Consider the following 576,716-nt stretch of genomic DNA (forward strand, 5'->3'; position numbering starts at 1 on the left):
GGCACCTGGGGAGGCTTCCTGAGTACTTTGTAGTTGGAGGGACAGGGACCGGGACCAGGGAGGTGAAGGCAGTACGAGGAGCGAGACGGGCACTGAAAGGAGCAGTTGTGGCACCAGGGGAAAGGAGGGAGGTGGTGCAAGTCTGTGTTTTGGCTCATCCTGGGTGACTGTTGGAATAAGGAGCCCAAGAGAAAGTAGCCAGCTGCCAGTGACCTGGAGGCACACTGGAAAGAGCATCCAGTCCAGCCAGTGGTAGGACCAGGAAAAGAGATAGGTGAGCAGGGGAGCGCAGGGGGCAGGCTGTTTTACAGAGGTGGGGGGACAGTGCCTTACTCATGCAAGGAGTTTAAAATGCCACATTCCCATTTGGCTTCAAGTCTTCTTCTCATCTATCCCGCTCCCGGGAATTTCCAAAAATTGCTTCTTTGGAAACTTCATGTCTTGTATGCAGTACGTTTTCATTTTCTCAGGATACATTTAAATCCTCTCTGTCCTGTGCTAGTGTAAGGGGTTAATATCACTCAAGCCCTTATGAAGCTTAGTCCCTGTTCCTACTGCAATTAATTAAATTTAATTAAAGAAGTTTAATTAATCAAGAAGTCATTGGACCTGCAGTCCGCCCCTTGATAGGCATTTTATATTGAGATTCAAGCCATCAGAAGTACCTCCAGCACCCAGTTTTTAAAACCTGATAAACCTTTTCCTGACTGGAGCAGTCCACAGAAGGGGGGTGACTCCCAGAAGAGGGGTGCATGGCTCTGCTGAGCAGTGGGTGCTGCCCCAAACAGTGCAGCAAGCCTGATCACAGCTGCTGCCTCTTAGCAAGGAGATAAAAAGGGGGAAAAGTGTTTCTGAGCTTTCTGCAACTCAGAAAGATGGAAACATGGATTTCTCCGGCAGCCTGTGAGATACAGGAAATTGTTCTGCCACTTGGGGCTTCCAGAGCACCACGAAGAAAAGGCTACATCAGGCTGAGGAGTCCCCTGGCACGGTCTTTTTTGGAAACACAAGAAATCAAAGCCAGATCCCAGATAGGCAGGAGCCAGAAAGTCTTCCTGCGCCTTAAGTCCAGTTCCAGAGCTTCAGCCAGCAGTGTCCGCCACAACTATGGCCAAGCCATGGAGGAAGATCTTTCTGGAAACACCAGTGAATGAGGCACAGATACACATTAACTCATGGAAAGCATTGGGCTGATGACATTGAAGGTCAAAGGGAGGAAGAAGATGGTTACAGTAAATGAAAAATGATTTATCAATGTGTTTCATTTCAGTTTCCTTTAGTTCCAAATTTTTCCCATGTGCAGTTCAAGTCTGTGTGTGTGTGTGTGTGGAAATGGATATGGATATAATTTCTATCCAAGGTGAAACTATATACTCAGAAAGGTACAATCATGCATTTCATGGGTAGGTTTAGTTCTGTTATGCAAAGAGACAGTTCTCTGTCTCCTCACAAGAAAAGAGCATCCCTATGCTTCAGAAACAATGGCAGCTGGGTTTCGATAAAAAAAAATTCACAGCACTTTACCTTCTGCTTTCATAGAAAAGTTCCATTCACACTGCTGATGGCATACCCCTTATCTTCAGAGGTAATCAGTCATGTCTTGTGTCTGATATAAAGAAAACCATATGTTGTTTCCAGCAGGGCATTCTCTATGTTTTACAGTAACAGATACACTCATTTAAAAAAACAAACAAACAAACAAAACCCACAACCAAAAAATGGTATTAAATTCAATTCATTTCCCATCAAAGACTCCAAAAATCCTGTAGAATAACTCCTCACTCCTCAGCAGCTCTGTGTGAAGGGTGAAAGAGCCACGGTATGGATGGAGTTGGCTACCTGTCAGTCTGTCGGCTACAGCAGCCTGAAGGAAGAAGCATTTTGTTTCCAGTTCCTAAGAATTTAAATCTACAAGTAGTCATGCAGACAGATGCCAAGGTTATACGCTGGAACAGACTGGGGGTTTTCTGTTGTCGATTTTGGCCTTACTTGTAGACCGAAGGATTTCTTGGTCACCATCTGAAAACATTTTAGTGGAGAGAAATCAGGACTGCCCTTCAGAATGGCTATCTTCTGCAGACTGCAGGGGCGCAGCTCCCCCTTCAAGGTAATCATCCTGCCCCGGCTCTTCCAAAGCCATTTAGAAATTCTGGTTTTACCCACTCCAGACAAAGATCTTACCTAATACTGATACTTAGGTACATTCACAAAATGGGAGGAATATCCTTTAAAAATTCAAACCCATACTGTAGGATGCTTGCTAGATTTCATGGATTAAAAAATTCTGAGTTTATGAAACACAGAATCCACTTTTACGCACATTGATCCTGGGTGATTCATGCCATCCCTTTATCCATGCCACACTAATCTCATGGCCATAAAAATCTTCAAGGTTGATAAATATATTTGGCTTTTACTTTCTGGACACTTTTTCCAGCTTTATGGTCACTGGATAATTGTAATTAGGAATATGCATTTCTGCTTCCATTCAGAACTCTAAAAATGTAACTTTTTGATTCTAGGTTTTGTTTAGTTTTGGTTTTAAGTGGTTATAAAACATTCCTACATCAAAGGGCAGTTCAACACACACTTTTGTCTGGACTTGCGATTTTTGTCCACACACAAGTGGCATTTATCCCTGAAAGTTTTATATGAATATTTGACCCTGATAACAATGGCAAAATGAGGTAAGCCTCTAGGCACTTTTTGGAACAGCAGTATCACCTACAATTTCATAGACAGCTAATGTCACAGTTGAGCAAAGCCAGCATTTGAAGGGACAACTTCAAATATACCATCGACTATGCTTCAAAATAATTTCTTTCTCCAAATGATCTTTTCATTTCAGAACTCTGCAATAATGACGATGTCGCAGAATGAAACAGGTCTGGGGATGTTTAGGAGTGTCACACATTTTCAAACGTTTCCAGGATCCTGAAGCATCGAACAAAGGCACCCAAACTCTTACCCATAAATACTGTTCCATCCCTGTTGCCTCAGGGAGGAATGTTTTTTCTTAGCCAAGCCACTCCAGTTTCTTGCACATCTCTCTTCCTTTCTGTGCCTGTGGTTGCCAGCAGACAAGAGGGACAGGTGACAGGCTACAATATGTTCTTGCAGGTACATCTTATCTGCGCAGTTCAGACCTACCAAATACCTCCTCTTTATACAGAGAGGCATATTACAGGGTACAGTATTTACTGTTTTGCACCTACCATTTCCTCTCATACTTCCTAGTGAGTAAAACTGTGGTCCTTCACCATTTGTTCTATACGTGCAGCAGGTAGATACTGCTAAGACTCACTACCACAATTTAAAGTAGGCAACAAGGGCCTCTCTCAGGAAAGGATCTAAAGCTCTTACGTTCAAGTAATTTAATTTCAGTGCCCCCATTAGCATTTCTCTTTACGTTTGTCTACAAACATTTCTTAGCCTTTCTCACTTTCACAACCAACCCCCCATATTTTACCTTTGTGCCCTTCCCCTGCTAAGTCCCTCACACACCCTTCCTAGAGTATTTTGTTCCCTTGCCCCATTTTCCCCACAGCCATGACTGCCAGTGCGCCACGCTGTCCAGCCCACTTCTCCTCTGGACAGTGATGGTAAATACAGACAGGCACTTCTTAAAGCGAGCATTTTTTCCCTTAGAACCGCAGCCAATTTTTTCTCTCATAAACCCTTGCAGTATCACAATATTCCCAGTGAAGCCATCTTTTATTGAGACCCATAGCCAGCAGCTCTGTTTTCCAGATGTTCTCTTTTTTCAAAACCATATGAAATCTCAGTGTCTTTTAAAAGCAGTTATAAAACAGTGCTGGTTACAAGTATCCTGCTTCTCAACAGTTCATACATCTGCAGGCCTAAGTCCCATTTGCTGCCACTGAAGGTTGGGAGCAATAATTCTCATGTATCATCACCTATTCCTCCAGGGCACAGAATGGTAGACCAAAAAAGATCTAGAGACATTCACGTAAGGAAACTGTTGCTGTTGTCATTGGCATTGCCTTTCAGCTAAGTGTTTGCAGTGCAAAGACCTGTAGAGATTTTTGAAGACTCTCTCCTGATATTTTGTCTTTGCAGTGTAAAGGTCTCTGATCCTGCTTCATGGCCCTCTGGTGCTCTGCAGGCTTCATGCTATGAGATGCTGATTATTTTTATATATATATTCATATATTTTTATAAGTAGGATGACCCCATCTGCATAAGTAAAGAGACAGAACAAAATTCAGTACCGAACAAATACAGGGGTTTTCACAAGAAAAAGTTGCTGACTCTTTATTTAAAGGTATTCCTACTTCTCCTAGCTATCAAGGTTTTGTCAGCTTACAAAACAAAGACTTCCCAGCAAGCAATAAACCTTAAAATGTATTTACCAGACAGTTTTACAGTCTTCAAAGAAGGAGAAATTTTCTTCTCTGAGGCCCTTTTCTTCTTTGTAAGTTTATTAATACTAGAGGTGTCTCTGATTTCACCAGAAGTGTACAGAACATCTTATTACAAAATAGTCCAAAACATACACCAAATTCAGTATTGGCATGTTTCTTTGCTTCCTAAAAGATAAGATTTACAGCTCAAAAGCTATTTTTTACCCATATCTAAATAAAATAATTTTACAAAACAAGCATGGCATGCTTAACATGGGTATTTACATCCAAAGCCTACTATTGCAAACAACTCTAGAGGCTCCCAGGAATTTTATTTTTCCCATAGGCCAGAGAAAGGGTTTTGTGGGGATTTTTTCCTCGTTTTCCACGACAGCTGTTTAAACCTGTTGTTAATGAAAATTTATGCTATCAAAAAAACCCCCAACAATACAAGTTAGGCAATTACATCAGTCTTAAGTGTAGCACTAAAAGCATTACTCATTACAAAATGCTATTCTGAAAGCCTTTACCTGCTCTGAGTGAATCACAGAAAGCTTCTGCTGTTCAGCAATTAGAAAAATAAGCCTCTAAGCAGTGCATGAACCCCAAGGACTGGGGCAGCATATTAAACCAGAAATATTTATACACATAAAGGTAGTTATAAAAAATAGGTAGCCTTATTTCAGGGTCTGTAGAAGCAGCCATCTTTCTGTCAGGAGGTTGTATTTTAAGATGCAGAGAAATCAATCCACTTAAAGCTGCAGTTTTTACAGTTTGTAACAGGATACGGAGGTCTGAGTCCTACCTGTGTCTCAAGAAACAATATTACATTCTTGCAAGTAAGATGAGCCAAACCTTTTGTGTCCCTAGGGCACAGAGGAGATCACTGTTCCAGCAGTGGTATATTTATCCCACGTAGCAAGAAAAACATTTTTCTTTGTACAAGTAAAACCATCAATTTTGCCTGCTAATAGCAAATGAATGACTAAAACCCCATGATCTTCAAGGCTCTCCTCCGAGTCCTGTGAGGCTATACTGAGTGCAGGCTGGTCTGCTACCATGAGGAATAAAACCTTTATGCTTCATAATGGGAAATTAAAATGGGATCCCAAGCAAGAGGGAAAAAAAAGGTCAGAAATAGTGACAAATGACACTCTGCAGAAATTTATCTCAGTCATGTCTGGAGATTCTCCATGTGTTCCACAGCAATAGACAATGTAATACTTATTTCCTCTTCCTGGTATTAATGTGAATTTAAATCTTTGATGATTTTCCCTTCCAGTTGCTGCTTTTTAAACTCAACATATCTAGGCACTGGTGAAGCAACATCTGCTCTACTTGCCACAGATAAAAATGCCCTGGACTCCTGACTTTGAGAAAATACACATAGAAAAAAGATCTGAAATCCAGCATTTACTGTACATATTACTGTTTAAAGGACACTTGGTTTTTGAAATACAGGTTTTGGTCCTCTACTGAAAGAAATCTGTACTTACTGTTAGCCAAAGACACACGTAACTAACATTACATTATGGCAGTTTAAGTATAAAGGAGGTACATGCCATATATTGGTGAAAAATAGGCAATTTCTAGATAATAACTGTCTGCTTTTGTTATTGCTGTATGTTTATTTTTAAAATAAATTTTATAAAACATTTTATCCTTTACATTATAATTGGCTTTCATTTTACATTTTAAAGAGTTTTGCTTCATTGTGATGGAGAACATGATAATGTGAGGGCTAGCTCATCCTGTTTCTCATAGACCTTGTCTAAAGTATATAGACATTTGAAGAATGCACTCTACTCTTTCTCAGAAATTGTATACTTGTTACCTTGACACAACATTCACTTTTCCTGCAGTAATAGGTTAATATAGTGCTTCTGCATAGAGAGAAGGTGGTTAATCTGGCTGCATCTACATCAAGAAAGAAAACGGGTATTCTTACACTAAAGCATCAAGGTGTTTCTTTACCTTGCCAGAAACCTGTGTGGATAAAGTCAAATCAATACCACCAGTTGTTTTAACTGAACGTAATTCTTGTTAGGAGCACATTGCTATGGAATCTTTTTTTTTTTTTGTCTTTGCTACCATTTTTAAACCTCAGAGGCTGTGAAGAATTGAAAAAACAATGCCACTGTCTTGCCTTTGTTAATGACAGAAAAATAGGGAAATGTGACTAGATTACATCAATGTACACAAAAAAGTTAGCAGTAACCAAAGTGCAATTAGCAATACCATAGATTTCTTCCAAATTATATATTTTTACGGAAAGCAAGCTTCTTAACTTTATAAAGCAGGTTTATTTCTTCAGCATCGCCTAACTGCACTTTTACAGGCAGATTGTTTTAAAGAGGACTTTGTAATTGCTGTTATATAGCATTCATCCCACCTAAGGTAACAATAAACAGTAGACTTAGGGTTGGGGGTTGACATTGCTTACCGTTGTCAATATTTTACAAACAGGTCTCTACTTAAAGTGTTTTATACTCTTTGTTAGTAATCATTTAGTTTACCTACTGTATCAAGTGTACATTCGTCTTTTTGGTCACAATTGTTTAAAAAGTCATGTTGGTATTTAAATTCTTACATTGCCCTTTACAAGGACAATTCCTCCATCAAATGCTGTAGCATAAGCACAAAGAGAATGTCACATGGTTTAGTACTACAATAATGTTATTGTTACTATCAATGTTTCTAACAATAATGTCAATGTCAATATCAATTTATTCTTTATATCGGCATCATTCCAAATCAACCAGCCATGGCCATGCCTGGACCATCTACACTAAAATTCCCAGTTTCAGAAAGCTGCTCTTTCAGACAATGATTAAGAGTGCTAAAAAGTGAAGCTCTTATTGTAGCTCTCAGCAACTTTTTCCATTTAACCTTCTCACTAAGGACCTCAGTTTCAATATCTACCAATCATTTAAAGAATGCTACACCTTCTTATCAACCTTTTAACATCTTCCTCGCTTGTCACTTCTGCACAAAAAATATGTGGGCCCCTTTTCTGAGTGTCTGGGAACAACAGGCCCCAGAGTCACCTAGAGACTCTGTAAACACTTCATCCAAAGATGAAGAGATTGCAAACAAAAGAATTAGCATCTATCGCTGATTGCCACCAACTTCACCTGCCTGAAACTATCTTCCTGTTGGCGCCCATTTACCTGTGCTTCACTCGGTCCCCACGGACACTTCACGTATATCGATATACACACTTACAGATATTTGCATATATACATATACATACATATATATATGTGCGTGTTTATGTATTTGAGAGGCCACATGTTCCTTCATATTAGCTGCAGAATGCCCTAACTAGTTACATCCCACCCATGAAAGGGTTTGGTGGGTACATAGTTCATGTAGCAGCAAGCTAAGGCCAGAGGGAAACGAGACACATCTGAATCCAAATGTAATTTGGGGAATCTCAGAATTCCCATATATCACATCTACCAAGGAACACACCAGAGGTGTTATTAGGTTTAATCGAGAGCTTGCTTTGCTAGACTTATCTTTTTAAATTGGTTTAATTAATTGCAATGGGGGATGCAGCCTTTGATAAGGGTCTGAGTGATGCTATATGCCATTTCCATACACATCCTTTGTATTTTTACTTCATCCAGTTTGAGAAGAGTCACCTGGACATCTCCACTCTCTGCTGTACCCCCTGGCAGTCCCGTTCCCAGGGTGAGCACGCAGCAGACATTAAGCACGGAGGAGATCTGAGGTGTTCCTGAGAAGCCAAGAAAGAGAGAAAGGCTATTCAACAAACACATGCTGGGCATATAAAACTTCACCAGATAATAGGATTGTTGTGTGGAAACACCCCACTCCTATCTCTCAGGCTCACAGTAGCTGCAAAAATGACAATAGCAAGTACAACATTGGAGTTGCAGCCAGACTGAAAGAATAACAAATAAACGTGGTGTTAAACTTAAATCTGGCTCCCAGCTGGAGTTCTGCTGTAGCCTGCCAAGCACAACAGGGAAGAAGGCAACAAGGAGACTAGTCTGGAGATCAGAGCAGAGGTGTCTGTAAAGAACAAAGGATATCCAAATAGTATTGTTGTCTGCAGACACTGCACTGATGAGTCAGGCAGCATTTGGAAAGAGGAAACTCACAGGAGGAGGAGGGAGAGAAAGAAAATGAAGGCGGCAGAGGAATAGAAGAGAACAAAATGGGACAAAACAAAGGTAATGAGAAAAAGGCAGAGCTGTAGTGTCCTTCAGCATTTAATGATGAGAAATCTTTGACTGAGATTATAACTATTGATCAACAGGCAAAAAGAATTACATGAAAGAGGAGAGACAGTGCTGCTGAGAGGGGCCAGATATCCCAAGACAGGGTACTAAGGGAACTGAGACCTACTTTAGTTTTGCAGACCCTTTGGAAAAATACAGCTGTAATGAAATGCTACAATCTCTGCAGCATGCAACCCCCCCACTGTGTCCAGCTAAGTGGTCATGGACCACTTTATGAACTGGGTCAGAGAGCTGGTGGGAAAAGCAGGAACAGAGGGGGAAATGTCTTCACTCGCGGTATTTCTTATCGAGAAGTATAAGGGGATGTTGCCTCTTGCACCATCTCATCTTGACCTGGACTGACTTGCCGAGGGGAGAGGAAGACATGTTCTGAATTAAAAAAAATGACAAGAATAGTAATCAGTGAGGATGTAACTGAGGACAGGGACACTAAGCCCCACAGCACCGTGAGAAGTAAAAAATATAGTTTATATAGAAAAGTTGGCATAGAGAAAGGAGGTTGTAGCCTTAAAGCCATAGATTTTTCCCCAGAATAGTTTTCTTGGACTATTAGGCTATGTAGCTGAACTTCCACTGGGAAAGCCCTCACGTTTCTTCACAAGACCTTCACAATTACTTGTCATTCTCTGCTCTTGCTTCCCTTCAAGACTTTTAACACTTAATCAGATTTAATTTATTAGCGAAGTGAGTTTCAATTGCTTCAAAGTAATGGGCAAAGATAGATACACCCTCTGTCTTTATTTAGCTCATTCCTAGCTAAATCACTGCTGCAGACACCAGCTACTAAACGATGCAGAGAACATCTGTGTGTCATGTCCTTTCGTGCACCTTATCCGGTTCAGTTCAGTAGGGCAGATTTCATGCTCTATACCCACTGGAGAATACTTTTACCATTTGGATAGGATGCTACCAGGAGAGAACCTGTTGGGACAAAACAGACTTCTTGCTGTCTCTCTGGGGAGTGGTAAGCAAAGCTAAATCTTTGTGCAGAATATGGTCAACACACAGACTTGTTGAAATCCTCAGAAGGGTTTTTCTAGTCCAGGATGAAAGTTCCCAACAATCCTTTCAAAGACAGCAGCCTCGGGAGCAGCCAGTCACCCACATCTTAAGTGATTGCTGTGGACATCACAGGTCAGTGTGTTTTCAGCCTAATTTAGATGGGGCTGGCACATCCTAAATACGGAGCCAAACCACTGGACTGTTGGCTCTCTTAGAGCTTTCCCTAAGCCTTTCCCTACAACGAAGCACTCCAAAGAGTGTCTTGCTCTGATGCAGAAGGACACAGGGTTTCAGAAGTTCAATCAAACTGGAATTCTCTGTGGTCTTGGCCTATAGTAAAAGCTCCCCAGTGAGGTACTGAATAAGTTTATTTTTCTAAACACTCTGGGTAGTGCTCCTTAGTCCTGATTCATGAATTATTGGTGCCTCCCTAGTTTTTCTGAAGACTCCTTCAGTGGAGGCTTCAGATCTGTGGTATCGAGTAACTCACAGCTGTCAGTCCCTGACTTGTACAGACATAAAAACTTCCCTGTTTACTCTTCAAAAGCACCATGCAAACCAAAGGCATTGAGGAGAGGTTTGGTTTTCTTTTACACTTCCCAAAAATATCAGTGAGGTATTTCTTTTATAGTCTCTGATCATAACAGAAAAAAGAGAAGCATGCAAGTTGAAATTGAAAGCATGCAATCTGCCTGTTGTTTAAGTTCTCTTCTTTCTGGAAATAACTGGATACATATAGATCCATAACTACTACACCGCGAAAAGGTGTGTTAAACAAAAATATTGCAGCTGCTCGCTATAATTTAAAAAGAAAATTAAATCTGCTCTGTCAGCTGGGTCCACTTCATATGAGATAGTCTCATTTTCTTTTTAGTCACTGACTTCAGGACTGGCTATCATAGATGCTCCATTTTCGTGTTCTGTGAAGTCCTCTTCATCCATTTTAGTCTCTGGGGAAGGATGTTCAAAACAGAAATGCAGTACGTACAGCAAGTAGCTTTCAGCATCATTTGATGGGAATGAAACCATTGTGAAGATTCATTAGTTCAGTAAATTGCCACTGCAGCATCTGTTCTTTCTAGTCACAATAAAAAACTGATGCTTTTAATGTAAGCCAGGCCAATAAACCGTATGAATTACGCTATGCTGTTTTGTATCTAGACCTAGAACTGCTCTATGCCACCATCAGGCAGACAGAATAGATGAAGTCACCACAGAAGACAAGCTCAGAAACTAGAATATAATTAGGCTAGTTGGTAAATCCGAGCATCTGCCAATTCATGAACAGCTTGGCCCTGGCTTTTGCAACCTCTGTTTCCAAGAGAATACTGACAACCAACCAAATCCTGTCTTTTGAGATGAAATATTCTACCTTGTGTTGTTTTGTTGTGTGCTGCAACATTAATAACTCAGCATGTTATGTGACATGTCAGATGATACGCCACCGAGACAAACCCACATTGGTTGGTTGTTCTGTCACTGGTTTATCCCTGGTTGTGACCACTGGCAGAATAAGGCCTACATTTGTGAGGGACTTTGTTAGGAGAAACACAGATGCTATAGTTGTTTGGAGAATGATGGCTTCCCTTTCCTGTTTGAAACGTTCAGCTGGAAAATGCTCGGTCACTCTCCCTGTGTAGATTAGATCTTCTACAAGAGTGGCATGGGAAAATGCTATAATTTTATCTGCTTGCATCCCAGCACTTTCATCAGCACATCTCATTCTGAAGGATGTCAATCTCCCAACTTTATCATGAGTCTTGCAATATCTGACACTAGAGCCAGCCTGTTACATCAGGATACAGCTTTTATTTAGAATAAAATCAAGCTCTTTGGGTTACTGAGAAACTCAAAAACTATTAACTGTGTTCCTCAACGGTTTCAGATGATAAAAAAGTCAAGAAGTACAGCTAAGATATCATTATCTGCAAGCCAGTCTCATAGGCTTGGGTAATTTATTCAGGATTTTTAATCTTGGGAGATGACAATCCTATAGCTATGCTAATAAAAATCACAATGTACACTTGAAAAATACTAGGATCATATCTATTTCCTTTAGTCATGCCCAAGCAGTTGCAAGTTTAATTAAAGATATCACTCTAAATTTGCCACTAATCCCATATAAACATGTAATCATTTCTTTCCCTCTCGTCACTAGAAAACATATAGCAAATCTTTTTCTATTTATTCCAGACTTTATTTCTAGACCAACCCACTAAAGTATTACAATCTGCTGTTCTTTAGAGCATTTTATTCTTGGTTCTTTGGTACTTCCTCAAAGGAGTCATGTTTGCTAGTTATTAGAGGGTATTAGCTTTCCTTTCGCCATTCCTGCACTGCAGCTGTTGTGCATTTATTCTCTAGTGTAGTCCAAAAGGACCTAGGCACCATAATCAGCACACCAGATACATTTGGTCTGCAAGTACCTGTGACAAGCAGCACCAGCCAAGTGGCCCAGGCAGGGCAGATGATACAATTCTTAAGGAGCACTATCAAAACCACATAAAGCAGGGAACCACCAATCAACTGACTTGATTGACTGTGATGGTGGCTTTGGCATTCTACCTTGAAGAAAGTAGCCTGGCTGTCATCTTTCTCTGAAAAATAGCTAAACTCTACTTTTGTCTTTCTGAACACATGACTAGATCTCTCTAATTCAAACGTATATTACCAGTGTAATATGTAACAAACATTAACTTTCAGACATGTAGTTCATCCTGCAAAACTGCAAATGATCAAAAGTCACGAGTGCAGGGTATGTCTTGTATTGTCTTACTGCAGTGTTTAGTTAGATCATGTTTCCCACCGTTTTACAGGTTGTACTATGAATACTAATTGAGAGACAAAGGAAGACATCATTTTGAAGAACTTTCTGCCTCAGTCAAACAACAGAAGGGGCTTTAATCACATTGTATACAGCATCTACCACACTGTGCTGTGAAATCACTAGTCCATCAAAAGCCAGATTCAGTTAAAGATTTAAGCTCCTAACTACCCGTTGCAAAACTTGATTAAGAAGCTAGGAGCTTGCACGTCTTATCAAAGGTACAGGATGAACAAAAAAGTTGCAGTGCAAATGAAAACTGAGTGTACCAGGATTCCATCCTCTTAGTGATGCAGTCTCCCAATTTAAGGGGATTATAATAAAAAATAGAGGTATTTGAAATGTTTGCAAATACTCTTCTGTCTAAGCATACTTGTTCTCTAACTGTAGTTGTGAATTTTTTCATACCCTTGTCCTAAGATTTTCTAAGCACAAAATCTCAGAGAAACCAAAGGTTCTTTGCTGTATATAGGTGTGCAAGCCCCACTTACCGTGATGACCAATGGTATTTTATCCGTTCCTTGTGACACCCTGGTAGTCCATTTGTCTAGTGCCTCTTCTTTTTTACTTGGGTTGTAAGCTCTTTTGGTCAAGGATCACTTTTTATGCCTGTCTCTAAAGCACCAAGCACAATGGCATCTTGGTCCATGACTTAGTTTCTGATGCAAATAACAATCTGGCTTTTAGATTTTAGATTAAAGAGGTTTTGAATCCTTTTAAAGAATGAATGAAATATTGTTATTTCTGTAAGCACAGAAGCAGACCAAAATGGGGGGAAAAAAGGAGGCAAACAATGCTTTCTGCAGAAGCCTAGAAATATTAAAGGAGAAATAACTGCCTCATATTACCATTAATTATGTATCTGACTACCAGGAGGTCTTTTGTCATAACAGAAATCAAAGTGGACTCAGGAGAAATGACCAAACTGATCTTTTGTGAAGATGGGGTCATGAAAGCTGTCACAGGCAACTGGAAATGGGCGTATTACCTAAAGTTAGCAACGAAGCTGAAGAAAGACTTTCAAAAGAATCAAAGCAACATTAAGGTGGGCAGATTTTGTACACAGAATGATGATATTATTTTTGAGCCATCTGTCAAATCAAACTCAGACTTCCAAACCCATGTTGCAGGGGGTGGAAATACCATCAGATGATTTATATTGGCTTTGACTCAAGGCTAACTGGGTTAGTTCATTGTCTCCAAGAGTCATTGGCTCTGTTATCTTACAAATCTAAAAGATGGAAGCAGTAAAAATTTACAGTAAGAGTAAAGCAGTGAGAAAAGCAGTAAATATTCTGTTCTCTGGTAATACCAACATGCTCTTTGATTTTACTTTGGACAGTAAAATGACTCTAAGTCTCCAAAGTACCCCGGTAAGTTATTTCTGTCGATCCACAAAACATAATCACAAAGTTTTCTGTTGCACATATTCTGTGTTCCTCTGAATCTTGGCATTATTTACATTATTCTAAGAGCAAAATAAATTGTTCAACACCTGAGCATCAAACTACAGTCAAACTCTTGCTGATAGGAAAAAAAAAAAAAAACCACAAAACACCCACACCTTACAAAGGTGGCAGATCTTGCCAGAGTCAATGATAACTCCCTTTGCCCTGGTGCTCTCAGCTTCAGACAAAGGCAAACTGGCAGCCGCTGGCATAGAAATGAGTTGTTGAAGGTAAGGCATATCCGGCTGATGCTCTGGGAGGTGTTAGGGGCTAGAGAAGTTGGCCTTTTCGTGCAACAGGAGAAGCAGAAAGCCCTGGTTTCCTAGCCTCTTCCTCCAGGATCTCTGACTGGTCCCATCCTTTCCCTCCCCAGGAGACCAAGATGCACAGGTGGGTAAGCAGTGTGGGATGCCTGCATGGGGACTGGAGACAGAGCCAGTCACCACATGAGGCGGGGGGATACTCCGCTGTCTGACAGGTCGCAGGGGGAAGTGGAAGTCCCATATCCCAGGGGGAAATAGGAGAAGGAGGAAAGAAACCTCAGGCTCCTGCCCCCACCTCTGGTCTCCAAAACTCCAACTCTTTCTGCAAGCCTCCAAAAACCTCCACTGCTCTCTCCCAGCCTAAGTCATCCCTACATCTGTTTCATGTACTCAGTTATCTAAAACCGCCATATTCCCTCTTTCCTCTTCTCTTCCCATTACCCACCTGGAGCCCTCTTTGCAAATACTGAGCTTTCCCCACAGAGCTGAATGTTTTGAGCCAACTCTGGCTGTAACCACAACTTGGATGAGGGCTGTACAATCACTTTGTCATTTTCCCATCATGTGGTGGAGAGTACCTCTGCTAATGGAGATATCAGACCATCCCTCTGTTCACACTTCACTCCACCTTGATCCCTTGGCTAGTCATTTTAATGAAACCTGTGGGAGTGGAAGGGGAGAAATGGCCACTGTCCCACTGATTCTATAAAATACATTGCATTTAACCCCTTCCATGGCCCCAAGGCCGTTAGGTCAAGACTCAACACTTGTCATTGCTCATGTTCCCTGTAATAACCGTGCTCACACTGGCTGTGTCTGAGCTGCAAATATGCCACCCCAGCTAGGAGTCAGGAGGGGCTGGGGCAGGTACCCACACCTAGGAGCTCAGGAGCAAAAGCCACATGGCCACTGGGAGCTCAGTCCTGATCTTATACACAGTGTGAGAATGGAGGTTAGAGACCTTACCATTAAAACAGTGCTTGAAAAAACATTTTTTAGACCTTGACCACCACGGGACAACATTTGCCTACCCATGGACACAGCATGTCCACTGGGGTGGATTAGCTTTGATGGGATTGAATTGGATTGGACTGGACAGGGAGCAACAGACATAGTGCCCCGCTATGCAGCGCCAGCAAAATCTAATTATCTGTTTTTCTGCTTTTAATCTATCAGTCTAACTTTCCTTGTCTTTTAATCACTTACAATAAACCTCAGTGATACTTTTCTTTAGTCTTTTCATTATGTTTTTCTTATAAGATAAATGGATGTCATGGATTTATATCTGCTACCAGACAGGGCTATGCTCTGATTTATAAGGGAAGACAAAATTATGCAATAACAGGCATTTTAGATAAGATATAAAAAGTTTCCCTTTCCCATTGCTTAAAGATTGAAATAAATTTTTTTTGTGAATGGTGATTTTCACTGAGCCCAAATGAAGTGAATTAGTTGCAGGAAAACTATGAAGGGTGTAGAGAACTTGGGACCAATCCTTTGTTAAATTATAAAATCATTCACTCTGTTTTCATTTGTGAGAATAAGTGAGTATATTATACAGATTTCTAAAGGCTTTAAATCAGCAAAATCCCTCAGACTATCTTAACACTGGGAATTTACCCTGTGATTTGACTTCATTGGTTTCTGTTGAGGATGACTCCTTCCTAATCCTCTGCTCTGCCTTCTGTCTCTGTTTCCTTTCTCTCTCTTCCCCTTTGTCAATAGAGGCATAACTTTTTTCCACAGCATGACTCAAAATTTGAAGCAAGCTCTTGGTTTGGGTTTTTTTTTCCCCCCAAGCACTCCATTCTACAACTGGCTGCTTGTTCAAATACATCTTAAACTCTGCCTTGTCTCATTACATATTTTTCACTCTCCAGTGCACTATCAAGGAGACTCACATCTTTCTTTGCTTTCCTCTTGTAAGCTGCATGGAACCTGGTTCTCAAGCTCAACATTGCTGCCAGAAGTCCTCATCTTTCCCTTCCTGTGGCCCTCCACCACTGCCATTGCCAAGAGCAGAAGCACTACAAGATGAGATCCAAGTCCACAGGGCTGAGAGTAGTTTCTGAAGGTTTCAAACATCAGTCTTATAATGAAAGTAAGATATATGATGTCATAGAAAATAACTAAAGATCTAAAGCTAAAATTAGACATCCAGTTCCATCCTTGCAATGGAATAATTCTTCCTGGCAAAACCAAAAGGCTGTTGAAAACCCTTCCTGCTACCTGCTGGTGAACTCAAAGAGCAAGAGTGTGGGTTTAAGAGCCTTTCCCTTCTCAACTGAAATCAGGGAAAATTGAGGCAAATAGCAAAGTGGCCTTTTCCATCCCAGGATCGTTATTCAGACTCATGTTTCTTCTGTGGGAATGTAGCAAACCGGAACTGAGCTCATGCTTGTCATTTAATATTTCATCGGGGGTTTTGATACGAAGCGTTTCCTCTGGGTCAGGGCAGAAGAAGAGGCTTAGATAGGAATACCTAGGGCATGCTCTGCTGTGGCTTGAGAAGATCCAGTCTCTCCCATTGTTGAATGTTTTCTGAATGTAAGCCTGAAATAAGGATGGAATTCCTGTCAAAATGTTTACAGCCTCAAAATGCATGCTTCTGTGACTCCAGCTGGGAGGAAGGATACAAGCAGAGCTGTTTGCTCTTACTTCATAGTCTCTGGATCGGAATACAGGAAGATATTAAGTTTGTCCAAGAAACAGCGGGTGTTTTTGTCTTCAGTTTCCACAGATAATATTACACTTGAAACAGTAACCAAGAAAGCAAAGCTTCAACATTTGGGTTGATTCCACAGAGAATAAATTAAATTTACTGTTTATAAAAAATGTCTGTGTTGCAAAGAAATATTTAATCCATTGGAAAAAGAAATTATCAGAGAAAAAAAGAGCAGGAAAAATCCAAGAAAAACTTAGAGCTGTGACTATTTGTAAGGACATGAAGATGTCTGTCGGAATATCAAGATCATAAGATGTTTTTCATCTTTAAAGGAAAGTAAGTTATCAAATGTTATGTCTGTATGCATATATATATAAAGTGGGTGTATGGATACATAATGTGTTTGGAACAGGCTTTTCAGGGAGCTATTATTTATGGATTTTTCTACCAAGCTGGAAGAAAATGCTTAAACTCTTTTTGCAGCTTTAGCACTTCCTTTTCCATCATTGAAGAGGTCCCCTAAAAGGCTAAGAGCAAAATCTAATACCTCTATGTGACTCTTAGAAACAGCATAATAATATGAGTGGCTGGAGAAAAAAACTGTATTCAAAAAAGGGAAGAGGCCAGATATTTCAGGAACAAACAGAAATGAGAAAAAAAAAAACCACACACTTGTTTGTATGAGATGGATTTCTTTTTCAGAACTGGATTTTTAAGCTCATGCTGCTCTGATGGCACGAAGGAGGTTTGGACCCAAAAGCTATGCCTACACTGCTGAATGAAGTATGCCTGAAGCTGCTCCCTGACACTAAGGCCAAGTGATATGGAACAGCCTGTATCCATGCTATTAAACTCTCTTGCCCTGTAAAATAGGGTGGCTGCAGCCATACTGCATACTGCACTCGGGAGCAGTCCATGGCCCAAGCTAACTTCTGAACTGTGCCTGAGAATCGTTTGGGAGAGCACTACTTGGCCAAAAGCAAGCCACGGGGCATTTCAATAATTTAACAAGATAAATAATCAAGTCCAGTGATGTGCCCTGGCACTGTTTAATTTATTAGAGCAGACACAGCTGACATGGCCAGCTGCTGATCCCTTAATAGTACAGAGAAAGCACAGATGGCTTTGGACTGCTCTCCTCTTCAAGCAGGAGTGCCGGGAGCATGCTGAAGCATATGCAGTGTTTCACCAGGGGCCAGAGGAAACCCATTCGATGCAGAGTGACCCAGGGCTCATGCTCGTAGCAAAGCTGCTGCTTTCCAGCACTGCTGCCTCCCTCCCCCACGGGGCTGTGCAGGAAAACAAGCCACCTTTTGCTTGGTCCCAAGTCCATGGAGGGCTGGAAGATGCTGCCGTAGCCTGCTGGGACACTTGGAGGAGGGACCAGGGTTGGCGGTGGTCCTCTACGTACAGCAGCCATGGTCCATGCCCAGGGGTCAGAGGCAAAGCTGTCCGTGCATGGAGACAGAGCCTCCCCTGCCCTGCTGTGTTGCTGGGTCTTACTCACTCCAGCATAAATATTGAAGAGGGCTTCTTTGGTATCTGGCTTTTGGTTTATAAAAAGGTATAAATCCTTCACTGCCGAGAAGCACAGTTCAGGCTGGGCTTGGGAGGTGTGCCTCTCGCCAGGGCACAGCGTGCACCCACGGGGAGGGAACAACCCCCTCGGGCAGGCAGTGTGATCCAGGGGAGCAGGAGGGACCCCGGGAACCACAGCGCCCACTTTTCCAGGTGGCAGAGGCTTGCCGAGGAGTGGGGACGGAGCCATTGAGACCTGTGTGTACCGCAGCAAAAAACACAAGCAGGCTTACTGGAGGGGCTGCACTATGTACTGCAAATTACATTTCTTAGTGCAGTTCTCAAAACAGGTGGCTTGTTTTGTTCCCGAGTAGTACTGTAAGTGTCTCTGGTGTGCATTTTTAAAAAATTATCTCCTTTTTAATAGAATAGTTTCACTACTGGACTACTCTGATCATTAATTTTTAAACAGAATGTCTGGAAAGGCAGCAATTACTTTTTGTAGGTCACTGGATAAAAACTACTTTTTCTTTAAGAGTCTCGTTTTAAGATTTGTAATGAACTAAAACACAAACATTTAAATGACATAAAAAATTAAAAGAAACCCATGCAAGGCAGCCATGCATAGACTAGTTCCCAATGCGAGATTCAAAACGCAACTATTTTGTGTCTGTCCCTCTGTTTATGTCTGGAAGGAAAATAGGCAGCCCTGAGGAATTCAACAGTCATTCCTTATTTGCCTCACAGCACTCTGCTGTGAAGCCTCCATGGATGAGACACATGCCATGGGCCTCAAATCTTTTTCAACCATCCAGTTAAGACTGTCATTCCAGGCCCCGGTCACCACTGAGGGCTGACCTTCATCACTAGGATCCAGTCTCACGTCCATCACAGTCTGGATAGTTTGACTCAATCCTCCAGCAGTGTCCGTTGCCAGCCACCGGCTGAGACAGGCAGCATGGATGCCACGTTAGGTACGTACATATCTTCAGAAGGTTGTCTCAGAGATAGTCTTCGTCTTCCTCCAATGGATGGTGGGAGAAGGACTTTTGTATGGGCTTTTTCCTCATTCTCATTCATTTGTATTCACACATTATGGCTGTTTAGGTTATAGCTTACCCTTCAGGGTTTGCCGTACTTCCACAGAAGGATTAAGAGGTTTGAATGGGGAGGGGCTGGTACAGGTCTGATATCACAGGAGTGGGATGGGGCCTGAGGATCCACCTGGAGCCAGGATATGGGAAGTGCTTCTCATTTCAGTAATACAGGCATGACCTTAGACAGTCTGTCTGCAAAGTGTGGGGCTGATCTCAGGCAACTGACATCTGTGGATGAGTTGGCTTGTCTCAGCTGAATTAACTAGAAAATGAAACAACGGCAATGATACATAATGAATGGGTAAATATGGCACTAGGTGTTGGATCTAGACTGCGTTCAAGCCTATAGAAGCTATAAAAGCATTGTAAACACAGGTGTCTGTGCCCCGAGCATTCCAAGCAGTGCCTCCACAGCCGATCCTCTGCAAAAATGAGTGCGATTGTTTCATCTCCCTTATGCCCTGGCCACTGGAACAGCATCACCGCTAGATGTGCAGCGCTAGGGATCGCTCAGGTTCTGCCATCTGTTCTCTTTTCCCTTCCTGGCTTCACAAATACGGAATAGTTCATCGTCACACAAACGCCTTATTGCACGTTACTATTCAAATATCAACAAATCGGTCCTTCTGTCCATGCACTACCGTTTCTTCAGCCCTTTTTCGGGCTCTACCCTTTCCTGTGACCCCACTGCTGCACTGGAGCAGCTTAAAGGCCAGGCTGTAGGCCAAATCACCTAGCCACAGCGCACACTGCTGTAGTTCTCTTTCAGCGTAAGAGTGTAGATGACCAGACTGACAGCCCACCTAACCCAGCATCCTGTCTCTAAGGGTGGCCACCACCAGGGGCCTAGGGAAGAGCAGAAGAACATAGCAAGCATATAGTGACACTTCCTCCTTATATTCTCCAGTACTCCAGTAATTTGCAGTTCAAGACTTCCAGAGCCAAAGGTTTACTTATACCCAACAGGACTCAACGGCTTTTTTCTTCCATCCAGTTCCTTTTGAACTTATGTTAACCCTTCTCACCCACAACATCCTGTGGCAGAGAGGTCCCCAGCCACGCTAGTAACCACACATGGTATGAAGAACTATCAGAATCTGATCATTTTAAGATTTCTGTTCATTAGTGTTATTTCACAATCAAGGGCAATCAAGAGAGACTTCAGGGCCTTGGGATGACTGGTTAAGGGATCAGGAGCACAAATAGTGTTGTCCTCTATCCTTCCAGTTGCAGGGAATGAGGAGGGAAGAAACAGGAAGAGCCAGCAGATCAATACCTGGCTCTAAGCCTGGTGTCACCAGCAGGATTTGGGGGTTTTTGATCATGGGTCAGTCCACATGACACCAGGCCTGCTGGTGACAGACAGAGTACACCTGTCTCAAAGAGGGAAAAGGATCTTTGCACAGGAGTTAGCAGGGCTCATTGAAAGAGCTTTAAACTAGATTTGAAGGGGGAAAGGGGTAAAACCAGGCTCACTAGAGATAAGCCTGGGGGCGGCACGCCAATGTTTTGAGGGACAGCGTGCTAGCAAGGTCCTTCGGTCTGCCCTCAGTGGAGGTAGGGGACAGAGATCCATGCAGCAGCAAAGACACAAGGGTTATGGATGTATTAGAAACCACGGAAGTGCCTCAGAATGGTTGCATAGAAATTAGGGTTTCTCCCCCCAAAAAGGTGGCAGGATCAATAGCCCAACTGAAGTCCATCTACACCAATGCATGCAGCATGGACAACAAAGAGGAGGAGCTGGAAGCCATTGTGCAGCAGGAAAACTAGGATATAGTTACAATCACGGAAACATGGTGGGATGACTTGCACAACTGGAGTGCTGCGATGGATGGCTATAAACTCTTCAGAAGGGACAGGCAAGGAAGGAGAGGCGGTGGGGTAGCCCTGTATGTTAGGGAGTGTTTCGATTTTATAGAGCTCAATGATGGTGATGATAGGGTTGTTTATGGGTAAGAATCAGGGGGAAGACCAACAAGGCAGATATCCTTCTGGGAGTCTGTTACAGACCACCCAACCACGATGAAGAGGCAGATGAAATATTCTATAAGCAGCTGGGAGAAGTCTTATGATCGCTAGCCCTTGTTCTCATGGGGGACTTGAACTTACCAAATGTCTGCTGGGAATACAATGCAGCGGAGAGGAAACAGTCCAGGAGGTTCGTGGAGTGTGTGGCAGATGATAACTTCCTGACACAGCTGGAGAGGGAGACAACTGGGGAAGGCGCCCCACTGGACCTGTTGTTTGTGAACAGAGAGGGACTTGTGGGTGATGTGACGGAGTCTGTCTTGGGCATAGCGATCATGAAATGATAGTGTTTTCAATTCTTGGAGAAGTAAGGAGGGGGGTCAGCAGAACTGCTACCTTGGACTTCCAGAGGGCAGACTTTGGCCTGTTTAGGAGCCTGGTTGACAGAGTCCCTTGGGAGATGGTCCTGAAGGGCAAAGGAGTCCAGGAAGGCTGGACGTTCTTCAAGAAGGAAATCTTAAAGGCACAGGAACAGGCTGTCCCCATGTGCCGAAAGATGAGCCAGTGGGGAAGAAGACCAGCCTGGCTGAACAGAGCACTTTGCCTGGAAGTCAGGAGAAAAAGGAGAGTTTATGACCTTTGGAAGAAGTGACAGGCAACTCAGGAGGACTACAAGGACATCGTGAGACTATGCAGGGAGAAAATTAGAAGGGCCAAAGCCCAACTAGAACTTAATCTGGCTACTGCTGTAAAAGACAATAAAAGATGTTTCTGTAGCAACAAAAGGAGGGCTAAGGAGAATCTCCATCCTTTATTGGATGTGGGGGAAAACATAGTGACAAAGGATGAGGAAAAGGCTGAGGTACTTAGTGCCTTCTTTGCCTCAGTCTTTAATAGTAAGACCAGTTGTTCTCCAGGTACCCAGCCCCCTGAGCTGGAAGACAGGGATGGGGAGCAGAATGAAGCCCCCATAATCCAAGGGGAAATGGTTAGCGACCTGCTCCACCACTTAGACACACACAAGTCTATGGGGCCGAATGGGATCCACCCAAGGATACTGAGGGAGCCAGTGGAAGTGCTCATCAAGCCACTTTCAGTCCTTAATTGGCAGTCCTGGCTAACCGGGGAGGCCCCAGTTGACTGGAAGCTAGCAAACGGGATGCCCACCTACAAGAAGGGCCGGAAGGGGAGCTACAGGCCTGTCAGTCTGACCTCGGTGCTGGGGAAGGTTATGGAGCAGATCATCTTGAATGACATCACACGGCACGTCCAGGACAACCAGGTGATCAGGCCCAGTCAGCATCGGCTTATGAAAGGCAGCTCCTGCTTGACCAACCTGATCTCTTTCTATGACCAGGGGACCCGCTTAGTGGATGAGGGAAAGGCTGTGGATGTTGTCTACCTAGACTTTAGTAAAGCCTTTGACACCATTTCCCACAGAGTTCTCCTGGAGAAATTGGCTGCTCATGGCTTGGACAGGCGTACTCTTCCCTGGGTAAAAAACTGGCTGGACGGCCGGGCCCAGAGAGTTGTGGTGAATGGAGTTCAATCCAGTTGGCGGCCGGTCACGAGCGGTGTTCCCCAGGGCTCAGTTTTGGGGCCGGTCTTGTTCAATCTCTTTATCAATGATCTGGATGAGGGAATCGAGTGCACCCTCAGTAAGTTTGCAGGCGACACCAAGTTGGGCGGGAGTGTTGATCTGCTCGAGGGTAGGAAGGCTCTGCAGAGGGACCTGGACAGGCTGGATCGGTGGGCCAAGGCCAACAGTATGAGGTTCAACAAGGCCAAGTGCTGGGTCCTGCACTTGGGCCACAACAACCCCACGCAGCGCTACAGGCTGGGGGAAGAGTGGCTGGAAAGCTGCCTGGCGGAAAAGGACCTGGGGGTGCTGGTTGACAGCCGGCTGAACATGAGCCGGCAGCGTGCCCAGGCGGCCAAGAAGGCCAATGGCATCCTGGCCTGTATCAGAAACAGTGTGGCCAGCAGGAGTAGGGAAGTGATCGTGCCCCTGTACTCGGCACTGGTGAGGCCGCACCTCGAATACTGTGTTCAGTTTTGGGCCCCTCACTACAAGAAGGACGTTGAGGTGCTGGAGCGTGCCCAGAGAAGGGCAACGAGGCTGGTGAGGGGTCTGGAGAACAAGTCTTATGAGGAGCGGCTGAGGGAACTGGGACTGTTTAGCCTGGAGAAAAGGAGGCTGAGGGGAGACCTCATTGCTCTCTACAACTACCTGAAAGGAGGTTGTAGCGAGGTGGGTGTCGGTCTCTTCTCCCAAGTAACAGGTGATAGGACAAGAGGAAATGGCCTCAAGTTGCACCAGGGGAGGTTTAGATTGGATATTAGGAAAAATTTCTTCACCGAAAGGGTTGTCAAGCATTGGAACAGGCTGCCCAGGGAAGTGGTTGAGTCACCATCCCTGGAAGTATTTAAAAGACGTGTAGATGTGGTGCTTAGGGACATGGTTTAGTGGTGGACTTGGCAGTGCTAGGTTAACAGTTGGACTTGGTGATCTTAAATGTCTTTTCCAACCTAAATGATTGTATGATTCTATGATTCATATTCTCTCAGTCCTTGTGCTGGAACATAGCAAACAGTCAATTAACCACCATTCACCTTCTCCATGACACTCAGATTTCTGTCCTCTCTCTCTCCACACCACAGTTGTCTTTTCCACGCTAAACATCCTCCTCTATCTAGTCATGCAGAAGAGGTTTCATACCTCTAGTATGAAATTAGTAACTCTAGTTAACTTCCTCCGTACCCTTGTGAGTGGGCCATCCAGCTGATATTCCTTGAAAAGAGACCCTGAATATGCCCTGTGCTTTTAGGTGGCACTGCACTTCTCTGCTAAACGAGCAGACCATGGCACACCGTACAGCTTCCTTCTGCCTTTTGAGAGGCATCACATGGCCAATGTCATATCAGGAGTCCAGGAGTCCTCCCTAAAAAGGCCCAAAAATCACCTGACTCAGGACAGATTAAACCTGCAGGCAGCCTGACTTTATAGTGCATTGTGGATGCCAGGTGCCAGGTCTCAACAGTATTCTGGGTTTCCAGGATTAGACCCCTTGCCAGAATTAAAGTGGCTTTAAACTAGAGATGCTGGGGGAGGGGAACCTCAATCCATCCCACTCCTACCAGTTTGATGCCAGGGCCAGCAATAGATGCCCAGAGCCTGGAGAAGGAACACAGGTCAGCAGGAGAGCGCCTGAAGAGCAGCACAAAGGAACTCCAGCCAGTAAGACAGCTTCATCGGGGGCCCAACTTAAATGCCTCTATGCAAACGCACGTAGCATGGGGACTAAACAAGAAGGGTTAGAGACATGCGCACGCCTGCAGGGCTATGACCTTATTGGCATCACGGAGACGTGGTGGGATGGCTCCTACGATTGGAGTGTTGGGATGGAGGGATACAGGCTCTTTAGGAAGGACAGGCAGGGGAGACAAGGAGGGGGTGTCGCCTTCTATGTCAATGACCAGCTGGAGTGCATGGAGCTCTGCCTGGGGATGGATGAGGAGCTGACCGAGGGCTTGTGGGTCAGGATTAAAGGGAAGGCAGGGACAGGTGACATTACGGTGGGGGTCTGCTACAGGCCACTTGACCAGGAAGACCGAGTGGATGAGGCCCTCTATAGACAGATAGGAGCAGCCTCACGCTCACAAGCCCTGGTCCTCACGGGGGACTGCAACCACCCCGACATCTGTTGGAGGGACAACACGGCAGGGCATAAGCAATCCAAGAGCAATCCTGGAATGTGTCGAGGATAACTTCCTTCTCCAAGTGGTAGAGGAGCCAACGAGGAGAGGTGCTACGCTGGACCTTGTTCTCACCAACAAGGAGGGGCTGGTGGGGAATGTGAAGCTCAAGGGCAGCCTGGGCTGCAGTGACCACGAAATGGTGGAGTTCAAGATCCTGAGGGCACCGAGGAGGGAGCACAGCAAGCTCACTACCCTGGACTTCAGGAGAGCAGACTTTGGCCTCTTCAGGGATCTGCTTGGTAGAGTGCCACGGGACAAAGCCCTGGAGGGAAGAGGAGCCCAAGAAAGCTGGGTAATATTCAAGGATCACCTCCTTCAAGCTCAGGAGCGATGCATCCCAACAAAGACGGTCAGGCAAAAACGCCAGGAGGCCTGCATGGATGAACAGGGAGCTCCTGGACAAACTCAACCACAAAGAGGAAGCCTACAGAGGGTGGAAGCAAGGACAGGTAGCCTGGGAGGAATACTGAGAAATTGTCTGAGCAGCCAGGGATCAGGTTAGGAAAGCTAAAGCCCTGATAGAATTAAATCTGGCCAGGGACGTCAAGGGCAACAAGCAAGAAAAGCTTCTATAGGTACGTTTGGGATAGAAGGAAGACGAGGGAAAATGTGGGCCTTCTCAGGAACGAAACGGGAGACCTGGTTACCTGGAACATGGAGAAGGCGGAGGTACTCAATGACTTTTTTGCCTCGGTCTTCACCAACAAGTGCCCGAGCCTCACCACCCAAGCCGCAGAAGGCAAAGGCGGGGACTGGGAGAATGAAGAGCTGCCCACTGTGGGAGAACATTGGGTTTGAGATCATCTAAGGCACCTGAAGGTGCACAAGTCCATGGGACCTGATGAGATCCATCCGCGGGTCCTGAAGGAACTGGCGGATGAAGTTGCTAAGCCACTATCCATCGTATTTGAGAAGTCATGGCAGTCCGGTGAAGTTCCCACTGACTGGAAAAGGGGAAACATAACCCCCATGTTTAAAAAGGGAAAAAAGGAAGACCCGGGGAACTACAGGCCAGTCAGTCTCACCTCTGTGCCTGGGAAGATCATGGCACAGATCCTCCTGGAAGCTATGCTAAGGCACATGGAGGACAGGGAGGTGATTGGAGACAGCCAGCATGGCTTCACCAAGGGCAAGTCCTGCCTGACTAACCTAGTGGCCTTCTAGGATGGAGTGACTGCATCAGTGGACATGGGAAGGGCTACGGATGTCATCTCTCTGGACCTCTCTAAGGCCTTTGACAGGGTCCCCCACAACATCCTTCTCTCTAAACTGGAGAGGTATGGGTTTGATGGGTGGACTGTCCGGTGGGTGAGGAATTGGTTAGATGGTCACATCCAGAGGGTAGTGGTCAACGGCTCAATGTCCAGATGGAGACTGGTGACAACTGGCGTCCCGCAGGGGTCCGTATTGGGACCGGTACTGTTTAATATCTTCATCAATGACATAGACAGTGGGATCGAGTGCACCCTCAGCAGGTTTGCAGACGACACCAAGCTGAGTGGTGCGGTCGACACGCCAGAGGGATGGGATGCCATCCAGAGGGACCTGGACAAGCTGGAGAAGTGGGCCTGTGTGAACCTCATGAGGTTTAACAAGGCCAAGTGCAAGGTCCTGCACCTGGGTTGGGGCAACCCCCGGAATCAATACAGGCTGGGGGATGAAGGGATTGAGAGCAGCCCTGCCGAGAAGGACTCGGGGGTACTGGTGGATGAAAAGCTGGGCATGAGCCAGCAATGTGCACTCACAGCCCAGAAGGCCAATTGTATCCTGGGCTGCATCAAAAGAAGCATGGCCAGCAGGTCGAGGGAGGTGATTCTGCCCCTCTCCTCTGCTCTGGTGAGACCCCACCTGGAGTACTGCGTCCAGCTCTGGAGCCCTCAGCATGAGACAGACACGGACCTGTTGGAGCGGGTCCAGAGAAGGGCCACAAAAATGATCAGGGGGATGGAACACCTCTCCTATGAAGAAAGGCTGAGAGAATTGAGGTTATTCAGCCTGGAGAGGAGAAGGCTTCGGGGAGACCTTTTTGCAGCCTTTCAGTACTGAAATGGGGCTTATAAGAAAGATGGGGACAAACTTTTTTTTTAGCAGTGCCTGTTGCGACAGGACAAGGGGGAATGGCTTTAAACTGAAATGAGGTAGATTTAGACTAGATATGAGGAAGAAATTTTTTACACGAGGGTGGTGAAACACTGGCACATGTTGCCCAGAGGTGGTGGCTGCCCCATCCCTGGAAACATTCAAGGTGAGGTTGGACGGGGCTCTGAGCAACCTGATCTAGTTGAAGATGTCCCTGCCCACGGCAGGGGGTTTGGACTGGATGACCTTTAGAGGTCCCTTCCAACCCAAACTATTTTCTGATTCTATGTTTCTACGTATAATGTAGATATAGATACAAAGTCACAGAATTGCAGAAGTGTTGACTCAAAGGCATCTGGATGTCATCCTGTGCACCTCCTACTTGAAGAAGGATTTTCATCAATATTCAATCAGGTCATTTGTGGCTTTGTCCAGCCCAGTCTTCAAAATCTCTGAGGATGTATATCACAAAACCTCTCTGGGCACCTGTTCCAGTGCTGCCCTGCCCTCCTGCTGGAACAGATTTTTCTAATGTTCAACCTGAATGTCCACAACCACACTTTGTGGCTCTTGCCACTTGTTATATTATTGTACACCACCAAAAAGAATTTGGGTCCATCATCTTTGTAACTGCCCTTCAAGTAGCTGCAGGCTGCTATTAGGTTCCCCCTCAGACTCCCCTCGTGCAGTATGCGGTCCAGCTCCCAGCCATCTTGGTGGCACTTCACTGGACCTTCTTCAGTTTGCCCACATCCATCTTGAACCAGAGAGGCCTAAAACTAGATACACTGTCCTAGTTGCAGCCTCGCCAGTGCCAAGGAGAGGGGTATAATGTCTTCCCTTGATCTGTTGGCCACATTCCTCCTAAAGTGGCTCAGCATATAGTTTGCCGCCTTTGCAATTTTGGCTTGTATTCACCCCAGAGTAAGTAATACATCATAAAGCCCCCATCCTTTTCAGCTGCAGTCAGCATGATTCTGGTCAAATAATTGGTTTTAGTAAAAAATTTAGTAAAATATATCACATCGTTATTTTTTCAGGCTTGATAATAGGTTTGTAATCTCATTACAATCTAAACAGCACGTTGCACAGATCACTACGGTCTTTTGCTTTAGGAACTGTTTGTTTTCCTAACAGGAGCACAGCAACCATCACATACATAGTGAAACAAGGCAGTCCCTGCTTCAAAAGAAGAAATTAGGTAACAGCAGGTATTGCATGGGTACCAAAAGCAGATAGGCAAACATGAGTTGACAGTGAGATACTGATGTTTTGGTATAAAAAGCAGCAGTTTCAACGTCAGCTGCCTAGCTGACCATATTTTATATTTTATTGGTGTCTTCTGTGTTTGATCAAAGTAACTGTGGCTATAAAGGTGTCATGAAGAAACTCCTTTGCGTTGCCAACCTCACATATGATGTCATTTTTCACTGAGGCTAATAGAAAACAGCATGGCTTCCGAACAGGAAAATAAATACCACAACAGAAAGTCCTACCAAGGTAAGTCAATTGGAAAGAAGGAAAAGCCCAAACATCCAGGTGCTCAAGCCATTCTCTGGAGTTCCAGGATGATTTCCTAGAGCAGCTCCTGGGGATTTGCTAGCCGGGACACCTGCACTCACGTGAGGCAAGAGGGCTGCTCTCACCTAAGCAGTCAGCTCTCAGTTTGGGACTGCGTTTGTGAGAGTGCACCTGGAAGCATCCGCCAGTTACATGGGATGACACTATTGTTTTAACCAAGCTCACTGATCATCCCAGCAGAAACATGTTACTGCAATTCCTGAAAATCTCATACAATTAAATCTCCTGTTGACATGACCTCTAGCAGTAAGGATGACTGGGGGTGAGAAGATAAAAAGCTGTAACAATTTTTATGTGAAATATCCATGACAATTTATTGTGAAAATTTGGATCTGTATGCATAATGCCACTGAAAAATCAAAAGTAGTGAATTTTGGCACAGCTAATTTTACAGTATTTACAGTATAAAGAGGAGGCAATTATTCAGAGGATTAGTCCAATCCCTCTAAGTGGCACCAAAGCACAATTTTCCTTAAAAAAGGCTATATTCCTAGGAATCTGAATAAATTCAGGCCCATAAACATGTTACTACATTCGCTGAAAAAGGAACAGAAGAAGCAGTCTAATCTGATCATATTTCCAACACAGTGTCTCATAAACTGTGAAATGGGAAAAGGTAAACTCTATGAATTTCATCTCTGCTCATGCAGTTTGCTTTTAGCAATGGCAGAAAATAAAATTATCAAAGAATAAGATTTTTTTTTGAGACTGGTAACATAAACAGTCTCTTGCTCCAAATGAATCTGAAAAGCGCAGCCACTGCATTTTCATCTCTATGGATAGAAATCGTTCTGCTCCTGCTCTAGCCACAATTAAAATCCCAGTAGCCCTAGCAGCTGGACCCCTGAATGTCCAAGGCAGGCCATATTAAGGTCTGAGAAACATCCCAAAAGACCAGAACAAACAGTTTAAAAGGGAAGCATTCTTCACTCCTTGACTACCATCTTCTTGTTGCTGAGAAAAGAGGCAAGTCTCCTAACTCCCAATACGATATCTCTGTACGTTAACTAGTTAGAATAAAGGCTAAATTCAAAACTAAATCACTCGAGTAGAAACTCAGTACCTAATTTACTGTAATATTAGGCCCCTGGCTCCTATTCTCTTCAGTTCATAAATGCAGATTGGCTAGAGGGACTGCAAAACACAAAGCAATAACATAAAATAAACTATTAAAGCAAAGGACACCATGTTCCTTTGATTCTCACACACACCCACACATGTACGCCCACACATACGCAAAAGCTCCTTGGGAGTAAGAATTCTGAAATGCGGAAAGTCCAGTATACAACAAGGCTGTAAAATAGACTTATTACTTTTTTATGTACATGTCCTGTGTCATCAAGCAGCTTTCCCAGAAAAAAGGCCATGACACCTACATGCCTTTTTTTGCTGCTGGAGAGGTAATTGCTTTTTCAATAGAAGTCATTTCAAGCTACTTGCTATACGTTGAGTGACACATCAGGCAAGTAATTTTATGTTCCCACAACAGCAAATTAGAAAAGCAGCAGAGCGATAGAGTAACCACAAGACAATCCTTCTCCCCCCTTCAAATTATTGCATAGAAAGCACTAAAACCAATGCAATGTCCAGCTATTGATTTCACGGTGGACCATATTCCACCCCAAACTCTTTTGAAACAGTTCACTGTTTTTAAAAGGATTGAAAATGTCTAGAAACTTAAGCAAGAAAGTTGTTAAGGTTTGATTTTACAGCGATCCCTTTAAAAAATTAGACTGTTCTTCCATTTGGAAAGAATTTCTTGATTATGTCAGAGGCCTGATTTGCCCTTCAGAGTTTTCCTGCCTTGCACTAGCCCTCCGTTCAGGCATCCAAATTCAGTTGTGAGTCTCACTTACCAAACCCTCAGCTCAAGCTGGTAAAGTTATTCCTGGATAGCACTTATCAGCTACATCATTTGCACAAGAATAAATAAAGTCAGGAAGCACAACAAAGCTTGTGGGACCTGGAAAGCTTGAAGAGTTCTGACAAGAGAAAGTACTGCCGTGCTCCTACTGAAAGGCAGGGGGAAAAAGGGTAAGAAAGACTAGAGCTGTCACCTCCATACTGGATGCTGCCGCGCAGAACTGGATTCACTATTGAGCTCAGACGGCACCATTCCCCACATTTCATAGTAGATGCTTTACAGCACTGAGAGAAAGAGAGCTGAGGAAGGCCAGCTAACACCAGTTTATTCAAAAGCATGCGGCCTCTCCCAAGGATTCTCCGATGTCTGGCTAAAACTGATTCAGCCGGCTGAGGAAGGGAAAAGGAGTTAAAGTAGGTTTATTATTGTGTGCTCCAGTTTACTTTCCCCCCTCATCCATGTCCTCTTTCCCAAAAAAAGTCAAGCACGTGTGGACAGAAAAAGGACAGATCCTTTTGAAGAAGCCAGTTTATTTTCACAATGTGCATTGACAGTCATAAGCACACAAAACAGAAAACAAAAAGTTAATACCGAAAGCATGCAAAAACCACTTTCAAATGCACGATTTTACAGGACAGGCAAACAGAACTTCTTACAGAATAAATCAAAGCAATGAAAACAGAAAAAGGAACATGCTGAAACCCATACTTTCGTACTTAGATAAAATACATATAAAATTTAAAGCAAGCTTTGCAAGCAATTCACTAACTGGTTGTTCAGATTCCATGACTTTTCATAAATAAAATTACAAATATGTAAGGTAAACATCCAGATGCAGTACGTCACTTTTCCCATCTGCAAATCCAAGTCCAAAATAAATTACTTGCCTTCTGTGCTTGGACTCAAAATTAAAAATAAGTAGAGCCAGTTCACTTTTGGCTCAAGGGATTGGCTTTGAATTGGCTTGCTGAGCTAGACAGCAGCAATAAGCTTTCTGTTTGTAGAATATAATCTTAAATTTGGCACTTGTCCTCCCTGCAGTCCTCTGGCACAATGGCATCTGTTCAGACCGCCTACTTTAGTTGCCTAACACAAGTGCTGAACATCTCAAAACCGGATGCCTGGCCACAGCAGGCATCAATAATAAAATCATTCCCAGTACCCAGCTTAGGGCTACTTAGCCTGTGGAAAGAGCCAGGCCTGAAAGAAGGCCCCTAAAGAATGATTCAAAGCACCAAAGAAGATGCCAACTTCCCCCTGCTGCCTGAAGCCCCTTAAAAACGGAGAAATAATCCTGAAAGTTTCCTTGGGAGTGCTAGCACATTGCTGAATAGACAATTGTCCAAAGGAGAGGAGAAGGTGGACTCCCAGCAGGTGGTTCTCTGAAAGTGTTGCATTAAATGTTTGTGTATGCATGAGTTCAGAACGACGAGCCCTCTCCTGTGGGCACCACATTGCCGAGGTGCCCCCTTCTCGTGCTGCCCCAGCAAGCAGAGCCCTGACTCGGGATGAGCAAGACCTGCTGCCTTCCAGCCCCAAACCCGGGGTCAGCGGGGAGCTGAGCCCCTGGCCCTCTTTTCCCAGGGACGTGCTATTTGCTGCCTTCTTAGAGGCCATCTAGCATAGCTCATCTTTGCTCAATCTCACATACCAAGGCAGCAGGGCAGACACAGTTCCCTGAGCAATTCGTTAGTTAAGTGAAGTAGCCTATATTCCAGCCTCCAGGTGCAAACTAAGAGCTGATGCACTGCTGGCAACACAGTAAAACTTTGTTTTCATATATCCTACAAGATATATATGTGTATATATATACATACACCATAAAATATGAATATACATCTGCTATATGTTCATATAATCTATAATATATAGATTAAACATTACATCATACACGTAACAAACAACTGCATTTATTATAAATATTTATATATTCTATATGAGTAATATATATAAACTGAGATCTTATTCAGAAAAATTATAATTCAAAGGTTTTTTCAGTCTTTCTAGGCTGCATTATTTAAAGCACCTGCCACCGCAAGAAAACATTTAATCCCAGAATGGGATGAAAAAATTTAATAAAGGGGTTCAACAAAATACAGTGTTGCAGTGAAAATCTCATCAAGAGCTGGAATGATGTAAGTCAATCAGCTAAACTAAACCTCTACTTCCTCTGCTTCCATTTTCAAGCGTGAATAAATGTAGCATGAATGTAGAACAAACATAAAGCTTGCAGCACCTCCAATCCTGTCTCCCTAGTTTCTAATTGAATTGTTGCATTTCATGACTTGGTTTTCCCAATATCACTAGTCTGAACCAGTGCAACATACAGGCATTGTACATTAAAAAAATTGTAAAATGTACAAATAAATTCCATTCATAGTTACAGCAAGTCACATTAAAGCTAAGCTGGTCTGCCAAACAATAGCCTGTAAAAATACCAGGGTGAATTTTACTCTGTATAGGCAAATATAGAACAATTTAACTGGAATCAGTGGATACTCCGAGCTTATATCATCACAAGCAAGTACAAAATGTGGATTACCACCTAATACTATCAAGAAAGCTTTAGCAGTATTTTGCCCATTTGATGACGTCACAAACATTCTTCAGGTTGTCATCGGTGTGCCAGGAGAAGACTATGAGACCCACAGCCCTTTTCTTCAAGAGCAACAGTATGCAAAATGTGACCTTACATCCTCTGACCTGTGTCAGTCCTTATATTCACCCCAGGAGTCTTTCTACTGCGTCTTTTCTAGAACTTGTCTTCTTTGTGTTTCTCTTTTCCCACGAAACAGCACTTTCTTCCCTTGTGAAGTTGTTGTTTTACAGCAAAAATCTCACAACATCTGGGGCAGTATCAGAAAGCGTTTTGTGGGATTTTATGGTTTTTGACCACAAGTTATCTTCTCTCCCAGGATGCTACCTGCTTGGCCCCAGCCTTATCAGCAAGTAAAAAACCCCAAATGCCCAGATGTCATAAATGTCTGGTTGTCAAGTACAGACATCCCGCAGATCTGGCCGTAATCATTTGTGGACTCAATGTCTTCTAGGCACCATAAATAACACTCGTTGTATCAAGGACAGTAACCAGAGGTCATGAAGCAAACTTTGGATGATACAAAATATGGCTGCGCACCTCCTTAGCTGCACAAGTTGCTTTACCCTCAAAAACTAGCAAGTGTACTGTAGAGAGAAGGCTACAACTTGTAGTTATAAAATCACGCAATTCAAATTACGGAGCTTGTAAAAAGAGAAAATTACATTCGAACATTAAGTCACAAATGTAAGATGATTGGCATTTACTATTTATTCCTGCGTCATTTGCATGGTACCACTGGTGTCCAAAGCAGTATACAATAGCTGAGCCGAGGTAGGATGAAGAACTGGTCATTACGCAGAGTCAGTTGAAATGCACGGCTCATACTCCAAGATATAAAATACAGGGGGCCGTATTCTGGCTGTAGATTTTGATCGTGCGTATTTGCCTCTTCAGCCACGCTCAGCTGAGGCATGCATCACCGTTGCTGGGGATCACCTCCTCATTGACACGTATTTTGTGCCAAGATACATATACCTCAGTGTCAGTATCCTGTGCCTATGATCTCTGCTTGCTCACAAGTCACCACCAAGTCCTCCAATTCCTCCACCTCATGGCTGCCTTTCCTCATCAAAGCTTTTAATGGGTTTATCATACAAAAACATTGCCCAGACTAAAAATAATCTTCAGTACCACAGAGGCCTGAAATTTGATTGTTGTGGGAATTCCTCCAGCTTTGCGGCATTTAAATTCTCAGCCACAATCCCGTGTTAATGTAGAAGTTATTGTGTCTTGAATAGGTTTGTGCCTTCCCAGAACAATGTTAGATTAGAGCTTAACACTTCTGTATTGCCCAGCTTCTTGTCGCACGCTTTTTTTTTGCAAAATTAAATCCAGCTTTACCTAGTACATACTAATGAGTCCAAGCTTCTTCTGCTTACATGTTGGGAGTTTCCTAAGGCTTATGTTACAGGTTGGAAAGTCTACTGTGTATTCTGTTTAAAAGAAAGAATGAAAAAAGCAGAGTTGAAAATTAAGTCCTTAAGTAAAAAGACAAAAATAAGAAAATTCCCCAGCCCTCCAATTAAGAGCTTGCTCATTCAGGCCTCGTACATTGCCAGCAGACTACACACTGATAAAACCAATTTGGGATTATTTAGACTTGAGCAAAAACTCTGTGAGTTTAGGGAGCCAGCATGAAAATCACTGGCATAATGACAGGCTCCAGCAATAAGAAAATTCAATTAAATCATTACACAGAAACATAAGCACTGATAGAATTTCCACAGCTTTAATGAGACCAGTATGAAGTTCACGACCCTCTATGAAAAGTGTGTTTAACGATGATGGGCTGGGCCATTGAGTGCCATTATTTATTTAAAGTCCTAAAAGGGAGCTTGTCTTGCACTCTGGATGAGTCTAATCAGCAATAAAAAATGATAGCCTAAATAAAAGACGTGCCTCTGCCTCTTGCAGCCTCCCCTTTACTAGCACCAGAGAAGAAAAGGAAAATATGACTTCTGCAGCATTCTCATAAACTGAGAACTAGGCAACTGTTGGCGAATGAAGGGCAGAGTTCAGCTCCATCCACAGGTCACAGCAACGCTTTAAGGGATGTAGAAGAAGGATTATTTTCTTACTTCAACAATCGCTAAGTTATCAAAGTAGAAAGAGAACAGGTGAACTGGAGTTAGGGTGTACAAGAAAAAGAGCCATGTATATAGGAAAAGAAACAGGGCAGGAAGCTCCTGAGTTTAGAAGTAAAGCATGACCAAATAAATTCAACATATAACTGATGATGCATTTAATGGTGGATAGCTGGAAATCAGAAAGGCTATGCCTATTTGACTTGTAAGTCAAACAGCACAAAGGCACATTTCGGACTCAACACTGCCGGGCTCCATTCTTTACACCATTAAATTGTTAGTGATCCCTGGTATAGTTCAGGACCATTTCAACTAACACCACACAAAAACTTCGAGTTACGGTTCAAAAGTTAGCATGGATAGGCAGCTGGCACGCAGCAGCTTGTATTAGAGAGGAGGATGGTTTAGCAGTGTGGATGCAGGGTGTCCCACATCATTCAGTAACAGCACCAGGCAGCACTCCCAGGCAGTTTCAATTAATTGATGTAGATACAGCTAGAAGGTCTGTCTCTGTTGCTCCAGTCATAGGAGCTGTACCTGGCCTCATTTCTGCTCCTGAAGGGCGAGAGCAGGAGGGGATGAATTTCTGCCCCAAGTCACTGCTTGAGAGTGCAGGATACTGGCATTCGTTGCAGTGCCCAAATTGCTGAGTCCTGGGAGTATGGTCAGAGCTTTTACAAGGAATTAAATCAAAACCAGAAAAAATCTCAGCTGAATGTGTCATGAGATTATTTGCATGGTCATCTTTATTTCATTTGGTTTACTTGGATTTCAGATCAGCTCTTGAGAACACAAAGTAATTTGGACTCCATATGAAGTCCTCAAGTCAAAATGTTATTAAGATAAATCTGAACTCCCTCTTTAGGGAGTAGACAAAATCAAATCCAACACCAAGAAGGAGAATCGCTTACTTCAGTACTCATGGGAGAAGTGAAACGCTATTAAAATAAATGCACGGCGGGTAAACACAGCTCCTCACATTCTCTCTCAAATTGCATTTTTAGAGAACTATTTTACTAGGGTTAATGCTACTCTTAAAGTTGTTGTGGAGAGCTGGGGAGAAAGTAATCCTGGGCTTTCAAAAAATTGTGCTTTGCAGCCTTCAGAGGATCTTTTTTATTTTTGAACTTTTAGTGTCTCCACCTACCCCTCCTCCACATGCAGCCAGGACCTTTGGTTGAGTGTTTATTGAACAGGTATACGTTACCCTGCCACATAAATACTGTTCTATTGACATTTCCCATACTAAATAGCCATTCTTTGGCTGTTTAAAATTCACCATGTAATAGTCGGTGATTGTAGAAAGGTGCTAAATAAAGAGAAGGAGAAAAAAGAAAGGGAGAAAAATGCTTCAGGCAAAGTTTCCCATCATCTTCTTCTTACTGTAATCACCACAAAGCACAGCAAAAAATGACCCAGAGCAAAATGATTTGTCTAACATGGTAAAGTAATAAAGGTCTGATTCTGATTTTCTGACATTCATCAGTATTAGTAAGAGGAAAGTCAGCTCCTCAGTATTTTACACCCTTCTCATAGTGTAAATGACAACACAACATTCAAAAGAGTGGGGACTGACGCATTTGGGGACATTAACGTTATTCCTTCCCAGACCCTGATCTTGCCTGTTTCCAAGTAAGCACTCAGCTGTCCTGTTTTCATCAGCATCTCTGTTCTCAAGTGCCTCCATGCTGCAGGGGACAGTTTGCAGGCAAGACAGTTTGCTCAGGAGGATGCTGTGTATTGTGCTGACCATGGCCTCTCCTCCCTCTTTGAAGAGCAGTGAGAAACATCTGTGGAATAAGCCTGATTTTCTGAGGAGCTAGAAGTTATTACTAAGAGAAGCAAGGCAAGAACAGAGAAGAAAGTAGGATAGGTCCAGGAGGGGACATAGGAGAAAAACAAGCCCTGAGTTGTTGCGCTTTTTATAGATATAGAGGGATTGCCATTTAAATGTTGATGTTTGCCAAAGTAAATCAAATATTTATTAAGGAAATTGCCTGCTTGGGTGGAAAACTGGAGCTCTTCAGAACCGATGATGTGCTTACCTGGAGCAAATGGAGATTTTTTTTTTTAAATAATCACCCATTATAAACAAAAGTAAAAAACAGACCTTGACACAGCATAGTCAGAGCAATTACTCTGCACTGCAACATTTCGAAATAACCCAGGTTTTCCAACATTTGATATCTAATGTAGCCTAGCTTCCCGCTTGCACTTCTAAATCAGCCACAGCCACTGCTATAGGTAATGCCAGTAAAACAGGTTGTGTTGCACAATATTCTGATGGGAGTGATTTCTGCTTTGTCTTACTGCTCTAGAGCAGATTATCTTGCAAGTGTTTGCTGCAGTGCCTGATTATACCTGCCTGAAACACAAAAAAAAACGGTATGTCCTTGCCAGCAACCATAATAATCTAAAAAATTCTAATTGCTATGGTTTTTTTATCCACAAAAAGGATTCATGCCATTTTAGCTTGAATGCCTTTACTGGGGGGGGGGGGGGGGGAACTTCTGTGAGAGAAATTCCCAGTGTCTGCTTGCTTTGAAACAGCTAGACTTTATCAATTCTGCCCCAGTAATATCTCTGCCACAGACAAACTCTTTAGAAACCAGAAGGCAGGATACAGAGAAAATCAAACAATAATTGCATAAATGTCTTTTTCCCGTTACCCAGACTGGAAGCTGTTCTCACAGATATTTTGTGAAACTTTTCCCCCAGCTAGTTAGGTGCAGAAGCACCTTGGGTTTTTTGTCTATTTGTGAGAGTCCCTGAATTTGACATAGGAACACACACTGATGCACTTCTTAGAAAAGGCTCAGGTCAAGGGTATTTAAACATTAGCTATATATCACACGGTTTTCAAGCACTTGAACAGCAGGTTAAATGTAATAAGGCTTTGGAAAAGAAAGAATTTTCTACAGCTGTTCTTCTCTGATGTCGTTATTTCTTGCAGTTTCCAGTTCAGCTTATCTGTTATGTTACAGAGCATGATCATGAAAGCTCTGTTGTTCATGGTCAAGGAAACAGCTGTGAACAGCTGACATATTTTATTACCATTCTTATTGCAAGGTCACGCAATAATTTGTGTGAATTACCATCAGAGCTGAAAATTTTCTTTTGTCAATGTGAGTTGACAGATGTTTTGTCTTTGACCTATAATAGCCTACAGAAGGACTGAACGTTTTTGTCACATTTTGAAAAGTACAAAGAGATAGTGGCGAGATGACCAGTTTAAAGAAATTAAACCACTGCAGAAGTTCAGTTGTTGTCAAAATGTGTAACAAGAAAAGATTTGATGAAAACTAGAATGCTGTTATTTCTAGAGCTATAGCAATAGCATTAAGTAGCTGACAACTATATTTCCAGTTATCTAAAATTTATATAAGGGTCCCATTCCTCTTTTTTTGCATTAGCTTGTCCACCCTCCTGCTTCCACCTCCTTTATAAATATGGTTACCTTTACTCAGACCTACACTCCGGCCCCTCCAAATTGCAGGCTCTCTCCCAGCCCTCCTAAATGTAGCAACTATTACCTCTTTTTTTCCAAACAAATCCTTGCAGCCCAAGCCATGCCAGCCCTGTCCATCCCAGCTCTCTGCATCCCAGTCAGGACTGCAACCTCCCGGAGGAGTTCCTGGCACTTTGCCTCGCCCAGACCTCAATATCTTCTCACTTGTTAGCCAGCTCCCTCCACATCTACCCAGGTCACCCCAAAAATCACTCTTTTCCAGGTATCACTGGGGCTTATCCCTTCCTGCGTCCATTTCTGGTGCCCCACCAGCTACACTGCCATCCCCCAACAGAATGTGTCTGTTGCCCCTGCCGCCACCACCCTGCACCTGCACGGCCCCTCACCACCCCTGCCTTGCCCTTGCACTGCTGGGGTTGTCCACTCTTGCCTGACTTGAACGTTTTAAATAAAAGTGGTATTCACAATGATTTAAAAATGCTTTATGACTTAATATACTTTATATTATTATCTTCCAAGCTCTGTCATCAAAATTCCTGAAGCTGTAGAGAGAGAAAATATTAAGAGAAAAACTTCTGGCTGTGCACCAGCACAGCACAGCTAGTATTGTGCTCCTATTTTTCTTGTTTAATGAAGGTTGATGGAATGTGGCCTGGTTGTATACACATGAAAACTGTATCTCATTAGTTGATAACCCTTATAAATGTGTCAAAGACTATAACTTGCATTAATGTGGTAAGGAAAGACTTCTATAATCGTTACAAGATAATGAAGACATTGTGATCTCAGTTAAATCTACTCTAGGAAGATAAAATGAGCCAACATTAATCTAAACTAAAAAAATTGGAAGGCTATGTGTCTTGAGAGTTTGAAAAATGTAATGTCCTACAAGCAATGTCCAGACAATCTAACACAATGAATTTTGAATAGTATTTAGATGCCAAGAAAAGGCAGAGCACTCTACTTCAAAATGAAAAATACCAAATTACAGATTTCTGTAAATTCTAGAGCAATGAGAATAGTAATGAGATAAATGAGAGGAAAGGAATGAAAGGGGAAGAAATTAATTTCTTAGATCCTTATGATACAAAGGATGCAGTTTTTCTGGTTTTACCAGCATTTTTCTGGGACTTGCATACTTGTTATTTTTTCTTTTGGCTCCTCCACCACAACTGTTTTGAATTTTTACTTTCTCTGAATTCCTGAATGATATTGCCTGAGATTTAAGGAATTCTGTGAAGACGTTAGCGTATGCTGTACAGCACTTTTTCACCTAGAAAGGCATGCCACAATAAAGACTCTGGGAAGAATGGGAAGAACGTGCCTACAGGGAAGTCAGAGCGGCACCGTAGCAGTCTTCTGCCTTTGAAACTCACCTTTGGGGACGTCAGCTCCTGACCACATGAGATCCTCTAGCAGAAGCACTGTCTCACTTGGAACAACCTCACACAACAAGACATGAGTTTCCCTTGGCCACTTTCACATCCCACTGTTTCCAGAAACAATGGTGAGGGTCCCTTTGAAAGCAGCAAAAAGTGCTTTGAAAGCAGTAAAGACTGCCCACCTCCAGGCTGGACTGACGACCAGGGAGAGGTAGTAGCCCTACGCATTATCACTGCTCAGCATAGCGCATGTTGTACAACCATTACTACCCCATCTTCACTGCAGCTGCACCCATCCTTGGTAATAGCATGAAAGCGCGTCAAAATGGCAGTCTTTCTTCTAGCCAACACAGTGATCAGAGGTACCCTTAGGCTACACAACCCCTGAAACTCTTGGATACAAAGTTAATGAAGGTATGTAGTGCAGATGGTATTCTGTTAACAACCCACAGGGCTGGCATTAGATTGATTCATCAAAAATTATTTATGCCCAAGCAAGCAACTACGTGTGGTAGAACAAACTGTTCTGAGGATCACCCCGTACTCAGATAACTCAGACCTTGGTGCACAGCGTAGATCTCGGCGCCACATGCACCAATAGTTGCCATCTCCTACTGCTGCCCTACAAATACGCTGTCGTACTGCTGCCTTTTCCTCCTCTAATGTTCATGCTTGCAAGTAAACATGCCTCTCTTCTTGCTGTCTCCTGCCTAATCCTCAGTGCTGGCTCACCATACACCTTCTGAAGCCAGTGAGAGTGTTTCCGCTGAGGTAAATGGGATAAGCTCAGAGTAACTGTGGCTGCAAAGGTGGCTACCTTACCTGAAGACTAACTCAGTACTGCAAAGACGCTATGGAAACGATCGTAATCTTAGCAGAGGACAGCTTGGCCTCCTTATTGTTCACAGTAATGACAGGTCATAGCCGCTCTGAAAAAGGATAAAACCCAGAAAGATCATTGCATTAGTTCATGAAAATGTCTTCTGAAAACCTAACACCATTAAACCAGTGTCCTGGTTTCAGCAGGGATAGAGTTAATTTCCTTCCTAGTAGCTGGTACAGTGCTGTGTTTTGGATTTAGGGTGAGAACAATGTTGATAACACACCGATGTTTTAGTTGTTGCTAGGTAGTGTTTACACTAGTCAAGGACTTTTCAGCTTCCCATGCTCTACTGACTGAACAGGCTGGAGGTGCACAAGAAGCTGGGAGGGGGCACAGCCAGGACAGCTGACCGAAATTGGCCAAAGGGATATTCCATACCATGTGACGTCATGCTCAGTATATAAAGCTGGGGGAAGAAGAAGGAAGGGGGGGACGTTTGGAGTGATGGCGTTTGTCTTCCCAAGTAACCGTTACGCGTGATGGAGCCCTGCTTTCCTGGAGATGGCTGAACACCTGCCTGCCCATGGGAAGTAGTGAATGAATTCCTTGTTTTGCTTTGCTTGCGTGTGTGGCTTTTGCTTTACCTATTAAACTGTCTTTATCTCAACCCATGAGTTTTCTCACTTTTACCCTTCCGATTCTCTCCCCCATCCCACCGGGGGGGAGTGAGCGAGCGGCTGCGTGGTGCTTAGTTGCCGGCTGAGGTTAAACCACGACAGTCCTTTTTTGGCGCCCAACGTGGGGCACGAAGGGTTCGAGATAATGACAGGTTTGATTGGAATGTGCTAGATCGAATTTATACCTGTTATAGCTGTTTAGCTATTAATTGGCAGGCTCCTGTGCTTGCCATGGGGCTTGCTTGCCTTACTGTATATTAGAGTCCAATGCTCGTTAGTGGCTGTTTTTTGCTTTCACTGCTTGCTGTACTGCTGTACTGCTTAGCATCGTATTCTGCTGTGCCTGGGAACATTTTGATAACAGCAATGGCGATGTGCCTGGGCTGGCAGATGGCCAGGGCATCCCTGCTGTTTCTGTGCTGCTGTACTGGACAGGCTGGAACTCCAGTGTGAACTCGAGTCGAAGGGACTGTGACCTGTGGATGAGTCCATGCGGGAGCAGGACACCCCAAAGCGTCTGTGGCCGTGGATAAGCCCATGCCAGAGCAGGTACATCTCGAAGCGTCTGTGGCCGCGGTTACGTTTGTGCTACAGCAGGTTTACTTCTGAAGGGACTGTGGCTGCGAGTAAGGCCACGCTGGAGCAGGTATATCTCTGAAGACATTGTGGCCCATGGAGAAGGCTGTGCTGGAACAGGTGCATCTCAAAGTGACTGTGGATAAGTCTATGCCGCAGCAGGCGTACCCCTGGAGAGACTGTGGCTCATAGATAAGGCTCCACTTGGAGCAGGTACTACCCTAAGGGACTGCAGTCTGTGGATAAGTCCAAGCCAGAGCAGGGGCAAGGGGAGGAGTTTATTGCAATGTTAAACCCTATGGTTTGATCTGAAGGGACCAGGGGTGGAGATTGTAATGGAAACACCTTTAAATTGTTGTAACCCATGATTTGAGTTGCATGTTATAGGAATTACTATAGCAGAAACCCCTTGTTGCTAGCCAGGCTAGGAGCAAGGGGAGGAGTTCATTGCAATGTTAAACCCTATAACCTGGCCCAAAGGGACCAGGGGTGGAGATTGTAATGGAAATACCTTTAAATTGTTGTAACCCATGATTTGAGTTGCGTGTTATAGGAATTACTATAGCAGGAACCACGCGAACAAGTGGAGGACAAGCCTTACAAGAAGCAGTGCAAGTGCAGCAGTGACCTGACCTGAGCTGGCTTTGGTACCCAGTAACTCCACGCAACACACCACCTCTCCTGTCCTGAGTGACCACCATCACAGATGGAGCCCAAAGTCACGGACTAAATGAACTCAATGGATATTTCATGGACATTTTACAGACATTCCACAAGGGTGGTCCATAGACTAAGGGAATGATATCTGTGTGTTATATCAAAGGATGGAAAGCGGGGTGGGTGGTTAATGAGGTTGCACTGGAAAATATGGGACTTGAGCATGACGTAGATGGTATAGAATAAGGGGTGGATACTGTCCTGGTTTCAGCAGGGATAGAGTTAATTTCCTTCCTAGTAGCTGGTACAGTGCTGTGTTTTGGATTTAGGGTGAGAACAATGTTGATAACACACCGATGTTTTAGTTGTTGCTAGGTAGTGTTTACACTAGTCAAGGACTTTTCAGCTTCCCATGCTCTACTGACTGAACAGGCTGGAGGTGCACAAGAAGCTGGGAGGGGGCACAGCCAGGACAGCTGACCGAAATTGGCCAAAGGGATATTCCATACCATGTGACGTCATGCTCAGCATATAAAGCTGGGGGAAGAAGAAGGAAGGGGGGGACGTTTGGAGTGATGGCGTTTGTCTTCCCAAGTAACCGTTACGCGTGATGGAGCCCTGCTTTCCTGGAGATGGCTGAACACCTGCCTGCCCATGGGAAACAGTGAATGAATTCCTTGTTTTGCTTTGCTTGCGTGTGTGGCTTTTGCTTTACCTATTAAACTGTCTTTATCTCAACCCATGAGTTTTCTCACTTTTACCCTTCCGATTCTCTCCCCCATCCCACCGGGGGGGAGTGAGCGAGCGGCTGCGTGGTGCTTAGTTGCCGGCTGAGGTTAAACCACGACAACCAGTAAGTAATATAATAAGCCTTGGTAATTCTGTACAAGCTAAGCCAGCCAGAAGGATTCTGAGAAGGATTTTCAGTGTTTGTATTCTCATAAATTAATTGTTACTTCCTAGGAATAGGATTCTAAATATAACAAAAAAACTCAACTAAAGAGTTTTACAGTGCCCTCATAAACCTATAAAATAACAATGCAAATGCACAAGCATTTTTATATTTTTGGTTAAGAGTATCACAGAATGCTGATGTGTAAGAGCGGAATTATGTTCTCAGGAATAAATCTCTGGAACCACCTCTGGATCTATCCACTAAAGTCATATAGTATCCATTACAGCAGCATTTGAACGCTTTCCAACTACTTAGAATACAAATAACAATCTCCGTCTCCTTTCCCACAATAGGATTGCATTCATATTCATTTCTATGCTAGCAGATTAGTTGGTTTGCATATCTGGTGTCTGTATAGTGTATATCACAGTTTGTCCAGTGTCTCTGGGTACAACATACAGTAAGTATAGTAAGAAATAACAGAAGTGAAGTAACAGCTGGTTTGCCTGGTAATACTGTGTGTATACACAAGCCTAGGAAATACAACAATATTGCATTCGCTTTTGAAAGCGAGTGTTATTTATCACACCAGCATTTCTCTCATTTTGTAGAGGCAGATTATCATCTCTACTCCTGAAGATATCTTCTCACACTGGTTCAACCCCATATGCATCTCCTTGTAAGATAAACCCTCCATGAAATACTGGTAGTGTGATTTTGATTTTCACAGTCATTTAATAAAAAGTACCTCATTGTTCATTCTATAGGAGTCTCTCTGGAAACAGCAAGCTCTCTTTTAACAAGGAGATGCTTCAGTTGTAAATCATAGGATACCAAACTGGGAAGATAAAACTCGCAAAGAACATTTAAATTAACAGAGAATGAATCAACAATTCATAATTAATTACTTGGGAATGAATGTCACCTCAATTTATCATCAAATATTTGCAAAGCCAGTACATGCACTTGTATGCCTTTTTTCTGTCTTTATAGGGTCATTATGGAACGCTGGCGCAATCCATTCCAGTATGACTGATATAGTCAGGTCATTAGTCCTTTGTTGACTTCTCTGCTAAAATTGTATGACGGATGATGTCAGTAATAAAATAAATGCTCGTCTTCTTCAGGGGTAAAAGAAGCAGGACTTTCAAAGCTTGTGCCTATGACTTCAGTGTGACTGGCTGTAAATGGTTATGCAATGATCTGTGGAATCTCTGTATGTAAAATTTAAAAACAGCTTGATATTATGAATTCCCTGTGTTTAATTTGTGAAGACTGCAATATCACTTCATACATAGAATTTGTCTTCCCTCTCTATTGGTTGTTTTACCTCCTCATTTTTATGTTGTACTGAAATTCCCAAAGATGGTGATTCAGGGCTAACAGCTGAGCAGTGATGCCATCTTTCTGCCAGCATGTGTCACATAACCTGTTAAGGACACATTCAGCAGCTATTCACCGCTAAATCACACATGCAGCATCTTAGCAGCATAACAAGATCCTTCCTCTACCATGGTCACTATGTGCACCATCACACACATCACTTCTGGCCATGTGGTGCAGCTGTGCACATGTATCAGGTCTCCTAAGTGACCACACGCACCTCTCAGACCGCAGAAAGAAGGTCCTGAGCGTGTCAGCTGCAATAAATACACTTCATCCCCAGTCTCATGATGGAAAAGGCCACCGAGTCTTCAGGAGGGAGAACGGCAGGGAGGAGGCTGTGAGCTCCCAGATTCATCCAGCCCACTTCAGGCTGTCTCCCCATCTTCAGGCTACCCCCAGGAAAGGAGTCAGGATGCAGTTCAGCAGTCCACAGACAGGCTGAACGCTTCTAGTCATCATCCTCTGTTCACATGGAAATTCCATGGGACAAAATGTTCATTATCACACTGGCCAGCTGCTTTCCTAAACGTAAATTTCAAGAGAGAAATAAACAAGCAGGGGATTATCTAGTGGGGATCTGGATCATCTGAGAAGGCCGATAAAAGGTTTAATTGACACAGAGTACTTTGGTCTAAGTAGAAAAGCAGAAGTTGAGTCCAGGAGGCAGAAAGCTAGCTACATGCCAGAGCAGAAACCCTGTAAGGAGAGGAGATATTATTGCTGCAGGAGGAGGATTCTGGGCACCCCAAGCCCAAGGACAGTTCCAGAGCAAGGAGGAAACTGGAGGACGGGTATATGTGAAGACACTCTGGTTCTGATTTCTTGTGCAAGGTAACGTAAAGAATTATCATTTTCTGGAACGCTTACCAAAACTGCATCCTCACACAGTCAGAGCTCTGAGAAGGAGTGAGCAATTGCGTGCGAGGGACACCAAGGGATCACCATTGTTCCTGGCTACTTCAGGCTTCTAGACATTAGAGCTCTGTTTCTGAGAAAGATGCCCAGCCTCCGCATAAGAAGTTTATCAAAGAGACCAAGGAAACAATACCAGAATTATTCAAGTGGCAGAAAGCTTAAAAGCACACAGAATCAACAGGAACCAACCCAGCAGCATGACATGTACCCAGCTTCTTTAAACAGCTTGGTCCAAAGTTCACATCTTTGCATCCTTCAGGATTCTCAGAATTTAGCTGGGACTTCAAGCCAGAATGTCTCAGTCAAATGCAACCCAGATAATGAGACCCAGAAGCAGCAATTATTGAATTCTCAAAGGAAAATATGTTTGCTTTCAACGTTACAAAACTAGTTTCTGTACAAAGACATTTTATTTAGATTTACCAAAAATATTTTGAGCGTTTCCAACACTATCCTGTATCAAAGTTTGCCGTACGCTGAGGTTTTCATTCAACTTTTATTCAGTTTGAACCCAGGACTGAGGACAGAAAATGAAGTGAAGCCTTCAGGATTTGATGCTCAGTGGGCATTTGTGTCTCCCAAACCAGCAGTATCTACACGTTGCGTGTAGGCCATTCCTTTGAGCTTGCATGCAACTAGGCTGTCCTGGACAAGCCCTTTTTTCTGATTTGGGAATTTTCAGTGGAGGAAATCTGAGGGATATATCCATTTGTCTGGAGTTTCTGGACTGCTGTATGTGAGAAGGCTCCTGAGGTTTTGTTGCCTATGCATAACCCAACTCAACAGCACCTGCTCAGCCAACTGTAGAACTAGATAGGGCTGCTGGACAAGTAGCATATTTGCTGTAGAACAAATCTCATATGCCCAAGTTGCCTTGGTTTTCCTACACACAAGCAAATCAGTGGTACCCCCATAAACAGCGGATCTGATCTTTCTCAATAGCAGAGGCCTTGCTGTGCATTTACCATACAATGTATAACCACATGCTTCTGTCTGACATTTCTCAGACTCGGATTTCACCTCTCCTGCCCAGAAGCAGAAATCTGCTTCCCATAGATCACCAATAGTCGGATCCCATGAGCGAGAGCTGAGAATATACTGAAGGCAAGGATGACATGACTAACCTTCCTCAGTCTTCACGCAAACTTTCTTGAGGAAAGTTGTTTCCCTTCTTAAGTGCTCATTCCTAGGGAGACCCCACTGTGGTGGGTTCCCAGGTACTTCTGCACAAGAACAAACTACACTGAGAGCAATAGCACGTGTTTCTATGAAAACTTCAACACAGGAGCGCATTCTCACTGAAAAAACATAATGGAGGTAATTATACAGAGACAATGGGTCCAATTAATGATTAAATAAAATAAACTGTCGAACTATTCAAAATTTATGAACCTAGTATTTTTTTCATGATTACTCATTCCTACTGCAACAAACATGCTATTTATTCCCCTAAATTTCAAGTCACTTTGCCTGTCTGTTTTTTTTCTCTAAGTTGGCCAAAATATTTGTGTCTGGAGCATTGCAATATCTCTGGCAAAGCCTGCAGAATGGCCTGCCAAATAATGTCTGTGGACACATACAAAAGCTGGAATGAAAAACAAAATGTTGATTGTGGCCTATAAACAGGAGTAAGCCTTTCAAGGTCAGTGAGAGGCAAGTGGTTTGTTTGTTCTCAAGAACAACAACAGCTTCTTCAAGAAGAAGCTGCTGAGACTGCTGGTTTGCAATCCACCTGTGCACCTAGCTCAAGAGCCATTGCCATCTCCTGTCCTTGTGTCCAGAACTTTCTGCAGCTCTTGGAGCGGTGTAAGAGGCATGTTGTCCTTCTCAGTCCTACAGAGACTGAGCAATGCATTTGCAGGCTCAGGCAGCCTCCCCTTTTTTGGGGTAGGTCAACACGAGTACACACCTAATCCATATCCTGCACTGCTTCACAGTGCGCTTCTACTCTCAGTTCAAAGTATCTGTGACTAAAGCCTTTTATAGCAGAGGATGTAGATAACATAGAGAGAGCCTTTCGCCTCCTCAAAGCCCTCTTGTAGCAGGAAGATGGGTCAGAGTGCTGTGGTCTGTCTCAGGATCTAGGTGCAGCTATGTGTATAATTATTATCACCTACTGTACTGAGCACAGCCATTTACAATTGTGGAAATTCAAAAGGTCACGGAAACACCATCAGTGGGGCAGTTTGCAATACCAATTCAAAGTGAGAGCAAGCTGTGGCTACCAAACAAGCAGCCAGCATTAATAGCTGTGGACACAACAGGTAGGTAGGAAGAAAAGAAGAAAGATGATGGAGGGCAATGCTAATACATCAAACAGCTACAAGGCCTGACAAGTACATAGCTGGGTGATTTTAATTGAATTCAAAGTGTTATTCAGCACTTCTGTGACTAACCTCTGGCCAATTGAAGGCTGATTTTTAAGGTTATGTGGAAGTTAACATGTGCGCAATAACAAACAAACCTGATCCCAAGCCACAGGATTTGCACAGTTTCCACACATAGATGCCTATTAATTTTGGTGGAATCTATGTACCCATACCTCTTAGGCAGCTCATGCTATTTCAAAGACCAATGAAGAAATTCAGTGTACAAATAAAAACAACAAAACCCTAAAAATTCTTTTAGGAAGCCAGCTGCATCCTCAATATTCCATGTTTGTCAAAGCAGGAAAAAAAAAAACAACACCAACCCTGTATTAAAATGCTGAATGTTATTTAGTCATTACTGGTTATAAATCAAAGTCTTACAACACTAACATACAACTGAGTGGATTAAGTATTAGTTTGCAGCATTAACTTGGATATCATGAGTTTTGTGGACTAAATTCTAATAATTAGGGGGGCTATTTCAGTATACCTATGTGTGCGTTCCCATATGCATTTGGGAATCTTTTGGGGCTTAGTAATGTTACGAAAAATAGAAGTGGACAGGAAATAATGAAGCCAGGCACCCTGCCGGTTTAACCCACATGCAGTTTGATTCAACACACTTTCTTGGGGCCACATTCAGGTGTGAGGAACTTCTATCAAAGACACTTACGTTGTACACAGTAGCACTTAAGCCAGGAGAATTGCTGATGGGCTGGAAGCTATTCAGCCTAGACAGAACAAGCACAGGATTTACCAGGAGACCCGGCCCCCTCCCGCGCTGCTGTGGTCACAGCCGTTCGGGTACACAACTCTTCCCTGATCCGATCAAAGCACCGAGCCTCTTCTTGGGCAAAGGAATCAAAACTTGGCCCACATCTTCTGATGTCTTTACAGTCTTCATTCCTACTGTGGCCTCTTCACACGTTACCTGCTGATTGCACGCACTTAAAAGCACTTCTGACATTATTAATGAGTTTTCTGAATTAAAAATAACTGATGACAAATGTGAAACAATTCCATTTTCTTCTGTACAAGAGAAACAGCAAAATGTCATCTGTATTTCCTAATTATAAACTTTAAATGCTGTTGCTGTATAATAATGCCAAAATTAACAAAGATACATAAAATAAATCCAATGGCTAAAGACCAACAGAATAAAATTCAAAGACAAGATGAAAATGTATCATTATAATGTTTTATTGTGTGTGTATACTGCATAAAATTACCACATAAAATTCCAATCTAAATCATCGCAAGATGCTATGCCAAATGTTCCAGTATTAAGCCTCCAGAAATGGAAATTTCAGAATTAGCTGAGTGCTGTCCTTTTTTGCTTTTCAGACTCTGGAAATCTGGATGGCACAAGGTCCCTTTGTTAGCTTTCATGAAAAAGGGAGACTTTGTGCCATCCAAAAGCGAAGAGAAGACAGCCTATTTTAGCAAGCTGGAGGTACACGAGTCAGGGCTATTTGGCAGGCCTTCTACTCCTCCGGAGCAACCAGTTTAGGCCCCCCAGCACCGCTGTTTCAGGCAGAGGGTTGTGCCTTACCATTTACAATGCTGCCATCTATTGGCTGAGGGGGGCTTTTGTCTTTTATAACCAGCGTTGCCACATTTTCCTTCATCAACTTTTTGCACTTTCATGTTTTTTCTCGATGGGATTTATCTGGCTAAACATACACACCTGCAATAAGAGCACCTCGTGAGAATTGCCTCAGGCTTCCTTGAAAGTCAGTGGAAGAAACAAGCTCTTCTGGGGTGTGATTCATTTCACCCCAAAGTAGATAACCAACATACATCAGACGAACAGCACCCAAAAAGCATTACTGTGCCTTGCCCGTGGCTATACTGGGATCTGAAGAGTGATTAGCTCAGGCGTAGGGATGACTGTCACACTGTAAGTAAGCATAGAAAGCCAGCAAAAGGAATACTACCCCCTTATCCAGCGGGGAAAGCCTTCAGAGGTGCTGCTAATTTTTAATTCATTAACTTGTATCCACGCACAATGAGGCCACAGGTACTACAGAAGAGAGGTATTAACTACATCTAACTTTGGATAAGAGTGATGACATTTGGTCCAGGAGGCCAGCTGCACTTCATATTTTCTTTGGCAGTAAAGTTGTCTTTAAGATGTTTCTACCTCTCCACCCACTCTGCCTCCAGTAGCCTGTCCCTTTCCCTTCTCAGAAAGCTAGAGTTAAGTAAGGGAAGTCTCACATGTAGTTTCCTGCACACAAACACACGCACAACCCAGAAAGGGATATCAATCTTTTCCTATGGACTTTATGAATTGTAGACTCAGATTATACAAGAGCTAGACCATCTGAGCTGATGCCCAGAATGCTCTTTTCAGTTTATATAAGTAGTAAAGCATGTCACAGACTTAAAACTTTCTACATTTTTTTACAGACCTCCAGTCATTGCACTCTTTGCTCCTTAAAGCGTAAGTTAATTAAAGTAATTGGCTAATTAATGAATCTGAGTAGCTGACAAATGCTCTCTAAGATGTCTAGACTTGACAACTGCAACTGCTGTTTCTTATGAGGAAATTTCCCTACTCTTAATAGCTGTTCTAGTCTAACATTTCATTCTCTTGCCAGGAAACATCATACTTATTTTCAGCCTGGTTCGAGACTAACGTTCAACCATTGGGGCAACACTGAAAGCTGCAAGGAACACAGCCGTGGGAGAAAGTAGTTCAAGAGGGTACTGCTGCATTATGGGACACCATTGATAAAACTGGTCAATAAGACCAAACCTCCCCTGTGATGTTTCTGGCCCCGAACCTGGCAGGGAAGATCTCATGTTGGAATCAATAGGAGCCACCCTTTCCTCACCAGCGTTAGCGTTGGGAAAGAAATGGCAGGGGTATTCACTTCATTCTAGACCCAGTTTGCATTTTTCGTGTTTGCAAAATGATAACGATTTGCAAAATGGTAACGATTTAGCTTGCCGAGTACTTGTCTCTCCCGTACGTGAGACTGGAGGAGGTACCGAGAGGGCAGACAGGACGGTAGCAGTTCAGACCACCCTCTCTATGAGGGGCAGGTAGCTACATGGGGCCGCCCCCTCCCCGAAGGAGACGGTTGCGGTGTCGGGGGCCCATGGCGGCCCCCAGGGAGCCGGACCCCCGCCGGCGCCGCCCCGCAGCCCCACAAGATGGCGCCGCGGGACCTGGGAGGGGCCGGGCGGAAGCGAGCTCCGTTCGCCGCGCCACGGTGCGCTCGTCCTCGCCGGAAGGGAGGGAGGAAGGCACCGGAGGCAGCTCCGCTCGGCTCCCCTTGCCCACAGGAGCCGCAGGCTGCCCGGGTGGGTGCGGGGACGGTGGTACCCCGGCGCAGGCTGCGGCCCAGGCCTCCCGTCTCGCTGGGCCGCGGCGGGACGGCTGAGGGAGGGGCAGCCGGGGCGAGCGGTGGCGTGAGCGGGAAAGCGAACAGCTCGGGAGGGAGTTTTGCTTTCGGAGCCCGGGCGCCTGGCGGGGGCGGAGAGGTGGCGTTTATGGCACGCAAATCGGCTGTACGGGCTCGGGGCTTTTCCTTTCGTTTCCTCTGCAAAATGTCGGTCTCCGGCCTGAGGCGGGGGTGCGGGAGCTTCAGGCGAGTCGGGTCCTCCGTGTGCTGGGAGTTGGGGCCGGGGTGAGCCTGGGCGTACGGGCTTGCTTGCCTGCCAGGCCTTAGATTTAATTGTTTGCCCTATTTGGCAGAGGCAAGAGCTGCTCATCGGTTTTGTGATCCTCAAAGTCACTGGCCAGAGTCTGGGCACGGCATCTGTGAGACCAGGAAATGAATTTTGCCTTTGAAAGCAATAGTGTAGAAGTTTCATCCCCTTCCTCGTTTATGACTAAACTGACAAGCCATATATGAAAAGTAAGCTAATTGGGGCTACTAATAATAGTACGGCTTTTAGGACTTCACTTTTGACCTCTGATTTTTGGCCCAAATAGCTTTTGGGTTTGTGTCCTAGATCTCGGAGAATGAAGACCCTCTTTTTGGGAGCAGCAGAGGATTACGCTGTCTCAGGCTCTGCTCAGGTCAAAAGAGCCATAATACATACACTAAAATTGATCTGCAGGCTTTGTTTGCAGGTCTAGTAGTCAAATGTGGATTGTCCCTGCAATTAACATAATTTTGTCTTATGTGTAATTTATTTCCCTTCCATTCGCAGGAATTACTACTTTTGGTGTAAGGACATTGCTGTGAAGACATCATAGTGATAGGTAGGTCTTCATAGCTCAGCTGACTCCTGTTGGGATCATGAGTAGCCATAACTGTATCCTAAGTGCCGGACAGGTCTTGTATTTACAGCCGTTCACAAACACAAATGCAGTGTATAGTGTTGGGAATTTTTATCCTTTCTTCTTTTTAAGGGAAACAACTTGTCCTGCCAACTGTCTCAGCAGTCACAGGCTTATATTTCTGCGTGACTATAACTAGGGCACTTCAATATTAAAGTTAATGTCATACACCAGCAATGCACAGTATTAATCTGAAGCACAGAGTGTCAAAACAGTTTTCAGACATTTCCCACTTCTGGTGGTAATTCTGCACCAAAAGTAAGCATTAGAAGTATAAATTGAAGTAGGTGTTTGTGGGAGGATGCACATGATGTTGTTAAATGGCATGCCTTTCTTACTGAACTCTTCAAATATTTTTTAAGAGTATGTAGTAGGGTGAGTTCAAAATACATAGCACAAATTGATGTTTAACACCTTAAATTGTGAAACTTACTGCCGTGGGATGTTGTGGAAACACTTAGTATTCGTGGGTTCAGAGAAATGACATGTTCTGGTTTAAATGCCAAAAACAGTTTGGAGCTGAAAAAAGTATCTGAACTGCCACTTGCTGAAATGAGGAGAAATGTACCCTGAAAAGTAGTTCCTGTATGCATACTCTAGTGTTATATTTTACTGTGCATCTCTTACTACCCATTGCCAGAAACTGGATACTGACTTCGGGACGTCTCTGGCCTGACTGAAGAAGGCACTTCTCACAGGTTAAAGGAGCAGGGACAAAAGCAGCAGTGGGCAAAGGATGTGGTCAGCTGTCTGTTGTTTTGGGCATTTCTGATTTAAACATAGTTTGCTTTTTCAGGAAAGCTTTATATAAATGTTTTTTGTTGAAATCTGCTGAATTTCTTGAAATTTCACCTTCCTCTAATAACATCTTATATTTTTACCTTAATACTGTGCAACAGGTTAATTAATCTTGTGCTCATCGGTGTTCTGAATAAAGTCAAACCCTCCTTGATCCCACATTGCTAGGTATTTCTGAGCTGTACCTGTCACCTCCAATATGGCAGCCATGTGGCAGCACTATATCCAACACACCACTAGAGGGCTTTGCTCCCAGAGCATGAATTGCATTATCGAGTTACAAAAAACAGTATTTCATGGTTGTGTCTCTCAATACGCCAGGCATTGTCTCAACTTCTTCTGACTCCAATGGAATTAAATGCTGTCATTGCTTTGGTCAGATTTATTTATTTTCACTAATGCTTACTTGCCTCAAGTTGGTAAGGAGACAGGCATGTTTTGATGAAAGGGAGTACATCCATATTTAATTATCAGTGAGGAAATACTTTAAAACTGAGAAAAGGAAGTAATAACATTTATCAAAAAATAACTTTTCCATCATTAATGGTCAGCATAGGCAAATAAATCTCTTCCTCAATTTATATTCAACATTTGCTGGTGAGTTTCATATGTTCAGTTGCTTCCATATTTTATTTTTTGAAGTATAAATTATAGAAGTAGCGTTATCACATTTGTTTTCTGCTTCTTGTCATGTTTCATATTTTATGTAGTTTGTTTTGGAAGAGTTATTCGGCTGAAAATAAAACAAAGTCATTCTTTAATTTAGTGCTGTGGCTTGCAGCATTGTTATGCTCTGCTTTATATTTGTAGTCTAATGTTTCATAAATAATTTATGAAAATAATTAAAGCTGCTGTGTCAAAACAGGTTTTTCATATTTGGTAAACTAATATAGTTGCATAGTTTTGCCAGGGTTTTTCCCCTCCTTCCCCTTCAGAGAGCATATGTACATGTTGCGTATTAAAAATAAAATCTCAGACTTCACCACTTACTGCTTTAAAAAGCGTATTTACGTTAAGCTCTGAACCTGATTTCTATTTATGCTGAAGCTGGTTCAAAGAATCTTTTGTCACGTAGCAATTAAAGTGAACGTGAAAATGGAATACACATCCCTCTTCTGAAGTGGAAAATGGAAGAATCGGCTACCATGGACTGAGGTTTTTAAGTATGAGAAAAAGACATTATGGCAACCTTGACAGTATCCAGATGTATATGGAAAAGGGACAAAAAGTACATGTGTACGTCATGAGAGCGGAGATAAAAGTTTTGAAGAGGGCTAGCATGGGAAATGAGGTGTTTGAAATGAACAAAGAGGGATAGCCCAGGAGTCTTTTATGTATGTGTGTGTTTCAAATGTTACAAGTCACTGCAGTGTTTCACAGTTGCCTCGGTGCTGGGTTTTCTTCTTCCTCCAAGCAGGCAGGAGAGAATACAATGAGCTTACACAGTTTGGTTGCCTAATGCCTGATCCTGCAATCCTTTGCTTGCCTGAGTCATTCCACTGATTGCAATGGGACTGCTCATGTATGTAGGGCTTCTTGTAGATGGGTTGGTGTGACCAAGGGTTTATGGGTTTGAGCTTGGTGTGGGCTTTGCAAAGGGCAATAATTTGCCTTTGTGGTAGCTGCATGATTTGCATTTTCTTTGAACATGGCCCATCCCCATTCTCTTTTAATGCAATATGGCTTAAGAGGCAAAAAGTTGCTGTTTAATCAGTATTGTTAAATATGAGGCGGAACACAACTGGTGTATGTACTGTATTCATATGCATATTGAAAAATCCTAGTTTTATGCTGGTATAAATCTACAACAGTTGTAAGTGCTGTCTTGGCCATATTCCAGTGTTGCTGGGAATAGCATTTGACCATGTCTTAGGGGTAGCAAATGTTACCTTTCACTGGCACTCACCTAACATAAAGTTCAAGTTGAGGCTGAGAGCATCAGGAGAGATATGTGGATGAAGCAGCTAATGTCTTAAGGTAATAAAATAATTGTCAGGTAGGGAGGGGATTCAGAATTTTTCTCAGCGATTCATGCTGGTAAATCACACTGAAAATGATGGTAAGTATAAATCCTGCCTGGTGGTTATGGATGTCTCGTTCTCCCTTTCTCCCCCCCTTTTGCCTTTCCCTCACATTTAAAAAATGTGATTGCAACCTGAATTTGCTTGTGTTTACTTTATGGGAGGCAGGATCAGATATCTGAAAAAAAGAAATAAAGTGAAAGAAGGAATTGTATGTGGTTATAAGTGCACCATAGGTTTAAACAGAAACCTTACTACTTGAATGGAGTCAAGATGGGTTTAAGTATTTTATGGAAATTGCGTCTTTTATAGATGACCCTGTGCAGACACCACTAAAAAGCAAGAACAGTGTGTTTCATTTAAGTTTATGATTTTTGTTTGGCATTAATTTGGAAACTAAAGGTTGTAGAAGCATAAAGCGTGGGAGAAAATAGAAAATAAAAGGGTAATGGGGAAAAAAGTGTTCAGTCCCAGCATTTTAGGCTGCATTGTGTAGAAGTCTCCCTTTTAACCTTCTTACTGTAGCGGGGAATTTTAAGGAATGAGATTTTTACTGATGCTAATCAAAAACTCTAAGACTCTTCGACTAGCCACAACAGAGAGAGGATATTTGATAGCTGTCGGCCATAGTACTCAAGTTTAACAAAAATATATTCAATGCTTGTGACCATTTCAATACACATATTTTTATGAATTAAAAAGCTACTGCTTTCTTTTCTAGTTCACCTTGATCACCAGAACAAACTCCTCCACAAGAGATGGTAAGCGGTCTTCATGGGTTTCTGTGTGATAACTTAGCCACATTTTATATACGAAATGCACATAAACACATTTATTGAACTGTCATTGCAGACATGTAAAAATTAGATGTGAAAGTAGCTAAATTGCTTTGAAAATAGAATTCATATTACAACAGTGAGTGATTTGTCTACTCTTGGGAAGACTCCAGAGACATAACAGGAAAATAACAGAGGACTCTGATCATTTGCCTTAGATTTATAGCTTTTGTTTCCTTGAGGAAATCTCTTATTTCCATTTATTCCACAGCTGAAAAAGCACAGACATAGAACTAAGTTCGACTTTAAAGTGTTCCTTTCCCTTTTCCACCCCAATGTAAAACATTTCTGTAATTTCTTTTTTAACAGATGTATTTTTAAAATTCAAATGTAAAAGGGGTTTTCAAGGGTCGCTTTCAACAAAAAAGCCTCAAAAAGTAGTTGGACAGGCACCAGCATCACAGTTCTGTCTACATGAACTGGCTTTTTGTCTTCCTTTCCCCTAAATTAACAACTGGAGCTAGTCAGCTAGACAAATCAGCCAGCTGGATTCCAGAGCTTTTAGTAAAGTCATCAAGGCCCTTTTTAGAAACATTTTAGAAGAACTGGAGATAATTTTTGAGCTTTAAAAGAATATGTTGTCTTCTTTGGAAATACATAGAATGTAGGAGATACCTGCTTTTGTCAAGCTTCATGATATTTCAAAACTGGATTTTTAAGTAGTGGGAAAAATAGACAAAATGTTCTAAAAGTAACCTGTGAATGTACCAGATTTGACAACAGGACATTCTCATCTGGCTGCTGAAGGATGAGGAGTCAGTGTGACATTCTTAAGCAAAGCCAGAACAGTAAATAAAACATTGTTCATCCTAGCTTTTAGGTGGTTGGATGATTAAGAATGAAGAAATTCCATATGGAAGGCAGATGCTTTTCTTGCACCCACTCATCTTAGGAATAAAGCTTCTGAAATGCATGGTCTTGTAGCAGCGCAATGTTAGACCAAGAGGAGAATCAGAATGAAGTTTCATCTCCATGAGTTGTTACTCTTCAGGAAAGATAATTTGTCTGGACTTTCAAATCACGTAGCTGAACCCCACCACCCTTCACAAATAGGGTGCAATTTTTGATCAGAAATTCTTAAGGAATACAAGTTTGTTGTACTGGCTTTTCTTCATGGACTTTATTAGCCAGAGGTATGTTGTTTCTGCGAGCACTTTAATGACCTTAAAAAGAGATAGCATTTATAGATCTCTTATGGGATAATGGGCTCAATTTTGCAGAAAGAAGGGAAACATGAGAGTTACAATTATTATTCCAAACTCTCTAGCATTTGCAATATTGCCTGAAAAGCAGAAAGTGAAAACAAATGTAAGTAAAGGAAATTAACCTCTCTTGATGTTGTTAGCATTAAATGGAAAGTATTTCTTAGGTTTGTTTTTTCTGTTTTGTTTGGGGATTTTTTTTCCAGAGAATCACTTTTTTAAGGCTATGGAATGGTGCCAGTGCAGATCAAGAAGACATGCTTAAAGAAAGATTTTTTTTTTTCTTGTATGCCCTTTTAAAAAAAAAAACACAACCTAATAAAGGACTGTAAATGTCACATTCATCTGTGAAAACCTCAGCTAATCTTGCCATAGTTTTGAGTGTTTGCCAAAACATGGCTTTATTAAAATTCTTCCAATTTAAAGTACAGGCATTCTGGTTTGGCCCAGATAAAAGATTTTCTATGAAAATTAAGGTGTGGGGGGAAAGAAAAAAAAATTTGCTATTTATTTTACTTGTTCTAGGCTCTAGTTTACTTTATGGCCTTCTTTTAAGATCCTCTATTATCCCTTCTTTTTGAGAGTAGGATGAGGAGGGAGATGAAATGGCCTGTAGGAAGGAGGCTTAAGGCTAGAGGGACTGTGGGGCTTTGTAGTTGCTGGTGAAATCTGAACAGCGTGGAACTTTTTTCAGGAAAACTAAGATTAGCTGGAAGACGGGAGAAGGTGTGTTGCAGTATGTTTCGTTCTACAGGACTATTCTTCCGTGTACTTTATCAGTGGTACTTTATTACCCCTTTTCATATATTGGTTGCTGATGAGTACAAAAGGGAGGTTTACTGGCAGCTTGCACTTGGCTAAATACAGTCTTGTTTTTGATCAAGGCCATGATGGATATATGAACTTGGCTGAATTGCCATTTGACCTTTTCTGAGAAACTTATTTTGGCAGGCAGATGGAGGAAATATGTTACTGGATAAAATGAATGCCTTTGTTTAATATGGAGGAATTTTAATCTCTTGTGTTTTCTGTCTGCGGATTTGGAAATCAGGTGTAGGTTGTAATACATACACCTTGGAATGATTCAGTTCTTATGACTCACATGAGCGGCTAACGAATTGTGGAATATATCTACACAGCATAGCCCCTAAAAAGAACTGATTCCCACTATAGTAGCACGAACACTTGGAAAATACCTTCTGGACGCTACAACTTCTCTATTGCTCGTTCTTCACTGGTAGTTGTGTTGATGCAGAAACAATCTCTTGTAAGAGTAATGAAGTGTAGTGCACTTGCACTGTGTTAATACTTGTCCTCTTTCAGATCTATATGGTTTATCATAGGAAAAGGATGACTAATGATTAAAAGGCAAACTTTGCGCTTGCATTTACAGTGTTTCTCCCCTCAATTACTGTTTGTTTTCTCTCTTTTTTTTTTCTTTTTTTTTTTTTTTTTTTTGGTGTTCTTTCCCTCTCCCCCATGTTTTGGCCACAGGAAGACACTGAGCCATGGTATTCTCAGCAAGTGTACACAAGATACTGGAAGCACTATGACTTAGCCATGCGCTGGATGCGTAGACACCAGAAAGCCTACAGGAAAGCCATGGAGTCCTTTTATCACCTACCGTGGCATTCTTCTGCAGCCTCTCCAAGTAGCCGCTACTCAGATTGGGATGGGAATGATCTCCCACATACACAAAACTATTCTTCCAGCTATAGCCCACATGGCAGAGCTCCATACCATGGGGGAGCTCAGCAGTACACAGATGCCCACCAAGGGAGGGAGGATGGTGACAGGGACTCCGAAATGGAGGAGGTCTCCGAGTCTGAAGGGGAGATAGAATATGACTTGAGTAACATGGAGATCACAGAGGAGCTTCGCCAGTTTTTTGCACAGACAGAGAGGCACCGGGAAGAACTGCGTAAGTCCATGCTTGTTCTATGTTTTCTGATACCTGGTGGCCATAACATTGAGTGATGGATGGCTTCAACGTTTACAGGTTTTGTAAGAATTCACAGAAATAGGCACTGCACGTGAGCGAGCCAAACAGAAAGAAGCAGGCAAAACTGGTGGGTGCACTTAAGTGCCATTCATTAGAAATAAGTCTCAGAAAATGCTTGAAGGTTTTTCGCTGAGAGAGAGAAAATTATGACTGCAAAGAGGAAAATAACACATTTGTCCAGAAGACAATATTAATCTTCAGTGCTGAAGGAAAAACTCCAGAATTTTTATGGTTAAATTTAGTTAACATGCTGTATGTCTGAGAGGGGAACCCAGAGGAAGTGCTTTACTACATCACTGAACCCTAGAGTAAGCGTCAATGTATTTTATAACATGGAGCAGCCATTTTGTTTGTTATTCTTTGGCTAACCCAACAGTAAAATTCCATGACCTTTTTCTTCTCCCCCTGCATCCCTAAGGTACTCTTCATTCTGTACTACACCACAAGTTTCTCTGTTTTGCATCTTGATCTGGACCCAAGTCCTTAAGCAGGGAATATAAGTCAAAGACTTAAGATTTTTCTCAGATCTTGATTCTCAGATGTATTGGTCATCTTTGTTTCTGTGAAATCCTTAAAAGAAATAAAAGATTATACTGTACTTTATTGACACTTTACTGCATATACAAATGTTGCAGGCAAATTTATTATCTGTTTTAAGAAAGCAGTGTGATGAAAATAACTTTTCCCACATGACTCCAATAGGAAATACCCAGAATGAACGTTTAATAGACCTTTCTCTGCTTTCTCCGAAAGAGGGAAATGTTCTAAAAATGCATGATGAAGGCAATGATTGGGAGGGAGAGATAAAAATTGTGTTATTTCAAGTTTGTTGATCAGAGGATATCCGGTGAGCTGAAACACCTCAGCTTAACTTCACAGTTCCCATCAGTATGATGCACAGTTGCTCTAGTTAGCAGAGGAATGTGAGTTAAGGAGCTCAGTGGTAGTGCCTGACATGCATCCCTTTCTCATCATGCTTTTGCAGAAGAATCAGCTTGGTGTTCTCTGTTGAAACGTTCCTTTGATGAGGTATAGGATGCTTTAAGATGCTTGGCTACTTCTGGAAATGCAGTACATTTCTTTGGATTTACTTTGTCTTTACGGTTAGTGGTGTGCGAGTGATTAAAGTGGTATCGTGGAAATTGGGAAATTTGGGCTTAGAGACATTCTCTGTCACAAATACCCTATATGACCTTGGTATAGCTATGTAGTCTCTTCCTGACCCCTCACTGGCTGCTCTTGCTAAAAATATTATTTGATTCTTTATGATGAACAAGTGAATTGGGAAGAGGTTTGTGACTCAGAATACAGATTTTACTTTTGTTCCCTCCACCACAGCAGTATTTGGAGCCTTTTGGAATAATTAGGTCTCTGCTGTGTGCCATGTACTAACCTAGTTCTGGGTAAGTGTAACTCCATTCACTTCAGCACTATTCCAGATCTTGGTGCAAATTTAAGCAGAATTCAGCTACTGCATGCCTCAGTTTCTTTAATAGTTTCCCTGGTAAAGTGAAGATAATAATAATAATCGTCTGTAATTCCTCAAAGCATGAAAAAGTAAACAAGTACTTGATTTAATTGAAATTTAAAAGTGCCACAGAACTCCTGGGTGAATGTTGCTATCTAAATGCTAATTTTGTGAGTAATTAAAAATACAGTATGATCTTGTTCAGAAATAATTTTTTCTTGTGTGGTGGGGGAAAGGAAAATAGAATAAATTTTTAATTCTGTTGAAGTTTCTCAAAAGAAGAAACATAAGCAGCAGGAGGAAGGGAAAATCATTGTTTCCCTGATGGTGTGGAAATGAGCTGGTATGGAGACCGTGTTGAAGGCAGTACCACTCTACTTTAGGAGATAGTGTTATTAATTTTCCTGGATGCTGTTTCTGAACAAAATGAAATTTAGGGGTTCATTAAGCTGTGATCCATAATGACACTATCATGTTATATCTTTCATACTGTGCTGAAGAATGATTGTCATTTTGTATTGATGCTCAAGAAGATGCAGATAATGCATCCACAAAAGAAACCCACAATTACCTAAGTATTTCCTCTCTGATGCCTTTTCCTTTTAATCCCAAACTGTATGTCCTGGGCTGCCCCCCCCCTCCCGGAGCAGATTTGTAGAGAACTTGGGTACTATAAAGCTCAGTAATGCCTGAAATTTAGGCATCCATCTCTGGAAGAGACATTTGTAATGTTGAGGTAAGTTTTAAATTTTCTCTAAACTGAATGAGAATCTTTGGGCATGTCAAAGGGGAATACCAATAGTGACCTTGATGATCAGTTGAAGTATAAGCCAGCTGTTAGGGAATGTTAAGGGGAAGGCTGTGTCTCATGTTTTCTTTCTCTGGCTCCAGGTGGAGTTCACAGCCTTTGACCCCTGTGCCTTGATATGCACTTGGGAGCAGACACCTGGCTTGCTCTTCTTTGAAAACGAATGCTATGCAAGAGTTTGATATATGTTTATTGGCAACTTGCTGAACTGTGAGACACATGGGAAAAGAAGAGCAGTGGGGCAAATAGAAAGGAGAATTTGGCACATAAGGAAGGGGATACTAGTACAGAGGGTAGAAGTCTGATTTATCTTTGTCGAGGATGACTTCCGTTAGTCTGGTGTTTTTCAAGCCCTGCAAAATTAGGAAATACTATGCAGCCTTAATGCAGCTATTTTGGACATGCATAATGAGAGTCTTGATTTACCAAGTAAGATGTAGCTGGTTCCCACACACAATCCATGTCTCATCAACATGTAGAAGGATAATCAAATGGACTAAACCAAATCCTAGCTGATGACAGACTCTTCACTTCTAATGCCTGCTCTAGAGTCTGCTGGAGGTAAACGTGATCACAGACATCAGAGGATAAGATCTTGCAAACTTTAACTGTGGAAGACTTAAATAGGCCTGAGATGTAGGTGGGAAAGGCATTTGTGTCTGGATGGTGAAATGCAAGTATGAACGCTAATTGCAAAGAGAAAAGTTTCAAAGATAAGAAAGCCATCACGTCAGACTAGCCAGAGAAGAAAAATTCAGGTTTATTTCATTTTTTGGTAACTACCACAGACTTGAAGAACAAGCAGATTCTTAACTTCTGTAGTGTTTTTTTTGTTTTGCTTTGTTTTCACAGCGGACATTTGCAGCGATTGGCTGACTTGCACAGTAAAGCCTTTGAAACTGACAAACTCTGAGCCTTGCTGCATGATTTAGCACTTCAGCAGTGATACAGTTGTTCACAAACAACCTCTTTTAAAACAACCTCTTTTTTTGTCTTTGAATTCATGTCAAATTCTTACTAGTTTTTATATTCGTGTCATGTGTTGCAGTCAAGTTATGTGTTCCTGGAATGCCCTGAAGTAATTGTGAGCAGAGTTTTGCTGAGGCTGTAAGAACTCAGGCGTACTAATGCACTACAAACTTATCTCGTATTCTAGATATACTGTGCACTTGGTTAAAATCCCTTACAGACATTTTTAATTTCTTTCCTCTTCAGTTATTTCTTCATATGCAATCATAATTATCTGGTGATTCTATTTTTTTAGGGGGTTTTGTTGTCAGGCTAATCTGTTGTTTTGGTTCTTCATGTAACTGGTGAACCTAATATACTGTGCTTCTTGGGGATGTTTTTAGTTGCATTTAAAAACTGTTGGCTGTTGAAAAGCATGAAGTTATTTTTCTGGTTATACCTGTCAGACCTAGGTAGCGTACTGAATTCTCCAAGCATCCTAGATGTAAAGGACAGAATACAGTAAGTTGCCTTTTTATATTTGAAAGAATTAAAAGGACAAAAACTAAGAAAGGAAGATTTTCACAAACCTAACAATTCAGTAAATTGGCTAATTGCACATATTTATTACACTTTTAAATTTAGCCTTTGAAACATGTAGTTTGTCCTCATGCAGTCTTTCTTTGTTCCCTTTTTACATATAAGAGAAAATGACTACTGTAATTGAGTGAATACAGCATTGCGAGTACATTGAGGACCATTCTGTAGTAGTCAACAGGCAATCAGACAGTGTCCTTTATTTAAAAACAAAGAAAAGCAAAGGAAAGTACCATCATGTCAGTTCATTACTGAAGGATAATAGTCTGTCAATTGTTAATGCTATGACTAGTTTTTTCCATTGAAGCCTGTCTATTTCCTACACATACCCTCCAGCTTTTCCCAAAATAATGTTGTCTCAACTTAAAATTTTCATGCCAGATGGAAAACCTTTAAAAAAATTGAAAGGAAATGTTGAATGAAGATGTTTGTTTCAAATCTGCAATTTGTAGGGTTTTTTCCCTTGGGTTTCTTTTTCTCTGAAAGATGATGGTTGCCACCACCTCTTCCGTGAAGAGGGAGTAATGGAATTTTCCATGTTTTGAAACTTGTTTGAATAGTACCAGATCCATGAAGCTTTTGGTTTTTAGGCCTATGTGCTTCTATGGAAAATAGACTTTGATGCAGGTTTTTTGCCACCATGTTTTCCTTCTTTCCTTCGCTTTTGGTAAATGCTTCTCCCTGTTCTTTGTCTGTCTTTTTCTCCATCAGACTGTAGTTCAAATTCTTACTCTTGGTCACCAGCATCTTTTTTTGTTTCTTCTTCCCTACCCTAAACTGTCAAAGCAGTGTGGATGGTGACCTTATAAATATCTGCTCAACTTCCTTGGCTTTGTCAGCCTTGTTGTCACATGAACTTTTACCACCATCTTTAGAAGTTGAATTGCTGAAGCTTCTGAGAAAAGCTTGTGAAATAAGTGTGCTCTCTGCAATACGTATGGGTGCTTGAGAGACATTTTGAAGCACGTTTTTTTTGTGAATTGAAGGAGAAATGTGAAAGGCTGTCCTTTTGTACCATATCTCTCCTCTTGATGATTGAACCTTTTAGCCTGTAGCAGCAGAATCTTGACAAGTGCACACACTGTGTCCAATGTAGAGTCTGTGTTATTTTGTACTGGAAGCCAACAGCTGAGAAAATGCCTCCTTGCTAGCTAAGTAAGGAAAAGTGCCACGATTTTCACCACCTTAACATTGAAAACGAATCTGTATTTGCAAAACTAGAGGGTCTGAATTGCATTTAGAGAGCAACAGTTGGGCATAGTTTTATATCCTTTTCATAAGAGACAAGGTTACCTTTGTACTAAGAGTATCAATTTGGGAACACAGCCATTCCTAGGGTATGTGATAGTCAAGAAAATGTCTGTGGATCTCATACTAGAGACAGAATTTGAGCTTAGAAGAATGTATAGCTTTGCTATGTGGACCTATGTCTTTCTTATCAGTCCAACACATTTTGCAACGAATGGACATTATGCTGTACAGGTGTATTTGCTGCTACAGGAATTAATGGAAGAGACACTAGAAAGCTTGATGTGCTGCTGAGGAAACAGTGCACTTTCTGTATCATTGGACCAGATACAGTCAGAAATGGATATCCTCTACTGCATGCTCAGGAGAGTTGTGTGAGGGTTAATATATAGAACTGGAAATTATATGTGAAGTCTTTCTTATTTGTTAGGTGCCTCAGGCTGAGACTCTTTGACAGTGTCGGCAACCCCTGAAAGTATGCAAGTGCAAGCCCAGGCTTGTTGTTTTGCTGCTAAGGGATGCCCCAGGTTTCAGCTCCTAGGTGGCATCTGAGGATGCTGTGGACCACGCTCCCATGCGTGCAGCATGGAACAGTTTGGTGGAGCTGGGGCCTGGAATGCTGCTGCCCTGTGTGCCAGTGGCTATACTGGGCTCAGTTCTTCCTAAGCATGCTGTGGAGTACTGGTATTTGAGTTACAGCAGGTTTATAGCTAGGAGCATGGGAAAAGAAGCTCATGTGGTTCAGTGTAACTGCAGTGTAGACATTGCTTTAAGACGAATGCCAAGATATCAGACCTCTATTTCCTCTTATGTTTGATGGAAATGAAGAATGCTGTCTTAATATGAAAATACGTATTAAACTTTGGAAGCCTGTGTTTGAAATTGCCACCCTTTATTTGTCTGTCTAATGTGTTCCTGTTATTATAGTAGAGATAGTACATACCTCAGGTGGCTTGTTGAGAGGTTCAATTTATTTATATTTATAAGGGATTTTAAGTACCTTACTTTTGAGGAAGTAAGCAAAAGCCTTAAGTGGTAGAAGAATGAACCATATGATCGGAGAAGAATTGTTCATTCCAGACCTTTTGCTTAACTGTTAAGTTAATGTCATCCCTGTGACCAAAAGGCATCCTGTCGACATCATCTTTGCTGAACAAATACGGGATTTGAGCTACCCTTTCTCTCAGAGAGCTGTTATCCCTAAGTTATTCATGAGTCAATAAGAGAAGCCTGGTAACCTTGTATTGTTGCTGCTCTTAGTAAATCAGTGCTGTGGTAAAATTCCTTCTGACTGGACTTGTCTGAGGATATGAGAATAGGATGTGCAGGACAGAGACAGATCATTGTTCCTCTCAGCTGCCCTGTCCCTCACCATCCATGTGCTAGATCTGCTTTTGATAGCTGTTCTTGATAGTTGCTGGTCTCAGAAGGATCCTGCGGAAACAGGTCAGTAGCTTGCTGTGATGGATTAGTTATTGGAACTTTCTCTTTACAAAGAAAATATATGCGGTAATTCAGTTTTAGGTCAGGCAAACAGAGTGTCAGCGCCTGTTTTGTATCCGTGCGGTTTCCAAGGCTTGAGGGCATTGCTGTGACGTACCTGGGCTCTACAAAACTTTGGCAAAGAACCACCAGGCAGGCCCCAGGGCTGAGAGGCCACATGTGGAACAAGGAAGCTCTCCCCGGTCTTCTTGTAAGAGCAAAAAGAGCTTTCAGAAGGCTGTTACAGAAGATTAGTTCATATGGGAACAGTTTGGTGTGTGAAGATACAGACACCACTTACACTCAGACTGGTGCTGGTGATTTTTTGAAGGCAGGTCTGCCTGCTTGCTTATGCCATTAGCATCTGCAGCTGCTCTGAGTGGCTCCTCTAGTCTTCTCTTCATTCTTTGTCCCTGCAGGGGAGCCTGTGAAAGCAGCTGCAGCTGCTGTGGAAAAGAGCAGGTGAGACCATGCTGACAGACACAGCTCTAGGGAAAAGTGGCATAAAAGCTGCTCTGTGCTAATCACTCGTCTCGGGCAGTCTGTCTTCACAGTTTATGCAGTTTTCTATTTCCCCTAAAATTCCTCAATTACTGGTTCCATCTAGGTGCCACATGCAGCATTTCTGGATCTCTAAATGACTTCACTTAGGAGAGAGCTCTGACTCAGCTCTGTGCTGATAAATCTGAATTTATCCGCCTTTAGTGTGATACTCTCAACCTTGTAAGTGGATGGTGACAGTGTGGGCTATGAATTAAGCGTTTCCTAACACAACATTTTTTGTATCTACCTGGGGGAACTGTTGCTGTAGCAAGAATGTTTAAAGTTTCAGGGTGTACAGCACTGGAGTGATTGTGAAAAGCATTGCCAAGGACCAAGGCAGAAATGGATGTGTACTGGCTGGACGGCCGGGCCCAGAGAGTTGTGGTGAATGGAGTTACATCCAGTTGGCGGCCGGTCACGAGCGGTGTTCCCCAGGGCTCAGTACTGGGGCCGGTCTTGTTCAATGTCTTTATCAATGATCTGGATGAGGGGATCGAGTGCTCCCTCAGTAAGTTTGCAGGCGACACCAAGTTGGGCGGGAGTGTTGATCTGCTCGAGGGTAGGAAGGCTCTGCAGAGGGACCTGGACAGGCTGGATCGATGGGCCCAGACCAATTGTATGAGGTTCAACAAGGCCAAGTGCCGGGTCCTGCACTTCGGCCACAACAACCCCATGCAGCGCTATAGGCTTGGGGAAGAGTGGCTGGAAAGCTGCCCGGCAGAAAAGGACCTGGGGGTGCTGGTTGACAGCCGGCTGAACATGAGCCGGCAGTGTGCCCAGGCGGCCAAGAAGGCCAATGGCATCCTGGCCTGTATCAGAAATAGTGTGGCCAGCAGGAGTAGGGAAGGGATCGTGCCCCTGTACTCGGCACTGGTGAGGCCGCACCTCGAATACTGTGTTCAGTTTTGGACCCCTCACTACAAGAAGGACGTTGAGGTGCTGGAGTGTGCCCAGAGAAGGGCAACGAGGCTGGTGAGGGGTCTGGAGAACAAGTCCTATGAGGAGCGGCTGAGGGAACTGGGGTTGTTTAGCCTGGAGAAAAGGAGGCTGAGGGGAGACCTCATCGCTCTCTACAACTACCTGGAAGGAGGTTGTAGCGAGGTGGGTGTCGGTCTCTTCTCCCAAGTAACAGGCGATAGGACGAGAGGAAATGGCCTCAAGTTGCGGCAGGGGAGGTTTAGATTGGACGTGAGGAAAAATTTCTTTACTGAAAGAGTGGTGAAACATTGGAACAGGCTGCCCAGGGAAGTGGTGGAGTCCCCATCCCTGGAGATATTTAAAAGACGAGTACATGAGGCACTTAGGGACATGGTTTAGTGGGCATGGTGGTGTTGGGTTGACGGTTGGACTCGATGATCTTAGAGGTCTTTTCCAACCTTAATGATTCTATGATTCTATGATGATGTTGTGTGCTTTCCATGCTCTTTATCTACAAAATCTGCTCAGAATCTACAACAGAGCATGGCAGCAAAATACCTCAAGCGTTACATATCTTTGGTCTTTCTCTTATAAAGCAAACCTCTTGTACAGATTTGCTTGGAGACACATAATTTACCTCCGCTAATTTTAATGGAGTGTTGTTAATGCCAAGACTTCAGAGGCACCATTTGCTTTTCAGCATCTTGCAGAGGTGATCAGCTCCGGTGCAGGTGCGTCCCTCAGTGGAGCGGGGGATCGAGGCATACAGGGGGGGTTTCCTGAGCCGGGGAAACCCCAGAGGAGCCGGCAGCTCTCACGAGGACGGCTGACAAGGCGTGGGCAGGGCCACGAGTAACAGTGGCCACCCCCCACTCCCACAAAAGGCAGCCCTGGGGAGCGGCAGTGACCAGGGCGTGGCGCAGCAGTTTCTGCAGCAGTTCACACAGGAGGGCGCCTCTTCAAAGGAGGAACATTCCACGGGCCAAGTGGGAGACTTGGAGTGCATATAACCCAGCAACCAGGCACTGTTCTGTGACCATCGGCAAAGGTCAAGGGCACTCATCCTACCTGACCCATTCAAGGCAGAATGGCGGGCACTCATCTGAGGGTAAAGGCTGCGGCTCTGGCTGGGGGGTCTGCACCATCTATCCCAGCGGTGGCCAGTGCCTCCACCCAGACGGAGCTGCTGAAGGGAGAGGCTGCAGTGCAGACCTCAGACTGCAGGAAGTGCCTAGACCTTTCTCCTGGGGCAGGGACAGGCAGCAGACCTGCCTGCAAAAGGTGTGCCCAGGTGGAGGACTCCTGCAGCAGGTGGCTGAGCTGCAGGAGGCGGTGAGAAGACTGCATAACATCAGGGAGGCAGAGAAGGAGCTAGATAGCTGGTTCCAAGTGCAGTCTGCAGCGGACCCGCAGCCCATGGCCAAACAACCAGTAACTCCCCCACCAGCACACGCAGAAGGGAGGGGGGCCAAGAATGCAGAAGAATGGATAGTTGCAATGGCAAGGACCAGCAGGACAAAAAGACTTTCCCCAAAGCCTGAGGTGCCCTTGCAGAACTGCTTCACTGCTCTGCAGACTGAAGAGGAAAGACCAGTCACATCAGCAGAGACACGAGCTGAGTAAGGCAGCCCGATCGGCCCCCGTATAACAACAGCGCAACTAAGAAAAGGCGACGGGTAATAGTGGGCGACTCTCTTCTGAGAGGTACGGAGGGACCCATTTGCCAACCTGACACACTCTAGAGAGGTGCGCTGCTTACCGGGGGCTCATATCAGGGATGTCACCAAGAGGCTGCCAAGCTTCGTACAATCCACTGACTGTTATCTACTGCTGTTGCTTCACGTGGGCACCAGTGATAGAGCCAGGAGCAGTCTGAGGACTATCAAGAAGGACTACAGAGCCCTGGGAGCAGCGGTAAGGGACTCTGGAGCACAGGTAGTTTTTTCATCAATCCTGCCAGTCAAAGGGCAATAGGGGTTTGAAAGGGCCAGTCGAATCTGGTGAATCAACACATGGTTACGGGACTGGTGCCACAGCCAGGAGTTCAGCTACTTAGACCATGGGACTCGCTTTGAGAAACCTGGTCTACTGGGCGCTGATGGGGTCCATCTGCCAGAGAAGGGGAAGAGCATCTTCGGTCATAGGCTTGCCAAGCTGGTGAAGAGGGCTTTAGACTAGAGATGCTGGGGGAGGGGAACCTCAATCCATCCCACTCCTACCAGTTTGATGCCAGGGCCAGCAATAGATGCCCAGAGCCCGGAGAAGGATCACAGGTCAGCAGGAGAGCACCTGAAGAGCAGCACAAAGGAACTCCAGCCAGTAAGACAGCTTCATCGGGGGCCCAACTTTAATGCCTCAATGCTAACACACGTAGCATGGGGAATAAACAAGAGGAGTTACAGATGTGTGCACGCCTGCAGGGCTACGACCTTATTGGCATCACGGAGACGTGGTGGGATGGCTCCTACGATTGGAGTGTTGAGATGGAGGGATACAGGCTCTTTAGGAAGGACAGGCAGGGGAGACAAGGAGGGGGTGTCGCCCTCTATGTCAATGACCAGCTGGAGTGCATGGAGCTCTGCCTGGGGATGGATGAGGAGCTGGCCGAGAGCTTATGGGTCAGGATTAAAGGGAGGGCAGGGACAGGTGACATTACGGTGGGGGTCTGCTACAGGCCACTTGACCAGGAAGACCGAGCGGATGAGGCCCTCTATAGACAGATAGGAGCAGCCTCATGCTCATAAGCCCTGGTCCTCATGGGGGACTGCAACCACCCCGACATCTGTTGGAGGGACAACACGGCAGGGCATTAGCAATCCAAGAGCAATCCTGGAATGTGTTGATGATAACTTCCTTCTCCAAGTGGTAGAGGAGCCAACGAGGAGAGGTGCTACGCTGGACCTTGTTCTCACCAACAAGGAGGGGCTGGTGGGGAATGTGAAGCTCAAGGGCAGCCTGGGCTGCAGTGAACACGAAATGGTGGAGTTCAAGATCCTGAGGGCACCGAGGAGGGCGCACAGCAAGCTCACTACCCTGGACTTCAGGAGAGCAGACTTTGGCCTCTTCAGGGATCTGCTTGGTAGAGTGCCACGGAACAAAGCCCTGGAGGGAAGAGGGGCCCAAGAAAGCTGGGTAATATTCAAGGATCACCTCCTTCAAGCTCAGGAGCGATGCATCCCAACAAAGAGGAAGTCAGGCAAAAAGGCCAGGAGGCCTGCATGGATGAACAAGGAGCTCCTGGACAAACTCAACCACAAAGAGGAAGCCTACAGAGGGTGGAAGCAAGGACAGGTAGCCTGGGAGGAATACAGAGAAATTGTCTGAGCAGCCAGGGATCAGGTTAGGAAAGCTAAAGCCCTGATAGAATTAAATCTGGCCAGGGACGTCAAGGGCAACAAGAAAAGATTCTATAGCTACATTGGGAATAAAAGGAAGACAAGGGAAAATGTGGGCCCTCTCTGCAATGAAATGGGAGACCTGGTTACCCGGGACACGGAGAAGGCGGAGGTACTCAATGACGTTTTTGCCTCGGTCTTCACTGGCAAGTGCTTGAGCCTCACCGCCCAAGCCGCAGAAGGCAAAGGCGGGGACTGGGAGAATGAAGAGCTGCCCACTGTGGGACAACATCAGGTTCAAGACCATCTAAGGCACCTGAAGGTGCACAAGTCCATGGGACCCGATGAGATCCGTTCGCGGGTCCTGAAGGAACTGGCGGATGAAGTTGCTAAGCCACTATCCATCGTATTTGAGAAGTCGTGGCGGTCCAGTGAAGTTCCCACTGACTGGAAAAGGGGAAACATAACCCCCATTTTTAGAAAGGGAAAAAAGGAAGACCCGGGGAACTACAGGCCCATCAGTCTCACCTCTGTGCCTGGGAAGATCATGGCACAGATCCTCCTGGAAGCTATGCTAAGGCACATGGAGGACAGGGAGGTGATTCGAGACAGCCAGCGTGGCTTCACCGAGGGCAAGTCCTGCCTGACTAACCTAGTGGCCTTCTATGATGGAGTGACTACATCAGTGGACATGGGAAGAGCCACGGATGTTGACTATCTGGACCTCTGTAAGGCCTTTGACACGGTCCCCCACAGCATCCTTCTCTCTAAACTGGGGAGGTATGGATTTGATGGGTGGGCTGTCTGGTGGGTGAGGAATTGGTTAGATGGTCGCATCCAGAGGGTAGTGGTCAACGGCTCAATGTCCAGATGGAGATTGGTGACAAGTGGCATCCCGCAGGGGTCCATACTGGGACCGGTACTGTTTCATATCTTCATCAATGACATAGACAGTGGGAACGAGTGCACCCTCAGCAAGTCTGCAGATGACACCAAGCTGAGTGGTGCAGTCAACACGCCAGAGGGATGGGATGCCATCCAGAGGGACCTGGACAAGCTGGAGAAGTGGGCCCGTGTGAACCTCATGAGGTTTAGCAAGGCCAAGTGCAAGGTCCTGCACCTGGGTCGGTGCAACCCCCTGTATCAATAGAGGCTGGGGGATGAAGGGATTGAGAGCAGCCCTGCCGAGAAGGACTGGGGGGTACTGGTGGATGAAAAGCTGGACATGAGCCAGCAATGTGCGCTCGCAGCCCAGAAGGCCAATCGTATCCTGGGCTGCATGAAAAGAAGTGTGGCCAGCAGGTCGAGGGAGGTGATTCTGCCCCTCTCCTCTGCTCTGGTGAGACCCCACCTGGAGTACTGCGTCCAGCTCTGGAGCCCTCAGCATAAGAAAGACACGGACCTGTTGGAGCGGGTCCAGAGGAGGGCCACAAAAATGACCAGGGGGATGGAACACCTCTCCTATGAAGAAAGGCTGAGAGAGTTGGGGTTATTCAGCCTGGAGAGGAGAAGGCTTTAGGGAGACCTTTTTGCAGCCTTTCAGTACTGAAATGGGGCTTATAAGAAAGATGGGGACAAACTTTTTTTTTAGCAGTGCCTGTTGCGACAGGACAAGGGGGAATGGCTTTTAAACCGAAAGAGGGTAGATTTAGACTAGATATAAGGAAGACATTTTTTACTGTGAGGGTGGTGAAGCACTGGAACATTCAAGGTCAGGTTGGAGGGGGCTCTGAGCAACCTGATCTAGTTGAAGATGTCCCTGCCCATGGCAGGGGGGTTGGACTAGATGACCTTTAAAGGTCCCTTCCAACCCAAACTATTCCATGATTCTGTGATCTCTCACTGTGCCTCAGTTTTATCAGAAGCATCCAGATGGAATTCACGTCCATCGTCATTAGGGAAATGTGGGTGCTGTGAAGGCAGAAAGTGAGAGTTCAGAGACTTCCATCTGCCTCGGTCCTTTTGAAACTCGTTTCCTCGCATGCTCAAAATCAAGCGAGACAGACAGAGGCTGTTAGGCTACCTATCTCAGACTTGGGTGGCCTTTACAGAATTCCATCATGACTTTGGACATGCCATTTGGGACTAGATCCATAAAAGCTTTCAACGTAGGCGGAACTTAGAAACAGATTTCCAAAATAATAATCTTTCTCTTCCAACCATGCCTTCAAGGAAGAAAGGAGCTAGTCATTCATAGCCAAAGGATGATGCATCTCTAAACCCCAAGGTGCAAGGCAACATTGTCACTCTTATCTTTTCCAGCGGCTGGATTGAGCACCTTTGCCACCTTGTGATGTGATCTGCTGTGTAGCCCATTCCAAGGAATCTAAAGAACCTCCTGCTCTAGGAATTTGTGTCCATTTTTTTTTATTTGGACTTGTAATACAGGGGTGATAGCACTTCCCTGTCTCTCAGAAAAATACGGAAGGTTGATATGACAGCACACCGAGCAACATTTGTGCTGCAGCCGTATGAAGTACTCAATACAGATTGATTCAGCTGTTCATCAGTGCTATTGTTACTGGCCTCCAAAGTATCCAAACCTGTTTATCCAGATATTAGAGCTTCCCCCTGATATTTTCAAGGACATATGTCTAAGTTGTCAAAACACTGCTCTGCAGTACATTGAGATCATGGAGGCAATGTAAAATGAAGAATAAATCTTAAATGGATATTTGTACTGAAATTGGGTTTGTACTGAAGTAAATAACATGGGTGTTAAACTATTGATTATTGTTGTTCACATTTAGCTGGATAAGAATCTCCTGGGTTTAATTTCATTTGTAGTTGCTGAAGTGGTGGTTGTTGCTCTAAAAGTCAGCTCTGTATTCACAGAATTGGAGAAACTTTGCCAAGGAATGTAGGTCTCCAAAGAGCGTGCTGGGCCTCAATTTTAATATGGTTGTTCAAATACTAACAAGCCAATGCTGCTCTTCTCTCACTCTGCACAAGCCTTGCAGAGCACCTTCAGTTCTAGGAGGTCTGCAATTTCTGATGTGGTTGCTGAGCAGAAAGAAGGGTTGGAAGACTCACTTTAAAATTCATCAGTTGTCATTGCTTTGGGGTTTTTGGCCACTGGTATGGTGGGAAGGAGGCTGAAAAATTGTAGAAGAGTCCAGACTGTGGAGACTGTATCATGTGTGACACGTTAGTGGAGGAGGTGTTGAGGTGGTAGATAGCAGAGCATCTGGCTGGCTTTGGAGGAGTGCAGGAAGAAGTATCTGCCTTTTTCTGATCTCTCCATTTCTCAGTAGGTGAAGCTGGTGATGTGTAGTTATTTGCATTCCCTGCTTTTGTGTTCATCCCTTGGCATTAGTTACCGACCTTTGTCGTGAACAGGCTGTCAGGCTAGATGGGCTTTTAGTCTGATGGTTCTCCTCATGTTAAAGTCTTCTCTTCATCAAGTCACTTAAACACTTCCTTCACATGTGAATTGCCCCATTGAAGTGACAGAGGGGAGACATGGAGCTCCCACTTGCTAAGAAGTACAACTTAACTTTCTGAAGGGCAGGATGTCAGCTGCCTTTCTGAAAGGAGACAGTGCTCAGACTTCTGCTCCGGCAACCGACTCTGGAATTATTTCTAGTGTCAAACGTTTCCCTTTTGCCGAAGGTACAATAGGCGCACATCTGCAGGTTTTCTCTGGCATATTTTCCCTAATGTTTTTTGTTGTGTTTTTAGTACCGGGCATAGCAATTATCCTCATGTATTTAAGTATATTTCATTTAATTTACTAGAATACTGAAATGAGCAATGAGAAACTCAGAAGGTCAGAGGTAGGCTAAGTTTCCAAAGCTACCCCTCAGCCCTTTCTTTCACAAGTTGTGATATATTTTGCTGATTCCTTTAGTTTGACCCTCTTTCCAGATGGCTCTTTCAAAATGATTGGTCAGGCAGCACACTGTAGTTTACTAACAGCATGGAAAAATGCATATTTACTTGCTGAAATTAATTTTATCTGGATCAGAGATTGTTATTTAATTCCGCATGTCTGCGGTAATACTAACTTATGGACCTGCCAGTTAACTGAAAGGTCAGTTCATAGCCTGAGTATGCTTCCTTTTGGAAAATCAATGACATGGTTACAGGTTGCTCTCAAAAAAATTTTTCAAATATTTTTTATAAAGTTGCAGATTTCCCTGCATATATTGCTGAGTTGCTTTCTCATGTCATACAATAAAACAAAGTTGAATTCAGCAGTGTAATCTGTGGCTGGAGTCAAGAAAGAAATTTCACTGTAAAGTTCGAATGTGCAAGCTTAATTTAGAAGACTGGTACAGGCTACTTCCTTTTTTTTTTTTTTTGCCTGAAAGCACCAAACTTTCAGTATTATTTAGCTGTCTAGTGCTCTGTACATCATGGAACACTTTCATAGAATCATAGAATCATTGAGGTTGGAAAAGACCTCTAAGATCATCGAGTCCAACCATCGACCCAACACCACCACCCACTAAACCATGTCCCTAAGTGCCTCATCTACTCGTCTTTTAAATACCTCCAGGGATGGGGACTCGACCACTTCCCTGGGCAGCCTGTTCCAGTGTTTAACCACTCTTTCAGTGAAGAAATTTTACCTCACATCCAATCTAAACCTCCCCTGGCGCAACTTCAGGCCATAACTTTCTTCCAAGTGCACATCCTTAATTTCTATCCATGGCACATGTGAAAAAATGATTGTAGAAACTCATGTTTCTTCAGTGTGCTGGTTTGCTTTTAGAGAAGCACTTTTAAATTTGAGTATTTCTTTGTTCAGTCTCCTCTGTGCCATATATGTATGTGTATATATGGATACAGTTATGTATAGATTTAAGTAATCCTTCTGTTTACTCTAGCACTGGTGTCTTTGGCGTCAGCATTGTTGCCATCAGTGACAGATTGGAGTTGGTTTGGGGGATGGGAGTGCAGAGTCAGCTGGTCTGTATTTAATCTCATTGCTGTAGACTTGATCCTTACTAGAGGCAGCTGCCAGTGCCTGATCCTGTACTAATTTCTAAGCACTGGTCAATCGGCAACTTCCTGGCTGTTTAATTCTGTCAGATGGCACAAGCGTACAGTCTGGACACCTTGGTGTCTCTGGTGTGATACAGACCCCTGGTTACACTGGGCTCGCCTGTGTGTTTTCTCTCCTAGATGCACATATGCCTGATTATGAATTACATGTAGAGCATTCAAATTTCTAGAGCAGGCTTTCACTTGAGGTTCCACTGGGCTAGCTGGTTGCTTCATGTTTATGGGGTTTGATTGTTTTGGTTCATTTTCTGGTTGGGATAAGAATATCCCTTCTTAAGGGTTTCATTGTGGAAAGTTATAGAAGAAAATAAAAGACAGGTGATTTGTTGTTTAGCTGGGCAGTAACCAGTGTAGCCTACTGCTAGTGTAAACATGGACATGAAGGCTTGTATTGTTTCCATCTAGGATCTTTGGCAGTCTGTTTTGGAGACCACAAGACAACCCTTCTTGGGTTTTAATCCTATTTCTATAACAGAAATCGGCTTCTTTATTCTCCAGTTAACTGTGTAACTTTCTGCCAACTACTTAACCCACAGATTTCAAAATAATGTGAGATAATTAATTCTTTAAAACTCTCTGTCAGGTAGGAAAGTATTAGATTAATTTTACAGATTCATTACAGTGAGGCATGTGGTTAATTAACTCGAGTGATACATACCACCCAGTAGCAAACCTGGAAGTGGAACACCTTGGTTCTAACCTTACTTCCTGGCTTTCTATTCATTTTGATTTCAAAGGTAGTTTCTCTCCACTTGCTGTCTCGGTAAGTAATTTTGCCCTGTTTCTACAGAGCTGTCCTCTTTAAAATGTGTAGAATATCTGTATTATAGTGAAAGAGAAGGTATCAAACTGAGTACTTCAGATTTGCAAAATCTGTTTGCTGTCTGCTTAGACAGCCTGTTGCAACTGCATCTTCCTTAGGGAGCACACTCTCTCGCCTTAGACTATTTCCTGCTTTTACCAATAGGTTTTCAGTCAGGCTGTGCTTCAATGAACACGTCTCAGTGCCAAAGCCAGGTTAAGCAATTTTTCTTCCTAGCCATTCACTCCTGCTCCAGCACTGCCCCTTTAGTTCAGCATGTGTGGTGCCAAGACACTGAACTGTACCAGCGTTGGGTTGTTGGGGTTTTTTTGTAGGATTCATTGTGTGGCCCCTTAGACAATTGTAGCAGCATCCTTGAGGGGCCTGGGAGCTGGAGCACGCAGTTAAGGGAGAAGGAGGGGAGCAGAAACTGCATAAGCTGGTTTTGTAGCTGAGGAAAGAAAAATGTCCATGGAACCATGGTTTCAGACTGCCACAAGCCTGCCAAGGAATCACATCTGCTCTTACTTCAAAGCCTGTAACAGAACATTTTCTTTTTTCTTGAGAATATTACATTGCTTGTAGATATAGGTGCTGAAATATTCAATTTCTTTTAACTCATTCCCTCCTCAACTAGCAGATGGAAAACTTGTCAGTGTAGATACTTGGGGTTTTAATACCTTCAGCATTTTTGGTAGTTCTCTTTCATGGTGGTTGTGACTCTGGTGACTGAGAGCTTATCATTGCAGGCAATTACTCCCCCAAAAGTCACTTCTATTCCAAATTAGTGTTTTCAAGCCAGCTACAGCATTTGATTTTTCTGCACAGGTTAGACCGCGGGCATAGTAAGATACAGCCTAGCAGTCTTCACTTCTCTTAAGATCAGACTTCTCCTGTTAAAAATGGGAAGGGGGAAGTTACGTTGTCATCTGTAATCCTTTTGTTACATTTTTTGCAAGCACAAGGTTTTAAATTTAAGGAGAAGTTTAAACATGTCTATTTTCCCCAAGCCAACTTACAGCTAGAATGAGGCTGTTCATTCCACTATGAAATCGTCACTCTCTTCTTTCAGTACATTTCCACAATTTCTGTAAGTTGCTTAGTGTTCCAAAGTAACCCTCCAGCAAGCGAGATTGTGCTGTTTTCGGCAACCTGGAATATTTTATCTTTACAGATGTGGGGGTAAGTCACAGTTGTTTGTCTCTCACAGGCTCCCACTGATGGAAACTCTTGTCCTGCAAAGCTTTGCACTTGATAAAGAGTAATGCTTGAGATGTCAGCCCTCTGGAAATCCAGAGCTCTGTAGAAATTAAACTCCTTGAATATCCTGTTTACAAATTCTGAGATTTAAATCCTTATTTTGTTGGAATTCCTTTAGGCAAAGATTTTGGTTTTCCCCATGGTGTGCCTGGTTCATGCAAGTACAGGCATAATAAAATGGTTTGATGCTATCACTTCAGCAAAACTCATGTAAGTTTATGGTAAAGGTACTTAGCTTTTCTAGGGAGATGAAGAAGCTGGCATTTTGCATTGAGAAGCCTGTGTGGGCAGAATATTTAACACAGCAGATAGGCTTGTGGGAAGTGGCATTTAAAGAGAGAACTAGGAGTTTTTAATCAGTAGAAATGGGTAGTGGTTTTAACTCTGTTAGTGTGGGCTGCTCAAGATCAGCTCAGGTAGCATTTAAGACAAGATGAGAAAGCTCAGGAAGTGCACATGCAGCAGTAACAGAAAATCATTCATCATTTGAAATAAGCAGGCAAATATGTGAACAGGGGTATAGGTCAGTCTGAAATCATGGAAAAGAAAAAACAGGTCAAGGCTGGGGAAAGTGCAGTATTTCCTTGAAGAATAACGTGCTAAGCAAGAAACTGAAAGTCAGTACAGGCCATTTGACACTTATGGGGAGCAAGCCCTTGGTCTCTTCCCATAACTACCATTGTGTGGGGCAGAGCCCGGGAACGTGGCAGACTGCAGAGTGTGTGCACCTAGAGAGCTGTGGAGAAGGCTGCCTGTATAAGAAACGTCGTCAGATTGCGTATGATCACTGGCTACAGTGAGTTAAGGGTTGGATGTATAAATATTAAGAGCTAAAAATGGCACAAGAAAACACACAATGCTGGGTAGGAATCTTTCAGAGCTTTCATTAAAAATCTAACATAGATAATTACCCTCCCTACTTCTATCTCCTTTTAATGGTGAAAAGTCTCTCCCTGGAGACTTCTCTCCAAATAAGGGAATTTAGTTGGGGTTTGGTTTTGAGGTTGGTTTTTTCCTTCTTTTTTTGTTTTGTTTTTTTTTTATTATTATTAATAAGAAAAGGATGAATTCCAGACAGGAATTTTTTTTTTTTATTACTACTTAAGCTTCTCAAAGGATATTACAAAGAAAGAAGAGCAAAGTGGATCAAACTTACAGAAAGTATATAATGGTTTCCTTTTTATAAAATAAGAGAAACAACATCTGAGTTTCTAAGGGCCTATGGGGAAAATAGCTTATGTCTTGAAGGGCTTAGGTCATAGTTTTGCTGAAAGTATGTAAGAGGGCGTTTGTGTGCATGTGAAGCCCCAAATGCAGTGAATAGCTAAGATACTAGTTACTGTTTATCCTGCTTTTGGCAGTCCCTGAGGATGGAGGTAGTTGTCTATATTTGTTCACTTTTCTTTTCAGCTACTATACCCCAGATTAAAAGTCATCCATAAAAGGTGGGAAAAGTGTGTGTGTGGCAGGGGGGAAACAACAACCCAAAACCTTCTTTCAAAAGGCCTGGAATCGCTGATGGTGTCCCAGGATGCAGTATGAGTTAGGTGGACATCTCCATATTCCTTAAATATGAAGAAAAAAGGCTATTTAGTGTGTTTGGAAAAAGATGTCTCAACTGTTTTTGGCCAGGTAATGATGACTTCCCAGCAGAACTGTACTTGGTAAGAGTAAGTTAATTCTGAAAAGAGCTTCAAGAGAGGAAGATCATCTTCGGGAAGATGGAACTGACCAATTAGGAAAATGTCAGCAATGCTTTTCATTTGTGCAGGAACCAACCACCACTGCAGCTGCTTGCCTGGCTTGTGAACATTTGCAAAATACTGTTCCATGATTGGGGGAGGCTTGCCGGTAGTTGAAGCTGAATGCTGTAAGAGAAAGCGTATTTATTTTAGTCTGTGTGAAGTGGAAGGAGGAACTACTTAAACTGTGTAAAAATTATTTGTTTCACATTTATAACTTGGTAGCACAAAGACTTATGAATCTGAAGTGTGAAACTCTGATTTGAGAATGAGCTGGGGACTTCATTGCTGCAGGCTGACAATTCGTGTTTTGATAAACCTTGCTACCTAATTCATAGATGAATATTTGGTGCTTGCTTCAGAGAAATTCTGGTTGCCTCTGCAGGTTTAGGGCTGTAGACAGTTTATAATTTTGTTTGTTTGTTTTTTGCATTGTCAGATGCTTGTTGTCATCTTTTTGATGAAGAGGTGGTTGCACATTTAGCTCAAGTTGCATTGCTTTGTACTGTTTTTAAAGTAAATTTTGAGGTAATGGAAAGAACCCAGACTGCTGGAAATAAGAGCAGTTCTACTTCCCAGCCCCTGCCCCACCAAAGAAAGTTTAGTGTGCATCTCAACAGGACAAAACTTTCTTTGCTGTCATCTATTTCTTATCTCTATGTTTGGCAGGAAATACTGCTTTTGGAAAAGCAGTAGTTTACATACTCATTTACCTATACCCTATGCCTATACCCTATGTTAAGGAGAACCTTGAATGTATAGAATTCAACTATGGTGATTGTGGAAGCCCTATTGAATGCCTCTGGGTCAAGATCAGAGGGGTCGTCTCCAAGGGGGATCTTACAGTATGCATCTGCTACCGACCTCCAAACGAAGACAGTAAGGCCAACGAAGCAGTATTTGTGTCACTTAAGCAAGTTTTGGGTCAACAGAGCCTGGTTCTTATGGGTGACTTCAACTACCCAGGCATTTGTTGGAAGAACAGTAAGCAGCTCACATGTCATCCATCAAGTTCCTGGAATGTGTAGAGGACTGCTTCCTCATACCAATGTTAGATGTGCCAACCAGGAATGAGGTGCTGCTGGACTTGCTACTTGCAAACCAAGAAAACCTGCTTTGTAATATCGCAGTTAGTGATAGCCTTGGCTGCAGTGATCACAATATTGTGGAGTTTGGGATCCTGCTGAGCACGCTGAAGGTTAGTGCTAAGACAAAAGTTTTAGATTTTAGAAGAGCAAATTTCAGCTTGCTCAGAGCTCAGTTGGGAAGAATTCCGTGGGAAGCTTCCATGGAGGATAAAGGAGCTAGCGAGTGCTGGGAGTTTTTCAAGAATGCTCTCCTGGAAGCACAAAAACAGTTCATCCCCCTTGAAAGGTGAGGAAAGTAGGCAGAGAAAGAGACCCCCTTGGCTAAACTGCGAGCTTCTGAGTCTGCTCAAAATCAAAAGAGAAGTGTACCAGAGATGGAAAAGTGAACGAATATCCATTGAGAACTACAAAGGCATGACCAGGATGTGCAGAGATGCAGTTAGAAAAGCAAAAGCTAAGCTCAAATTGAAATTGGCCGGAGATGTCAAAAACTACAAGAAAGGGTTCTTCAGGTATGTAAACAACAAGCAGAAACAGAAGGAAAATATTGGCCCCCTGTTAAACAGGAGAGGCAAATTAGTCACCAACAACGCTGAAAAGGCAGAGGTTCTCAACACTTTCTTCACCTCTGTCTTTACCAGCACTGTTGGGCTCCAGGTCTTGGGAACAAAATCCAGGTTCGTGCAAACACAGACCCACCGTCAGTGAAGGAAGAGTTGGTATGTGAACTGTTACAGGAGCTTGACCCCTACAAATCGATGGGCCCTGATGTTATCCACCCGAGGGTGTTAAGAGAGCTGGCTGACATCATTGCGAGGCCGCTCTTCATAATCTTTGAGAAGTTGTGGAGATCGGGGGATGTCCCAGAAGACTGGAAGAAGGTTAACATCACCCCCATCTACAAGAAGGGCTTAGAGGAGGATCCAGGAAATTATAGGCCCATCAGTCTTAACTTCAGTCCCTGGGAAAGTTATGGAACGAATCCTCCTGGGGGCTATCACAAGTCAAAAGAAGCATGTGATTAGGAAAAGCCAGCATGGATTCAACAAGGGCAAACCTGATCTCCTTGTACAACAAAGTAACCTGCTTAGTTGATGTGGGGCGAGCAGTGGACATTGTCTACCTGGATTTCTCCAAGGCTTTCAATACGGTTTTCCACAGCCGCCTCCTAGAAAAACTGATGCGTTACGGCCTAGACAAGTGGTCTGTGTGGTGGGTGGAGAACTGGCTGACAGGCTGCACCCAGAGGGTGGTGGTAAATAGCTCCTTTTCAAACTGGCAACCTGTCACAAGTGGGGTTCCACAGGTATCAATATTGGGCCCAATGCTGTTTAATATCCTCAAAAGTGATCTGGATGATGGGATCAAGCGTACCCTGATGAAGTTTGCTGACGGTAGCAAACTGAGTGGGGAAGTGGGCACTTCAGAAGGGAGAGCCACGCTGCAGGAAGACCTGGATAGGCTGCAAGAGTGGGCTAACAAGAACTTTATGAAGTTCAACAAGAACAAGTATAAGGTCTTGCACCCGGGAAAACGTAATCCAGGAGTGCAGCACAGGCTGGGATCTATCCGGCTGGGGAGCAGCTCTGTGAAAAGGGGCCTGGGGGGCCTGGTGGACAACAAGTTCAATATGAGTGAACAGTGTGCTGCTGCGGCAAACAGGATGCTGGGTTGCTGCATCAACAAGGGCATCACCAGCAGAGATAAAGAAGTCATTATCCCACTCTACTCAGCGCTTGTCAGGCCACACCTGGAATACTGTGTTCAGTTTTGGTCCCGCTGTACAAAAAAAGATGTGGACAGGCTGGAGAGGGTGCAGAGAGGGGCCACAAAGATGATCAAAGGACTGGGAAGCCTGCCATATGAGGAAAGGCTGAGAGAACTGGGTTTGTTGAGCCTTGAGAAAAGAAGGCTTAGGGGAGATCTTACCACCATGTTCCAGTATTTAAAGGGTGGCTACAAAGAAGATGGAGACTCCCTTTTTCAAGGAGTCACATGGAAAAGACGAGGGGTAATGGGTATAAGTTACTCCTGAGGAGGTTGCAATTGGACACAAGAGGAAAATGTTTCACAATGAGAACAATCAGCCATTGGAATAATCTCCCCAGAGAAGTGGTGGATTCCCCAACGTTTGGACGCTTTTAAGATTCAGCTGGTCAGGATGCTGGGCCATCTAGTCTAGACCGTGCTTTTGCCAAGAAAGGTTGGACCAGATGATCCTTTTGGTCCCTTCCAACCTGGTATTCTATGATTTAGTTCTATGGCTTCTCTTTTCCTTGATTGTCCATGACAGCAAGTAGTGCCGTCACTGTGTTCCACACAGCTACAGTGGTATTACCAGCAACAGCTGCCATGTTCTATGCTCAAATTCAGCCTTTGGTACAAAAAATTGTGGGTCCCTGTAGCAGACTTCTGTCCCCAGCCTCTGCCTGGACTGTCTGAGACTCTGTAATAGAGTCACTCCAGGAATTGTTTAACCAGTAGCTATGGAATAGTAAAAGTCAGGTTAGAAAGTTAAGGGCAGTACATCTGATTAGTGTAAAGTAAAATATATACTCCAGTCGTTTGTTAGGTAATTTTGAGAATGGAATTTAAATTGGTATTACTGTTTTGATTGTTAACATTAGGATCTGCGGGTTTATGACCTACTCTGTGCTACAAAATGGAGACTGATGCACACTAAACTGTAATCCGACGACACATTCATCCATCATAAAGCTTCTGCTAGAGACCCATTTAATTTCCAAATAGAAGAATTTGTTATCTATCTCCAGAGAAATTAATTTTTCTTAAGTGTTATTGTGTGCAGTGAGCTATCAAAGAGCATTCTATGGCAAGCAAGTGAGGAAGCAGCTGTCTCTAGCAGGCAGCTATGGCACTAATGAATAAAAATTTTCCATGGGCAATACAGAAGTAGAAGAAATTATCTTTGTGGCACAAGAGAGTCAAGAAATATGGGTTCGATTCATTGTCCTGCCAGAGTTTTGCTGTGTAACCTACAGTGGGAGACATTGGTTTTCCAGCATAGATTTTTGTTTTCTGTCTAAACCAAAATTAACAGTGTAATTTGCATCAAGTTCATGCTTAAAAGCATGTTACCTAGTTGTGGGCAGTCTGGTGTCCCAGTGAGTTTGTGTCAATGGGATGCAAGTGACCTGCGTAGTCACAGCCTTAGTGCTGTAGCCTGTCCTCCATAGTGCTTGGCCCTCAGTAGGCAGCGTTAGTTCTTTTAATTCAGACCTTCTGGTTAAAATGGCCTGACACCAAATAAATCTGACTCTTCCAAAAACACATATGGACTCTAATGTATGTTTCCTCATGAATTCTGGCGGTGCAGCACATTTTGGGGGTGTGCCCTTAAAGCAAAATCACAGAAAGTGAAATGTCTCTCTGGAATAGATTTCAAATAACCCTTCAAGCACTCCGGCCCTTCAACTACCAACACAAAACTGTGGATGGTGTTTGAAATGACAGGACAAAAGCTTTCTGTGTCCCTGTCATACAAACAGATGGCAGAATTGAAGTTTCTGATTATACTGTTTAAAATATCTGTTTTCTGTGAATGAGGTACAGGGGATAATTCATTTAGTAAGGCTGACAGACAGTCAGTTGGCTGCTCTGTACAGTACTTTCCAGTGTAAAAATAAACTGCAGATGTTTGACACAGATATGTCAGGATACTTAACTTTGGGTTAGGGTTTGCAGATGTCATGTGTTTTGTGTTATCTCTCTCTTAGGGGAAGGAGGGAAGAGGTACACAGCACCAAACACTGAGAAGCGTCCTGTATGTGACTAATGCATCCTGACCTGTGGACACTCTGTCCCTTTTGATGTTTGGGGGGGGGAAAAAAAGTGCTCTTATTAGTAGTGAACTGTTTCCGTGATGCACTTTTGAGAACCATCAGTTGTTATTGGTAGGTGAAGGAGTTCAACAACTGCCAGATGATTTTCTTCATCTTGTAGAAATGTCCCCATAAGAGGGGAGCCTTGTATAGCACTTTACTGTTTTCACTGCATAGAACGTTGTTATCCATCAGAGCAGCACCCAGGAAGTAGAGGTACGTTTGGGCATGCAAAATCAAGTTCTTGCTTCCTGATTGGGCTTATCAAAAAGGATTTTTGATGGCAAATTGGTCCAAACATTTCACCTCTCTGAACTGTTTTAAATCCTCTTTAAAAGATGTGATGCAGGGATTTATGTTGGGTGCTGTTTTGTGTTGTCTTTAAAGCAATAGCAGTAAGGCTGTCAGTTTTGAACTTTGCTTGTCTTGAGAAATGGATGTGGTTGGCTAGTTTATCTAAACAGTGCTTACAGCTGTGTTTCATTGGATGCACTTGATGGCAGACACTTACATGACAGACCGATTTGTTAATTTTCATAGAGTAGTAACTGATTACATTTTCTTTTGGCTATGGTTCAGCTAAAGTTGCATTGTTTCCTTATCTCAGCTGCTAAGTCATTACTTTGGAAACTAGCTTTCTCGGGTTGGGTTTGGTTTGGTTGTTTTGGGTTTTTTTTCGGGTTGGGTTTGGTTTGTTTTTTTCTTTTCAGGACATGTGTATGTTGGGGAGAAATGAAGCAATGCTGATTCTTACTTGTTACTACTAATACAGAGGTTTTCTGCAGTTCTAGGATTCAATTCCAGGATGTTCTTCCCTTCTCCCCACTTTTTCCAGCCTGGCTTTATCATTCTGCTTAGTAGGAATCTGTCATTATGTATAATGAGCACAGCAGGGTAAGTAATATGCAATTTGTTTTGTAAGTTGCAGAAGTTGGCTGTACCTTGGAATGTGTGGATCTCGGACCTCTAGACCCAGCACAAATTTGAATATGTAATATTTTAAAAGTTAAAATAAAATGTGATTGGTTGATAGCTGAATAATTTACACCTCTTGTGGTTTATTTGTCTAGGGAGACAGCAGCAGCTGGAAGCTGAGCACCAGTACGTGGAGGCTGATCAAGACCTTCACAAAAGGATGGGGCGTTCTGTGCAGCCACCTGCAGAAAGACCTGGGGAGAGGCGAATGGCAGAAATGAAGAAACTGTATGGTGCTGAAGCTGCCAAAATCCAGGCGATGGAGGCTGCCATGCAGCTTATCTTTGATAGAAACTGTGACAAAAAGCAGCCCAAATACTGGCCCATTATTCCCCTTAAGCTGTGAGTACCTGGACTGTGCTCTGACTTGGCACAGAGCTGTAGGGATGGGTGCCTCAGTCAGGTTGTGCTGCTGAAAGAACTGCAAATTTTGGTTTTGGTTGGGCTTTGGGGCAGAGGCTGGCAACGGCAGCATGTTTCTTTGCCCTGTGTTCCTTTTACACTGTCAGCGATGCTCACAGCCCATTCTACTTACATACAGTTGTCAAGTAGTAATAGGAGGGACAGTAATATCAAACCTGTCTAAAGCCATAGTTTCACTCATTTGATACCCACTTTCCTTGACCATGCTTGCAAGAAACATGTCTGTATGTTTCTTGCAGACAGAAACACTGTCTATACTCAGTGACCTGGGAAAACTTAAAGCGATGCAAAAAAGAAAAAGACTATACGAATTGTCTGCTCTTACCATTTAGGAAATTGAGTAGTCCCATTTTTCAGTCTTATTTAACATAGTAGCATTTGGATCCTGTTTAACACAGCACAGCTTGAAGCGTTTGTCTGCTAATCTTAGATTTTTTTTTTTTTTTTTTTTGAGAGCTGGGAGCCCACTGGCCAAGATACAACATATCAAATTACTGTAGTTCAGCCATTTGAATTCTTTTTCAAAGATTTATAATAAAGCAGGAAGTTTTTCTTCCAGACTGATACTTGTCTGGCAGGAGTTCGACTCTAAAGCAAAATTACATAGAAAAATGCTTCAATGAAGGGGGTGGGGGGAGTGGGGGAGAAGCCTGATGTGGTCCTGTCTGTTAGAGATCTGTTTAGCAGAAGAGAAACTTAAGAGGACAAAGCACTCTTGGGGCCAATGCCTACAGTGATTTTTGCCATTCTAATAAAAAGCATCTAATTGGTTTGAAGCTTTAAAGAAGATGTATTAGTTTGATAGTCTAAGGGTACATCTGTATGCTGTATGTGGAGGTGTGGAAGCCATGTAGCCCTGAGGGCTATGTTTATTTTAGGTGCAGCTTTCCAATGCCCACCTGCATATTGCATGCATAAAGCTTAAACGTAGGCAAGTTAGATGTGCCTCTGCATGTACTCATCCATCTGCACAGGCTGTTTGGCTCCACTTCTGTCACTCTTTACTTTTGGTCAGTTGTGCTTGCCCCACTAAGAGCTGACCAGGTGGAGTGAGGCACACAAGTGGTCTGTGTAAGAGAGGCAGAATTGGCCCCTCAATACTGGTGACTCCTTAGAAAATGATACCCTGAACACTTCCAGGGATTTTCTGTGAAGCACTGCTGGTATGTATCGTTGTGTGCTGAATGGCCATAGTTTGTATTAAGCAGCATTTCCATGCCAGGGCAAAGGAACCTTATGCTGTTTTAATTGTGACAAACACTCATGTGCCTTTCTGGCAACAGAGGAAGGTCACAACTAAAATTCTAACTTCAGTTCATGCCCACTATGTTTGGTGTATCTCTGTAGTATGTGTAGTTTGTAATACACACCAGCAGTTGCTGTGCCCTCTGCAGCAGCCAGCTGCACCAAAGCAAGTCTGTGGTGCAGTTTGGAGTATCTTTGGTTTTACTAGTAGTTACTATGTTTTTTCAAAGCAGCATTTTCATTTCAATTCCACCTCCTTCACTTTAGATGTGATGAAATGGAGTTAAATTGAACACTGACATTAAAAGCCCCCAGTCTCCAAGACTTATTACTGGTGTGATTAATCTGAAAAACTTGTGTGAGACAGGAGAGGGAAAACTATTTGTCTTCACTCTTGGTTTTGGCGGGTTTTGTCAGAAACTCTGTTTTGTTTGGGTTTCCTTTTGTTGACCAAATAAATTCTCTTCATAACACCTCGTAAGTTTTTTTTTTTTTATAAATTTTCTTTTAGCTGCTGCATTGTTTAAGGAAGGTTGAACTTAAAGCAAGGACAGTTTTAACATATTGAGAAGCACAAAGAGTGTTGACAGGACTTTCACAGGAATGCCAGTCAATACCACACACACATGGTATGGTACAAAATGAATGGGAGGGCTGTTGCATCTGCTGGGGGAAAACCCTGTCCCAGATAAATGTGCGTTGATCTCTCTTCCTATTTGAAATGTTTCCAGTGTGGTGATGGTGTCTCCGCTGTGCAGTTCTGTACAGAAGAAAGAAAGGATGGGTAGGACTGGGCTGTTCTTTTCAACCCAATTCCCGGTTCTTGCTGTGGTTGTTTCTGCATCCAACTGGTTCTGCTAGCAGAAGCAGAAATTCTGGTCTCCAGAAGTATTTGTAGAGACCTCATACAAGACAAACATTGAATTCCGTTCCGACTTCAGATAAAACATAGAAGAAATTTCCTTGCCCTTGGTTCTTTTAACTATTTCTAAGAGGGTTTAATATGCTTCATGAGGTTGGAAGTAGAAAGAACCGGATGAAATGATCCCTAGGAACTATGTATTAAGGCCTGAAAGGGAGGAGTACACTACTACAGACTTAGAGTTTCTGCCAAATAGTCTCTTTACTGCTCCTGAATTTCAGGGGATGGGCTGTTGCTGGTAGTTGGCCAGATGTCCCATTTTGCTGGTAGTTCAGTGGACCTTAGAGATTTTGTGTTGCAGTTCTTTTACTCCATCTCCCGTGTCATTTTACATTTCTAATATCTCACATAAAAACATGTGATCATGGAAGCAATGCAACTGCAACTCAAAAATGCCTGTTCAGTCAGAATGTCTGTAACATTCACCTTTCATGCACATATGTATTATGCTGCAATCCTCAATCATGGGACCACGTACACTTTTTCTTCCCCCAAATACAATGTTATGCCTGTGATGCTGCAGACTTAATTCTTCCTTGTCCAGAATGTCGTACCATCGCTTTCAGTTACGCCAACCGCTTGTACAGTCCTGCCCAAAGGGAATTCTTCACTTGCTGGTGGTGCTGTTTCTCATGAGCTTTCACCAGCTCCAGTAGAAGGAATTACACCCTGAAGTTGCAAGTACAAGTTATTATACAAACAGTTAGTCTTAGTTTCAGAAACTGGTTTCCTCATTTGCTACATGGAAATATGCAAACCAGCCTCATCTTCAGAAGAAGAGTTGAAGGTTGAAGACACTTTGAAGATTGGAGAAAAGTGATAGGTCTCTTCTATTGAAAGCATTCTTAAAAGAAGTTGAAGAAACCTTTCTGGCACGGTATAAATTTAACATACAAATGAAGCAATGACCTCTGTTTCCTACTGAAAGAAAAAGTGTTTACACTTACGCATTGATGACATTGTCAAGAATACTCGTCCCTTTAGAATTATTTCCCCATAAAGCAGCTGACAGTTTAGTATGCCTATGTATACAGGCAAACTGCGAAGAGATTAAACAATTTTGATGAGCATAACTTTTCTTTTAATCAACCTTATTGGTAAGTATTCCATCATTTTTGATGGCTGTCTTGTATAATGGCTAGCTGCAAACATCTCATACTTAGAAGAAGCTTTAATAAAAAGCAACCTAAATTTCCATAACAGCCTTTGTGAAGGATAAACACATATATAATCCATATGGATTTGTTCACTCGTGTCTTTTCTTTGCAAAAGCTTCTCTCTCAGTCATTACATGAAATATATTTCAAATATTGACATCTTCATCTATTGTTGCATTAATAGGGGTCCAACTCTTTGAATAGAAATTGAGAAAAGCAAGACACTGTGATTCAGCTGCTTAAATTTGGATTTTTAAGTATGATTTTTGGCATGATGGTCTGAATATTTTGGCTGAAAGAATTACAGAGGGGCCAAGACTATTGCCCAAAATGTGAAATACAGTCTGTCAAAAGGAAACATCCAGAACCCTGTTTTCCTTCTGGTTTCTTAAAAGAGTAAGTTACTAGGAAGTATACTATTTGATAAATAATACGTTCATGCTGCAGCAAAATTCTGTCTTCATGTTTGTGTGCTAATTCATCAACTGTCTACCCTGTCTAACTTGCTGTGTTGTCTCCTGTGGTCCTGCCTAGATAGTCCAAAGGAAAGAAATTCTCATAGGCTTTCTCCTAGGTAGCAACCTGTGAGGGAGTCTTAGCCGCTCCTGAAGGGCGGTTATAGCTAGAGTGTGAAGTTCAAGGCCTCACATCCCTTCGTATATTCTTACATAGCTGGAATTGCTGAGCTGGCACGCAGAGGCATGTGCAGTGGAGCTCTGGGTAGATGATAGACCATGACATTGCTATTTGGGTATTCTCTTGGAGACCTGGCTGTTGTAGCAGAAGAACTGCTTGGACTCAGTCCATTCTTTGAAGTAGGTGGGCGCACATGCATCAGCCTCAACTATTAATTTCGGCAGGGCAGGAGCAGCGCAGAAGTCTTGCTTGACCAAAAGTGGAGAAAGACTTGCTCGTCTTGAGCTTTGAGTGTGTAATCGAGATTGTCTGTGGATGGATTCTATCACTGACACAGTCACAGAAGCATTTTTTCCCCTTGAATCATGAATCATTTTCTTCTAAGAAAGCGAGCAAACAGAGTAAGTGAGAACATACATAGTTTTTGAAAAGAAAATACTTTTCAGCCTGATGATGCCAATACCACTGCTGGTTTCCTAAACTACACTGAGATCTTTTGCCTACAAAGCCTTTTGAAAAGCCAAAATACACAAAACTGCTATCCCACTGACTGTTGTTTACAGCCATCCCAAAGAAATACCTTTGTGGGGAGGAAGGGGTAAGAAAAGTGGAAAGGATTGGTAGGGATTTTTCCCAAATAGAGTTCAGAGTGGTCCTCCTTAATTTTTAGACTTTGTTTTAAATAAAAGCAACAGTTTACCAAAATCTGGGTTCAATAAAGATGGGAGGCAAAAGTCTATCGGGGCTGTTAAAGATTTGGGATGTCCCTAAGCTGCACCTTTCTGGAAGCTGGGAGGGGATGACAAAATACTGATTTATTCATGGACTTTTCTTATACTGTCCTCTAGACAACTGCCACTGGGTGATGGCATAGGAAGCCAGCTAGACCTCTGATCTGTTTGTAGCGATTTTTAGAATCTTTCCACATGCTTATACTGAAGATCAAAATTGAAATATCAGTCCTGCGGTTCAGCTTTCGTCTATCCTGTGCATCCTTTTTCTAGGTGCAGAAATCACCCCCGTGGCTCAACTCCACCAAAGTTTACTGCTATTGAGGTCTGCCAGCAGCTCTTAATTGTGTGATCACTCCCTAGCAGCAAGTCAAAAAGAGGTCAAGTTGGAAGAGCCCTACTGCTAAGCTGTTAAACGTAACCCAGTTTATTTGTAGTGAAAAGGATTAAGGGAACCGCTCACTTGTGCAATTGGATGAGCAGATCAATCTATGGAGGTGGCAGACTCCACAGGCATGAGCATTCATAAGGCAATGTTGCCACTGCTGGAAGAGAACGTGTGAGCACATTTTTGTCGTGCTCAGAGCCTTCAAGGATTTTTCCTGCTTTAGTATAAAAACAATCCCTTTGCATTTCTTTCATCAGGCATGTTAGCCAGCTTTCACTATTCTGAAACATTTTAAAAAGCATGTGCTTATTTTCCTTGCTGAACATATAAGATAATGTTCTTTTTGAGCAAACCCATGGAAGTGTTTAGCCCCAGATTTCTAATTATTTTCTTCATTGCTATTTTCTGTGTAAAAGTTAGTGTCCAAGTTTGCAGTTTTGCAGACACTATGCCAAGGAGCATACTTGCAAAATTGAGGTTCATACCCTTTGCTTTGGTGTGAGCTGTAACAGGAATCAGAGGCCCAAGATTCAGTCAGCCCTTTTGGTCTAGACATGTACAAGCATCCAGCAAGAAACAGTCCATGCCTTGTATGTCATTAACTTTGGTTCTTACACAGCTAAGTCTTATTCCCATCCTTTGCACTGGACAGGAAAAGATCTCCTGGTTCATCATGTCTAGTTTTTGCTACCTCTGGCAAACACATCGTCTAATCCATTTTAGAAGCTAATTAGGCTCCACTTTAAAGCAAATTCCATTTCCTGTCACCCCCACTTCTGCTAGTTAAGACTGCGTGGCTCGCTTCTTACTTGCAAAGCATAATAAAATACGAAGACTGCCACAAGTTTAAGTTGTCCTTTGTCAGAGAGCTCCAAAAATCTAAATGCAGGTACAGATTATGTATCTTGCCGGGCAGGGGGGGTATTAATTATGGTACTGTCATATCCTCCCCCGGCGCAGAAGGAAAGTAGTTACTGTTGTGACAGAAGTAAATGCTTGAAGTATGTTTTTACTTAAGAAATAATTCATCAAAGGCCACACTTCTGGTCTGTAACATATTCCATGAAGTGGTTGAGTAATAACCAAAGGCTGCCATCCCACTATCCTCCCTTCATGCAAAGTGGTGAAGCTGAGCTAAAACTTCAGCCGGTTATGCTGCAATGCACTCGAAACACAAAAGTTTGGTGAGTTGCTCCAAACAGAATAATCCTTACATGACTGCAGAATATAAATCTGAAATGGACTGTAAACCAAAACCAATGAAAGAAATAAGAGGCATTACATAATTACTACATCTGGGAAGGTAGTAATATTCATGACTTTTTAAGAATTTTCTATATATCCATTGATGAATTTAGGATTTCCAGTAATGCCAGATCACCCTGCGCTAGAGACGAGAAAGTATTTGTTATACTGAGTCTTCCTGAGCGTAACACGATGTTTTCATTTGTACTGCTCTGCCACAGAGCTGTGTCTCGGCAGTGCCACGGCTGGTTTGTGGTCCTGTTTTGGTGTTACCGCCCTCGATGTTGCAGAGGCACACATGAATTCCTTCCTTGGCACCTCCTCTGAGAAGCCCTGCAGCTGAGCAGCACTCACGGTGGCTGTTTTTATCATTATATATCGGTTCTCTGGTCTTCATTACGGTATCTTTTTTTGCTGGCCATTGAACTCAGAACCTGCAAGCTGTTCTGCCCATTTTGAGGCTTGCTCTGGAAAGCCATGATGCTGAGTGAGCGATGTGTGTGACATGACTGGGTGCCATGGCAACAGGCCATGATATCATAAATGCCAGATGATGAATTCATTTCAGGAACACACCAGAAAGAACAGCTGCATTGTGCTAGAGAAAGTCCTTACTCCAGAACTGCTCTCCTCTACCAGCAAAGAAAATAGAGATTACTGACAAAATAAATGCCCAGTGCTACCTCCTTTGCTTGTTCTATTGATCAGATCCCTCTTCAGGTCATCTACAGCTCCAGTGTGAGAGCATAAGCATGTATCTCTGGAGTGCAAAAGTGCTTCTGTAGAGTACTTTTAGAGAGATGAGTTATTTGCCCTTCACAAGTGTGTTTTACTATGCAGACCTGCTCGAGGAAGATGTCCTATACTTTCCCTGTCAACAGCAGTTAAATCTTGTTTGGAAGGGGAAAAAGAGCTGCTTTACTGTAGTCTCTTCCCTTCAATAGCTCTTTTAGTCTAGCAGTGTTTCTTGCATTACTCGAGTCTCACAAAATGAAATCTGTTTCTACAGCACGGCTATGGCTAAAGCTTTTTTGTGGTAAATACATTGATAATAATTAACTGCACTAGTGGCTTGTGTTACATTGTGGAATCTGTCATTCCAGGCACAGCCTGCAGTGTGATAGTCCCCATCAGTGTAACAGAGTTGTTCAGTCCAAGAAGATACTACATCCGACTGGAATAAAACATACCAACAGTTTATATTGTTGAAACTTTAAAATACCATATTAAAACCCAGTAATTGAACAATTTTGTGTAGCTGGTTTAACTTCCTTCATGCCAGGCTTTTGAAGCATGAAATGATGTAAAACCACTATAATGTTAGAGAACATACAACAGAAGCTCAGGTATAATGCAGATTATTTTTTTCTAATAGGGTGCCCAAAATTATAATTATGGCAAAAAAGTGTCAAAAAAAATTGTGTTGGGTTTGTTGATTTTCCAATATTATTTTCATTCCTGGTTTCCAGCAACCTTTAAAGTCTTGAACGGCTTAGCAGTCGCACTTTGCAGGGCTTGAAATAACATCTGAATGCATACTGAATGTAGGAAAAACACCTACACTGCCTCTCCCACTGCTGCCATCCCCACGAAGCTACCTGGAATTAAAGGGATATGCACTGTGATGCATTTTTATGGCAACGTCCGTCATACTTCAAATCTCCAAGGATCCAGCTGAGCAGTTTCCAGAGTTTTTCCCACCTCAGTCGTTTTCAGTCCACCTATGCTCTCTTCTTGCTCCCTCATCTTCTTCTTCAGAAAGGCTCCTACCTACCTTGTATCCCTCCACCCCAACACACGCTCTTCCACAGCCTGATTCGTTCTCACATCTCTCAGCTCCTACATTCCTGTCTGCCTCCCACAGGTAGGGCACAAAATGCTGCCCGGACGCTCAGTAGCCAGCAGAGCAAATAAGGAGAGTCTAGATAATCGGAAAAAGGTCAGTGCCTCTGGCACCATAAATGCTGAAAGCAGAAAGTGCCGAGACCCTTCCCACAGCGTTGTCCCTGACCTGTCGGTGGCTGAGAGAAGATCACTCTCTCCTCTTTTCCTAATTAAACCACAAAACTTCCTCCCTGCTGTGCAACGGAAGGGTGTCGCTGCTGGTTCATCTCTCCCCACTCCGGGTAGACTCCAGTCAATCACCCAGAGTAAATATCCCCACTTGTCTTAACTACTGACCAAAGCCTTTCTAAAGTCACAGGACAGTGAAACCACCACTATCCTGTTGAGCACCAGGGGAAGCTTTTGTAAGACTTTCCCCTAGTGGGAGGAACAATTACTGGATACAGAGCCCGGACTTCACAATGCATCTGTTTAATTTATAGTGTGTCTCAACAGTACATCTCTGTCAACTCCATCTCTCCAACGGCAAGGCGTAACTGTAATTTAGGAGCTCGGCCAATTGAAAGAGCAACCGGGCAACCATGATCTATTCCCACCCAGCAGATGAGGACATTGCTAAGACGTTTCTCAATTTAAGAATTATTTTATCTCTTTTTTCTCTCTTCTCAGCCCTCTTTGCCAGCTGGCATCCCATTTTCTACTTTTCCAGCGGGCATTGCTTCAGCTCAGCATGATCCTTCGGAGGGGGAGCAGTAGCCTATTTAGAGCTTAAAACATACAGAGATTTACTGGCTGGAACCCCAGAGAACAACCTAGCAAGAAGCTGATGAGGGCACTTGGCCAGATCATTTCCAAAACACTACTGTTAAAAGAACCTGATACGCATGTTAAGTAAACATCAAATACGCAAAACCCAGCACATGTAACATGCAGATAATAGCATAAGGTAATGGGCCCTAACTCCAAATAAATAATAGCACACTCATAACCACAGGCAGTTCCAGTATTTTCTGTTCACTTTCAGTGTCCTCTGAATGGTTCATATCTATAATACAATAAGACTCCCACAGGCTCCGGCAGAACTAGGATTTAGTGATAAACCCTAGCTAAAATGAGGAGAAGAAATTTCTCTTGCACACCAACAGGCAAAAACTCTAGAATACATGTGATCCAGGAAGCGATTATATAAAGGCGTTGATAATTTCATTTGCATATAAAATAATAACAACAACAGAAGCTAAATTATCCCATATATACAGAAGCCCTGGGTGTTCAGGATTGGCTACTCATTATTCTCCTGTCATATAAAGCAATTCAGTCTGCAGCTGCATTTCTCTCTTACAAATCCAATTCAATCAAGAGAACCGAAACATCATTAGCAAACCCACTGATTTATCCACCAGTAAAGTGCTGATACAGGCTTCTGTTCCTGCTGCTAATAAATTCTCTACATAGCAGTGTTTGCTCTCTCTAGGGATCTCCCATTATTCTAATGGCTACAGGTTTCTAACTTTACCACTGGAATTTTTAAGCCTGAAAATCTGTAATAGTAGGGTCCAAAGCCTGGGGGAGTCATAGGAAAAAAAGGAGGACACAAGCCCAGAACACGTACCCAGTTGCTACAGAGATGCGGCTACATGGAACTGCAGGTGAAGCAGCAGCTGATGCCTTAAAAACTGCTGTAATAAGACCTTTTTTTTCCTTTCTGAAGTTTGACCATTGTCTCCTGTTTGGCTCATCACTTCCTCTCCCTATTTCCCTCAGCGGGCTTACCTCCAGAGCCTTGCCTCCCTCTCTGTACCTTTCCCTGGCTCCTGCTTGGTTTGTTGCCTTAATTGCCAGCCTGCCGGGCTCAGGAGCTCTGCTCCAGCCCCTCTTCTGCAGAAATGCAGCAGCTCTGAAAACCCCTGCTAGGTGTTGTCTCCTGTTCCTCCTGCACATCACCTACCACCAGGGTTCTGGGCGGTCACCTCCGAGCTCGTGACAGCATCATCCCGTTGCTGCTTTCATATGCATGAGCCTTACACACTATTTCAAGGCCTGGACACCCACTTCTGGGTCTTTTTCAAGGTAGGCTCCAAACAGGGAAGGCCCAAGGGCTGCTAGAAGTGCCGTTGCCCCTTGGGAATAATTTCCCAAGCTGCAGTTTACGTAACTTCTTTAACAGTCCTGGGTCATTTTGTCTGCCAGGTTCATGTGATGTTTGATTTGCCTGTGGCCCTTTCATCTTTTAAACACAAAGAAGTTATTTCCTTGGAATATGGGAGGCCAGAATTAACGTTCTGGGCTCTCTGGCAGCTAAGAAACACTCGAGTTTGGCCCGAACTTAATTTACAAAAAAAAAAGTACAAAAAGTAGAATCCAAATACACCTATGTCAGTAGCCCATGTTTAATATAGCTTTAATAAAAAAGTTTTATTACATTCCTTTTTTGGAATGGTATTATTTTTCTACTTGCTGAACATGATATCCAAGATAACAAGAATCAGGTAACAAGAGTCTTAAAGATATCTTTATTTTAAAAATACAGGCTCTCCAATCTATCTTATGTATGCTATAAATGAAAGATAAAATGATTACTAATGTAAGATACTTGACACTTTCATTTTTTCACTTTTTCATCTCTTCTAATTGGAGAATGGATCTATATGGGTGACTAGTGTGTTCTGCTTTTTTATTTTGAATCATATGCTCATGCATTTGCAAAAATTCAGTGTCTGGACTGAAAAGAGGAGGAAAATGCCTATGTTTTGAATAGCTGCTTGGAATTTTTTTTTTTTAATGTTTATTAGTCTAGGGAATGAGATGTCAAACTGATTATCCAAAACCATGATTTAATATCAAACTTCATCTCATTGTTATTTTTCAAGTTCCTCAGTTGCATTCTCATCCTGGTTGGACTTTTCTGGAGGGCTGTCACTCATCTGACCAGAGTGGCTTGTGCTTTTTTATTTCTGAATGTCACATTTCTGGCAGGTCTAATGTGTTCGGCTTTCTGTGGAGTCAGAAGGAGGCGAAGCATGTTTCCATGATGCCAGCAGACCTGAAGCCATACCCTCCTTCCAAAACCACACCTCACAGAGCTGATGGAGGACGTTGTGTCTTAGTCCCATTTCTATTACCTACCAATGAAGAACCTGCAGTGTCGCACCAGCCGCCATAGCTCAAACAGCGCAGGACGCCCATCCTCTGCAGCCTGTTTGCACTATGCTGCTGCACCCGTTGGGCACGCCGAGCAAATGACACTGCTGCTGAGTTAGTGAGTCGTTGCCATCTTTTCTCCAACACATTACATTTTTTGCTACAAACCGCAATTCTGAGTATAGCCATTTGCTAGAACTGGACTGTGCAAAGCATGAAAAGCAGTACAGAAGCAATAAAGCATAGTGTGTGCAGGGGGGAAAAACCCCAACACAGAACCCAAACCAGCATTTTGAAATGTGTATTGGTGGAAGACTAAAGCTGGGTAGCCCATTATGAGAGAATTTAACTCAGCTTTATGATACAGTTTAAGTCTTAGGCACCATTCATGTTTACAGAGCAGAATTAAAACCCTCTGTAGTAAGTTACGAGCTTGTGTCTATTGAGAGAGGCAAAAAAATTAGAACTAAAATGAAATCAGCTGGCTGTTACTCAGCCTCTACTGCCCAACTGGATCAGGAAAAGTGTTAAAACGAATCCTGCAATTTTCCTTTCCAGCTCTTTGAGTTTGATTTTCAGTTTGCAAAAAAAGGCACCTGAGAATGTTCTTAAACGCTGTCTGTGCCTCCCATCAAAGGAGATTTCTACTTTGGAAAAAGACAGCGAGCCTTGTCTCAAAACGTACTTTTGCCAGGAATTCTGTCCTGATTAGGCTGCCCTGGAGCACTTTCTTGGGTGGGTGCCATACTGAAGTTATTGGATGGCAGCCATGTGTTCAACACTCTTAAAATAAAATCTATTCCCTTAATTTGCAACTCAACATAAAACTTAGGTTAAGTCTATTGATACCACTGGAGGGTGGGGCTAACATACATATGTATGCCATTATTTTCAGGATATTGCAATGAGTACATATATGCTCCCACAGAAGTTGCTCTGAGGTTGAATACTAACGTTCCTTCGGTATGCATTTTGCCCCTGTCTGGTTTCTTCATCTGCAAATTATTCCACATTCAAATCTCCCCACTGGCACTAATGAAAATATTGGATAAGCCATATATTTGAGTCAGCTCCTCCTAAAGACACTAGGCTGGCCTCTCCAGCCCACACGATCCTACCCCACAACAGGAACTTAGCAAAGCACTTCAGTAAATGTTTATATCCGAGCCTGCTAGACTGGACCCATCATCTCTGACCAAACTCAAGTGCATTTTTGAGCCTAAATGTTTTAGAATGAGGCATGTTGAAGAACGCCTTCACCAGGATCACTTTATCGTGACTCGCACAGCAGGAGGTAAGACTTTTCTCCCCCTCACTTGGAGAAAGGGTTGTCAGCATTTCCCATCCACATTTCACAGATCCATCGAGGAGGATGAAACGAGGTGGGCTGCACATGGAAGGAAAGGTCATACCGACTTGTATTTTTCCTGTATAACGGGCATCCATTTTCAGAGATACTTTCAGATTTTCAGTTTACTCTCTCACTCACAAGCTTTCCGCTCTGTATAATGCTTTACTGAAAGCATCCATGCTCTTTCAGACCTCATATTATCTCCTACATGGTTCCCTACCAGGTGTGGGTTACCTACGTGGCATGCAGAGAGAAAAAGGCACAGAAGGAAGTGCGTGTATCCAGAATAAAAACAGCTAATACCATTCTCTTCCCTCTGGTCTCCCCCCAGACCCGGATCTCTCATGGACACTCACAGAATATCCACGCGCATAAGTACAAAGTACTGTGCTTAGGGTAAGGTCTCCCATGTAGAGCTAAGTGAAAGATGGTTCTTTCGTTGCCAGAGGTCCTAATCTAAACATCAATCCTTCATTTTCAGTGATATCTTCTAATTATTTTGTTTGTACCTTTAAAATCACAAGGTGACATTGGTTATTCCACAAGTGACTTGGCGTATATGAAACAGTGAGTTTCATATACATATGAGTCTATCTTTTAACTCTGAAGATGTATTTAGTACTCCGTAATTAACACCAAAATGGTAATCACTAATTTTCAGATAAAATTAACTATGGTTCATTGGGAAAAATTATGCGTTCTGTTGAATATATAATCGTATCTATTCTAAAGCAATCACTGCTCATATTTACATATTGAGAAACGGTTGCTGGAAATATGACCTACTTGGTAATACGAAACAGTTTTGATTTTGAAGAATATTTATTCCTTACACTGTCGTACCTGAATGTTAAATTCCAGGAGGAATATCTACATGCTGGCTAAACCGTATGAAATTACTTCTCATTTTTTATCTTTTCCTTTCTCTCTTTTCACCCAGACTACACAGCACCAATGACCTGAACAATTTTGTTCAGCATTTTGCTGGACAAACTTTGCAAACGGGTCTTTGCAGTGAGCATTAAGAAGGGGTTTTAGTAGCAGCAGTTGGAGTCTAAAGCAGATCAGCTTCACATGAAAGGTACAAACAACATAGGAGAGCATGAGTCATTCCCCTTAATCTACACCAAGAAGCTGAGTTCAAAACACGAAAAGGTCACCTCTTCTTTGCAGGCAGATGACAGTATAAAGTGATCCAATTGTCATCTTACTTCTCTTTAACATCCATGGCCTCTGTAACACCACTTTGAACAGAAGATCACATGGGAGAGAAAAACCCCAGCATGCCTCGACTGTACGTGGAATCACAGAAGCTCAAGAGAGAGGATGGATGAATCCCCTTGAGAAAGGCCACGGAGAATACTCGCTACAACTAAAATCAGATTTTACCACTTCTGATTCCCTTAAATCTAAAATACACTCGTGTTAACATTCAAAAGGAGGCTGTTTTATGAATCCCTGATTTTATAAGGTTTTGGAGATTTGCAGGATTTTTGCAAAATTGAGCGTAGGAGTGGCACCCTAAACGCTCACTCTAATCCTCTGGAAACTGGCAATGATTGCTACCCACTGGCACTGCCTGTGTAGTAGTCAGGAGAAGTAATATTTACGATTAACCATTAGCTTCACAATTAGCAGGGGGAGCCATGGGAGGGCGGCTTACACACAGCTAACAGTAGAACATGGTGTGAGCTGAGAACCTACCGAAGCAGGCGTCCCACTAGAACATCTTTTTATTAAACTGCTGTCTTTAATGTGACTAAATGTTTAGTCAAAGCTAAAACATTAAGTGGAAACATACTGCCTTTGATTCTGTTTTTAATTGAGAAGTTTTCCATATCTAGGGCAATCTGTCTAGTTAGAATCAAAGAATCATAGAATAGTTTGGGTTGGAAGGGACCTCTAAAGGTCATCTTGTCCAACCCCCCTGCAATGAGCAGGGGCATCTTCAACTCGATCAGGTTGCTCAGAGCCCCGTCCAACCTGACCTTGAATGTTTCCAGGGATGGGACATCCACCACCTCCCTGGGCAACCTCTTCCAGTGCTTCACCACCCTCACAGTAAAAAATGTCTTCCTCCTATCTAGTCTAAATCTACCCCCCTTTAGTTTAAAGCCATTCCCCCTTGTCCTGTCGCAACAGGCCCTGATAAAAAGTTTGTCCCCATCTTTCGTATAAGCCCCCTTCAAGTACTGATAGGCTGCAATAAGGTCTCCCTGAAGCCGCCTCTTCTCTAGGCTGAACAACCCCAACTCTCTCAGCCTTTCTTCAGAGTAGAGGTGTTCCATCCCCCGATCATTTTCGTGGCCCTCCTCTGGACCCGCTCCAACAGGTCCGTGTCTTTCTTATGCTGAGGGCTCCAGAGCTGGACACAGTCCTCCAGGTGGGGTCTCACCACAGCAGAGTAGAGGGGCAGAATCACCTCCCTCGACCTGCTGGCCACGCTTCTTTTCATGCAGCCCAGGGTACGATCGGCCTTCTGGACTGTGAACGCACATTGCTGGCTCATGTCCAGCTTTTCATCCACCAGTACCCCCAAGTCCTTCTCGGCAGGGCTGCTCTCAATCCCTTCATCCCCCAGCCTGTATTGATACAGGGGGTTGCACCGACCCAGGTGCAGGACCTTGCACTTGGCCTTGTTAAACCTCATGAGGTTCACACGGGCCCACTTCTCCAGCTTGTCCAGGTCTCTCTGGATGGCATCCCGTCCCTCTGGCATCTCGACCGCACCACTCAGCTTGGTGTCGTCTGCAAACTTGCTGAGGGTGCACTCGATCCCACTGTCTATGTCACTGATGAAGATATTAAACAATACCGGTCCCAGTATGGACCCCTGCAGGATGCCACTCGTCACCAATCTCCATCTGGACATTGAGCCGTTGACCACTACCCTCTGGATGCGACCATCTAACCAATTCCTCACCCACCAGACAGCCCACCCATCAAATCCATACCTCCCCAGTTTAGAGAGAAGGATGCTGTGGGGGACCGTGTCAAAGGCCTTACAGAGGTCCAGATAGTCAACATCCGTGGCTCTTCCCATGTCCACTGATGCAGTCACTCCATCCTAGAAGGCCACTAGGTTGGTCAGGCAGGACTTGCCCTCGGTGAAGCCACGCTGGCTGTCTCCAATCACCTCCCTGTCCTCCATGTGCCTTAGCATAGCTTCCAGGAGGATCTGTGCCATGATCTTCCCAGGCACAGAGGTGAGACTGACTGGCCTGTAGTTCCCCGGGTCTTCCTTTTTTCCCTTTTTAAAAATGGGGGTTATGTTTCCCCTTTTCCAGTCAGTGGGAACTTCACCGGACTGCCAGGACTTCTCAAATACGATGGATAGTGGCTTAGCAACTTCATCCGCCAGTTCCCTCAGGACCTGTGGACGGATCTCATCGGGTCCCATGGACTTGTGCACCTTCAGGTGCCTTAGATGGTCTTGAACCTGATGTTGTCCCACAGTGGGCGGCTCTTCATTCTCCCAGTCCCCGCCTTTGCCTTTTGTGGCTTGGGTGGTGAGGCTCGAGCCTGAGGAAAGATGGTAGGAGTGGAAAACAGAGACAAGCAACATTTACAGCCTGGTAAATGAAAACAAAAAAAAAATTACATGCAACCAGCCTTCACTTGCTCTCAAAATCTGTCTCACCACTGATTGCTGGAAATGGTAAAATACGGTAAAATACAGCATTTCAGACTGATACCGTGCCCTCAGTTACAACTGATGGGACCCTCCCTTTCCATCTTACCTCTCCTTGACTGATCTTGAGATTGAAATTAGATTTTCTTCTGCAAATCAGATGGCCTCTTAAAAACATCTCCAGAGAAGAACACACTGCTCCAGACTAGGTTAGGAGATACACCAAGCATATTGCTACAGGGAGTGAAGGTGTTTCTTGAAATACCTGGTATCATCACACTAGTATTAGGGTAACACTACAAATAGAAACATGTTTGCAGGTTGTTACCCAAGCTACAGAAAAGGTTTTGAGCAGCCAGCGTAGACAATGAATGGCATTAATCAATGCAGAATTCTAACTTTCACCTTCTCTTTTACAGAGCAAATCTGCAATGGCACCAGGTCGTTTTATAATCCCTTGATGCCGAGATTGTCTGGATCAGTCTGGCTTCCAGCGTAATTTACAGCAGGCCTTTACAGCCCTACCTTACGGCTACCCGCTATAGCAGCCAAGCAGCCATTCAGCTACTGACACTCGCTTAAATGCTGCATGCTCCAGCCTTTCTCCTTTCCGTTAGGTACTAGATAAAAGAGTAAGAGCATGGACCAGAATCCAGTCGTAAGCCTTTCCCAACTCGGGAAGTACCTGTTTCTACAGACATCTTAGTTCTGAAATGAAATCCGTTAGTTTCTATTCCTGGTAGAAATTCCAGCTAAGTATTCCTGCCTTCTTGACCTCATTTGAGTATTGTAATGTAGTTTTGATTAAAGAACGAAAACTTCTGACATCAGCCCTGTCAACTTCTCTCTTCACTTCTCAGAGACTCGGTATCTCTGTGAGTGGAAATCCCCATTGACTGCTGAGCCATAACCAATATTTGGACAGCTGTTCTTTGCTTTACTCTTTGGAGGGGGAAATGACCAACATTTCTGAGGATGGCAGAAAGCTAATAAGGGACAGCGACTCTCTCCTCTCACTGCATACGTGTTAATACGGACAACTCCTTCTGCATTACCATAGGAATGTCTACCCCATACTTCGGTGCAAGTATGTCAACCCAATCGGGACAGCACTGACCGCGTTGACCAACTTCCCTTGAGCAACTAGCCCCGCAGATTTCAACGATGCAAAGTTACCCGTAAGTGCAACCGCAGTCAGAATCAGGGACGTATTTTTCAGCTGATCCTAATATTAATCAAGCAGTATGCTGCAAGAGCTTCACACAACATAAATTTAACTAAATAATTTATTTTAAAAGATAAAATTAATTTGTACCCTCACCAGCACATAGTGCTGCACACAGTGGGGTGCTCTTACCATTTGCCTTCAGCTCCCGCCATATTTCAGTGCTGTTTAGTGCCACTCTAGTTAAGGGTCATGTGCTATTTCCATAATTAATCTCATTTTTCAAAGGTGCATAGCTCATCTACTTTAATTCCCGGTGGGGACTGGAAGCAGCTTGCTAGTGATCATCTTCGGTATGAATTTTTTTTCCTATCTTTTCGAAATGAATTGATCCACCTCTTACCTCTTAGAGAAGAGGCATTTACTCCCCGATCCCGCAGTGCTTGCATGGTGCTGGGCCCGCAGTCCTTACTGGAAAAACGTTTATGTTCCTTAATCAATGTGAAAGCCTCAGATGATTTTGGCCCGAGAGACTGGGATTTTTCTTTTAATGGAAAACAAACCACAGCTTTAATATTGCAACTTTATATGTGAGCGCAGACACACTACTTCGGGAGCAGGGGCCTGAAATTGCAAAGTATGAACTAATTTCCCTGATAATTAGTGTTCACACGTTTGTCACTCCTTTGCCTTCGTGTTTTATTAATATGTTCTTAAGCAATCGATCTCATTTAGAGGGGAATAATATGGTTACAGAATTTAATAGATCAATTTGTTAATCATCATGGGAGGAGATGAAATATGTCCTTATACTTCACGTAAATAACAGAAGATTAGGATACTATTATCGTGACAAAAGCAAAGGAAATGCATGCCAAGTACCCAATTAATGCAAATCAGCACAATCCAATTGATATTAGTCACTGTAGATGCATTTATTCTGACTAAAGAGCTGGCCTTTGCATCTGAAGCAATCAAATCGCTCTGATGGTAAAAGTCCAACTTGGAAAAGCAACTAAACTGAAAAAGCCAAGTTTGCCACTCTCTTCCATGCCCATCACCTGCGTTTGTGAAGGCTTTCTCCTGTGCGACACAATTATTTTTGCCTCCAACATGTCTAGGTATGGAGGGGTTTTACTGGTAAGCTCCTAGCGGAGAAGCCACCCGTATGCCCCCAAACCACCCTGCCTGTTACTTAGGGGTCCCCTTCACTGATTTTCCCAGATGCTAAGATACATTTCTCACAGTGTTTCAAGAAATTAAAGTCACTGCAAGCACAGTCATGCAAGGTTGTGTGGCTGGAACATTATTCAAGTGGCAGCTACCGCAGTGCTATGTAATGCTGTAAAGCTGCGTTCGTAAGTTCAGAAGAGGCTGTGAAGGTAAGAATCCCATTGTTAAACACGAATATAGATATTAACGAAATAATGTTACGTTTGGGCACACAGTGCCCTTGCCATTGCCACAGAGAAACATTAAGAAGCAGATGCCTCTGAAGGTCAAGGGTGCCCTTAGCCCCGTTTCCCAGGCAAGCACCTGAATAGGAGAGGGGCAGGGGTCCTGCCTGGCCCCGGGGTGCTCGTTCCTGGAAGCCTTCTGAAGGCGAATGGCAATCGCTGAAGGAAAACGGGGGCCAAGGTAAGAAAGCAAGCCCTAGTTTCAGGGACACCCCGGCACCAGGGCCCGGGCGGGAGGCAGCAGCCCCGGCCCCGCGGAGGCGGGCGAGGGCGGCGCGGCTGCCCGCCGCCGGGGGTGCCCCCGCCAGGCCGCGGGGCGGCGCTCCGCCACCCCTGCCCCGCGGCGGGCCGGGCCGGGCCGGGCCGGGCGGGCCGGGCCGGGGGCCCCCCGGGCGGCGCAGGCAGGCGGGGCCGTCCCCGCCCCCTCTCGCCGCGCCGCAGCCGCCGGAGGCGAGCGGAGCCCGCCAGTGTGCGAGCTGCCGCCGCTGCCCTCCGCCGCGACTCCCGCCCAGCCCGGAGCAGCCCAGCCCAGCGAGGCACGGCAGAGCGAGCCCCTGCCCTGCTCCCCCCGCATCTCCCGGGCGACGAGAGCCAGCCATGGGTAAGCGAGCCGGGCTGCGGGGGAGCCCCCGCTCCGGGGCCGCAGGGGCAGCCGCAGCTGCGGGGAGGGTGGGAGCGGGGGCAGGTGCGGGGCACCCCGGGGGTCGCGGCGGCGGCCCCGGCCCGGCCTCTTCCCGCGGGGCGGGGGGCAGCAGCCTGTTGAGCGCCCGGCGGAGCGGGCCGGGGGCGGCCGCCCCTCAGCCCCCTTCGCAGCGCTGGGGCCGGGCCGCTGCCACAGAAACTCGGCGGGAGCGGGCGCGGGGGGCTCCTGGCAGGCGGGGCGAGCCGGCGGGGCAACGGTACCTCGCCAGCTGCAGGGCGCTTCTTTCCTTAAAAAATAAATTAACAATAATAATAATAATAATAATACAAAATCCTGGAGCTATAGTTTCTTGGAGGCGGTTGTACGCAGCCAGCCCGGAGTGTGTCTTCTGCCCCGGTCCCGCTGAAGCTGAGGAAGCGGTGTGGTCGGGGGGCTGCGCCGCACGCCGGAGGCAGGGGCGGCCGTTGGGGCCGGGCCGGGTCGGAGCGCCGCAGGGCGCGGGGAGCGCGGCGGCCGCGGGCGGCCCCGGTCTCCCCGCGGGGCTTGGCGGTGCCGCCGTCCGGCGCTGGGGAGTGACTCGGTCTGGCCCCGGCATACCCCGAGGGGTAAGCCGAGACGGGGGGGTCCCGCTCAGCCCCTCTGCGCCTAACGCGGGTCCGCTGGGGTGCCGTTCGGGTTTTGCCAGGGGGTGAAGCGTGGTTCGGGAGAGGGTGACTAAACTCGGGGGACGGGGAGGAGAGCGGACGTGCCTCGTCAAGGTGGGAAGCGTTGAGTGCGCCTGTGTGCCAGGCGTAATGCGTTTCGGCGTGAGCGTTAGGGAATCCTGTGGGCCATCGGGATAACGTGGTGTGCTTTTCCCTCTTGTAGCTTGGGGTCTGCGCGGTGGAGGGAATTGGGCGTCGATGGAAAGTGGCGGCTTCTGTTCCCAAACTCATGGGGAGGGGAGCACTTGTGCGAGTGCCTTAACATGAGCAGAAGTGAGGCCCCGGCGAGGGAAGGATTCGTCGCGCACATGGGTCACTCAGTAGTCAACACACACGTTCAGCATTCGCATCCTTTTAGCATGGGCTGCTTCCTGCGAGCTTTCCTTTCAACCAACAATAGATCCAAATTAATTAAGCAGTAATGAAAGTTATGAGGTTTGGAAAAAAGAAAAAAAAAAAAGAGAAAAATACAGCTGTATCTTTGGTCTGGTTTGCCAGTGGCATATTATTGCTTAGAGGTTGCAGCTGCTGAAGCAGAGCTATCAGTGCGTGCCCGTGTGTTAATATGCACATACTGATGCTGGCACTGTCTCTGGTTTTAATTAAGAAGGGGGGGGAAAAAAAGAATTAATTACTAAGCCAAAGCCAAAGGAAGCTGACAGAATTCCTATGGTTGCTACTTTGTTAAATTAATTCGCATCACTTAATTCCTTAATTTCTAAATGCTTATTAACTGGTTTGCTCCCTAGCTTAGTGAAGATCAGACTCCTGTAGTATTATGGTCTTTTTACTAAGCTTTTTTGAAGTTTCCAACACCCCTTTCAATGCATGTTGAAGTACTGATTCCTGCTGCCTCTGCAGCTCTGAAGGCTGAAACAAACAAACAAACCAGCTATGTTACGGGCACCAAAAAGCTTATTTTTTGCGTGCATATTCTGATACTTTTTAGACTATGCTTTCCTTATGTGAACTTTTGATATTGAATGAAACTGTAAAGTTGACGGCCTCTCCCATGTCTATATCTTGGTGTCCTTCTCTTAACATACACTTTTACTTTACTGCCATGAATTGATGTCAAATAAATCTTGGAATGGGGATGGAAGAGGGAAAGAGAGGAAGGAAGGTTTTCAAATATCTTAATAAGAGAAGTGTATTCATTGGATTATAACATCTTATTTGGGGGGGAATAAAATTTGTTAGATAAAACATGTAAAATTAAGTGTCTTTGCTGCTAAGTCTATGAAACTGATTTTTCTTCAGTAAATTAAGCTGCTAGGGGTTTGAAATCAAAAAGTTGTTTTAAACCTTTGTGGGTGATTCATCTTGAGGAGAAGCAAATCTTTATTTCAGTACTAAAATCTTAGAAAAATAGTAAAGTTAGTCTTGCGGGTTGTGGGTCTGCAACAGTGTGAGAAATGTATGTTTTAGGTCCGTACAGAATGTCTCATCCTGAATGTAACAGTTGGGAAAAGGGGAGTGGAGAGAAGAAAACATTTCTGGAACATTTTCGTCATAATGATGATAATAGCACGAAACTCTGCCTGTCGATTTCTTTGCTTCGAAACTTCTTTGCTTGTTGGGTGATCAAGCCATGCCTGATGGGGTAACAGACGTGTGGTCAGTCAGGAGAGGGAACTTCTAGCACAAATTGCAGATGAAATACTTCAAAAAGAAGTCACAAAAAGAAGTCTTTGTCAGCTGGGGATCCAGTCGCTCATGAATATGATGTTTTGTTTATGCCATTGCATAACTGCTGCCTTGGCGTTAGGTAGGCTGAGGCTGATGTGACTGTCTAACCAGGACTTGTTTGGAGCCCCGGAGCTGATCCAATGGCAAGGATGTATTTGACTGGTTCTCATCGAGACCATTTGAATTGTCCTTACTCGCACAAAACTTTTGTGTAGGACTGGCCCGCTGAGGCTGATTATTATTTTCTTTTCGGAGGTGCTGAGAGCCCACAGCAGCCATTGATGTTCATTGGGCTTTTGGCTCCCTCAGTGCTTCTGAAAGTCGGGCACGTTGTGTTCAACACCAGTTAGGGTTTGCGTCTGCTAGAGGGTCATCAGTAATAACCAGTGCAGTGCTTTGTGCACCTCGTGCGAGAAGGCCCTCCTTTTGGCGTCTTACATCGTGGCACACACTCTCCCAAACGTAGTGTCTCATCTAGGAGGTGGGAAGGGGGCTGTTATTTTACAAAATGAACAAAAAATGCAAAAGGTTTTTGTTCCTAAAAGCTTGAAAAGTATGATACGGTGTCATTTCTTGGGAACTGTGTGTTTTCATAATTTTACACCTTTTCTTCTTTGTGCTCCTCCAAACTGTTGCTTTCAAGTAAGAAAAGTGGTTGGAACAGAGTGGGTACATGTATTATGTTTTGTTTGTTTGTTTTAAAAAAAGATACAGAGGAGAATACTGTGCACAGACAGGGGATGAAATGATGCCCGTCTTCATGTGGGTTTGTGTCCCATCTCTTTGCAGTCCCTGTGCAGGAACTGCTGCCTCACAGAGCCTGCAAACCCAGGAGTTCCCAGGGGCATGATGCTGTGCCGCACCGGGGCCATTGCCCTGTCCTTCACACCTTCTGCAGCGCATCCAGCTCCCCCAGCAGTACGTGCTCCTGCATCCCGACAGCTCTTCCCTGCATCCCAGAGCAAACCATCCCTGCCCTGTAGGCAGTAACCTGAGGAGTTCCACCTTAGGGGCTTCTACCACCCATAGAAACGGTCCTCGCTTTTATGTGAAACGTGTCCAAAGTAGGCTCAATTATTCCCTAAACCAGGCTTTCTTCTTATAAACAGCTGGGGGCAAATCCTGAAAGAGAATCAGTCCTCTTTCTTTCTGTTCGGCTATACACTTTGTTCGGGTGGGAGCTGAAATCTTTTGTGTCTCACAGTAATAGTAAAATCTGATTAGTATCGGTCATTAAGGGTGACTGGATTTCAATTGCCAAGTGGTGTAGTCCTTATTCTGTTAAATCTTGCACCTCTTAAATATATTTAACCTCGTTCCTATTAAAAAAAGAAATTAATATTAAGTTTATCTTCTTTTAAAACCTGTGAAATACAAAATTTTATACTGCTGCCCTTCCTCTATCATCACACCACCTGCTTAGGCTATTAAAAAATACTTAATTTTGCCTTCTCACTGTAATCCCTTCTTGTCTGAGAAGGAGGCGGAGGAGAAAATGTTGTGCATTTCAGTTATTTCCCGGTATCCTAAACAATTTGTGGTTTCACGATATTTACAGATTCTCCCTCTTGCTCTCTTTATAAACATGTGATTCAGTAATATAGGAAATCTGCTGTCCCGTGTGTGAATTATGATATCACTGATAGATCTCAAAATGTTACGTTTCAGAAAAACATACTGGATTATAGATTACATCCCTGGGAGGGCTGAACTGTGGCAGTGCCTGATTATCTGTCTTTTTCAGAGCGTTTCTAGAATTTCTTAAACCAGTTGAAATCTGCAGGTCGCTTTCGATGTTTAAAGGACTTGAAGCATTCAGTTGTTTTTCTCAAGCCAGGTATGGTTTTTTTCAAGTTTGCTTCCACGTGTTATTATTCCAGCAGTCGTCAAGTTGCAAGCATTGTTTTTTTAATACAGTATTTTTTCTATAGCCTTTGTTTTTCAGGATTAATGCTATCTAATCATAGAATGGTTTGGGTTGGAAGGGACCTTTAAAGATCATCTAGTCCAACCCCCCTGCCATGGGCAGGGACATCTTTTCACTTGCTGAAAGCCCCATCCAGCCTGACCTTGAACATTTCCAGGGATGAGGCATCCAGGGATGGGGCATCCACAACTTCTCCAGGCAATATTTAGTAATATCTAAAGTCACTATTCTAAAAAAATAAGTCCAAAGTCCATTTCAGGATAAGGTTAAAATAAACTGAAAATAAACCCAGTGAAGCCTGCTTCTTGGTGTATCTTTCATTCCTTGTGCAGTGGCATCGTGTTGTCCCTGAGTGGGTGCACGTTCTCATAGTGAGGATTTTGTTTTCCCTGAGATATACAGCTGGTACAGCCAGACCCAGACTCACTCCACATATTGTACTTCCACTGATGGTATTTGGATGTAAATGTGTTGTTATCTTTCTAGAAATGCAAGCGCATTGTATCCAGTGAAATTTCACTGGGGGTAAAGCATTTGCAGAGGGAGCTGCTGTGGATTGTTACATTACCACACTTCCCATGATGGCTGTTCTTCCCACTGAAACTTCGGGATTTCTCTTTTTTGTCCTCCCCTTGCGCATCCCAGCTCTGTGTGCCCTTCACCCCTCCCCAGACACGCATGCACCTGGTCCCCGTGAACGTGTCCCCAGCATCTGCCCGGGCTGCACATCGCCTTGTTCCTCTGTGCATCTCCTTGGGCCGTCCCCATTGGGGGACTTGGGGGACTGAGTGCGTGCACGGAGCCGCGGAAGCCACCTTCCTGTGAGTTGCTCAGGTTTCTCCTGCAAAAAATTTGAACCTATCATGGCACCACAGTGTTAATGCTGCAGAGGATGTATGTATTTGCTTATAGTGTACTTTTAACATAGGTGCTGCTTACCCCAGAGCATAGGGTCGAGGCTTGCTCCCCATGGAGTGCATGGTATCTCACTGGGGTGCCAGTCTGGTGGGGTGTGTGGTGGCATGTTTGGAGGGTTGTTCTCCAGGGTTCGCCTCAGCGTGCTTGTGGCTGGATTGGTTTGAGCCATCCAGAAAAATCAAAATCCTTTCTGTTCTCCCGGCTGGTTCCTTAAAATCCATTTGGGTACAAGTGCCTCCGGGTTTGAGTTGTGGTGAGCAAACGTAAGGAAAGATAGTTTAGTCTCCATATGGGACGTCAAAGATGGTTGTATTAAAGTAATGGGTCTCAGCTGAGCCCGTGAGGCTCTGTACAGATGCAGAAGCCTGCGCTGGGAGGATTACTGGGTCAATACCCACAATGGGCGAAGGACAAAACAGAGCCATGGTGGCTCTTGTCCATCGTGTCCATCTTGTAAGGTGGCTTCTTCCAGGTCGTATGCAATGTAGCCTGTGGCCTAGAGGAAGCAAACTCAGCGTGACAGTCCTGGGGAAGGAATCCACATCTCCTGGTCCTCTCCCAACTTTTCTTCTGCAGGTAGGTATGAACCTCTGACAACTGAGGTGCCAGGGTGGCTGTGCCCGTCAAAATTCCCTGTCACCCCTCCCCTGTAAACACAGTGAACAACAGTGGAGGAGATTTGACCATTCAGTGTAACAAGTAGATAGCGTCGTATGCACCACTTCGTCCTCAGCTGTTTGTTACTTTCTATTGCTGCTCTGTCCTGGTGCTTTGGCAGTCTCGCTCTCCATAATTATTTGTCTCTTGAGTTTTAGGCTCAAAAGCTTGCATGTGGAGTTGCGGCTTGGGAAACATTTACAAGCAATGCAAAGAACTATGAGAATTCAAGATCTTTTGTTCTCCCTGGTTTTGGAGCTGTTTGTCTAGCAGGAATTTCAAAATGTGAATAGAGCTTATGTTTCATTAATAGAAAGATGTGCCTGGTGCAGAGCTATCGAGTGGTACAAACCTCGGTGCATTGCTGTGCGTCAGTTTCGTGTGTGTTTGTTTTATGCCTTGGTAGTTGAGTGCATGTGACACTTGGAAATTTTCACCTAAAGTTATATGTACAGAAAAGGACTTCCAGGAATGTGTTTGTACTTAGTGTTTAGGTTTGGGTTTTTTTGCCTGGTGGGAAGAATGCTGAAAAGGACTGTGGTTCAAAGATAGCTGGGACCTGGATCATGAAGAAGACTGGACTTCTTGACGTTACAAACTGATTTGGAGTATCCCATTGTAAGATACAGCCTTTGTAATTTTGTGAGGGTTTTTTAATGTTTTATTAAGAGCATAGAGCAATCGTTGCATATTGCAGCCTAAAACTCTGTCTTTGTATACATTCCTTCAATCCCAATGAAAATATAAGAATTGCCCTGGTCTAAAGCATACATAAATCAGAGAGTGGGATTACACTGAAGGCAAACAGGGCAAAACTTGCTCCATTAGTGGCCTAAGAGTAAGGAAGCGGCTGGCTTGCCTTCCAGGTGCTGGTTTGTGGGCTGGCGGGTAGAAAGGACACCTTGTGTTAACAATGCAGCTGGTCTGGAAGTCCAAAAACCAGAGTAAATGATGGGAGTCCAGCCAGAGGAGGATTACATTTTGAGTAGTGCACTGGTTTTCTTAATATTGGAAACATACGTTTGGGCTTATTGGCGGTTTTGTTGAGCTGGAGCTGTGGAGCCTGCCGCTGATGGCTAACCGAGGAGGAATCCGACTTCCTCGTGCTGCCAGCAAGGCACAGCTAACTGGGACTCTCCAATGTCTGGTTTTCGCTTTACCTTTTAGTCTACGTTTTTATCAGCTTGCATGCTAGAAAATTCATTCAGGCTTTTCAGTCCTAATGCTGTGTGTATATCAGTGAAGCTGCTGGGTGAAGGTGAGTGTTGGCTGCCTGCACCCTTTGTGAGCCTGCCCGGGAAAGCAGCTGCTGTTCCACCTTATTCAAGAGAGATTTCCCACCGATTTTTTTTAAACTCCATGGGTTTACGTATGTTTTGCTTTCTGATGGGACACAAGTGTTTTGCAAAATAAGAGAGTGGTTTTTCCAACTTAAGATGTCTTTTTAAAGCTGCTTAAATTCTAGATGCTGGGAACCTCTGTCAGGATTTGCTGGAATGAAGTTCTGGGCACGCATCGTGCCGACAAATGCTGTGCAAGTCTAAATTAGTGCAGGGCTCTGGCTGGATCTTCAGTACTTTTTCCGAACTTCTCTATTAAAGTAATTTTCACTTTCTTGTTGGTTGTTTTTTGTGTATTTTGTTTTTGGGTTGTTTTTTTTTTTGAAGGAATAACTTTTGGAAGGTTTTGAATGATTGCTGTTTGTGTGTAAACTTACACTTTTGTTACCAGAACAGTGTTGACATAAATGTCATGCACTTTCCCAAATGAAAGTGTAAAATGAGTTGTATTCGTTAGGCACACAGCTGAAAATAAGTTTGCCACGTAGAACTTCCCCTGTGAGAAATTAAATGCTTTTCTTGAGCTGCTTAGGCGTGTATTAAAAAAAAAAAAAGTCAGGAGGAAAGATGACTAGTGGGAGTATTTGGAGCTGAGAACTTTTGGTGCAAGCACAGGGATCTGCTCCAGTACAGCAAGAGCCCACAACCTGCAAGGTGTAATGAACAATAACACCTGATGCAACATCTGCTTAGGCTCTGTGTTGGGCGCTGGTACAAAAACCTTGAAATCTCTTGAAATCTCCGAGATGTTTGTCATACCACGTCAGGGGAATGTAACAGAATCTAGTGCATCATCTATTATTGCCTGCTCCCCAGCCAGTGAAGTTATTAGGTACTAAAGCTGATAACGGTTTCATTGAGCCAGTTTTATGTAAGCAGATAGAAGGAATGCAATGCAGAGGGGGCTTTGCTATGCGTGACTGATGTAGCCCGTGTTAGTAATTATTTCCCTCATGCAGTGTGTACCTTCACTCCGTAGATGTTTTTCCCATTCCGTGCTGAAATTAAAGTGGCAATTTCTCATGCTTGGTAATTGTCTGATGAAAATCCCCCATTTCAGATAATGTTTGGAAACTTAAAGAAATAATGATATGGAATGAAAAATAGCTAGTTAAGTCATTTTGGTTTTTATAGCCTGTAATTTTTAGCCCCTCCCTTTAAATTATTTTTAAACAGTTTGAAAATACCTGTTTTTCTCCTCAAACTCAAACTATGAGAAGCATATAATGGATACTTAATCTTTAACCTCCTCCTGAAATTCTTTGAGGTTTTTTGTCTTATCTGCCACTAATATGCTTGCAATGCCACGTTTGAGAAATTGTTGTAATCTACCACATATTGAATTCCTCTTATTCCTCAGTGGAAACCTCAGGGAGGAAGAAAAGAACCAGGAAGGAGTAAAAAAACTCTTGAAAATGCTAATTTAAAGTAGCCATGGCAAAGTGAAGGTAAGTAAGGCGTGGGTGGCGCTGAAACAAAACGCAAATGAGGTAGCAGCATGAGTCAAGACTTGAATGACTTTAGCTTTAAACAGTCTGCAGATTTCATTAAAATGATTTTATTTTCCTGTAAAACTTTATTTCTGGATTTTCTTAGGTTTCCCATGGCTGTCATCATAAAAACTGCTGAATGTTTTCCCCATTATGGTCGGCTCCCCAGCATGGATTAGGCTCTTCCCATCATCCTCGCAGAGAGGAAGTGCTGGACCTCATGGTCGAACCTTGTCCTTCCCTCCCTCCAAGCTGTTTTCTGCCAAGTTTTGTGGGCAGAAGTATGTGTGTGGATAGATGGTTCCCTGCCTCCCGTATTCCTGTTGGTGTTTGATCCTCCATTGAAAGCTTTCTCCCTGAAGTGGTGGCCAAGAGCACTTGCCAGTTTTGCGCATGTGATGAGCAGGGCTGTGACACCATCTGATGGTGCGCTGGGCATGTGCAGGTGTGTTTTCCATAGACGATGTCTCTCTGTGATAGCTGCTAGCTTTTATCTGTTTCAAAGTAAGTGATGTACCCCTGCTAGAGGTAGAAAACAGTGAGGACATTGGGAGAAACAGCTTTAAAAAACCCAGAAAGTCAGGAGACACTCTCTTAAAGTAAAATTAAGTGCTTTACTGGAGGGTAGTTGCAGGGTTGGCTTTCTGTTTCCACAGTGACAGAAGGGCATGGCGCATGTGGAATATTAAATGTTGCCGAGGCTAATGGGAATGTCCCAGCTGTTGTTAAAACCTGATGTATAAATGTGTTGATTACTGCACACTGAATCTTTTTTCTGTTCTTATAAGAACATACAAAGAAAAAATTCAGGAAAATACCAGTGTAGTTACAGTCAGTGCTGTCTACTTCCCCTTACAAAATGCGTTCAGTTGATGAAACTATTTTGTTTCATGCTCGATTAGTTGGTCTTAGATAGCATTGCTGGTTTTTGTGTGTAGAGGTACTTGCCAAATTGGTCAGTAGAATGGCTGTAGGATGGCAATCTACTTTCTGAAGTTCACCTACCATCTTAGAAAGAATCCTGATCAAATGGGTTAGAGAATTAGGAATATTCCTTGTTTGCAACACGGTTGTTAGAGTTTAACTGAGGGATGAGAATGGAAACAATACCTGAGTTTCTGTTACAAACCAAAGAAAGGAACCCTACCAGCTACTTGGAAAGGTGGTATCTGTTCATTAGTTCTTCCTCTGGCATGCTAAATGGGTCCCTGTGCAGGACTCCTGAGGAGGGTCTTATATGGACTTCATAAGAAGAAGCAGTTATCCAGCCAAAACGTGTGTTCCCGAAGCATTCCTTCCTCTTGCCCGTGGTATAAGGCAGGCTTATGGATTCAAAAAATGCCGTCGTGTCTGCTTAAGTTCTCATCTGCTGTAATCCTTCTTAAAATACTTGATCCTTAACCGTTTGGTTTTTAGGGAAGAGGCTGGTAAGATTAGTAGGAGGGAAACATGCCTTTTTCCTTCCGTACGCGTTTGTGAGCGTGACTGCTGTGCCCACTTCCCACATGGTCAGTAGTCTGTCTTCTTCTGTACGTGTGAGATGTCCCTTATGGTAGGTCATGTACCTTGTAAATAAAGTAAGCGTTTTCTATTGCCTTGCTCAGAAAATATGTCAAGCTTTTTGTTGCATGTGCTTCATTGCTCCAACACTTGTGCTTTGCATTTGCATCTGGTTGGATCTCTGTGGAGAGACTTTTCTTCTCCTCACCCAAGTTTAAACACAGGAGAGAAATGATTGCATTTATTTGCCATTTTAATAGTATTTTTTTGTGTCAGGCAAAATTACCGACATCACAGCAGTATCCCAAACCTGAATTGATCCTGAAGTGCTACATGTAGTCCCAGAGACATTCAGGATTTGGCTTTGGGGCACTCAGATGACTTCCATAGTCACAAGTGGACCTGCAGCAGGAGCCTTTGCTCTTTGGTGGCAGGCATGGCTGGAGCTGTGATGCTTAAAGCCTTCAGGCTTGGCGGCTGCTGCGTGCCCCCCTTTGTCCTGAAGGGGACAGCTGGGAAGAGCACCCTGGTGACAGCCTGCATCCCAGGCCTCCCACAGCACTCAGGATGTACCATGCCGGTGCTTCCTGCTAGGAGATATTGGCAGTTAATTTAAAATCCTTCCCCTAGGTCATCATGGCTTTTAAGGATCTTTTGCACTTATTATCTCAGAAACGCCTTTCTTCTTTGAGCATGACCTGCCAAGGCAGCTGTGTTTCTCTTAAGCACTGAAGTTAATGATAAAAAACATGACGCTTGAGAGAAGGACAGCAGGATTACAGCCCTTCTTAGCTGTGTGCCCACTGCCAGCATACCTTCTGTGGGAGACCAGCGTGATCAGGGGCTTTTGGGGCTACAGGACAAAGTGTAAGGCATGGCTTGGGCATCTGCGATCCTTTCCGCAAGGGGTTTTGAGGACGGTGCTTGTATGGCCTTTCGGGGCTTAGTGTGAAACAAGGCAAGCTTGCTTTTTTCCCCTGGTGTCTGGTTTTTGTTTGTTTTTTTGTTTATGGAGTGCAATGGAAAAGACTTTTTTTCAGACGTAACAGTAACACTGGATAAAAGGGACCTCCCTGTGTTTGTGTATACTGCTGACATATACTTCACTTACAATAAGCCCAGTGGACTAGGTGGCTTTGCATCTGAGGGTAATCACAATGCCCTGTATGCACTAGGGCAAAAGTTGCTAAGTGTGGATGTCTGGTAGTGTTCTGGCTTTACAGCTTCTTTCCTGTCGGAGTTCATATAGTAACCTAAACTTGCCTCTGTTCACATGACCTTAAATTGGCTATTAACTCAGTCTCTCACACACTACCATGCAGACTTTTTCATTTCCAGCTTTGCTTGGGAGCTCCGTCTCCTGCTGTCTCTTTTCATGAAGCTGTGTGTGGGCTTACCTGTAGCGTGCATGGTAGGAGTTTTCATAAGGAAATACCTTCCCAAATGTTAGCCCTGGCAGCTGTGCCTCTGTGGAGGCACGTGGAAGAGTCAGGGCGGCAGTGCCAGCAAGCTTCACCACTGTCTTTTGTTTCCCTCATAGCTATGGTGACCCTGAATGTGAGACCAAGAATGTACGCGCTGGAGATGATTTAAGGAAATGTGCAGCACTACATACTAATTAATTCAGGTCATGATACTCATAGGATAAGCACAGCAGCTTCCTGCCTCCCAGGTGGTTGCTGCGGTTCTGATGTGAACCCCTTTGGTTTATGCCAAGAAAAAACCTGCGGAGTAATTAAAATGAACCTGAACTGCTTCAGAGGAGCCTGGTTTGAATTAGGGCATGATTATTAACTCTAGCAGTATTTGGCTTTGCTAAACCTTTCCCTTCCCTTCCATGATGTTCATTCCCCTGCCACTCCATCAGCTCAGTAACGTCTGCGCTGGGGTAGTATCTCTTTAGATGAGACCGCTCGTCTCTGTAGAGAAAACAAGGGCTTGGCTAACACGTACCTCAAGCCTTGGTGGGCCTTTGTCAGGGGTGCAGTGCCCACTGCAGAGCTTGCTGATGGCTGCCAGGGTCTCATGTTAGCCAGTCTCCAGAAAGCCAGGACTATGGGAGCAGAAAATGGGGAGTGAGAAGGTAACTTTACGGCATGCTTAACTGTACTGAATGCTGTTCTTCTCGTGGGCATCTGACATAGTTAACAAAATCAGACTGCTTGGAGTTACCGCATTAAATCCAAGTCCTTTGGGCTTTAAGGGCATTGCCTTTTGTATGCGTGTGTGGGAAATTCAGGAAAAAGCAAGACTACAAGAGAGTTTTAATCTCAAGCCATGGAAGCTCTGTTAGTTTGAGGGCTCAGAGTCCCTTGATTATGGTTTTCTTTCGCATGAGCTGGATGATGTGCCTATTTTTTCTTTGTATGTAGATGACACCATTTAAAAGAGTATCTTCAAGCCCTATTTGTGGGGACGGTAAACTGTGAACATGGGTTTTCATCAAAAAACTGCATTAAAGCTTTTTTGAAAAGAAGCATTTTGCATTAGGTTGTCTTGTCATCAGGTCACAACTATGGAGCCCTAGTTTCAAAGTCTCTCATGTTACAGCTGTGCTACTTGTTTTCCAAGGCATTTTTCACAGGATCCACTGGGAGCTGCTGAAATGGTTTCCCAAATTCTTCTCCAGTATAGTGCCTGGATGCCATGATGCCCCTGCCTTGTTCTGCTGTGCCGTACAGTGGTGTGGTAAGGCCCTCCATGCCTGTGACCTCTGGTGATGGAGCGAATATTATTCTTTTTTCACCATTGTTTGTTTTTACAGCGCTTAAGAAGTTGATGTTGGCAGAAGAACAAAAACAGTAGGATTTTTTTTTTTTAATCTAGACAAACAGGATACTTATACTAGAAAGGCTTTTCTCTCATAAGAAATTGAAATGTATTTTGTGGAAAAAATGTTTGAAATGTACATTGTGGTATGCTGCCTTTTTTTTTTTTTTCCCTCCTCCTCTGAAAAAATTGTCTCTGCTGTGAAATGAAACTAGTCCTTAGTTTGAAGGCTCGTATTAGACATCCCCTCAGCTTGGGAGCAACTGGAAAGGAAAGCAAATGTATGAGTTTTACAGAGAGGCTGTGTTTTGGGCTGTACTGTTTTTCCCTGTTTCTTCCTTGGAAGTTCTAATTTATCTTTGGAAAGCCCGAGAAATTAGAGGTCACTAAGCATAATTTTCTTTGGTCCTGTAAAATGATTAAGCATTGATAATCTCTAAACGTGACAGTCCCTTCTCCCTTTTTAAGAATCACATTTTTGCAAGACGTCATTAACCTCCACTACCCCTAAGATGTCCCATGCTCTTTAGAGAGGGTGTCTCTGCTGTCTCCTTACTTTCTGTGTGGGAGGTGGATTTGCATCCTTCAGAGAGCTCCAGGCATCTAGTTCTTAAGCACAACAAAATCTTCGCTCTTGGGTCCCACTCCTATCCAGCCATTGTCTGTTGTAGTCCTTGAATGCTGAAAAAATCACAAGACCTGCTATTATTTTGGAGGCTTTTGTTTACTGTTTGGTTTCTGAGCACTTAGTGGCTGGTACTTTTTTCAAATTTTCCCTCTTCCGTGTTGATGAATGGAAATCTACTTTTTTTTGCATAATAAAATATGCAATTTTTCATGCATGCTTTAGAACTGGGACTTAAGTTCGGCACCTGATCTTGATAAACTTGGTGATGGTATTGCAAGAGGCAGTTCAAGTGTAGCTAGCATGCCTCTCTTCCTGCATGACACTAGTACCTTTGCCCTTGCTTTGGGAAAAAAAGGCTAAATATGTTCCACGCTGCCTGCCTCTGCTTTTTACGCTGTTCTCTTTTGTATAGGGTTTACTGTTGCGGGTCTATAGGAAAGCGCAAACCCTGAGCCTATAACACATACGTAAGACCTGTGTTTTAAGGAAGGATACCTGAAAGAAAACTGTGGAAACAAAACGGGGATCATTTTTTTGGTAGGTGATACCTATTTGGATAGACTTAGAGTGCCTGGAGGAAACGTGTTGTCCTGTAACATGGGGATGGTACACTTTAAATTCTCAAAATACTCGGTGCTTCTTCCCCCATCTTTTCCCTGTAGTGAAACAAGATCTTGCTATAAATTTATTGTCCGTGTTTGAGTGATGCAATATGTCTATCTGATACTTCCGTGCATTCCCTGTTCAGTCGCTAAAGAGGCTCCATCAGTTATGTCTTTGTTACAAATGTTTAATTTAAAAATGATAAATTTGAGGGTGGGGGAATGGGGATTTTCACAGTAATGTCATTAAGGAAATGTTGCAAAACTGACGTAAGCGTCATATTTTTTTGCTCTGCAAGCTCTGCATTTTTCAGGCAAACTTTGTCATCACAGAGCAGTTAGGAAGCAGCGGTTAGTGGGTCAGGCAGGCCCAGGGGGCTAAATTGGCTTTTGTTCAGCCAAATGTTAGTGCTTTTTAATCAACGCTGAATTCTGCGTGCAACACTCTCTTCCTTCCCCAAAGCCATAACAAAATAAAAATGGGTATTCAGTCGGGTCATGCACAACATCTGCCCTTTACTGAAACAGTTAGGGAGTTACCACAACGAGGGAAGAGAAGCTGCCTGTAGCTACTGTTAGGGCATCATTTTGCCACCGTGGCTTTGGTGGTCTGGTACAAGCAGCTGTCGATGGAGATCTGCGCACAGTCCTCAAACTCCCTTTAGAAGGAAGAGGAGAATTTCCTTTCATGTTTCATGCAGCATTTTTACAACAAGGTGCAAAATTCCAATAAAACTGTGTCCCGAAAATTGGAAGTGAAATTAATTTACAGTGCTGTGGAATAATTGCATAGATTTCTTTTTGCCCTGTACAGCTTCCATAGGTGTTAGGCTACTTCACCGTAAGGAATTGTTTTTTCAAATCTCACTGCTGCCACCTGTTCAGTCTCTAGTAAAGAACCAGGAAGGAGTAAAAAAACTCTTGAAAATGCTAATTTAAAGTAGCCATGGCAAACTGAAGGTAAGTATTTGGGGAGTGGGTGGCACTGAAACAAAACACAAATGAGGTAGCAGCGCGAGTCAAGGCTTGAATGACTTTAGCTTGAAACAGTCTGCAGATTTGTAATGTAATTTATGTGATGGTAGAAATGCTGGAGGCTTTGGACTTTCTTGTCTAAATGGCTTATATATACTCTACTATAAACCGTCAGGCTATCCTGAGAAGTTTCAATTTGCCTTGATATAGGTTGTTTTTTGACAAAAGGCTTCATGCAGGCCAATTTCATTTTAAAAAAAGTCCGTTGTGGTAAAAGAGCCTCAGTGGACATCTAATGCACGTGTCTTTGGTTTGAAGATTTTACATTTGGCTGAACTTCTTCCAATTAATAGGAGTTTATTAAACTCTTCACCCAAAACAAGCTGAGTCAGTGCTGTATTTAAAGTTAAAAATTAACCATGATTTACTGGATGCATTGGTGGTTGCTGTAAAGGAACCTAAGAGCAAAAAATGGTAATTTTCTTTTTTAGAGTTCTGAAGCAATTCACTCCACTATCTTCCATGAGAAGAAATAGGAGGATCTAGAGCTAGGTGATGTTGCCTTAGTGTTGCGAAGAACAGGAGAGTTAACTTGGTTTTGTCTTGTTTTGGGTGAAGAGCTTAAAAACTAAAAACATTAATTATTTTTAGAGGGTTGTTTTCTACAAAATATTACATTAGTGGATGACTTTCTCCTGAAACTTCCAAATACAAATAGTTTTAAAAGTAATGAAGATTGCTCTGAAGTGGGTAACTCATCTCTGGAAACCTAGGACTAGTTGTCTTCTCATAATGCTCAGTGTTGGCCCCTCCTTCCCCCATTATATGGCAAGCTGCAGAGAGGCAGTGGGCGCAAATGGAAGTATGAAGTACCTATTTGAAAAAAATAGGCTAAAATGTGAAACCAAATGCACGCTTATTTAAATAACTAATTCATAGAGGGGAACTGTGTCTCAGGGCGCAATCTGTTAGCGTTCCATACTCGTTAATACGAAATTCTGTCCCAGTTCAGAAACGCACGAATATATGTTCTTGTCCCTAGACACACCGACAAGCAGCCTTGTGAGCTCGAGAGGCAATGCTTAGTGTACTTGGCTGTAGAATATGTAAGTAGTCTGCTAGAGCAGGGTCTGTATGTGCATGTTTATGTTAAAAAGACATGTAGGAAAATACACATGCACAGCAGGTAGAATTTAGCCGATTTGACACTTTGCAGTAGTGTTTTATTACCGTTGCAAATCCTTGCTTGCTTTTAACAGGCAGGAAAAGTCATATTTTGTATTACACTTAGAATTAGGAAAAAAATGGTTTGGAGTGGTTCACAAAGCATGACTTGGAATAATATTGGTTTGGCTGGCACATTGCATTAAAGACCAAATGAAATATTTCCTTAGCTTCATCTTTCAGGTAAGCAATTACAGAAATATGCATTACCATTTGATAATCCAGAAAAACCTTCTGATTATACTAAGATCTACAAAACATGTTTCATGCTATGAGCATGATCTTGGAAATTGTGATTGAAGATCACTTCCATGAGAGCTATCGCCTACCATGGTAATGAAGTACGCTGCAACTTGGATACAAATGATTAAGCTTATATAGAGAAATGTCACATGAAAGCATGATTCCTGACTTCTAACAGATGATTCAGGCTAGCAATGGGGTAACATGCATAGAAGCTTGTAAGATAGAGATTGTAAGTATAATTGCACCTTGTACAGCTATATACATCAATTAAACTACTCTTGTGAAAAAAGGTTTGGTATGTGACTGTGTCTGTGAGAAATTAAGCTTAGGGTGTAATTATTTGGGAGCAGGGACTGTTTTGTGGGTTTGTGTATCACTCATTAGAGCTGGAGCTCACCCCAATTGTGTGGTCTAGGGCAATTATGGGAAACAATATGGGGGAAAAAAGTTTATTTTAAGATGTGCTACTGTTTCAAAAAGAATGCCTTTTCTCTTAAAAGTAGATCAACCTAAAATGGAAATGCAACTAGTAACAAACACTGTGCCCTGCTAGGAAATTCTCTAAACTCAGTTGATTACTGCAATTCCACGCATGGCTTGTTCAGTCCTTTGCTGGGCACTGCTTACCTGCAGAGGTGGTAAGTCATTTTGGCATGCTGCTTGAAATTCTTTGACCTTCCAACACTTTTTAGTATCTGGCTGATGTCCACTGTGGTTCGGATAGGAAGCCAGAGAAGGCTTAAGCTCAACTCTGCTTATATCTTTGAACTTCGAGACAGAGACGTCATTAGAGCTGGCAGCTATTAGACTAAAGCATTAAAGGGGTTAGAGTGAAACCCTTGCTTTCCTGCGTGAGTAAGAAGCTTCTTCAGGGTTCTTCAGTTATATGGTCATAACGATGATACAAAGAACAGTCATGTGCTTTGATTAGAGGAACTGTTAGAAAACAAAGCAAAAAAACCCCCAACAGTTCATGAGCAATGATGGCCCAGTCTTCCTGGGTTTTTCCTCTGTGTAAAACATTGGGTCAGCAATATGTGCAAGCACTGTCTGTCTTCAGACTTTGTTCATTACAGCAGATTTGCTAGTCTGCAAGCTACCCGTGCTGTGTCAACAGCACAAAAAGTACTTCTGAGCGCACCATCTTATCGAAGTTACACAAGTTTGTTTTAAGAAGAATGCAGTAGGGTTACTGAAGAACAACCAGGTTATTTTGTGTGACAGGTTGGGAAATAAATGTCTTGTTACAAAATGGGGTGTTTAAGAAAATGCTTGAGGATACAGAGCTTACGTCCTCTCTAAATGAACACTTTGTGTACAACAGCTCTCTTAATTCTTGAATTAACAAAAAAACTTGATTCTTTAACAGCCAGGTCTGTGGGAATTTGGAACATAAGAGCTGCGAGATAGTCCACTTGTTGTGATGTTTAAACTTCATTAAATGTGACACTAACTCAGAAGACAACATGCAAGTTTTCCTAACAGCTAAAATTGTCAAGAGCATGGTGTCCTAAACAGTAATGAGAGGGGTCAGTGGACCTTATATGTATTGAACATTGAGGAACACAAGTCTTACGTAGCAGTTGAATAATTTGTAGGGTTACTGTAAAGCCCTTTCAGTCAGTCTTGCTTTTTGATGTCAATTTTGCACATTAACATTATTGAGAGGGCATTATGTTTTTGACTACAGAAAGTGCTGGCTGATGAAAATGTTCTTGAGAATCTTCCCAAGTGCGTTTTTTACAGGAACAAGCATATTGATTTAGCAAAATGCTAAGCTGTTCATTAAGGCAATATGCTGAAGTGGAAAATGTCATGTGATTTACGTGACTTTTAAGTCATATCTGTACCTGTTTCCTGGTTTTACGGCTTTAAGCAAATGAGTTGAATTCTTTAAGCTCACTTCTCTTTCATTTGCTTATGTATTCAGGATGCTTAATGGGTAATTATTATCTTCAGAATGCTGTGGTGCCTAAATGGAGGGTGATGCTGAAGAGGTTTCTCTGTGGAAGAAACATGACTTAGAGTTGCAGGTTTGATTCATACTTGTTCTTAGCATTTTCAACTAGTGTGTGTGTCTGCACCCTCCGAAAGAGTGGTGTCTGAAAAGGCTCATAAATCCTGTCCCTTTGGTTTCTCCTATTGCCTAACCCTAAAGCAGAAGGTTGGAAGAAGAAACAGGTTGTGGCTGAGGAAAGAGGCATTGCCTTGTCTTTTGGAAACCAATGTCAAATTTTTCTTGCAGTTTTATTTTCCTTCCAACACTCTCCTGGCATGTTGTCTTTCCTCCCTGCCTTTCCATCTATGTTTGTCTAAATATGAAAGATTTACAGTTTTTTATCATTTAAGAGGGGAAAAAAAACCCCACAAAACAAAACCCAAAAACTAGCAAGAAAAAACCCATTGCCAATTCAGATTTTTGATTTGGAGCTCTCTGTGGCTCTGCCGCCTCTGGAGCTTCAGAAATAAGAAGCGTGCCGCGGCTGCAAACCAGCCCGTTGTTGCTTTCTGTGTTGACATGGGAAAGCTGAGTTGCATGGTCATCTAGGTGGCGGAGGGACCTCTGCCTCTGCTGTGTGACTTGAGAAAGAGCTGGCTGACAGGGTTTAGGGTTTTGAGAAGAGTAACCGCGTTTCCTAGAGTTTGCATGCTTGACGGCTTTTGAATGGAGAAGCTCTTCTCTTTCCTGGCCCTGAGACGTGCAGTCCCTTCCTGCTTTGCCTACCCATCTTTAAAGATGAATTTTTACTTGTGCTCTGCAAGTAAAGTTAGCTGTACCCTGTTAGTGGTCATTCAAATGAAGGCAGAGACCCCACAGCTGAAGCAGGGAAGAGGTACATCTGCTGTGAGCCCTTATGAGGTGCTAATCCCTGCTCAACTGGTGACTGAGTGACCTGGGTTGAAGAGGAGAGGGGGCAGGCGACGAGCAGGGGGATTGTGGAAGAGATGGGAAAAGTGGAAAGTCATGGGAAAAGAAGCACTTCTTGTATTTGAGGTTAAAAAAGAAAAAATGGTCTAAACGTGAAGCGAGTTCAAATTTGTGCTTGGGACCCCATCAGTCAAATACTGATTTATCTCCACAGGCAACTTGTGTATATAGTTTTTAATGTATTATTACTTCTATGGATGTCAGTATATGTATTCTATTTTGGGTACGTAACGCTAGTAATGGAACATGGCATAAATCAAATGGAATTTAAACTCACGTTGTGCCCATTTCACAATTTAGTACTCCTTTCCACTGTTACATTATTAGGAGTTACGGTTTAATATCTGTTGGGACACATGGCAAATTGTGGGAGAGAATGTGTGTGACTATTACTCATTACGATTTTAAGCATAAGTAATCTCTCTTATTCTTCCTCCCCCATTTCATAAACTAATCTCAGTCTTAGCTTCAGAGCCACCGATTTACATGTATGAGCAGTTTCTCACCTGAGCAGCCTGTCCTCTAGCCTCAGGTAACAATTGCATATGAAATAAATATGGGATTCACAGTCCAGTTCAAAAGAATTTGGGAAGCTTTGTCAATACTTCACATTTTTCAAGGACACAGGGCACAATGTTTTCAGGCCAGGTTCTGATATCCCTTCTTAATGAACAGTTTTCACTGCAACAAGGTCCAAATCCAAACGTTGAATGAAGCAGGTCTCATAAAAGCAGCAGAATTTGACCCCTCTTTGGCTCTTACCGTGTCTGCTGTGAGCTTCAATAATGTTTTTTCATGATGTTTGTGAGATAATCCTGTTTTTTTGCTGCTTGATTTATTTCTAACAACTCTGAAGGCTGATGAATATGGTATTTTCTGGAATGAAGTGTGTGTTTGGAGGCTGGGGGGAGTATCAAGCTGTTTTTTGTCCTTTTGTTTTTAACCCCTCTTCCATAGAAGACACAGTGTCCTACAGACAGATAGAACAATGCTATATTCCATTTTAGCATCGAATCACAAGCGGGGTCTTTGGAATTAAATTTGGCGAATTGCCTGGATATGTTTAGTTTTTAACAAGCACTGCTTTGTGCATTAGCACCCTACGCTTCCTCCCTCCCTCCCTCCCCCCGACGCTGCCACTGAAGAGAGGAGGAGAAACAAAAAAACCCAAAACAGAATAAAAGCATCTGTGAGAGTGAAAATGGGGAACAAAGAAGGGATGAAAAGAGGAGAAAAGATGTATTCCAGAACAGCTGTCAAATTTGTCAAAAGAGCTGGACATAATTTTTAAGTTAGTCACACTCCTGAGTATCTGATTACATATGTATAAATCTTTTTTTTTTTTTAACGTTAGGTGCAATGTAGATGCAACACAACTCTTTGTACAGAATGCAGCTCAGTTTTCAGCAGAATGTTTGAATGCTCATTTACCAGGACTTGGAACCCAGGCATGAACATGTGAATATTTGACAATAACACGTTCTTCTTTTTTTGTGTGTGTATAACTGGAGATACGCTGTGGTGAGGAAGATAGATCATTATTGAGCATAGTAGCTAGGTAAAGCTTTGACAGACTTTAAGGTACATGTTAAGATTGTATTTTTTTAAATGTTAATGTTTGTGCTGCTTTTTTTTTTAATTTGCCAAAGGATAAACGGAAGTGTCAAGCTCCAAGGATTATTTTCCTTGAAAGAGAAGTGTGAAAATATATCTCATGACCTGAAAGAAAGTAGCCTGTGAAGAAAAGTACTATCCTACTGTTGGCAAGATTGTTCTTAACTTATTGATGAAAGGGTAGGAGAAGACCTTCCCACCCCCCAGCACTCCCTTTTTAGTTAGGTCAAGCAGTGTGATTGATTGCACATTACCATTAAGGTACCATTTTTGCTCAGCTGAAAAATGTTTGTCTGCTACTTTTAATGCAATGTGTTGTTTCAGTCTACCTGCAGAGCAAAATTTCTGATTTAAATGAGGATTTATTCCTAAAATTAACTGTCCTGCAGTGGCTGCACCCAGTACTGTGTTCCTAAGAGGAAGGAATCGTGAATAAGCGTGATATAAGCTAACCCTTTAATGAGACAGGGAAGGAGAGAGGGGAGTCAGAGGAGGCAGCCCTCTCTGCTCCCCAGCTGTGCTATGCTCGTAGGAGCTGGGGTCACCAGGCAAAGCTGAAAATTGAGAGCTGTGAAGCTGAAGGGAATTCTTGTAATTCTTTTGAACTACAGGCAAAATTATTTCACAGTGAAAGTTGTACCAGAGGAATGTATAAGCTCAAATATTTTAAATTTAGAGAGCGAAGGGAAATCCGTAGTCAAGTAAATGGCCATAACAGATGGCGGGTGTTTCTGCATTTGTGTTTTATTTTTGACCCAGGGATGAGGCTCTGAAGCAAATCTCATTTATCCTCATGCACTGTGCTTTGGTTCAGACTTTAGAGCAGTTCTGGAGCACGCAAACTGGGTTCCTTTCGGATGAAACCGGACTGAAATGCCCTCCAGGAGGGCACCTGGAAAGTTCCCACCGCTGGGGGGTTGCTCAGTTCATGGGATCAGGGTAGAGCTGGCTTGATGTCGCTTCCCCTCCTCTCCTCTGGAAGTGCATGTTCTGAGGGTACTGAGGCCTCAGCAGCAACTGTTCGCCCTGCAAGTCAGCTGCTATCGCTTTGCAAATTTATTTCTCAGTTGGTTCTACAGTCCCCACTTAAAACATGTTCACTGAGCTATAGATAGCCTTTGTGCTAAATTTGCACGTGGTTTTGTTATGCATATAATATGCAGGTCTGTTTTAAGAAGATACATAATCTGAGTTTCTTAATTTATTAGAAGATGGAGGATGACTATTTTTAAACAACAAATCAATTTAAAGTCAGGCTTTGTTTGAATGAAGAGCATGTCCTTTTAATGCGCTCCAACACCTTCAGTATTTAATAGTTGACTAAAACAAGGTTAAATAAAATTGTGTACCAAACCTGCCTTAAAAAGGGACGCATATGTGTAGCTATTAAGTAGAAATAGTTGCATCTGATCACTCCTGACTACGTGCATGCTGTATTTTAAACCTGAATGCAATCTCCCACATGCTGCCAGCCATCCACGCTTGTTTTTACGCAAGTCTTTATGAGAAGGTATGGGTCTGAGGGAAACCGGAGAAGTGGGGAGCCCTCACGGGGAGGTGGGGGAGCAGGGGAGTTCATGCTTGTCCACCCTCCATGCAGTCCCTGCCTCTCTCCTTTCCGCAGCACAGGTGGGCTGTAGGCAGCAGGACAGGGGCAGGCATGGCCTTACCTCACCTCCCAGCTGCCTGTGGCAGCATCCTGAGGACTCCTGCCTGCTGCAAGGCCGGTAAGGTTACACGAGTTGTACTTGCGCTGTCTAAATGCAGTCTGGCAGTGTGCTGCTTTTGGCAGGATGGTTCACAAAAACCTTGTGATCACGGGAGGGGTGTGCAGGGCCAGCTCTGGGGAGCACTTCCTGGCCCCGTGGGTGAAGGTGGTGGCTAAGGTTGGGTTTTTTTCCAAATCTGAATCACTTTCTCAACTCTCAGCGACTGGGCTAGCAAATAAATCGAGTGAGCAGAAAAGTAAGAGTTTAAAGAAAAAAAGCCTTTTCAATAGCCTGTAATTCTGGGCGCTTAGCTGGTGAAAGCTGCTGATCTGATTTGTCTTTCTTTGAAACCTGACAGAAAGCATAAGCTGCTTTCTGATGAAAATGTATGATACATAATCATATAGGTGATAACCTAAACCTCAGCATAGGTTTTCAAAGCTCAGAAGTAGTTTCACTTTTGGGGAAAACTAAAGGAAGTCTTTTATTTAGTTTTTAATTTGCTTTTGTGGTACATCCCTCCCCACCCATCACACAGATCCCCAGCCATGCTTGGGTAGTTGACCAGGGTTCAGAGTAGTGTCAGTGCCAAGGAAATAGTGCATGTGAAGTATGAAAAATCATAGAATCATTAAGGTTGGAAGAGACCTCTAAGATCATCGAGTCCAACCGTCAACCCAACACCACCATGCCCACTAAACCATGTCCCTAAGCACCTCATCTACACGTCTTTTAAATACTTCCAGGGATGGGGACTCCACCGCTTCCCTGGGCAGCCTGTTCCAATGTTGAACCACTCTTTCAGTAAAGAAATTTTTCCTTACATCCAATCTAAACCTCCCCTGGTGCAACTTGAGGCCATTTCCTCTCGTCCTATCGCTAGTTACTTGGGAGAAGAGACCGACACCCACCTCGCTACAACCTCCTTTCAGGTAGTTGTAGAGAGCGATGAGGTGTCCCCTCAGCCTCCTTTTCTCCAGGCTAAACAGTCCCAGTTCCCTCAGCTGCTCCTCATCAGACTTGTTCTCCAGACCCCTCACCAGCCTCGTTGCCCTTCTCTGGACACGCTCCAGCACCTCAACGTCCTTCTTGTAGTGAGGGGCCCAAAACTGAACACAGTATTCGAGGTGCGGCCTCACCAGTGCCGAGTACAGGGGCACGATCACTTCTCTACTCCTGCTGGCCACACTATTTCTGATACAGGCCAGGATGCCATTGGCCTTCTTGGCCGCCTGGGCACGCTGCCGGCTCATGTTCAGCCGCCTGTCAACCAGCACCCCCAGGTCCTTTTCCGCCAGGCAGCTTTCCAGCCACTCTTCCCCAAGCCTGTAGCGCTGCATGGGGTTGTTGTGGCCCAAGTGCAGGACCCGGCACTTGGCCTTGTTGAACCTCATACCGTTGGCCTCGGCCCACCGATCCAGCCTGTCCAGGTCCCTCTGCAGAGCCTTCCTACCCTCGAGCAGATCAACACTCCCGCCCAACTTGGTGTCGCCTGCAAACTTACTGAGGGTGCACTCGATCCCCTCATCCAGATCATTGGCAAAGACATTGAACAAGACCGGCCCCAGTACTGAGCCCTGGGGAACAGCGCTCGTGACCGGCCGCCAGCTGGATTTAACTCCATTCACCACAACTCTCTGGGCCCGGCCGTCCAGCCAGTTTTTGACCCAGCGCAGAGTCCACCTGTCTAAGCCGTGAGCCGCCAGCTTCTCTAGGAGAATGCTGTGGGAGACGGTGTCAAAGGCCTTACTGAAGTCCAGGCAGACCACATCCACAGCCTTTCCCTCATCCACTAGGCGGGTCACCTGGTCATAGAAGGAGATCAGGTTGGTCAAGCAGGACCTGCCTCTCATGAATCCGTGCTGGCTGGGCCGGATCCCCTGGTTGTCCCGCTCGTGCCTTGTGAGCGCCCTCAAGATGAACCGCTCCATAATCTTCCCTGGCACCGAGGTCAGGCTGACAGGCCTGTAGTTCCCCGGATCCTCCTTCCGGCCCTTCTTGTAGATGGGCATCACATTGGCAAGCCTCCAGTCGTCCGGGACCTCCCCCATTAACCAGGACTGCTGGTTAAAAGTCAGAAGATAAAAGGTATGCTACAAGGGAGTGAAGTTATTGTGTCTTATTTTGCTTTGGCTTTTAGCCATTGGATGCTTTTTTTGATTTGTAGTAATTTCTGTAGTTCTCTCTTTAAATTATGTTTAGGTTTGACAGAGCAGACTTCAGGAAGAAGTAAAGCAATGAAATGATGCTAAAATGGTGGTGTTGAATAGGCTGTAGCACAACTTCTGAGCTCCTAGAGAGCTAATTTACGTAGAGTATTGAAGGAAGTACTTCAATACTTTTAGTCAAACTGGACACGTACCACAGCTTGTTGCAGCCCGGTAGGTGAAACCCGCATCTCTTGCTGGGCCTGATGAGAGCTGTGGCTTTCCTGCACCAGGTCCAGGTCTGCACAGAGGGGAGGCTGTGCACAACCGGTAGATGCAGCCTGAGGTGGCAGTGTCCCATGTGAGCAAGTAGTTCGGCTCATTAGGGTTGGACCCGTAGGCTGAAACCGCTGTTGATAAGGTCCCAGTGTCCTTGCTGAACATGTTACTGGAAGGTGGAGGGTCATGTCAAATTAGCTCTGGTCTGAGCCTGAAAACTGAGTGTATTTACACATGGGGCGCATTAAGTGTGGTCCTGGAGCACACATTTTGGTTTAGTTTCATTAAAAAGGAAGCCAGTTTGTGTGCTCTGAGACTACACCGCAATGTGGGACAAGGTATGGTAAGGGGGAATGACTGGGAGATTTGTGTCAGAAGTGCACTTGTCATTTCATCTAAAGAGTAATTTTTAGGGTTTTGTAGTATAGATGCTCCCTAGCTGTTCAATCCCTGTGCATTTTTGTAAGAGGACAGTGCTGATTTTGCCTGTTCAATTTAGCATTAGTGTTCCCTGGCTATTGAATGTGTTCCTGCAGTGTCCTTAGCATTTTTTTGTTTTGGTTTGATTTTGGCTGGAGCATATTGCTTGGTTATAATTCAGATGATATTGTCTGTCAGTACTAAACTGCAGTGTTGCCCTTGTCAAAACTTGGCTCCAGCTGTTCACCAGAGTGGTGTGAATGGTGTTTGAGTGTGCACATCTGGTCATTTTGGAACAGGTTTAGTACATTCCTTTCAGTGCTACAGTTTAATTTGCAGCTGGAAAGCAGACCAGCGCAACACTAAATTACTCAGTTTCAGATAAATGCTTTCTTTGTGACTGCTTTGTGAAAATGATTTATGGGAATACTCTGTATCCTGATATATTTCTTCCCCTTCTTCCGCCACCTGCCCGGAGTCTGACATCCTGCAACTTGTGTGTTAGTCTTTGCATCTGGTTGCTAAGTATGTAATCATTACGTAAGCTGAAGATACGGACCATATAATTAAAGCAATAAACTGAAATAGAAATTTAAATTACATACCTTTTGGCAGTTGTAGGAATTGAGAAGAATGAAAAATTGAACTTTTGCAGATGAGTACCAGCAACTTGTCTGTCTTGCACTTGAAGAACGGTTTTGTAATCTGTTTCAGTACTCTTGAAATAAAACTAGGAAAAGGGACTTCCGCTGTCCGGGTGTTGTGGTTTAACCGCGCAGGCAGCTAAACACCACACAGCCGTTTGCTCACTCCCCCCCCGTCCCCAGTGGGATGGGGGAGAGAATCAGGGAGGAAAAAAAGAGTAAAATTTGTGGGTTGAGATAAAGACAGTTTAATAGGACAGAAAAGGAAGGGAAAATAATAATAATAATAATGATAAAATAATATACAAAGCAAGTGATGCACAATGCAGTTGCTCACCACCCACCGACCGATGCCCAGCCAGTCCCCGAGCAGCGGTCACCCCCCCGACCAACTCCCCCCAGTTTATGTACTGAGCATGACGTCATGTGGTATGGAATATCCCTTTGGCCAGTTTGGGTCAGCTGTCCTGGCTGTGCTCCCTCCCAGCTTCTCGCTGGCAGGGCATGAGAAGCTGAGAAGTCCTTGACTAGTGTAAGCACTGCTCAGCAACAACTAAAATATCGGTGTGTTATCAATGTTATTCTCATCCTAAATCCAAAACACAGCACAGCACTGTACCAGCTACTAGGAAGAAAATTAACTTTGTCCCACCCAAAACCAGGACACTGGGAGAGCCAGAAATTGATTCTGGGCAAGCAAAATTAGATTTTTCTTCTATAGAATTGCACTTGAATGTGTTTTGATTAGGCCATTTTTTGGGGGGGTGCAGTGGGGACGGTGTGTGCGAAGATGATTTCTGATCTCAGTGATGCTCAGTTTCAGCAAAGCTCAATTTTCAAGACTTACAGTAATAAACTGAAAGTACTTCTTTTCCCTTGCAGGCTCAGATCTTGGTATTTCTTTCTAAGCAGGAAGCGAAGAAGGAGAAATGGAGGGTGCCTTTTCGCCACAGTTGCATCTTTGACTCTGCTCAGCTTTTAACCTTGTCATTGGTTGTGTCTTTGCATCTCCTCTGAGTGAAGATAAGGCTGTACCTGTTTTACTATTTGCAGTTTCTAAGAGGATCAGGCTACTGTTTTTCTTTACTAATGATCAACCCATATTAATTTGGTTTTAAATCATTGTAAGAGGGAAGTATCATTTATTCATTAAATTCGAGCAAAGAACTTGAACACTGATAGTTACCTGTATTGTGGAGGTGTAAACATTCTGGGTTTTTTTTAAGGTACAAAATGTCTTTTACAGTGAGTTGTTGGACTTTTTTTCCTTCTTCAGTTCTCAATTGACTGGTTGAGAAGGCTTTTTGTCCCACCTCCCCCCAGTCATTTCCTACCTGCTTCATTGCTAGAACCAGCTGGTGAAAGCTGTTTCCTTGTAATTAATCAGCTTGCTGCTTTAGCAGTTCTTGGGATAGTATGCACAGAAAAAGTGGTGTTTCCAGGACCAGTCAAAACTGATGCTGAGTATTAGACAGAGACCATGGGAAGCGCGGGTGATGATGACTTGCTATTTGTCGCCTGACCTGAATTGTTGCGTAGTATTGCTGCTTTTGCTTGGGATGCAGGAGGAGAACTTGCTGCCATTTATCTGCAGTCTTACCTAAAAACCCTCTCAATTTTATTCTGCTTTCTAAAATGACTTTGAAAAATACCACATCCAGTTCCAGTAAAGAGGAAGCCACCTAATTGTTTATTGGTTGTACCATTGGGAAGATGGATAGTTGAAGTGGAAACACAGATGTGCTTGCTTTGTACCCCCATGAGCAAACCTGATCAGGCAGTATATGGAAGAAGCTATGTATTTGAATTCTTCTCTGGACATGTATTGCTGTGCATAGTAATCTCTTGACAAACTTTCTACTAGTGTAAAAGTTATTTCTGTTGTGCAGGCATTTTCCCTCTGCCTCAAAACAACAGGAGTGCATTTACTATGATATCTTTAGCATTATACAGCTTACTTATCTTCTGTCTTTGCTAACTTAATTTAGCTAAGTTAGCAAACTGCTAACTTAAAATGATTAAAATGCACTTTCTAAATAAATCACTCAAAAGTAGTTTACTCTTAAAAAACCCATGTGACTACTACATGCTTTCCATTTGATGTAGGTCAGTTTGAAGCCTCATGCTTTTTGCAGGGTCCTGATGGGGAGGTAGCTCATATGAAGAGAAGCACTTATTGAGAAATTTCTTTTTTGTTTTGAGATGAAAGAATGCTATACCAATGTGGAAGGTCATGTTTTGTGTATTGGGACGGAGGCAGAATGCTGTTTCTCAGATTGCTTTATGGAGCTGAGTTGGGGATTGGACTGTTAGATTGTATTTGTTTGCAGGAAACGACTACTTCTATAAAATCAGTCAGAACACGGACTTTGGGTTTTCCTTCCTGTAAGACAGTGAAAGTACTTAATGCACATACGTGCGCACACATATATATACACACACGTATAAATATAAAAAGCCTTTTCTACATGGTCAGAGTATTTATCTAGTATTGTAATCCCTCTCTCCTGTCTTGACATGAAATGCATATGTTATATTTGCTGGAATATTTTATAAAAATTCCTGTTGAACTTGCTAGGTGTCTGATACAGCTCATAATTAAAAGAAGCAAACTCTTACTGTCCAGCAAGTTTGGCTTTTATCCAAATGTTGTCTTGATGTATCTTGATTGTTTTTACAGTGCAATTAGATTTATTTTTTTTGTCTGTTATGGTAGAAGACTTTTGACAAGGGTGGTGGCTCTTAGCAAGAGGTCAATGAGACTGAAGCTGTTGACCAGCCTAACTGTTGCAGGAAAAGAAAAGCATGCCATTTGGGTACTTTGTTATGATCACTGTTTGTTCAGAGAAGGATTTGTTGGTGCTTCTCTCCATGTCCCGTCAGGGTAAGAACCACTAAAATGCTCAAAGCAGATTAATAATGACTTACTGCTCCCTGAGCTGCTACTTTGTTGTAACTGCTTCATCTTGGATTGAGAGGTCAGAGAGGGAATCATAGAATCATAGAATAGTTTGGGTTGGAAGGGACCTTTAAAGGTCATCTAGTCCAACCCCCCTGCCGTGGGCAGGGACATCTTCAACTAGATCAGGTTGCTCAGAGCCCCCTCCAACCTCACCTTGAATGTTTCCAGGGTTGGGGCATCCGCCACCTCTCTGGGCAACCTCTTCCAGTGCTTCACCACCCTCAGCGTAAAAAATTTCTTCCTTACAGCTAGTCTGTATCTACCCCCCTTTAGTTTAAAGCCATTCCCCCTTGTCCTGTTGCAACAGGCCCTGCTAAAAAGTTTGTCCCCATCTTTTTTATAAGCTTCCTTTAAGCATCGATAGGCTGCAATAAGGTCTCCCCGAAGCCTTCTCTTCTCTAGGCTGAACAACCCCAACTCTCTCAGCCTTTCTTCAGAGGAGAGGCTTTCCATCCCCCTGATCATTTTTGTGACCCTCCTCTGGACCTGCTCCAACAGGTCTGTTGTCCAGCAGAAATCCAGTGAAATGTTTAGGCGACTGGAGCATATGACAAAAGAGGCTGAGGGAAGGAAGAAGGCTGGGGTTGGGGGCCAGATCTAATCCCCAAATCATAATGGGAGTGTTGTAGAGAAGGTGGAGATAAATACTTCTCAGATGTGCACACCAAAAGGACAGGAGGCAATTGTTACTTGTTGCAATAAGAGAAATTTTTTATTGGACATAAGAAGAAAAAACTGCAGTGAGAGTGGTTAAGTGCTGGAAGTCGCTCAGAGAGGTTGTGGAAACTCTGACCTTGGAGATTTTCAAAATTCAGCTGGGCAAGGCCCTGAGAAACCTGGTCTAACTTTGACACTAGCCCTTTTATAAGCAGGAAGATAGACTCGTTCACCTCCAGAGGTCCCTTCCAAATGACTCTGACTTAATTTGCACAGTTCATAACACACCTTTGCGGAGTGTGTATGGTCCTGTTTCTTCCCCTGTTTCTCCTGCACCCCCTCCAGGGAAATATGGAGACATAGCTGTGGGAGAGAAATCCCTGGCATGAAAAAGATTTTGCGTGCTTGTTATCTGAGTTACTTGAGAAGGTCCCGTCAGACAACTGGTCTTTCAAACTACTGCCAAACTTTACAGGGAAACTTAATTCATCTGTGATTTGTCACAACTTTCTTGGTTAAAAAGATCCAAGTCAAAATTTAAATAGATATTAAATATCAGTGGGAATGTGTTCCTATAACTCTTAGCAGCTGTATGTGACCAGGTAGTGTCATACATCACTTTCTGCAATGTCCTGCTGCGGGGTGAAGACTCTACAGTGAGGTCAAGTTTCAGCTCTCATTTAATACACATTTGTCCTCTCCTCCATCCTTATCATGTAGTCTTATAGCCTGTTACTACTTTTTGATGATGGCAAACACCTTCTGAATACTTCATTAATGGAAGATTTAGTATGAGTACCTGTTCTTTAAGCATTATTTAATGAGTCAGGCCATTTTATGAGAATTTATGGTTGACTATGTGATCACTGCATAATGCAAAGACTGGGCAACCTTAGATGGAAGTGGCATCAGTCAACACAAGGCAATTTTCTATTTTCACCTGGAAATAGCAAACATTTCTTTTAAAGGGTTGATGAAATTTTAATCATTTCCCTATATATTAGCTAGTCAAATTAATTGGTTCACCTGTTACTATCTTTGCTGAAGGATCAGATCACCATTTTCAGAAGCCAGAAGAAATAGTACAGCCAGTTTTATGCATTTTACCCAGCTTGAAAAAATATTGTGTTTAAGGCATTTTTATTTTCTGCCACTTTGAATCATCAGTGACTTGTGTTTCAGTTAAAAACAAAAAGAAAATAAAAACCAAACAGGATGCCTACTACAGTGCTGTTTGGGAGTCAAGAAATGTGGTTGGGAGCTGAGAACTCATTAGCCCTGCTCAATCACATACTTATTTGTGTATTCTCATTGTATCAAGGTGTCATGGTTTAACCCCAGCCAGCAACTAAGCACCACACAGCCACTTGCTCACTCCTCCCTGGTGGGATGGGGGAGAGAATCAGAAGGGTAAGAGTGAGAAAACTCATGGGTTGAGATAAAGACAGTTTAACAGGGAAAGCAAAAGCCGCGCACTCAAGCAAGGCAAACCAAAGAATTCATTCACTCCTTCCCATCGGCAGGCAGGTGTTCAGCCATCTCCAGGAAAGCAGGGCTCCATCACGCATAATGGTTACTTGGGAAGACAAAACGCCATCACTCCGAGCGTCCCCCCCTTCCTCCTTCTTCCCTCAGCTTTATATGCTGAGCATGATGTCATATGGTGTGGAATGTCCCTTTGGTCAGTTGGGGTCAGCTGTCCCGGCTGTGTCCCCTCCCAACTTCTTGTGCACCCCCAGCCTCCTGGCTGGTGGGGTGGGGTGAGAAGCAGAAAAGACCTTGACTCTGTGTCAGCACTGCTCAGCAGTAACAAAAACATCCCTATATTATCAACACTGTTTTCAGCACAAATCCAAAACAGAGCCCCATACCAGCTACTGTGAAGAAAATTAACTCTATCCCAGCCAAAACGAGCACACAAGGATCTATGGTAACAGGACCATGCCTGTTATATTACAATTGTCAGTGCCTTAGTTCTCAGTGCCACCGTTCTCTTGTTAAGCACATTAGCTAGCGAGTAAGGGGAGAAACCAGAGAGCTGTGGGTGCACCTCAGTCCTCTGCTCTTGGTGGATCTTCTGTGTGTCACCACAGAATTGCCCAGCTCTACAACTGCTTCCATGTACGAGTGCAAGTGTGCAACGTAACCTATTTTATAGGCAACATAAGATGTTTGAAATTATTATTCCATGTTATTGGATTAAAAGCAGTACAGATTTTCAAATAAGTCCTTAGACACTCATTTCAGTGTTTTCTGACATTGAAGAGAGCTATTGAATGTTTTGCACCATTGATACTGGGTTTTAACTCCTTGTAAAAGTGAGTCTAAAATAAATCTGGTGGTTTTTAGGCGAACTGTCATTGAAACTTACCGCTGTTATGTGGTTAAGGTTATTGTATTGTAGGTTCATAAGCAGACTTTTCCTGAATGGAAAAATTGCTTCTAAAAAGCTGATGGCCAAACAGAGCAAATACATATGTTTAGTAGTTACATATGTGGAGTGCAGCCAATACCAATTTGTGGAAAGAATTGCGTAAGTCTTAGGAGATACTGGAAAGATCTGGTCACTAATGAATTATAAAAGATTTTCAGAAATTCCTGGTATTATTTTTAAATTTTCTATTGCTTTCTGTGACAGCTTTAAGGACACAAATGCCAAAAATCTGTGGATAAAAGCTGTTACGCATTATCCAGAGCATTATGATACCATTTATTTAACTACATAGTTAAACAAAGAAAAGCAACTTCTACAAAATTTCAGTTTGAAGGATTAATATATATACGCATAAAGAGGGAAGAAAAGAGCTTAGTTGTACTGTCCTTGAGTCAATAAAAAACCCCAGCGTGATCAACCTTCTTTTACTTACCTGGAGAAATAATAGTTACGCTTTCAAAATGTTGATCTTTATGACTGAACGACAAAATACCAAAGGAATTACTGTTTTCTGTCACATACCATCCAGTAAAAGATAACTGGGTAGCTGAAATTGGTGAAATAAACTTTATTCCCTCTCACTCCTTGGTTCAAAAAGGAAATTGCAACATCCCTGTTCCTAAAAACCTGTCAAATCCCCTTGGATGGGTCTTTGCATTGCTTTGAAATGCAGGAAGTGTTGTTCAAAGTCATGAGAGGGGGTAGTGGTGAATTGTTGAAGGTAAGAGCTGCTCCTCCTCTCCTCCGACCTTTTAAACAGCCTTAGATTGCCATTCACCTCTGGTGAACGCATTTCCTCTAAGTGGTAATCTCCTGTCAGCTATCTAATAGATACATGGCTGTTGGTGAAAGCACTTGTAAGACAAAAAGAAAGTGAATTAAATCCAGTGATCATGACACTGTAAGAAAGCACACTGATATCTATCATCCCGGTGGTTCTCCCCCAGCTCCTCGCAGTCTCCGTGCAATTCCCAGCACACATTTGTCTCGCCTGTTCTGAAAAGCCTCCAGGGACTGACACTGTGGGCACCTCTAGGTGACCTGTTCTGGTCCTTACACCTGGGGCGGGGGTTTGTCTTTGTTTTTTCCGTTGTTCCTCTTCCCTCAGCCACCGCCTCCCCACAGTTTCCTAATAACCAGTCTAAATTTCTTTTTATCATCATTTTAAGCCAACTGTACTGTCTGTCCCTGGTGAATAGGGAGGATGGTACGCTCTCATCCTCTTTGCGGAAACCTTTCAGATGTTCAAAATATTTTGTCACGCTTCCTTCTTTTCTTTATTGATCTAATGACAGATGGAGGTCTATCTGACTCTAAAAAATGAGGATATCTGCGAACCCATGGGTGTGTTCAGTAGCAAATACGTAGCATAAGCAGTTGGGAGAAAGCATGTGTACGCTTTCTTCCTCTTTATCACTCTAACCTTGATATATGTGGCTTTAACCCATAATGCTCAATAACACGTAACTAGACAGTGAAGAATGATTTAGAAATAGCTGGCAGCAGTAGTTACTGGTTTATTCTTGCCTGTCGGGTCCAAGCACTGCCTGTGAGTGAATTGGAAAGGTGGGCTTGCTTTGCGATAGCTGGGTTTTGTGACTCTCTGATGTGCACCCAGCCCGGACCTGAGCACCTCTTGATGCCTGGGTCAATTTCCACAGAATCTGCGATGAAACACCTCTCTGCTTCAGCTGGAGTGGGGGATTTTCATCTGGCCTCGCTTGAAGGCTGCTGTTCTCATTTTTATGGAGTGCAAAGGGCAAAGAGGCCTTTCTGCTGTTTTGGTTCAAAAGGGCCTGCTGGTTCTGGTAAATGCCCCCATCCAAGACCCAGAAGCAGTGCTGGAGAGCCAGGGTTGAGGGTTTGTGGTTTTATGGTTTCTTTTAAAAGTATATTAATGAGGTGAACTGTGCACTCTGCTTACAGAAGTTCTAGATGGCATTGCCTGAAAGCCTTCCTGTTCTAGGAAACAAAAAATGGCTTTTTAATGAAAGCTTTTGGATTAAGCAAGAGCTTAAGATCTTCTTAAGGTTCCTTCAAGCCTGATGAGCTCATATACATGCATCCACTGGAGAATGTTTTCTATGCAGTATCTTTGCAGGATCTGCCACTGATTGTATAAAGCTGCATGGTTGGTATTTAAACAGTTTTATACTGTTGTATTTTTACTTTTCTTTTTTACACACACCTTTAAAAAAAACTTGCATACATTGTAGAAGAGGTTGCTGGATGATGCTTTCTAGCACAAGTCAGAAAGCACACAGTTTTAGGACACTCTGTCCTACCATAACAAATAAGACTCCTAGGACACGGCCTCTGAGCTAGTACTGGGACTTCTTGCCTTGACACCTACAGCTGAGACACGTCTTGTATGTAATGACCATACGTGTGATAATCAGCACCTAGCTTTATCTTACTTGGGATCTATAGTCAATAGTGTAATAGAAATAATAAATACTACTAGGAAGGGAGTTTTTTTGTGTGAGGAATGTTATGGAAAAGCAGTAAGAAAAAAGGACTACTATTCAAGTGTCATGGTAAAACAAATGGTCTCTGTAAACTTACAGGCATACTGCTTTATCTGCTGATCCTCCCTCAAGCCACAACATGGAAGTGCACACAGGTAGAAAAGGGAGAGCTGGAAGATTGCTGCAGTATTTGAAATTACAATATTCCTTCAATATTTTGGTAATAACAAGAACCAGATCACCTTGTTTGTAGCTAGTTAGAAATCTAGGCCTTCTTAAAAAAACTATTTATGAGTCACCCTGCCTTTAACTCCAGTTGTCTTCCCTCAAGAGCATCAGCCAAAAATGCATCTGTTCAGTATATCTCCCTTCCACAACTCCTCACCTACAGAAAATGTACACTCGGTGACCGTACGAAATTAGCTTGCGTTTCAGACTGGAGTTTATGGTGGTGTGTATAAGCTCTGAAACAAGTCTTGGCTTGAGCTGGTCTGGTCACACTGCATTTGTTAGTCCAGTGGCAATTTATAACTGTTGAATTGAAGCAACCTTGTTTGGTGGTACAGATGTGGCCCCTTGCAGGTTTCTGTGACTTAATTCAGCCAGTAGCTGTTCCTCAGAAAGGAGTGGGTATAAGGATAGGGCCTTCATGTATGCAGGAGTTTGAGGTAATGACTAAACTGGGGAGAAAGCTGAAAGGAAAAATAGCTGGCCTGTATTAGTTTCTTCTAGCAGAAACAGGACTTTAAATCGGTAGATGTGAACTGCAAGAGGATATAGGGATGACAGCTTAACCCCAGCCTCTCTTGGTAAAGATTCACTGGGGTTTCTCTTTGCTGAATGCCTAGCATTTTGCATGATGCTCAGGAGATACTGTCGTATTTACCATTTTTTTCTGTTGCACACTTCTGCATGTAATAATGAGTTTCAAACTGAAGAAGGGAATAAAAACAAAACTGTGAATAATACAAGAAGAGCTTCTGCTGGCTGCCAGTGATGAGGCTCATTTTGATGTCTTGTTCAAACACTGGTCAAGATGTAGCTGAAGCCCTGATCCCATCTCCAGTCCCTTTTCCCCTCAGTGGGGGTGAGCCCACGCACCTGCCTGTGCAACTGAAAACCTGTTCAGTTGGGTTTGTGGTGGCCTCTACTGGTGCTCCTCTGCAAAGGAAAGAAATATCAAACTCTGCCGTTCAAGTTTGCTCCTTCGGAAACCTAATAGTCCAGAAAATCTCTCCTTTGTAAGTGATGTTTGCGGGGTGGAAATGAAAAAAGCCCTTCTAGGGCATCTGCTGTTGTGGGGAGCCCTTTGAATCAAGACCTACCACCAAGAGCACAGCTCTCAAAGCTGCACGCATTCCTCTGCTGACTGTTACGATTTTGTTGCCTCCATGAGCAGATGTGGCCTGGGAGAAACTTGTCCTGACCCTCAAAGCACAGTGCAGCTCCTGCCGGCTTTGGCTCTGGATTGCAACTGCAGGCTAGTCGGGGTCAGGCAGGGACTGACCCAGGGACTTGGGGTGCTGTGCCCCATGTGCTCTTTGGTGAGGCTTGCTTGCTTCGGTTCGGCAGTATCTGTGGTCTGGCTTAACCTCTTCCTGCCCTTCCAAAATAATTGAAGGCCACAGGTAGTTAAAGCTGCTTGGAAGCCTTCCAGCTGTTGTGGATGAAATAAAATGGATAAAATCAAGAGAGGCCTTGAGCCGTTAGTAAGAAACCTCATTTTTATTGCTGGGATGATGCTTCGAATTGATGTGGGTACAGGGCTTTTCCCTGCTCCTGCAGGGCCAAAGAAACCATGTCGGCGGGTTTGCATGCCAGGGAGAGCATAGAGAGTGTTTGCATGGTGGGGAGAAGCTGGAGCCAGGGTGAGAAACGTCACGGAGAGGAGTTGGTGTCTAGGTTGTGCCTCCATCCTTTCCAGCTGAAGAGCAAGGCATTGCTCTGAACAGCAAAAGGCCTTCTTGCTTCAGGTTTAAATGACTCTTCACGTGCTTGTGAACACCAAACCACGGCCTGTTTGTAAAGCCCTTTTGCCAGTAAATTGTCAGTGAGGGAGAGGGGGTCTGTGGGTGGTTTGTCCATCAGGCGTGTTTAGTTTTTGCTAGGAACTCGAAATGTTACTGAGCTCTGGGATGTGCTGGTCCCTTCCGGCAGTTGTAGTGCAAGGAAGGTGTAGGCTCTTCTCTTTGAGGTTTTTTCCCCCCTTGGATGCCCAACAGTTGAGCTCTGGAGCCAGTAGAGCAGAGGGTCAGACCTTCTCAAATCAGTCCATAAACTCATCTGCTGGGTTTCCAGCTACGCTTACCTAGCTCATGAGAACGGCGGTCTGATGCAGAAGGTTGGTCTGTCGGAAAGTCATGACCCAAAAGCACACAGTTTGTTTTTAAATTGTGTGCTTTGGGTTCCTCAATTTTGCCTGTTTGAGAATTGTTAAAGGTTACATTCTCAGGCTTTTTCTCAGAAAACATGGAGGCTAGAAAATTTGGTTTTGTTTTGTTTGTTGGGTTTTTTTTTAAACAACTTACAGCTGAGGTTTAACAGTTGAGAAGCTGAAGCCCTGATAAAAGCACTGGATTATCATGATACTTGAAATAAAATCATGAGATGGCAGTGTTGCTTCTAGCAGTTGATCTTTTTGGCAGTGCTTCATTTTCTAGGTCTCTGTGCAAATGCTTTTTGCTTGCTAAAAGCCCTATATTGACAAATTACAGCCAAGGCTAAATGCATGATTATTTCCACTATCTAACCTGTTTATCACTTATGTGTCGCTTCTGGATTTGCCAGTTGAAGTTCTCACAGGCACAAATTAGAGCACTTGTTTTCCTGGCAATGCATAGATTTTGAATATGGTTAAATATGCTTGAATTAATCTGACATCTGGAGATGTGGGTAGTGAGAACGTGTTTCTATGTTACCAGCTAATTTTAGCCTCATAGCTGAGGAGGCTTTCTCTAGGTAACCGTGGCAGGAGGGAGCTTGTAGAAGAGCCCTTTGGAAACGGCAGCCGGTATCAGGTATGCTCTGGCAGCTCTGGCTGTGGAGAGAACCCGAAGGGACTGGCCTCTTGGCTGATGTGCTTCAATTTAATCCAATCCGTTTCAATCACAAGGGCATCGTTGGCCTAACAGCAACCAGGGAGCTTTCCCTGACAAAGTCAAGTGATCCTTAACTCCTTCTGGCTGCTTCTGTGCTTCACTTTTAGCCCAAGTCTGTTCAGGCGTGCAGTGAAGGAGGGCATCGGCAGTGGGTGTCAGGGTACGCTTGATCTGGAGCAAGTATGCTACGTCAGGCTAATGCAGGCAGTGCTTTATAAGCTTGTGTTTTAAGTGTTTGAGATTTAAATGTTTCAGACCCTGCCTCCTTGGGCTTGCCAGGTACATCAAAACTCAGCTAACACTTGCCACTAGAAGAGGTTTCTGTGGAGCCAATGCCACATGTCACTTGCTTATCATAGTTTGATGGCACTGTAATAATGCCGCAACGCTTCCATATTGAGCTTAAAAAAGGTAACAGCATACTTATGCAGCCCTTTAACTAGGATCCAGTCCCAAGCAAGGCCTTTCGCCATGGATTGAAGGGTAACTATACCCTTTATGTACTTGTTTTTTCCCTGGGCTTTTCTTCTCACCCCAAAGCCTTCCTGCAGTTAGTATACTCAAAGGGTGATGTTTTGTTGCTTTCAGCCAGAATAATGGCTGCTCTCGCTAAACTTGAATAACGCTGATGTCCTTTGAGCAGTGGGAGGCAGAAGCATTTCCTGGCTAGACACTAAACCAAACTGGTGCAGGGATAAGCTTTTAAACAGCTTGCTTGCTGTGTGGGCAACCTTCTCCACAGACTGCAAGGGTGGGAATTTAACTTCAATATGTGGCTTTTTTGCACAGAAATCAGCAGTCATACTTTACACGAATGTCTTCAAGAGAATAAGGCCTGGGGTTTGTTATTGGCTCGTGACTCAGCCTAAGCATGGTGGTGGCAGGTGCTTCAGAGCTATGGTAAACTCAGGTGACTAAGCTTGACTTTGCATGATACGGTGGTGGCGGCCTCTTGGTCCCTTGTAGCGCTGTGATACTGTGGAAGCAATGAAACGTGGTCTAAGAGTGTGAACTCAGGAGGAACTCTTGGTGGGTTAAAATAGGGCAATGAAATGTAAAAATGTAAAATGTAAAAATATTCTTTCCTGGAAAGGGCCTTCATGCCATTTAGAAAGGAAATAAAGGCGGCACCTACGTTCTTCTGCCAGGAACCCTAGTGCACATTGGCTTGGCTTCAGTAATTTTTAATAGAATTCAACTTTAAGTGCTCCCAAATGAACAAATAGGAATGGAACTAACTTAAAGGAGGGCTTTTCTCCCTTTGAAATACACAGATAATAAAAGGAAAAATCGTATTAATGAGTTGCAGATACCTGGCTGTGTCTTGTTTTGAGGCTTTTTTGTGTCACTGAAATCTGTGCACTGCTGTTGATCAAACACTGCAGCATGTACCACAGCGAGGGTTAATTTTGGAAGGCTGTAATTTACAGGTAGGAAAGGATTCAGGATTTCAGGGAAAATTTCAGTGGTAAGTTCCAAGTACTCACTAGCTTCTTTAATATAGCAATTCCAAATCCTCAGGGAGTATAAGGGGAAAAAGCTGCAAAAAATGGCCAGACTCGCATGATCTTTCTAAATAGCATCTGCTTTTGTCATTCTCTGAGTCAGAATACTGGGCTAGATGGCTATTGCTCTGACACAGCTGGGCATCATTACTTATATTTTTAAGCAACACGAAATTCCTGTTCCCATGTTCCCACAAACATCATGCTATAGATATTTTTTCTCTGTGTATACATATGGATGTGTTTATTTCCTGGGGGATGGATGCACCCTCATTGTTCTTATCTTCCCATGCTATAATTTCAAGACTGCTTGATGGCTGCAAAAGATAATTCCCTGAAAAGGAAGATGTCAGGTCTAGCTTCTTTCAAAGCTTGTCTCTGGCATGCTTCTTAGTTGAGGGGAGGTTTCTTGTTGTGTAATGTGGGGCTGAGGAACCTGAAGCGAACAGCAGAATGTTTTGTTGCTCCACACAGAAGAAAATAATTTGCTCCACCTAATTTTTTCAGTTAGGTGTTTGCATCAAGCTATATGGATAGAATCTATGCTGGAGACTGGATATAATCTCCATGAAAACTTTCTGAGTCATCTTATACAGAGTACTTTCAATGATAGGTTTGTTAAAACTTTGTCACCTTGTTCTCAGAAATGTCAAGCGAGGAATTTCATCTTGATTTTCTTAAGTGGATTAGCACTGGCATAGCTGTGATGTTACTCAGTCTTCAAGGTGCCTTCAAGGTTGCAGTGTCATAATGGCGTTAGCAATATTGCTCTCAAAATGCACCTGCTAGCAATCTTCAGTATTAATAATAAACAAAATGAAGTGAATCCATGTAGAAAAACTTTACAGGGAGTTTACTCTTCTATCACAGTGTAGAAACTTTTAGCTGATGTGCAACTTTTTGTACTTTAAAAGTTATGGGATTTGGGTTTTTTTTAGCACATGTCCTGTTTCAGATACTGTTGCAGCTGGTTGACAATCAATGTGTCTAGTTCAGTTAGTTTTGGAACCAAATTTCTAGTTCAAGGCTGTAAAGAGCCAAGACACGACAGTATTAAGGTGGAATCCTCTAGCACCTTAGGGCATTTATGGACAAACAGGTGGAGGGAGGGAGTGAAATCCTGTGCTCAGGACAGATGACTGGGAGCCTGACTTGGGTTCTCCTCATGGGTTCATGTCGCCTTGAACTTCTGTGTCAGTTCCTTCAAAACTGAGGATGAATAACACTCATTTCACTGATGAAAAGGAGTTTTGAGTGGATGTTGTTTTAGATGTGCAACTTCCATAAACAGAGTAGTACAGTGTCTGTCAGACTGTTTCAGGTAACAGTTGACAGGGTGTTGCAGAGTGTAGATTAAACAAAGTTTACACCTCACTTTGAAAATTGTTAAAATTACTGCTGTTCTTGCGCAGATGTCAGCTGTTGCAAGCCCACTTTGGGATTACAGCATTATGATTCAGAGATGCCATCGTATCTCCTCCAGTGCTGTTTATCCATCTGCGTTGACAGTTTTCTCCTGACTCTGCACGGGGATGAAAGGGAATGACAGAAATCTAGATCTGATGATTGGCTCCATCATTCTCATACTTCAAAGGCTATTGCTTGCTCTCATCACCTCCTGCACTATTTATGTTGTATGTAAATCATCTGATCCACGTTGTGCTCCTAATAATTCTCCAGCTATTTGCCAGAGCTGCTCATCACTGTCCTTGCTGCCATGGAAACAAATTGTTCCCAGTTTCATAGGAAGAATGTTTTCTTTTTCCGTGACAGCTTTGGTTATGATGCATCAGAAATTGAGAGGCCAGGTATCATTCTTTATAACCAGGTGCTCTTGGAAGAGTTTTTGGAGAAGTAAAGGATGGGTGATGCTGCTTAACATTTGTTGTTTGTTCTGTTTGGAAAATCAAGTGAAAGAAGCGGGTGGATGGGCATTTGATCATATTTGCTGCTTTCTGTTAAGGAAAGCACTGCCCAAAAGTCTTGCTGCAACACGTCATTTTAAAAAATGAATGACTGCCATTGTCTTTCCCCTGTCCTTTGCGTCTTCATGACAGTATGACTGGTGTGTTCCCATTGACTTTTCCTCTGTCAGCATTGAGCAGTCGCTACTTATTTAAGCCACATTTGACCTTTGTGTCCTTGTGAACAAGAAGTGATGAGGGGAAAAACCCAACCCCTTTCCTAATTGCAGTATCCTGTGCATACACTAGTGGGATTTGGTAACAATATATGGTGGTACAATGCCGATGTTTGCCTGCTCTGAGCTAACCTGCTGCTGGATTGTTACTAAGCACGTTCCCAAAAGCACAAAAATTGATTAAAGCATTTCTCCTTTTTTATGTGTGTGAACAAACAAGGTATTCTGACACCAGCTTGGTCTGGATATGAATTCTTGCTCAGACAACTCTGTTGACTTTCATCGTGCATTTTTTTGCACACACTTTCTGGTTCTTCATAGTGCTGCCGTGTGCATGTGGAAAGAGCTCCCTGTCTGGAAAAGTGATGCTTAGCTAAACAACCCTTTCCAGACTGTGCCTGCCTTGGTAGTATCAGGCTGGCCATGGTCTCGAACATCTGACTGAAGTCTCAGATTTTGATAAAATGTGCCCTGATTTCACTATTGCTTTATCCTTTTAGTCGAGGGATATTCCCTCCCATCTGTTTCTTTTGTTCAGCTCCTGCAACTTGTCTGTATAGCAGAGAATTCAGTCTAGGATTACAGCAGTCTGCTTTCTTCATTTCCGACACGCCTAGCACAGCAGGAGCCTTCTCCCTAATTGAGCCTTGTAGGTGCTAATGCAGTAATACTTTTGCTGATCAGGACAGCTTACAGCATATGGTTGCTTCTCAGCAGAACAAGAATACCCTCATGCACCAGAGCTGCAGGGTGGTTGCATTTCTGCATTTCACTGGATGGAGCAAACTTGCATCAAAATGGCAATGGATTCCCCTCTATGCTACCTTTAGTTGATTTTTATTCCACCCTTACTGAGTATCTGTGCTCTAGGTTTTACCTGTCAGCAAAGTTGTAGCGGTGTTTGATTTCAGATTCGGTGTGACCCACTGTTGGTAGACTGAGGAAAAGATAGACTGATAGAACATAGGAGATGGAGCATCATTTTGACTTACTGGGCTCACAAACCAGGTCATTGAGTGACAACTGAAATAGGCAGAGGAGAGTGAGCTCCCTCACTTCCACTCTGTCTCCCCCTTTCAGTAGTTTGGACCTTGAAGGTACATTGTTTTAAGCATATCTGAATTAATTGCTTAGTTTTTCATCCTGCCTTAACTTTGGCAGGAAATGCTCCAGAAAGAAGCATTTTTTTTTTTGCCATTGAGGGTTTTAATGTAAAGAAGAGACTTCTAATGAGGACAGAAAATTTGCAAGAAAATCATTAAATTACATACTAGATGATGATCTGTGCCTGTCTCATACTCCAGCAGTTGTGAAAGTAAACCTTGATACTGGACGTGGAAATGAAAATGAACTCTTTTTGTGGTCTTTTTACAGCCAATGAAACTTGATGGTGGAACAAAAGAAAAGAAAGCTATCAAAAATACCCTTTTGTCTAACAGCATAATCAAGCGAGAGGTGTCCGGTGCCCTGCCAGGAAGACTTTGGTTGCGTGGCATGTGCTGCGGTTCTCAGCCATCCCATTTTGAGGCGGATCAGGTGCAGCGCTGAACAGACGCTTTGGAGCGCTAAGTAGTTGGGGGCGCGCGGGCAAAACACTGACTGACTTGTGTTGGCAGATGGGAATTCAGGGATTCATTAGTCATGCTGTAATCTCTTGTTTTGCAGTGTGTCGTGATCAAAAGAGAGAAAAGAGTTGCCTTTCGATAGCTGAAGAGGGCTTTTAAATACTGCAGGCTGAAGGCCGCTGTTTGAACGATGTCTTCCACAGCAGTTGATCACTGAGATAGTCATGTTGCAGATCAGGGAGACGTATGTGATGGGATTAGGATTACCAGGCTGTGTTAATTATGGAGAGTGGACTGCTGGACCTTATTTTGGAATAAGCAGAGAATAGTCCAAAGAGACGTTATCTTAAATGCATTTTCTGTAGGTAGGAAGACCTTTTTCAACTACAGCATAATCATACAGTAATATAGTTCTTGTTTTACCAAATTAGGGTCTGTTCCAGTAAAAATCAGTCAACAGGAAGAAAAACACCATTTTTTTCCAATGCATCTTACATAATGGTACCTTTATGATACCCGAATTTAGGTTCTACATCTATCTTATGTCGCGCTCTCCCCAGGAGGCTGTAGTGTGCTGTCATGGTTTAACCTCAGTCGGCAACGGAGCACCACACAGCTGCTCGCTCACTCCCCCCTAGCCCCCGGTGGGATGGGGGAGAGAATTGGAAGAGCACAAGTGAGAAAAACTCATGGGTTGAGATAAAAACAGTTTAATAATTGAAATAAAATAATAACACCACACAAAGCAAGTGATGCACAGTGCAATTGCTCACCACCCGCCGACCGATGCCCAGCCAGTCCCCCAGCAGCGGCCCCCCCAGCCAGCTTTCCCCCAGTTTATGTACTGAGCATGACGTCACATGGTATGGAATGTCCCTTTGGCCAGTTTGGCTGTGCCCCCTCCCACCTTCTTGTGCACCTGCAGCCTTCTCAGTCGGTAGAGCATGGGAAGCTGGAAAGTCCTTGGCTGGTGTAAGCACTGCTCAGCAACAACTAAAACTTCGGTGTGTTATCAACATTGTTCTCATCCTAAATCCAAAGCACAGCACTGTAACAGCTACTAGGAAGGAAATTAACTCTATCCCTGCCGAAACCAGGACATGTGCCTACTTAAGAGAAGATTTGCCTTGCCATTCTTCAGTGATTCACTTTTTGGGTGGAAATTAGGTCTAGACCTGTGCTATCTGTCAAAGAAGTATAGGATGTGTGAGGCACGCTGTCCTGGTCACATTTTAATTTTAGATCGCAGGAAGGGGGAGGAAGACAAACAAGTCTTTCCAGCCACCTACATCTTCAATATTGAAGTCACAAATGTCTAAAAGGTTGTTAGTAGAAATGATTAGCAATGAAATCATCCATGTAAGTTAATAGACAGGTAAATATACGATGAAGTGAAAGATGCCATAAAATTAATAGTTGGAGAGACATGAATATTTGTAACCTTGCTAAAGTCTGTGGCAAAATGAAGTACTCTCGAATAAATTAGAATAACAATGAGAGGAGTAAGCTTATGAAAAGTTTGAAGTATGTTCTGTCAAAATTGGGCAACGTGTCTTAATCAGGTGTATCTCAGAGGTATGCTTCTGCCTGCGGAAACACAGACAAACCTTGTGAAACAGTCCATCCAAGAGGAAACCAAGTTAATGGGCACCAGGCCATTTTGCGCTGGTTGCTTGGTAAAGAAAGGAGTGCCAAAGTCCTTCCTGTGGTGAGACCAATTTAAAGGGACTAACTGCTGGCAGCCCCTGGGCTAGAGCCCTCCAAGCTCGGTTCCACGCCTTCTCCTACTGAAGTGTGGGTAAATAGAAGGGTTTAAAATAAGTGTTCCTCTGTAGTAAGTGCAGTTTCACCAAAGTCCTCCCATATCTTGGCTGCCTCCTAAGACATTAAATGTTGTGCTTTCCCCATGCTCTCTTCTGTCTCTGTTGCTCTGCAAGCATTTGAAATTTTTCACGTTAGCAGTCAGCCATTACTCTTTGGGTTGTAGTGCTGGTCACAAATACCCTTCTGGCTCTTAAAAGAAGGGACATAAACTGCCCTTTTTTGGAGCGTTCAGGTAAGCACGATATTTGGAGGTGATCCCAGCCCATGTTGTTCTTGAATTAAGGGGACTGAACATTTTTTTGTTTCTTTGTTAGCTGTGAGTGTCCGCCACAAGCAGCTGACTGCCGAGCCTTTCTGGGAGCGGTGCCTTTGGGATGCCTAAATACAAATCAAGGGGCCAGGTTTGTGCATCTCTTAAGGGGCTGCTTCTGCACAAATATGACCAGTGTCCTTGCAACGCTATGGAGAACCAGCCTGATAACAACTGAAGCGCCATCTTTGAACAGCTTCTGGATGGATGTATGTACAGTGCGGGAGCAGCTTTTGTACGGGGGGGGGAAAGAACTGAAGCATTCAGTATTTCCAAAATGTTCTAACCATACTGTCAGTGTTGCTTAGCAGCAGAGGGTTTAAAATAGTGGTATTACTCAACAGTGTGAGCCACATTTGCACATGGTAATGTTCTGTGTCCTGTATTGACTTGCTGCATTATAAAAGTGCTAAGTTAATGTAAAGAAGTGAAGATAGCTCACCTCCTCCTCTCTTAAAATGGTTGAACAGTGACATGTCTTCCTTATGGTTTCAACAAGCAGATGTCCACAGTGTTTTGGTCCCCATAGATGTGTGCATACAGACCTCACTAGGATGTAAAGGCCTTTCACACACCCATTTGCCTATGAGCAAGTTTAACTCTTGACCCAGCAGCCGACTAGGGCTGTGCTATTAATGCAGCATCAGTTGGTTTGGGGGGCGCTGGCAATGACAAGAGCAAGTGCAAATAACACTCGGTGATCTCTCGGCAGCCCAACTTCTTGGTCCTTGTCAGTGCATGTTCCCACTACTCTTCTGCTTCCTGGGTGGTTTGGTCTTCTGAAGTGATGCTGAGAGTATCTGAGGTGGAGGTGTCTATTACCCACCATCTGTGGGAGTCAGCCTCCCCCGGAGTAAGTCGGAGGACTTGCAGGACTGCAGCTGTACTTGCTGTCTGCTCCAGAAGAGTGGAATTACAGTGATGAGGGCAATAGATCATGGTGGCCAAAGTGAAAAGATTGATACAGGTATCAAGGAGTTCAAGAGTTTTGGCCTCTACAGGATTAAACTAAGGGTGGATAGTGGTTAAGTTGTATGGTAGCCTACTGAAAAATATTATTTGCCGATGTGAAGATGAACAGCCCAGAATATTACACGTTTTACCTGCTTTGAAGAGCTTCAATACTTGCTTTAGAGCTATAGAAATACTCCCTTAGCATTGCTAATGATCTTCCTAACAAACATGACTACGTATTATTGTATCAAAATAGGGCCATATTTTAAAGCCCTGAAGTGAATTAAAATAGCAACTGGATCTGTCATTAGTGTTTTGTATGCTGTACCATGGAAATAAAATGTTTATCAGATGCAGATGTTTAAAAGCTGACCTTAAAATAAGGAAAATGTGTTTCTTAAGCAGATCTCTGTTTTTTTCAGTATTTAAAACCATGGCCTATTTCTTCAGTGAAGGCTCATAAACAACCCATCTTAAACTGCACAGTTAGAACATCATTTAAATTTATGGCTATTTTATTCTCCCTTTGGCTTAAGTGTGGGCCATTTTATGATAGGCATTGCCTCAGCACACAGTATATGAACAGTGGAGGAGTATGGCCATTAAGTTTTAATCTAAGACTGGGCTGTGTGCAAGTAAAATACTTCATTGAACCACTTGCAGTTTGCAGGGTAGTGTTTCAAAAAGAAATCTGGTAGTGCTTGTGACAAATAGCACAGTATAAATTGTGGGAAATAATATTAATTTAAAATGCTGGTTTAATCTTTATGAGGAGGAGAGCCAAGCTCAGTGCAAGTATAAATGAAGTCAACTGGTTTGGGTTGGGGATAGCAATGGATTTAATACTTCCATAGACTTACCTGCCATTGCTTTACCTCTGTAGAGACTTAAGATACAAGCAACAAGGACACTGCAAAAAATTATTATGCCACCAGTTGCTTGGAAAGATGACAATTTTCAGTTGTTAAAACAAAACAGACATCACATTTTAGTCAGAAAAAGGCCACCTGATGTGCCAAGGGCTGATGCATTTTTTTTTTCCCCAAAAATGATTATGAAAGACACGAAGGTCATATGACAGACCTCGTATTTCCCTGCACACGTGCTTTGTACTTCAGAAAGCAGTGTCTCATGAGATTTCAGTTGCTAAGAAAAATACGCTTCTGTTTCCAATTAGGCAAGCAGGGTCTTGTGAAACTCTCTGCAACCTCCTGTAGCTTTGCTTCAAAGTTCCTGTCGGTGGAGGTGCATTCACAGGAGCCCAGCTTGCAAACTCTTCAGGTGCGTAGGAGACGGTGCAAGTAATTTCTGCACTACTGGCTTTTCATGTTTGGGCCATACATTACCCAGCTGATGTACAGAGTGCCACATGCAGACCGAGGATGTTGCTGTCCTGTGCTGGCTGGTATGCCTCTGAGCTGGCAAAGCTTTTTAACAAGTGCAAGGGTGGCACTTAAGGATGCACTACAAAGAGGAGAGAGCTTTTTCAACTGGGATCCCTCTCGGTGAATTGCTCTGAACAGATTTTCAGCTGGAGGGGAGGAAAAGGAGGGGATTGGAAAGCATTCGGTCCAGCTGAGTGCTCCGTAGATATTATTTACCATTTCTCATTAGTCCCTAAACAAATAATTTCTCCATATATGTGTACATGTGCATGCACATGTGCTATAACAAGGCCTTGACATGTTTATCCTGTATTTCAGAAGCATCTTGTTCTTGTGGTTTCTAGTAACAGTGCTTATCTATGACTTGTTTCCTGGATAGTTTCCAATGAACACAAAATGTATTTAATTAGAAGAAAGCAGCTGAATGAACATTAGCTGGACACATATGCAATATTGTCCTTTATATGACTGCCTGCCCTTACTGATAAACTTCACACAGAGATGAGCAGGATTCCTTCTATTTGTTTTAGATCAAAATCTTGCTAGAGCATGAAGTTGTTCACAGGTGCACAAAATTAGCTGTTAGTAGCCTTACAGGACTCACCTGGGCTTCAGCAGGGCTTGGATTTGGTCCTTTGAAAGTGTTGTTTCTGTACGTGTGCTCGAAATGCATGTCGTCTCACGGCTTGCATGTTACCTTAGATTATCCGTTCGTTTTCCCAGAGACCTGGTGACTCCGTGCAGGAGGACAGATGAGATGCCAATTCTTTCTGCCACCTTCCATAACTATCCTAAAGGTTGGTTTCCTCGTTCCATTTTTTGTATCCGTGCATGCTTAGGATCATGAATGTAAACCTTTCAAGCCTGTTGCTGTGGAAAGGAGGAAAAATCTCCGTGTTCAAACTGCTGTTGGCATGAGCCCAGGTTTGCCATGAGTGTCTCGCATTAGGCTCTGAGGCCAGGCCAAGCAAAGGGATGCATTTCTGGGTTCTTTTTGGCTTTTGAAACTAGTTTTACATCTGGAGAAAATGCTTCCATGAAATGCTTATTCCCTTTGGGCAGAGGCAGATGTGGACCCTGCACACAAGCCACATACCAGCACCCGGATGTTTGTTGCTCTCGGCTCAGCTGCTCGTCTGAGAGCTCCTGGCTCCCATGGGGTTTGCAGTGGCAGACCTGGGGGAGCAGCACCCCTCCTGCTTAGATATGGGGTGATGAGTGCTTCAGGGCAGGCACCTCTTCTTAGTGGGACCCAGGAAGGGGCATTCGTCTGCATCTTCTGTTACCTCTAGGTGTGCCTAAGATTAATTTTCCGGTCTACCAGATAAGTGATGCATAGTGAACGTGGTGGTATTTCTATTTGTGACTAAGTATTGCATAAACTACTGCATAAATTACATTGCTGATGAGGCCTATGCACATGCCTGGCCTAAGTGTCCAAAACGTCTAAGGTCTGTTCTTGTCCTTTCACACCTTGCCAATTCAGGATCTAAATAATGAAAACCAGATCTCAGCTGCATAATTTTGACTTTACTTCCCTGAAGTTTGGTGCTTTCCCATGTCAGGCCAGTTTCACTCTCTTTGCCAGCCCTGCAGGTAGTCATCAGCTGTGAGGAGCCCTTACGCATGTCATCTCCTGTTCTGGGATGAGTTAGCTTTTTGCTGTTCCTGACTGTCCTCTCTTGTTTTGAAGGGAGGTTTTTTCCTTAAAATTTTCCCTACAGCCAAATGAACAGCGTGGTTCCTTTGCTTGTTTTTGTTCAGTCCTAGGGCTTCTGCTTCCAAACGTGGATCGGCTTTACTCTGTTTCGCTACCCTGGAGCAGCAGTTGGTGCTACCTGAAAAGGCATTAAACCCTAGGTGCTTCATTAGTGTGTGCTGTCTACATGTAATTAAGGGGCAGGCTAGAACATGGCGAGCTGTGACTTGTTTGTATTCTGTCGCTTCACTGGCTGCCCGGTAGACGTTTGTGTTCAAAGCATCCGTCTTGGTCTTCCTTGTTGAGGGAGAGCTTGGGATGCCTCTCCACTGCAACTTCTCCCCCTCCAGGGTGCTCTGTGCAAGTGTGCTCCTGACAGCACCTCTCTGCAAACCGGTATGGTTTGGTAGGAAAAGCTCAACCTGACACAGAACTGGGATCCACGCCTAACCGCTGGCTGAGGTGTGCTGTTTAGTGCCCTGTTTCTTAAGCCTATGTTTTGCTTTTGATAGGTAGAAGTGTCTAGAAATCGATCCAGGAGCTGGTATTTGCAGAAGTCAAGCCAGTGCAAAGTCCATTTAACATTTGGTGGATATTTTTTTCATCTGTCTGCATATTTCCTGGTGGTCTTTCCTCTGCAGTTTAGATGTCTTGGAACTGCCAACACTTAGTGGTGTGTACGAGCTGTGGGATGGGAGGGTGTGAGCAATTCAGACCTAGATACCTCCTTGCTGCTTCCTGCCTCCTCCAGCCTATCTCATCTTGCTGTCGCAACTCTGAGCACCTACAGGCACGGAGCAGTTGTTGCCTATCCTTGCCTTCATGCTTCATAATCCTCATCTTTCTATGCCTCTCAGTTTATCGCATGTTGTGTGGTTTGGGGGTTCTTTTGTTCAAGGATAGAAACTGCTAACTTTTTAGGATGGCATTTGTCTAAGACAAGATGTCTTAGATTACTTTTGGCCATGCTGTATGTTGTGTTGCGTTTGTGTTTGATTAAAATTCCTCAGGCTTCATTTCTGAGTAAAATGAAGCACGCGGTCATGCAGTGTCCCAGTCACACGGTAACAAAGGGCTCTGTTACAATATTTCATTAGAAGTCTGTGTATATCACAGTTACTTCCATTTCCAACAAGAAACCCACAAACGACCCAAGGGAAAGTCGAATGTGTGTACGCTGTTGTCCAGCTATTTGCAGCTGGCTGGAAAGTGTTTTCCAATCCCCATCCTATGTTTTGTTAAATACTTTCTTGTGCTAAATTTAAGACTTTTTTTTCATTTTATCAAGTATTACAAAAATTGAGAATTACACAGAATGTATTTTGCTGTCATTTTCTTCAATTAAATACTTTATCTTTCTCTAATTAAGCTCTTTATCATGAGCAATTACTGTCGTCTTATAAAAAACAATTGGCAAAAGGTTATCTTCTTTAATAAGAGAACAGGAAATTGTGCTAGGGATTACAGGCCTTGCGGAGGTTTGCCAATAAATCTTCTGCATAAAATATTTGTAGTCGTTGTAATTGCATACTGTACTTTGTGCTAGTGCAGAATCCCATTCTTCCCTTGAGTTCATCATGCCTAAGTCTTAGGGCTTTTACGGTGCTTATGTGTTTAACACACACTTGCTGCTGCAGACCAAAAGTAGATTTAAATTACAGGGGAAAGAAAATGGCCTGTATTTTGCTGATCTCCATTACTGTGCTCTATTACTAGTAACACAGATGCAGATATAGGCCAGTGGAGGGAAGGACCGCAGGCCTGATGGGCTGTGGCGATCCCTGTTGCTGGATATGGCTGTAGAGAAAATGCAGGCAAGACTGAGGGGTGTCAACTCAGGCTCGTCAAAGTAGATTCAGTTTCATGGGGGTTGCAGTGAAATTGTGTTTTGCCCTTCATTTCAGATGAAATGCCCATGTACTTGAATTCGTACAGCTTGTTCTTGCGTCTCTCTCCTTGTGACTTGGCTTGTGGTTAGTAACTACACTAGCTAGAGAGAATCTAATTTGGGCATGTCTTCCCGTGCTACCATCGTGCCTCTGACAATAACGTGTGCTGGAGAAAAATGTGTGAAAACTGTATGGGTCAGTATGAATTCTTGCAGTTGTCCCCCCTCCCAGTTTACTCCTGTTATGTTCTTAGCTTGGTTCTATTGTTCTAGCCAGGAGTCCCACAAAAATAGGCATTGAGTATTAGAATACAAACAAAGCTTTTTTGGTTCTGATCCTTTTTGAATGAATGGAATGCCCTCTTGATAATTAAGATTAAATGGGCATATCCTTTTAAAAGGGTCTCTGGAATAGGGTTGTTGGTTTGATGTTGACCCCAAAGGGACAGAGGTTTGGTTCAGAGAGATCTTTCACTAGCAAACTGCTTTCCCAACTTTGCCAATTGTGCTTCCATCTGTAGGATGGTTATTGGACTCTTAACATTTAATTGTATTTGCAGGCATACGTCTGAGCTCTGTATGTTCTATTTTGATTTAATGCAGCAATAATGTGTCTGATACATTAAATCTGAAAAAAAGACTGGTGCTGTAGCAGCAGGGGCAGTATTATTGGAAGGTACAGTAACTTCAGGCCAAACCCCACACCAGAAGAGGCTTCAGCTACCTAAGGCTGAATTTACAAATGTGAAAATCCCTTCCCAATTAAATTCAGAAAACTTGTGGCACCCCATCTCTGTGCAGGGGAACCAGGGGAGTTTTCTTCTGTTTAAATCTGGAGCTCTGGGCAAGCTCAGTCCCTCCTCCTAGTCTTGAGCTATGTTGTACCAAAGGCAGGGAGGGATGCAGAAGAGAGTTTACATGTCTCCTATGAATGTGGGTTTCTGAGATTGGGTAGCTGGCATCGTGCACTGATGGCCACTGTGTTCTTCTAAAACATTGGTGAGGAGGAGGGCACGGAGGTGGAACTCCAGACATGGACTGTGCTCTCACACGCATGCATGTGTTCTTGCTGTGTACATAAATGACTTCCACTGCTGTCACCCCAGCCGTTGCCTTCTTTTCACGTGGCCAGCAGGTTTTGGAAGAGAGGCTCACAAGAAGTTTTCCTTGGCCAGAGTTCTCTGCACCTGGGTCTGGAGTGTGCAGAAGTCCTCGCCTGAGATCTGAAAAAACTTAGAGCCGAGGTTTTCTTCTTGTCACGCAGTGTGATCATGCTTCTGGGTCCCTGCCTGGCTGCCAGTCTGTATGCAACAGCCGTCTTCTGCAGAGCCTCACTGCCTAGCTCAAAGTACTGAAATCCAGCCAGGTACCTAAAAGTTGTCCCGCTGCTTTGTCTAGGCCAGGATGGACCAACTGCAGCTGTTAGTACAGCAGCTATACCTCTTTCATTGCTCAATTTGTTGTGTTACCAGCAGCGAGACAGTGCTGGGAGTAGAGGTACGCAGTGGTGGGGTGTGGAGGAACCCCGCTGCGTGCCTTGCATAGCAGGTCCATTCTGCACAACCCTTTGGTCCTGTTGTCTGTCACCTTCGCTTTTCCTCAGCTTTCCTTCACAGGTAATCTTTTGCTCCGGTGCAGGTAGGATGTCTTTTGGCTCTTACATGGATTAGGATTTTAGTAGGCAAACTGCATTCAAGAGTGTTGTCTGTCCCTTGATCCAACTCATGTTCCTTAGTATGTAAGGAGCTTTCTTCTCATGTCATACTTATTTAAAACTAAAATATAGCATTTAAGATTGCCTGCAGTAATCCAGTTTTAGTGCTTGTCTGAAGATACAAAATTAAAATAAAAGCTAAATTTGAGGTTTATAGTATATTACTTAAATACAAAAATAACATTTTCCAGCCCCAATTGCAGACTTTTGAGTCTGGTTCTTCAATGTCTCAGCAGGCCCCCAAATCTGCTATGCTACATGCAAAATGAAGCTACCAGCTACTCCGAAGCCAAAACTGGTCATTATAAAACCTCTGTAAGCTGGCTGCCAGCCTCAGAGTTCATTATGAGGGAGGTCATTCTTCCTTACAGGAATGAATGTAGCTTTTGAGTACATTTTAAAAGTTTCATTTAATCACAATGTGGATGAATTGTTTTAGCCGTGATCGCCTGATGGGAAACTAACTTTCTTCTTCCTGGAAGAGAAAATACCTTGTTGATTCTTGCAGCAGCTTTTAGAACTACAGGATGTGATCTCCTTTTTTTTGAAAGAGTTGAAGATTTTGGCACTAACAAAGGAAATTTTTCTCCCTCTTCTCTGCTTTTTCTTTAATACTGCCTAGTCAGTTTTCTTTTGAAATTTGTGAATACGCAGAATAAGGTCTTTAACGGGGCTCTTTCTGAAGTATCTTCTCAAAGTGTATTTTTTTACAAATATTTTCAGCTCTTCCATAAAAATTGTGTGATTGCAAAAGCTTTGAAGACTGTATCAGTTTCATATTTGGCTAAAATGTTTTAAATGAGGGAGAGACAGCGAGTATATTTTTTTTTTCATGGTGGATAGTCTTTCGTGCCCTAATGGAAGGGTTTGGAGAAGAAGCCAGGCTCACCTTGAAGGTGCGTGGTGTTAGGATGAGAAACCACGTCCTCAAGCTGGAACACGGGACTTTCCAATGAGATCCAAGGAAATCTTTTTTTCCCTGTGAGGGTGGTTAAGCACTGGAAGAGGTTGCCCAGGGAGGCTGTGGACACTCCATCCTTGGAGATACTCAATACGGAACTGGACAAAGCCATGAGCAATCTGCTGTAACTGACCCTGCTTTGGCCAGGGCATTGTACTAGAAACCACCAAGAATCCCTCCCAACCTAAATTATTCTATGATTTTGTGAAATTAATCTTTGTTGTATGTGCAATATCTATGGTATAGCATGAGTTTGTCGTTCTGTTATATGATTGTACTTTCTGTATGATTGCTGACAACCGCAAAGAAATGGAGAGGGGATGGTCTTGGTAGAGGTTAGAAGTCTACAGCAGCAACTAGTTGGTGAGCAACTAGAGGTCAGGAGTCCAGTGCAGCAAGCTGCTGCATGTTCAGGATATTATCCTGCAGCCATGAAATGGAGGGGAGTGTGTGTACGTTACTCCTTGGCAACTGTCTGAGGATTGTCGTGTTGTAAGTAGCTGTGAAGAGGTATGCCCAGGATTGATTTTCATTATGTGCGTAAAAATGTGTTGGTGAACGAAAATAGTAAGTTTAAAGTACTGTACAGCTTTACTTTCCCTAGTCTAGACCCTTTGCCAGGACCAGTTTAGAAGAATCCAGTCTCATAGCACTAGTCCCTGAATGCTGAGAAAAACAAATAGCAGCAATTTCAAACACCTGTCTCCTCCCAGCCAAACTCCAGGACTTTTTCCAAGTAAGTACTTGTTTCAAAACATGTTTAAATGTTAAATTTTCACGGGGCTTGAGCTAAACACATGAAGTAGCAGGGATATCCAGTTCTAATCCTCTGTAAGCCTTTTGATTTACTCTATGGTTGTTGGCGAGTATATTGATTACCTGTTGCCAGAGAGATTCAAGATGAGCAAAAAGACATGGTATTGTAGATGCTTCCCAACCCAACAGGTCAGAAAGGGAAAATTCCTTGGCATTAACTAACTTTAAATGTTTCAGCAGAAAATAAATATGGCTTCCAGAAAATGTTGTGCTCTCTATTCTAGATGTTTTCTTTCTTGCTATTCTGAAGTAATTAATTAATTCAGATACCTTAATTTTTAACACGGATGTGTCAGTGCTACTCTGTTGCGGGTCCATAGAAATTCTGGGCCATCAATGTCAAAGAAAGTCTGAATTGATTAGGTGTGTGGTCCAGGCTGGAAGGAGATACGTAAGAGAATTTGGTTTCCTGTCACATTCTGCGTATTGGTGTCCTTACGCTTATTTTTTAAAGTGGCAGGTGACTTGAGGAAGAGTACTGGGCGATGTTCACTGAACGGCAAAGTCTCTTGTTTTGAGATACTTCTGAAGAATCTTTTTTTTTCTGGGAAGAACTCAGCCAAGTAGTCTTGAGATGTATCTTCTATACTGTGCAAAGTTGCAGAAGCCATTTAAAACCGTCACACTGCTGAGCTGAGATGAAAATCTTCGTAGCTGTGACTCAAAAAGCAATACCTGGATTTTTTGCTCCCTCCCATCACCCCTAGAAGTGGAAAAGTAATTCACTTAATGTTAACTGTCCCTGGAGGACCTGGGCTGCCTAGTCCAACAAGTCTAATTAAGGGTGACTGTTATTCTTATTAATGAATAAAGAAAAAAAATACATAAGAAAATCTTGGTAGGACCATTTAAACTGTAAATAAATGCTATTGTGAGTAAATTATACATGACATAAAATGGCTTCTTAAAAATCCAGTGGGCTTTCAAGTAGATGTTTTTTGGGGGGCAGGTGGGGGAGAAGTATAATCTCTTTTGTAATTAATTCAACCAGCCATAGGTGATGAAGATAGAATATTGATGAAGATAGAGTATTGAGACAGTTGAAAAAGAGATTGTATCTAGAAACCAAATGTAGGTCACAAGCCAGGAGGGGGAAGAACTGTAGTTTGAGAGGCACGTACGGCTTGTGATGGGTAATGAAACATGAGCTCTCAGTGTAGCGTACTTGATAAAGGAACGCAGCTGATCCCTGGTTACAGGAGTGATGAAGATTCAGTACTGCGTGAAAGAGTTTGATTCACAGGAGTTGCAAGGAGAACAGTAAGTCTAGAAAAGCTGTGAGGGAGCGAGCTTTTGCTTTGATCCAAGAGAAAGTTAAGATGTTGCCAGGTCAGTCTCTATGTGGGAGAATACTTCTACCAGTGGACAGAGGTTTGATTCATAAGGCAGTGGCGTAACAAGATTCGATGTCTGGAAGTTGGAACATAAAATGCATGCTACTAGAAAGTAATACTCTTTATTATGCTGATGATTCATTTATGAAAGAACTAAGGTGTAAATTTGGTAGGTTCCCCATCTGGCAAAGTCTTTAAAGACATCAGATTAGCTGTCTTTCTCCAGAAGAAATGGTATAGCTTTGTAGCAAAGGTAGAAGACGGTGAGATGATGCAGGACTCGCTGGGTGAAGTCTCGTGGGCTATAATAATCTGGAAGCTTTGTGATCTGGAATAAGTCTGTCAGGAACTGGAGTGAGGCCATCAGGTTTTTTTCAGATAGGCTGCTGAACAGCTGTCAGACAGTAGCTGCCAGTTAACATAAAGAATGTGTCCTACGTTGCCAAAATGTCTAAGTGGTTTTGGCAGTGGAAGGAAATGTGGGCTTGCTTCGTAGTCTTTTCACCGCAGGAATGGATGATGCACATTATAATCTGTTCTAGCAGAGCATTTGTTTGGGCATCAGAGGAAATGAAAGAAAATACAGAACAAAAATCCAGATCAGTGCCCTGTGGAGAAGAAAGGTCAAGACTAGATGTTGGAGGCTTTTACGTGCAGTTAAGTTCCACCCTTCAGGAAACTTTAGAAGCAGCTTACTAAATCATGTAATATTTTCTGTTGATAGTTCTGACTTGTTTGAAGGTGTGTGCGTCACTGCTTGAGAGTAGCTTCTGCTGAACTCACCAAGGTTAGAGATGGGAAATGTGTCTGCTTTTATATTTCTGTTGTCCAGCAAGCCTTTCTTCTCTTTGCTCAGACTGTGCCACTGTCTCTGTGTGGTACATATTACCTCCAATTAAATGCCAATAAGAAAGTTATCTTCTGATGTTGCAGTCAGTCTTGTCCTTCTGCCTGTCTTGTGACACCCTGACCTACTGTAGCACTTTATCACCAGGTGTTGGGCTGGTTCAGTGATTTGTCTCCAGCCTGTTAGGGCAGACTGAGATCTCCAGGTGCCAAATCTTTCTCTAGAGCCTTCCATGTGAGTATCAACGTGAATATCAACCATGTTCAGTGATTCTTCATTACCAGCTCGTTGTCATCACTCTTTGCAACTTTCTTTTGAGAAAGGGATAGAGATGGCAAAGATGTCAAACAAACCTTGAACTCCGCAGTTTGTAGAGATCTTGATACAGTCTATGGACATAAAAATAAATAATAATAAGGAATCCTAGATTGTACGTAGACCACTGAGTGCTGCCTTGTTCCTGCTTGAAGGTACCTCATCTGGAGAGAGGCATGAGGAAAATACCTGTGCTTGGCAACAGCGATCAGCTGGCAGCTATTCCCAACTTCAGAAGTTGATAGTGAAGAATTATATTAAAATAGTGACTACAAAGTAAATACTAACGAATTGGAAATCGGGAATTGAGAAAGGATGAATATACTACCTAAGCACAGCATTATTCATATACCGTAGATGTTTAAAATATAGCTTTTCTACTAACACTGAGAATCTGCTGGAAGTCAGTCTTAAAAAATAATCCATTGCAATGAAACACAACAAAGAAGTTAGAATTAGTTTCCTCTCATAATAATGAGTAGATATATGTAATTCGTGACTATTCAGCTCTGTAAGAGACTTGTATCTCTAGCAAAACAATTCAGTAAAGCTGACAGGGTTCACATGAAAGAGGCGTTCAATGCACTTTCAAGTAAGTTTATTTGCTCAGCTAAAAATAAGCATATGCAAACATTACAGGGTTCAAGGGGAAGCCCGTGAACCAGCTAGCTTCTAAAGGAAAGATCTTATTACCCATCTGTTCCCACAGAAAAGCACCTCTACCCATCACTGTATTTTGAAGGGCCACTATTGTTGGGGATCTTTTTGTTCTGTAACTGGTGTCTAATGAAGAGCTACTAAGAGAAGTTAAAAAGTTCTTTTATAGGAATTCAAGAATAGTTCAGTACCATCAGAGAAGAGTAATTGAATTGGATGCTATCACTCAAATGCCTTTTTTTGTTGTTGCTGTTAATTTCTCACTCCTTTCTGTAAAATACCTGTTTTGCTTTTCTGAAAACTCACATTTCACATGGAAGGTCATCTCCCCTGCTAATTCCAGGCTCTGCCTGTAGGTCAGGTCTTTCTCCTTGCAAACCGGCAGTTTGCACCTCATCTGATCTTAGGAAATTCTCAAAGCTCCATGAATTTGCTATGCTTTTCTGCAAACGGTGGTATATTGCAAATTTCCGCATGATGCTATGAGGGATGAAGGAAGAGAGTGGGACTTAAAGTCCTCCTTCGCATGTGGATTGATGAGGAAACCCCAGTGAGGTTCTCATGTGCTCTGGTTACTTCTGAGTAGGAGCCCAGTCTGGGGCTGTGTATGTGCCCTATGCTGTGTAGTGCTGCTGTGTAATGCTGCAGAGACAATGAAGCAGTGAGACAAAATCTGTGCAAAATTTTACCTTCTTTTACCAAAAATGTATTTTGCATACCGACTTTTCTCAGTCTTCAGCCTTAATTAATCCTCTTTCTGATTATTCATTTAAAAATAAGCCAACTCCAACAATTCACCAAGTCTACTTTGGTATATAAAGGCATGAGATACGTCTACATGTGAGATGAGCTTTCCTTGAGTTTGGTGAGTAGCTCTCTGAGCCTGGCAGCATAACTGAATTGCTGACATCATAATGCCTTGCTGGGCTGTGATGGTGCTTTTGGAGAGTATCTTAGGTATTGCATGCTGGAGGGAGAGAGGGGAGTGCCCTCTTTCTGCTTGTAGTGAGACAACTTGCTCACCAGAGAAAGTGAGAAGAAACCCACTGGGAAGTTTGGGTGTGTTTACACTGCTACACCTGCCTTTGCAATAAACAGAAATTTATCCAGTCACAGGCAAAGGAATTAACTCTTCCTTATCAGATGAGGCAATTAACAAAGAGAGAAAGTTTCTACAGCACGAGCATTCCTGCCACAGGACAGATTTTTGTATTGGATGCATTGAACAGGCTGAAATTATATCTAATTAATGAATGTATAAGCTGGCCTTGTGCTAGAAGGCCATATGTTCACTTGTGTAGACACGGTGAAGACAGGCAAACAGCACCTGCAGTGATTATGGATCTGCCTCAGAGTTGCTTACTCACTGCGAAGCACTTGATGAGGAAGGCAGCCCCGGTGCCAACCACCTGAAGTAGCACTGATGCTCACTGATGATACATGAACAGATACAGCAGTGTATGAATATTCATGGACCGTTGTTGCCTGCAGCGTTTTGTCACTATGGGATGGGGTCCTCAGCCTGCTGACTGGTTGGAGCCACCTCATCTGTAGAAGGGCTGGATTGTCGTGTAAGTGCTTGGCTACTCAGAGCAGCCTGTGTATGCAGCACTGGTATGGCAGATAGAGTATAAGCAAGTGCTTCTCTTTAAGGAGAGAAGCGAAGCGGGTGTTAGTGGGAAGGGCTCACCTATGTGGAGTTACAGCTGGAGCTTTTCTCCAACCCATGGTAGCAAAGTGTCTTTCATCACCAGGTCCACAAATCCTGAAGATGCGTGCCAAAGCTGGCAGGAATGTGTACGTGCATGTACCTCTTTCAAGTATAATTCTCTCCAAGAAGGGAAGGGAAGGTGTGTTTTAAAGGTGGGCGAATAGTAGTTCAGTATAAAATCCTTTCTGGAAATCTGTCTCAGCCTTTGAGAAAGTACTGTGAGTGCTTTTGATTGTTTTTCTTTTCTGCTTGAGGGCTTTGATATCAACAACAGTTCAAGGAGTGAATAGGAGACTTTGGGAAGGACGAGAGCAAAGAAAATAGTTTTGCTGTGATCCATTTTGGTAAGGTGAATGGTGACCATTTATCTTTCACCAGAGTTGCGTTGTTTCAGTGGGGAGATGATGCCTTGGATTGTGTAGGCAGAGTCTGGAAAACTTTTACTGAGCTAGAGGAAGAAAGGCATTTCTTTGTCCTTGAAGTGTTTTGTATTTGTCCTCTGGGATGGAGGATAGGTCAAATGGGCTAATTTTGGAAAACTAAGAAGTCCTGGCAATTTTTTTCCCCTGGCATTTTTGCCATTTTAGACAGCTCTGTCTTTCTAATACCATTTTTGCTCTGACTCTTACTCTGCCAGAGACCAGCTCCTGGGTGGATGGCTTCCAGCACTTTTCTGCACGTGAGGGAGAAACGTTAGCCAAGGAAGGAGGCAGAGAAGGGGTATTGTTCAGCTTCGTGGCCACACATATCCTCACTGTCTCCGAACAGGAGCACTTAAATCCTTCAAAAGTGAAGATTTGCATTAGAAGATGGGAAGGTTTGTAGTTACTTGCAGTGATCTGGAACCACTTTTATATCCACCTGTACACCCTCAATGGGCAAGTGGGCTTTTCTGATCAATTGCAGAAGAAATTGGAGAGATTTTAGTTGTCTTCTGTGGGTTTAGTCCTTAATTATCCTTTTGTGCCATTCTGCTGAAGTGCATTTGTTAATCACTCCAGAGTACTTTAGCTTCTTTCAATATACTGAATTCCGCTTGGATGCTTTTAAAAGTGTTTGCACAACATATGCCTTTCTCAGGAGTATGGGAAATATCCACAGTCTGAAACAAATGTACAGTGTTCTGAACTCGGCAACCTTGTCATTATCCCGTAAATTAGTACGTTCTGTGCTGTTATGTAAGTTTATCTCGTGTCAGAATAATAAAAGCTGAGTGTGCTAAAAGGCTGATAAGCCTGCCACGAAGGATTACATTGTTCAAATTCTTCTGCCTTAAAATAACACCTTTTGCTTTACCGACCGGTGCCGGTAGGGTAGTCTGTCTTGAGGACTGGTATAAAGTGTAAAAAAAAAAGGGGGGGGGGGGGGGGCATTTTTTTCAGGCAGTTCAGATCTGAGCCTTAGCAGCCTGGAATTTGTCTCTAATATGTCTGTGAGCTGCTCTTATACAAAAGGACTACAAGAAAGCACAGCTGTTCTGTATTTCTGGATATTAAAAATGGACAAAGTGACTTTTCAGTAATACTGCCATAGCCTCGAGAATCGAATGCAAAAAACAAGTGCTCCTTCTGTTGGCAGGTGGGAAGTTCAATCCCTTAAAATGCAAAATAAAAAATAATAAAGTAGATGGTTGTGCAGATTCTGAGGGTAGCCTGCAACGAGGGTGAAGGGACAAGCACCCCACAGCTGCTGGTGAAAATCGCTGCTGGCATTGTGTGTGCATAAACTAACAGCGTGCTTCCAGCAGCCCTTAAATAAATGGCTGGGGGGAGAGGGGAAGTTCATCCCTGATACCACGGTTCTGCACAATGATCCCCTTTCTGGGTGCCGGGGTCACAGCTGCTGTCTGGAGATTACGTACAGAAGCACTCTTCTTCTCGGGAGAGTGAGGTTTCCTGGAGGATTAAGCACAGGCTGAAAGCAGGAGGAGTTATTCAGGAGGGAGACAAAGAAAGCCAGCCCGCAGCCGTGACAGGCGACAGGGGAGGAAGACCATGAGCAAGAAGACAACTGCCGGAGGTTGCTGCTTGGATGGGAGAGGCTCCAGTTTGGGCTCCTGAAGCGGTCCAGTTGTGGGGTGAAACCCACTGTGGGTTTGGCATGACCCTGCCTGCTTGCAGGACTCGAAGTGCTGCTTTTCCACTCGTGTGGGAGGTGGATGGAGTCTGACAGAGCTCTGCCACCTCCTGCGTCTGAACTGAAGTCGTTTCTTTGCTCACCATCTCAAGTCCCCTTTAGTCATTCAGAAATAGTGATCAATGTGGTAATCTGAATCCCCATGTAAAGGTGCATTTGCACTCCCCATCTGCTCAGAAAGCTACGCTTTTTGCATTTTCCTCTGTCACAAACATGGTGTCACCATGCCTTCTGAGCCTGCTGCTTTGGTGCTTCCTTCTTCCCTCTTCCTTCTCAGCTTTGTTTTTCTTTTTTTTCCCTCTTTTCTCTCTTATCCTGCTATTTCACCTCTTGGGTGCACACATTCCTGGGAAAGTACCCAGAAAAATCCTTCTACCCACGTATTATGTGCCAGCACCTCTGTTTTATGTAGGAAGGTCTTCTATATTTGGAAGCCAGGGCCATCTGCCTCATTCCTAAAAAAAACAGGTTTCTTGCAGTTTTCTGCAAGGGCAGTGGCCACAGTTCTGTATAACTTTAAAAGGAAAATGCAACCCATCCTATAGTATTAATATTTGAAAATTCTCTCTTATTTATCAGTTACTTCTGAAGTTGAGACTCAGTTCACCTACCGGATCAAATTTCCCACAGATCCCATATGCTGGTTACTTCTTTTTGGTGGCTTCAGAATCCACTAGTGCTTTTTATAATCTGAAACAAACGCGTACTGCACACAATGTAGGAAAGGAGAGGTGGAGGCAGAGGAGGCTGACAATGCATGCATTCAAACGATGTGAAAATGGAAATGGGAAAAATATGACTCTGTCGGTAGAGCTTGTCAGAGGGGGTTTAAGGCGTCTCATGTATTAGCAAATCATAGCTAATTTGAAGGCAGAAGAATGACACTTCTTAAAAGGAGCAGAATTCCAGAAAGACGCTAATCAGTAAGTATTGGGTACCAGTGTTTAAATGTAATGTCATAGTTGCTAGTTATTGTCCCTGCTGCGTGGATATTTCCTAAGTGCAGTATAAGTCTTAACCATCTCACTTTTAAAACTGTATTTCCATTTGCCTCTGGCTCCATAAAATCCTCTCTAAAAAGGAACATTGTCAAATAAACTGGTAAGATATAAAATACTGCTGTTGCAGCTGAAAATAATTCAAGCTTTTGATGTTGCATTGAGGCACAAACATAAATAAATGGTAAACGATACAAAAGTTACTGAGAAGAGACACTTGGTATAAGGTAGAAATGTAACCTGTGCTGCTTACTTCAGTCTCTGGTTGGTGCTTTTGTTAGAGCAAAGTGCTGAAGAGCGCTTCCTTGCCAAGAAGGAACTGAAGCAGCTTCGATATTTTTTTGAATCGCAAGTCCTTAATGCGAAGAGTACCGATGACTGCCCACATCTGGTGAATTGGATTAGAATCTAATTAGCATGAAGAGTTTAGGAAACTTCTATAAAGTTTCCAAAATAGTATGTGAAAGAAAGAAATAGCTTAGCTAAAAATTCAGAGAAGTATTACTGAAATGTTCCTTGGGGATAACTTGAAAGTAGCTTTCCTGCTCCTGAAAGATGTAGCACACGTGAATGGTAACCTATTTTATTTGTTAACATTTTCTGTTCAGGTAATTTGGTATGTTTAAAGATATCTGTTGTATCTAATTGACCCCTGTAGTTTAGAGTCCATCTAGAAATCTAGGCACATACTGTGAAAGATCAATAAAGTGATTTTAGTGTTTGTGAAAGCAATTTTTCTGGCCTAGTTTATGCATTAAAAAGGATAATTCACCTGTCCTACATTTGTGAAGTATCTCGGCAAACACAAAAGGACAGTCTATTCAGTTTATGTATTTTGTTTTCCAACACTGTGTTGTAATGGCATGTTTCCAAGCAAAAACATACTTTCCCCTCTAATCTCATGCACTTACATGCACATCAACTATTTTGTATAGTGAAGAAAGGTTAAATTCAGGCTGAAATGTCATCCAAAGGAGAGCTGGAGGCAGAAACTCTTTCTTTAATGCTTACTGCAGAGGAATAGAAATTCTTTCCCCGTGTCTCTAAATTTAGGGTTTACACCAGCACTGAGAAGCAAAGGCTTTTTGAAAAGAAAATGATGAGTTGTGTAGTAGAAATTACAAATATTTTAAGATTGAAATAGCTGCTTTTATGTCTTCCCTCTCTGTTGCAGTTCTGACTATCTGCTCAGCCTTAGGTGTGCAATTTCTTTTTTCTGTGGGATTGCAGAGGGCTTATTTGCACAGCATATTCATAACAGTGCTGCAACTCGTAGGGGTGGGAAGTAGGACCCTGTATGTATTGTTAGTAGGTATTTTGTGTCCTGAGGAAAAATCTCGAACAATGGTTATCGGGATGGACCAGCGTGTCTAACACTACGCCAGGTGATTCAAAACTGTGGGAAAATCACATTTGACTTCTGCAGGGCATCTCACATATCTGGTTGCTACATCTTGGATCAAGTGGGTTTTTTTGTACGAAGCTCTAAACCCTTTCTCTTTGAAATATTTAGAAGAGAGACGAAATTTTGTCAACATCCGTGGTGATCTTACATTGCAGGTATAGCACAGGTAGATAGGAAAGAGGAGTATGGCTTTTGGGGGGAGAAGGGTTTCTATGTTTTTAAGCATGCAGGCACTTGACTGTTTCTGGAGTCGTTACGCTTCAGAGGTGCATCTCTATGAGGAAGCCCCTCTGTAGCAGGACGCAGCACGCCTGGGACCACAAAGGATCCCTGTGGGAAACTTCAGTGCTGTGAATGACGGCCTCCATCCAGGCACCGCACTCCAACTAGGATGGAGTAGGATGCATAGGATGAAATGTGGGGAAGCACTTCCTTCTCTTCTCACCCTGCTCTGTGCATACTTGCATCGCTCTCCCGATCTTGGTCATGATGTGGCTGACGGCCCAGCTCCACTATTTGGTGTTCCCAGCTCTCCAGCTTGACTTGAAGGGAGTCTTTTATTTTATGGGGCCCTGTTCCTCTGTCCCAGGGCAGTCTTGAGAGCCCAGGATGCTTTTTCCTTTAACATCTATCTGTGTGTCTGAACGAGTGCTGGGGCTGTCGCATTTAGAGCAGAAATTTTAGGCTAGCACATTTCTACCATATCCTGAGAAGACCGAAAATCACCTTTGCCTTAACTTGATACCTTCAGCCAGATTCCCCAAGTCAGGGCAGTGTTTAGAAAGTAGTAAAAATAGTAATGATCCAGGAAGTCAATTTTGTTAGACTGAGTTAAAAGGACAGGAAAAGAGACGTGAGGGACTTGTTCCACTTCATAGCAAATCAATCTCTGTTTGAGTGCCAGTAGTTTTGGGGTTTGTTTTTTCGTGAGATTAATATAGAAGGCCAGAAGCTATTTGTGCCTGCAGGAGCAGGCATAGTATGTCCTGAACGTTTTCTGTGGCTTTCTCTTCTCACTGAGAGCTGAAGCGTGAAACATATTCTGAGATACTTCTATGTTGTTCACTTGCACAGAAGAAAATAGCAGTAGGTGGGATACTGGAAAAGTTAATAGCACTTACTCAATGTGGAGGTGAGGAGATAGTTTTGTTTCAGCAAGATAGTGACTCATGATGCCAAAATGAATGTAATGAGGCTGGTTTATTTTAGCTTGGATATCATACATTCCTGGTGAGGTCTAAGAAAAAGCAAGTGAACCTTCGGTAGGAATACTGTCAGGGTTCAATACCCTGTAGTGATCTGAGTTGTAAAAGCCCGTCTCATCACATGAGAATACAGAGCGCTCTTTCTGGGGCTTTTTGAAAGGAAGAGTGGTGCCGTTGTTGGTAGGGTGCTGCCCTGTGCCAGAACGCCACAGCGGATGGCGGCATGTGCTGTGTGTTCATCGTTGGTCTGAATCCAGTGAATCTGAAGAATAACTGGAATTTCAGAATATTTCCTTGATTGGTAAAGTACTGTGGTCAGGTCCCTTTAGGGCACCGGCAACGTGAAAGGCACTGCTCTGACTTCTTTCACTCCTTTCTTCTCCACACCCCAACCATCCTGAAGAGAAATTCCACAGGCGAGACTTAATATCTCCTAATCAGTGGAGGGCTTTTTTTCTTGGCCTTCTCTTTTCTTGATCTAATTTAAAAGTTATGAGACTACTTTACCTGAAGTTTCTGTTGATAGATCCCATCCCCCAGAAGCCTAAAATCTCCTTGCTGAATTTACTGGACCTTTTTAGTGGGCATTTCTCTTACCACCTTTTGGTGACATATAAGAACTGCGGCGGTGCAAGTATATCTGTTTGTAAACGGAGCTGAAATCTGTTTTATTTCCTTTTCTGTGCCGAGCTGTTGTGGCAGTTGATTGAACAACACTTCCAAAGGACTCATCTCAGAAGGAGTGCTTACAAAGTGAAGTTCTGCTCATCCTAGTGTGAGCAGGAAAACCGATCTCCATTTTGGCCTTTAATTCCTCTGTCTCCTGCCTAGACTGCTTTATTACTCTCATCCATCTGTTAATGACTGAATGAAGGCCTCTGAAAGGCATCTTAAGTCCTTCCTCCTTTTGTTTTGATGTGAGACCTTTCTGTGGTGACACGTGAAGGTCTTGTTCACTATTTTGGTACCAAGTTGTGAAGTGCCTCAGAGCATGGGAAAAGCGTGTCCAGCCTTTAAAGGCAATTTACAGGTGGTGGTAGAGAAATACTGCCAAATATTGCATAGTACTCTTCAGCCAGATTTCTTTAGCCCCCCGTGGTCAGAAAGTCGCCATCCAGTCACGTGTGGCCCCAAGTGCAGCAAACACATCGTTAAAGCGAACTTGTGGCTATTGGAGATGATGAAAAAGCTTTCCTGGGAGGAAAGTTGGCTGGTTACTGGCTGAGCTAGTGTATCAGAGGAGAGTGTGAGTCATTAGCGGACAGGCCCTTGGGCTGTAGGTGCTTGATGCTGCAGAGGAGGTTTTGGTGAGGTGGTTGTGAGAACATCTGCTGGAGGGAGAGCTATGTCTACTGTTAGACCTCAGTCAGTGCTGCGCAGTTGCCATATGGACGCCATACCGCATCAGCGCCAGGAACTCTTTGGCTCTGGTGGAAATAAGTAGGTAAAACGCCTCTCCTGCCAGGTAATGCAGATTTACAAAAACCACTGGGTTGGCACTTTATGGGAGGGAGCATGGCGCTGCGTGGGCTACTGGGTATGTGGCAGGGTAAAAGTGGATGGTTGAGAGCGAAGAGCTCATGCACAGCAGAGACTGATGAGTATTTTGAGCATTGCTGCTAAAGAAATCAAGGAGTGGAGATGGATCCTGATCCTCAGGAAAATTTCCTGAAACAGAACAGAAGAGTCTGAACAAAGCAGACATTTCTCCTATAAGACTCCTTCTTCAGGCTGCATCCCAGGCTTTTTCTCTGAACAGTTTTTATATCCACTTCACTTGCAAGCTGCCTGCCTGGGATATCATTGGCATTCTGCTTTTTTGCTGTAATCTCATGTTATTAAGGAGCGTGATTTTTGTTCTTAGCTGTGCCGCATATAGAAGATTACATAAATACCTTGGAAATCTTGGGAGGGGGAAGAAGAAGAAGAAGGAGGAGGACGAGGAGAAGGAGAAGAACCCCCCCCAAAACGCCAAACCCTTCGTCTGAGAAACATTTTGACCGTGTAATCTTATGTCTTCCTCTCAGAGAAAATTCTGTTTAACATAGGAGGAAGGCAGACATGCCTCTTTACCAAGAAAGCCACAAACTGGCTTCCTAATGGTCCAGCTGTGCTAATGGGCAATTACAGACCAACACACTGAGCTGAGGCAGCTTTGTTCTCCTAGCAGTTGTTGCCCAAAGACGTTTTGATAGGGGAGTGCTTTGCCCTCCTCCCCTCCCTGTGTTGAACTCATGTCACTTCCATCTCCTTCCTCCTGCCCTCCTTTCCCTGGTAAATAGCTATTCACTTTCTAATTTGAAGCCATTTCATAAAGGTTGTACTTCTGAGGTTCAGCTTTCCTGTTCATAACCCTCAAGTTAAATCAAAGGATAATCCCAGGGGTGGTGGGGGGGGCTGGTTTGCTTCTCCTTGCAGCACAGCGGTTTAGTTTCCCATTGAAAACTGGTATTTTCAGCAGTGTGCCCCTGGTACAGGGGGAAAATTGAGTTGTGGGTACAGGAACCTTTATATTGGGTTACTGTGAATGTATTTGAGTTCCAAAATCCTCGATGACAGGGTCTGTGCAAGTGCTGGGGGCAGCCAGACAAGCACACCGGGGGGTGGACCCCGAGCCTGTGGCTCAGTGGAAACACTGCACAGACACCGTGTTGCTCTTTGCCACATTGAAAGAGTGGCTTTTTATTTTCTTTTAAAGTCTGAAACGTATCAAATAATATAATTTACTAAAAAGACTTTATCGGTCGCGCTTCCTTCTTTTCAGAAAGAGTGAAAATTTGATAAATATGCTTGCAACTTGGGAGAGAGAGGGGGAATAAAACTTCAAACAGCACTGCTAAAAACAGCCTGGGCTGCTTTTGTTTGGACTTTCAAAACGCAGCAGCTTAATGCCTCCATTGTACGCAGGGGGAAATATGCTAATTCGAAGCACATTTCCCATCAGAAGCCCTTTCAGTCCTGTCATCGTTGAGATATGAAGGATGATAAAAGCAGGGAGAAGGGGGAGGCCTGTATTATGGGAGTGCGGCTGCTGGTTATTGTGCATGGGGAGCAGGGCTGAATAGGGCTGACGAGGCCGGTCACCCGTGAAGCCCCAGGGCCCCGGGGCCGTGTGGGTTCCCATGGGCGCTGGCCGCCCCCGGCCCCACCGGGACCCCCCACCGCAGCTGCCAGGGGCAGGAGTCCTCGGGGGCGCTCCCCACGTCGGCCACTCTGCTGCTGGCCAGGACAGGAGAAGAGGGGCTGCCGTCAAGACTTGCAAGCGCCGGCCAACCGTCACCCATCCTGCAGCCCTATAACCCAGTATTTCTTTCTGGGTAACGCGGGCAGCTACTTTCTGTTCACTTTAAGGGCAGTTTAAGCCGAAATAACTGATTTTTTCCTGACAAGGCCTCAGTCGCTTCCTTTCCAAGTTGCTGATGCTTGCAGGGCAGTGGTGCTCGCTGGCTGCGCGGTGCTGAGCTCCCTCAGTACAGAGGTGCCTTCAACTCAGGAAATGGGTGCTGCTGCAGTTGGGGTGGTTTTTTTCTTCACAGTTACGAAACAGAAGGGAATCTGTGAAATGCTACTTAGTCTGTTACCACTCATTTATATGATTATATTTTAGGTTGAAATAAATACATTCGTCAGTGTTTGGTATGTATTAAAAATCTGTAAGCGCTACTCTTTAAATACTGCATGATATATATAAAAACCCAGGGTTTGTTTTTTTTCTTCTCTTTCTTAAAGTCATGAAAAGCTCTTTAAATGGTGGGTTTTGTCTCAGGAGTCTGACCCTGTTGGTCTGGAGCTGGGGAGGTGTTTGGTTTACCCAGGAGGACTACATTTTCTGTTTTCTTTTTAACAGGTGCTAGTGGTATTTTATTGTAGAGAATTTGGGATTAAATGAACTCGAGGTTCTGATAATGTTGCTATGATATTTGCTTGGAAACAGTTTGAAATGGCAATGAGAATTTAGTTGTAGTTGTTTGTTTGGCTCTGTAAGCCTGCAGTGTACTAATGGCAAATTAAACTAAGAAAATGGGCTTTTGATTGCAATTGCAATCTGGTGATGTTCTGTCTGCAATAGAAGTATGTGCTACACTCGAACACACAATTAGTTTAAATATTTCTGAGGACCATAGCTGGAATTAAGTGCTTAGAAATACTTTTAAAGTAGCGGTTTGTCTTCAGTTTCTTCCCTGTACTAATAAACTTGTGAACAGGCAAATCTGGCTGGTTGATTTTGGCTGGGCATGAGAAGCTGTGATCTTTTTCTGCAACCTGTGGGCAAGTCTCTGATCTGCAATGAGAGGAGCTCTATGCCATGTTGAGCAACATGCCTTCGGTCACCTCCAGGATGGTGAGTGCACATTTGACATAGTACAGCTTTTTGATACAGAGACACAGTTTCTCCTATGGCCCAAAGAAAAAACCTTAGCCAGAGGCTTTGATGTTGTTTCTGCCCTGTGCTTTTCTCCAATGTTTCAATTACAATTTTTTTCAATATATCCATCCCTTCTCCCTTTCCCTGGTTCCTTAGCTCCTTTCTTTTCCTTTCCAAAAGGTGCAGAAAGGTGGAGCAGGTAGTACTTTTGAAATTGGTAGTGGTGATAGATACACAAGATGTGTCTGTAGTACTACTGAGATCAAAAATGCCCGGTGCCATTTTGAATGCCGAATGAGAGGGTCTCCAGAGCAAACACATAATGATAATGCTTAGTGTTTACACTTGGGAAGCTCTGAGTGCAAGAGAGATGGTTACAAATGTGCTGAAACCCAGAGAGCAGAAATAAAATGGGATGGGAATGATACAAGGAACAGATGAAGAAAAGTAGATGCTAAATGAATTTCACTCTTGACTCATGACAAAGTGCAGAAATTATGCCTTTCAGCCGTTTAAAACAAGTGAATGTCATGTTTGGAAAGAAGCAGAGAAATGGGGATGTAACTAGGCAGTGTCAGGGTGGGATCGCTCAAAAGAGAGTCTGGGTGGTTTTCAGGCAGCAGGACGGGAGGCCAGTTCAGAGGCCGAGATCCCGCTCCGGCTCCTTTTGGAGAAGCCGCTCCTTCTGCATTGACTGCAGTGGGGGCCTGGCCGTTGTGCAAGCCTTCCTTTGTGCCGAGCCTCAAAACCTGCCAGGCTGCAGAATGGCTCTTCCCGCAAAACGACCGAGAGGCTCCAAGCTTGAGACACTTAAAAAATTAGGCGAGACAAAGCATTGGAAATGTATACTCTAGGGAATAATCCTGCCCTGGCGAGGGATTTTACTTGACAGCCTATCTGGAAATCCAGGCTGAAAGCTGCTACTTTGTCCTTAACTCACCCTATAGTGCTTTTGTCTCGGAGCTCGCTTTGCATGCAGGATCACCCACTGCTGAGCTTCGGCAAAAATCAAGGCGTGACATGATCCAGACGGAGCTCCAACCATGCTCGTTGTTGGCAGGTTAAGTCATTCCCTGTTTATAAGGGTGGGGTTTTTTTAATTGCGCTGAACTCCCCAAGCGTACACTTAACTTTTTATGGGCACAAGTGAAAGACCTGTTAAACACTTCAGCGGCCGTTGTTTGTTGTCCACCGGCGGCGTTCTCAAAGGCATTGTAAAGCGCAGAAAGAACCGCTACTTTATACATGACTGGGATCCCAATTGATGCAGCTAGAAAGAGGGGATTGGAAAAGCTAGGCTGGTAGAAGTTGCCTAGCACATATTTAGTCGATGAGTTAATTGGACACCCTCAAAGTGGAACTTGTTAATGTCCTGCCACTTTCCTAATGAGGATATCTGCTCTTGCAAAGAATACGGTGATTAATTGGGGACCCTTTCGTTAGTGTCTTAACTGAGGATTTCATGACTAGTGTCTTGTGTGTGAACAGAAACTATATTTGCAATTCAATAGGCTGTCCAGGGCTGCATGACAGAACCAGTCCAGGATCTTTCCCAAAGTATAGTTTAATTACACTGGGACGGGAATTTTCAGTATCAGGGAAACAGCTACAGTAACAGTGACTTACAAGGTGCTGAAACTTCAAACAATGAATTTCAGTACCTTGTACCAATCTTTATTTTGATGCTTTCTTTTACGTCAACATTTTGACTGCCAAATTAAGTGGACTTTTCAAAACGTTGACACACAACTGCCCGATAATCCATGAGTGGGTCTTGGACCGATGTACGGCTGAGCCTGGTGTTGGTGGGGCCAGCCTTTCAACCCGGGATACTGAGGTGAGCAGATAATGGTGCCTAAGAAATTATGCTCTCACCGCCTGGTTTAGCTCTGCTGCAAACTCCAGTCTGACGCTGGGTAACTTGGTTCTCGGCCCTGAAATCTTGAGCTGGAGGAGGCTGTAGCACTGGGATGGTGCTTAGTTGTGCATTCACTACGAAACTTAATACCTATTGCATTACTTTGTCAATCAGTTTGCATTCCTCATTGTGGTTCCAATGATGCTGATAAGGTTTTCTGCTCAATAAAAATATTTATATAATCATATGCATATGTTTTCTTCATGTACATACGTATACAGACACATACACGTTTTCTGCATATGTATACACGCACATCTATATCTATGATTTATGCATGGAATCCCTCATGAAATTCAGGAGGCGTCTTCATCCTTGTCTCTCCCCCTGCCCCTCCAGTGTGGGGTGCTTTTTTGTAATAAGTGCCCCTGGTTTCTTTTTGGGGATCTGTAGGGTTTTGTACTTCTTTACATTTCCCTGCTTTTTTCCACGCTTTCTGAAAAGACTGGACTGAGGCCAAAACTGAAGAATAAAACGAGCACTGAATAGATGAGAGATTGCAGGTGGGATGCTGAAGTCTATGCAAAGAGTGGGAGGGCAGTTTTGAAAATCAGAACTGGATGTAAAGTTAACACGGGATTGTCTGATTAAATCTGACTTTGTGGAGCAGAAGAATAAGTTTGTGTCAAGGCTGAACTCAGGGAAGTTTAGATTTATTTATAGATAGATAAAGAAAAGAAATCAACAGGTAGCCTCCCAATACCAATCCTGTCTCAACTCTCATGCGTTTTGAGACTAAGCAGCTGTATTAGCAGGAGTGTATTATAATGATACCTTTGTGGCCTTCTAAAACTCTGGCAGAAATAGCTCTTCTACAAGTACAAGAGGCACTTACATAGAAGTGCTAGTAAGAGCGACATAAATATCTAGGATGCTATTTCAGTATGTCCAAGTATTTAGGAACTCTTGTTAGTCTTCTGAGATGGCAATAGGCTTTGGAACAGTGTTGGAGGAGAGGGTTCATAGCAAAAGCTAAGTAGGTTGAATTGTCTTTAAGGTGCAGAATTAAGGGAATGAAGACAAAGGACCTCAGTGTATCGGTTTCCTGCTGCACTGCAGTGTTCCTGCTGCTGCTGAATGCGTGACTCGAGGCAGAGGGATGGAGAGACAAGCATGACAGCTGTTGTGAAGGTTCTCTGTTGTGAAGGTGACAGAGAGAGTAAAAAAAGGCGGTTATGTGTGCCAAAATCAAGAGCCTAACCCTTAAAATGATGGAGGAGAGTTTGAAGCACTGTTGAAGGACTTCATATATTAGTCATGTATGTGAAGATGTTGCCACTGCTGAACAGAAAATGCATATAAGATTGGGTAACTCAAAGCCTTGTTTTGCTGCCTAATTTTAAATTTAAAGCATTTGAAACTTGCCATGCGTTACACATGTAGGAAACTATATATATTGCCATAAAATTATTGAGCTGGAGTAGAAGCTGAATATGACCATTGGGGCTGGTGCTCTGAATGTTGCTTGCTGAATGAAAGCTACTTCTGGGGGAGTTGCCGGGGTGTCTTGGCTTTTATTTTTCTCATAGTCTTTGTCATCCCAGGGTGGTCTCTGCTAAACCCTGTGAATGTGTAAGTGCAAGGGTGTGACTGCACATGTTTTCAATAGTCGAGGGATGTGAGTTGGCTGTGAGGTGACACCTGCCCAACATGTAATACAGTTTGAACTTCTGTAACAGCAAGCAGCATGTTCTGCCGGAGAGCCTCTTGCCTCTTCAGAACATCCACTACTTTTCTGCCTACTGTTTTTAAAAGTCCCATAGGAGAGGAGATTTCATTGCTTCCTTTAGAGGTTGGTTTGATGTCAGGAAGTTTGCCTGAAATTTAGTCAGGATTTTCCCTTTCAACTGCATCCTCTTTTTATTATATTAAATCGGTTCTTCCCTTCTTGATATTTATTTATACCATGTGAATGTTTAGAGGCTTTTCCAACTTTCTCTTAATTTTTCATTTAGCTTTTCCTATATTTTGGTGCTCTTTCAGCTGTAGTATAAATGGGCTCCAGTTTGTCAGCATGTTTCTGCCTGGCTTGCCAAGAGCGTGGTGCTACTCCAGGCAGCCTCACAGGAGAGAGGGATGCAGGAGGTGATGTTGCTTCCAGCTCAGTTTCAGATGTAACCTGTTTTGTTTTCATTTTTATGGCTTTTCCTCAAAAGTGTTCAGCATAGTTGAGATTCCTGTGTTCTGTCTGCCAGGATTCTGAATTATTTTCCCCAGGTCTGTTCTTTAAATAACACCCACGGTTCTTATACCCAGAAAAAAAAAACTTATTGAAGCCGTTAGTTAAGATAAAGAAATAATATCTAGCATTTTTTTTAATTACTTCTGTGCTGTTGACTGCCTTTCATAAGCAGAAATGGACCTCCCAGCTGCTTAAGGACATCATCAACTTTTGCTTTCATTTTGACTTTGATTATGGCTCTTCAGGCTTTTTTCTTTGGTAGCTTTCACATCTCTGCCATTTGAGTCTTCTTTGAGACTAGGACTTGATGAGACTTAATTACTGGAAAAGTCGTACAGAACCATCTATTCACTCTTTAAGGGATTTCCCCTCCTGCCCCCCCGCCCCTTTATGTTCCAAATAAAGGTTAGCCATCCGTGTATGTTCTGGATTTAGGCTGTTTGTTGCCTTTGATTCTCGCCAGTGGCTGTGACTGTGGTGGACTGAAGCAGTGGTCCAGCTGGAAGCTAGCAGGCCGGCCAGAGAAGCGTATGAAACCCAACAACTGAACGGCATCTACTTTGCCTGCCTGCTTGCCACCGGGCATTTAGCTTGGCAGCAGTTATTGCCATCTTCATGTGGCTTTATTAAGGGGGTCACAGGACTGGCGCCTTCACACTGTTAAGGTCTGCTCACCCTCCTGGACTTACCTGCATCAGTTAACTCAGTGATTTTCTTTGGTTGCAAAGGTAACCACTGTCCACGCTTAAGCCTTCAGTTTTGCCCTTTCTACAGAAATCCAAGATTGAGATCCCTAAGTGCGGTGCAGACTCATGTTTTTTAGTAGTCTATATTTTATACTGTGGTAAAAGTGCAGGGTTTTTCCAGCGTTATTTGTTCATTAATTTGGATTTCATTTTCCTTTTAGTTTAGTATGTCTGAAAGAATGGGCCCCAATTTTTTTTTCAAGTACTTGCCAGGTATATGACTGCTGCACAGTTAAAAGCTTGTTGTCATGCTTTGATTTTATCCACATGGAAAATTTGCCTGCTTTTGCATAAGCATTCAGATTGGGTTTTATACTCAAGTCTTAGGTAACTGTTCTAAAGCTGGTGTGAACATAAGCAATTATGTTGAGAGACACACCAAGTGGCTGCATGTGTATTTGTTCTTTCTCTTGAATATTTTTGCATATTTCCTAAAAAAAAAAGTATTCTACAAGTTGTCTTTAAAATTAGTTGTTTGGAATACATGTCAGTCTTGTTTGTGGGACAGTCTCTGAATTTTAACTTCTGAGTCTCGGATCTCACAGGCTAATCTCAAATTGCTCTTGAAGTATGTGAGAACACTCTTTATTACAGCTCTGTGAAGCCTTTGTAGAAATGGCAAGTGTGTATTCATCCCCTGAAAGCTTGTGAAGAATTTGCTGTAGCTTATGACAGAGCTCCTCAGCCTTCAGGAATGTAAACTAGATTTAGTGACATTAAAGATAGATGTTCAGAAGGAATTGGCACATGAACAGAATTGGGTTTTTAATACCTTTTTTAACTTGTGCAATTGTACTATTTTACTTGACTGAGCAAAATGATTAAATGTTTTCTTTAAAAGCTAGATAAAATAGATTAAAACCTCTTCTTTAGAAACCGTTTTGCAGTGAATGTCACTTGGTCTGCAGTGCCTTCACATACTTTGCTCCACTGCTATTCATCCTGAGGTTTGGCTGTAGACTCAGAGCTGTACTTCAGCAGCAGAAACCCTTACTGCTCAGCCCCTCGGCTCATTTTCATTTTTATTTTGGTCTGCAAGTAAAATGCTGGGCTGAATTCCTGAAATGTAACTAGCCGCCTTCCCTCGTTGCTGGTCAGCCTGGTCTGTACAGCAGGTTTTTGCTGAATATCAGTGTTTAAAGAATTTTTTGTCATTTCTGCCTTTGTGGCTTTGTCTTTTGCCGTGTTGTCATAGGCATAGACTTGATGTCTTCTAGACTCATCACATATTATGAAAAGGATGTGTCGATTAAGGAAGGGAGCGTTGGATGAGACAACTTGCTGGCTGAGATTAAGGCTCGAAGTGCAAGATCAGCACCCATGTTAGCCCTGGAGGAAATAGCGTATAGTTTGTTTTGTCTGCTGTGTTTATCAATGATGGGACAGAGGTTTGAAGATTAAGAAATGACTTAAGATGATGAGTGCTTAAAACCCATCATATATTACAGCAATCCGGAAAGTAATAAGAGAAGGAAGGGGGGAGAACTTTACACTCATGCATCACTTGCAGCTTTTAGAAGGTGATTTAGTAGGTAGAATTAATGCTTTTGAATAGTTGGGATTGATGGCTTCTGAAGTCTTCAGTTCAAGCTCTTGTGAAGTTAATTCTGGTATTGTGCACTCTACTTCATTGCTCGTTTGGGAAAAGGGTTATCCTGGGAGAAAGTAGAGGAAGTAGCTCCCAGCCTGTTAGTTTTGTGTTTGCAAAACATCTGCTCTGAAGTCCTGAGCCTGCCTAACGAAATCTGCTTGCCAGCAGGAAAGCATGCAGCTGTTTGAACGTGTAGGTCTCACTGATACAGAGTTGGAGGGCTTTGTTAGAGGCTTTCCTCTAGGGACAGTCTGTAACCAAAGGTTCTATCTAATGTATCTTCTGTTTAAAGAAAGGAAATTCCAGATGATGTTTTTTTATTTTCTGTATATTTATACTGGTAAGTGCATTAATATTATACCACTCGAATTAGTTTTTGAACAGGCCTTTTGTAACTTGGGGTAGTCAGAAGAGAGGTTTCAACCTTTTAAACTTTTAGACCTTCCAAAGTAAGCAAAGATCATTAAGAAATGGAGATCTAGACTATGACAGCAGAAGTACCGACTGAACGAGAAGTTCCAAGAAGGGAACTATAATGTCAGAGGTAATCAACTGTTTTGACCAATGACAAAAATTTGTGTGACTTTCAGCAAGTAGGGTGTGTTTGCTATGGATTTTCAATCTTATTGATGTTAAATGGGGAAAAAAACCCACTCTTTGTAGAACGTTTTCTTTGTAGAATCATTATCCCAAATGTAAAGAAGTTGTCTTTCCTTTCTTGTCTGTGGGATTTGAACAGCTTTTAGTAATGGTTAAAAGAATACAGCAAACACATCACCTACGGTTTCACCTTTCAGCTGCTTCCTTGAGGGAGTGCATTTGCAGTACATGGTCTTGCTGGGCAGGGGTTTCAGTATGTGTATGGACTGCGATGTGGGCATTAGAGAAGGAGATTGGAGAAACACGTCTTGCACCTGTGTTGAGGTCTTTGCTGGGGCTGCTGATTTGATTACCTTCAGGAACCCAACCCATTGCCTCATGTTGGTTCCTGAGGATACTTCATCTCCTCTACAAATTAACTTCATCCTGCTTATAAAAAGTTCTGCTGAGGTGGGAGCTTCAACTGCAGACTTTTCCTGGACTCCAAGGAAGCTTTTTAGACACGTGCTTGACATCAAGTTTTGATGCTGTGATATGAAACCTTAGGACGAGTCCAAGACCTCTTGGCAGCTGGGCTGAAGCATATGTCTGAGCAGTAATGCCCAAAGCAAAGTAACAACTATGGTGTCCATGGTGAGAGAAGAGGATTTGTGCACTTATTTCTTGCAAGAGAAGGGAACTTTCCCTAAAGGTTGGGTCTGAGGTTTTTTGTGCTTTTCACTAGGCATCTATAGAAATAAAAATGCACAGCAAAATTGTGGGTGTAGTAACATTAACCAGAAGAGGCTGAATTGCAGCTACAAATCTTTGGACTGGTTCCCTCTTCCCACTCTCCTGGTTGAATCTGTTACATGGAACACGCAGCATGTAGGTTTTAACATCCCCAGCATTTGCTGAATCTGCTAGGCGTCTTTGCAGCCTGCGGAATCAGCTGCAGCGGCTTGACCAGCGAAGCCTGCCAGACCGCAAAGGCCATTACTCCATGGTTGCTCCATCATCCTACACACAAAAAGGGGTGCCTTTGGGCACGTCTGCCCTGTGCAGTGTGGCACGCTGTGAGGCCATTGAGACAAGCAAAGTGATAGGCAAGGTTAATTAGCCTCAGTACAGTACAGCCTTAAATATGTCAGTTATCTTGGGGTTTGGAAGGTGAATAATACCCCTGTGTGGTGTGCCTGGTCTGTGGCTCCCTGGCACGGGGCTGCTCAGAGCGGACTGGGGACACCTAAAGTCACCTCGCGCAGTGCAATGTAGACGTGTCCCGGTTTTGTTGCTCCCAGAGCCAGCTTAGTACAGCTTGTTAGATCATGCTGCAGTCTGTCTCGATTTAGGGGAGCGACCAAACGTGCTTAACAGCAACTCAGCACTCACTTTTAAGCATGGCTTTAGGTCTCTAATGGCAGACATCCTTTCAAAAACCCAAGCTGTGTTTTCTTAAACATTTTATCCTTTAAAGTATTGCACGTGCGTTTTTGGTCACTTGAGCTTGCTTCCTTTCTGCTTGCTTGGATTTTTTTGTGCTTTTTTTTTCCGTTGTGCTTGCTAGTCAGAGAAAGAATTTAAATTTTCCATGTGTATATATATATATGCCCACTTTTGCTTTTATGCTTCTCTCACACAGTCTTTTGCTGTGGGTGAGTGGAACTTACTTGGCAAAGAAAGCAAACAGAGAGAACAGACCCATCGCCCCCCGCCCCTTGAAAGAGCAGAGGGCATGCGGAATAAATCAAAACGCAAAGCATAATAACGAGGTCCCATGGGAAAGAGAGCCTTGCGATTGTGTGCCGGCGTGCACTCCCCTTAGAGACGGCGGCCAGGGGGCTCACCCCACGGTGGCCGGGGGGCTCCTTTCTTTCTCGCTCGCATCTCCCCTCCCGATGTCGCCAATCCATTCACTGCCGAGAGAATTGATTAACATTCGACGGGAGCCTTGGGAGACAGGGGGAAAGAGGGGGAGAGTGGAGGGCGAAGGGAAGGGGGCGCGAGCTGGCGATGCCGGTCCCCACGACGTGGCGAGCCGGGGCACGGTCGGGCATAGGATGGCTATTTTATAGCTGGGGACCGCAGTGACGTATGGCTGAGCGCTCGCTGGCACAGCTCCTCATGGACCAGTCAGCGGAGCGAAATTGAAGCTGACAAGACTTTTCTGGCGTTTTGGAAAGGACTGTAATCTACTGTAGGGGAGAACAGAGCCGCTCAATCACCGCCGCCGTAAATAGGAGACGGAAGGGAGTGAGAAAGGAGGCGAAGAGAAAAAGTGCTTGCTGGGGGGGGAGGGGGGGGCGGCATTTTTGGTGGATGGTATGAAGCCAGCCATGGAAACTGCAGCGGAGGAAAATGCAGAACAAAGCCAAGAGAAAAAAGGTACCCAGGGGTCTAACAATAGCCTGTTTAAATCTTTTCATTCAGGGGGCTTAAAGGGGTTTAGGCCAGTTTTGTCACTTTTTCGAATAGCTCTTAAACAATCATTGCTGCATCTTCGGGTTTTCAGCCGTCCTTTCCTGCATGGCTTGACAACAAATTAATAGAGCAGCAATCTTTCTGTCTGCGTCTGTGTTTGCTCTGAATCTGTCCTAACCCTACCAGGAATGATGTTTGCAAAAGAAGTCTTGTTATTGCTGCGTCTTTGACGGATTTTGGTAAATTTGGTTTACAGAGGTAGCGTGTGCCTGTGTGTTTGCATGTTGTTTTCAGAGCCATAATCTGGTGTTTTCATCGAGACTAGCCATGTAGCAAGGCTTTGCAATGCAGTGTGGGAGACCTAAGTTATAATAACATACAATAGATTATAATATCACACAACCTTTGTGTAGTTAGCTTGGTGCCAAATGCTACTCTTAAATTCCTTTTCCTTTTCTATGGTGTCATCTGGCAAATTTTGCTTATGTAGAGTTCTTCCTGTGCTTTGATAACGGGGAATAATGCAATGAGTTTCACAACATTAGGTTTCAGGATGTGTTAATCACCGAGAATTGCTGCTTAATGGAGAGAACAATTCCATGGTAGGGAGACAGCAGCGCAGGAGGAGAGGTGCTTCATCCATCCCAGCCTTACAGGTGATTTATTTGGTCTGGAGTGCTGAACTTCAGAGGGTAAATTCAACTAGCAAAGGACTGTTTTGTTTCTGCATCATATAATTTATGCCAAATAAATGTCCCTCTTCAGTGTAGCAGACTGCTGTACAAATCATAGCAATATTTTTTTGCTAAATGATACAGCAGTAACAAAATTATTAAAATTTCCACTGGCTTTTTACATGAGTCATAGTATACTTTTGAACCTGCTGTGTGTCAGTTAAAGCAATCTGAGTATCTCATAGGCATATGCAGCTGATACACAACTAACACATTTCCCCAAGTAGAATTGTTTAATTTATTGTTATCAGTTCAGTTGTGAACGTAATGATAAATCCCAGTACTGTCCAGTACCAGGTTTTGTTTTCCTACTTTGAATCTGATTCCTCCTACACATTTTGTATAATTCAAACCTAGCTTCAGTTTCAAGTAAATAAAATTTGTCAAGTGATTAGACATAGTACTACATAATCCCTTAGGGATTTCACAAAAGGAGGTCCACTGATGAGAGATTAAACTCTGAAAGCCATTAGTGTATGTGGACAATAACCCACCTCACCGCAGATTTTGAGTAATTAACGTACAAAATGTCCTAAATACCTTGGCTATAAAACCATGTTGAACTCCTAGATCATTCTTCAAAAATTACAGCAATTTTTTCTTCTGATTGATGGGTTTCTTTTAAACTGATAGAACTCATGTACAATAAACACCAAAGTAAGTTACCCATATGCGTTAGCAGCTGTGCAAAATGAAATGTGTTGCTGAGTGTGTTTATGACGAGTTTGTGGTTTCCCTTTTATTTTCGCAAGGATGAAAGCACAACATGTAGAAGGGTAAGTCTGTTACCAAGTCAAGGTGGTTGATCTGTTGCTTTCATAGGATGCAAGCAGGGGAACTTCCTATCTTAATTTTACCACCATTTCCTAGTTTTTCTGTGATAATTTTATATTTTGGATCTGTTACATAGGTACGTGTATGTAACACTTCGAGGCTTTGTTCTTGCCAGTTCCCTAATTTCTGAAAGTAACACGTGGTCTCTCACATTATGCTCTTTATTTCTATTCACTTAAATTCCCAGTATGTTTCACAGCGAATTAAAATGCAGAAAGCTGAAACAGTCCTACTCCTAGTTTCAATAGCAAAATAAATAACCCAGATCCCCCTGAAAAGTTACTGCCATGAAGCGGTGATGTAGGAGGCATATTCGGTTTTGGGGGGCAGATTTTCCAAAGTGCTAAGACTGTCGAGCCCAGTCGGGTTTTCAGGTGGGCTCAGCAGGCATCAGGTACCTCTGAAATGGCAGGATTTTTCCAAAGGGCTCTTTCATCAGCAGCTCTCATGGAGAAAAATGAGCTTTTTCTCTGTGTGAAGAAACTTCCTGGAAAACACTGCCACTTCACTTTTTGGGGTGTAAAAGGGAAGCTGACCCCTTCAAAAATGTGTCCATTTACTGTCCGGACTGGATCTCCTGCCTGCTATGCCTTGCATGCTTGCCGGGCTTGCAATACTTGCTTCTTCCTCTAAGATCCCACCTGGACTTAGTGCAATGGCCGTCCTTTATGAGATGCCCTAGATCCAGTGATTGCGAGGCAACCACCACAGCTTGAAGCGATTGAAGCGCTATCACAAAGTCTTTTAACTTTTCCTTCCAGAAATGAATTGCAAAGTCCAAGGAGATAAACCAACGTCAGAGGGGACTTGGGGGATGCCGTTATTGCTAAGACTGAGCAAGAGAAGATCCTGAGCGTTTCGCTTTGGGTATTCAGGTTCACATGCAGTATGCTTTGCACTGCTAAGTTCTGGGGAAAGTATCTGCATTTAACTATTAGCAAATTGTACTTTTAAGCTAAAAGTTTTTTTCCCTTTACCAGAATTTTAAACTACAGGTTTCCAGGTTGTATTTTTTAATGCAAGGACCTCCTCAATGATGTACTGCAATTGTATAGAATAAATACTTGGAGGAAGTTGGGCTAGGACTACATGCTATCTATATACAGGGCTCCCCGTACTCATGAGGAGAACGCTGGAGAGCAATACTGCCCGAGCACTTGGGATGAGCAGCGAGATCTATTTTCAGTTTGAGCATGGAATACAGTCAGATCTGAATGATGGTGTCGCGTAGGTACCAGTTTGTCTTTCCCACCCCTGTGGCAAATGTGGATGGCCAGCTGTTTTGGACTGCAGCATAGTTGAGACAGTTTACACAAGCTAATGCGCTTTATGAATATTTACTGATTGATAAATGAAAATTATTGATCTCATTTAGATTTTTAAAGTTCGCTAAATTGTATATGGATTCCAGTTTTAGATTTTAATAATTATTTTCATGAATCCCCTGCCTGATTCAGGCAGTGACATTATCCAGCTGATGGATTCAGTGTTTATCAGACATTTGTTTCTCTGTACGCAGATGAGTGGCTTCTGCCCCAGTTTTTCTAATTGGAAATGGAACAACACCCATGTTGATGGAGATAAGAAATAAGTCAGCTTTATACTGCGTATCAGCAGCCCTTATCAGAGGAGAACACCATGAGCAAGCTGAAGCAAAATGTTTAACAGATACTTTACAGGGCTGCAGGACAGATTGGATGCATTTTAAAGATGAAGGTTTACAAATTATTACAAATGACAGGATTTATCTTGCAGGCATTAAATTAAATCAAAACATGAGGACTGAGCAGGCAGATTTACTGAAGTGGAATAAATAAGAAAAATGAGATGCTGTTTTGCATCAGCAGTGAAGGATATAGATCCTGATACACATTAACAGAGACAAGAAGTTTCCCTTTTCATTTAACCATGAGAAATACTACCAAGTTGCAAAATTCAAAAAACAAAACAAAATAAACCCAACGGTGGATGACCATGGTGAATTCACCAATTACACATGGGAGAATGGAAGAAAGCCATTATATGAGAATATAGTTTCCTTGTACGAATGCATACGATGTTCAAATTGCATGCGCTGTGCTGAGGAATAATGAAAGCCAGCCTGAGCAGCTGTACCCAAGGTTCCTTTTAATTGGTTCTTCCCTACTAATGTGCTCTCGATGAAAGAAGACCTCGTGCTCAAGAATGGCTTTGAGCTTTGATTATTATTTTCATGGTATATGAAGCGACGTTTCCGATTTTAAACTCTAAACAGACAAGTATGTGCTAGTAAAAAAACAGAAAGAAAATACTGCTCTTAAACCCAAATATACAACTGTGTGCGGTAGTGTAAATGGAGCTGCTGAAGTGCGACATGAGAAAGGGGTGGATTAATGTGCAGTTTATTTCACTTTTAGTGAAGTTCTTTTTACGCAGTGAGCTTACGACATTTTCTTGCATCACAGATAGATGTATTTTTCATTACAGCAAATTGAAAAAATTGTCTTTTTTATATATGTTATGGTTATTAGCCAAAATTTTCAAACACACTCCCTTAATGTTAGGCTCACATGGTGATTTCAGAGCTGTCAAGCCGTTTAAAGATTTTTAGTATGCTGCATATTTTTTCTTGTTTCAAGCAGTTTATTGGTGTTTCAGATCCCCTGAAAACAATAACTGCTTTAAGTCCCTGAAGAATATGACTGTAGGAAGAGAGGTCCAGCCCAGGGAGAATCTGGGACACGCGATATTCTGGGGATAATAATTTGGCAGGCTTAGTGATTTAGGTTTTAATGACTAGGATTTGGTTTCTAAATAGGAGGGGGTTGAAAAACACTCGGAGAACGTACTCATACTGGTCTGAATGCCCTCGTGAAAGCAGAAAACCTAGACATATGTGCCACAGGATATTGTAACGGGGGGGAAAAACCGCAGATGGCACTGTACGTGCACAATGGACTCTGCAGTGCGAGCAAAGGGGCTAAAGAGGGGAGAGAAGAGGGGTGGGGGGAGCCCCCTTCGGTTACTCTGACCTTTCCCCATTTTCTGGCCAGCCTTGCTCCTAATGCAGTATTCATCACCAGATCGCCAGATCATAAATGACCAAATGACAACCCTTTCTTTGCTCCCGTGGACTGCTTCGTCAGCTGCGACAGATGAATGTCGTAACTGTTTTTTTCCTCTAAAACCATATGCTAAAGGCAGCAAGCGTGAGGATGTTGGGCACTGGCAATTTTATTACAGGCGTGCAAGGTGGTTCATCCCAAATGAATGTTGAACACCACAGTCGCCATCGCTGTGCCTGCGTGGTGTGACAGGAAAACGTTGTCAGTCCTGTAGCTGCTGCGTCTGTGCCGGATCGAGTACAACCTGGTTCAGACAGGAGGCCTGGAGCTGTATGAGCTTGGCTGTGTGTGGAGCGTATTGTAACCTAGACCTGGGAATGCAATTAGTGTCGTTAGTTCCTCAAAAAGCAAGAGATAAAGAAGTCATTTAAATCTATTTCCTTTCCTAACTCTTTGGGGTACAGAGTTAAAGGGGTACAGAGTTAAACTCGAATTCATACGTACTGTGTGCAGTAGTTGTTATGCCACTGAAGCCTGTGGGGCTTTTGACCTGGTGGTGATTTTGCATGAGTGGGCCGGGGTGGGTCCCAGTGAAGTCGCCAAAAGATACTCTTCAACTTCAGAGGTCGTGCCAGGCGTGCAGTAAGGGCTATCAAACAGCCATTGCTAAGTGGCTCTTTGCAGAGCAGTGGAAAAACTGAGATACCTTACGGAGTTTGAACTGTCTCCTAATGAAGGGAGCCCTGTTACTGCAAAACCGGAAATTACTAATTAAAAAAACCCAACTTCATGGAATATTTTCACTTACAGAAATGATGCTACAAAGTTTGCATGCTATCTCCACGTTTCAGGGTTTGAAGTTTGTCCCACAGCAGACAGTGGTGACTTCACCAGCATCCCCTCAGGCTAAGGGAGAAAGGCAGCTGCCTGCTCTGCTGCTCTGAGCAAGAGGGTTTTGTAGCAGCTGCAGGAGAAATCTCGAATTGTGGGTTCAGGCCTGGTAGGATAAAATCCTTTTAGCGCCAAGGGTTTGGTCTAGATACTGCTGCAATGCAAATGAAAAATTTTTTCTTCCCAGAAGTCTTTGCAGCTGTTTTTTTTAATTTTTTTTTAAAAATAATATCTGAATCTGTTACCGATGTCCAGTAAGTAGCTTCAAAAAAACAGGGAGCAAACAGTTGGGAGGGAGAGGGGAGACGGTATGCAGTACTAGCGAGCAATTCTGTTATTTTCCATCTTTTATCAAATTAAATTATTATGGAGTCTCTTGTGATGTCATAAACAGGATTGTTCCTGTATAAGCAGAAGGCGATGATACCATCCTAAGTGTGCACAGTCATTTTGGAACGATGCCTTCAACACATTTTGAATTTGGTTGTGTTCCTAAGATGTGGAATCTGCCTTTCCTAAAAGGAAGGATAAGCTGTAGAAAGTGGAATAATGTCTTTTAGGAAAAATATACTACCTGATACCTGCTTGCTGATTTGTTTGTGAGTCGCAGAGAGGGGAGAAATACCAAGCCACAAAGTCCTTGTGAAGAGAGAGCCATTGATTTTAAGTTTGCATCCCAAACCCAAAAGACTGTTTTAGTATTGTAGTTCATTTGCCGGTGTAGGAGATAAACAAATTCTTGTTTCAAACCTCTAGATCCAACACGTGGATTTGAGGCCAAGATTTTTTCTTTTCTTGACGTATGTGAATGTAGCTGTGCCAAATTTGTTGTTGCACCAGCAGCAAAACAACATGAGAGAAGGACCAGGTCCAGGACCTTCCTAGCCCCTCACAGGCCAGAGATTTATGGCATTCCTACTCCCTCTGCCCCCCGAAATTTGTCTCTGATCTAGTCTATGGTAGATGGGTTTTCAGCATCGTAACTTTCGCTTCCTCCGCCTGCCCAAATGCTACTGAATCGGATTTACTTTCGCCAGAGATGATGGTTACTTTCTCATTTAGTCACCGCAGAGTGGGACTCTGGTGCATTTTAAATAAAGATCTGTCTGTCTCGCCCTGACAGCCTTGACAAAGCCATAGCGGTGCCGAGGGGGGACGTGTAGGTTCAAAAGTGGTCTGATGTTGTTTTGCCAGTGGCCTCTTTCAGGGGGCTTGCAAGCCCTGTGCCAATGAGTGTGCGATGAGTGTGCGAGCGGGTCAGGTGTGTTACTGCACATGGGTTCTCGTTGCTGAGCTTCATCTGTCCTCTGAAAAAGCGAGAAGGATAACTGCTCTCCTTCATTGTAAACCCGGAACAAGTCTGTTTTAACATACTTGGTCCAGATTTTTGGACGCGAGCAGAACCTATGTGAAATAAAGCCCACGACAGTTTGGGGGTTTTTTATGTAAGAAAGTAACAGAGCAAACTCGTGTGTTTGCCCTACCTCTACACATGACAATAACCATTTTCTTTGACAGATTTAGGGTCTTTTAAAAAAACAGGTAACGTGGTTTTCCATGACTTTGTCTTCCTTTACTTCTGGGGCCGAGCTCTTTGCCATGGACAAAGAGAGGGAGACGTGAGAGTGGGTGGGGGGAAGGAATAGAGAGCCCTTCCTTACGTGTTTAATTCAAATCCTAGGTGGAGTTTTAGCTATGCAACCTTTCTTAACACCTGTGTGAGTGTCTCCCTGTCGATGTCCCTCCGAGCCCCTCCCTGGGTTTGGTAAAGTTATGTTGTTTCAGTTCTGAAACTACAGCGTGTTTTTCTGGGCTCTATTTTTAAAGTTAAATGACTGAAAGTGCTGAACTAAAACTTGCTGGCGACACTGACTTTTTACCACCTGAAATTGGCAGTGATCACCAGACCAGAAATGGAAATTGGCAGGTACCACTGGATGTACAGGAGTTCAAGGCCACACCGGTACCATCATGTGCCAGCATTGAGAGGCAATATTAGTCCTTTGGGGATTCAAGGTAAATAAAGGGCTGGGTGAAAGGGAAATGGAGAGTTCAGAAATAGTAGTAGCATAAACCTAATGCTTTGCACTAGTCCTAACAATTTAAGATAAATGTTCTTCTATTTTTCTTGTTTTGTTTGTTAAGGCTGTAAGGAGTCTAGTTCTTTCGTATGAATACTTGACATAATTTTAAATTTAGTTGTTAATGCTTGAAGATCAATAATGTGTGGTGAGGGATACCTCCCTTTTAACTGTGCTGCCCGATTGCTTCAAAACTGTTTACAGATGAGACGGCGTAGTATGGGTTTTGTATGCAGATGAATCTATCAAACTGATCAGCCACAAATGCGGTAATTTACACTAAAGCAGTGACAGCTCATCCGATTTACTGGTCTCCTACAATATGCTTCCTAGACAATATTCCATGGTTTTGTTTGCATTTTTCCCTTGCTAGAAGCAGTAAGTGCGTATGTCAGAGTCTAAAGGAGGATTTCAGCTGAGGCTTTAAAAACGGTTTTGTGATTCCACATGCCTGTCCTTTCTATATCTGGCTCAAGACCTCAAAAAGATCCTATTTTGTTTTCCTGAAGCTTCATTTTAAGACTTTGGGGAGGAATTTAGTTTTGAAGCATCTCAGAAAGGCGACTGAAATCAAGCACACGATTGATTGCCTTGGAAAATTCCAGTCTGACTGAGGGTTAACACAGTGAAGGATATAAATGCTCACAGATAGCATTTGCAGCTAGCTCTATCCAGCAGTCCTCTTCTCTTTATGGAGCTGATTGACTGAAGCCTGCTTGACAGCTTGTTTGCTGGAGATGCCTGCCTCCACATCAGAGACTTTAACAGCAACTGCAGGGAAATATTCACCAAAGCTTGCTGCCTGATCCTTCCCTTTTCCATTATATTTTCACACACATTTGTTCTTTAGGTTTCAAATGTTTATGTATTTCAAAGTGGCTTTTTTTTTTTTTTTTTTTTTTTGGCAAATGCTTAGGTTGCAAATCGTAATCTCCATCTTCAATATCAATATTCATTTTGGCCATGTTTTATGACAAATTACCTGGGTGACAGACTCAGGGCTGCCAGAAGACATTCCCAAACTTCAGATCAGTGCACGTGGGATATTTTATACACAGGAGAAATGCTTCAGGAAGGAGTGACAGATTGTGAATGCTGCCTTCCTGGGAAGGAGGACACGGAGGGAGCAGGCCAGATGCCTGGTTATCAGGGTCTTGTGCCCCGTCAGCTGTCCCCAGTGATGAGACACATCCGTATGTGCTGGCACGGATGAGCCAGGACGCAGAGGAGATGCACAGCCTTCTGTTGCAGCAGCTGGGAGTCTGGCACCTAAAATGGTGCTAGAAACCCTTGTTTAGGCAACTGAACCTTATGCAAGCTGCCTTGGGAAGCTTCCTGAAATAACATGCAGGTAAATGTGGTGCCTGTCATGGAGGAGTTGAAGATGAAAGGGTTCTTGCTGATGGGGGTAAAAAAAAACCCCACCAACAAAGCCCAGAAATACCAATTCAAGGGAAGGTGCTTTAAATGGCTGCACTTAAGGAAGTGAAAAGGTTTCTAGGCAGCAATGAAACTGTTCTGAACATGTGTTGAGTAAGACCAATCTGCCAATGATGGATGAGCCACAGTGAAAATACTGGTCTTTGCTCCTTTCCCTTAGATTGGAGGGAAAATGTCACTTCAGTCACAACACAAGTCACACCTGTAACATGCCTCCCTTCAGTACTAGCATACAGCTCCCCACTGCTGGGTGGCATTGGCTAGTGTGCTGAGATAAACTCTCAGTTTCTTTGACAAGCCACATTATTTCTTGGGTGCCTTTGCCATGCGGATATTTCTACTTTGTCTCCTCTGTCAGTGTCTGAATGGATATCACTAGGAGAGCACCTCTGTGGCAGTCCTGGTGGCATCCACCTCTTTGCCCAGGGCTTCTACATACGACGTGATCTCCTCTCCCTGTTTTAAGCTTTAATCCGGCACTTGAGCAACAAGGGAAGAGTCAGCGTGGGATATTCACTGTGGTGCTGGAGCCAAGACATCCCCAGAACACCTGCAAGCTTAATGAGCCTTTCAAAATGCCTAAAACAATTTTTTCCCAGGAAGCAAAGCACCCTCTTTTTCTTTAGTAAGAGAAGCTTAGCAATGGTTGTTTAACTCTTCCAGGCTGGGTGGGCGTTGTTTGCTTTATGGGAATCTTTTTTTTTTTTCTTCCCCTTAACTTGCTTCCCCCAGATGCTGGGAGGTGTTTCAGCTGCTTTGTGAGCGCATAAGGCATGGGAATGTGGAGTATCTCACTGAAACAGCCTGCTCCCTTACTGAAGCGAGCTTAAATTTTGAAAATGGTGTGGTGGGCACTCAACTGGGGAAATACCTGCATGAAAGCTGTTCCAGGGCAAAGGACTTCTGCAGTTGTGGTTCAGGTTTCTTACCGCTCCTCTAGTTCCATAGTTGGGTAAACGTCTGGGAAGATCTTGGCATCTTCAGTTATCTCTGAAATGGAGAATTTACCTTCTGAATCTTAGATCCGCCAGGCTGAAATCCCCCCACACACAGTTTTTTGCCCTCAGCTCTAGGGAGAGAGAGGTTGTGTTTCTGTTTGCTTCTTTGTAGCTAGGGAGGAGTCAACTGGGGAAGCGGTCGGTAGCAGTGGCTGAAATCCAGTGTGGCAAAAGTCTTGCTCTCCTGCTGAGTGCTGAAGGCTGATGGAGAGTGAGGTGAGTTACAGCTGCCAGAAAGGTGGAGCTAAGAGTCTCAACTCCAGTCTTCCAGGTAAGATACTCGCCTTTGATTGAAGTAAGTCAGCTTTAAAAATCACGTCAGCCAATGCAGTTGGGTCTGGAGGATGGTTGAATCAAGGAAACCCAAATGTCCTTACAGAAGGTTTCACAGAACTGCTGAAGTAGCCCGTGGGACTGAAATGCTTAGGTGCATTTGTACTTCCCCCAGTGAGCTTGTCTAGACCTTCAGGCATTTGAGTATCTTTGGCAGTCTGCCCATCACTTCATCTGTTTTACCTCAAGTTTGTCCAAAATTATCACCTGGGCTGGCACCTACTGAAGCAGCAGTTCTTGCATGTTGACCCTACTGAGTGTTTCTCCAAGAAGGCAAAAACAGGTGAAGCGAGGGGAGGGAGGTCAGGGTGAGGGCAGAAAGAAGGAATGTCTTCAGGCACGTTGAGCAGTGAGTCGTTGATATGTCAGCTGAGAGTTACAGCCACAGTTTGGACGAGAGGCTGCCCTTGCTGGTGCAATGTGTTTGAACTTTGAGCTCTGCCTGTCAATGAGTCCTTCCACATGCTCAGGCTGTGCAAAAGTCCCAAGGGTTATTTTGGATAGTAAAACGCTAGAACGAGTCTCCAGGAGGAATAATGCCAAAGCTTATCTCAGTACTGCTTGAGCTATCCCTTATGTGAGAAGTCTCTTTTTAAATCACCAACTTAATTTTTTTTTTTCTGCAAAAGTAGCTTACAGCTAAAAAATATCCATCCTCAAGGATTCCCATATAAACCTGTTTGAAGTAAGGCCTTTTCCAAAGTATAAATTAGGTATTTTTCTTCTGCTGTGGTTTACACTGTTTCATAGGCCAAAATTAAAACAGAGAAGGCATGACTTAAAATAAACAAAGTTCTGCCTGACCTTTGTCCAAGAGCAATAAACCTGGAGAAGAGCAATTCCCTCGTCCCACTGTTTCATGGGGCAGTGGCGTTCTTCCCATGCAGGTCTGACTCCCTGCTCTCACACAGCAAACGCCTGGGATGGGCGCCTGCAATAAGCATGGATGTAGTGATTCCTATTTCATAGATTGCACTGTCTGAAAAAGGCGCCTTCAGAACACCTGTGAGCTTAATGAGGCTTGCAGAGGCTGGGAATGATATAGATGGGGAGTGTGGGTATTTCAATAAATTTGAAGAAGATAAATTAGATAAGGCCTGTAAAAGACCATTCAGGTTTTGATTCCTGCAGTGGGAATGCAAATTGTTTTTTCTGTAAGAAGTGCTGCTTTGGGCCTGAGATTTGAAGAAAAAAGAGGATTATGTTTACTGCTGTCTGTTCTTAGAGTCTTCTCTGTGTCATTTAACAGCATCCAGAAGAGACACATCTTGCCTTGGTAAAACAGCCTTTTCTCCAATTTGAATGTCATGTTTTCTTTAGTGAAAGGAAAAAAAATTAGCTTTTTGGTGTTGATGAACATTGATAACCGCTGCAAGGGTGGTTTTTTGGTGGTTTGTTTTTTTTTTTGTTAATCATGTTAGGAAAAAAAGTGCTTGATTTTAAACCTATGCTTACTGTATTTTTGCTGGAGTATTCAGGAGCAGCTTATTATCGTTACTCATACGGTACCACAGAGATACTTGGTGCTTTGTGGATTTAAAAAGGGGTCTGCTAATAGTGCTTCCAGGCTGAGAGATGCTTGTTCTTAGTGTGCACCAGTTCTCCTGGTTTCTCTGCGCCCGTGCCAGCACAGGAGGCATGAGCAAGGGTTTTTAGTTCCCTGCTACACAAGAATATGGAAGCATCTAATGAAATTTAAAGATGGCAGGCTTAAAGCTGGTAACAGAGAATAAATACCTTCTCAGAAGTGGGGAACTAGCTGTATGACAGTGCTGAAACCAAATATCTCATATATGTATCAAGAATATCTGGAAAAGTTGCAATTACTGCTGATAACCTTCAGAAAGGAGCTACTTGTTCTTCAAGTAGCTCTTAAATAGTAGACATTGGGATGAGACTTACTGGCTAGATCAGGCTACCCCAGATCTCACTGCGTTTCACTTGAATGAAGCATCTTGTGCTAGCCACTGTGAAGGATGAGACTGGTGGTCTTGCTGGATTTCAGGTCTGATCCTTTGTGGCAGCCCTGATGGCTGTGGTCTCCAAAGGTCATGTCTTCTCCATCACAGATACTACGCTGGCTAGGAAGCAGTATTTATTGATTAACAACTCTGGAAGAGGGGGATGTGAATGCGGGGGGGGAGAGGGGGGAGATTATCAATCTGGCTAGACTAAAGTACCCTTGCATTAAGTTTTCTGGCTCTCATGAAGAGTTCATTGTCAGTATAAGTTAATTTCACAACTTCTGATTTGGGGAGGAGAAAAAGGCAAAATTAGGAAAGGTTGAACTTGTAATGAAGTTTTCTGTGGAAGAGCTTTAAGAGGTTTGTGGGAGGAAAATAAAGGATTTTCTCCATTTGAGCTCATCACTTATTTAGTCTGTTTAATGTACTTAATCCAAAAGTGTGGTGAGTGAGCATTTATTGTAATTAATAACAGAAGTTTTTGCTTTGTATCATGTTTTGTAAATCAGCAAAATTGAAGATGAACAGGAATAGGTAAGGATAGAGCTTCAGCAAAGACTTCCAAGTGATTTAACATGCAGCCTTTTTATTTTAGTGCCCCTATTAAAGCGTGGAGAGAAATTTGTTGCATGCTTTAAACTTACCCTTGTAAGATGAAATGTTTTATCTTATTGTACTGTTGCCACTGACCCTTGGCTGCTGGTGTAGGTGATAGATGTGAGAAGTAAAGTTATCTTACTGCCAGGTACTGGCTTATTCTCACACAGGAAAGGAGGTAAATTCCATTTTTGCTTCTGAGGCATTAGTGTATTCCCGCATCCCTCACTGCTTCCCCCGTAGCTGTCAATCATGCTGTAAGGTATTAAAATGTACATCCTAGCATGCATAAGCCATTCAGAACGGAGATTTTAAAAATACTGTAGGTGGCAGAAAGTAAAATTGGCATTCGCTTTCATTGACATAAAGTTCATTTTCTGACAAAGATCCATGGTGGTTTAGGACTCCGATGGTATTAGGCACGCTTGGTATTGGGTAATCTTCAGCACTGAGGAAACGAGGTGAATGTAAAGTATTGAGTTCTCCTCTTACATTTATTTGTGAATTGGGAGTAATGCTCCCAACACCAGGCTCCCATGGATGTGTAATAATGAGCCTGATTTACATGCGATGGCTGCATTTAAGATGTCATCTAGTGCTTTCATTTAAGATGTTATCTAGTGCTTTTTCTTTCTTTGGGTCTCTTGCAACCTTCTTTTTGTTAAAACAGTTCCTCCACAAGTGCTCCCTGAGCTGTGGTGCTGAAGCCAACAGAGATCGTGGTTCTGTGGTGGAACATGCCGTGTAATTTCTACCACGTATTAACTGGACGGGTGTCCAACATGCCAGGATTTCTAAAAATGCATTGCACAATTACAGGAAGTGATGAGAAAAAATGGTGCCCATTTCTTTGTCTTTCAGAACAGCAAGACAGATTTATGGGAGGGGAAGAAACGAAACTCCTAAGGAAAAGACTGGGAACTAACTCAGAAAACGGCCAGGTTTAGCTCCCTGAAATAGAGAGCTTTTCAAACCTCTTTTCAGGTTTTCTTTGTTTTTTGTTCCATAGTGACCTTGACTGTGGGATCAATGATTCATACCTGAGATACACTGAGGCACTAGTTCAACCTAGAAGGAGTTTGGGACATTAGAGGACAGGCTGGTTTTCTGTCCAGGAGGTGTGGACACTCTTCCCTTACTTCATGTTTTCCATGCTTTGCTTTGACGAATGGCTTTGTGAACATGTGTCTGCCTCAGCTTTTCAAGTCTGGGCTTCAAGAGCTGATGTGTGAACTTCCTAGAGCAAGCCCTGCGAATACTCAAGACAGCTACCTGATCCCATTGCATTGTCTTTTGTCATTTCCGAAGCACAGATTTTGTCGTTCCACTCCATCTTGACCTTAGTAGGATGAGTTAGAGTCTTAGAATTGCTGCTTTTTTTTTTTTAAGACCGCTTTTCATTAATTCTGCATTACCTTGCTTTTCTGAGTTTAAATCTTGAAGCTATACTTAAAGTACCAAAGAAGGTTTAGCCACACAATTGCCGTTTGACATGGGAAATTGAATGACTAAGCCCCTGCATATATGCAATAGCCTGTACACTGCTGGGTAGATTGTATAATTGCTCTTCATACATTAAGCAACCAATTGCAGATTTGTGTACATATGTAGGTTCATCCTTTACCAATTTCCTGTCACTGATAGTTTCCAGGAGATTAAAAGAATAGCCGGTTCCTGTTTTTTCTCTTCTCTTTATTTTTGTCCTTTAGCAAGAATATTTTTGTGTGTGTGTGTGTGTTTAATAGCATTCATTCTCTAGAGAATAATCTCGGTCCTTGTTTTAGCTGGCCTCCTTCTGAGAGTGTGTTAAATCTGTAGCCAAGATCACAGGCAGCTCTGGGCAAATCATTGGGCTGTTATTAACCTGCCTCCATGGCAACTGCTGCTCGCCAGCCTGAGGACAAAAAATGTTTTTATTCTGCTGAGTTGCACAAAAGGTTCTAGTGATGCCTTGCACAAAATGGCCATTGAAAGGGGAGATGCAGTGATGTGTGTTTGTGCTGTACAGTTTCATATTTAAATCGTTTTACACTGTTGTGTTGGAAGAGGATATACAGCTGAAAAGTTGAGCGTGTTGGCCATATGGAAAGTAAAAACTAGCAGAAAATTGGAACTAAACTTATTTTAATACTAATTTTTGTCAGCTTGAGTTCACAGGCCTTCAGTCTGAACTAGGCAAACGTCATCATGGGTTTTCTGTTGTACTGTATGAAGATACTTGCTGACTTGGGGTTCAAGAGAGAGATCATAAAGCAGGTTTCCTGGAAAGCTTTCCTTTTTTTCAGAAAACCTCTGATTTGCTTCAGTGCTTGTTTGGGAAGCTCGGTAAGCATATCTTAGTGCTTGATGAGCTTCAAATTTTAGCTGGTTTTGAAAGTTGTTCTTGGTAGTACTGTTTTAGGCTTGCTTTGAAACAAAGTTATAAAGCCAGCTATGTTGCTCAGGCATGGACTTAAGCTGCTCATAAAGAGTGTTCACAGTGGGATCTGTGGGGGGTCGGGCAGCCCCAGCACCGTGATGAGGTTGTGTCCCACAGTTAGTAACCCTCTGGCAGGACGCTGTGCAGCTCTGCTGTCAGTTTGAGTGCAGAATGACTATGTATGGATGGATGCTGTCTCTTGGAAACGTGCTGGTTTGGGATGCTTCCTGCACTTGCAAGCTGGCAGCACGCTATTTCCCTGTGAACTGAAGTCCCTCTGCTTCCTGCTTTAGTCTTGGTATGAAGGTGAGTAGTTTCTACAGTTCCACATTTGGGCAGTTTTTTCTGCCTTGCTCAAAATAGTGTGGTTGCTTTAGAGACCTCTTAGCGTGTCCCTTGGCCTTAGTCTGCGCTGATAAAATGAAGGCCACCCAAATATTGTGATGCTTTTTACTTGGGCTGTAGAGGAAGACATGAAGAGTATGGCCACAAAGATGCTACATGCAGCTGCCAGTCGCTGGGAGGTGAGAGGGGGTTTGCCACTGTTGGCTTGCGTTCAAGGGTCTGTGGATTAGTGGCAGATATTGACATGTGTTTGGGTAAGGGCTCTGACAAACTCTCCAGGGCGAATGTTCTGCCAGTGGCCTGGAAAACCGGCTGTGCGGTGTGGGGTGCTGGGAGGACAAGTACCTAGTTGGGGGGTGTTAATCATCAGTCCTGGGTCGACACCAATTTTTAGTTTTGTCAAGCAGGCTGCTCCCATTTTCTGAAACCAGCAGCTTTTCTTTCAGACCTTGTCAGTCCCTTGGCTTTGCTTCCAGCTGTTTTTATTTCCTATCTTTGATGGGATCCTTCTGCAAAGCAGTCTGTGGATCAGCATGATTAGATGATCAACCTCCTCTACACCAAGCAATGATCTAGCATTTCATCACCTTCTCCTTTAGGAGTGCGGCCCAAAAGGCCGTTCGTTTTGTGCTGGGCTGTGGCTACATGTGTGTTGAGCATTGCCTGCTGGATCGGAGCGTGGTTATTCTTGGATAATCCTTCACTGCTAATCCTGTGCCAGGTGCCAGCGTTTCTTGGATTAACTCTTGGAGGTTTGGGCCTGACCCAGGAGCAGATGCTGCGGAGGCGAGGCAGCCTTACATGTATGACTGCTGTTGCGTGTGGCTTGTGAGCTGCACTCAGGCAGATTCCCCAAAGCGGAGGATCGCTCTGCAAGGTCTGGTGTCTGAACTCAACTCTGGACCTCTGTGATAAAACAAAACCCAGAGATGATTTCCTCTGATAGCGTGCATTTGGATTTTGTTTGCCCCGTCACTGCTAAGCTGCAGCGTTTGTTCATTTGGCAGTATTTTTGTCATGAAGATAGTTCCTACTGAATGCACTCCAGCTGTGGGCTTGACTATAAAAGCTTCCCAGGCTTGTTTCTGTACAATTAAATCTTGTCTGCAGTTAGCGAAGTGGCGTTTCATAAGTCATTTTGGTGGTGATAGCTGCTTAAGCCTGACTAGAACACTTGCTAGTGACTCTCTAAAAGAAGAGTTTCCCACTTATGAAATGGGAAAGCTTTCAATTATCAGATGCATATTATTCCTCAGTGCTTCAAGGAAGTGCCTGCTCTGCAACTCACTCATTAGTGGGAAAGGGAGGGGGATAAAAGTAAACTTGCCTCGTGTGGTGGATGGAGACTTGCTGATCTTTGTGAGGAATTTTTGGGGCGGGAAGATGTGATGTGATGTATGTGTTCGCCAGCTGTCTCCCTGCCTTCAAGTGCTTTGTCCATTTAGCGCTTTCCCGTAGAAGCAGCAGGCTGTTCCTGCGACGTGCAATGCTGGTTGCTCCATTAAGCGTTGTCTTAATGGCTTGTGTTTTGCACAGTTGTATGAAATGCACATTAATGGAGACAGCTTAATGCCATCACCCTGAAGTAATGAATTGGTATGGATTGCCATTACCATTATAGTGCAGTTAAAAGCTGTGTTTGTTTCCGATTTACATTTTCCAGCTCTGCAAGCAGATGGATTTTCAGGCCGCGCGGTCGGGAGGAACCTGGCAATTCAGCTGCAACCTCCTTATTACAGTGTTTGTAGAGCAGCCGTTACGGGGGGGGTGTTTTGTTAACTCAGACTGCTTAAACGATACATTTCATTAAAACTATGATTATGCTACTGCAGACTGTATTCAGGGATCACTGTAAATCCAGTGTACCCTATAAAGCTGGAAATGTATTGTCTGTGTAATACAGCTTCATCTCACTGCTCTCGATAAAAATTGTTATTCTCTGGCCCCCATTCAATTTTTCTGTTGTTAAGATATCTGTATCCCTATAACCTTATACAGATTTATACAAAAAGATAATCGGGAGTCAGGGGAGAGTGGAAGTTTTGCAGACCTAGATGTATTCCTCTTCCAATGGAAGTGCAAAGTATCTTTTACTTTTCCAAAAGGCTTCATTGTCTTGGGTATTTGCTTCTCTGGCTTCCTGAATGGTGCCAGCATAGCTAGTGCTCCTGCCGTTAGTATCAGTAATGCTGAAACACGGTGAGCTCTGTATGAGCAGCTGAATCGCAATGGGTCATTTCAGACAAGTGGGTTTTTTTCTATTTCATAGGCTGTCTCATCGATCTCCTCTTGATCCTGTAAAGATAGGAGCACTCAGCCCACTTTCTGGGCTTTGAGTCTATACCAACAGATCTGTAGGTCACTGCTTTAGAGGATGATGCTGTCTTGTACCACCTATAGATTTTTGCTTAGCATGTCAATGCCTGGGCCTTTTAGTCCCTATGGCTTTTACCAAGTGGAGGACGGATATTCTTTTCCTCATAATTTGCTTTTTGCTCATAACGTTTCTTTTGCTTTCTCTCTTCTGCTTAGGTTGCTTTGAATGTTGCATTAAGTGCCTAGGAGGAGTGCCATATGCTTCGCTCGTGGCAACCATTCTCTGCTTCTCGGGGGTAGCGTTGTTTTGTGGCTGTGGCCATGTGGCGCTCACGGGAACTGTGTCTATCCTTGAGCAGCATTTCTCCACGACTGCCAGCGACCATGCTTTGCTGAGTGAAGTGTAAGTATGCCTCCCATTTCCATTATTCTTCATAACGCCTTCATGCTAAATGAGCAGAGACGGATTCAAACCTCGGTCTCCATCCCTCAGTATTAGGTTGCCTGTTTGTCCAGCAGCACTCAGTGGTTTTTTGGTGTTTACACACAAAGAACCAGAGCGTATATCCTGCTTAACCTGTTTCTATTGGGACCAACACTATTTAATATCTTCGTCAGTGATGTAGACAGTGGAACTGAGTGCACCCTCAGCAGGTTTGCAGATGACTCTGAGCTGAGTGGTGCAGTTGATACGCTTGAGGGACAGGATGCCATCCAGAGGGACCTGGACAGGCTTGAGGAGTGGGCCAGTATGAACCTCATGAAGTCCAGCAAGGCCAAGTGCAAGGCCCTGCATCTGGGTCGGGCTAATGCCCAATATCAATACAGGCTGGGGGATGAAGGGATTGAGAGCAGCCTTGCCGAGAAAGACTTGGGGGTACTGGTGGATGAAAAATTGGACATGAGCCGGCAATGTGCATTTGCAGCCCAGAAAGTCAACCGTGTCCTGGGCTGCATAAAAAGAAGCGTGGCCAGCACGCTTTCTATGAGGACAGGCTGAGAGAGCTGGGGTTGTTCAGCCAGGAAAAGAGAAGGCTCTGGGGAGACCTCATTGCAGCCTTTCAATGTATAAAGGGAGCATATAAAAAAAATTGAGATAGACTTTTTACCAAGGCCTGTAGTGACAGGACAAGGGGCAACAGTTTTAATCTGAAAGATGGTAGATTTAGTGTTATGAATTTATTTTAGTGACACAAATAACTGGGAAGTGTTATTCTGTCCATCACCCCCTCAGAAGAAGGTGGGCGGGTATTGTACAAACAAGAAAAAAAAGAGAGAAAAGACTGGAAAGAGCTTAAATGTTTGTCTGTGTGACTGTAGCCTTTGGAAGTAACCACCGTTGAAATATTTGGGGCTTTTGTGTTCCCGAGGCCTCTCCATGATACCAGAGGAAGGCCTGGAGGCCTGTGTCAGGGCCCGCGCCCAGCCCCATGGGCGCGAGCCTCTCGTTCCCCTTGACACTGAGGGATGCGCAGGTCCCAGGCTCTGGGCCGGTGGTCCAAAGACACTGGGCCTTACGCGGTCCCTCCAGCTGGACCACCAGGCTTTGAAAAGGCTTTTGTCTGGTGGCAGTGAGGAATTTTGCTCGAGGTGCGATTCATGACGACTGCGTGCTGGTGTCGGGATGCTGACTGGGCCTGGGTTCAGCCTCCTGCCTGCTGCTTACCATGGGGGAGCGCCAGCCACAAGCACCACGCGTGGCCGGCCCCTGGAGATGTCTCCGTCCCGGGGCAGGGGGGGCAGTTTGAGGAAGCGCAGCCGAAACCTGTTGAAAGCCTCCCAAGGGCTCTGGGCGGGGGTCCCTGTGCAGGCCACGTGCGTCTGTGAAGAGGGGTCCCACATGGCTTGTGCTTGTGGGCCAGTTTGCATGCACTGAGCCTGAGACTTCCACAACTGGCCCCTTCCCGTCCCCCGGGAGCATTGGCATCAGTCCCACAGCACTGTTTCGGGGCTTCTTCCCCTTGCAGGACACCCTGTGCCCAGACCTGCCACACAGCTCTGGGACTGCACCCCACCAGGGCCCCATGTGTCCCCCCAGTGCCTCCCAACCCAGCTGCGGCTGGGCACTGCGTCGCCAGCTCCAGCACATGAGCCACAGAGACCCTGCAGTTACCCACAAAATTTAACAAGTACTTGTATGCTAGCAGCTACTTAGTGGGGAGTGGTAAGAATTGAAAAAAACATTTGAGGAAAAATATATTTCTCCTTAGAAAACTGGCAGTATGGATGTATAAAATTAACCTCTCTGTTCTGTGAATAGCTTCATCCAGAATAACCATCCCAACAATCAAATTACTTTTAAGAAGGCATAAGTTCTGGAGAAGTTGTACTAATAACAAAATACGACTTTTGGAGACCAGAAGAAATGTCGTATGAAAGATACGGCATTCTGGTCCTCCAAAACAATCAGGTTCAGATACTGAATCTGATTGATAATATTTAGAAATTATTCTTTCCATTTACCTCTTCTAGCCAGAGTAAAAATACCGTAAAAGTGTCATTGCAGATGGTAGATTTTTAAGGAATTGAGAACCTTCTCAAATTGTATCCCAGGGAAGTGCCTATGCCACGTGCCCTGCAATCTTCTTCCTCTGGATGGTCCAGAGTACCTGAAATGGAAGCATTTCCTAAATATTTTTTTCAGTTTTTTAAAATTTAATTACATTTTGGGGAGCTCCACACTGCTGTGACTTAAAGCACTGAAACTACCTGCTCACTTGGAAGTATCCTCCTGGGCTGTAGAGCAAACCATTCCTCAGGAGAAGTCACTGCACATTTGCTGAGTTTTGTATCACAGAAGTATCACTGAATTTGCAAATTTTTGCCAATCCATTAACTGGATTTTACAGGTGGAAATGGTGAATTTCAGGGTCTGCTTCCTTTCCCTAAGCCAAAGGAATCACCATGGAGCCTGGTAGTTCAGCTCCAGCCTTTGACATTTCAAAGTCCTATGTTGTCCCTGTCAGACATTCCCTGAGTTAGATGTCAAGATCGATAACAGGAAAAAAAATCTCCATAGTGGAGGCATGAAATTGTGGCTTCAAGCTGGTGACTAATACCAGTCAGTGTAAGAACTGCAGCACAAACAGGGGATGCTCAAGCAGATGCAAGACTAATGCACATCAGTATTGCTTACCTGTAGAAGCAGGATAGTTGTATCGGCACTCTCCTGCAGCCCGCTTGCTTAAAATGCATTAAGGAGCCTTGAACTGTATTTCTAGAAAAGGAGTTACCTCATACCTATTACGATTTGGGATGACTGACTTTGGTTTTATAGGACTGAAATCGGATTATATCTTTTTTTCTTTTCCATTTTAGAATACAGCTAATGCAGTATGTAATTTACGGCATCGCATCATTTTTCTTCTTATATGGAATAATCCTTTTGGCAGAAGGTTTTTATACAACAAGTGCTGTGAAGAAGCTGCATGGAGAGTTCAAAACAACAGCCTGTGGCCGCTGCATCAGTGGAATGGTGAGTAGCATTAGAAATGGGAACAGTCGTCTTCGCTTGCTAAAACCTGGTGAGCTCGGTTTGACTCCTGTGTTTTTGAACAACAATATATTGCTGCCTTCTTTGTTTAACTCCTTATGGGTGGTTAGAGTCAATCGCTGTTGCTGTTCCTTCTTTGAACTTCGAGGATGCTTGGTCAAATCCAAATTCTGCACATGGACTGTCAGGGTGCTACCGCGGCCTCCCTGTCATAAAGCTGAACCCACTGGTCTAAACTAAGTTGATGGAGACTGCTAACTTTAAAACACTCAATAGGAGACAAAATGAAATTTGTGCTTTTAAACATGGAGCACACTAGTGATGCTTAAAGGCAGACTGTAAAATGGCTGTGGTTTGCAGAACTATTTAAATAACAAATTGTAATGCCTCTGACTTCCATAGTCAGTTCTGCTTGAGGATGTCTGGAACCTTCAGACAAACAGTAATGAATGAAGCTTCGCAACATCTTTGCACTTGAATCAAGTATTGCTGTCTTGCTTTTGCAGATGGCAGAAGGCATACAAATATAATAGTGAGTCTTTTTCGCAAAGCTGAAACACTTAAAGCCTTAAAGTTACAAGCCATCTTCCCTTCAGTATACTTCTGTATTAGAACAAAATTTTAAACAAAGTTTAACTAAAAATAAAACTTCAGATTCTCACCCACGTTGCCCCCTAAGGCACACTCTGCAAGAACAGAAACATAACTATGTTTCTGAGACAGGATTTCAAAGCTATTTCTGAAAATCTGAATTCAAAGCTCGCAGTTATGGAGGAAGCTAAGCAGTATGACAGATCGCCCACGGGAAAGTGTGGGTGAAAAGAGAAGAGGCTTTTGATGTGATTGTTGCATTTTAATATACAATCTATATCCTGTACTTAAAAAATATGTACTTTCAGCTGGTTAAATACAAAGGACATGCATGTTTATTTTCAAGAGGGTTAGCAATTTTCCACTGTGCTGTTGGATACTTATTGAATTTTTCAAGAGCTAATAAAAATAAGACATCCGATCATTTTCCAGTTAAGCAGCTATTCACTCGCTCTTTTTCTAGCAAGTATGGTCTTCACTGAGGAGCAAAATCAGATCTAAAGCAGTGTTTTCCAAAGATCCAAAACACAGTAGAAACATAGACATACCTGCATCTCATTAGTGCAGACAATTGCTTGTGCAGTTGAGTAGTTGCAGGCACATGATTGCCAGCTGCTTATACAAATACCAGTGTGACACATGGAAATACGACAGAAAAACGTGTTTTCATGTTTGCCAGTATTTGTCCACACAATGAAGGAGAGAATTTAGCAGCTGACTAGTGGCTTGGAGCTTTGATAAGACACATCAGTGGTTAGCGGTGAGAGTCATGGCATAAAAATGCCTGTATGCTGCTGTGTAGTGGTAGAGCTGCTTTAAAGACCAAGGTTAGAACAAGGTTTGCAAGGAGATACAGTATCTTAACAGGCTAGTGGCTGCAGCTGGGTACAGACAACAAGCTGTTGGACATACAGTGATTTTTTTTGCCTCTTTGATCAAGAGCTCCTCTACTTCTTCCTTCGTTACATTACCGAGCGAGGTCCTGAAAGGCAGCCCCTTCCACCGTGCGTAAGGTTATTACAGAAGACAGCCTTCCGACTTCCCTGAATTATTTGTGTTGGCTGTGGTAATGCAGAATAGCCATTTCCCACAGTTACCGCATTAAAAGTGAGAGCAAGTGTGTTTCTTCCTGGCTATTTTAGGAGTTACAGGCTTTGTGGACTTCCTCTCGTGCACACTTCCACATATACGTATGCAAAACCCCATTTTACGTATAGTGTATCTATTGAAATCCTTTAAACTGGTCCACTTGGTCCTTACCAAAAATCCAAAGAGAGAATTCTCAATTCTCACATAAAACATACAGGTCTGGTGTACAGCACTATCAAACACGAAATAGGGTATTTCAGTTCAGTTGTGTATAAATCAAAGGCTAGCTGGGTTTTTTATGGGCCTTAGTTTTGCAAGCACTTCCCCCTCCCCCCACACACCGCCTTCGTTCACCATAAAATCTAACCAATTGCTCAACCTTCGCTATAACATTTGCAGGGTCGTTCAGCGCGTCTGGACAAAAACCTATGAGGATGCAAACGTCCACCGCTGCAGCATTAGTTCAGTCTGTCAGTTCTGGGACAGGCTGAGACAACCTCCCCCCTCAGAGCCTCTCCCATCCTTGCTGTTCTTCTCTGGCACGCAAGTTTCAAGTGAGATAGTACAGCATCAGTGCTTTACGGGAAGTAAAGCCTCTCCAGTCCACCTACAGTTAAATAACAGTAAAAAGGGAACACACAAGATATAACAGCATTCCCCCGCTTTCCAAGTAGGATCCAAATCCTAGTCTCACCAGGAGGAGGGAGCTAGGAACTGATGCCAGAGCTACTGTTTCACCATAAAACTTAGAAGAAGAGGGAAGAGGTCCAGTGGGAGGGGGAAGCTGGAGATTTCCAACGCAGTGAGTGCCATACTTTATAATCTTAGCAAAGAAAATGCACATCATAATTTTTTTCTAAAAAGAGCAAACCCAAACCAGCAAATTTCAATGGAAAATCCATGATTCTCTAAGGTAAAGTAACTAATTTTCTTCTTGGCAATGTGTATCAGATCAATTGAATCTTTCTGATCTGCTGTAACAGTTGTGGTACGTTTTCAAAAATAGGTATTCTCAAGTGTTACCTTCAAAATTGATTTCAATAAGTCAGGGAGTACGGGAGAGCGCTGTGAACATCGATTCACTCTGTTTTTTGGATTTGCAAGTTGTATAGAAATGCTAGTATGTTACAGTTAATTAAAAAGACTCCTTAAATTGACTTCTGTTGGCTTTTTATTGGTTTTAGCCTACAACCAGCATCCTTGCTTAGCTAAGAATCTTGAGAAATTAATGGACTGCTCTTTCAGGAGGGCAAGCTGTTTGCTCGAGCAGGCTGGTGAAAAAGGGAATGTCTGATTTACTTTCTCAGTAGCACTTAAACTACCAAAATATTTGTAAACAACAAGAACACTGATTTTATTTGTGTTTGGAAATCAAATGTTTTATTACTTGATTTCTGAAAGTATGCTTAAAGATTATTTCAAAGCATTTTTAAGGAACATTCAAGTATTCTTTTCAAAGAATAAAGGTGAAGTGCTTGTGTTTTCTCTGCCCAGTTTGTTTTCCTCACCTATGTGCTTGGAGTGGCCTGGCTTGGGGTCTTTGGCTTCTCTGCTGTGCCTGTCTTTATGTTCTATAACATATGGTCAACTTGCGAAGTCATCAAATCTCTTCAGACAAATGTGACAGTTCCAGGGGACCAGATCTGCGTGGATATCAGGCAATACGGTACTCATTTTAATCCTGGTTAAATGCTTTATCCTTTCTCCTTGGTCTGTCTTCAGTAGTTTCGTCTCAGCCTTATCAAATGAACCAAATGCAAAACCATCTTGTATCTCTGAATGTGCTATTACTTTTCTAATTAATTCAGATTACACCGATCTCTTTCCAGATGCAATCAATTCAACTGAACTGGCAAGTCATTTATCTAAAATGATTTTGTAGCGGTTTCCAATACTATAATATTGGGTTTAAAAATAGATCAGCCTCAAAATAAACTGCTTAGAAACAGCGCTGAGAAATAGATAACCAGATTCTGGTTTTTGAACCCCCGTATGCATGTATTCTTTCCTTTCAAAAAGCTGTTTTTACATTTAAATATGAAGTTAACACCTGAACTTTGCTCTAACAGTTACTTTCAGTTAGAAGACCAAAAACCTGCAATCAAGAGTCTGCCTTAACTATTAATGAATTAATACTGCTTTCTGATGACACACTGAAATCCGAGGGGGGGTGCAGGTGGCAGGGGAGTGGGACAACAGCTTAAAATAGGGTCAGGCTTTTCAAATAGTTCATTCCTTAAGGTGAATTTTTCCTGAAGTTAATCTTTTCAGCTTCCCTTGTGCAGAAGAGCTTTTGTCACCGTTACTTTTGGCTTCATTTTAGCTAGCATTTTCTGGGAATGTTTCTTTCTTTGGACTAAGTCATTCAAAGCTGAGAAAACGGATTCAGAGTTGAAAAAGTAAGAAAGCTTGGTTTTGCTTTCCTGTCTGGGCTGTAAGTCCAGTAGGAGAAGAGAAGATATACTAATTTTAAAAGCAGGGAGTCCCACATCAGTTAAATGTTTGCATCCTATTTTGGCAACTGACAGCAAGAGGCTGGGAAGACGTTTTCTTCAGCCAAAGCCTTGGAGTGCAGGGGGAAGATGTGCTTCTCCACCTTTCTGCTTCTCCTGGTTGTTTCGCAGCTGTACGAGCGCCGTGTAGGGCTGTGCTGTTCCTCCGATCAGTAGAATCATTTGGGTTTCAATGAGCGGTGGGAGAGAGCAGCTCCTTAACAGGCGACTGGTGTCACTGAACTGTCCTCACTTTTTTGGGCGGAAGCGGTGGCTTCAAGTGTATATTGCAATTGCAGAGAAGAAGCTGGCTTTAAAGTAAATCCTATAAAATCTTTTTGAAAGCCATACGATCCTGAGATAATTTCAGTGACCTGCCCCTTACAGAGCTGCTAATTCCAACCAGCTGAGTTTGAAATGGAAGGTATATGGAGGAGACAAACTGGTTTCCTCCTGTTTCAAATGGCTTTTGCTTAAGCTTTACATCTGTTATGGGCCTAAAAGTTTAGGTTATTTTAAACCTTCTAGATCCTGTCGACTTTCCAGATTTTCAGTTGTGTAAGAAAAGTAATTGGGAGTATGTGAGGTGCGTCAGACTGCATTTTCTTGTAGCAGCGTTCACTTGACGCTTTTTTACCTACTGGAACTAAAACAGAAGAAAATCCTTCTGTAATTCTTCTCCCTAGCTCCATATTCACACTCTACTACAGTAGTTACTTGTTCAAGTAGAACTTAATCTAGTAAGTGCTATCCTGAAAGGTGCCAAGCACCTCCGAGATGCAGATTATCCCTTTCGGTGCTGAGTGGGGGAGTAGGCAGTATGTGACTGGACCCGAAGTGCAAAAACCCAACCAACCATTTGGCTGCCATATGGGAAAACCACATCTGAGAACGTATCTTGGCAGCAAGCCTCGGTGTGGGGAGAAAGCACAACTTGAGTGAGTTGCTTTAATTCCTCCCGCCAACTCAAAGCTGTACTGGTCAACGCGCGGATGCCCAGAATGGGAACACAACTGGCAAGTGGGCGGAAAAGATGAGAGAGGAACAGAAAGCCTGTGTTGGTTGCTAAAATTAGCGGTTTCTTTTGCTGTGGTATTTCAGGTATTATCCCTTGGAATGCTGTACCTGGCAAAGCCTGTGGCCCGATTTTAGAGAACATCTGCAACACGAATGAGGTACAGAAACGCAACCTGTGTGCAGCTTTTGCCTACAAGTCACTTGTGCACCATGTAATAAATAATAACGTGGAAGTTTTTGGAGAAAACGAATACTAATAGTGTAAAGAGGTTGATTTAAACCCAACAGTGAAATTATTCTGTTAGGTCATCCAAAAAATTTAAATTATTTCAGAACATTTTTATTTTCTAAAGCTTTGAATACTTTGCTACGAAGACGCTTTTATTATCCTTATTCTCTAGAACAGTTGAAACGCATTTTATACTATCCTCAGTTACTTCAATGTTTTTAACATGTTTTTTCTCTAGTTCTACATGTCTTATCACCTGTTCATTGTGGCTTGTGCTGGAGCTGGTGCCACTGTCATAGCATTGGTGGGTAGTATTTTTTGTTGTTTTATTGTGTAACATGTTCCTTTCAGGCTTAAGATGCTTTAAGATTAAATTTCGTGTATCTTAAAAATAGTGACACTAGACATGAGGGAGGGCGAGCTGTGATCGCCATTATTTGCTGCTATGGTCTGGCCATTACAGGTCAGCAGGTCCCGAACTTTTGCTTTAAGAAGTCATCTTAACCCACCTCCCCCATCCTTAGAATAAAATTCTTTGTACGTCCCTTGAAAATCATACTTCTGCCCGCTACTTCTATTTTTATGCCCGCTATTTCTTTTCATTTTTGTAGTTTACTTGACCAGTCGCCTGTAACCTCTTGGTTTTCTTGTCTGGACGCAGGCAGTTTGGCTAGTCCAACTCCGCAATGCCAGTTACAGGTAGCAGTTGGAAAAAGGGGACGTTAACGAGATGACTTGCTTCCTAAGTCTAACGCTTCCTCTAGCTGCCAGCTTCTAACCTCATGTCAGCCAAACCCAGGCGTAACACTCACTATCCGGTGACGAAATAGCCTTGTATGGGTCTGTATGTAGGTTATCCTCTCCGGATAAACGGCAAGTTATTTATCTTGCATCTTCACCCTGGAAGAAGCTCGCAATAACGTCTGTTGTAAAAGTATCGACAGTTGCCCAGATGGGCTTGAGCCGTCACCGTGTTGTATCTTACTCTCCTGTATTTTGTTCTCTTCCACCAGCTGATCTACATGATGGCTACTACATATAACTATGCTGTTTTGAAGTTTAAGAGTCGGGAAGATTGCTGCACTAAATTCTAAATTGTATAAGCCCAGTAAAGAGCTGCATTGCGTAGCTTGAAATACCACTGACACCCTAGGCTAAAAGTCTAGCTTTCTGAATTTTGTTACAGTAATTGTAAATAGCTTCAGTAAGCATCATTTAGCTTATCAGATTAATGAAATGACTTCTTGTATATGAACTGTGATGTGGATGAGATCTGGCTGTTTTTTCGTGTCGAGAGAACTCAGTTACTGTAGGGGTGTTTACAAATCGTCCTTCCAAGATGGGATGTTTCCATTTTCAAGTCTCCACTTGCTTTCTAACGGTCATCTCTAAAACAAGTACTGGAACAGTTCAGGGTCAGAATTACTGATTTATTCTTCATCCTGAACACCAAATACAGCCCCCCTGAGCATACAAAATACACATGACACAAAAGAAAAGGAATAGTAAAGTAGTGCCGGTCTCTTTTGGCAGAAATCAGAAGCCCAGGTATTATGAATTAGTTGGCTTGTATTTCCAGTGCCCGGATGATGAAGTTGATTATTTTCTTGTACTTCATTTTCGAGTAATTGCCAAATCATGCTCTCTCTGGAAGGAAATACATCCTTGTATTAGCTCTGCGTAAAAACAATCACATTCTTTCTTCCTTTTGGACCCTGAACTAGTAAGAAACGGCGTATAAATCGCTTCTGTTCTTGTATGGCTTGCACTTTAGTAACTGATTTCTCAGTAGCCAGATCTCAAAACTGTAAGTATGACCGCACGCGAAGCAAAACCATGCATAGATCACGGAGACCTTTTTACACTGCTGGGATGAAAAAAAAGGAGAAGTGAATCAGTGTTTTCAGATGTAGATTTTTTGCATGAAGTGTGGTGAAAAGAAGTCGGGAAGAGATGAATGCACAAACTAGAAAAAATCCACGCAATAACAGTAATAATAAAAAAAGAACCAGTTGCTATATATGATATAAAACCCTTCACCTGAGGTTGGACAATGGAAGTTTAAAACGTAGTCATAAAAATATACGATTAAGACTTCTTAACCCAGAGATTGCATGCTTTTGCTTAGTTTTGGACTCGTGTTTTGTTGTTTAATTTTTCAATATGTTAATGTAGCCTTGTTCACGTAAATAAAACTGTTTACAGTTTCAGGCTTTTTCCAGGGGGAGGGTGGAATTCTCATCTGCTTGTTGGGGGAAAAGAATTACCAGGATCTGGGCTTGGATCTGCATAAACACCACAACCTTAGAAAGCAGTTCTTCTGAGCACCTCGTAGTTTACAGATTACGTAAACGGCCACGCGCAAAACTTTTTTTCCTGCTTCCCCCCATTCTGCATTTTAATTGATCCGTACAACTCCGTAGCTCATTTTATTACTGTTAACACTAACTTTCTCTAAATTGTGAATAACCAACTGAAGTATTAGCATGCCAAATTCTAGAGATCTTTGAAAATAGCCTCTGTGCTTGTTTTAATAACAGAATGCTTATTAACGTAGAGTAACTTTTTTTTTTGGTCGTTATTTTAAAGAGCGTCTATTAATCTAACTAGCAGCTTGCTTTGCCTCTTGACATGCTCACTAGCCATCATGCTCACCCTTCTCTTCCAGATCCACTTCCTCATGATACTGTCTTCTAACTGGGCCTACTTAAAGGATGCAAGCAAAATGCAGGCCTACCAAGATATCAAAGCAAAAGAAGAGCAGGAGCTTCAGGATATCCAGTCTCGGTCAAAAGAGCAACTCAATTCTTACACATAAATGTTTGCCACAGTAATTCAGCAGAAGAATTCTGTAGCTCTGACAAATCAACAAATAGCTGCTCTGCAGTACAGGTGTGTGTCTACCAAACAAAATTAGAGAGAAGTGCAAAAGCTTCACATTCCAGCTCCTGGAACACATTCATAGGGAAATCTTCCCGCGGGTAATCTCCCATCCTTTCATACAGAGAATGGAGGTTTTATTCCAGGCATTTTAAAAGGCAACACTTCACAATAAGTGACCAAATTATTCTTCTTCGAGACTTTTGGTATTTGGTATTTGACGTGTTCTGCGGCACGACGTCCTGCACAAAACCGTGGCAGGTGCTCCAGACCAGCAGGCAGTAGATCTCTGTACAGACCTTAGGCAAAGGCACGTGTACGCGGTGCGATTTAGTATCATCTCGGTTTATATACCAAACGAAACTGTGGCCGGCTAAGATTTCTGACAGCTCGTGCTCACGTGATGGCCCGGTTGCAGCAGTTCCCGAGCTGCAACAGGGCCGTCTTTGACCACTCTTTCCCTGGGCCACAGGAACAGCGCTCCGCTTCTGTGCCACACTTCTTTTTTACGGTGAAGCAGTCACGCTCCTGTGCTCACGTGAGCCTTGAGCAGATGTCCCACATTTTAACCTTTTTATTAACTATTTAATGGAATGTAGATCCCCGGATCTGGATAATGATCCCCTTTGAAAATAAATGTCAGCTTTGCCTTAATATTTATTTTCTATAAATGTCTTAGCATTTATACAGTGGCAGGAGACCATTATCCTACATTTTAAGTAAGTGAAAAGTGTTACCTTATTAAAATGACACCGATCTGACTATTCCAAATGAGCGGATGAGAAAGTTTGCAGAGTTTTACACAAACAATAAAAATTACAGCCATAAAACAGAATACAGGATGTCCACCTTTCTCTATCTTGGTGCTTAGCAAATTTATAGTCAGTGCTTACGTGTTTTCCTTTTTACAAATTAATTAGCACATTAAGAAAACGTGGTGTTCAGAAAAAAAAAAACAACAAACAAACTGGTGCCATTTTAAAGTCATTTCCCATAGACGTCTGCCTTCTAATTAATGTTTTTTTCAGAAGCATTCAGTGATATCTTGAGTATTAGTGATGGTATATTTGGTGTTTGTTCTATATGATATATATATATATATAAATGTTGGGGGGAAAAAGTAAAATACGTCAAGTCATTCGAAAAAAATTAAATATTCAAGTCATACCCATGTTAAGCTGACGTGTGGTTTGATAGTTTTGACTGTTTGCTGAATATAAATCCAAGGAAGCACACATTTCCTCAAGTCAGTATTAAGAGAAAAGGCAGTTCGGGGGGTGTTAACTTCAAATAGAATTTTTTTTGGTTAAATATTGAAGTCTGATTTGACAGTGTCAAAAAAGGGGGCAAAGTTGATCAGTGTAGAGCAAATATGACAAAATAGCCTAGCGTATGTTCTTACCTGTTGCATGAAGGAGACATTTCTACAGCAATGCAGGTGATGTTCTAGCCCAGTGTTTGCATAAGGGTAACAATGGAGGCAGTGTCTTAAAGCCTAATTCTTTTCTAATTCAGTGTAGCTATTACTGGGAGTTTTTGAAGTTTTGTTTAAGTAGTCTAATATTTTTATGTAAAGAGCATTAAATTTTGCTATGTATAAATTTTTGTAACCTAACAGTGAATCAATATTTTCTATCAGTGCCAAGGGCTTCCTGTAGTTACATCCAAGTGTTAAAATAAATATTTGTAGATAATAGACAACACTCGTGTACGCTTATTTGAAAACAGACCTGACAGCTACCCTCTGCTAGCGCATCGCTGTGCTTTATAGTCTCTCTCTGAAGTTAAACACGTTTTGCTCAATAGTATCTAGCCATTTGCTTCTGTACTGGGAAAGGATGCCCCGTAGGCGTACGCTTCAGCATGGTAAGTCAGCGAGCGTTTCGAGCGTGACCTACTGGTAGTTGTTCCAGGCCAGCATAATGCAACAAGCACTCTCCGTCCCGTTCGGGCCGTCAGACCGAAGGAGTCGCTCAGAAATTTTGTACGTGCCAGCATTGCTGCAACACCAGGTGAAGCGGCGTGTAAAAACCAGGCTGGCCACCAAATCGCGTTTTACCTTAATTAATTTCCGAAAGCAAAGTTTGCTTCTGTCCCATTTTTGGTACATCGTGTCTCAACACCCAATGAATTCACAAGACGGAGCTTTGGTTTTTGCCCCTAAATTCTGTCAAACTTGGCTTCATGTTCTTGTAGTTAGGTCAAGACGAGCAGCCTCAAATGCAGTGCAAGTTGTAATATATGCTGCCGCCCAAAATTACTTCATTGATAAAAAAATACTGTATTTTATACTGTAAATAAAGTTTAATGATCTTGCCTATAATCTACCTACAAAATACAAAGCTTAAATAAAGATGAGTTAAATAGCATTTTTATTTGAATCTCTCCATTCTGGGCTGGTTAATACCAACAAGGTGATACACGAGATAAGGCTGCTTTTAAAAGTGTTTGTTTCCCCTGCCGTAGCAGTGAAAGGGGCTTGTCAGCTTGGTTCTGTCACGCCCTGCTCTCGGAAACTGCGCAAGCCAAGGGTCTCCACAGGACACCTTTAAAAACGCGATGATGACTGAATGTTCTGTTACCTCTACACTCCTACTTTCACCTACAGTTTGTAACAGTTGGAGGGGAAGGGGCTGGGGAGGGGGGAGGGGAGCACCACTTGAAAAGCTGTCGAAGTTTATAGGCGTTCAGTGCCAAAGCCCATCGACCTGAACATACCGATTTGTTTCTTTGCGCTGCTCTGTCCTTTCTCTCACCCCGCTCGAGGGCCTCCTTCTGGAACACATCAGGGCTCGCTATTTGAAGTCAATGACTGAAGTGATGAGGCAGCTCAAAATCAGCTTTATTAATTTATAATTATACAGCCTGCAATCTTTGCGACTAACATTTATTACTACTTCTTACAGGTAGAAAGCTGCTTTAAAACCACTTTTATTGTAGTAATAATAACAATTTAAAAAAATCAGTAGCTGTTGTTCACCAGAAGTTTTCATCCACATCTCCGTGAGAAATGCCTGTAGCACTGTATTAAGGATAGGAGGGAGGGAAGGAAAGCCACGTGAGTCCAGAGTAGTTTCTTACCTTAAATATAAATACTTGTTTTAGAGAGAAAGTTAAAGTTCCGTGCAGTTTAAGAGACTGCACGTCATCACTGGCTTTACTTTATATGTCTACCTATGCTGCAATTCTCCTGCTGATTCAGTGAACTGAAGGAAATAAGCAAGCCCTTGAGGGTGAGGATTTGGGCCTCCAGGAACAGAAAGCCATCTCATCTGTCAAAAAGCAGTTCTATCTATCCACCACTTTTGTAGGGTTTGCCCAGCGGAAAGAACGCTGTACAGGCACCAGTTCAGGAGCACCAGGGTAAGGCCTGGTACATAGAACAGCACTTTAAAGGCACAGATAATGCTGAATCATTACTACGGTTAGCGTGAGCATTTAATTTTTTTAACCATTCAATGTTTTTTGCTTATATATATTTTCAATTCTACATCTTCAAATAAACTGAAAGACGGGATAGACGTGGGGTTGGGTCGGTTTGTTTCTGTCCCCTCTCAAGCGACTAAAAACTACGTATCCTTATTTATCGACGTCTAGAGAGACACAGAGGAAATGCCCTAGCTGTGGTAACTCGGTGCAGGCAGCCAAAATCTCTGAAAAAAGTGTGAACTAGTTTGTTAAAAGTCCACGATGCTACTGATAAAGCTAGATTCAGTGCTCATCACGGACTGTCTGCAAGGTGCAGCGCAGACAAACTTTCACAGGGTCATTACCCAAGAAGAATCCCTCACGCTTCAGCTCCCTGTGAAGGAACCGAGATGCTCCTCAGTGGCAGATAAAAAGCTTTAATTGCCACAGCTATCGAAACAGATCATTCGATGTAGTTCCCAGCTCCGAATGCCATACGGTGCGTAACGCCCCCGTCTAAGAATTGGAAGGACCCTCAATTTCTCCAACCCATTTGCTTTTGATTACTAGGTGGTTTATTTCGCTCTTTAAGGCAGCAGACACCTCTCAACTGTAATTCATACTGTAACTCTTTATTAATATGGGGTAATAGAAGTGATTAATAGTCATATATGAGCCTTACCTGTCATCCTTTTCACTAGATGTAAGTCCCTCTGTAAGTGACACTTCTTCTGTCTCTTCTTTCTTTGAATCCTGGCAGCCAACAGGAAAATACACTTTCTGTAACTGGTTCTTAAGTCAAGCTTTAAGTGACTCAATAATAGCACCTGTACTTTAAGGCATCTAATTGAAAATAAAACCCCTATTTCTACAAATGCTGCACTGCACCTAGAATAATGACGCTTCGGAAAATCAGGTTGGGATAATGTCGGAAGAAAAGTATGCTGCAGTCTTTCATCAAAGTAATGTTCACCCGTGTACACACCTGCTCTTTAAGGTCAAATTTTCCATTTTGCCAGAGTAAATTCTGTATCAGTTGCGTTAGTGGAACACAAACTGACCTGTGTAGATTCAGACTGTATTTAAACACAGATTAAACTAAAAATTGAGGACACTTAAATTTAAATACTGTCCTAGTACCTAAAAACCAAACAAACAATGCCCCCCCCCCCCCCAGCATACCAGGAAAAAAAAAAACCAACCCACAACTTTTAAGAGAAAGAGTTTTCAGTTTTTTTCTTTTGAATCAACACATTTCTGCAATACAAATCCAAACACTCATCCCTGCAGCTTCTGAATGAAGAAAAAAAATGAAAGAATGAGAATGTTGTTTTCATTCTAAGCATATTTTAGCAAGACATAAATTCAGCCAATAATATTTTTGGGACCGAGTTTTGAGAGTAATCACCTTGTTTGCCCGTTCCTGCTCTCTGCTCTGCTGAATTATTCTCATGTATTTTTCTAATGGATTTGGAGTAGGATCCTTTAAGTTGTTTTCAGCACCAGAATTATTGTTTTCAGATTTTCCTCCCTCATCTTCTTTTTCTTCATCTATTTTCGAGTCTTGGATCCACTTTAAGACACAAAATCAAAATTAAATACCGATCAGCTCAGGAAAAGTACCTTTATACCTAAATACCTGCACCACATGCAGGATTTTATGTTACCCCCAGTAAAACATGCCAGTCTAAACAGCATTAAATTTGTTACAAGCAGTTCAAGATGAAGTGTTAAGCTATTGCTTCAATTCAAAAAGTGACATTCAAGAAATCCCACTCTGACCCTGTCTGGATGTCCGAGATGCTGTGAGGCCTGAGGCTTCTACGTATGACATCCACATGTGAACTGAAGATGACGGGCTGACACAGGTATGCAAGTTTCTTGAAGGGCCTAGTTTGCTGGTGTGAAGGGTAGCACGAGCATGTCTGATCAGTACACTAAACTGAATCGAATTAACCAAGGTTTAAGGGCGGGAAGAGGAAGACGAAATGGGAGGGTTTTATACAGGTCCTAGAAGTCCAGAACACTACCGCAACACGTGCTACATCAGCTCAAAGGGATTTAAGCAAACTCCTTAAGGTCTCCTTATAACTTCTGCTTCCGAGAAAGTACCCTAGGTACCCTGGTACAGGCTAATGAAGAGATGGACATTAACGTGTTCTGGTGGTGTCCCACCAGCAGCGGTCCAGACCAGAAAGTCAGCGAGTGTATAGCTTGTTCCGATAGCATGGTGGCAGCTGCCTTCTACGTTCTGGCCATAGAACTGTAGCTTCCGGTTACATGAAGCACGGAAGAAAAAGCATCTGTTTCCAGTGAAAAAGTTACTTGGCATAAGGAGAAATTTTAGCGAGACTGGTTAATCGCACAAGTACGTAAAAGAACTTAGCCTCTACTACTTTCACTTAAAGAATAAAATCTGGTTTTAACCAAGTAACACACGCAGCAATCCTAAAGCACATGGCATTACAAAGCTGCATTACTGTCAGAAATTAAAATACTGAATCACCACCTCTTTGTTAAGCTTTTCCGCTTCTTTTTGCTCTCTTTCCAAAGCTTCCTTTTGTTCTGTCTCCCTCCTTTCTTCTTCTAAGTTCTTCTCAACTTCTCTATCCTGTTCTTCAATCTGTCTTTGATCCAGCACCGCTGCGAAAAATTATTTCAACATCTGTGATTTGATTTATGTAGTTCAGTAATCTACTACAGTAGCATACAAATAAGTAACAGGTTGCTGTATAACATTAATAGTAAATGAAAAACAACTGGATATATTGTTTATACATATGCCAAAGTTATTCTTGGGTATCTGGTAATGTTTCTTCCCACCTCTATACATTTTTAGTCTGATACGTGACTCGCTAAGAGTTAAACAGCAGAGCCAAAGTAGAGGCCAGAGGGTTGACAAATCTCTCCATGCACTTCCCATTCCTACCATGGACTTTCTCATTAAATCTCCGTTACCCTGAAGTTCATGTTGCTATATTCTCTCCCTCTCTGCAATACGGTTGGATACAATTCTTTATATTTATAAAGCAAAGTACTTAAAAAACCTTGGAAAATTATTGCAGGACACACTGCTGATGTGACCAGTATATTTAAAAAGCTGTGTAAATGGAACAGCGTTCAGGTAGTAATTAGACGGGCAAACTAAATACTGGGAATTGTTAGAAGCTAGAAAGCTCTTCTCTTCAGAAAAATAATCACAATGCTTCCATCTAGAACAATTAGAAAAGCGGCACGTGCTGCACTGAAATCATCCTCATCTACCCGAAGAATTAAAACAGCATGGTGATGATACAGTCTGCAAACAGAGTCAAGAAAAATGAAAAAAATCCAGAGAAGCAATACATAAAGTACTTTAAACAAAACAAAACCTTTCAAGTCTTATTTCTATCAAAAGCAGAAATAATATTTAATAATTATCCTAAAGAGAAAAGAAAAAAGCAAAATCGTCTCTTCAGAAGCTGAACGGGGGGTGGGACAGGTGGCAAAAGTGCTTAAATGAAAAACAAATTCAACCAAAACCAGGGTGAGAGAGGCATCCTCAATACAGTAAAGCAAAAGAAAACACTCCTTCCTCTTTATTACATCATTAGCACTTCTGGAAAAATTTTTCAATCACACCAGCACACATACCTACAGAATGTTAAATATTTGGCTTTGTTTTATACGTTTGACATTTAGAAAGGGCATTCGCTTTTGTTTCTGAGCTGAGAACTCACTTAAGTCCTGCAGCGAAGTGGCTGTTGCTGGCACAGTGGCTGTGACATGGTTTCCACTGACGATGTCCCCAGATGGATGCAAGGCATCACTTTCACACTGCTCTGGAATGTCCCCCTGGTCTGGAGAAGAAATTTGAACAATGGCTTCATTATTTTCTAATTACAATAATGGAGCACAGCAATGGACACAAAGTATGGGAATGGCTGACTCAGAACACGTAAATATCAGCACTAATTGAGCATTTTCCCTTCAACTTGACCATTTCCCTGAGGATTAAGAATTATCATAGGCTGTACTTGCTTCTTTAATTACAGAATTGTTAGTTTTGAAATTAGCTATTGGAACACATCTGTTTACAAAGCCAAAACAGATTCATGAATAAATATACAACAGAAAACCAAAATGTTTTCATTTCTTTACATAATCAAGATACAGGTCACAGATGAATTACGTGTCCAAGCTTAGCTCATCCTTTCCATGCACGTAAAACAACCTTTAATTATTTGATCACGTACTATTTCTTGATTAGGATCCTTGCCTCCTTCAGTGCACAGGATGGATACTGCTAACTCAGATAATCTACGTTATGTTTTTTTCTCCCTGCGCAATGTGGCTCCAAATTTACAAAAACACAATTACTGTACTTCCTCTGTGATCATGGCTATGATACTCAACTGCTTCTTAACTACTTATTTGCAAAGCATGCAGACTGCTATTATCTCAATTTTATGGGAGAAAGCAAAAAGAGATAAAGAGTCAGGTGTAGCCATTATCTCTAGATAGCCAAACTGAAATACACGGGACCATTTTTCCAAGCATTTCACGTAATATAGTACAGATACCTTACACGTCTCCTTAAGTTTTGGGTAAAGGTTTAGAAAATATCCATTTCCCACCCTTCAAATATTATCAAGGTTTCAAGCATTTTGCTTTTCCACGTTGTAATACAACTGAAATACTTTGCACGAAGGAAAACAAGACACCCAAACCGATCAGCCTCTCTCTCAGGATGGTCTGCATCTCTGAATTAAAGATCTTTTAAAGGAATTACAGATGACAGCATCACAGAAAATTTCTGCCAAACTGTCAGTCTAGCAAAGTTATGAGAATGTTTTCAGTTTCTTACAAAAGCATCAGGAAGTCCCACCAGCTTCGCCTAGGAAAGTAAATTCTAGATGTGTTTTACATAAGACCAAAACAATGGGCTATCACACTCAAAAGAAAATCTATTCTGTTTTTTTGCTCTCTCTTTAACTTTTGGTTTAAATTATAAGGTTATCAACAACAACATTATTTCCATATGAGGCATCAGTATGTTTCAGGGTATGTAATATTTAAATAGTCAGAAAATTCCTTTCACAAATAGGTTCCTGTTCAGTATTATATCTAACTTCTAAAGGTCTGCTAACCACACAAACAAGCAAAAAAACCCAAACCCAAAACAATATAGTACAAAACATCTTTACATTAACCTTTCTGCAAAGGAAAAAAGGTAGCGCTCTTTGTACACCTTCACTCCTTTATGTAAGGGTGGACAGCGAGAGATGCGTTATTTCCTTAAGACGAGCACATCAACTAAAAGCAATTACTGTCAACAGAAATTCCAATCTTTTCTTGCTAGAGCTCACTCACAGTAGGATTAAAAGGCTTTCCACATTTTCTGGCATCTCCTTCACTCCATTGTTTTCTTCTACTCTTATCAACTTCTTCCTTCATTATATCTTATTCTACATTTACTTTTTAGATTTTACATTCGTATTCCCCCCCCAATTCCTCCTGGGTTACCTTCTCCTCTTTTTAGCCATTCTGATTTCCTTCTACATACTGAGATTGTCTTTTGATGCAGTCTGACCCAACTAAAAAGTACCGTTGATTTCAATATCATTGGCATATGCAAACTCTTAAAATTATTCTTTTGAGCACCACACGCCACTGAATGGTACAGTGGTAACTTACTTGGGCACAGCATCTACTCAGGCCTAATTGCCAAGACAATTCCAGTCTATTATGTACTGTATTCCTAGAAGTCTCTAATACGAACTTAAACAAATAAATCTAAATCTAATTAAAGTATGAGATGAGTAGAAACCAGTAGTGGCTACAGGCTCAGTTCACATTCAAATAATGTATTTGAAGCTCATAAAAAGGAAACTAAATGAGGTAAATTAAAAAACAACAAATGTACTGAGTAAAACTTCACAGAGAAATGCAGAGATAGCTAGATGGTTTCAGAACCAACTCGAATTTAGTGTCTACTTATCACTACGTACCCTTCTCCTCTAAAGATGCAAACATGAAGAAAATGAACCCCTCATCATCTGAGACAGTTTGTTTTTCTTATTTCCAGCATCAGTCAGAATTTTTTCTCTCCAACTACAGTCTTAAACTATCAAGAAAATTGTCTCTCTTTTTTTCTCTCCAACTACAGTCTTAAACTATCAAGAAAATTGTCTTACAACTGTTAAGCCCTGAGGTGTTAAACAAACTCTCTAAAATGCACTGAAACTTACATTCAAGAGAAGAAATGCGTTCTTCAAGGTCCTCATACATTAGTTTCTCTGGTTTGGGGATATCACTGAAATCTTGTTTATCTGTTCGTTGATTATGAAGTCTGGAAGAAGAAGGAAGAACATAAATAATTTAATAAATATACATGCTAAACTTTTAAGCAAATAGCAATCTGAGATTTAAATACAAGGAGTACTCACATGCTTAGCAACAGACTAAACCAAACGTAAAAACCATGCAACCAAAATGCTGTAACTTTCTGATTCAAAAAGTCAGCTCCATCTCTCTGACAGCCATCTCCCTGCAGCCTTTACCCAAGGCCTATGTATGACATAAAGGCATTACATTAAAACAAAATACACTCTCAAAAGGAGTAAGAGGGGGTGGGGGTGGGGGAGGGAGAAATACAATGAAGTCTGACACTTGGTCAACTGAAATTAAGAAATTTGCCTTTTTAGGCTCCGTGTTGCAATCTAATTCCCACTTTGATGTCATCTTAGCAAATGTGTTTGAAACATATTAGGATTAGAGATCTGGCAAAACATATATGCAGGGGTGAAAATCTGGGTGCTGTGAAAAATGGGGTTAGTGCCCTCATTTTAAATCCCCGTTTATCTCATCAGAAAGATAATGTGAAAGAACAATATCTCTCACGTGACGCAGCTACTAAACTCAGACCAGAACCAGAATAGCAAAAGGAGTGCAGGTCACTAAGGCAATTCAGCAGCAGCACTTCATAAAGGAGCTTACTTCACACCAGCTGGTGCTCTTCACCGCAGCATAAATATGTTTGTGCCTACAATTTCTAAGGAATTCAGGTCTTCTATGGGGCAGAAGTGGAGAACAAAAAAAGATACCCCCACAACGAGACATGTTCAATAAAAAATGTAAATCTGGGAACAAACAAATAAATCTGCATTGTCAGAAGGGTAGTTCAGTAGCGTCAGTGGGGAAAAATACCCTGTAAATTAAATACAACAGAATAAGTGGAACTTCAAGTTTTTGGAAGTCTGCTTCGTGTTTTTAGTCTTTCCCTCACAGAAATAGTTAAGTGTTAAATAATTCTTAAGGATGCAAGGTTCAAGGACACGCATGCCACTTTCTTCAATACTGTGTCCTGCCTGCAACACTGCTAGAAAGACAGTCAATACACTGCCTCAGATTCAACAAACTGAAGAGGTCTGCCTCGTGAAGACCAGTAAACACATGTATTTCCAAACAGTTTTCAAAATCCATTCCATCAGACAAAGTTGGCAACCAAACCCTGGACTGTACCTAATGTCAATATTCCATAAAACAGTACTGGTGTGCCAATCAACACCAAATGATTAAATTGCATGGGTCATGCTTAAAATTACCATTAAAGCTTAAACAAAAACCAACCACCACCATCTAAACTATTTTGTTGATGTCTGAAATTACTTTTTTAGCCTAAAACTGGTAACAACCCTCACAATTGGTTTCTTCAGCCCTAAACAAAAAAAGAATAGTTTAGATAATAATCTGTCTTGTAACTCTAATCTTCCTGTCTGTTTATTGGCTTCCTTCATACCACTCATATCTTGAAACACAAACAAGCAAGGAGCTCCTGTAGTCACAGAAGCAACTGCTCTTCCCCACTGACAGAAGTCTAACTTGTAATGGCTTACTGGTGTTACAGCATCATATTTTCTTTTCTTTTCTTTTTAAAGAAGTTCCCATTGCCACTTAAAATCTACAGGTCATAAACTAATCCCACAATACACATCAATGATATGGCATTCGCCTAATAATGAGAGTAAATAGCTGGAAAAGCCCACACACGCATTTCTCAAATATTTTATGTAACAGAAAACAGTCCAAGGCACAAGGAATTAAAAAATACTCAACAAAAGAATGTTTTCCCTTTAAGAAAGTCTTGGGAAAGCAGCAAGTTCAAGAAAACTATTGCGACCTCATACCCTTGCTGTGTCACGAGGAACCCAAGAAAGCAACTACAACCCACAGCTGTCTGCCCAGACCCTGGCCTGTTCTTTGCAACACAACTCGCTCATACTGTTCACTCTTCAGGCAGCGTGGACTCTACAACATCCTTCGAAGAAGTACAGATCCTCACAGTATTAGAGCATTTTCCCGTATCACCTTAACATGCAGGTTAACACTCAACCTTCACTTTGTAAGGTCTGTCACAGGAATACAGGAAATCTGAGACATACTGTAGAAAATGTGAATGAGCAAGGAAAGAAGAGACAGCCACTTAAAGAAACTAATCTCGCAGTCCCTAGAAATCCCAACAGCTTTTCAAGGCCAAGAACATAAAGGCTCTCCCCAAATTCTAACCACAAGACAGACCCTCTCTAGATTAAATGTATATTGAGGACTTGGTAACAACAAAATAAGAAAGCCCTACGAATGCCTGCTAGAGCTGCCCCAGGACAAGCCATCTTTCGTCAGCCATCAAATCTGGAATGATGGCTAGCACGTTAAGGCCAATTCAGTATCTCTTCTTAGGAAAGAAACATTAAAAATTAAACACTCAAGCATTTTCTGAAGACATCTATTCAGGATTCTCAGTTTTGGAAAGTGGAGGCACCACTGACCATTAAGAACAGAAGAATTTCATACATGGAAATAGGAGATAAAAGGAGGAAAGAGAAGTCATTTTTACGCAGCTTAATGTTGCCAAGTTATTCATTTACTTAAAAGAGATCTTAAAAAAAACAAAGGAAAAGAAAAGTTCTGCTACCCATCCCCTTCCCACAGGTGAAGGAGACTGGAGATTCCTATTCTGAAAACAGTTATACAGGCACATGAACAAGCTCTCCAGAGAGAAAAAAAAAGTTAGCATTACAGCTTGTTAATGAATGAAGTGAGAATGTACAACTGCCTTGATTTAAATTCTCAAACAGACAGCAGAAACTACCGAGCTTCAATCAGCAAAAGCTCGTCAGTCAGGTCACAGATGTGAAAAACAGAGACACAATAAAAGAGACATAGCTGTGCTCAAGGAATTAGTGGCCTTTTTTCATTAAGGGTTTTTGTGCGCATCAAATATAACCTCAATAGCTTTTGAACATCAAGCACATGCAAAAGGCCTGTTCTGATACGGGAAAGATGAGAGATTATCACTACTTCGGACAGGAATTTGTGATGAGCTTGTAGTTTTACCTTTTTCTTGAAAAACTATTTCAAGTCATTGAAACATGAAGTTTACCTCTCTAAAGACCCAACATCATCTTCTGAAATGAAGTTTGTCCTCAAATTAGTCTACAGTGTCAGCAGGAGCTCTTGTTAGCCGTATCGGGATCACATTTATACGGACGGCACAGAAACCTACTAGAGGAATCAAACCTGACAAATCCCAAAAGAGCCCATGACAGCAAACTGCTAAAAATACATTTGCATTCAGGTAATTCATATGAGGGTGAGGATCTCTGATTGGATTGTTGTAAATAAGACATGCCAAGTGATAGTTAATTGGCCGCTGTAGTACCTTCACATTCCCGTTTGCAGCACAGTACAGGCATTACTCTTACTCAAAAAAAGTATACAGTCTAAATTTTTAAATTATCAATATGGTCCAAAGTTATGGGACACCAGGAGAAGTCAGATATGTCATGGACATATGCATACATTCCTCACACATTTAAAAAATAAGATTTTTTCATAGATACTATACATAGGCATGCAAGTCAGTTGTTGTTTAATTCAGATTTACTTTTAGGAACAGATTTTACACTTTTAGGAAACTTTTACAAAACACGTTTTCTGAAATTAGTGATTAATGGAATATTTGTTTATTAGCAATGAATCTTTCATTCAGCTGTCTGAAAGTAGTCTACTGTGTAAGGAAATACAATCAAAGGCAAGGTCTACACTGACACAATACATTTCAAGAGCTGCAGAACTTGCAGCTCTTGAAATATGAGGATCCACAACACACATTGCTTTAAATAACAGCATCCGACGCTTTCAAAAGTTCATCACAAAACTGACACATGAAAAGTAGAAAAGCAGAGAAGAAGGGGAAGAGCAGAAGTTTATTGTTAAATCTAGAGCTGTATCTAAGGAGATATCTGCAGCAGCCTGAAAACCAACAAAGTAAATCAGCCTGACCTGAGCCCAGGAACATCTAAACTTCGCATGACTTGTATCTGTCAGGTGTGCCTTAGTGGTGACAGCGCACACCAAATGAACCACCTTCTATCTTCAAAGCCACACATGGTAACAAAGCAATACTTACATTGGTTGAAGCAGCACAAACTGAAAGTGCTGAGGAGCAGTTCTACGAAGTGTTTTAATCACAGAGGAACTAATATCCCTAAACAGCAGAATTTGAGCTAAGTTTCAGTGATGGATATTTATCAGTTTGCTCTATCTGCATTAAACTAACATGTGCTTAGGATGCCTCACAGTCTCACTCTCCAGGCTTTTTAGTCCTTTGGGCAGTGGACTTTTTAGGCTCTGGAGCTAGCGCTACCATTACTGTTTCTCCCCAACAGAGGGAATCTTTGGAATAACCTTTCATCCTTGCTCAACTACACCAGCGAAATGACTTTACAAAACACTTTGTAAATCAATCAAGTTTTACTTTGTCATAGGACAAGACTTTTCTTTTTTTTTGGAAAAAAAATCGCATTCATCTGAAATTTCCAATGCACTTGAGGTTTAAGTATTTCACTGCACATAACTTTGTACTGTAAGGAAGCACAAATTTAACAGAGGTGAAAATGTCAAATCATATTTGCCAAAGGTGTTTGGATTTGGGAGGAGGGAGCGTTCAGTTAAAACTAAGTTCCTCTTGAGGCATGATATTGAAGAATGGTAATCTTTATCCATCTTTAGAAAAGTTCTCACTTATAAAATTAATGGCTTATTTTAATTGTAAAAGCAGCTATACCATGAAATGTTAGATAAATTTTTCTTTAAAAAGCAGGCTAAAAATGTTGCTTTGTAAATAATGTTACCTGATTTTCTGGCCACGACTGGATGGTGAGGAAGAAACAGACTCAGAAGATGAAATAGGCTTTGAAATAGGAGAAAGCACCGGGTCAACACTCTGCTGTGAAGAGGCAAGGTACGAGCCACTGACATCTGCAGATAAAAATCCCACAATTTGTATTAGTCAGTTATTTGTCCTACCACTTCTCAGACAAGGCTGTTTTTTACAAGACATGCAAAATTGGACTGTGCACGCACCACCACTACAGGGCAACTAACATCCAAACCTACCAGGATTAACATGAACTTTCTTGTACTGGTTATTTCTTTTTTTTTCTTTTTTTTTTTTTTACCCCTCCTGTATGGCAATTCTCCGCTATAAGCCTTCACCATCATAAACTTACTCCTCACAAAGCCTATGATTATCATCACCCCGTAATATGTCCACATTCCCCACAAACTGCAGCCCCTCTGCCAAACACCAAATAATTTCTCCCATGCTGGGCATTAGAGAAAGCAGTTACGGACCCAGATTTCAAGCTAGGGATGTGCCTACTAGCCAGCAAATGATAATGCTTGAGGTGTCCCAAAGGCCATTCTTCATTAGGAAAGTTAACCTGGAGGTTTCATTTTCTACAGATTTGTTAAAATGGGTGATGAAGCAAAGAAGAAAATCTTTGAAGATTTTATCCTCTTATCAACAGCTGTAAAGTTATCTGGGAAGGAAAATAGACAGACAGTATGACTAGAGAAATCTTGAGTTTCCTAGGAAACCAAGGTAAAAATCAAACCCCCTGCTTTAAAAAGGCTTTTATGCAAACTGCTGGACTTTGCAAGTTTGATTAAAGTTTGCTTTGCAATCTTCATTATCCTTTCCTGTGCAGCTGCAGAGGTCTTTCATTACTAGACTGTGAATTATTATTTTTTCCACAAGATTTGGTATTCACTCAGTAAGCAGGTACTGTTGTTTTTCTTCTCTTTATTGACCAAATAACTTTTACTGTAGTCAGTGCTAATTTGGCTCAAGAGGTAGAGGAAAAGCCATTATTAACACTCCCATACCTTAAGTTCTTTCAGGTGGTTGTATAGAAGCGCACGCCGTTCACAGTGCGCATCATACTGCAGAAGTCAGGGTGCTTCAGACCAAGGCTGCCCATGGATTTTTATCTCCAGACAGCCCCTATGCCCATGCAACACAGACGAACACCCTCAAAGGAAGCTGAGCACTAACAGAAGGGGACCCTTCGTTATGTCATACTCGTAGTATAGTATCAGCAGTACCTGTCTGTGGTGAGAACCCTCAGCCCACCCACATCCAATCTTTTATAAAACAACCTGTCAAATTTTCACCTGCAGAACAAATGGACCAGAACATCACGTAGTACTTACCGCGTGCACCTCCTCGCCATAACACATACTGCAGGGTAGGACACAGGTAGCACACCAAACATCTCAAATGGTAATTTACTACAACCTACTACTATTTAGAAGTTATCTAGGATTGAACTTACTGATTTTCTACTAAAAGACAAATAGCTGAGGTCTTTGGCTCACAGTATGCCGTCTTGCAAGACTCACCAACCTTGCTCTTTCTCATCAGAAGGTATGAAGTTTGGTCAAATAATGATCAAGGTGAAAAGTACTGATCAATAGGGAGCATGGGTCAGATGGCAATCCAATTTTTTTTTTCCCCTCGGTAACTATTTCTTGATCCGTGTTTCTGTCCAGAGACTGGAGACAGTAAGCAGGGGAAAACAGAAAAGGACCCTGTCCTACTTTCAGTTGCTCTTAAAGAAATGGGCTTACTCCTTCACAGTAGAAAGACAAAGCCTGAAAGATGTCCAACATGCATGGGCTTGGGAAGGAAATACATGAGATAATTTAAAGGAAGAGAGAAAACCGCATACCCTTCCACTGGCAGACTATGCAGTAAAACAGCTGCTAGATCTGCCAACTGCAAGTATTTTACAGGACGACACACTTCTTCCTTTTATCCTTCGAAGATAGGTGCTGACAACTGAGCTGCAGTTTGTCCTTACATGAGTTGACTGTGGTATACCTCACTTAAAGGAAAATCAGATCTCAGACTCATGTACATGTTATCTTTCACCTCTTAAAATTTATTCTGACCTGTTCAGACTGGCATCTTCAACAGCACTGAAAAGCTCCATGGAAGCTTCCAGAATGACTTACAGTTTTCTAGCAAAGACACATCTGGTGCTTCAGCCATCTCTAGCACGAAGGATAACATATATACCAGTATAAAAGCACTCCTCCTCCAGTGGGGAAGCAGCAATCTAACTGCAAGCAGATAAATCACTCCACAGCACATTAGCACTGAAGCTACAGCGCTTACTGGGGCAAGTACCACAGCAGTTCACCTTGAGAACATATCATCTAGCTGCAAACTGGTTTCCTACACTACATACCATTCAATTTCTGTAACACCTAAGTCAGGTAATGCCCTCCTTTGTTATCCAACTCTTATCCCCCTCCAGAACAAGTCGGTCTTGTGCATTAAGTACAGAACAGATCCAATGCAAAAAATAGATCAGCCATCGTGTAACAAGCTTCTGACAGGTACAAAGATGGGAAGGATTGTTAAGGTTATGCACACAAGTTTAATTTTGACATTTCCTAATTTTACAACAAAACCCCACTTCTACGAAAGACTTTTTGTGTGTGCAGTATTAAATGAGTAGTCTGTAAGTAGTTTATACACAAGCTGACAGAGAAAAGTTAAAACATAAAAGATTGCTTTGGAAGTTAAAGTTCTCAAGTATGTTTTCAGTCACAGAGCGTGATATTCTACATGCAGAAACACAGAGACAGCCACAACAGATCAGGCTGTTTGTAGCATGTTTCTAACAGTGCCCATTACTAAACAAAACTAAACTAAAATTCAAAAAGGAGAATACTTATATCTTACTTCTGGCAACATCCGCCCCGACCTTTCCTCCATCAATACTTGGGCCCGCCTGACAGAAAAGTTTTATTCCTGCATCTGTACTTGTTGCCACAGAAGCAATAAATTCCACAACTTACTCATGGTATGAAAAAGTACTTCCTTCTCTTTCCTTTCAATTTCACAGAATTCTGGGGTCTGTGAAGCAGTGATTAATCGATCCCTTTTCACCTTTTGCTTTTCAGATCACTCATTGCTTTTCAGATTTCCCACAGCCCACCTCAGTCAACTCTTTTCCAAACTAAGCTGCTCTTCTTATATTTAACCCTCCTTCACGCAGAAGCTGATCATTATCTTTTTTTTGCTACTATCTCTTTTTTTCATCCTATTAAATCCACTTTGAGCTAGGGTGACAAGAATTGCATGACTCAAGAAGCAGAGGTACTGCACATTTGAAACAACAATTCTTTTAAAATTTTCAATTCTTTTCTATTTTGCTTGCTTTTCCAAGTACTGCCCATTTAAAAAAAAAAACCTACTAAGTAATTACTAGACACTGTGAAATTAATAGCAAATTACAATTTTCCAATCATGACCAAACACTAATCCCCTTCCCCTCACAATTGCTCAGGAATATTTGATAAAGATGTCACAGCAAAAAGAACAAACAAAAGCAAATCTGGACCTTTCAGACTGGAAAACTCAATTTAAGAGAAGCCAGATGAAGCGGTCTTCTGCTGCACACTAACTACAATAGCTACACGAAAGATACAAATACAGAGGGAGGGTTATTAAAACTAGGAAATTACCATTAGTGTTGCATAGTAGTTATACTTAATAGCAACTTTTGAATTAAACTCTGCATATCATAGTTACACCTGTAGCGAATGATACGGCATAGTCTTCTCTTTAAAGCTACCTGAACTAAGTGCAGTATGTTTAGCCTCCCTCAATGTACTTCTCCAGTACTTGTTTCCATAAAGAAGCAATACTCCAATCAGATAGCGTATTTTGTCTCTGACTTCTCCGGCCTCTTAGCAAATAACAAATGAGTGAAAGACTATTCCTGCTAAACCTTTCTCTTCCCATAGCGCAGGAGGAACGCCAAGTAAAACCCCAATCCCACACCACATTAACAACCGTGACTTACCATCTGAAATTTTCTTGTTACTGAGATCTCTTTCCAATTTGGAAACGGGAGTAGAAGAAAGGCGTCTTGAAGAAGATGCTCCTCTGTGTGGTGGCGTTAAGGGATTTTTAAAGACACCAGCCTGCCCAGTTCTTTTGATGTATTTTTCACCTCTTGGACTGCTCAGGGGGGAATGCTGGGAGCTGGGATTATCCTCTAGAAGTTCATGCTGGGTAGTCAAGGGGGGCCTAGTAATAGCACACTGTAGAAGTAAAGGGGACTGCATCTTTCTCGGTGTTCTGCTTGCAGACGCGCCCTGCGTGACTCTGTGTTGGTAGTTCCTGTAGGCTTCTTCCAAATACTCTGCCTCTTTTTCTAGTTCTTTTATTCTAGCTCGGGTTTGCTCCATACACTCCAGGTCAGAATCTGGAGAAGCACTGCGTGGCTGTAACTGCTGACGATAGCCAACTCTTGGCACAGCATTTACCTTCATCACATCGGTCATAACCTGATTCTTCAGGAACGCACTATCCACATAAATATCATGAGGTACAACTCTGTCACCAGTGAAGTCAAGGACAGAGCGATCGACAAGCGAAGGCTTTGGATTCCGATACACTTCATTTTCCAGAGCTAAATGATAGCAAGAGAAAGTGAGCGACAGTGCAGAGTGAGAGAGGGAGACCCGTAACGAAACAGAAACAGTAGAACACGGCATTTCAATTCCAGTTTGATCAAAATTATTTTAACATGAAATTGGCTTAAATTTTGAGAATTTAATGGGTTGATTTAAATGTATGTTTAATGTAGCTGCATAGCTGCAAATTATCACTGATACTATTTTTTTAATATATAATCCTTCCATGTAAAACTACCTGAAGTATGCACTCTACAATGTTATTTCTTAAATTATGTTTAAATAAATAAAAATTAAAACATCACCACTTTGGACACATTATAACCAATCATGCTGTTAAAGGGTGAGAGACACAGGGCAGGCCACATGTCTTAACAGTTTCCTTCTATTTAGATCAAAAAAAAAATTTCAAGAAAAACAACATAGCACATAGATAATGTAGGGGTTTTTTTTAAAAAAAAAAACCTAATTCTCCAAAATTGTCAGTTAAATTGAATGTTTCGGGGCTGTCTGCTTCCTGGTTTGCACTTGTATGCTTCAGCAAGCCCAAAAGACCCATCTATAGGGCTGTATCTTTCCCAGCAAAATGACAACCTTGTTTTTATTCTACATAAATGGTTCTTCAATGACATCCTTAACCCTGATGCAAAATAAAAGTCCATGCAGTACTTTCAGTCATTTAATTAAATATATATTTGCTATTTTGACAGTAATAAATTTCCAGTTCCAAATAGTACCGATACTTGTACCATAGATGAAAATGTACGTATTGGTCTAGTGAATAAAGTATTGCATATACTGAACTATGGTGCAACACATGCTGTATGTAATGAATAACCATTGCAGAACTTTTAGTTATCATACTTGATATTAGCAATTTGACAGAAAGGCATCTTTAGAACTACATTTCTTCAGCAGACTGAATTGCCTCACGCAAGTGCCTCTCTCTTTCTAATGCCCAAACAAGGTGCGTAAGTTATTAGCCTTGACAACAACTGTTTAAAAGTTAGATTTAAATTTGTGAGGTATGCAATACAATTTCAAATTGATTATTCTTATTATGAACATTCAAGAATCAAAATGCATTAAAACACAACTCGCCTCCTGGAAAACAGTGATTATGTTATCACCAAACATTAATGTCTTCATACTGAGGAAAAACAGACAATAAAAACATGCAAGTATTCAGGGAGGAATGTTTTCCCTTCCTCCTATGTTTGTTTTCTGAAAGGAAGGGAAGTTGTAATCAGTCTGCTTTTTAAATTGGGCTTTTAAATAGATTTTGATTTTAAACTTGAAATCTACTCACTGGTGGTATATTAGTTCTATGCAACTGCAGTTTTTTTAAGCTTCTGGAAATTCTTACACTGGTTAGGTAAGTGAACTTTATAAAGGACTGCTCTGGTATAAGATACAAACCTGCCTGTGTTTGTTTCACTTGCAGTTTCAGTTCTTCAACCTGCACATTTAACTTCCTGACAGTAGCTTCGGAGTCCAACAGTTGGGTCTTTAACTGGGCACAACGCTCAACCTATAGGAGATTGAAAGAAAAACAAAAAACCAGCATAATTCAAACAAAAAGAAGAATCTCAACTGGCTGAATACTTGTTTTGAAATGTTTTTCAGGTCCAGTCAAACCATATACACATAGTATCCTACTGAAAGTCAGTGCTGACAACTTACTGACTTGGAAAGATTTACTTTGGTTATGTTGTTGGGGGTTTTTTTTGGTCGTTTTTTGGTGGTGTTTTGTTTTCTTTAGAGTTGTTTACATAAAAACAAGCAGAATACAAACAATCCCCATAACTACACACTAAATGGCCTGCACAGGGACATAGATAAACGTGAACAAGATGACAGGAAGAAGAAAGGATTAAAATTATTTAGAAAGAATAATTTACCTCACTTTGTAGCTGCTTTTCCAAAACCTGCCTATGACTTTCAAATTCATCCAGCGCCAGCTTCCTTGAATGTTCCATTCTTCTCAGCTCCATTTGGCAGGCCAGGTGCTCCGCCGAGGGCTGGGACAGCTCTACCCAGAAAGAGAAATACTAAACACTCAGCCACAGAATAATGAGTGTGCACTTTTCTACATGATACCCCTTCAAAATGTAAACCTGATTTGTTTTTGGGAACATAAGGCTTTGTTTGAATAAACTACTTAGGGATTTTTTTCTTCCTTTTACAAAGGACTGAAATTTTTGTTGGCGTAGTCATTTAAGAACTAGACCCAGACTGTCCTATTCTGGAAGAAAAATACATATCCCTACCTTACGTAACTGGGTGTACATTTCTACTCTCCCGTAATCTCAAATGCCCATTAAAAATACTTGGCACTTTATAACTATAGTCAGGCAAGCACTTAAAAATAATTAAGCAATGTTCTTTTACCATTATTAACCATACTAATTGTATGGTTAGAAATACTACACTGCTTTTTTCAAAGGGTGAAGGGAATGTTCTTCATATTACTATAGCTGTCACTTAATTCAGGATTTCTACTATACAGACATATTGAAGAAAATAAACTTATAATGTCAAGGACTGCTTCATTTTACACAAACATTAGTTGGGGTTTAATGCAAACTACTAGTAAACATGATACAAAGAATGTAGGTTAATGAAAATTCATTTCTAAACAAATACTTTAGGGAAACATAAACAAGAAAATTACTAAAACATTCACACTGACTGTCTCGAAGATGCTGGTTCTCACTGTGAGTCTCATCCAACTGTTGCCTAAGTAGTTTATTCTGCACTTGGAGCTCCAATTTCTCCTCCTTTAGCAAAGGATAGTCTGATACCTCTTTCAGTTTTTCTGTCAACAACTGATTCTGCTTATTTACCAACAGAACTTGGGCCTTCACTGACTCCAAATCCAGCTGCAGATAAAGAACAGTTTAGAAGCTGTACTACTTAAGAAAATGTGAAACAAAAAATATTTTTTTTTTAAATGTACCTCAAATGCACTAATTAGAATACAGCTTCTTTAAATTCATGTCTATAATTACCTCAAGTTCTTTCGTGCGTGATACAGCTTGCTTGAGTTCCTCTTTTTTTGAATTAACAGCAATGGCTTCTTCATGCAAAAGCATAGCTTTCTCTGCAGGGATGATTACAAATGCTGAATTAAAATTAGTAGAGTATTACAGTAAAAACCTGTATCAGCAAAAAACAGTTTAAGCTGCTAAGCCCAACATTCAATTTAATTCGAGACAGAAAAATGACTGTCATACACACTCCTTCAAAATTAAGTAAATCACACTGTGTATATATACACATATGCATACATATACTCCTTTAGAATTAAGTAAATCAAATTCATATGTACGATATATCATTTCTTTCACATGTCCCTAACGTAAAAGTCTAAATATGTTATCTGTCCCAGCTCTCTTCCTCAAGCTCCAATTAAACATCTTGTGCACAGTAAATGTAGAAACTGGCAACCGTTCAAGGGTATGGTACCAGACTGTTCCAGAGTTCAATTAGAGAATGAATGAGCTAGTAGGACTTCAGAAGGAGATGGGAAACTGGAAAAGCAAAATGATTTGCAGCCTCTGTGCGAAGCAGCAGCTCGCAAGTTCCCACTGCATTCTGAACAGCAAGGAATTGCTGACCTGTCACAGAATCCTGCTACACGTTTTCAGAATTTATTTTGATGGCTTTTCTGTCACTTATACCACTGTTACTGAACACCGTGACTGTTTAGTAACAACAGTGTTTTGATACCTGTTAGTAAAAGCTCTAGAGATAAAGAGCTACTTTATTAATCTTGGAGAGATGGTTACCTTTATTTTTTTTCTCATCTTCAGTAACTTTATTGGTTCTGGCTATGTATTCTTCTTTTAATTCAAGCTGATATCTAGAAGTAAAAAGAATTATGTATTCCCAAAGTATGTGTGCGCGCACATCTGCATGCATTTGTGTAAACTGCAGTCTTTCCCAGACTGAACTATAATCACACAATTATTTATTGACAAGATTAGTTATTGCAGAGCCACTGAAACAATTGGAAAGGGCCCTGCCAATCACCTCATTCAACCACCTGCTCAAAAAGCAAGACTACTGCCACCTCTACGTCAGGTCAGCTGTGGTTCTTAACTAACTCTTGAAAACCTCTAAGGATGTGTATTCCACCATCTCCATGGATGACCTGTGCCAATGCCACACTACCCTCCCAGTAAATCTTTTTTCCCCATGTCCAAGCTGAACCTCCCAAGCCACAATTTACAGCCCCTGCTATATGAACCCAGAGGTCATGTCTGATAGTCCCATAACTATCTTGACAGACCTTTACTAGGCCCCCTCCAGTTTCTTCATGACTTTCTTGAATTGGGGGAGCCCAAACCTGGGCATGGTATTCCTAGCACAGCCTTAACCAATACCTGAAGGGGATAACAACTTCCCTCAGTCTGTTGGCCATGCTGCTACTAATGTCGCCCATCATGCTGTTTGCCTTATTTGCCAGAGCGTGCTGCTGGCCCATAGTCAACCTGGCATTCACTGTAACTCCCACGTCCTCTTCAGAAACGCAGCTACTCGGTCAATTCCTTTTCCCCATTTATGCTACTTCATAGGGATATTCTGCCCCAAGCGTAGAGTTTTGCAGTTCTTGTTAAAATTCCTAAGATTTATGTTGACACAATCCCCAAGCTTATCAAAGTCTGTCTGAACTGAAATTCTGCCATTTGTTGTGGAAGCCGTTTGCCTTAATTAAGCCTCATGTTCACAGTTGTTGCGGATGCCCTGTGTCAACATCCAGATCACGGATGAAGGTGTTGGACAGTATGGGTCCCAGTACCGGCCCCAAGGGTTCTCTGCTCATCATCGGCCACCAGCTAGACACTGAGCACTGCCCAGGTACGCCACTATTCACAGCCCAGCAGTCATCCAACTTTACCAGTCAATTCTACTGGAATCTACAGGAGCTAAGAAAGCTCAGCATTTTGCATGATTGGGACACAAATTAAAATGTTTTCAGATATTGCCATATCCACCCTCCTGCATTTTTGCAAATGGTCCAGACCACTCAGATCCTCCTCCCAATTATGGCATTTAATGTTTACCATAGAAATAAAAAAGGATTCCTTTTATAACAAGCATTGTTATTTCTATACAATAAATAGTAGCCCTTTGCTACTTTTCATCAAGGATTTGGGACAAAAGGACTTTTTTTTACAATGAGGGTGGTGAAGCACTGGAAGAGGTTGCCCAGAGAGGTGGTAGATGCCCCATCCCTGGAAACATTCAAGGTCAGGTTGGACGGGGCTCTGAGCAACCTGATCGAGTTGAAGATGTCCCTGCTCATTGCAGGGGGTTGGACTGAAGGACGTTTAAAGGTCCCTTCCAACCCAAACTATTCTATGATTCTATCACATGGATTTTATCTTTCTGAGCATTTGCAGCATATCTAAAATACGTATGTTGATCCTTAAAATAATTTGTTTCTCCTCATGAACCAAAAGCACTTTAGAAGCATTATTTGTAACTTGCCGTTATGGACTAGGTAAAATAAGATACCAAGGTGGGTCAATTAGTTGCATTTCACTGTTCTCTGAAAAAACCTTCAAATCTACTCAGTTTCAGCTGAGGCATCATTCTTATCAAAACCTACTCTTTACATCTTTCCTCTGTAATTTAAATAAAGACACACTAACACAGATAATACTTATTGTTCACTGGCTTGAAATAAAAAGTAATGATACACCAGTCATTTGGTTTAACTGCCTAACTGGAAGACTGGTTCATGCCATCAAATACCTGAGTAATAACATGCCAGCAGCACCTGCCTGCGTTGAAGCATCAAGTAACCCTTCAAGTGACCAAAGCACTCCAAGAAAGTACAACAGCAAAGTTAGGATATACACACTGCAACACCTCAAAAGCAGTCGCAGATTGCGTCTTTCGCTTTCAAAGAGCATTTCTAAGCAAATTCTTTGAAACCATGTTCAAGCAGATGATAGTCAATAAGAGAGGGCGATCCATAACAAAGAATCCCTCTCCAAAAACGGGAAGGGGTTAAGGTAAGAGCCAATCTCTCTGCACAATGGGCTAGTGTGCCTCTGACACTTTTTCCAAGAAACCTACAACATCTGTTTAATGCTAATTTCCCCTCCATGCCTTTTCTGTGTTTGTAAAATGGTCAGTTCTTTTAATTGTGGTCAAAGGAAGTCACTAATACTGCTTCACATCCTCTTGTCTAAACATACAACTAATGTCACATCGCTTTCCCAGATAACAACACAGAATTAAAACAACAACAATAATATAACCTACAATCAAAAGAGAATTACTTTCTATAGCAAGCTTTTTCTGAACCTGACAGAAGTTTGTCTCACTAGCAAAGACCTAAGCAATAATGTAAAGAATTCAAGCTGATTAGAACAAAAACGAGTGCACATTTTCAGAGTCCTTGCTTTGTTACACTTTTCAAAAGAAATCCTATAGAATTTATTATTCTGTTTTCATAGGAAGTAGTACGTGCCCTATTAGAAACAAAAGAAAAATTTACTTTAAGAGTTCTGTCTCAAGCTTTTGGTCATATGTCTCCTCTATGTTCTTCACAGCAACCTCCCGACGTCGAAGTGCATCATCAATAGCTTTATTTTTCTCTTCCTGAAGTTTCTGAGTGCTGAAATATCCATAAATATACAATGACCAGTTATAAAGCCAAAACTTTAGTTTTGGGGGTTTTCTTAAAATGACATTTAGAGACATCAAAGGGTAATGTGCTTGCTTGGAACACTGTAGCAGTTTAAAATTATGATCAGAATCTGTCATTGTAATTCATTAAGAACAAGGAGCTGTGACACAAACTAAATTGCCCTATTTAAAATCCAGTACCAATCAATTACGCGGCTATCCCGGGTTAAGCCTAGCTCCGTTTCCCACACCAGAAAGCCTTCAGAGAGATAGTGCTGAGCATGCTACTCTATCAGCACCCTCTGCTGGCTTGTTAAAAAAACCCAAACTAACATGTTTTTGTTAGCGGGATACTCATTCTGCTATAAAAAGCAGATGTCAAAGTAATGACATTAAGTAGTATTGAGAACCTGGCCAAAAATGGTTTAGTTATTTTTTTATGTAACCAAAGAAAACTGATCTTACTAAGGACAAGTTAAAAAAACCAAACCAAAAACAGGACTAAAGCAGCAAAATATCATATACATGCCTTATGAGTGTTAGGTTTATATACAGTATTGTTTGGTTTTTGGTTTGGTTTGGTTTTGTGGGTTTTTTTAAATTTAAGCATTTCAAAGCAAACATCTGGTTCCTTGCCTCCAAAGTGATGCTGCACTGTTTTGGTTGGATGAGGAGCAATACAAAAAACCCAAAACTTCTTTTTGTATGGGGTATCCCTGCTAATAGAGACAGTATACAATACTGCTCAAAATGCAAAACACAACTTATGGGACATATAATCTATTTCAACATCATAGAAGCAGCAACAACTTGAAACACGCTTTCCAGAAAAAGGACGACAACAACATCATTTAGCATTGTATATGCCCTTCAGCAACTTACACTTCAAATGCCTCAATTCTTTGCTTCAGTTCTGCCTCTCTGGTCCTTATGACTTCAATATCTTTCAGTAGACTTTGTCTCTGAGCGTATACTTCCTTTGCTTCTATCTGAATCACAAAATATTATCTCTAGTTTTACTTCACACTTTATACAGTATCTACTATTTAACACGTTCAAACTTTCAAGGATGTTCTTCAGTAATTGGTCTTACTCCAATAAAAATTATTTATGTAGCCATAATTTGAAATAATATCCAGAAATTATTTTTTTTATTCCCCTTCTCCTCTTACTCTGAGTAAAAATGTTTTAGATGAAGTCACTACTGGCTACCTGTAAACACTTTTCTTTTAAGAAATGGCACTGATTAGAACTTATGTAACAGGAAAAATTGTTTTAAATTACAGAATAAACACATTCAAACATCTGATTTTTTTTAATAAACAAGTTTTGTAGGTTCTTCATAAAAACAAAACTGAAAAAAAAATGCCAAAAGCCCCTGATAAAACATGATTTAAAACTGAAACTGAGTCAACCAGCAATCTTTCAGTTTTTGCAGTTTAACTTATAGAAAGCAAACAAACTGTAAAAGGAATCCTCCAAGTGACAAACATGCTAATACCAAAGTCACATATCTTATTAATAAAAAAATGGATTCTCTTGTTCTTAAGCACACGAGGCATTATTTCTCTCCAAAGAAATATGTGTCTAAGAAGAAAAAAACACATTATTTTGCCCTGTGGATGCTCATATCAAGTTTGCAAGTTGTGCACTTGGTGGTGCTGAAAGACTTAGCTGCTGTTCCCGGTGCAAAAAATAGAGCAGTTTGTCAAGCTATATTTCCTGGTCATAAAGTTATCTTAGTAAAGGGTTAAACGACCTTCTACCTTTAATGCAAATATACTTCAGCTCAGTAGAGCTGCTGGTTTCTGTTAAAAGAGTCCCCAGGTAAATGAGGCATATACTTTTCAGTGAGTGCAGAAGCTGACATGAGCAACCAATTATCCATACATAATGCTTGACGGATATGCTGATCTAGTCATCCTTTTTTTTTAAATTACTGAATTAATTTCTTGCCCAGAGAAGAAAATTAATAGCATAAAATAGATGGTTTTCTTGTAAGCTTCTAAGGACATAACCATGAAACAATTTCACAGAGTAGTGATAAAATGTTTAATTTTCAGATTGGAAGGAGGTCAATAGTAGAGACCTGTATGATTGCTTTGTTAACCAACATCATGTGGTCTCAGGGAGGGAAAAACAAAACAAAACAAACAAGAAAAAACCCTAACAAAAATCTCCCCCACCACAACAAAAAAAAACCCACCACACCAGAGCAGAAAGGTGGTTAGCATTTGTGGATGACTAAATTATTTGGATAGGAAGGTCTACTGCAGACAGCATGGGGGTGGCTAGGCAAACAGGCAACAGAACAGCAAGCAAACTATTCTTCCAAAAACTGAAAGGTAATAGAGATTGGAAGAAGCAATTCAGAACTATGTACAAATTATTTTGTGCTGCAGTAACTGCTGCTACTCTGGCAAAACACCAAGAGTTAACAGCCCAAAGGAGTAATTCATCAACAAAAAAAGTGTTCAAAGAAACAAAGCAAGATGTTAGCTTATAGTAAAGACAGTGGCTATTAATAATATTCAACAAGTAAAGACATACAGAAATGGCATATCCGTACCATACAGACTATATATTCCATTTAGTTTAGAGTCCTTCTTAGCAATTGAAAGAACTTACACTATAACTAAAAGCTATGTTCTGGAAACAGAAAAGTAAAAAGTCATATCAACTTTCTGTTAAAAAAAATCTCAGTGACCTGAATTCAGCAAAGCTATTAAAACAGATTAAAAAGTATTTATTACATTTAAATCCTTCAAATCCTAGCTTGCAGAACAGTTCCTTTTCCAGCCAGCTCTACTTAGATATTTACCCATACTCATTCTTGCGGTTGCTAAATGCATTCCCCTATTCATGAGAACAAAAGTAAATTCAAAGTTTTCATTAATAAGCCAAGTAAGATCTGAAGGTAAATCTCCCAAAGATAAAAGAACAGTTTAATCAGCTCACTGAATCATTTTGTACTAGATTAAGAAAAAAAAAAAATATTTGGAACTTTACCTCTTGCTGTTTTTGAAGCCTCTCAATAGCATTCTTCTCACGAGAAATCAAGGCTTCAGCCTTTGCTTGATGTGTCCTCTCTAACTCATGACGTAGCTCAGAGATTTCTTTCTGGGTCTGCACTTTCTCCTCCATTTTAATCTTTGCTATTTCAACTTCTTTAAAATGTTCCAGCTTTTACATAAAGGAGGAAGAGAGGGTTAAGTAGGGCCATCTTCAAATTGACAAAGACAAACCCTCCTCAGACAATTCTAAATTTCACTTAGAAATTCCTGTTCGGAAATATATGATAGTTCGATGAAATTAAATTACTGTGATAAAAGTATCTTAGCAGCACATAGTACTTGCACGTCTCACATAGTTTTCATGCATTTATCTGGCATCCCAAAGCAGATCTTATACAAAACTAATAGCTTTAGACAAGAGCAATACAGAGGCTTATGAAGAAAAACACACTGCAGGGTGATAGTCTGCTTGCAATTAAGGAACGGCCACACTCTTGAATTCCTCCCCTGACACGGTCTCTATTCTTGCCTCTTTCCCAAAGAGCCAGTTTTGACTGGTGATGCAAGAAACGGCAGAGACAGAGCCATCCTGAATCACTCAGGAACAACAGAAATTCATCTGGACACAAAAAAAGTGCCAAACGTAAAAAAATGCAGAACATGCAACTCCACATACAGAGGGTTACCGAAACAGAAGTCCTGACTCACAGACTTCTTAGCACAACTGAAAAAAAAGTAAATGCATACAAACAGGAAAGTATGCATCTTGCAACTGCACAGAAGAATCGTAGGGAACATGCCTCCATACAACGTGTGAAATGCAAAATATGCAAGAACAAACGGGGTTATAAAGAATTACAATAAAAATTTGGAAGAAAATGGAAAGCAAGCATACAAGAAAAAAAAAAAGAGAAAAAATGAGCAAAAGAATAAGAAGAGTGACAGAAAAATTATGAGACTGGAGAAAACAAGGAGGTTAAAGAGACGGGAAAAGCACAGTAGGAATGTCTGATCAAGGAATTCAGGTCTGTGGGCATAAATTTTGTGAAAAATTAAAAAGAAATGGTGAGACAGTACAGCATTACTTGTACATACATAAATTGGACTGGAAATGTCTTACAGTAATTCACGCCACATTCCTAAGGAATCCATGTGAAGTTAATTGAATTTAGAAGTGATTCATATCTGTTAAGATTCCAATCTCCTTTGTTGCAACTGCTTTGCTTAAACTGAGACAAACTTAACAATACACAAATTAACATGTTTTACTAAAAAGACAGTGCCTGTTGGGGAATGAAGACTAAATCAAAAATGAAGGTAAAACACATTGGCAGTTTTAACCCTCTGTCCTTCTACTTGTCTAGCTGAATAAATATGACTAAACTGATTTCCTCAAACAGTTTCTACGCAGATGACTGCCTTTAAAAGTGTGTCTAAGAATTCTAACTGATTATCAGATCATCATTTTTATATCCAAACAAACTATTGATCTTGACAGAAATTCATGGAAAAAAAACATATTTAAATGAACTACAGTTAATTTAAATTTTTCTATCCAAATAAACTGTTGATCTTGACAGAAATTTATGGGGAAAAAAACCCCATATTTAAATGAACCGCAGTATATTCTCTCTGCTCCGTTTTTCAGACATAAGGATTATCAACGGATTATGTGACCAAACAAAAAATCCTGATTTTATTCCCAAAATGAAGGAAAAGTCTCTAAAAGAGCTGTCTTCAATTATAGGAAGAAAAACACAACCTAGAAATCATTCATAATATTGTCTGTTATGATTTTAGTGTTTCTGTGTAATGTTTTGAAATGGTATGCAAATTGTCATCAGTATTAAAAATTAACTGTCTGTCAAGCTACACAGCAGCAATTCATGCCTCTTGGTTGCTATGCATTATATTGAAATTCAAGCTTCAAAATCTTAACTGGGAAGGAAAATGAATAGTATGACTAAGCAGAGTAAACATTTCTCCATAAAAAAAAAATAATAAAAGAGCAAATAAAATTTACCAAATTAAGACAGTCAAAATAAGAGAGAGTTGTGTTACAAATTAATATTAGAATAAGAAGCTTAACATTCTATGCACATTTAACAAAAAAGGGGAATGGAAAATATACACATGCTATATCATCAAATTAACAATTGATATTGGATTAACTTAGCTTTTTATGTTTGTTGTAACTCACTATTACATCTTTTCTTTCAATTTACCTTAAGTATTAAAAGTTTGTAACGTGCAAAGTCAAAATTAACAAATGTCTCCCTCAAATTCAATGACCAGAGTTATACCTTTTGACACATTTCTGCTTGAAGCTGCTTCTCTATTTCTTTTCTATATTCATGAAGTTTTACTTCTAAAGATTCATATTTCTGATGCTGGGGATAAGAGTCTGCAAACTGTTCATCAATCAGCTGAAGCTTCTCAGCTATAAAAAGAGCAACATATCCATCATAATTTAAAAACAGTCACCACAGTTATCCTACCAAAGTTCCTGTAGGAACCTGTCTCTCTGTAGGAAGTTCCTTAGTTTACCTGAGTAGCACTGCCATAGAAAGACCTGTGTGGTACAACAGCAGAGGCAGCACAGAAATGCCATTTATCAGCTCTATGCCACACTCCTCTTAGGAGGAGGCGCTTAGCTGTTTAGGCACTATTTGTGGTATTACATAGTCATTCATCCTCTTTTCATGGATGGACAAGAATTTTCTTTTGCATGCAACTTTTAGAGGGTTCGTATTACTAATAGCATGCATATTATAATTCAAGAACTCCCAATCTATGCCTAACTTTCACTGAAACACTATCATAGAAAGAGAAGCAAGGCATGCATTTACAATTACGTTTTCCAGAACATATTTCAGCACGTAACATTTACAGTCCATCTAAGATGTTACAGCTCTTAGCTAAATGCCTAAGAAAACATCTGAGTGATAAAACAAAAAATCGTAACAGGCCTTTTGCCTTATTTTAAGAAAGTTTAGAAAACCAATGTACTAGTGATAGGTATGACCTTTACTTATTACTTCAGGCTGCATTTGAGTAAGTGATGAATGAATACCATTCATATACTTTATTAATCCATACCATTTACCAATATGAAAATATTTGGGCAGACTTGCTTGCAGAGGTTGCACTTACCAAGAGATTCTCTGTAAGGAGGCACTGAGGTTGTCTGAGTTTCTGTGTCATGAGTTTCCTTACTTAGATAATGCTCTGTAAGTCCGATTAAAATCTGCGTAAGAAAACCTGTCAAGATCCAATATATTAGTTAGTTCTGATTTCATACCAAAACTGAATTTTTGAGCCTGTAATTAACAAAGTAATTTTCACTGTACAAGAAAACCTATTCGATTTACGGACAGAACCAAATATGTAAGTAAAAATCAATACTAGCAAACTATTCAGATTTTTATTATAAGCATATTCCAGTCCATCTCATTCTGCAAAAACTGTCCTTTTGCAACTTTTCCTTTCATCCATTTCTCTTTGTCTCTTTGACTTCCAAGGTCATTTGAGAGAGCAGATTATTACTACTTTAATTATGAGGTCATTAGGCAATAGGGGTTTCTGAAGATCAAGCTACTTTCGGCTATACAATATAGCTAGGTTTCATCATGGAGACGTAAGAATTATTTCTTATATAAAACAATGGAAAGTCAATTAAATCTTTAACTAGTTTTTGAAGTACATTATGCAAGCTAATACAGTCCGTTATAAACACAAACCAAAATCTGAGCTTAACAAAGTTAGCGTTAAAAGCTTCCAAACAGCATTATATTTAATACCTGATTACAGATTTTTTTCCTATTTCGAATATTCAAGTGATTTATTTTGTAGGTGAATGTTAACACTTAATCCATACCACAAACTGGAGTTGGATAATCCTGAAACATAATATTCATCATCCTGATGTACTGCAAGTTTCAAAATCTTACTGAATCCATTATTCCATATCAACATACACTCAAGAAATTCGAATTTCTATTGCTCGCATCTTAATAAAAATGAAGCTGACACAATAATCCTTGTCTGCATCATGTATAAACATCTTGTACCTTTATTTTCCTTCCGAGTTCCTGAAGTCTGTAAGAAATAAAAGATGTTTTAGCCAGTCTATTTCATCACAACTGTAATTTAAGCTTATTTTCAAAATCAAAATAACTTTACCAGTGATTTGTAAAGACTGGATTTTGGATTGATCCTCATTAATTGAAGAAGATCTTGCATAGTCCACAGCTTTGGGGGAAAAAAAAAGGTAAATTAGAAAAGGTTAACTACTTTAAAGACATTTCAAATATGTAATAGGCACTGTTTTACAGTTGTAGAATGTTTTCCATTCAAGAAAGATCTGTTTATTGCCTTGTAAAACCATTTTCAGAGGCCTACTGTTCTACTACTACATTTACTTATCTCCATTACCTAAGATATACGGCAGCCAGTGTGTAGTGTTATGACCAACTGAAGCTGTGAAAAGAGATAATTTTGATTCCTCCCCATCCTGGATACATGCTCTTGCTACTTTCCTTGCCTCTTTTCTTGATTTATCACACAAATCAGATGAGCTCATTAACCCAAATGACAACTAACTACTCACCAAGTCAAAAAAATTAATTTTCAGTTAGAAACAACTTCACCCTATCACATACTCATAGAGGAGAAACAAAGAGAGGGCAAGGACTGCCCTTTTCAGCTACAGTTTGTAGTTAGAACAGCTTAAACTGACCATGAACCACACTTCCAGGGAATTGACTGGCCAAACAAGAGGCTAGCTTTAATCAGGATCACTTCCCCAAGTGGTCTGCCACACAGCCTCACAAATGGTCAGGCCAGACTGCGGCTGTGGGTGAAGCAAGTATGAGGTTAAGAGGCTTGTGCTATGTCTTCCCCAGCATCATTAGCTTATTGCCAGTTTAAAGTATTCATGAAAATGGCCTTGAATATGAGAAGTCTTTTATGGAGATGATCAGAAACTGTACTTGTATTTCACTATCACAAAAGGGGATTTTTTCAATTCTGTTAGAACGTAACACCCCCCAGAAAGCAAAGCTCCTAGAAGTCTTCAAACAGGTAAATTACTGAGCTTACCTTCTTCTTCTCTAATCCACTTTCTGGAAAGAAAACAGAAAGTGAATACTCATAGCCACATCTCTGTAGATGATCTGCCACCAAACTGTTGGAAGCTGTGATCAAAAGTGAACTGTCATCATTTGGAACAGCCTGCGGCTGAAGTTCTCCATTTAAAATTGGGTGCATTAGTTCATGGATTAGCTGGTTTCGGAGCTGTGTCTGACACAGAAAAGACATTATATTCTCAGTTTACACGTTATTCAATGACAGTTTTTATTTTTCAAAATTCACGGGGAGTCTCATTTTACTTGTACACATTATATTACAACGTACATAACAGAAATGGGCAGACTAACTTTGGCAAAATTTAGAAGAGTGCTTGGGACACCGTGCCTTTCTTCAAAACACTCTAACAGTGGCTACAGTGATCTTTGACTTTCCCTCAAGATGTATCAAATGTAGGACTGAAAAGAAGTATTGTTCTCAGTCAAGAACTCACATAAACTACACCCCAGTACCCCCAGCTTCATTTTTAGATCACTGCTTTCCTGTTCTCCTTCTCTCTGGCTTAAATAAAGCCTGCCTGATGTGGCCTCAATTTCAGGTGTACTTGGAAAACTCACTAGTCCTCTTCAGAGTCTCATATCAAGAAGCTGCCAATGCAATCACAAAAGCAGATGGGAAAATAAACAGGAAATTCAATGTCTTTAACATCAATTATTTTGTAGGGAAGCAAAACAGTAGTAATCAAAAAAGCCTACAGGCACTAATAATAATTAAATTGCATTTTTTATTATTTATTTGCATTCTATGAGTTACAATAGAGGAAAAAAGTAACCTAAAATCAGAAAGCCTCCTTCCTGTAAAAGGAAGAAATAACAATTTTCATTATATAATTATACAAATTGTTTATAGCGTACTAAAAGATCACGATAGAAATAGTGTTTTAAGCTTTCAACAGCAGGCATGCAACAGTGACAAAGTTATTAAAGAAACAGTGTGTTACCAAAAATGGGATGAAATACTAAATGCTTACCAAAACTTAACAAAGCTAGATCATCAACTAGCCTGATATTTTAGCATGGCTTTCTACAGAAATTAGACAATAGAGAGAAATTAAGACAACTGAAAAAAATTGTTTTCCGTACTAATTTCTGAACTTGTCCAGTTTCAACCAACTTTGACAGAGATGAGGTTGTCTCAAAAACAACCAAGACCAGCAACCTCTTATACATCTCGTGACAAAGTGCAGGTGGAAAACACAGCGCTAAATCCCTGTCCCTACTATGGGAAAGGAAGGCAGAAATTGGTTGTTATATGTTGGCCATTCAGCACAGCTGTAGCTCCAGATCCACCCTGCCTCTTAACAGCAGAGGCAGTCAGATAAGACCACAAGAAAGTTGAGAGTATTCTCATTGGCAGATGTAACAGTGTTTGCAGGAATCCATTAAAAACCCAACTGTATTAATTCTTCAGCTCAGAAAAGCTACAAAATCTTTAGTAAGATGTATAATCTTCCAGACAAGGAAAAGAAAAGCAGGAAAATGGAATTAAATAGCATGCCACCTGACAGACTATTAGTTTAAGTCAACAAGGCAAGAAATGGTTCAAGTACGGCAAGCTTGGTATGGAAGTCACTAAGGGAGAAACAAGTTTTCCTGAAGAGGGAATTCTTGGCCATAAGGTTATCAGTGGTATTCTTAAAATATGGATGTTGATTTTTTTTTTTAACTGTAATGAATTTGACATAAAGAGCAGAAGCTAAAAAAATATGCTGGTGACATAAAGATGTGTATAGAAGTATACAAAAGATCAAGATATCATAAAAAAATACAATCAGATAATGTTTAAAGGCTAGCAAAACTGAAACTGCATGCAATACAACATTTCAGCATTTAAGGCCTGACACGAATTTCTGCTACAACACAAGGGATTTAGCGTTTGGAAAAAGCAAGATGCGGATGTGTCAATCAAACAGTGACTAGCACTACAAATGTAACATGCCTCAAAAAGATACATGCAGCCTTCCAGAGACTTTCCCCACAAAAACAGGGAAGAATTAATACCATTCTAAACTTTGCCTGGAAAGCTCACAACAATCATGATCTACTTCCTTTAAAAAAAGGGGGAAAGACTTCAAAGTGATGCAGAGGACTGCTGGGATAACCAGCAATGAGATTCCTGAACCTTGACTTGCTTAGCATCGTAGAACAGAATGCTGAAGAAAAGGTATGACTGCTGCCTATAAATTCATCAAAAGAAGCAAGAGCTACTTAAACTGACGGATACTTTCAGCACAAGAAAAAAGGCCAGAGCAACCATAAATAAACCCAGACTACAAATCAGAACAACATTTCACTCTTGAACACAACCATATTCTAAGACGTTCTCCTCAATGAGCAGACAAGGAGAAAACAGCTCAAATAGTTTTAAAACAGAACTGGAATATTTCAGGAGGAGAATTCACATAGCATGTTTACTTATAACAGGTAACAAATTGACTCTGCCACCTAAGAGGTCCTTCCCAAATCTGTATTCTCATGTATTCCTCTCTTCTCTGCTTGACTTCTTTCTCAAGTATGGAAATTTTCAAAGACCCGATACAAGCCTTTAACCTTCCTGAAAAAGACTCTGAAACTAATCCACAATGAAAAACACTTCAGTTTAGGAAGAACCTCGTTTCTGGCAAATAAAAGCTGAATACAAATTAGGCTGTGGCAAAAATAATACAGCTGGGGAGAGTGGGAAACACCTTTATTCAGCATGACTTTCACTGCTTCCAATGTTAAGTAGTACAGCGAATCATGGGTAGCACCTGCTGAAAATAAAACACACCTTAAGTGTGTCCAGGACACCTCGGTTCTTAAAAGTCTGATAGAGCCTTTTCCGGAGTTCATCTTGGGACAGCGTCTCCCTTTCGACCGAAGCCATCCTGCCCTACAATACCGGGAAAAAAGGGGAAAAAAAAAAAAAAAAAAAAAAAAAGGACATTATTGACTGCCAACTCGACCCCCCGGCCAGCGAGACGGCGAGCGCCCAAGCTGCCCCAGCCTCCCCCTCACGCAGGCCCCGGCTCCCCTGGGGCAGCCTCCCCCTACCCACAGGGAGGGCGGCAGGCCCCGGCCCGAGCCCGCGCCTCGACCCGCTGGTTCCCGCCTGAGCGGCGGCGGGCGTTCCCCGGAGCCGGCAGCCCGCGCCGCCAGGCTTTGGGAGCGGGGCCGGGGACGGCCTCTGCAGGGCGCCGGCTCCCGGCGGACGCTGCGGCGTCACGGGGGCGCCGGATGTTGGGGCGAGCAGAGAGGAACGCTTCCGGGCGGCCGTTGGGAGCCGTTGGAGAGCTCGCGTCGCAGGGTAGGCGGCGGGTCCGGGGCGGGCCCCTGCGGGCATAGACACCCCCCCCCCCCCCCCCTTCTCCCACCCTCCACCGCCTGTTCCGCGGGCAGCTCCCGTGGCGTCCGGCCCTTTCCCTGGAGACGGCAACCCCGGCGGTGTACGGGGGAGCCGGCGGGAGCCCGGGCGGGCCTCAGGGCGCTGGGGCGCGGCGGGGGGGTTCACTCCCCCCGGGTAACTGTGGAGTCCCTGAGGACGGAGCCGGGCCGTGGGACTGTTCCGCGCCCGCTGTGTGCGAGGGAGGACGGTGCCCGCCGTCTACCGCCCTTCCCCTTTCTGCTGCCTGTTTGTGGGGCCCCCGGAGAGAGGCAGATGAGATTCCTGAGCGACGGGTACACCACGTTACTTCATGGGATCGTTGCCGTCCAAGTCACCGGGAGGGCTGTCAGGAGTGAAATCATCAGTCAGTAGTAGAGTAAGAGTTTTTAGGTAGTAGTAACTAGATTCGCTTCCGGGAGATGTTCCACTTTCTAAGGATATTTCCCCCCCTATTTAAGTATAAATGTGCATACCTAAGAAAGTGTTTCTCTCTTTTTAGCCGATGGTAGATATGAATAGGAAGCATGTTGGCTGATTTTTAGGAGCATTTTCAGATGGACAAAGAGTTTGTAGATAGACTCATCAGTAAAGCGTGTCTATCTTTTTTTGTAAGGATCACTATATTGAAGAATGTCTGGAAGTTTCTACTTTGTGATAGTTGGTCATCATGATAATCCCATATTTGAAATGGAATTTCTGCCTCCCGGAAAAGTAGAGTCCAAGGTGTGTTTTTTCCCCTGTGATACTCCTATGATGTAATTATGGTGCATTTTCTTTAGTAATTTTACAGTGTCTTAGAAGCATGACCAGCATGTTGTTAAAAATGTTACTAGTATCCACTGTTTTCTTTTTTTTTTTTTTTTTTACAGAAACTTTGTCATAGGGAGTAGAACTCTGGAGTTCTTGAGTCTCTTACGAATTCTTTGCCAGATCATACTAGTTCTTCATAAAACATGGTTTCCTTAAATGTTTGATGCTGTATGGTGAAGAATATGTTGCTCTTAGTGTGTAGCGCTTTTATAATAACTGTTCATTATCTAATGCTATTTACTGTTACTTTCTATTTTAAGGCATCTGTATACAGTAATAAGGTAAAGTAAGGAACATAAATTTGAAAGCTCTAGTCAGTCCTTTATTTTTTATGCTATAAAGAAATCTTACTTCTTAATCGTATTCAATAGTCATGCTTGCTTTTAAGTGAGAAAGGTTTAAAACTTGTATTGATAAATATGGGTTTGAGAATGAGTAGTCTTACATTTCTTACAATAAGTATTGTTTCCAGTGGGAAAAGGATAAATCTATCCATTGTGATATTACATCAAAGAAAAAATAGACCAGAATAAAAGTGTGTGGATCTGTGAGCGTGTCCAAAAATGGAAGTATATGCTGTCATTGATTTGAACAGCATGACGTCATCTGTATTTTGAACTACTGTCCCACAAAAAATCATAAATAAGACTGGTTGGACTAGAGTCGGTGAGTGTGAGGATGTGTCAGATAGTGGAAAAATTCATTTTCTGCGTTCTGCTAATGGAATTAACTTGGCTTGAGTAAGCTTCTTGTCTGACTGAGGTTGAAATACTAACTTTTCTCCTAAGAGAGAATCTAAACTTGATGTGCACTGAAGGAGAGCTGGTAGACATTGATATGTTTTGGCAACTATCGCTTCTGTTTCTGAGACATGCCATTTAAGAGTGAATGCAGTGCAGATGCACAGCTGCCTGAAGTAAATGGTTCGCATAACATACATGGTAAATCAGCACAAGCTTTTGCCCCTTAAACTTCACTACTTAGTCTCTTCCTCAGTATGGTTTAACGGAACTTGCAAAGGTGTTAATGCCCTGAGCCAAACTTGATTTGGGGGAAAATAGTGCACCGAGAGGTGTGAGAGTGGCGTTAATAGCATCCCTGTATTTTGAGAAACAGTGCAAGACTCTATTAGACTGAAAACATAAATAAGCTTACAGTATGGTTTAGTCCCATGTTTCTTCTTGGCAGATGTCCTCCGGTGTTCTAGTTAGTATATAAAGTAAATGGTTCCTTCCCCACACAACTCTTGTAGCGTTAGGGTCAAGCACTGTGATCACTCTACGAAGGCCATTTGTGTTTATTATAGGAATAGGTGCGATTTACATCTGCAAGCATATATTTAATACCAATTGCAGGATGTTTTTCTGCACTAGGCTTAGGAAGAAGAAACCCCCCAAACAATAAAACCATCCTATGTTTCTAAGCAAATAACCTGAAAAAACAGAATCTTTAGGTGATAATGTTATCGGTATGTCTGTCCTCTGTATCTCTCTGTTTTCCCCATCTGTCCCTCAACTTCTACACATTGTAACCTATTGTTCAATTCTGCCAAATTTGACAGAGACGTTATGGTCCAAAAAATGCTAAATTGCTGTAAATGTCACAAAAACAGGTGACTGGAAAGCAGAGAAAAAGACTTTTATCAGGGCCTCTGTTGTGGAACAAGTTTGCAGTGGGAGATTACCCATTGATAGGCAAAAGAATTCACACTTGAATTAATTCCTGAGCTGTAAATATAGGCTTTATTGGTTTTGCTGCTCTCAAGACTGTTTTTGTGATGACCTTTTTATTATGACCTTTTTTCTCCCTTGAAAGCAAGTATCGTGACAATATATACTAGTTTCATTTAATTAAAGGGTGGCACATACGTGGCAGAAAATAAGGGTATATATAACTGTACGTAACTTGAGCACTAGTTGTTCAGCAGCTTGAGCAAATTATTGTTTGTATTTCACTCCTTTCACTGAATTACTAATCCTTTGTCTTCTGGAAATGTATTAGGATGATCATCGCCATCTCAACCAGTTCATTGCCCATGCTGCTCTTGACCTAGTAGATGAGAACATGTGGCTTTCTAACAACATGTATCTGAAGACTGTGGACAAGTTTAACGAATGGTTTGTTTCTGCTTTTGTCACAGCTGGACATATCCTTCCCAATTCTCTTTCCTTATATTTATATAGGAAAAGCCTTTTGCCAGAAAGGGTTAAGTCAGATGAAATGAGTTTGGAACAGATTTCTCTGGCTATTTACCACTCTTATTGTTAGAGAGAGTCACCAGCTTCAGAATGAAGTAAGTTGGGAGGCAGAGCAGTCATGGGACCAATTGGAAAGATGGATTTTTCCTTTTGGAGGAGCTGGAATAGCCTAATGAAATGTGGAGCTCAAATGGAATAGAGGAAAGAGGAATGAGAGGGGAATAGTATGAGAGGGTCTGAGCGAGCTTATGTGATTCTCTGTTCCCATCCCTTTGATCGTGCTAGAGAGGAGAAGCAGGGATCAACATGCTTGGTGTCAATCACACCCATCTTGAAAATGTGGTGTCGAGGCTTGATCTTAGGTGCAGATAGTCCTAGAAGTGTTTGTTGTGAAACATTTGTTATACATAGGAAGTAACACTGAATGTCATTTTAACTTCAGGGGTATATGGCAAAGGTGCCAAGAGCATCGTCCACATTCAGAATTGTCTAGCTTTAAAAAGAATAACCTTGAATAGAGAGGTGATTACTTCTATTTTCAGATAGGGGAATTTTAAAATATAAAGGTAATGCTTTCTAAATTTCACTGCTCCAGTTACTTCTTTTAATGCTTCCTCCTATAGTAACTGCTATTTCATGTACAGCTAAACATTTTAAGTATGTGCAGAATTAGGTGTAAATGCTTATCTCAGGATATGTTAAATGTCTCTTCTTTGTAAAAGTTAAATTTTCCTTAATTGCTTTACATATGAGATTTATAATGCTTCATGACATAAGGCAAGAAGACGGAATTAAGAACTTCTTTAATGATGTATATGACTTGTACATAAAGGTAAGAACGCACTTCTTACGGCCTCACTGCAGTACTTTTAAGTGTGTTCTGGCATGCCCGTATTAGCATGTTCTCTTGTGGGGGCATATGTAGGTGGGGAAGCACCCATGCAGGCCACATTAGCCAGAGTTGATAACATGTGACATGAAGGCTGCATTTTCCAGTAAACAGAATAAGTTTTTCTAAATTGTTATAAACTGGGCTCTTTCAGAATTTATTCTTCATTTCAGTCCAGTGATTTTTGGGCAGTATTGTGTCATTAATGGTAGCGTAATGGTTAAAGCAAAGGACTGTTCTACAGAAGCCTGGTCGAGGTGCTTCGCTCTCAGAACCCGTAGCCCGTGTTCTCACAGCCTGGCGGTACTTCCACTAGATGGGGCAGTCGCAAGCACTGACTGGGAGATGGCCATCTCGGCCTCCTACAGGGACTCAAATGATGCTAATTTCCAGAACAGAAATTTCCACCAGTGTCACGATGGATTTGTTCTGAGGAGCTGGTACTAAGGGATGGCTGTGCACATATATGGGGAGAATGCAAGGGCCTGGAAAGCAAGTGACTGTTCAGGAGCTCCGTGCTCTTAAGTGGCGCCAATAGGCTGAAAGCTAATAGTAGTTGTCATCTGAAGTAACATTTTCCAGTGCTGGCCATTGCGCTTATTGATGAGTTTTTCTTCTTTCCTCAGTTTGCAATGAATCCATTCTATGAACTCAATTCTCCTATTCGATCCAGTGCCTTTGAAAGGAAAGTACAGTTCCTTGGGAAGAAACACCTTTTAAGCTGAATAAATAACTTTCCTGAGTGAGTGCTTTTTCCATACTTCCGTGATTATTTGAACTGTAGTTCTTCTGGTTAGTTCTCAGCATGTTTGATATTCACCTTTCTGAAGATTGACAAATTGGATGCTGAAGGTTTGGGTTTTTTTTCCCCGATATGGATAAGAACAGCCAAGCTTCTCTGGTTAAAATGTGTATCTTAAGAAGTTTCCTTTTATGTGTTATGAAAACTAAGTTTAAAAATGTCAGGGGCTGAATAGGTACAAACTGAGACATGTGGGTGTCAATGCGTATGCAAAATGTAAGCCTTTTATACAGGGTGGGAGGAAATTGGATCTAAACACAGACGACCTCTCCAGTCATGTGATTTAATATGAGCAAAAGGGAATTCTTGACTGTTTGGCCTAAGTGGCTAATTTTGTTATAAACCTTTCTGCTTGAAGTCCTTTGCTAGAGAACTTACTCTGCAGACTAACCAGACTAACTTTACTCTTCATGGTATTAAATCAGGTCTATATTAATATTGTAATGTGCAATGTATGTATTATAAAGTGCTAAATGAAAAGAGGATATGTCAGCAAAGGTTTGTCTTCAGTATTTCAGGAAGTTTTGAGAAAAAAACTTTGTTTTAAGGCTTAAAATTGCAAATTTAAGACGTTTAGTGCAATACATGTTTAGCTGCAGTGTTGCATCAATGAAATGAATTAATAAAGTAGACCAGAACAGCTATGTCTGCCCTGACTTTAATTCTAATTAACACATGGAAAAAAACTAAACTAAATTTACATGCTTAAACCCACTTCTTTCCATTATCTCTGCAAGTGCTGAAATTTTCTTTTTGAAAATATATTTAGTCGAGGATCTTTGAACCATGAAACCTCAACTATTTGTTGAGGTTTCAGAAAGGCATTATTTGGCTGGTCTGGCTACTATTCCGTTGTAAAATGTGGTTAGGGACCCTTTTGCAAAACTTACCATCATTCCAAAACAGTCATTTTTAAATGGGTCATTTGGCATATACGTACCTAGTATTTTGGTTGGTTTCACAATGTTTTAAGTAGTCTGTTTCCTTTTGCAGCAAATCTGTATAAGCTATTTTCTCAGACATTTTTATTAAATGTCTGAGAAGTCATTTCCCAAAGGAAATTCCCAATGGGAAGTAATTCCCATTCCCATGCTGTTCTAGGAAGTACATTTTGCATAGTCTGTATAATTAAAGGGACCACACATATATGTGCTTTAAATGTATAGTCAGTCATTATTTCTTTGTAATTTACACTTACTGCTAAACTGTCACTGTAAAATATTCCATGAGAAAAAGAACAGGATATAAAGGTTGCAATATTTACCTTAAATAAAACGTGGAACGATGCAGTATGGATGCCTGTTGAGTATACTTGAAATGATTTAGAAGAAAACTAGATGATCGCGGTAAGGCTACCTTTATTGGCAGGGTGGCACGTGAAGATGGGAATACTTGTCTTTGCAGTATTATTTCATTAAAACTGCCTTGTACAGCATTTTGATAATGTCATGCAATCTTATGTAAACCAACTGAGGTTGTTGGTTTTGGTTTTTCGCTTTATACATGAAAGCAACAGAAACACACCTGAGGTAAAGTATTCTCATTTGTATGATAAGGAGCCATTAAGTTGGAGCTGTTCTGCTTTCTGCCTCCTCCCCAGTAGTGGTGGTTGGAAAAATACTAACAGTTAAGATTCACTGAGGAAATACTTATGTTAAATAATCATATACGTGGCAGTAAGAAAAGTTTTGGCAAAGATAAAAGATTAGTGCTGAGTTTCCACCACATTTAGAAACTGCTTTTTTGATAATTGTCTTTTCTGCCAGCACACACTAGGAAGCTATGTAAAATAGAAGCATTTTATCTCTTGCCTGATCTCGGAAAGCAGTTAGCTAAATGGTGCCTGTTCTCATGCCCCCCATGCATCTTTCCCCTTTTCTTCTGAATATAGGAATTGTAAATGGGAAATGCAGTCATCTCATAGGTCCATCTAGGCTTTATGAAAACAGATTGTTACTGGCCACAGGAAAGGGAGAATTACATGCTAACTCATTACATTAATCATTATAGAGTTTGCGGTGAGGAACATTGTCTCATGACAGAATTCTGAAGGACCTAATACTTGAGGTACATGAATACTTGAAATAAATCAGTGAATTGAAACATAAGCCACAATTACCTCCGTATTGAATGACAGATACTAAGCTTTCAAGAAGTACAGAAATGCGTATTTGTTATTAAGTATTATGATGATAGGTACCAAAAAAAAAATCTTCATCTACATCTGCTTTTCATAGGACTTTTGCTTCTTTCAAGTACTTGATAGTCTCCCTCTCAGGCCAAATCCTGACCTCAACGTAATTCCTATACTGTCTTATTTGCTATAGCATGTAACCCCCCCTTTATCTTCACTAGCCACTTTTGTGATTAGTGTACAGTTGTGGTACAGCAGCTCCCAGGGCACGAGTAATACACTTCTACTGTATTATGTTTTATTTAACCTACTTCTCAGATGGAGGCTTGGTAACCACGATGTTACATGGAAAGGGGACAGATGGGAAAACACAGCTGGACTCTTAGGCACAAGAAAGACCACAATGGTTCTCATCCTTAATTGTTTCCTTTTAGCAATCTTATTTGAATCACATCTACAGTACTCCAGTCACAGTAACTTCATCTCCTGTTTTGTTTCAACCTTACCTTTGCTAAAAGGAACATTAAAGGAAGCTTTAAGTAGCAAGGTAGTAGTGTTTTACAACAATTTCATGTCACTAGCTTAGTAGCCCCCAACGCAAGCAATCTTAGTTTTTAAAGCTTTTTGCTCTCTCAGCTTAAGAGGAATTTAGCGAAGATTTTCTTCACAGATCTTTTCATCCATTGCCTAGAAATTAAACGTAACAGAAGTAGCAGCTCAACCTATATTTAGCTGTTAGGTGACTGCAGCTTAAAACACAGTTCTATTGCTGAATATGCAGGACTGTAAGAATGAATCAGAATATACAAGAGGTGAAAAGATGTCAGTTTTAAGCAGGAGCAGCAGATCTATGGAGTAAAGTTGTCCTGGACAGGTTCAAGCAAGAATACAGTACATTCAGAAAAACGTATTAAGAGCAACAAGAAGGATTTGTTTTGCAAGCTTTACTTCCAAATAATTACACCTGGTACAGAGTGAGCAGATATGTTCAGAGAAAACTCTTGCTGTTACTGTACTCTCCAGAAAGGCTTTTCTATTGGAACAAAAGAGTTGCTGTACAGAAAGCAGAGTCTGTGTAGTTTAGCAAGTAACATGGCCTGTCCTATAGGCCTCAGACTTCCTTTTGAAGTCCACAATGTGTGTATGTGCATGCCTGTTAGCAGTCAGATTACACATTGAAGCAATAGTGCACTATCAAGTTTGCTATTACAAGGACAGTGGGTACTCTGAGAGCCAACATTCAACAACTTCTCATACAAGTATTCTACCATTTAACTGCAACGGAGAGCCTCAAATACTCCTTCTGTGGTTTCATCTGCATTACTGAAGAAAGACTGTTCATTAAATATAGAATTTGCTTCTGTTCATCATCGTGTAATGAGTACAGTAATATAAAAGACATTGTCTTAAATTTGTAAGTCCTTATGCTAAAATAGCAAATTAAATAAGGATCAAATTCAGCTCAAACACTAGCTGTAGGTATTTACTTGTATTAGGGCTGAAAGCTGTCACAATCTACTGCAAGTCAAGAGCTTCCTGAGTTCTCCACGTATTGCCAATCCTTAGTTTCACAGTGCAGAGATTACTGGTAAACACATTCGTAGCTCAGGTTAACAGGAACAAGAAGTTTGGAACTTTAAGGCTGTATGCTAAAAGTTCTCCTACAAGTTTGTCATAATGTGGATCCCTTCAAGTGCTATTAAAGCTGACTGGATAAAGCACATCTTTTTCATAACTAAAAATGGTTATACTTCAGTTACTCAGATTTTTTTACCTGATTGATCAGAAATATGCTAGAATGGGACTTAAGGCAAAGACATGTATTAACTTAAAAAATCATCAGTATCTTGCATTAAACTGCTGGAAAAGCTAGTACAGTATTAGAATAGTAAGTTAAAGGAAAATGGACATTAAATATGTAGGAGATTTACTTCCTACTTAAAAACCTACACAAATTATAGCAACATCAGGCAATTAGAGAAGACCTGAAGGTAACTTATATTAACCTATAATAAACACATCAGAGATGAAGTACCACTCACAACAAAAGGAATGTAGTGAGACTGAAGTTTAATATCTAACATTGTTAAGAAACTGACTTCTAGTGAAACAAAAATGGAATGCTGATTTCATAAAAATATACACATATAAAAGTATCTTTGTGTCTGAATTCCAGAACAGTTTCTCCAAAGTAGTGCTTCTAGAACTTTCAAGTTTTAATTATATTCAAAGTATTTATCATTTGAATAAAGTTGGCAAATTACATTCTTATATTGATGTTTTTACTTGACACCTTCCTAAACAGAAAGTGTCACTAATTCAGTAATGGGTCACTCATGAATGGAATTTTTTCTTTTGCTCCCCCAAGAAAGCAGCAGAATATTACAATTCTAATATTAGAGTGAAACCCATTTGTTATTTTATCTACTACACCTTCCCCATCCTTTTATAGAGCAAGCTAGTCAAAAGTAATTTGGCCAAAAAAAAATTTAAGTCAACAACAAGATGAACTGGGTTTTGGTTTCCGATGAAGGTTTACTGTATCTGTTTGAATAAAGTGATCTGATCTATCTTCAGAGGCTAGAACTCTTCTAACCGCTTCTTCAAAGGCTGCTGCAACATTAGTGGCATCTTTTGCACTGGTTTCAAAATAGGGATGGTTGCCATTATTCCTGCACCAGTCTTGGGCTTCTTCTGTAGACACTTGCCTTTCATCGATATCAACTTTGTTACCCAGTATCACAAACGGAAAACTTTCAGGCTCCTTGACATCGGCATAATAAATGAATTCTTTCTTCCAGTTGCTTAAGTTTTGGAAGCTCTGAGAGTCATCCACGCTGAAGGTTAGCAGGCAACAGTCAGAACCTCTGTAGAAAGGAGTCCGCAAGCTCCTGAAACGTTCCTGACCTGCTGTGTCCCATATCTGCATTGTAACAAAATGTCCATCAACTTCCAACTCTTTATTTAAGAATTCCACACCTATTGTATGAAACAGCTGTGCATCGAACTTGTTGGTGACGTATCTGTTCATAAGGGAACTCTTCCCAACTCCACCGTCTCCTAGCAGTATTACTTTAAGGAGTGATGATTTTGCTGCCATTGTTACGGGAATAGATCCTCCTGGTTTCCTAGACCTGTAAAGATTAAGAAAATCATTAAAAAGGAAAGGGTTGCAAGCAGAAAATTTTACACATGTAAATATCTAGAAAGTGTTAAAGTCCACCAACATCAAGTTTCATGTACAAAAGCAGGAGGACTATGCTAAACAGGTAAAGCATAGATACTTGTAGTAAGAATACCCACTCAAGAATATCACGCGTTTAAGAGGCGTCTCTGCCACAGACTGCAGTCTGTACAGCAGTCTAAGCAGTACACTGCATGAATTACTGGTCTGTCACTTAAAACCCCCAAACCCTCCAATGTTTGTGCAGAAGAGGCATTGCATCACATTCAACGAGGGCAACAATTCACTTATGTTGACTGAAAAAGATCCATGGAAGAAAGCGGAATGAGATGATTTTATAGAGCACATGCCTTGAACTAGTCACTTCAGTGCTGTATTTCATTAGCAAAGTTATTTTTTAACATGCAAAAGCAAAGAGGAAACTTTAGGAATAAAGCAGGACACTATCTGTTATACTGGAAAAACTGCTGCACTTCACCCAAAATTGCAACCAGACAAGGAATTTTAAATCAACTCACAGGGAACACGGTTACCGACAGAACAAATGCAAATGCTGTAATTTTATGTCAAAATTCAGGTGACTAGGTATTGGTACACAAACATTCAGTATTTTACGGTTTACTCCTTGAAGAACAGCCGTGATGAATGGAATACTATTACAACTACTAAAAAAGCAAACTCACTGTTGCTACTTCAAATGGCACTCAAGATACCAAATACCGAGGCCAAGCCTACACTGACAGTTCAGTTAGTAGGTGTCAACTTCCCATGGTAAAACTGTCAAAAAGCCTGGAAGTGCTAGTGAAGGGCCTGGCTGCCAGCACAGGGATGGTGAATTAGTGGCACCAATGAAGCTTTTTTACTGTCGGATTTTAAAGGATTATTATTTTTTTAAAGCAGCTAGCTCATTAGTGTTTTGTGCCAGCCCAAGGTTGGCCCTCATTACAGTAGTGTCATGTAATACTGTAAGAAAGTGTTTTAACTGCTTGGGGGTAAAGTTTCATTTTAAAGAGCCCAAACTTAAGTTTCTGTATGAGGGAAAACTGCTGTTCCTATGTACCTACCCATTACTAAAAGAGCTCAAAGAAATTCATCCAAGTTAGGCTTCTCTGAAAATAGCATCTATTTAAAATGGAAATGGGTCATAAGTTGCCTAGTCCGTCTCCTTCTCTGAAGGAAGGAATGCAGTCTTGCTAGTTGTAATTAGCATTACCGGCATATACATCACCCACAGAGTATGGTTATGGAATTAATACCTGATACAAGCTGGTGTGAGAGTCATATGACTCTGCTGCCTTAGAATCAAGGCCTACATTAGAAGCAAGAAATTTCAGGATTTTTTTTGTCTTTAACTTTCCATCTTTGAATGTTTATTTGTTTGTTAGACAGAATCTACAGCTGAAGCCTCAACACAAAGAAGTTTCAAAATATAAGGACCAGTGGCTGCTTCCATTAAAAAATTGTTCAGAGCAAGTAATTTTATTCATCCATACTGTGTAATTAAAAACAATGTTTATAAATCCTTAATATTTCTAAGGGTTTGCATCACAACAATGTTAAAACTGCTTAAGAGCTACAAGTGGATGTTCATTTACCTTTCACAGAGCTATGGGATAATTGCTATGCCTCAGGATATGAACACGTACTTTTTTAAGTATGTGGAAAGCCTTATTAGAGTCACCAGCCTAATTGCATGATTTCCACATTTGTGCTGAAATATTTAAAATGGTCCTACTATTAGTTAACGAATAAGTTATTTGAGCTACACCATTAGATAGTAACATCTTCTTAATAAATAACGCATTCATGAGAACAGAGGGTACTGAATGTTTCTCTGTTCTTCCACTTCAGTGTAGGAACAAGTTACAATTTTTTTTTTTTTGGTCCTACTGAAATCCCAAGTTCCCTAGAAGACGATGTGAATAAAAAACTGACTTATGTAGTTCCGACTAGTGCTATGCACCTGTTTCTTTAGCTTCTGCAGTTTGAAGAACTGCAGTTATTATCATGAAATTTTCCATGAAGCCACATTTTAAACAAAATACAAGTAAGGAAACTGCTAACAGTATCTAGTACTTTTGTGCATCCAGAACCTGAGAAGTTAATTTGCACAATTTCAACTACATGGACCACTACAGTAAGGTCTAGGAGACTGATGACCATAAAAATACTTTCACTGGGCGGACAATTATACATCAGCCACAAACCATTAAAAGTGCCTTTTCAACTAGAACCAAACTGTTCCTTCTACACAAAGGCTATGGAAGCAATCTTCCCAGGACTGATAAGCAAGTATCTCAACGTGACGTTGCAGGCAACATCACTCTTCAGGACATTCAGCTTCCACGGTAGCAGCTGTCATGCTTAGCTAGCAGTTAATGTTTTTGTAAAGTTTTTAATCCAAAATAAATAGGATATATGTTAAGTCGTTTAAGTACATACTTACAAGCTGGATCTGAAAGAGCAAAGAAGGATGTTTAAAGGCATTAAGAAGCATTTTTGTTTGGAAGCAGCAAAGACTTTATACAGTTACAGGTTTTTTGACTATATAAGAGACTCATCTGCAGCCCCACTGATTACGTGATTTAGAGTATCTGCAGAACCAGGATGGTCATTTTCAGCACAGGCTGCTGCATTTTTTCCGCTTATACTTCTTTAAATAAATTAAGATTTTTAAAAAGCTCAATTTTTGTAATTTTTTTCATACAGTTATGAAGCCTTAATACTCCAACAGATAAAGTAACAATAAAATCCTTAAGATGCCTGGAGAAATAATGTTATTTCTCCTATTACATACTTTGAACTTATCTGTATAATGTGCTTTTTGACAGTGTTTTTGGAAGGAACAGTCAACATCCAGTATCATATTTCTGAACATTTATTACCTTAATAGTTCAGTTTAAATCATCATTCAGCATCTGAAAACAAAACAAAACCTTAATTTCCAATGTGCATCTGATTGTTTTAACCAACATCAGGAACTACAAAACACCACAGAACTACAGATAACTATTTGTTCTAGTTATTTCTTACATTAAATTAATTGTGCAGCACAGTAAGAGTAGTCTCAACCTAGTACATAGAGGAGTCTATAAGGAGAAGATTCTTCCCTCATCTTCTTCTATTATTTCAATATTCAAAGAAACTCAGAGCAAATAAAAAGCAGCCCCACTCTGGCCCATTTTGATAACCGTCTCTGAATTGCCTCTACCAACTTATAAGGACCCAAACTCTTAAGACCACCGACTTCAATATTCCTGTTAAAAGCAGGGAACGGTTTCTACTAAGTGCCATTTCTAACATGATCATATACCATAATACAAATAGTAATTTAATTGTCACCTCCCAGAATCTCCCTTTTAAACAGTGCGCTGAATTACAAGTCTGAAACATTTCCCATTAGCAGTCCAAACATTTGCTGGCAAGACTAAAACCAACATGCTAAGCAACTTAAAAAAAAAAAATCAGTGTGCATTACAAAATCTTTGATTCCCAGCCCCTCAAAGCTTAGAGAAACACCACTGCCTTGTCCAATCTATGCAGCTAGATTTTCTTAATTCCATGACTGTCAGCTTCATAGCTGCCTTTTTGAGTGCAATTATCTCTTCTAACACTTAGCTACTGATGCAGCACTCAAAGAAAAGCAAGATTCTTGGTCTAGAAAACCATAGCAGAAACACACAAACTCAGACTAGGAATTTGTCTTGTTTTACTATAAAAATAATTTAATAGATAAAAATAATTTAATAGATTAAGGAGGACCTGCTTATACCAGAGTACTGAAGGCTGAAGAGAGCTGCTGAAATCACATTATGTCTATGGAAAAATACTGTTAACCAACATGGTAATTGCATTGTATCTATGACGTCAGCAAGCACACTTAAACTATTAAGCAAACCAAGTAAATCGGACCAATTTATAGTTTCACTTTTACCATACTGATAGCAGGCACAGCAGCACACCATAAAAAAAAAAACCCAACCACATATAGAAACTGAAATCTCACCTCTATCCAGCCCTTTTTAATTAAAGACACCAAAAACTGGAACTGTTGCAATAGCACCACTGCATTCCGTCTAGTATTCTTGAAGAAACAGATACAAGGGACACTTCAAATTTCCAGACTATCGTTTCTCCATTTGTACCTACTTTCTAACTTGGAAACAGGCAAGAAAATTTTTTTCTAACACCATTTTCAGCCAGTGGTCACTGATGAACCACCTGCTATACAAAATCAAGACTAAACCAAAACGTTTCCTTGAGGATATGTGGTACACTGTTCTTTAACTAAAGTTGTTGAAGAGCACCCATTTGACTTGGAGAAGGAAAAAAATCCAAGGTAAGGCAGACTCAAGTTTGTTCCAACTAATCACGTTTATTTACAGCCTAATCTGCTTTCAGCCAAGACTTCTTAAAAAAAGGGCCATCTTTGTTAAAGATTTAAGAAAAAAAAACACTCGAAGTTACTTGACAAGCAGAATTAGCTGTTCCATAACTAGCATAACAATAACACTGACCATGTTTTGTAACTTCCTATCCTCAAATTTACACATATACAACACATCCATTTCAGCTTTGAAGCTTATTCACAATTCTTTGCTAAGCCATCTTACTTTGTTAAACCACAGGTATCGGACATTAATAGTTTAAGGCGGCACACAAACACTTCAAGTATTGAAGTAGACACACCACTCACCTTTCAATAACATTATGTAAACTTACTCCCTCATTAGTAATTTTTTTTTTCTTAACACTAACAAAGCATTCAGCAGTATCTACCAGGCTAGCATAGAAAAAAGTTGTTTCCTGTGGTTTGTTAATTGCAGTGGCTCATCAAAAACTGACATAAATTGCTTCTCTGGGAAGTGTCTGCAAAACAGTCCCAAGAACTATCAGAGTCGCAGCAGCAGGGGCAGAATCCAGAACTATGTAAAGTAGTTTTCAACACTTACACTTACTGTTTGTGGAGTTTTTACATCTCTCAGCCCTCAATCACTACAGAGTAGTTAGACTTGTCACCTACAGCAGAACTGCAAGTTTCCAGAAATCTGAGAAGAAAGGACAGAAGCAAGTTTTCTCCCTTTTCTCTGCTTAGCCAATTCTTGTTCTTGTATGGTTTACACCTTGGCCAATTAAGTGGCACAAGAACGATTTTTTAGTGCGTAAGAGGCCACAAGCCTGCTTGACCTTGAAACATTTTGCTCTCAATTCAAAGGGAAACACAGAGATATGTAGTCAAGATGTTACACACTTTGTATTTTTGAATGCATTACAAGCTCAAACATTAATCGGCCTCCAAACTGACCTTCCCCTCCACAGGATACCGACGTAAGAGCTATGGATCAGGAACACCCCTTTACCGACGGCCACTCATCAGCTGCCTAGTTCTCTGGAAGCCTGGAAGCCCTTCAATCATATGGCTCGACCTACTGAGATGCTAATCACCTTGCAAGTGTTCCTTCCTTTATCTCCGATTTCACCATTGCACTGTGAAGGTAGTTTGTGTTTTCTGTTGGATAGATCTTTAATAATTTGATGACAGGTTATCTAAAAATTGCCTCTAATTGTAAGCAGCCTAGACACGCTTTATCTAACACCAGAGTATCACTAGATAATATTCATAATAATTTGTAATATGAACACAACCCAAACTGAACTGACATACAGCTGTTGCCACTCATTTTAAGACCAAAAAGTTATATTTTGGGATTTCTTTACAAGGTTATTTTTAACTCCTACGTAGTTAAGTGCTCTACTTCAAACAGTTGCCTGGCATGACTCAGGACTATGAAAGAAGCAGCAGCAGCCGCCAAGGGAAGGAATCCTTAAGTTCGCATAACCCCTGGATCATGAAATCATCCCAGTACCTACTGCCAGAATCACTTCATTTATTCTAACTTACATCTAGCCACAAACTCAATCCGCAAAACCTGTCAGGAGAAATACCTACATTTATACCTGTGCTAGTTTAATCTTGCAGAGACCTGGCCTTTACTTTCCATCTTGTGCCCCCACATTCAAGTAGAATGAGCAGACTTACTTATTCTGATTTAATCAGAGTTGACATTTCTCAGCAGCTCACAGTTGAGCATCTTCCAACTTAAATATTCTATTACTTTCAGCCGACTGCAAAACACCCTTAGGTGCTGCTGCTCTTGGTCCAACATTTCTAACAATTCATGAGTTAACTGACTTTCTCCTTGCAACCTACTTCTCTGTTACTGCTTCCACGCTTTCAATAACTTATCAAGCAACTATTTCTGCTCGTATGTGCTCATCTTTCTCCTTCACATTAGCTGCCCTTTTTCTCCAAGGAATCTTAGCAACAGCAGCCTCTATTGGTCAGGCTACATTGTGCATTCATATTCTTCCCAATGTAACTATGTGACCAAGCCCATCCCTAAGGGATTAAGTGGGTTACACTGTACCAGGCCAACATACTGTCTGCTCTACAGAGAATGAACACAAAAACAAAACACCAAGGAGAATGAACGATATAAAAAAAACCTTAAGGAATTCTTACAAGCCTTTTTGCTGGGAAGTTTTTATTCATCGTAAAACATTTATGTAAAATTCCAGTCCTAAGGAGCTGAAAGATCTGTTTCTCATGATTTATTACTAAACTGACACAAAATAAAATACAGCTTGAAATCCAAATACCTCATTTGACCCTCTGCAATTTTTTTCACCTATTTTCAACTTAAGGAAACTGATGGTTTGAGCACTCAAAAGCAAAACAAGGACTGCTAAAGCCTTTTTTTTTTTTAACTACACACTCCCCATTTTTAACTTAACGGAAAAGGCTTTACTGAAATTAAGGCACCAAACAGAGCTCCATACAACCTGAAAGAAGACAGAGAAAAATAACAGTTCATTATAAATTCCATGTTGATACTGAAACACAGATGTAGTTGTACCATCCTTTGGTTAGGTTTCTCTAGAAATAAAATTGCCAGGAAAAAAAAGGTTTGGATTTATTTTGGGTATATCTGAGAACTAGCTCTCCCTCCACAGCCTACCATTACAGCTCGTTACCTTACAAGTTACTAAAAAGCCACAAAAATATCCCCCAAAATACCCAACCACACATAATCACCCTTGCTCTAAAAAAAAGCAAGTACTGACAATTTCAGTGTTGTACAACACTTTAAAGACAAATAAAAAGCACATGCTCATTTAGCAGAGCTGTAAATTATTGTGGACAAGAAGAAAAGAAGGAAAACAACATGTAGGGTGGCAGACTGCATGACAGAGATCTGCAGACAAGCAAGTGTTTGAATTCCAAAACAAAATTTAGCCAAGGAGTTCCCTACTTGCCTACCCCACCCAAGTTAATAAAATTAAGTGCTCTCCATGTATCCAGTTATATGTAACCTTGCTAGAAAAGCCACTAATATAGGTTTTTAAAACTAGTTTTCTTGCACTATTCTGTTATTCGTTCAATTATTTTGCAGAAGTTACATTTAACATGGAATACTTACACTGAAACTGCTCATTAACCACTCAGACGTAAGTCATTCAACAATCTTAACCTAATGTTTTTGGTTCTCCAGCCATCACCGCATCTAAGTTTGCATAGCCATCTGCCACGATTAGAAAAGCAACTGGCCGTTGCAGAGAAGAGCTAAATCAAGTCACTTGTTCAAAAAAGAAGAACTAAAAACTACATTGCTCAGGGTCCCCTTGGGAACACAGAGTCCTTCAGCAGACAGCAACAGGCAAAGGCAATAAAGAGACCATTTTCTTTTTTTTTTTTTTTCGGTTTGAAAGGTGTCGAGGGGACAGGTACGAAACCGAGTTTCACCCAAACAGATCAGAGATCTTTATTAGTGCCGAGGAAGCACTGTGGAGTTGGAGACTGATCATGCGCCGGCTGGGAATCGCCTGGCAGGAGCCGTTTCCGAAGGAGCCGCCGCCTGCCCCGGAGTCACGGGATCCCCGATCACGCCACACTTTCCCGTCGCCCGCACCGGCTTTGAGGAGCGCCCGGGGCCCTCCCCCACCGCGGCCCCGGTAAGGGGCGCACCGCGGCGGGGGCAGCGGCCGGGGCTCCCCGCCTGCTCCCCGGAGGCCAGCAGTTACCGAGCAGGCACCAGGGAGCGCGCCCGGGAGCCGGCAGAGCTCGGACAGCGGGGCGGGGGGGGAAGGGGGGGCGGAGAGGGGAACGGAGCAATAAGCGGAGAGTCAGAAGGAAAATAACGAGACCCCAATCAGCCTCAGACCGCTCCCCCCACCCCCCTCCCAAGGCAGCCGGGCTGGGAGCGCGGCCCTGGGGAGAGCGGCCCCCTCACCCCCCAACCGCGGGCCAGGAGAGTCCTCAGCGCGGGCCGCCCTCTCCGGGACACCCGTCCCGGAGCCAGCCGCCACCGCTCGCCCCGCGCCTGCCGGGGAAGAGGGAAGGAGACGAGGCGAGGAGAGGAGAGGGCGATCCCGCCAGGCCGACCGATACCTGCCCACGGGAAGGGGGCCGCCGCCGGTCCCGAGCCCGGGCTGCGCCACCGCCCGAAACCGCCACCGCCACCGGGCGCTGGGGAAGGAAGAAACAACATGGCGGAGCGGGCAGGGGGAGGGGGCCGAGGGGATCACGTGAGCCGAGCCCCGGGCACTCGGCCCCGCCCTCTCGGGGCGGGGCGGGGCGGGGCGGGGCGGGGGGGCGGCTCGCCCCACCCGCCCCTCGCGGCCCCGCCCCCGGCCGGGGCCGCGGGTGGCCCGCGAGGACGGGGACGCGCCGTTGGCGCCGGCCCCCCGCGGTGGGGGGCGGATATTTGTTCAGCCACGGACCTGCGAAGAAGTTTCGGGCTTGGCCGGCACGGTGATGGGAACGGCTCTGGTGACAGCAAGCGCACAGCCCTGAAGCGTCCACAGAGGGCCGCACGTGGTGATCGCTGTCCTATGACATGTAAAAGAAGGATGTGTCTTAGAATTACCATCATTTAAAGCGGCCATTTTTCTACCCCTCCAGCACTTACTTGTATTTTACTTTAGCATTGGATGAAAGCAGATCCCAGGAAAAAAGCACTTAAAAAATTTCAAAGTCCAGGTTTGTTAAATAAGAATGGGTCTAGTATCATCAGATTTGCCTCTAGCATGGACTGCCTTTTAATAATCCTGCTCCTGTCAGTACCAGACATTTCCTTTTGATGATACTGAGATCGTCTCCCATTCCTCGGGCCTCGGAATGCCTATCCTTGCAAGAGGATAAGGCTTTTATTTGCTCTAGAATGCTCTGAATTATTAGGCTTTTAAGCGCCTTTTTATAGCATTTGCAGGTCAGAGTTATTTATTAAAGGCAGTAGTCTCACTGTGCTCCACGTCAAGGGCCCCATGTAAGCGAACTCACGATTGTCAGGCAGCTTCGCTTTACAGGTAGAGACATTTAAAAATATACATGTGTCAATGAAGGAACTAACCGAAATCCAAAGTATGCTATTCAGAAAGACACTTTTTTTCTGTAGGAATTCAGAATAACGCCAACTTGACAGTTTAAACAAGATCGCAGGAAAAAAGTCTAAAGAATCATAGAATCATAGAATCATTAAGGTTGGAAAAGACCTCTAAGATCATCGAGTCCAACCGTCAACCCAACACCACCACCCACTAAACCTGGTGATAGAGTCTTTTCTGTGCTCTTACAACTCATCACGAGGATAGGGCAAAATAATTAAAATGAAAAGAGCAGAAATTATTAATTATAAAGTGTATTTAAAGAGGTTCCCACATCATCAAGAGGAATAGGAGATGACAGGCGTAAGGAAAGAGCATTTGAAATACACCCGTTTGCTCGAGCAGTCATCACATGCTTCCGATCATAAGGGAGATGCAATCGGACTGCAATTGCCACTTGCAGAGTCATCTTGTTTTGGATCAGATTTACAACACGGCCCGAGGAATGGGAGACGATCTCAGTATCATCAAAAGGAAATGTCTGGTACTGACAGGAGCAGGATTATTAAAAGGCAGTCCATGCTAGAGGCAAATCTGATGATACTAGACCCATTCTTATTTAACAAACCTGGACTTTGAAATTTTTTAAGTGCTTTTTTCCTGGGATCTGCTTTCATCCAATGCTAAAGTAAAATACAAATAAGTGCTGGAGGGCTAGAAAAATGGCCGCTTTAAATGATGGTAATTCTAAGACATAAATTCTGATCAGTTATGGCATTATTTTGTGATTTAAAAAGGAAAAAAAATGCATTTAGAAGTGGAGTAAATAATTACTCTGTTTTGCACCTGATACCTTGTGGGATGAAGCTACCATCTTTTTCTCTTGAGACAATACTGGTTCTCAGACACTTGGGATACATTTAAGGAAATTTAGAATCATAGAATAGTTTGGGTTGGAAGGGACCTCTAAAGGTCATCTAGTCCAAACCCCCTGCCGTGAGCAGGGACATCTTCAACTAGATCAGGTTGCTCAGAGCTCCTTCCAACCTCACCTTGAATGTTCCAGGGATGGGGCATCCACCACCTCTCTGGGCAACCTCTTCCAGTGCTTCACCACCCTCACAGTAAAAAATTTCTTCCTTATATCTAGTCTAAATCTACCCCCCTTCAGTTTAAAGCCATTCCCCCTTGTCCTGTCGCAACAGGCCCTGCTAAAAAGTTTGCCCCCATCTTTTTTATAAGCCCCCTTTAAGCATCGATAGGCTGCAATAAGGTCTCCCCGAAGCCACCTCTTCTCTAGGCTGAACAACCCCAACTCTCTCAGCCTTTCTTCATAGGAGAGGTGTTCCATCCCCCTGAGCATTTTTGTGACCCTCCTCTGGACCCGCTCCAACAGGTCCGTGTCTTTCTTATGCTGAGGGCTCCAGAGCTGGACGCAGTGCTCCAGGTGGGGTCTCACCAGAGCAGAGGAGAGGGGCAGAGTCACCTCCCTCGACCTGCTGGCCACGCTTCTTTTCATGCAGCCCAGGGTACGATTGGCCTTCTGGGCTGCGAGCGCACTTTGCTGGCTCATGTCCAGCTTTTCATCCATCAGTACCCCCAAGTCCTTCTCGGCAGGGCTGCTCTCAATCCCTTCATCCCCCAGCCTGTATTGATACCGGGGGTTGCCCCGACCCAGGGGCAGGACCTTGCACTTGGCCTTGCTAAACCTCATGAGGTTCACACGGGCCCACTTCTCCAGCTTGTCCAGGTTCCTCAAATTTTTAAAATTCTAGTTAGAAACAAAATTCTTAAACTTCTGTGATAAGATGTATTTTTATTTCTTTTACATGGGAACATAAAAGAAAATAGAAAAGGACCATGCTGTAACCATGGTGTTACTCTTATGGTTAAAACACACACATGTATGCTTGAGGATCAGGAACTGAAGGCCCTTTTCATTTGTGTCCACCCTGTTACTATTATTCATGTATGTAACAAAACCAATAGTTGCTGTAGAACGATAAAAAACTGCAGAACAAATAATGCCACTGATAGGGCTGGTCACATGAAGTATACCTGCCAGATCTTAGTAACAGACAGAAGAAAATGCCCAGCTAAGATGTGGTTTGAAACACGTACACCAAAATCACTCCCCTTTTAAACTGTGCAAACAGCGTAGGGTCCCGACAGTGGGTGCTGTGGGCTCTGCCCCTGCCCGAGGCTGCTGCCTGACTGTCCCAGTGGTGGTGAGCAGGGCTGGGGCAGTGCCTGTGGGGGCAGCCGCCTCAGGGTCCCCCTGCCAGCGGGAGTCACATTTTGGCTCAGGCCCTGTCCGAGCCTGGTGGCCCCGGTCCTGCACCCCACCTCGTGCCCCAACCCCCATTCGACACCCAGCCCCACCTCAGCACAGCCTCCTCCCCGCGGACTTGTCCGGTGCTCACTGGAGTTTTGGCTGATTATTGTCACTGGACCTGCCTTGCTCTTCTTGTTTGGGTGCTGTGGGATGGTGACCCTTTTTACTGAAGTCACTGTCCCTGCGCGCCTTGTCACCCACCCTCAGCTCCTGGCTCGCCTCCTCTTGGGCAGCAACCCACCCTTGCTGCTCCCTCACGTGCATGTTCATCTGAAAGCTGACCTTGCACCTTAAGGATTTTATTCACAGAGTTGAATTCATGAAGAGATAATTGTTATGTCACGTGCTAGCAAACGGCAAAATAACATCCCAATGGCAAATAAAGGGCATTTTTTTGTGTGTATGAAAAAGTTCTGTATCAGCAAAGCTCTCGTATAATAGAGCTTGTGAATAATGCTTTTTACCATCTGTAGTTGGCAAGGAGACTTCGTCCCATCCTGGCAAGTGATGACATGGTCTCAATAAAACATGACTTTGTCACCTCCTGGCTGAATTACAGCAGTACAAAATAAGGGGATATGAAGTCATCTGCCTTTATGGCTCTGCTAATACCAGAATGCAGCAAGCCAGCCCCCAAGCAATCCAAGAAATTATCAAAGTGCTCTTGTTTCTTTCCTTATCTTCCAGGCACTCGATGAACTGGGCCATTACACACTGAAGATTCCCTGAAGGACTGTAATTCAACATATTTGCTCCTTAACCACAGCCTGTTACCAGGTAACTTTTCTTTTTGCCAGAAAGAGAGCTGTTCTTTTTTTGTTTAGAGAGTTGTAGTTCTTGGCTTTAGTAACAAATGTACATAGCACAGCAGACTGAAAGGAATACATTTTAAGTAAACAATAAACAGCACAAATTTCTTTTTGGCTTGGAAAGGAAGAAAGAGTTATAAACAACAAATGGCAGCCGAGTACCTCCCTGAAAAGTGCTACAGTAAGAGGGTTATGAGAGATACGAAAGGCCCTCAACAGAACGAAATGAAATGGATCTGGCCGTGGATCTCCAGGAACCAGAAGGAGTTTTGTCACCGGTGTTAAGGGAGCAACATCGACTCCAACTAATAAAGCACTTCTCAAAGTAATATTTTTGCTTTTACATTGAAAGTTATGTGAAATTCACTGTTAATTTAGCTCTCATCTTCTGAAGACACATATTACAAGTTCTGCAGCTACAGGCCGCTTGAGCTTTGAGTACAATCTACATTTAAGACCTTATTGCTACTATTAAATCACAGGATTCAAGAAGCAGCTGAATTTACAGCGTCTCTGGAAAACCCAGTGAAAACAAATACAGACGTTACCCTTATTCGGCACACATTTGTCCTATGTCTGTGTGGATCACCTCTAACGTCATGCTCCTTTGTGGAGCAGCATCATGGATACGCTAAACGTCGTACCAAAATTAATTGTCTCTGCTTAAAAAAGTTAAAAGATCTTTTTCCCATCTGGAACAAACTGAAAAAAGACAATTTCAACAAAATAAAAGAATCTCACTTTTCAAAGCTTTCCTTTTATTCTTGTTTCTGGCCTCTGATACTCCAGTCATCTATACCCTCCTGCTGGCGCATACGCTGTGTAGTTGCAAGTTGACTTTTTAGAGCCATTTTGAGCCAAGGCATACAATCTTATCCAGTCAAACATTTTAAGCCTGCGCAGTTACACAATCTGGGTAGGAACAATATAACCTATTGACAAACTGCGGCCTGGAGCAGTACTTTGCTTAGCGAAACTATGACCACACCTTTTTAAATAAGAGCAATGATTTACTTGAATGACGGTCTCTCATATTTGGCACTTCATGCCTTACAGTATTCTGATACATAGTGGCACATGAAACTACCTGACATCTACATTCTACTAAACCTTTCAAGTAACAAGGATTAGATACACAGATGAAAAAATGGCCAAAGTGGTAAAAAACTGTATTAGGTAAAAATAACCAATGGCATAAGATGATCAAGAAGGTAATACAGTAATTCATGATTTTGTATACAGTTTCACTAACTGTTAAGTGTGAAGTTGCGGGCAGCGTGTCTATCAGCATGAACTAGGCATAAAGTGAAACCGAACCTAGATGAGCTTTTCACCAGCCCTGGACTAACAAAGCCTCATTTCCAATAGATTTGTGTCCTCGGCATACTTACAACGGGCCCAGTTCACTCTCCCTGCCTCCCAATACTTTCTGCTCCTTTCTGCCAGTATTCCCAGATCTCCTCCTTGTCCCAGACTACTATCTGAGCAAGCAGGAGCGTATTTTGTGCCTGGCTTTTAGGTAACGCTAACAACCTAGCAACAATGTGTGTGTTGAACCAGCTGCTAGCAGCTTAGACTAGGTAACTCCTGAATAAAGGTAAGGGCTCCATCTCTTTCAATAGGAACAGGAATTCTTTTCATGATTACTGGATTTCACAAAATTTACAGATGTATTCTCATCTTTTAATGTCTAGCTTTAACTGGATTAGTTACAAAGCCAGCTCTCAGGTTCCATTGCTATTGGGAAGGCAGGCAATGGAGGAATACCTGCTCACAATGTATTACCATAGAAAACAACTTTAAAATGCGGAGTTTGCAACTGCGAGGGTACTAAGGACCCGCCCTAAGAGTTCTAACTGCTTTCGGTTTGAAATGGACAGAAGGAAGTTAAGGGATAGTTTTAAGAGAGGCATGGTTATAATCTATTTTTTGACTATTTGTACTTACTGACAGTTGTTTCTATACCATAAGCTGCAACTGCAGTTGTTAGTAACTGGATTTTATTATTTCCACATCTTAGAAGAAAGGGCAAAATGCGAAAGGCTAGAACCAAATGACCCTCTCGCTGCTGCAGGTACGGCTCACTCAGATCCGCAGTGAGGCAGGCTTGCTCAATGATTTGAAAAAGTTTTAAGATATCCGCTGTTTATACTTTCTTAGCTGCTCAGTAAACATGGATCGGTAGAAAATCCCAGTCATGTTGGGGCATATAGCTTAGCACTATACATTTAGTGATGGGCAGTTCAAAAGAAAACAATGTTACACATTATGTCACAAATGTAGTCTGTATTATGGCTACAAATTTTACCCTTGAAATATAATCTGTCAAAAACAGTGTCCATGCCTTGTGACATTTCCCCTCGCCAAGACAAAACTTGGATGAGCTGGACATTACTGGAATGGCTTCAAAACCATCTGCAGGCAGAAATTATTTATAAGTGTCCATTGTTCACAGCTAAAATAAGGTCTCCTGCTACATGGTGTTCTGACACAGCACTGTACTAGTGTACAGCTCTCCTCAGCAGGACCGTGACCTTCAAAATGACAGCACACAACTCCAAGCTTACTGTGAACCAGTAACACAGAAGTGTTTGCTTTCCTATGGTTTTATTGAAAGCTAAAAATAATACTTTGCACAGAAGTACTTCCACTTAAACAAGCAAGACTACTTGTAAGCATCAATTCCAGCACATGGGTAAGGGCTGGGAAGGAAGGTCAGATATTAACTGATTGGTTACACAGTTGAATACTGGGGGTCTGGCCTAATGCTTTAATATTTCTTTTTCATCAGTGCAATTCCACTAAAACACACATTTTCACATGATAAAAATCTAGGTAATGCCACAGTAAATCACACCGTGAAAGTTAACACTTCACAGGATGGAAAAGATTTTTCTTGTTTTTTTCAGTAGGAGCATAGTAAGTGCCTCTTTGTAACAACAGGTTACACACCGTTTTCACCATATACAGATAAAAGCCTGTCTTCCGTTTTATTTTCAGTCCTGGCTGGCTTTTAGTTCACCAACAGCTATTTTCTCATCTCATGCCCCTAACTCCTTTCCCTGACAGGCCATGTGGCTGGAGGGCTCCAGGGCAGTGCCTTAGCCCAGAGAAGCTGACCAGCCTCGGCTGCGTTACAGCTAGATGGGTGCAGAACTGTCCTTAATTCCTCCAGCAAATACGCACCAGGTTTCTCTGCTCAGCTGACGCATTTTAGCCTTGAACTGCAAAATGCCTGCTGTGCATTTGTAAAAGATATCTCCACTGATGCCAAGTATGCAGGTTTATTGTGTTTATACAATAGGGTGAAACAAAACACTTTCCCCTGTGCCTAAAACATGACTTTGGCAATTTATTGACCCATTTCACCATCTCGTCCGTACTCCAACGAGGAAACTCATTATGAAGGTTATGTTTCCAAACGATACTACTGCTCTGCTGCAAGGACCTAACCCCTCAGGCAGGGCAGACTTACTCTTCACTGCATTTCCTTAGGTCCGCGAGTTGACACATTCGTGTGCTCAGAAAATTCGGACTCAATGCAAGACCCATTTCCTCTCATTTAAACATTTACAGTAACTCAGAAACAGTGACGAATCCAAAATAGGGACACACAGTATGAACATAGTCTTCTACAGACCAACAGACAGCTGTGAAAGATACCCAGACTCGGGTGGTTCTCCCAGTCCAGAAAAGAAACATCTCCCTGATTTCCGATACATACTCCATTCAAAGTATTCAGATAGCCGACTTGAAGTAATTTTAAGTTTTCCAGAAAAAAAAACAAAAACAGGGCTATTACTGGAGTGAGAAGAATGCTAAGGTGGTATTTTCTGATAAATAAATGCTTCTAGTATACAGCCAGTGAGAATCCTGTTGACTCTGGAACAAAAACATGTATAAAAACTTTAGCTATTAGATTTCCTTCTATTCATTTTTTCTGGGTAACCTGCACTATATAAAAACATTAATTTGCTCAGTTCAGGACAGATGTCCCAGTTCAACAGAGGATATCCATTCAGACAGTAATTAACTCTTATTAACTTCCTACCTAAATTTAATAACGTATTTACATATTTTTCTGAAATAAACCATTGTCTGATCTTGCATTAATTTCTTAACAGTTGCAGGACGCACCATCTTACATTGCAAATCTGAACTGCAAACTGATAGATTGTCACAAGTCGTATTTTCCTCCCAATAGCTATAAAAAGCTAAAGCAGAATTTCATTTTTGCTTTCATTTGCTAGCTGCCTTTTTCCCCTTTTACACTTTATTTTTCATTCCTTTTTTCTTTTATAGACATTACCTCTCAAACCAACTTAATAATCTAACACTTACTTGCAAAAAGTGATTTAATTAAAGAGTGAATCCATGCTGAACATTCTGCAATGCACGCAAGTATGTGAACTGCAGTTTTGGAAACAGTTTGTTTACTGTAAACGAAACTTATGTTCTGTGAGAGAACTCCTGCTGAAGATAATGAAAATTCCAAGTACTCAGTACCTTGGGGAAAAAAATTGCAGCACTTGGAATATTTTTAATGGATTTACTAGTGAATATTCCTCCCTGATACAGTGTTACAATTTTTCCCCTTTTTTCTTTTATTTCTTTACATATTGACATTACTTAAAACCACATAGATTTATTCAAGTCATCTTCAAAAACAGCTTAGCAATTTTTTACAACTGATTTTGCACTTTTTAGTGGCAGCATCTACATAATATCAATACAAAATTTTAAATTATACAGTTCCAACAGAGATACTTTCTTATATCTATGTTTCTAAACCACTTATTAAAGAGGGATAGTGTTACAAACAAATCCATCTGCTGTGATACCACTGTTCTCCACATTCATTACAAATAACGTAAGTCAACATCTGTTCATCTGGATTTGTGTTTCGCACCCAACCTGGAAGAAAAAGAGTTCCTCTGGCGATCATAGTGACAGTGCAATCAAATTTTTCACAGCGCCTACACTTTATTTTGTTTGTCTGTGTGCCATTAATAACTTGTGGAAGCTGATGTTCCTGAACAGATGATTCTGTGTACAGAGCCCTGAGCTGTTTCAGTTCATCGCTGGCCATTTCCATCACTGTCATCTCAGCAAAAGCCTTTGGACTCAACGTCCCTGAAAAAAGGTTATGTTTTAAGTGGCAACTTTTAGGGTTCTTCAGGTTAGAGATTTTGCTTCTGATGCAATTTTTATACTTTTTGTCATTTTTAGCATGAAGAGCAAAAATATGTTCTTCGATTTCTTTAGATAGCTCTAGCAATTTAACAGTTTCTTCTTCGTCTTTGGCAGAACCAGTCAAAGCATTATAAAGAAGATCCGTACATTTACTCCTCAGAGCTCTCATCGGATCCTGCTGCAGACTTGCTTCGTTAACAAGAGGTTTAGAATCTTCATTATCAGTGTGTTGTTCCTCAAAAGAAGAAAGCTGATTCATGCTGCCTTCTGTGTCACTACATACCACATTTTTAACAGTTTGTGATGGGACCAAAATTTTAGAACTAGTAGCATCTAATGCCTCCTGCTGACGTGGTCCTTCGGACAGCGACTGCCCTTGAGGAACCACACTGAGATGTTCAGTTTCCTCTTTCACATACACAGAAACTGACTTTTTAACTTGCATTGACTGAGCACAGTTATTCTTGTAAAGTGTTTTCCACCTTGATAGTAACTGCTTTGCTTTCTTTTTCAACATTGCTGAAGGGCAGCTCTTGAGTACCCTGTATACAGCCTTGGCAACTTCCGTCCCCTGCAGATATCCTACAGTCATATCAACATCTTCAAGTTCTTTAAGATGATCCTCAATATCTTGGAAATTGTTCTCAGACAGTAGCTTTTCAATACAATGGCCTCTGTGTACAATATTTTTCTGGTCAGACATTTTTAAACCTGAAAGCGAAAAAATGTTTATCATATTTATTGCAGTTATGACATTAATTCATTTTCTATATATTCTCACAAGGTTTTCTTTTTATTTTACACTATTTTATTTGTATACATCACTGGTTTTGCCAGCTTTTTCTTGAAATGGTGTATAGTCGAGTTAGTGGAGCAAATGCAAAATGCAGAGGAGCCTGGGTCCTGGAAAAATGCAAGAAGGCATGCTAGTCTAACTCGTGCAAGGAAAATACTAGCAGAACGGAGAGCCCACAGGGACTTCTGCGGGGGTAGGGTTAACAATTTAAGAAGTCGGGTGTGACACTAATTTTTAAGGAAAAGCATAGTGTCTTGACAAAACCCACACTAACAAAGACACTGCTAGCATAATAAAAATGTTTGTCATACCTGTTTTTCCATGCGTGCACACAACTACAGAAGTTCACAGGGAGATTCTCAACAACTACAAGAAGGTAGGTAACTACACAACCACGCTGCTGTATGAGATTACAGGTAGAAGTTGCACTGTTTGCACATTAGTAGACTCTAGTACCGCTGGACTACCAAGAAGCAACGAGTTCTGAAATTCAGCATTTTTCACCAAAAGCGCCAGATGATCACCCGTTGATGTTTAAAATCTAGACACTGTTATCAAATGATACGCTTTCCAAAAAATAAAAAGGAGGCTTTATAGGCAACGTATCTCCCCCTCCTCACACATACAGAGAAACAATAAAAATAGTAGTAGGGTTTTAACAGTACTGGTGTCAACAAATTGAATTTAATAAGAATGCTGTTTTCGGAAAATCAGTTTGTTTTTCTATGACAGGAATTTAAAGTCTATTAAAAACCATGCCTAGGACCTTCTGCTATAACGGCTATTTGAATAACATAATGATCTCACGCTGTTGAACACATTCTGTAATAGCTTCCCGATAATCTCCAAAGGCAGATTTGTAAGTAAACACTGCACTAACTTCATCTGAAAGTTGCAATGACATGGAAGTTTACTGCAAGACTCCAAACCCAGGGAGATCACTGCTGTCATCCTTCCAGAATGCATATGCACAATAACCCTCCTCAGAAAAACTGACTTAAGTCTCAGCTTTTGGGAACCTGTATTTAAACCTCTTTTCCCATTTTTCAGTTTTCAAGCATCTGACTACAAATTAACTCAGTACAAGTTGCAATGATACAGAATAATAGAAAAATCAAAGTGGATCCAAAAACTCCACATTGTAAGGTGCTTTTTTGGTTGCTGGCTTTGGGGGGTTGTGTGTTCGGTTGGTTTTTGTTTTTTTAAAATCAGTCACTCCTGCAACTATACCTTAACTTACCAAGATTTTTTCACAAATCCTTATAATAAATGCTGAGATGTTTGGCTACCTGTTCTTTTATTTTTAATAAAATCTGCAAGTTTCCACTTGGTTTCTCATAACAAACCCTTTAGTTAAAATCAAATATGTACGTTTTGGCATTGGAAGACTAATTTGGAGTAGGAAGCAATGTGTAGCACAGCTATGTTTTTCACAAATTTGTTTGGTTTTGCCACTGTCGTGTATATGTTGTAGCCTGTATAATGGAGAATCATTAATACATGCAGAAATTAGATATATGCATTAAGGATGGCCCATAAAACATACAAAGTTAGAAAGTTTAGGAAAACTTGCACACTCACATTGTTTTAGTTAATATTAACTTCTACAGCAGACAGATGAGACACCTGTGAATTGTTTTTTTCATTCCAGCCTTTTTCCTCAAGCCTTTGTACTTCAAAAGAATAAAATTAACCAGCTAATGTGAGCATGCTATCTGACCAAAAACCACTGACCTAAATGACTTTTTCAAGCACCTGGTGGAGATGTCAGAGTTTTCAGGCCTTTTGAGGAACTTTTATATGTCACCATAACTTGATATTAGGGATTTCTTCAATTACTAAACAGTAAGTAGCTGAACACATTTTATTGGGAGCTGCAAAGCGAAGGTTTGGGGCTACTCTGCAGCAAGTTTAAGCAAGTGAGTCTGACGTAACTCAGTGGATCTTAAGCCCCAAATGCCATTCTGGTTCCTACATGACCCTCAACCTTTCACTTGCTATGCAAGAGATCACACGTTACATCTCTTCCAAAAGTTTCTCTTTATAGCTGCTAACAGAGAAGCAAGTCGGACTAGTAAACTTTTAACTGAGGTCCCCACCGCTGCCCTTTCCCTTGCTAGCTCTGGCATCATATTACAGTTTGATTATCAGGGCAGGGCAGCTCAAAAATAGTGACACCCACAAAACAGTTTGAAAACAGTGACATCTACAAACTCCTAATTGCTATTTTTGGAAATTCTTAAGAGTTAAAGACACATCCCTCTATATCCTAAAAAGTGCCTATTTCCTTACAGCCGTAGCATTAGTAAAGCAGGCTCCCATATATTCTGACGCGTTAAATGAAAAGAAAAAGGGGATTTCAGAATGCAGAGTCTCATGGCTTGAATAACATCTCCTTCTGATTCCTTTTTATCAAGCCCTTTGACAAAAAAATGCTCAGTGCATTGCTATGTGCAAATTTACACACACAGAGAGTTAATACTACTAACGTTATTCTGTTTGCTGAAAAGGTGAATTAAATGTAGAATGCAGAATTGAATGGTGTGTTGTGAATCTTAAGTGTTCCTCTTTTCTTAGGAGTTAGTCTTCTAAATTTGTGCACAAAACCAGTGTGTTGTCTGAAGTTGCATACATCCTGATTCTACTCTAGAAAAAATCATCTGCCTGATAGAGACTGATACAAGGCTAGCAACACATGTCCATGTTTGAAGGAACTCATAAGCAGATTTCTTGCACCATCACTGTTTCCATGATGAAATCTCCTGAGAACGGCGGGGAGAGGAGGGACAAGTGATACAGCTGGGTAATTTGCATGCTCTGTTGCTTTCTGTGACCACCAGCCCAGCTAACTTGTTTTCTGCATGACAGAAATAAGTTCAAACTTTAGGTAGGGCCTCAGAGCTCCACAAAAGAAAAGGACAGAGAGAGAGCGCGCGCACATAAACCTCCATCTGTTTCTATAATCCTGAACCACAGACCAACCAGACCTCCACAGTGAATGATCTCTGCATTCACTTAACCTGTATTTAAACAGCCCATTCTTGTCTGACATTTTGAAGTCCTGTGAAACCTCAATAATGGCTATTACAGAAACTGATTTACTACTCAAGAAGTTTCAGAATCAGAGAAATAGGATGCATTTTTCAAATACTTAGGTTGAACTCCATGTGTCGGCATACTGAAAAGCACATATAATTGCATCCTCGCTCAGCTGTTCCGCTGCAGGAACATGCAGAGGCTGTGTGAGTGGAAAGAGGTGTTTTCTTATGTAGGGCAGCCATCACTACAGCAGGACAGTTCCCTGCATCCCTAACACTAAGTAACTGACATTAGAAAATTATGATCTGCTGGCATTTACTGTTTTTCATGCAATCCAGGGCAGAGTTGGTGACACAGTTATATGCTCAACCAGTATGATTGCCCTATGCCTTAGAATCAGATCTGCTCCTTCCAACATACTCCACTTCAAACTAATTTTCTTCAGTTCTTGTACCTATCTATTTATGTACTGCATTATGCTACACATACCATAAAATACACCTATCCAAATGCAAGATGGCTTCATGAATTCTCAATATTTAGTGTACAGGACTATGGACATGCAAAGAAATTACTACACACAAAGTGCTCTGCTGATAATTTGTCCGTGCATATACTTTTACCCTGTGACAAAGGTGAGGTATTTTGATCTTTCTTTGAGGACTATACTTCATAGAAGGTTTCCTCTCTAATATTGCAGGGTGAGGATCCGTACCTAAGAAATGGTGTATAAAGTCCATGGATATCATCTGCTTTCTGGCAGTGGTCCTTGCTCGTGGTTATCCACCTGACCCTAGACAGCCCACCAGGGTGGCAAGGTGAAGACATGCCCATTTCTGTGGCCAATCTCACACAAGAAAATTATACGGCTGAAAAAGACTCCTTCGGCTCCACAGCTATGAGTGGGCATTGGCAGCTGAGGTGACTAACACAAAGCCTCTGAGGGGAGCTGGAGCCCACACGTTGGCATCTGCAGTGAGAACGAAGCCATTCTGCCACATACACACAGTGAATTACCTTACACTTACTGGACACCTACAGCTACTGAGAAGGAGCTGACAAATGCTAACTCATCACCCCACACTAAGATGCTTTTTTTCTAATAGGCAGATCTAAGACAACCTCTTTTGGTTTTTATTAACCCTCTACCAGATATATAAAAGGCTGGTTTAGATTGGATTAAATGCAGTATATATGTTCTACCTTAGGGCTTTTTCCACATGTGCGCTAAGGCAATAAATGAAATTATTAGAAATTTGAAGATCTTCTTAGTCATGCACTGACTTTTTCAAGTTTCTGCAACATTAAATTCAAGTGCATAAATGTCATGGCAGCAGTTAAATAAGCAAACTGAAAACAGAATATAGACATCAAAATATGAACAATGATTTAAAAATAATTTTGGAAATTCAACCACCTAACAGACTACTCACATTTAATTCAAAACAATCACTTCTAAGGGAATGCCTTCCTCAACATGTACAACATATAGCAAAGAGTGACTGAGTGACTCCCTTCAAACTTATTAAGCAAAGGTAGGTAAAAGTAACAGAAAAAATAAGTCATCAAAAATATATGACAAGAACAGAACCAAATCCATAATCAATTACTTCGATGAAGTGGGATACTCACTGGTAACTGGCAGAAGCACAAGAAACAGCCAGCAGAGAAACCACTAAATAAAGGTAATAAACATGTCTTTATCGGTGACAATAGAGAGGTTTCTGGGGGGGAAAGCATTCTTGGAATGGCACTGGCTTTGTTGTGTGTACCTAGTTTGCAAAGGATTTTAAGATCCTTCAAGATTAAAAGTAATACATACATCTGAAATACTACGCTAACTACTCAATCATAAATTTAATCTCAGCTTCCAAATTAAAAGGCAGCGTGGTGGAAAAAAAAAAATGTTTTGTGCATTTGTTGCCCTGTAAGTCAAGCAAGGACTGGATTTATCACAAAGGTTGACAGAGACCATTATTTTACAGGATCAGAAATTAAACAGAGATTCCTGAACTTATAAAGATCATATAAGGTTATGAAATGGTTAATTTTACTACTGCTGGCTTCCTTCAAAGGATGAGGTAGAGCTCTTCTTTAATACTGGGAATCCTGCATGGCATTTCATATTAAGTCCGGATGTCAAGGACCTCTTCTGCTTCTCTAATAAAGGCACAACATGATTTCCTCAGGCAACTGTAGAAAACATGTTTTTCATGTTCTTACAGGGAGAAACAAGAAATTACTGATGCAGTGGTAACACTGGAGTGTATTTTCTAGCCAAAGTTCACTGGGAACCTAAGTATAGCAAGTCTGAGTTCTTTTGTGCTTAAACTCCTGTTCCTTTAACTCCGATGTTTCTGCTGTAAATCAGGGTTTTGCTGTTTGTGGAATGATGGCAAAACCTCCAGGTACAGGCATGCTTTATTTTGTTACTTTGTAGAAAGAATAGCTGCCAGATCTCTGACTGCCCACTGACAAGGGATTTTTGAGTTTTCTGTCAGATAAGCAAAATCATTGATTGAAATAAGAATTATTTAAAAAAAATTTGAGAAAGAAGAGTTTAAAACAATTCTAGGTAGTCTACAAATATTTATCATTCTCTCTAGTTCTCAGATGACAAAAGTGAGGCTTACAGGGTGAAATAACCTGCCCAAGCTGGTTCAATAGGTCAGCGGCAGAACGAAGACCACGATCATAATCCTTTAACCCACAGCTCTACTTCTCTGATAACCCCACAGTCCTAAGCAGATGTTCATAATGTTCAATACGGGGGGGGGGGGGGGGGGGGAACAGAACAAAGAGGAAGTTGGGGGAAGCCTCAAAACTTCCTGAAGAGAAAGCGTTTCACAGAAACCAAGCTGCAATTCCAAATGGGAAATTATTTTACCACTTGAGGGAGCTGTAGCATAGCAAACCCATGGAGTCTTGTGACGTGCATAATTAAAAACTCCAACCTCTTAAGAAAAAAGATAAAACAATTTCCCTATGACCTTTAGAAGACTTCACATTTTTAGGGTACCTATTTGCCTAAATTTGGCAAAAAAACCCTGCAAGTCCAAAGGTGCTGAGATACAGCCAGGAGGGAAAGGGTGCATCCCTTATCCAGTCTTTGCCCCGTACATTGCTCTTTCACTCAACATTTTTTAAATTTGGAATTTGTCCACTTTTCTACCTGATTTAATGCTATTTGGCAAATGCTGCTGAACAAATATTTGTAAAATTTGTCCAGAGAAGGGCAACAAGGCTGGTGAGGGGTCTGGAGAACAAGTCTTATGAGGAGCAGCTGAGGGAACTGGGACTGTTTAACCTGGAGAAAAGGAGGCTGAGGGGGGACCTCATCGCTCTCTACAACTACCTGAAAGGAGGTTGTAGCGAGGTGGGTGTCGGTCTCTTCTCCCAAGTAACTAGCGATAGGACGAGAGGAAATGGCCTCAAGTTGCGCCAGGGGAGGTTTAGATTGGATGTGAGGAAAAATTTCTTTACTGAAAGAGTGGTGAAACATTGGAACAGGCTGCCCAGGGAAGTGGTGGAGTCCCCATCCCTGGGGTATTTAAAAGACGTGTAGATGAGGCGCTTAGGGACATGGTTTAGTGGGCATGGTGGTGTTGGGTTGACGGTTGGACTCAATGATCTTAGAGGTCTTTTCCAACCTTAATGATTCTATGAAAATTAACTGAATCGTACTCAATCAGCACTGTTCTGCTGTCTTTCTAATTCCAAGAGGTAAGAAATCCAAGAAAAAGGATTTTTTTTCTTAACTTATGAAATGAATCATGTATTTTTGTTATTGTAGAGATGCAAGAACAAAAGTACAAATGATAGTATCACAGTTTTGTGCAGTACAAAATAAACATCTTCATGCCTCCTACAACTACACAAGGCATTTCCATCCTGCTTAACTTTAGCAAGGCATGAGAACATCCATTTGAATTCGAAGTGTCTATTGAAGCTTTCAAGGTAGAGACTGGCTCGTATTTACAATGAGACTCTGTAATGCTGTGCTGATGACGTACTTTCTTGCCAAATCATTAGAAGCTCTCACACTGACTGCATGGTCACTTGCGTATACAAGAATAAAAGATGGTGATCAATAAAAATCTTGTCAGATTGCTCCTAAGGAAAAATCAGGCTACCTCAGGTTTAAAATATGGTAATCCTGTAATAATACCAAGTTGCATCGGAACTTATTTAAGCAGTAAAATGACTAAGCAGGAGAAAACAAACCAACCAACCAACCAACCAACCCACCCAGCCTGAGACACTTGCTGCTCAAAGCCAGCCCCTGGGAAAAAACATTGCCCCCTCCAAAACCATTTGGGGTAAATGCCTTGTCTCTGCTGTACGCCTTATCTGGTTCAAAGCCGTAGCCTATGCTGCCTTAGCACAGCTAACTTCTACTGTTAAACCAAGACAAACTCAGAATGCATCCAAGTGTGGATGAATGTCTTGGAAGGGCAGAGAAGGCTGAACACCAGTCCTCTTCTCCCTCATCCCAACCTCAGATGCAGATGAGTTTTTTTCTCCAAGGAATTCTATGTAATCAGAAGAAAATCCAGACCACAGTGAAGATAAAGATCAGAAGAAGCCAAGTGCTGCTAACGATGTAATAAATTTTCTGCCAAAAACGTGGTTAATGTTATAGCAGAGATGGTGCATAGCACAGTCCTAGAAAGACCAGATTTCTTGCTTTGGGCAACCTAAATTCCATATAAACAATGAAAATGATCAAATGCTATTTTAAACTCAGAGCCTAAGAGGAAATCAGAGAATTCTCACAGCCAGCCTCCAGACCCAAAAACATTCCTTCATCCTATCTACAGTGGGAGAGCAGTTATCAAAGATGTCACCAAGAAATAATTTTCCAGGGCTGTTTTTTCATCTTGGCAAAAATCAGAGCTCTTCCTGCCTCTCTCAGCAGGAATGCTTCCCACCCCCAAAAATTTCTGAAGCATACAGAAAATCATCTTCGAAGAACAGCCACATGAATAAATCTAAGTTAATACATTAATAACTGAGACAATACAACAGTACTATTGCCAGATGTCCATGACCACTTACACCTCACTGACCAAGAGAGTTACCTCTCGGTCAAAGATCCAGAAGCACCAGAGTATGCAAGCTCAGGATTAGTGCAAAACCATTCCCCTAAAATCTCTACTTCACTTGCAGAACGCTGTCACTGTAGTGCCAGAGGCAAAAAGCATCTTTTATTCTTCTGCACATAACAGAATAGAGCCACAGTGAGCAAGAAAAGGAAAATTAAGTAAGAATACTACGTAAAAACATTGTTTCAAGAAATTTTCCAGGACAACATCTGGTAAAAGAGTAGTTGCATTATGGAAAGTAGTCTGATAAAGCAATAGCTTCGTTCTGCACCTTTTACATCAGCGACTGCTTGAACTACAGTGCTCTTAACTAATCTGGAGCTATACTGTCTCCACCCTGTGTTTCTCTCACCAGAACCATTCTCCCACAGCTTTCTTCCCAAGAGAGGGAACTTGCAGGGGAGAGAGGGCTGAGTACATCGCATTCATGTGAGGATACACAGCGTAGCCTGTTTTACAAGGCAAATTTTTAATCCTGATTTGGAGTTGTTTCTCCTAGAAACCCCATTTTTAATTATAATAGAATTCTTATTTCCTTTAAAAAAAGATCTAAAAAAATCAATAGACTGCATAGTGAAGTTATCAAGCCTCAGGAATCAACCCCAAAGTAGAGTTGTCAGCACATTTTTCTAATAAGATCAAACAAACATGCATGGATTTAATGACATAGGAAAAGCTGTTGCCCTTACCAGACTGCTTAGCCACTGGCTTCGTTTGACCTCAGTATATAAGCTGGAGCTCAGGAAAAGACTCAAAATATTAAAGCTACACCAGACGAATAACACCTCTGACTTGTCTCACAGAAAAAAGTAGCTGAGAAAATTCTTTACGAATTGAACAGCTACAGCTGTTTTGAGCTCTAGGAGCTCCAGCTGATGTGACAGTATACACACACATGCCAGCAGATATGTTACCTTGCTAGTGGTTTCTTTTAATGATTTAGTTTAGAATTAAACTGATTCTCACTGGAAGGTATTTTAGCTTTTCCTGTACCTTCTCTGCCTTACCCATATGAATTTTTCTACTGAACTGACTGGTTATCTGAGTTAGACAAACACCTTAAACCCTGAAAATGTTACAAGTAATGCATTATTCCACTGATTTGAAATCTTTATTTCTATTGATATGGTTGACCTTTTTAATAAAATACTTCTAAGGAGTTAAAAAAAAGACAAAATTTAGTTTTAACATGTTACAGATTGCAAGTATTAAGTGGAGGTATTCGCTAATCTCTTCCACAATAGGACAGCTATACAGATTCACAATACATTCTAATACATTATGATTCAACGGGGCAATAATAAAATGTATGTATAGTTTAGAGAGATTTGTCATTAACAGTTTCATCTGAAATTATGTATAAATAATGTGTGCTTCTATTTGCTTTAAAATTTGCACCATTTCACATAAAGAAACACTTACATGGTTTCTCTAATATACAACCAGATGATTTTTCAGTATTAACTAACTTCATTCAAAATCATGCTTTCAAGTTTGGGCACAAGGTCACACAAATTTTCCATGGGGCTCTCTGGTGTTTCAAATTTTTATGACAAAGCCTTATCAAAGCTGGCAGAGGAATACCTTTTCTCTCAGCCACTTTCCACTACGTGCCAGTATGAGGTACTAGCTGGAGCTTCCACAGCAGGTCAAAAGTCAGGCTTTTGACACACGGGGTATATTTTCAAAAGATGAACTACCATTTTGGCCACAAGTGACAAATACACATAGGAGAAGTGTGTTGAATTAAATTTAAGCAGATGACTCAGACATGAATTAATGCTACCTAGCTATGGTAGGGACACAGTGTGTGACATGTATTTTGCACTAATTAAGCTGACCTGCTAGAGTAAAGTTTATCAAGGGGTTCAGGCTTTTCGGGGGGCTGCACACAATTTTTCACAAATCATACTATAATTTTTGTGATTGTAAATTAACAGAGTCTCTTGCAAACTAAAGAGTACAGCTTATGATCTGCACAAAAAACCCAAGCTTGCTAGAAGTACGTTAATACCATTCCTATAACATCACCTACATTAGTACCTAATCAAAACTTCACTGTGTGAAATTATTTTATTTGCACTTTGTGAAACAATTGCTTCATTTCCTAAGATTCATGTTTTTCCAACAGTAACAGATTTTAAACCAAAAAGCATTTATTATTATTATTATTGTTAAATTTGAAAGACAATATGAAGAATATTTCACTATTTTCCCACAGCAAGAGGATGCTATAAACATTCCTCCTCGCTCAAGAAACATACCAGGCGATACCAATATGATTTAAGCAGCTTAATGTCATCATTTATTAACTAACTACTTTAATATGGTTTAGTCTCCTAAACTGTTCATCTGGATGGATGCAAATGATCATATTAATAATTCCAATCACTTAGAACAGCAAACCAGCCAAAATAATTTCAGCAAGGCTGTGACATCTTTCAAGGGGAAGCTGACTTCTTCAACATAAACTGTATTGCCTTACATAGGTAACACTAGCAGTTCCAGTTCATGAAGCATACTCTCTCTCTCTCTCCGCCATTGGGATTGTTATCAGACATCTGGACTGTTCCCCCCACTCAATGTCTGTGCACAAGAAGCATTCATAACACTGTCCTCCAAACACTGGGAAATCATAATTCAAAATCCCCCATACACTGAGATTGGCTTATACACTATAATGCTTTTAGAAGTAAAAAGCTGGGAGCTGTTCTGCATTTCTTTTAAGACTATAAGCCTCTAGTGTTCCCATCTTTCCTCCACAGACAAAATGATTAGGAGTTGACTTTTTTGAAAAAGAAAGGTTACACTACCACATACAACATGGCTCCAAGGACCAGTACTTGAAGAAATCAATGTTTTGAGCATTCTACTGTAACTGTAAATGACTGACAGTACTTTCTCTGTTCACCTATAATGATGATAATGATGTTACCTCTCATGTTCCTGCTTGGTATTAGAGCTTTCCTCCACTATTTTCTAACTTCCTTTTGAACTTCTTGTTCATTTACCTAGGTAGAATTAATTGGGTGGGTCTTTTTAAATCTACTGAAGTGAAGAACTTGTTGTGAGCTGCAGGTTTAAAATTGGCTTTTAAGTGACAGATCTCATCTAACATTCCTGCATATCCACTTATCTTTCAGTCTCCATACTGTTTATATCCTCTTGCAGATATACTGATTTGAAACCTGGACAGCCTCAATCTAAACAAAGCTTTCCTAAGATGGATCTCATAACCTCCTTTCAGTAAGCTTCTGCATTGGCACAGAAGTCCGACAAAACAGACTGGCTTGCAGACAGGAGCCTAAATCAACAAGTAAAAATGTACTTAAGACATACCTATTCAAAGTACATTTGTGGACGTAGTACTTTAGAAACAAAGCAATTCTTTCTCTTGAATACATTTCCCTGACAAAATAGCTTTAGAGATTATTCTTATTCATATAGAGCTAGCAAAGACTTCAATTCTAGCACACTACAAGCAAAAGTAAATGTTCAGTCTGCAATGACTTTTTATGGCAAATTCTGCTGACGAATTAATGTAAAAATGGAACATGTAAGTAATAAAACCATGTTTTAAGAACTTTTGTGAGTTTTTGATCATTTGTCAGATGAACACAGACTTTTTATTGCTGTAACATTCACTTCTAGTTAAGCCTCGGCTTAATACTATTTCTATTTGTTATTCCATTGTCAGGGACATACTTACATTAGATATTGCTTTACCATTCTTGTACAGGTTTTCCACTGAAAAATGATATAACTTTTTCCCTTTAAAAATAAACCCTTTGTATGCAGAACAGCACATATGTTCCTGACCCCTCTACAGAGAAAGTGTATGATATAATCAAAGGGTATTTGTAAGATTTTATGAGTGTCTGCTAAAATTCCTTCTGCTAAAACATGAATACTTAAATATGAAAGTACACAACGTCTAAACATTTGAAAGTCTTGGTCAAGACACCTGCCGTACTAGTTGAAATAAGATGTGAAATATATAAAAATCCATTTCATTTCAAGTCTATTTAATTATTAAAAACAATATTACATTGAAAAGTGTGAAGTCTCCAATTCCCTTCTGTATTTATGCCAGCCTTTGACTTATCTCAAGACATCCATGCTGCATGGAGACCAATATAATAAATACCTAAAAAATTCCCATAATACTACCATCACAGATATCCATCCTGCAATTTTCAAGGTCAGCCTCTTCTGTGAGTGGGAATTACAGCCGCTTATGACACAAATCAGTAGGGCAATTACAACAGCTGGGAGAAGCAGCCCAGCCGTATGTATTTTGTCTGAAAGCAGCTGACGTTTGCCTGACATGGAAGCCAGCCGCAGATGACAGCTTGTCTGGAAGAGGTTTGGAGTTGGCCTCACGACGCCAGCAGCTGACCGACACCACTGTAACCTGCATCTCGGACACCGGCCCAAGAAACTAGGTGGAGATCGGCCTGCAAATAGGCCTGCAGTCACGCCCGTAAAATGGGTGGGCCAGTTCACACAGTTACTGTGCTCCAAAATACCACTCAGTAATGCCGTGGGTACGCTAACTCCGTGTTTTTTCTCTAAATCCTTCATTAAAACTTTCTCATGTCTGTTCCTCCTACAAATCCTCGGAACCGTCTAGCTTAAGGTTGATCCACTGCTGTACTGCTTAGGGGCGCGATGTCGCCCCTCCTCAGACTCCTGGCACACCCAAGGCAGAAGGGGAAGCAAGCACGGACCTACCTACCAACGCCCCCCACTCCTCAGAGAGCCGTTACCGCTGCACCCGTTCCCCTTTGGCCCCCGACGCCGGAGCTGGGGCTAGGACCGCGCTAACAGGCAAACCGGACCCGGGCAGAAGCGGGGCGGTTTGTGTCTCCTGGCGGTCGAGGGCGCGCGGGGGTCCCGCCCGCCGCGCGGCGCCATTTGATGGCGCTGCGGGGAACCCCCGCACCGCTCGCTCCCGCCGCCCCTCCGGACCTCGGCGCCAGGACACGGGGAAGCGTCTCCTCGACATCACCGAGGAGGGGGGAGCTGCGCGCCTCACTCCCGCTGCCCGTGGCGAAACACACAGCGCTACTACCGCCACCCCCTCCCCCCCTGTACGGCGGCAGCGGGGCCGGCGGCGTTACCTCCGCAGAGGACATCAACATGGCGCCTCCCTCCCGCTTCCTGCTTCGCGCCGGGCCGCGCCGCCGCCATCCCTGCGAGCGGGCGGGCCAGACTGCGGGGGCCAGCGGCTCCCTGTGAGGCCCGGCGCCGGCGGAGCTCCCTGCTGCGGGCGCCAGGCCTCAGGGAAACACTCGCCTTAGAGCGTGGGCAGCCCCGCTTGCTCCCGCAGTGGGCGGGAGCTGCCCGCGGGCTGAGAAGCCACGTCCCGTTGTCAGATGGCCATGGGGGGGGGGGGCGGGGGGCATAGTCAGTGTGAGCTCCTGTGCTGTGCCGCAGGGCCGCTGCAGGGCTGAAAGCACCCCAGAGAAAGCAACAGCCGTGGAAATAACTTGCTTTCGTAAGCAGCCTCAGAAGCAACTTTCCACTGAGGCTGCTGCCCTGTTTTGGGCACTCCTCCGTTCTGGCATCTGACACGGCCGTGGGGTGAAAGGGGTACCGGGATCCTGCCCCGGGGCCCCTGTGCTGGGCATGGCCATCCCCTGGTGCCCGGCTGCGTGGTGGTGGGAGCCCTGCCATGCTGATGGAGTGGGAGCTGGACACAGGCCTTGCGAGTGGGGCTTTGGGAGCGCTCTGCTTGGGAAAGCTGGAAAAGCTCTTTGGCTCCCCTCAGCCCTGAGGTGAATGAAAAAGTAGATGATATTCATGTCATTTTAAACTTTAACCTCAGTCATGACATGGTCCTTCTTAAGCAAACACAGCTCGGGAAAGATGGTGTGACACAGCAAGTGGGGTGAATGAGTATCATACCTAAGGCTAACGGAGAACAGAAAAAACATTGTAAAATTTCTCATTTTCAATGTTGTACTGCATTACTTTTGGTATAACCAGCTAATCTTTTGGATGGCAAGCGGAGCTATTGGTATACACAGGGTTAAAGAAAATAAATATTATAAAACTTACTTCATGGGGTAACAGCTTTTGGATATAATGAAGTCTGCTGGACATACCAGATTATGCAGTAAACACCTAAAAGTTGATGTATTTTAGTCAAAGCAAAGGTATTTGTCATTGCCTTTATTGCATTGCTTTTCTCTTTCATATGTTTTACATAGGCATTCAAAATGATTTTGCAAAAGATTAATACTTCTAGAACTTCGGCTCTACAGCAAATGTACAGGGTATGTACATTGTATGCTGGGGTTTATTCTCAATTACAGTAAAAAGTCTGTGTGATTTTTTAATACACGTTTTTGGTTTTATTCACTAATGAGGCCTCTCACTATGTTGCCCTCTGCTGACAGTAAACCGAACTTACCTACCTGAACTTGCCAAATATGTTTCAGCATGAACATCATGTACGGTAGACACACCTCTTTTTCCCTATTTTCACATAATGAACATCACCAGTACTAATCGCAAAGGAAAAAAAAAGCCTTGCATTGTTGTATAGGATGTAAAAAAATCACATAAACAATTTATTAAATTGTCATAATGAACCAGCGATCGGTGTTCGTTATTGAGTGGTGTCAAACCTTTCCTTGCTAGTGCTGCAGTGGTTGCATTGTACACTGATAACTGAAGAACTCTAAATGATTGCTAATTCTGTTTCATACTTAACTTGCAATGTATTTGTGCCAAACTCACAAATTCATCAGTGACTGAATGCGTGGTGCAATGGTTAGCCCTGGCTAGCTGGAGGCCACAGTTGAGATCAGGCTTCCTTTTTGCCTTGTCTTTGTGGCTCACAGAGCAACAAAGTGTGGGACAAAAGCTATCCCAAAGAGTCCATAGTTTTATGAAACGAGATGAAGAATTTGAAACAGATGACATGACTGCCCAGAACTGGCACAGTAAAACAGTAGCAGAACTGGAACGCAGTCCAAGCCTTCAAGGTCCAAATGTGGCATGTCATCCAATGGCCTATCTTACATATTTTTAAGTATTTTTGCAGCATACGTATGTCATGAGCTCAGCAGCAGCTATCATTGCAATATTTAAGAGTTCGCAGTTTAGTTTCAGTTTGGGGCTCCCAGAGTGTGGCTCTTGAATGCTAGTTTTCTTTAACCCTTCTCTGTCTGTATGATTGTGAGCATGGTACATATAGGCTTCCTTATATCCTCAGCTGAAAGCGCCTTGCCTACTGCGGAGGCACAGAGCTCCCTGGGCAGGAAGACACAAGCAGGAGCATGACTAGCTCCTTGTGATTAGCCCTCCTTTGAGCAGGGATCAAAACTGAGGGTGCCTCTCCTGGAGGCAAGTTCCTCACTCAAAGGACTGCTCGGGCATCTCCATTAAATCATCTGTGGTCTGATGATTAAGGGATCATTATTCCAGTTTCCCATTTATAAAACAGAGACAATAATGCTTTCTCAATTACCCCTAAAGTAAAACAAAAATATGATAGAAATGATATACCCATTATATTCATACATATGCGTATATGTGTGTAATGATATATGTGTGCATCTTTGTGTTTGCATGGTTTTCCAGGATAAAATCAGTGCTACAGTAACAGCGACAACTTCCTTGAGACTTCAGTATTGGCTGTGATAAGTATCTGCTTCTCTAAAAACATAGGCTTCTATTCAACGAAGTGAGATACTCTGCCAGCTGATAAAGTGTTAAATATCCACAGAACTAGTTGGAAAAATGTTGGTCAAAAAATGTTCATTGTAAGGTTCTTGCACAGAATAGTATCAGTTTCAAATAAGCTTCCCTAAAAAGGTTTTTTTTTCTAAAACAATGGTTCTATTTAAAGAAAAACAAAATCAAAACAAAATTGTTGGGTATTATTTCTTTGATAATTTTTTTTTGTATTTTTATTTTATTTTGAAAATCATGTAATATCATGATGTCATAACAGCCTGCTGTTTTATCATGTAATTTACTGCTTTGTCATATAGTCCCACAGTGGTACAACACATCATTTTGGACATACTATAAAAATTTACCTTTTCTGAGTTTAAATGACCTGTGGGTTTGCATTTTCTGCATGCGATCTCCATAAAAGACAACGTTAGCATAAGAACGCATGTGAACAGTTCTGGCTTGCCATCAAGCAGGAAACATCCTGCAAAACTGCCACAATTATTACTTTGTTTATTTATTAACTTATAGCCATATCTATGAAAGAGATCACAGTAACTGAAAATAGAACAGTGATATGCAGTTTCTTTTAATGAAATAAAAAGCTTTATTTTTACCGGTTTTGAAGATGATGTGTGTTGATAATACATTAGCAATGAAATATTGCAGAGATGTACTCCCATTCACAAAATATTTGTAACGTAGTTCTTTGAAACAAAATATGTGTGAGTTCCCTTAAAGTCTTCTTTCTTCAATTTGTTTTTCAAAGGAGAAGCTTTAGTCTCTCCTTCTTATTGTCCATTCTTGGAACTGTAACAACTGCCTCTTCAGAATAGCTCAGGCAAAATGTGTTGTGGCGGGAAGGACGGACGGACAGGCATTTCCTCGGAAATCCCTGTGTACAGGCACTGGAGCTGTGGTTTGAACTGTGTGAAACCTTGTGCACAGGTAATGGCAGCAGCTGTTCCTTACGGAGAGGAATCAAGGAAATTGTATCCTCCCTGAAAACCTGAAAGGGAACTGGGAACTGGTCACTTGCTAGAAATGCTCCTAGACGAGGAGGCAAAGTCAATGTCAGCTCTCCATAACACCAGCATAAATCAGTGTCAGTAGTGAAATCAGATGAGTAAAAGATTTACATAAACATGGCTGAGAACAGAATGTATCTCCGTATCTTCAGCGAAAAGCTTGAATGCCCAAGTTGTGATAAATGATTAAAAAATGTACTTGCCTCCTGACTGAAAATCAAAGAAAGGCAGAATTACAAATGTCATTATTAAAAGTACTGGTAATCCTATAGAAAACCATCATCTTTTTTGATTTATACCTCATACAGCCTTTTTTTATAGGTTTGTAAAGCACTGAATTGGCCACAGGATAGTTTTGTATTAAGTCTCCGTGATAATATGACTGTAAAGACAAAATGAAAGGTGACGACAGTTCAGAAACTCTTTATTAGCATGGCTGAATAAAATGGATTTGTTCAGAATTATGGACATTTTCTGGCACTGACTTTAAAACATGATTTTTAATTATTGTGTTTCCTGCCTAGGAAGAATTAGATCACATTATGCTTGAAAATCTAGAAAGCCAAGAATGATTAATCACAGCACTGACCGACTAAGGAGAAGGACCCCAGATGGTCTAGTGTTCGGGAAAGGATGTTCCCAGAGTAGCAGAGCAGCAGCAAGCAGCAGAGAGACAGGTACTGCAAACAGCAAACTGGTGAAGTTGGAGGTGTGGGAGGCTACTAGGAAAATACCCTGCAGTGATTTCGAAGACTTCTTTCCAACTGCTTGAATTCCTGTGGGAGCCCTGAGTGGCCAATACGTTCATGCCTCTCAATCTGTCACTGGCAGGAGATTTCACATCTTTGCAATTGTATCTGTCTCCCAAATCCAACAGACACTAGCCAGATGAGGCATCTGTCTCCTGACAGGGGAATCCAAAAGAAGACTTTCAACTTAGCATGCAATTGGAGTGGAAGTATACAATTATATCTATTCTAGCATAAAGCCCTCAAAATCATTTCCACCTTGTGTAGGAAGGCAGCTGGGATAGCAGGAAAAGCAGAAGTACACAATACTTTCAAAGCGGTTTGTTTATTTAATAATGGAATTGATTGATTGAGATACCAAATCTTGCAGTAAGAGGAAACATGAATATGGTCAGGGAGCAGTAAGAATCAGACGCAAGAAAATATCCCTCACCATATATCTGCGTTCGAGGTTGGCTTTCGTGTTTTTCCCATGCTCCTATAAGTGACCCTTACCCCGAATTCCCTTTCCTGTTCTTGGGTTGCCTAATGTCGACTTCCTCCAGTGTTTAGTTATGTAGTGGCCAGTTTGTTTCAGTGGCAGGATACCATAACAAGATTTGTGCTCTCTTAAGAGAGGTGCTCAGATCTAGCAAATTGTGAAAGAAAGAAAAAAGGCCCCACAGAAAGAGAGGCCCTCACTATGGCGTTCATTTCGTGGTCCAGTGCTGTAGTTCTTTCTGGAGAGCTTTCTTCAGTTTAAGGTTTCTTCAGGTTGAAGGTTATTTTGTCAATAAGTCTTGAATTTATATTGTTTTTAGAGTTCCCAGAAAAAAAAACAAAATCTGTCTATGATCTAGACATATGATTCAGTTCGTGAAAAGGCTCCCTAGCATTCTGCTAGCAAGTAAGGAAAAAAATGACATAATGCGAGCACTGTTAAGTGAATCATTACAATGAAATGAAATGAAATGAAATTAAATGGGGACCAAAGTGTTTTAAACAATCACCTCTTCCTCCATCCTTAATGATATGTGGAATACACAAATTCTACACAAATCTCATGTCCATAGACTATAAAAGTCCAAGAATTGGGCCATACTTTGGGATCCTGACAGATTTCATTTTGTGAGTACCTCCCCTCACAGCTTTTGAAGCATGTTCATTCACACGAAGAAAGAAGTCTTGGGTGGCTATTCATTTCAAGGATCACTTTCATGTTTTTAGGCTCTGATCCAGTTTTGAGAGGGAGATGGATCAGGCCCTGGATTTCCTTAGGCTGGCTTTGAACCACTGCTGCTTATGTGTGATCAGATAAAACCTTCAGAACCAGGCGGTGGATGAGTTTGGCAGTAACACTGCTCACCTCTGCCAGTATGGCCGCTCATGCTGTTTATTTCCATGTGCCCCAGCCACTGTGGGTTAAACCCACTCCAGCTTGTTCTTGGGCACCGGGTGGGGTGCGAAGCCAACACCTCTCTCCTATCCTGTGTCTTGGCACACTAGATGCAGATGGCTGTAGTTGTAGTAGTCACCTCTGCTGTGCATTTCTGCTAGCAATGAAAATCAAGGATACCTTAGATGAGCTGCCTCCTGTCTGAGTCAGTAGGAGACAGTCCTGAGGTCCTGTGCATTTTCTGTAATGCTGGAAGGTACTGAGCTTAGAGCATGAGGATGATGCACATGAAGTTAACTGGGTAGCGTTAGTGAGAGATATTTCCCATGTGTTTCCTGGCTCTTCCATGGCAGGAGAACCCATACATCCTGGGGGTATCATACCGCCAGGAAGACCCGAAATTGAATTACCAGGAGGATCTGTGAAGAAATCCTGCCAGAGTCTGTGGAGTGTTATGAAGCCAAGTAACTTGCCCAGTTAAGTACTGCACAGAGTACTTAACTTGAAATTGAGATAAACAATCATCTCTCTCTGCCTCTCCTTTTCTGCTGTACATCCACAGCGAACCAGTCTGATATTGGTTAGTCAAATATGAATTTGTTGTGCGAGCCCTGGGGTCGTTGACATATACACGGTGTTCTTGAAATAGTAACTAGATGTTAAAGAAGAGACCTCCCAAACTGTGGTGATGGCCAATAAGTCCATTGACTCTCCTCCTGAAGGGACCAGCAAATAAATCAACTACAAAGTGATCCTGTGTTCCACCACTGCGGGACATGGTGGACAGCAATGTCGGTAAGGGAAATATGGGAAAAATATATGGGAACTGGGTATGGACATGAGGCATTTACATGCTTCATGTGCTTTTTGTCTTTTTCAGTGCAAGTGAGCATTTCAAAGGAAAATGCAGTTATTCTCAGATCATTTTCCTTAGCAGTAGAAGCTAATTCAGAGCCCCTGACTATGTAGACATAACGAAGATTATTCCTAGTCCTTTACTTTGCAGTCACCCACAATTTTCCCATCCCATTTTCTTGCACAGTCACGTAGTATCACAAGATCCTTTGCAGTCAGCTTTTGGTTTGACTGCCTTGAACAATGAAGGCAAACTTTGTCACCTTGTTATTCACACTTTCACTGACCATTTTCAATAGAGCACATAATTGGGCCATTCCACAAGTGCCCCCTTGCCTCTAGAAAAAGTGACTATTTGTTTTAACATTCTGGCAGTTTCAAAGAAGATGAAGAAAATTAGGACTGCCATATGTTTACATCCTGGGCAGGAAGGTGATGTTAATGAGTAATTCACTGTAAGTGAACGTGTGGCTTCCTTGAGTACAGGATCTGCTCTAGCACTTTTTAAATCTGCTGGGGACGTTACTTAGTTTAGAATAAAATTAGTGCTTGAGGGAAGAATAATTTTTCAGAGTGTTTTTGAAATACATTGTTTCTGATTACTTTATGGCATGTATTTCTCAATGTTTTTTATCATTATTTTCTATCATTTTATCGTGTTTGTGACTCTGTTTTTTTGTGGTATTATATAATTGTAAATTGAGTCATGTTTTCAGGTGAGAAGGCAACTCCTGGTGCAGTACACAAAAATATCATGTATTAAGCTATTAACAATAGCAAGAAAACTATAATACTGCAGTGAATCAAAACACAGAGGTTTAATGTTAAACTGCTATCGGCCTGAAATCAAGGGCCATATTCTGATTGCCTGCTTTATCCTCCTAAGTCAGGTTTACTGACTACACCCCAGAGGTGTCCAGTTCAGCAAACAGATTTTGGGCATCAAAGTTAAGCACTGATGTTCCCTGTGCAGCCAGCAGAAAGCAATGGAGCAGGGCTGTCAGCTCTGGAAGAAGATTTAAAGTGCCTGAATGAGCTGCTAACTTTGCTATTGTCTGTGTACAGAACGAACAGCAGGAAATTAAACATGCCACCTCCTCCTCTATGCTACAAAAAATGGGGCTGCTGCATGGAAGCTGCCTCCTGCGAGTGGTTCCTGGAGCATTTTGACTCCCAAGCTCTGCCTGGGAATCGTTTGAGGGAGTGCTTGGAGTTGAGCCCTGACAAAGCATGTCTGTGGAGCAATTTAGTGCTCCTGCACACCATCCAACTTGTTGAAGAAGCACCATCTTTGCATGGAATTAAAAAGAAGTATATGAAGAAAAAAGAATGAAATGCTGTTTTAAGGCAAGTCTAGGGAAATGCTATTTCCTTTAACTCAGACCTTATTGTTACCGTAAGTTGGCAGATGAAAAACTCTCTAAGACTCAATTTGGAGTTTTAGAAGCAGGCATTCTTTATTGCGGCGCTGGGCGCACAGGGGATCGCTCCACCTAGTGTGCGCGCCGGGCTGCTCAACTATGGGAGTTATGTACAATCAGAATATACATATTCATTAGATTTCTGAGAAATGATTAGCATATTCATGTTATTTCTTGGAACTCATTAACATATGCAAAAGTCTTTAACGCATGCGCTCTTATGTTCATTGGTGGTCTTCCAGGGTCCTCTGGTGGTCGTCGATAGTCTTCCTCACTGTGTCCGCTAATTGAACTCAGTCTTTTCACCTAGTTGCAGCAGCTGATTTCAGCATAACTTCCTTATCCATTCCACCCCTGTACACACAGCTTCAAGGATTCCTTTTATCTATGGAATGTCCAGTCTGCAGAACATTTAGCTACTTTGCTTCGACAAAGAAAACCGTATGTCTCCTTAGTATTTCGGTATCATTATTTCTATTGGCATCAAATACACTAATTGTTTACCATAAATTGTATTATTCTAGATAATATTTAGCTTTAAAATATTTTTCTTTAATTTTAAAATGAATTAATAAAACACTTTAAATGTGGGATTAAAGTTAGCTTTAATCTGAAGACCTAAAAGGATCGCTATTAAAATGATTTCTGAAGTCTGTCTAAGGAGAATATTCTTCTCAGGGGTGTATTTGAAATAGAAATTGGTATAATTCATTACAGAAATTTTAAGAAATTGAGAGATTTTCAGAGACTATTAGGCTATATCCTAAAAAAAAAAAAGGAAAGAAAAGGAAAGGAAAGAACCTTCTAAAACATTCAGTCATGTTTTCATGCTTTACTGAATCACTGAAGACTAAGTATTCCCCAAATAAAAAAATTAACAATCAGTATTCTCTCAAGAGTTCTATAACGTGCACTTCCTGAAAAGCTGGGGTTTGGAAGGAGGAGGGTCAGAAAGCCTGAGTGTCTAACTTTGTTGAAATCGAACTTTAAAGTCAGGTATTTGAGAGGTTAATAACTATCAAAATTAGAAATTCTTTTCCATCAAAAATCTTTTGCTGTGATGAGCTTTTATGTAACAATACACATGACCAAATAAATTATTCTCCACACTTCCTTGTTATTTACCTTTTCATTAATATATTGTCATGAATTTCAGTACCTCCAATACATGCAGGTGTATGACTCTGTCCTAAAAAATATAGCAATTATGAAGTAAATATGAGTGGCAATAAGTCATTGAAAGCATCTGTCCATTATCTTCATCATTATGATCCTTAAAAATTGCAGTGGGGAATCCTTATTTAATGTATAAAAATAACACCTAATAGCTGGGAAATGTTTTAAGTTCCTTTCAGTTGCAGGTTACAAGATAATCATGTGGGAACATGCCTCAGGATTTCCATGTGTTCAGGGTTGACAAAATGAAATGTCTCCTTTAATTCTTTTGGCAGTTGAAGAAAAGTGATTGAAACCTTTTGTTGTACAACCTTCAAGATTAAGTGATCACATCTGTTGAGTAGTTTTTGAAGGATGTAGTATAGATTTGGGTAATTAGCTAGAAGCTCTTTTTTTCCATTAGCTTGTAGGCAGAGTACTGTCTCCAAAGTTTATTATCAGACTTAAGAGTTGCAAATGATGTTATCAAAGTTCAAGCCACATGATTACACATACTTGTAACATTTTCAAATACTCCCCGTGCAGTTTCCTTGCTGTCTAAAATAATCAAGCAGATAATGGATTTCACATTTCACAGTAATGGAAAACTGTCAGGAACATTTTGAGGTATTAATGACTGTGGGCATAATATGGCCTTTAACTGTTTTCATCTGAAGGAGAAACATGTAGCTTTTGCCGTGAGCAGTTGCATCTTTTGAATGAATTGCAAACAATACCAGTTAATTTGCTGATGTGCTGATGTGGTTTATATGAATGTCTATACATAATGGATTTCTTTTGTTGGTTCTGCAGAAGTCCAAAACTTCTCTGGGCAACCTGTTCCAGTGCTTCACCATCCTCATAGTGAAGAATTTCTTCCTTATATCTAATCTAAATCTACCCTCTTTCAATTTAAAGCCATTACCCCTTGTCCTATCACTACATGCCCTTATAAAAAGTCCCTCTCCAGCTTTCTTGTAGGCCCCCTTCAGGTACTGGAAGGCTGCTAGAAGGTCTCCCCAAAGCCTTCTCTTCTCTAGGCTGAACAACCCCAACTCTCTCAGCCTGTCTTCATAGGACAGATGCTCCAGCCCTCTGATCATCTTCGTGGCCCTCTTGATGGAGCGTGGACCCGCTCCAACAGGTCCGTGTCCTTCTTATGTTGGAGGCCCCAGAGCTGAACACAGTACTCCAGGTGGGGTCTCACCAGAGCAGAGTAGAGGGGCAGAATCCCCTCCCTCGACCTGCTGGCCGCGCTTCTTTTGATGCAGCCCAGGATATGACTGGCCTTCTGGGCTGCGAGCGCACATTGCTGGCTCATGTCCAGCTTTTCATCCACCAGTACCCCCAAGTCCTTCTCGGCAGGGCTGCTCTCAATCCCTTCATCCCCCAGCCTGGATTGATACTGGGGGTTACCCCGACCCAGGTGCAGGACCTTGCACTTGGCCTTGTTAAACCTCGTGAGGTTCACATGGGCCCACTTCTCCAGCTTGTCCAGGTCCCTCTGGATGGCATCCTGTCCCTCTGGCGTGTTGACCACACCACTCAGCTGGGTGTCATCTGCAAACTTGCTGAGTGTGCACTCAATCCCACTGTCCATGTTGCCGACAAAGATGTTAAATGGTGCTGGTCCCGATACCGACCCCTGAGGAATGCCACTTGTCACTGGTGTCCACTTGGACATCGAGCCATTGACCGTAATTCTTTGAGTGTGACCATACAGCCAATTCCTTACCCACCAAGTGGTCCATCCGTCAAATCCATGTCTCTCCAATTTAGAGACAAGGATGTCTTGCGAGTCAGTGTCAAATGCTTTGCACAAGTCTAGGTAGATGACGTCATTTGCTCTTCCCTTATCCACCAACGCTGTAACCCTGTCATAGAAGGCCACCATAAATCTTTTCTTTTCTTTTTATTTTGTCTTTTGGGTGGAATGCTACTACTAAAGTAATTGTCACAGTCATGATTCATGGTGGGCTATGATTCAACCAACAACAAATAAATATCAGCATATCTGGCTCCATATCAGACCATGTTCATTGTGTTTACTCTCTATTGTTTGTGTATTGAACAAACAGTCTTTAGGCATTATGCCTTCCACAGGCAGTATTTATCCTTCCATGCCAAATAACTGCACATGCAAGAAATACCTAGCTGCACTTTTTTAGGTAGACTTGGTTTGCTCCACATACATATTTCAAATATATTATTTGCACTGTAATGCTCGAGACCGTAACAATTCTTACGCTTCTTAGGCTTTAGGGGCACTGTGTATGTGTAAATTATTCCTGTTTGAAGCTAGACACAGAATTTGATTTACATAAAATTGATCTTTCATTTTCTCAGTCTTCAGTAACGGTAGTTCAGCTTCAGAGAGTCAGATGAGGAGGAGTGAGTCCAGAAAAATACTTGTTTCACTTTTCTGCCTCATTCTGACCAGGTTCTTCAGGCATCCTGAGATCACAGTCAGCATCTGATCCACTACTGAGGGAACTTTCCCCTCGCTTTGAAACTCCCAGACTTTGCCTGAGATTAAAGAGAATTTGGTTTTCTCAAGTCCTTATTCTGTAATTTCCTCGGCACCTCCAAAGACACCAGGAAAGAAATTCATATGTCAAAGCTGAAGTCCATGTACAGGTCTCAGAGCACCTGTTTCGTAACACAAACCAGTTTTAACAAAGAACAAGCATTTCCTGATTGCATAGCTATTGTAAACTTTCCAGACACTTCCAGTCTTGCTTACCCTTTCCTCAGCTGTGTGCAAAGTGCAAAAATACTGTGTTTCAACAAGAAATGTCTCAAGCATCCCTGACTTGCTTCATAGGTGCAATTCAAGGTGTTTGAACTTTTGGAGTTGTATTTTGTTAAAAAGCTTAGGTTCGTGTAGGCTGAATTCTTCAAGGTTCTTTAGTGTTTCTCTATAAAATTCTATTCGATTGTTTTGGATGTCCCCTTCTTCATACAAGAAATAAAATAAAGAGCGTCATTAATGATAAACAGTGAGCAGTCAACCTAGAAGGGAATACACAAAACTAACCAAGAGGAAAATGTATGCACGCATGTTTAGCTGAACATTGCCTGAACCAGAGCTTTTCCTTGGGCATCTCTGTCCTCTTGGGATTCAGACCGTGAGGTGCTTTCAGGAAAGATCACAAGACGGAAGAAGATGGTCTTGTCCTCCACAGCATTGTCGTTCGACTTCTTTTCAGAAAAGGTGGAACCTGGATTCTAGACCCCCCTCAAATGCGTACATGTATGTGTCTGTGTGTGCACATGTACGTGTGTGTGTGCATGGGCGAGCGTGGCAGGGGGTGGCAGGGTGGCAGCTCCTAGTTTGTGGGAGAAGGTTCTGTTCACCTCCCTGCTCCTGGGGACGGCGGATAGTCTCCATCCCTTTTGCTGAAGACATGAAGGGACTCGCAACAAAGATTTTTTTTTTCAATTGTGTAAGAAGGAGCCGTACTGTGTGACCACTGTATACGGGAAAATGGAAACCATTCTTTCATACCTCTGTGGGTAAAGTAGGCCTGCAATCCAGCAGGCACCAGTTTGTTCCTGAAGGTCAGTACATAATATGAAGTTTCTTAAGTGTTAATAATGGGTCATTCTTTTTGTTCTTTTTTTCAGTATCAGTTGGTAGCATCATCTGTTAATGATGTACATTAAATGCTTATAAAACTATGAAGGGATAATTTCTAAACAGTGATTTGTGTGACTCAGACATTGATGACAAACAAGATGTTTTACATACTTTATTAGTAATGAAAATATTCCTCAAAGACATGACTCCACTTACAACTTGTGTAGCTCCATCAAGAAGGAAATAAAGCTCCTCTCTTTCCTCTTACTTGTTGAATAGATTGAATATCTACACACTAAGTAGGAAATTAAAATTACGTCACCTGAAGTAGTAACATCCTCTTAAATACTGCTTTATGTTCTTGTCGAGTAGAAGAAACAAAATAGAAGACTTAAGAATAGCCTTGAAAAGAACTTTAAGGAATAGAAGCATGTAGAATTTGTAAAAAAGCTAGACAAATAATACTTTAGATACCCTGTCCTTGAATTATAAAATACAGTAGTGCTACATTCAAAGCATGTATTAGAATAACTCATTAAAAAGTGTACTCTGCATCTTGCACATCAGTTTTTCTGTTTTCATTGCTGCATTAAGTTCAAGGCACAGTTTTTATGGTTTTGGGTTTTTTATAAAGAAAATGATACAAAAATACACTACTAGTAAGGCAAATATTAAAAATAGGATTAAATCCAGTATACTCAAATATCCATTATCAGGTATCTTCTGGGCATAGACCAGAAATTAGTACAACATTGTCCACTCCAATTTCTCCAGTTTTGCCCTTCCCACGTTCTGATTCAAAAGTGACCTGCCATAAGAAAAGAGATGTATTAACAGTGAAAATGTAGTTTATCCAACCATTTAGCAACTCTTAATGTTAATTAGTTATAATGCTATATCTGCGGAATGTTTTATCACAATACAGGACTTAATGACTTAAATCCTTACAGTTTTTAGAGTTTCCGTGTATTATCTGAACTAGACTGATAATCCTCTGCACAGATTTACAATACCAAATGGATTCCTTTAATAAGATTACTTATTTTCATTGTACAAAGAAAATGCAAATTGAATGAAATCCTATTACAATAATGTAGTTTTTTCACAGTATGTGATGTTAGTGCACTCCTTTTCTTGAAGACATTACAACTGTTCATTTTCGATCTATTTGGATCCTTAGTTTTGGGGTGTATATATTATATATATTTACTCTCTCTCTATATATAGTATGTGTCTATATAGTATAGTATGTATGCTATAGAGAGAGAGTAGGTTCATTTTTATGAATGGGATGTCTGGGTTTTTATTTTATAGTCTGATTCTCATTTATGTAAGGGACTTTCTACATCATTCCAGCAGTACAAAGAACCTTGAGAAGAGCTTGCATTTCATTTATACTCACAGTATTCAATTATACAGTAGAAGCCTTTACACAGCACTGAAAATGCTCAGTCACATAAATGAAAACCAGGCCCTAGCATTTCAAGGAGAAACTTGTCGAAGCCCTAATTGAGGCAGTTTTCTGTGCGCAGTGTTCCCTGTTGGCTAGTATGTCCTGCTGCTAGGGTGATTGCCCGCCCTTGATTATACATGGTGCCTCCTTTTGCACTAATTATCTGGTTTAGTGTGGTTTGAGAGCATCCTCTTCTATGAAACAGATAATTTTCATTTTTCCAGGAATATATGTATGCTTCTGTTGCATAAGATACTAAACAGAGATTTTCATTGTTTGTGTTAATTCATGATCTGATGCAGTTTTTACAAAATGACAGGATTACTGGCATCAATGTTCTAACCAACTGGGGTAATTCAGTTCTGAAATTACAACCAGATAATAACTTTTCTGCCTCCTAAAATCTGTGCTCCTGTTTCCCATTTCAGATAAGCCTTTCAATTGCCAGTAAGCAACGCCTGTAAAACCGTTGGTGGAACACTTGAGGATTAGGAAATTAAGGTGTTGATTATGGTATTTGGCTTATAAATTGTGTTATACTTACGCTGTTAGTTGTTTCAGCCCCCTGAAATATCTCTATTTTTCCGGTTCTCCACCTTTCATCTTTTCCTTTGTTCTGCTCCCAGACAGGAGCAGGTTTTTTGTTTGCCAGGAACACCCGAAGTTTCCCCACTCTCTCTCCAGCAAGCCGATAACTGAAAATCAAGCAGTAGCTGCTCTTCGGTCTGAGATCAGTGAGGAGAAGTTTTAGACGCCCCATATCCTTCTTGTGCCCCACAAAAGCTGGAACTGCCATGTAGTACCCATCGCCTTGTAACAAAAAAAAAGGAAAACACATCTTTAATGGACTTGTGTTATTTATTAGCAAATTGAATACATATTTGCTAAGAAAATATGTGGAAGCTCTGTTACTTGAATAATTTAAAATCAGACTGGAGAAAAGCAGCAGGGAGTGTACTTTGCAAGGAATAAGCTTGCACTGTCGGAAGTCAGATCAGTTTACAGAGGAGATGAGTTCATATTTCACTGGCAATTACAGTCATTCTTCCTTGCACTCTCTTCCAAAGGCAAAACCATCTCAGTTTTTCAAATGCAACAGACTGAAACATGCTGCTGTGCCTCTGTGGTCAGACAATTTCCAGTACTTGAGGTAGCGCTCTCCACTGCCCTCTGCAGTGATGACAAACTCATAAAGGAACCGATAGCTTATTCCCCAAATCCTGGAGGACCAATGAAATGACGGAGACACACAAAGTGATAAAGGGATAAACCCTCTGGGCCCATAAATAAAGTAATTATCAGCAGATGTAGGTTCGGGGAGATGGGGTAAGGTCTTCCTGGAAGTGACATCACAGAGAAGGGACCTGGGGAAAAGGAAATATATGGAGCAGGAGAGGAAGGATTAGTGAAGAAAGACTGGGATGGAAAGACTGTGAGGGAAGAGGGAGAGAATGTGTGTGTAGGAACTGGAGCAAGTGGCCTGCAGGATCTGCAGGATCCACCAGTCCCTACTGCAGCAACTTCTGCAACATTTCCTGTGTCACAGGGGAAGAGACATCCTTTCAAACAAGTTTCTTCAGCCACACCTTTTTATATACACCAGTACAGCAATCACACATTGCAGTCGTGGAGCTCTTTCTCAGGTTTTAGCAGGCCTGCAGTTGGTACCCAGTCAGGTATCGGTTGTTCTTGAATAGCGCCCTGCCCTTGGCTCATTCTGAGGAATGCCGTCACTAGCTTGTCTTGCAAAGTTTGAGATTTCTGAGCAGTTATCGCAGTGCTGTCTAAGCCATGTGAGTGACCACATTGCCACATCCATCTAAATGGCAGATGTGTGGTTAAATGCCCTACCAGTCTTGGAGACACACAACGCGTAACTAATAAGGTTTCCATTGCCTTGTACCTTGCAATTCTGAACAGTTATATTCTAATCATTTTTCTCATCTTTTGATTCACTTGTGCTGAAATATGTTGCGGATTACCAGTTGCCACTGGATATTTCAAAGAAACAATTGCCACTCCCAGGATTCTCTGCCTCCTTTCTTCTTTTATAAAGATAACCCACTGATAGGAAAGCTAACTCTTGATTCTGTTTTCCCCTCCGTCCCCCTTTTTTTGGAGGGGGCGAGCCATCAAATCAAAGCATAGCTAGAGGACAGATATTTAAATACCTCTATCTCGATCAGCAGGATTCCAGTCAAAGTCATCATCAGCATCTTGTTTCCAGTCGCAGACCCCTCGACTGAAGCTGCAATCAACTGAAAAAAAAAATTGGCAATGGAGACTCAGAGATAAGAGGAGCACTATATCATAAGTACGGATAAAAATAATTTGCTCTTTATTCACCCAGTTATGAATGGATAGGTCATTCTAAAATTATCTACAATCTGAGTTCAGATAGTGTTGACCTAGATTAAATCGCAAAAAAGCAAAACATTAGAATTTGTGTAGTAATTCTTTCTTTAACTCACAGGAAAATCTGTTGTGTCTTTTTACTGCCAATCTCCTATCTGCACATGAGTTTATATGCTGTGACTTCTGTATACTGAGTGCCTGCTGATCGCCAGGTATAGTTGGAGGTGTTAGTTTTGAACTCTAGCATCATAAATGGTTTGGGATCTGCCAACTTTAGAGCTTTCCTCTCTCCATTTGTTACACTGCTGGAGTTGTAATCCGCTGCGATGCTCAAGCTCCAGTTCTATCCATTGAAAGAGAGAAGCTGGCCTCCCATGAGAGGAATCCTTTACATCAGGACTTGATACTCGTACTACATGGAGCTGGGAATAGCCCAAATCAGTTGACCTTTACAGCACACTGAAAAAGGGTGTCATCCAGAGCACACCACAGCCTTCGTGACTGTGCAGATGAAAAGCATTACATACACAAAGAAACAAACACTGTGCAATGCAAGCATGACAGATCAGATTAAGAACAATACGTCAGCCATCTGAATTTCCTCAGAAAGAAGCATCCTTCTTGTTCTTTTCATGTATTTTATCATGAGACAGAGAAGTGCAGTACATGGCATTTAGAGAGCTTTACTGTATAAACCCGTTGTTTCTGAGACTACTGCTTTCTGAATTGGAAAAAACCCACCATCTTACCCTTAATGTCAGCCAGCACATCTGCCTGTTTTGTTTTGTTTTGTTTTCTTTAAGATTTGGAAGCATTTGTGGGTTGTTTTTGGGTGAAACCCACCTTGTCCTAAAAACAATCATCTCAGCTACAGCCAATCCCAGCATTTCAGCCCCTGCCCACTTGGCTGGTAACTCCCCAGGAGGAGGATGCTGCCCTGTAAATGCATCAACTCAATACGATCTCTCAGTCCTCCCCTTTGGATTCTGCTTTTTTCCATGGCTCTCATAAGCAGGTCCTTATAGTCAGCTTCATGATTCTGTCCATCACAGGGAAACTCTCTCCCACCGGGAGAGAGGGGGAGAGTGCCCTTTGATCTGCCTTTATGCTCTGCTTTGACCAGAGCTACACTGCAGTCTGTTATAGTTCCCACCAGGCAGTGGAGTTTTCTGTTTGAAAGTCTGTGAAGCAGTTTCCTAAGGCATGGCAGAAGCTTAAGCTGTGTACATAAATTGACAGGTCTTGGACCTTGTATGCTCCCCTGACTGATTTTACAACGATTTTTTAATGTGAGAAAGAACAGGTAGTATCATCTTACTCTGATATCCACAGGACTTACTGATGAATTGGGAACTATCGTAAATTCATAGCCAGGCTATATAAGATTCAGGGTAAATATTTATTCAGTCTTGTTCAGGGGAAACTCCTATTGACTTCTGACAGAGGACCAGGAGAAAAACCAAGAGAATATGGCTGAAGGACATTGGCATATTGTTGCATGCTATGCAACACTCTTCTAACATGGTTTCATTTTATAGATGGTAGAAATGACTTTATTTTTTCATGACTATGAAATAAATCAAGTGAAATTCAATTGCAAGTCAAGTTTCAATGTGGGGGAACTTTCTATACATGGCTTATGAACAGTTGAAGTATGTTTTGAAAAGGACACAAAACCAGCTTCTCACATTGGAACTGGCAGAATGGTTTGGCCAGATACTGTCTCTAACACACTCACCAAACCTTTGTTTTACATTAAAGGCTTTTAAACTGGTTCTGACTTGGCTAATATAGGTTGTCATGAAAACACACAATACACAGGAAAATAAATACTGTAGAATAAAAAGAACCTACCTTCTTGCTCTGGTCTCGACACTGGAGCTTTCCTCTGTGCCAGGAGAGGGCCGAAGGCAGCTGCTTCTTTCACCTTGGGAACTAGGGAAAACAACTTGTCAAGTGCCGAGTCATCACAGGAACAGAAAATGGAACTTTATTCCTTTATACCAGTTGCCATCATTTATTTAAATAACTCAGTGTATGTGTTTTCCACTCCACCACCAAACTCACATTCCTAACCCCAGTTAGATACTAACTCTGAATTTTAAAACTTTGTTTAAATTGCTGTTTTCCACAGCACTGTGCCTTCTAAGCTGTGGGAAATGGAGCTACAAGATTCACAAGGTCATAAAACGTTAAACATGATCTTTCTTTGGCGTGGTGATCTGCTTTCTTGCTACAAAACTTCCACTAATGATCAAAGTACCTGAACTCTACCAGACAGCGAAGACAACGACTCAACGGCTTGGCAGCACTTTGCCAACAGCAGCCTTTAAAAATAGGTAATGTCAGAGACTTTGTAAAAGCCATAAACGTTGGGGGATCAAAGGCCCACAGCTCTGTATTCAGGTAAGTGATAGCTGGTGCTGCTGTAACAGAAGCCCCAGGAAATTTTTTTTCTGAAGCCATACTCTTTGCTGGGGTACATGTTCTCCTGCAAACCTGATCAGCTCTGCTGTCTGTTGGGAAGGAAGGGTTCAACGACTGCCCTACCTCTTCCTCACCCTCCCTGCAACAGCTGGCAAGCACAGCCTGATGTTTTGATAACCAGTCCTGGTGGAAACCCCCCAAAAAGTTCTTTTGTAAAAATTGGTTGACGTGTCTTGTGCCAAACCGAAAGAGTTGGTACAGGAGCACAGTCAATGAATGTTAGGTGCATTCTCTAAGATACTGGCCTAAAGGAGGTAGTTACTCAGGAAGCGTTATTTTTCAGCAGCAGCCTCAGAGACCAAGGCAAAACCTCTCCTATCTGATGAGCTACAAAGATATAGAAGCTTGCAAACTCTTACTTACTCTAAGTAATACTCTAAAATACTCTAGGCATTTTTAAAGTTCTGTGATTAAGCTTCTTTTGTATTATTTTAAGTGATTAACAGAGAAGTGCACTCACTAAAAAAAATGATAGTCTCAACTTCTTTGTGCAGAGCCTGTGTAAGTAACTAATCACACATGAGATAAGGGTAAGATCTGCTTTCACTGGCAGAGCATTCTATCCTTTGCAAACACATATGCAGATTATACCTATGATATATACATACACACCTATGAAAACAGGAGGAGCTTAAATGTGCCATTTTAGAGGAGGAGTGAGGGAGGATCCTTGGATTACTGCTTACAGAAGGTGTTAGTGGAAAGCCTGACAGACTGAAGTTCACTTTTCAGCCACACCATGTGGGCAGCAGCGCTAAGAAAAGCTCGGATTTCCTCAACAGTGCCAGATGATAGGAGCTATGGAAATGGAAATTACTTTTCCCTACGCAGCATTGTATCCTGCATGCTATTAGAAAGTCGCAAATGCCAAATATTTTAAAAGTCATTACTTTCACATGCACGCACATTTGTTCAGAAGGGAGTTTGTTCCCGTGGGTTCCACTGAGCTAGGGTTTTCCATCGAAATACTCCAACATACTCACAGTCGTAAACACATACTCAATTTTAAGAATATACTTACAAGCCACTGCAATCCAGAGCCTCCTAGCACCATAAAGACTATGCCATCTACTTAACCTTTCTTCTCCCTCAAAACTGTCAAAAATTGCTCTGTGTGTACACCAGAGAAAACACACACTAATGAAGAGGCCCTGGAGGCACTTCCAGAGGTGCTGAATTGAGCCAAGGAAGGAGACTCATGCAATCTTACGAGCTTTCTGATGAATTGCCAGGAGCATGTCCTCTCTTGTTGCCCTTGTAGCCTTTCCCTCATCCAGACCATTGCTTAAATTATCTGGATAATATTTTTACTTAAGGAAAGGATTAATATATCTTTCTCCAAATTAATATGTGTCTACATATACACATTTAGGAACCGGCACATAGAGATTAGGTGTTAAGTTTACTGTCATGCCATAAACTTGGCCTTGTACTTAGTGAAAGAGACTCAGACTGTGAAAACCCTTGCCAAAATGAAGAGAGCTATTAAAATATGATCAGTTCTGGAAAGAGTGGAGTGATTTAACAGAAGACAACAGCTGCCAGAATGATTTATTTATTGAATTATTGAATTACACTTGAATTCACTTGAGGGATATACATGCAGGTGTTGCTGTGTGCTGCAGATGCTTAAAGTGAAGAACTGTCATACCCATAAAAAGAGCCAAATTTTGTATCCAAATCTATTTTTGTTTTCAGTGTCAGGCATTACACTCAGGTTCTCCACTGACTGGAAGATATCACCTGCGTATTATGAGAAACTGCAAGCTTCAGCTTACAGAAAGGTTTCCAAGAAACCTTACTTCTTGGAATGTGCCTACATTTTACATCAGACCATCACTGGATATAGCAAGGATCCAAAGTTTACCCCCTCCTAAGTACTAGGCAGGAGTCCAGATTGCTCTGTTCAGCTCTTCTGCTGTCAAGTGGTGCTTGCAGAAAGGCAGGCTTCGTCTCATGGTCCCTAAGAACATAGTCTCACCAACAAAAGCTCACATACATCCCACTTTTGGCACAGCAGAGTCTATCCTTCTTTCTGTATTGCTGGTGCCCACCCATCTACTTATCTGCAGCACTAACTACTACATAATCTCTACATATAAAACCCTTCGTATCATGGTGCCACACATTCTTAACCGTTGATGTCATCATGATACTCTTATGAGGTAAGATAGGTTGATCTCATGAGCAGGCATTAGTGGCAGAGAGAACTAATGCCCAGGTCTTCAGAGGTACCTATGTAACTAACTGCCACCAATTTCCATAGGAGTTGTGTCTATGAATGTCTGTGATGAGCTGAGCATAAGTAAATTGGTGACGTTCTGGTCCTGAGAACAGCCATCTTGCTGCTGACACAGGTTCTTGCATCTGCAGGAAATTCAGTGTTGCTATCTGTGACATGTATCTGGGTATTGCCCCTGTTCTGAGGAGGGGGAATCTCTTTGAGCCACGTTAGATGCAGTTTGTCAATTGTACTGTGTATCAGGAACTGCAGCAAGGAACGAGACTTTCTGCAAAATAGAATAGCCCCAGCCAGCTCTATCTGGCTGAAAGTACTTCCCTAAAAAATAATAGGTGTCACATAAAACAACTCTGAAACTACTGAGGATGTCTGCAATCATGGAAACGCTTCTTAGCAATAACCTCAGAAAATGAGAAAGTAGTGCTGAAAAGAAGCATTGAGACATTGTTCTAGTATAACCGTGCCTAAATAGAGTGCCACAAAAGAGATTTAGAAACAAATTTATACATGAAACTAGAATTCCACTTTAAAAACACCAGGCTTACAGGGAGCGCTGCGCATAATGAAATAGATGAGGTTTCAGAGCCACCTCCTAGCCATCCCCCTGTCCGGGGACCTTTAGATAGCTAGGTAAAGAAAGGTAACAGACTGCTGCTAAAAGTTATAGCAAAAGAGCTAGTTAGGTTCAAGCATATCCTTTTGTACAGTGCACAGCAGTGTCCTCCTAGAAGTGCAGGCAGACACCAGTTCACTCTGCCTGTCAAACAGGCTTGTTAGCACTGGTCTGCCAGTTGCGCCAACTCTGACTACATGACTTCTTGGTTGGAGCTGGCTTGCACCTGGCTTGCTTGGAGCACAACTAAAGTGAGCTCAGGTCCGCCTGAAAAGTACCACGTAGATAGACCCTCAAGTCAGTCTATAAGTCAAATAAGGGGCAACAAGATCACAAAAGCAATAGGAAGCTTCAGGAGCACATCTGGAAAAGCACTGCTTGGACTAAGCTGCAATATTAAAAGGTTCAAAGTAAAAAAACCCAACAAACCCCAAACCCAACAAGCAGAAGCTCAGTACAATAGGTCTGTGGAGCACTGTTTTATGGGCATCCTTCAGAAACAGTACAAAGGCACTGGTAAGTGACGGGTAAGTGACTCTGTGGTGCTAAAGGAGCTTCCTGAAAACGCTGATAGATTTTCCTTTATGTGCACTTGGTTTCACCTCTCTGCTTTGCCAACCGCTGTATATAAAATTACTTATAGTGTATTTGGAAATGACATTTTTGTCTGAAAAAATATGGCTTGGTTTCTAGCCTGGAAGTAATTTTCTATTTGTCTGCAGTAATGCATGTGCTATCCTTAAAGCTTTAATTCCTTTTTTTTCCCTGTTAGTGGGACCGTATTTCTTATAAATCATCTGTGGCATCACATTGAGCTGTTGCTGAGGCAGCTATACTGGAAGGACGGATATACAGCAGAATATAAGCACCCATGTATTTAAGTGTGCTAGTTGTAGGCAACGCGGTATATTTTTATTTCTTGTTATGGCTGTTTGATTTTTCTGTCCCCTGGAAAATGCCTATGCCTGATTTTGCCTAGGTAGTCCACTTAGTCTAAATGTAAAAATAACACACAAAATTTGGGAAAAGTAACTTGTTGGTAATTCTAACACATAGAATTCTAAAGTGACTGAAACTGCAGCATGTGGGAACTCTCACAAAAACGGTACTCACTGTCTTTCTAACACTGCTCTCTGATTTTCAAAGCCCATAAAAAAACCCCAGAAAACCAGAGTGGGCACTGTAAAAAAATCAAGCAGAAGTAAAATATAAGTAAAATGAAGACTAGCTTCCTATATATACAGTATATCACTGTGTCAGACTGAAAGGAATCATGCCACATCTCTGCTACCACATCCTCCTCTGAAAGAATTACATTCACCAGATGTCTGACATCTTTTGAGCCTTTTATCTATAGCTGTGGACTGAGCTGTGGCCTGAGCATTATTCGCTCACACAGTGGTCTAATTATCAGAAAAGAATAAGATTAAGAGCAAACATCCTGATTAACTGAAAGAGTGCTCTTGTTCAGAATTAAGAGCCTAGAATCCATAAGAGAAACAGTCCACTTTTAGTATTGCCAAATAAACCAGAAAACCAAAACCTCTTTACCATTCTTGGTGCTATCAAAGGAAGGGGCTCTGTAATTCACATAGCCGGCTACGTGATACTACGGGAGTGTTTTAAGCATGATATGAGTTTCATAAATCGATAAAGTACAGAATATAGAATTTAGTTGCAGTTGGCAATACCATTCTGGATTACAAATGGTACACGAAAAGCACTGAAACATTAGAAAATGACAGAATTAAGGTTGTGCACTATAAGTTCACCTCTAGCTCGAGTGTAGCATCTGTGCAGTCATTGCTTATATAACCAAGCACTTTGGTCCACCCCTCTGTCTTCTTCCATGTACAGAAAGGACATTTCTCACACAGTAAGGAGCTTTCCGATACTTTGGTTTACTCTCATTTTCTATACATCTGCCGTTTTTGCAATCAAGAAGACAAAGTCCTATTTATTAAACTGCACCTTTCACAGCAGGACAGGTCCTTCCGTCACACTGAACAAGGTAAAGATCCCATGGAAAATAGTCATTTAAAGTCATTACAGACTGTATCATAAGGTATAAAAGTGTAAGAAGAAAAATTTAAGTTTTCACAGATGACCTTAATTTTGACATTTCTTAAATGTTGGTGGCTTCACTTTGCTATCTTTAACTATTGTGTTTTTAAGAAAAACCTGTGAGTAGCAGTTTTCACGAAGGTCCTGTATTTTGATAGTTGGCCTATTTTAATAAATTCAATCTCCATATAATAATTTCTTTTTTCCCTACAGTACTTTTCTGTGGCTCCCAATATATTTATTATGTAGTAAAACTACTATGATAAAATAATAGATACATTTAAAAATAATATTTAAGATCTCCGAAAAGTGTGACCTATCAATTTTTTCTACTTAACTACTCTTCCTGGAAGACAAACAATATCAATATTAATAATATAAAAGGCAGATGCTATGTGAATACTTGAGGGGATTATATAGAGGAACTTAATGTGGTAGTAAAGGAATCACTGCTGAATAGACATCAGCAGCGGAGGAAAAAAAATTGTGTAAATTTACGAGCTGTAAATTTGAGCTAATCGTGTACTCCAAAGGATCATTCAATATCATTAAAAATGAAAGTGTTTTTAAAGCTGAAAGTTCAAACAATTAAGTGCCTGAATCATGACTGAATTTTTATAATAACAAGGATCGAGTATAGCATATGAAAATTTAAAAGGAAAGGAAACACAGTTAACATCTGTAACCCATCCTGAAAGAAAAAAGCAAATGGCACAATGCCTTAAATCCTCTACATAGTTGGTATCAAACAAGAAAGCCATAAGTAATACAAGTTCACATACTTAATGAAACTACATCTTGGGCCTACTAGTATCCCTGTATAAAGCAGCACACCAACCTTCCGCCAGTATCCCCTGGTGAAATAAAATCTCTCTGGCATGTTCAGCATATAAATCCCTGATATTAATAATGGAAAATTCCAGCCAAATGTGACTGGAACAAAGACAGTATAGGCAAAAATACAGATAAACCATAGTGCTTTAATATTTTCAAGTAATAATATTAATTGTCACTGCTGTCAGTTGTAGTGGCAATTTTGTAGAGACAAGTAGTCTCTGCCTAGCCCAGGTATATGGTGTTCAAATGTCCTGGTTTGGTTGAGAAAGTCCTTGAAAAAGAATCGCACCAAACATCATGACAAAAATCTCTTGTATATTATTTTGACTTGGCTTCTCCTATGGACAAAGGATCTTCCCTGTGTGCCCTCACTCAAACTGAAATCTGGGAAATGAATCTATTCCAAATAGTGTAGCACCGAGTACTCAACGGGAAGGTTACGTGATCCACCCTTTGCAACTGCATCAAGTCACGTAGCCCAATACAGGAGAGCATGTTCCCCTTGTAACACCAGGCACAGAGAGCAGAGCCCTATGTCCTTTTAACCAAAAAAGATGGTGACCCTACCCTGGGGGCACTATTTCTGGCAATCCTTCCTGACCTGTCCAAGCAGGTTACGGAAGAAACCTGTTGAGATGTCTGAGCTACTACCCCAGTCCATCAATCCAGCCATCCATCACAGAAGGGCAGAAAGGGTTAGGAGGACTGACTTGGATGATGGTTTTTTTTTCTAACAGGCTGCCTTGCCTCACAATTGAGGAAGCAGAAAAGCCCATAGTCCTTTATGGCACAGAATTTTGAATAAATGTATCTATAACAAATAACAATATTACTTATAAATATTTATTATTTATAATAACTATTAATAGAACCTATTAGTACTATGCCCCTAAAAGTGTTAGACCAGCAATATTTTTGCAATTCTGTTTGGAAAGAAAAGCTTTTGTCCCTACAGAAAAAGACAAGCACACTCTTGCCGAGGGTAAATATCCCTTTAGGTTCCACTAGCATTTTGCAGTTAATTAGTCAATCTTTTTGAGTCCTTCCCAGTCTAACCACATTTAGCTGAGTGTATCTGGTACTACCAGTGCTGGTCAGTTCACACCTTTCTTTTGGCACATGCAAGCTCCCCATCAGCTTACCTTCATGAAGAAGCTTGAGTACCTGAGAACCTAGTCTTAACAAAAGTTGCCATATATATTGCAACTCTCTTCTGCTCACTTTCTCCATACTTCTTGCAAAATTATGGCCAGCTTTGGATTAATTAGCATGACTGGGAAGACTTATGTCCTTCTTTAGGATAGTATTTTAGTGGAAATGTGTGTGAAACACAATTCTCTAATTGTAAAAGTACGAGATTGGCCATCAGAAGACCTGGGTTTTATTGCTTCTTGTGAGAGAACAGAGGCAAGTCACTTAATCCTTTGGTCTGAGACTCACAAATGCATTTGGTAATGCATTACCACCAGCATGGTAAGGCTGAACCCCAAGGGTAGCTTGCCATCCAGTGAAAACTTCAACCCCAATTTGGCTTCAGCTCCTGCAACTGCTACCTCTTTTAGGTAAGTAATTTATAAAGGGATCCTGAGAGGATGGATAGGAAGTGGCGTAAGCTTGTCAGGAGTGAGAGGCTGAGTAAAGAGATAGGCTGAGGCTTAGGTAATGAATCTGGTGTGGCTGGCCAGAGGGACAGTGGCATCCCGAGCACAGGATCCTCCACTTTGGAAGCATGGCACCGTTAGCCAGAAACTTTTGACAAAAAGCAGAGAGATTGAGTATAGGCTGGAGCTTACGACAGTCATTGGAGAAGGTAAGGTGGGTTGAAGTCCTTGCTGTCTGTGCAATACAGATTTTGAATTAGGGGGGATCTTCTGTATGCCAGCTGAGCTTCCCAATTTATCAGATGGAAACATGAACATGCTTCTTTTGCTCTGGCTGTTGGGTTTTTTTGGGTTTTTTGTTTTTTTTTCAACCTATCTTGCTGTTCTTTTTTTGTGTTGGCCTGTATGCCAACTGCCTCCTACCTCTGACAGTCATAAGGTCTGAAGAGGGCTCTCAATACACCCAGGTCCCACCATGAAAGGGCGAGCTCTGTCTATCATTCCCTCACTTTGGTTATCCCACCCTGAGCTTTTCTTCTTGTGCAAGGAAGGGCTTGAAGTGGCATGTCAGTCCTGAGTATTTTCACCATTTGGTCCGGTTAAAAGCTGACATGTGGAAGTGTATTTTTACATATGGCTAGGTGGCAGCTGTTTTGATATGTTGGAAATATCACTGATTCCTGAATTGTGAGCTTATGTGCTTACAATACCAGAGAGACACCTAAGCATCTTCCAGGATGCAGGTCTACACACACTGGATACCACTGTTTTCTAAACTGCTTTGAAATGTTTGGCTGAAAGTATAGAATGAATCATAGAATCTTGTAAGTTGGAAGGGACATCTGTAGGTCACCTAGTCTGACCTCCTGATCAGGAGGTTGCTCAAGGCCCAGCTCAGTCATATGATGAATATCTCCAAGGATGGATATTTCACAACCTCTCTTCATACCTGTACCAATTTTTGTCCACCTTCATGGTAAAATATTCTTTTCATTATAGCTAATGAGAATTTTTTTTTTGTTCCAAGTTGTATTCATTACTTCTTGTCCTATTGCCGTATATTTTCAAGAAGAGTCTGGCTGTGCCTTCCCTATAACCTTCCATTAGATAGTTGAAGACAGCTGTAAGATCTCCCCTTAGCCTTCTCCTCTTAAGGCTGAAAAAAAGCGTTACGCTCAGCCTCTCCTCATATACCATGTTCTCCAGGCCCCTGACCTTGGTGGAGCACTGCTAGACTCATGCCAGTATGCCACATCTGTCTTGTAATGGAGAGCCCAAAACTGGACATAGCACCTCAGATGTGGTCTCACAAATGCCAAATAGAGAGGAAGAACCACTTCCTTTTTTCTGCAAAGCTTCTTCCTAAGCAGTCATCCCATGTCTGTAATGTTGCATGAGGCTTTTCTCTCCCTTTGCATTTGCTTTTGTTGAACTCCATTATGTTCCTGTCAGCCCATTTCCACAGCCTGGCCAGGTCCCTCTTAATAGCAGCGCTGCCCTTTAGCGTATGGGTCGCTCTCCCCAGTTGGTATTGTCAGCAAACTTGAAATATGCCGTAAGCGCTCACTGTTAATGTTTGCAGAAAGGGAGGAGGTTGGTGAACAAAGACCTGACTTCACTCTGTTTATTGACTCGCTAGCATAATTTGGGGAAGCAATATTAGTCCATATCCTTAGCCTGAACTGAAACAGGCTTACTACCACTGAAAACCAAAAAAAGGCAATTTTAGAAGAGTGCCGTTGGCAAAGAAAGAAGCTTGTATTCTCAAATGTATTTAGGTGAATAATCACATTTTTTCTTGGCTTTCTTACAGTAGCAATATTGCAGACCATTTTTTCCAGAGGACTTTAAAATGATCTTTCCTTTAAAAAAATGATGTGTCTTTTCAAATCAAATAGCAACAGTTTGAATGCTAACTTAAACTTCATTTGTGTTCATTTTTATCATTATGAAATATGGTGCATAATTTTAATTACTGTGGGATAGTAATATTATTTTTCTAGACTTTGGAAAAGGTAAAGTATCATGAATAAACTATTAGCAGGGTATAATTTTCATATTACATGCTTTTGCCACTACCTTGAAGAATGTTTGACTGACCCAGATGTACTAAAAGCCAGTTAAAATGCATTTGAAAACTTTAAAGAACAGAGCAAGAAATTACGTAGCATACAAGATAATAGTTGGAAGGAAACATCTGAGAGCAGACTGAGGAAACCTATGGCAATCTTCCTGATAAATGACTAATGTCAGAAATTAAGCAAGACTCCTGCTCAAATACCATCAAATGCTTTAAACTTGAGAGTGTCCATTCAGATAAGCTCTCACATTTAAACAAAGGGATAAAAAAAAAAACAACCTCTGTGATTCATTATTTTTCTGTTGGGAATGAGATGAACAACAGTGGTGCCTATTATATGGTCTATATTATTGGAAACACAAGGACACCAAAGTCTGTGTTTTCCCTCTGAACAATGCACACGACTTAGGATGATGAGTATGCCTATCATGAATCAAAGCTGATTATTGTCTTACTCGTAATGAAGCAGCACACTATCTTGTTTTGCTGGGGCTTCTGTGAAGAAAATGGGGAGAAGTTATGTGCTATGTCTAAGCTGCTCCGAAAGCACAGCCTGCAGAGCGGCTGTCAGGACGGCGCACTCCTCCTCTGCTCACAGTGACTGCAGACAGATTCCCCCAAAAGGGAGACTTGGTACCTTAGTCTCACCAGCAGGTATGTTAGGTTGCGTTTCATTCTCTACAAGTAAATTCTGATAACACGGCTGTAATGTTTCGTGTTGATTTTGTCAGTGTTTATATATATTTTTACATTGTAACCAGATTTTTAAAAAAATGAAGAAACTTACAAAAGACATCTCCTCTAAGGCTTCGCTCGTGGTCAATTTGATTCTCAAAATCTTCCTTCTCCTCTTCATCTGACTCTTCTGCCTCCTCTTCTGCAGTAGCTTCAGTTTCTTTCTCTTCCTCAGTGTAGCTCCCACCGAGATCAATACCGCCTTCATAGCCCAATAACTGCAGGTGGGTCTTAGAAGCTGGTGTCATGGCTGCTTCTGGGATCACATTCTTGATTGTTTCATGCTTTTTCACACTGTTTTTATGTGCAAGAAGTTTCTTAATTGTGTCCTTAGCTGTTCCAGGGATTCTTGCTATTTCCTTCACTGACTTTTCAGGGATAACTAGAACCAAGAAGAAAATATGAAATACTCATCTAAGGAATCATTCAGCAATGACAACATTTATAAATGGCACCATGGTGTCCTTTACAATGTCCAGAGACACATACAGCCAAATTCTCTACTATGAGATACAAGTTCAGCTCTGCACAGAACTGAATACGCATACACGTGTTTAGCTCTGTTGTACAGACAACCTTCTCTTTGAATTGCAGTGAAAAGACCAAGGCGACCCTCTGTCGTAACCTCATTTGGACTCCTGTGTAACACAGGCCATAGAGCCCCTTACATTAATTATTTTTACACTGGAGCTTGGGTAAAAAAAATTATCCTTCTTCAATTTGCGGACTACTAAAAATTGTCCATGGAGGTGTGATTCCCTGCATAACAAATGTCAGCCTACTAGCAATAAGCATTTTTCTTAGCTATCTTTTGTGAAAATCTCTGGCCTAACGTTACTTGCACCACAGGCTGAAAGCCACTGAAATGGAACGTATTTTGAGAGGAGATACATCAAGCTGCTCCGTCACATTTCATTTAGCTCTAAGGGATATTTAGTTCTAAGGGGTAAACCCCAAAATTTCAGAGGCATCCAAGAATGCCAAATTTTTATCTTCTTGCAATTCCAAGGTGGACTAGAACATAAATGTAAAATTTCCTGAGATTTTTACTACTTTACAAAATACTAAAAGGATAACCAGCCTTGTAGTATCTTGCAACTTTGGATTCTGCTCAGAAACACAAAGGCTGCCGGAAGTGAAAAACTTAAGAGTGGGGTAAAAGTCAGTTGAGATTGTTCAAATCTGTAAAGCAAAAGAAAAAAACCTGAATTTTGGGTTTTCCCTATTATGAAGTAAAATGAAGTAAAATATCCTCTATATCCAGGCAAAAACTTCAAAATAAGAGGATATTTTTACATTTACATGGCAGCCCTGATTTTCAAATCATGCCTTCTTTGTCAATGTATTGAGTTTCAAGACACAAGCCTTTTATTTCTTTTAAAACTCATTTTTTCTCTCTCTACAATGATCACGCTATGCTTGGATGCTTGAATGAGGGACATTTTTCATAGGAACCCATTTGAAGATGCATTTCTAGGGATGTGGGGAGGCAGGATTGATTTTCCACCAGTGGTGGGACCCAGTGGCAGCGCAAAAGGCTCCTTTGAGACAGTATGTTGGCCAGCTGCTTTCCATGTTCTCTTAAGATAGGAAAATTATCAGTTTACATGAAATGAGAAGAGATTTTAGTTACATATTATGAAAAACTTGCTTACTATCCTTGCTATAGGATAGTAAAACACAGGAGCAAGCCACTTAGATTATTTGAACTGTATCACTAGCAGTTTTAAAAAATTGTTAGGTTATGATCTGTCATTAATATGCTGGACATGATCTGCCTCAGAGTAAAAGGACAGACTAACTGATCTTTTTTAGTCCCTTCCAGATGTACTCTTCTGTCATCCAGCAAAGACCGATGGCTCTTTGTGCTGATGGGCAAATCATAACTGAGGATTAAAGCCAGGACTACTTTGGATCAGTTTGTTCAAGGTATGTGTACAGTACAAAGCAAATTCAAAGGAGAAATTATGGCAATACTGCAGTTGCTTTTTATCAGCAACATCAGTTGCTGCTCAACATCAGCTGAGGAACACCACTGTGCTAAAACTAGGTCTGGAAGGGTTTGCGTGACAAATATGCAAATTTTAGAGAAGACATGAATCTGAGGAGTTCTAGTTTATGAAATGATCCCATTCCACCATAAGGATTCCACTAGAGTTAACCAAGTCCCTACCTGTCATAGTACCAGAGCTACTGAGGAAGAGAGTGTCCTTGAGGTTTAAAGTCCATGGCAATGGACTTTGAGGCTTGAGACAATGAGGCTTTTGAATCAACTCAGGATTTCATGACTGCTATGACATGACCAGTCAGTGTGCAACTATATACTCGGCCCTCTAGTGTTGGCCACAGCCTGAATCTGCGTGGGTTAGGAAGAAGGACCGGTAAGCAGGATAGCACAACCATGTCATAAGCTACTGACAGCCTTCTGCAGTTTGAGTGCTTTATATGAAGTACCTAGGAAATAATGAGAGCTGAGCAGTTCCAGTGTGCTGTACAAAAGCTCTTCCATAGATGGAGACCATTTCCACCAATGGGTCAGAATAGCCTTATCTACTGCTTCCTACCTTTGATTCTCAATCAGTATTGATGCTGTAGTGCCTACAGTCTTTTGGGATTGCAAATGGTGGGGGAATTCAGCCATTTTTATTTCCCTCTGCTTTTGCTGTCTAGCGATTGCATTATAAGGGCAAGAATAAGTTCCTGTTTTGCTCCTCACTTTGTAATAATAAAAACTTTATAGTAGTATTTTGGGACAGATGGACTGGACTTGTAACTTTGGGTAGTACTCTTTTTCTGTGTGCTTCTTTTCATAGAAACATAGCAGAAGAAAAAACACCAGTTAATAAAATAGAACTGTAGTCTAGTAGGAAAAGGGGAAAGTTCCCTGAATTTATATTCACTCCTGTAAAATACAATCCTATCACTGTGAATTCATCACATTTCATTTATGGCAAATGCAACTACATGCTATTTAGTATCCCAGGAACAAAATCAGACTCTCTTAGTGTGCTCACTGGAGCATTCAGATTTTCTGAGGCTGCAGTTGGAGGTATAAAGTAAAGGGGTGCTAATAAAAAATAAATAAAATTTGAGGATTTTGTTTTTCTTTTCCTTTGGATAAAACTTGTAGTCTTGCTTGTCAGATACTTGCAAGTAAACTCTTTACTAAAACTCAACTAAATGAGCCTTTCCTCTGGAGGATGATGTCATGAAGGATGTAAGGTTCTCTGGGTCTAAACTCAGAATGCAGTAATAAAAATTAACAGGAAAGCTTCATTCCACACAAATTTCCTCTTGACAATCAGTAACAAGAAACTTCAGGCTGTTAATAAAGAGGCTATGGAGATTTTCAAGCCAGGACTGACTGCTCAGCAAACCTGAACATCTGCTTTTAGTTTCTGCTTTGAAGTCTTCCTAGTGAAATGAAAAATTCTTACAGCTCAACATAATAACCTCTGTGGTGTCAGAAAACCAATCTCCTTGTATGTGCAAAACAAAGCAGTGCAGAAAATCAACTGACAGGAGTGACAAAAATAGGGGGATGAAAGTGTATAATCCCCACGTGCTTGCAGACTTCAGTTTGCTGCTGCAATATGAAAATCTGCATGCTCATGGGGACAAAGAGGGACTAGACACCAAGCATATTTTAGGTTACATCACTAGTATCCTTCTAATCTGCATTCAGCTTTAGAGTAGCCGGAGGTGTGGGTTTAAGGCTTTTTACATCTACCCATAAACTGCAGGAGGAATAAGCCAGTGTAAGGATAGACCAACTTAAACTCAGTCTGTTCTGTTGAATCCACTGCCTGTGGACTTGCCTGAATGAACAGCTCACCTTCTCTGACAATCTGGCGTGCTTACAGCTAAGGCAGTGATTTTTCAGGACCCTTCGCCCCAAGACGTGTATATAAATGCACAGGTGTTGCTCACAAACATTTGTTCATTTATCCATCCACGTGACTGCACAGAGAATTTTAGAAAGTGAAAAGAAATGGAGTGCATTTCATCCCAGCTCTTCTTTAGGCACCTTCCATCAGGAAGCATGTAGATTAACACCTCCTGCTCTTATACAGTTTGTGTTTATTGCCCTCGTATGAAAATATCTCAGCTTTCAAAGATATTTTATTTCTCTGAATTAGAGAGAGGTGGAAAAACAAAGGCAAATGGTAGCTGAGGACTAAAAGTAGATCTTTCTTGTTATCAGTTGCTGTGCAAGATTATAAGACCACAGAAATGGCTTGGTGTAGGATGTCTAATGACCAAATTGTGAAAGTTGAGTTGGCAAAAATATAGAGAGAGCAGGTGCCAACCCCCTGTCTCTGTGCTGTATTGTGTGAAGAGAGATACTCTGGAGATGGTACAGGAGAGGGACAGACAGTGATCTGATTTCCTCCCATATGCCCTGTGACCACAGCCGGCGCCGGCCAGGGCTCTGAACATAAGGGGCCTGCAACAGGAGACAGCTTGCTCTGCACGCCAGCAGGCACCGTGTTGCTTCCACCTTCACACCTAGCAATATATTTAAAAACCTGGTGAGAGACAAGCCTAGGAGATTGGCTTACAAGTCCTTTTGTAGCTCCCTTTGTAGCTTCTGTATATAAAAGTTGGAGAGGGAATGAGGCATACAGACAACCATTTACCATGTTTAGGGGGAGTCTGTAGATGTGAGTAAAGATTAGATCAGCAGGACACGGTTTCAGAAATCATTCTAAAAGTTCTCAACCTCTTTTAGATAGTCTTAAGAGAATCTGAAAGCTTTCATAGGTAGGTTAAAACACCTATTCTAGACTATTATTCTCTTTTATGCACCATGGAATATCATCTAGCAGTATGTATTTCTAGCCTGTTCATTTCTAAAATTCTTACCATCTTATTTAGGGAAGGATGCTTTGAGAAATCAGGGCAAGCTCATCATGCTGGACTGTGCTTAATACATGACTAAACCAGCTAGCAATGCTTCCAGTAGGAAATGTGGTATGACAAAAGCTTAAGTGTTGCTCGTTAAAGGATGACATCAGTATTTGGCTCCATACAGAATTAAATTTTAAGAATCTCACCAGTGATACGACCAGAATCGCTTTTTAAGCTTTGAAATTTTATGATGTCAAACCTGACTTTTCTCAGGACTGGCAAGTTAATAAGAAAGCAAAATCATATATGGGTTTTAGGGGTTACCCTGTGAGCAAAAAAGGAACCTGAGTAATACAAAAGGGACAAAGGGAGTTGTCATGACCCTGTATTGCCATTTAGATATCCAGCAAAGCATAATGAAGAATAGCAGCCTCTGCCTCCAGCCGGGCCATAACAAGAGTGCCATTGTTGAGCTCCTTAGAGTGACGCCTGAAGGTTGTAGGCTTTAAGTTAGTACTGCTTTTTCCTGCTATTTTGTAGTTTCCTACCAAAAAAGTGAATCAAAAATAGGTTCATTTCCCCCCCCAGGAATCTTAATTGCTTATGGAACCTTGTGAGACCCTATTCTTCAATAAAAGCTGGGATACACGGAGAAGCATGTGGTGAGGGAAATGTGGTTTTTCAATGCACAATAGGAAATCAGGAAACACATGAACCTGAGAACAGCAACAGACTGCAGCAAGATAGAGGCCAGATGTGGAAATGGCTAGGACACTTTTAGGGAGCATTTGAAAGGTTACACCTCTATGGATTCTCAAATGAAATGTATGCTAGAGGCAGTTCAGAACCAGCCTCCAATGTTTCATGCGTATAGGAGTGCTGAGTGGCAAAAGGGTGCCTGAACAATCACAAGTCATATCCATACAAGCAGCACTGTTTGCAGCCTGATGTTTCAGCAGGTTTCTCCTAAGTTAGTTTATTGACATGCAAATTAAATGAAATAATTTCCCCCACCTTCTGTGCAAAGGTGAATTTTACATTACCTCACTTATTAGGTTATTTGTTAGCATGAGGAGATGTAGCCATAGAAGTTTCATTATAAACAATGTGCTTAGTTACTCTCATTTCATACTCTGAAAATTAAGCTATATATTAAAATGTTTTTATTTGTTATAAAAAGCTAATACTGCTGCCACGGTAGCCAGTTTGTTATATACTAGAGATAATTGCTATAAAGAATTAATGGTTCCCTCTGAAAATGGGATTCCCACCCTGTGGGAATAATTATGTGGAGTACTGAGGGCATATTTAAGAAGCCTTTCGTTTAGCTGCAGCACACCCCAGGCCCATCTGTTGGGAGCTGGGATGGGCTGCGGGAGCTGCAGCCGCTGCCACCAAAAGAAATGTGAAGCCACAGCCTCCAGCTCTCAAATTCCCAGGATGGTGTTCTCATCCTATTAAACCCAGCAGCAAAACTTCCTTTGACTTCAGTAAAGCCAAAGGTTTTCCACAATTGCCGTATGACATGGAGAACACTTAGCATTGTGGTGTAGGTTGGTACATCTAATTGCTCTTTATGTCGCTGTTTGAAAAAACATTTTCCCGATAGCAAAATGCATGTCCTGCCCCCATCAGGTACACTGATCAGACTTTTTTGAGGATTGCAGTAAAAATCAACTACTGAAACATTCAAGGTTAAAAGAACCTCCTCCTCTTTCCTTTAAAAAAGGGCATATGTGTGGGAATTACCACCAGATAAACCAGTCTCTTTTTAGCACCACTGCTTTTCAGGTTTTACCTGCCACTGACTCTGTATTTTTTTCCCCTCCATTGTCGTATACATCTTTCCAGCCAGACCCTTGCCTTTTGACCTTCTGCCTATGGCTCTGATTTCTCTCATTACTGTGTGTTATTCCTCTGTCCTCTCTTGCATTAAATCTCTTTTCCATTTTGTGTGTTCTACTACGTTTATGAATGCACAGCTCCTGCCTCTTCTAAACAACTAATGGACTTTAGTAATTGGAAATACGTCATGAGGAAGTACGCAGAGAGAGAGTAAACAATTTAATAGAAAAACCGGTGAGAAGATAGAAATCATCTATCTTCAGCACTGATTTTTTTACAGGGCTAGACATTAAAAAATGCGTCATAGCCTCTCCACAAGCTAAAATATTTCCTTTGTTCATATTTAAGCAAGCATTCCTGTTGAATTGTTTCTGCTTGAGGAAAGAATATTTTATACATAGATTTGGTCAAAAAGATATTTTCCTTTAATATGTTCATCTTCTCATTAAAAAGAAAAAAAAAAAACCCAACAAAACCCCAGACCCTTTTGCTCAGAGATGTATTTGTTTAACATTTCATCCATGGTACATTTTGTTTTAACAGAACCATATCAAGATGTGTCACGACAGTTTGCTTTGATATTCAGTCAAGCCCCATTGCATCCTGCCGTTGCAGTAAGCTGCAGTGACAAATCACAAGGGATGTGGTCTAGCAAGGAAACTGGCTCATAACATTGAATTTGAGCACAAAAAACCTTCTGAACAGCTCTGCTGAGGCAATCTGTGTCCAAATCAATCCTTTCAGTACCAGTCAGGTTTTTCTCATTAAAAGTCAACATTTTTCACTGGAAGTAGAAACGTAACAGAATTTTAACTTCAGAGAAATCTCTGCTTTTTTATTTTCCAAAATATAGTTTTAGCCCTACTAATGTATCAAGTTGCTTTGGCTTTGTGTTTAACATATATTAACATGCCCAGATTATAGTTATAGGTACTAACAATAATTTCAGATTATAACAATAGGTTGAAAACTCTCCACTGGGTTTAGCACTCACTCTACTTTTCACTGGAATATCCCATTTTTTAGACTAATTTTGGGCTTGAAAAGCTACATTTGCATAACTAAAAAGAAAGCATGTAACATTTAAAGTTGTGTTTCAATGCGGCACCAAAGGCATGACAATGCAGAAAAGATATTATAACAAAACCACCATACTTCAAATGAAGAATAAATTAGTAAAACTTTTAAGCCTGGAGGAGTGCAATATATATATTTTTATGAGTTCCAGCAGTCTAGGGTAGGAGAAACAGCATACAAACACATACATATATATGCATAGATATGTCTTTTATATACATATATATATATATATATCACAGACCTGTCGGAGCGGGTCCAGAGAAGGGTCACAAAATGATCAGGGGGATAGAACACCTCTCCTATGAAGAAAGGCTGAGAGAGTTGGGGTTGTTCAGCCTAGAGAAGAGAAGGCTTCGGGGAGACCTTATTGCAGCCTATCAGTACTTAAAGGGGGCTTATAAAAAAGATGGCAGCAAACTTTTTAGCGGAGCCTGTTGCGACAGGCCAAGGGGGAATGGCTTTAAACTAAAGGGGGGTAGATTTAGACTAGATAGAAGGAAGAAATTCTTCACTATGAGGGTGGTGAAGCACTGGAAGAGGTTGCCCAGAAAGGTGGTGGATGCCCCATCCCTGGAAACATTCAAGGTGAGGTTGGAGGGGGCTCTGAGCAACCTGATCTAGTTGAAGATGTCCCTGCTCACAGCAGGGGGTTTGGACTAGATGACCTTTAGAGGTCCCTTCCAACCCAAACTATTCTATGATATGATGATGATGATATATACATACATACAGTTTTAGCATAGCACTGTCATGTTCTTAATCTATAAAACAGCCTGACTGAAATCAGATGTTTTGGATTGACCGTGTCAGGGATCTTCATGATTTTTAGATACTAAGTACATTCTTGGAGTATAAAAACATAAAATGTTGTAAAATAACTCATACTTGACATCCAAAGGGTACACATGGCTTTGGAGTTGGAACCATTGATTTCAAACCAGTGCTCATACTGAGTGAATATATTTATTATTAAATGCAGAGAAGATAATGGTTGATAAACTATTATACAGATAAAGTGCTATTCCAAATGCAGCAAGTGTCAATATTGATGCGATTTTGGAGGTTTCAGTTACTATTATAATGAGGGTAGGAACATGAATAATAGAGATTCATAGAACATCTGTGACCATAAAGTATAATCATAATACATATCTGATAAAGGATTACTTGAAAAAGACCCAGGAAAAAAGATTTATATATTATGTAGACTTCATCTGCTATAGATAAGAGCTTTTAAAATGTTTTCACAACATTTTTGTTCAAAAAATTTGAGCAGGACTAAGATGTCCTCCTGAGGAAAACATCTCTAATGACATTGCAGGAGAAATCTCTGCCAGGTTTAATACAGGAATTAAATAAAAAGGTTCATTTTAAATATAAAGACAAGAGCAGCCTTTTCCTTCTTTCTTCTTGGAGGATCGTATTCAGTTAGAACTGGGCAATGACATCTTTATAGGAAGTCTTTAATGTTTGATAGACAAACAAAGACAAAATTATAAGTGTAAACAGTTTAGCACAGAAGTCACGGCTTTCCTCCCTTCTCTCACTTTTTGCTAAAGTAGCTTGAAACTCTTCTGGGCAGGACTGTGCAGCCCTCCAAGAGGCTAGCCGTGGGGGTTTGAGGAAAATACACAGTAGATTTTTAAAGCTATTTTCTCTGTTTCTTCAGGTCAAATCCTCTTCTCTGTTCTACTTGCGATTCCTAGTGATATTATGAGACTTGGGTACTCATAGGCAAAATGAATTTGAGCTAATAATACTTGTATCAACTGTGCAATGACTCATACAATAAATATATTATTTCACGGAGAGGTTTGCCTTGGTTGGTATTGCAGCACAGTTCAGCACAATCTTTCCTAGAAAACGCCTCATAATCATCAATTATTGGAGAAAAATAATATAGCACTATTCCTGACACCCAGTGGTACTCACCAGCACAATCAAATCCATTTCCCCGGTAGCCCTGTTTACATTTGCATTTGAAGGATCCTTCGGTGTTGAGGCACTCTGCATGGAGGTTACACCTGTGTGTATTTGTCACGCATTCATTTACATCTAGGGAAAGATATAAATGCTTTAGTGAAAACTGCGTTGAAACCCAAGCTTCGTGACAGCCTGTTTGTGCTGGCCATCTGTTTCCAGGTATTGTAATCACTAGTGTTAGACCAAGACAGTCCAGAGACCATCGGAGGCGGAAGAATTCACACTAACATCAGCTCCAACTGCACAACTACTGGGATGTGCATCCATGGAAAATGTAGAGCATCCCAGTGAATACAAAGTGAATAGAGTGATTTTCTGACTGAGAACAGGATTCAAACTACAGGTTGTACACACTGTTCTATTAACAAAAAGCAAAAGGCACCAAGAGAATGTGTGACATCAATTAAAAAACAATTCACCAAATCTTTCTCATTCTTTCATTCACTCTATAAGAAATGCAATGGAAAGTAACCCTGAGCATGCCAAGATGGTGAGATCTTCTATCTACCTCTAAGATTCCAGCATCCATATGATACTGTATGACAAAAGTATAATCAGGAAAAATTCAGTAGAAAATACTAAGTTGAACTGACAGCAAAATGTACAGGCATCAAGAGTAACTGATTTTGTTCTCCTTTTCCCTTATTTTGCTACATCACAAAGATGTTTCTGATTTCTCCCACATGAGGGAGCCAAGTTGTTGCACAAATTTTTGCACCACTTGCATTTTATCTAGATTGCTTCATTTTTAGCAGCTGACAGGTTCTCTCATAATGTAAATCAGCTAGGAGACAGTAACAGGAAGACTGACTCAAAAATATAGTATGTCCGAGAGTGAGATTCAGGTTTGCAGATAAAATCCTGACTACTGAGACCTCTCTAGTTTTTCCCCCATGCACATATATTGTATGAAAAAAGTAAGTATGTTTTCCGCTTTAAGACTCTCAGGGTTTGCATACAGCAGGAAATGCAAACCTGAGTCTCCAAAACTTGCCTTATGATCTCCCTCCCACTCCTAACTCCCAATACCAAGCAAATATAAACAAAAGCCATGAATTCTCTTTTGTATGCACTTCTCGTAGTAGTTCCAACCCTTCCAGGCCCTCGTGTAGTCAACTGCTTGAACAATACTGCTGCAGTGCCTGCCGCAGTCACTTAGACGTTGTTGTTCTTCCACCGTTCAGCTAATGGATTGAAACAGGAGTAAAGGTGTTTTGACATTTGTTTTAACACCTGGGCATGTTAAGATAACTTTTTGCCTGTATTTGTTTTTGTTTGGGAGAAACTTGGGCATGTAAGAGAGACCTTAAAAGTAATTAAAACCTGCTATTTTTATACTTTTTTTTGAAGTTCTGTACTGTCCATCCAAACAACTGTTTTTACAGTCATGAAAGCACTTGGTTCACATTCTTCATTAACAACACCCAAAAAAAGGAAAAAAAAGATTGTGGGACTGCTTGTTCGTCACAGGTTGAAAGCCAAGAGGACAAAAAATGGCTTTTTAACTAAACCTGTACCAGAATTAGCACTTCTTTGAAGTCAGCTGTTGCTAACGTACTAGAAGCCCTTGCACATCTTGACTTGGTACAATGAGGCAATTTAATTTGCAAGTGCCAGTGATGAGGTTTTTCATAAAGCCACAGAGAAAACCCAGAGAAAAGTTTGAAGTGTCACCAAGAATATTCTTAGTGACATCTTTTATCCATTTCTGAGGCGGTATCCCCAGACTAGGCCAACGTGCTTCAGGCAATGACAGGAAAGATGCACAGTGTGGGAATGAAAAAGAACGAAGAAGGAAAATTCATGGGCTAAATCTTACCTACACAGTCATAATGGCCGCTGATGTATTTCAGTTCATAACCAAGCTGGCACTTGCAGTAGTAGCTTCCAAATGTGTTGACACATCTGCGGTTGTAAGAGCAGACAGCTTTGCCAATGGAGCATTCATCGATATCTAGAGCAGGAGAAGGGATGCTGGTCAGATCCATGAGAAAGTAAACCAGGAAAGCAAGAACTAGTTGGGATTTGCACAGGAATAGTTTGGTCTTGGCTATCACAAGTTGTTTAATAAAAAAGTCCTATAATTTCACACTTGGGGATGGCTTTTGCATGCAGTAATATGAATGGAGCCGCAAAATGGGAACTAACTTTATGGAAGATTTTGAGACCTGGCATGGTAAAAGAAAGGGTAACTGGTAGTGGGGATTCTCCACACTGGGGACAATGATTTGCCCTCAGGTCATGGAGCAGGGTCAGGAGGAACTCCACAAATTCCATTATTTCCCTGAGAAAGGAAATGTCAGAGAATAGTTTAAGAGAAAGCCCCAGAAGCAGGAAACTGAGAGCAGCAACAGCTCTTTCTACTGAATCTCTGCACCTCCCCTTGCTGGGCTAAGTCAAGACACAGCAGGGAGAGAGCTTCCAGACTGCGAGTGGTCTGCCAAGCAAGGTAGATGACAGGGACAGATGTTTTGAAGAGAGAAGAAGGCAGCTTTGTATGGGAGGAGCCTAAGAACATTATTCAACAACCATTGTAATTAAATGTTACTAATTTGATTTGTTTTGTTGTAATGTCAAATTAAAATAGCGCAAATTATGATATTTGGCATTTGTCCTTCCCTATCACATTTTAGCACATAGCAGTGACTTTGCACGTAATTCATCGTGCCATGCTGCTGCCCTTTACAGCTTAGAACTGCTGTGAAGTGCTACTGGACCCCACATTCGTCTTTTTATCATTTCTACATTCTTCTACAGTGCTTAGGTGATCAAAGGAAAGTGGACAACAACAGAAAAATATTTAAACAAACTCATAGTCAAAAAATCCTTCTTTCTGCCCACGCTACACATTTCTGATTATGGTCTCTGTTCCCTAGCCTCCAGGGCATTCCCAGACCTCTCAAGGTTCCCAGTGCCTCTGCCAGGACCAGGGTCTGTCACAAGCTAAAGGGCAAGCCTGCTGCACTTGATCCTAGCATGAAGTTTATGTCTGCAATGAACACTGAAGACTCACCGTACTCTTAGAAACAACAGGTTTAGGTTTAATTAAAATTTTTTATCTATGATTGTTATTTTTTTCTTTCACCTATGTATATGTAGAAGAGGAAAAGTGAAACACATTAATGTGCTGTTTTGCTCTGCAGGTCCAGTAATAATGCAGCTTCTTAGAAGGATTAAGCTAAGACTAATAGCTAGGGATCTTCAAACGTTTACCTGTTTATAGTGTTTCTGTGACTAATACCAGACTATTAGAGTATCTTATAATCTATTAAGCATTATGCTATATGGCAGGATGTTACTCTCTCTCTCATTTTATAGATGGAGAACTGGTGACAGAAAAACAGTGACATACCACAAGTCATGCAGAAAGAAGGGGTCTGATATTTCCAACCACTGGACATACCTTTTTGTCTATTTTATCTTGTCATATGTATCAGCATTCTTCCAAATCCATTTGAGCAGGCAAGGTAAATACAAATGAATTCAATATAAAAGAATAAAAGGAGTTGCCTGAATAATTCAGTAAGAGATTTAAGAGAACCACTCATCTTGTCTATTGTATTTAAGTACATATGTCTACAATGTTCACCTTCAAATAGCTTTTAAATAATTCAAACATGTTAACTGTGACTGGTAGTAGTCTGAAAGCCTTGCTGATTACTCAAAGCAGGTAATTTCCAATTACAAACTGATTTCATTTGAAAGAAAGAAATAGCATTCTCATGTCGGAGTGTTTATAGTTTGGAAGTTGAGCCAAGTATCCATATGGGTTTATCTGATAGCTCCTAAAAGTGATAAAGTAGTCCCAGGCCATACAACCTTCATATGTGACTTGATATTACAGCCATGTGTTAAGGAGAACAATTCATATAGTAACTGTCCTTCTACACGGCAGTGTCTTTTGGTCGATGCATTTATTTAATCTTTTGTTTGAAATGTTAAGTATAATATTGTTTTGGCCATTGCAGCTAAAATTCATTCTTTATGTTTGAATGTTAAACCTCTCAACATCTAAAACATTCTTTAAGCTGTAGAAATCATTCAACCAGTATGTATTGGTAAGCAGCATCAGAAATGGATTAGCTACTGTTATTCTTCTTTGCCTGTAAGGTATCATGTCCAAGCTGCCCTTTATGATCTGAAGAACATGCACCACTGTGACAGAAAGAATGTAAAAATATGTGAAGTCATCAATGTCATTAGGTATGTTGCTAAAGGCATTTTAGTAAATACCACTTGTTGCAAAAAGTTTTTTCTCAGAATCACAGAATGGTTGAGGTTGGAAGGGACCTCTAGAGGTCATCTGGTCCAACCACCTCAAGCAGGGACACCTACAGACTGTTGGCCAGGACCATGTCAAAAAGGCTTTTGAATATCTTCAAGGAGAAATTTCCATTCTCTATCTTCCGTTCTGTTTTGGGCAGCTCTGGGAAATAAAATATTTCCCAGCCGCAATTTTCAATCTTCTATGCTTGTCTGAATGGAATGAAGATTAAAAAAAACACAAAATACAATTCCCTGGGGTTGACGAGGGGTGTTACCCATTTAGAGGCAGGTGAGACTAGGAAAGAAAGGCTAGATTGGGAAAGAGGGAAAGTAGGAAAGAAGGAAACAAAAACCATTTGCTGGATGTTTTTTTTTTTAAATTGATAATGTTCAAATGCTACAAGTTAGCATTTTACAGGAAAATGTACTTATTGATTCAAAAGGACAACTTGCATTTCAAGAATTAGCTAAAGCTATTGTAAAGAAGAAACCTGGAACTGAAAATTCTTTGGTTTTTTTCACATATGAAGCTCTGCTACTGGTCCTATTTTAAAATGAAACGGCATAAAGTATGTACAAAGCAGTATTTCCCTTAAATTTAAAACAAAGAACGTCTGGTCTGAAAAATGAACACTTTCATAGCCTTTCAGGTTTGTCTGTGATGAACAGCAACAAGAACATTCCAGCTTTCAGAAAGATGCCCAGGCAGCCCCTGGACCTGATTTATCAGGGCACAGCCCTGCAGACGCTGGGGTCAGACGCGGCTCCCAGCTCACAGCCCTGCTCCTGCTGCTCCCTGACACGCACTTCACTGCCCCTTCTTCTCTAGCTGTTGGAGCGGTCCCTGCTTTGGAGGGTTTGTTTCACACCTATTGGGTTTTGAAAGGAGCTCATTTAGCTTCGATATTGAAACGGGTACCATTTCAGCATTGGATTGCAATGCTGTAGCACTGCTTTGTCAGATGACAATGTAAAATGGTATCACAGAACAGTACCAAGTGTTGTAAGTAATGCTTTCTTCATCACACAGGAAACCCCCAGGTAAATTGGTGTTGAGGCTTCTGGAGAAAAATCTGGAAGCTTGTATTGTGGGTTATCACAATAAAAGAAAAACGCACCCAAACACCCCCCCCAAATCCTATAATGCATTATGTCAGTAGGACAGCTTCCTGCAGGCAAAACACTGTAGACCTCAGAGCAATAGGGAGAAACTGAATCTGTTGATGACTCCAAATTATGTCAAAACATTTAATTATTTATTGGGGATGGGACTCGCCCAAAAAATGACATGGCCAACATTATGAGAACAGTTTTTAAAAAAAGCATGCAAGCTTTACATCACACTGCGAGTAACAAGAAGCATTATTCAAGCCAGTGAGGAGAGCTAACTACTTATTAACCTTTTCCCAGACTCTTAAATTTTTCGGGATCCTATAGAAAAGAAGCTGAGAGTGAGTTCTCTAACCATACCAATGCATGTCCTTCCATTCGGTCCCAACTGAAGGCCACCTGATGGACAAAGGCACTGTATCTCCCCTTTGACTTCTTCACATCCATATTGGCAATTCACCATGGCACATGTCCTAGAACCTGAAAACAGTATTTAAAATAACAAAAAGAGCAAAAATCTAGGCTGGGATCACACACTTAAAATTAAGTTAGATCTGGATGAATGCAGAAAATTAATCACAACAACAAAATTCCACTCATCATTAATCAAGATATTTATACATTAACACATTAGTAATACAATTCAGGAGTCCATGAGATGGATCTTAAATTCCCCCCTCCTTCACTTTGTTCTTTCCTTATTTGTCCTTATTCATCCTTTTTTCTCTGCTCCCATTTCTGTGACTTCTTACTACTACCTTTTAGATTCAGAGACAGGACTGCTCAAAGTAGAAAAAATGTTTTTTTATATTTTCCATTGCAATAGTTTTACCATACAGAAAACTGTTATTCAGTAGTGAGTTGTATTTATTGCTTGTCATTAAACGTGCTTCTAGTATAGAATTTGATTTTAAAAAAATATTTAGCCTGATGGACTTAAAAACTGCCCTTCAGTTTGACCCTTCATGGAACAGATACTTGAATCTAACGAGGCGCTAACCAGAACACAAGTTCTGGCTGCCATAGGTTTGTTAGGAGTGTGAAATATTGGAGATGACTTTGATTAGCCTCTAAAGAGAAACATAGGGGTGTAGATCTTGTCTGAGAGACCTATGAGAGGCTAGAAAAGTAGGAGAAATGTATTAAATACGTAGGGAGATATTTCTAAAATCCTGAAGGTACCCAGGAAGCGTTAGCGTTATGATGCCAGGGAGAGAAGTAGTATTTGGAAGTGTTTACTGGAAGAGACTGAGGTGTGTGCAAAGAAAGTATTTCTGGCTACTTCACTCTAGTTGCGTTCAGGGAACCAGCACTGTATATAGGTTCTTCGTCAGTGGAAAGCCTGGAACAGTTGTCAATTTATTTGAGACAGAAACTGACTGCAAGAACTTGAAAGTAGCTCACCACTTAGGTAGAAAATTATATGAATTTTATTTTAAAATGCAATGTGTTTATTGTCAGAGGTACTAGCACTTTCAGAACGGTGTATAATAGAGTGTGTAGAAAAGACAATGATGTGTGCAGGTGCTTATATAACTACAGCCATATTATTCGATGTGAATATAAAATATGCATATTAGTTCTGTGTGCCATTAAAATTAATCTGTTTAATCTGTGATAAAATTATTTTTCTTAGACTGGTTTGTTTAGACTTTGTGGCCAAGTAATAAATATTCAAGGCCAAGAATTCACTGTATTTGCAAATGCGTTTTACTTGCATATGAATGAGAACATACAGGAGGTAAGAGTTAAAAAAAGATGGACTGTAAATCATAATACTTTGTCACATCATCTACTTCCTAAGTGGTAATGAAGAAACTTACTAAACGTTATTCTTCTCTAATTGGTAATTGTCCATTTTTTTTTCTCTTTTGTTTGAAGGTCCTATTCCTGGCTTTGGTTAGACATAATACTGGCTTAGAGGAACAGCTAATCAGCTCTAGTATAGTAATTCCTGCAGACTTTAGGTGTTTTTGTGTTAGATACTAACCTATTATCTATTTTAAGCAATGGTTCTCTGTGGCCCAAAGCCACATTTTTTCTGATACCCATCTTCCACCTCCACAGTCCCTTGGCGTGGTTGCAGATAAGCCTGACTGCTCAGACTAGGTGGACTTCATCTTGCTAAGGAGACTTACATCATGGAGAATTTGATTCAAAAGGAGCAACATTATGCTCAAAATGTTTGCCTGAATAAAATGATGAGTATTCTAGAGTTGGTTAAATAACCTGGCATTTTATCTGAGCACAAGCTTAAATTAGCATCAAGTGAAGTGGGAGGCTAGTAGACTTAACCAAGAGTAATGTCTACTTGAGTAAAGAGTTTACTACTTCATTTCATAATCATAGTTTCTGCTTAAGAAAATAAAGACTCTTCGGAACTGGAAGGTGGCAGATGGGTTGGGTTAATGAAGCACAAGCTGGATGAACATTTTTTGCCTTCTTCACTAGAGCTGTGAAGAATGAAAACTTCCCTTCTGTGGGAAACCTGGTTTTCCCCCTGAAGTTTGGTTTCATTCTGTGTCAGTGTTTGTCGGGGTTCCACTGAGAAATAATGTTTCCGTGTGCCAAAGTGAAATGCAAGCTCCAGGGCTCACAGCTGCTCAGGCAATTTTTTCATATATACTCGACACTGGCCACTACTGCTGCTGAGCAATTCAGGGTTTTGTGCTGGCTTAAGCAAGAGATGGCGCAACTGCGCATTTGGTACAAATTTGGTGCAAATGCAGAGCTTCTTAAATCAGGAAACCAGTCCTGAACTAAGGCTGGCTTAAAGCTAATCCAGCAGAAATGGTTAGTAACAACCTGGATTTAGTTTTCTGCCTTGGTTCAGAAGTGTGGCTGCAGCAAGCGTTTGTGCTCAGAGGAGCAGGAGCGAGGGATGGATGGGACAAAGCTGCTGCTGGGCTCAAAAGATAGTTTCTTTTGACTGTAGTTCTGGCTTCTGCCAACTTCAGCTGTCTGTAAGACAGTGGCCTTACTGAAAACTGCTCGGTGTACGATGTCAGCAGATACACAAATTAACTTGGAAGAAACAGAAGGAATACATATCCATTTCTCAGGGATCTCAGGGCCCTGCAGCTGTTGTCTGCCGGTGATACCCACCATGATTAGTAACACAGAGGCACAACCCTGAGCTGCGCTGCAGGGAAGGGAAATGCTCCAAAAGCTCTGGCCCCAGGCACCTTTCGCAGCAATTTCGGTCTCCCTACCACAAGAGAGAGAGTAGGAGGTCTGGCTTTTCTGCCTGCCCTAGAGCTGCAGACCCTGCATTCCTGCACGTGTTTGCTAAGGCTGGGTATTTTTCCAGTTATCCCAAAACTGACAGCAAACTCGCCAGATGGACACCCTGCCTGGTGAATGGTTGTCTCCAAGATCAAAGCCTTTCCGAGTTTATGGTTCTCTGTCATATCCATGTGAAGGATTGTGCTGCACCCCATACAGCTAGGTCCATTGCTTTAGGAGAGACCTCTCAAGCAGATTGTTCCACTGCTGACACCAACTAGCTTCCTTGTCCAACTAATGCATCTGTTTCAGTCCCGTGGACTCCAGAAAGGGTAGTCACCATGTTACCTGCGGTTTTGTGAAATTCAAAGCCAAAATACCTGTATGGAACAGCTCAGGTGAAGGAAAAAAAGTATTTTCTACAAACAAAACAGTGTCACTGAAAAATAAGAAGCTTCCTCAGGTCTGAAAAATCAGGTTGGCTAAGAAAGCAGAATACTTCCCACTACATTGCTGGCTTAAAGACAAAGAAAATAGGTAGAAATACAGTTTAGATAAGCCTTAGCTCCGTGAACAAATGTTTGCAAGAAGCTGGCGGCAAGTGTGGGAAGCATATCAACACTCAGAGACAATAAATGAGTCAGGGAACACACAAAGGTAAAGCAAGGAGTAATGGCATGAAATTCAGCACAGTAAAAAGTAGTCTATATTGGTGCTTTGCTTGGATAGATTCATTCATCCTTATTCAACAGATGAACTGGCAGGACTATACACCAAGGTTATGCCAGCTGTCCTTCATCTGAAGTAACGCTATCAAAGATTTTTACTTCTAGCAGGACAAAAATTCCTCTGAACACCAACACACAAGTATGACCTAGTTTACTTTATCCAGATACTGCCAAATAGAAAGCCTCTTTCAGCTGCTGACAGTACCAGAGAGCTCAGGCAAAGACCCTATCCTGAATAAGCTAAATCCATTCATCACAAGAAGAAAATCTGCTGGGATCAAATGCGATTAGATGATTTTGGTGTGCCTGTCCTATCAGCTCTATTACTTACTTGCACATGTGCCATCTGGCATGAGCATGTAGCCGTTGAGACAATAGCACTTGTAGCTGCCATGTGTATTCATACATCTGTGTTCACAGGGACGTGGTTTCAGTCCACATTCGTTCAGATCTGTAGAAGTCATTGGAATGAAGTGAGTGCTGGATTTATATACGTATTCATATATATAGGTGGATAATATTGCCTAATGCCTTGAATTCCCCACAGTAAAATTGCCTGGATTGAAAATGAGCCAGCCCCTTGCAAGATGAGAGTTTAGCAGACCATCTGGCTGAAAGACTGCTAGCAAAACTAACATACACAGACCTCTACACCTGAAAAACTAACACAAACTCTGGCCACATCTGGCAGCTTGTTAGGAAGAGGTGGAGGGGTGGGGAGAGAATTGCAGTTAGTCTCTTTTCTGGGAGTTATTTTTCTGGATTTCTCTGATTCGAGCTGGAGATTTTAGCCCTCCAGTTGACCTCTGTACTAGAAAGGCAAAAACATGAGACTAAGAACAGCAAATCAGCTTGAGATAAAGTGAAACAAAGATTTTGGTTTGGTTTTTTTCTTCTGAGCTACACATTGGCACCAAGGTTATCAGTAGCAGAAATTAAATACAGTATATTAATAAGAATTATGTGACTTTAAGAATTAAAGGACAAATCTCAAAAATCTCAAAATCCTGAGAATAAAAGCATCCTAAATCCTTGTCAAAATCCAGGATTTAGAATGCTTTGCAAAAACTAAATTAATTTCAAATTCCCAATAGCTATCCTTCACAGGGAGAAAAATAGAGTCCTAAAAAGTTTAATTTGTGTGGTATAGGCAGAGCAGTGCTGACAATGGTATTGGTCCTATGATAAGGGGACAACATCTGTGCTTGTGACTTCTGTGAACTGACACCTCTCCCACTTGTATTTTGAAACCTCATTAGTAAACAGACAGAAGTCATTAACAGAGTGCACCCTCATACGCAGCCCATTCAACATGTGTTTAATGGCACTTATTACCAATAATATAATTTCAATAAAGATGCAGCTCTCCAAGCACCGAGCTTGTGCAGCTCCACTTCTAATGGGAGAAGCATCTGTTCTCATATCTATGTGCCTTGCAGACCACAGAAAAATCTCCAGACCATTCAAAACAAACTTTGTGGTGGTTATACATGTGCAGAAGTGTTTGTTACAGCTCAGTCCAGGGAAGAGAGAGAGGGTTGCATTCTATTATTTAGAGGGTCTGTTTGAAAGAGGAAAAGCTATCAGCTTGCAAATCGCACTGGATTTTTGTGCTACTGTGGCTCCACTAAATAACCAAGACTCTCATAACAAAGAAACTAGAGGGGAACAAAAGTTATTCCACGTAGACCATACATTTTCAAAAGTGCTTAGCTGCACCTATCTTGTACAATGCACAGTAATGCACAGATAGCATACACAGCTCTAAAAGAGGACCTATGGAGATAAGGCTAATTTAGCTCAGACTCAGTGGCAGACTAATACAGTCCCCTTATCTCTGTTATTTTAGTTAGCTCATGTTAAACTTGCTCAGCAGGGCATTCTGCTGTAAGGACAGACCAAGGCTACATCTTCCTGTAAATTAAAAGTGGCTCTGAGCATTCCTGGCTGCTGGAACATGACTACCTATATGGCTACACTATTGAAATAGCTCCGGGACGTTTCTGGCCTGTGCCAGCCACCACTTTACTAAAAAATTCCTGACCATGCTTCAGAAGGTAGAACAGCCCAGGGAGCTAACAGGCAACTTGCACATGTAGGTCTGTGCTTGGTGCTTCCACCAAGCCTCAGACTCTGAATCTACTACGAGCGCGCAGAACTGATCTGCTTGCGTATGGAGGGCATATCAAATCCAGCTGGAGTTACTGCACAGAAAACACCTAAAAGCTGGGGGCTTCTCTGTTGCCTTTTGGCAACATTTAAGCTGCCAAATCATTTTTCAGGTTAAACTTCTGGGTTTAGAGGCTGAAGTTGTAAGTGATACCTACATATCTGTTACACACAACCACAGCTGCTGTTTCACTTTCCTCTCTAGTGGTACTAAGGAATTGACTTATTTCCCTGCAAGCAACATCAAAAGTGCAAAAGATGGAGTTTTCTAAAATACTTAACAGTATAGCTTTATAGCATATTGTTTGAAAGATATTGTGTAATAAATGGGTTGTTTTGACTCTGAAAAATGTGAGTGTGTTTAGTATGTCAATGCAATGTTTTCAAGCAAAGGCTGCAAGTGCTTTGGAAGGTAGCAAGGATAGACCCATCCATTCGTGTGGCCTTTATGTCCTGCTTCCCTCACACACCTGCAGTTCACTCATTTGCACTGCAATAGGGTGGCACCTCTCCATGCACAGTGACCTGCTCCTTTCATCTGATCCAACACAGGGGTCTCATATATTGGAACGGGAAAAAAAAGCTGAGTTGTCACCAGTGCGTTAGCTGAAATATTTCAATGTCTAACTGCAAGTTTATGGAGGGAAAGTGGTGCATTCAAAGTTTCCGAATATGAAATCCTAAAGACTCCGAATTCTGTGTTCTCAAAAATACCAATCAGCATATGCAAACAGATGGCATTGGCCCAGGAAGCTTGAGAAATTACATGTCTAGCATATAATTGCATGTCTTTCTGATGAGAAGGTTAGTTAAGAAAGTAACATGGGTTCCTAGTTAAGAAAATAACATGGGTTCTGGATTTGACTTCTGGCTCTTCTAATAATTTCCTGTATAATCTCTCCATGCCTTAATCCTCTGACTATAAATATGACAGTTTGCCCTTGTCATCAGCCCACGGGAGATACATGATATAGGTTCAAACATCTGTGTGCTGAAGGAGGCTTAGAGCTTGTCTGGGGTGCTGGACATGCAAGAGTCTTAAACTCTAAGCTCTTCTATGTAAACAAGAAAATATCTTGCTTTACTATTTTGGTAGATGACACAACCCTTACTACAAGATAAGGAGACAGAACATCAACAGTCCGCTTTCTGGAGTAATATCCCCATGTGCACAAACCTTGATTACAGGTTTTCCCTGTAAATCCAGGGAAACATTTGCATTTGTTTGGTCCCATGCACTCGCCATACTTGCAGCCATGTCCACAGATAGCTGGGGGAGTCAGGCAGAGAAAGGAGAGAGAAAAAGAAAAAGTTAGAAATACTCTATTTGAGAACTTTTGCCCTGTTTAGTTGCCTAATAACTTGTTGCACAAGTTCAACATCCTCCATACCTCCCCCTCTAGTTTGGGCATGGTAGCTACTGATCAGCACTTTATTTCTGCTGGAGAAAAGTGACACTAGCATGGATTACACGAGTGTGTGCTTTTCCAGTTTGTAAAGGCCTGGAAAAGAAGGGGCTCCTTTTAGCTCTCTCCTTCACGCTTTTTCTGCCATGCTTACGATTCTTGCCCTTTTCCTATTTTTAAGAAGCCTATGTGAGAAGCAGCCAGCCAGCAGCTTGACTTGCTACGCTGGGCATCTGGAGTAGGAAAGAAGCAACAGCACTCCTGCAGCCACAGGAGGCACATTACCCTACAGCAGTTTTCCACTCTTGGATCTCCACACTTACAAGCAAGGAACATGTCCATCCCATGGTGGAACATCCAGAGCACATCCATCAAACAATCGGGCAACTATCCTTAGCACACACCCCAATATGTAAAATTGCATCAGGTTTACAATGACTCGAGAGGGCTGTGCTTAGCCTGGATGCATTAAAAAGTAAAAGTTTTCTAGCTCTCGGCCTTCTGGGTCATTAGTCAGAAATTAAATGTTGGCTTTTATAAGGCTTAAGGCTCCTAAAGTCAATGTGATTGTCAACATGAGGGTTATTCAGAAAAAGCAAACCAAACATGCATTTAAATCAGGACTAGCTCTGGAAAAACAGCAAAAGAGTATGCACCAGGATGCACGTCTCACTACCTTGTGTAATTAAGCTGCTATCCAAACAGTAGGAAATAGGAAAGTCAGTGTTAGTTACTATATAGTAAAATTCTTAACTAAAATTCATACTGCTGAATTCAAGTATCTTCTTTACATTTAAAGATTCGTTCAGCTCTGCAGATTAAGGCATATTTCAACACTACCCCTATCCCTGAACGCAACGTGGCACAGTGTGAGACCAGCTGAGTATTAACACTGAAGCAGAGAACACCACTGCATCTGGATTTACAGTGCAGAATTACATTATAGTTGGCTTAAAGAAATCTGCCAAAGAAAAAACTTAAAAGTTTATGAAAAATGAATTTTACTAATAAAGCACCCTATTACTTTACAACAAGACAACTTACTCCACTGGCTGATTGAAGTTACATTTGCCAGTTGTCCCTTGAGGTATTCATTTGCATCAAAACTAAGGTGCTATTAAGCAATGCATAAATATTAATAGAGGTATTAATCAGTTTTTCCTTTTTTAAATTGTCACGCTGTATATACAGAGCAGAGACTTTTTGCATCTTTCCCTTTTAGACATCAGTCTGTTGATTTTCAGCAATGAATAACCCTAAGCCTCTATTCAAATTCACCAGATATACAATGTCAAACTCTCTGGGACAACAGGTGCAACATCTGAGGAAGATTCCTAAAACATGTATTTTATGACTTTGTTGTGTTTTGCCAAGTACAGCTAGAGAGAGATTCCACATCACCTTCTCCTTGGGATCTGAAGACCTTTAACAAATTTGAAATTTCTTAAGTCATCGACTCTTCATTAAGCCAATGGTCCACAGACAAGAATGCTGGCCGGCTACCTAAGCTCAAGTCAGGTGCACCTATTGCTTGGGTTTTATTTATGTATTTAGAAAGTTAAAACATCCTGGCTCTCAGAGGCTGTGTACTCTGAAGATAAAGGATACCAACTGATAAAAAAAACACTTCAGGGGTCCCTATGCAGCATTAGAAGACACTGCATTTTTGGCACTTGACAGCTGTAACAGTATAGGCACTGACCAGAGCTGTGCAGGAGCTTAGAACAGATGGTCCCTTCTGGACCTAAGAATTTTTCAATATGTATTTTATTGTTTGGTGTTATTTACCCAAAGCTCTGCTTTTTGAGGAGATGGTCTTTCAAACGTGTTTTATTCACTCTCTCACGGAGTTAAGAGGTTTCACTCCTCAGAAGGTTTCTTTCTGTAACTTCTGGCAGACGTATATGAAATCCCTTTATTAGTTCCAAGTACACAGCCGTGGAGAGGAAACAAGCATAAAGTGTTAATGTTACCTTCGCAGTGGCCCTTGTTGTTCTTTTTCCAGCCATAACAGCAATCCAACCTAGAACCATAGCGACACACCCCAGGCTGGCTCACAGTCACCAGCTGCCCACGAGCTCTCGAGCTGTGTAAAGAAGGATAAACACTAGCTCCAGCAGGCACACACACTTTAATCCATTGCTCCATATACTCCTTTGTACATTTCCCTCATGTTTTATCCACTGTCAGGCATTTTCATTTCACCAAACCTTGGAGCATTTGACAGTATTCCCAGACAGGAATGCAAAGTTGCATTTGGTTGGAGAAACAGGGGAGATGGGAATGCTTCACCTGCAACAAGTTAACTGTGCAACATAAATCCTTTCTAATGAGAAACATGGCAAAGGCAAAAAATACAGCCAGGTCCCCTGCTAGAATGAGTCATTTTTAGTATCAGTGAAGTCAATGGGGTTGCTCCAGCTTGCGTCACATGAAGAATCTGGATTGGATGTATGATGCCATACCTGACAGCGCTATTGCTTTGGATGATGAAATACTGATTCTACAGAAAAGCAGCTTTCTGAATATCAGTTGGCCCCATAAAAGCTAGTGACTTGCAGGCTCATAGCCACTGCATACGTGCAAAATGATTGCGTAAGTGCAGACAGTCCCGTGCATTCTGGTTGCATGGGACTCCCTGACCATATAAATTAATGTTAATTTAATCTGCCAATAAGCCCAGGGGGTTCAAAGTCACTGTGCACATCAACAGCTGCAAGAGTTGGAAAACCTGCAACGTTAGTAGCAAAATTATAAACCTGACAGAAATCCACAACTGTGTCAGTCTTCTAGACATACTCTATGCTGCAACGGGTGCTGTGACTCTGGTTCTCTTCTCCCTCTGCTTGCTGTTACTCAAGTTCTGCATTACCACATGCCTGTCCCCTTTACGAAATTCTCTTCTTTATCCAAAATCCTGTGTCCCCACTGCTTTTTCCAGGCCATAATTTAAAATGCGCTTTCTTCAAAGAGTCCAAAGTGTTGTTTCTGACACAGAAAATACCTTATCTGTGAGAGCTTCATAGTAAGTGATTTGGGGTATTGAGGGGGCCAATACACAACAAACATCCCCCTGGTGGGGGGGGGAAAAAAAAAAAAAAAAAAAAAATGGAAAAGAGGCCAGCAGGCCAGGAACCATTGCATTCTTTAGTCTGATGCACAATAAAGGCATTGGTTTATCACCTTACAGCAGTGCTTTGCACATATCCTCCTGTGCTTACCTGTAAGGGTTGCACTCGTATTAGAACAGTTACTGCAAACATCACTAAGGCAAACTAGTAAAATATATGCATACACTTCAAAAATACAAGATGTTACTTCAGAGTTTTCTTTAGTAGAACCATTGGAAGGAGAAGGGAGTTCAGAGGAAATGCATAAGCTCATGTATCTGAGATACCCTGAATGAAGAGATGGTTCTCATGTCACCTGGCAAGTAAAAAGACTTCAGTGTTGGAATAAATTGTTTTGAAGTCACCCAGCCTTTGCCATCAACCCAGCGATGCAGTTTACAGGAGTACATATACCCCATCTTCAGACAGGAGAAAAAGCGCATTGAACAGCTACGACTCCTGTATGTGTGTCTATTAGAAATCAGCGCCCTGCCTCTGGATTTATAGACAATAAAATAACCTTTTTCCATTTTGTTCATCCAGAGGCTGCTGGCTTACATCACTTGCAAGTATACAAGTTAAAGAACATATGTTCTGCTTGCATGCTAGAACGTGCCCTTGAATTCACCTGCATAGTAAATGTATATTCTGCTTACAACCCAGAAAATCCCCTTGAATGCAGCTGGATAGTGCTATGACTCCCCGGAAGGTTAAAATGCCTAAAGCTTGGAGGAAGCAGGATCTCGTTACTTTCCAAAAGGTGCTCATTTTCACAGGAAGACAAACTCATTCAGTAACATTTTATTTAATAATTCACTTCAAAATCAAATAATGGAAGTGCTTTTTACAAAGTATATCTCACAAGATTTCAGTACAAACTTGTCTTAAAACTGGTAAATGTTCCATAAAACTGCAAATAAAATGAACATAGCTGAACTTTACAGATACTGCCCTGGACAAGGTCTTTCACTTGTTCTGACTTCCACAACAAGCACCAAGTTAAAGCCTACTTTCAGCAGTGGGAAAGGTCAACTAGATCATTGAGAGCCCACCTGGATCCCAAAATCTGGGAGGAAAACCAGTTTTGCCAGGTTAGTCCCTCCGACCCGTGAAGAACCACCAGGCATCAGCTCAGCTATTGCTGTCAGGAGTTCAGCATTTTGTGCAAAAGAAAGAAATTTAGAAAGAGGAGATCCTTTCAGGCAGGCAGATCCTTGCCGGGAGAATGTCACATGGACCCTCCTGGACGTTGGGGGAGAAGTAATGCAGACTGGAGGCACAGGACGCTGCTGACCCCTCCCTATATGATATTCTTATAGGATTTCACAGAGAGTACCTAGAGGCCTGAGTGAGATTGCTGTGCTTGTCACTGTCTGCTCAGTGTGCAAAAAATGCCTGGCCTTGAAGAACCTGAAGAGCCTAAATACGTGACTGAAGAAGAAAGGCAAGAGAAGGTAGACTGTGCAGGTCGAATCACTGCGCAGGTCAGTGGCAAGAGTTGTCTCTGCATTTCTAGTGCAGAACTCTGTCCTCCGAGAGTAAGCAGCTTACAGCACTAGTGCTAAAGGTAACAAGTGGCAGACTGAGCCATCCAGGGTGCCCAGGCAGCAGAGAAGTAACCAATTTTATGTGGCTGTGACATTGCTGATACCAGTAGGATGGCATTTAGCAAAGAACATTGAAGATGAATAACAAGAACTTCTACAATAAGCCAGGGCCTCCTTAGTTGAGGTGACAGAAAGAAAGAGCTGGTCACATTTGCTATCACAAGATCACTGTGAGCCACTAGCACCATTATAAAATAGGTGGGACCCTCAGGTGTTTCAGTCAAAATTCCAGGAAAGCTTTACTGCTGCCATATTAGGTTGTATTGTGCAGAGTTCTTAACATCTATGTTGAAGAAATATGAATTATATATGGTATATATGACGATAAAATCTATGAATAATGAAAAACCTGTTTTAGAGAGGATGAGAAGAACTTGGCTTCAGCTGAACAAACCAAAAGCCGAGAGGGGATCCGATTGCTTCTCACTACACGTCAGGCAGCTCCAAATGAAAGAGAGAAGAGCTTGTTAAGAGAAATGCCAATTTATATCCATTTGCTCTTGTGCTACTGTCCATTAATACTCTGAGGGGGATACAAGTGTATGAACACAGCCACAAGAGGGGTGAGAGTCTTGAAGAGCATTGAAGAACCGGGAGAACAATTCCTACCTAATTTTAAGATACATAGTCTCTTTCAGAAACTGAGAAAGATCTAATGTTGCCTGTAATGATACAAACATCGGCATGAATGAAGTTATGTCCCATTTACTCAGCTGCTGCTGAAAAAAAAAAATGTTCCTCTCTGGAGTAACAGGAAGATCTTGAATTCTATCCCAAAAGAAGTCAGATCAATTCAGAGCAAAGCATTCAGATACTGGCCAGGACCAGGTAGGTATATATGTATACCTACAGTCGCGTGAGCAGCAGACAAAAGAAATTGGGTGTGTGATGTGAGGACAGACCTTAAACTACTAAACAGTACCTTTGACTTCTTGCAGTGATTTAATTAATCTGACAATAAAAAAAGAAAACTTATGTATTTACAATAAGATGTTCAGAAAGTTCACCTGCTCCACTGGTCAAGTGGCTAGGTAGATCTTCCAGCAGAGCCAGGTTGCTGATAGGGTGGGACTGATATCCCCAATAGTTTGAATACACAAACAACTGCAAAGGAAAATATTACGATAACTGGTGAAAGACGGGGAATAAAGCACACCTGAATGTTGGGACTTGCTTATCCAACAGACTCCCCCTGCCACCCCCTACCCCCCTTTCTTGTTATTTCATTCTATAAAATAAGAAAACAGTTTTACATTGCATCAGTTTCTCAAAATTAGTTATGACTTAGGCCAAATCCAAGCTACTAAAAATGTCTGTATACCAATGGGCAGTCAAAAATTTCAAATATAGTAACTGGGCTGATAGCTGTGCTGGACTGTAATCCTCATTAGCAGCCATTTTACCAGTAATAGCTAAAATAAAAAGAAGTAAAAAATCTCAGCAGTGAAAAAAGTTACTTGTCGTGTTCTCCTGACCAGTGATCGTGAGCAGTGGAAGCCCTGTCTGAACTGGGCTATGTGACACTAACAGCTGCAGAGGATGAGCGAGCAAGTCTTCAAAAGCCTGATTTAACCAGGTAGGTAGATAACAAAAGTCAGGTATGGTTTGAGGTAATACAGTTGTTTGTTTTCAGGTCCTATTAATACTCTGTCTTTTACTAAAGTTTTCTCTGGAAAGGAACATTTATGAGCTTTTACTGTTTTGTTGTTTTTTTTTTTCCTCCTTCAAGACACAGCTGCTGAATAGATTTAGTGCACTGTTTCCATAAGATCTCTACAGGACATTTTTGGTCAGCTCTTGCCCATAAAATAGCTGTCTGCTGCTGTGTGTGTGTGTGGGAAGGTCTCAATTATATTATTAGCAGCTTCCAGTTAACTTCAAAGACAGGATATTATCCCTTTCTTTGATTTTCCTCTTAAAAATTTCTGGACATTGTTGCTAGCAAAAAACCAGCTGAGACCGAACCTAAAACTTTGATCAACTGGTATATTCAGAAGGACAAAAAGATGGTATCTTGCAACTTAGCAATTTGAAAGAAATTCCTAAAAAGTCTATTATGAATGTATGTCATGCAGAGATACATTTCAACATTTTTCCAAATAAAGGCATAGTGGTTTGTTGTGGTGGTTGGTTGTTCTTTGGGTTTTTTATTTGTTTGTTTTTACCCAAGTTTATTTGAAAGGTGACTTCCTTCTAGAAAAAAGTTAACCTATAATTGTAGTAAGTAAAACCAAAAAAGTGCCACCCATTATCTTTTAATAACTGTGTCTTAGATATCCCTTCAGCCGGTTTCAGGCACTCAACATGACAACAGTCCTGCTTCACCGCGAGTCCCTCCCAAAACACCAAATGCACTTTAGCTTGGGCTCGCAGAAGTTCCTTTAAGGCTTCATGTGCCCACCAAACTCCTTAAAGGAAGTGCTCAGAGCAGAACAGTTAAAAGTCCAGGCATGAAAGCTACACTTCTAAGAGACAAAAATAATCATAGTTAATTCATTTTTTTCCAAACCGATTCTAATTTTTATTATTTCCTGTTCCTTCCTATCCAGCCAATAGGATTTCTTCGTCCTCTTAAATTAGTATCCCTTCTCATCCAAGACTTCCATCAAGAAGTTTGAAAATCTCTTCTTTCCCCTTCCTCCCAGTGGAAAAGGCAGAATGACAGTCTCGGTAGAAAAGAGAGATGCCACCACCATCATCCGACATCAACTTGGACAAGAGAGGCTGTAGAGCAATCAGTCTTAGGCAGGTTGTAGGTTTCCCACAGGTTTCACGACTTACTGTCAAATAACATCATTTTTGCCGAACACATCCCTCTCTGCCTCAGCTAACTCCAGGCCATACTTTCTTCTGGAAGGAGGTAATGCTCTTATTTTGCGGTTTTACACCTTTCAAAGCATTTGAAATGCAAATACACAACATCAAGAAATTACTAACGCGAGCATTTAACACGGAGCTCTGCTCTGAGAGGAAATGTGTTTTCTATAAGAGCAGGTCTGGAGTTTATAAACTTCCAGTTCCTGAAGAGCTGACCACTTGATAGCCCTGCGTGTGCTGGAACAGCACGCTGCCACTCGTTGATCACAGACATTGCCATTCACAAATCTGATACTAAACAAATAAGCCACACAACACCTTGAAGGCTTCATCCCCAGTTGCTGTGAATTCTCCTTTTACTAGCTACTCCCTTGCTGCAGCACTCGCAGCCTTTTATTTGCTTCTGGAGAGCCGGGAAGGGGAACACCGGAATGGCTTACTCTGGAGTAAACAGCTTTGTTTATCCCCTCTCAAAATCTCATGCTGTTCCTGGAGTGTACCTGTCTGCAGAACGCAACAACTGTCACAGTAGGCTGATTTTAAAGCGTCTGTTTATACAAGCAAACCAAAGACTGGCGCAGCTCACACCTTTCTACACGTGGCGCAGCTGTTCTCCTCGTTTGGATCTTCACTAGTGCACCGAAGGTATCGTTTTTCCCGGAGTAAAAAAAAACCCCACAGCTTTGGTGTGATTCCTTCAAGGCAAGCGGCACGCCCGCCAGCCGGAACGCCTTAACCGTTTGGCGAACGGCGTTCAGCACCACGGAGCCGGGGCGCCGCCGTACCCGCTCTTACACGGCACTGCGGGGAGCGGCCTGGGGCCGTGCAGCGCGGCCCCCGGCGACCTGCCGCCGCCGGGGCGAGCCCCACGGACACGGGTGGAGGAGGGACTCCCTCACACCCGCACCAGCGGGCGAGCACGGCGGGGAGCGCACGCAGCCGCCCGGCCCGGCCACCCGCGGAGCCGGCGGCCGAGCACCCGGACCCAGCCCCGGCCCGCCGGGACCCCGCCGGGCGCTCCCACACAGTAGCGGGGCAGCGGTCCCCGGGCCCCCTCCCGACCACCTCGCCCCCTCGCCGTCCCCGCTCACCTGCCCGCGGCGGCCAGCCCGGCGGCGAGGAGGGCGGCGAGCAGGGCGCCCCCGGGCGCCGGCACCATCGCCCGGCCGCGGGGAGGCGGCCCCGGCCCCGCGGCGGTGAGGCGGCGGCTGGCTGGCCCGGCGGCGGCGGTGGGACGGGAGGATCGGAGAGCGGGCGGGCGGGCGGCGGTTTGGGGCTGATAAACCTGGCGGGGCGGGGCGGGGCGGGCCCGCCTCCGGCCGCGCTCGCCGTGCGCGTCCCACACGCCCCGGGACGGGGCGGGCAGCGACCCCCGGCGGGCCAAGCGGCTCCGCCGGGCGAGCGGGACCGGGGCGGCGGGGGAGATGGGGGGGCGCAGCGCCGCCGGGTCGCCCCGGCCGGCAGGAGGGCAGGCTGCAGCCCGGGAGCCGCTGCCCCGCGGGTACGGGCGCGGAGCCGGGGCGGTGTCCCCCCAGGGAAAGCCATGTCAGCCCGGCGGGCGGTACGGCCCCCCCCAGCCCCGACCCGAGACCAAGCGCCGCCGCTGCTGAAGCTTATCCGCGCAACAGCCGGGGCTGTCCCGCGGGGTCTGCCTCCGCAGACACCCACCAGCCGCCGTGGCACCTCTGCGATGGGTTTCCGTCACAGGGAAATAACGTTTGCACTGAAAGACTTGCAGGTTTTGCCTTCCCCTTGCAGGACCTTCCGCGGCCAAACTTTGCTTAAGCTGCTAAGGCAGCTGCCCCGGGCTAAGTTTTTATTTAAGCTGCTAATGCTAATGGGTTACATTACTTCTTGCTAGCTAGTCCTTCGGCTTTGGTGTTGCTGCCACGGTACGTGAACTGCCTCACCCCCTTCTATATCCTCCTCGGGTAATGCTTGCATTTCGGGGTGCTGGGTTTTGTATCAGGTTTTTTTTTCAAGATTAATTAAGACCTCTGTGTTTTTGCAGTGATAGAGAAACTTGGTTAAGATGTGGCTGATGTTTGCCAGCAAATTGAATTTTTTTCAGTGCAATACTAGTAAACTATGTTCTGCCTGTGTTGTATGCCTTGATGCCTTCCTCATACTATAAAAGCACGCAGCAGGAGAAGGGTATGTCGTGGGTTTTTTTTTTTTAATGCCGATGTTCACACTAGCCTACTTGCTAAACACTTTTTGGCAATAGAGAATATGGTGTCAAAAAGCATTGACTCTGTTCCCAATCTCCAGATCCTTCTATGAACAATTCTCCCAGTCCCAAGCTCTAGATAGTTGTTCCCGTTGAAAGCAACTCTGCTGTATTGAGCATATGGAGAGGGCAGCCAGAACCAGCAGAGACAGCATAGCAGCTGTACAAAGCAGGGGATATTTAGTCAGATTCAGTGTTCTTATCAAAAGTATCTGGATACTGGATTCTGAGCCCATCTTTAGTTGGACACATCCAGAATTAAACCAGGGAGTGCGAAGAGCAGCTGTTACAAAGGCCAGCCTGATGGAAGGTTACAACCTGTGTAATCACAAGGAAGTGGTAATTCATACTTAAAAATCTCAAGTGCTGACAATACATACGCAATGTAATATTCGCAATCAATGAGTTGATTCAGAAAGCGGAAATATTTATAAAAGTACTGTTGAAACAAATTTGAAAGTTTAAATCAAGAGAATTCTAACTTGTAATGATAACTCTGGAGTAAAAATACCCACGACTACCACCAACCAACATTTTTTTGCTAGGTAAATTTCTTGTGAAGTACCTACAGTAGCTCTGATTGCAGCAATAAGGTATCTAATACGAAATAAACCAGGGAAAGCTTTTATCACTCTTGACTGTTTGTGTTTGATTCACACCACCCACTCAGTCATCTCATAGACCCTTGTGAGCGTGAGGTCGGTCCTGGAACATCGCTGGGAGTTTGAAGGGACTAATTTTCCTTTTTTGATGGAAGGGAAAGCCGAGGAATAAGTGACTTATCTGGGATCACCCAGGAAGTCTGTGGTAAAGGCAGGAAAAGAAAACAGATCTTTTCACAAGGTCACTTGCCGTGGGTCACCCCATTCCGTTCAGCGGGTGTCGACAAGCATGCCTCAGCAGATTAGGCTGGGATGGTTGACACCGTCAGTGCCGCTAGCTGTCTGTGGTGCCCAGGGATTGCCAGGGATGCTGCAGGAGAGCGTTTGTACACTGACATATTGAATTCAGTGTTTTAAGCACAAGCCTTTGGCCAGCTTGTTCTTCTGTCATCCTTGCCGTGGGAATGGGAATGTCCAGGAAAGCTGGGATGGCAACTCTTTCAGTCACCCCAGCTAAATTATTGCCTTATTGCTAGGCAATATCAACACCTACACTCAAGAGAGGTATTTGAAGCAGCAGTCTATCTGGGTCAGTCTAAAATGGTTACCTGAAACTCTGTCCTTGATTTAGAACAATAATTAGAGAAACAAGAACAATGGAGTTCATAGAGCATGATTATATTTGCTAGGATATTCATATTTGCATTCTTTAGCCCTTCTAGCCCACAAGATACTGAGTTTTCCCGAGATCCCCTGTCACACAGCGTTTTGTTGTACGATTCCCAAGGTGAGAAATTCTCAAGTATCAGGTCATGATCTATCCCTGAAAAGATGGTACTGAGTGAAACAGGAGATGGATATCATTCACACTTACCAGTTTAATTTGGTTTTGCTTTATGCATCCAAAAAAATTACAGAAGAGGTCAAGGTTCCAACTACACTTTTACTACCTATGACTTTGGGAAAATTCTTAAATTACACTTGCCTGACCTGGTTATAAGAGGAATGCAAATATTTTAATCAGCTGTTATAATCAACCTGAGCCACAGTGCGTAAACCATGAATTCTATTACAGTTTAAGCATGCTGATTTGCCAGTAGGAAATGCAGATTTATTGGGACACTAGAGAAATTTTAGTCTCGCACCTGAAATCCTCTCCTTTTCATTCACACTGGCCAGCGTGGCACGTGCTCCCATGTCCCACCGTGCAGTCCTGTAGCTTCCTCCTACCTGCCAAGGGTCACATCTGCAGCTGGCCCGGCAGCAGCACAGCTTCTGCTCAGCTCAAGGTCTGGAGCCCGTCCGCTTGTTGGCTCCCTGTTGACTTGCAGTGGAAGACAAACTCACGTTTGCCCACTGTAAATGTTTACTCGACTGCCAAAGGATCGCCTGTGCTTGTCCGTAGTGTGGACAGTTTATTCAGAGGGCAAAGGGAAAAAATTCAAGACTTTCTTTCAATATGACTTCTGCCTTCTCTTTGTTCTTTTTTCCATTCAAACACACTAATATTAAAGTTCAGACTTAAGTGCATAGTAGGTTTTTTTGTTTGTTGGTTGGTTTTTTTTGAATCTGGGTAGTCAGTGATTGTGTAAGAATATGAATTTGGGAATGTCTTCTACAAAGCTGTAGAAGACATTCTACCAGTGGAAATGGTGACACAGCAGTACAAGACAGAAGAGTTGAGAAGAGTCTTCAGTCTTTCTTATTGGGGATAATTTTAGATAAAAGTGTCATTTTTAGAAAAAACCAGATGAGAGAACAGCATGTGTGTTGTAGGCCATTTTTAGAAGTGCTTGTGGATGTCAGGACATTTTACTTTCCCCTGGGGTGCAACATTAACCCACCAGAGCAGAGCACTTGTTAAACTCAAACCCAAGGCGGAGCACATTTTAATGCATTTGCGATTTCTCACTCCACCTTATCCCCAGCTACTATTGCCAGTGTTGACCCTCTACACTGCTAACCTCTACATGCTTTTAATCTCTAGTGTGTAGAAATAGATAAAAGAAGTTGTGAGGTGATGAAAAAGCTCCACCCGGACTTTCAAATTTTTTTTTTTCAGTTACAAACAAAACACACAGGCTCAATGTGACTTCCTAATGTGACAGATTTATATATATCCTCTATTTATAGAATAAATCTGCAGCTTCCTTCCCCTGCGTATGAAAAGTACTGCTAAGGCAGAAGGTGAAGAAGAAGAATTAGTAATGCTGAGAGATTATTGCAGCAAATTGAGCTGGACTGCACCAAGGAAATGACTCACAAAATGCCCAACCTATGCTTCTCTAATACTAGTTTTTACCTGGCCCATGGCCAGGAAGCATTTGATGGGTTAATATGTTAAAGGGGACTACTAGCTGAAGAATGGGGTATAGGAAGTCAGTTATTTCAACATACATTTGTATGACTATGCAAAATCTTAATAGATTTATTGCAAAAATGAAGTTATTTTGACATTTGTTTGGAAAATGTGCGATTTAAGCATGTATATTCCTAAATGCATTTTAAAATGCATCTATATTTTTCCCAAAAGTCGGTTATGAAGAAGAAATGTTCTTTTGCAATAGATGTATAAATGGCAGCATATAATCACTAGCACAGCTGCAGAGCCCTGATATCACACCACCTTGTTTCCAGGGAGCAGCAACAGAAAAAAATGTAGCAGAAAAAACCACTAGAAAATAATTTTGGAGAGAAAAGAGAAGATGTGAAAGAACTTTATCACTTGAAAGAGAGGTATCTGAAAAGGAAAGTTTCTGAGATATTTTTTTCTATTAGAGGACTCCTTGCCTGACAAAGATTTTGCTTCTTTTCACTCGAGACCCAGTCTGCTGATGAATGTCAGTAGAGTCATAAACACAAGTAATGTTCTCTTATAATGTCTTTGTTTTGCTTTAAAAAACAATTCCAAAATAACAATAGGATGCTATGAGCCATACATATATGTAGCAAATAAGTACATTTTTGGTGTCACTCTTACAATTTCAGCCAGAAGAGGCAGTAATCCTCCGGAAATGCTCTACCTAGTGCAAACACACTTCTGTATATTCCTTGGCCATCTGTAGAATATGTTTTTATTTTTGTCAATGCTGCTGTTTTGTACCAGTGAATCTGTATTTATTTTATAGTAGCAAATTTCAGTGGAATAACCCCTCATTCACAGCTGTACAAATGAGAGCAAAAATCCTGCGGCAGGGCTCAGGGGAATACACTGCCTTTCTGGGCTGCTCCCAAAGGTCAGCATGATCTTCTCCATCGTCTGTCAGCCCTGGTGGCCCCTCCTAAGTAGTATTTCACAGCAATGCCAGCTGGAATGGGACTGGCCCTGGGTCTCCCCCATTCCCTGTGATTTATTAGGGAGCTATTTATTGGGGCTGTAGTCATGGCTGCCTCCTGAGTGAAAGCTAATGGGCAGTTTTTGGATCGTCCTCCCAATCTTGCCCTGAGCTCTCACAGGGGCTGTTTCATACCAGGCTGATGTAAAAGTGGCCCATGGCTTCCAGAGTCTTATTTAACACGTCTTATAGGAATCTCTCTCAGCTTTCAGCAAAACCCTTTTTTACTCCATGTAATCCTGGTCCCAAAGCAGAGCTCATGGCTCCTCTCGTCCATATGTTTTCTTGAGATCTCGAATGCAAAATGAGAAACTAATGGGATGGCAATTATTAATCCTGTCGCTAGACTGAACACTGTTAGTGTTACTGTTTCATGAAGAACTGCCCCTAGCTTTGGGTCTTAGCTATGTTTTATACTCCAGTTTGTCATCTCTGGACTCAGGTGAGGCCCCATGATGGGACTGCTTTGCCCACTGAGGGTGCGGTTTCCCAAAACGGAGTGAACGGACATAACAGCTCTGAATCTGTGTGTGTGTGTATCCTACTCACCCCCCTCATTTCCTCCTTTGCCTGACTCCCAGCCATGCGCTGACATCACTGGCCCCCACTGCTGCACGTTGGACTGCTAACATGATGCTGGAACTCACTGAAATGTATCCAGAAAAAAAAAAAAAGTAAAAAAAAAAGTAATCTTCTGCAGTTTAGGTGAGTTAAATTGGTTTAGTAAGAGCTCCAGTGAGCACCAGGGCCAGCATCCATGCTGCAGGTGGGAGGGAGGAGCAGGGGAACAAGGTGTCCTTCTCCTGACAGAGGAGAACTTGGTGCCTGAGCTTGCCCAGCAAACTAAACCCTGTGCCCCTCAGTGCTGTGTTTATGCTAAACTGCGTGTGTGTAAGCAGACTGCTGGAGTGGAGCTGTTGACATTTCAAATTAAAACGTCTGATCAGGTTTATGTCTGCTTGACTTAAGTATTGTATCTCTACAGCTGTCAGATCATGTCCTCCATTGAGATATGTGTGAAAATGAGCTTATGCTAAGGAAGTGAAAAGCCTGAAAATGTGACACATTCTGCAAGCCCGTTTCTGCTCTTGTTACAACATTGCAGCACTTTGCAGTTGATTTCATTAAAGGCTCGGGCTTTGCAAGAAGAGGTAAGAAAAGACAAAATTTTTAATTGCACCTCCTGCAACTCAGTGACCTCTATCTTAATGAAATTAAATCCTGTTTTTATCACAGATATGAAATCGCTTTTGTGTTCAAAGCGAGTATTGCATGTATAAAATAATAATAAAAAAATACTGCAAGATGGATTTGACCCACAAGGAGATACGGCTTTGAGCTTAACTAGGTTTCTTACTAACACAGAATAATCCCCCTGTATTTCCCTTGTCAGTCACATGAAATCATTACCATCACTATGTTTATAGCTTTCAGTCATGCACAAAATACTGCCAGTAAAATTGCCTGGTCAATAACAACATAATGGAAAAACTTAGTTCCATTTGGTTTACAGGTCATAAAGATTGTGATTATTTACAATAAAAATGCTAAACTAAATGATATATATTTTGCCTTCAAAATTAAAAAGATGTTTTAAGGCGATTTTAGTATACAGCTATGCCTTTTTAGCTTAATCAGAAATAATCTTACAGTAAAATTGTCACAATCTTTATGGTTATGAATTTAAGAATCAGATGTTGCTCTCAGTAATCACAGGGGAGCTTCCATTTTAGGTCATTCACACAGTTCCAATGAGTAAGGTTAAGTGGGTTTGAGCCCTGGTGTATAGATCAGATTAGCTACCAGAGAAAGTTGCTGTTCTTTTACAACTCATCATCATCATTAGCTGTCATCATCATCATCATCAGTGACAATCCCTACTAAACTGGGACTGAGCTGGTATAGAAAAGCATTTTCAGAATCTCTACAGAAAGATATCTCTGGCCTTCAAGAACCTATGATTTCCTAGGGTTCAGATTTCAACCACATTTTTTGAAAATGCCCATTAAGTGATTTTTAAAGGCACAAGTGAAACCCACATGCTTTCCTCTTATTAAAAGCTAGTGGGAAGTTAGTATCTGTTTCCTGCTTACACTGGCAACTCAATTGCTTTGGCAGAGTTTTGCAAAGGCCCTTACTGACCGCTCTTGCCAGAAACTGGTCAGGTCCCTGGTGGACAAAGAACCAAAGTTTTTGCAGATGTTGCCCTCTTGGCTTTCATGCTAAATGTGTTTCATGGCTCCAGGTGAACGGTAGTGACAGCAAACAGAAAGAAAACACAAAAAGGGAAAACGAAATGAAAACCAAAGCTGATCATTCTTAACAAGTGAAATGATTTTTGAGGGCCTTTTATGACTGTCAATATTCCTGCTATCTTTTCACCAGGGTTTAAATTTTAGCTATGCCATAAGGTAGTTATGGTAATTACGAGAAGACTTGTGTCTCTCACGTGACTGATTCCTTCTCTATAATCTCTGAACCCAGATTCTGGGTGGAAAAGTTATTCCTTCAGCTTGGTACATCCAGGCACTTAAGACCTTGAGTCTCCTCGTGCACTTCAGTCTCCTCATGGTGCATCTTGCAAAGTGCTGGGAAATCCACCGAATTTGCATTTGCTTAGGTTTTTCCTACTTTTCGTACTTGCTACTTCCCCTCTGAAAGTTACTGCGGAACTGCTCTGTTGACTCATGGACCCTGAAGCTCCCATGCAGGAGAAGAGATGAAGTCTCCACAGTGTGCTGAGGGACATGAAGTACAGGCCCTGACGTGACTCTGGCTGAGCCATGCTTTACTGTGCTCTTTCCTCTGAGGCAGTAACGCTTGTACTCAAAGGGACGGAAGGGTGGGATGGAAGGTGGCTTACTGAGGCTATGGAAGAGCTGAGCTTGGTTTGCCCCATTCTTCCCCATGCTTCAAGTATCCCTTCCGATAGAAAGGAAGGGGTTACATTTTCAAATTAAACCTTGAACTCTGAAAAGTGCTTCAAGTCCCGTGTGAAGAACCCAACACCAAGTATCTAATACATAATGCCCCCAGTGTGAGCCCTTGTTTCCCACCTGGCCTATTTTAATTGATACCGACGCGATCCATGTATGTATCAGGGGTTGCCATTTCCAACAGCTTTATGAATGAGTGTAATAAGAGATCACTGTGTGTTTTTCACTGAGGAATTTTATAAGTATAAATTCCTGGCTTTTGACATGATTTTCTTTGGTTTCAGGTTTCCTGCCAAAAAGATTTAGACATTTTTTTCTCATATTATTTCTCTACATACTAAAGCACAAGTCTTTCACTGCTTGACTACATTAGCCTGTAACAAAAATAATTCAATCACTGTTGATCCTCTTATATATAACACTTTCCATATGGTAGCCCAATAACATGGTACCTCTGTCTTAGCAGTTTATTTTTTTGCTGACAGAAAAAAACAGTGATTTTTAAGCTTGTTCAGTAATACTACATTTAAAAAAATGAAGTGCTCGTGTACTGTATAACTTTATTTTGTCATATTAATAAGTGTTAAATGTTAATTGACTGTCCTGTAATTCCATGCTTTGGAGTTTTAAATGTCAACAATTTGTCCTTTTTATTTGAATCAACACAATGTAACAGTTCAGCATGTGGCAAAAGAATGAAAAAAAGTCAGGATTAAACCAGATAGGGCCAGACTGAACTTATCATGGGTCCAGAGCTGCTGCTCTTCAGCTTTTCCTAATCTGCTGCTGCCCTTTGAGATTACTGTATGGAGAAAGGCAGTAGATTTCTTTTAACTTGGATCCTCAAGTGGCATCCTCGTTTGTTCCCTTTGAGCATCTCAGTACTGGCATGCTCAGTAACAACACAAAAATCTTAGCTTAGTGGGGAAGCACAGACCGTCCTCCATGTAATAGATGTGACTTCATAGAACTGACAGAGGAAGGAGACTGTAGCAATCTGAAATTCAGACATTTTATCTAATTTTTAGATAAACACTTTTAATTAAATTAAACAATTTTAGGGATTTTTTTTTAAAATCTATAGTGATACAACACTGTTAGGATTATTACTTTTACTATAATGGTTGTTATTATTTAACATCTCAGTTGCAGTACTGCTTAAAAACCACAGCAATACATAAGGTGTTTTACAAACTCTATCATAGGAAGTACTGTTTACCCTAATTGTACCAATTAAAAAATTTAAATTACAAGATGGACTTAAAATCAGTAATGGATCTTTTTTGCTTCTAGGGTTTTTAGAACGAAACCTTCTCTTCAGATAAGAGTTATGGAAAATGCTTTTAAAATTTACACCTACATCTTTTCATAATCACCTGACATTTTAGGGAAATTGTCAGTGGTCATGAGGGACCCAGGATGACAGGATTGGGAAGAATGGGGCAGCTGGGCTCTGCATTTATAGGAGGAAGCGAGGGTCTAAGACTTATCTGTCTGTATTTTTCTAAATGAACGTATCTAGCTTGAGAGCAGTTGTATTTTTGTGAGCCAGGATGCAGAGCTGCTTTGCAGAATTCGTCAAGCTGCCTCTGCATGTTGAAGTACTCAGTTCCTACAGCAGGTATTTTCTCATGTTGCAGCTAAGTTACTTGTAGAATGAATGAAGGTTTATACCTGTCAAAACAGTGAAATCTCTTTAGTCCACTGAGATAATTTCATATAAAGTCCATCTGCTATGTGTATGACCATCTAAGTAGTTTTGGACAGAAAGCTCTCTCTATAGCAGGGTAAGTCCAGTTTGACAGTGGCCAGAGACTGCTTTCCTCATGCAAAGGTGTGTTGGTTTTTTGCGGATCTTCATGGTTCCACTTCACATGGTCCTGTATTCTCAGCTGACAGACTGTTGTAGTTACAATGCTAACTGCAAAGTGCAAAGACGACACTTCTGTTACCACGTGAGTTGCGGGTTCTCTCTGTGTCTTATTATTGGAAGTAGCTGTAGGTTTAAGACTCTAAATTTTCTTACGCTGGAAATATCAATTATCTAATCTCTAATTAGGAGTCATGAAGGAACGATGAAGCTGAAATAGAAATACTTTAGCTAAGACATTTACATTAGGCTTTGGATAGAGTGAAAAATAGATCAGTTACAGCATTAAGGATTGAAATATTGCTATAATAGCAATCATGACTGTGTCCCTTTCTTAGGTTATTGAAGTTTGCATTTGTTTTGCCAAGTAGTTTCAGATCAAGTAATTTTATAGAGTTTTCGTGCAGTAGAATAAACAGAGGAATAAGAGCAAACTATTCATTTCTTGTTCCCATGAATCATTCTATCAGCTTTAACAGACGATTTTGAAACACTAAAAAGTCATGAATGGAATTTCTGAATCGGGTTAGAATTGTGATTATAAAATGAATTGTGATTCATTTTTGGTTTGGCTGTTTGAGTCTCAGAAATCATTCATTTAGTATTGCTTTGGGCTATCTTGAGAAACAAAATTAAGTTGAAAGTTGAAATTCTTACAGTCATTTAACTAGGATCTGAGGCTTTAGGAAACTTATCAAACATCCAGAGATTTATGAGACCTGGTAATATGGCTTCACTGAGACTATGTGCATGGGGAAACTTGGCAGACGAGATTAAAGGTAGAGCACCGCTATTAACAAATCTCTGCCACTAGGAAAATTTAGCTGGAACCTCAACCTTCTTTTCTACCTGAAATTATAAAATACCCCCAAAATGGGCTGTTTGCATCACTCTGATATTTGATAACATTTTTCAGATTGGTACCATGGTTGAACTAACCCTGTAGTTCATGGGGCAACGCTTGCTGACTTCTGTGCAGCAGAGGGTACGAATCCATTGACATAATCAACATGGATCCCAGACACCCCTAAGAAGGGATCAGTACCTCTAACCAAATTCTGGTTTCTATGAGGGAATCCTTATTTCTGGCCAAAATAATGGCAAGCATAAAAGCTTAGTGTTTAGGAAACGCTTTGTATTTTATTATATTTCAATAATTAAAAATCATGCATTCAAGATGTTGGGTGGCCTAACACAACATTAACAAGAGCCTAATATAAAATTATACCACCAGGCAGTAGCTCACTTTTCCAAACATGTAAGAAAGAGGTTTCACATGTTAGGTTTATATTCCACAGTCTGGATTTCCAAGTGGGGTTATAAAGTTATTTGGCAGTAGTGACTGAACTGCAGGATATATATGCGTATTTGATGACTTGTTCAGGAGAACATGAAGAAGATCTCAGTGAAAGCTGACAAAGTTTATTTTGTCAGATAAGGCAAAGGTCATTAAACGAAAGGAAGACAATATAGAAGCAATGAAAAATCTGAGGGGATCATAGAGAAAAATATGCGTGGAAATATCTAGTCAGGGTTTTCTTTACTGTAGTCTGGTTCTGTGGCACAGACGTTCATTACTGGTTCAGTTGCATCAGGTGTGCTTTTGGAGTGCATTTTAAGGTTTCAGCTAAGATCCATGGAGTCCATTTCACGAGGTCTGTGTGAACCTAAGCATGCTAAACAGAGTCAATCACAAGATTTACTTAAAAAGTGCAATTCTGCTTTGAACTAAAATGCAGATGCAGACACACCATCTGTGTCTGCATTATGGACAGTACTGGTATTATAATAAATAAATGCTTGCTTTTTGGAAAAAATCTTTCCAAAGGGACTCTTTCAAACCCTCAGCTTTTTTATCTGGCCATCTACCCTTGTTTTCATGTGACTCCTATCATAAGCTCTTTCCTCTTCCCTAGACCTTAATTTTCAATGCTTAAGCATGTGGCTATATAATTTTTCTGAAAATAATCCCCTTCCTGATCTCTGCTCCTAAAAGAACCATCCTGTCACATATATGTGTAGAAAGTGTTTTTCACTTCTAGATATCCTCTAGGTGAACATTGTGGTCTGTTTTCACTCTTTGTCACAAAACAGAGAGTACACAGTGCCTTCATCTGGATGACAAAGGACTTCTTGCTTTGGTTGCTTCTCCTGTCAGCCTACAGAATCTTGATATGGCTTTCATTGTTAGTGATCAATCTGCTCTTAAACAGAAACTGGCATTTCCGGTAGTGTATCCTACTTGGAATGAGATTGTGTATCCTTTATGTTTCTGATCATTTTGTATGTCTGTAACCTCTTCTAGAATAGAATGTTTCATTCTCTCTCTTTTGTTTTCTTCTGGGATATCTAGTTTCTAGCCCTTTGCTTTGAAGTCACCCACTGACACCACTGTTTCACCCACTGAGTCTCTGTTCTTCAAACCCACTGATACACCTCTAGAAACTACAATTGTGATATTAATCTTCCACTTCTGCAGTCGGATTCTTGTAATTTGTTCCTGGTTCTTTGCTGGTATTACTGGGGTCATCCCAAACATCTGGCCAGAACAAGAAGTGTCAGTGCCTGTGCAATGATTTCAGTGCGTTGCTCTGATGGGTGCTCAATTCTTTATTTGTATTTATTGTGGGCAGAACAGAAACCATTGATTAATATTTTGCATGCTTTCTCCTTCTGATTAGGCTTAAAATGATCAAAAAAAGAAAAGAAAAGGGGAAAGCAAGGCAAAAGAAATGATATCTCCAAAGTTTTTGGGCTGCCAGGATCTCCTGCAAAAATGTCTCTCAGCCCCTGAGTACGCAATGACTTTCAAGTGCAACATATTTTGTAATCCTTCTCGCGGCATCTTCTGATGCTTATAAAGCTGGCTATAAACTAACCAAACATTTCTGCACCATCTAAAAGTTATAAGATAGACAAAAAGCATGCAATCATTTTCTGATTGAAATTGTACTTGGAGAGGAAGAGCCTCACAGAGATTTTATTGCTTTAATGCTCTAGCCACTGCCTGGCAGCCATGCAGGAATCATTCAGGAGTCTGGAGTCCAGTCGAGTAAGATACTGAAACGTCAAATGAGAGTTTTGGAGGGGATGTTCTTATTCTTCAGCTGAACTTTCTGAATTCCCTCAACATTTGATCAGTGTCCTTTACTTCCTTTTCTCATAAATGTTACGATTTCTCCTGCCCTCATACGAATCTTAATAGAATCCAGAGAAGATTCAACAAAAATAGAAGCAATGCAGAATTAAGCCAAATGAAAAAATGTCTAAATATGCAATATTTTATAAAACTTTGTTTTCAGTAATTACTATTCACATAAACATTCAGTTGATACAGTTTCATATATACAAGTGCACACATTTCATTCTTTGTTGTGTCAGTGCTTTTGAAACTGTTATCATTGGCTTTGGTCCCAGTCTGAGATCTAGGTAAAAGATCTCTGAGTTGTGTTTCATGCAGAATCAGGACTGTCCTCTGGAAGTTGATCTGCCGTCTTGCTCCCAGGGCTAGAAATCTTTGCAGGCTTTTGGAGTTCAAAACTATTAATTTCCTTAGGTAATACAGACATCTTTCATCACTCAGCACTTTTGTACCATGTCACTCTCTCTTCCAGAGTGGCACTTAATCTTATTGCTCCATTTGTATTCCTGAGTAGACACCCATCTCTTTGGTCTTAACCACTCTGTCTTGGAACTTTTTCCTCCAACATAGAATCATAGAATAGTTTGGGTTGGAAGGTATTCCTCTCCTTTAAATTTTGCATGTGAGCCAGTTATTTCTTAAGCCTGTGTGTGGAGATGTATTATTATGGGTATTTTTACAACAAACATCTGTTTAACATCTATCTGTTGCTAATACGCGCAATGTAAAGCTAAGTGTATGCCTTGGGTCCCTCCTGGAAAATATTTTTGCTGCTTTTTTTTTTTGGCTTCTCAGCTGTGTACATACTGTAAATAAATTTGTACTCTGAAGCCATAGTGTTTATGTCCAACTGCCTTTCTCCCTCATTCATCCCTGCTCTCCTTTCCTTTAAGATGACTATTCAGAAACATCTGCTTTCTATTACTCTCTGTGTCAAACAGAAAACAATCACAGTGCTCATTAAGAAGTTTCTGTGTTTAACCTTTGCATGGCAACTTTCAGAGAAAGAGGACCTCCCAGCTTTTTTCTTTAAGAGCTTGTTATTTTCTCACCATAAACTCTCAAGAAGGCTTTCGGCAGCTCTTCCATGATGCTTGGTTGCTCGCCTGGAAGCTTGACCTCTTGAAATGTCCCATTCTTATACTTTTCAGTCTTCAAGTCACATTGGGTGGTGTGCTTACCACAGTAACTGGAAAATGACTGCTGTTAAAATAATAGCTGTTGTTTTAAAACTTATGCAATATTTCAGAACCTCTTTGTTCACACCACTAACAAGGTTTGTTCCCATGAATGCATGGCATGGTTCTAAATTAACCCAGCCAGCTGATGAAAGTTTGAAAGCAATCAATGTTTCTGCCTGCTTGGTAGGTGTTCTTTCATTTCATCTACAGTTACTTGTGGTATGGGTTCAGGAAGATGGAAAAGCTCTGCTCTTTCCCATTGTCCAAGAAGTGTTGAGGACTGTGTGTTATAGGAAAAAGTCCTTAATGGAAGAGGAAGTTAATAACATTATATTGATGAATAATAATTTCTAAAGACTTTATTATCTGGTATAAAGGCTTTTGAACTCTTTTAAAGCCTTATAGGACAGGTCACCCTTGTCGACCTGGCTGTACAGTCTTACTATAGATGCTTATAGAGAGAAACTTGTTGGTAACTGGTGTAGCAAAACTCAGTGTCAGACCTAAAAGGAAGGGGAAGGTGCAAGTTATTTGCAAAAGCTCTGAGTAAGTTGATTTTACTCATGCTCATTCTCTCAGTGACAGTCTTTGTTCACACTCTTACTTCCACTTACTCACAAGCACCAAGTGTGTCCGAGTGGCCCGGCATTGTGTGTGACGCAAAGGACTAGGGGCACTGGCTACTGAGTCCTGGTCACAGCTCTAGGGTTCTTCATCATTCACAATGATGAACTAGTTTTTGGACAGATCTCTCATGTCCATTTAGGAATAGTGTTTTGCTATTATCCTTCTGTTGTGATAACAGGAGGGAATGGCGCATATGATGTTCTGCAGCCTTGTTGCCATCCATTCTCCTGTTCTCAGAGTGTCTTCCATTAATGAGTCATTTCTGCTGCAGTCTTATCACACTGCACGTTGTCTAGGTTTGACACATTCCTCAGTGTGATTGACAGGGAACAGTGTTCTTCATCAGGTTATTTTTTTAACCCTTGTTCTGCTGTTTCTTCTGGTGTTTTCCCTCTCTCACACACACATCTCCATTCATATTTAATTCTCGCCAACCTCAATACTTCTGTTACAAGTCTCTACATCCTGGTTATAGTTCTAGGAAAAACTTGGAATTACAGCTGTGCAGGACTTAGGCATCATGAATAACTGGTGCTCTCCCCATACCACGAAAAGACAAGAGTGCTATGTGATTCACTATGAGAACACATTATGGCAAACACAGCAACTCAGAAAGCTGCATAACTCTAAAGCTTGTAGGAAAGCAGAATATAACCAAAACCCACACCTGCTCCTACTTATAGCCACATACAGAAAAAAAATGTACCAGTGTGAATGCAATATTTGACAAGGAGAGGCCATCTCTCTGTCCCATTCAAATGCTACGAGGTCATGTGTGATAATGCTAAGACTGAGAAAGATTTTAACCTCCAGCTTGAGGATTATCTTTCTTTTGAGGAGAAAAAGAACAATATCATTACCCCTTGAGTATCATGAATTTATTTTTTTTTACATTTTCAGCACTGGCCTGTTTCAGAATTCTTATTCTGTGAAAAAAAAATTGATTTATTCAACTGTGTAGGTGCTTCCCCTGTGGCTTCATTTATATCCCCTTGCAATAAACTGTGGGATTTTGATGCCATTGTGTTTGAGGCAACAAACCAATCCTACCATCAGTATTGCCTCCTACTGTTAGTCTGCAATGTCTATTTTCTTCACGTCTTTGGTATGGGTTGCCTCAGTCTTACCGTTGTAGGATTGAGTAGACAGCTGTCTGCTTGTTTTGTAATGTTGTATCCCATGGGTATCTGCTGTGCTTAAACATGTAAGAGTGTTCAGTTTTTCTGTTCCTACTGTGGAGTGGATTCCCTGCTTCTCTAGATGGGAGTTGTTCCATTTTGAAATCTAAAGTACTTCTCCATTGCACAGCGTTTAATATTAACTCTTCTGTAATTCAGTGCAGATGGATTTATATGGTGTCTGGCTTTTTTTTTTTTCCATTGCTGATTTGTCTAAGCAGACAGGTGGAGGTGGATAAGTATATGTGCAGGCTGAATGGATGCCAGATATAGAAACAATCTGCACGATGTAATCTGCAGAGCTCAACAGTGCTAGTAAAAAGAACAGACTCATAGCCCTCATATCAGCAGTTACAACAATTGTCCCAGTGTGATGTTACCAGGCACCATGTGTTTTGTGCATCATCATTCTTGACGATACATAGTAACTTCAGATGGTTTATAAGAATGAGTAACGGCTAATCCTGCCCTGCTAAAGAAAAATCCAATTTAGTTTGGGTGGAATTTACAGACTCTTTGTTACTGCTCTGTAATTGCATTTGGCTGTCATATTGCCCTGTACTGTGTAATCACAGCTCTCCTAGTAGTGGCTACCATATGGGACTGGACACTGGCATGTTCCTTAGTGAACAGATGCATGCAAACATCTTAGATCCATGTGGCTAAAATACTAGTGAGGGATCAGTGTCATTGTAACAAGTGTTTTCTAATGCCATCTCCTGCATGCCAGTAATGCACAGCTTCTAAGCAGATGAAGTGCACAGGTTTCAGTAGCTTTCAGGATGAGACGGAGGACTGGAAATGTTTATTGACTTCAGCTTTCTCTGTGCTTCTTGCAGAATTAATTCTCCTTTCCCAAAAAGGGTCTGTGAGTATGTGAAGGGGAAATCAGAAGTATATCTATACGACATTTCTAGGTAATTCAGTCCTTTATGACAGTGGTTCCCAACTTTTCTGCACCTTAGCCCCACCTGAGAGGAGTGAGTGTTCTGCACCTCATGGGGCACTAAGGAACTTGCACAGGACAGCGGAGCCTGTTAGTGTGTCCCTTTTGTCATGTGTCATCTATAGCGTGCTTCATTAGCACCTCACCAGCGTGACCCCAGTCTCCGGTTGGGAACTGCTGTGCAAAGCTTTGCCTGATCCAGATTTCATAGACTATACCTGCAATCCCATTAGTGCCTTGTTCAGTGGTTCCCTTAATCCTCTCCCTTCTGTTAGCAGCTTGGTGGTGTACATTAATTACCAAAACTGGATCACTACAGGAGAAGGACTTTAGTCTTCTGTATAAACAGCCTATCTACTCTTCTGAAGGAGAAATGCAAGAGATCTTTTCAAAGGCTTCATTCATTTCAAGGTCTTTAGAGATAGCTCTTGACGCTTTTGGAGTGATGCTTGGTCATCTACAGTAAGAAGCAGTGCTATAGCAAAGCACAGATGGAGAACTGGTTATTGTCCAAGTGCTACCCTTTTGAATGATACTTGTCTTTTTCAAGGCCAACTCTGCCTGTCTTTTCTTGCTGCATTTTACTTTTTAAGTCATATAATCACTATTTTCTGGAAAAATCCCACAAGTAGGAGTTGATTCTTTGTCCATTGATTGTATCTTGACAAAAGTGTTCTGATAGGAGATTGAAAAGGAAAACTGCTTGTTTCCAGAAAGCCGTATCAGTCATCTAGCTTGCTCAATAATTTGGAATTTAATTTCTTTATCATTAATTTCAATCAGCACATTGAAGAAATTGAAGTTCTTCTTGCTAGAAGCATCAGAAACTGATATGCCATAGTTGGGGATTGCACTAGCAGCTAGTAAATCCTTCTGTGTCTGTGATTCTGAGGCTGCAGGAAGCTGTCTAGCATTTTACAGCAGTCTTCCATTTCCAATACCGTTATCAGTAAAATGGACATGTTTATTAAACTTAAATATAAATAATATGATATGCAGTTTGTTAAAAAGGAGAGTCTGGCTTATGGGAGGCATCCAGTGCATTAGTCAGTGGAGTAATAGTGAGCTCTGGTGACAGGGGAAGCTGTGCAGACCCTGTGGGCCATGTAAGCAGCAGGGTGCAAGGAAAAGGAGGACTACAAGGAAAAAGATGAGTTCTGATCCAGAACTTCTGACTGTCCAGGGTAGACTTGACTTCTTTCCCAGATGGAGCCCTCATGCAAGCATACAGCTGTCCAGGTTGCCAGCTGCAGGGAGTGCCTGAGCCTGTCACTTGTACTGGAGGGCAGCAGAGACACCACCTGTGTGCGGTGTGACCAGGTGGATGATCTGCTCGGCCTGGTGGCAGAGCTGAAGGAGGAAGTGGAAAGGTTAAGGAGTATCCGGGAGTGTGAGAGGGAGATAGATTGGTGGAGTCACACCCTACCATCCCTGAGGCAAAGGCAGCAGATGGAGGCTCCACAAGAAGCAGAGGATCCCCTGCCCTCTTGCCACCAGGCAGAAGGAGGGGACCTATGCGACGGGGGGGAATGGAAATAGGTCCCTGCTCAGGGTGACAGGCGGACCCCTGCTCAGCCTTCCTCACCTTCCCGGTTGCCCTTACAGAACAGATATGGGGCCCTGGAACTTGAGGGCCAGGCAAACGAGGATGTAGATGAAGGTCCATCGAGGGGGTCGCCTAGGGTGAGGCAGTCAGCCCCATGCATTATGACTGCCTCTGCTAAGAAAAAAAGGAGGGTAATTGTCGTAGGTGATTCCCTTCTGAGGGGAACAGAGGGCCCTATATGCTGACCGGACCCATCCCACAGGGAAGTCTGCTGCCTCCCTGGGGCCTGGGTCAGAGACGCTACTAGGAAACTCCCTGGCCTGGTACGGCCTTCCGACTACTACCCGCTGTTGGTTATACAGGCTGGCAGTGATGGGGTTGCAGAGAGAAGTCCTGCCGTGATCAAAAGGGACTTCAGGGCACTGGGGCGACTGGTTAAAGGATCAGGAGCACAGGCAGTTTTCCTCAATCCCTACAGTGGCAGGGAAGAATACTGAAAGGAGCAGGAAAACACACCTGATCAACGCGTGGCTCAGGGGCTGGTGCCATCAGCAGAATTTTGGCTTTTTTGATCATGGAGAGGTTTACATGGCACCGGGCCTGCTGGCGACAGATGGAGTTCAGCTTTCTCACAGGGGGAAAAGGATCATTGCTCATGAATTGGTGGGGCTCACTGAGAGGGCTTTAAACTAGGTTCGAAGGGGGAAGGGGATAAAACCAGGCTCACTAGAGATGAGCCTAGGGGTGGCGTGCCAATGCTGGGGGTGAAATCGATAGCCCAGCTCAAGTGCATCTACACCAATGCACGCAGCATGGGCGGCAAACAGGAGGAGCTGGAAGCCATTGTGCAGCGGGAGAGATATGACTTAGTCGCCATCACAGAAACATGGTGGGGTGACTCTCATGACTGGAGTGCTGCAACAGATGGCTATAAACTCTTCAGAAGGGACAGGCGAGGAAGGAGAGGCAGTGGGGTGGCCCTGTATGTTAGGGAGTGTTTTGATTGTATAGAGCTCAACGATTGTGATGATTATAAGGTTGAGTGTTTATGGATAAGGATGAGGGGGAAGGCCAACAAGGCAGATATCCTGCTGGGAGTCTCTTATAGACCACCCAACCACGATGAAGAGGCAGATGAAATATTCTCTAAGCAGCTGGGAGAAGTCTCACAATTGTTAGTCTTTGTTCTCGTGGGGGACTTCAACTTCCCGGACGTCTGCTGGAAATACAACACGGCAGAGAGGAAACAGTCTAGGAGGTTCCTGGAGTGTGTGGAAGACAATTTCCCGACACAGCTGGTAAGTGAGCCTACCAGGGGAGGTGCCTCGCTCCACCTGCTGTTTACTAACAGAGAAGGACTGGTGGGAGATGTGGTGGTCGGAGGCCGTCTCGGGCTTAGCGACCATGAAATGATAGAATTCTCGATTCTTGGTGAAGTAAGGAGGGGGGGCAGCAAAACCGCAGCCATGGACTTCTGGAGGGCAGACTTCGGCCTGTTCAGGACGCTGGTTGAGAGAGTCCCCTGGGAGACGGTCCTGAAGGGCAAAGGAGTCCAGGAAGGCTGGACGTTCTTCAAGAAGGAGGTCTTAAAGGCGCAGGAGCAGGCTGTCCCCATGTGCTGTAAGAAGAACGGGCGGGGAAGACGACCGGCCTGGCTGAACGGGGAGCTCTTGCTGGGACTCAGGAAAAAAAGGAGAGTTTACCACTTGTGGAAGAAGGGGCAGGCGACTCAAGAAGAGTACAGGGATCTCGTTAGGTCATGCAGAGAGGAAATGAGAAAGGCAAAAGCCCAGCTAGAACGCAATCTGGCTGCTGTTGTTAGAGACAATAAAAAATGTTTTTACAAATATATTAATGACAAGAAGAGAGCCAAGGAGAATCTCCATCCTTTATTGGATGCAAGGGGGAACATTGTCACTGAGGATGAGGAAAAGGCTGAGGTACTCAATGCCTTCTTTGCCTCAGTCTTTAGCAGGCAGACCAGTTATCCTCAGGGTACTCAGCCCCCTGAGCTGGAAGACAGGGACGGCGAGCAGGATAAACCCCCCATAATCCAAGAGGAAGAAGTCAATGACCTGCTACGCCACCTGGATGCTCACAAGTCTATGGGGCCGGATGGGATCCACCCGAGAGTGCTGAGGGAGCTGGCAGAGGTGCTTGCCAAGCCGCTCTCCATCATTTATCAGCAGTCCTGGTTAACGGGGGAGGTCCCACACGACTGGAGGCTTGCCAATGTGACGCCCACCTACAAGAAGGGCCGGAAGGAGGATCCGGGGAACTACAGGCCTGTCAGCCTGACCTCGGTGCCAGGGAAGATTATGGAGCGGTTCATCTTGAGGGCGCTCACAAGGCATGAGCGGGACAACCAGGGGATCAGGCCCAGCCAGTACGTGTTCATGAGAGGCAGGTCCTGCTTGACCAACCTGATCTCCTTCTATGACCAGGTGACCTGCCTAGTGGATGAGGGAAAGGCTGTGGATGTGGTCTACTTGGACTTCAGTAAGGCCTTTGACACCGTCTCCCACAGCATTCTCCTAGAGAAGCTGGCGGCTCACGATATAGACAGGTGTACTCTGCGCTGGGTCAAAAACTGGCTGGACGGCCGGGCCCAGAGAGTTGTGGTGAATGGAGTTAAATCCAGTTGGCGGCCGGTCATGAACACCCCAGGGCTCAGTACTGGGGCCGGTCTTGTTCAATGTCTTTATCAATGATCTGGATGAGGGGATTGAGTGCACCCTCAGTAAGTTTGCAGGCGACACCAAGTTGGGCGGGAGCGTTGATCTGCTGGAGGGTAGGAAGGCTCTGCAGAGGGACCTGGACAGGCTGGATCGATGGGCCCAGGCCAACGGTATGAGGTTCAACAAGGCCAAGTGCTGGGTCCTGCACTTGGGCCACAACAACCCCATGCAGCGCTACAGGCTTGGGGAAGAGTGGCTGGAAAGCTGCCTGGCGGAAAAGGACCTGGGGGTGTTGGTCGACAGCCGGCTGAACATGAGCCGGCAGTGTGCCCAGGTGGCCAAGAAGGCCAATGGCATCCTGGCCTGTATCAGAATAGTGTGGCCAGCAGGAGTAGGGAAGTGATTGTCCCTCTGTACTCGGCCCTGGTGAGGCCGCACCTCGAATACTGTGTTCAGTTTTGGGCCCCTCACTACAAAAAGGATGTTGAGGTGCTGGAACGTGTCCAGAGAAGGGCAAGGAGGCTGGTGAGGGGTCTGGAGCACAAGTCTTATGAGGAGCGGCTGAGGGAACTGGGACTGTTTAGCCTGGAGAAGAGGAGGCTGAGGGGAGACCTCATCGCTCTCTACAACTACCTGAAAGGAGGTTGTAGCGAGGTGGGTGTCAGTCTCTTCTCCCAAGTAACAAGCGATAGGACGAGAGGAAATGGCCTCAAGTTGCGCCAGGAGAGGTTTAGATTGGATGTGAGGAAAAATTTCTTTACTGAAAGAGTGGTTAAACATTGGAACAGGCTGCCCAGGGAAGTGGTTGAGTCCCCATCCCTGGAAGTATTTAAAAGACGTGTAGATGAGGCGCTTAGGGACATGGTTTAGTGGGCATGGTGGTGTTGGGTTGACGGTTGGACTCGGTGATCTTAGAGGTCTTTTCCAACCTTAGTGATTCTATGAGTCTATGATTCTCTGATTCTTGCTCAAAAGAGGGAAGGATAGGTAAGAGCTTTAGAGCATTAAAAACGTTTTGGTTCAGTGTTTGAAGTGGGCTGTTTTTTTGTCATTGACCTGTAGGAGATGGGCTTTTCTGTTCTTGAAATTAATGCTGTTTACAGTATAAGTCTGAGCAGTTAATAATGTACAGAGAGGCAACATGTGTTTGCATTTCTTGGAATCAGAAACCAATATACAGTGCCCTGCTTCTCCCCAGCAATCTGTTTAAGAGAGTTAAGTTACATCTCCTGTCTTGAACAAGAGTGGTCTCTGGAGAGATTATCTTCTCTAGAAACAGAACTGTATGGCTTTGTGTCACAGAGTGTTCACTGTTTCTGGAGGAGGATTATAATACTGAATATATGCCAGTGTCTGTGTCTTAATGTGCATGTTTGTGCTGGTTCTCTTTATTTAATCGACTATTTATTTCACAGGTGTGCTGCTAATTGATGAAAGAGCCCCATGTGAGAAAGAACGACAGGAAATATAAAGTGAAGAAATCCCAGCCATCTCACCGCAAAACCTGTGCTCTTTTGTGCTACACACAATATGGTGCATTCTTTTTTTTTTATTTCATAACTGTGTGTGTTTTCTTGCCTAGGATGCAGCTTTTGATTTAGAAGTGAGGAGGTTGGTTCCTGTACGTTGGGGGCATTCCTGAGAAACATCAGCCTCTGAACCCTGGTCTATGATGGGAACTAAATGGCTGAGCATGGATTTTGTGACTCAGGTCCATGTAGGAATGTTACGCTAGGTTTCTTGAACAACTAATTTACTGAAGAGGTCATCATCAGAAAATTTCATTTTTCCTGGGTTCTCACAAATTTTTCTTTTTGTTCCTTTCTCCTTGAGGACTAGATTGACCTGTACTTCAGGCTAAGGAGGATTTCGGCAGGGAATGAGAGTGTGAAATCCTCCTTCTCTCTTCTAACGAGCCTCATGTTCAACAAAACACAAAATTATATCACTGATGAATTCATGTGGTACAAACTCAGTCTGGAAGTTCGATATTTAGGGAGCGTGTACTGCCAGTCTATCAACTGTTCTGGGTGTAAACATGATGCAGGCAATCAAGGCAGGGACAAGTTGGCAGAGAAGGATGAAGATGCTCTTAAGTTATCATTTGCTGGGGCAGTTACAGCATCTGAAGGCTTCTTCAGGCAGGCCAGCAGCAGAAGTCCCACCGTGACCATTACTGTTGCTTGCGCCAGTCTGGAATTTGACATGTGAAAATGTGGCAGCACCATCAAGCCAAGATGAATCTACCAATAGCAAAAAAAACCCAAAACAGCCATAACTTTGGAAACACACAGCTCTTTTATGATGATACATAGATTATGCATAGGCTGGACTCCTCTCTTGGGGTGGTACTCCCTGATAACAGTGTTTAGATACTCAGGGTAGGGATGGCAGCATAAACCAGCAGATATAGTCTGTACTAGCTTCTAATTTGTTTCTGAGAAAAGGTATTGATTTTGACCTACAGGTCGTAATCACAGACACATCAAAGACAATCAGGGAGCAGTCCTTTGCCTTCAGTAGGGAACTTAATGCAAAGTTTATGGTCATGACGACACCAAACTCCATCTCTCTGTACCACACTGACTAATGGCATTCCTTACTTAAAGATGAAGAGATTGGGTTGCAGGTTGTCTTTAATTTGATGCTTTAATGTTACTGTTCCTTTTCTCCACCTTCTCTGATCTAACATAACATAACTTGGAGATTTTTCGGTATGATTCTGCAGACTTCCAGTTTTTTCCTGTTGGGACAGTGGCATGGTTATGAGTGACCTGAGCAGAAGAGAAAATTAGTTTTGGTAACTTGGGGAAATTCTCCTCCAGACATCAAAACATTTGATTTAATTTTTGAATTTATTTCTCTCAAAAGATAGCACGGCACATAGAACAGTGAGTAAATGCCTTAAACAAAACAGGTATAAAAATCAATGCATATAAATGACTCCTAACAAAGGAATCACATATCTCCTATTTGGCACTCCACAACTCAGGAGGGTATCTTCCTTTACTGTGTGTATCAGAATCACCAAATAGATCACCCTGAAGACTATCTTCTATTCCATTTCTATGAAAGCTCTAGGTTATTATTTCTTTTGCCTCATTCTTTTACAAGAGGTATGGCAATAAAACTCAGTAATCTGTCCTCCCACAACACCCTTCTGATGAGCTGTGTGACTCATAAATGATTCCTTTCAATTACATTAATTTTTTTTGAGAGAAAGAAGGAAAAGGCAAATTAAAATGGCAACCTAGGGAACAACTGAATATCACTTTTGCATATCTTCAGAGATAATTTTTATTAGTAGTACTAATAACAATCCCCAGCTTGCATTCTGGGAGAAACCCACCTCTTCTGACTCCATCCATCCTCAAACTTTGGATATAGATTGTGTGTGTGTGTGTGTGTGTATTAATAGTTAGATAGATAGATAGATATAGATAGATAGATAGATAGATAAACAGATAGATCAATTGATCTATTGAATCATAAGTTAGGTTGGAAGGGACCTCTGGAGGTCATCTATTCTACTCTCCTGTGCAAAGCAGCTCTAATTAGATCAGATTAGTGAGGGCTATGCCCTGTCAACCCTTGAATACCTCCAAGGATGGATATCCCACAGCCTCTCTGGACACTTGTTCCAGTATTTGGCCACCCTCATTGAAAAGAAAAAAAATTTATTCCTTATATCTAATTGGAATTTCCCACGTTCTAAGTGTGCCCATTGCATCTTGTCTTTTTCCAGTGTACCTCTAAGAAGAAGCCTGGCTCCATCTTCTCTATATCCTCCAGTCAGGTAGTTAAAAGTCATGAATAAGGTCTCCCTTTAACCTTCACCTGTTAAGGCTGAATAAACTCAGCTCTCTCAGCCTTTTCACATGTCATGTGCTCCAGCTCCCTGAGCGGCTTGGTGGCCCTCCACTGAATTTCCTGCAGTATGTCAGTGTCTTTCTTTTACTGGGCAATGTAGAAGTGGACACACCGCTCCAGATGTGATCTCACAAGTGCTGAATAGATAGAAATGATCACTTCTTTTTGACCTACTGGCCACACTCTTGGCTAATGCAGTCAGGGATGCAGTTGGCTCTCTTTGGTGCCAGGGCACACTACTGTCTCTTGCCAGCTTATTGCCCACAAGGACCCCCAGGTCCTTTTTTGCACAGCTGCTTCCCAGTCTTTCCCCAGTCTCTACTGCTACGTGATGGTATTCCATCCCAGATGCAAGAATTTGTGTTTGCTTTTATTGAACTTCATGAGGTTCTTCTCAGCCCATTTCTCCAGCCTGTTCAGGACCCTTTGAATAGCAACCCTGCCCTCTAGCACATTGACCAATCATCCCATCCCAGTTAAGTGTCATCTGTAAGCTTACTGAGAATGCACTCTGTCCTGCCATTGATGTTAAGCAGTATGGACCCCAGTATGTATACCTGAGGGATGCCACTGGTTACTGGCTGCCAGCTGGACTTTGCACCACTCATCACAACTCCTTGAGACCCCAATCTGTCCAATTTTCTACCCAACTTACTGACCACTACTTTCGGGATAAGGAGACTGTAGGCAAGGGCTGTGTTTTGACTAGCCATCAAAGTTAGTCACCTTTTCACAGAAAACAATCAGGTTGGTTCAGTGTGATTTCTCTCTACTGGTTTGTCACCTGTCCCAAGACAAACCTCCATGCTCTCAAGCCACTCCTTTACATATGTTTACATATATCTATGGATATAAATAGATTAATAGATACACATAAGCACAGACCTGCTTGTATGTGATGTGCCGTATCAGTAGTCTTTAGAGAAAGAGGGCACCTAGGCACAGTTCATTCCTAGACCATAAAGAAATCTAAGGTATTCAAACCTCGCAAATCTTCTCCCTCCTCTCCAAGTTCTGTCAGTCAAATGCTTTTCTTAAAGGACAGAGAAAGCCAAAGCTTTCCAAAAGGGGGCAGGAATTTAGAATTAGATTTTAGTTCACTAAATCAGGGAAACACTGGAGACAGGTCATATTCTCTTTCCAGTTTGCTTTCATTCGCGCTGTAGGACTTCAGAACACCCCAAACCCTGGCCATAACCACTTCAGGCTTATAGGAAGCTTCTAACTTTTTGAGCACTTTTGGAGAGAAATTTGATGTGCATTCTTCTGTCAGCAGTTTTGGGTTAAACATTTTCCATCTCCATCTGCTCATTCTTGTCCTCAGAGCCACCCTACTGTGCCATTATAGTTGTTCTGCAAATATCTGACTGTTTTTTTTCCTATGAGATACTGATGTGGAGAGAAAGAGAGAGCGAGGTCTCAGTTACAGAGAGATTAATGAGTTGTCTACTCAAAGATATTTATATGCAAGGTTTTGTTTTGTTAATTTTGAATTGGGACTCCCTCTGCTTCATTACTAATGGTGCAAGGAAAACTGCCAGGAGTGTAAGGAAAACTATGTACTTTTACACTTGCATTGCTTCCATAGTACCAACATGGGAGAAAAAAATCTCATGGTATAGAAAAATACAAAGCCTTAATTAACTATCACTACAGCTTCATTTTTTTTTCCTGTGGCCTGCTTAGTGAGCAAAATGGTGGATGTGTATGTATTTTTGTAAATATACTAGCTTCATTTTTGTGTTTTTGATAGACTTTAAATAGATATATCTTTCTTATTAACTTCACTTAGGAGAGACGCTGGAAGTAGCTAAGATGTAACAGAGACTGAGAAGAGGTAGAAAACTATTCTCCCTTTGTTGCTAAATGAGGAATTATAATCTAATTTCTTCCACATCACTCTCAAAATTGCTTTTTTTTAGGGTTTTCTTAAAGATGCCAGCTGTAACAAAATACACTTGAAATTTGAGAGATACTAAGCTAAATACATACCTTTTTTCCTTTTTTAATCCTCTGTTCAGATTAATGGTAAAAGGAATAAACAGTGCTGTTTCCTCAGCTTTGAAAATTACCATTAAATCTGTCAAGAGGATTATTACAACTACAAAGCAACCACTTGCAAACTGAGTTTGTATAGCAAATGTTGCCTTTGTAGAATTGGAGACATTTCATAACATCAAAGTTATAACTTTAAAATCGTCAAATTGAGATAATCTTGCTATTAAATCAGGACATTACTTATTGAATATATGCTCCACATTTTGACAGAATGTGTGTAAACCTGCTCCTACATTATTGCTTATCTCTGTGTGAATTATTTCTAGAAAGAGCTATAGGGCTGGAATAAGGAAACAAAGGGTGGAAACAAATTTTGTAGCTCAGCAGGCTATCTCCCAGGTTTGTGGGGAGACCTTAAAAATAGCCTTTTCTTCATATTAGAATTGCCTGCCACAGCAGAGCTGAGCTTATGCTATCATGTTATGAACAGAAACCAAAATCCAAAATTCTGACTAGGCAGCATATAAAAATGGACCTTGAATCTGGTCTGAATTCAGAGTGGAGGGATGTTCAGGCCCATATCTAGTTTAGTGAAGGAGGTAGAGTATTTTGCTAAAGCTCTTGGACTGAAATTTGGAAATTTTGTGGTTTTAGAACCTGGCTCTACCATTTGTTTCTGGTACGATGCTGAGTAAACCACATGAGAAAATGACCCCTTATGTGGTCACAAAAGTTCACCCTCTGGTCCAAAAGTTGATAACGGCATGGTTGCATAAATGCTATTTCATTATGTCTAAACCCTGTATAGACTGATGTTTACATTGTTTTATTCCTTTCACAGTGCTAAAATAGTTTTCTCTGCCTTTTTTGAATTGAAACCAACTTGTCTGTTCTAAGATCTGCTCTTATAGTGTCTCCAGAAAAGCCTTCAGAGGATAGCTTCTAACAAAAAAACAAGCTTGGGGACTCCAGTTATAATTAAAAAAAAGATGCAGTAAGAATTTCATGGCCAGAATCATTGTCATTCTTAGCATCCAAGGTATTTTATAATAAGAATATACTAAAGTTAGTAAATGGTGAATCATGCCTGAAAATTTCAAAAACTGAGATTATAACAAAGCTTCAGATTCCTTTTCCTGTCTGAACAAGGAGGGCAGAGTAGATCTAATTTTTTTTTAAAGATTTGTCAATAAAATGATGTGTTTGAGTACGATTGTTCTAAAGTCTACAAAGTTGTTAGTCTTCTTGATCCCCAGTCAAAACCAAGCAAGTAGGCATTTCAGGTTCAAGCTTGTACCCTTACTACCTTTCCTTCAGGATACACGGTAGCACTATGTCCACAGCACAGTGGAAATGTACTGCAGACGATGAGCTAAACAAGGACCCTGTATCCTCTTCTCTGCTTGGCTGGACGGCGGATGTTTGGCCACAGTGCCTGTGTGTTATCGGTTGGGTGACACGTTTCAGGCTGAATTTGACCCAAGTCCCGTTAGTTGTTAGCTGTAGACAGAATTGCTTTACACACACTGAGCTTTCTGAGGAGAATGCTACTGTGAAACTGTGTGCGGTGGTGTACATAAAACTGGATATACGGTTGTGTTAAATCTTGCTTCTCCCTGCTCTGTTGGATCACACCACGTCTGCCACAGTCAGGGTTTGCCAGAGCTCTTAAAGGGTCTCGTGAACATAGTCTTTAAACAGAGGGGGATGCTGCTTTCCTCAGTTACAAGAAAACCATATTTTATGGTAATCATGAACACATGAGCACATGTTTAATATCGTAAATGTCTATATTTCCATGTCTCTGTAGTAAAATACAGGTCTCAAGGTACCATTTATCCTCTCTTAAGCACCAGAACAGGAAGGAGTGCGTTCATAGTATTATTGAGTTGGGGATATAGAAACTAATGGAGACTAGTTAAATACATTCATGGTTTTGTGCAATGCCCATTTCTTGTGATATTATGTTATTATGCTGGTTAAGGGTGTCTGTACATTTGTATTTTTGTGTGCTTGCTTCACCAAATTAGGGGTTAATTTGTAGCAAACTTTTAAAGTAAGATAAATGAAACATTATCATTGAAATGTATTAATTCCACACAAGTCTGGCATGTAAGTAGGAAACTTTGATGACTAGTAAAGCGTGTTCCGGTTCTAGTCAACACATTAATAGCCACCAGGAGACGGAAGAACAGAAAAGGATCAGATCCTAGTCTGGGATGTATTATGGATTGTCATCTCAATGGGAACTAAGTATGTGCATCAAAGGAAGGAACTTGGCCTTGCAGCAAGGTTTTTCAGACCTGGCTGTATGACCAGCCTCCTGAGACGAAAACATAAACGATATTGTGCCTGTTGTGGGACTACACTTCTTGGAAAACAAAACAAAACAAAACAAAACATGTTTCTCGCCCCTATTCTCCTCTGTGCAATCATCTGTTCTCCAACTAAGTAAAAGGAGTTTGAGACACTTCTTTGTCTCTTTTGTCTCTGTTGCTTTTCCGTCTCCATAGTGGTTAGGTTTCTTCTGTATTGCTCTGAAACATAAAACCATATTTCTTTTAGCTCTTGAAATTTCATGAATATTTGCCTTCTGTATGTTGCCAGGCCTCGTTTTGGTATCCCAGAAATGTTAATGGGACTTGCGTACTCAAAAGGCTGTTAAAAGGAACCTAACAGACAGTTCTTTCTTCCTTAAAAGTATTGGGTTTAGATATGTCATGCACACCACTTACACTGACTGAAAGAACTTGTAGAGAGGTCACCCATTACTACTGCAAAGCCATCATACAAGGAGACCATTCTTTAATATTTACAAGTTTTTCTGGAGAGAATTGACTAAAAGTTGCTACCTGATATTTGGTTTTATCTGGTGGTGGTTCCACATGCTGTGGGATGCTGGTTTGACTCTGTTAGATTTGTGTTAATTTACAGCATTTAGCTGTGTCTTAATACCTATAAAAGAAGTTGGAGTAAGTCAATCAATCACAGTCAATGTGATTGTTACTGGGTGCCCTCTGCTAAAATCATAGGTCTAAATTAATTCAGTATTTTCTTGAAAATAATTAGAAGTCAATGTTTGCAGCATTGAAGTAGTTTCTCTGCCTCAAATCCTGCAATACTTTGTCAGAATCTGTCTTGAACCTTATTACTTTGGACAAAGAGAAAAGGCAGTATGTCATAAGTGTAATAAGTCTGCGAGGTACTATACAAAATCTACTGCCAAAGAAAGGGAGCTGAAGCTTGTTATTCACCATGGGTAGTGTAGGTCTTACCCTTCGTTTTGGTGATAGACATTTGCCTATTGAATTTCTGTTGTTGAAAAATTCCACTTATGTAAAATGGGGGAGCAGTATAGGAATTACTTTCTTCTGTTGGAATGTAAAATAAGGAATAAATAATGAGCTTTTCATTCATACTGCTTTGGCTTTGAGGTTAAATTGCTAATAGCTTATGCATAGTCATGCATTTAACAAACTTAAAGATAAGAGATTACTAAGACAGCAATGGGATAGCTGAAAGAAATCACTGCATAGGTTCACTGTACAAGAAAGGTTGTAAGTAAAGATGCACAGTCTGGAGATCTTTGAATTTGCTTGTACTGCAACAAGAAGGAGACTGTCAGAAAGAGACCTCCTGAGCACCTATTACCCAAGTATAGAGAAGCTTTCTGACTGAGGTAACTGCTGAATGATCAGATAATCACTTGGATAATCATTTGGCATTAGCTGTTGAGCTCCCACACATGTTCTGTTGAATAACCCCCTACCCCTGACCGATGGGTGGTGGTTTGGTTCTTGTGAAGTTGTATGGAAACATCTAATTGGGGGTAAAAGTGGGATTCATCTCACCTAACTTTATCTGACCAGTCTTAGGTTGGGACGTGTAGCTCTCTGAAGGCGGCTATAACCTTGCTGTAAAGTGAACCAAGGATGACTAGCTTGTGCATAGGCTTTTAGACACCCCAACTAGGGCAGATGACTCCCAGCTACCGCCCTCCTTCATTGTGCTCTAGGATCTGGTTCAAATCACCTCTTTACACACACCAGTTACCTCTAAATTTCTGGTAGACCCAAATCATCATAATCTCAATAATCAGACCATGCACATTATTAAATGAAATAGACAGTCTCATCTGGCCATTGGGGCAGTATCTGTCCAAAGTCCACAGAAGTAAAGGGAGGCTTCTAACGTATTTCCAGATATACCTTCTCTGGTAAAATCCAACAAACTTAAACTGATGAAGAACTACTGTCTCCCCACAGAATGGCAGTAGTCCAGGCACCAGACACTTGCACCTAGTTTGCACTAGAGTTATTTAGGATTTTCATTGGCTCAATATGCAGCTTGTATCCCTTCTTTTCTTAAAACAAAATGTAAATGAGGTTGAATACTACAAATACACAAAATAGTCCTTGAGGATGATGGCAGTAGTGGTATTTTCTTACTTCTCTGAAAGAAATATCTTCACTGTTGGCACTATTTTCATTTGTGTATAAATGGCTGTAGGTGTACTCTGTGTGTTTTGATTAGACTGTAGTAAAAGACTTACAAATTCTAAATGTGTCATGCATCTGGCATTTCATTTAGTCTTCATGCCACGCATGTGAACTTCTGTGGAGGCATATTTTTGTTCACTTTAGTGGATCTACAGGGGGTACCTTAAGAAGGGTGTTCTTGGGGAATACACATGAGATAAATCTGACTGAACTTTGATTAGGGAACCTCTAAATGGTTGCAGCAGCCTCTGCAGTGGAAGGAGATGGCGAAAAGCTGAGAGGGTACTTCTGGATTTAAGCTGGGCTGTGGAAGAGGAAAAACAGTTCTTTGAGTTGGTAGTGTTACATGGTCTCATAACTAGAGAAATGCAGGTCTTGTCAACGTGATGCACTTTGGTGGCTGCAAGAACAAGTCTTAGTTTTAACATTTCTTCACTTCTCACTGATTAGCTAAGGAATGTTAATATTTATACCAAAGCTTTCACATGTAATTCGTATGTTGCTGAAAAGTACTTCGACACAGTAACTTTATGAGCAACAACAGATTAAAAGAAGACTTCAGACCATTTTGCAACGTGATATCTTAGGATATTTGTGAAGTGTTCTCCAGATAAGAAACTTTTCTGTCTGTACAGAATTAATTATTCTCTACTGTTGGCTGTTAGGCATGCTAATTGTCATGACATTGTAACAATAAATAGATTTTTTAGGATGCAGGAAGTACCAAGAGCCTCAGAATGACCTGCAGTTGTATGCCTTCAGCTATATTACTTCTGCAGTAATATTATTTTGTTAAAGATTGTATGTGATCATAGCCTTTCTTTTAACGTAAGTGCAGGAAAATTTAAGCTCATTTATAAGATACTTGAAATAATATCATTCTCAAGAGCAAACACAGACATGAACTTACAGCACACTAAGGGACAGTGAACAAGCCCAGGTTAGCCTGTAAGTAAAAGCCTGTGAAAGGGGAGCAGAAAAATCAAAGATGTAAAAGAAGGAGCAAAACCCCTCCAAAACAGTCTAAAAAAGCATTTCATTTAGGACCATGATAAAGGATAGAAAGAACATTTGAGCTAAGTACTGTCAGGAAAAGGTGCTTGGAACCATTAGCAAAGCTTGATTTTTGCTGAGCTTGGGAAACCAGAACTTTTGAAATTATTTGTAAATACTTTTACAGCATTGCATAGGAGCAACATCTGCCTCTTGTCAGTCTCAGTTTCTACCTACAAGACCTTGATTTTTTTTTTTTTTTTTTGCCTAGCTGTTCTTGCCTAAAAATGCTTCAGCTTGTGGGAAATTGTCAGCTTAATTTACCAGCAATAAATAATTCAAACTACAACATTTAAAATACAGATTTTTACTGTGTGCAAAATTATATCCAAAAAACATGTTACCACATTTCAAATTAAATGCTTTGAGAAGATGTTAGTAGTGCTGAACATTTTTAACAAAGAAAATATGATGTTTCGCATTTGTAGAAAAAATAGTCTAGGAAAAATACCATAGAAAGTACCTGCAAAGCACAAAGAATATATTTCCAGCACTGTACTTGGCAGCATGCTTTGGCTGTGAATGACATCGATCTGTGAAATATGCCTTTGATCCAGCTTAGCATTTTTAGCAAAGAAAATTTTGATAAAATCTTTTACCCAGTTTATAAAACAGCTGGTAATATTTTTGTATTACTGGACTGAAGAATAAGTCTTAGCTGTGAGGCTCCCTCACTGGTGTGAAATATTTGTAAACATCTGTACATCTCTTCTGAACTGATATACTTTTATCCTTCTCTTTCCCATTTGCATTTCCCAGCAGCTTTCTGAGCTAGTACATTCATGAGTTTCTCGAGCAGTATGTATTTTGGGGCCTGTTTCCAGTCTAAGTGCAGCAGTCTGATTTCAGGTAGGACACTCAAGAGATCTGATAAGACTGAATAATTTTTCTGTTTTACAGCTATAGGTACCTGGCCAACTGTTGGAGAGAATTGCACTTTGCAACATGTACCCTCTTACTGTGAAACTATAAGGAAACAGAAATATTGCAAAATAATTGGGATGAGTGAGACTTTACTATTAATCTTTCTTATTATGGTGGTGCCTGCAGACCCACCAAGATTGGGACTCAGTTCTGTGCAAACACACAAAACTGAGTAATTTGTATTTCTTGTATCTTGGACCAGCTGATTGTCATCAGACCCAGAGGCCTGAATTATATACTTTTTAAAGGATTGTTCCTAACCCAATGCTCATTCAAGTCAGCAGAATGACTCCTTTGTAAATTTAGTTGATTTTGGCTTAAGTTTATGATGAAACTGCACCTTCACTATTCACGCTCTAAGTTGAAAGCTGCACACGTCTTTATTGTAGTGAACGTCTTCTCCAAGCCTCCTCCACGCTGCTCTTCTTTGGCTTCTGGCACTACAGAAAGCGGCTCACAGGTCATGGGACCTGAAGACACTGAAGTGGTGATTTGGGAACTACCAAATACTGACCTCTGTGACACACATATCACCTGCTTCTTAGTTATTTTTGTAAGCTACCTTGGTGGTCTGTCTGTTCAGAGTCATGCTCAGAGGTATGGATACCAATGACCCCGTGAGATGCTAATGACACTATCATTAGCATCCAGAGAAGAATTGCTGGCGTAAAGTGGAGAAGCCCAATCTAAAAATGGACCTGGCAATTTGGCATGTAACTAGAAAGATCATTGCTAGTTAAACTAGAAAAATTTAATTTTCCCACAGCAATCTGTGAATGTCCCCTCCTTTCCTTTACACTGCTGCCTAGCCATGGATAGATTCCTGAGAGAGGATGGGCAAGAATGGACTGTTAAATATTTTGCATGTGGGAATATAGGGCATATGTTTCAACTCTGTATCCATATATGTATGTACACCTCTTGCAGATGTAAGGTTAGTAGTTGTCAGTTACTCAGACACATTCATATCTTTTATCACTATTCACATCATCTTGAAATTTAAAGCCTGGAAAGAATGTATTTTGTAACAGCAAACATCCTTCCAGCTCCAGGTGCAGAGGAGTGTGTCCAGGAATGCTCAAGGCTAAGTGTTTTTGAAACTGCAGTTTTGCTGCCTTGGAAAAAAAGAACTGACCATTGTTTAAGGGAGGTGGCCAGAAGTTGTCTTCGGTTCCTACTGGCTAAAAGACGTGGTGTAACTCTGGGCAAGTCACCAGGAACCTGTCTCCTGTGAGAAGGAGGGGGGGAAGTCACACGTGATTCGTACGACTTGACTCAGTACTAGACCTGGCTGATACTTTAAATTTTTCACAGTTCAAAAAATGTTATGCTCAAGGCTGTTTCCTCAGCTGGTATGTAGTTCCAGAGTTAGCCGAAAGTGCTCTAGGTGTGTTGAAGAAGCAGCCTGGGAGAAATTACACATGCACAACACTCAGCTGATGTCAGAGGAGCTACACTGATTTACTCTTGCTGAGTAGCTGGGCAGTTTCTTTGCAAGTAACTTGCACATTGTCTTATCCCAGAAGTAGTGCTGTGGAATAAGTGAAGAAGGAGTCAGTTGGGTTTTTCTCCTTTCTTTTTTCCCACCTTTTAAAGAGGGTGGGAAAAACACTTATTTTTATCATCTACCTTGTTTTCCTGAAATAGAAATTAAATTCATAGTGATTTTATCTGAAAGTATTTTTTTTCTATTCTTCTTCTCTTGAAGTCATTACATTGCCATACAAAGCTAGCGATTTACTGAAATGTTCTGTCATCTGCAATAGCAGTTTACATTAAGTTCTGTCCTTGAATATCATTCTGACTTTTGCTTTGTAGTCATTGTGACTTTGTAGGTCTCAAGGGATCTTCTTTTACATAATTTCTGTATTCTATTGCTCTAAGGGCTAAAAATTTTGAACAGCGTAAGAATTTAATTACAAGTAGAAAGAGAGCGAGCTGGAATCCTAGCAGCTATGGTCGAAATAACAGGACTATTTAGAAATTATATGTTAAAACTGGAGTTATAGCGATTGAAACCAGAAATATTTGTTGGTTCTTCTAAGTATTGCCTATCATTTGTTGGGGAGGGGGAGGAGAAGCTTGGGTAAGATTAACCCCAGTTATTACTATTGTCTCATTGCCAGAGGTTTTTACCACCTCAGTTATAGTATGGCTATAGAAACGGCAGCATTGGGATTTGGCACATTTGCGGGTGTGAAGATACCTGCATGGGAAAGAGAAAAAGCAGGTAGAGTCAAGGGAGCAGGCAACTACCTGAAGTGGATCTTACATTAATAGATGAAATCTGAATTCTTTCAGAAAATTATTTGCTGTTGGAGTTTTCTGTTTCTGCAGTTGTCCCATGTGTTCAATCCAGTGTGTGCCCTGAGGGAGCAGAAACATCCAGTAACGGGGAAACGGGTAGTATGGGAATGGCTGAAAATGATCATCTAAAGGCAATCTGGTTATCATTCATGAAAATTACTATTAGGAGAACAGTTTCTTCCTTACAGCTCTAATTGAAAATCTGTTTTGTAACAGAAAAAAATAGTTTCCATGCTTCTTTATAGAGTATTGCTGAAAGCCAGAGTATCTCTATCATAGTTCTGAATATCTTGATTTCGGAATTTCTGTCCCCAAACCTACTTTTCTTAGAGAATTTAGATGTATATATTTACATTATATATATATATGTTCAGAAAGGGGCTGTACTTGACCAGATCTAAAAAGTATAGTACAGTAGATTGTATTTATAAATATCATTCCTTGCAAAGGTTATTGTCTCAGGAGAAATGCATATAGCACCACTAACAATCTTCTCCCTTTCTGAGGTTTTTTTTAAAAAAAAAAAAAAAATTTGTAGTTTTCTAGCTTACATATGGTAAATTTCTGAAGATGATGGATCTTTTTTGCCTGTAGCAGGTGGCTCTGACAACAGTGCTCATAAAAAGTAGAATATTGTAGGAAGTAACACTGACCTAAATTCAACTTTTAAAAGAGCTTCAGTCAGTAAGCAATATCAAATAAATGAAGGCTAGCATGTGGCCTACTCTGTTAGTTGTAACATCATCTGGAATATTGCATCCTCATCACAAACTCTTTCACGACTTTGGCAAAAAAAGTAATAAATGGAAATGAGGAGGTAGCGTGCCTATATGCCAGTAATGATTTCATGTACTTACATGCAATGCTGATATGCTGACGGCCTGAATCCTATAGCAGCCATGGCAGGTCAGAGCAAATGCTGTAACCTATTTTCTGGGCTTTATTGCTCATTTTTCAGACTGGTAGTAGCTCTTACTACATGGAAAGGAAATTGCTGTTTTGCTGATAATCTGTTTTTGGTATGATTCATCTTTGGTACTTACTTCAGATTCTCTTTTGCAGTCCATCATTTGTCTGCTCTCAGTGTGTCCTCAGGAATTCTTAAATTAAGGAGACCACAGTTTATATGATCTTGTCTGCTGCATCGTCAGATGTTACCTTTTTCCCCATTAATGTCTTTTGAAGCTCTTGATTTCTAGCCAAATATCTGACAGTAAAATCAGTAAGATGCTTCCACCCCATTTCTAGAAATCAGTTAATTAAACTCCCTTAGGGCCCCAAAGAAAAGCCTCTTATCTTTTGTCAGTTTAATTTCTGCTGTATCCGTTTGTGTCAGTGCTTTGTGAAAGAACACTTCTATTCTATTGCTTGTTTAGTTTACTTTTTCGTTCATTTTTGGTTGCTCTTCAGAGTCTTCAGAATTTATCTTGAGAAATCATCTCAGACCAGTAGTCTGAGAGGAATTAGAAAACAAGATTTAAAAATCTTATTTCTCTTCATATTTCCCTCTTTCTCAAAGTCATCACACTTGCTATGTAGGGGGCATATTTGGGGCAACTATGACCTATTACAGTGTTAATTATATGAAATTGAAATTAATACGAAACGGAGACTATAAATCCTCCTCCCACTTACTCCTTCGACCTTCTTTCAACCTGTTTTAACAGGAGAACATGTTGCAAGGAAAAACTGGAAGAGAAAAGGGAAATATATGAAAGGACTGGGTTGTGAGGAAGGGGAAAATAAAGTACATGAATAAGATGGTACTAAATAGCTTGTTTATAAATACCTCTTTTGCGCATACATGCTGTTATTATGCTACCTCTAAAACACTGAAATGTTAAAATGATGAAAAATTTCCATATGTTCAAAATCATACATAAAAGTTTAATTTTGAACTCTACTACTCAAATGTGAATATTGGGTCTGCTCCCATTGATATCAGTGACAGCTTTATTTGTTAATTAATGGGAGGTAGTTTGGGATCCCCGTGAGGCAGTCTGACAGAGTAAAACATAAGATTCTCTGGGCTCCAGTTGCTTATAACATCCTGGAATATTCTTGTTATTAATATGAACCTCTAACATTCGTGAACACATCGTGAATAAGGAGGAATGTTATGGAAGTGGTGAGAAGAAAAAGAAGGATTAAGCTTGACATGAAGAAAGGTTCAGGGTTTGTTTCTTCTTTGTCGCTGTTCACACGGAGTCCCTTGGTGCTGCCATTCTGTCGCTCAGTACAGCGTCTTGTCAAAGGATAAACCAGATCAACTGTTACACTGAGTTAAGCTTATTTCAGAGGCAATTGTGAGAGGAAAATTATGCAAGAATCAAAAAGAATGGAAAGCAGGAGCGAAGGAAGCTCATGAATGTTAGCACATGCTGTCCTCCACAAGGATGTGCGATTCAGCTTTCAGAAAGGTCGTTTTTCTTTCTTGTATTTATACAGCTGCTTTCAGTTTAAATGAAATGGTCATTTGCTGAAAATTGATACTGATAAATTGGGTATAATAATGGTTTAAAAAATTTATGAAAGGCAAGTTAATGAAGTTGAGCTGTTCGGTCTCTTCATTCTCGGTCACTCTGTACTTAACAGAAAAATGCTTATTTCTAGCTCTGCCTAATCTAGGAAATGTGCGCATTATTGCATTGAAAGATATGGTGATTTTACAAACAGACATACACCTCGTGATGTTTGTGGTTATTTATCAAGTATATTATGATTATGAATAAAGGAATATATAGCTTAACTCCAGTATTACCAGTTACTCCAGTAACTTCCTTTTTTTAAAAAAAAAAAAGCTATAATATACAGTTATGCATAATGTACCATTTTGATATGCTAGTGGATGAATTTCCCATGTCAGAAGTAGTTACAGGACACAGATATGTATGTCTCTCTCTTTATGCATTAGAATGCACACATGTATGAAAGTGAAAGAAAGAGGAAACAGGTTTAGAGGATTCATCCTAAAGTAGTGGTTTGTTTGTCAGTCTTTAAATGGGTTCATACACAGTAATGCAAAGACCAGGAACCCTCCAAAGCAATGTTGAAAATTAATGCCTGTCTAAATGTCGTAGGAAGGACAAGACTTGAAATAAAATTCAGCCAAGAGAAGAATAAACTAGCGATCTTGAAGTACCCAAAATATATTGACTAAAGAAGAAAACAGAGTAAGGACTCCTCCACTTCACTTCCCCCCACTCCCCGCTCCAAAGCATAGAATAAACTTGGTATGTTAGATTTCACTGTAACAAAAATTGCAGTCCTCACACTGCAGTGGGCTGAAGCAATTCCCAGCCTTCATTCTGCTTCGCTATTAAAAGAGTTTCTTTATATCTCAACTCTCTGTGGGCCCATTGTATATGATGGAACAAAGCCATTAACCCCTTCATATCTCCGTCAAAATGTGACTTTCCTCCAGTGAAGAGCTCTGTTTGTGGCTTTACGAAAGTGAGAGCTCTCAGGAGTTCTCAAGGTTCATTCAACTCAATTGCCCACAATTACTTTGAATGGGCACAGTAAGTGGATAAATAAATTCCCAGATGGCAGTTAAAAATGCGATCAGAAAGCACAAGTTCTCCCACACCAAATCACAGAAAACAGGGCTGGAAAGGACCCCAGGAGATCCTTATCAAGTTCTGAATATTCCTGAATTACAACGCTAACAGCTGCGCTGCTGTATAAGTACAGCAGAGCTGCATTCTGTTGACCAACACCTTGAAATAAAGAATAACCAATCTCATATAGGAGGGGTCCTTTGCTCTGTTTTTTCCTGTGCTTCCACGGCAACATAACCTCAGCTACAGCTTTCCTGTCTCTCGGACATAAAGCAAAATGCATTCACGCTTCTTGGCTCGCTAAGAGCCCGTTCTGTGCGTACTTTCACCATCCCACTGCACGAGCTCCCTGGCAGCAACATCCCATTTCTGCCTGTGGAAAGGATGGTGCTCTATCTGTGGGATACACAGTGTCCTGTGTATATCCAGTGCCTCTCTTCTTCCTCGCTGCCCACTTCTTCCTACTCTCTTTTTGCTAAGAGCAGAGGGTCATGTGAGAGGCTCTGTTTTCTTCCTCCACGCCCGAATTCACCATATTCCCCCTGCCAGGGGTCCTGTGTTCAGCCTTTCTGCCCCCCACGTTTCCTGCTCAGAGGCGGGAGTCGCATACACTGTTTGCCATAAGTATGTGTCATTCAGACTGCTCTGCTGAGGGGTTGAGCAGGGGTCTTGTGTTGCGACAAGCTGTTAGCGGAAGCAGTTGTTTGAGCTGTAGGTAACTGTAGGAAGAGCCTCATGCTGTGGCTGTGGAAAACACCGTTCATTTTTCTCCCAGATAATTAAAATCCTGGCTAGGAGACTACTATTGCCTGAGGTTCTGGCATTCATCAATGCCTCATGGAAAAGTTATCCTAAGAATCACAGCTGGAGAGAAAAAACACCAAAATCCTGTTGAGTTCAGCCTAAATTGTTACAAGTCAAGCCTGGTGCTGCACTCCTCCCAGAACTGTGGGGTGACAGGAGTTCAGCTTCGGTGCAGATTTTGGGGGGTATCACGTGAGCGCATGATGACCTCTCATGTGACTTGGCTGGTGCCCTCAGCCCTCATCTTGTGAGATGGCCGCAGGATGGAGTCCCTGATTAGCGTGGGTCATCAGGACACTTGAGGCTTTGATGTTCTTTCTATAGCCTTTCCTAAAGAAGTAAATTTCACGCAAATTAAAGAAAGACCAAAAAGCAGGAAAAATGAGGAAGTTTGCAGGAGTGATTGAGTGGCCTCTGTTTGTTTTTTTTTTTTTTCTCTTGATTTCACCAAAAGCTGCATGAGTCAGTTCAAGTACCCACGAGACATTTTTAACTCATCACTAGTGTCGCAAATTTCTTTCCCCTCACTTCATGCGCTTTCACCCTACTCACTACCTGAGTACACTTTGGAATATGTTTATGTGTCATATTCTTAAGGAGGATGTCCTTAACTGAAAATCTCTCCCATAAAATAATATTCTAACATCTTTTTAGATGCATTGCATAACGTATTTATATTCGCATACACTTATGTCTCCTCTTTATTTAACCTTTTTTACAAAGTTCTCTAATGAAGTTAACGCATGAAAAAACAAAACGCATTCCCACTGGTACACAACTATCCTACTTCATGTGTCTGTCTTTTCCTTGTTTGTTTAAGAAGCTGCCTTTTGGGACACCAGTGGCATTTTTGAGTGTCAAGAGGGATCTGGTACTCTTCTGGTTTAACTATTTGCTTGAGGAGGAACATCAGCAGTAGTTTTGTTTCCTTGTAAAGGTCCAGCATCACAAGTTCTGAAGGTGCTGGTGGGAATTTGTTGTTGTACATACCGCAAAATAACAGCGTGGGGATACGGTAGGAATGGGATCTGCAGTACTGGTATGATTCATCTGTTTTAAAGCAGGCTGTTACAGATTTTCTACAAATCACAACTGGTTCCCGATTGGAAAGCATTTGTTCAAATACTACTATACATAGCTTGTTCTACTCTGCTTTTGATGGCATCTGCTATGACCATCTGATAAAGTTTTTAAACGTGTTAAATATGCTAGTGTTCATATCATGCTCCATGAATTCTTAAACAGTTTTTTGGCCTCAGGGGTGAGATTTTTGGGGCAGACTAGGTCTTTTAATGTAAGGATTAAGCTTTCAGGACTCTAAAACATGGCAAGTGTAAAAAAACAATTCATATTTAGAGTGATTATAAAGTTTTTTTCTAGTCTCCAGAGGCAATATAATTTAAGCACATTAAAGCAGAGTTTTTAATAATTAGAATCACCAGATTAAAGCAGAGATTTTTTTTATAGCAAGCAAAAACATTCATCATAGATTAATGGAATTTGGAGTCAGGTTTTTAATATAATGACTGGAAATGGCATTTTTCACTTTCTTACACTGAAACTTTTTTCCTATGGTATGAACATGACATCAGCTTAGCTGACATGTATCTTCACTGTGTGGGTTGAACTCATGTGGAAAAAAAGGAATTATCATATTTGTCTTTGCTTTTATCATCTTATGCTCAAATATAGAGAATATAGAGAATTTTTCCTTACACATTCAATGTTAGGTCACTTCATATTGTTAGGTCACATTATTGTGTTTTTACAAAATGTTTTTACAATTATATTAATGACAAGAAGAGAACCAAGGAGAATCTCCATCCTTTATTGGATGCGGGGGGAAACATTGTCACCGAGGATGAGGAAAAGGCTGAGGTACTTAATGCCTTCTTTGCCTCAGTCTTTAACAGGCAGACCAGTTATCCTCAGGGTACTCAGCCCCCTGAGCTGGAAGACAGGGACGGTGAGCAGGATGAACCCCCCATAAACCAAGAGGAAGCAGTCAATGACCTGCTACGCCACCTGGATGCTCACAAGTCTATGGGGCCGGATGGGATCCACCCGAGAGTGCTGAGGGAGCTGGCAGAGGAGCTCGCCAAGCCACTCTCCATCATTTATCAGCAGTCCTGGTTAACGGGGGAGGTCCCGGAAGACTGGAGGCTTGCCAATGTGACGCTCACCTACAAGAAGGGCCGGAAGGACGATCCGGGGAACTGCAGGCCTGTCAGCCTGACCTCGGTGCCGGGGAAGATTATGGAGCGGTTCTTCTTGAGGGCGCTCACAAGGCATGAGTGGGACAACCAGGGGATCCGGCCCAGCCAGCACGGGTTCATGAGAGGCAGGTCCTGCTTGACCAACCTGATCTCCCTCTATGACCAGGTGACCCGCCTAGTGGATGAGGGAAAGGCTGTGGATGTGGTCTACCTGGACTTCAGTAAGGCCTTTGACACCATCTCCCACAGCATTCTCCTCGAGAAGCTGGCGGCTCACGGCTTAGACAGGTGGACTCTGCGCTGGGTCAAAAACTGGCTGGACGGCCGGGCCCAGAGAGTTGTGGTGAATGGAGTTAAATCCAGCTGGCGGCCGGTCACGAGCGGTGTTCCCCAGGGCTCAGTACTGGGGCCGGTCTTGTTCAATCTCTTTATCGATGATCTGGATGAGGGGATTGAGTGCACCCTCAGTAAGTTTGCAGGCGACACCAAGTTGGGCAGGAGCGTTGATCTGCTCGAGGGTAGGAAGGCTCTGCAGAGGGACCTGGACAGGCTGGATCGATGGGCCGAGGCCAACGGTATGAGATTCAACAAGGCCAAGTGCCGGGTCCTGCACTTGGGTCACAACAACCCCATGCAGCGCTACAGGCTTGGGGAAGAGTGGCTGGAAAGCTGCCTGTCGGAAAAGGACCTGGGGGTGCTGGTTGACAGGTGGCTGAACATGAGCCGGCAGCGTGCCCAGGCGGCCAAGAAGGCCAACAGCATCCTGGCCTGTATCAGAAACAGTGTGGCCAGCAGGAGTAGGGAAGTGATCGTGCCCCTGTACTCGGCACTGGTGAGGCCGCACCTCGAATACTGTGTTCAGTTTTGGGCCCCTCACTACAAGAAGGACGTTGAGGTGCTGGAGCGTGTCCAGAGAAGGGCAACGAGGCTGGTGAGGGGTCTGGAGCACAAGTCTTATGAGGAGCGGCTGAGGGAACTGGGACTGTTTAGCCTGGAGAAGAGGAGGCTGAGGGGAGACCTCATCGCTCTCTACAACTCCCTGAAAGGAGGTTGTAGCGAGGTGGGTGTCGGTCTCTTCTCCCAAGTAACAGGCGATAGGACGAGAGGAAATGGCCTCAAGTTGCGCCAGGGGAGGTTTAGATTGGACGTGAGGAAAAATGTCTTTACTGAAAGAGTGGTTCAACATTGGAACAGGCTGCCCAGGGAAGTGGTTAAGTCCCCATCCCTGGAGGTATTTAGAAGACGTGTCGATGAGGTGCTTAGGGACATGGTTTAGTGGGCATGGTGGTGTTGGGTTGACAGTTGGACTCAATGATCTTAGAGGTCTTTTCCAACCTTAATGATTCTATGATTCTATTGTTTCTGAGGATAATACTCATATTTTTCATGGCTTTTTAGGGCTCTTTTTCAGGCACTTTACAGAAGTCAAAGATATGATCTTTGCACTGAAGAGTCTAAGGGAATGTGAGGTTTTGTGTTAACAGATAAGATGCACAACTTTAATTTAAATCATCCTTGACAACATCAAACATCCAGGTGCAACATAATCTGATATGGCAAAAATGAAATTGATGTATGAATAGGGTTATCATATTTTCAGGTTTTCCTAGTTTGTTTTTTTTTTTTCCTTACCCAGAAACTTTTTGAAGCTGTATTTTAAGTCTGTACGTGTACTGTGTGTCCATTTATCCATTAACACAGAGCAGCCTGCTCAGAGGGGTCTTGCACAGATTGCAAAGTCAGCAGTTGTAAAATTGTACCTTTTTTGTTGTAATGGTATGACTATATAGGTAGATGAAGTTATAGGGGGCAGAGGTAAGCACAGAGCAAGTTAGGGTATGAATGGATAAGAGACCAATTCTCTATAAAACACAGGCTTCTGTCTATGTTCTTGCTGACCCCACACAGCAAATACAGAGTTGCTTGTCTTTGTGAGGATTGCCATATTTATGGTCTGCATATAGTTAATAGTGTACCACACCCTGATTTAGATTTCTGCCACCTAAATTAAAGGAATTTTTTCATTAGTATCGGTAGCAAACTTTGTGATCAGACACAAAAGATGTTACGTTCTGCCTTTTTGCAGTCACAAAACATGCTCCCATGTACTTTTTTCATCAGTTCTCATCTGTTTAGACCGCAGTAAGTCAGTGAAATATCTTCTCTTCTTGCTTGATTGTAGACTAAATCCCTGTTGAAGAATCTGATATCTTTGTATTGTATATTATGACATATTTTCATAACAATAGGCTGTGATGACATAAATTTGGAATAGTAATATACCTCCAGTTATTAAAACAGTCTTGTTCAGATACATGTATCTTCCACAACAAAACCTGGGGAAAATAAAGAAGCACTGCTAATTGGTGGATCATGAGAAATAATGTAGAGAAGCAGTATAGCGATGGGGGCTGAGCAATAATAGATCTGTATCGTTGCATTCACTGATTTGCTTACTAATACTCCTTCTACAAGGCCCGTAAATGCAAAGAAAAATGTAAATGTTGAGTCCCATAATGGATATTCACAAATAATAGCTTTGGTCCAGGGAGGATAGTCTCTTTGGGTTCTGTCTACAGTCAAGGGTGACAGTCAGGTTACTCTGAAGCAGTTGATTAACTCTAAGTGTCCAGGTGCCCTGTAAGAGCCTCTCCCTGATAGTGTAGTGGAGCACTGCTTTGCTGTCTTTCACCAGCTTGAAGAGCCTGTTCATTTCCCCAGTGGAAGTTCAGACGTGCAGTCTTCTAACATTAGGCTCACTCTTCTCAGATTCATTTGCAGACTCATTTGAAGCATTTCACAGAGCATCGGTGCTCCGCAGACCATACGTTGAAAACCTCTGCCGTAACTGGAAACAAGGAAGACTAACCTGCCTAAATTGTACTGAGCCTTTCTGAATATTTCCAGAGCTATTCCCCCTTCTCCATGCACATAAGAGATGTCGTGGAACACAACAGCATGTGCATTTCTGTGTCTGGTGCCAATGCTGCTTAGTGCTGAGCATCAGGACAACTTTCTCTGTCTCACATTAGTTGTAACTTTCTCTTTTGCTCCTTTCCCTTCTTTTCCAGTTCCTTGATAAGGAGTGTGCCTTTGATTTGCTTGTCAGTGATCGTTTGTATTTTAGAGAGCTTCAAGGAATTAGATCAGGGAATCTTCTTACATTTGTTTGTGGCATTGAACTCTGAAAGTCTGCGCAGCAGCCAGCCAGTTGTCACATGAAAAATAGATTTTAAAAAGGCAATAGGATGAACTCTCTTCCCTTGCAACTGGGGAAAAGCTATGGGGCAGAGTGGTGATTTAGCAGTTGTGTTGAGCACTGCCATAGTAGAAGACTGTGATGCCAGTTTTCATTTCTAAATAAGAAGGTATTGCCAAAGTCGATCTATTCAGCTGATATAAGCCTTAATTGCTTAACAATGATTTTGTAGCTGTTTGAGTATAATCATTGACAAATGCCAAATGAAGTATGTAGTAGTGGTATTTTACTGGGGCATGGTGTTCTGAGGAAGTGTGTAGGATAACATTTGTAGGTAGAGATAATATCTTTTCTTAGGCTACTTGGTATAACTGGAAAAGTTAGAGGAGCTTTTGGGCACAAGATCCCTTGTAAAGATCTCAGCATAATAGATAACTGTTGTTCAGGGAGTAGCTCTTTGCTGAGCTATAAGAAAAGGAATTTACGGCCACAATCTTTGTCCCTCACCTTAAAGTTTTGCAGAGGGCTGGTGAATCCAACAAATACTTTGTCATCTACGCATTCACTTATTTTTGGAGAAGATTTCTTAAGCATTAGCAATGGAATAACAGGAACTGAAGTGGTGACCTCTGCTCTTACAACACAAACACCTTTGCTTTCTAAGAACACGAGAAAATGAGATCTGTACAGTAATGACTGACTGATCTAGTTTGATTCTCTGTCCTGCCTAGGCTGCAGAGGTAGGTGCTCATCATCAAGAAACACCTAATAAATACATGCCAAAATGAATATCTCCTCTGGTTCAATCTCCCTACTATTTGATAAAGTGCTAATGAAAAAGCAAAAAAGAACTGTAACGGGAAAAAAAAATCATATTTCACAGTTCGTAATTTTTCACCTTGCTTGTATTCTGAATTACAATAATAACACCTGAATCGAGGTATAGTTGATGGCTGTAAATGGCCAAGATGATTTCTTAAGGTTACCATTTTGCTCAGAATTGTGATGGAGTATTTTTCATGTGTTACCATAAATTTTGGAAACAGTTATATTTTTTAAACCCAGCATTTTTCCACGTTTCCACTTAATGATTTTGAAGTGTCAAAGCATTTCACCTGTGGTGATTAAGCAGAGAGATACGGTGACAGATAGTGGTCTGCATTACCGTTTGCTTGAGTAAGTATATGGAAGCAGAATGTTACAGTGTACTGCCTTTGATTATGGCAACACTAACAGGATTTACAAGTTAACAGTAAGGATTTTCAGACAGAATACATACCCTCCTCTGTTCCTGAGTCAGCATCTTAAAATCAAGGCAGGGAAAAATGTTCCTGTTATTATACTAGGTCTAGTAGACCTATATAATTGCTACACATCTAACAACTTGGCATGCAGGCAAGAGATGTGTATTTATTGGGATGCACATATTCTCCATAATTAGTCTACTGCATGATTGTCTGGAGAACCAACTGTTCAAGGTTAGATATGAGCCTCTGAATAGAGTGTAGTTATATACAAGAAACATTAAGCTATAAAATGTTTACTATATACACAATGGTGGCTGAGGTTGTGTTGGCACATGGTTTTTCCTCTGCTTTGCCTTTACATAAATGTTTAAATAAATCTTCAAGTTTTGGGGCATGTGCTTTCCTCAGGTGCAAAGGTAACATCTACCAATGGCTGATTCAAATGAAAATTTGATGTAGCTCAAAAATATTTTATCATATACACAGTGATGGATTGCCAACTAAGTGGTACATAAAAGCTCTCTCCATGTCAAGAAGTTACAGAATAAAAGTTACTCAGAGCTATACTTCACACCTTCAATACAAGACAGCTTTTGAAAAGAAAGAAAAATTTTCTTAAGCATATACAACATGAATACGATTACAAAAATGCTAGTAAGCTATCAACTTAAATGTACAAAACTTTTTCAAAACAAGTATTTTGTTATTAGCTAAGGGAAACAGAGAAATGGAACTAAATGCTTGTGGTATCTTATTTGGGCTTGTCATGCTTTTAACCTTTCTGAATGTCACTAGTCTGAGGGATAGCTACACCACTCATCTTCATTTGCTTTTGTATTTTGTGACCCATCAGGTGAAATACTGCAGCCTCTAATTCGGGCTATAGGTTCAGTTTGAGGCAGGCAGGTATTTTGGGTGACATTAAAATACAGAAAGCCCCACCTGCCTCGTGATACGGACTTCTTCGTTTAAAAGCAATGAGACCAGGGTTTTAGCAACATGCATTTGTCAATATTGCATTTTTGTAGAAACAGTACACGCAGTATGTGGCAAGCAAGCCACACTAGAAACAATCTTTTATTTCAATGCAGCCAGGTATCCGCTTAGCACATTTAAACACGTGTATGGTATTTGTGACAGGATCAATGCCAGTTTGTTAATACAACTCCCAGCACAACTGAAGCCTTAGTTCAGACGAAGGTCTAGAGCTCTATTCAGTACTATGGTACCACCACCAAATACGCTTATGAGTTCATTTGTTTTAAAAAACAAGCCATTTGAGTGAGTTTTCCCGCAAGGGCTCAGCCACTCACCCTTAGCTGCTGCCACTTTTAAAAGGAAGATATTTTGTCTGGTAGCTTCAGGTTCCTGGAGTAAAGTCTTCAGAGAAAAGCTCACTTGTCAATTAGACACGCTCTTCTCTTGATCTTGCCCAAGCTATAGGGCTTGTTTGCATAGAGAAGTCAGTGCACAGTAAATTAAGCTGTGAACTTAGTAACTGTCCAGAGATTTTACGCTATTTCTCTGCTTGAACACCTACAGAGCACTATGTCAGGCAACTTACCTTAGAAAATACAAAGAGCTACTCCAAGCGTACAGTGGATAACAGGCTGTAAAACCACACACTTCTTTACCTGTATTTTAACAAAGGTGCAGATCTTCTGAAAATCTGAATGCAGCACCAGCAGCATGCAGTGTCCAACAGCTCTCAGAGAAACACCTTTGGCTGTTCTCTGGGCTTTTATGCTTGAGCTAACGGTTGGAAGTCCCCTTTGAGGAAATTTAGAGGCTGGATATAGTCTCAGAATTTAATAAAGGTTTAACTTGCTTTAATCTTCAGAGAAGGCTGAGGGAAATTCCAAGTGACTGAAAAGACACAGAATAACTAAAATGTTTGGACTTTAAAACTGTTAGAGCTTTAGCTAATTTTCTGTGCCCCAGTGTGCGCACTTTCATATCCCCTAGCAGACAGAGACTGGTAAGCTATCAAGCAAGTCTGAAATATGTTCCTGCAAGTCAATGAGTTCAAAACGTATCATGAGGCATTTTTCACTGTTTCTATAATCTACTGTAGTGCTGTATGTTAATGAGTGATGGCCTGTCCCCACACAATTATAGGTTGTAATTTCTTGTGCTGGTGTCTGCTGTTCTTGCACAGAGTGAATTTTAATTCAAATAGGTCTGAAGATGGAAAGCACTTGGGAAACTTGGTATGGTTTCAGAATGTAGAGCTGAAACCTGGAATATTTTTAAGGTGTTTTGTTGGTTTGTTATTTGTTTGTGGCTTTGCTGATGTGATTCATGTTTGCCTGACCTCCTGCTTTTGCATAGAGACCTCAGGTTGTCTGTGACACACCTGAAGACAGTTCAGCTCCTGCTTTATTAAACTCATCAGAATTGGATTTGTGGAGTGGGAACTACAAGGCTATCACCATGGTTGTGTGACAAGATTTTGAATTTTAAAAAAATTATCTTCCTTTAGTCTACTGCCATCTCTAATACTACAGCTCAGTTTCTCTACCTGATAAAATACTTATGATTGTACCTGTTCAACAGTAGCTACCCTGAAGTTTAATCTGATGCCTGAGAAAAAACTATATGAACCTGAAATAGAAAATAATACACAAATTAGAATTTAAAGAGTATAGAGAATCTGAATATAAAATTGATTACTTTTTTAAAAGTACCATTATCGTTTATGCCACTGGATATACCTTAAAACATTTCAGTTTATTAAATTCTCTTTGAATGCTCATGTCTTTAGCATGCATTTGAAATCTTTAATAAGATTTTCTTCAAAAGGCCTCCCGGTTGCATGGCGGATAAACATTAGACTTCTCAGCCTGTAGATCTTGGTAGCGTTACTAACACCAAGCCTAGCTGAGAGAAAAGGAATTCATTAACTTGCTACAGATTTGGATGAAGAGCAACTGGCTGGAATTGCTTATTTTGTGGCCATGCAAGTCTTTCTGCAGCATGGTGTTTAAGCTGTACTCGTGTGAATCAAGACCGCCATCCCATGGTTGCTCACAGATTAGTTTTCATGGCGATTCCAGCAAACAGTGGCTGTCCCTTCACAATCTCTCTTTGCAGGGTGGTTGTACTTAAACAAAAAATAACACTTTGTCCTCACCATATCTTAAATATTCAGTTTTGCCATGCTGTGCATTGTGTTAAACTTCTTCCCAGCTGCCAAAAATCTGCAACTTTAGTTGCCTATCGCAGGTAACTTTCATAGCCCTGAAAAGTTACCAAAGGGGAGGTGAGCACAGGGAACAGATTAAAACAAACGTGTTGCATAGCCAGATTAAAATGAACCTGTAGTATAGTCCCCTAGGCTAAAAAATAATAGTTATTTTGGCATCATAAAAGAAGCATTTTGGATGCTGCTGCATCTTTGCTTGCCAAGCTAAATGCTATAGCAGAGCTATGGCCAAGTTCATTCCTGAACCTTAACTTTACTTGGTAAAAAGACAAACTGTGAGGCTACAGTAATTACATATTACCATAGTACTTCAGTATGCTGTAGTTTCTCACAGGAGATGGTCTAATACCTAATATGTTTAGAGACCCACGATAGCTTATCCTTCATAGACATTTTTACAGATGCTTTCTAAAATAAGCTAACATCAACTGCTTATTCCTCAGGCGTTGTCTGTAGAATGGCTTCAGAGCTCTCTTAACATAAGACAACAGTTTCTGTTTTCAATAGAAATCCTCAAAGTAAATCCCAACAATTGGAGGAAAGGACCGAGCAGTTTTCTGTTTATGAAAGTCAAGTAGCTGTTTGTTGAGACTGTTTGTTGGTATGTGTCCCACTTGAAATGTTGACTGCTGCTGCCAATTTTTACAGAGCATTTATGTGATTATCTAATACGGGTTTCTGCTGAATGCGTAATTTTCCTTGACTGCATTGCTTGACACTAATGAAATCTGAAGACATATCCATATATGAAACTTAAGAGGGCTGGTCTGCACAGGAACAATCTATAAATGTAAGGAAATCAGATGAACATATAGTCAATACACTTAAATTACTGTATCTTAAACTCCTCTGTGGATAATTTCATTACCAAGTAGAGTAATTTCAGCGTACTGCAGCCTAAGCCAAATGGTAAAATTACTTCACAACTGAATAAGAACATCCACGCTACGTAATAGGCTCTAATTTATGATGTGCAAAAACATCCTCTTGCGAGTCTGGTTAGACTGAACTAAGAAACTACTTTCCGCAGCTACTCATCACCATTCAGCAGTCAAAGGTTGCTGTCTTTATCCATAGAGTTGGTGCAGGTTGGATGAGCACTCTCTGACCTGTTTCAGTACAAATTTAGGCAAACCACATTTATACTTTTTTTTTTTTTTTAAACTAAGTCATGTAATTTGCATTGAAGCTTTGAAAAAGCGCTTTAGTGGCTGAATTGATAGAATAACGTTCGTTAGATGATACAGCAACGATCAGATGGATGAAGGCAGGAGATAAAGTTTTGAGCTGCTGTTAATGAAGGTGAATTTCTTCATCCTGCATAGTTCTTGGGTTTTTACTGGCAAAGCTGGGATTGGACCAGAATTAACAGCAGCCTTTCTTTCTCATTTAATAAAATTCCTTGAAATACATCTTGTTCTACCTGCTTTGGATTATCTTGGGAAAATATTGCAGATACGATTAACTGTGCTCATATCATGGATTTTTTTTCCTCATAACATGGTGCCAGTCTTCTTTGATGCTGCGTAGATGTAGGAGAATTAGAAGTGCTTTGATTGCAGTTAAATTCGTTGATTGCTAACAGCAGAAATGATGCAATATATTTATTGATGCATGCCCATTCTTCAGGTAGACCATGACCACAGCCTTGCTTAAATATGGTGATGTTTCGAGCACCTACACCCAGCCAGCGATTGGTATCTATCCTGCTTTAGGCAAACAGGCCAAAAATATGGCCTCCTGCCTCAGACATCTTGTGTGTCTAAGAAAAGAGGCAGGTACAGGCAGACCAGGACACTAATTACATTTATGAATAGTCATATTATACCCTCTAGCATAGCCAAATATGGCCAAATGATGGAATCTCTAAATCTACAAAACTGCTTTACCAGTATACCTTGTAAAAGGAGAAAACACTGTTAAATATCATTTCCTTACTGAAAAAGATAGAAAATACCAATTATTCTATTATTATTGTATATAATTTTCATATGGAGAAAACACAGGTGGTTGATTTTATACACATGAAATCACCAATTTGTTATATTAATATTGCAATATAGCCAGTAGGTGGCAATAGCTATTTAATTTAGTAAACTAAGCCAGCTATCCATAGGCTCTTGTTCTGGTGCTCATGTTAGCTTTGAGCCTTACAAAGTAAGTCAGTGCCCAAGAGTCCTACCCAGTGTATTCTCAGCTTTATAGTTGACGAACCTGCTATGCAGGCAGGCAGTCATTTGTCAGAGCAGTGCCAGAGCTGGGACTAAATTTAAGTTCTAGTCTCCTATCCTTCTATGTATTCTATATATTATCTCATTAGGAACTTCTGAATATTTGTTCCTTATGTTACACACAAATTTATGATGTGTTCTAAAGCAGCTATGAAGAATATCTTTCCCAGGGCCTCTCTTTCTATACGATGCATGTATACCGTTGTACTTGTATTGAGACACCAGAAAGCTGTAGATACGCAAGTGTATCATAGAATCATAGAATCGTTTGGGTTGGAAGGGACCTCTAAAGGTCATCTAATCCAACTCCCCTGCAATGAGCAGGGACATCTTCAACTCGATCAGGTTGCTCAGAGCCCCCTCCAACCTCACCTTGAATGTTTCCAGGGATGGGGCATCCACCACCTCTCTGGGCAACCTCTTCCAGTGCTTCACCACCCTCATAGTGAAGAAGTTCTTCCTTCTATCTAGTCTAAATCTACCCCCCTTTAGTTTAAAGCCATTCCCCTTGTCCTGTCACAACAGGCCCTGATAAAAAGTTTGCCCCCATCTTTTTTATAAGCCCCCTTTCAGTACTGAAAGGCTGCTATAAGGTCTCCCTAAAGCCTTCTCTTCTCTAGGCTGAACAACCCCAACTCTCTCAGCCTTTCTTCAGAGGAGAGGTGTTCTATCCCCCTGATCATTTTCGTGGCCCTCCTCTGGACCCGCTCCAACAGGTCCGTGTCTTTCTTATGCTGGGGGCTCCAGAGCTGGACGCAGTACTCCAGGTGGGGTCTCACCAGAGCAGAGGAGAGGGGCAGAGTCACCTCCCTCGACCTGCTGGCCACGCTTCTTTTGATGCAGCCCAGGGTACGATTGGCCTTCTGGGCTGCGAGCGCACTTTGCTGGCTCATGCCCAGCTTTTCATCCACCAGTACCCCCAAGTCCTTCTCGGCAGGGCTGCTCTCAATCCCTTCATCCCCCAGCCTGTATTGATACCGGGGGTTGCCCCGACCCAGGGGCAGGACCTTGCACTTGGCCTTGCTAAACCTCATGAGGTTCACACGGGCCCACTTCTCCAGCTTGTCCAGGTCCTTCTGGATGGCATCCCATCCCTCTGGTGTGTCAACCACACCACTCAGCTTGGTGTCATCTGCAAACCTGCTGAGGGTGCACTCGATCCCACTATGTCATTGATGAAGACATTAAACAGTACCAGTCCCAATACGGACCCCTGCGGGACACCACTCGTCACCAATCTCCATCTGGACATTGAGCCGTTGACCACTACCCTCTGGATGCGACCATGTAATCAATTCCTCATCCACCAGACAGTCCACCCATCAAACCCATACCTCTCCAGCTTAGAGAGAAGGATGTTGTGGGGGACCGTGTCAAAGGCCTTACAGAGGTCCAGATAGACGACATCTGTAGCCCTTCCCGTGTCCACTGATGCAGTCACTCCATCATAGAAGGCCACTAGGTTAAGTCAGGCAGGACTTGCCCTTGGTGAAGCCATGCTGGCTGTCTCCAATCACCTCCCTGTCCTCCATGTGCCTTAGCATAGCTTCCAGGAGGATCTGTTCCATGATCTTCCCAGGCACAGAGGTGAGACTGACTGGCCTGTAGTTCCCCGGGTCTTCCTTTTTTCCCTTTTTAAAAATGGGGGTTATGTTTCCCCTTTTCCAGTCAGTGGGAACTTCACTGGACTGCCACGACTTCTCAAATACGATGGATAGTGGCTTAGCAACTTAATCCGCCAGTTCCTTCAGGACCCGCGAACGGATCTCATCGGGTCCCATGGACTTGTGCACCTTCAGGTGCCTTAGATGATCTCAAACCCAATGTTCTCCCACAGTGGGTGGCTCTTCATTCTCCCAGTCCCTGCCTTTGCCTTCTGCGGCTTGCGCAGTGAAGCTTGAGCACCTGCCGGTGAAGACCAAGGCAAAAAAGTCATTGAGTACCTCCGCCTTCTCCATATCCCAGGTAACCAGGTCTCCCGTTTTGTTCTGGAGAGGGCCCACATTTTCCCTCATCTTCCTTTTATCCCCAACGTACCTATAGAATCTTTTCTTGTTGTCCTTGACATCCCTGGCCAGATTTAATTCTATCAGGGCTTTAGCTTTCCTAACCTGATCCCTGGCTGCTCGGACAATTTCTCAGTATTCCTCCCAGGCTACCTGTCCTTGCTTCCACCCTCTGTACGCTTCCTTTTTGTGTTTGAGTTTGTCCAGGAGCTCCTTGTCCATCCATGCAGGCCTCCTGGTGTTTTTGCTTGACTTCCTCAAGTCAGTATGCACATTGGGAGTATAGATACAATATCATATAGGATATAAAAAAACCTTATTTTCTGTGGATGATGCAGAATGTTATTATCTACAGGATATGAAGAAGGAAGGGTTTGTATACAGTCCTTAAAACAGATCAGAGTATAATTGGTGTAAGCATTATGTCCGGAGTTTTTGGCAACACTGCTGTCAAAAACTGCTCAGATGTGTATGTAAAAAACAAAAGGTCTGGTCCTTGACTTGTCAATAGATTGGTTTTGTTTTCTGCAAATAGACATCAGGTGGCTCTGCTGTTTGGACCAACTGTTCAGCATATCTTCAGCCAGAAATTTAATATGAGGTGAGAATGAAAGAGAATATCCATGAGAGAAGAGGATAAACAAGAGGCAGGTGGTCCATGTGTGAAACTTGCAATGCCAAACAGTGGATTAAGATGCTCTTTTAAAATGCTACTTCACAACCTTAAAGCAAATGAGAAAAGTTATATTTCTACTAGCTAGAGAATAAGAAAATTTATTCTGGTCTCCATCAGAACATCTCCCATTTGCTGAACTACTGTATAGAATCATAGAATCATAGAATCATTAAGGTTGGAAGAGACCTCTAAGATCACCGAGTCCAACCGTCAACCCAACACCACCATGTCCACTAAACCATGTCCCTAAGCGCCTCATCGACACATCTTCTAAATACCTCCAGGGATGGGGACTCAACCACTTCCCTGGGCAGCCTGTTCCAATGTTGAACCACTCTTTCAGTAAAGAAATTTTTCCTCACGTCCAATCTAAACCTCCCCTGGCGCAGCTTGAGGCCATTTCCTCTCGTCCTATCGCCTGTTACTTGGGAGAAGAGACCGACACCCACCTCGCTACAACCTCCTTCCAGGTAGTTGTAGAGAGCGATGAGGTCTCCCCTCAGCCTCCTCTTCTCCAGGCTAAACAACCCCAGTTCCCTCAGCCGCTCCTCATAAGACTTGTGCTCCAGACCCCTCACCAGCCTCGTTGCCCTTCTCTGGACACGCTCCAGTACCTCAACGTCCTTCTTGTAGTGAGGGGTCCAAAACTGAACACAGTATTCGAGGTGCGGCCTCACCAGTGCTGAGTACAGGGGCACGATCACTTCCCTACTCCTGCTGGCCACACTATTTCTGATACAGGCCAGGATGCCATTGGCCTTCTTGGCCGCCTGGGCACACTGCCGGCTCATGTTCAGCCGCCTGTCAACCAGCACCCCCAGGTCCTTTTCCGCCAGGCAGCTTTCCAGCCACTCTTCCCCAAGCCTGTAGCGCTGCATGGGGTTGTTGTGGCCGAAGTGCAGGACCCGGCACTTGGCCTTGTTGAACCTCATACAGTTGGCCTTGGCCCATCGATCCAGCCTGTCCAGGTCCCTCTGCAGAGCCTTCCTACCCTCGAGCAGATCAACGCTCCCGCCCAACTTGGTGTCGCCTGCAAACTTACTGAGGGTGCACTCAATCCCCTCATCCAGATCATTGATAAAGACATTGAACAAGACCGGCCCCAGTACTGAGCCCTGGGGAACACCGCTCGTGACCGGCCGCCAGCTGGATTTAACTCCATTCACCACAACTCTCTGGGCCCAGCCGTCCAGCCAGTTTTTGACCCAGTGAAGAGTACACCTGTCTAAGCCATGAGCCGCCAGCCACTTTTTACTCAGCAAAGACTACACCTGTCTAAGCCGTGAGCCGCCAGCTTCTCTAGGAGAATGCTGTGGGAGACAGTGTCAAAGGCCTTACTGAAGTCCAGGCAGACCACATCCACAGCCTTTCCCTCATCCACTAGGCAGGTCACCTGGTCATAGAAGGAGATCAGGTTGGTCAAGCAGGACCTGCCTCTCATGAACACGTACTGGCTGGGCCAGATCCCCTGGTTGTCCCACTCATGCCTTGTGAGCACCCTCAAGATGAACCGCTCCATAATCTTCCCTGGCACCGAGGTCAGGCTGACAGGCCTGCAGTTCCCCGGATCCTCCTTCCGGCCCTTCTTGTAGGTGAGCGTCACATTGGCAAGCCTTCAGTCATCCGGGACCTCCCCCGTTAACCAGGACTGCTGATAAATGATGGAGAGTGGCTTGGCGAGCTCCTCCGCCAGCTCCCTCAGCACTCTCGGGTGGATCCCATCCGGCCCCATAGACTTGTGAGCATCCAGGTGGCGTAGCAGGTCATTGACTGCTTCCTCTTGGATTATGGGGGGTTCATCCTGCTCGCCGTCCCTGTCTTCCAGCTCAGGGGGCTGCGTACCCTGAGGATAACTGGTCTGCCTGTTAAAGACTGAGGCAAAGAAGGCATTAAGTACCTCAGCCTTTTCCTCATCCTCAGTGACAATGTTCCCCCTTGCATCCAATAAAGGATGGAGATTCTCCCTGGCTCTCTTCTTGTCATTAATATATTTGTAAAAACTTTTTTTGTTGTCTTTATCGACAGCGGCCAGATAGCGTTCTAGCTGGGCTTTTGCCTTTCTCATTTCCACTCTGCACGACCTAACGAGATCCTGTAGGATCCTACTGTAGTAGCTGCTTGTCTAAAAATTGACCTATCTAACAGCAGTTGATTACTGCTCTGTAAGCAGAGGGAAGCATAAACGTGCCATATCCCTGCATGGCTTTATCAAACTAGTTACCAGACTGATCAGCTGTGGGTCAGAGCTAGGAAGCAGGTGAGACTCATAAGAAAACCATTTGGGCAGCCAACCATTTGCCAGGTCACAACAATGAATCAAAGCTGCTTCTTCAACCAGTGCTTCTGTCACGATGGTGTAGGATAGCCCCCATGACTAAAGTGCTGTGATGGGTTGTGCTTTACACAAAGAAGCAGCTCAGATGCATGGAGCTTTGCTATGGAAAGGACAAGAAGTCTGTCAACAGTTTATGGGATCAGAAGGGAAGTCACAAAGGGAGACACAGAGGTAGGAGTCTGCTATGGACTGCCTAGTCAAGAAGAGAGAGTGAACAAAGCCTTTCTTAAAAAAATGGAAGAAGTCCCCTGATCATAGGCCCTGCTTCTCAGGGGGGTCTTGAACCACTCTGACATCTGCTGGGTGGACACCATAGTAGGGCGCAAGCAAGTAATGAGATTTCTGGAGTACATGTGGGACAAATTTTTGATTCAGGTGCTGGATAGACCAACTCGATGAGGTGCTCTGCTGACCTACTGTCCTGGTTTCAGTTGGGATAGAGTTAATTTTCTTCCTAGCAGCTGGTACAGTGCTGTGTTTTGGATTTAGGATGACAATAATGTTGATAACACACCAATGTTTTAGTTGTTGCCAAGTAGTGCTTACAGTAGTCAAGGGCTTTTCAGTTTCCGATGCTCTACCGACTGAGAAGGCTGGAGGTGCACAAGATGCTGGGAGGGGGCACAGCCAGGACAGCTGACCCAAACTGGCCAAAGGGATATTCCATACCATGTGATGTCATGCTCAGTATATAAACTGGGGGAAAGCTGGCTGGGGGGTCCACTGCTTGGGGACTGGCTGGGCATCGGTCGGCGGGTGGTGAGCAATTGCATTGTGCATCACTTGCTTCGTATATTCTTCTTCTTCTTCTTCTTCTTCTTCTTCTCCTTCTTCTTCTTCTTCTTCTTCTTCGGATTTTATTCTATTATTTCAATTATTAAACTGTTTTTATCTCAACCCATGAGTTTTCTCACTTTTACTCTTCCAATTCTCTCCCCCATCCCACCGGGGCGGGGAGAGTGAGTGAGCGGCTGTGTGGTGCTCAGTTGCCGACTGAGGTTAAACCATGACACCTTCTCTCCTGAATAAGTAAGAACTGGTACAGAATGGGAAGGCAGTCTTAGCTGCAGTGACCATAAAAAGATCCTGATGGACTTAAGGAAGGGGAATAGCAGTCTAAAGACCCTGGACTTCAGGGGCTTGTTCAGGGAACTAGTAGGAGGGATCTCATGAGAGACTGAAGGGCAAATGAACCCAGGAGAACTGGCTGACCATCAAGAACCTTCTCCTTAAATCAGAAGAAAAGAAAACAAACTAAAGAAAATCAGCAGATGTAGCAAGAAGTCATCTAGGCTGAACAGGGAACTCTGGACTGAGCCTAAACACAAAAATGGAATGTATAGAAGGTGGAAGCAGGGTCAAGCTACCCATAAGGAATATGGAAGCATCACCTGGGTGTGGAATGTGGGCCTGCTACTGAACAAGGTGGACAATCTTGTGCCAAAGGACACACAAATGTTCAAAGTCTTCTTTGCTTTGGCCTTTACTAGCAAGGTCTCCTCTCAAGCTTATCTAATTCCTTTGTCCAGTAGCAAAGCTTGTGAGAGAGAGGTATTACCCATGGTAGAGGACAATCAAGTTAGAAACTACTTAAGCAGACTGGACGCACACAAGTTCATAGGCCTGGATGGGATGCATCTGAAGATGCTGAGGAAGTTGGTGCATGTCATTGCAAGATTCCTCTCTCTTATCTTTAAAAGGTCATGTTGATAGCAGGTTTTTGATGACTTGAAAAAGAGAAATGTCATGCCCAGCTTCAAAAATGGTATGAAAGAGAGTCTGGGAAACTGCAAGCTGGTGACTCTTAACCTCAGTGCATTAGAAAATTAGGGAGAAAATCCTGGAAGCCACTTCCAGTCATGTGAAGGAAAGGAAGGTGAGTGGGAAGAGCCAATGTGGATTTACCAAGGGCAAATTGTGCCTGACCAGCCTAATTACCTGCTACAGTGAGACGACTGGTCCTGTGGATGAGAGCAGTGGCTGTAGATTATCTGGATTCTAGCTAGGTTCTTGATACAGTTTGTTAGAAATCCTTACAGCCACATAGAGGAGATATGAACTGGATGGCTGGACTATGAGGTGGTTCGATCATTTGGCTCAAAGTGTGGACGTCAGTATTTAGAAGCTTAATTGGCAGCCTGTTACAAGAAGCATTCTTCAAGGGTTGATGCTAGGGATTATAATGTTTTTTAACACCTTCCTCAACAAACTAGTTGATGGGATGTGATGTGTACTCATCACATTCATGGATGACTCCACACTGGAGTGAGCAGTTAATACACTGTAGGGCTGGACTGCCATTCAGAGGGACCTTGACAGCTAAAGAAATGGGCTGGCAGAAACATGAAGGTAAACAAAGTCCTGTACCTGTGATAGACCATAGGGATAACTTCCACAGACAAGGATACTGCAGACAAGTTGAACATGAGGCAGCATTGCACCCTTACAGCAAACATTTATTGGGCTACAGTAGCAAAAGTGTAGTCAGCAAGTTGAAGGAAGTGATTACTCCCCTCTCACTTGTAAGACCGCATTTGAAAAACCTTTCCTAGCTTCAGGTTCCTCGGTACCAGCAAGATATTGACAAAGTGGGAGCATACGACATACAAGGAGAAGCAGAGAATTGTAGTTGCTTCGCCTGTACAAGGGTAAAGGTCAATGAATCTAATTGCTGTCTTCAGCTACCTAATGGATAGTTACAGAAAAGGTGGAGCTAGACTCTTCTTGGATGTGCACAGTAGCAGGACAAGTGATGATGGATACAAGCTGCAGCAAAAATATTCTGACTGGATGTAGGGAGGAATTTCTCACCATGGGAGAGGTGAAGCCCAAGAACAGATGCCTGAAGAGGCTTATGAAACCCCATGCTTGGAGATTTTTGACACTTGACTTACCTAATCTGAAGTAGGCCCTGCTTTGAGTAGATTGCACTAGGTGACCTCCAGAGGTCCCTTTCAATATAGTTTTTTCTGGGAGTGTATGGTTATCATAATATAAGTCCTTAATGCAATTCCTGGCAAGCTGGATATGTTTTAAAATTTAAAAAAAAAATCATTCTCCATGAAAGTCTCCAGGTAATGAAGGCAATGACGGGCATGCATTCATTAATCATGCTTGCCTACGCGCAAAACAGAAAAGAGGATTTCAAATATGTATCAGTGCCCTGAGAGCACTAGTGGCCCTGCCTGTCCCTACCCAGCCCCTCAGGGCTCCCCTCACCCTGCCCAAGGCCCAGGACCCCATGTCAGCCCCCCGGGGCCGTCAGCCCCTGCCCCAGCGATGCTGCAGCAGGGCCCGTCTCCAGCTGCCCACAGCCCTGCCCTGCCCGGCCATGGGCCCCGCCGAGCTGGGCCCACCCGCAGGCCCATGTCTGAGCCTGGCCTCGGCCTGTCCACATCCCCAGGGAGGTGCCCGATGCCCGCGGCTGGGGCTGCCCTGGTGCCCTCCAGCCCTGTGCCTGTCTGGGGCTGGGATGGGCACTGGCTGCCAGGCCCTGCCCTGAGACCCCATGGGGAGCCCCCGTGGTCCTGGCCCCGGGAGTCTCTGTCCCCTGCAGGGCCCTGACAACTTCCTGCAGGGTTCTGCAGACGGCATGGAGAGCTTTTACTTAACAACGAAATTATTTTTATTGAAACGTTTTATGTAGGACACCACAGAGAGTTTGCTGTGAATGTCAGACAAATTCAGTCTCTCCTGGACTCAAGAGTCCAAAATTGCATCTTCCAAAACAGAGGATGACCTTTAACATTTGCAGTTGTACCAATAACTGCATCGTGGCCGCTGCCGTATACCTGCAGGGACAGGAGCGAAAAGCTGAAGGGTTTTAGTGTCCCAGGAGCTAAGCTCTTCTCAGGGATGATGGGAGAGCAGAGAAGATGGCCCCATCTGGGATAAGAGGAAAATCAACGTAGGAACAAAAAAATCAGAGACCATCAGAATTCTTGACAAATCTGGTTTCCCTTCAGCTTTGCTATGTGTAACAGCAAGTGTTCAAAGAGGTGGTGGTAGAGCTGACCCAGGGCTTCTCTTATGAAAATTGAAAATGGCTCATACCTCAAAAGAAGTGTTTCTTGGGAACAGGCCGTATTTTTTGCAAGTTTAGTCAGGAAGGTTTTCTTTGCTTCATGCTGGCATATCCAGGTAGAAGCAAGCGTCTCACAGCCACATTTCAGAAAAGTCACTGATATGGTGAATAGGACATTTGCTTGGTGTAAGCCCCATGTTCAGCACTTGCTCTGACACAGTTTGCAAAGGGCAATAACAATTGCCTCGACCACGACTTTTTTGATGTCAGATTTCTTTTACTGCTCCTGTTGGAGCTCTTTAAGTTTAAATAATTTAAATACATATTGGAGCAAAGAGTTGAACATGAATCTCCTGTATCCTGTGTGAAGGATCTAAACATGGTGCTGTAAAGACATTTGGAGGGGAGGAGGAAAGACAGTATCCAAAGTCTCTTTTTCAGGACTAAACACTGATTCTTTATATCCCTGCTGTATGCCATAAACACAAAGCTTGTGTCTATTCCAGGACTGTACTACAAATTTATCATTGATTGTCTTAATTTTTTTTCATTGAAAACTTTGAGAATTTCTTAGAGAGAAAAAAAATCTCAAATATATTCACAAAATGGGGATTTCCTTCCTCAGGCAGTCTGTCTCGCAGAAAAGATGATCTCCTTTGCTGAGCCATGCTGCCAGAACTCCTCCTTTTTTTGAAAGGAAATTACGGTTCCTGTGAAAGTGCCACAAATGACATAGACAGTTGGCAGCGCAGAATCATTATTGCTTGTTGAGTAAACATTTTCAAGCAGAGAATAAATAAATCCTCATCATAAATGAGGATTTGGAGAGGGGCAACAGAGAACTGTGTTAGGGTATTGTTACCATACTAAATGTGTCTGCTACCAAGCTATAGCAAAATTAACTAGCATGACTACTTTTATCCATGCAAAGGGTGGATCAGAGCGGGCAGATGTGGGGCGTCTGTGTCTAGGGAGGGGGGAAATGCCGTTATATGTCAGGAAGGTGCAGGAGGTAAGGGCTTCTCTTCTGCTTTCTCCTACAGACTTCACTGTGAGCTGTCGACCTCAGCAAAAATTCAGCTGATGGAGAAAAGACTGTTACATATATCGTTCCAAAGGCTTTTGTGTTTCAGTACTTGATGGTACTGGAATATATGTAAATATTGTGAGAGAGTCACATGGTATCTCCCGTCACTGAAGTGAGTTTCATTTTCTACCCAAATGAACACATTATTTGGGAGTTTGCTGATGACTGGTATCTCTCACAGTACAACAGTGAACTCCTAGCCTGACCTTAAAGCAGCAGACGGATTGTGTTGCTACAAGTTCCCGCTGTACAGTTAGGAGTTTGCATGCTTGAATTCACACTTTGCAAAGCTCTGGAGTGACAGTTTACACAAGATTGCAGGGGATGAAAGATGACCTTTAAAAAACTGCACAACATACTGTCTAACTAGGATGAACGTCCATATAGGCTGATGACCTAGAGGTAACAGCCCAGATTGTGTCTCAGGCACCTGATAGCAGAATGCTCTCAATGCATGATCCTTTTATTTGGGAATTCACTTTTCTAGGGGTCCTTAGGAATGCAGCCCCCCTTACTTTAAGGTATGACTGAGACTGCAATTGTTCATTCAGGCTTTTGCCTCTGAAAGTGCAAGGTATTTGCTTTTTAGATAAACCTCTCTGTAGGTTTTCTATGGATAGCAGTTGACTGATGGCGCGGTTTTGCTCCCTTGTCCCACTGATGCTCAGAGACTTTCATTCTGAGCTATTTTATGCTACCAGGAAAAATGAAAATAGACTAATCAAGGCTGTGTCCATTTTGATAAATAAAACAGGACCAGCTTTCTGAACCTTAGCTCTGTGACCAAGAGGATAGACAAGCTCAGGTCCAAACTGCTTATGGCCAGCCCCCTTCAGAGCATGTGTCTTGGAGTCAGATAGGAGTAGTGCAAACCAGAGCAGGGGAGGAGGCTGCCAGTTAAGCAGTGTGAAGTCCAGTGCTTGAGCCTGCTCAGCCTGTTTTTTTCTCCTATTTAGAAGTGTTAACACACCTTAAGAGAGCAGACAATATCTGTGCGACAGGCTGCAGATGCATACAAAATGCCACTTCTGAATGGATTTCTCCTTCTTTCAAGGAAGCATACATAGAAAGTAGGGGTCAATACAAACTCAGTCAGACTATCCCTAACCAATGACTGTTGTATGACTGTAGCATGTTATGCTTAAGGACCATGGTGATGACCACATTTATTTTTTTGATACAGGAAAACCTTTCCTATTAATGGAAAGGTTTAGATGGTTAATTCACTGGGGCATGTTTAATGTGGCGGAATTTGCACCCAGTTGCAACACCTGGAAGTTAACGTTACAGAATGAATAAATTCTATTATGAGCCGAGACCCGCAGAGACGCGTGGGTGCCTGAGTGTCTCCCTCCAAGTGAGTGAACTGTGGTCGGTTTGACTGGTGGTGGCTGGTGCTTAGCATACGCAGCTCAGAACTAAGTCTCCAGGCATCCATTAAGATGCTTTCCAGTAAACAATGTATTCTATTTGCTCCTCTAATGATGGATGATTTCTTCACCATTCTTCTAGAATAAGGTATTTTTTGAGCAACCTGATCTAGTTGAAGATGTCCCTGCTCATTGCAGGGGGGGTTGGACTAGATGACCTTTAGAGGTCCCTTCCAACCCAAACTATTCTATGTTTCTATGATTCTATGATTTACCTTCTTGCACCGCTTCCAGATCTTGGGGCTTTGTAAAAACCTGTATTAGAACTGCTGTAATTTGCAATACATCAGTAGTATGCAACTCAATTTCTTCTGTTTATGATAGTGTGGACTGAAAGGCAAGCAGATAGTAAAAGTACATTTCAAAGCAAAGAAATCCATATATGTAAGTCAAGTCAATTAATGCTAAGGCATAATCAATCCTATTTGACCAGTGAATAAACTCACTAAGCAGCTAACAGTGAAGAATCTGGAGTTCTTCTATGCATGCAAGAAGAAATCTACTGCATAGAGATTATGGAGCTTTTCTCCCTGTGGGTTTGTGGGGGGAAAAGCCTTACACTAGCTTCACATATGCTACTAAAGATCAACATTTTGTATTTCCTTTACACATTTATTTTCTGTTCTTGTAAGAGGCAGTTACCTTAGGAAAATAACCCAAATGGTAGATCTGGGCAGAGAAACTCTTACCTACACCTCAGTTTTCTTCCACAGGAATCCTAGTGATTACCACTTTGCTAATGCAGGAGCTGAGCTGGAAAAGCAGCTTTGAGCATACATATGAGATGACAGCCACCATTTGCCCTTGCTTGGGCCAGTCCACTCTTATCCCTTTATTTTAATAAGTAGATTCCCAGTGGGGCAGGATCCTTGCCAAACCTTATAGAAGGTGCCCTTCTACCGATACTTTTGCTTTCCACATAGACAATTTTTTTGCTCAGGTATTTGTTTTTAACACTGCTTCAGATTTCCATCACTACAATATTTGAGTGTCTCAGTCTTAGATGAATTTTCTTCTTTCAGCTTCCATATGAAATGGGGAAGGCTTTGTGGTTTTTTTGTTTTCAAATCCTAGTTGCATGGGGAGAGACCAGAAGCACAGAGATTCTACGGCTCAGACTCTCAAGCCCGGTGAGGTGCCTGACTCCTACATGGCAGAAATTCCTCTGTGTGTTGGAGGGCCTGAGCATGACTTGGTTGGAATCACACAGAAAGCACGTGGATGATGGGGGAATGTGGACAATGAATTGGCCTCCTGTGTCTGGAGTGAAAATGGGCTTGGTGGGCATGCACTGAACAGCTGTTTGGCAGCAAGAAGCGAAGACAGCGAGCAGGAGGGTTTGGAGAGAGTGCTACATCTCAGCCTAGGGTCTTTAATGGGTCTAACCTGACCCTCTCTTTCAGCATGGCAGTGCCTTACAGCATGAATTATTATATTGCACTTAGAGGAGGCAGTTCATTGGAAGATGCTAAAATTAAAAATAGAGTTGCATTTTCAGGAATTGTGGGGCACAGGGAAAGGAAAGAGTGTTCATACCAAACATTTTTAAGATGTATATATTGGTGTCATTACTCCCAGTTTCTGACTCGGTGACAATGGGGTATGTGTATGAAGTGGTGAATTTTTCCTAAAGTTCACTGTTCTGAGTGCACTTGCTGAATGGATTTTGTTAATCTTCACTTTAAGCATAAAAGCACATCTGCTACAGTCTTCACACATCTTGCTTTTCCTTTTGACCCACAAAATATTCCCTTTATTATACCCCATTTAGTTGGGCTGTTTTAATTCTGAAGACTACAATATATTAAAAAAAAAAAAAGGGACATACCAAGTTTTTAAAAGAAGTTTCTGGAGGCTTGAACATGGCAATAAAGCCTTAGGGACAATCTGACATTTTGCTGAAATAAAAAGTTCACTAAAAATGTATTGTGAAAAGCAAAACCAATATAGATAGATTCCAAATACCTCTGTTGTACTTCCTTGCTTTTGTTTAAGTTTAAACCAACCTTTTGGAAACAAAATTCATCTTCAGAACAGTGGCTCAGGGTATGTATCTTCATGTATTATAGACTAACAGTATTAGACAGACCCTCTGCAAATTGACAGAAGTTTCACTGAACAACAGCGCCTGGCTTATCATATATTTTAGTTGCTTCTGCATCTCAGCCAGAAAACGTGAATGTGTATCTGGTGAAAATGTGTTTGGTGCTCAATGACCTTTTTAGTTCAAGAAGATCCATCTGTCTTTCCTTTTACTTCATGCATCTTCACCACGGAAAGAGAGCTCAAGGAAAATGAAGTTTTAGTTTTCGAAAAACTGATGCCTAGGAATGATTATGTGGCTTGTGTTGCAAAAAAGGCAGCTGAATATTTTGTGGCTTAATTTCAAGATTCCCATCAGTGTTATAAAGAACACAGTTGGGTTTTAATTACTGCCTTAGTACTACCAAGATGATCTAATAAAGCTGATTATTTTGGTGCTTGCTATTACTTGTTTCTTTAAAATAAAAGCAGAAGTATCTTCCAAAATTATATTAATATATTATTTTAATTACAAACTACTCCAATTAATTTCTTTATAAGCTCTACTATAACCAGTTCCAATTGATTCCTAATTACTGCCCATAATATCTGGATATTGCAGTAGTGCACATCCTCTATAAAAACATACATTTAGATCAATCATATCCTGAATCTTCACATGGATGAAACCAATATTCTGCCAAAAAAGAGAAGAAAGTGGATGTCCGTGCCGATTCCACCCTAGCCAAATCATGTACTAGGTGTGATGTTAGGTGCTTAACAAAAGAGAAGAAAGAACACTGCCACACTGGGAATCCAGCCCACAGCTTTGATCCTTGAAATATGTGTTAAAAAAACTTCCATATGCAATAAAAGGTGAGTAGTAATATTGTTCTGCAGATGGGGAAAACTGAAGCACAGAGGCTGAAATATGTCAGAGTAATACAGTGGAAGAACCAGTAACGAAACACAAATATCTTGCTCTGTCAATTTACCATGCAATTTATTCAAAGGTTTTTGGGCAGGTCCTGCTCCAGTACTTCAGGCTGATAAAGGTTATGTCAACATTAAGTCCACGCTTGCACCCTGTGCAAACCCCAAAGGCCCATGACACCCCTTTATTTGCTTTTGGAGCCCTCCCAGAGCCCCTGGAGCTCAGAGGGGAGGTAGCTACCTGCCTGTGGGTCGAATGGCAAACCACAGCTGAGAAAGGGTTTAAGAAACAGTTTCTAGCTGCCTCCCAGCCATATGCTTCCGGGCTGAGACCAGAGCCCATCTGTGCAAGCGTCCTCCTCCATTTCGGTCCTGGCAGGAGGCAGCGGTCTCTGCTCAGGAGCAGTGCCACTAGCTGTGCCTTCCAGGAACAGAGGAGGACGGATGCAATGTGTCCGTGCAGGTGTGCGAGTCACCCTGTAGGCCCCAGCCACAGAGACAGGATTAGCACAAAAAGGAAAGTGGGAAAATGAAGTATCCACAGTGAATGAATGCCTAGTGTAACAGCTGTGAACTGTTCATATTTCAAATACCGGTGTCTGCATTCATAACGCGATGTTTGTTTTCTCTTTAACATCATTCTCTTCAAAGACGTTACTTTTAAGACTTCCCCCCACCTTTTGGGTTCAAAACTTACCGGTTGGCTTAACGTAAGCATGGATTCTTCTGCTTTTTTGTCAGGATGAGAAACCTGTGACATGAACTCTTTTGTGATAGGCTGCTCATATGACCTTTCCAATGCAGCCTGTAACAAGGCAGTAGTGGAAATTTTATGAGAAAACTTTTCAACTTTGGTCAAGCCTGTCATTGTGTGTATTTCATTCACGTCAACCTTCTTCCCACTCATCTTAGCTTCTCATTGACCCCACAAGTCAACACTTGCTTGGAAATGTCACCCTTGGAGAACAGTCTGATACCAAATGACTGCTGTTCCTTTTCATTTTCTCCTTAGATCTTAACATGCTTTTCTTCTGAGTGCCACCAGCAATAATCACCCCCTCTCCAAAAACATGTGAGTAAATAGCTCTAGGGTGTTGCTGTTCTTTATGTGAGAGTTGGACTGGGGAAAACCAGAGGAGGATACCACTTAAACAGAGGACCGTTAGATTGTTTTGATGAATCCACGGCACTGCATAGTGGAGTGATATTGTCTGTGTAAGTTAAGGGATGGTTTCACTTGTGTCCTTGTCACACGTGGCTGCACAGAAAATTGCTTCCCTGCTCCTGCTCACAGCTGCATATATGTGTGTAATTTATCTTTTTCACGGGCTAGGCATATGGCGAGGGAGGAGCATGGGAAAAGCTGTCCTTCCAATTTTCCCATTTTCCCTTAGCGAGGGGAGGCTCCTGCATTTGCTTAGCTGGGGAAAGTTGCCCCAGGCCTTCCTAGGTCTCCTAATGAAGTGGCACCAGGATGTAGTGCTCAGCCCAAGGGCTCTTCCCAGTAGGAAGGCGATGGCAGCTCCTGCTTTCCGAGAGTGAGAAGGATGCTTTGCAGCACAAATAGCAAAGCAAGAAGCGAACGTGCAGAGCCAAGATTCTGAGCTGAAGCTCAGACTCTTTTTGAGATGCTTTTATTTCCAAAGAACAGGGGTGTTTCACAGCATCTTGGTGCTCTTTGTTCAGGGTTTCTCAGTGACTCCAAAGGAAATGTCTGGAAAGGAAAACTAGCTTTTGCTGATAGCTTGGGATGTGAAGCTCAGACCGGATCCCCTGTCGTTTCAACATCCTCCTGGAAGGGGCAGCTTGTCTTTATTTAAAGTTATGCAAATCTTCTGGATAAAATTCAGCATAGCTGGTCCCAGTGAGCGTGTATGGGTGAGGAACGCAGCCCGTTGTCCTTACCTGATGCCCTCCTCCTCCAATGAGGCGAATAGCGGTACGGCTGATGTATTACACAAAAAACGGGGGGAAACAAATTGTCTTCCTTTTAGAAGAAACTTCCTGTTGGGAGTTTCCACGCCTCCAGCAGCTTCTGCTACAGAAACTCGGGATCACCTACGCTCGTAACAGGAGCCAGACACGCCGCCGCGCCCCTCCCCGCCCTCCAGGGCCGCCCCCGCCACCAGCGCTCCCTCCCTGCTCCCCTCGGCCGGCGGCGGCCACCGCCCCGGCGTGCGCAGGCCGGGGCGCGGGCGGCTGCAGAGCCCTGCTGAGATAAGAGGAAACGGGGGCGGGGGGGGGGGACCCAAAGCAGAGCTCGGAAACGCCTCGGGAAGCGGCTTTTCCTCGAGAGAGGGCTGCGGGCCGGGGCCGGGGGGGGGCGCGGCCCCCCTCCCTGCTCCGGCCCCGCCCTGCTCGGGACCGGCGGTGCGGCGGCGCCGCCGGCCAGCAGGTGGCGCCAAAGGGCGCGGCGCCGCCGCGGGCTCCAGCCCCGCCCAGCCCCGCCCAGCGCCGGGGGCGGTGGCGCCGCCGGGCCGCCCCGCGGGCCGGGCCCGGGGTGGGGAGGGCCCCGGTGCCGCGGTCAAGCCCCTTGGCGTGCCGTGTACCCCCGAGCCGGGCAGGGAGGCGGGTCGAGGGAGGGTGGGCGGCGCGCCCCCGGGAGCCTCTGACAAAGGGAAACCGCCCCTGCGCCCGGGGAAGGAGGCGAAAGCCGGGGGGGGAGGAGGAGCGCGGGGCGCGTTAGACGCGAGGGACGCTCGCCTGCGGGCGGGCGCCGTCGGTACGAGCAGGGATGCGACCTGCTCCGTAGCTCGCTGTGTCCGGCGTCGGGGACTTGGAGGGAGAGAAAGGAAACGGTGCCTGCGGGGTACAGAGGAAGGGGGGCCGGCCGTCTCCTCCCCCAGCAGCAGCTGTACCACGTCCGGCGGCATTTTGGGAGGAGTGCTACCCAGCGAAATTAGCATGCATAAACACCCCGCGGAGAAGTACATAAATGGCTGTATGTGCCCACGCATGTGCAGACGTAGGTGTCCGTGCAGGGTGGTAAGCAGACCTTGCCGCTGAAGGCAGATCGCATCCATGCAATAAAAAGAACATTAAGCCGTTCTTCTGCAGTGAATGGCCTCCCCTTTATTTATCGGTAATACGTAGAATCCAGCGGACGCCCCGCAGAGCGCCGGCGGTTGTCGCCGAAGAGGGGTACGTCCACTCGGGGTACCCCCCGAAGGTTGCTCTTCGCTCCAGCGAGCGACGGCGTCCAGCGGTTCACTCTGTCCTGGAACCGGCACCTCAGCAGCCGCCGCGGCGGGGAGCGCTCGACAGCCATCGCTGTCTGCCGCCGTACGCCCTCTCAGCGTGGTCATTGTCAGCGAGCCAAAACCCAGAAAGCCACAAGCTTTGCAAGCCGCCGCCTTTCCCCAAGTATGCGAATTTCAGCGTGTCTCAGTACTAAGCATGCCAAGAAAAGGCACAATTTTTAATGTGAATTCCTTCAGACTTTTGTTTACATCTTTGGCCAAAGCCCCTGAAAGCAAATAGTTCACATGTTTTGTGAGGTGGCAGATTTTTTTTTTATACTGCTGACTCTTTTATCAACATATTTACACTCTGCCCTTGAATAGCATTTGTTAAGATTAGCACCCACTGTAATATTTTTCCCATTACCTAAGCTCAACAGCCTCATTAATAGCTGGGTTAATCCCCCAAACCTCTGAATACCTGAAATGGAGAAATGTTAGAGCTAGAACCAAACGGTGTAGGTTGGTCTTATTTCCTCTTCATTTGCCTAATGCAGCAGAGAAAATCGGGAGACCTTGCTGCTTTTGGGAGCAAGCAAAGAATGCATTACCCTTCTTTACTAAGGCTCACTTGCATACAGCTTTTTGATCTCATATGATACAGATGAAAAAACTACTCGGCTACTGCAGAGGTCTGCAATTATTACTTAATCCATGAGGTATAACCCAAGAATAGGGAGAAAATGCCTAAGAACTTTTTCGACAATTCTATGTATGTAAAATGAATAAGCTGCTCTCTGATCCATGTTTCTTGTGAGTATGGCAAAATGGTACTTACTGAAAGATATAAACTGACTGCAGCAGGCCAGCAAACATTTTTTCCCTCTAGTCTGCTGCAGGAGCCTTGTGTGCTTTGTCTTTCTTTGTCTCCTTTCTCTTGGCGTTTAGGATGCTCCCATTTCAATGGCATCTCAGTAAGTGTCTGATGAAGATTATCCTATTATTTGTCTTTAAGGTGTACGGCCGTAAGGAACTAGGGTCTCAGATCCCCTACCAGGCTGAAGAATGGTGATCCTCTAAGGCCCCTGTTTTGGGGCCTGGGATTTATCAATATGAATTGGGCACCTAAATTGCACATACAGGTAACAGGGGAGGTGCTTGGAGATGGCAGTCAGAACCGCGCATGAAATGGGAAGGTACCTGAAAGTTAGCTGATAGACACTATGAAGTGTAGGCACCTATCACCAGCTCACATACCCTGCAGGATGCTCAGACCAAAACAGGACTCGGCAGGGGCTTAAAGTCATCCCACTGGATGCAGGTGATAAAACCATGCATTTATTTTCAAAGTAACCAGACGTAATGGTGGTGTTTTATACAGCATCTCCCTACTCGCCTGGCAGAACTAGCCGGGAAAATGGGAGCGCTGGGGCCTGAGGGGGAATGTCCAGGCTGCCGCTGGGAGGTTGGGGGCACCGCTGAGGCTGTCCCACTGTGGAAAAAGCAGTTGAAGGTTCGGAGAGGAGGAATGTATGGGAACAGGCTTTGTAGTTCAGGCTCTGCAATCCAGGGGTGAAAACACTTAGCAAGGGATGGGTATGGGCAGTGCAGTTTCAGTCCCAGGTGTCTATGTGTGTCTGTCGTTTGATGCCTTATTCAATGCACAGCAGTTACTAAGTCTGGGACCAGAATTAAAATCCCCTGCTCCAGCTTGTCCTTAATTTTCCCAGTCTTTTTTTTTTTTATTTTGAATGAAACAGAATTGTGACTATAGTGCTTTCTGCTTAACAAAATGCTGTTGGTGTGGGCTGGTGTTCGCTGAGCATGCCTGTCAGCTTGGGTTCCCTAAGCAGCAGGAGCCTCGTTTGTAAATCTCCAAAGGGTGGTAGGCGCTGAGAAGCACAGCTTAGCCAAGACGGTTGCTTATCTGGGCATGCACAGTGCTAGAATATTAGGCTGGCAAGTATAAAAATAAAATGGCTTCAACAGTGGTTGTGATTTTTTGGGTGTTGGTGTATAAATTCCATCTAAATTTTACAGTAGTCTGTTCAGTTCACAAAGCTTCAGAGGTGTTCAGAGCCAGTTTTCATACAAGACAGTCCTTGCGCTTACATTTTCTTACCAGCATTTGTATTTCCTTTTCTTTGTTCCCTTATGCAGTTTCTCATGTGGGTGTGAGAACTATGTGATGTGCTCCACCTGCCATATGGAGCAAAAGTCTTTCATTTATCTGTCTTCTGTATTAAATCTCAGCTGAAAAAACCCATTTGCTGCCTTGTCTGACTTTCTCAGAGATAGTGCTGCTTCTCTAATCAGTTTTCTAACAACATCACTTTTGTAATGGGGGGATACAATCTGCCTCAGAGATAACAGGCAAAAAAAGTCTGTAGGAATCTCATTCATGTGCCTGTTTGCTCTGATTGCACCTGGATGCGATGAGAAGGGCGCTCAGTCACGCCGGTGTGAGAGCTGCACCCTGTCCCTCAACCAGCCTTGAAGGGAGCGTTGCGCCAAGAAAAGCAGCAGGACGCTCTGCTTTGACACCAAGTGAGTGCTGAGTCCAGAGCAGACATTGATGCAAAGAAGCAGTGACCTTGTAGCTGCCTCATTCGGTGTCCAGTTCCAAGACATCCGTTAATTTAACATTGGCTGTGAGAACTGTCGGAGCAAATGGCTTGGAAACGAGGTGCCATAGTGGGAAAAAAACCTGATGCTATATAACACTGCTGGTTCAAAAAAATCTTCTTAAAACCCATACACCCCCCCTCCCTTCGCAGCTACAACATGCTCTGTCATTGTCAGTGTCTCCCATGCACAGGGTGATGAATCGCCATTTTAGGCAGGCGGTTTATGGCTCATAAATACTTGGGTGTGTCAGACTGTAATGGATCCCTTAGGAATGACAGTACTGTTTGGACAGTGGCAGAACACACCCCTCTGAATTCCCATCTCTTCAGCATAGAAAATGGATTTTAATGGTCACAAACAGATGGTGTTCATGAAAGGGAGAAAAAAAACCCAGATTATAGCTCATGTCAGACAGGGTGGAGAAAATAATCTGCTATATTTAAAGCTTTATTTTATTAGAAACAGGAATATAGCTTCAAGCAGTTCTGGTACAATAAAAAAAATCTTACTATTATTACAAGCAATACAAGTGGGTCTCAAAAGACAAAGCAGTTCAGGTCAAACTAGGTAAGAAGAATCTAAACTCCCAGAGTGGGGTTGTATTTTAGCTTGCTTTTATTTGTTTGTTTGTTTTGTTCAAATCAGCAAGGTTTGATTGCCCCAATTCAGCTGTCAGGCAGCAGAAAGAGTTAAACCAAAGTGTCCTGCATCCCAGGAGAATGTCATTAACAGTACCTCAACTTTCTGAGCATTCTCTAACTCCCTTAGAAATCTAGTTCTTTTCACTTATTAGAAAGGCCAGGAAAAAAATATTCAGTCTTGGATCACCCTGAAATAATTATTTGAATCAGGATACTGCACTGAAAAATCACTGATCCTAGCAACTTCGGCTCAGATGCTTGTTCAAGCCTCTAGAGAGCACATAAATACCCATTAATGCATACTTCATGTGTAATATAGTGATAAATACAAGGCCTATTATTGACTGAGGCTCAGACACATGAGACTTAAATTTCACTGTAGACACTTAACTCTGTGAGTGTGATCTATAAAAAAATCCATATAATGCCTTAGATGTTTGTTTCCATTATTATCTCCAATCACTGTCAGCAAACGCACCCAGAGTCCTGGGAGCCGGGACTAGAGCCCGTAACACTGAGTTCTTTGCGGCTTACGGTGGCAGGTGATGATCCTTTGAATCTTGCATTCCTGCCTTCATGCGTGCCCAGTTTCAAAAGGGTTAAATATTGTCTTTGTTCTTTCACTTTACCCAGCAGAGTGCAGAAGGTGGTGGCTAAGGTATGCCTTCTGAAGTACCAGGTGCTCTTCTCAATGCCATTTGCCTTGATGGCGCACGGGGAGCTTAAAGGTGAATGGCAGCAGCTCCTCCTTGAGCCATGTTTTAAAAAGGAAAGATATGCATATATAAAGCAATAACAGGTATCCAAGCATATTTGTAGACTTTGTGTGAGGAATCTTTCTTCCGCACTGGTATCTCTCGCCGGGCAGGAGAAAAATTCGCATCCTTCTTCTCACTCTTGGCTTTTCGCTGCTGAGTGTTGCGTGTTATGAAACTAAATATCACAGTGCTTAACACTGTGCAGGGATTTTAGACTATGACATCCATTCCTACGATCCAGTGCCTAAAGCCTTTTATAGTTCCAGCCTAGTGTGTGTCTCTGGAGTCAAAAGGGAGGTAAAATATTTTTGCCTACTCTGACGTCAGACAAAGCTTCCAGTGAAGAGCTTGCAGGGCTTGAAGTCAGAGGAGAGCTGAGATGGGATCTTGGATTACCAGATTAGCAGGAGTGGGTTTGCTACCCTGGTATATTGCTGCAGTACCCTGCGATGCCTGGCTGCTGTGTGGAAAGGTCCAGCGCTGTCCTGTTGCGGCTCGACTGAGCAGTGATTAGGTTTTCATTCCTGAATGTGTCGTTTATGAGAATTGCAGGCCATTTCCTTGATATACGGGGGAAAACCAGAGGAAGGGTGTGATTAAACTGCTGAAGTGATTGATTTAGCCAGTTGCTGTGGTCCTGGCCGGTGGCCAGCAACACTGGGAAGCTGCAGTGGGCAGCCTGGAAGTACAGGAAGCACAAGGACATGGAGGAAGCAGATAATGGGCAAATAAATCGAATGGCATATGTGAAAAAGCAAGAAGAAATTCATGTTCTGAAGACACGGTGTTCTTTGCCATAATCTTTTATATGAATCCTCATGTAGGGTGGATAATGGCACGAAGGGGGAAATTAACTTTCAGAGTCAAAACAAAAAGTGTGAAATATTTTTTGTGAAATGATCAAAGGATCTTTATGCTCTCTAAGAGAGCACAAAGATTTAGCCTCCAACTGCCTCTGCAGGGAGGGGTAAGAAGCAACTGGGACCACAGCTCTGTCAAGCTTGTACCAGAGAGTCTTAATTTCTTTACAGGGCTTTTTGTGAGACTTGCAATAGACAAAGATCCAATATTCGTCTCTCTGGCCCTGAACCAAGCGTGTTATAGTTGATTCTCCATCTTAGTAACCTCCTCTGAGCTCCACTGGGAGCCAGTTACTGACATTTGCACTGTGCGTGGAATGCGAGTATCAGCGTGTTGAATCAGCATTAGCATACAGTGTTGCCAGCTCTTATTTTTTATGAAGAAATAATCACAATGTCTGAAATACTCCTTGAAGGCTGTGCTTCTGGATCCGTGCAAGTAGGAGTATCTCAAAATTCCTTAAAGAAGGAAAAAAAGGAAAGGAAGAAAAAGAAGTTGAAAATATGAACCAAATGCAAAAATCAAAAGAGAACTGAACAATATAAAATGGAACATGCTTTTTAAAGCTCATGATTTTTGTGGCATGGCCAATCACTTTTCAATGCTTGGGCTTGGCAAAAGTGGAAAAAATTACAGAAAAGTGTGGACAACATTTCTTGCAGATCTTTCTAGGGGAAGAAAGAACTGAGGAACAAAGGGGACATGAGAAGGCCCTTGTCTCTTTCTCAGTGGGTGAACATGCCTGTCATTGTGTGAAACAGAAGGCAATAGTGTATGCCTGGTGGCCCTCAGAGCTTCAGGCCATGCGGATGGTTATTGAACGGCCATGGCTGGAGCCTGGGAGAACAGTACGTGTTGGGTAATGACTGCGGGGCTGGTCTGTGTGATCTGGGCAGCTGTCCCTTCCAGGCTGCGCGGAGACAACCGACTCGTTTCACTGAACGCGCCCCTCTGGTGGTAATAACTTCTAGTCCCAGCTAGCTGAAAATGGATGGAAACCGGTGACCTAGAGGTGAAAGGTGCCGTACCCCATTCCAGTGCCCTGAGTCACTCGTGCTCTCGTTACAATGAGCTTTCTGTGCCACTCTGAGGGATGCTTTTGCTTTGCTGCTTTCCAGCACTGGTCGTGAGCTGTGGTAAAAACAAATGAACTGCTTTCCACAAACTCTTCCCCTGTGGCCCCTTGTTTATTTTAAAGGGCATAGTAGCACACACATAATGTGTAGCCTAGGACTGTATTGCTGATTACAAATATCACCTTGCTTTGGCTTCTCTCACCTTGAAAATTCAGATCTTTGCTAAAGCCTGGAGACTGTATAACTCATACCGGAGTGTGTGTTGTGGGCTACCAGACGTGAGTGAACACAGGCTGTGACTTCAATGCAAATTATTTCCGTTTCACATTTTGTCCCATTTTTACAGCAATGTGGGTCTGTAATTCCTGGAAGCTGGTAGTATTTCAGCCAAGGAAGTTACTTGTATACACGTAAAAGAGCTACTGTTTGTAACATGTTGGTCTGGTCTGTAAGGTTTTGCACGTTTGTAATGTCCCAGAGACTACACAGTTTAATACTGCCCGCGCATAAAAAGGAGCAGGAGAAGCTTGTCTATTTAACTGACACTGGTCTAGCCGGTCAATGGCAATAGTGACTGAGGTGTTTACATGCATATGGAAATGTAGCTCATTATTCCTGCAAGTACCATTCAGCTCTACTATTGTGCAGCTCCCCACCTTATCTAGGGTACCACACATTAGACAGACACCGTGTGCTATGTCAAGGTAGGGTAGACTTATTGTGAGAAATCTGCAGCACACATGCCGCATTAAGAAAACAGTATTAACTAAAACTCTTTCCTTCACCACTCCAAAAACATGGAAAACCTGTTAATTAAAGTGAGAAGAATCAGGAAGGACTGAATGAAACTCCCTCTTACTATCTCTCCTCCATCGTGCGACACTTTTTTCTGTTCTGAGGCATCGCCACTGTGTTTGCCTGAAGTACAACACTGAAGCACTAATCCTCACGTGTGTGCTTGCTCTGACGGGTTAAAACAATGCCTTGATACTATTTATTTTTGTGAAATGAATTTAGACCTCTGTAGGGCCCTTGTGCCTCAGTGTTTTGCAGCAAAGGTCAGGAGTCTATTCATAAGACTTCCAAAGTGTTATTGTTAAAACATCTCTTTGCCATGTCACTGTCTTCCCTTTCCTCTCCTCATTCAAAATAATACATTGTCATTAGTGACTTATAACGCTCTCCCTCCAAGCGCAGCATATCCAGCTTTCCTTGATTTTTTCCCAAGCTTCCTTCCTATTTAAACAAAGAATTGTTTTAGTCAGTTTGGACCCAAATATTCCTAGCCTTGCTATCATGAAAAAAAAAAAAATTACCATCCTGTTTTATGCAGCGATTTATAAGCACTGCAGTTTTATTGCTGTTGTGAGCTGCAGCATTATGATTTGTTACAACAGAAAAGTTCTGTTCTAATATGGGCATTCTTGCAATGTTCACTCTGACCTTTGTCAGAGTCTTTCTATGGCTAATGTGGCCAAAACTTTAGGTTTTTAATACGTTAGTCAGTTTATGAATCCCTGTAAATGACACTTCAGCAAGAAGGGAGAAAGGGAGGAAGATGTGCTATTATAATTCAGTAATGGTGTGTACTACTAGCCCTTGTACTCATAACTGAAGGATGTCACTTACATCATACATCTTTATTTCAGACATCTTTAACTTGGCATTTAATTTTTTACTCAATGACTTTTAAAGTCCAAAAGATCCATAAGATCATCCAAAATGACATTTTCAGTCGTTTGGACTCTCAATTATTACTTAGCCAGTCTTTACACTGAGCCTGGCATGTTGTCTCTGACCAAATCATGTCCTACGGTAAAGTCACCAGTCCCCCATCTGAGCACACTGAGGGATGCTGAACCCAAAACTTGCCCACTACTTGCCAGAAATTAATCATCTTCATTGTTAACCTACTTACGTCTCAGATTTATCTGTCTTTACAGCTTGAAACTATTGGTTCTTGTTACAGTTTATTCTACTGCATAAAAAAATCTTTATTTTCCTCCTGCGAGAGCATTTTTTCGCTGTAACCATGTTACCTTTAAGTCTCCATTTTGATAAATTGAGGAGGGCAAGCTGCGTAGGGGTCTTGGTAAGGCAAATTCTACAGTCAAGGAATATATTTTGTGCCTCTTTTTGCACTCCCGTGAAACTGCTAGCGTGGTTTCTGAAGGAAATGTGACTTACGTTATCACAGTGACTTTCTGTCCAACTCCTTCCCATTCTTTTCCTCATATCTTACTAAATCTTTGGCCACTTTAACTCCAAACTGTCAGAGGGGTAAGAGTCTCAGAGTCATTACAGCCTGCATATTTCAAGTTTTATGAAAATTGTTGCGCTGGGAAGAGGTGAGACACCTCTGTGCTACTGCGGAAGGAAAGGCAGCTAGAGCTCGGCCAGCTGGCCAGCCAGCGTGTGCCCCTGGGCTGCCCAGCCAGCACTGCCTAAGCTCTGTCCTCAGGGCAATAGTGAGGAGACAGCAACAAACACATTTGGGGCAGAACTGGGCTATTGCATAAGTGGTGGAGGAATAAAGAAATGAAGGATGCAATTTCACAGGAAGATCAACTTTCCTAAATTGTTTCATGAGCTGCAGAACTAATCATAAACTTCAGGCATCACTACTGGATGGAGTGCTCCCCACTCAAAAGAGACTTTCCTGTAAATCAGATGTAGGTGTTACAAAATTAAAGATGCCAGCTACGTCAATTATTATTTGCATGCTGGGAAGATATTTGCTATTTTTGGATTTTTATATCTCTGCGCCTGTGAATTTGAGCTTTGTTGATACTAGTGAACACTTTACGATTATTTGGCCAGAAATGTGGCCTGCATTATACGACACTCTTCGGTGCTATGAATAGAAGTCATGCAGGCTGAGGCATTCAAGACATTTCTCTGTTGTGATATGTATCTGCCATAACACAAATGGAATAAAATACTCCAACCAGCTCTGACAGTCAGCCACCCCTGTAACTAATATATTTTGTGATGACTTTTACTATCCCTACCATGTTATGAATTATTATCCTGCCTGTTGCCTTAAACAATTAGTAACACAAATTTCAATATCCTGCCCCATCATACTGACAAGCCACCAATTATATATCTAAATGTATAGACTCACAAGATAGGCTATCATCTCTTGGACGACGCAATTACAGGACAATGCGTGTCAGCTGGAAGATCAAGAGCCCCATGCTCAATCAAAGAGTTGAGTTTCAGTTCTCACGATCTGTCATGTCAGTGACTTTGGGATTAACGGCCACCTGAGATCAAGATGATTTGCATAGAAACATTAATGATGGTACAGTACAGTGCGTAGGGGCCAGGCGTGAATGACTGGTGATCAGTATTCATGGAGCTCATGGGAGGACCATCAGGCATCTGGGAATGGGCTAAAAAGAAAGCATGTAAAAATTGTTTCCTTGTAATTTTAGACAATTTACAGGCCTCTAAGTGTATTTCCTTCATGCTTGCATTTTTCAAAGAAAAATTCTTTTAAGAGGCCTTGTGATGATATGAAATTACACTTTTACTTGCAGAGGCTTTGGATGATTCAAAGATGATTAAAAAATTTTTAGTCATTAAAGGAAATGCTCTCGATACCATGAAAAAACAAGATAAGCCATGTTTCCTACCACAGAGAAAGGGTTCTTGGCAGGTTTTATCTAACACATTATATTACATATGTATATTACTATGTATATATTATACACAATATACACACAAATATATATAATATAGATACGAGATACAGCATATAATGTATAATAGTAAGATAATATGTTATTATACATTATATATAATCAGTCAGTATTTTGTATAGCATCAGATTCCTTGCTACAAAGGCATTTTTATTTAGCATTTGAAATCGTCCTGAATTTGTTATTGCCTGAATGACTGACAGAACAGTTGCAAGGAGGTAGCCAGAATTGGCATATTCTGTACAATAAGCTAAAACTGTGAAAGGTGTAGTAGTGATCTTAGAGGTCTTTTCCAACCTCAATGATTCTATGAGTATAAAATAGTGGGGAAAGAGTTACTATGAGCATAGTTAAGGGAAGCTAGGCTGTTTGAGAGCAGAACCAATGGATTTAGTTCTATGTAATAGTTCCTCAACTGAGGTAAATTTGCCGTCACCGTTAGAGAAACCGTACCCATTTCTCTACTGAGGATATTGCAGAAGGCAGGAGTGTGCGTCTGTGTGGTTGTGAACTGGCCACGCTGAGCGCGTACTGTTTCAGGGAGAGCTACTTGGAGTGGGCCAAAGCAGGACCAGGGAATGAGCTAAGGGTTTGGTGGTATGGACAGGTAGAAGCCCATTTCTGGGCTCATTTTCTTTTATTTCAGCAATGCCATGCTCCATAGGGGGCTACGCGAGGAAAACTGGATCCCACATTCACTTTTGTCCTCAAAACTTTAAGTGATGGAAAATCTGTTATACATCTAATAACTAGAGCTTTGTTACCTTCACTGAACTTTATAGTTCAAGGCTGAATTTGTTGATTTTCGTCATTATTTTTGTTATCTCTCTTCCTCGCTGTAAATGCATATAGGCTGTAATCAAGTAATTTCTTAACCTCTAGAATAACCTTAAATAGATTAAGTTTCTTCAGTCTCCACCTAACAGCTGTATTTTCCTGCTTTAGCCATTCTCCCCTAAGCCCTTTGCAAATTTTCAATCTCCTTTTTTTGAAGTGTGGATTCTCCCAAAGGACACCGTGTTCTAGCAATGAGCTCACTGATGGCATATGCAGAGAAAGTGCCACCTCTATGCCACTCAGTATTATTTCCCTGTTTCTTCATCCAAAAATCTTTTATGCTTTTAAATATGAGCTGTTCTGCTCAATTAAGTGTCTTGTAGAGCCGTGAGGCAGTTCCCCATTGCGGAGGGCTGATCTCCATTCTTTCTTCCCAGCTGTCCAAGCTTTTGTTTTGAAAACACGTTTTGCTTGACTGGGCATAGTGTACAGGGCAGACAAATTGCTCTGACTGCTCTTCTAACCTTCGTGATACCTGCATATTTTATCAGCAATTTTGAACTTATTTTCAGATGATTAATGAAAATCATGATTCTGCACTTGCTGCTTGCCCACTATTTTGTAAAGATCTGTGAATCAACCAGTCCTTAATCAACTTAACGTGTGCTCCAGCGATGGCTTATAGGATTGTGTTTTTCCTATAGTTAATATAGAATAGCACAAGTGTAATATGAAATCATGTGCTGGGCAGTTACCTAAGAGTATGAAATCTTCCTACTTGCTTTTTGAATGAAACTTGCAGTCTCAGAGAACAAAACTGGATTTGTTTAACATGGCAAATTTCTTTCAAATCGTAGTAGCTGTTCTTGGTCTGTAACCATTGCACAGCACAGCTGGACTTTCCATTGGCTACAAGACAGTTTAGTTTAACCCACCTTTTCCTGTGGCTCATGAATTTACTCCGAGAGTGCACAAAAAAAGATCTATAATGAATCATTGATCAATAAAGACTATTCTTTTTTCTTTACTTTTTCTTTTGCTCTCTGAATTAGAGGGGAAAAGGGAAAACTTTGATTTCATTTGTTCGGGTGCAAATGCAAATTCCTTCTGGTGAATGAAAGAAAAAAGTGGAGAGTGTGAATAAAACAAATGGATATTTCTAGGCTAGATGGAAGCATGGAGAACACTGATAAAATCAAGAACTTTGCAGACAAAAGTATGGTTTTGGCAAAACATAATTTTCACTTCAAAAAGATATTATGAATAAAAAATGGGTGGGAGATCTTTTAAACACTAGGCCCCAAAATATCACATACATTATTCTCTATCTCTAAAAGTTTGTGTGATACTTATGTGGTGTTTGGGAAAATGACTTTTTTTTAAATTCAAAAGAGGATAAAAAACCTTTTCATTTCTCTTAGTCCTTCTGAAATGCATAAGGTTGACAGCTGTTGTTATGAAGACAGAAGAAAAAGATACAGGTAGAGAACTTTCCTGTGTACTACATCCTCTAGCTAGAATGTTCTTTGCTCTTGCTCCATGCTATGTACTACATATAATGCAAATCTAAATATTCAGAACTAGCTACATGATTTAAGAGGGAGACCAGTCATAAAGAACTTGATGCAAGATGAAGTCTTCCTTTTGTATGCTTAAAAGTAAGCTCTTCAAGACCTGTTCTCAACGTAAATACAAAGAAGCCTGCACAAAAAAACTCAATTAAAACCTTTCTTTTAAGCGTCAGTCTCAAATAGAAGCAGCTTGATTTCACTCCGTGATCTCATGAAAGGCCATCTCTACTAAGCCATCTTTACATATTGCTCATTGATTATATGCTTCTTTGTATTTGGATATATATTACAGGAAAGAACTGATTTTCTGCATCTTTTGTAATTTACACATATCACAGAGCCATGAGCCATGAAACCAGCACAAACTCTACAACAATTCTTTTTTTACCTAGTAGTAAAATGCTTACAATTTATTACGCAGTTACTCAGTTTAAAAGCTTTGTCCCCCATAAGTTATTGTTTTCTTAAGAAATACAGATGCCTTTAGAAGTAGTTCATTAGCATTATTCTCTAGTCTTTTCTATCTAGCTCAGCAGAATTGCTGCTGTTCATTTGGAGCCAGTGGCTCCCAATGAGACTCTTAAGTGAGGAGTGCATCATAGACCATGGTATTGAATCACACTCGCTTTTCTAATGAAGGATCTACCAGGGCTTTTGTAAGCATGATGCGTTTTTGCTTACTGTCATGGCTTTCCCTTCCACCTCCAAGAGGTGTAAACATTTTTACCCTAATTTTTGTTCAACTTAATATATCTTCTATTACAGCAGCAAGGCAGGAGGACAGCATACTGTACAAGAGTAATCTGCCTAAAAGAGGTGGCACAAACACAGCTCCCAGAGTTTCTCTTCTAGTGTAATGACTGATTGACATGATCAGAACAGAATTCACATGGCAGGCTCCTCTTAACGCTATCTTTAAATAATAACACTGCTCCCAGTGCTCTAGAGTAATTGTCTCTCTGTCTGCCTTTGATAACATCAGCTGAGAAGCATGTATTGTCTCCTAGGTTGTTAAGTGCCTAACAAGTCTGGGATTCAGAATTAAGACAAAGGAAAAAAAAAAGATACCTTTGAAGCCACTTTGCATTGCGAGTTACCTGCCTGCAACCTGAAGTGCCTTGCCTCAGCCTAGAGGCATACAGAGTCTAAAAAGAGAGGCTCACTAAGCTCCTTCCTGCTGTAAAAACCTGTAAAGGTTTCAGAAAAACAATTGCAGTGTGGAGAAGGGCACCCACCTCTCCCTCCACAAAAAAAGACTTCCCTGACGCACATGTGGAGAGGGGAACTGGAAGGGCTTTGTCATGAACTGCTTGTTCCGAGTGTCCCAATGGCCTGGCTGGGAGTGCACAGCGATGCTGTCTCAGGAGTGTGTTGACTGACATCCACAGGGCTCAAATCTGGAGTTCAGGATACCAAAGGCATCTTTGTGGCTGTGCACCAATTAGTTCTGGGGAGAAGATGTCCGCTTTATATGTAAACAGCTGTTCTCTCTCAGGTTTGTGGGGTCAAATACCTGTCTGATGTCTGGCTGGCAGGAGAAGCATTTGTGGCTGTTTAAATGTGGGATAAAGCCATGGCTTTGTTCTTTTTGGCCAATGAAGACAGATAAAGAGTGTCATTGGCAATTTGTCTATAAGAAGGGCTGTTACAGCAATTAGATTCTAACTTTCATTTCACAGTTTCTGTTCGTTATCTTTGATAAATGAAGGGTGCTTCGGATCAGGAGTGCCTCCTGAAATGGAAGGGCTTAACCATGACACCCGTGTGTGCAAACACAAGTTGAAATCACTGGTACAGTGTTTGCTTTACATCACTGCAGTTCTTCTACCTGTTAAATTGCTTCACCTCGGTGCTGTGCTGGGTCGCGTTCCAGTGAGCACGACATGCATAACCTACCTGTGGGCTTAGGCAAGTAGAGTACATTCACTCTCCTCCTTCACCACCTTGCTTGCCTCCCTCTGGTGCTTTGCATGACAAGATGAAATGTGTGCCACTGGACTGGAATAAAACAGAAAGCTACTTGCAACTTCTTTAATATGATGAGGATGATGTGGTGAAGGGAAACAACTTTCTGAATTGATCAAACATCTAGGAGTCTTAAAGAACATTGCTCAGCTTGTCCTGAAAAAGATCCACAATGAAAAATAGTAATAACCCCCAAACACATCCATCACCACTACAAATCTTCCTCTGATTAAACTGCTTGGAATTCTACTTGGCAGTGATAAAGAATGGCATTTGAGAAAGGTCACAAGAAACATTTTCAAGTTCACTCGTCTGGAATAGATACGTATTTAGATTGTCCAGTTGCAGTGTATTGATCATCACAGTGATTTCAGAGCTCTGCATTTCTGGTGAGGAGGATGGTTTTAGGTAGTAGACTCAAACCTATCTGACCCTTGTCACACGCTTACGGCAGGGCCACAAAAGGAAGTTCCCTTATGGTAAGGTAGGTGCATCATGTGGGCTACTCCAGCAGTCATCCTCTGTGAGGGAACTCAATGAAACTGATCCTTCCGTGCAAGTGGGGCAGCTTATTGCCATTAAACGTGGGATAAGAGTATGCACATTGCCTCAGAAGAGCCAATGCATTGGATCACCATCCCAGCTTGCCTCATGGTAGCTGTTCTTGCTTGTATTGTATGTCGTGACCCTGCAATAAGTGACTGTTTTAGACTGAGGCAGCCGGTCTTCCTGAGCTCACAAGCCACATACTAAAATCTTCATGTGGCAAACAGCTATAAGGCATGTGCCCCATGGTCCAGGATGACAAGAGGAGGGAGAGCTCCAGGAGCAATTCAGAGGCAGGATGAGCCAATGGCTCCCCCAGGGTCCCATGGCTCCATGAGGGATGGGACTGTGCTGGGGTGACAGCTAAATGCAGAGCAACTGAGATGTTAGCAATGACTGACCCTACTCACTCCATCGGGATTGAATTAACTGGCAGCCCCTATACCAGTACAGCGGCTGTGGTCGTGCAGTGGCACGCTGGCCAGAAAGCTCCATTAGTGCACCACTCCTTCAAATATCTGCCTACAGCTGAAGAACCTCTGCTTGGCAATACCTGTAGACTAAAGGGTGCTCCTCCTGCTTTTTAAAACACAACCAAAACGAATGAACAAGCTCAATCTACTTGCTCTCCAGCCACTACAAACTCCTTTTAACAGTCCAGCTCTATCCAGCTTGTTGATACTCCGCCTTTGATGTACAAAGAATAAATCCCAGCTTCGAACAGAGGCCTGAGCACTAAGGCTTCTGCGTGTGAGAAGCTGTTCTGCAGAAATGGTGACGCACCCGACCTACTGAAGTTATTACTTGGCTATCAGACTAACTGGTTGCAGACAAATCTGTGGAAAATTCTCTGCTTTGTATTTTCGCTCGTCAGTGTTAACTCTGCAGCAGTGGAGCCTGAGAATGGAGAATGGAGCATCTGAGCTCCATTGGGACTGCAACCCAAGATAATTCACACTGTTTTGAGTCTCCTTACTCAGCACTAATAGAATTCCTGCCAAACCCAATTACTCCCACCCAAAGCTGAATTAACTTGCCTCTGTAGCAGTAACTTTTTTTGCTCTATCTCAATACAAATTGAGGGAAAATAGTTCTACCAAGTAAAACCTCTATACTTACCTGCCTCCAGAGTTTCACTACGGGCCATCTATAGCTAGGTACATAAGTACACATTTCAAACCACTAGCCCAACATTTTCAAATACAAATACCTCTGTTTTTGAATTAGATATCTATTGTCATTGGCCACCTGGGTATTAAAAGCCATTGAGTGTATCCACCCTTTTAAAATGTTTCAACACCTCTGGAAAAAAAAGGAACGAAGACTGTCACGTGCTGTGACAGCAGCATTCTCCTGATTTTCCTCCAAGTAGAAAAGTGCCTTATTGAGGTGGATGGATTTATGTGAAGAACATTCTGTAGAAACTGGGGTCCAAATTTGAGCAGTGGCTTTAATCAGTGCAGCAGAGGCAGTGGGCAGCAAAGAAGTAGGAACTTGTTAGCCAAGTCTCCATGTTTGAACTATAGGACAGGGCTAGAATTGCCAAAGATCGTGCCGCTTTGTACACACGGCTGCTTTGCACGTGCCGCTCAGCTTGCCCACAGAAGCTGTCCTGACAGCAAATTCCCAGTTTTACACTTGTTGGCAGGCAAGCTTAGTGTATACAGGGGAACAGCACTGAGAAACAATCTTATTCCTTGCATCATACTTGAACTGGCAAGTCCTGATGCACATAATTCCCCCCACCTGCACAGAGCAAAGAGTAAATGGAAATTATGTCTTACTGGATCAAATGTTATCTTCTTACTCCTTCACATCTTTTTTACTGGTAATAAACAAAAGGAACTTGTACTTTAAAATGACAAACTCTCTTTTACTTTACTCATATTGTCAGAAGTCATTGTTTAGGCTTTGTTTACCCTTTGCTAGAAGCTATAGATGACTTTGCGGGACATTTCTGAGGGCAAGAAGAGAGACTGTCCTGTGATAATAATCACCGAGGTGTGGCTAGCATGGAGCATACAAGGAAACATGTTTAAAGTGACAGTGCATGAAAATCTGGTGGCTCTATTTTTTCACTTTATCATCTAAATCCTTCAATATGAGAGGAAAAATGAAAAATGGGGCTCTTCTCGTAACATCTGTCTCATTAAGACATCTTCTCCTGCTCAGTGCAGGTAGGGTTTAACCTTGAGATATTTTCTCTTCCATAAGAAGAGACATGGGAGTCTTGGACAGGAGAAGAGGAAATTCTGCTATTAGGCAAACAGGGATATGTAATAACCCTTAAACCTTTCTGAAGTTCATATCCTAATTTTACTATTCCAGATAATTTTTGTGGAGAGCTTTATAGCTTGGGAGACCGGAAGAGATCACTATCTTTCTCATCTCACGCCTTACATAGCACACCGTGTTAGAAAAGTTGTCTTGTTGCCCCAGCACTGAGGACATGGCTATGGCTGAACCAGAAAATTGTGTTTCCGAGACCAGAGCAGAGTCTGGTGAAGCTGTGATATTCTGGCACAAGTCACACTTCTTCTTTAGGCTCCTTCTGGAACAAGACTCTTGGTTAGCCTCTTCTCTGAAAATGTTTGTACATCAAAGCTTGAAATGCTTGATGGTGTTATTTGAAAATCTTTTAAATTCACTCATATGGACGGGAAATGGAATAATGACATAATATCAGCGATAACACTAGAATAAGGCAAAATAGGACATCCAGGCTTGTACAGTCTAAGGTTAAATATGTGATATTAGTAAATTAATTTTACATATGTTTGTTGCTGCGCAATCCAGGGAATGGTGACAAATGGAACATAGTCAGTCCAGCGAGAAATACCAAGAGAAATACCAAGGGGAGCCAGGAAAGTGTTGTCAGGCAGCAATGACATCAGCCTGCAACCCTTGCCAGCCTCCCTCCACCACGTCCACAGTTCCAGATCGCCGCTCCGCAAAGGGCCACCACTCCCTTCCCGTTAAATCACTGCGCACAGGACCAGCTCTAAAAGTATTGTTTTTTTCCCAGTTTACAAGAATGCATCCTGACTACCTGACATGTAATGTTGAATATGCAATTATTTTGCTTATATGAACAAAATATTCAACATTCCAGATGGATTCTCTTCTTCTTGCCCTACTGTGGTTCCCCCTTCAATTTTGCTTGTTTTCTCCAGAGCGTGTTAAAAGGATGAAGGCTCCCATTTTGATGACTTGATCATCCCCTCCACAGTGTGTTTTGTTACCTCATGCTTCTGGGCTGCATCCACTCCCACAACTGTTTCTCCAGGCTGCTTTTGAGAGTGTATATAATATCTGAATTCCTTAGTAAAGAATCTGTCATTGTGGGGGTCAAATGGATGAGGAAACTGGTAGCTAACTAATGGTTTTTGTTTGCTTGGCTTGTTCATTTCATAAATAATAGAAAATGTTCTTCGGTCAATGACTGATTTATTTTCAAAGTTTAAAAATGTTAGAAAATACTGTGTGGGAAGTGGAATTTAATCTTCCCAAAGGAGACACTGGCCTTCAGTTTTCAGATATTGCTTTAAATATGCCTAAAAATCATCAATGGTTAAACAGAGCTGCTTCCAAGAATGTTTTGATGGCTTACAAAGGTCAAACTAAAGGTTAGTTTAACTATTTTAAGTTGCATAACCTTCAAAAGACAGTGACAGCTGAAATAACTCAGTAATTTTATGTAGCAATCAATATAATGGCTGGAAAAGCATGAGAAGGGATATATAATTTTCAGAACTCACCGTAGAAACCAGAAGTAATGTTTTTATTGAAAGAGATATATTTTTACTTCAGGATAGATAATGTGCTTTTCTATACCATTGGAAAAAACTCAGTGAAGACAAAGTACTTCAATTTTACCATGAGGCAAACTCAGCAAAATCAATTCTGTTGTCCTCATTGACAGTTATTGAATTATCTTGGAGTACAGCTAGAGCTTCCTTCTGTTTTTACGTTGGAATAGCTCATACAAATTAGTATTACCACTTGTTAGCATTATTCTAGGTAAGCAATGTGAAAAGTAAATTCTTTCACTTGTTCTTGTATTCAGTTTCAGTGGGAGTTAAAATCACAGACACTCTATTAGAAGTTATTTTTTCATTCTTTGTATCTACCGAGCAGCATCTTGTCACATAAGCACTCTCATAATTTTGAAGTGAACGTGTTCAAGCGTGACTATTGACAAAGGTAGGAATTTCAAGTCTGTGTTTAAAAACAAAGGGGAAAAAAGCAGAGTCAAATATATTGTTGACCGAAAGATGATCTTATAGCTCCACTGTGTTTTTGGATTTGGAAACCTTGTGGTCCCTCCTATTTCTTCTGTAGTTGTCCTGAGAGATCTTTCACCTGTTTGATTCTGCCCTTCCTTAACCCTCACTATTACCTTAGTCTGCGGATAGCTCCATTCTGAGTCTTAGTCTTTTTCTCAGATCTCTACCACTTAAAGTCTCTGCCTTTTAAGAATGAGGATGTCATATTTATTTGTGTCTGACGATACAATAATGGATGCTGTAAAACCAGCCACAATTTTCTGTAGGAATTGCGTGTGAACATCTGAGCGCACAATTTGTCTCCTTTGCAGTTTTGATCAATACCCTAGAAAAATAATACCAGAAAAACATCAAGAATAGAACATTGAAAAAAAATACAGAAAATAATGAATTAATAAAAATAGGAGCTAGTGCAAATATAGACTTCTGAGTACATTGAAATGGAATCTGACATGGCCCATGTCTTAGTCTTCCCATGTCTTCCAAACATAGCTTTGAACATGTGTTCCAAAAATCACATTAGACTGTATTAGCATGTTTGAAAGAAAACTGTGTAATAGTTAAATTTTTTTTGTTTGTTTGGACAATCCTAGGGTTTGTTTGTTTGCTTGTTTATCTTATAATGCCAAAATTAAAACCTGAATAAACTTAATTAATTAATTAATAAACTGATACATAAAACTTACTTAATTTACTTTCTGGAGAGATTGGGCAGCTTTACCTTTTATTTTAAACCACTGAGCTTATTTGTAACAAAAAATTATTTTCCCCTTTTTAAAGAGATTAAATATTTGCTGAATCAGCATTAATTTTTTACTGACTTCAGTTGATTTGAATCAGTATTTGGGGGAATTATTTTTCAAATTTTATTCAGCTCTAGTTTGGATATATTAGCCTTTGTTATCTTATATATCAGCCTAACCAGTTAATTATTCCTGGAAGTTTGCCATTGTTAAAAATTAATTTAGTATTGATTCATCCATATTTTTTTCAAATGTATATTTAAATTATATACTACTTTCTTTAGTCATTGAGTGGAGCAATTAATGGCTTGCATGATGTTTGTCCTTCATAAATATCATTAAAAATTCCTCCCTTCAAATGGAAATCGAGCTTCATAGAGCTTGTTATGTCGTGACACAATTACAGCTGTTTTCCTGTTCCAGCTCCGGGGGAATATATATCCATTAAAGAGTCATTAGATAAAAATGCACAATCAACTCCTCAGCGGGAACAAGAACCCACTCACCAAACCACGGGAGCACTCTAGGCGACAGGCTAAATGCAGATACTTTTTTACCTACTCTCTTGCTCTGAGTTACCGATCTATCACTCCTTCCTGCACGCTGATGTGGCTTCAGTGCACTGGCATCAGTACCGCTGAGTGTTAGGTAAACCCAATGACACACTGGATTGGGCTGCCTTCAGCTAGATCTGCATTAATAAGTTAAATGGATTGAAGATCTTCCTGGGCACTGAAGTCAACTGTCCCACAGAAGAGCCCACATCTGTGGTAGCAAATTATTTCACCCGGCAGCTGGGTGACTGCATGCACGCTGCCTATCGGAAAAGGTCTGTCGGGCCCTCCAACTCCCAAACCATGCTCAGGAATTGCTTGGGAGAAATCTGGTTGATGTGGGCATATCTCATGCCATGGGCCATCCTCAGAGTTTATTAGTCTAGGCAAACCTATCCCAGTGGGCAGAAATGTTCCCATCCGCCCTTTCATTTACTAATGAAAGCCTTGGAAGCTTCACCATACTTGGAGTGAGGGTGACAGCTTGCAAGTCCCGAGGTGCTGAGGTGCCCTGCAGAGTCAAGATGGCTTTTGGGTAGGCATAGTTGCAAAAATGCCTGTCATTATGGACTTCCAATTAAAGATGGGCTTTGGGAGGGTTTTTTTTTTGGTACGGATTTCTTTCTTGGATGCAAGTATCTAAATGCTACCCTGGGAGTCCTTGGCTTCACTGCTCTTCCAAGAAAGTTTCACAGTGATAGTAGTGCAAAGCACTTCAGAGTACCTGAAGAGGAATGGCTAAGCTTAAAGATGGGGCCACGGCTTATTCCTTATACTGCTTTAGTCACTACCATGGGGTAGTGACTACCATGTGAGTGGGAGCCCTTGGCCAAACAGCATAGATGATGGTGTCACAGAGGAGAACACCCTGTATGAACACTATTAAGTGGCTACTAAACTACCTAAAATCTTTTCCATGTTTGCAGATCCCTTCTTTGTCTTCTGAGAGGCGGGCGCATCCCTCATCTGAATGGGAGGCTAGTGCAGGTCTAAGAGCCTCCCATGATGTAGCAAGTCACTCTAATATGGGAAGTTTGCTGGTCAGTCTGTGAGGTAAGCCTTTATAACATCTGATGAATCCAGCTGGAGAGACTCTGAATCATGGAGCTGCTGTTAGTATAACACTGTTTCCTTACATTTTTCTAATATTCTGCTGGGGTGGGGGGTGCAGTCTTCAGAAACCTGACTTTTTCAGTGACCGGATATAGTTCGGAAATGAATCTTGGAAGGTGCAATTCACAAAAAACCAATACAACTTCTACTACAGCTGTTTCCTCTTGACTGAGAGCCTGTTTTACTCCACAGACAGCTTTTTAGTCGACTGACCTGCAGGTAGACTTAAGGTAGGTCTTTAGGTTACCAACTTCAGCTTTCTTTTCATTTCCACATTTCCTCTAGTTTCTGTAAAAGTAGCTCAAGCTAGTCACACAGTCTCAGGCTGATAATCTAGAAGTGTGCAAGAGCTAGATCTGTATTCTAATTAGATGATTTGTATTTCTCTGCAGAGAGAGCTGAGCTCTTCAACACAGAGAGTTATCCATTAGTGTTTATTACTGTTGGATCTCCTTTGGAGCTTTCTGTTGTCTAAGCTGAAATTTCAAGATAGCAAAATGTCATGTTTTATTTTCAGATAAAATCAGAAACAGAAAGAAGGAAATGGTAAAAAGCTTTCACTGATCATGAAGTTAAGTGGAGTTACATATGCTGGGTTTATTTATATAAAGAACAATGAGGGGGGAAAAAGGAAAGAAAACAATTTATGCAAGAAATCTCTTTGCTTAATCTCTCTATATGTTTCTAAATATTTGTTCCCACTTCTCACTCACTTTGCCTTCCCAAAATGGAATGACTTTTTGTAATTGTTTTGGAAGCAAAACAGCAAAAGGTAAAGCCTTTTAACCTTGATTCTGCATCAGTTTACAATGCAGGGAATCTAGCCATGGCTGTTCTCTGGGTTCTTATAGTAGATGGCACAAAAATGTCATCAGAAATTGGTACTGCTACTGCTTTTTAGTTTAGCATACCATCTTTCTGCATCCCAGGATGTTCCTATAGGCTGAAGTATTGTGGGTTTTCTCAACAGGAGTAGTTTTGCCCACTGATTTTATAGGGAAGATTTACAACGAAGCAGTGAGTATAGGTGATTTCCAGTCTTTGTGAGAGTTCATAATGTAAAAGTCCCAGCTGCAATACAGCTCTGGATCCTATCTCTAGTTTTAAGACAATCTGAGACTCCAGAAATGAACAGCACTGACTTTTGTCCTATTAAAAATCCAAGGCATTTCTCCCCTCACAACATAGTCTTCAAAGTAAACTTGACCCTGGCTGTGAAATTCTCTCACGCATTGAGATACCAGTTTTTTGTATCCCGTGGACATGGCAGGTTTCTGACTGATGTTTGGTTTAGACATATACACAAAGTGCCTGAGGCACCCGCTGAGCCTAAACAAAGAAGCGTGGGGAAGGTCTCACCATATCTATTGTCTTACACTGACATCAGCCTTTCCATTACAAAGCCCTTCAAGACCAAAAGTAATCAATAATGATGAATGTGGTTTCTTCCCTGTATGCATCTGAGACAGATGGAGAGTCACTGTGGACAACAATAGCTTGCAGGCAAGGGCCCCGACGTGGTTGTTTAAAAAGCCCTGAAAACCTTACATAAAGAAAAGGTACGAAGTTTTGTGGGGTTTTTTCCATATTTGCCTGCTTGATGACAGATTCCTTCAGCGAGCAGTAACTGCATTGCCTGCTTGCATGAGGATCAGTGCTGTCGCTGAGAAGCATCCATCTCTCACAGAAATGGCAGGCAGTTTTTCTGCATGATTCTCTCTCTCTGCATCTCTCTTCCTTTCCAAACTCCCATTTCCCAAGCTCTCTTTACCCCTTTATCTCTCTCCTCTCTTGCTTATGCTGTCTTCTTCCCAGTATGCTCATTTACAGAGCATGATATAGCTGAAAATAAATGCCTCAGTTAGTTGATCTTGGAAAGAAACTGGTTATGGACTATGCTGCATTTTAAACCTCCTTACATATAGCTGTGTTCAGTTAGGGTCAGATGGAGGAAGCAGTCCCACAGTGGCACGTCCTCAAAGAGATTTCAGGTATCACCACGATGAGCATGGATGTAAGAAAGCAGTCTTGCCGAGGGGCCAGGAGGTTGGCTTCATGTTGTGAGCAGATGCTGCATATACCTTATCCCATACCTGCCTGCTCACATTTGTTCCACCCACAGCACATCTCCCCTTCGGCAGAGGTATATACCAGTCCTCTGATAAATGCAAAAAGAAGGGAAATCAGAGCAGACTGGAAATGATCAGAACTTCATTATTTTTCCAGTATTGTTTTTCAGTTGCCTTAGACTTCTCTTGTGATGCCAGTAGAGGTACAGCCGGGTAGTTGGGAGGCATGATGATGAGTCATTAGCGGTACCTATAAAAGCATTTACAGTAGCACTCACCTAAGAAAATTATTTTAGAAATCTAGGAGCAATGAGAGAACAAAACAGGAACACAAACAGGAACCTCTGAAGTTGGATTTGGCCCTCAGTTCCAATGGGATGAGAGAGAAGCTTTCCTGTTTAATTGTTAATAACAGAAAGCCCAATGTAAGCATATTAGCAGGTTTTTATTACAACATATTAGTAATCAGTCAGAAACTGTCCTAATAATATTGTACATAGAGTTCAACAGGCTGTGCAGTAGTGGATACAAATAGGGAAATATTACATGAACGTCACAAGATATTTTAGTGTTTTAATTAGCATAGAATGGGACTACTTGATCTTAAAGTGTGGCTAACTTTGTTTCTGAACATACGATCCCCTCCACATCAACGGGCAGTCCTAGCCATGTGAGCTGCTTCACTGGTCACCTAAAAGGATATGTAGTAATGCTGGCACGCTTTGCTTTTCTGGACAAAGTCATCTGCAACACCTGGGCTAAATTATTGACCAATGTTACTGTCTTTGTGCATCGGGGGAAGCGGGGGGAGGCGGGGCGGGAAACCCGTTGGAGACAAAGCTTGTGACATCCAGTGAATGCTTCTAATTCCCAGATTCTAATTTACATGGACCCTGGCCATGAGTGCGTTTCTAACCTTTCCCTTCCCTCCTTTTCTCAGTCTCAGAGCTCCAGAAGAGCAGGCGTGCTCTGTCCACTTCAAGCGCCATTTCTCCCACACCAGTGGAAAGGAAGGAGAGGGGCTGGCGTTTTGAATAATTTATTCCAGTCTTCCTGCATGGGGGAGGTGGGGAAATCAAGGGCTTCTGGAGTCAGTGGGGTTGAACTGTTGCAAATGAGGGCACCGTTTAGCTCTGGATCAGGCTAATTCCTCCCTGTGGACGGCCTTTGGAAGAAAACAAAAAAGCACACCCAAAGACAGATTGTTTCCTTTACATTACTAACAAAAGTGTTTATTCTAGTAAAAAGCTGGAGAGGAGCAATTAGAGACTTCAGGGAATACGCTAAGTGAAAATGTGTTTTTGGTTATCCTGGAGTACAGATAATTTACTGAATTGCCATATTTTACTTCTTGTGGTCACCAGTGACACAGTGACCCTGTTGTGGTAATGCACTTCTGCCATGCTCTGAAAAATCCGATAACCCTTGCAGCCGGCCCGCCGGAGCCCCAGAAATGTGCTGTGTGCTGCTGCTTGCTGCCACTGGGCTGTATATAGTGCCCTGGCTACAAGGACAGCAAACATGTCATGTCTTGCTATGTGAAAGGGAAGGGATAGCAAGAGGAAAGTGACCCTAAAAGTCCTTCCTGTAGTTTATTTGCAGCAATTCTATATTTACAATGCGCCTAAAAAACCCTACATCCAAATCTGTTTGGCAGGTGAGTTATCAGTTCCAGCCCAAAAACTTCATTTACGTATCTAATCTCTACTGATTGGAAAAGATGAAGTAAGTACGAAAGAACAGGATGGACAGATGAAAATGAGTCAATGCAAGCTTTACTTTTAAAATAGCTCTTTCTTCATTATTTTATGTTTTATCCTAAAGCCATGCCTAGTCCCCGAGCACAGATGTGAGTGTTTGAATCCTCTCCCTTCACTCTTCGTATGCCAAGTTAAGCATTTGCCCTGAGCCCTTGCATCTGAAAGGGATGCCCAGGCACTGGGGTGGGCATCGAATGACCCCAACAGCTTTCAGCAACCTGGCTGCATGGTTGGTTGTTATGCTTTCTTGCTCGAGGGTTGGTTCGCTGAAGTATGAGACATTGTGAGCGTACTGTAGCTTTGCCGTTTGTGTGTGTCTGTGTGTCTGTGTGTGAGTGCACACACGTGTGCACTACAGCATGTAACAGCAGTGAGGCTGGAGGATGTTGCAGCAGCCAGCCTCTCCTAGACACATCCCTGCTGCATCTGTCCATCTAGCTCAAATGATCTGCTGCTCTGAAGCCACTGACGTCTTTCCTTCAAGGACATTCAACAGTGTTTCTTAACAGAAATGAAGGAAACCTTGAAAAGCTACTACCCTTCCCCTATTTCAGTCTGGTATGTCCTCTAGTGTGGCCCCAGCTGTTTTCATTGTTGTTCACTGTATTTAAACAGAATTTAAAAAAAAATCTGTACCTCTTCTAATCTCTACTATCATTTAAAGTTTCCTCTCATCCCTTTAAAGGCTTGTACACAGTTCTAAAACAGAAGACAACAGCTTACAAAGATGAACCCTAAAAAAACCCCCAGTGATAATCAGGTAGGAATACCCAATTCTCCCTTAGATCCTTCCCCATTCTTTTTTTTTTTTCCCCTGACCTCTATCCAAATCTCAGAAATTATATGTTTTGGAGGTCAGCAGACTTGTATATACTGAATTAGCTGATTTTGGATAAAGCAGTAGGCTGAATTCCAGCATCGTAGCTTGTCACTAGGTCTCCCTTCCTGCCTGTAGTCTGAGATCTACAGCTCAGCCTTTTGCAGCACGAATGGAGAGAGAGGCAATAATTTATATGGGAAGGTAATTGGCCCCTCTTGCAGATCACTGGTTTCATGCTTCTGATAAGACATCCATCACCAACCAGTTGTCAGTTTCCATCTTCAGATAGTTTTAATGCAATGTGTGTCTCCCTCCTCTGCCAAAAATATTGCAGTGACCTTCTCTTGAGATGGCTACAGCCTGGGCATCATTAGCAAGATCCACACCTGAAAGGAAAGTCTGTAGGTTTTTGACCAAGCAGAGGTGAGAAAACGCTGGTGTGGCTAAAGCTGCCACTATAAAAAATCTGTTGCTATAAAAAGCAATAAAAAGCTGTAAGCCATGAACAGAGCAGATGCACAGTCTTGCTTGGCTGGTCAGTGCAAACCCTGCCAGCTTCAAGCTCTTTTCCAAGCCTGTCGGCAGTGGCTCTGTCTTGTGTGGGCTGAGCTTTGGATTTCTCATGCTCTGTCAGACTACTCCTGCTGAGTCATGTGAACCAGAAACATATAAAGGGGCACCATGTGTTGACTCCGTGAGATGCACTGAACTCAGGGACTGGCCATACCAAGTCTTATCCTACAAAAGACTGACATCGTGTTAATGAACAATTTCCTGATGGACTCCTCTCAGCAGTTGCGTAAGTGTGTTATATTTTGTCCTGTATTACATGCCAGAGACCAGGCAGATCTAGGCTGGATGCAAAAAAATGGAAAAAGGTGTGGCTATACCATCTTCTGCGTACTTTCCCTGTGCCTGACTAACAGACGTTAAGTACAAACCTTTCCTGTGGCATCATTCAAACACCTTTACTTGATTAAACCACAAATGGTCAATGTATTGACTTCCAAGGGTAGATGCAGCAGTCCAAACTGAAGAAGTGGAACCTATTCTTCCTTAGACATTTGGCTCCCTGAAAAAAATCAGTGGTGGCAAGAAGAAAATCTGAAATGAAACTTCTTGATCTGGCCCTACTTCTTCCCAGCTGGCTCACTGTTCTCAGGTTGCAAGGGCTACATCTGTACTGCTGGACTAAACACTCCCGGGACTGTTCTTAGCAGCTGGCAGGGGATGAGCCACCTCCATGGTATTACCCTCTCTCTCCCCGCAGCGCAGAGCGGCTGCAGGCAAACAGACAGCTGGGAATGGTCTCTGGGCTGTGCTAACTCCCAAACCACACCTGTGGACTGTGATATAAGGATGTGCTGAAGGCTTGCCAGAAACTGTTCTAATAAATTAACAATACAGATGATCGAGTTTCAGGGACTAGGAACGTTCCTTGGCACTGTAATAGCTATACCACAGTAGATAAGCCAAGCAACCCACGTTCTGGACAAAAAATTCTGTATTTTCAGCTGACAGCAACTGTTTTCTGGTGTCTCAGACACCCTCACTGTGGATTTCTAAGGCATGCTAGAAGCTGCCACATCAACACACCACAAAACTAGTTAAATATCTTGTCCATGTTGGACATTCCTAGTTGGTAACTTACCCTCCATTTAATCGTCTTCCGTTTAATCTCCTAGTTTTAACCGTAGCCAAAAAAAAATGCTTGCAGTCCACAAGGAGTTTAAATTATACTGCTGATACTGAAATTACAGTGTTCATACTTTAAATTATACTTCCAACTTGGACGTTACCTTTTCTTACTACATCAGGATAAAACCCATGAGGCTTTTCCTTTCTGCATTTGGTCATCAAGTGAAAATGCTTTCCCTCTGCCTGACCCATGCGATCTGCTCCGATGGGCAGGACGGTGCGATCGTGTGTCAAAGCGCAGAGCCCGGGTGGTGCCTTCTTGAGTTGTTTTTACTGTACTGAAACTGCCACCGCTCCTGTGCTCTCAGCACCGTGTGATGGGAATTATGTTGTGTTTGACAAACACTGCCTGTTGTAAATTACCTTGTACACCTAAGTGATATATAAGTAAGGCCTAATAATAGCAAGAGCAAAAGCTGCTCCAAAACACTTCTATGCATCATTCACAAGAGTAACAGAACTTACTGTTCAGTTCTGCTCTTGATCTTGAAGATACTTCCTACCGGGTGTTTTTTACTAGTCTGACTAACAGTGCATGCAGAGATGTATATGCTCGTTCGGAACACATTATGCTTGGTGTACGCTCAATCTCATGTTCGTTAATGAACTCCACTGGTGCCCCTTGTCTCTTGCCCTCCATCCCTCGCCCTGCTGACGGTTACTCGCAGGACAATCCCACCAGAATTTGTGGGCGATGGTGAAAACTGAGAGCTGCCAACCTGACTACATTTACAGATTTTGAGGGTGGGAGAAATCCCTGCAAATGTCATTTTAGTTCCTATTACACTGGTAGATTAGTTTTCTAATGCGTCTGTAAATGGGTATATGATTTACTGATCATATATGACCCACAACTCTCTAGCATGTTTATATGAAAGCCACAAATATACTTTAATGTAGATACGAAATGCTTAAATGTAGCATTACCTAAATGAGCATCATTACCAAATGATAGGGGCTTTTAAGTTTATTTATTTAGTTATTATTTATTTTTCCCTTCATATGACTGAATTTTCTTTTGCAGTCATTTAAAAATGAAACCTTTGAAGTTTCCATGGGTTCAGTCATTTGATTTGATGGGGTTGCAGCAGGACTGCCCCATTGCTCTGTGAAGGAAGACCAGTACCTATTTTCTATCCCGCTAGCTGGAAAGGAATTAGTTGACCCTGTGAGACTTTCCCTTCCATCACCCAATTGCCAGATTACTCTCTGGTGTAATCTGGAAATCAAAGATAACTGTTTATGATTCTTGACTTGTCCATGCAGCCTGGGAACCATTTTAAACTTCTGGGTATTTCTTTTTGAATGTCACTGGCAGAACTGGTCTTCAGTGCTGCAGAACAGCTTGATAGTCTCTTGGCAGGCACCAGTTGTGGGGTGTTTTCTGCATCTGTTTCTCACCTGCCAACATCTACTTGATAAACCTTGGGAGCAAAAATACCCTTTCAGTTCAACTGTGCATTGTGCACCATTGAGCTAGCTATGCTACCACATCCTTAAGACGGAAAATGACTGTGCAAGATAGTGGAGCTGGCGTATCTTTTTCTGCTCTTGCATTGTAACTCTGAGGGTGCAAAACCCTCATGAGCTGTACTTACCTCACATCTTCCTGCCAGAGGAGCCATTCATTGTGTTTCCTTTAGCAAGCACTGTGTTGCTGACAAGGTAAGTGATGTCCCTCAGCTGTCCTGCCATGGGACAGAGCTGATTTTCTTAGGTAGCTTCACCAAGCAAGTGCTTGAGCACCAAAGTACTATCAAAATTAGTGCAACTGTCACCTTTGTTGATGGTCTTGGCACAGAGGCTAAGGACTGAAAAGGTCTGGAAGCCGAAGTTCCAGAGAAATGATGAGTATGAAGGGTTAATTACATAGACAGGGCATGTGTCCAGATTGGAGGTGAGGGGTCTGTTTTTTGCTTGACACTTTTGTGTCAGTTGCTGTTTTCACTCATTTTTCTAGTTGTTCTGGAGAGGTCACCGCTGTAAACTAAAAGTCAGGCAAGGACCAACCTGGGTCAGGAGAGAGGCTGTCGGGGCCTTACCCCCCTCACTCCATCCCAGCTGGTGTGTTGTCCCTTCTCGTGGCGTATTAAACAATTGCTGTGCTAGGCTGCAGGGTCCCTCCCCATTTGCAGCAGGGTTGCATTAATCCCACGTGCTTCCAGTTTGGCAGAGCAAATCCAATTCCTTCCTCACCACGGCAGAACATACCACTTGTGACGCTTAGGTTTTTTTTGCAAATCACCTGTGGTGAAAAAGCGAGGCTGCCCGTTTCCAAGAAAGTGAAGCTGACAAACAAAAATAGATAATCTGTCCTTCAGGTGAGCTTTCTTTGCAGTACAATGTGCTAGCTGTTGGCAGCCTTGTGGAGAAGAACGGTATGAATTGCATGGTCAGGGACTTAATAATTCTTAGAAATGAATCATTGTTGTCAGAGTTTCTATGGGAACAAAGAAATAAATGAATATTTAGGCTATTTTCAGATTAATTCTATGAGAAGATCCAAGGGTTGTGCAATGGCTAGAAGTATACAAAGAAATAAATCGTTGTATTATTTAGATTTTGCTAGTTACTGTTACTGGGTTTTTTTGAAAAGTATGTTTTATACAACTTAGTCACAAAACACTTAAACTCAACAGAAGACAAACAGGACATTTGGCTGTAAGTTCAGAACAATGAACTCATGAGGTTTATCTTTATATGCAAGTTTGACTTGGATGCGTGCCATGTAACACAAAAAACCAGTTACCACTTAATGCCTTTTTTTTTCTCTCTTGAAGTGATGAGGGCATCTGGATCCCATTTTAAATTGCAAACTAGGCTTTTTAGCTTTTTAAAACAATTTGCATAGCTTGAACTAATTAATGCTTTGGTTGATGCGTAGGCAGTAAAAGACAACATGACCCCAAGCATGAGAGAGGTGAAGGAGAATTGCATGAATTTTGGCATTTCCTAACTTTTGAGAGCTTGAATTGGCTAGCAGAACATTTCAATGTAAGCAGGGCATACGCGCAGCGGATGTCACAAAGTAATAGCAGAAGGAGACCCCTAGGATAAGCTATGCATGTTTCCCAGCATCGCAAATAAATGTTCACAGAGCCTAAATACGCGGCCTAATGTTCTGTTACCTTGAGCAAAGCCAACAGCCTCAGCCAGATGTGTCTGTCCCTCGTGAGTTAAGAGCCGTTCGCTGCAGTCCCTGAAGCATGTGCGAGCTCCTGACGCCAGAGGCCTAATTTCTGTGATCTGCACTATTTCTGCTGATATTGTGCTGATGTCCCTCAGTTCCAGCTGGCTGGACCAGCATCGGCCAATGCCCAGCCAATTTCCTCTCAGGTTTTGGAGTGATGGTTTCCTCTCTCCAATGAAACTCAAGTCTCTGCAAGCAACCCCGTGGTTACGTTCAAGAATGACACTTCTCCAGCCCAAATAAAATGCAGCGGTGATGGCCGAACTACCGTCGAAGTGGGTGCTGCAGGGAAGCGCTCAGTCGTATGAAATAACAGAAGCCAGGAGGAACAGAAAATTTCTACTCTAGACAAACTCAGTTTGCATGAAAATGAGGAAACCTGAACTATGCCCTTCCAGACCCTAGTGTCAGATGCGTATTCCTAAAAGAAACGGCTTGGATTAGGTTTTGCCCAGGTTACAGTATTTTGCAGCACTGCGGTGAGGATGGTTGGAGGAGGGATTGCCTAGCTAGAGCGCAGTGTTACAGACTAGTGAGGCGTTTCTGCAGAGCTGTGCAGGAACTTAACTCTCGACAAAACATTTAGGTTTCATGATACAGCTTGTCCTGCCAAAAGCATTCTGGCATTTTGATCGTGCTACCCTTCAACCTTCTGCAGCCTGCAATTCTTCACAGACAGCTTGGCTACAATTTGGGCTTTTTTCAGAAGATGGCAAAACGCATACCCTGAATCCCAAGAACTGGGGAATGACTGTTGCTTGAAGAAAATGTTGCTGGATTATTTTAACCTTGGACAAAACCATTTTTGTTCCTTGTTCACAGAAATAGTTAAAATGATTTACCTGAAATGTTCTGAAGCATTTTTCTTTGGGGCAGATACTTGCCTGGCACCCGGGAAGGATGAGCCCCTGCAACGACACTGTCAGGGGACAGGGGCTGGGGAACAGCTCTGGAGGAAATCCCTGAGGTGGTGGTGGGCAGCTAGCTGAATGTGAGCTTGCGGTGTGCCCTGGCAGCAAAGGCAGCCAGCAGCTCCTGAGCTGTATGATCAGGGGTACAGCTCGAAGATCAAGGGAAGGGATTGTCCCTCTCTGTGCAGCGCTCATCAGACCACATCTAGATACTGAGTCCAGTTTTGGGACCTGGCACAGGAAAGACGTGGACCAACTGGAGGGAGCTCAGGCAAGGGCCCCCAAGGTGGTGGGGCTGGAGCACTTGCCCCATGAGGGGAGGCTGGGGGAGCTGGGCTGAGTCAGCCTGGAGAAGGGATGGCTTTGGGGCACCTAACAACCCCCAGCACCAATGAGGGGTCATGGAGGAGATGGAGCTGGGCTCCTCATAGCGGTGCAGGGTGGGAGGGCAAGAAGCAATGGGCACAAGTTGAAATGAGAGGGGTTCAGGCTGAGCATAGGGAGAAACTTTCCCCATGAGGCAGCAGAGCAGGTCAACCTGAGCGGCTGTGCCATCTCCATCCTTGGAGGGTTTCAGGCCCCCACTGGTCCAAGCCCTGAGCAGCCTGGTCTGACCCCAGCGCTGGCCCTGCTTTGGGGAGGAGGGTAGACTGGGTCCCTCCCAGCCTGATTTAGCCTATCATCCTCTGATCTTAATTGACTGAAAATGGGGTCCTGCTCTAAACACACTTATCAAGTGGTAGTGCTGCCAATGCTGCCTACAGCAGCTGTGCTGAGCCTGAGATCAGACCGCTTTCATTGGAGATATGATGGACAGCATCTAACCAGCAAATGCGGGACACCTTTTTCTTTGTTTTTTTTTTCTTTTTAAAGGTATTTGAGGAGCTTGTGAGGTCTGGGTGAGCCTTCCAAATAGAAACCTAACCACACAGAATCATCTGTGTAAAAACCATATACGGTCTTAAACGACTGTGCTCAGGTCAATGCAATGTTACATTTTACTATATGCTGTTTGATACAGATTAGATTTGTAAATTGAGAAATACTGTAGCGACCCTTGCCAGGGCTGAGCAATCCAAGAAATATTAAGTTTAAAGTCGATTCAGATCTGAACGCTGGAGCTGTATCCGCAGTCTTGCACGCCATCCAGTTTTTCTTAGTATCTATCACTGTTACTATTTGTTATGACAGCTACATTATTTGTGGGGTAATGGAACATTATAAAACAAAGCAGAGCTGTTTAAAGTATCAAAATTCCCTTACTGTGAATACTTTTGTCTTAGGTTTCATTATTTTTTTAGGTCATCCAGAATGTACATTTGTATACTGTAGACATGATAAATCTCTGTATTAATCTTTGTGACCTCCGTTTGCCCTGGCTCATGCGATCTCAGTATTTCCACAGTAAAAAATAACAGAAGACTCGATGTAGAAAATTTAAGGCATTTACTGTGTTTATAAAACTCTCTATGGGCCTGATCTTGTAATTCCTTTACTTGGTTAAATTTTCATTATTCATCTAAGGACTGTCGCCGAAGTGTAACATTACGTGTAAGGGGAGGTTTGTAACATTAGGCCCTGGTGAGATGTTAACATTAGCAGCGATCATCCCTGTCTTCCATCAAGTGGAGGAAGATGTGGAAATGAAACAAGAAGTTCTTGTGGAAATGATCACATCGGCCACATCTGCTGGGGAAAGCTGGAGCATCACGCAGGGAAGCTGCAGGTGTGCTGGGGCGGGAGGGGCTGAGAACAGCCCCGTGCCCAACCGAGAAGCAAAGGGCCAGGCGAGGGCAGCCTGCAGGAGCCTGGGCTCAGCCCCGCTGAAATGAGATCAGGTGCCACAAAGCAATGCAGGGCAGCCGGGGGGAAGATCTAGAGGGGAAAGAGGCAGCTATGGGGATCAGTATGAAAGCAGCAGCTTTTTTAAGAACTGTTCTTCACATTAGCCCAAGATGTCAAGGCATCTACTGGTTTATTATTCTTATTCTTTCTCCATTCTTATTCCATTATTATTATTAGTTTTATTATTCCATTTAGTTTGATACTAAATAAAGACAAGCAGTAACCAAAAAAGATGCCTTCAAGGCCTGGGCGCTCTGCAGGCCCTCCCAGGGTAGACCCTTAACCTCCCTCCTCTCACCATCAGCACCGTCCAGAAGGAGTCAATGAAGGCTTTCATTGCCTCCCTGTTAGGGCGTGATGGCTAATTAGGAACAGCCTGTGTGCATGAGCAACCCTGCAGCCCCTGCCTGGCCCCAGGAGGGGATGCGATAGCAGCAGCTCCGGGACGTCCAGCCAGGGCTGCAGGAGGGGAGTGGGCACTGGCAAGAGGGGTTAGTGCTGGGGGGTTGCAGAGGGGACCTGGCACCGGCTGGAAATCCCAACCTAGCCATTCCCACAAAACCTGAGAAAAACTCCTCATCCTCACTTGCTCTCATGGGAAATAAAACAAGTCTCAAGTCCAGCCTAACCAATTTTCCTAGCCAAAACCATAAGAAAACAAAACAGATTTATTAAGAACAACTAGCTGCACCTTAGCTGTTGCTTATCTGTGAGAGGATGCAGTAAATCAGATTAATCTGAGGAAAGTGGAGGAGAGATTATGCTCTCTGCTGTTGTTTGTTTAGCTTAGATGAGTACTAGATACTGCTAGATGCCTTCAAGTTTCAATTTTTAAATCTGTTGCCAAAGGGGTGGGGAGATGTATATGAGAGCCAGCATGACCGATGTGAACACTCTTGGCTATTTCATTTCACTTGTCCATCTTTTCCCCACTTCTGAGGTCTTGTTATCTCTAATAGAAGCACCTATGCATACAACTGATGGTTCTATATTTGTGAAAAAAATGACATTTTTGTCACATGACAATGGTCACGTGAAGCAAAAGAAGACACAGAACTCTCCTGATTAACATATCTGTATAATTAATAATTTTGCAAACTGCCTCTGGAGATTAAAATTTAATAAGGCAGGTGTCTTTTCTCTTTTAACCTCCTGTGCTGTAAGGACAAATTCTCATGAATTTTCTTGAGTCTCATGAATTGACTCTCCTGAATAAAATTAATTACTTTTTAAAAACTGCTCTCTGGGAGACGTAATTCTCTTTTTATCTGTGCTGCTGACATATTCCTAACCTGTTGCTGATCCAAATGATTTCAGAATCTCTACTTCTTTTTCCTCAAAACCTTGCTGCCTCTCTAAGAGAGATTTGTAAGTAGCAATGGCTCAGAAGCCCTTATTTCTAACTTTCTGAGCTACCCTCAAATTTAAGAGCAGACTGCTGGCAAGGAGCAGCAATCTCTGTGCTAGCAAGAGATGTGGTGCCACAGGAGTGAGTCAGGGTAGGGGATGCATGCGCCCGCATGCCAAAACTAGGAATGGAGGTGGTCCACTCTCCAATATCCTCTCTCATTTTGCCCTGTGGTGGAGAGGCTGTGCTAGCCATCTCATTCAGCACAGCAATAAAGAGCCCTGCAAAGCTTTATTCTCTGGCTTTCAGGTGTTAGTTACTGACTTCTAGCTCTGACAGTTAGTAAGTTGCCACAAGCGTGCCAATGGCTGACACCTCTGAGTATAGAGGGGTGTGTGGTGCTAGCAGGCACATCGCGAATGACCCGGGTTTGCGAGCTCCTCTTCTAACTCTGCAACTGAGTGGGCGACACCAAAGAAAAACAAGACAACTGGTGCTATAATCTTGTGCAGAGGGCTTCCCACTTAATTAGTATAAAAATCTAGCTCATTTGTAATGTTCAGAAATACCAAATTTCATGCCTTTCCAGGAGAGATGTGCTTTCAGTCTGTTAGAAAAAAAGACAGTTTTATCTTTTCCTTGCACCAGCATGCAAAGAAGTTGTTTTGAAAAAGAAAATCTAATTAAAAACTGTTAACACAATCTTCACAGCTGAGTCATGTTCCCAGGTACCTCGTGTTCCTCATGTTGTGTCAAAGAATAAACATCTGACTCAAGACGGAGGCTGCTGCTCCTGGGGCCAGGCACCTGAGCGCTAGGTGTTGTGCTATTCATTATCACAAAGCTTGAGACCCTTTTCACATCTAGCCCTGAGCCTTGCTCTCTCTGCAGATCATTTTGCTTTTCTTCTCCAGTTTCTTAAAATATTTCCTCTGTCTTCTTGCTGATGAGATTCCTGGAACTGTGAGGGTCCTGGTGAATTCATAGGTGCAGTTTGTTATAACTTGAATTGCAGGTGTTCAGAAGCAAACCTGGAGAGGGGGTAGAGTTTGCCAGCACTGCTCTTCAGAGCAGAGGAAGGCCATGTTCCAGAACCTTGTCTGCAGAAGGAAAATGGAAATAAAAAGAAAAGGATTTTGTTTGGAAGAACAGCAGAATGACCAGAACTCAGTACTAGTGCTACTAAGAAGGCTACATAAAGTGTTGTGACCAGATGTTTATCTGTATTTATATTATAATGGATAAAAAAGTTACCGCCTTCTCATATGAAGATGTTTTAAACTCACCTGGTTACGCTGGAGCTGATTAATTTTGCCAGCATGGGATTAACATACTGTATTGACTGCTAGCTATTTTGGTATGTGTTTGGTTTTTTTTTTTTTTGCAATATCAGATAATTTAAGATAGTAGAGTCATCAAAAATAACAGTGTAGTTATTTGACTGCTAGTCAGCTGGGTTGAAGTCCAGCCTAAGGGCCAAATAAATCATAGAGAGTCATTCCACTCAGTCAGATAGATTCTGGGTCAGGTACTATAGCTTATGTTGTTGATACTAAAATATCTTCCTGGTGTGTCATACAAGCTGTCACAATTTTATGTGGGGACAGATCACAATTTCACACTATTTCTGCGCAAGTATCTGTAGTGCAGTACCTAACAAAATACTAAGTGCTATTTTTTATAAATTTGACACAAGGAAACATGAATTTATAGATGAATATTGCACCATAAAACCCCTAATAGAATATAATCTATGTCCGTTTCTGTAGCTTTCTCATTTTCTAAGGAATAAAGATTGGAATTATTGAATTGCTTTACAAAAGGTGTTTTCTTTGGGTGTTTTCCATGGATGTATTATATTTAGGTGTAAAACAAAAGAGAGGCAATCGAGAATGGATTAGCAAACATAAATACTCCCAGAGATCGTGAGATCCCAGTTTGTCGGGGAGGGTGGACAAAGGCGTGTGGTAATGCACAAATACTCATCTCCTGCACTAGAGACCTGATGTGCTGGAAAGCTGATGGGATTGATGCAAAAGGGCAATGTGGAAAGAATTGGCCTAGTTCCTGCAATCGTAGTATGTGTTTGATATGCAGTGACATTATAATTGTGGAAATAAATTATTTAGGTTGGTCTGAGGGGGTCAGCAGAGAAATTCCTATGGCTAGACATGAATTGTCTTCCGACACTTCGAGTACCTTTTCTGTTTGTTTGGGATTTTTTTTCCAATTCCTGTTCTATCTGTGAAAGCAGTACTAGACCAGAGTACCCAGTGTTCAGTTGCTCCTAGATCTGGCTGACAGATGACACTTTTGCACAAGGGAGAGAACTGCTCATGCTGCATCTACAGTGGTTTTTCACGTTTGATGGCAGGAAAGGGCCATCTGTTTTCCATGAATAACAGCATGGTTATGATTAGACTGTTCTTTAGGTGCTGTCACAGCATGAGCTGGTCCTTTAAAAGATTTGGTTTAAACTTTCCCCATGTATTAATGTAGTCTCTTTAGCCTCAACAGAGTCTGGTCTAGGGAATGAGAGTTTAGGAATCAATATGCACATCTATATAGTAACTGGTGTAAACGTGTTTGGATTTGCAGTCATGGTATGTTTGTGGTATGTATGTCTGAAAAAATGTTGGTTTATTTCCCAAGTTATATGTGTTATTTTTTCAATATGTGCTTAGCATTTTTCTAAACCAGAAATGAGAGGTCAATTTCCATAACGACCGTCAAAAAGACCCAGACATTTCCTAATATTTAGAGGACGTGCCTTATACATCAGTGCTAACATAAAAATCTAGCTCTGTGTGAGAACTGACAAAAAAAATGTCTCTCTTAGCAGGCAGGAGCCCAGCCTAGAATATTTTGTTCTCTTATTTGTATCTCTAAAGAGCTAAACCTGCGGTTACTAGGAGTGCTTTCTGTGCAGCTCCTTCCTCCAGTACTTGTGTATTCCTCAAGTGTCCTTGAATCTCCACAGGAGTTTTTCTCAAAGGATGCTTGTTCTTCCCAGTCCACCCCAGGAGCAGACCAACCTGCAGCTACGTAGACTGCGGGTTAGGTTTTAATTTTATTCAGTTCCGATATTTGTCATTCACTCTGCTTCAAGTAATTTTTTCCTATGTTTTTATGTACAAAAGAGTTTTACATTGTTGGATAACATTTGGTTTAGAGCAGGACGTGAGAGTAGGAGGGCAAAACAGCCATAAGCCTCTGTGAGACTTCAGCCAGCCAGGACTCTGGTGGATAGTAGAGACAAGATTTCTGGGATTTTCAGCCTGCTGTCATGTGCACAAAATCAATCAATTTTTATATTTCTGTCCTTGAAAGGTTGGTTTAATCCATACCTGATGAAATTAGGCTATGGGCTCCACTAATTCTAGTTACCGTGCAGTCAGTTAGAGGTAGAAAAAAAATTTATAATATTGATAAAGTTGAGCTTTCTGTTTAAGCCAATTTCTCCAGGGAAGTGAATGTTCTCTCCTCTTGAAGGAAATTGCTCCAATTTAAAGGCATTAAATGTTTAATCATTTGTTACTTGCAAATACTGCTGATGGTTGTGTCGTTTACCTAGACTGACTCTCTGACAAATGGGAAGTGGTTAAAAATTCTTTTAAAGTTTTTCTGAAGACAAAGAAGAACTCGTGAATTGTCTTGTAAGATTTTTTTCCACCTGAGCTGAACTGCTAAACCTGATGTTTGACAGATAAATTGGTAAAAGAGGGCAGCTTGTTTCTGTTTGTCGGTAATTTGTATTTCTGTACAGTGGATGAAATTTTGCTCTCCTTTATGAAGACATACATTTGGAAAGTATAAACGAAGTCATCTGAGTGTCTGCTGTAAAACTGGTGTGAGAGCAGATTGGATGATTTTCACAGGATTATTTGGCCCATGATAGACAGTATAAAAGTGGAAACAACAATAACTTTGGATAGCTTTATCTCATCTAAGAACATTGGAGAGAAGGGAAGACAGGAACTGCTGACCCTACGTACAAGCAGCAGTCCTGACTCGTTTGTACTGACTCCTGCCAGTTGCGTTGGAAATCAATACCTAATAGAGACTACATAATAATACAAATCACTGTAGCATTATGTATCGAAGGTCTTCTCTTTTGGATTTAACATGTAGGCCAGCAATAGCAGTTGGCCAGTTTTCTTTTACTCCTTTTTGTTTGCTCCTGTTAGGGATGAGTGTTGTAAGATAGCCGTCCCACTTTAATTATTGATCTGTCACTCTTTATTTTCAAATTCCTTCCTAAAAATCAGTTTTGAAAAATCACCACTATTCCGCGGGCGAGGCTGGTTTTTAGCCAGAGCGGTCGGTAGTTGTCTCACTGCTGAGAACCAGTGGATAGACTGTGAATACTAAGGACCAGAGAAAAACATCTTTTCTATGGAAAAGCCTGTCCTAAAGACTGTTGAAATTAAAGGTCCCATTAATTTCCCTCCTCTTTAGATCAGGTTCTGATAATGTGGGCACTGGTCTCCAGGGACAGCACATGAGCTCTGGCCTTGAGGAGGGATGAAATAAAGCTATCTCAGTCTGGTCATTATGCTCATGACCCAGGCCAAAGTGCTGCAACTCTCCCTGAAGGCAGAGCTTCCCTTCTCTCTCCTGCTGTAGCTACACCTCTGCACTGGGCATTGCAACTTGCTACTAGCTGCAACTGGACTTTGGCACATAAATGAGTGCAGCTGTGTGTTTTTTCCACCCCTGCTCTAAGCTAGCTATACGTGTAGGCATTGGGAGTGCAGAGACCATTCCTGCCTTGCACCTGGCTGCTTTGGAGGACAGGTAGAGCAGACACGGAGCTGCTTGTGCCCATCCTTGTAGACAGCATCTTCAATTTATGCTATTATTTCCACCATTATGTTGAAGCTTGACGTCCTCTCAAAAAAGAGGATTCAGTAACGTCTCCTCTACTTCTCCCTCCCTCCTTCTCTCTAAATAAGTTCGTTCTTAGGACAGATTCAGATAGATTGGGAGCCCTAGAACTGCTTATACAAGTCTAAGTGAGTGGCTTCACTCCTCCACTTTCCCAAGGGAATAAACTGATAAAGGAATATGTTTCAGTGTTTTATTGCATTGGTCATTCGCATTAACAATGTGTTTTTCCTCTGCGTAAACCTAATGGTTCCCATGGCACTTTTTCCTGGTGTTCTTGGCAAAAATTTCCTCCTGCTGCTGCTACCCAAGTTGTGGTCATACTGAGCTGTTGCGTTCTTCTCTAGGAAATAGCTATATCTGCATTGTGCATGTGTAGTCTGCTAATATATAATGGAAACTTACGGGAAGAAAGAGACGACATAAATGTAAGACTTAGTACCTTCCTTTACAATGGAAGTTTCCGAGCTGCAATGCAATGGTACACAAGCAAGTTGAAGCAGGACTAATTTTGTCACTGGATTACAGTAAAAACAAAACGTGCAATGTGTATATTGTTCTGGTCCCAGCAGATAGTTCACAGACATAAACACTGGGACCAAAAATAGTCAAGTCAAGCTTAGCATTACTTTATATAACCACTTAATCTGCTACCTTTTCTTACCATACCCTAAAATTGAAAGGCAGCAATTTCGCTTCCAGCCATGCTGTGTTTTATTATGTGTTCTGAGTTTCCTGGGATATAACCATTGCTTTTCAGTTGTGCGCTGCTTGCTGTAGTTATGACTGCTGCAGCTCTTACTGCATGGCTTTATTCGTGCAGATGCCAGCTATTTGTTCAAATGCACATAGCGTACTTTGTCCACCTGCCTTTGGCCACTAAACCCATATGCATATAGCAATCGGTTTGCTGAGGCTCTGTTCTAGCCTTGCTACATTCCTCCTGAAAATTTGCCATGTGACAGAAAAAAAGCACAAAGTTAACTATTTCTAGCAGTGAACAAGGAATGTTATTAAAGAAAAAGAATGATCATACCCGTGGAGAGTCAGTTATTCTGAGAATCATGCTTACCTTTGCCTTCTAGATATAGATTTAGAAAATAATTATAGTCATCCTCATAAAGCACCTTTTTACAACATGGTTTCACCCAGTGATACGACTTAGCATTGAACAACATTTAGTCACGCACATAGCCAAAGAAGGCACGGAGAGTTATTTCTGTCTTAAAAAAATACATGCTGTGAATTGTTTAAGTGTTTGGGAAAAATTTTCACTTCTGTCCAGGTTTATAAAAGCTAGTTCATTGTGTTTAATCTCACTGTTTTTCATTTTAAGTACTACAGCTTGAAAAGCTGAGGCAATAATCACTGAGAAAGCAATTTTAAAGAAAGTTTCTAGCCTTGGGAGACTTTCTTAATGGTTGGTGTTTGCTATATAATTAAGCATTTGGCACTTACCAGGTTTCATTTCCAAAGCACTTTCTTCGTACCTTCTCTAATGGTATTAACAAGAAAACTTGCAGTTTTGAGATACATCCTGCTCTATCAAGCAAGATAAAGCCAAAGCTACGCCTTTGTCTGTTTCTGGTTTCTACATTTGAAGTGGTCTTTTTTTAGCAATTTTGAATACAAATGCATGTTGAATAGGCTGAGGAATGGGAAATCCATGTGAGTCTTCAGCAATCCTGTAAGTGCTGACATACTCTGAACAGCATGTCTGCTCCCATGTCTGGAAGACAAAGATAGAGAAAGATCATTTTCTTGCTCAAGTATTTTCCTTTTTCTGGCTTCTATTTTCCTGACTGAAATCAATATTTCAGGGCTAATGGATGAGGACGTCTGCTGTTGCTGCCTAAAATGCTGACCTTGGCAATCAATATATTTAGCTTGGAGCATTTGCGATGTCAATTACTATGATAACACTTCAGCATTTACTGCCTGCAGAATGTCTGGGTTATTGGGTTAGAGTTCCCCTGCAACCTTATCTTTCCCACTTTCTCTCTTTTTATACTCTGTAACTGCTGGGGACTCTGAACCCTCGAGCACAACTGTGTTAAACAATTATTTTATTAGGACTGGATGAACGATAGTTTTTGTTTTGCTTTTCTAATTTGTTGATCATTTTGAAAATGCAGAGGGACAAGCAAGCTGTTCTGAATAATAAGTTTCACTTCAACAGAAAGTGCTTTGTTCTGACGTTTTAAAATCTTTTCAAGCAGATTTTTAAGATTTCTAATAACAATGAGGTAAAGTTTGCCACAAAGTTATTGCATAGTGAAGAAACAGGACACTGTTTTTGTAGAAAAACACTGAAACATTTGACTTAATTTTTTCATTATGGTCTGTAACTTAAGTGAATAATTTGATTGTAGCTGAATGAGTTTAGCGTCACGATTGTACTTTTTTTTTTCCTCCAAAATTGATTTCTTTTAAGAAATATCACATAGCCCAGGATTTTAACGCTAGTAATTTCCAAGTGCTTTCAAAATGGCACCTTTCTCCCTTCTCCTCTTTGTTTTATTCAACGTGAGCTGCCTAGTCTGTGGGTTTTTCCTGCTCTTGCCTGAACAGAATAGGGTTAAACACCATCATCCCTGCCAGCACTCATGCTTTCTGTCCGTTGTCAGTTTGTTGCTGAGCTTCTGTACCAAATTACCTGGATGCAGTAAAGACCTTGACCTTGACATCAGGTTGATCCTTGTAACCATAAAGGCTCTCAACAGATCTAAGAGATTATTGACCTCAGTCCAGAGCTTCAGTAAAGTTTGTCAGTCTCTGTAGAGCGTACCAGTAGATAGACCGTTATAAATGATGGCTTTTTATTCATAGGGCAGTCTTGAACTGCGGCATCTAATCTTATTAGAGAAAATTAGGTCTGTCTTGGAGCTTTAAAACTTGTTTGTGGGGCTCTGGCCCACAAGTTGTCAATCAACTGAAACCTGTCACAAAGGTTTACAAGGAATGACCATAAATTGCTAAAGAATGACAGCTATTGTACACGACTGCATTGCCTTCAGATCTGTCCAGATCTGCATTTTTTGCAAATTAAAAGGAGTCTGTGGTTAACAGAATAAATGCTTTGCCTGACAGAGTGTTGAAGACAATTGTGAGTATTGACGTTATTTGTATTATATGGTGTTTTTTTCAGAAGGAGCAAAGATTGCTAAAAATGAGACTGTGAAGAGGTATTATTCATGTGTACTTGTATCAGTTGAAAAATTTCTTCCTCAGTCCTGTAATAACCAATACCTTTGCACACATATGGCACTGTTTAAAGGGTTTTCAAATGCTTCTTACAATGCTGAATAAGCAAGGTCTGGCCTGAAGCCCTTCAAGGTAATTGAGAGCTTTTCCATTTACTTCAATGGGCTTCGGCTTAGGACATTAGCAAATTTAGTCTCTCAAAACCACTTGGACTATTGTTATCCTCATATACTAGTAGAGAACTGAGACAAAAAAGTGAAATGACATGCTGTCAGTCACACAACAAGTTGGCAAAGACAGTATAAGAACTCAGTGTTTTTGCTACCAGTACAGTTATTCAACCACCTCTGCTCTCAAAAAAAAAAAAAAAAAAAAAGGGGGGGGGGGGGCAAAAAAGTGGAGATATTTTATGCTGGTGAAATAGCCCTGTGAATGGCTTGAGACTAAAGAGTCAAGCTTTCATTACATATAGGCTGTCCTAGCTAATGATATCTCAGGTATGCCCTGAGCTCCCTGAGGTTTATGGCCTTGCTGGGGACATCGCTCACATGGGATGCAGTGATGTGATCCTCCCTCCCTTGGCCTGAGCTGCAGTTTCCTGGTGCTGATGGTGACCACGTTGGCAGCCGTGAGTCATGCTCAGCACCTGCACTTATGTGCTCTGAAGGTGCCCAGAGAGAACTCAGTAACAGCCAGACTCCAGGAAAATATTTATTAGATGATGCATTCAGGGAAAACAAATATTGACACAACAACAGCCTACATGCCTGCTTCTATCCACTATGGCTTACCTCTGCCTGGGACTGGTGAAGGTGCTCCCACTTTGCATACTCCTGTAAATGTCCCCTTTTTGGCTTCACAGTCTGTTCTCACCAGAAGAAATTTTGCAGCGTAAAGGAGAGGCAGGGTGCAGACAGCCTCTCGGGCAGGAGACTTTTTGGAAGCTAGCAGCCTCCCTTGCAGTGCTGCTGCCTTCCCCTTGTGCCCCTCCTGTGGCAGTGGGACGGAGGACAGACCCTTCTCGGAGCTCCCGTCAACCAGGTGACCCCTTCAGAGCTCCACGTGGTTTCTTGTGCTGTACTTGTCATAACCCTAGCAGCCTTTGTTGTAATTTGTCTGATAATTCACAATCTGTACTTCTTAGTTTTTCTATTTTTTTTTCTCCTATGGCTTTATTTTTTAGTTTCTGTCTTTTAGGGAGCCTGTTGCTCACTAGTGGCATGCCCTGGTAGATCTGCTAGCTTTGAGTCCTCTGCAATACATGAGGATGCTGTTAGCCTCTGAGATTGATGTGCTTATTGCCTTTTTTTTTTTGTATGACTGAAGAGTACAACGTATACCACTCCATGTTTTTTTATGTTGTCAGCCCTAGGCTGAGCAAATAGCACAAAGCGAAAGCTTTCTTCTTGTTGGATCCCCTCCGAGCCCAGGTGGTCAGACACACAATGAATCCTTTGCTATCTGGAAAGAAGAAAAAGGTGATTTCTGATAACGTTACTTTTGCAGGTTGTTCCAGGGGTCATTTTTAGCTGTTCTCTGAGGTGAACAGAGATTCATGCTATTTCCATGCTGACAGAGATGCCCTGTTCATACAGTGCTGGCTGTATGAACTAGTCAGGTATGTCAAAGGAGAAGAGAAAGCATATACAGCCAAAGGCTACAAAACCCTGGAGCTTATTCACCTTCCTTCCTTGACCTCCGTACTGATTTGATTTGAGGCTACCTCATCACTATATTGAATGTGATTTACATGGTTCATTAATTAATAAGGCAAAATGATATTAAGAAGCCATGACTGCACTGTTAACTAATGGGTCTGTCAAGTTCTCACTGAAGTCTTCAGGGATAATGCCAAAGGGGCAGAACATAGATTAATTCCATTCATATCAACTGCCACTACCTAAATGGTATGACCTAACTGATGGGTCGTAATTGGCTACAAACCATAGTGACCAGGTTCTAAAATTGGCAAAGAAAAAGAAGTCATAGGAAAATACAGAAGTTTGTTCATCAATCTTTTTTACTCTCTTTAGATCTTTGTAGTCACTGTCATAAATGGATCCAGTCACGATGTTTTCTCATGTGATGTTTTAGATCTAGTTGCTTGAAGTATCAGGCAATATGGGTGTCAAACCTGTATTTGAACCTAAAACCAGTCTCTTGCTACAGCTGTCTTCACAGATGTGAAGTTAGGCCCCACAAATTGGACCAGCCTGTGAGTTTTCCCAGTTTACACTGTCCTAAATGCAACTTTTTCCTGACAGTATCAAATTAAAAAAAAAAACCAACAATCCCAGTTCTTTTATTGTCTAGGACAAAGGCATTGCATTTCTCAATGATTTGGAAGATCTCTGTGATTCCAAGATTTAAAATGGCTTACCCATGGCTTTCTACATACTAGAGCCAAGTTCCAGATCTTGGTCAGATCTTTATAGCACTTCTAATACATAAAGATATGCTGTTATTAAGGTTAATCAGGTTGTTACATGTTTTAATCCCCAATCAGAGCAAGAAGTCTCTGTGCCAGTACAGTGCAACTGAGCCTTCATTGTTACAGGCTGCACTGCGATCAATGGTATTTCAGTAGTAAAAGAAACCTGGAGAAGAGGTAGAAAGCAACGTGAATAATTTCCAGAAGTTGTACTGAAAGCTGAGCAGACTTAAGTTGTTTTGAGTCACTAAGATTAGCCAAGTTGAAATATTCATCTCCTCTTACTTTGATTTACCACCATTCATGTTACAGAGTGAATTGCATTTGCTCTGTAAGCATCATTTTGTTCAACGGGGCAAATACGTATTAACACTGCCACAGTAATTGCTCAAAAGGCATTATATTACTTGCTTGTTTTCCGAAAGTGCCTACAGATGCCATTTAACACCTCACAGTACTAGATGTTATAAACACAAAATAAATATCAATCCTTCTCTCAACGACCTAGTGATTTCAACATGTAAAACAAGAAAGGTTTTTTTTCTGTAGCTAATGTTACTTTTCCATTAGCAGAAGTAAAGTAGAACTTGAAATGAGATCGAGTCCACCTGCATTTTTGATGTCTCATAAAGAAGTCCTCCTGAAGCAAGTGTCTGACTTCCATACTGAGTTGATGAAGGTACACAGATTCCTCTTTGGAGGAAGACCCTACCTGCCCTAGGTTGTGAGTTCTCTGATACCAAAGGTATGAAGAAATCCCGTGGCTTTGCCACCCTTCTCTAGCTCTTGGTTGGAAGAAGTGATATTGTTATACCTAACTTCTGAGGTGAAAACGAAGCGAAGCAAAGGCACACTTGGCATATTCAAGCTCTGGAGCCCTCTGCCTTACCCATGCCTTACCCATTAAAGAATGAGTCTTTAATAGTGGCCATATTTTCCAGCTGAATAACTAGAGAACAGAAAGGTTTAGTGACGTGGCTTTGTGGGCTCTGCAGCTTACTGGACAAGGCTCTGTTAGCACAAAAGAGTTCTGTGGCTGACAGCCACAATTTTGACACTTAAGGCTTGAAAATACATTTTAAAATTACTCATATCTATCTTTCAGAGTGAAAGCAGGCTATTGCATGAATATGTGAATAGTTTATTTAGCTGTGTGGTGATATATCTATCTATCTATCTTTTTAAATTGCTTAATACATCTACATTTCTAAATTCTTAATTACCAAAGCAAAGATAGTGGAATGATGTATTTCTGGTACATAGTTAGGTCTGATTCATCTTGGTGCTCCTGGATGAATAAGATCCAGTGTTCCTGTTAATGGATGCTTTCTATGACCCAGCCATCAGAGAAGAGTGATGCATTACTGAGGATTTTCCCTGGTAGGTACTTTCTGTAGTAATTGCATGGCTACCAAGAGAGATAATTGTTGGTTTCCAGATGTTACCACTGTGGTCAGGGCCACTTGTTCCCACTCTGTTTAAATTTAATTCTCCTCTGAACCTTCCTTTTTATTAATTTAAAATTATGAAAGTAGTTTCTACATTTAACTACATGGAAGAAAGACAAACAAAAGCTGTTTTAAAAGCCTGATTGATTCTGAGCATTACGAAAGCATAGTGAGGGTAGCTACCTAACAAAGCATGCTTACTGAACACTTAGAAAACTCACATACTGGAAGAGAAAGCAGAGCTGAGATTACTGTACTTTTTACATGATTCACAAATAACTACCATAGGGAGCAAACAAAAGCACACTTCATCATTCCAGAAGCATTAACTCTGACCAGAACAGACAGGTTTTCAGCCTCTATCTCCATGGTATGTCTCCGGAAAAAGAAAACCGAGAGGCATTCTGCAAAGTCACCCGGAGGAAGTGCTCCCGGTTCATTGTGCTCCCTCGCACGCTCTGTGTGTGAGCATTTGCAAGAATAGACCATATGTTAATGACTTACTAACCTCAAAGCCAAGTCCACATGCTATAAACCACCAGTATTACCTTTCTTTTGTGCACTGTGTTATTGCCTGAACAAAACCCATCATTTCAGAAAATGTCAGGTACAAGTATTGTATCAAGATGCAAACTGTGGAAAGTCAGCTCATACATTTACCAGAAAGCCATTAGGAGAAAGCGTGTATGTACTCAAATCAAGATAAAAATAATATATAAACGTATGCACAAGCCAAAAGTATGATGTTCTATTATGATGAAAGACGCTTGAAAAACATTAAGAATAACAAAGCAGATTCTTTCCTACCATAAAAAGCTTTGCTCAACACAGGAGGGCTTTTATGACTGCTGGAAAATATGAGAAAGGTAAACACAGTACAATGATATCACCCAGACATTTTGAAATGAGGTTTTTGGTTTTCAGACTGTAATTGGGCTGCATATTGGATTTGCATGAGTACTGTAAAGCTAACTTATCTGTACAATAGGTGAATAAGGTGGTACTTTGTATCTTTCAGTGATTTTCTTCTGGTTTTTAATTTTCTTTAGTCATTTCCTCATCCCTTTTTTGTTGCAATAGCTTTGATAGTTCCCCATATATACCACTTCTTTACCCTGCTGTTAGCCCTGAAAGGAATTGACAGGCCCCCTATCTGGCTTGTTAAGCTCTTGAAGCTTGCTGCATCCTGCATGTAGCATGTTTCTGATTATGCCGGCAGCACAGACATTTGAGCTCACAGCTGCTGTAGTGCTGCCAGATCAATACACCCACAAAGCACAGCGAGCCTTTTGTGTAGGTTCAGAAATCAGATTTCTCTTGTCTAGAGGGCAATCTGTAAAATAAAATCTCCTAATATGAAGTAGTCCTCCTAGAGCTTCACTGAGATATACATTTATCAATGTATTTAGCAAGGCACTAAGAAACTCTCAAGGCTGAGTGACAAGAAGGGGTTTCCTTGTTTCAAATCAATGCCACCTCCCCCTCCGCCTTTCCCCCGCACCACCCTAGACTCCACACGCGATAAGGCACAGCATATGTTTCTCCTTAGACTTGTCTGCAAAAATATCAAACCCTTAAAAGACGCATCAGTTGCGGACATAAACCTGTCAGAAAACAATTATCAGCTGTATCTCTCTGAGATCTTATTAAGTCACTTGGGTCTTGATAACCTTGTAGATACCCACTGTAGTGGAAATAATCAAGGCAGAGATAATGCAATTTATTGATAAAGCAAGGAGTCTGACTGGGTCAGCTTGAAGCCCACTCGGCTGTTAGTTTGTGGGGAGGACGGTTGTTAATTTCTAGGGTGTTTTTCTTTTTTTTTTGTATGGCTGATAGGACTCAATTTATATTATTTCCTTCCCTCTGATACGGACAAGCTAATTTTTTTCCCCTCCAACTACACTGAACATTTAGCTTTAGAGCTAGTATGCAGGAATTGTCAGCTCAGCAGCCAAGAGAAAGAAAAGGGGGTTGGGTACAGGGAAAGATCAACCATAACATGTCGTGGAGAGCAGACTAAGACCATCCTCTCCCAGACATTTGTCCTACCACTTCCCTGGGAACGGTTGTGTTAGGGGTGAGCCTTGCAGGAGTGCTAATGAGTTGCATTGGCAGCAGGACTTTAACTCGGCAAGGCCATGAGAGTATAAATCCATACGAACTGAGATACAAAGAAAAGGGGATTGCATGTATGGGATAAAATGACTTTTTTAGCAATTTGGGCTCATCTCTATCTGTGCTTTTTCACTCACTTGTAAATTATTTCCTTAGGGATTGGATTTGGAGAATCAAATTTGGCCAAATTTCACCTGTTGGTGAAATTCAGCCTAATGATGGATTTTTCCACAGGGGAAACTCTTGCCCCAGAGGAAGGAGGGTCAAAGCTCGAGGAAATTGCAGGACTCCACTTCTGAGGAAATGGCTAGTCTCAGCAAAATGTGGCAATATGGCTTACATTAACTTTTGAGCAGTCCTTTTCACTTTGTTTTTGTTTTGAAGAGCAGCCTTAAAAAAAAAGATATTTTGCAAAGTGGTTTCAAAAAGCTCCTAAAGGAAAAATGTTAGGTTGGGCGGCAGGACCTAGCACTGGCTTGGAAGGGCCTATGGAGAGGAGACCCAGGTTTCTTACTGGGCCCACATGAAGGCTGGAACAGCTTTGCTTTGCACACTCACCATCAACCTGGCTGAAGCAAGTGAGTTTGATTATGGCTGAAGGAGGGGTTCCCCGCGGAAGAAGAAGAAAACTTAAAAGTTTTTAAAATTAGACTGTACAAATGTTTTTAATCGGGTCAAGGAGGATGACTAATTTAGTAAGGCTTCAACAAGAGTAGAGGCCTGAGAAAAACATCCGTTAGAAGAAAAGCATTAGAAACACTCTGAAATATATATTCAATAAGGTGGGTCCATTTTTATCAGAGCTACAATTATGCAAACAATTTTATATAGTTTTTTAAAGATGTCCCATGGTTCTGCTTCCTTATGTTATAGTAAGGTGTCTTGATTAAGATCAATTGCCTGGATTTTACTTTAAAAAGGGACAATGCTAAGCAATATCTTTGCCTAGTTTCATGCTAGGAATTGTGGGAGGAATCTGTTCCTAACTGAAAGTCTGGGGCTGAGGATGCTTTGGATGCTTCATTTTCCCCAATTTGTGGGTTAAATTGGGAGCTAACAACAAATTGATGAAAATCTCTGGGGTGAAATATTTTCCTTTCTCTAATGCAGCAGAGTCAGCAGGGTGTAGGTCAACAAAAAGGAGTCCACCCCGTGCCTGTCTGACTGATAGTTCCCGGTATGCCTCCTTCTGTCTTTGCAGCCTTCAGCCCTACGGCCTTGTACCCCGGCACTGACCGTAGCTTGCTTTGCTACACCCTGGTTTCCAGTTCCCTCTAGCTGCCTTCTACACAATTTCTCTCCTATATCACTACCAGTCAAAGAGCGTAGTCTTCTGTGGTGGTGAAGGATCAAACTTCTGATGGTAAGTAGCCCTCAAAAAACATCACAGGGTTTTTTATTGTCTTACTGCTTCTGCTGGACACCTAACCTAGGGGACAGTGAATTTCTTTTAGAAGTGCCTGTCTCCCTCCACTGACCAGGCCAGGTGCTTGCCTTTTTATAGATGGATATATTTAGTTGCAGAAATGCTACCAAAAGTCAATCAACCGATGATATTTTATGTCTTACTGCCATAACACATTTGTACTAACAGATCTTATGAATTGGTGCAAACAAAGGTGAGGTCCAGAATAGCAAAACCAAGCTTCTCATGGAGTTCTTTGGTATGGTGCAATCCTGGCTTTCTTAGTCCTGCTTTTACTTAGAGTGATATATCTTGAGGCTATAGACTGCAGATATATTTGCCTACCATTACTTTGTCATGATATTATCATTAAGAATAGAATTGTACCCTTGGTGTCAGAGCAACCCAAATGGCTCTTATCTGAAGAAAAGACAGAGGCAGTAAGATATTTTTTTTTAATTCCACTTGCCTATCTCATTACGTTTCTCTGTCAGTTGAGTATGTTTTTCATTTTCCTTTCCAAGTGGAGTTTTGTTTCCAATATTTAAGATTATGTTTATAAAGGGGATCCATTTCAGTGATGGATGAAATCCATCACTATCCCTCTACATTTACAACTCAATTTTTAGGATGAAACTTTCTACCAAGCAAAAGCATAGGCAGGTACTCGGTCACTACAAATCTGAGTACACATCAGGACTTTTTTTCCAATGGGATAAAAATAAGAATAAGATACTGAGTACAATCAGATAGGCGTACTCTAAGACAGGGGCAAGCCCACAGGGTGTCGCAAGCTTGGAAACTGATCCAACTAGGAAACATTGTGATATGGTTAGAAGAAAAGCTGTAGTTGCTTGGAAAAATGACCAGTTACAGCCCTTTAGGTTAGTAATGCCAAATCATTTGTGCAGGTTGGGTCACATACTCTCTCTCAAGTTGTATGTCCTGTCCCCATCCTGTTATCAGATGTGTATCTCTCATATACCTAAAAGGTAGGCATCTTTTGAAATACAGCTGGACATAGATCAGGTACAACACCAAAAGAGGGGAAATGCAGAAGATGAGAACTCTCCATCCCAGCTGTTCTGTGAATAACCAGTCTCTGGCCCAGTATCACAGAAAACAGGTCCTTAGACTAACGGGATTAGTTTGGCCACTTGACCTTCTTATATGACAGAGAAATGATTGTATGCTAACAATTTACGTAGTAAATTATTATACATATGCTGCATATACAGGACCCCGGGTATTCTGGAGTACTCTCACTACAGTCTATCTGATGGTTTTACTCTAAAATGTGATTCAAAACAAACAGTGGTAGGAGGTACTGTTCAGAGATGCTTTCTAGAATGTAGTCAAATGATCACTTCCTCAGAAATCGCTGCACTTCCTTTGAGTAATCATTAGTATTTTTTTCAAATGGGAACAGTATCACCTTTCAGGTGGTTTCTACTCTGTAATGAAGACTTGTAGGTACAGACATTTATGCATAATAATGCATCCTTTCTCATCACCTGTGTAAATTCAGAGCTGACCTGTGGAAATCAAGCAGAAATAATTTGTTGGTCCCCATAAACAGAATGACGTTATATGGAAACAGATGGTTCTATCCCAAATTCAAGAATTATTTCCAAATGCAAAGAGCGAGGGTCTCAGTTTCCAAAGCAGATACTCTCAGATGAATCAAGCTGTGCAGGAACTAGAACTGTTCAGCTGGCCAGCATTTTCTACCATCTGTAGTGGAAGAGAAAGGCTCTGTTCATCTTGAGTGTAATGTAGATGAGAGTATGGCAGAAAACTTTTTTTCACTGGTGACCAGATGACACTGATGAAAATATCTGGAACTGATCTGCAGTACAGCTTCTGCTGTTGTTGTGTACTAAAGCCATGACTGAAAGGAGATGCTGTTCTAAGTGGATGGATGGAATAGTCACATGTGTAAGAAGAAAACGAATCCATTTACTCTTTATACCTGGTCAGTTTTCCCATATACACAAGACATAACAGAGTAATTAGATTCACCCACACACCTCAACTCCACCTGTGCTAGTAATAGAGAGAACACTTCAGATAACTTCCCTTCTCAGTGCTGGTGGGCGATCTACACATCTTGCTTGAAGAATATAAGTCTTGAAGACTAAGTAACAATGTCACATGGTATTTCATACTTAGTCTGTGCAAGACTTCCTTTGCTTTGAAGGGTTTTCTGACTAAGTTACTAATCCTATGACTGGCTGTGCATCTAGGCCTCTCCTTACTCATACAGTCTGTTTTGGAACGGGAGCCAAGTGAAGCCTGAGGGTCATGGTCAGTTTGTATTAGTCACACAGAAGGAGGGTATTTCTGTATTAAAGTTTACAGTCCACCTGCATTTTAATGTCTGATGTTGCACGGAATAGAAGCCAGCAGAAGCCATTGGAAAACCTTCCACCATCTTAAAAAAAAACAGATCAGGGTCTGCACCTTTCATTCAGTGTGTTGATTTCATTAATCCACCAAGAACTGGTTTATTTATATATGGTTAATCTGAAAAACAAAGCTAAACACAATGTGGCAGTTCAGAGAAAATGGAGTAAAAGTATTGAATTATTCATGGCAAAAAATTTAGGACCATTCTCCCTTCTCCCACAAAGATTGTCTCTGATGCAGAAAATTCCCTAAACTCCTGCATGACAACTAATATTGTTTCTATCACAGTTTGAATGATCCAAGATAATACATAGCTCTGTTAGCAGTTGAGGTGGGACACATCATAGTTTGTTCTCAGTGTGTGTTGCCAAGGGCCTTAATCTTCTGCTTCAGAATTCCAAATAATTTTTAATTTCTTTTTAAGTTATAGAGTGGTAAGCAGCCCAGGGAACTCTACATTTCCACATTAGGGTTGTTTCTGTATCCAGGCAAGCTTGTCTAAAACTAATTCATGGATCTTTGTACCAGATATACCATGACTGGGCTGAAGTTCAGGCGAGCAGCTCTGTGTTTCTTCCTGAACCACCCAGTTTCATCACAGCCACCTTGATTATGTTTCAGCCCTGTCCCCTGTCCTGACTGGTACCCTCCTCTTGTCAGGGAGGGGCATTGTCAGGGTCCATTTAGGGCAGGTTTGCATTGCTGAGCTGTGGAAAAACCAGCCAGTGCAGAGGCAAAGGACAGAGCCTGTAATAAGAAAGCATTCTTTCCACGCCCTCTGGTTTTTGTGTCCCATATTTGAGTTTGAAACCATGGCATTTTGAACTATGAGTCACCAGTTTTGCTTTATTGCTGATAGTCTGTAGTTGGTAAATTTTATGAGTTTAATCAGTCAAGCAGCTATATGCAAAGTAAAGCTTAGCCAATAGTATTTAATTTCTGCACAGAATAGGAATAGATAATGTAATGAGATTTTGTCATGTCCAAAAGTACGTAAATTGATCTGACATTACAGGCATAGCCATTGCGCGCACACGCAAAAAAAGCAGGACTTCCTGCTTTTGTTCATATTGTTTCCCATGTAGTTTGTTTATTGCTGTGATTTGTTTATTAGTCAGGTGGACGCAGAAATCAGCCATGTCAAGGGACCTACAGAAATGCCTGAGCTCAGCTGGGGAAGAGAGCCCAAAGGGATTCAGTGTGGTCACATAGAGCGGCGAGAGAGAAATCTCCCCTGCAGGGTCCTGTTGAGGATTATACCCTCCTGCAGATGCCCTGATAATCTCACAATCCCTAACCTATGACTTGCCTCTGATCTCCTCTCACTCCAAATTATTTAGACTTCAAGTAAGAGGAAGTTTAGAGAAGATGACCAATTATGAAAAGTCATTTCCATTAAGCTCCTGAAACATTTTTAGCCAGTTTAACAGAGCAGTTAATGAGAGCAGTAGAAGGACCTTGGGACAGTAGCATAGATGTCTTTAATCTTTCTGCTTTATTTTTCTTATCTCCACCACATCTGCTGAAGCAAACATGCAAACAAGATGTGTTTCCAGTATGCATTTAACACTTTACATGCTATAGTTGAAAAAGTGGAGAAATGCTTTATTTTTTCATTGATTTAACAGTTTTAATTGATGTGCTATATCTGACATGAAATATTCCCTCCACATACTCACAGACAGACTTGTAAATGATAGATTTGGTTGCTAATCAAAAGTAGATCCACTTTACCACCTTTTTCCACTCCCCCCCCCCCCAATGCACTATTCTATTACAGCCCTGCAGTAAGCCTGTGATACTACAGTGAGGAGATGGTTAGTATATCCTTTCTGGTTCTGCCTTTTTAGTGGATTTCAAAGACATTTTCAAATCAAAATAACCTAAAGCATAAAAGAGACTGGCATCGGTTATTTATTCTTTACAAATAGATGTAATTGTTGTGGGTTTTTTAATTTTGTTATTGACAAAGCTCTAATATATGCATTATTCTGTTTTATGTATCTATTTTTATACAGCTCCTGGGTAAAAGTGAACTTTCACATAGCATTTTTCCTTACTGTTTTTAAAATTTAATATTTAAAATATTTGCCATTTGCAAAACAGTCCCCTTCTTCACCCTCAGTAAGTTTGCAGATGACACCAAGTTGGGCAGGAGTGTTGATCTGCTCGAGGGTAGGAAGGCTCTGCAGAGGGACCTGGACAGGCTGGATCGATGGGCCAAGGCCAACTGTATGAGGTTCAACAAGGCCAAGTGCCGGGTCCTGCACTTGGGCCACAACAACCCCATGCAGCGCTACAGGCTTGGGGAAGAGTGGCTGGAAAGCTGCCTGGCGGAAAAGGACCTGGGGGTGTTGGTTGACAGCCGGCTGAACATGAGCCGGCAGTGTGCCCAGACAGCCAAGAAGGCCAATGGCATCCTGGCCTGTATCAGAAATAGTGTGGCCAGCAGGAGTAGGGAAGTGATCGTGCCCCTGTACTCGGCCCTGGTGAGGCCGCACCTCGAATACTGTGTTCAGTTTTGGGCCCCTCACTACAAGAAGGACGTTGAGGTGCTGGAGCGTGTCCAGAGAAGGGCAACGAGGCTGGTGAGGGGTCTGGAGAACAAGTCCTATGAGGAGCGGCTGAGGGAACTGGGGTTGTTTAGCCTGGAGAAAAGGAGGCTGAGGGGAGACCTCATTGCTCTCTACAACTACCTGCAAGGAGGTTGTAGCGAGGTAGGTGTTGGTCTCTTCTCCCAAGTAACAAGCGATAGGACGAGAGGAAATGGCCTCAAGTTGCGCCAGGGGAGGTTTAGATTGGACATGAGGAAAGATTTCTTTACTGAAAGAGTGGTGAAACATTGGAACAGGCTGCCCAGGGAAGTGGTTGAGTCCCCATCCCTGGAGGTATTTAAAAGACGTGTAGATGAGGCACTTAGGGACATGGTTTAGTGGGCATGGTGGTGTTGGGTTGACGGTTGGACTCGGTGATCTTAGAGGTCTTTTCCAACCTTAATGATTCTATGATTCTATGCTTCTATGATCTCTCCCCCAAAGTATTGAACTTTCTTTTGTTCTATCGGGGTTTCTTTATAGTATGAAAAAGAGAAGAAAAAATATACATATTCCAGGAATAACAACAATAACAATAACAATAATAATAATAGTAATAATAATAATTTATTTTTCATGAATACTGAAAAGCTACAGTTAAGCAAGGCACGTAAAAACAAACCTTGTAAGAATATTTGAAAGATGAAACATCACAAAACAGGGGTTTTTTTTCAGTTTAGCAGAAATGAGGGAATGTAGCTTGCCAGAGGAGAAGTACAGTTGGAATTTGTTACCACACATCACTGAGTGACTCCCTTTCTCCTTCCAGGCTATTTTCCATTTGAACTGCATGGTTTGGGGTCGATAGTTGTTTTTTACTGTCATTTCAGCTCAGTGCTGTGATCTCAACTGGGGTCTCAAGGTGTTGCAGTAAGATAATTTGCAACTGGTAAAATGACAAACTTCCATCATTATCTCCAGCAATTTTTTTACAAGGCTACCAACAGAGCTATTTGAAAACTGTCCCAGCTGTTTGACTTTTGAAGGCAGATTTAGCCCTTCTAGACTGAGGTTTTTGCGATATTTCATATGATGATTTGTGCACAAAACTGTACTATCATATTAATAATTGGAGTAACTTTTGTCATTTTACAAATCCAAAGTAATAAATGTCATCACCACTAAAACTGTAATTCACTTAATGGTGTCACATCTTTTTAAAGTCACTAGTACTCTGGGTTGTGTCCCTTCCTTGCTGTTATATTAGAACCATGATATAAAAACGCACTGTTGACTTCGCAGGAAAATATAATTAAAAGAGAGTGCTTTATCTCTTTTACTCCTTTGACCTCTCCCTCCCAGCCCTAACTAGTTTACTCTAGCTGTATTCTTCCACTCCTAAAGCAAAATAATTAATCTACCTTCAAGATTTGCAGAATGTCATATTTCAAAAAGTACTTAGTTTTGCTTAGAATGGCCTTGTTGTCATCGTATGATTGAAAAATGATCTGAAACACTTTATCAAAGATCAAACAAATGCAAACTGCACTTACCATTAGCTAAGTATTTGGCCTAGGCTGAGTCATCCCATCACGTACTGGGCTGTTGAGGTCCATATCATCACTGATCAACACTGGAGCATGGCACACAAAGGTTTAATTGGACTGCAACGTGTCTGTGTAACTGAGTTTGAGTTTAGCAATAGGTATGGCAATGGCCTTGTTGTTTTGTTGCCGTGGTAAAGACTGGGCTTTTAAAAAGCACAAAATAAATTAAGAGTAGCTATGACAAACTAGAGGAGATGGTTGATGCGGAGCTTATGAATTCTAATTTAAATTAGGAGCTTCTATGTGAGATTTCAAACTCCAGTGTGAATGTAGCACTGGGTGCCTTCACTGCTGTCTTTCTACTGCCATATTTGGCTGAAATTCAATGGGATGATGACACAGCTCTAATAATGGAAAGTCATTAACCTGAGGAAATCTCATTGAAATGAAACTAAATGGGGCAATGCAATAGCTAAATCTTGCCAGGGTAAGTTTCGTCTGACTTCTTTTCAGGGAGCTGGAGCTCAGAGCAGTGGAATTTCTCCCTGAGGCAGAACAAAAGAATTAGATGTCATTTTGCAACCCTTTAACTAAAAGTGATTTCAAACCTGAGGACTTTTTGCAAGAGAGAAGGTAATGCTTCTCTCAAAGTAGGATTAGCCAAGGAAGAAGAAAAATGGCTGTGTAAAGAGGAGAGAGAGAGATTCAAGAATATTCAAAAAAGAATCCAAAGAACAACTACCACCCCAAATCACACACAGTTCCGATAGAAAAGACAAAAAGATTCTGACATATCAAAAAAAAACCGGGGGAAGGAAACAGAGGCATGTGTGTTTATTATTTTGTCTAGGTCTGTATCCTTCCTGTGCTAAATGAAGTAGAGGATAATTGTATTTAGAAACCCATATACATCTTGGGCATCTGTTAACTTTCATCTGTCCTGTATCATTGAAGAGTAACATGTAAATCCAGCATGCTGCAGGCTAGATTTAAGGAATTCAGTGTGTTTAAATCACTGCAGTGTCTGGAAGCTTAGGACAGCCTAGGAGGGCCTAGGGGCCATTTAGCCCCATCTCTGTGAAGAGATAACAGATATCCATATTTTATCTAAGAAGTGTGTCAGAGGTGCCAAGGATGGGATGAAGACCAGTAGACCAAGAGAAGATGAAACTCACGTGTCAATCCTTGAAGTCCCAATGCAGCAACCTGGCTAGTGTTCAGCCAGGGTTAGCCCCATCAGAGCTGAAACAATAACCAAGAATAATAGGAGAAATATATATTCATAGTAGCAAGTGAGCTTGCAAATTGCATTCTTCTTAAGCTCTTGGCCTCAGACCAGAACTTTTTCATTTAAATGATATATTGAAATACCACTTTGCCCGCCCCCCGCTGGTTAATTAACAAAAGCCTCATACTGGGGTGCAAAGAGTGAACAGTTGAAAAAATGGACACATTTTGAGTTTTTTTTCTAAGCTAGTTCCTTCAGAAATAAGAGTTCCGCTTAGTCAGAATTAGCTCTGATTTGGGGAAATTTTATGCAAAAGCCCCATTGAGCTTGCTTGTTTCCATCCCCTACAAAGATCTTTCCTACTCGCCTGTGACCCCGCTTCCCCATCAATGACTCCTTCTCGTTGATCTGAGCTGGTTTAAAATCTTGTAAAACAGATATCAACACCAAAGAGGACTCATCCATAGAAGAAGGGAATGTGGAGCTAGTCTTCAAAAAAGCAAATGTCAGTGTCTCTCAGTCACATTAGTAATTTTTTTTTTTTTGCTGGACTAGAAGCTTCTAATGTTTGTCTTAGCCTCTGGGCATTAAATGGATCAAAGAGGAGGATTGGAGGGGACAATGCTTATCTGAGGTGCTCATGTGCTGGAGCACACGATCACCAGTTGATCAGTTGATCATCATATTGCCACTCATACCACTCATATTATGGAGCTAAATATAGGTGGCAGTGTTCACATCAGCCTAGCATTACCTGAACATCTCTTGCTGCGAGAGAGGACACTACCATTACAGAGTTGTGAAACCAGAAGTTGAAGTATTTCAAGAAGGAGGCACTTCTTACACATGCATGGCTTTTTACTGTGTCCTTCCCTCTTCTTCCTGCATTGTCTACAATGGAGGTGTCTCTTCCCCCATGGTTATGCTCTCATGTGCTGTGTGTAGATACTGAGGGACTCCACTGAGGCTGACAGGGCTGGTTGCTTCTGTAGCTGCAGGTAGCTTACACATCTCTGCATGGCATAGCAGTCCACCAGACAAGACAGGTTTCTGGGAGTGCTCAGACACCAATTTCATCTTCAAGTGTAATACTGGGTGTAACATGTAACGTGAAGGGCTCAGAATCCCCCTCCCGGGACACAGATGTCCCCTCCCATTGCCCTCCTCAACACACACACACACGTAGCAGTTTTCTTCAGATGTTTTCAATGCTTGTGTAAAGGTAGGTGCTACAACATAGCCTTGGAAATCTTTTCAATGCAATCATGAATGCAGTTAAATTTTAGATTATTCTAAAGCAGATTTCTGCCTTAGTGACCTGCATATTCATTAGTTCTGTTTTTTGCTCTATCATCTAAACCATTTTAAGTGGTAATTTACTCTCATGTAATTTGCTTAGTGCAGAAGAGAAGCAGCTTCCTCTTCCCTGTCTTTTGACCTACCTTTGATTTCTGCTTCCAATTATATCTCATGCTTCGTAGTGGGTTTTGATTTATTTATGACATTTATTCTGTGATCTTTCCATCTTCCTAACATTTAATGTCAGGGTGAAGTCTTCTATGGTGTTGGGAACCTGCAGCCTCAGACCCGATGTGAATTGAAGGCAGGGTAGTGTATGGTGGGGGCAGTGGGAAACATCCTTCTCATGCTTACTCTGGTGGTGAGCTCAGGATGTAGGCCTGCACCACATATTGTGGGAAAACAGGGGAAAGCCTGGAGAAGGGATGGCTTTGGGGCACCTAACAGCCCCCCAGCGCCTATGAGGGGTCACGGAGGAGATGGAGACAGACCCCTCACAGCAGTGCAGGGTGGGAGAGCAAGAGGCAATGAGCACAAGCTGCAACAAGAGAGGTTCAGGATGGGTATAGGCAGAAGCTGTTTCCTCATGAGGACAGTAAGGCAGTGGAGCAGGTCACTCCAGAGGCTGTGCCATCCCCATCCTTGGAAGGTTTCAAGCCCTGACTGGACCAAGCCCTGAGCAGCCTGGTCTGACTCCAGAGAAGACCATGCTTTGGGCGGAGGGTTAGACTAGAGACCTCCTGAGGTCCCTTCCAGTCTAAATAGTCACTGTGGCACTGTGATAGAACATTTTCTTTCCTATGAAATATACCGGGAATAATCCCTCTACCGCAGAAAGCCAACATTGCAGCAGAGGAAGAAGGGACATGGACTGTGTGTGAGGCCTGAGGGGTCCTGGTCTCCTCTTCTTAGGACTGTGTGAGTGTAAAGCTTGACTGACCTGTCATTTCTTTGGCAGTCTGCCTTTACTCCCATGGTCCCTGCTAGCATTGAAGCTGCGACTGCCACTTGCTGGGGTGGGAACTGCCTGGGAACTGTTCTCCCTCCTCTTTTGGGAGACCTGGCAACTCCCAGGCAAGAACCTCCTGCTCCTGTGGGGAACAGAGGGGCTGTGAGCACTGTTGTCTCCAGAGACACTGACCACTGCCTCCATCTCATCCTCCTAAGTCTCTGTGCTCTCTGCAGAGACAGCTGTCTACAGTGGTCTCTGTGCCCCTCTTCCCTGGCTTCCTCATCAGAGGCTCCCTGTGACTGCCAGGGAGACCCTGGGGCTGCAGGATCCTTGTGGGTGAGGATGCCAGTGGTTGCCTCCTTGTGCCCAGGCCCTGGAGGTCTCCTGGTTCAGGATGGACCCTGGCTGGAGACTGTTCTGGGGCTGGGGAGGTGTCCAGACTGGAAGAGGCCGAGGGACATCCCTGCACCACAGTGGGAGCACGAGGGTCACCGAGGGCCCTGTAAGCAAAGGCCTCCCCATTGCTGGCACACCTGGCTTCAGTGACAAGCTTCTGGAGGAACTGCTGGGTGCGACCCAGCAGGAACAGCTTTGAGCCATCAGCAAAGGTGGTCCCAATTCAAATGGGGTGTCAACACCCCACCATGCTGGGATTGAATTGGGCCCTGTGTCCCCAGCTCAGTGCTTGCGGGGTGAGACTCAGAAGTCACGCTCGCTTTCCCCACAGTCCCATTCAGGCCCTCTTTGGGGCCATTGGCTCCTCTGTGCTGGTGTCCCAGCTGCTCATGCCACCTCATGCTTGGCCTCATGGAGGCCAAGACCAGTCCCTCTTCTGGAGGGCTCTCAGGAGGCAGGAGGTGAAGGTGGCCTTTTCTGCTCTACAGGATTTCTCCTCCGTGTGGAGGAAAGTCACTGTGTTATTGTCTCCAGGCCGCTTTGTCTCCCCTTGCTGAAGGGGGTTGTGCTTGGCCAACCAATTGTGTATATCCCGTATGCTAGTCCCTTCTCAGGATAAGTTCGGTTCTGGATGCATGAAGACCCATTGGCCCCACGAGAGGGCTATATTTTAATAAAATCAGAGCTTCATCAACCCTCTAGCCCAATGGTTAGGACATTAACCTTAGGGTGTGAACAGAGGAAACAAGAGCCAACAGATGAGTTGCGTTGTGATCTCTGCTTCAATGAATAAGTAAGGAGTACTAGAAAGGCCCACAAAAGATATCCCTTAGTGTGTCCTACAGCCCATTGGTTAGGCCCAGCTGTTTGCAGAGGGGTTATAGTAATCTCCACTATCTGATTAAAAAATAAGCTACCACAAACCAGGTGATGCTTCTAACTGTGAGGATACATTAGGATGAGACCTCCCTTCTCTTGTTCTGTTTTGCCCATTTCTCTTTGGATATATTACCAAGAAATCAATATATTTTGTTTTGGAATTGATTTTTTTTCCATTTCTTTGGGGTACAATGAGTTGAAATGGGCTCAACTTTCAGAGAGCGATTTCATAGGTACTCTAAGAAATAGGTGAAAATGGCTTGTTTTATCACTCATCTTTTTTACAATCTGAAGAGCCTCACAAAAGGACTAAGCATGGTGATGTCAGGACATCACTGGGGCTGGGGACTCCCTGGGGGCTGGGACTGTCGGGGGCTCCCCATGGTGGGGCAGGGCAGGGCCTCGCAGCCAGGGCCAGTCCCACCCCCAGCCAGGAGCAGGGCAGCCGGGGGGCACCAGGGCAGCCCCAGTCCTGGACACTGGGCACCTCCCTGGGGATGGGCCAAGGCTGGGACAGGCTGTCGATCCACAGGTGAGGATCAGGATCAGGCCTGGTGATGGGGACCAGGGTGAGACATGGCCCTGGGATGGCCATGTGGGTGCCCTCAGGACCGTGATTGGCAACGTGGTCATTATGTGCTGGTAATGTGTGTCAATAAGTGACTGGTAACAAATTGTAGATAGAGAAGTAGCGGGGTTTCCCCATTTCAGGTTAAAACCAGATATGGATCAGAGCCTTGCACGTCCCGTATTACATTATGTCTTGAGCAAACTTAGTGCTGGCTTTGGGCCAGGAAGTAATTTTCCAGCCATTTTTCCAGCTGCAGGCTGGAGTGCACTGAATGTAGCCTTTATACTCCGCTAACATCAGGCCCTGAAACAAAGACTATGTGTGTTTTACAAAGACGTTTTGTTATAACTAGGTGGATTGTATTTACAATTGGGATTACAGTGCATGGGAATCAAGATACAGAAATATAAATGAGAAAAACTCTTTCTGATGATACTGAATAAAATAACCCCCATAGGAACTGCTGTATACTTACATAGTCAACAAGTGGGAAAGTTGAAGGTAGTAATCTTGTATGGGTCCTGGCACATCTGCAGTTATACCCATCAGTCTGTTTCAATATAGTACAAAAAAATGCTATGCATGTTTAAAGCCATGTTAATTTTAGAGTTGCCATAGAAATTGCTGGCATCTCAATATTTAATTTCATTTCACAACAGGACAAAATCCAGAGATTTCAAAACCTTCCTTAGAATGGAAATTCTAAAATTCTTAGGAAAAAATTTTATTAAAAAATAAATAAATCTGGAGTTCATTGAAATGTTTTATTTTGCTTATTCAGAGCATCACAATGGTTTGTGTTGATTCATTTCAACACTGAACTGCAGATCATGACTGTGCATTGTCTTGAGGGATCGGTAGTACCAAATCTCATTCATTCCCACACTGTGAGCAGGGTCCCTGGCTTGACTCCATCATCTGTAATGCACTCAGAATTACAGGGCTTCCAAGATAAATCCCACAGTTTTGTCCAGAAAGGCGTTAGGTGCCTTACAGGAAACAGATGATTTCAGCAAAAGCACAAGAGAAAGGGAGTCCACAGCTACAGACCACAGAAGGCATAAAACGTTAGGAAATGGTCACTATGCATTTGTTTATTCATACCAACTCAAAAACAAAAAAAAAACCCAGCCTTTGGAGTCATTCAGACCACAGACACTTTCTGATTTGTGTATGTGTATGAATGAAGTATTTCACTTTGATTTTTATGAACTTTTTTAAAAAAAATAAAAATTCTGCAATGTAGGGCTCTTTAAAAAGCATCCAATACAAAAAGTCAGGTGACAGAGGAGACTTAGAGCCATTTCTTCTGTCCAGGACTTCTGACAGGAAAATGGGTGAAATACTTTTAAACCCAGGAGTGGGATCTTTAGCTCTGGGCAAGCATCCTCCTCTGCTCCTGCCTCTCCCTGTACTGCGTTTGGTGCTCCTTTTTTGCTGCTCCTCAGCTGGAGGCTGCTGCCTGCCACGGTGGAGAGATGCCCTGGCCCATGTCAGTCCAAATGACTTTAAGTCCTATTATTTAAGGTATTTAAATAACTTGACTCGTTTTGAGTGAAGCAGGTGAGAGAGCCTTTGATGGCAGCGGAGCTGGCAGATGGGATGACTGGTGGATTGCATGGTGAGGCAATGGTAAACATCTAGGAGCAGGGTTTGAAACTACTTCCACTGACACCACTGCAGCTGGGAGAAAACCATTTGTAGCCATATTTCACTGTCGTGCAAGGTGTCTTTCTGCTGATTTGGTCCACAGTTTTAAAAGTTCTGCTTTTCTAGCTTACTTTATCACCAGGTACTCCAAAATAAATAGGATTGTTTGAGCAAAAGATGTACTTGCACTAAAAAAAAGCACTAAAAAAAAAAAAAGACCCAGTGAGTTAATGTTGACACATCGTGCCCTTCTGTAGGTATGTTGGAGGTTTGTTTTTTTTTTTTTTAAGGTGAGTAAATCCACTGTGCATGCCAATGTGATTGTCTTCACTAGGGACAAAATGTAAATTGATTTTTAAAAGTTGCTAAGAATACTTAGTGCAGTGGGCTTTTGCGAGTATCCAGAGCCCCTGCAAACCGGGCTCTTTCTACTGGTGGACAAATATGGAGTTAGGAGAGCAACTTCAGGAATCTTAGGCTACATCAACTGAATGGGGAGCTCATATACAAAGGTGAAAACCTCCACTTCTCAGTTCAGAAGAGGTTTCCCATTTTGCATCCAAAGCAGTCTGTAGATGCTGACTATGTTTTCTGAATATGTTTTTTTAAAGTTGGGGTTTTTTTTAAGAAAATTTTGTAAATCATGAATATCAGCTACTTTTGTGGAATCAGGCTCTTGCATAATGAAGACGACTGCCATTTATATCAATAAAAGTAGTTGTTATTTCAAGAGTAAGGTTCCGGTAAGCATAGTTATTCAGGTGACCTCTTGCAATTTGGAGGACTGCACAATCCTAATATTTATTAGTGTGCCACTGTCAGATAAAAATATTCCTTATATGGATAAGACATCTACAAGGAATGTATACTTTTAATAACTACAGTACTCACTTTGACAAATACCAGTTGCATTTGAGTATGAGTTTGCAGACCCACTGGGCGGTCCAGGACCTTACAAGGTATTCGCTGTAATTGGTAGTTGGTGGGGGAGAACAAACAGAAGGATTCCTTCATGTCTCAATTTGACTTAAAAAAAATAAAATTCAACATCAGATGATTTAGACTAGTTTTTGTGTTTCATCAGCTGATGATAAGGTATACCATGTAATCTAATTCTGTGGGCATTTTAGTTTCCTGTATGAGCCAGAAACATTGGATGCCCATTCGAACATGTCATATAATACTCGGTGTTCTGAGGTGAAAGAAATGAAAAAAGGGTAAGTACTGTAACTTAAAAGAGTGCTTCTTGTTTCAGAAGAGTGTAGGCTCCTAAACAGGTCTCTGTTTTGTCACCTGATTTCTTCAATGTAGCCTGCCTTGTTATATGAAGGCATTTCTTCTGCTTCCCCATATGACCCTATAAATACACTGCATCTTGTGGACTATTTTGCCTCATTCTGATGCCTCATTATACCTGTGACAGAAAACTACCAGTAAGACCGGGACAGCTCCCGGCTCTGGGGACCAATGACTCCAGAAATCCATTTATTACTATTTTTGCATAGGTGTCTTGTCCTTTTTCTACAATGATTTGGGTTGCCATTTCATTCCAGCCCTATGAAAGACAGCATATTCTTTTGTGTGTGTCATGCAGCAATTGACCATATTTTTCATCTGTGGTATTTCCTTTTCTTTTCTTTTTTTTCTTCAAACCTAAACTATTACTGTGTGCGGAAAACTGTATAGCTGGAAATGTTGTTAGCCTTGTAGGCAGCTGGGTGTTTCTGTCGTTAGAGCAATGACTTGGCATTGAGACAGTGCCACAGACTTCTTGCTTACTGGGGGAAATCTGTTGCCTGGGCTCTCCCTGCCCAGCATGCTGTAGCCTCTTCTACTCCCTCTCTTGTCTATGTTGGGTATAAGCTCTTTGAGGTAGGGGCTGCCTTTGACTAAATATTTGGACAAGATATAGCATGGTGCAATCTAGATATTTTTTGGAACCTCTAGGAACATCATCATGTGAACAAGACTGTTTTATATGAATCAGGATTTTATCATTTAGCAATTTACTGGCACACCCCAGTGGGGGGGGGCTGAAATGAGATTTTCCTTATGCCATATGCATGCTGCAGAGTCACTGTGACAAATTGTTCAGGAGCTGGAGCTTTTCCCCTCCACAGAAGAAATAATGAGCTAAAATGAAGGCCAGTAAATGCTTAATTACTGATACTAAACCATCTTTCATACATATACTGTGAACATGAAACATATTGGACAAAGCTGCTGTCTGGCGCGTTTTCGTAATATGTGAAACTGGTAAATCAGAAACAGATGGAAGTACTGAAGTGGGAGAATTGCCCTATTCCCTAATTAACTTGATAACAATGCAGAAGAGCAGCAATATTTGGGTTTTGGGGAAGACCGTTGGGTCAATATTCTCCCAGATAGAAGATGGATAGCTAGGACGTGAAAATTATTAACCAGGATATATATACATTATTATATTACCCATTTGTATTTATCAAGGAGAAGCTTATAAAACAGCTGTCGTTATGGTTCTCTTCTCCATCATTATTTCTTGAAAGATCAGATATTCTACTCTAATGCATTGTATAACGTGATTTTGCACATCAGCACAATGCCAGACATAGAGCTGGAGGAAATTACTCTTTTTTCGAAGATTTACTGAAAAATACAGTTTCCTGAAAAAAGTTGTGCATTGAAGGTAAATTGGATCATTACTTTTGGCTATTAAAAATGAGTCTAAAACAACAAAATGGTTCAATGTCCCTTTGGACCAACTCATTCTTCATCTGGGAGAGCTGGATTCAAGTCCTTTTTGTGCCGTTAAAACCACACCTCTGGACTATTCAGCTGTGTAAACACGTGTGCACAAACTTTTGCTCTCCCATGGTTACAGTTCTGCTTCATGTACGTGGTTAGAGGTGCAGCTGACCAGGAACTAGAAGTCCGGTGTCTCATGCCTTGCATAGTCCTTCATCTATAACAGAACTGGGGACCCTTGCACTCTGGGGGCTGAAGTTTCCTCATACTACCTGTGGCCACATCACCTTAAGACTCCTGCCAGTAGCCTGAGGTGTTATTCTCACCCACTTTTGGCTGAAAAGAATAGGCATGATCAAACCTAAAAAGATTGCAATAGAAGGGAAGCAATCCAGCATATATCCTATGGCTTGGTGGTTAAAATCCTTTTCTGGGAGGTAAGAGATGTGAATTCACACTGCCACAGGCAGGGAATAAGATGGACCTGGATCTCTTAAGCCCTGGGCAAAGAGTCTAAAAATCACTGAATTACTGAGCAAGATTACAGCTACTGTCCAACAGCTTTCTAAACTTAAACCTTCTGCTCTTTTGCTTTTCTTACAAATGCCTTTCAAAAACAATAAGTTGGGTTTTTTTTAGGTTGCATGGAAAACCTTCAAGTATTCCATCCACCTTCTGGTTTTTGCTTTATTTGGCAAGCAAAAGGAAACTTTTAATTCATTTTGATCGAAACCAAAATGCTTTATTTGCGTGTTTTCTTCTGAATTTAGATCTAAAAATCTAAATATGCTAACAGTCCCAGCCTTAGCAAATGTGAGAGCATGGATTTAGTACCATTCCTCTTTCTAAGGGTTTTCCTCTGGGCAAGCTGCTATATAAGCACACAGCAAAGTGAGATTCTGCTCTTAGTGTGATGTATAAGGAGACGTTGCGATGCATAAATCAACCTTTCTGAAAATGGGGAGAGCATCACAGTGAGCCCAGACGCTCCATTTTGGCCCTCCGAAGCCAAATGCAGCAGGCATTGTTCAGCCATGGCTCGAAACCTGATATCCCCTGCTAGCTGCAGGAAATGGGTCATACTGCACTTAATGGAGGCCAAGCATATTTTTCCTGAGTCATGATTATGTTAAATACATTTACTATGTAAAAATGGAAGAAAGAGGGGGAAAAAGGAAAAGGATTCCATGCAATTACTTTTCTTCTCGACTTCATTTTAGGAAAAAAAAAAAGCTTATGCTCTGGACAGGGGAGGGGGTGTTTGCTTTCTACACTTCCTCTTCTCTCTCTCTGCTCCCTATCCCCTCAGAATAACTTATAAAACCACTTTCAAGTAAAGCCTGACCCTTCTTTTTGGAATTGACTTCATGGCACTAGAGCAGTTATGATTCTTCAAGCATTTTCTAGCTGTAGTCTATGGAGCGATTGCTGATAATCTCTGAAGAGCTCTTTGGCATCATATGCTTGTGACTGATGAACAAACCCCTGCAATGGAAGAGAGCTCAGGGGACAAGCGATGTGCTCATGAAGCTCAGGGAAGAATGTAGAGAGTGACCACAGCTATTGCACGTACACCTGAACTCATCTCCACACAAAGGGGACTGGAGGGTGGCCTTTGTTTTTGATAAACGGCTGTATCAATTGAGTGGATCAGCTGATACAGTGAGTTTTCCCTGAGTTAATCAAAAGAGTGTGAATGTCTTCTTGAGTTAGCGAGACCAGTGTGGGGAAAGTGTATACATGGCTCAGCATAGACTATAAAAACTGAACGATCAATAAAATGAACCTCGAAGAGAGCAACATGCTTGAACTGCCTCAAACCCATGTATTCCTTCCCAGTGACTGGGGATGCCCAACATCATGAAAGTGAGTGTAGAGAGACTGGAAATGGCAATCATCACATGTATTGTGACCCAATTGTATGTTGCAATTGCTATATTGCGCTTGTATTCTGATTTCAGCACATTGCTGTATTACTCTGCTAAATCAAAATCCTGGGTAACATCAAATATCTTCAAATATGTAAATATGGTATTAAACATTAAACCCTCTTTGTGCAGAATATCAAAAAGAACCTGGTCAGAGAGTATTGCACTCTGACACTGCTCCTGGGTCCTCCTTATTTTTCGCTGCTAAATCAAGCTTCCAAAACCTGAAAAGCCCATTTGCTCTTTTCCCAATATTACTTTCTCAAGGAAGCTACTGAGGTAGTCAGAAAAATGTTTGCAATGAGACATGGAAGTGTGCACCATACCAACTCTGCATGAAGATGTGATCCACTCTAAGAAAATTTCTAAAATTATGATTATTCCAGCTACTCTGTTACCCTGCCTGAGACTGCACCACCATTGCATCTTTGAGAGGAAGCAGAATCTTCCTCAATGATCACCCAGATTCCTCCTGGAGCGATAGCTACCTTATTGGAGGAAGAATGGGTTGGAGGGGCAGTAGAGGGATAGGAGCTCTTCTTCACCTAGTTGCTGTTGACATGTCCATCTACATGAGAACTGATGTAACTTTTGTTTGTGATATTTTCATGGCTATCTTAATGAACGTAAATGACTGCATATTTTTTAAATCTTGACAGTTCTTTTGCATCTGTAGCTTCCTGAATCAATGACTTCTCCTTCTTTACTCATGTTATATGACAAGCTTTTGGAGTAAGAATGTTAAAAGCTCAGGAGCCAGGTGTTCAAAAGTTAGGAAAAGTCATATTTAAAGCTCTTTGCATCATTAACTACATGATGATGTACTGATTTTTGTGAGTTCTTATGATGCAGTGTTGGGAAAGTAAATGATATTCCACACTTCAATCATTAATTATTAAATATTAACTGTTGACATGCTTTAGTTGTAACTGCTTTCTTAGTCACCGTATATCTCTTGTTGAATGTATTTGAAATATATTTTCAGATATATTGTTCAGATCTTTTTTTCTCCTGTCCTTTTCGACAGAAGACATCTGCCAAGTTCTGAGCTTAGAATTTATGAGTTCTTGTCACAGCTTGGTTATTGATTTACTGAAAGATATACCTGTTTCTCACTCAGTCTGTAGACGAGGACAACAGTTTTTTCAAAATCTCCTTCACAGTTTAAAAGGACCAATTAACATTTGAAGATATAAACTGTGTAGGAGAGAAAAGTATTATCATTTGGAAGTCTTAAATATTATTGCTCACTAGAGGTAATTAGAAAATGATGCATCCAGACTTGTACTGAACTGTTTCTGAACAAATCTCTAGAAGAAATAGAGTTCTGATTTTCTTCCAACATTTTATGACTTACAGAAAGTTTTGTATAATGCAGGAATATTATTTTAAAGATAGAACAACTTAATGTCGTTATAAACACTGTACTTTGTTTGACTTATTCCAGTGAAATGCTTTCCAGTAGGACTTTTTCCTAAAGAATTAAGTGAAATTAAGATGAAGCTGGAAATGGTGCTATAATCACTATGGGAAAACAGTGATCTATAATTGTGTTTCAACCACTATTTCCTGCAGGACCATAATTTAAATCACTGAAAACCTTACTAGTATATACTTTGGTGTATTTGGGAGTGAAATATCCATGTGTAAAAAGTGATTAAAGCACCCTGCCTTCTGATTTTTCCATTACTGCTTCTTTGTGACAATTCCAGACCATTTTTAGTGTACTACAAGCTCAGTTACACTGTATTGCCACATTATTCTCTGCAGATTTATATTCCTTTAATGGTCTTCCAAAGGCCAAGAGGCAACATTTGGCAATATTTACATTATGCGGTGGTCACATCTGTTCAAGGAAGCATTTCAGCTACCACACTTACTTTGTGGCAAGAATAAGAATGACACTCAATTCATTGTGCAAAAATCAGATATAGTATAAAATAAATGTATTCAATAAGCAAATTAAATACACGGAGTTATATATGCAGGGATTTGACATGCTAGGATCCCTCACCCCCACTTTATTTTCTGAAGATGTTGAGTCAGACAAAGTTTAAAATAATGTTAATTAAGTCTTTAAGACTTTGGAGGCTTGGCAATGCTAAGTCCTGAAAATTTAGTCTAATGTCAAGCCAGCTGTGGTCAGCCCTCACCAAAATTGCTTTTCCCTGAACTAGTTGTTTAAAATGCCAGCTGGCCAGCAACCAGCATATATGTAATGCATTGTGTATTGACATTGTGTAGCTGATACAGAGCTCAACATGATTTTCAGGCAAACTTGGGAAACTTCCCAAATTATGTCCTAACACCACTGAAAAGATCAGACTACTGAAATGGAAACAGCTCCACAGCATAACACAGCTTTTACTTGATTGTGTAAATATTAAGAGAACTTTAAAATTATGCCCAGAGGCAAGTTAATTTCATTTAAGACCCACGTTATCTCTCTGAGCAAAAAAATCTCACTGCTTATTTGCTTTACACCTGGCCTGAAAAGGAAATACTTGTACAGAAATATTTGTTTGAGTGTCTGTCAGGGAAATCTAGCTCTTCTGCGATAAAGCATGCTAGGAGTTCCCAGGCAGAAGTATGGTAACCCTCAACCCTATCTCCACAGCTAGTATCTCTTCACAAGTACTGCATGACGCAGGGTGGATGTGCCTACTATACCATCCTCTGGGGCCATCTAGAAGCGACTGAAATGAAAACCTGAGAAGCACACAGAATTGAATTTCTAGCTCTAAGTGTGTGCAAGACTACACTCATTTCCTTGGAAAGGCCCGCAGGCTGGATAATAGCTTCCATGTGTTTTGACCGGGCTGAGCCAAGAGATGAGGTTGTACCATAGTACACACCTACCACACAGGGTAGATACCACCCCACTTTGCCTCCAGAGACTACAGTGCAAGATAAACATGGCCACCGTGGTTCAGCATCCGATTCTTCTCTCTCACCTGTGTATGTGACACACTACAATGGAAATAGTCTGTTATGTCCGGGGAAGATAGACCATACTGAGAACAAATGATCTGAAGATGAATTAGGTCCAACAAGCTGTACTAGAGGTATGGTTTTTCTAAGTGCATGTCTTTATGGGAAGTATTTACAAATGGCAGTCTTTCACACCAATCCTGTCTTCTCGTGATGGAGCATTAAAGATTTTCTCCAGACTCTGTATTATTTGTATTCCCTAAAGGCTTAACAAGTTTACATGAATCTCTCTTTGCCTGGAATCATAGTTGTATTTTCCCAGAATAATGAAGCTGTTTCACAATCACTGGCAGACATGAGGCCAATAAGATAACATTTCCCACATACTTCGCATTCCAGTGTCTTGGAAGGGAGCTTTTAGATATGGCATCTTAAAAGCAGTTGGAGATTTGAATTAAAATGTCTCTGAATGTGGCTCCAAGTCTCAGTCAGTCCATTTCTTGAAACACTGAGTAATACTGATGTGTTGACAGAGTATGGCTATACAAATCCATTAGCAGAAGTCAACACCTATTCAATAGAAAGCAAGAAACTCTTGTACGCAGCTGCAGCTGTAAAAAAGAAACAAAACAGAAAACCCAAAAGGTAAAAACTCTTTATTTTCCAAAAACAAATTAAAGTGGACATTTCTTTTTTACTTGCTCTTACCCAATCTAACACAAAACTTCCCAAGGAATAGGAGTTTATATCCAAATTCCAGTCTCCTCATGCTGTCATTCATCCATTTATCTAGTGATTTGGTTTTTTCAAACAAAAAATACTTTTCTGTTTTCAAAGGAGAAATTGCTTCGTCACCCGTGAACAAAAAAGGGAGACTAGCAGTGGGTTTTTTTTTAGTGTAGTAAGGTAGAATTTGGTGAGGCATAAGGTTTTTCCTATTAGGCATAAGATTCTGCATCTCGAAGAGCCTATATACTGGCAATACTGGCAGTCCAGAGAAAGAGTTTGTATTTCCTCCAGAGTGCACTAGAGAAAAATACTGGTCATTCCATTTGTGCACAGACAGTGACCATTTCAAAGCACCCCTTTTCATGGCAAAGCACTATTAGAACAGCTCGTGAACTTAGGGTGTGCTTCGTGACTTTATTTTCTTAAAAATTCCAGATTCTTATCGTGTGAGAATCTCACATACATGCAGATCTGCATCCCTTCAAATCTGATACTGCAGATATATTGCAATGCAGAGGTATTGTATGAAGCTTTACCTTGCTTCTCCTTCATCTCTGTAATGTCAAAGCACTTACACTCGTGCCTTTGGTGCGGCTGAAATCTGTCATGTGGGGCCCATTCTTCTTCAGGGGAGGTGTTATGTTTCACTATGGTGATTTGGCTTAGTAAGGTAGTTAGGCTTTTACTGTGTATTTCCTTTTCCTGTTTTTTAATAGTGATATGTGTTTACCTTAGAGAGAGCAAGGTCAAAAAAAAGCGTGCTTTGCAGTGGTCAGTTGTTAAGTTCCTGAGGAAGTTCATTCTGTGGTCTGTGCACTATCCCCGGGAGAGCTCTCCCCTGCAGAGAAGGAGGCATTACCCTCTGCTACAAAATTCCTTTCTGCTTAAGCCATAATGTTAGCTGCAGTTCTCACTCCAGACTTTTAGCTAAGCTTTTGGATTTGCTCAACTTGAGCCACTAGGTGCCTTGAAGGTTTTGCCATTGCATAGATAGTTTGTGGGAAGTTGATGTCAAAAGCTGATGCAAGCTTGGTGCAGCCCATTTAGCCTGTGCTGCTGAAGAGAAAGATCTCCGTTAACAGCAGTCCTCTGCAATTTATCATTAGTGGATGTCTTTTCAAAAAGTAGGGGAATTCCAGCAAAACACAATGAAACAGTTTTACCGAACTGCTAAAAAGTAGGTTCATTAATTTTTTCTCAAGGCTCAAAACGTCATGAATTCTGTAATGCTTTTGAGTAATGAAACAGGGCAGGGATCTTGCATGGCACCTCTGTGCAGAAACATTAAGGCTAGGATCTGATGGAATGAGTCAATGCAGTGCCAGCTCGGGCTAAAGCCAACCATAGGGAGAACTGTGGGCCTCAGATGGATGGCCGCCTGCAGGCTGCAGACCAGGTAACTCAAGACACTCAAGTTTTTCTGAGGGTAGTATGGGGAAGGGAAAGACTTTTTGCAACAACGGAATGGGGATTGCAACAATGACTCTTCCATGGGAATTAAGAGACCTTACTTTCTAGGTCATTGTCTTCCACTAGAAGGTGGTTGACTCCAAGGTTTCCAGACAAGACTTATAATCACCTGGGCAAAGAGAAGACTATTTGCCACTGTGCAACCAAGAATAAAAGAGTGCAAGAGTCAAAGAGTATACAAGAAAATGTAAGCCTGCTTTTGCAACCTGATGAGGCGGCCACTTCCCACTGAAAGTCGGTCCTGCAGTCAGGTTAATCCCTGCTCAGCTTCAGAGTTGAATGCTTCTGAGCAGGGGTAGAAGCCCAAGGTAAGTCAGCTCCTTGGCTGAAAGTGGAGGCAGTGGTTGAATTTTAGATACTTCTAGAAGTTAAGTGTTACTTTACATGGGTTATCTAAGGCTTTCAGGAGGGGCAACGAACTGAACTTAAGCTCCCACTGTCAAAACTGTCAAGTCCTGCTCTCATCTTAATGATCCTGCCACTTCCCTTGCCTTGAATCTGGCCAGACCACCTGTGAGTGGAGACAGCTCATCAGCTCCCTCTTTCCACCCAACATAATCCACCTGGCAAGTTTGTGCTGAGCTAATGAACTGGATTGGTTTATGGAAGGTCCAGTGAGCCCCAAAGCTGGTACGAAGACTGAAGCGGGACTATGTAGCTGAAAGCATGGGAGAGGAAAAGAAAAAAGAGGGACAATTTGGAGGGAGGGTACATTTACCTGTTTCAGGGCCATTAGACACGCTGCACAGACATGGAAACCACAACCTAAGGCACAGGCCATTACTTGATAAACATTTTAAGCAGGCATGAAACAGTACTGCAGTCAAAAGAAGCAGCCATGGTCTTTCCCCTGCCTTCCAGTCTGGCCTCTCCAATGCCCTTCTCTTGTGCTGGCAGTGTACATGTACCCACAAAACAAACTGGAGGGAACTGCTCGGCTGAAAATGGACTAGTGAGCAAAAGGTTATTTTTTTAGCTGGTTATCACAGACAGATAGTAACTAAGGAACAGTAATCATACACACAGAAGATATACTCCCACTAGGGAAAGAATCAGCCACAGAAACGGTGCCCAGCACAGCACCTCAAAAGTGAGTGGTGAACACCGTATATTCAGAAGCAAACAAGCTCTCACCAGTGTGAAGCCAATTCATCCTGATGCAGCTTTGTCTGTCCACTGAATACAAGACCAGAGAAGAATTAAGGATGCTCCGTGCATATCAGGTCACTGCGGTTTTCCCTCCAAGTGGAAAACAAGGGGGGAGAACTGTTGCTTGCTTGAATATACTTGCTGCATTTATTTCCTTTGGGCTACTTCCAAATGGGGAGCAATATGGCCACTGTTTTTTGACTTTTCCCACATCTCCTTTTCAGGAGATTGTGCATAATGCTTTTCTCCCAGAGTCCATGAGTACTTATGTCTCGTATAGACATAAGGTCTCTGTCCTCCATTCATTACTGCTTATGAAGGCACACAAAACACATTTCAGCTCTTTCCCACTTCTTTTGGTTTGTATATAATTTGCTTTGTCTTCCATTCACTCACCGTAAATGAGTGGGCTCTGGGGCCTCTGGGAACAGAGACTTGCTGTACTGGTGCAACAGGTGTAGCCCAGCAGGCTCCCTCTGACACAGGCACATTTTCTGTAAGGTTGCTGGCACCACGGGTGACTCTGGCAGCCACTCCTGTTAGATGTTCCGTTCTTGCTGCCAATTTCCATCTGCCCTGTGGGCAGTCAGTGCTGCCCCTCGTTGTTGGGCACAAGAGTGGATGCAGTATAGCCTGGGGCATGTTTTGGAGTTGGGAATTCCTTGGCTACTGTGGTCTTGGTTATTTACTGTCTGCTGCACACTGCATGAGGGCAACTGGTATTTAAAATGCGGAAACATCCCAGAATCTTGAATCTAAACCCCTAGAAGTCTCGAGAACTCAGGTTTACTGGGCCAGTTTAGTCTTTTTCTGGGATTTTATTGCTCAGGTTGAAAGGGCCTTTAAAACAGAGGGTTTCCATTTCAGTTCTCCTGTCAATGCTAATGTATTTTCATAAAAGCACGCACAAGATAGCCACAGCATCTGATCTTCATAGACTCAGGCTGTCAGGGCCCAGAATCACACTGAAAATGCTTGGAAACTTTCAGCGCTTCTAAATTTGAGCTGATCCTCTTGGTCTGAAGCATCTTGTAACCCAAACACTGAGCCTTTGCCAAAAGGTATACTCATTATTTTAGTCTAAATCTGAACACATTCTACATTGTTGCCCTGTAAGTTATATTAGAGCAGTGTCTTTCATTTCTGGTTGGTATTAAACCTTAATTATAACATGAAGAAGAACATTTAGAATCATCTTACGTTATTTACTCAGCTGCGCTTAAAAGTTCACATCCCCAAATGAATCTTCACTTGCATTATATGTCTTTATTTCTGTTTGCAGCTTTTGCCTTTTGCCTGCAATTTTGTAATTTGTTGTCCAGAAATTATATTCCAATTCCACCAAAAAGAATCCATGTTAGCAAGTATTCAGTTGCAATCATTCAGTCCAGTTCAGAGCTGATTTGACTGGTGTGGAGGTCATGTTACACTTCTTTTCCTCTCCCTGCGTAGGCATAACATCTGGAATCGGGTTTCTTGTGTGCATGCTATCAATTCCAAATGTAAAATCTGCCTTCTGTGAATATTAAGCAGCATTTGTTTGGAGTTTGGTATTCTGACAAGCATTTCTGCCAGTGACATCATTTGCTAGAATTCTGGGGAAAGGTAATACGTATGGGATGCTGAACATACTGCTGCAGAACCAGCCATCAACACTCATGGGAGCTTTTATTTTGAGTTATTTATCCAAATACAATTCTCAGGGATCGGAAAATCACTACCTGGAAAGTTGCACCATTACCTCATTTAGAAGAGCTGAGAATTCACTGAAGCTTGGCTTCTGTATAATTGAAATTATCTTGCCACAAAGGAGCCTGCACAGTTCATTAAAAGGAGACTGACGCAGGTTTCTTTCAAATATTTTAGCCTTTTTGTCTTCAGGTGGTCTTTAATGAAAGAGACAGAGAAATGGGAAAGAAGGAATCCTTTCCTCAAAGGTACACACTGTAAATAAAAATTACTGTTGCTTGCATAAGGAAAGGATCTTTATGTGCAGTTGCTGTCATAAGCCTGGAGATTCTGGAACATTCAAAGTAGCCTTTTTCATGAAAAATAATTAATTTATCCATTGTAGCCTCTGGTTTTGCTATGCTTATTTTTTTATGTTGTCAAATGGTGGTAACCAGTCAAGTAAAATGTGACGAGCAAGGGAGCAATGCCTCATTTGTTGCTTTGCAATGCAGCACAGAACAGTAATTAGAAGAGAGACAAAAAGTAATCCAATATATTCAGCCTACTGCTGTGAGCAGCATCTTGAGAGGGCCAACATGCCAGAGTTCCTCTACCTTTTGATCTTCCAATTATGACAACATAGTCTTGCACTTTGCAGCTTGTTATCAGAATAAACACTATTTGCAGTTCAGCTAGGGGTTCAGGTAGCGTAGGAAAACAGCCTGCTGTTCCATTTGCTCGTCCAGGGTTGCCAAAACTCATGAAGTAGGTGTTTTCAAGACTCTGGTTGCTGGTTTGCACCAAACCTCAGTGAAAAATGCAAGTGGAAAGGCGCAGCCCTCATCCTTTAAGATTGTGTCAAGGCACAGCTTACAAAATCACCGTGGAACAAGGCAGCAGAAACCGCTATGCTCTCCGCCCCAACACAGGAACGCGCAGTCCAAAGCAATGATACCTCCACAGCATATGGTGTTTTGGTGGCTGTTGTTTAATGATGATTCATAAGTAAATGAAAAGGAAGGAAAGAAAGTGAAGCAGTTAGAGAGAGAAGGCAGCAACACTGCACATGGAAAAGATGGCCTGGGAATATCACCTAGAGGAAGATGAGAGAGCTTTTGGGCAAAGCACTGACTGTGAAAGGGCCTTGGCGCAGCGAGGAATGAGATGGTCTCTTGCTCTTTGACTCCTGCTGTCTTCAAGGAAACTGAGCATTATGTGTTTCTTGTAAATAAGTAGGTTTTTGTCACAGATATGGGATCCTTAAATTCTCCTAACCCAGCCAAACCTGCAGGGCTCACATTTTTAACTAACCTTGCAGGTCTGGGGGTTAGCAACATTATTACTGTCTGGGTTAACAAACTTGCAGCCAGGAGGCAACTATTCTTTCCCACGTTTAAAGACAATTTAAACCAGAAAAAATGTAAGTTCATTTCTGAGTAGTATTAGAAAACAATATTTTGGCATGTGCCTATGAGCAGTCACCGTTGACAGTACGCTGTAAAGGCAAACAGTGCAGTGCCTCATCATGTTCATGTTTGCTTTCTCTCCCACACATGTATTCCCCTTCAGCTCTGCCATGCGTGCAAAAACTCTGCGTTGTGCTGACCCTCTCCAAGACCCAGGATTGGCGTATATAAGGTCCCTTTTAGCATGAGTGAGAATCAAGCCCAAGACCACAGCAAAACCTCTCTCCTCACCTCATGGGGCCCCTTTCAGCATCAGCTTCCCCAGCCCATCACCCTGTACATTTGGTGTCTCTTCCTGGGAAGCAGCTATAGGAGCAGCTATAGGGGCTCTGCTGTATGTATGCTCAGCTGGCTTCTCCCTCAGAGATGCAGAAAGGAGGAGGAGAGGTGCCTTCACATGCCCAGCCTTTCCACACCTCTGATCAAGCCTTTGTACATTGACATTTCCTTCTCTAGGGGCTTGCTTCAATTTATCACCATTAATGCAGCGGCATGTTAAAAAGCTAGACCTTTAAAGCTATATAAATTCAATACACCTACTTGGGAAACTGAAATCATAATGGGACAATATTGTAGGGCCTTTAGAGACAGCAGTGGCTCACTCACGGCTGTGACACCGTGCTCAGTCCTGGGGACAGTGCAGAGGAGGAAAAGGGGGAAAGAACACAAGAATATTTACAATCTGGGAGAAAATCCCATGAAGAGACACTAGGCAGGCTGAGGTTGTTTCATCACAGAGAAAAAGTCAGCATGAGTAACATGATGAAAGTATAGAAAGCAATGAATGGGTTCATATGTTATTCCTATTTTCATGCGCTGGTAAGATCCGAATGATTATTTGGCACTTGCAGCTTATTGTTATTAATTCCAGGCTGTTTTGTAGCAGTTTTTCTATCAGTGGGTCTCAAACTGCTTAATAAAGGATGTATTTTTTTCAGGTTAATAAACCCTAAATATATGTTAGGCGTATCATGAACCATGTAGTAAAAATAAATACCTCCAAAATGCCTGGAGAAAGTAATAATTTTGTGCTTCTACTATGAACAGCCCCATTACAGAAGGAAGAAATAATTTTTGTAGGGCTCTTAATAATATTCAGATTTCCAGCTTGAGACACAATCAGTTGCTGAAGTTTTAGAAAGTGCTAAGCCCTTACTTTCCGAAAATAACGTACCTTCAATTTGACATGTGAAAACAGTGGTCACGTTACAAAAAATTTAGATCAGAGCATTTTATTAAAGGAAATTTATATAGCTTATAAAAAGTCTCTACTGTTAAGAGTGGGCAAACATATGGATAACATAAGAACCAGTTTGAACTTGAAACCTGAAACCAAAATTCAAACTGGTTGAAAATGTTTATTTAACCGAGAAAAAAATCTCTGCCTGCATCTGCAATTTCTAGTCCCTACAGGCAACAGAAATATTCAAAATAACACAGGGAAGAAATGACATCATCGATATTCTGATACAAACAGAAATATGGACATATCTCAAGAAATATGTGCTCTTCTGAAATATAATGTGATTCACCACTCAGTGCGTGCTAATCTAAAGTGTACCTCTGCATGCTACAGATATAATCCTCCATAAAGGTAAAAAAAGAGCTGTCTGGTGGCCAGCGCAATTTGCAACAACACTGACAGATTTTTTTTTGGTGAACTTTTGTGATGAATATGTAAGCTTTAACTCTTAAGGTCTTGCTATTGGAGCCTTTTTTAGTTTGCTTGGATTATTTTACATGCAGCAGGAAAGGAATCAAAAGAATGGTTAGCAACGTCACTCAAAGACAGACTGAAATGCTGAACTACTTTATTACTTCTCATGATCTGAATTTTAAATTTTTCTCCCCCCTTGCTTACCAAAGCTCCTTGCTTTTGCGTCGGGAGGCTCTGGCAAACAGAAAAAGATTTTTTATAGGAGCCCATGTGCATTCGGAAGTGGGCCACTCGGACTGCCAAGATAGCAAGAGCTCTAACAGCACAGTTGGAGTACAGCAGTTTTATATGGCACATTTTACCTGGCACTGTAAATGAGTAAGGAGTGCCCGCGTGGCCTGTGATCACACCTCAAAAGTTAACGTGCAATTGTATCAGTGGCCATTAGTGACCTGGTCTGAAACAAAATAGCATCATGCATGTTGAGCTTGTATTAATCCGTTTACTGGCTCGGATGTGTACTGATACTAATCCATTTTACCTATTTGGTAATTGACATTTACGTAAGCCAAGCTTTTTGACTACTTAGAATAAAAAGATTTCTAGTTCTGTTATTGAATGGAAGATTTTAGTTGGCTATCTTCAACTATTTGGTATGTCTTCTTATAGAATGACATAGGCTATAGTCTGATTTGATCTTATTTACAGTGGCATTGATCAGGGATGTGTCTATTGAAGCCAATGGCATTGTAAGAGGATTAGGCTGGGGAAGGTGAGATAAGAAGCAGGCAATGGCAGCCCTGTGTTGTTCAGAGCTGTTTTTCTGCCACGAACGAGTATTTAAAGAGCTACAGAGGCAGGAGTGATCCCAGGCTTTTAGAAATACCTGTGAATGCGGTGCAATAAATACACAGGAAATGTGTCTGTAGAAGTACAGAGACAAAAGGTTTATATTCCCTCTTTGTAGTCATTACTAGGATACCAAGTGGTATAAAAATGACTGTCTTGGGCCTGATTCTGATATCCCTGGTTATCAACTGGGAGAGCTGCCTGGCTGTGAAACTGCTGGGAGATTAGATTGAGGCTGTTTGTGCACTCATTTCCTAAAATATATGATTAGTCATAATCATGCTTCAAAACACTACACCCATTCTTCTAAGCATTTTTTTGTAACTTAAAGAAGGTTATCTGCCCACCCAAAAGTTAGGGAGTTTTCAGTAGTTCATTTTATACATAACAGTTCGTGGGTCACAGGAAGAATAATATCTTCCTGCATTTTATTACTATGTACAGAAAGAGGAACCAAAGGAGGTGACTCCCACATCTTAATACCTAGCCTGTGAGTGCTTGTGCTTAATGAAGGCCAACTAAGTATTTTTTTCTGGATTAATATATTGTGAGCATGAAATAGCCTGTACCATTCACTCCTGCACCCTTCTTGGCACATTCTGACATTTCACAAGATTGTTTCACGGTCAGCAAGAAGCTCTGTGGAGGATGATGGAGAACTCGCCCAGTTCTGCCCAAGTGCTGGAGCCCCTCTGCCCTGTGTTCAAGGAAGAGCAGAGGACAGGCTGTGTCACGATCTGTACACAGTGCTGGGCAGACACAGAGGGACCAAAGCAATATTTGCCAAAGATCTACTTCGACGCCATGGTTTAGCCCAAGACTCCAACATTCTTATATGTTAAACTGAATGATGTTATGTAGCCTCATATTGATGTTAAATGGCAAATCCTTATGTAGGCAAGGCAAAAAGCATTGCCCAGTTTAGTAACTCATAGCTATGTATAGCATTCATGCTGCTGTACAAGCCTCATTTGTTAAACAGCATCTGGACTGTGCTTTTGGCAATAGTGCTATTACAGCACTGTACGCCCTTGGTATATTGTCTATTATAGCATTGGTAGAAAGGAAAGGATGGACAAAAAGGACTGCAAAGGCAAAACACCTTCCAGGGACTGAGTGACTGTGGAGAAGCCCAGGCATCAACCCCCCGCTTACAGCTGCTAACCACAGCTCTGAGTACACTGTCCTGTGAATAGCAACAGTGGTTTTCGATTGGGCAGAAACATCTCTGTTTCAGCAGTTTTGGTGAGGACTGCACAGAGGGAAGCTTTTCCTATAGACTGATCTGACGGTCTCCTCAGGCCTGGCCATGAAAGGTCTGGGCTGTTGCCTTCCTGCACCTATGCGAATTGAGCCTCTCCCACACCAGCACGTTTCCATTCCAGCCTGTGTGACAGGGCCGTCGTCCCTCTCATGTGAATGTCCATTACCTGGGAAATTCAGGCTACCTGCAGAGGCAGCCCAAAAGGGAAAGGGTGTTTGCGTGTGTGTGTGTGCACGCGTGACAGTTTCATGCCTTATGGCTGGCCAGCTGAACACATCGATGTTCCCAAAACCACTCAGGAGTGAAAGGGATACTTCAGCAGCCTTCCACTACCAGAAATGTGGATGTCATTTTCTCAGTGCTGTGAAATATTCTCATTTCCTGCAGGCTGCGGGGGGGAATCCAGATTGCCCCTGGGTCTAATTGACACACTTTGTATTTGCTGTTGGTTATTTGCCTGCTAATATTCTTTAGCTTTCATCAATTTCTAATTGATTTCTGGTATGGAAAGCCATGTGTGTGCAGCTGTGAATTTAAGGGGGCTGAAATCCAAATACTATTAATTGATGGGCACGATCATAGAAAAATAATAGAGGCAGAGTTAGTATGGCTTTTTTCAAACGACTTCCTTCTTCATTAGTGTTCCCGGGAAGGAGAAGAGATGTACAGTTTTAAAGCATGAGGAAGCACCAGGCAGTTGGAGGGAAGACCTGTTCATCAGGCTGCAGTTCTGTGACATGGCTCCTAATGAGCAGGAATCAACACCCATCACTTCAGCTTGCCAGATCTGTCCCCACTCTCCCGCTTGCTCTCTAACCACTCCTTCAAAAGCGTTTTTTAAACTCCAGGCTGCTGGAGACTCACAGGCTTCATACAACCACAAAAGCATATACGCAAGCACATATGCATAAAGAACAATGAAATGATAACTGTTCCACTCTGTCATTTAATGCTTGTAATTTAGAAGAGATTATTCATCTTGGTTTTGCTTTGACAGAAGAGCAGTGGATTTTTTTAAAATATATTTTCCCAGTTCAGAAGGTTAAGAACAATTCTGTGCCTGTGGGAGGGGAAAAAAAGAAAAGAACAAGAAAGAAAGGGGGGAGGGGGGGAAGGAAAAAAAGAAAAAGTCTGTCCATGTCTGGATTTCAGAGGGATGGCTCCAGCAGCCTCATTCTTCCCTCCTTCCCTTCCTCCCTTCCTTGCTCCCCCACCCCTTTGTGTGCTAAAGTTACAACCCAAGGACTTGGAGACATTTCAAAGGAGCGTCACTAATGCAGACCACATGTGCACTGTTCCTCTTGTTTAGTCCAGAACAAAGCTGAACTGTAAAAGCCTTCTCTCTACAGGGGAAAAACAGGTCTCCTCCCCTCCCCGATTACCCACCCACGGTTTATGAATGAGGCTTTCTCAGGTAACCACCACTTGGTATCAGAACAGTTTCAGGAGGAAATCAATCATCTTTCCAATAGAAAGCTGTAGGGCAGAGGGCATGCGTTTCCTTCGCCAAAACATCAGTGTTGACACCGAAGCACCCACGCGTTTGACAATGCTGCAGCCTTTGGCCTTCATGCTTGCACAGCAGCAGCGCATTTGCTGTAGCATTTTTTCGTTTGCTTTTAGGACGCCTCCTCTGCATTGTCTCCATAGCTGCATGAAGGCAGGTTTGTACAAGGAGGTGGGTCACAGCAGGGCCTGCTTTCTGAGCAGCGTCAGCTGAAGAGGACGCTGAAATCCAAGACCAAAGCACATCATTTCCCATCTCTGTTCACAATTAACTGCATTTCAGGAAAGACTTTCACCAAGTAATGGGCAGTGGATCCTCACAGTGGCAGTTTTATCAGGCAAAAAAAAAGAAACTGCAACCTGAATTTGTGATTTCATGTCCACTTGGTGCTCCCTCCTCAACAGTGTTTTGCAGTTTAATGCTGGTGGCTGTCCAGCCCCAGCAGTGGCCATCTAGGAGTGAGGCAAGTGGTTGAAGGCTCCCTCTGAGAGAACATTTGGGTCCTTGCTGGGCTTACGAGGGGGCCAGCTCTTGCTCCCAGCTGAGGTCCCAGTGCCCTCATTCCCTGATGGTGGTTAACAGCAGCACTGTGCAGCAATGGCAGACAGGAAGGGTGAGCCAGCCTCACCTCTCCTCAGATCCTCCTTCTGAAAGGAAGACATCGGTGGGAGGTAGTATTGGTCTCCTTAGACAAGCCAGTTGGCAGCCCTTGGACTGCCGTGATATCAGACCACAGGCTGCGTCACTGGGCAACTGGAGCGTCTTCCCTCCCACATGGCACTTCTGCAGGAAGCCCCAGGAGAGTGGCCAGGAAGGAGATAATCCTCAGGCTTTCATTCCACGGACACCCAAAAAGGGCTGGGGAGTCTGCTGAGGAGAGGAGCAGGGTTGACTGTGTGAGGGGACCAACCGACTGAGGGTCTTGGAAACATGGCATATATCCTCAGTTTGGTTTTCTACCAAGAATCAGCCTGATGCAGATGTGCTTTGTATGTGCAGGTATGCTTCATACTTAGATCCACTGGCCAATTTTCGCTGGCAGAAATATCTCATGGCTATTAATTTTCTAACACATTCATTAAAATACATGATGGGGGAGCCAAATCTCTTAATTCTGTTGCTCACGAAACTTTCTGGCATTAAGAGAAGCCAGCAGCAGTGGACAAGGATATGTTAGGACACAAAGAAGATGCCCAGAAGATACCTACCCACCTACACACTGACGGACTCATGGATGATTGACCGTAGAGCAAGATAAAAGCACCCCAGGCCCAGCCATGGTGGCAGCCCTCACGGACATAACCCTCCTGCTCCCTCAGACAGCTGAGCACTATCATGGAATAAATAAATATGAAGAAAAAATAAAATAAACAAATAAATCTGAACAACTTCAAAGTCAGTGTACAGTAGTGTTTGCTGCTAAAGCTGTACCTATTTTCTGACAGGAAGCTCTTCCGGCACAACTGCCTTTTAGAGCCGTTTCTGGTTTCCAACAGTATAGGGGTTTGTTTCTATAACAAATATATTCCTGTGGATGAAACTGCTAGTATTAAAAATAAATGGGAAGAGGGAAGTGTATTCTATGGAAAAGTGACTGCAGAGGAAGAGAAGTGACCTCTCTGTGTTGGTTAGTGAGAAAAAAATTAATGGAAGCATTTGAAGGATCATAGGACTTTTTATAAAATCACTTTTAAGTACAGGATTAAACCATAGTATATATATGGAAGAAGACATAGTGTGAAGATGGTTGTTTGTTCATAAGTGATCTAGGGTTAACAAAGCATTCCAGGGTTTTATGAAAGCACTTTTAAACAAATAAACATTACCCTGCACTATGTACAAGCTAAGCACTTCAACATAATCTCCATGCTTGAGAACCTGAGAGGAAAATTGATTAAAACCCCATGATAAACCATTTTGTTTAATTGCCTAACCTCATGGCAGTAGAGAAAAGGAGATACAATAAATAATGAAAAAATGTCAAATTTTAAATTTCCAATGCATTTCATCACCCAAAGTGCAGTTTGGTAATCTATGTGGAGCGCCCAAAATATTTCCATCCTGGAAATTTCCCTTTAAAGTGGTATCTGGACCTTTTTTGAATAATATCGAAATGGGTGAGGTTTCTTTTTCCAGCATAAGGGGACATTATCTATCCAGACAGAGGGATTGCCATAGCCTCGGCTTCTTTGAAGCCTCCCTGGGTTGCAGCCTATTCGCCAAATAAGGCATCCTAAACATTTCTGCTGCTTCTGGATTCCTCTTCTCCCCACCAGTTTTTTTTTGCTGAGTATCTTGTCTGCCTTCCAAACACATCGTGAGGTCCTTAGATCTAAACCAGCTGTGATTTCATTCAGCACTGATAAAATGAGATTGAGCGGAGCAGGGCTGTAGTCCTGGTGAAAGGAGAAGACAGCTCTGGAGTATGGTCATGAACAGGAAAGCAACGGGGAGCTCCTCCGCAGTCCTTCCCACCTGGCCGAAAAGGGATGGTCCAACCTTCCCAGCCACTTCACTCTGGGGTACGGGAGTGCTGCCCCACAGCCCCCTGTCCAGGCAGAGGCCAGAGGGCTCAGCCTCCTTGCTGGTTTTCCTCTCTTGCTCTCTGAGTTCATCTGGGGTGTTTTGGGTGGGCTTATGCTGTTTCTCCAGTCTGCTCAGTGAGCAGAGCAAGGCGCAAGGAGTCAGCGTCCAGGTAATCCCAGCTGGCATTGCCTGCCCCAAGGTTACTCAGTGTCAGGTTTGTTGCCCTGATTTCTTCTGACCCCAAATCTTCTGCTCTCTCACAGCATTCCATAATTTAATTTTGTTAGGGGTGACTGGCTTTCCAGAGCAGTTTGTCTTTACAGATGGCAGGGAGTAGATAAAAGAAGAGATGTAAAGTGGGAAAAAATAAGTTGTTTTATCCCAAATTCCAAACTGCTGCTTTGAATATTTTCATTGCATAACAGATGTTGACTTCACTGCTAAATTCCCCTTCATTTTTAAGGCTGACCTAACCGACCTGGTTTCCTCAGCCAGCTGAGGCAGTGGAAGTGTCACCTCTGTGAGGCCAACCCCAGGCACGGCTGTGTGGCTGCCAAGTGATCTGGACACCCGTCCCGTAAGCATAATACCAGCACGGGTTACCGCCTCTGCCACACCTCCTCTGGGCCATTTTATATAGTGGAACAAACAAGATGCTGACTGACTCCACATTCTGTTGGATCGGTGTCAAAATTAACCTTCTCTCAGAAGAATGATGTAGACAAATTAGCAGTGATGCTTTCGGTGTTGGCAATCTCTCTCCCATTACATATGTCACGAACACTGCTCTGCACAGCACAGATGCCATTGCAATGCACGTATGTAAATGCATTTCCCATACCCATGGTAGATTCAAACACAGATATACATGTGGCAGTAGGCTGGTTTGTTTGAAAGCATCTATTTTTTTTATGAAGGGGGAGAGCTAATAGTACAAAACACTGAGGCAGAACAGTATCCTTTCATTTTGCTCCTGCAGTAGTGGTGTGCAAGAACTGTGAAGTGAGAAAGCATTTTACATCTTTAAAGGCAAACATTCTCACAGCAGTATCAGCTGTGGAAGCAGCCCGGTTGATTCATACAGCAGTAACATTTTCTTTAAGTGAAGATTAGCTCTGAAGCTCCAGTATCTGTTTTATGGCATTGCAACCCATATTTTCAGGAAATTCTCCCTATCTCTTGCCTTATAACTATCAATAGCATTCCCCTATCTCTTTAAAACCACAGTACTGACTCAGTCTGTTTAGAGACAGAAAGCTATTCTGACTTACAGGTTCAATTCCTGTTGACTCAAAAGGGAGGAAGAAAATGCAGAGACTGAGAATGAAAACATTTCTTATTCCAGAAGTTACTAACAGGGAAATGCCATTAAGGAATGGATGGCATTTATTCACAAACATAAAAATATTTTTCCTGGCTGAGGTTTAGCTCTGCATGTATTTTCTAGCAGATGCTGCCATGAAGACAGGTGAATCTGGATGTGCTCTTTGCTTCAGCAGTTGTATGAAGCGGCTTTCTTCTTGGCTGGGATCTCAGAAAGGAGCCTGAGCAGGGCTCCTGTCCTCACCAAGGCACCTTCAGGATCTCTGCCATCAAAACGAGCGCAACTCTCACTTCCTCACCCATTTGGCCAAAAGGAGAATAATACAGTTATGCTGGCAGGGATTTCTTTTTCCAGCAGACTGTGGTTTTTACAGCTCAGCTTTGTGGACTTCAAAATCTCCCACGTCACAGGTCTGTGTAAATATGATGGAAAACTGGAAGGGAAAAGTGCTTCTCAGACACAATAAGAAAACCTTTACTGGTCATTTTTGTGGTTCGGACCGGGGCTGATGTCTGTAAAGCAGGAACCTCTTAGAGAAAGGCTGACAAGTGGATTGGATGGAAAGTGAGACCTCTCTCCTCCCATCACCACACTGTTTCATCAGCTCAATTCTGGAGACCTTTCTGCTGAAAGTCGTAGGAGCATGGGGCTGAGAAGAGCTGCCTGGGTTTCTCCTCCTCAGCCATCACATCTTTCTTGTGCCCATGGTCTCTCATGGAGTACAGCAGGAAGAAAATAGAAAAAAGTCCCCCATTGTCCCATCCAAGAGGAGGCTTTCTTACTGAGGGCCTGACCACCCAAGCCTGTCTGTGCCCGCTGCCTTGCAGTGGAAATCACTCGTCCCTCTGCTGCAGGAGTCCTCCCTGTGCAGATTTCAGTCTCATCCATGTATGTACCAGAAATGCTTCAAAGTGTGACTGCTCCTTCCTGCCTCCTCAGCAGAAAAACTCATCTCCAGGGAGACGGGAATTTCATGTGTGATAATTTAACTGTCTTCCACCAGCCTTTGGGCATTGATTATCGAGTACAGCAAGCGCTCTCTCCCATGCTAGTGTGCTCATTGCCTCTCCACCCTCCAGCACTGAGTTTGTTAAGGGATTTTGACTCCTCATGCTGCATCTCCACGAAGAAGGAAAATGTAGGGTTTTGATCGAACAAGGGTTTTCAAGCCACAGATCACATCCTGTGCTAAAAATAGGCTTTTGTGCCTGAAAAATGCATATTGCAGTGGTCACCTTAAAAAGAAACAGCTCTGTACATTTCTTCATCCCAGTTGTTGCTGATTGTACTTGAAATGCTAAATTGTACAGGGGTTGGGGGGAGACAATGAACAGATGGACTGTCAAGCCAGATCTCTGACAAAATTGAGCAGTTGCTGGAGGAGTTGCCAAATGAAAACTGGTCCTATCAAAAGAGCCAGAGAGAGACCCTCCCCAGGCCCTTCCCCATAAGCAGGAGACTGCGTAATGCCAGGGGTGGGGAGGGAGAGACCGCAGGAGGGCAGGTCTGGCTATGCACACAGCAGCAGTGGAGGAGCCTTGCATAATTGAGGTGAGCCCTGGAAAAGCAGCCACATTTTAGATGATCTTCCAAGGCTCCCTTTTAGCAAGTATTAAGAGGTTTCCTACAAGCACAGGAGCTGATCTGGGGATTTCTTTAGCAGCCGCTTATTTAAAAATCAGCCATTGTCCTTCCTTAATCTGAAATCAGATCAAGACAGCTATTAATGTTTCTGTTACCCTCGTTAAAATGCCTTACTTTTAATTCCTTTGCAGCAAGGTGACATATACAATGACCATAGGGTCATAACACAACCTTGACGCTGAAATGTGAGGAGTACAGCATTTCTTTATTGCGCATATCAAGCAAGGGATTCTTGCACTGCATTGCTACAGGTGTAAAAGGAAGGTGCATTAACTTCAACAGTTGCAAGATCCTTTCAAAAGAAGGTTTTCTTGACCATCTTTTTGTCCAGATTCTCATACTTGTTTACAGCTATTTTCAGAAAAAAACAAGTAGATGCTGCAGTGTCTGAGTCTGTAGAGGCAAGTTTGGTTTGCTTGAATGTAAATTTGGCTTATTAATGTGAACAGAAGGCAGCTGTAAATCTCGAGCTAAACTCATATTTAGGGGTCAGACCAATATCATTGCTAATTTGAATTGCATGATATCACTTTAAAATTAATGATTATTAAAGGTTACTTGTTCTATTTTTTTGAAGCCTGTTTTCATTACTTTTCTAAGCGCAATAACTTAAGACCAGATCAATAAACTGTGTAAGTACAAATATTCCCATCCCAACACAGAACATAACCTGGACTGAACACTAAGATTATGAGTTTAAATGGAAAATATGAGTCTTCTCTTCAAATACCCCTACTGGGATGTCAATGGGGAAGGAGATTGTGTTTACTGTTTATAATAGACTCCATCACAGCTGAAAAGTAGTTTTCATTTAGATTCAGTGACTATTGAATATCAGGTTAACCTTCAAGCTTCCCGCTCCTTTCTGAGCCTTCCTATCTCTCTGTGGCGTTCAAGTCAGATTTCTCTTTCCTTCCCAACCCTTTCCTCCCACAATCAAAATTCTGCAAGGCCAGATTTGGACCCCTGTAACTGCTATGAAGCCTCTTGTAACGGGTGACTCTGGCTGCGAATCTAATAACCCTGGTGCTATAAGGTAGAGCAAGACATATTTTCACTATTTATATGAGATAAGAAGTTGTAAGTCTGATCCAACCCAGGGTTTGGATCAGCTGAGAAGGGGCCCTTTCGACTCTAGAGCATGTATCCTGGTGTAGATTAATTACCATGCAGTAATGCCTCCATGAGGAAATGTTTGCATTACAGGTCCCTAGTAAGAAGTGCAAGAACTAAGCATAAAGCAGAATAAACCTCTCTCAGGACTCTGTGCATCTGAAGCAGATAAAAGCTCATTTCCAAGCCGTGATTGTAGGTGTGTGTGCAAAGAGATACTGTGCATGTAAGATCTATGCTCCATGATGAATGGCAGCTGTGGTTGTGTCTTTCCTTTGCAACAAGGCAGAAGAATGATGACTCTTCATATCCAGGGCACTTTGGTTAGGCTAATTACTAGGAACTACATGAATTTGCAATAAATAATTTATCCTACATATTGATGTCTTATTTTATGTTCACTTAATGCATTATATCTGTAAACAAACAAAGGACTTAACAAACACGCACAAGTCTTTTAAGTTAAATGGGGGTTTGGACCCCAACCCTGAATCTCAAAGACCCTCCCAAGACCCCAGTACCTGCTGAGCTAGGAACTGAACTGTCTGCTGACAGGCCTGATTCTCCCTACCCCTGGATGTTTGAGGCCACTTAAGCCTTCTCGCCTCTGAAAGTGGCTCAGCCTGGCCTGAGGCATGAGTTAGTAGAGCTCAGCATTAGCTCTCTGTGGTCGCTTTGTCCAGGCTGGGTGAGTCAATTGACTCTGAAATACAGAACGGTATAAAGGCCCTTTCTGCAAGCTGAGGTTTTCTCCACTCCTAAGGAAATATGGCCATCAGGAGCGAGACTGCGTCTCCTCTGCATCAGTCAGGCTGAGGACGGGACCCTTAATCTCATAAGAAGCCAAACCCGACAACATTAAACTCTAAATCCAAGCTCAGCTGTGGACTTCAAATGCGGGCTTGAATTTCTCTGCTCCAGTCTGCATCTAGACAGCATTTAATAGGCTTATTGCCCTCATAAGCATTTTCTAAACAGATGCATTAGGTACAGGCTTCATGATGGCCTTTTAAAGCAGAACCAAAACCTTATGAAATCATGATTTGTCACTGGAAATAGCCAAAAGCTGGGTGAAAGCCCAGCTTGTGGGAAGTTAGTTTGATGAATGAGAGCTCCATGTCAGTAGTACACACTGCTTGGTTGCCCTTTGCCATTGACACTGGCATCTGCACGGCACTGCGCTCTCCCCTGCTGGGGCCGTTCGGACACTGTGCGTGATGTGGAGCCAGGCAAGGCTCGGTCTTACCTCTGACCAGCTGGGCTTGACTCTGCAACACTGCCAAGCATTCATAGAGATTTCCTAGGCAGTGTTCATGCTCAAGCATGCTGTCCTCATGCGTTGTCCCAGCGCTGCTACAGAAGCGAGGGCTATTGCATAGAGAAAAGTTTGCAGAATATCAACCGTGGCGGTGGGCAGCCTTTCTTCATACAGAAAAGCAATAGATAAGATATTCAGTGCAACTAAGCTTGACGTCAGAAAAAATAATATTGCTTGGCTCTAGGGAAAGTCTAATGTGCATTGAACTGGGAGTTGCTCTGCCTTCAGGGATTGATCTGTGATTTGGGTGGCAAATGGAAATGATGCGGAGCTGTCCTTTGAGCAAGCGGGCTGACTTTAATGCTGCACCAAGAAATATGTCGCCTCTTCAGATCCTGCCTCTCCCTTGCCCAGTGTTGTGTGCAGCCAGGTCAGGAGGAAGCAGCACCAGTGCCGCTCCGACGGCTGCTGCCAGGAAGGAAGAAAGGGAAAACAGAGCCGAAAGCAGCAGGGCACGTTTATAGACCCCGGCCTGACAGAGCTCAGGAACTTCTCCCTCTGGGATTTCTACGGCGTGTGGGAGTGGGAACTCTCTGTGCAGTCTATGGGGCCCCCAAACCTCTCTTTCTGGCAAGGAAGCGAAGGAAGGCTGTCTGAGGCTGGTTGGCCTCTTCCCACAGATTTTCCATGGGGCAAAGGTGATCTAGGGTGCAGCATTTAACTGATGTACATGGCCTGCCCTTTTGAATCGGAATTAAAACCTCATTTGAGATCCGATTTAGAGTGTGACGAAAAAAAGAAAAAACAAGCCAGAGGCAATCTCTCTCACCCTCTCCATTTTCTCTGCGTGGGCCATACCTGTTTGTATGCAAATGCCGGCCCTGTCACTCCGGAGAGCGGGCAGAAAGCTGCCTGCCTGAATGGGGCAGCCGGCAGCATTCCTCTGGACCCGGGGACGAGGGTGGGGTTTGATCAGCCAAGGGAGAAAAATGTCAACATCTGTCTGTCACCGCACGGCAAATGGCCAATTATAATTTTTTTTTCTGCCTCCCTAAGCTGCAGTCAGACAAAGCCGCCGAGCTGCAGGCTTTGTTGCCTGCGCCATTTCCCACCACCGCTCCACCTCTGATATGCTAATGGCAAAACTGAACGGTTTTGTGCGGCTGAAAAGGATCTTTGGGCACATTCACTGGGTCAACAATCCCAACTGCTGCGCCGGGGCTCAGCCTGCTGCGCCAGAAGCCCGGTGCCAAGGGACTTCCCTCCCCCGCGATCCTCCTTTTTTTTTTCAAAAAAAATAGTGGAATTAACCATCTGTCTGTCTTGGTGCCCAGAAACTTAGCTGAACAAATTATGACACGATATACTCCCCTCCAGTACTTTCTGGACTGCCAAGCCAGGCTGGGCTCTCCAGTGCGAATCGCTGCCTCGCTAGATGCAATCTGGGAGCTGAGAGGACCATCTCCTCTCTGCTTCAGAGCACCGCAGAGCAGCTAGGTGGTACAGAAATACTTCTGTGTTTATACAGTTGGCTTTGCGTGCATTACAGCAAAAGTAACACTGACAAACAGTCTTTTGTTTACAAAATAAACCCCGTCATACATGCAATGCCAGGCACAGAAAGCAAACTTGATGACATAATCCTATCTATTGTGTAGTAATAGTAATGCACTTAAGTAGTAATTCTAGACCTGGTTGAAGAGTAATTGCAGAGTTTATTAGGTGACAAGTTTCCCATTCACCGATGTTGTGGAAGTGCCAGGGGAAATGGGCTATAGCGCCTGAGACAAGGTGCTCGTCAGTCTGTGACAAATTGATTTTGAAGTATTTGTCATTTATAATTCGTCACCTGAACTAAGTGTGAACGTTATGAACGATACGCCACTCCTTTTGCTGATGCTGTACTAATGCCATCATTGCTTTATAAAAAAAGCAGCGAGTTGGCAGGTTCTTTGACGGTAAAATTTGAAGCAATTTTGCAAGCTAGCTAATGTTTATAAGCACAGTAATATGCCATCATTACTCAAAACAACTATGACACATACAAGTGCGTCAACTGCAAGCACCCTATAAAAACTGCTGGACATGAGGCCCAATGACATGAGATAAAAGCTTAATAAATTTAAAAGCTGAATAAACAAAGCAGCCTAATAGTTCGATGGTTTCCAGTTGACCCTGAGCAGAGTTCTGGGTAAAGCTGGGTAAATACTCCAGCCAAGAAAAAGGCGATAGTTGTGTGTGTTGTTTATGAGACTACAGTTTTAATATAGCCTGCACGGTAAACAGTGCTGTAATAAAACCTGACCTTTGCCACAACTTGCTTTATTCTCCTCTTCTTAAAACCTGTTTGTGAGCGGTGAGAGAAAGGTGGATTGTCTGGATGCAGAACCAACTCACCGTGAAGACTCGTACTTATTTATTCCCACACAGGAGAACTAGCAAGCTGAACATACTCTTTCTCCTCGTTTTTGAAGAAGATGTTCAGCTTTGTCAACTTTCCCTGTTCCAGCTGTTCTGGGAGGCACTGACGCATCACCTATGCCATGGTCCTGCAGCTCTTTCTCGCACGTTTGCAGTGAGTCTCACCACTGTGCGTCCTCTGCAGGAGTGTTCACCCAGGCCCTGGGAAGTGCTGTCGGCCCTGCCTTCTGCTGCTTTCCAGGGAAGGACTTTTATAAAAAGCATGCACAGCATGAAGGAGGAAGCAGATGCAGGCTCACTCTGCACACTCCTCTCCAGTTCCTGGCATATGGTGGATGGTTAAAAAAAATGGATCTGAATGGTGTGAAAATCTATTCATCCTGTATCACAGAGAATAAATTATTTCTTTATGGTTGTATGCTGCGTGTTGTCCTGGCTGCACCCGCCTGTGCTGTTATGAAGGAATGCTTTAGACTCACAGGCTGTACAGATCAGAACAACCCTCTGTGCTGGCTTTCTGCATGACAGAGGCCGAAGATTTTCATTCAATCACTTTTTTGGCCGAACCATAATTTCTGATTGTGCTTGTACCTTTAACGAAAGAAACCCAAGCTTGATTTATGGTAATAAAAGGACAGAAAATCCAATGCAACTGTAAGTAAGTACGCTTCCCCAGTGGCTTGTTGCCTCTCGTGTTGGAAAACTTGCTTTATCCGTGGTCTGACATTTTCTGGCTTCAGACTCCAGCTGCTGGCTTTTGCTACATTTGTGCCTGGGTTCACAGTCCCTGCTGCTCCTCCGTCCAACAGCTTCTCTCCTGATCCCCAAGGCCATGAAGCAGCTGCCCATGGCCAGGGGTGCGTGGGATGGCCCAGCAGCCTTCTGGGCATGCATGAGCTCCCGTGGGGCAGGCAGGGCTCGGGAAATTGGGCTCCATCCTTCCTAGTCCTCTCCCAATCCCTGTAAGTCTGCACCTGCTCAAATCATCTGCAAAGCTTTTCTTTGATAAACTAAATAGACTGAGTTTAATTTAATCTCTCTGGCATGCTTCCAGGAATCACTTTTGTAGCTCTTCCCTGAAACTTGTTTAATTTGCCAGCAGCCATTTTAAATCTCAGGCACTGGACTGGGACAGACGCTGTACATTTGTGGTAAAGAAAGGTGGAAAATCACGTTCAAATTAAGCTCAAATTAAGCTCAAATTTCATACCTAATTTTCATGAGTATTGTTGGCTTGTTTGACTACTCTTACTACCTAAAACTGAGGGGTTTTTTAGAGTGTTGCCACATCTTTAGTCTTTGCCAATCTCCCAAGGATTCAGGCACATTGCCTCACACACCATGTACTACCTCAAAGCACATAACCGAGATAAGCAGTTGATAACATGTGATGAACTTTCCCTCCAATACAATAAAACAACAGCTGTCCCTTTAAAATATTATACGCATTTCTCTTTACTGAATGCTAGTGGTGGATAAACAGATTTGGAGGAACTCAGCACTCAAATGGCTTATCTCTATTAATAGACTATTATTGCAATACTTTCAAACCTGTAAGCTTTCTTAGCCTTTGCTTCTCTAAAAGAAATTGGAGTGGGGGGAGAGTGTGTGTGTGTGTGTGTGTGCAGAACTCGGCACCTGTGTGTGTGCAGGATGCTGCGATGGCTGTGGGTCTGGCTTCCCCAGCCGGAGCACAGCCCCCTCCTTTTTGTTGGACCTTGTACTTCTCCAGAGAGTCACCCTGGTCTCTCATTTGTAGGCAGGGTCTCTCAGCCACATCACCCTGTGCATCCACTCTGCTTATCCCCTTAGTCTGAATAGTCTCTGTGTGAGAAGATGTCCCCTCTGGGAGCTGGTAACTGGCAAATAACAGAGTCTCCAGGCTGCTTCCCAGAATAGGTGTGGATTTACTTATGGCATGAGGGGCAGCCCTGGGGAAAGGGGCAGAGCAGTGACCCAGTCTGCTCCAGAAGCACCACCCGAGAGGGAGGTCCTGCTCCCGGTTACATCCTGCACTAGCATTACCTGGCTGCCTTTTTTCCCCTCCCCATCATTCACACTGCAGTTAGAGCTACCACCCAGCCAAAGCAGAGCTTGTACTTTAAAAGAAGTAAAACCAGAAATTCATCTATATGTCATACACGTAGCCCAGAGCTGGGCTTTCAGAAAAAAAACCCAACTGCTTCACATGAATCAGCCACTGGGAGAGTTACACCCTTGGGGCAGGTGTAGCCCTGTGTGTTGTAGTTTTTATGTGTGGTACCTCCTTGCAGACACCGAGGAAGTGATGCATCTGATGGTCACCTCTGTGCTGCTTATATATCCGTGCTGCGTGCATGGTGGTGAAAGTGGGTGCAAAGTCTTTCCTCCCAGGCGTATTTCACACTGCTTTGTACACATCTGTCTGCCTACACTTCACAGTGGGGAATTAGATCTACCTGAGCAAGTCTGATACTGGACTTCATATCAGTCAGACACCGGTGCGTGGTGAGCCTCTCTCCCTTAGCTTCCTTTTGCTCTTCTTCTGCTGAGGTGAGGTGGGACTGCAGGGACCCGCTGGCAGCTCTGGTCTGCCAGCGGGGATCTGGACCGCTCGGCTGCATGGCAGCCCTGCAGTAGCTGCTGTGAGGTGACCTGGGCAGGCATTCACATGGGGCTTCCCCGCCCTTACAAACCCACCCGCACTCACAGCTCCCACTGGCTCACCCCCACCCCCCACCCCCCACCCCCCACCCCCCCGTAGGTTTTTACGACCTGCTTGTAAAAAGATGTGTATTTCTGCCCCCTTGCATTTGCACCCCAGGGAACAGCTGTGATAGCAGTGTGCTTTGTTGTACCAAAAGGTGTAGCAGATCCATTACATCTTGTGAATCTGCCTTTTTTTTTTAATTAGCCCTTGGGTGTGGGGCACAATCTTGGGCTGACCAGGTCCCACTGGAGTTCAGGCTGGCACTAGGGAAGGGGGGAAGGAGTAGAAGTGAGCAGTAGAGAGGGCTGAGCCACTGCACAACTGCACCTCTCCTCCCATCCTTGAATAATATCCCTAACAGTGCTAGTGTTGCGGAGAGCCTGTGCTCATCAACATTATTTAATAGGAAAATGCCTGAAGGTGCCAATCAGGATATAAAACAAAGTCCAAACCTGTGGGAAAAAGCAGCTGCTTGTTGCCCATAGTGCAGAGAGTGCTGAGCACTGGCCAGACACAAAACAGCCTTGTACGTAGCTGGGAATCCTATTGTTTTTCAGAGGCTGCTATTTTTGTGCTCATATGAGAGTCAGAGAGATGTGTCTGACCTGTGAAAGGCCTGCATGCTCTATTTTGTTTGTAATTGCAATAGCTCTAATTACTGCAGCCTCACAAAAAAACCCAAACAATTTTTCTTCCTCTCCATAGGTTTAGAAGACTAATAGGTGGGGAACAGGATGCATACAAACAGATATGCATACATACATGTGTACGTATATATCTTTTTCCATCAAATACATCACAAATATAGCCCAAATATGGAGAAGAGCTGAAATAAAATAACAGACCTATTGGCACAAAGTCACATGTTAGTTGCTGAAGTCAGTCACACCGCACCAGCCATAAGCTGAAAGCAAAAGAAACAAATAAATATACAATCTTCTCTTTTTTCTCTTACTTAATACAGATTGCAAGTGTATTTAAATTGTTCAACCTACTCTTGAAATTTGAAGCAGTAGCATACATTTGGTTGAGGTGTGAAATAAGGCATAACACTTCAAAAGGAGGATGTATAATAATTACAGAAGCCCACTTTTCCTTTTGTAGTTTATACATAATACCAGGCTTCAGTCCAATTTCCATTTTAGTGGATATTGGGGAGGTGAGAGGAAATGTTTATTTCAGCAACTGGGCAAATCAAAATCATTTTTGCTCAAAACACAGAGGCTTGCAGAAGGCTCCGCAGCCACCAATGCAGTGTCGGCCAGACACCCGACAGAGCTGGGGATCTGCGCGGGGTGCCTGGGGCCTCCGGCAGGTTTGTCTGTGGGCATGGGATGGTCAGAGCTGTGCGGAGGAAGCCTTTTGCCTCACATCTTTTGCAAGCTCTTTGATCTGAAATGGTTGAAAAGGTCCAGGAAATCAGGTGACTGGGACGAAACTGTTCTTGCAGGGCAGTTATCTTACCTTTTCAATAGCTTGATCCCATATATAACAACATGTAATTCATTCTAGAGCCAGTGAAAGCCTATAAGACTCTCTTTGTTATTATTATCATTATTTCACAGGCTTTGGACTGGACCTGATGTTTTTGAGACCTCAGCTCAACATAACAGAATTGCAGTACAGCTTTTCAGGATACATTTATACTGGAGCAACAAATATTCTGTGTTTATTCAGGAATGGCCTGTGGGCTTCAGACACTGGGGGTAAGAAGCCCTTCCCTTCAAACAGGGGCAGGTAGACCGGGGCCTGGGCTGGGGGGAGTACGTTTGGGTGTTGGCCCATCATCTGTGGGAAATCTTGCAGTGGCTGTTCAAGAGAGGGTCCCTGCCAGCTGCCTGCTCTGCCCCTCTGCCGGAGGTCATCACTGACCTGGAGTCAGTGAAAAGAAGTCTCCTTCCATGGGATCCTGTGCCTGAGCTCAAATCACTGATGAAGCTGCTTCAGTCTAATATAGGATTTTGCCTGAGAGACTAGTGTGTGTGGACCTCTGCCAGCCCTGCCACGGGAGGAGCAGATGGGTAGAGGGTGATGAATCACCAGAAGGCTGAGGATCACTACAACACAAATCATCTTCAACTACTACGTGAAGGTTCACCTCCACGTTTCTGGAGAGATGCTGTCCATCCCAGGCACGGCGCCTATGAGGAATCTACCTTGTCCACAGTAACTCCAGTTTCCCGCGGTATCTGCTTTGACTTCTCATTGCCATTGCAAAGCAACAAGGAATCAACTTCACTTACCTCTACTCTGCCCTCTCTCTTCCTTCTGTGCTCGTGGCTTTTCTAGCAGTAGCTGCCTATGTGCAGTTTCCAGCATTCAAAGAAGAAATTGCACACCTGGGCATGATGTGAAATCTCTCTCTCAAACACCTTTTCGCTGCGTTTATCCCTACAAATAGCAATTGCTAAAAGAGCAGATGGCTTGGATATATAAACTTTATTATAGGTAACAGAAGAGGGGCTGTAGCAGATGACAACATGCAGTGCTCATGCTTTTGTAAATGGCCCAGTGGTATCTTTAAAATAGGAAGAGGAAAGGTCTGGCTTGTACTGGGAAAGCTGAGACAGCCCAGAGTTTTTGGTGTAATTCACACCATCAGGCGCAGCATATAGTAACCTTACTTGATTGTGTTTTATGCCTGCTCTGATTCTTGTCTGTGAATAATGGAAGAAGGCACTGTCAGAGGAGAAAGGACAACTTGTGTTATTAACTCTGCTCTATTGGCAATTTCTTCCTATCTTACTCTGCTTTCTTTTCTCTTATCAAGCCCCTTTCTTTTTCTTTGGCTGAGTGGTTTGTGAGGTATAAAGAAAGAATATTTATATATCCTCCTCTCCATTATGAGTGCTCCAATTGCCTGCTCTGTGTGTGCATGCACCAACGTGTGTGTTGTGTTCAAGGACTGTTAAATGTAACCGAACTGTAAACGTAACTGAACCAGAGCATTTCAGTCACGTGGCGCTGACAAGCTCCACTCACGCGTAGCACATGCCTTTCCTTAGCTCAAAACAGATGTTGTTTCCCTTGACAGATCCCTCTCTGGATTCCTGAAAATAAAGTTGGGTAAAATTTTGTGGGCTTTGTTTTGTTTTCTTTTTTTGTTTAAAAAGCTTCAGGTTAGTAAGTACGTTCCCAAACTGAATGGGAGACATGAAAGATAACAAATAGATGTTTCTGAGTTATTGATCTCTCTGCTGTCCAAAATAAATTATGCTAAATAGCTGTTCTCAGGGTCACGGCTTTAATGAGAAACACTGCTGTGGCTACATTTCCCTTTGCTATAATGCAGAGGTCCTGCAGTTGAATCCCACTTAGGACTGGGGATGTCATCCTTTCTCATGACTGCAATGCTCCTGATGCTCAGCATCTTTCTTGCAATGTTATTCAGATGGACACGATAATAAAAAAAAATTCATATGTGTCTTGGCTTATCTGGCTGCATGTCAGGCTTGATTTGAGCACTCTCATACAGACAGAAATGACTCTCAGGAAACGATTACCTAGCACTGTTCTGGCAAACCATGCTGCTGGGTGACCAAGATGGTCATTAAAAGAGACTGCGTTTTTAAATGGTTGACAGGAAAACTAGCTGAGAGACAGAATTGTCATCTGTTTGCATTGTGTGTAATGCTTTCTACACAGAGAAGGAAGGTTAAACTTGAGCAAGCATGCCATACTGAAGCAGAAAAAAAAAAAAATTATCAACTAAAATGCTTGCATGCCTGGGGAAAAGGATGTTTTCCAACAGAAAAAATTAGTCCTGCATCTTTAGCACATATTTAACTTTGCCTTAAAAGGAAACAGACACTGTTTTGAGTTAAATGAGATGTTTGCAGGATTATGTACGTGTGTTTCATTTGTATGGGACTAATAACAGAAAGAATTGGGGGACAAGATGGAGGGGTTAAATATATTTCTTGCTGCTAATACTTATGCTTCTAGGTAATTTAGAAAAATTGGCTTTAGAGTTGCTCAGTGTATCTGTAAAATTCCTTCTTCTCCCATATAGAGATTCTCTTTGAAATATGGGACTGTGAAGGGCTCTTGTATCTCTCTCCTCTAAGTCAGTAGAATTACCATCTACAATAAAGGCCAATCTCTTTTCATTGCGACTCATTGCTGTGATGACTTATATGGATTCGCTCACAGGACAGACCAGACGTGTACGACTGAGCATATTTAAAGCAGGAAATACAGAAACCTGCACTGCGGTGAGCTTTGCTGCGTACCGCTGCCTGGCCTGTGACTGCAACGGGCTGGTTTCAATGCTCAGCATCTACAGGAGGCAGGGACCAGCCAACGCTACACCTTGACCAAATGTCCTCTGTTGTTTTCCTGAAATATGAATCTCAAAACCATCAAACAATGTTGCAAAATCATCTGTCTTGTTCTTCAGAAGCAATGGCTTTCATTTGACTAAGGCCTTTGAAAATGGCACTGTCAAAGTACATGAGCTGATACCCTAAATTGTAAATCATCATGTGAACGCTGCTTTATGGTAATTCCACTTACATTTATTGATTTGGTTGTACAGAGTTACCGTGACTTGAAGACCAGTATGAGAAGTCCAGCTGCATTCCTGGATAAAGACAGGCATAACATACAGAGGAGGATGCTGAAGATCTTATCCAAGTTTAAACTAACCTTAATAAATTCAGTACACAAACACTCCTGGAAGGATCATACTCACAGCTAATAACTGCTGTTGCCAAGTTTTAAAAAGTATTCCTCCTCCACATAAAACATCTACGAAGGTGATGACCATGTTAGATACTTGGATTGATTTTATAAGAGGCAGTGCAGGTGAGTCAGACTGTTCCCATTACGGCTCAAACTTAAAATAGCTTGCTGTAAATAATCTTTTACGCTTAACAAAAGCTCATACAATTCCTGATAATTATTTCATCACCCACACTGACATTCAAAAGGCTGAGATCGTTTCTGCTGTTGTCTGGTTCACTGTGAGGACATGTCCAGAGAACTTACTAAAGACTGACATTTTTGAGATAACTGTTTATGTTCTTAGGGCCAAATTCATCACTTGTGTAAACTGGCCTATTTCCTTCAAAGTCAGCTGAGAATTTCTGAGCATAAAAAGTTAATTAAAAGTATTACAGCAGACCTGTGGGTTCTCTTTTGAAGAGGCAAAATCAGCTGGGCCATAAAGGTCATATTCCACGTCCCAGCCCTGCGGGCACAGCGTGGGACGTCTCCCTCGCTCTCAGACAGGGGCGCAGCTGATGAACCAGGCTTAAAGTGTTAGGACGGGCCCAACAGAAGCTCCCAACGTAGCAGGGGAAAACAACCCTACCGTTCCCTCTTTCCTGTTTTAAGTGCAATTGTCTGTCATTAAAAGTTAATCCCATCAGCCACAGCCTTTCAGAAAGAAGCAGAGGATGTCATCTTTCAGCATCTCTGCTCTCCCAAACGCCCTGGCAAGAACCTGCACCTCCTTCGCATTTTACAGATGTCAGGGACACCAGTGAAGACATGGAAATCCCTGGAGATTTCTTGCTTCTGCAACTATTAATGATTTGCACCACAGTGGTGACACAGGTTGTAGCACAGCTCTCCTGTGCCGAGCTTGCACAGGCATGAGGATAGAAAGAGGATGAACATAAGCGAGGTTATTTGACAGGACCGAAGTGAAGGTGAGACCAGAGCACAACTTTGATGTTTACCTTAGTGGTTCCCTAGGGAAGTCTTAAAACCTGTCCTGTTGTATGCCTGCATTTCCACTTGCAGGGGCAGGTACACAGCAGGGGAGAAGGCAGCTGTAGCTCCTTCTGCAGCCTCCACCCTGCTCAGCCACCGCTTCTGCTTACATACCAGGAGTGCGGTGGTGATGCCACGTGCCGCCCTCTCCGTTGCTGTGACTGTACACGGTCCCAACCTGTCACCAAACAGGCACAAATAAAGCGACTGAAAAAAACCCCAACCTCAAACCATGAACACTTCCTCTTTTTTCTGCAGATTATTTTTTTGGGGGTAACCTCATTGAGAAAAACCTGTCCAATTAGAAATGGAGATGCAGGTAAGCCATGAGCTGCAGCCAGCCAGCACGGCAGCTTCAGCCACTTTGTAGCTGTTTTCTCACTGGGGGAAAAACAGACGGGAGTACTTATAGTATCTGACTGCCAAATCTAAGGAAAAAGATCTCGTTTCTTCACACCTATTGTGCCCTTCTGGGGGAGTGAGAAGTGTATTTACTTTGTGGGGACAGTAAAAGCTGGGGAGGTGGCAGACAGGTGGGGACAGTAAAAGCTGGGGAGGTGGCAGACAGGAGAAAGTTATCTTCCTGAATGTGTCAGGAAGACACTTTTTTCCTTGTAGAAAAAAGTAAGCAATGCTATAGTGGGAAGAGCAGATACTAGGGCTGCGGCAGAAGAGGATCAGTCACACAGATGGATCATAACTGGGACGTGTGGGTGTGGAGGAGGAAGAAGGACGTTTGCCCTTGTAGTGGCAGTGAATTAATGGCTACAGTAAATTTATGTCTTGTGGTCACCTTCAGGGGAGGAAATGAATTGCCAACAGCAGCAGCAACAACAAAGAGTCACGGCAAACCCATGCGGAGGACCACAGCAGTGACCTCGGATTTAGCTGCGGCTGTGTTTTCAACTGGTACAGTGTTGGTGAAGTGAGGCAGCAACGCTGCCACAGGATCTACACCCAGCAGGTCCTTTCAAGGATTCGGGATGGAGCTAATACGCATGTTGTTGCTGTTTGATGAGATTTCATCCCTCAGCTGCCTATGGGGACCCAGGAAATGCCCTTGTGAGGGCTCAGAGCCAGGAAACCTGGCTGTGGCAAAAAGTCCTCCAGCTTCAGAAAATGGCTAGAAAAGCTTTTCCTAGAGCCTCAACGCATTGCGGTGGTGGGCAGCTGAAAGGCCCTGCCCCTGTGGAAGCTCTTGTTATGCCCCAATGCGATGCTGTGTGAGTCTGTGCCTGCTGCAGCTCAAGGGCAGGTTTTACCCGTGGAGGTGGAGAATGACCCTGGGGCCTCTGTGGGCCAGGGGCAGGCACGGCATGGTACATCTTGTGACAGCCAGGATAGACAATGGGAGACATGTATTAAGTTCTTGTTTCACATGGAGTGGCTTTTGGTAACTCTCCCCTTGCCATGGAACTGTGCTCCACCTCCCTCCCTGCAGATTACATGGGAATTGAGCAAAACCAATATAGTAATGTCTTACCAAATTTGCAGAAGGCATGAAGCCGCAGCTTTGGGAAGTGAACAATCTCATGCATCTCAATGGAATTATTACCTCCTGAGTTTAGAGCTAACAATTTAAGTAGAACCATGATGAGCTATTTTACTTTTGATCACTTAGAAGATGCATCCATCTTATTCCACGGTATCAAACTGCCTCTCATGTCTGCACGTGCTCTCAAGCCCAGCTGCACAAACTCACATCTTTCCACCAGACAATTTAGATGTAATTGTATCTCATCAAGGAGAAAATCAGTGGCACTCTACAGACTTAGAATGTGGGCAGTATTAAAGACATTGCAGTTAATATCAGCATAAACAACATACAGGCTGCTGAAAAACTTTGATTTTCGCCAGGGGGTTCTCTCTCACTCCTCTGTTTTTTTCTTTAATCAGCATTTTCAGTGAATACAGCACAGAAATTGTGTCATCTTTGCTAAATCTAGGCTTTTGCTGCAGAAGACATACAAGATCCTGTCAGATAAATTTGCAACAAACTCATTCCTCCTTCTAAGAGAGGGGCAATGGAAGTTTCAGGACAGTAAGAAAGGGCCTAATATGGGCATATAGTGCTATTTTAGGTGCCATAACCTATCATCTTCTCTTGTTCCAAAAGAGCCCAGATCTTCTGTAGATTCCTTGTTGTATTTGCCATTTAAATGTCTCAGACCAAAAATAGCATCTACAGTGTCACTGGCTGCTAATGTTTAAGTGTCTGAATTTCTTCCTAACTGGGAGGTGGCTAGGAAGAGTTTGGCAATGGTTAGGTAGCATGTGCTGCAGTCACAGGTGCCTGGAGGCCAGCCCTTTCCTCATCTGCGTAGCAGCAATACTAGGAGCTGGTGCTTGGTCTGGCGGCTGACGTCGTCTAAGGGGAAAATAGTACTGGGGAAACAGGGAGCTGTTTCTTACACCTGTTTGTGTGAGGGCAGAACAGGCTGCTGCTGGCCCAGATGCCTGGTGGGGCAGGTGACGGTACGGGCTGGGAATCGGTCCCGCAGCTTCAGCGGTGACTCCCAAGTACGGATCTGTGAGACGAAAACATCTAGAGTCATAAAAACGTGAATGTGCAAGTAAACAAATGTAGATGTGGTTGTAGATTTGATGAATACTCTACTCTAGAGTACTCTAGTCAAATGTGTCATTTTCTTTGAAGAATATGGAAAACATCAAACACAAAAGTGGTGACTGATTTCAGAAACTTGAGTCTCACCTGGATATTCTGCTTCTTCACATCCTTTTTTCTTTTGCTCACTACCGTTGTCTTCAACTACTATTAAGGCACCTCTAGGCACCTCCTTTGATATTTTTTTTTTTGCATCTCACAATAAGCTTCTTCCTCTGGAGTGGCCTTTCTGCCTCGTTGTGTAGCCGTTCTTCATCAGTTGGGCGGTCACATACAATTCCCGGATGCAATCACATGTGCTGACCACTGCAATCCACTTGCCTGGCTTTGCTCTCTGTCGTACCCTAAGGCTCCTAAAATGATTTCTGAACACTTCACACTTGGCTGTCCACAAATCAGACCTCTCTGTTTTTCTGAATATGTTTTTCAACAGGTGAGTCAGAATGGAAATAGAAAGTTTTCTCCCTTAAGGTACCTTATTGCAGCACCTCTTTCCACAAGTGAAGTTCATCATGTCGCAGTGCACATGTAGCAAGTATGTGGGTGTGAATGCATTGCACTGGTGGACTGTGCCCCTGGGACAATGTCTCAGGTCAGTGTTCAGATGGAGTTGCACCAGGAACTCCAGCCAGACTGGTTTTCCAAGCCTGTAGGTGAGGATGCTGTAAGATGAAAATGAAGATTAGAGTGTTATTTATCTATGTGTCTTAAATGGGGATGTAGGAGTGGATGTTATTTGAATAGGCCTGTTATTTTGCTACAGTTAATTACTGGTTGCAGATAGACTAGTGAAACTAGCTCTTTGGGGTTGGGATGCTACGCTTCTCCTCCATGACCTAGAAGACCATCTCTGAACTCCACTCAGTTAACGGTGATGGAAAGCCTTTGTTAGAGAGGATATACTAAGTGTTTCTCTCACACAAATGCTTTTTCAGTGGCTTCAGAAGATCCTGCATGTGATTTACAAGGGACAGCAAAGAGCTTGACTTGCCCAAGACTCCTGTTTGGATGGCTGTCTTTAGTTAGGGGAAAAATCTTTAACCCAGAGCCTGTGCCAGTGAATCACTGTCGCACAGCTGTGGTATGTGTGCAGTGTCTCATGCTGGGCACAGGCACGTTCAGCGATGCTGCCTGAGCAGCATTGGTGCTGATCCTTCCTCAGGACATTAATTCTGGATCTGTTCCCCAAAATCCCACAGTTTCTGTAAGGGTGCACAGTTCACTGAGATCACTGACAGCAATGTATTTTAGCACACGCTTAAAATTAAGTCTATTTTCAAGGGGTTTTCTGAATTAGGATTTAAGAACTCAGCCTCTCCCACGTTCCTCATTAGAGATGCTGTGATTTTACCTCCAGTTGCAGACATATTGATTTACACTCGGAAGAGAAAAGGAAAATCAATGAGGAGTGGAATGACTGCAGGGCGAGCGGCACATGGGCGAGGTCTGCGAGAGAGGGGCTGGAGGAAAGCTGCAGCCATTTTGAGACTCTCAGAGTCTCTTTTCCCCTGAACTCAGTCTTGAAAAAAATATTCTTATTTTAATCAAGAGGTTTCGTGATCCTCCATTATAAGCTTCACAGCCTACATCACATTTCTGAGAGCAGGATGGCAAAGATCGATGACTAGCCACTTCTGCAAAAGCAGCCTCTGCTGGGATGCACCGTGTTTTCATATTCCACTGGTGAGACACCTGTCATGTTATGTATTGATTTTTCTTTTGTTTGTCAAAGGCACAGTTTATATATGGGAACTAATCCTCTGATCCCTACAGGAAAAAGAACAAAGATAATTTGTTTCCAATGAGCTTTAAATGAAAATCCTAATTCTTAGCTCCCTAATCAGCGCAGCCCATGCAGCATTGTTCCTTGCCTTGCCCGACTGCTGGACACTGTCTGTCTGTCTGTCTGCCTGTGACCCTTTCACAGAAATAGGATGTTAGGGTGCATCTGCCTCCTGCCTGCTAACATCCTCGTTCCTCTTGCAAGAGCTCGTGATTTCTGGAGTGCTGGTGTACAAGCCACCCCTCTCGGACAGTGTGCTAGCTGAAGCAGATAGACACACCAACTCTGAAAAATCACCAAGACTCTGATCATTCTTTATGTAGTTAACACAGGAGATGTGGATATCTTGACAAAACCTACACAGATTTCCTTGTTTCTGTTTCCTCAGTGGGCCAGGCCTTTTCTCATGTTGAGAGCAAAGCCGTATGCAGTGCCTTGTTTCTCCCTCCTTTTGCTGCTCACTTCTCCTTTGTGCCTTGCTGACTTTTCAAGAGAGGTCATTGCTGCTGGCTTTTTTTTTCTTTTTCAATTTCTTCTTTCCTCTCTCTCTCATTCCAAAATGCTTAATTTCCCTTCTAATCTCTCATCAGGTGAATTCCTAATCAGCCTTGTTGAGCGATCCTTCTGCCCAGCAAAGCGTTGCCTGGCTACAATCTGTCTGGCATTCGGAGCTGAAAAACTGCCTTCCCCCAAGACCGAAAGGCAGCTTCCTCCAAAGTTGCGCCATGGAAATGGATGGTCATCAAACTTTAATGACCTCATTAGTACTTATTTGCAGAGTGCAAAAGCGAGCACTTTCACTTTCAGTGAGATATAGATCAAAAGAAAAGAAAAAGGGAAAGGAAAAGGCAAAGGCAAAGGACACTCATTTTCAACACAACTTGCAGCCCAGCCTGAGCATAGGTGAACTGCCCTTAGCAGACAGCAGCAGATACTGCTAATCATGGATAGTTTTCTGCATCGCCATACCATTAGTCCTGTGAATGCGTATATACATCCCTGTATATATGGGAGGTCAGTGGGAATACACAACCCAATTAAGAATATGTATTTCTCCAGTTTCAGATGATGGCAAAATGATCACAGGTCTTCTGAAAACTCATGGATGCTTGACCTTTGTATTAGACTCATGGAGGAAGAGTCTACTCTAAGAATGACTCCCACAGTGAGAAAACTGTCCTTAGGCTGGACCATGAAACATAAACATTAAACCCATTGCTATCGTTATTAATACTAATTGTATATTTTTATGCTACTGTAACACCTATTCCACTGGTGTGGAACAGAGTGGACTAAATCCTTGAGGGGTAGGTGTGGAATAATTAAAAGTCATCTCTGGTGCAATGTGTGGTCTCAGGGAAAGCTCCTAAAGGCCCTGGGGTTCACTGGTGAGGTTCATCTCACCTAACTTGAAGGACCTGAAATGTAGGTGCCCCTTATGCCTTAGTCACTAAGGTCTCCTCTCCTGTCAGAGAAGAGAAACAGGCAAAGGGTGAAAGGGTGCATCATCCACGTTCATCCAGGTCTCCGTTTCGCTTTGATGACTAAGACTAACTACCTAACTTAGAAACAGATAAAATTAAGTTGGGTGAATCCTATCCTGAGAGACTAGTAACTTGCTTTTAAAATGAACCCTTCTCATAATGTTTCCACAGGGTTTTAGCCATGCCACAAAAGTCATAACCAGCAAGAAGACTGGTTAGAGTAGAAGAAATATGCTAGTTCAGGCACAGCATAGCAGCGTAAAGGCAGAGAAAGTCCTATGGGAGAGGAAAATATGCCATGTTTTGTTTTCACCATTAGTATTTCAGAAATGAATCTCTGAGAAAATGGGAGGAGAAAACTGAGAGTCACCACAGCTGTATTTAGTATAAGGAGCTGTATTTTTGTTAGAGGAAAGCCATGAGAGAGTTTTGAGAGGGGGCTGTGGGGAACTCAAAATGCTACACAGATGGATGAGAAAGGGCAGCCGGCCCATCCGCCAGGTCAGCTGAGACCCTGAGCACTTAGGAGAAACCTACTGTAATGTTTAAGTGTAATTGATAACTCCATTTTACTGGTATATATTTTTCCTGTTTTGTAGCTTTTGCCTCTCATTTTTCAGATGTCCATTGCTTTATTAGAGCAAACTTCTTAAGTTTTGTTGATGTTAGAAATTATCTCTAACAAGCATAAAGTGCTTTACTACTCCAGGATTGAGTAATCCAAAAATAAAATGGTGTCTGCTGGTGAAACAGATGCAGATCTCTGAGCCTTAAAGAGGAGAGCATGCGGGTCGGTGTGGGGGCCGGTACTGTCAAGGCTCAGCATGCAAATCAAGAAAAATGAGGTTAAACAGCATCGTTCTGGCATGGCATAGGCCACAGAAAGGCATCTGCTACTGTTATCTCCTCCTCTAAGCATTTTTGAGACTGCAAAAATTTTCCCATCCCATACAAAGACAATGCAAGGCTTTCAAAGGCTGTCATGACACATGGGAGAGACCCTTTAGCTGGTATCACTGTATTGAGAGTACTGAGAGAGGATATTGAGTAGTGAAGCTCAAGGCATTGAGCTTGCTCAGGATGAGCAAGGGCTTGACTCACCATCATCCTCTTCCCTGCTCGGTGCCCTAAGCTCCAGGTGCTGGCTCTCCTCAGGTGGGATCTGTCTCTCGCCCAGCAGAGTCTGCAAAGACTTGCTAAGAGAAAATGATCCAAGATGCAAGTTCCTATGAAGATTTTGGGGTGTTTGTTGGTGGTGGTGGTTCTGTACCTTTTGAAGGAAAAGTGCTGTACTGAAAAGTTAGTGACCTGACCTAGTCACACTTTTGTTGTGATGGCCATGGACTGCTCCTCTGCGTGACCTTGGGAGGTAACTCAGGAAAGCGAATTGGTTGGCAGTCACTCTGCACAGAACGACAGCTCCAAGGGAAAATCCTTAGGGATCCACACCATGAAAAAGGGTTGACATTATTATGTCAGCTGCTATCCTAAAAGGAGAAAGGACAGTCCATATCCCATAGAATTTTCTCCAGTTGTCTCTGAATTAAGTGTTTAGAGGAAAGGATCAACAGGTATGTCTTTCTGTAAGGCAGGCTTTATGGTCTCCACAATCTAGCAGGGTCAGTTATGCTCTTTAGTGTACAAAGGAAGAATACGGCCTTCTGCAGAAAAAAACCCAAATGAAAACAAAACAGTGAATTTCTGTAGGATGGGTTGTATGGGAACTCAGACTAAATGATCATAGCGGTTTCTTGCAGTCTGACTCGGTTATGCATCGGTGGACCTGGAAGTGATTTCTGAATGTGGCACTGGAGGGAGAAACCAGGATGGTCTCTTAGAAAGGACGTTGAAACGTTTGAAGAAATTCAGCCTGCCAACTGCACCTCTAAATCCTTTGAAGTTCATGCTGCAGCTATTACTTGTAGTATCAGTTACTAAGCATGTACACACATGCCAAATAAATGGCTTAACAAGGTACACATGGGCACTCACTCGCCTTCCCCCATATAACAGACAAAGAAGGCTCCCTAAATCAACCTGCATGCCATTTCTTTTCTAAATATAGAATTTTTGCGAGCAGTGAGAAAGAAGCTAGACAACAGCTTCCGTCGTAAGAAATGTTAAACAACTAAGCAGCTTGATTAATTACTTAGGGATTTCCCTCAGGCTGTTACTAAGGTAACAGGAATAGAAGTGTTTAAAGATGGCTGAATATGCTGTATGCACTGGAGGATACACGGTGGTTTTCAGCAGCACCCTGCATTGTGAGTTTTACACAGTATTAATGCAGAAAATGAAAGGTGTGTGCATACGTGCATATACCCATGAACGTGCAGAGCCCACACAGCCCTATGAATCCTCGGCTGCACCTGCTGAACACAGAAAAAAAATCTGCTTTGACTTTCAGGAGGACGTAACAGGAAAGGAATACTGGCACCCATTTAAAGGGTGCAGGGCACACATCTCTTCCCAGCTCTACAATGCCTTCATTTTGCTGGCTGATTTAAAATACTTTGTCCCTCTCCCTCACCATGTTTGGAGAGACAGCATTGACCCAAGGCTACTCTCCCGCTCTCCAGGGCTCCTCTCTCAGGTGGAGCTGCCCACGCTGATGCCTGCCCCCCCTGCGGTACCCACCTGCTTGCTTTGACCTGCGGCATGGCACAGTGCAACGTCCCTGTGCTGAGCAATGGTGCTGCATAAGTTCTTGTGGTTTCATGCTCCATAGCAGTAATGCCTTTTCTAGTCAAGACTGGTGAGAGACAAAACAAGAGATGATTATGGTAAAGAATATGCCCCTTACTAAGACACCATTGCTCTGTGGGTAATTTGAGAGGATTTGATTACATGGGAGAACAATCGTCTTGAGTTATGTTGATGCCAGAATTTTATCAATATTAATGCCCAAGTTAGTTAACACAGGACATGGAGGTAATTAGAAATTTTGGCTTATTATTCAGCCAGAGAAACCACCTCCTCACTAACTGATCAGCTTGCATCCTTAGGAGAGGAGAAGGAGAGTTCAAGACAAAACTAAGCAAACTCATAGCTCACAAGACCAATTTGGGATAAAAACTTGTTCTGAGTTTAATGACAAACCTGTAGTGGTCTGAGTTCCTCCACCGCCCAGAGAGGTTATTTTTTCTCCTTCTCTGACACCCTTCTTCTCCCCAGAGCTTTTGCACATACCTCACAGCCTCCTCCCTGTCTCTCACTTCTGACAAATGTCTCTGCTCAGCTCCTCCAACTCTACTCAACTCTACAGCTGAGGCCAACCCAAAGCCTTGAAAGGACTCATGCTGACTTGGTAATTTTTTATTTGTAGTCTTTTGTTTGCCTTTTGTCATGTTCCCAGCAGTGACCACAAGGAGAAACTCTCAAGTTTCCAAAAGGAACCACTCAAAGACGTGACACTTGCAGGGCTTTGTGCTATGAGATGCCAAATACCCATAGCTCTCACCTGGAACCTCACAGATTGCTTATGGCTCAAACTGTGCAAGAAATGAATTCTTCTCATTTACTGACAATGCCTAAAAAATAAATAAGAAACATTCTGGAGGAACTGAAATAACTTCTGTGAATATCTTTTGGACAAATCGGGAAAAATTTTAGGCTGAGCAAAACAATGTCTGAAACAAAAGGCTCCAGTGTGATTTGGAAAGAGTTTGATATTTGTCAATACTCTTTGAAAATGTAGTCACAACATTGCTTTGTGATACTGCATCTGTATTTTCCTCCCAAAATTGTTTCATTTAAATTGTTGTTGAGTTCTGCATATCATCTGGCAACCTACGGCTACTGTTGCTCTTCTAAGCCATTGAATATCTTTAAACTATCTTTTGGATAGTGCTGCTATCATATAGCTAATCACATAGCCCAGATAGCTCATTATAGTACAGCAAATGAAAAGTTTTTCAGCTCCCTGTTTCTATACTTTCATAAATTATCCACTTCAGGGATATTTAGGAGATATGAGTCTTATTAACAAGATGTTACCATTATTGTTTTGAAGCATCTGTCTGCCCATGTGTGGTAGATGATCAAGATGGAGAAGTGTAACTGTCTTACATCCCTTTTCCCACAGCAGGCGTTTCTCTTTTATACTCTTTAAAATGTGACAAGACAAAGCTCTGCAGGAAGGATAGAGCAGTGACAGGGTTTCATCCTCTCTTCCAGCTCCACTTCCCCTGGGTGCAATTTTTTCCCTATTGAGCAATCCTTGCTCTAGTGATTTTGTTTCTCTCTCCTGAGAATCGACAAAGGCATTTCAACAAGTGAATCACAGGGAACAGTCATTGGATGATTTTTTAATCTCTTGGGAAAAGGAGGAAAGTGAGATGTTGTCTGTGGCAGTCTCCTGTACTGCAGTAGCAAATTTTAACCTCTAATCCAGCAGCATCTCAGGCGCTGGTGCCAGTCCTGCCTCCTGCTGCATCTCAGTTTCGATGTGCAACTCCTGCCGGGGGCAGCAGCATCCTGGAGGGTGCTGCCCTGCAGGAAGGGGTGAACTGGTCCCCTGCGCTGTGACTGCTGACCCGCTGGGGCTCTCCACACATGGAGGCAAGACAGCCCTGCCCACTCATCTCACAGCCTGCAGCTTAGCAAGAGGCCATATGGACATCTCTGGCCAGCTGAATTCCCACATAGGGATTGCCACGAGAACATGTTAAAAAACAACCCACAGTTTCTAGGACCTTCCGGTATGTACTTTCTCGGAAGGCAACTAAACTGAGTTTTTCCCTAACTTAACCAAGTCCATGGCAAGAAGAGGCTGTAAAATACGTACAGTGTAAGACAGGGAGGCAGTTATATCAGTGTAAGACCATGATGCTAGGATGGCCAGGTTGGGACATCCTGTGGGGCAAGGTGAAACAGTCCCAACCTTCTGCTCTGGAACTTCCAGCTGTGCTACCAACACGAAGGATGATTTCTAGCAACTTCTTCCGGGGTGTTTTCCAGTGTTACTGTTTCCAGTTTCCCAACGCACAACTGCAGAGCCAGTGGAGACCACCCAGCAGGTGCAGCAATTCACATTCAGGTGGATTAGTTTAAACTGCTGATGAAAGCAGACCAGACCATGAAATGGAGTATCTGAGCTGCATTTGCAGCGAGCGTATGTGTCCCAGTACTGTTGACTCTTTTGTGGAGATGATGCCTTGACTCGATAGGCAATAACAAGAAGTGTGAAGTGTTGGACTTTTTAAGTGCCTCAACTGTTTGCTCCATGAACTTGAGTCAGAACCTTAAGATAAAGAGAGGACACCCCCTTGATGAACCCAAAATAGTCATCAAATGAGCTTTGAGTAACACACTTTAAGAAACTCCCTGCTTCAGCATCGTAATGAAACTGTGAGTGCAATTTTAAATGATAAAAACCAAGTTCATGTGGAACTGTTACACACTGGGATGAAAAGCAGCAATGATTTCCAACCGTTTAAGAAACAGTTATGGGAGCTGTTAGGCTCCATGTTTACACAGCTCAGATTTGAGTTTTTTCAGAGCAACCTGCACAGTTCTGGGTTTGTATGGGACAGAGGACAAGAACTGATGATGTTTTTTGTGTTGGTGTAGCAGAAATAGAAAATAAAAGCAAAACAACATGCCCCTTTGCATTTATTACTTTGTTTACTTTCATTTACTTAAGGCTTATTTTTGTATTCTGTGAGCTAATTTCCTTGGGAATTGATAAATAACAACTTCCTGGAATATTTTCACCCCTGTAAAATCTTGGCATGCCGTAATGATCTCTCAGCGAACTTAAGGCGTTCGGACAGACTTTCCCACCCTCCCCACCCCCACAGAAAACTGTTTGGAGAAGAATCATGATAAAAAATAATCTAAGATGTGTTACGAAGCAAGAAGAAGGGGAATAGCTTTTCCTTGGACAGATATCTTTTTGTGAATCATGAATACAGTGCTGCCAAACATCATAGGTCACTCAGAAACATGGAAAAAAAGGAACACATTATTAACAGTTTTACTGCTACTGGACTGCTGGGGTAGATCTAGGCACATGCAGCTCCCTGGATACACTCTGATAGCCCATGGATGGAAAATAAATTAACAGAGGCAAGGAGCGGTGGAAAACCACCAGCAAGTTAAGCGAGAATCCATTTGTGATGCTGCTCCTTAGGGCTTCTCTGCTATAAATTATTCTTTCTTTTCTTCCCCATCTTTGTAATTTTTTTTTTTAGTCAATATGATAACTAACATGTGTGAACTACCATGGTATAAAAGCACAGTGAAGACACTTACCACAACAAGATCAGCTCTATGCTCCTGCCTGAAGCCTACCTTGGCAAGTTTGCCTCATGCTAAAACTAAGATTTCCTTGACTTCACATTTCTGTCTCAGGATAGCTGTGTTAGTTACCTTTTTAATGGTGAAGATAAACTTTTACGCTGTGGTTTTCAGCAATCTTTAAGGTGAAAATCAGATTTATAGCTTTGGAACTGAAGCTGGAAGATCAGTTTTGCAAAATGAGTAATAAATACTGTTTAGTTGCAAATGGTCAGTGCAGAATTGATCCATTACCAGTCACTTCTTTCTTGACTTACCTCAACTTCCCCTCTATATCCACCTTTTATATCTTTATTTGGGCTGCACTCAGCTGAATCAAAATGGAAAAGAATGAAAATTAACTTGGTAGAAGACATTTTCTACAGTCTTTCATCTCTGGAAATGCTTTTAATTACTAGAATAGTTTACTATTAATGTAGTGGATTTATTGAGCTCTAGACAATCTTTCAACATTTCATCTGAGGCAGCACACTCGCTTTAAAGTGCTGGTGATAGATGTTTGCTGCTGCTGTTGTAAGCAGCCTAGACCCAGATGTAAGCACTGCTTTATGAAAACCATTTTCCTTGCATCTGTCTCTCTAAAAACAGAAAAGATGCAGGTGCCGATCCCCACCAGGATGATCAACATGCCAAAGTAGCATCACTGGGACACCATAAAGCCAGAAGAGAGATGGATTTTGACAAAATGTACAACAGCAGAACACAGGAGAAAGGAAGAGATGAGAGCATCCATCTCCATTAAGCCTTGATACCCCCTTCAGCAACAAGATGTGGCCACGATGATAGGTTTTAGTTTAATTGAAGATAGCTGACATTCTTCTGATAACTTTTAGAATAATGTTACCTGTGGAAGGAGAGGAGAGGAGAAGACAGGAGAGGAGAGGAAAATTAAATATTTTTTCCGCCAGATGATGGCTGAGAACTGAATAAGATTCTAAGACAGGGCTTAAAGGCACAAAAAGACAGTTCTGGGCATGTGAGCATGGGTGATGAGGATTATTCTTTTAATGGTGCCATAAGACAGTTGCCAAGGCTAGTGGGGAAAGAAATGAAACCTGTGGAGAGCTCCAAGAAAACCCAAGACATCCACTGACTGCTGGGGGGCGGGGGAGGGGGAGTGCATTTTATGTAGAAGGGGTAGGATAGACAAGAATGAGGATACTTGAGAAAGACCATGCATTGGGGCTGGTGTGTGTTAGATAACAAAAGCTGCAAAAATGGTGATCATGAATGCTAACATGAATCTCTGAAGGCTACTTGGGTGAACGATGAAGATTCCCCTTTGTCTCCAATGGGCAGTAATGGCATAGCTTACCCAGTCATGACAGGTAGCAGTTTCCATGCTATGTTATCCTGTTTGAGAATTTGGAAAAGTCAGGTGCTATTGCAGGTGTGCTTGGGCATTTAGGGCTTCTTCAGGAAGACCTGGTGGATGTCACCTCAGTCTATATGAGGGAAGCAGGGGAGAGGATCTAGAGAGCTATATATCCATGCATGCATCACCTGATGTGGGAGCATAGCCCATGCTGGCAGGTGCTAGTGGCCTCCTATCCTCAGTGGGATAGCCACTGAGACCTTAGATTTCTAATTTGTTCCCCTTTGTGTCATTCAGTTAATAAAAACTAATTATGCTTTATAAGCCTTACAGTTAAATATCAGGAGTATGTTTGGGCTGGAGAGGGATACAGCAGATGGCAGTAACCAAAATATAGCTGCTGTACCAGGAAAGCTAACTAATGAAACTCTGCATTACTATGATTCTTTTAGATTATTCACCTCCTCCATCACATCCTGTTTATGTTTTAATCACTTTCTCTAGGCACATACTGACACTCCCTCTTGCTGGCTTGCCACCAGATGGACTTTAATAAACTATTGTTATATCTGGAAGCACTTTCCTAGCTCTTCATAATTGCTTCTTGTAGTACTTACATGTGTGATGCAGAGATGTCAGCCTCCACAGCCATACTTATTGCTATAATTGAGCAGTATATTGTTGCTTGCTTTTTTTTTTTAAAGGAATCTGAATTATCTGAGATATTCCCTTGTTTCTTTCCAACTCACTCTTTTTTCTGTTCACACTACAATATGTAACAAGCTCCATGTTCTGGTCCTTACCATAGATGCAACAAAGGGTAGGTAAGATGTTAATGTTAATCTGCATTCTCTGAGTTGGCAGATTGGTGGCATGAAACCAACTTCTGTCTCCTCTCCTCTCCTCTCCTCTCCTCTCCTCTCCTCTCCTCTCCTCTCCTCTCCTCTCCTCTCCTCTCCTCTCCTCTCCTCTCCTCTCCTCTCCTCTCCTCTCCTCTCCTCTCCTCTCCTCTCCTCTCCTCTCCTCTCCTCTCCTCTCTCCTCTCCTCTCCTCTCTCCTCTCCTCTCCTCTCCTCTCCTCTCCTCTCCTCTCCTCTCCTCTCCTCTCCTCTCCTCTCCAATATAGGATGGATGGGATCATGGATTTAAGTGTTAAGGAAGTTAATGGCTCATCTACAGTAGTGATGCTCGGCTCTTGTCAAGCAGTTTGACTGTGCAAACATATTACACGTAACCCAGTGGTTGTGACTAAGCAAAGTTCCCTTTGCACACATTTTCGGTGTGATGTTTCTGTTTCCATCTCTAGCATTTGGAGTAGTTCACAAAAGGTATTCAACAACTCCTTGGACGCACAAAACTGTATTCTCTTTGTATGCGTAAAGCAGTACATTTCCACATCACTAGAAAATGGTTGAACTTTCCATTATATCCTATGAATTATTGTAAGGAAAATGATGCATGTTTTTGTATAGAAAGAAAGTCTACCCACATCCAGCTTAATCTAATTTATCTTCATTGGTCTCTGATTCTGATCTTTCCATTACTTCAGAGTTCTTTCACTGCCACGTTTTAACATGGCAACAGGTCTCTCTTACAACAAACTTTACATTCAGGCCATGAATAAACCCTTCTGGCCACAAATGCATGTGCTTACAACAAAGGAACAAGAGTGAGGGCTCTTAATTTGCCAAATGAGCAATGTTTCCCCTAACTCTCTTTATCTTCAAGAAAGGTCATCGTTATTTCACTAACACACATTAATGAAAGTTACATTTTGATAAAAAATATGTATACAATGAAAAGAAAAGATATGGACTTGAGAGTATCCCTCTGAGTCATCTGAAAGAGCTGTTCAGGTAGACAACCCTTGCTTCTTAAAACTTCAACCCCGAGAGGCCTTCAGCTGAAAATGTTGTAGGGGTATAGGGGAACAGACTGCTTGAGAAAAGAGTGTAATATTATCTCTCTGTCTTAGACTTTTCTCCAGAAAGCATAGCCACAGTATATGGTCATTCCTCCTGGGTCCAATTTGGTCCAATGGGATGGAAAGTGATTTGCGACTCAGAATAATTTTATGAGCTCTAGGTATAAATCGTTGCTGGCAGAGATGATGTAGCAGTTTCAAGAAATGGAAAGAGGCATTTCAGGGAAAGGAAATGCTCCAACATTCCTTGAACACCAGTGACAGTCTCCAAAAAGGCCTGCTGGGCCCCTTTGGCACATAACTGCCATCAGGAACTGAAAGGGCATTTCTGAAGAGTAGAAATGAACCTCAGTTGCTGGTTGCTGAGAAAACAGCTTCCGTCCCTCCTGAGAGCCATGGCACCCTTACTATTGAAAAAACACAAACGTTCCCTCAGAGAGAGTTGAACAAATACAAGTGTTGGGATGATGTCATGCTTTTTTTGTGTGTTCACCAGCTTCACTGTTCAATGTCCTGTTCAGGAGCTTGAATAACATTTGGTTTGGGGAGTTTTCTGTGAAAATTAGATCAAACTTGGAGGGCTTTCCAGCGCCTGTATTTCATTCTGACCTGAATGCTACTGGAGGGATGCTACAGGGAAAAGAAGAATTCAGGATGGAGTTTCATATTTACTGTTACTGTCGCCAGGCAAGATTTGGAAAACAATCCTGGGAGCTGAGAATCACCTTATAGACACTGTGTTTGTTTGTCTGGTTTTGTTTCAGGTGAGCCAGGTGTAAGGCTAGTATGTAATATTCAATGGTATATTTTTATCTTGTGGAACACCAGTTTCAGACATTTCCACCTTTCTGTCCCACCTTCATTCTAGGTTCCATCTCCACACTACTGTTACTGCCCCCTCAGTTGGTCCCACCAAGAGAAGTACCAGCACAGGCAAGGGTCAGCAAGTCATCGTAATGAAGTTAAGAGGCAGTAGGAAAGGAGGCAAGAATGTCTTAAACTGGCTTTACTTCTGGCAAAAATGCATCAGTGAGCTATATCCATGAGAATTCAGCAAAGAAAGTTTGGTGAATGGGTCTGCTGCTGAAAGGAGAATAAATTACCATTCAGTCCCCAACAGTACAGCTGTGTTTTTTATGAGGTGTCACTAGCAGTAAAAAGTAGTGGCAAATCTTAATTTTTGTTATTCAGATCTGCAGTGGTGGTCCTGAGATCACAGACGGAGGTGGTTTGTTGAAGAGAATAGTAATTATAACAGCAGTAATTGAGCAGACTACTAGATGTTTGAAAAACTTGTTGCATGGTTGGGCTCAGAGGGTGGTGGTTAATGGTTCATGCTCTGGCTGGAGACCGGTTACAAGTGGAGTTCCTCAGGGGTCTGTCCTGGGACCTATTGATGATGTTTAATACATTTATCAGTGACCTGGAGGACGTGATGGAGTGCACCCTCAGTGAGTCTGGTGATGAAGCCAGACTGGTGGGACCAGCCAATATGCTTGAGGACAGGGCGGCTGTCCAGAGGGACCTAGACCAGCACTAAGAATGGGCCAAGAGGAGCCTTATGATGTTCAGCCATGCCAAATGCAGAGCCCTGCATTTGGCATGGACTAACCCCCTGCATTGGTATGGGCTAGGTCAGGGAGCAGCTCTTCTGGATAGGACCCGGGTGTTCTGGTGGCTTTTAGGCCAAACATGATCCAGCAGGGAGCCCTGGCAGCGATGAAGCCTAACAGCATCCTCAGCTGTATCAACAGAAGTATATTCAATCGATCAAGGAAGCAATTTATTTCCTCTGTGCAACACCTGTAAGACCACCCCTGGAGTATTGCATCCAGTTTTGAGCCCCCAATGCAGGAAAGACATAGACAAACTGGAGGGAGCGCCCACAAGGCAGTGGGGCTGGAACACTTGGCCCAGGAGGAGAGGCTGGGGGAGCTGGGCTGGGTCAGCCTGGAGGATGGACAGCTTTGGGGGCACCTGACGGCCACCTTACACACAGTTGTTTTATTACCAAATGTGTTCTTTAATAAGCATGCTGCTAATTTAATTTTTATCTTCTCCTTGGTTTTTAATTCTCTGCTCTAATTTGGCCTTACAATTTAGTAGCTATTCCATTATGCCAGAACAATTAGATTTGCTTTGTAATTCCACTATCTATATTATTTTACAGGGACAATGTTAATTACAGATATTCTTCTCTCATGTATCTATGAGGTACTTATTTATCATAAAAAAAGTATTACTCTGCCTCTTAAAACATAGTTTTATAATGGTAACACAGAATAATTTTTTATAATGGTTACTTACCACACATCTATAGTGAGAATATATGTAGTGGCCTGCTCCAAGAGCATAAAGCAACCATGAAAAGAAGTTCATAACTGTATCAAATAACAGGCAAAACTAGATATTTGACCATATTACTTTGACTGTATAATACTACTTGCTTTTTTCTTTTGCATGCAAACTTAAAGAATGTCTCTGCAATGCAATGGTTGAGTGCCAAAATATGGTTTTATTTTTCCTTACGCTTTTTTTTTCCCCAGATGTTTCCAGGCTGCTATCTGCATGTGATTTCTTGCATTCAGTTATGCTTGTTGCAGTCACGTTTCTTATAAGCACATAAATGGCCATTTCTGGAAATCTATACTCTTTTTCAATGTCCACTGTCTGCTGTGAGATTCCTACTCTGAATCCCTGCAAAAGGATTATGGGAGTCATCTAGAATCGTTCAATATTATTTATTTTCAGTGATAGCATAGTATATCAAGTTCAGGGAATTCACCACACATTCATGGTATGTAAGAGTATTTATGGTGAATGAGAGTTGAATATATTTCTGGCGGGTAATTCACACTTGCAGTGCTATGCCTGACTGTATCTCCTTCTCCTTGGTTCCCCATAGCTCACAGCCCATGCTTAGCTGTATCCACGCATTCCCTTCCTGTATGTTTACTCATTTTTTGCACAAGAAATTCTGAGTGTGGTTGAAGCTGTGAAAAAGGACTAGTGGCCCATAAAAACAAGTGGGTGGGATTCTTTTTAATATATAAAGGCTTTGCTAATTGACACTAGCTGACAAATTGGACTTTATAGGGACATTAATTTGTTTTGAATCACCAGCAAAGTGATTCTTGTGTGAGATGAAGAAAGAGCTGAAGTCTCAAAGCTGTTGATGGGAGAGTAGAACAGCCTGGCTTAGGATTCATCTGACACAATGTGACGCTCTTACAGTCTAGGTGTCTACAGAGGAGCCAGGTGCCTCTACTCCCTTCACAGATCAATGGAAAGAAACAGATACTTCCATAGTGATATTCAACATATCCTATAGTACTTGCTCAAGAGAGGTTAGATGAAGAATTCATTTTTTGCCTCTGACTACAGACAGAGTCTAGGGTGACTAATTCATATATCCATATGGCAGATGTCTAATATGAGATAGGAGGACTCCCCCTCCAGATATCCCAAAACTTCCTCTGAGTTTCAAATTGAAACAAACAAGATCAGAAACATTTTGCTTCATCTGCTTTTGCAGTGGCTTAAGAAAGAAAATGCATGAAGAGATTAGTTGCTTTTAAAAGATTTGTGCACTCTAGAAAACTGACTACTGAAGCTGCTCTGAGCACTGTCTTTGTAATGGGACTGAGCAAGGTGCAAGTTTCATGAAATTTGGAGAATTTAATGCAAATGTATCACTTCCATTTAGTTTTAAATTACTTTACTATTGGATGGAGCATTCTGCTTTGTTCCAGGACTGCTCATGACATATGACTCTTCAACAGCCTTCTGAGCTATGTATTTCTAATAACGTCTGCCCTGAAGTTCTAGCATACCATGAGGAAAAAAAAATAAAAAATTCTTTCTGACAGTATTCTGGTCCTGTTGCCATTTTCATCCAAAATCTTTAAATGGATAGTCCTCATGGGAGCATGAATAGGCAATGCAATATTTAAGATAGGAACATAATTTAACCTTTGCAAAGGGCAAATGCTAATGCTGTTTTGTAATCTGCTGCTTGCCTAATCCAGCATCCATATCCTTTTATCTGATTCTACTTACACTCTAAATTCTCTAAAGCCTTAGGAACGTGTCCAGTGGAAAAACTTCCACTGGTTTCTTTAAGCTTCATTAAGGTTTAAATCTGCATATTTAGCTGCAAGGAGTCAGTATAAAAAAATTCTAACATTTGTATCTGGTCAAATTCTGGACTTCTAGTTTTTAAAGGTAGAGTAGTACTGGACTATATCTGGTCAAATTCTGGACTTCTAGCTTTTAACTGTAAAGTCAGATCCATTTTCACATACCTGTCTCCAAACTATCTTTTCAGTTATTCTGGACTAACAAAAATTTCTCTAATTTGGAAAAGTATATGACATTTATAAAGAAACTGAGTAGTCTGCTACTAGGCTGTACTGTGTTATTTTTAGTATACTATTTTTAAAAATAACTTTTACAAAAGTGATAACACCATCTTGTAGAGAAAGCATTGTTTTCACAGGTCTGACACACTGAGAAGTCTTTGGATGAGCTGTAAATTTTCCCTACTCCTGACTGCACCTACTCGGAGGGCACTGAAAAACATTGGGTGCAAGCCAAGGAGTTCATAAGTGTCCTTAATCCAATTCCTTGGCACAAGTGATTGATACCGTGCTTGTAGTAAGAGGCTAATGAGTCTTTGTTTAATAATGAAAACTATCTAGATGAGATGAAAGACTAATGCAATTCATTCTGCTGTCCTTATTTGGAAGAGTACTTAATTTTTTGTGAAGTGCCTGAGTGGAAGAGCAAATGCTTCACTTTGATTGTGAATGATGTCTTTAAGCTGGTGTGGTCTGTAAACCTTTGCAAAGGTTTTCTTGCCTTACCTGATAGGAACAACTTCTGCAGGCTATGAAGTGCGATGTCTATAAAAAGCTCGAAGGTGGTTTAGTGAGTGAGGTCACGCGGTGGAAAGAACAGGTGATTCCACCTGTGTCCCTGTGATCAGAAATTTCAGGTCTACCGAGGCCATCTTCATTTGGTTCTCTGAAAAAGAAACTGCATTTTTATGCAGTTCTCCAGATCAATGGATTTATTTTTCAGAATTCCTTTTTCTCCTCTCTTCCTAGCCCTTACGTCCGTGTACGAAGACACAGACAGCTCATACATCACTACCTCCCCAAGTTAGTGCTGTTCCCCGCACTTGCTGGAAACTCTCATTGCCATTTCCTATTTTGACTCACAGGGTAATGGTAGCTCACTTTCTCAGGGGAAGATAGTGTTCCCTGACACTAGAGTTTCTGATGTTTTGACTAAACCTGCAGGTTAGATTCAGAGACCCAGTTAACCGGTCTGTACTTTTCCTAGATGGGCTCAAACCCAATGAATCTTGCTGTGAGATTCACGGTGAGATTAAAATATGGGGAGTCTCTTTAGTCGTGAATCTGTATAATCCAGATCTGAAGCAAAACTGTCAGCAACCAGTTTCAGCCTGATGCTGATGAGTTCACACAGATTGGCTTTTCCTTGATTGCCAGTTTCTAGTTCACTTGAATGCTGCTTACTTTCCTTCACTGAATGCACGGATACAACTTCCTTTTCACGTTCACACCATCTCTATCAACTCCATCCTTAGCAGTAAGCTATTACATTTTCTTTCCCTCCACACGTGTTGCTTAGGTAATAAAATAAGAAATGCTTCAAAGTGCAATCAGCCTAACTCCTGAGAGAGAACATTCCTTAGAAATCTAGATTTTTTTGTGTAAATTAACTGAGATTAAGAGATATTAATAAACCTGTTTAAACCACTGTCTCTAGGGGACTGACCAAATGTAACTCTTTTTGGGCATGTTAAGTGAAAAATCACTTTCAAGGAAAATAATTGTCAGTGAGGTCTAATGTGATTCTGTTTTGTTCAAAATACATGTGTAGATGAATTATCTATCTGAAGAACTTTGTTAACAGATGCACCAAGTGAAAGAGCCATCCAGCCTGAATTGCTAACAGATTAATTCTAGGCATCATGTGAAATATGACTAAGAGTCACTGTTTCCCCAGCAACACTCTTGCAAAGGACAGCAGTAAATCTTCATGGAGAGATACAAACATTATTCTTATAGAAATTTCTGTGCATGCAGTTTTGCCAAAGGCCTGGGGTGTGCTTTGGAAAGTCTAAGGTCATTATAAACAATAACAAGTTAAAGCAAAATTGTGTGCTAAAAATAGTGTGTGTCACTGGAAGCATCTTTTAAAGTCACTGGTGTGTTTTACTGGAACAAGATACTTATGTCCTCAAAATATTTAAAAACAAGAATGAGCTGATTAGAGCAGACACTTTAAATATCCCTTCCAGGGAATGGCATTCCCTGAGGTGCTCTGTAAGGGCTCCTAATTCTCTGGCTTGCTTCAATTTTTTAACCAGTGCTCGCCTGACATATGCATGAAATGCACCAGGTGCAGACACCTCAGCCCTTTCTTGCCTCCCAGGAGGACTGTCTAGCCCAACTCCCTGACCAGGTAGCCAGATTTCCTTTTGCAGAGGTGCCTGAAACCACTTTGAATACTATTTAGTCACGGGGTCCTTGATCATTTTCCAGCTGAATGGAAACATTATCTCAGGGAAATCCTCCCCTTCCATTCAGAAACTCTCTCTTTTCCAGTTGGCAATTACATCTCCTCTCCTCCCACCCTGCAGAACATCATCAAGTCCTGGGATAACGGCAGCGAGTCCATTTACATGGGAAAGCTATACCGGGAAAGCAAGATGTGTATTTTTAGCTATTACAAATGAGATTTAGCAGTAGGAGACAGAGGGAAGCGTTAAAACTATGTGACCTTTCAAGTCTCTGTGGACCAACTGTTTGGGAACCTTTAAGATGGCAAGATACACCATACTGTGAGCACATGTAACCCTACTTTTGTTTCCCTTTACATCCCTAGACTATTAATTCCTTTTAAAAAATTAATTAAAAAAGGAAAACAAACCAAACTTTTCCAGCAATAGTAACTTTTTTTTTTTTCTGGCAGAGGGGTATTTTTACCACTGATTTTTAAACAGTTTTTGTTGTTTTTTCAAGGTGCCCTTGAGATTACTCTCTGGTTGGCAGGAATACTAAAATGTGCTAACATCAGAAAGAAGGGAGCACTGTAGCAGCTGTTTCATGCCAGCACATATCAGACAAGTGTTTTCCCCATTTGCAGTTTTGGTGAAAATTTTGCAGGTGGGTGATTTCACTTATCCTTTAGTTTGTGTATGGCTTTGGCATGGATCACACTGGCTGGATTTTGGAAACAACAAATATTTTGAGAATCTTAGCTGAAAAGAAAGGATTTTCTTTTTCTCCACTGAGCTGAAAATACAAACTTGGCAGGGACTAAATTGTCATGCTTGGCCATATCACTCAGTCGCTATTGAAACAGAAATGCCCTTTTGCAAAGAGTTCATCCAACAGTGTCAGTGAGAAGGAAGGATCATCCTAGTGCAGACAACAATACAGGAAAGACAGGATAAAAATAACATTTCCTAGCCCTTCTAACATTTTGCTCATGTCTTTTTTGTGCATTCCAAAGATTAGTGGAAATGACTTGTTTCTTTCAAATATATAGTTGAAATGTTGGGAATAAGATGCCATATTTGGTAAGAACAGCATTGATTCAAAACCAAAGTAAGCCTAGTAAAAGTAGCAGACTATCCAGCTTCCATTATCATTATCTTAATTGCCCTTGAGTAATGTAAATATCTTACGTGGACACATTATATATTTCATTAAATTTAAATTTTGGACATTTTATGAATGTCTATTTAATTCATCAGACATCTTAAGAATCTGTAAAAGATTCCGCTTAGTATCTGAATCTCAGGCTGAATAGGACTAATAGGACCGATGATATCCAAAATACAAAGCCAATCGCCAGTCCTACAGTCAGTTCCTCACAAGAAAAAACAGATAATTTTTCATAGACTCACTGAATGGTACTCTCCCCAAGTACAAGGATCCATTTATGTAAATCTGAACTCAAGACCAAGGCCATGAGGAAAATTTGTTACTTTACTTACATTATTAATAAAAGCAATTGCAATTGAATTTAGAGGATTATAACAGAGAGGAGAGTGAGCTCTACTGTCACTGCTAAAGATAAATCAAATAAGTAAAATGTGAACCACTTCCCATAACCTTCTGGAGTCTGCTGCTAGTATCCCCTGTTCCTACAAGGTCACCAGTCTGATGGAGAAATTACATGTCTGCTTTGGGAGTCACCACAATGTCAGCACTGAATTTGGTGCGCAGGCAGATGAGAAATCTATACAGAAAGCAAAGGGGTCTACAGAATCTGACAGGAGCTTTCCCCATTCATGCGACTTCAATTATAAATTCATAGCACTTGACACCACATTCACTTTGGCTTGCAAACAAATAATTTGTCTCCTTCCTGCTCCTCCCAGTCCCTGTCCAGTCCAGATGACACAAAAGGCATATTGTTGTGATGGCCTCCCTTATCAGACATGGCAGCAAATGATATGTGACATAGTTCACAAGAAACTCCTGTGTCACTTTTTTTTGCCTAATGCAGCAGAACAAGGCAAAGTCCAGTTTCTCTCCTCATTTTCAGTTTCTGCTTATTATTCCTTACTCTCCCACTCCTTGTTCTCTTTTTTAAAGAAATGTGTTCAAAATAATGACATGGACTTAATCTGGATATAATTTACAGCAAGGTGTGGCAGAAGCATGTTTCGTTGGGTAAGCAGAATAGGAAAACCAGTTCCTTTGATTTAAAACTTTCAATATTTCAAGTTTAATTGGTAAAAAGGTTATTTCTTGCAAATGACACCATTGGAACCAACCCTATTTGGTGCCCCTTAACTACCATTGACTTCTGAAGGAGCTCTGCATATTAAGTTTTTCAGGACTGACTGTTTTACTCATAGATGTAGGTGGAGTCACCCTGCAATTACTGGATTTGAGTTAATCCTCAGGGTCTGCCTGCAGACCTGAGTCACCCGTTTCGGTAGGGCTTACTAGACACAGACAAGCTAGGGTGCTGTAAAGTATGGGACCATACAGTGATGTCAGTGTACCCAAACTCAGATCATAGTACTATATACTACAACTATATTCAAGCATATATATAATATTGGATGATATTTCAAAAGACGTGTGCATTTTGCACAAAACTCCCTATTTTGCTGGACCTGCCAAGCCAACCAGTCCTCCCCAGAGCAATCCTGTGCCCACACAGCAAGGATGGACTGAGATGCTAAGTGGACTCAGACAGACTGGTCCTCCAGCGTAGTCTCTGGTCCAGCCCACAGCCTGCTCCCTAGCTGACCCACAGGCTGGGCTCTGGGGTACATGGGTGAGAGGGTGGACAGGACCAGGAGACTGAAGATGGAACACTTCTGCTTCAGGTTCCTCACTTTGGGATCTCAGCTTTCAAAATACTGAGCTATGTCCTTAGAACATATCAGTATGATTTTTTATGATACTTTTTAATAACATAGCTGAACCTTTCCTGAAGAGGAACTGATAGCATGCTTCATATGAGAAGTGGTGTATTTTCATCTGTTTTGAAGGGCTTTGTCCCTGATGATGTCATTAATATGCTGCTTTATTACTGATCCCAGGACATTCATATATGTGATCAAAACTAAGCCTTGTGCCCCATCTCTTACTATTTACATTTTACTTTTAACCTCTTAATAGTTCTACCACATTTCTCAATTTAATTTATATCCTTGATGGTTTTCTCTATATGAATTGTTTTTAATATGTGGTGTTGAGGGAACTTTGCTTCCATAAAGGCCATGCAGTTTATCGAAATGAAGCAAAGGGGAGGCCATCTTTTCTTGAGAGATTGTGCTGTATATCAAATGCAATTGTTTTGCCAGTACAAAACAACCTACTACACAAAACATTGTAAGACATTTTGCAGATACGTTACTGCTACATACCTTCAATGGCTGTGACTCAGCACATGACAGCAGCAGAAACAGGGGGATGAAAACAACCCAGTCATACCTGGGGTGCCTTTGAGAAGGCTGAGGGGACACTGACCATGGTGAACAATGGCATGGGAAATGCTCCTCTGCAAAGCACAGAGGCTGTGCTAGTTGGGGGGCCCAGCCTACAAGTGGAAGAACAGCTGCTGTACGTGGAAACATGCCCAGAAAGATAGCTGGAGCTAGCGGGTTTGACTGAGCATGGCGAGGTCTGAGCATGCACAGACATCAGTGAGGATAACCCGCGCAGGCACCCATGCCCCAGCGTAGTCTGCGCTGACAGCCGTACTGCTACCACACCACCGCATTTAGTACCCTATCCAGTTAAACTCAGCCTAAGTCAGAGATTGTGTGCTTCCCAGCTGCTCCCTTGAATCCTAGGACTCACTAGGAAACAAGAATTATTCCAGGGCGATTCAAGCAGAACTTAACCCACCCTTTCAAACATGCATGGGGCAGCAGCAGTTTTAAATTGCAAATTATTATTTGCATCATGCAAATTATTAGGTTTTTTCCCCCAAATAATTGCCAGTTCAGATCTTTACCTGTTATAAATTACTTAATTTCCTTGCGGTTATGTCAGTTTACACCACCGCAAATCCAGTCTGATGACATAATTGGAAATCTGGGATAAAATGTTAATCTCCAAGAAAGCAGAGATTTCTTGGAGAAGCAGTCTCTTCACACAGGTGTTTCCATAGCAACATAACCACCGTGGTACAACCATGGTGAATGGGTTTTTTTATGTGATTTATTTCCTGTTCTGTGATTTTTTTAAATGAAAGAATATGGATGGGGACAGTATAGAAATAATACTAATTGATCCACAAGTACAGGGAAGGATTTGGCAGGGAAAACATGGTTACTTGTCTAAGGGGGATATACAGACAGGTTATTATGAATGAGAAGTGGGAATATGGTCTCCTTCTAATATACATGTATTTTAGGTTAAAAAACCTTGGCAGTATTTATGTAGGTGTATAAAAGTCTCCACCAAAAGCATTGTACATTCTTTACAAGTATTAATTTCCTCACTAACCAGAATAGTATATTGAAGTGCTAAATCAACTGCCACAATTGTCTGTCACAAGCAGAGTCAATCTCCTGCCATAATCGACCTAAGTCAGTGAACATCCCTGCATAAGTCTGTTCCCCAGTGTCCCTTTCCCAAATGCCCAAGTCCTTGAGCAGCAGGACTAATGATGCCTGGTTTCCTAATGCTTTGTGTCTCAGGTATCTAATGCAGTGCAATTTCTAACTAACTGAAGCATTTTCTACATTTATGGCAGTCATGATAGCTCTCCAGTATGAAATCTCTGCCATTTAATACAGGTTGAGCTCATTCATCTCCCAGCACAAGAACTGACAGGGTCCATCTTCCATGCCTTTTTTTGAAATTTTTAGAAAATTAACATATTTAAGATCATTATCCTATCAAACTCCATCCCATCAAATATGTCTGAAATTGACGGGCTAAAAAGTTACGAAGTGCGAGTGGGCAGGCATGTACATTTGCTGTGAAGACATATCCTTCTTCCCTATGAAAAAAGATGTATGAACTTCACAATATATCTGAAAAATAACAATCTGAAGCTTTTGCAGATTAACTGTCTCATCTGTAAGATCCTTCACCAGTCCTGTGCTGCCCCATCCCAGATCCGATGTGCACTACAGGAGCTCAGGGATGGTGGGACGATGGCCACTGGCTTAGAAACCACCGAGAGCTGGAGGTGCTGTGCAGGCGAGGAGAAACCGCCTCTGAAGAGGGGAACTGATCACCAGGGACAGGACCCACCTAACCAGCTATTCACGTTTGCCAGAAGAAATTATCTCTGTACCTGCAGGAAAAAATTGGTACCTTGTTTGGATCTTTTCCAGGGTAGAAGTGATTTTAGGGACTTTCCCCAACCACAAATGATTTATGAGGCACTTATTGGAACAGCTCCACCAATAAAAAATAATGTGAGTAAATCGGGCATTATCAACAGCCACAAGTTGCTACTGGTAAGACTGGGATACGTAAGTTTTCTAAACTTGAATGTATTTCATGCAGACTTGTGTAGTCTCTTCAGTTTTACTTACTACTGGAACTTCAGCTGGGCGTTTGCTAAAGCCTTGACTGCACCTTTCAAATTAGCTATCCGTGCTTCCCCAGAAGGAAACTCAGGAGCAATTGCTACTCTCAGAAACCCTCACCTGCTCTTCCCCTGACACAAGGCTCTGCTTTGCTGAGCGGGGGAGCTGTGCCCTGCCGGTAGCTCCCAGGCTGGCACCTGGGATGCTGCACGGCACTTGGGGGCTCATGCACCCCGAGCCATGCCCAGCAGTGGGCAACAGGGCACAAACCAAACCTGCCAGCACAGGGGTAATCACGCTCCTACAGCGCTTCTCCTGAGGTCCTCCCAGCTACCACGGTGAGCAGGGAAGCTGTAAAGCTGAGGCACAGGTGAGGTGCAGCCTCAGGCTTTCAGGCTTTCAAAAATGACTCAGTTCCAGGATTTGATGTAAGTAAGCAACAGCCTCTCTGCTAGCCCATCCTCACTGGGATGGCTTGATTTTTTTCCTGAGCTCATGGGTGTTTTTTTAACTCTAAGAGCACCAGAAGCAGGGGAGTGAGCATGGTGCTGGACGGTGGACTCCTGCTCAGATGCATGCTCTCAGCATCACAGCTGGACCCGACATTAGGACATGGCTTAGCGCACCCTTCACATCTCTGTGAAGCTGAAATCTTGCACAGACTTACTGTCAAAACCTGAATTCTACTCAGTTTTTTGATGACTTTACATTTAGCCCACATTTGCAAAATAATCCAGATTTGGGACCAAATTGAAAATCGGATGTGCAGGTTGCAACACCCCATTAACCCATAGGGGCCACGGGTTTGAATAGAGAGATGCCTAACCTCCCACAGGTGACCTTGCAGGGACAGCATCAGCCCTCCGATAGGCAATATCCCCTCCAATGGCAGAATTTGCCCACGTGGACAGATTAGGGGTGTCTTCCAGATCTAGTCTGGATTAATCCAAAATTGGGCAGGTGGTGGGATCACAAGCTAGCCCCAAAATCAGGGCACGCTGTAAATCCAGGCTCATATCTCTTGCCCGTGGCAGAGATTAAGTGCCAGGTGCAGAGTCCGAACCCCCGCTAAAACCTTCCTGTTTAGTCTAACTGTCCCACATTACAGTTTTGGTTGAGCCCTTCAAAGTAACCTGAGCTGAAGAAGTGCTTTCCTCAAAAGTGTAAAAAGAAAATAATTTGAAATGATATTGCAAGTACAAAATGAAAACAAGCTTAATATTTAAGGCTGTCTGATGACTGAAGAATTGCTTTGTTTTTAAAACTGAAATTTAAGAGACCATAAATCCAATAATATGGTGTACTGTCTTTAGGCATTTTTGGAGAGAAATCACAATATTTATTTAGAAATGCCATTCATTGACCATGTTAACTGTTTTTGTTTTTTTCTAAGCATAACCTCACAACAAATTTTAGCATGTGTATTTTTAGTGTTTATGGCTGGCAGCTGGATGACAGAATAGACAATATTATTATGGATTATAGGATCAATAATCCACGTGCTAAGAAGGATTTATGTAAGAGACCATAACAGCTTAGGCTTCAATAAATAATATGTAACAGAGGACAGAAATAACAGACATTCTCTAAATAAAAACAACATTTTTGTATACCACAAAGGAAAATAATACATGTAATATTAAAATCAAAATGCATTTTTTAAAAAGGTAAATAGAATGTATACCTTTGCTTTGTAAGAGGTTTAAGTGCATATTTTCATGAATTGAAATGTTTTGAGGCCTGAAAGTTCAGAACAAAAGGAGCTTTTCTTGTCTCTGCCCTTTTTATCAGCTTCCATGATAAAAAAGAATTTTTTCTTTTTCCCTGTTTGAAGCTCAAATCACAATCCCTGAGGGAATTCATGAGGCAGTGGAGGAGGTGAAAATAACCTCTATATTTGAATACTACAAAAGCCAAGACATCACAAAGGTATATTGGAGCGAGTATTTCATTCAGGGTTTTTTTTTCCCCGTATTCCTTTTTATGTGCAGTAGTGCATTTCCTCTTTTGCAGAGGGAGCATCAGCCTAAACGCTGAACATCCTGGCTTTCATGGTTTATAAAAAGAAGTAAATGTGATCAAAACATTTTTTTTTGCCTCGGAGATATAGCAGGAGCTTTGATTTCCTTAATTACACCCATCACTCTGGAAAGGTCATAGTCTAATTTTGGTTACTATTCTGGGAGCAGAAGGAATAATTCTGAATTTTTTTCACCTGCTTTCACAACCCAGCGAGGCTTCCTTCTTTCTTTTACAGGAACAACTACATCCTCCAGAGACTTGACTGGCATGTGACTAGTCAGTCAACAGGAAATTATTTACAGTTTGATTTTTAATTACTTGGGATAACAGAAATGCCTGAAAAATTGTAATCCAAGGACAAACCTCCCCCTCACTGAGAGAATTCACATCATTTAACACTGTGTTGCCACATGCTTCTTATTTACAAACAAACAAACAAAACCAGGTCAAACTTCTCTGGGTTTCTTTTGTTTGCTTTCCCATTCTGTGTGTGTAGGAAACCCTGAGCACAGCTCAAAACACAGCCACAGCAGATGACATTTTGCAGATGACCTCCCCGTATCTCAGGGACCACCAGTGACCCATGGGCTGAGAAACTGCCGTCCACACGGTATATCGCAATACTGTCCTCGGGATCCAAAGAGCTGCAGGCTGCAAGGTGCTAACCCTTTTGGCTTTAATCCAGCAACACATTTAAGCATGCGCTTACTATTAAACACCTGAGTTGCCCTCTGGGCTTCGGCAGGATTACCCGTGTCAGAGTGCTCTGCTGGATGACAGCCAGAGCACTCAACACCGTGCTCTGGTTTCAAGGGGGAAGAGTACAGAGAAAGTTCATCTGCTTGGTGGTGACTAACAAATGCCAAAGACGCTACAGCTCTTTTTGTTAATTGCTGGCATGATTTATTGCCTCCTGCAGTCAATGGAAGGATCCCTTTGGCCTTATTATGATTAAACAAGGCTACACATGATTAGTTAGCTAAACCTGTGACTTTTCCGGCTTTTCCAGTGACATGACGTTGCTAGCTGATGTAAATCTCAATCGCTCCACTGTTTCACCAATTTACCCCATCCCCTGCTTACCAATGGATAATGGGTGGTACCAATGGATACCCTCTTTATAGGCCTAACAAAGGCATCATTATAGCAAAACCCACTTGTCAGTGTAATTTCTTTTCTTGTTTTGGTTTCCTCAGTTCCTCTGAAACAATGGGTCCAGCTTTGAACAGCAGTGTGTTTGTAAATACTCTTTCAGAGTGCTGTTATAAGTAGTTTATAGTTCAGTAGGATACTTCTTGCATCCAGTTCTTCTTCTCAGGATATGACCACTAATGCGATTCACCCCCTGTTGGTTATGTCATTGTTTCAGCCAGCTGGTAATTAGGGTTGGAAACCCTGGTGATTCTTCCAGCTCTGACAGCTCTGTGTTGGCTGATAATTTTGGTGATGGGAATGGAAAATCATCAGGAGTTCTTCTGGTATGGATGCATGCTGCCTTCCACTCATCTTTTGCCTGGAGGGTTGAATTATCACCTTTCTTCTTTCACACCAAAGGGTACGGGGTCAGTCGCCTTTCTGTGGTTTCAAAGCAAAGGTGGGGATTTCTCCCCAGATGCTCATATCTGCAGCGTACACCTGCAGGTCCCCAGGAGACACTTGCTGGTGCCCAGCTGCTGCCGCTGGCTCCCAGGTGGGTTGGCAGCCCATCTGGCAGCCTTCATCACTCCATAAAAATAAGCTTTGTTCCCTTGGCCTCTCCCCTGCGAAATGCGTACGCCTGGTGTTTGCTATGGGCAGCAGCGCAAGTGTCGCAAAGAGCACTGTCCTCATCAAGGGCCCTGCTGGCAGCTGAGCCAAGGAAGCCCCTCTGTTTGTGAAATCCTGTACTGTGGGAGGGAGCTTCGTGGCCCTGCACAGCCTCCCCTGGAGGGGTCTTCACCCATGGAGGGAGGAGGCTGGTGAGGAGGCTGCAGCCCCACCTCACTCAGGAAATCCCTGCAGTCCCCTACTTCTGGGAGCAAAGATGGCTCTACTTCAGCATGTGCCAGGCTGCTGGGTTTCTTGCTCCCTGGCCAGCCCTGCTCCTGCCTGCTGGTGCCCAGAGGTGTGCAGCCCTGCTAGCCCAGCCTCCTCCTGCCCTGTGTCCCTGTGCCCACGGCCGTGCCTGGGGGAGGCTCCACTGACGGAGCACCCATGGCAGCTCCTCCAGGTTGTGCTGGGACAGACTCCCAGCAACAGCACTTTCGGTGTTGGGCATCGTTCTCATAAAAGACATCCCAGAAATGGGGGGCAAGGTTAGACGCTTAAGCACATGACTGTAGTTCCCAGCACAAAAAGGGAGTTCACAAATACAAATACAAAGGAACTGTGCAAATACTCTTTTTCCCCAGAGTAGTCACTGGGCTTCACACTCGTTTGAGCTCTTACTATAGCTTCTCTCTTTCCTTTTAGCAACCTGAAAAAGAAAGATCTCAAGCCTGTCCCACAAACCGTGTTCAACTTAACGGAATGCTTATTTGGTTACAATTAATTTTAAGAAGGTCAGGATTTTAGCTCATGCTAATGCTCCTGGAAAAAAATTCATTTCATTCAAGAAAGTCGAAACAAGTGGTTCTGGTACTTCATGGTTCTTTTCTTCATGTGTTTTCTTTGGTAACAACACTACTTTCTGAATTCAGGCTAAATCACTCACAGCAATTTTAGTCCCCTGAAAGGTATTTTTGGCAAGCGTAATGTTTTCTCAAATGTCTTTACCTGCTTCTGTTCACTTCAGAAGACAATGCCCCTAATATGTTATACAAATGCAAAAGAACGGCCAGACCGGGTCAGAACAATAGCGCAGGTGACCCCGTGCTCTGTCTCTGGTACAGTGAAGCCTTGGCCCGGTACGAGGAGTTCCCTAACATTCCCAGAAACGCTTAGGAAAGGGAGTAGGAAACGTGGGTCATTCTTGGGTGATCCTTCCCCTCTCCCAGTGCACTGTCTGGCTGCCAGTGCCTTGGGGACTTGCTGAGCTGAGGCAGGCTGCGAGGTTTAATAGCCATCCCTGGCGTAGCCTTCCTTGGATCCAGTTCGGCTTTGGCCTTGGCAGCATCCTGTAACAATAAGTTCCACAGTTTAATTTCCACTGTGTGAAAGAGGACTTCCTCTATTTGTTTTAAGCTTGCGGCCTGCTAATTTCAAAGGGTGCCCTTAGTTCTGTGCTGAGGCAGGAGGGGGTGGCTATTCCCTACCCACCTTCTCCAGATCATTTAGGATTTATACACCTCAGTCACCCCCACCCTTGAATCCTTTCCAGCCTCAGCAATCCCAGCCTGTTTAGTCTTTTCTAGTACTGTTGCCTTCCCATACACCTAATCACACATCTTGCTCTCTGCACCTTTTCTAATTCTCCCGTGCTCAGCCCTGTCCTGCTGTGAGGGAAGGAAAAACCCAGTTTTTCTTTTTGCAATATTCTTCCACCCTATCCCCATCTGGCAGGCAGTGATCCACGGGACATGCACCTAGGAGGTTTCCCAGGGACAGTGCAGGGCTGTTGGATGGACCGATGGGTCTCCCAGGGGAATGGAGCCCTGCTCCTTAAATAGCACAGTCTGCAAGAGCCTCTCCAAGAAAAACCCATGGGATGTTTTATCCCTTCCTAACCCAATGGCTTCTCAGTGGGAGACTCTCGGTCCCCAAAGCTTCCTCCCACCAGAAAAAGCATCCCAGCCAAGGAGGACACGTGAGGGGTGCCGGGAGCTGCTCAGCGTACACGGCAGATCCCTGGTGCCCCGGCTTCAGCCAGCACCTGGGCTGGGAACTATTTTTATTAAAAGCAAAGAATCAGTGTGTGACCTCAAGCAATTTCCCTCATGAGCTGGGTCTTGCCAGGAAGACTATCGCCCATAAAAATCCCATCTGTCAGCCACAGAGGTACACAGCCATCTCAGACGTGCAGAGGAATTTGAAGCTGAGGCACCAAATGCAGCAGTCCCAAATGCCAGGCCTAGAGTCATTTTAAGTTGTTTGATAATATCAGGCCCCCTTCCCTGTTGACTTACATCAGGTTTACTCCACGGATTCCAGCCAAGCCAAACTTTGCTGGGGCTGGCAGAGGAGGCAAGGGACGGAGCGGGCCCTTTGTGTGCAGTGGGCCGGCAGCCAGCTATTGAGGGGAGCTGAGGACCAGGTCAAAGGACGGCAGTGACATTTACCGTGGTGGAAAAACTGGCTGCTGGCAGTCCTGCTTCCTCCGCTGAAGGGACAGGATGGCTGGGCAGGCAGCTTTTGCGGGGGAGATGTGGCAGGAGGAGAACAAATCGCTTGTTTCTCCTTGACTTTCCATTTTCCTCATCTGAATAATGGTCTTCCGCATTTTTCCAGAAGGGGTACTGCTTTCTTCAAGATGTTATTGCCAAATATCTATCTATCTTAAATGTCACACACACACACAGAGAATAAAATGCATATAAATGGAGCACTAGATGTGAAGGGGTGCTGACGACCAGAAGCTGATAGTGAAATGACCCTCCTGGGGTGTCATGCAAGCGCTGGTGTTGAGTGGAGCCATCTTCATCTGACGAGATATCTGAATGAGCATCTGTTGTTGCAGACTAAATAACAGTATAGATTGAATTAATCCTTGTGACAGGCGAGCTTTCTGCCAGAAACAATAGCATCAGCTGGGAGAGTTAATTCCTAGATTTGTGTTATTAGTCACCCCAACCAACGCACATTCAAGGCAAGCAGCGCAACAGGACGCTGTGCAGTATCTAATTCTTCCACCACTCCATTCTTCTTGCTCTCCCCTGCTTTAATTAGGTGCCATTAATCAGTCACTGGTTAATGAGGAACCCATATCAAAGTGTTCGGTGGTATAATACAACGGAGCAAGATCCATTCTTGCCACTTGAGCCTTGCGTGCCAGCCCGTATGGAGCTGCATTGCAATTGCAGCTGTTGATTAGGCAGCTGTGAGCCCATCCAAGCCCCATTCCCTTAAATAAGTGGCATTTCTTTTGCTCCCTGTTCTGCTTCCACCACAACAATGAATGACTGTGAGCAGAGGACTGAGGTCTCATTCTGCTATTTGCTGTACAAATGGGAATAGGCATGGCTGAAACATTCAGAGATATTTTTAAGCCCAAAGCCAAGATAGAAGCCAACTGAGATTTTCTAAGGCTTTTGGATACCAAATTCCCTGGAAGTTGGAGGGTGTGGAAGAGGGAAGACAGTCGCTAAGATATTTCTGCAGGTTATTTCCATGGAAGTTAGGCAGCTAAGCTGCTTTACAGATCGCATTTAGTCTTTTTTAAATATCAGTGGGCATCTATTCTTATCTTTTAAATTTTTCTCCATGTTTCTTACCTGAAAGTAAGGTTAATCTTCCAATTGTGCACTGAGGGGTGCTTGGGCAGATCATTGACTGTGGTTGGTTTTGTGAGTCAGAAATATTTTAATCAGAATATGTTAATCACTGGATGCTCAGGAAGGCACAAAGATCTCCATGCATAGAGCTCAGTGAAGGACCCGAGCCTCAGCAGTAAGCAAGAGACAACCACTGGGAGAGAGAAGAACATGTAAATGTAGAAATCTAATTATTGTAAAATTGTGTTTATTTAAAATAGCACACAAAATTATGATAAATTATCTGCTTTTTCCAACTATTCTTTAGTCAACTTTTCCAAGTACATCTCTCTTATCCACAAAATATTGACAGTGTCAATGAAGGATCGTTAAAGAAAGTGGGATGCTCTGACATGTGATCAGGCTATTCCTGGCTACTGTTTACTCAATGCTTGCAGCAATCACTATGGCACAAAGACTTCAGAGACAGAATTTTTTTTTGTTCCAGTTATCTACTTTCTGTTGTATGTGTTTGCTGTACAGTATCAATCCTAACTTAGGATATAGCCTTTTGTCACTTGAAATTATTCCACAGCCTTTTATAAAACAAACTGAAAACCTGATAGAAATTCTCAGAAGATCATAAAAATCTTTGTACTTGATTGCCTCACTTCTGGTTTCCTCAATCTCCTCATCCATATGCAATTGATAGCAACCGCATTACGGAACAAGATATGAGTGTTGGCTTTGAAAATAAAACAGGGTTTTCTATCACAATCACTTATTATAGTTATTGTTCTTTGTGACTTTGTGACTATTGTGTCTTTGTGAAAATGGTCTTTGACTTGCAATAATTTTCCAGGCTTTCTAGCTACAGTGCACACTCCCCAGGAGACAAAGTGGCAATGGTCCTGAGAAGGGGAAAATGAAAATTTCATTGAGTAGCTGTGGAGTCTTATGTAGTATTTTTCATTTTTGAACTCTCTTTAGTTTGTATTTCTGCAACAGTTTCTTGCCAACCAACTCTGACACTCTGGATATTGCTTTGAATAGTAACCCACCATATTTTTGGATGCCTAGCATCCCTGGCATCCCACATCTCATGCACAATGAGACCAATTTATCCCAGGCATATGGGACTCACTGTGTAAGAGATATTGAGCCTGTCTGCGTTTGCCATGTCCAGTGCATCTGGAACATGTTGCAATTGTTGCACATACCCAAGCGGGCACGTTGAGCCCATTGCACCTGGGGGGCACCAGAGTGACCATTGATGTGATGCAGAACTCATCTGCACACAAACAGAAAACCTGGGGTAGCTGGTCCCAATGTACCTCAGCTGATCTGCTCACATGGACAGTAGGACTCTCAGATTTGTTGGACTTCTATCACCCTCTAAACACATTTTGACAAATCTTCATTTTCATCCCCTTTCCCTCTTGTCTCGTATGGTCCACTTCTTGAGACAATTCTCTCAATCTGACAATCCTGCCCTTGTCTCTGTTCACTGAGAAAATGAGAAAATGTAAAACATTTTGGATTTTCTCAATTCCAAACCAGGTGTCAAAGAAAGATAAGGAGATTTTTCCCTACTGAAGATCACTTTCAGTAGAACGTGTCTCTGATTATCTTTTTGGTAAAACGCTGTTCTCGTCAACTTACTAGTTTGACATTGAAATGTTCTTTAAGTCGGCCATGATGGCAGCACAAGTAGTTTGATTCTTTACTGTAACAGTAATCACTTCTTAGACTGGAGCTCAATTACAAATTGTCCAGCCAGAGGGTCCGAGGTCAGAGAGACTGACTGCAGTCTGGAGAAGATCTCAGAGATGGCATATGTAATGGCATCTGCCTAATGACCCAGTTTTGCCCCAAATACAGCCAAAGAAAGAAAAAATCTTTCAAATATTTGTTTGAATTTGTAAAGGTATTTTTGATAGCTAGGCTTGCATATTTTACAGGCAGAGTAAATATGGTAACATTCAAATTTGCCTTCATAAATATTCACAGATGCTGGATTTGAAGTTTACCCATGTGGAAATTTGCTCTGTAAGAGTTAGTACTTTCATCCAGTCGGTGCAGAGAAATTGTATTACTAGGCTTCTGTGACCAATTACAAGTAAATGGTTACATAGACATTAAACAAGCACATCTGAAAAAACAAATTTTTTTTGAGGATGCAAGCTTTCTGTAAACCCTGTGTTGAAAACAAACAGATTAAATGTGGTTTAAAGTTTTCTCTTCATTCTTAATTATTCCCAAAGCACTAATCACAACAATATTTTAAATGTCCTTAAAGAGGGCTCCTTAACATGGCTGCTTGTTCTATGTTGGCTTTCTGAACCTTAGAGGCTAAAGTAGATGCAGAAGTGGAGATGAAGGATAACCTCATTAACTGATTACATTTATCACTTTAAGCATTTGTAAACCTGTTTAAAAAGCATTTCCTTATATATACTAGCTAGACTATACTAGCTTTGCTCTATAGTAGCTAGACTTCAATGTGAAACAATAAAGAGCGTTGCAGTAAACAGGCATTTCCTTACATGAATAATCTGGTCTCTGAATACGCTTGAGCAAAGACTACTGAAATGTCTCTGAATGCTTTGACAGTCAGTGCTTATCTGATGCTCAAAACCTATTTATGACATTCATTTCTATAAGTAGCACAGAGCTTCTAGGATGCCAGTGAAATGCATTTTTGTGTGACACGGGTAATCTTTCATATCTCTGCGGACTATAGAATTCCCACATAATGCTGTAGTAAAAACTTCTGCATCTCAGTGCAAAGAAAATGCTCACAGGTTTTAGAACCTATGCATTTAGAGTTGCTGCCTCTTTCTTTTTAAGAATAAATTCCTTCATATGCCCACAAATAAAAAGTAATGCATATTTGGTTCAAAGTTATGTTTTTCTGAATTCAGCTCTGTGTTCCTTTCTCTCTTTTTCTCTTTCTGTTTCTGAAAAGAGAAAACAAGGATCTGAAAATCCACCAGGGTTTCAGGCTGCTGTGGTTTTGGTGGCTTAGATCTGCCTTCACTAATAAAAAAAAAAAAATCCCCTTCTACATGCCCCACTTTTAAAACCATCCTTTATTTTAAGCTTTTCAAGATGCTCATGTTCCTGTCAGTATCAGATGAAATTCCTACAACGTAAGTAAAATTTTGTGGAATTAATTTTAAGCAGAACAAAGCAAAACAACAAACACTTTGTTATTGAGAAAGCACGTCTTTCTGAAGAACACCTTTATTTTCATTTCCCTCAAAAAAGACAATGCGCAATACTTCCATAGCAATGACCATAGTGGAGGTGGTTTACTATTTTTTATAACTCAAAATTGAATTATCACTGGCTCCTGCATTGTAGAAACAGCCAGACTGCCTCTGAATACTGCGAACACACTTGTGCTAACAATTACATGTGCAGTATTCCTTACTGATGCTTATGGTCAGTGTTGACATGAACTCCATGGTGAGCTGCTTAAGGGCATGCACGTGGTACTTCTTTCAGTCTGGGTATTCACCGTCTCCAGTCATTGCAGCATCTAATGTCTCTGTTAGACTTTTCTTCGAAGAATATTTAACTACTAGAGCTAATGTTTGGGGGATGGAAGGGGGGGAAGTCCTTTTTGACAAATCTAGGGCCTTGATTCACCTGAACCGATCACCTACCTGCATGCATTTTAGATCTATCTCACAGATTGGTGCTGGGGTTATGGTAAAATAAATACTCAGTCTCAGATTCACCAGTGTGAACGGCTTCTTTTAGTCTGCTGTTCACATCTCTGGCTGCCATCATTATAAAATCATATCCAAGCAGGTCAGCCCTGGAAGATAAATCATGTCAGCACAAAGCTGGTTTGTGAGCTCTGATTTATTGGCTTTGTTAGGCCTGCAGGGCTTGTGAATCTCCACACATTGTAGTCTGCACTTGGAGACCAACCCACTCTGAAGGCTTGGATTTTTTTCCCTAATTAGAGCACAAGTAAGCTGTTACAGAAACATTTGTGACAACATGAGATGAGTAATAAAAGACAAGAGGTCTGTCTCCCAGGAACAGTGCTACAACAAAGCTGCAATGTAATAGACAAGTTGATTTGAGCTCAGGTAACAAAAGTTTCTATTGGGGTCAGATGGGATGCACCTCTTGGGTTGCTGGGGTACCTTTGCTGCTGGGGTTTTGTAAATTTATTGCACTTCTGGTTTCAGAGACCTGGAAATTCACTTTAGTAAATTCACACAGCATTCTTCCCTTTCATGGTGATTTTGCTGTTTCTCCAGGTGCCAATATCACAGCCTGTTTTATTGATGAGGCAAAGACAGTCTAAAGAAGCATTATCTTTTTGCATATATCAGGATGTCTGTATTAGTTCTTTCACCTTATGTACTATGAGAATGTATAATCCAAAAACTGGAAGTGTCTGTGTATGGAGATAAAACCTACTCCTCAAGTTCTACTAAAAGTCCCCCGTAACAGTGTAGTGGCCACTTTTCAAGATCCCAATAAACACTCTTGAAAACTTGTTATGCTTTCCTTTCAAAACCAAAGATCTTCCCAGACTGTGACTCCAACAGTGTCTGCTAACTCCACCGTTCTCTCACCCCTCCATTGCTACTCCGTAAGACCAACTCCATGTCACCTGCCAAACCAACCTCACATTCTGCCTCCCAAACCTGCTCTGCTCCTGCCTCCCCACAAGCACGCTGCATGCACCTCCAGGGAGCCTGCACTGTACAGCTGCCCGACTTCCAGTTCTGTGGCTCCTTGCACTGCGCATCTACACTGTGCAAATGCAAAAAACTGGGGGACAGGCCCTGCGAGGGACTGCTCAAGACATACCATATCTCAGATATTTGCAGCACTGCTGCCTCTTTCTTGGTTCACGGTCCCATGCAGCTGATCAACATGACCCTGCTCCCCAGCTGTTCCAGTCCCATGAGACCTGAGGTGGCAGAGGAATGAATTGCTACAACCAGGAGCAAGCCACCACTTAGCTACCTGCGGGTGCCAGCACATCGAAAGGCCTATTAGGAGATGCAAACCAGCATACTGAAGTCCTTCACCCACCATGTAGCACATACTCCTTCCCTGCCAGGTGACCTGATTTAATCCCTCTCCCAGAGGTCTGTCAGATAGAGAAGTTGGGAGAGGGGTAGACGTGTCAGTGAGCTGCACTTTGCGTGTTTAGGAGCAGCAGTTTGAAGACACCCTGCTGCAGAGAGTAACTCACTTTGACCAGGAGGACTACGAGGGTCTCTGCTTTCACGATGGCACTTCATTGTGGCAGGGAGCTGACGGCTCACTCTCCCAGCGGAGCCCCGGACGTGAGTCTGCACCCCCAAAGTTGAAGGGAGGTATGCCACTGACTCCCCTGGCTGCAGGAGTCTCCCTTTGGCTCTGGGCTCACATTCACCATTTGCCAGGTATCCTTCTCTGTGCACTGTATGATGGCATCCAAATCTTATCACAGTTGATTGAACTCTCTCCATTGCCCAGAGGGATGATTGAAGCCAGGCCATAGTGGACACTGAATGTGTTTTGAGAGCAGGAGTAACAAAAGGTCATACAAGTGAGGAAAAAGTTAGTTCACTAGATTCCGATGGATACAACAAACATCCATACGAATACAAAAACACGCTGGGTATAATAGTACAGCTCTGTGAATTGTGAAGCTGTGTTTATTCCTTTGAATTCAAGGAGGAAGGAAAGGATTTTTGTGGTTCTGGCGCTGGGCCAGCGGTTTGCCTTTCCGTAGCTCCCAGCTTTTGGAAACGGGAACTGACTTCTGCTGGCTGTGCTCCTCACCTCTGCCCCTGCCTGCCCACAGGCAGGCTCGAGCTGCCCTGTTCCCAACTGCTGCTGCTCCATTCCCTCCCCCAGCAGTGCACTCGGGGTTTTCTTCGCTCATCCTTCGTTGTCACACAGGGCAATTTTCAGATACACATCTCTGCGGCTGCTTGCACTATAATGTATGCCCTCACAAGCCACGAGCATTTTAAATTATCTATGGAGTACAGCGAAAGTGGTCTCTTCTGCATTCCCCAAATAAACAGAGCATGCATTTTTCAAAAGAAATACTTAAAAAACTTTGGAACCTGGATAGGTGATCATCCAAGGTCATTCACTGGGCTGCAAAATCTCTTCTATTTTTAACTCCTCATTAGTAACTGAGAGTTTATTCTTGCATTTTCAGTCCTTAAAAACGTCTAGGCCTTGTGGTAGCCCTTTGCAGAAGGGTACATTTTGATTCCAGATAATTGCTGGAAAGTGACATTCCCATTAATCCTCACTAGTACCATTCAAGGATTTAGAAAATGCTTTTAGATACAAGCATAGCTCTGCAAATCCCCTAAGACGGAGCCATGGATAATGGGAATATAGAGGTCACTTGAGTCACAAATTGTGAACTCTGCATCCTGTCAGATGGTATTACGGAGGGAGGAAAAAGGAAAATAGTGGTTTTTTATTCCTTTGAAAAAACACTGCGGGAGTGGGGAGACTATACTGTTCCCTACAAGAAATAAGAGTTTTCCCAGTTTGGCTGGATGACCACGTTAAACTTGGTAACTGTGTCATGACAGGACATGTTAAGAAATTCAAGCCTGGATCATTTGGGATTAAACTGAGTTACTTCCTGAATGCAAAGATTCTGCCATTTAACAAGAAAAATGGTAACAGTGTTGTAGGAGCTGTCAGCAGGCTGTGCCTGACTTCCAGTTACACCATGGTTCACGCAGGGCTTTTGAGTCCTTGGAGCAGATCGTCCGGTAGCAAAAATGTTGGTGCTCTCTCTGTGTAGCATTCCTTGTTACTCACACTAGTAGATCTACTTAAGGTGGGGCACAACCCTCCAAATTGTCCTGAAAAAGGCTGGTGTGGACAAAGATGCCATCAGACCACTGAAGCCAAATGATACTGCTTTGAGTGAGAGAAGAGGAAGGCCAATTTTTTGTCTGAGCAACACTCCTGACAGGGTTTATTGTTTCCTGGTGAGATCAGGTTAGGAATGGCTTTGTGCAGTGTCGCCAAATGGGGTAAAACTTCAGCGTAGTGACATCTTGGGTGGCGGTGGGGGGGCTTTGCTGGGACGAGGGGGTGAAAGGCAGCTGTGAGAGGTGACCACCGGGAAGAGCAGGCAATTGCATACACTGCCGTCTCGGGCAGGTCAGCAGAGAAGAGGGAAAACAAAGCAAGAGCAACGGCCAAAGTGTAATACAACTAGCAACGGCTCTGCGTCAGAAGTACGGCTGGCCTAGCTCATAACTGCAAGGGCACTGATCCACATTTCTTTGTCCCCGGGCACCGGCAACCCGTGCATGCCCCATGCATGCCCCCCACCCCAGCCCCAGCAGCTGTATGGTGAGGGGAGACAGCAAGGGCTGCGCTAAGGAACAGCACACAAGTGGGTTTTGTTTGTCTGCTTTTCCCTACGGGAAGGCCTTGGTTACTGCTACCTGCTCTCAGCTAGAGCAGCTTGAAGCCTTCAATGGGGGAAACCACGAGGGGTGGCCACGAAGGGTGGATGTCCTGTAAGTGGGAACCTCTTGAAGAACAAGTCCTACCGAAACACTCCAGGCAAGCAGCCCTCTGCTACATACACAGGTGTCCCCCTGTAATTCTTTATTTCAAATCATCATGAATGAGAGTATCAAGCTCTCTTTTGAGCTTTTTCATCCTTATGCCTCACAGGGAAGGATGATATCATCTCAGTTTTACAGAGAAGGAAACTGCGGCAAAGAGAAGAGCATCCAAGAGGCACAAGGTCACCATCAAGCCAATGGTGCAGCCAAGAACAGATTCCAACATATTTCAGTGCATGTATCATATAAATATCAGCTCATCCTTCTGCTTGTGCTGTACAGACTGAAGAAGTTCAATGTGCAGGTCACTACGCAAGCAAAGTTTGTTGTCTCCCATGTAGTCATGGCCTCTAACTATTGTTTCTGTGGAAATAAAGAATGAAAACAGACGGATTTTAATTTTTTTCCTGTTACGTCTCTGTGAACACTTTGGGTCTTGGGTATAATGCCTATGATTTTTCTGAGTCCTTTATTAAAATTTTCTCTCTTCAGCAAGGTGTAAAAGGGTTAATTTTTGCTTTCTGCAAAACCAGTAAAGTCTGCAGCTTTGTCCAGCTAAACAATTAACACTTCAAAGTTTCTACTGGTCAGAGCTAACTGATAACAACCTGAATATGCTGGTGCTTGGCTAGTTTATTATTCAAATTAGATATTTCAAAGGAATTCAGATTGGGACATCATGCCTTTGAAGCTATGGAAAGAGCCCAGCTTAGGGTTACCATTTCAAAGAGATTTTTACAACAAATTTTAGATGCAGCAATGTCAGCGGTGGCCAGAGAATTGATTTGCAAACTGGCTGGACTGAATAAGCTGGGCCTGCCTTAGCTGAAACAACGCATTAGGTGTTCGGCACTCTAAGACACCCTTGGAAAGGTGTTTTTAACTGGAAGGATGAGGCAGAATATCACTGAATTTTCAGGTTGTGCTTTTGCTCTGGTTTTTTTGAAACTGGTCTGAGACCAGCTCAGAAAGAGAGATGTGTCAGGAAAATTTTTACAAAGATGAAAACCCAAGGAAAAGCAGAATGGGCTATTTCTGTCTGGGTGCGATCAGAACTCACAGTTAGGTGTAGCTCTCCTCTTGACCCACCTCAGTCACATTATGAACCTCAGCCTGATCATTGCAAAGCAGGATTGCTAACCCTAAGCATTCAGAATTTAGAAATCAGACATCCAAAGTATGAGATATAAATTTTAAGACCTCGAGATTGAAAAATTTTACTGCATTGGGTTTTAGTCTTTATTTATTTACAAACTTGAACCTTTAAGGTTTACATTTTTAAACTTTCCTCAAATAGGCTAGCATTTTTTTCAATTGTATCATAGCAGCAGCAGTCATAGACTAGGGTCCCTTTTTGATGGGTGCTGTATTAACACAAAGCAAAATCAAGGTCTCATTTCCAAAGGCTCTTAAGGCCACAAATCACAAAAACATTGCATGGCCTGAGTGATTTTGACAACTGAGTCCCATTTTCATCATTTCTTAGACATTTCATCTCCTCTATCCCATTGAAAACTACTTAGTCTTGCAAAGCTAAATGGAAAGTAGTCTAAGTAGCCTTAAAAATCTGAGCCTTGCCATCTGAGGTCACCTGACATCAAAACTGACATCTTAAGAAAAAAAACCTGAATAAGGCAAGGGTGGTAAATAAAATATAAAGAATAAAACCAAGAAACTATTTCTAAGGAGACCCCAACAACGTCTTTCACTACCTACCAACACTGTCCAAGTGAACCGAGATAATTTAAGACAGATAGCACAAATCATTAAATTTAACTTGCATCCCAGGATCTATCCCTTTGCTCCATAAGCCCTTTAGCCCTATTTGTTCAGTTCAGTTATTCCATTCTTAGGGTGACAGGAATAAGCTTTTAAGGACATATTTTCTAACAATGATATTCCTACTCTTTTTCTGATAGAAAGCCAAAATGAACTTGCCTTCCCTTGTGAGGCTATTGTAGGCTTGTGTTTAAATATTTTATAACTGCATTTTAACACAATGTCAAATAATTTCATACATAAGACTGATCTTTAGCCTACTGAGTTGTATTTTGTCAATTCATTTGATCATTTTATGTAAGATCGATTGCATTATTACAGTTGCAGGCTTGGTCAGTTATTTGTCCAACTCCAGACATGGGGGGCTGAACCGATGTAGGTGAGGTGTAATTCCCATGAGTTAGGCCCTATTGAATGATCTCCCCATGGGAACGACTTACACACACAAGGGATTTGGCCATAATGTTATAAAATGCAGACTTACTCTCCTCATCAAGTCACGAGGATGCAGATCAAAGAAGGAAATGGATGGTTTTTCTGGCTTGATGGTGTGGCACGCTTCAGTCACAGATCAAAGGAGAAGCCTAGGAGACTAATGTAAGGTGGAGGCTGCAGCAGGGACCCTCTTACAGATGCTAGTAAAATTATACTGACATGTGGATTCATCAGCCAGAATGAAAATCCAAGCATAGAGAAAAAAGAAAGGTCAGCAGGTAACCTCCTTAGCACTAACTGAACCCTCCGGGCAATGACTGACAGAGGCACAACTAGTGTAATGCTTTCTGGGTATGCTACTTGTAACAAAATAGATCATTTGATGGATGCAGTTCATTTTCTGCCCACTATACAGAGATGCCCATGATGAAGATCTCAGTTCAAATGTATTTCAGAAGAGGGGGACTGCCTTCTGAGGAAGGTGAACTGGTGTAAACTGAGCAGGTGACTTCTAGAGATGTGAATGGCTGCAAAAGGCCACATCAATCAATCCTTCTTTCACTTAATGGAGAGTTTCGTGGTTTGATTTTGGGTGGGTTTTTTGCTTAATTTTAAATAGAACAATAGAAAATAATGGAAAATAATAGAAAATAATAGAAAATAATAGAAAATAAGCCATTCCTGGATTGAGGTCTAAGCCTCTTCTCATGGATTAGTACAAATAGAAAGCCAACACAAGTACAACACATCACCTACATAAGCTTTTAGGCCTGGTTTCCACAGGGTTATAAACTAGCATAAATGTGGTCCTGGGGGAATGCTGGGTTTTATGAGAGGACTTGGCTTGCAGTGATACAACTCTGAACACAGCTGCACATGCAATGACTGCTATCACATCCTGTAAGCAGCTTCAGCGATGACCCCAGGACTTGGTACTTGGCCTACAAATTGTCTCTGGTAGGCAGCAGCCCTTGGTCTGGTCCAGCCTGACCACCAGTCCTAGCTGCTTCAGAGACAGGAGAGTCCAGAGGGGCCATAGCTATCTGTTCTGCCTGCTGCCATCATTACAAGGCCAGCCAGGCTAATGGGAGGCTCTACAAAACATTGAGATCTGCCAGTGGTGCAGATGGATAAATGCACAACCAGGATGCTCTAAACCCCAGGGATACAATAATTTTTCACTGGAAATACCAGGGATTACGTGGTACTGGCCTGAAGGGTGCTGCTACAGACAGGCAATGTGGTATTTTTTGACTTTGGTTGACTTTGAGGCTGTGCAGGAAACAAAATCCAATCACACATAGGTTTTAAGTTGCCTAACCTGTACAGATTAATGCATTTTTTCATAGGTGAATGAACTATACCAGTATAACCAGATAACCCTATCCCCAGTATGGGGGTTGCACCATATAAAACCTCCTAGGAAAATTAGAGCAGCATACCCTTTTGTTTACTGTCAAAACCCAAGAAGTCCTTTCAACAGGTTATAGCAGTCAGAGCAGGTTAGATTTCTGAATTCTTTTAAGCAAGGGAATGTCAATCAGTGGTTATTTCCCATAAACTGTTCACTGTGACTAATCATTCAAACACTTGCTGTTTGTTATGCATGGTAGGAGAGAGTCAGGCTCTCTACTCCAGAGACTCATTTTTCCCAAAGAGTTCATCTACATTAGCTTCCCTGGAAGTTAAAGCCAATGTAACAGCAGGGGAAATCTGTTCTCAGATTGTATGACTAGAATTTCTATAAATAGGAGTGACTGATGTAGAGCTATGAAATAATTGATTTTTCAGTGTGGCGGCTGAACCAAAAAATTGAGGGGAAAAAATAATTTAGTCCACCTCAGCTCAATTTGTTGGGCTTTTTTTTTTCTTCTTTTTTTTTTTTCAGTTTGTGGGCTGAGCAAAATATGTCATTCAATTTCAGACAAAGCCGTTCATTTCCCAACCAGGTTGCTTCTGATGAAAAGCTCGTTGTTGGAACAGACAGGCCAGATTTAATCATCATCTACAGAGCGGATGAGGAAATGCAAACATACCTCCTACAAAAGGGCCTGCCACGTAGGGCACTCCTCCAGGAGACCAGGCTGCAGAGCCCCCCTCTGCCTGCAGGGACCCATCTCTGCAGTGGCAGGTTCCTCACCCACTCTGTGCTGAAGGAGCAAGCAATGGACCCTCCAGAGAGGATATACAGGGATGTAGCATCAGCCCCGACTCATCTTCAAACCTAGCTGGCGAAAGAGGTATTAGGGAAAGAGGAAGGGATTAACCCAGCTGCCTTTCTTGGTAGAGAGCACTTTTTCCAGGGTGGCAGACGGCTCCTCTTTCAGGGACTGGATCTGGAGTTAAACCGAGGCTTCCCAGGAACATGCCTTGGCATTTGATTTCAGCACAAATTATTCCCTGAATTTGATGAGAACAACTTTGAGAAAGACAAAACGGCATTTTTCACAAAGAGACCGTCAGCTCCATAAAAGGTCATTTCCTAGCTGATTCTTGTAAATGAATACATTTATGACAGCCCTTTGCTAGGACAGATACTTTTCCACGGATAGTCATGTGAATGACCTTGTATACATTTCTATAGATAAATCAATGAGAAGGGACAGAAATAGCATCAGACCAGTGCTTCTAAACAATTTCTCACAGGTTCTGAGTGTTTTGGTTTTTTTCTCCTGATAAAATTGACAACTGTCTTGGTTATCTCTATTTGACTAGATTGAGAACTGAGGCTGCCATGACATATGTAGCTGAGCCAATTTAAAAGCTGATTGTTACCAAAGTGGGGGAAGTCTCACTTCCCCTCCTTCACACCCCCATCTTCTTCATCCCCACCATCTATCCGTCTCTTGGGCTGATCGAGATACGTGAGCTGACAGGTGAGCTTATGTGAGCTGGTTTAACTCATTCACATGCAGAAAAATGTCCACCTTTTCTGCTGGGATGATTTTGAGCTGGGTTAATGAGTGAAACAGCTCCTGGAGTGGCCTGGACGAACACGTCTCCCAGTGCCCAGCTGGCAGGAGAAGGGCTGGGACTGGTCCGTGCTGGTGCTGCTCTGGCAGTACCTGTTTGCTTTCCAGACTCAGTAACTGGTTACATTTTGCTGTGTTGCGTTAGTGTTTATCTCTTGGTAACTGATTCCAGCTCTTAAACTATTGCTAAAGTTGGTGAGGTTCTTTACAGACACTTCTGTGGAGCTAGATAAGCCTCCAAAAGGGCAGTTTTCCGTATTGCTCTGCCTGTGAGTCATGCTGTGCTTAATGTGCAGTCATGCTCGTTTTGTCAAAACAGGAGATAATTCACTGCTAGATAGGTCTTCAAAATGAATGCGAGTAGTCTTGTGATACTCTATATTATCTATGATTATAGACATGGCTGTACTTGTTCAGGAAAGGAATTTGTCCTGAAAGAGACAGATGCATAGGAAAATCTCTTTCTATTTTCCTGCCCTACATTTTGTTTAATAATAAGGGATGAATACAGTTTTATAGAGGGAATGGAAGCAGCTGTGTTGCAATTAGAAGGCGTAATTAGTATTTGTCCAGAAGTTTGAACATACGACTGTACTGGGTACAGGGATGGCTCAAATGATCAAAAATGACTGGTTGTGCGGTTGGTGCCTCAGAAACCTGATTCCTCCTGTGCAGCTAATGTTAAGCTGGTACAGTACACTGAAAATATAATCCTTTGCAAATCACCTTCTGGATCTGAAAGTAATCAATTATCTGTGACTGATTACTGTCTTAGGGCCAGAAAAGTACCAGACACCTGCTATTTCCATTCAAGCCACTGAGAATAGTTGGTGCCCTTCTTACTGTTAGATCTTTCATGCTCTCAGCATATTCAAATTTGGTATTGTAGTGTATTGTTAGTTAAAATGAGGACAAGCACTGACTTCCCAGCAACAACCATCCCTAATGATGTCCTTATTCTAGGTTTGAGATAAGAGCGGTTCAAATACCCTTCTGTTTGACTGCCAGCTTTACACAATTTCCTAATTTAGCATGAGATCAAGGGCAGTGCAGTTTTATTTAGTATTGTGCTTTCAAATTATACCTCCAAAAGCTTTACTGATTTAATTAGTATTTTTGAGGGCGTGCAAAGAAAGGATGAGAAGATTAAAATGGTAACTGGCTAGCTGCGGCGCAAAGAGGTTTTCAGATCAGATCTGAAAAGAGATGGAGAAATTTGAGAGGGCTGTTGCTGATGCAAGAAACCTCAGAGGAGAGCAGTCAATAGGGGCGAGACTCTGCTCCAGGACTGCTAACAAAGCCGTGCTCTCACTCTTCACAGAAATGTGTTTGCTTCCTGCTCCTGATAATCTCATGTGACTTCTCTTACTAAGCAGGGAGAGTGTCAAAATGCTAACTGTCAGCTGGAAAAATTAAGTAACCCTCTTTGTAATCTGGTTAGTAAGGAAATACTTTAAGAGTAGGCTAATCAGATGGTAAGGTAGAATTATCAAATAAAAGCATCACTATTGGTTTCTGGATATATTAAATAACTGCCATAGCTATTAACGGTGCAGTAGCTGGAGAGTTTCAGAACAGGGAAAATCTGGTCAACAGACGGATTTTCTTCAAGGCTCTGCCAAGCCTGAAAAAGCTGGCAGGGTGGGATGTGGATGCAGACATTAATTCATTTCATTTAAGGACATGAGGACATGGCATGTCTGAACAGGAGTCAAAACATGGGAAGGGCCGGTTAATGTACAGATATGGAAAAGGATTGGAGGACTCTGATGTTCAAAGTGGTGTGAGTGCTCTTTGCTGCAAAAAACTCAACACATCTGTCTTATGACAAAAACATGCAATAAAAGAACTTCATGGCCTAACCTTAATTTCAGAATAAAATGGTGGAGCTTGCTTTCTGTAGCTCTGCACTGGTGTGAAGGTGGGTGAACATCTGTGGGAAGTCTCTATGGAAAGATTAAGTGTGAGAGAAACCTGTAGTGAAGGTAAGGTCCCTGCTGTAAATCCAGGCAATGCCAGTACAGCATCCCTCACTTGTCCAGAACTCCTCCTAGACCTTCAACAGTTCCCCAAACCCATCAGAGTACAGCTTCATGTAAGTTATTTGCTACCATAAAAAAAACATGGTTTTCTATACAGTAACCATTTCGTAGGGTATCAGTAAGCACAATATTATGCATGACCTTTCCTTTTTGATGCTTCTCTCACTTTTACTTTATCTTGAGCTAGTTGTTTCCTTTCTAGGAAAAGTGAATGAAATGTCTTCTTTTGCCAAAACTTTAGTAAGACTAGGGAAAACGGTTTCCATCTCTTACACCATTCAGCAAACTACTCAGATCAGACACTCCTCAGAACAGTTCAACTGGAAAATCTTAATCATGCTTCTGTTTCATGTGTCTTCATGTCCTTGTCAAGTTTTCCCATTGCCTTCAACCTTAGAGGGATGAGAACAGATATTTCCTTGTTCCCTTTCACAAAATACTCTTGCTGCAGTGGAATAATGACTAAAAGGCTCCATCAACACTAGGCAGATACCATCATTTCCTTGGAGATCTGTTCTGATGTTCATCCCCAAGTGGTCAGGCAACAGCTTTCAACCTTTCCCTCCCTACACAGCTGTCAAATGCAGAATACACTTTGCTCCCCTGACTGTTGCATGCATGGTAGGTATGAGCAGGCATCTACCTTTCCTCTGATATAAACTACTGTAACTGCACTGAAGTTTCCAACCAATTGGACCTAAGATGACTAAGAGGGTGGGAAATATTCCTCTAATTCTCTTTGCCCTCTGTACCAAGAACAGTTCTGGCCTTGCCCTCAAGAACAGATTGCCCTGCATGTAAGTAGAAAATTTAAAAC

The 576,716-nt window shown here is 42.2% G+C and overlaps 7 protein-coding genes and 1 long non-coding RNA gene across 25 annotated transcripts; 4 read left to right on the plus strand and 4 right to left on the minus strand.

Annotated features, from left to right (window-relative positions):
• Positions 1-51,781: 51,781 nt before the first annotated feature.
• On the plus strand, positions 51,782-87,901 carry GEMIN8 (gem nuclear organelle associated protein 8). 2 transcript variants are annotated; one of them, XM_076357288.1, is made up of 5 exons: positions 51,782-51,850; positions 52,706-52,757; positions 56,376-56,415; positions 59,187-59,613; positions 85,856-87,901. In XM_076357288.1, the coding sequence occupies exons 3-5, from the start codon at positions 56,413-56,415 to the stop codon at positions 86,104-86,106; spliced, it is 681 nt and encodes a 226-aa protein (XP_076213403.1). In that variant the 5' UTR covers positions 51,782-51,850; positions 52,706-52,757; positions 56,376-56,412; the 3' UTR covers positions 86,107-87,901. The 2 variants fall into 2 exon arrangements, with proteins under 2 accessions (XP_076213403.1, XP_076213411.1); XM_076357296.1 differs by lacking the exon at positions 51,782-51,850 and adding an exon at positions 51,904-52,057.
• A 17,658-nt stretch (positions 87,902-105,559) lies between these two features.
• Positions 105,560-217,098, plus strand: GPM6B (glycoprotein M6B). 9 transcript variants are annotated; one of them, XM_076357370.1, is made up of 8 exons: positions 105,560-105,698; positions 192,342-192,461; positions 203,155-203,341; positions 206,257-206,413; positions 209,606-209,777; positions 211,705-211,778; positions 212,088-212,153; positions 214,518-217,098. In XM_076357370.1, exons 1-8 carry the CDS (start codon positions 105,695-105,697, stop codon positions 214,665-214,667), a joined length of 930 nt encoding a protein of 309 aa, XP_076213485.1. In that variant the 5' UTR covers positions 105,560-105,694; the 3' UTR covers positions 214,668-217,098. The 9 variants fall into 9 exon arrangements, with proteins under 9 accessions (XP_076213485.1, XP_076213520.1, XP_076213477.1 ...); XM_076357362.1 differs by lacking the exon at positions 105,560-105,698 and adding an exon at positions 154,182-154,250; XM_076357379.1 differs by lacking the exons at positions 105,560-105,698; positions 214,518-217,098 and adding exons at positions 154,182-154,250; positions 212,863-214,059.
• A 449-nt stretch (positions 217,099-217,547) lies between these two features.
• OFD1 (OFD1 centriole and centriolar satellite protein) lies at positions 217,548-251,924 on the minus strand. 3 transcript variants are annotated; one of them, XM_076357309.1, is made up of 23 exons: positions 251,800-251,924; positions 251,533-251,634; positions 248,716-248,916; positions 247,798-247,866; positions 247,686-247,713; positions 246,769-246,876; positions 245,919-246,055; positions 243,611-243,784; positions 241,484-241,590; positions 240,471-240,590; positions 237,748-237,821; positions 236,968-237,059; positions 236,649-236,838; positions 235,858-235,988; positions 235,376-235,487; positions 233,341-233,952; positions 229,312-229,438; positions 224,368-224,468; positions 221,857-221,976; positions 220,647-220,780; positions 219,546-219,710; positions 218,820-218,890; positions 217,548-217,751 (listed from the first exon to the last, which is right to left on the minus strand). In XM_076357309.1, exons 2-23 carry the CDS (start codon positions 251,626-251,628, stop codon positions 217,706-217,708), a joined length of 3,015 nt encoding a protein of 1,004 aa, XP_076213424.1. In that variant the 5' UTR covers positions 251,629-251,634; positions 251,800-251,924; the 3' UTR covers positions 217,548-217,705. The 3 variants fall into 3 exon arrangements, with proteins under 3 accessions (XP_076213424.1, XP_076213433.1, XP_076213443.1); XM_076357318.1 differs by having other exon boundaries at positions 251,796-251,924; XM_076357328.1 differs by lacking the exon at positions 251,800-251,924 and having other exon boundaries at positions 248,716-248,738; positions 251,533-251,586.
• A 58-nt stretch (positions 251,925-251,982) lies between these two features.
• TRAPPC2 (trafficking protein particle complex subunit 2) lies at positions 251,983-267,838 on the plus strand. Of its 4 annotated transcripts, none has more exons than XM_076357485.1 (6): positions 251,983-252,048; positions 252,740-252,849; positions 254,938-255,080; positions 255,879-255,966; positions 256,650-256,765; positions 267,463-267,838. In XM_076357485.1, exons 2-5 carry the CDS (start codon positions 252,757-252,759, stop codon positions 256,746-256,748), a joined length of 423 nt encoding a protein of 140 aa, XP_076213600.1. In that variant the 5' UTR covers positions 251,983-252,048; positions 252,740-252,756; the 3' UTR covers positions 256,749-256,765; positions 267,463-267,838. The 4 variants fall into 4 exon arrangements, with proteins under 4 accessions (XP_076213600.1, XP_076213617.1, XP_076213607.1 ...); XM_076357502.1 differs by lacking the exon at positions 267,463-267,838 and adding an exon at positions 263,529-263,995; XM_076357492.1 differs by lacking the exon at positions 267,463-267,838 and adding an exon at positions 263,533-263,995.
• Positions 259,236-293,949, minus strand: RAB9A (RAB9A, member RAS oncogene family). Of its 3 annotated transcripts, XM_076357450.1 has the most exons (3): positions 270,593-270,679; positions 265,029-265,061; positions 259,236-262,093 (listed from the first exon to the last, which is right to left on the minus strand). In XM_076357450.1, the coding sequence occupies exon 3, from the start codon at positions 262,057-262,059 to the stop codon at positions 261,454-261,456; it is 606 nt and encodes a 201-aa protein (XP_076213565.1). In that variant the 5' UTR covers positions 262,060-262,093; positions 265,029-265,061; positions 270,593-270,679; the 3' UTR covers positions 259,236-261,453. The 3 variants fall into 3 exon arrangements, with proteins under 3 accessions (XP_076213565.1, XP_076213573.1, XP_076213556.1); XM_076357458.1 differs by lacking the exons at positions 265,029-265,061; positions 270,593-270,679 and adding an exon at positions 293,928-293,949; XM_076357441.1 differs by lacking the exon at positions 265,029-265,061.
• Positions 270,007-275,411, plus strand: LOC143169828 (uncharacterized). Its single transcript, XR_012996945.1, has 3 exons — positions 270,007-270,156; positions 274,550-274,639; positions 274,796-275,411. It is a non-coding gene; the product is annotated as an uncharacterized LOC143169828 (long non-coding RNA).
• Positions 277,940-294,141, minus strand: TCEANC (transcription elongation factor A N-terminal and central domain containing). Of its 2 annotated transcripts, none has more exons than XM_076357341.1 (2): positions 293,928-294,141; positions 277,940-280,575 (listed from the first exon to the last, which is right to left on the minus strand). In XM_076357341.1, exons 1-2 carry the CDS (start codon positions 293,995-293,997, stop codon positions 279,485-279,487), a joined length of 1,161 nt encoding a protein of 386 aa, XP_076213456.1. In that variant the 5' UTR covers positions 293,998-294,141; the 3' UTR covers positions 277,940-279,484. The 2 variants fall into 2 exon arrangements, with proteins under 2 accessions (XP_076213456.1, XP_076213464.1); XM_076357349.1 differs by lacking the exon at positions 293,928-294,141 and adding an exon at positions 293,539-293,601.
• Positions 294,142-307,368: 13,227 nt separating this feature from the next.
• On the minus strand, positions 307,369-354,479 carry EGFL6 (EGF like domain multiple 6). Its single transcript, XM_076328894.1, has 12 exons — positions 354,412-354,479; positions 347,760-347,872; positions 345,558-345,650; positions 342,543-342,662; positions 338,619-338,738; positions 334,702-334,836; positions 332,832-332,954; positions 323,176-323,505; positions 312,319-312,399; positions 310,281-310,367; positions 308,654-308,919; positions 307,369-307,464 (listed from the first exon to the last, which is right to left on the minus strand). The coding sequence occupies exons 1-12, from the start codon at positions 354,477-354,479 to the stop codon at positions 307,369-307,371; spliced, it is 1,632 nt and encodes a 543-aa protein (XP_076185009.1).
• Positions 354,480-576,716: the final 222,237 nt, after the last annotated feature.

Source organism: Aptenodytes patagonicus, chromosome 1 (assembly GCF_965638725.1).
Source record: "Aptenodytes patagonicus chromosome 1, bAptPat1.pri.cur, whole genome shotgun sequence".
NCBI lineage: Eukaryota > Metazoa > Chordata > Aves > Sphenisciformes > Spheniscidae > Aptenodytes > Aptenodytes patagonicus.

What these genes read in the sequence shown, in the direction of transcription:
- GEMIN8 (XM_076357288.1), top strand. An exon ending in GAGGCACCGGGAAGAACTGC is followed by an intron (nt 59,614 to 85,855) that starts GTAAGTCCATGC and finishes TTATTTGTCTAG; the next exon opens with GGAGACAGCAGCAGCTGGAA.
- GPM6B (XM_076357419.1), top strand. Translation starts at nt 184,846, where the DNA reads ATGAAGCCAGCCATGGAAACTGCAGCGGAGGAAAATGCAGAACAAAGC. An exon ending in ACATCTGCAACACGAATGAG is followed by an intron (nt 211,779 to 212,087) that starts GTACAGAAACGC and finishes TTTTTTCTCTAG; the next exon opens with TTCTACATGTCTTATCACCT. An exon ending in GTGCCACTGTCATAGCATTG is followed by an intron (nt 212,154 to 214,517) that starts GTGGGTAGTATT and finishes CTTCTCTTCCAG; the next exon opens with ATCCACTTCCTCATGATACT.
- OFD1 (XM_076357309.1), bottom strand. Translation starts at nt 251,628, where the DNA reads ATGGCTTCGGTCGAAAGGGAGACGCTGTCCCAAGATGAACTCCGGAAA. An exon ending in CGGAAAAGCTTAACAAAGAG is followed by an intron (nt 219,711 to 220,646) that starts GTGGTGATTCAG and finishes TGTGTCTTAAAG; the next exon opens with TGGATCCAAGACTCGAAAAT. An exon ending in AGCAGGAACGGGCAAACAAG is followed by an intron (nt 218,891 to 219,545) that starts GTGATTACTCTC and finishes GTTGGCTGCCAG; the next exon opens with GATTCAAAGAAAGAAGAGAC.
- TRAPPC2 (XM_076357485.1), top strand. Translation starts at nt 252,757, where the DNA reads ATGTCTGGAAGTTTCTACTTTGTGATAGTTGGTCATCATGATAATCCC. An exon ending in CCGGAAAAGTAGAGTCCAAG is followed by an intron (nt 252,850 to 254,937) that starts GTGTGTTTTTTC and finishes GAAATGTATTAG; the next exon opens with GATGATCATCGCCATCTCAA. An exon ending in TCTGCTTTTGTCACAGCTGG is followed by an intron (nt 255,081 to 255,878) that starts ACATATCCTTCC and finishes CTTAATTGCTTT; the next exon opens with ACATATGAGATTTATAATGC.
- RAB9A (XM_076357458.1), bottom strand. Translation starts at nt 262,059, where the DNA reads ATGGCAGCAAAATCATCACTCCTTAAAGTAATACTGCTAGGAGACGGT.
- TCEANC (XM_076357341.1), bottom strand. Translation starts at nt 293,997, where the DNA reads ATGGCGGCGGCGCGGCCCGGCGCGAAGCAGGAAGCGGGAGGGAGGCGC. An exon ending in TGTTGATGTCCTCTGCGGAG is followed by an intron (nt 280,576 to 293,927) that starts GTAACGCCGCCG and finishes TTTCGCTTTCAG; the next exon opens with GTTTAAAAATGTCTGACCAG.
- EGFL6 (XM_076328894.1), bottom strand. Translation starts at nt 354,479, where the DNA reads ATGGTGCCGGCGCCCGGGGGCGCCCTGCTCGCCGCCCTCCTCGCCGCC. An exon ending in GCCAGATGGCACATGTGCAA is followed by an intron (nt 338,739 to 342,542) that starts GTAAGTAATAGA and finishes TACTGTTTTCAG; the next exon opens with GTTCTAGGACATGTGCCATG. An exon ending in CGGCCATTATGACTGTGTAG is followed by an intron (nt 332,955 to 334,701) that starts GTAAGATTTAGC and finishes ATCTTTCCCTAG; the next exon opens with ATGTAAATGAATGCGTGACA.